At 43.7% G+C, this 576,716-nt stretch overlaps 1 protein-coding gene, 2 long non-coding RNA genes and 2 other non-coding genes across 5 annotated transcripts; 2 read left to right on the forward strand and 3 right to left on the reverse strand.

Moving 5' to 3' along the window:
- Positions 1-177,992: 177,992 nt before the first annotated feature.
- Positions 177,993-449,780, reverse strand: PDZRN3 (PDZ domain containing ring finger 3). Its single transcript, XM_029051249.2, has 10 exons — positions 448,780-449,780; positions 428,803-428,889; positions 421,678-421,785; positions 206,280-206,527; positions 200,343-200,430; positions 188,566-188,664; positions 185,798-185,860; positions 185,127-185,228; positions 181,686-181,802; positions 177,993-180,531 (listed from the first exon to the last, which is right to left on the reverse strand). Exons 1-10 carry the CDS (start codon positions 449,494-449,496, stop codon positions 178,966-178,968), a joined length of 3,195 nt encoding a protein of 1,064 aa, XP_028907082.1. The 5' UTR covers positions 449,497-449,780; the 3' UTR covers positions 177,993-178,965.
- LOC114807295 lies at positions 187,950-188,088 on the reverse strand. Its single transcript, XR_003755346.1, has one exon. It is a non-coding gene; the product is annotated as a small nucleolar RNA SNORA7 (small nucleolar RNA).
- LOC114806511 lies at positions 393,674-395,080 on the forward strand. Its single transcript, XR_003754548.2, has 2 exons — positions 393,674-393,826; positions 394,846-395,080. It is a non-coding gene; the product is annotated as an uncharacterized LOC114806511 (long non-coding RNA).
- Positions 449,781-449,791: 11 nt separating the features above from the next.
- On the forward strand, positions 449,792-451,720 carry LOC114806510. The gene is made up of 2 exons (XR_003754547.1): positions 449,792-449,985; positions 450,894-451,720. It is a non-coding gene; the product is annotated as an uncharacterized LOC114806510 (long non-coding RNA).
- Positions 451,721-510,819: 59,099 nt separating this feature from the next.
- LOC114806802 lies at positions 510,820-510,948 on the reverse strand. Its single transcript, XR_003754864.1, has one exon. It is a non-coding gene; the product is annotated as a U6atac minor spliceosomal RNA (small nuclear RNA).
- Positions 510,949-576,716: the final 65,768 nt, after the last annotated feature.

The following is a 576,716-nucleotide window of genomic DNA, read 5'->3' on the forward strand; positions in this document are numbered from 1 at the left end:
GATTGTAGACGACTCGTTCTAGGATTTTGGAAAGGAAGGGTAGTAGGGAGATAGGACGATAACTGGAGGGGGAAGTGGGGTCAAGAGCGGGTTTTTTTAGGATGGGGGAGACGTGGGCATGTTTGAAGGCAGAGGGGAAGGAGCCCTTGGAGATTGAGTGGTTAAAAATAGAAGTTAAGGAAGGGAGGAGGGCAGGGGCGATGGTTTTAATAAGGTGAGAGGGAATGGGGTCCGAGGCGCAGGTGGAGGGGGTGGCACATGCGAGGAGGGAGGAGATCTCCTCTGAGGATACTGCAGGGAAGGATGGGAAAGTAGGGGAGGGGGTTGTTGGGGGGGAGGGGAGAGGCGGAGGGGTGACTTTGGGGAGCTCAGACCTGATCGTGTTGATTTTCGTGAGGAAATAGGTGGCCAGATCATTGGGGGTGAGAGATGGGGGAGGGGGAGGAACAGGGGGCCTAAGGAGAGAGTTAAAGGTCCGGAACAATCGGCGGGGGTGACGGGCATGGGTGTCGATGAGGGAGGAGAAGAAGCTTTGCCTGGCGGAGGAGAGGGCAGAGTTAAGGCAGGAAAGGATAAATTTGAAGTGTGTGAGGTCGGCTTGGTGCTTGGACTTTCGCCAGCAGCGCTCAGCAGCTCGAGCATAGGAGCGTAGGAGGCGGACGGAGGAGGTGATCCAGGGCTGTGGGTTAGTGGAGCGAGAGCGGCGGAGGGAAAGGGGGGCGAGAGAGTCGAGATGAGTAGAGAGGGTGGAGTTGAGAGCGGAGACCTGATCGTCGAGAGTGGGAAGAGAGGACAGGGCGGCAAGGTGAGGAGAGATGCTATTGGAAAGACGGATGGGATCGAGAGAGCGGAGGTCTCTGTGGGGCAGTAGCGAAGATTTTCAGGGGGAGGGAGTGTGAGAGATGAGGCAGGTGAGAAGGTTATGGTCAGAGAGAGGGATTTCAGAGTCGGTGAGGGAGGAGATAGTGCAGCGGTAGGAGATGACGAGATCGAGGGTGTGACCGAGTCGGTGAGTGGGCGCGGTATGGTGGAGGAGGAGGTCGGCAGAGTCGAGGAGGGATAGCAGGCGGGCGGCAGAGGAGTCGTTGGGTACATCCGTATGGATGTTGAAGTCTCCAAGGATCAGAGTGGGCAGAGAGAAGGAAGGTGAGAAAGGGGTCAAGGTGGTTGAAGAAGTCGGAGGTGGGACCGGGAGGGCGGTAGATGACGGCGACAAGTAACTGGAGTGGGTGGTAGAGGCGAATGATATGGGCTTCGAAGGAGGGGAAGGAGAGGGAGGGGGGAGGAGGGATAGTGCGGAAGCGGCAACGGGGCGAGAGGAGGAAGCCGACGCCTCCTCCCTTACCGGTGAGTCTGGGGGAGTGGGAGAAGGAGAGGCCTCCGCTGGAGAGAGCGGCGGCAGAGACCGTGTCTTCGGGAGAGAGCCACGTTTCCGAAAGGGCGAGGAGGAGGAGAGAGCGGGAGAGGAAAAGGTCATGGATGAAAGGTAGCTTGCCTGTAATAGAGCGGGGGTTCCAGAGGCCACACTTGGAAGTAGCTGTGGGTGCAAGGGGAGGAGGGGGGGGAAGGGCGGGGGGAGGGGAGGGTTTGGATGGGAAGGAGGTGGCGGGGCCCTGGACGGGGAGAGGGGGATGAGGGGTGGCGGTGGGACAAGAGGACTGGGATGGGGCATGGGTGGGGAAGAGAGAAGGGGGGAGGGGGTGAAGAGGGGGTTTGGTGGGGGGAAGAGTAGGGGGAGGGGGAAGAGGGGTAGCGCTGGTAAAGTGGGGTTCTCGGGCGGGAGAGGGGAGGGGGGGAGGAGACAGAGGAGAGAGCGGGAAAGAGCTGAGCGAGAGAGGGGAAGGGGAAGGGGAGGATAGGAAGGGGCGGGGGGGGGGAGGAGGGACATGGCGAGGCCAGAGAGGTGGGTGGCAGCACTGACAACAATAAACAGTAATAAACGAAATCGGTAATATAGCAACATGATACAGTATGATACAATACAGTAGTGCTAATATAGCAACATGATACAGTATGATACAATATAGTCGTGTCCGTCCCTCGGTCTCGCCTATCCCGCCGTCGACCCCTGGGCCACGTCCTCCCGCGGTCCAGGAATGCCCTCCCTCCTCACCTCAGACAATCTAATTCTCTTCCCCTCTTCAAATCCCTACTTAAAACACCTCCTCCAATAGGCCTTCCCAGACTGAGCTCCCCCCCTTTTTCCCTCTGCTTCCTCTACCCCCCCTTCACCTCTCCACAGCTAAACCCTCTCCTCCCCCCTTTCCCTCTCCTCCTCCCCCTCTCCCATCCCACCCCCTCAGCACTGTACTCGTCCGCTCGACTGTATATATCTTCATCACCCAATTTATTTTGTTTATTTTGTTTAATGAGATGTACATCACCCTGATTCTATTTAGTTGCCATTGTTTTTAAGAGATGTTCTTCCCCTTGACTCTATTTATTGCCATTGTTCTTGTCTGCCTGTCTCCCCTGATTAGACTGTAAGCCCGTCAAATGGCAGGGACTGTCTCTATCTGTTGCTGACTTGTTCATTCCAAGCACTTAGTACAGTGCTCTGCACATAGTAAGCGCTCAATAAATACTATTGAATGAATGAATATGCATTTTTCTTTTGAACTTTGGTCACAGCCTCAGCTGCCACAGCCATCATGGCCAGCGCTATCCCTTTATCCTCCCCTTTGCCCTTCCCATATCTGGCTTGTAGCCCCACCTCCCCATCCCAGCTGGGAACCGGAAGGGAAAGAGGATGGACAGGACAATGGCTCTGCAGCCAAAAGAACAGTTACTTCCCTCTTACCCTGGTAGGTCCCTGGCCCCAGGGGCAAAGGTGGGGAGGTGAGGCTACTAGTGGCCGGATGTAACATTAATTGCATGCGACACTGGGGGAGTGACTTACAGTTTCTGGGATAAGTCAACAAACGGTGTCGTACATATTGTGGGCTGGCTACAACTTTGGGTTCACATGTAATGAACAAGAAATTAGGGAGTTGGAAATAAGGTTTAGGGGAACTCATTTGGATGAATAAAATGATAGTCGGGAAACCTGGCTCCAATTCCTAATTTTTTGAGCAAATTTTGTGAGACGTGTCACTCAACCTCTGTTCCTCATATTGCCCATCTGGAAATGAGATTTGCTAGATCTGCCCTCAGTTGGTCCTGGAGAACGATGAAGGAAAAACACTTCCTCTGGAAGGGAGCATTCTCCCAAATTAGACCAGCCTCTCTAGGGCGAGTCAGGAAGAATGCTTACTTAAGTCACATTATCGCAAAACCTTTACCTTCTGTGGAGGGGGAAAGTTTATAAAAATCTTTTTGTTGAGCTCTTTTGAGTTCAAACATTTCCTCTGTGCAAGATGGTGTTTGAGGTAAATTTGGTTTCGAGAAAAGGTAATTGAACTCAAGTGGGTAAGTAGGCATATACTCTGTAGGATTGGATGGATGCCACAGGATTGGAGCCCATAGTTATAAAGTACTTTGAGATCCCTAAAAGCAGAGCACTTTAGAAATCCAAAGTCTCAAACTACTATTAGGTCTGTCACTGATGATATTGAGTTATTGTTCTGAAAATAGCCACGTTTAAAACTTCTAAGGAAATGTTTTTCTGATTCATTTTAAAATAAAACTTCCAGAGCCTTTTTCTGGCTTTTAGGAACCTTTCATCCAGATGTGGGAGGAGGATTCAGTTTCACGAGGTAGGCTCTAAGCACACCACATGATGCTATCTCTGAAAAGCCAATTTATCGCAGTATTTCAATATTTTCTGTGGAAGAAAATATTACACCTAGAAATGTTCCCATTGGAATATCTCATTGTGTTTTAAATATACATAGTTACATTTGTAAATCTAATGAAATTGAATTTCTTGGATCAAAAACACTAGCTTTTTGCTAATGGCTAAGTACATACTCCCCCCAAAAAAGATTTTTAAAATTCCAAACACACACATTTTTCAAGCAGTCAGGGTTTGTTTAATGTTGCATTGTTCAACGGGAATAGTTAATAAAAGAAACATTTCCCCAAGGAATTGTCGTGGTCTTTAATTAACTCTTTTCCCATAGGTTGTAATATAGCATTTTACAATATTTGGTCAGTTCTTTATCCTGGTCTTCCACTCACATGTAGGACTTATTGGATCTCAAGTCCTGGGGGGAGCATTATGAGCACAGAGAGGCAGGATGCATCAGATGAAAAGTTAATTGTGTTTAAGCTGTATGTGAAAACTCAGTTCCATTGTGCATTTGTTGTAAAATAAGTTAAACACACAGGTGTTCTGGCTGTCAACTCAGGCAAATAGCAATTTCCCTGAGTCAGAAAAAGGGTAATGTCACAAGAGCAAGAAACTAAGGCAAAGGCCGATCCAGAAGCCAAAATATTCCAAATATGATGGACACTAGAACACTGAACGATGAAACAGTCCGTCCTGATGGGAATGAAAGGCTTTTTGACATTAGGAGTGAGGGCTCAGCGAGAAGCAGGTACAAAATTATTTCATTTGATAGTTTAGACTACTCTTTTCAATATCTTGCTTTCAGGTGGCTCCTTCCCTTCTGCCTCCAAACTCGTCTCACCTTTACTAGCAAAAGCCCTCAGTGAACCACCCCCTACTCTCATCCTCCCTACAGCTATCACCCCATTTCCCCTCTCCCTTCCCTGACTAAACTTCTTGAAAGGGTTGGCTACACCTGCCGTCTCCACTTCTTCTCCAGCAACCATCTTCTTGATCTGCTGGAGTCAGGTTCCCAGCCCCTTCACTCCACCGAGATGACACTCCCAAAAGTCACCAAAAACCTCCTTGAAGCCAAGTCCAACAGGCTCTGCTATCTTCTAATCCTTCTTGATCTCTCAGTCCCTATTAATCAGCCTGTTTCCTTCTGGGTCTTGATTTTGCCAACTTCCTGGTTTTCCTACCCTGCCGACTGTTTTTTCTATTTCTTTAGCTGGCTCCTCTTCCACCAATAATCCTCCAACTGTGGTTATCCCACAAGGCTCTGTTTCGGGTTCTCTACTCATCTCACTGTACACTCACTATCTAAAGGAGCTTATTCACTTGTATGCCTTCAGCTTTCACCTCTACGTGGACGACTCCCAAAGCTATCTCTAGGGCCGACCTCTGCGTTATTTGGTCTCTCAAATAATAATGTTGGCATTTGTTAAGTGCTTACTATGTGAAGAGCACTGTTCTAAGTGCTGGGGTAGATACAGGGTCATCAGGTTGTCCCACATGAGGCTCACAGTCTTCATCCCCATTTTACAGATGAGGTAACTGAGGCACAGAGAAGTTCAGTGACTTACCCACAGTCACACAGCTGACAAGCGGCGGAGCAGGGATTCGAACCCATGACCTCTGACTCCCAAGCCCATACTCTTCCCACTGAGCCACACTGCCTCTTGTATCCAGTATACTTCCACTTAACCTGACACTACCTCAAAAGCAACATATTCAGAACTGAACTTCTCATTCTCCCTCCTAAACCCTCTCTTCATTTTTTTAATGGTATTTAAGTGTTTACTTTGAGCCAGGCACTGTACTAAGTGCTGGGGTAAATACAAGATAATCAGGTTGGACACAGTCCATGTTCCAAGGTGTAAGTGGGGGAGCCAGAATTAGAAACCAGGTCCTTCTGACTCCCAGGCCCATGTTCTCTCCACTAGGCTACTCTGTCTCTCAATGAATTCTCACTTCCTCAGTCAATTCCCAACACCCCAAGCCATACCAACTCAACAGCCACCTTATGTATTATGTACCATTAATAGCCATCCTCTGCCTTTGGGTGCATACTGTGTATTTGTCACTACACAATCCATACAACCTGGGGTTGCAGCCAGTATTGTTTGATGGATTGTAACCTGGGGCAAGGTTTCAATCATCAAAAAATCAACCTGTCCACAAAGAGTTTACAGTTCAATGCGGGGATGGACACACAATTTACGAAGAGGAGGAGGAAGAGCCTGAACAGGAGACTATTTACATTAGTTTCTACAAAAGTGCAACAGGATGTTGCGAGTATAGAAGTGCTGAGATGAAGGTGTTTTTTATGGTATTTAAGCGCTTACTATGTGCCAGGCACTGTACTAATCACTGGGGTAGTTACAAGCTAATCAAATTGGACACAGTCTGCGTCCCACGTGGGGCTCACAGTCTTAATCCCCATTTTACAGATGAGGTGATCGAGGCACAGAGAAGTTAAGTGACTTGCCCAAGGTCACTCAGCAGACAAGGGCAAAGCCAGGATTAGAACTCAGATCCTTCTGACTCCCAGGCTCGGGCTCTATCCACTAGGCCATGCTGCTTGCTCCAACAGGCTAGGAGGATATCACCTCAAACTTAACATGTCCAAAACTGAACTTCTCATATGTCCATCCAAACCCTGTCCTCCTCTGGACTTTCCCATCACTGTAGACAGCACCACCCTCCTTCCTGTCTCACAATCCCATAATCTTCATGTTATCCAAGGCTCACCTCTCACATTCAACCTATGTATTCAATCTGACACCAAATCCTGTCAGTTCAACCTTCACTACATCAGTAAATTGCACCCTTTCCTCTCCATCCAAACTGCTCCCACGTTAATCCAACATTATCCTACCTTGACTACTGCATCAGCAATCCTTTCTGACCTCCGTGGTTTCTGTCTCTCCCCACTTCAGTCTATACTTCGCTCTGCTGGCCAGATCATTTTTCTACAAAAAGGTTCGGTCCATGTTTCCCCATTCAAGAACCTTCAGTGGTTGCCCATCTACGTCTGCATCGAACAGCAATCTTTACCATAGGCTTCACCAATTCGGAAATTCCTCTATCAGACAACCACCTTATCACCTGCTCTCTTTCCCATACAACCACCCCACCACAGATCTGTCCTGTTCTCCCACAGAGACCTCTGTTCTTTGGACTCCCCCTCTAGACTTTAAGCTCACTGTGGGCGGGGAACGTGTCCACCTACTCTGTTGTACTTTCTCAAGCACCCAGTACAGTGCTCTGTAATGGTATTTTTAAATACAATTATAAATTATAATACAATTATACAATTATAAATACAATTGATTGATCATTTGACCTGGAGAGAAGGAAAAATTAATCTGGAAAAACTTCATCAACTGAGGTCTGATGAATGTAAATGGAGAGGGAGTTCCAGATAGGAGGGAGGACAAGAAAAAGAAGTTGACGGCGAGAAAGACAAGAGTAAAGAATAGTGGGAAGGTTTGCTTGGAAGGAACAGAGAGTGTGAGCTGGGGAAGAAGAGAATGGATAAGTGGGAGAAAGCTGATGCAATGCCTTAAAACCAATGGGCAGGAATTTCTGCTTGATTCAGAGAAGACTGAATAACCATTGAAGGTTTCTGAGGAAGGAAGAAATGTTTGCACAATGGCTAGTCCTGTGGTGGACCAAAGCTAATAGCAAAAGATAGGCTATTACAGCAAACCAGCAGCATGGAGCTTTAACCCTACTCAAATACCACTAAAATAGAATATTATAGAATTCATATTCTATTTTCAAAAGTTTTATTACTGAGCTTGTTTGGATGACTTTTAATGTTTGTCTCCTGTTACAAGTGAGCATTTATTTCAGGCACTCCCTCCCTTAAAATAAATGAAGTTAATGAAGTGACATACATTAATATCTGGTCAAGTTAAAAATCTCTGTAGATGACATTCCCTCAACTGAGATTAATTCTTTTAAGTGCCTTTAAATTGCATGTCTGCTCTACTGGTGCGGAACAAATATATAATTTCAAACTTCTGTTTCTTGTTAGGACTTTGGGACTAAAATAAAACTCATTTTTTCATATACAATCAAAGACTTTGAAAATGGATTGTAAGAAGACATAAATATGTTTTGATCAATATTTATATTCTCTAAAGAGAAACTGTTAGATGTTCTGATTATATTTTTGATCAAGATGGAAATCCATATTGTTTCATGTCACATAGTATTAATAAATGGAATGTATAGAGAACCTTAATTACATTCATTAATCACTTTCCTTTGTTTTGGGATTTGTAAAGTTATCCAAATTTTAAAAATCAAATATTTTTCTTTCCAGTACTCTTCTTGCATTTTGCTGCATCAGTTTTGTTTTCAGTTAAGTACTTGTGGCTCAATCTTCATGTCTCATTTATATTTAAAGAAAAACAGGAAATCTCTCTGCCAAAAAGGATATTGGAATCAAATTTTACCCTAGAACTTATCAATAGAAGCCTTGTGATCAATTATGTCAGGCATTTTGGTATTTTAGATTTTTTTTGTAAACCTAAATATTAGAGGCAACATTCATCTTTTTTTTAGGTCAGCACCTCATTTGAGCACTTAGTATTGATTTTCTTCTGATACTCTTAACTTATGAATTGCTGTAACTTAAAAAAAAAGGGAATAGCTCCTAAGATATTGAAATGTCCATATTTCCATGCCCTGGTGGAATTTTATTTTAGGCCATTGCTGTATACATTCTCTGAGTTTGATTTTTCACAGTAGGACAGAGGAGGAGGCATTAGAGTTTTTCCGAGTTATTTTGATGCCTTTCTCACCTCCCTTCTCCTCCTCCCCTACACTGATCCTTTAGGGAACTTTGACATCCATATGGATGCTTCTGGTGACCCTCTAACATCCTCTCACTCCTAAACTCCATGGACCTCCTGCTCCACCGCATCTCACTATTCACTGACTTGGAACCATGCTGGATCTTATCGGCCCTAGTATGCTGGATCTCATCACCCCTAGTCACTGTACTGTTACTTGCCTCACCAACTCTGACATCCCACACTGAGCACAACCTCCAAACCTGCTTTCCTCCTTCCCCTCCCTTCCAATCTCTTGACCTCCCCTCCCTCCCTCCTCCACTTACCTCAGGGCATCATGGCCTAGTGGAAAGAGCACTAGCCTGTAAGTCAGAGGACCTGGATCCTAGTCCTGGCTTCACCACTTGCCTTCTTTTTGACTTTGGGCAAGTCATTTCACTTCTCTGTGATTGTTTCCTCATCTGTAAAATGGGGACTTGATACCTGTTCTCCCTCTGACTTGGACTGTGAGCCCCACGTGGCACAGGGACTGTGCCTGACCTGATTATCTTGTATCTACCCCAGTGCTTGGTTCCTAATAATGTTGGTATTTGTTAAGCGCTTACTATGTGCAGAGCACTGTTCTAAGCACTGTTCTAAGCGCTGGGGTAAATACTGGGTAATCAGGTTGTCCCACGTGAGGCTCACAGTTAATCCCCATTTTACAAATGAGGTAACTGAGGCACAGAGAAGTTAAGTGACTTGCCCACAGTCACACAGCTGACAAGTGGCAGAGCCGGGAGTCGAACTCATGACCTCCGACTCCAAAGCCCAGGCTCTTTTCCACTGAGCCACGCTGCTTTCTACTAAGTGCTTAACAAATACAATTATTATTAACAAATCCCATATGGACTTCCTATCCAAGGTTCCTTCTCTTGCTGCACAATTTCACCCCCTCGACATTTGCATCTCTGCAGAACTCAACTGCCTGTCTTGTCATTGATCTTGCACCACCAACCCTCAATCCTGGATCACCTCTAAACTACACTTCCTCCACTCCTGTGCTCATGCTGTGGAGCTCTGTTGGCTGAAATCCAGGCTCTGGGCCACCTTTGGTCACTTCAAATTCATCCTTACTTGCTATAACTTCTCTCTCTTCCACTCAGCAAAATTATTTCTCCTTCATCGACTCCCAAGTCCATTGCCCCGATAAGTATTTCATACTTTTCACTCTATACTGAACCCCCCAATGCCTCCTCTCTCTCTCTCTCTTTCTCTCTCTCTCCCTCTCTCTCCTTGCCAACTACTTTGTCGACAAAATCAAAACCATCAGGTGTGAGCTCCCTCCCAGCCTCACATCCTTCTTGACCATCTTTCAAGAGGCCCTCTTTCACTTGCTTTTAAAATCTAGCTTTTGATGTACCTCTGACTTCATCCTTTTTCATTATATAAAAGCACCCCTCTCGCCCCCCCGCCACGCAGACCACCATCTTCAATTACTCACTTGCCAATGGTTCCTTCCCCTTTGCCTTTCAAACACGACCACATTTCTCCCCTATACTAAAGATACCTCCTCTGGACCCCACTGCTCCATCCAACTATTGCCCCAACTTCCTCCTCCAGTTTCTTTATGAACCCCTTGAACATGTGTTGCCTCCACTTCCTCTTCCCCAACTCCCTTCTTGATCCTATACATCCCAGACCTCCCCCCTCCCCCTCCCCCGCACATTGTATTCACTGAGACTGTTCTCTCCAAGGTCACCAATGTCTTCCTTCTTGACAAATGTAATAGACTCTACTCTGACCTAATCCTCCTTGACCTTTCACCTGCCTTTGACCCTGGGGACCACCCTCTTCTTTGGAAACACTATCATACCTTGTTTTTTCTGGAACAGTTTTGTCCTGGTTCCCCTCTTACCTCTCTGGCCAATTCTTCTCAGTCTCTTATACCAGCTCATCCTCTGCCTCCCACCTCTGAACTATGGGTGTCCCTCGAGGCTCTGTTCTGGGTCCCATTCTCTTTTCAATTTGCATTCGCTCCATTGGGAAGGGAAATCTTCCTTATTAGTTCTGACCTCTCTGCTTTTCTGCAACCTCACATTTCCTTCTGCTCCCAGGGCATCTCTACTTTAGCGACCCACCAGCACCGTAAGCTCAATATGTTCAAAACTGATTTCCTCATCTTCTCCCTGCGTCCCCCCAAACCCAGTGAAACCTCTCTTCCACTTAACTTTTGCATCTTTTTCAATCCCCATATTCACTCTGTCACTAAATCCTGTTGGTTTGTCCTGTCCATCCAAACGACCACCACACCGATCCAGGCACTTGTCACATCCTGGCTTGACCATTGAATCTGCCTCCATACTAGTCTCCTTGCTATGGACTTATGGCTTAGTGGAAAGAGCATGGGCTTGGGAGTCAGAAGTTGTGGGTTCTCATCCCGGCTCTGCCACTTATCAGCTGTGTGACTTTGGGCAAGTCACTCAACTTCTCTGTGTCTGTTACCTAATCTGAAAAATGGGGATTAAGACTGTGAGCCCCATGTGGGACAACCTGATTACCTTGGATCTACCCCAGCACTTAGAACAGTGCTTGGTACATAGTAAGTGCTTAACAAATACCGTTATTATTATTATTTATTATTCATTCTGCTACCTGGACCATTTTTCTAAAATGCTATTCTGCCAGTCTCCCCACTCCCTCAAAGCCTCCTATAGTTGCTCATTCCTTTGCGTATCAAGCAGAAACTCTTGACCAGTGGTTTCAAGGAATTCAATCATCTCTCTGCCTCTTACCTATCCATGCTTCTCTCCCACTAGACCTCTTTACTCCTCTAACTCTAACCTCACTGTGCATTGTTCTTATTACTCTCACCACCAACTGCTTACTCACCACCACCCCCCTCCTCCCACCTGGAGCTCTCTCCCCCATCATATCTGACAGACCTCCACTCTCTCCATCTTCAAAGCCCTACTAAAATCACATTGCCTACTAAAAAGCTCTCCTATTAAAGCCCTACTAAAATCACGGAGAAGCAGCATGGCATAGTGGATCGAACACATGCCTGGGAGTCGGGAGGTCATGGGTTCCAATTCTGGCTCTGCCACTTGTCTGCTGTGTGACCTTGGGCAAGTCACTTCACTTCTCTGGGCCTCAGTTATCTCATCTGTAAAATGGGGATTGAGACTGTGAGCCCCACATGGGACAGGGACTTTGTCCAACCCAATTTGCTTGTATCCACCCTAGTGCTTAGTACAGTGCCTCACACATGGTAAGCGCTTAACAAATGCCATTACTATTATCTCCTCCAAGAGCCCTTCCTTAATTGCTCACCTCCCCATCCTATTTTTTCTTGCTACTGCATCACCTATGCATTTTAGTCCATACCCCATAAGGACTTTGATATTCACCCCACCCCACAGTACTTATGTACATTTCCTTATATTTGGTTGCTTCCCCTACCTGTAATTTACTTTAATGCATGTCTTTCTTGCTAATTTGTAAACTCCTTGAGGGCAGGGGTCATAACTATTTACTCTCTTGTACTCTCCCAAGCGGTTAGTACAGTGATCTGCCTAGAGCAGGTGCTCCATGAATGCTACTGTTTGATCTGGTCATACAGTGAATCTTTTTGTCAAATGAAATCTAGTAAAACCAAATAGATTCCGAACCTGTGACTCAAAGGATGGTCTTTCATTTCCAAAGGAGTTTAATTTGGGAATTCATCAGAATTGGAAACCAAGTCTCTGCTTTGGTAAGATGATTTCCTCTTTTGAAAGATTTGAAACATTCTCTTTCATCTCAAGGATATCACTCACTGTGCTACTTGTCCTTTATTGCAGTATTTTTCCAGGAGTTATCCAAAGAAGCTTTACATTCTGAGGATGGCTCCTTAGCTTGTAAACATACCTGAATAATGGTTGCTTAACGTTACATTGTTCTTTAGGTGGCCATATGTGTAGGATGATGATAATCCTTTGGATCTAGAATAACTTTCTTCTGAAGAACTCAAGAGTTTTCACATGCACAAACTAGGTTAATTTTCTGGTGGTGGTTATAATGCTTTTTCATAAGAGGTTTTTCTAATGACAGGAATTAGAAACTTGATAGATCAGTGATAGAATCCCCCCTTGTCCCCCCCCCCCCACCGAAAAAACCCCTAAACCTCATCCATTTACTGGCACAAACACAAGGGGGCTATTATCTAACAATCCAGCAGGGTTTGAAGGAAGATACAGAGCTGGGCTGTGGTTGTGATAGTGGCTGAGGCTAGGAATTTTAGGCCCAGGAATGTGCTTAGCTAAAAGCAGTTGATTGGGCCCTACACTATGCTCTACTGAAACATTTTTAAAATAACTATTATTTGTGAAGGTCCCAGATTTGAGTTATAGATAAATCAATAGGGACAACACAAACATCAGTCAAGTCAATGCCCTTCTCTCACCTCAGCCATATACATTCATGTAGTGTGGGTATAATAATGTCTTCAACTCAAAGGTATTTTAACTTGGGTGCATAAATGAATTTGTAATGAGCTGAATGCTGTCAAGCATGAGAAAAAAACCACAATGAATGGCACTTATAATCTTCTGAGCTGTTTACCGCCCCCCAAAGGTTTGGAAGCAACATGAAGAGTTTGTTTTGCCATGGCACCGTTTGTAGGGTGTTGAAGTGAGGGTCCCCAAAGATTTACCTTAAAGACCTCAGGAGTGGCAGGAGCTTGGAAGTGATTAATTCCTGCCAGATGTTTCTTGTGCTTCCCAGAATTACATTTTAAATCTAACACCAGCTGTGTGTATTTGACTCACCTTGTCTTCTTTAGTGCAGTGGGGTCAGCATTGAGGCCAAGTGGGTGACAGAGGAAGACCGAGACATATCTTCTGCTTTAAACTACTGGGTAAGGCGGTCTTAACTGTAGTGGTACCTTTTGAGGTTCGTAAGTATAACGAACCTCATGGGATATATCTTCTAGGATACCTGAAGGCAGCCAGGCTCATTGTAAGGCAGATGTGGGTGAGCTCAAGTTGAAAGACCTCCTTTCTTGTTCTACCTGTTGTTGGATAAAGTAGGTTTGGAATCACTTTGGACTATTTTGCTCCTGGGGTTTTGGCAAAGCATTTTTCAAATGAGAAAAAACAACAAGCAATGAGTGAATTCTTTCTGAGGAACAGTCAGCTAGGACATATTGGCAAGTTGCTCGTGGATATGAATTAAAATATTTTATTAATAATAATAGTATTTAAGTGCTTACTATGTGCCAAGCACTGTTCTAAGCACTGGTGTAGATGCAAGGAAATCAGGTTGTCCCAAGAGGGGCTCCCAGTCTTAATTCCTATTTTCCAGATGAGGTAACTGAGGCACAGAGAAGTGAAGTGATTTGCCCAAGGGGTCACAGAGCAGACAATTGGTGGAGCCGGGATTAGAACCCATGTCCCCTGACTCCAAAGCCCGGGCTGTTGCTACTAGGCCACGCTGCTTCTCGAGGTTCTCTGGTGGTTACTCTCTTTTGAAGCTCTACTAATGGGCATCAATGGCTTCATCGTCAGACCTTTTATTCACACGTGCATTTTAATAGGGAGTTCTGGGCTTTGTGTTTTCAAACAGCAAATGGAATCTCAATATATAGTTTAGAATTACAAGTACAAGAAGTTTCTCTTCCCAACAACTCTTGCTATTCATTTCAGTCCCACATACGGTTCTCATAGAGACATTTGCTTCCAATTACTATAGTTTCTCTATGGAAGCACATCCCTCACGATATGTAGTAGCCAAAGATGGTGCTATAATTTAGTTGCCTCGGCTCTCAGCAGCTAAACAGGAATTGAATTAGACCCAGTCATAAGAGCTTCCTCAGGACTCAGTGGAAATTACAAAGCACAAAAGAACACTGAGAGTCCACTGTGTTTAGGTCACCGTATATGGCCTTGTGCTTCTCATTTTATAGAGTGATGATAACTTATTTAAGTCTAGTAAATTTGCCACTGAGTCATTAGTCCAGAGCCAGTAATGCCCTATTTGAATGAATAGTAAAGAAAGTTGATGTTAATTTCCTCTCTCTGTACATCCTGGGCAGGGGCTGGGCTAGTTAAAATGTGTACGAGGAAGTATATTTTTTGTAATGTTTATGTTCCAGGTGAGTTCATAGATGAGCGTGATCTGTAGGTGGAGCTGATTGGAATGAGGTGTGGCCACCGGAGTGGTGATGCTATAGTGTAATTGCATTGTGGATCATGAATATACCCTTGGTGAATTCAGTTCTCAGTGTGGCACTAGTTTTTTTAAAACTATTTTGTGATGTTGTACTCTCCCAAGTGTTTACAGTGCTCTGCACACAGTAAGTGCTCAGTAAATACTATTGACTGATTTTAGTGTTTCCAGAGGTGGTGACGGATTTGGTCTAGGGTTCCTGCCAAGGACTACCTTGGGGGATGGACAGCCAAGATGAAGCTCTAGCCGAGCCCCAAGTGGCCTAAGAAGACAGTGCTGGGGGGAATTAGCAAAGAAAAAGACCTAGTTTTGCTGCTATGTAAAACCATTGATCACTTATAACTGGAATACTATATATAGTTCTGGCCATTGCATCTTAGAAAGGACATAAATGTAACTGGAGAGGCAACAGAGCAGAATAACCAAGACTATTGGGGAGGTGGAAAAACTGAGAGTAGTTAGGCTGAAAAGGTTTCAGTTGGAAAGCTGAAAAGGCATGTGATTGGTGTTTACAAAATCATGAAAGATGTGGTCAGGGTGAATATAAAAGTAATGGCATTTATCAAGCGTTAAGAACATTAAGTACTATTCTAAGCACTGGGGTAGATATAAGTTAATCAGTTTGGACACAGTCCCTGTCCCGCATGGGGCTCACAGTCTGAGTAGGAGGGAGAACAGGTATTTAATCTCCATTTTGCAGTTGAGGAAACTGAGGGCCAGAGAAGTGAAGTGACTTCCCCAAGGTCACACAGCAAGCAGTTGGCAGAGCCAGGATTAGAACCCAGGTCATCTGACTCTCAGGACCATGCTCTTTCCCCTAGGCTGAAATGATTCCTTTAACTCCCCATCACAAGGATTAGGGGGACACCCACGGAAGCTTGAAGGTGGTAGGTTCAAAACAAACAAAAGGAAACATTTCTTCACAGAGTGGTGGTAAGCAGATGAAATTCATCACCTCAGGAGTTTTCATAGATCAAAGTACCAGTAGGTTCAGGAGAGAAGGGGTTAGCAAAATTATTAGAAAAGAGGTTCGTGCTAAATTATTAGAAGGAAAAAATTAAACCCTATTAGATGGCACATCCGTACCACACAGTTAGATATACAGGAGATGAGTCTAGCACTCTGTTTCCCGCACCATCGTCAGAGATAAAGTAGTGGGCTGGCTGGATCATGGCTCTAATTCAGTATCTGTATTACACAAATAAATATCTTGTGTTGTGTCCTGGGCCGGGGTCTCTACAATTGTGTTCATTTCCTTGGCCCCAGAGCCCTTCTTGGTGTGAGACTGGGGTGAATGTCTCATTCACGTGGCCTTCCCCACTAGTTCCTTTAGGCTTTCTCTGCCTACTTATGGGGGAGAACCGGGTAACATAATAGTAAGAATGACCTTCTATTGTTTAAACTGGCTTTCAACGGGAAGGAAGATTATACAGCCCCGTGAGTCAGAGGACCATTTTTTATGGTATTTATTAAGCGCTTACTATGTGTCAAACACTGTTCTAAGTGCTGGGGTAAGTACAGGTTAGTTAGGTCAGACACAGTCCCTGTCCCTCAAGGGACTCACAGTCTAACCCGGGTTCTAATACCGTTTCTGCCACTTGCCTGCTGTGACCCTGGGCAAGTCACTTAACTTCTCTGTGCTTCAGTTTCCTCATCTATAAAGTGGGGATTAAATCTTACTCCCTCTTCCTTAGACTGTGAACCTCATATGGGGCAGGGACTGTGCCTGGCCTGATGATCTTGTATCCGCCCCAGCGCTTAGTACAGTGCTTAGCACATAACACTTAATAAATACCATAATTATTATTATGTCTGAATCAACATCATTTTTTGAGTTTCCACTGTGTGAAGAACCTTGTTCTCTAGGCCCTTGGGGAACAAAGCAAAGAGTGTCTCCCCCCTCCATCCCTCTCCTGGATTTTTGAAGTTTTTTTTTCCATGGTACTTGTTAAGCACTTACTACGGGCAAGGCATTGTTCTGAGGTAAGTCCTGGGATAGATACAAGATAATCAGGATGGGCACAATCCCTGTCCCACATGGGGCTCATAGTCTAAATTGGAGAAAGGGGAATTTAATCCCCATTTTACAGATGAGGTAACTGAGGTACAGAGAAGTTAAGTGACTTTCCCAAGGTCACACAGCAGACAAAGTTCCAGTGAACAGGATAACCAATAACCAGATGGGGTAGGGAACTCTAGGCTGGTCTTCAGGGCCCCTCGCTGGGAGAAGAAGAAGGGTTGCAGGCTGGAATGTGGGGCTGCTTCTGGGAAGTGAGGGGGAAAGTGAGACAGTTTCCCAAACCTGATGTGTTATGCTGGTGTGCTCTCTCCTGCCTCCCATTTTGGATTGATTGACTGGACGGGCCTCACAACTCAGTGTGAGAAGTGGTGAATGGCAGAGTGGAACTGTCACTCTGTGCTGTTGACTGCATGCACCTTGTTGCTTAATGTGACAGAACTTGTCGCTATTCCTTGAGGTCCAGAGCTTGCTTTGTGGGAGCCAAGGGCAAAAATAACTTTCTGCTTCTATGGCTGATTAGCCAGAAGAGTAATCACCCCCAAACCCTTAAGAGTCGATGCCCATATAAACAGTTCCTTGTGGGCAGGGAATGTGTCTACCAACTCTGTCGCACTGTACTCTTCCGAGAGCTTAGTACAGTGACTGTTTGAAAGTGATGCCCTCAAATAAAGGAGAAAAGTCCTGTTAACATAGATTTAGATGAAAAGCCTGAGAGTCAGAAGGACCTGGGTTCTAATCCCGGCTCCACCACTCATCTGCTGCGTCACCTTCGGTAGGTCACTTAACTTCTCCGTGCCTCAGTTACCTCACCTGGAAAATGGGGATTAAGATGGTGAGCCCCAAGTGAGACAGGTGCTGTGCCAACCTGATTAGCTTCTATCTACCCCAGCACTTAGTACAACGTCTGGTACATAGTAAGTGCTTAACAAACGTCAAATCAACTGGTGGAGATTGGGTGCCCTTTTCGTTACAGTACTGTAGTTTTCCACACTATAAAAGAGGTGCATTCAATTGCGCAAGAATGTGTCATTTCACTGTGCATTCTGACTAGAACATGCAGGGCATATTAGGGAACGGTCTCCTGACAGTGCAAGCTCTGTTTGGATACAGTGTGATGTGGTGTCAGAAGAAACAATTATGCGCATACAAGTATGCTTGGGGCATTGGACGCGGTGAGTATTCCAGTACAGGTTTTCCTTAACACAGAGTTCCTGCAAAAATCCATTCCCCTCACTATAGAACTAGGTGTATTACAGGCTCCTGAAATAAGAGCAGTGATATTTCACAAAGCACCTGCCACTTTGGTTGCCGTGTGAGATACTTAATGTCTATTAGAGGGGCTGATCATGCTGTCTTCTCTGATAACTAATTCTCAGGATGAATAATAAAATAAGCTCAGGCTGGAGTGAGGACAACCAATTTGTTAAGTCCATTAAGCGATGAGCAAAGGATTCCCCATAGTAATAAGATGGGAGTGTAGTAGGGAAACTATACTAAGTCACAGCTAAACAAAGAGTTGGAAGCCTACTCTAAAGTCGGTGTACAAGGAGCTGTCAGAGTGGATATTCATTTACATATCCTGTCAATGATCAGCCACTGGAGAGAATAGATGAGGAGCACAACAGTACCCTTCTCTATTGTGAGAAACAGGGTGTGTTTTTGCTGCTATTTGATTCATCTCCCTTGAGGCAAAGCATATTACTAACGGTTTCCCCTTGTGCCAAGAAAGAGAATTGGAGTCAATGAGCATATCATCTGCTTATTGCAATATGACAGGTCCCTTATGATAAATCCTCAGTATCTTGATGGCAGAGCTGTTCATACTTCATAGATAGAAATGTTCCCTGAAATTAATGAGAAGATATTCCTAGAATTGACATTCACCGCAGGAACCTACCTTTGGATTGGAGCAAATTTTTCACAGGTGCCGCAATTAGCCCGGGCCAGATGAATGCTCCCAAGGGTCAGGGACAAAGGAAACTCGGTGTGGTTCACCTCAGGTCAAAGTTCAGTCCCCTTGCCCTCCCTGGGTGTATCCTTCTTTCAAGTGTGGAAAGCTTCCCCGATAAGGCCTGTTTTTCTTTTTCAGTGGTACAGGCAGAAGCAAAGATGGGAGGGGTGAGAAGTTGTTAGAATGGCCTTAGGGGTACACTCCCCTCCTCCAGGTGTCCGTGGGGAAGTGGCCTTTGAGGATAGTGCCCTAGGAGCAACCATCTTCTCTGGAACAACGGTCAGAGTGACCCTGAATACATTTTGCCCTTTCCTTCCCTTTTCACTTTTCTCTCCCTCTCATGACATCTCAGCATCTGTGAAATGGCTTGAGATTTGGTAATCAACCATGTGGGACACATAAGGGGTTTTCAAAGCTCTTACAGGCTCTGGTACCCTTCTGCTGGCTGACATGGCCAGGGGAGGTTTAAAAGGCAAAAGAACTCATCCTCCCATCAGCCATGACTCTCACTTGGCTCTGAGGCAGTATCTCTGTCTCAGTCAATTGATCAATCAATCATACTCACTGAGTGCTTACTGTATGCAGAGCACTGTACCAAGTGTGTGGAGTACAACATGACAGTATAAGAGGCACACAGTGAGCTTACAGTCTAGAGGGGGAAACATATTAATATAAATACATTACAGATATATACAAAATTGCTGTGGGGCTGAAGTGGGGTGATGAGTGAAGGGAGTGGAAAAAGAGGAAGTGGGGGCTTAGTCAGGGAAGGCCTTTTGGAAGAGATGTGCCTTCAATATTCATTCATTCAATAGTATTTATTGAGCGCTTACTATGTGCAGAGCATTGTACTAAGCGCTTGGAATGAACAAGTCGGCAACAGATAGAGACAGTCCCTGCCGTTTGACGGGCTTACAGTCTAATCGGGGGAGACGGACAGACAAGAACAATGGCAATAAATAGAGTCAAGGGGAAGAACATCTCGTAAAAGCTTCAATAGAGCTTCGAGGGTGGGGTGAGCAATTGTCAAATATAAAAATGGAGAGCGCTCCAGGCCAGAGGCAGGAATAGATGAGATCAAGATCCAGTGAGTAGGTTGGCATTAGAGGAGCGAAGTAGTATGAGAGTGAGGTGATGTAAGAGAGGGCAAGGAGATTAAGGGCTTTAAAACTGACAGCGTGGAGTTTCTGTTTGCTACAGAGGTGGATGAGCAACTATTGGAAGTTCTTGAGAAGCGGGGAAACACGTCCTGAATGTTTTGGTAGAAAAATGATCCAGGCAGCAGAGTCAAGTATGGGCTGGAGAGGGGAGAGACAGGAGGCAAGGAGATCAGCAAGGAGTTGGATAGAGTAATCGAGGTGGGAGAGGGTAAGTTCTTGGATTAAAGCGGTAGCAGTTGGAATGGAGAGGAAAGAGCTGGTTTTAACGATGTTGTGAAGGTCCCTCTTGCGACTCCTGCCTGGATGCTAGCCAGCCGGATCTGCCTCAAGGGCCAGACTTCATCTATTGGTCAGCTTTAGACACTGGGGTAACACTGCCTCTCCCTTGGGGGAACTAGATGGAGAGCGTCAGGGTTTCAGATTGTTGGCAGCCACCTGCCCACCCTCACTTTTACTTTGGTTGGGCACCAAGTTGGGAAAAGAGAGGGTGGGGTGGGAAACCATGAGCAGCAGACCAGGCTTTTCAAGATAAAGGTCAGGAGCCATAATTCAGATTGACTTGTGTCCTTGGGGAAAATGCTAGAAACTGGGTCTTTAATTGGAGTGTGCAGAATTTTTCAGACCGTTAAAGAAAGCTCCACAGATTTAGAAGGTAGCATTAGCTTTCTGAAGGATCTTTCTTTACTGGATTTGAATTCCATTTAATAAGAATTGTGATGTTTGTTCAGCACTTACTAGGTGCCAAGCACTGTACTAAGCACTGGAGTAGATACAAGATCATCAGGTCCCACATGGGGCTCACAGTCTAAGTAGGACTTCTATCCCCATTTTACAGATGAGGTAACTGAAGCACAGAGAAGTGAAGTGTCACACAGGTCACGCAGCAGGCAAGTGGTGGAGCTGTGTTTGGAACCCAGGTCCTCTGTCTCCCAGACCTTTGCTCTTTCCACTAGGCAGTGCTGCTTCTCAGCTTCGCTTATAATTCCTTTTTAGATCTGTGACTTCCTCTTCAATCTTCTGAGTATTTTTTCCTTGAGATTGGGTGAATATTAGCTTTCCAAAAAAATGAGTGGGGTTCCTCTGGTCTGATTTCCTTAGGAATTCAACAGCCACCCTGCTCAAACCTAAATGTTTGAGGACCAAGACTGAGTATTCTGTAATCTACCTAGTGGGGTGTAGTACAGTGCCTGGCAAATGCCATGAGGGGGGAAAAAAAGTACATATGAGCATTCAGTCAAAACTAATTGATAGTTATTACAGTCTCTGCTGATGTTGGATTGAGTTCCCATCTATTCATTGGACACATCCCAAAGGAAAGATGTCTTCATAATGTAGTTTTTATTGAGAGCAAGACCTGAAGGGTTTCTTTGTTATATGGCCTTTGTTTCAGCCTTGTACCGGGTGTGATATTCTCCCAGGCATTGTAATTTGTGGGCTCCTGGCTGTCTGTGGGATTTGAACTGTAGTTTTCCAGCTGGTTTCCTCACTATCCCTATCACAGCCTGGTGACTAGCTGCCTGAATGTGGATCTAAGCAGGCTATTCTGAAATTACCAAGAAGTCAAATCATGTTTAGGCAGAAACTTACATTGAAATGTACAGGATCTGTAAACACAACTTAACAAGCAAGCTATAGTACTGCCAAAGCTCAGTTTATAGCATTAATAAAAGTGCACATTTCCTCCCATCCCTTTATAATACAGTAGTTGACTTTCTGCCTATTATGTGTTAGGACTGAGCTGTTTCCTTTTCCAAAAGATAGTACAGTTTAGACCTCATAAAAATACTTAGGTTAAGGGAAGCAGGATTAGTTTCCAAGTCCCTCATTTCTTCCAGAACAGCTATTCTAGGCTTTAAGAGGCCCGCTTGGACCATCATTTCCTGAATAAACCCACTAGTTGCCTTCCCAGTTTTGATCCCAATTTTCCTAGTCTGAGCTCCAGAAGCCCAGCACTGAGTCAGCCTATGCCTGGTCAGAACTAGAAGGTGACCAGAGGTGTTCGAATCTTGGGAGTGTTTACTGCTAGGTGCAGTGGTTCCAGTGGCTGGTTGGGAAGCAGCATGGCCTAGTGGAAAGAACCTGGGCCTGGGAGTCAGAGGATCTGGGTTCTAATCCCAGCTCCGCCACTTGTCTCCTGCCTGACCTTGGGGGAGTCACTTAACTGCCTGGTGCTTCGGTTTCCTCATCTATAAAATGGGAATTAAATTCCTGTTTTCCCTCCTACTTACACTGTGAGTCCTATATGGGACAGGGACTATGTGCAATCTGATTATCTTGTATCTACCTCAGCAGTTAATACAGCACCTGGCTTACAAAGTGCTTAACTAATACCATTAAAAAATTGTAGTCTTAGCAGGATATTGCTGGAGATGCTCACTAAGACCTGAATGTGCCAGGCTTATGCTGCAGCATTCTAGCCACTGCTCTGTGCCCCTTTGCCAATCCATTATGAAGCTGACGATGCCCTGTCAGAGGAAAAAAGTCCCTGGCTAAAGCATCAGAAAATCTCCCTCCCGCTGCCAGCTGTTGATTAGAAAGTTATTTTCAGCCATGGGTGCTGCTTTTTCTGCCCCACCTCACCCAATCCTTTGGTAAAAATTGGTTTCCTTCCCCAAGACTTTGGGGTGACCTCTCTTCCCCCTCCCCTTCCCTACCAACCAATCCCATGCTAACTCTAGGAATATACTATTTTGGTGAGGGTGTTTTGCTACTTGGATGTTTCAGAATGTATCCTGGAGGAAGAGTCTCAATTCCATTAACAACCTGATAAGTGAATCTAGAATATTTTTGAAGTATTTTTCTAGACACACTTCTAGTAGGAGTATTTTTCACTCGTGTAGTTGAATCATTTTAAGATTTAAAGCCAAAAGTGAAAATCAAAGTATACTGCCTTTTACCAAGTTCCAATTAAGCATTCCCATCTTATCAAAGTGGAGCTTTACAGCTTATAAAAAGAGCTATTTGAAATCATATTTTGTATTTGGGAAAAAAAGGCTGTAATAATGCAACTGAAATGTTCTAATTAATGTACTTTATGGGAAACTGCAGGTTATCGTAAAGGAGTGTCTGATTTGAATCCTGAAACGTAAACGCATTGGTAGTTGGAAGAGGAATAAAAAGATAAATTTGGATAAGAAGAGGTTGCTGGAAAATGGTTTCGGGTGAATATATGCAGGCAGGAAAATTCAAATGATTTAAAAAAAAAGGTGATTGTAAGCATGACTGAACTGAATTTAATGGGTGAAGTTCTCACTTATTTAATCACATACTACTTGGGATTTTATATTACTTGAGCTGATCATTTGTTGCATCCAATGGGAGCCATGATAATGCAAAATGTGCCATGAAATACCTAATTAAATTATTTTAACACTTGGGAGATTATGGGCAAATGTGTATGTGCTAGATATTCATGTTGAGAAGCAGCATGGTCTAGTGGAAAGAGCACGAGGCCGGGAGTCAGGGATCTGTGTTATAATCCCTGCTCTGCCAATTACGTGCTGTGTGACCTTGGGCAAGTCACTTAACTTCTCTGTGCCACAGTTTCCTTAACTGAAAATGGGGATTAAATATCTGCTTGGACAATCTGACATACATTGGGAGCCCCATGTGGGACAGGGACTGTGTCCAACCTGACTAACTTGTATCTAGCCCAGTGCTTAGAGTGCTCAACACATAGAAAGTGCTTAGCAAATATTGTAAAAAAAAGTGCTTGGCACATAATAAGCACTTAAAAAGTAATAATAATCGGCTTTTGGTCTTGAAATTCCTGGTATCTGGTGGTATTTCTCAGCTCCCTGGACTATCAGAGAGGGGTGTGTGGTTGTAATCTATGTAAATTCCTCTAATAATAATAGTCCTCGCTGGAACCTTGATATGAAAGGTTTCCTACAGCCAGTACAGGCACAATGCCTTGCTGAAATTATTCTGACTGAGAGCATGCACTTTATCTCCTTTTGATTACAAATTTTTCACCTCAAGTTTCTAAGAAGCAACTTTTGCCACCAGGCAGTCTAAGCTTGCTGGAGAAAAGCAAGCCCATCTTAAATAAACCACCTGTCGTAGTTGGGAGAATGAAGCCTAGTTCTGCCTGGAAATGTAGAAGGATCACCAGGGTCAACGATGTGAGGCCACACCCTTCAACCACAAAATGCTTCTTTGGCCTATGGGGGCTTAGTGGCCTGCTTAGATCCAAAGCCTGGTTGGAAGAGCTTTACCCTTCTAGTAAAACCCTTTAGTTGCTTGTAAGCCTGCAAGAGTTTTACTTAGATGAAGAAGTGATGTGAAGCTTGAGAGAAAATTTTACAGAGAACTAGGAACACAAAAGAGCCCACAAAGACAATTTAAAACTCATCTTCTAAGTCCCCAGCCAATGTTAACCTAAACTATTCTGGGGCTGATAAGCAACAAATCATACAACTAGGAAGCTAGATGGGAAGAGAAGGAGAGCCACACGTGTTAGAAAGGAAGCTAGATGATATTCAAAGTCCATTCAGCTGCATTTAAATGCTGAGTATTTGTCACCCTAACATTGGTTTTAATCTTCTCTCCCCTACAACTGACCAGAATCTCTGAAAAGCAAAACTAGCAGATTCACTTCCTCCATTTTCCCACATCTCACCCATTAAGAGAGGATGTTTTTTGTTTCTTTTGTTTTTTATGGTATTTAAGTGTCAGTCACTGTACTAAGTGCTGGGGCAGATACAAGTTAATCAGGTTGGACACAGTCCCTGTCCCACATTGGGTTCACAGTCTGTCAGAGGGAGAATAAATAGGTGTTAGGTCCTGCTGTTAGCCCAGTGTAAAGAGCACTGCTCTGGGAATCTGAAGAGCCGAGTTCTAGACTCTTGTTCTCTCTGCTGCGGCTCTGCCAACAGTGGCGGTGAAGGTTTCTGATCAAAGAACCACCTCGGGTATTCTGTGAGGGCATCGGGACCCTCAGGAAGGCCCCAAAATAGCTGGCCAATGTAGGTGGCAAAGACAACAGCTACTAAGGCAGCAATAGTCTGGTTTATGACTCTATGGCATCGGCACTCTGCTGCAGCCTCTTTGGCTGAAAATCAGTACTGCATGTAAAAACTCTTCAGGCGTACTTCTCAGTGTGTGCTGCACCTCTGGCTCTCCCGCCTCTCCCCCTGCCCCTGACCTAGCCACTAGCTTGTTGCCCTCCGTACCCCAGTGGGAACATGACTGGAAGAGTGCAAGTGGGGGGGTTGCACAAAGGACTATCACTACAATCAAATCCTCCCTACAGTTTCTCCATCCAGGAGTCCCAGGGCTGTAGCTTGTCTCTCACTGTTCAGGAGACTCCATGCAAGCTTGTAGCTGGCCAGGCTGGCTCCTTGGAACAGTTGGGAAAATTCATTTTTTGGCTGTATTAAGTAGGGTAGTAATATTAGTATTTGAGCACCCACTTGGTGCAATGTGTGCTGTACTAAGTATTTGGAAAGTACAAAATAAAGATGTGATAATTACAATAATGTTGGTATTTAAGTGCTCACTATGTGCCAAGCACTGTTCTAAGCGCTGGGGTAGGTACAAGGTAATCAGGTTGTCCCACCTAGAGCTCACAGTCTTCATCCCCATTTTACAGATGAGGTAACTGAGGTACAGTGAAGTGACTTGCTTAAGGTCACACAGCTGACAAGTGGTGGAGCCGGGATTAGAACCCATGACCTCTGACTCCCAAGCCCAGGCTCTTGCCTCTGAGCCATGCTGCTTCTCATGCAACGCTTGCCCCACAAACAACTTGTGGTCATATTGGCCAGGGCAGTCCCAGGACCCAAGTGTCACGAGCCCCCAGTTCATACCAACCAGGACCTTCCTGGATCAGGGGAGTCTCGGTGACATGTAGTAGAAGTCAAACCACACCTCTGATCACCAAGGTTACTGTGGAAAGCTTTTTACTTAATTTTTCCAATGTGCAATGTGACACATACACATACTCCACTCCATCAAGGGTCCAATACCAGTCTGTGGTCAAAGGAGCCTGTTCTGCCAATGCTTCTTCTTTCTGCTTCCAAGTGCCACCGCCTTCTGCTGTTTTTGAGTGCTGCTCTCCTGCTGCTCCAATGGTTGCATCTCTGTGCTGCTTCTGCTGCTGGTGCTTCAGTGTGTGTCTGTGTGATTCAAAATGACCGCCTTTTATCTGCCGTAGGCATCGCAAGTGTGGCTCTACGTAGCAGTCACTGATTGGTCCAGGCCTGTCACTGGGTAGAACAGGAAGAGAAGGCCACATCTCCCTCCATGCTCTGCCCCTACAGGCCAGCAATCACCTGTCTCAGGTAGAGCCTTATCAATGCCTTCAGCATTTTCATCCTTGTTGTTGTTCATTGTATCACAAACATCACAAGGCAGTTTGTTGTGGACTCACCGTGATAAGGGTCTCTGGGTGTCTTATTTGGGGCTGGCTAAATAACTCAGGTTTTATTCCCAAACAATTGCTTCTGGAAAATATAGTCCTACAACAAAGAGATTTCCTGAGCACACGTGAAGTCGAAGGGATGACACACCCCAGAAACACCCTAGCGTTCCTTACTTTGTCAAAAGAGGTACAAAGGGGTGCATGGGATGACATGGTGTCATGACATCAAGACAGGTCTTCTAGGACAGTGAGTCCCAGTTTCTTTTAATTTTTGTGGTGTAACTGCTGATCATAATGATTGTCTAGCTTTTATTGAGTCCTTTTAAAAATATCCATGAATTTAATGAAAAATTGGCAACAAAATTGATTTTTTAGCAGTGACACATAGATGTATATTTGTACTCAAGTGGGGGGAAAAACATGATCCTGGATTCAGGGAATCCATTTGAAAGGGTGATGTGTGTGTGTGTGTGTGAGAGAGAGAGAGAGAGAGAGATAAGGAAAGTACAAAAATGTATTCTTGGTATATTATCAAAGTGTCCCTAAAGGTGTGGAGGTATTAGAGAACTTCAAAATGAAGGAGAAAAGTCCTGGAAGGAGTAGCAGGGTAATAATTTAAAATCTTGGCAAATATATTGGGAGAGAAATGCCTGACAGCCACAGAATCAGAAAACTTCTCTTTTTCTAGTAGTGTACAAGTTGGGCCTTAAAATGAGAACTGGTAAAGAGAGCCTCAGCAAGATACATGTTTCCTAACTAGCAGGGCTCTGATGAGAGCATAATTGCATGTGGAAAGACTGCTGTGGGGCTTACCTCCTATGTATAGCTAAGATAAGCATGCAGCTATTGTACCAGGGCAATCTTCACTTGCCAAAGGTTTCTCATAAGTGCAATTTATTTCAGTTGGTGTTTTCTATTCTCCTCTAATCACATCTTGAGTGCAATCACTCCTGCAAGTCATAATAAACACATTTAACACTGGGGAGAGCTCTCTCTGGGGAACATCTACAATTAGTACAAGAATTCGCATTGCTCCCCAGGAAAAAGAAAAGTTCCACTCGAAAGGAAAAGCAAAAAAAAAAAAAAACCAAACCCCAAGGCATTTCCAATTTCAATTTTTCCTTTTTATTGTGGACAATTCCTTTCTCCTGGAAATGCTACCTAACCCTTTGCTGACAAAGTTCTCTCCCGGTTCACCTGTTATGCTTCTTTCTGATCCTTCTCGAGTTTTTTCCCCTGCTCTTCTTCCCTAACTGTGAGTAACCCCCCCAAGGCCTAGGTTTGGGTACCCTAATCTTCCCACTTAATGCCTTGGAGAGTCCTTCTGATCCCTTGACTCCCAAATCTATCTCTCTCCTTCTCTGCAATCTCTTCCTGCTCCCAAGAATATCTCCATGCGAATGTCCTGCCAGCACCTCAAACTCACTATGTCTAAAACCAAGCTTTTCATCTTTCTGTCTCAATCCTCTCCTCCACTTAACATTTCCACTACATTTGACAACACCACCATTTTCCTTCTCTCTGGAACCCACAACCTTGGCATTATCCTGGATTCCTCCCTCTCTTTCAACTCTCACATTGTCAGTCTCTAAATCTTGTCACTTTTTCCCTCTATATTATTTCCTGGGCCTTCCCCTTCAGTAAATCAGTCAAATCAAGCCACCGCCATGATCCAAGCACAGGTCACATTCCTACTTAATCAGTGGTATTTATTGAGCTTTTACTATGTGCAGAGCACTGTACTAAGCGCTTGATTGAGCACATTACAACAGAGTTGGTAAACACGTTCCCTGCCCATTACTACCTTTAAGTCTAGAGGGAGAGACAGGCATTAATGTAAAAAAAATAATTTATAGATAGGTAAAAAAGTGCTGTTGGGCTGAGGGTAGGGTGAATACCAGTGCTTAATAGTTGATGGCATACTTACTAGTTGAGTGGATACTTAACTACTCCATCAGCGTCCTCACCAGCTTTCCAGCCTCCAAGTAACTCCTCTTTCCAGTCTACTACACTCTACTGCCCAAATTATTTTTTCTAAAATGTCATTTTGCACATTTCCCTACTCCTTAAAAACCTGCAATTGTGGCTCATTCCTCTCCTTATCAAACAGAAATTTCTGACCATTGGCTTCGAGGTGTTCAGTCAACTCTCATTTGTTACTTATCCACTCTCTTCTCTCACATCACCCCAGCTCGCACTCTTTGTACCTCTCAAACCAACCTACTCACTGTGCCATGTCCTTGTCTCTCCTGCTGCCGACTCCTTGCTCACAGCTTTCCTCCTGCCTCTCCCCATCTTCAAAGCCTTTCTGAAATCATATTTCCTGTGGGAGGCTTCCCTGATTAATTTTTCTTCTCCCCAGGTCATAGCCTCCCAACCACTTAGGCGCTCACACCCACCTGTAGCTCTTCTGCATATTTCAACTTATTTACTATACTTTTTAAGCATGCATGCATCCACATATCCATGTTTCCCTCTCCTCCTTTTGTCTCTCTGTAAATTATTTTGTCTGTCTCTTCTTGGCTAGATCTAATCCCGGCTCCACCACTTGTCTGCTATGTGACCTTGGGCAAGCCACTGAACTTCTCTGGGCCTCAGTAACCTCATCTGTAAAATGGTGATTAAGACTGTGAGACAATCTTAATACCTTGTATCTACCACAGCACTTAGAACAGTGCTTGGCACATAGTAAGCACTTAAATTCCAAAATTATTATTATTATAAGCTCCTTGAGGGCAGGGATCAAGTTTTCTAACTCTATTGTACTCTCCTAGGTGCTTAGTATGATATGCAATTTGTAGGCTGGGAGCGTGTGTACCAACTCTGTATTGTCCTCTCCCAAGCACTCATTACCGTGCTCTGCACCCAGTAAGCACTCAAAAAATACCACTGATTTGCTCTGCACCCAAGTGTTCAGTAAGTATTATTTGCATTTTTACATGTATTTAGGCAATTGAATGTACAGGTAGATGCGTGGAGGAAAAATTTCAATGCAATCCATTCAGAAAATTGCTCCCTTTGCAAAGTGCCGTATTCAGACTACCTTTGGGAGAAAGGGCAGGGAATTAACTGCAAAAAGCAACAAGTCCTGAAATTGACCCAGGAGTCTAGCCAGGGAAAGGATTTCCTATGCCTTGCAACCCCGTGATTTCAAATCCTTCTTTAACACAATGACATTGATGGTAATAAACACTACTTGTTTGTGTGAGTAGTCGTCATTGCTCAAATCCTTTCACTGTAAACTAGTGAAAGAGTGAGAAACCTGTGATGGAAATGGATCATTGGAGTTCTTTCAGAGCAGCAAAGGGCATTACCACCAAGGTACTGCCTGTTTATTGTTTAAAAGGAAGGTGGGTGGTTTTATGTTTAGTGTTAGGTCATATGCACCTGGGGTTATCTCCCATGTCGGTTCTCAAGGAAGAATATTAGGGAGTTGTCTTGAGGCTTGCTGTCGGTCCTTAGTACTGTGTGGAATCTGGCCGGCAGTTGATAATCATCTGCATGTCTCCTTGTGTGTATACCTCCCCAGCAAAATCATCCACAGATAATAGTTCCTGAATGACGCACAAACTTTTTGTTGTTTTCTTGTAGTCTGTTGAGTTGGATGTTTCTTTGTTGATGAGAAGCATGTCCTATCACCACCTTGCGGGTCCCTCATCACCACATAGAATTGTTTTGAACAAGACTGGATTTACCACACTGCCCTGTTTTACTGCTATGTTGATGGAAAGGATCGGTCAGGTCACTTACTGGTAGTGGTAATGATATTTATTGAGGGCCCACTGGGTGCAATATTACTACAGTGCAGCCGGCACATCTTGCTCCTCTAATGCTAACCTTCATACTGTACCTTGATCTTGTCTATCTCTCTGCTGACCTTTTGCCCATGTCCTGCCTCTGGCCCCCTTTCCCTCTGCTCCCCCTCTCCTCCCCTCTCTAACCACCCCCCCATTTCAGCACTGTGCTCATTTTATATATTATTTATTACCCTATTTATTTTGTTAATGAGGTGTACATCCCCTTGATTCTATTTATCGTGTTAATGTCTTGTTTTTGTTTTGTTCTGTTTTGCTCTATCTGTCTCCCCTGATTAGACTGTGAGCCTGTCAGTTGGCATGAATTGTCTCTCTCTGTTGCCGAATTGTACATTCCAAGTGCTTAGTACAGTGCTCTGCACATAGTAAGCACCCAATAAATACTATTGAATGAATGAATGGAACGCCCTCCCTCATATCCAACAGAAAATTTACTCTCCTCCCAGCTTCAAAGCCTTATTGAAAGCACATCTCCAAGAGGCCTTCCCTAAGCCCTGCTTTCCTCTTCTCCCACTCCAATAATAGTAATGATAACGGTATTTGTTAAGTGCTTACTATGTGCCAAGTAAAACATGTCTAAAACTGAAGTCCTCATCTTCCCTCTCAAACCCTGTCCTCTCCCTGACTTCCCTGTCACTGTGGACGGCACGACCATCCTTCCCGTCTCACAGGCCCGCAACCTTGGTGTCGTCCTTGGCTCTCTCATTCACCCCACACATCCAATCTGTCACCAACACCTGCCGGTCTCACCTTTACAATATCACCAAGATCCGCCCTTTCCTCTCCATCCAAACGGCTATCGTGCTGGTACAAGCTCTCATGATATCCCGACTGGATTATTGTGTCAGCCTTCTCTTGGATCTCCTTTTCTCCTGTCTCTCCCTACTCCAGTCTATTCTTCATTCCGCTGCCTGGCTCATCTTCCTACAGAAACGCTCTGGGCATGTCACTCCCCTCCTCAGAAACCTCCAGTGGTTGCCTATCAACCTTCGAACGAAACAAAAACTCACTCTGGGCTTCAAAGCTCCCCATCACCTTGCCCCCTCCTACCTCACCTCCCTTCTCACTTTCTACTGCCCACCCCGTATGCTCCGCTCCCCTGCCGCTCACCTCCTCATGGTCCCCCGTTCACACCTGTCCCACCATCGACCCTGGCCCACATCCTACCCCTGTCCTGGAATGCCCTCCCTCCTCACATCCGCCAAACTAACTCTCTTTCCCACTTCAAAGCCCTACTGAGAGTTCACCTCCTCCAAGAGGCCTTCCCAGGCTGAGCCCCCCCTTTTCCCTCTGCTCCTCCCCCTCCCCCCCATTTCCCCTTCCCCTCCCCTCAGCTGAGCCCCCTTTCCCTCTGCTCCCCCTCCCCTCCCCACCCTACCCTTTCCTCCTCCCCCTTCCCCTCCCCTCAGCACTGTGCTCATTTGTGTATATCATTTATTACCCTATTTATTTTGTTAATGAGGTGTATATCTCCTTGATTCTATTTATCTTGATAATGTTGTCCAGTTTTGTTTTGTTCTGTTTTGCTCTGCTGTCTGTCTACCCCGATTAAACTGTGAGCCCGTCATTGGGCGGGGATTGTCTCTATCTGTTGCCAAATTGTACATTCCAAGCGCTTAGTACAGTGCTCTGCATGTGGTAAGCGCTCAATAAGTACTATTGAATGAATGAAGTACTGTTCTAAGCAAGGTAATCAGGTTGTCCCAGGTAGGGCTCATAGTCCTAATCCCCATTTTACAGATGAGGTAACTGAGGCACAGAGAAGTTAAGTGGCTCACCCAGGGTCACACAGCAGACAAGTGGCAGAGCCAGGATTAGAACCCAGGTCCTCTGACTCCCAAGCCCGTGCTCTTTCCACTAAGCCACGCTGCTTCTCCCATCTGCATCGCCCTGACTTGCTCCTTTTATTCATCCCCTCTCCCCGTCCCACAGCACTTATATACATAGCTGTAGTTTATTTATATTAATGTCTGTTTCCCCCTCTTGACTGTAAGCTTGGTGTGGGTAGGGAATATGTCTGTTTATTGTTACATTGTATTCTCCCAAGTGCTTAGTACAGGGCTCTGCACCCAGTAAGTGCTCAATAAATGTGATTGCCTGACTGCAATGCACCATAGTAGGGTCTTGGGAAAGTACAACAAAAGGATGAGAAACATTTGCTGCCCACAAGGATCTTGCCTTCTAACCAGGGAATTGAATATCCAAATATTCATAAATAGAGCAAAAAGAGTAAATTGAATGTACAATTAATTGTACATTCATTCATTCAATCGTATTTATTGAGTGCTTACTGGGTGCAAAGCCCTGTACTAAGAGCTTGGAATGTTCACCTCGGCAACAGATAGAGACAATCCCTGCCTAACAACAGGCTCACAGTCTAAAAGGAGGAGACAGACAACAAAACAAAACAAGTAATCAGGCAACAAAACAAGTATGTGTACATAGGTTCTAAGGAATGGTATGAATAAATACATAGGGGCTATTGCCCAATCATACCAACACAAAGTAGCCTAATGGTACAGCCAAATTTGTATAGTAGATTGATTCCATTTCTCTCATGATATCCCAACTGGATTATTGTGTCAGCCTTCTTTCTGACACATATAAAAATAGATATAAAAATATATATTAAGCACTTACTATGTGACAGACACTGTTCTAAGTGCTGGGTAGATAAATGATAATCAGGTCGGACATGGTTCACGTTCCACATGGGGCTCTCAGTCTTAATCCCTATTTTACAGATGAGGTATCTCAGGCACAGAGAATTTTAGTGACATGCCCAAGGCAGATCCTTGGATCAAGGATCTGTGGCAGGCCCACTTCCAGGCCCACTTTCTATTTACTAGGTCACACTGCTTTTGTAAGAACTACAAATCTAATGGTGGGGCCTCCTGTTGAGAGTGACAGAGGAACCTCGGCCCTGAGCCGTAAGGTCCAAAGAACTACACAGAGGGGTTAATCTTCGCACTAGTATCTTACACAGCCCCACTCACCTTCTCATGTCCCTGCTATCTTCCCAGGTACCAGTTTGTTCCACAGCTGCCCTTAGACCCCGGGATTTATGGTTTATATAACTCTGAGAACCTGTTTGTGTGGCATTTTGACCCTACTCCTTTTCCTTCCTCAGGAAGGCCACTATCACTGCTTATGAAAAAAATTACCATTTATTTATTTACTCCTCAAAGTTTTTGTGCAGGCCGGGTGGGAATTATAAATTGGAGGCAATTATGTGAGTGAATACAATGTGTGTATTAGTGTATATATAAATATATATATATATATTATACATTTCATCTTCTTCTAGACTGTAAGCTCCTTGTGGGCAGGGGACGCATATACCAACTCTGCTGTATTGTACTCTCCCAAGTGCTTAGTACAGTGTTCTGCACACAATAATGTGAGTGATTCTCTCCCAATCAATCATATTTATTGAGTGCTTATTGTGTGCAGAGCACTGTACTAAGCACTTGGGAGAGTACAATATAGTAGACACAGTCCCTGCCCACAGTGAGCTTACAGTCTAGATGGGGAGACAGATATTAATATAAATAAATTATGGATATGTACCTAAGTGCTGTGGGGCTGAGAGGAAGTTGAATAAAGGGAGTCAGTCAATCATATTTATTGAGCACTTACTGTGTGCATAGCATTGTACTAAGCGTTTGAGAGAGAACAATATAACAGGCACATTCCCTGCCCACAACGCATTTACAGTCTAGAGATGCAAATTACAGCAGTGCAGAAGGGAGCCTGAGAAAAGGAAATGAGAGCTTAGTGAGGGAAGGCCTCTTGGAGGAGAGATGTGCCTTCAGTAACGCTTTGAAGGTGAGGAGAGTCATTGTCAGATATGAAAAGGAAGGGTGTTCCAGGCCAGAGGGAGAATGTGGGTGAGAGGTAGATGAGATTGAGAGCTTATTATAGTACTTTGTACACAGCAGGTGCTCAATAAAACAACATGGCCTAGTGGAGAAAGATTGGGCCTGGGAGTCGGAGGACCCGAGTTCTAATCCTGATTCTGCCACTCACCTGCTGAAAGACCTTGGACAAGTCACTTAACTTCTGGGTGTTTCAGTTTTATCAACTGTAAAATGGGAATCAATACCTGTTTTCCCTCCAACTTTAGCCTGTGAGCCCCAAGTGGGACAGTCCTAATTAACTTGTATCTACGCTCTCCTATTCACCTATGAATTGATGCCTTATCATGGCAGGAGAGTTTGTGTATGCTGATGGAGTTTAGGGCTATGTGATATAGGGCTACCCATAACGGAAAGGTCTAAGATGAAGCGACAGACAAAATTGATTCATCTGTGCCGGGCAGCAGCAGTATGGGAAAGAGTCAAAGGCAGATGATCATGTGAGCAAAATGTTGATCAAAGACAATGGCAAGTTTTTCCTGTGCAGAAGGAGGCAATGGTAAACCACTTCTGTATCTTTACCCAGAAAACTCTATGGATACACATACCAGTATGACTTTATGGTAGAAGATAGGTTGTTCTGTCCTTGGAGTCGCTATGGGTCAGAAACGACTTGACGCCATTTGAAGAAGACCCTTTCCTAACGTGTCTGACCTAATTAACTTGTATCTACCTCAACATTTAGAATAATAATAATGGCATTTATGTGCCTACTATGTGCAAAGCACTGTTTTAAGCACCTGGGAGGAAACAAGGTGATCAGGTTGTCCTACGTGGGGCTCACACTTTTAAACCCCATTTTACAGTTGAGGGAACTGAGGCCCAGAGAACTGAAGTCACTTGCCCAAAGTCACACAGCTGACAAGCGGCGGAGCTGGGATTTGAAACCATGACCTCTGACTCTTTCCACTGAGCCAAGCTGCTGTGCTTGACACATATTAAGTGCTTAACAAATGCCATTAAAAAATGCTATTGATAGTATCCTCCCTCACTGAAGACACTCACTTCTTGTTTACAATTTCCTTTGCCCACATTAGCATCCGTAATTATTGTTACAGAAGGATTTAACATCTGCCACCTGCTCTCCAAGATGCCTAAGCATCTCTTCAGTTTTTCATTGTTCACAAGAAACCAGGAAAAAAATGGAAATAGGAACCATTTGCAACATGTGAGGCTGTAAACTCCTTGAGGATAGGCATCACATCTCCTAACTGTATTGTATTGTACTCTCCCAAGCACTTGGTTCCATGCTCTGCATAAAGAAAGCACTCAGTGAATACTGTTGATTGACAAGGTGTCATCTGAAAATGGAAAGTATCCACTGCATAATCTGAGCATAGGAAGAAGCTTCTATTTTTAAATGTAGTCAACAATATTTGAAACTATTCTGAAAAGCAGTTCATTTGTCACCCCACAAAAAATTTTAGAAGTAATTTTACAGTTTTTGCAACCAATATATTTTTTGGGGGGTGGGGGGAGAGGAATGAGGAAAATAAGGGACTAACTATCCCTGCCCCTCACTTCCAAATTCTTCCATTTTTCCATCCTCTGCATATCTAGTCGTGCATTTTTTATCTTCCCACTGCTCCAGTTGATCACTTCAAGGTTGAATTCATCTGTATAGTCGCATATGCAATCTCTCTATGGGGCAAGTCAAAAACTTACGCATGCATGTCCTTAATAAGGTGTAGTACTCTTAAATGCCTTGTAACCCTTCCTGCAATAAAACCCATTGAGATTAGTGCAAATGAGATGAAAGGTGATCCCATGCATTTAGCCAACCTTGCATTTTGTGGGTGTGTGTGCTGTTATTGCCTTTATTAAACTTGGCAGCATGCAAATGGCACTCCCCTACACCATTTCTCACTGCACCATCAAAGACCACCTTTGAGACCAGGGACTAGTTTTGGGGGTCGAGGGGGTGGGGCACAGTTTTCCTGTCAGTGAATTGGACTCATGTGAGTCAGGCAATACAAAAAAGTGCTGGAACTGAGAGTGGAATCTGGAAATCCTGTCCTTTAGTTTCCAGGATATCCTGTCCTCTCGGCCTAACTTGAGTGGAGTTGGTCCCAATTGGATTTCCAAAACCTAATCTGTTCTGGGACTATAGTTGGGATTGTACCACTTGGGAATGTGACCGGTGTGTTAGCTAAGGGCACTAAGTTAAATCTCTGGCAGCTCTGGAATCCAGGCTGGTCCTTTTGGGTCAGATTGTTAAAATGATTTGTGGGGATTCTGCAGGGGACCAAGGAAGACTAACATCAGATTTCAGTTGGGAGGAGTGAAAATGACATGAATAATTAAAGTGATACGAAGTCTCTTATTGCACAGTTCCCCTTCAGAGAAAAGAAGTAGTTGAAGGGACAGTAATCAATAATTACACATTTGATATGGCCAGTTTATAGGCTAATCACAATTATTTAGAAATGGTAGTGAAAATAAAATGAAAGGGAACCATGTGGGATGATGGATCGCAACAGGTGGGAGTGTAGGACCAGTGTTCCTGGTTATTCAGGAATTTGTTCAGGGGTCTTTAGGAAATTGCCCATCTTTGATGTCTATTTACCTGGTTACAGTATATCCAACATGTGTGGCTTGGTTTAGGAACACAAATGAACAAGACCCCTGGCAATGGAAATTGGTACTTTGGATCTATTAACTGACTGAAGCCATTTTCATCTTCTCCAAAGTAGCTGAGAACAGCAACAAGATTACTGACATTAATTTTTGATTTTTGGGGGTTTTTTTATAGATAAGTGAAAATGACTGAGGAAAGGGTGGCTTGTTCAAGCAGAGCTGGGGAATGAATCTCAGGATTTCTTCATCCAGAAGTCCACTCCTGATGGGAGGGATAAATCAGGTATGACTCCTTATACATACTGGATGGAAATGTAGCTGTGAAAAATAGAAATACTCTGCATTATTTCCTAACATAAAAGTTCTCTAACTGTTCATGTTTGGTTGCAAGGTTGGCTGTGGGCCTAGAATTAGGGGGAATTTTTGTTGGTCCCAGAGACTGAAGTTGTGGGGCTCTAAAAAGCTGTTGGATAGTAATAGGGGCAGGGTGCTGTACCCTTCTGTCCAACCAAAAAACCCACTTCCTCCATTCACATACTCCTCTTCACATTGCTGTTTTATTCAATAGTATTTATTGAGCGCTTACTATGTGCAGAGCACTGTACTAAGCGCTTAGAATGTACAAATCGGCAACAGATAGAGACGGTCCCTGCCCACTGACAGACTTACAGTCTAATCGGGGGAGATAGACAAAAACAATAGCAATAAATACAATCAAGGGGATGTACATCTCATTGAAACAATAGCAATAAATAGAATCAAGGGGATGTACATCTCATTAACAAAATAAATAGGGTAATAAAAAATATATACAAATGAGCGGACGAGCACAGAGCTGAGGGGAGGGGAAGAGAGAGGGGGAGGAACAGAGGGAAAGTGGGGGAAAAGGGGGCTTAGCTGAGGGGAGGTGAAGGGGGGGTAGAGGGGCAGTAGAGGGAGCACAGGGAAAAGGGGAAGCTCAGTCTGGGAAGGCCTCTTGGAGGAGGTGAGCTCTAAGTAGGGCTTTGACGAGGGGAAGAGAATTAGTTTGGCGGAGGTGAGGAGGGAGGGCATTCCAGGAGGATGTGGCCCAGGGGTCGACGGCGGGATAGGCGAGAACGGGGGACGGTGAGGAGGTGGGTGGCAGAGGAGTGGAGCATGCGAGATGGGCAGTAGAAAGAGAGAAGGGAGGAGAGGTAGGAGGGAGCATGGTGATGGAGAGCCTTGTAGCCTAGCGTGAGAAGTTTTTGTTTCGTGCGGAGGTTGTTAGGCAACCACTGGAGGTTTTTAAGAAGGGGAGTGACATGCCCAGAGCGTTTCTGCAGGAAGATGAGCCGGGCAGCGGAATGAAGAATAGACTGGAGCAGGGAGAGACAGGAGGAAGGGAGATCAGAGAGAAGGCTGACACAATACTCCAGCTGGGATATTATGAGAGCCTGTACCAGTAAGATAGCCATTTGGGTGGGGAGGAAAGGGCGGATCTTGGTGATATTATAAAGGTGAGACCAGCAGGTCTTGGTGATGGATTGGATGTGTGGGGTGAATGAGAGAGCCGAGTCAAAGATGACACCGAGGTTGCGGGCTTGAGAGACGGGAAGGATGATAGTACTATCCACAGTGATAGGGAAGTCAGGAAGAGGACAGGGCTTGGGAGGGAAGATGAGGAGCTCAGTTTTGGACATGTTGAGTTTTAGGTGGCGGGCAGATATCCAGGTAGAGACGTCCTGGAGGAAGGAGGAGATAGGAGCCTGAAGGGACAGGGAGAGGACGGGGCAGAGATGTAGATCTGTGTGTCATCTGCATAGAGATGATAGTTGAAGCTGTGAGAGTGGATGAGTTCACCAAGGGAGTGAGTGTAGATAGAGAACACAAGAGGGCCAAGAACTGACCCTTGAGGAACCCCAACAGTTAGAGGATGGGAGGGGGAGGAGGAGCCTGCGAAGGAGACCGAGAATGAACTGCCAGAAAGATAAGAGGAGAACCAGGAGAGGACGGAGTCCGTTAAGCCAAGGTGAGATAGGATGTGGAGGAGAAGGGGATGGTCAACAGTGCCCCTCCCTTTTTAGTGACTGTTGATATTTGTTAAGCAACCTTTAGTGTTTAGCATTAACATCCATTAACAGAGATACTAGTAACTATTGCCTCTGGAACGTAATGCATTATATTCCGCATTTAGGAAGCAAAACAGATACGAAAGACCTGTTCCATGCCCGTGAGGGGTGTACACTCTAAAGAGGGAAACAGACATGAAAATGTTCATTCAATCGTATTTACTGAGCGCTTACTGTGTGCAAAGCACAGTCTAAGCGGTTAGGAATATTCATATGCAGTGGAATCAGAATAAGTAAAATTGAATATTGAGTTGAATATATATGTGTGTGCATATATATGTATATACAAGTGCTGATGATGGGCATAAGTCCAAAAGTGAAAAAAGAGGCTGACGGGTTTGTTAAGATTCGGGATATTGATAAGGCTTGGAAGGCTTGTTGGAGGAGGTGGGATTAAAGGAGGATTTTGAAGATGGAAAAGTTGAAGTCTGGTTGATTTTGGGGGAAGGAATTCTCGACTTCCCTGATGTTAATGTGTGAAAGGGAATAGAGGCCACCACTTGTCTGCTGTGTGACCTTGGGCAAGTCACTTCACTTTTCTGTGCTTCAGTTACCTTATCTGTAAAATGGGGATTGAGCCTGTGAACCCCATATGGGACAGGGACTGTGTCCAACCTGATTACCTTGTATCTACCCCAGCGCTTATAACAATGCTTGGCACATAGTAAGCCCTTAACAAATACCATAGTTATTATCATTATGAAAACAAGAACAAGGTTCATCCAGGCCAGCATAGGAGCGAAGAATGCGAGCAGGGGAGTAGGAGTGAAGAGCGCAGGCTGAGAGCCTTGAAGACAATGGTAATTAATCATAATTGAGCCATTTGCTAAGTGCTTATGTGCCAAGCAGTGTTCTACGTGCTGGCGAAGGTACAAGATAATCAGGTCAGACACAGTCCCTCTCCCACCCAGGGCTCACAATCTAAGTAGAAGGGAGAACAGGCAATGAAGCCGCATTTTCAAATGAGGTAACTGAGGCACAGAGAAATTAAGCGACTTGCCCAAGGTCACACAGCAGACAAATGTTGGAGCTGGGACGAGAACTCAGATCTCAGGAAGGAAAGGGAAGGAGTCTTTGCTTGATGTGGAGGGAAATGGATAACTTTGAGAGGGGTTTGAGAAGCGGAGAGATGTGTGCTGAATGGCATTTCAGGAAGTTGATCTGGGCTGCAGTGTGGAGTACTCCCAAATTATTTTTTAGGGTACTTGTTAAGCACTTATTTTGTGTCAAGCACTATTATAAGCTCTGGGGTAGATACAAGTTTATCAGTTTGGACACAGACCCTTTCCCACATGGGGTCACAATCTAACTTGGAGAAAGGAGGATTTAATCGCTATTTTACAGATGAGGTACTTGAGGCACCGAGAAGTTGTGACTTGCCAAAGACAGTAAATATTTGGCAGAGCTGGTTTTAGAATTCAGGACCTCTGACTCCCAGGCCTATGCTCTTTCCACTAGGCCACACTGCTTCTCTAGGGCTGCGTCCACACCATGAAATGTGAAATCTGGAGGTGTCACGCATTAATTGCTAACATATCCCAGGATCCCTAAGCCCTGCCCCCTAAATTATGCCTGATTTTGGCTGGTAAATTATTTCTCTTCCATCTCTCCTCCCTCTCCTCATTGTTCTGTTCCCACTCTCTTCTCATCTGAACAGTTTTCTTCCCCCTTCCAGAACCCAAACTTGGCCACACCCAGCTTCCCACTTCTGTATTCCTCTGTGTGTGTGTGTATGTGTGTGTGTGCGCGCCCGTGTGCATATATATTTTTTAAATTAGCAAGTGCTTCTTTCCTTGCTCAAACCCTGTACCCCTGCTGCCAGCAGGAGGGAGGCAGGAAAATGTTACTGGGGTCCCAGCTTTAACCTCCTGGATGGTTAGACATCTGGATCCTGCCCTGCCTCTTCACCCCAAATGGCACAGATCCAGCTTGGTTTGACCCAGCTGTGTCCCCCCTTGCTGCTCTCTGCTGGCTCTCCGCCACTTGCTTCCAGCTCCAACCTCCTAGAAGCCTCTCTTTGGAGTGCTTTGGCCACTGTGGCTGCTATAGATGTGGACCCTCTGTCAGTCAATCATATTGATTGAGTGCTTATTGTGTGCAGAGCACTGTATTAAGCACTTGGAAGAATACATTATAACAACAGACAAAAACATTCCCTGTCCACAATGAGCTTACAGCCTAGAAGGGGAGACAGACATTAATAGAAATAACTAAATTACAGATATGTACATAAATGCTGTGGAGCTGGGAGAGGGGATGAATAAAGGGAGCAAGTCTGGGTGATGCAGAAAGGCGGGGGAGAAGAGGAAATAATAATAATGTTGGTATCTGTTAAGCACTTACTATGTGCAGAGCACTGTTCTAAGCACTGGGGTAGATACAGGGCTAATAGGTTGTCCCATGTGAGGCTCACATCCTTAAGCCCCATTTTACAGATGAGGGAACTGAGGCACAGAGAAGTTAAGTGAATTGCCCAAAGTCACACAGCTGATAAGTGGCAGAGCCAGGATTTGAACCCATGACATCTGACTCCCAAGCCCAGGCTCTTTCCACTGAGCCACACTGCTTCTCTAGGAAAGGAGGGCTTAGTCAGGGGAGGCCTCTTGGAGGAGATGTGCCTTCAGTAAAGCTGGAAGGAGGGAGATAATAATTGGTGGATAAACTTCTGGGGACTTGCACATCACCTAAGCACTTAATAACTCCTTAATAATAATAACCTTCCCCCTTCCCTTATGTACTTATCTTCTATATTCTATTACTTCCAAGAATCTGTAATGTACTACACATGTGTCTATTTCCCCTGCTAGATGGCAAGATTCTAGCAAGATTCTTGCATCAACCAGCATGAGTGCAAGGTTGGGTTCATGTCTACTAATTCTACAGTACTCTTCCAAATGCTTTAGGTACTCAATAGATGCAATTGATTGGGATTGATGGATTTGGAATAAGGGAAGCATTTTGTGGTTGGAGGGCATCTTTGCCCTTTTTGACCCTTCTACATTTCCAGGCAGAACTAGGCTTAATTTTCCCAGGTCCATGCTCTTCCCATAAGGCCATGCTGCTTGTATAGGTGGGAGTATACAAGCTCTCTTGCATTTCTCTGTCTCTCTGGCTCAGCCTTTGGAATTTTCTCCCTTCTCCCCACATGTTTGGACTATTAGCCACCTCGTCTTTGCCTTGATTTAGAGGGGAGAGAGAGAAGAGGAAAAGTTCCCCTGGGAGCACAAGAAAATCTGCTCATTTTACTTCTAGCCCCCTTTTAGGTTATTTGCATCACTGCAGGATCCACTTTTCTGATCATCACTTCACATCAGACATTTGTATTTATTGAGCGCCTAGTGTGCCCAGAGCACTATACTAAGCACTTGGGAGAGTACAATATAACAATAAACAGACACATTCCTTGCCCCCTCAACCTGAGGTTGATTTGCTTCCTCACATGAGTTAATGTGTGCACCTAGATTCATAATTCAAAGACTCGCCATTCCTGGCCAGGTTCACTAGGAAATGAATCCAAAAGGAAAATTAATAAAGGATCTGTTTTTATAGTCTTGGCCTTTGGGGTCTCCATCCTCTTGAGGAACTGAAAATACTTCATTGCAAAGATTCGCTTTCCTAGGTAGAAGATTATATTTCAGAGAATGAAAAAAGAGACAGAGGTGTTTAGAAGTGGAGAAAAGGATTTGGGAGTGGGGAATTGTGATCAGATTTGTCATGGGGAAACTGTGCGGGTGCCCCTCCCTTTTATTTTGGTGTTTTTCTAGTAATGTGTTGATCGTTGGCCCAGGGTGATGCAGTAGAAGCATTATTTGGGTCTCTCCAAAGGGAAGTAGTGTTGCCGTTGAATTCAGGAAGATACAATTTGCTGCACGCTTAGTGGAAATCAATAGCAGAGAATGATTCACTGACTGCAATTCGAATGCCTCCCCCTTACTTTTAGATGCCTGGAGAGGTGCAGTGGTTCAGAGGTTAGGTAGTGAATGCCAGATGCCTATTCTTTTTCAGAGCTGATGCCCTTTTTATTTTAGCTAGTTCATATATTGCAGTTTGGGAATGAAGCTTGAAATGTGAACAAAGGGAAGATCCAACTTCACAACACCAAAAAGTCATAAGGGAAGAACTGGATGGAGATGTTTTTAATATTCAGAAATGTTTGGGCCCCCTGAAAAAAGCAATATTTACAATTTTCTAAGCCCTCTGGGATTCTGTGGCTCTTCCAACAGTGGTTGAAGAAGAGTCCCTGGTACTAGTCATAGTAATATTTGTTATGTGCTTACTATGTGCAAAGCACGGTACTAACTGCTGGGAGAGAAATCCATAGATGAGAGATGGACACGGTCCCAGACCCCCGGGAGGCTCACAATTCAAAAATGATAGAGGGGAGGTTGTGGGCGACAGACACGTAAAGAAAGGTGAAGAAAAATACAAAAAAGACAACAAAGTGGAAAGGAGCAGCAGCCTTTCAGTCTCCTCGTAGCTTAGACCCATGGTCCCAGAAGTCACATCCGTGGTTACAGCGGTGAGGCGGTGATCTCCTGAGCATCCTAAAAGTTGAGGGCCCTCATGTTGATGTTTTCCAGGTTGGAGCAGGGGCTGATGGGAGCATCTCTCTCTGTGGCTGAGCCCCGGGGGTCGGGAGTAAGAGGAGGGGTGGACAATTCAGGTAGCTGTCACTAGTGGAGTCCTTCCCTGGAGGATGATATACCTTAACTTTTCCAAGTAGTGAATTTGCAATATAACAGCAGTGGGTTTTTTTTGTTTTGTTGTTGCCACTGCAGTGAAAACACAGTGGAGTTTCCTGAATCCTGCGTATTTTAAATCATTATAGCCATTGCCTTAGGTGATTCCACAATGTCCCAGTGTTGTTAGGTTAGAATATTTTTTCAATTTTTAAGTGGGTCCAGCTGTCTGAGTTTGGGCTGAGCTCGGCACTTAGACAAGAAAACACAGCTTTTTGTTCTTTTGATCCACTGCTGATATCCCCAGTTTTCAGAGGAGATACAGCACAGAGCAATTAAATACCTGAACTTTCTATTATTTGATTCAGTAATACTTATTGAGCACTGACTATCGATTAGTGGTATTTATTGAGCACTTACTAGGTGGACAGCACCATACTAAGTTGTTGGGAGCATGCAATACAACGGAGTTGGCAGACATGTTCCCTGCCCACAAGAAGCTTACAGTCTATGTGTGTCGAGAAATGTACTAAGCATGGGGAATACTCAGCCATGGTCTCTAGCTTACATGAGGATTCCCAATGTAAGAATTAGGGGGAGGAGAGATTGGTGGTGGACATACCGCAAATCAGAGACCCATGGTACCATTGCTTTCTCCATTAGATCTCATTGCTCACTCCCCCTTTGCATCAACATTCCCGCCTTGCATCAACTATCCACAGGGAAAGAGATGGCAAAAGACAAAACATTTCTAGACTAGAAAAGAAGAAAAGGTAGAAAGCAAGAGAGTGGTGGTGGATGAGGGGAATCATGGCCAAGCATTTAACCAGGGACAGAAACTGAATTTTTCTCATAGCCTCACCTTTAAATGATTGCTGGGAAATCAAACTCTCAAAGGTTTGACTAAGTCGTAGTCACATGTTCTGTGAGTTGAAACTTGATTTGACTAAGTCGTAGTCACATGTTCTGTGAGTTGAAACTTGACTTGCTGTGGCACCACAGTGATAAAATTCAGTGGTATACGTTGCCTCTTCTGGGATATTGATTTTTGCATAGGCATGCAGTGATTCATGTGACTTTTGTTTTTAGTACCAAATTATCAGGCCTATTGTGTGAAAAGCACTGTTTTTATGGCAACCCGATGTGATACCCCATGGTGTTTGCGAATGGTTACATGGGATTTGAGGAAAGGAGGGAATTATTGAGAAAATCAGAGCTTAATATCAAAATAAACAAAGCAAAAAAAAAACAACCTAATTCCAGAGTCCCTCGAAGGCTGAAGAAATGTATAAATGTCAGAATTTTCCCATAATAGGAAAAAAAAACCCAATTCAGGCTGCATAATTCTTACACTTATATCCACTAGTATTATAGTGGAAATAAGGAAGATGAGCAAACTTTTTCTATAGCACCATTTTCATGTTTTATCAAAATTTCTCCAAGTCATTTCCCATTTGTTACGGAAAATTTTTGCCAAAGGAAAGGTTCCACAAAATAGTATTAAGGCAGTAGATGCAGTGTTTATGAAGGCAACAGATGAAATGAATCTTGTGGAACATGCCTAATGCCTTCTGGTCAGTACTTGGCGACAGTGGAGAATTTACTACAACTTGAGCCCTCAGTATTGTAGACCAAGACCACACTTGTTTGAACCACGAATGGTCATTCAGACATGTGCCTGTAGACTTTGTCTCCCTTTTGCTGAGATTTGGAGGGTGTCAGCTATTTTGTTGAAACCTACGCTGCTTAGACATGGCCAGCTCGTTGTGGCTTTCAGCCTGAGGATGCTGAGATTGAGGCCTTCCCTCATTGCCACACAGTTTTGCCATGTTTGTACACTTCCTTATCCCCTTGATATTGGGCAACATAGCAGTACTTTCCTTCTGGCCATGACAACAGAACGCATGGGGCCTCCCCTAACACCCCTGTTAATGTTGTTTGGTTAATTGATTGATTACAGGAACACAGAATCAGAGCAACTGGAGCATTCTAGACCCAGGGGCCTTTGTTTGCCTTCTGATCCTTTGATTTTAGGATTATAAATGGGCCACTTTGAAGGACACCAACTAAGTGTCATTTTTTTTCTCAGTAAACTGATTGTGAGGTTGAGGCTCCAATAATAAACCAATACTGTAGATTTATGGCAGAATGTTTAATGAATCATGGAACAGCTTTACTTTGCAGTAGCCCCAGCTGCATTGACCCTTCAATGATTCATTTTTTTTATTGTTCCCGACTCCCAGGGGTCAGGTTCGTTCTGAAAGTGGGAGTATTTTCCAGGGTAAAGCCCATTCAATGAATTTTCTCAGTTAGGTGCAGAGTGTTAGGCTTATACACCTTCCTCCTCTAAAGTGCGAGGAACTGTGCATTGGGAAATTGTATTTGGCTGGGAAATGAACTTGGTTCTCTTTGAAAAGAAAATTTCAACTTGTTGGACACAGACCACTGAATCCTATCAATCCCATTGAAGGGATTTTGAGAGGTTATTTAGGCCATCATGCAATTAAACCATCCCATGAGGGAAACCATAAGGTACAGCTTTTCTTATGGGATAGGAAGATGTTGAATTATGTTTTCAATATCTCCCCAGCCAACTTGCTTTTTTTTCTGTCAGAAGACATCAAAAACTGATTGACTGACCTGGAATTCACCGTAAGCCAGCTTCTCTCAAATAGTTCCCAGTAGCTCATAATATAGGACTGTCATATTTCCACCAGTATTTTAGAAGCACATATTTGCATAAATTGCCCTATCAACTTGTATAATTCCAAAAACTGTGTTGCAAATAAAATCTGTGAGTATTGGAAAGCAAATTAATTGGTGGAATCAGTGATAGTAGAAAGGAATACAAGGCAGCTAGGAACTTTCGATCTGAAACCAATTGCTCCCAGAATTTCAAAAGTCTAAGTGCATCATTAGAATATTTAGTTTGTTGAAAATTTAGATAACCATTTGGGGTTCATTTTATGTTGTAGCTTTCTTGAATTATATATATATATATATATGTCTTTCATATCTGATGAACACACCACTTATGATGAAGTTCACCTAAGAGTGGGTGTGTGGCTGAAAAGGCCAATGCAGGATCAACAGTCCCAGCCACAATGTACACACAGAAAAGTAGTCCCTTGTTGTGTTAATGTACTTAATGTTTGTTGTACCTGGTGCTGTTTTCTCCTCTGCCTTTTTGTCTCTCCTTCCATACCAAGCTTTTGCTCAGAGAGAGCTACTCCTTTCTTCAAGGCAGTGAACTCAAGCAGGACCGTCCTCAGCAATTGACTCCCAGTATTCTGCTGGGTTGCAGCACTGCCTGACACTTGGCTTGACCATGTCCTTAAAACATTTCCTCTGCCCTGCTTGTTTCAGTTTTTCAATTTCCACACTCCATAGAGCAGCTTTTTGGGTATTCTGCTGTAGCTCATTTTTCTCAGGTGTCCCACCCAGGGTAGCTGTATTAAAGTGCGCATAGCTTTGATGCCAGGAAATGGATTACATTCTAGAACTTCATTGTTCATGATCTTGTCTGGCCATTTGACATTGAATCTGGCCCATAAGTGATGTTGGTGAAATCCCTCATGGAGCTAGATATGGCACCTCTATAGGGTCCAGGTCTCTCAGCCACAGAGAAAGCTGGACAACGCCTGTAGACTTTTATTTTGGTCTGCCGCCACACTCTGACAGTGTCCCAAAGGATGTGCTGGCCTTCTTGATTCAGTTGTCTAGTTCCCCATCTATCATTGCAAATCACAAGCTAAGCAGACACTGCAGCTTCCAGGAATGAAAGAGGAACCCTCTTCTCTTCCTCCTGGAATACCACTGTGAAATCTTGTGGGATGAATTTTGAGAGATTGCAAATTTACTGGTTTAGAATATGGGTTGTACTTCTAATACCTGCTCATTTGTATCGCAGAATGGTTGCAGCTTTGACTGTGAAATCTTAATCCTATTTTCAGGGTGATGTAGTAGTGCTGAAAAAACAGGCTACTTAGCTGCTTTACCATCTGGCTCTTATAATTATACTGAATGTGATGAGTGTCTATGTTTCCTTCTGTTCTTCCTAAAAGTTAATGATGACAGACCTCAGAATAAAGGTTTTCAGTTTCTCATTTTAGAAATCCTTGGGTTCTAATATATTTGCATATACCTTGTCCATATTCTGCAACTGGACTTACTTAGACAGTGAGCCCCATATGGAATAGGGACTATGTCCAACCTGATTATCTCGTATCTACCCCAGCTCTTACAACAGTGCTTGGCACAGAGTAAGCGCTTAGCAAATACCATAAAAAAAACCCCAACTTGACACATTATAGCACACCGAAGGCCAAATTTTACCTGCAATGCCTCCAAGAGCAAAATGGATGGTACAAGATACCCTAAAAGAACCAAATTGCTCAAGTAGGAAGGAGCATGGCCTAGTGGAAAAAGAACAGGCCTGGGAGTCAGAGGACCTGGATGCTAATACCAACCCCACCACTCGTCTGCTGTGTGACCATGGGCAAATCAATTAACTTCCCCAGGCCTGTTACCTAATCTGTAAAATGGAGATTAAAGACCCATGCCCCATGTGGAACATGGATTGGGTCCAACTTGATTAGCTTGTATCTACCCCAGCGCTTAGTACAATGCCTGGTACAAAGTAAGCACTTAAATACCATTTAAAAGAGTGACGCTGGCCTTAATGTTATCCCATAGATCTTACCACAACCTTCTGGACAGGAGTAGCTAGTGCAATTACATGCAGGTCTGGCTTTGGGTGGTAAGCAATGTAAACTGTCACCTTAGGGAGCCACATGGTGTAGGAGCAGCCATGCAGGGCCTTCCAATAATGGCAACGGCGTGGCTTCTCTCCAAGACAGTGATGCTGCCGTCCTTTCCAAATATGGCTCTTCTCAAAGACAGTGGTGGAGGAGAAATGATCCACTTGCAGGGCTGCCAATGGTAGATTGGAAATTGGCAGGGAGGGCTGGGAGTGGCTGAGTTGGGGGGTTTATTGTTTCAAGCCCTAGGCACCACAGAATTGGGGTGAGTTGGAAGAGCCTTGCTAAACTATCTTCATTTTGCCCCATCTGTGCTGTCTCTCTCCTAAGACCTTGGCTGAAGTAGAAAACCTGGGTTTCAGATCTGGGTTAGAGAAGGGAATTGGCTCTGGTAATGACTCAGTGTAATTTTTGGAGGAGTTTATGGGTTCTCTGCTGTGGCAGCAATTAGTGAACTTTAATTAGTATCCTTTAATTTTGCATATTGTAGTACACATTTAATGTGTCGTGGCCAGATTTTTAGATTAGATGTGTTACATGACTTGCATGCCTCTTGCCTTGAATAATGTACTGATATGATTTACCGAATATAATGTTCTTTCGTTTGACATATGAACTTGAAGGGCATAGGATATGTTAAATAAGCTGAAAATCAAAGAGAGAAGCAGTCTGCCAAAGTAATCCAAGTGTGCTAAATCTCTAAGTGTAATTACAGTGAGAATTGAAATAACCACAAATCTAATGAGATTTGTAAGGCATGTTTCCCATATTGATAGTAAAGGATGAAGTGCCTTCTTTCTGAGTCAGAGAAAAAGAGAAGGACCTTAGGTTCTTTCATGAAAATGATTTGAGAATTTATTTGCGAGGTTTCTGCTCTTAGATCAGAATCTCTTTTAGTTCTGTTCTCTTTGAGCTGTCCCTACTACCAAAAAGTTAGCTGCAAAAGGAGACTACATGGAGGAAATGGAGATTTCCATTCTGATGAAGGAAAGACAAAGGCAAGGGATTCTGCAGTCACCTATTTGGACTTCCAGCTTCATATAAAAATAATAACTGTGGTATTTAAGTGCTTACTATGTGCCAGGCACTGTATGAAGCACTGGGGTAGCTATAAGGTAATTAGGTTGGGCACAGGCCCTGTCCCACATTGAGCTCACAGTCTTGAGCCCTATTTTACAGATGAGGTAACTGAGGCAAAGAGAAGTGAAATGACTTATCCAAGGTCACACAGCAGACAAGTGGCAGTGCCAGAATTAGAACTCAGGTCCTTCTGATTCCCAGGCCTCTGCTCTATCCGTTAGGCCATGCTGAGCACTCAAAAACAGGTAGGCTCTCAGTTCTAGGTTTTGGCCTAAACTGGTCTTGATGTAGGGACACTCAACCCTGTGTGAGGAGAAGTGGAACTGGAGTTTATCAGTGCTGCAGTTCCCACAGTGTTTAGGAACTGGGACCACCACCACCTTAAAACAACCTCTGCCTATGTGGAGATGAGGTTGGCTTCGTTCAGGAGCTGTTAGCATTTGGCTAGGCAGGAGTCCCATAGCCCACCATGAAGTGAGCCAGGCCCCAAATTTCTGGCCCATGCAGGGCTATCCTGCACTGTTTCTTATTGGGGCTCAATCAATCAATCGTATTTATTGAGTGCTTTCTGTGTGCAGAGCACTGTATTTTGTGGTTGGAAGAGTGCAGTAGAACAGAGATGGTAGACATGTTCCCTGCTCACCATGAGCCTATAGTCTAGAGGGGGAGACAGACATTAATAGAGATAAATAAATTATGGATATGTACTTAAGTTCTGTGGGGTCGAAGGAATGGTGAAAAATGGGAGCAAATCTTACTGACATCACTTTACCCTATGGTGCTTAAAGAGCAAAAGCAAAAGCAGTCCTGGGACAGAGAAATAGTTCACCCTGCCCAGTATTCTGCCTCCAACAGTGGTCAATGGCTTTTAGAGGAATTTCTAAATTCCTAAATTTCAGGTAATGGTTGTCCGTGTTAGTGGAGTGCTTTCTGTGCACAGCCCTGGCCCCAAGACAGGGCAACAATCAGGGTAAGTGCTTCTCTTTTTATGGTTATGTTTTGTTTGTCTGACTTCCATGTCCTTCCACTGGGAATAGAAGAAGCATGGCACTGTGGATAGAGCACAGGCCTGGGAGTCAGAAGTTCATGGGTTCTAATTCTGGCTCTGCCACTTGCCTGCTCTTTGACCTTGAGCAAGTCACTTCACTTCTCTGGGCCTCAGTTGCCTCAACTGTAAAATGGATATTGAGATGATGAGCCCCATGTGGGACAGGGACTGTGCCCAACCCAATTTACTTGTACCTACACCAGCACTTAGTAGAGTGCCTGGCACAGAGTAAGCAATTAACAAATACAATTATAATGATAGCTATTGTTGTTAATATTATCATTATCAAAAGGGGACTTCTGGGACAGTCTTAGTACAGTGCCTGGAACATAGTACACGCTCAACAAATACCATTTAAAAAAATAAAATTTGGATCACTTGCCCCATGTCCCCTGTATAAATATATAATAGAGTATAAAGTTCCAAATGCACAGGCATCACACATCTTACCATTTTCTTTCCCACTTTTTCACTATCTACAACTAACACTTCTCTAAGGAATATCGGAAGTGAGAGTCTCCTTCTACAAACACATACAAACTGGATCCAGGCAACAGGCAGGCAGTAAGCTGGACAAGCCATTTCTCTTTCTGATATGTTCTTCCACTCACCTGACTCAGAAAATAGGGCTTCTGGGAAAGTGGGTTCTCCAGCTCCTGCCCTTTTTTCCAGTTCGCCTTATGATAGCTGTGCAAAGGACAACTGCATACGTTTTGTGGTGTTTGTTGTTTTTTCATTTCTTTGCTTTTCACCTGGTTTTTGCACAAAATGGGTAAAGAAAAACCCCAAGTCACTCTCTGACACACTCAACATCACCAGCACATGTCCTGCTGGCCATAGGACATATCTTCCCCCCCTTAACCATTGGTGCCCGAGCAATGTTCACCCCAAAATGGGAAGGGGCCAGAAATGGTGCCTGACTATAGTTTCGTGGGCACAGCATAGAATTGATTCTCTCAGTGACACATTCCCAGATAGAATCTCACTGTCTGCAGTTTTGACTGAACCAAAGGACAACCAAACCATTTTGTTCCACCGAACTAAGCACTTGGGAGAGTACAATGTACAGAAGTTATGAGCACTGCTCTCAATAGAGAAGTAGTGTAGCCTAGTGGAAAGAGTACGGGTCTAGGAGTCAGAGGACCTGGGCTCTAAGCCAGGCTCTCACACTTGATTGCTCTGTGTGACTTTGGGCAAGACATTAACTTCTCTGTGCCTCAGTTACCACACCTGTAAAATGGGGATTAAGACTGTGAGCCCTCTGTGGGGCAGAGACTGTGACGAACCTGATTTACTTGTAACTACTCCAGCACTTAGTGCAGTGCCTGGCACTTAGTGTTTAATGATACATTAAAAAAAAAAAGGATCCTGCAGTGTCCTGGGAAAATCAGACAGATGCACACGTTAGGAGGAAAGATAGATACAACTGGTAATAACCCAAGTAGAGAAAGATGGATGAGTGAAAAGTGAGGGATTATGCAAATTGTACATACCTCATTGCCACAGGTGGTTATAAATACTTAAGTGCTGAGGTTTGTAGTGAGTCTAGAAAAGAGATAGGGGAGAAGAAGCAAAGGCAGAGGGTGTATACAGATCATTTGAAGAGATTGGGCAGGAATGGGAGCAGGAAGATGGGCTGATAGTTGGACGGTGCAGAGGGATCCAGAGTGGGGCTAAGCTTCAGATAGTGAGTGACCAAGGTAACCTGCCTCGGGCTGCACCATCAGAGAGGGCGGTTGTGGCTGAATATTTTAAAGCTCTTAGCCTTCCTCATCTTCAGTTGGAAGCATCCCCTGTGTTCAAAGGAACCTGGGAGGGAAAGGCAATGGCTTGAGGGAGAGGAGGCCAGGGGTTCCCCTTGAAAAATGCTCTGGATTCCAGGGTTCAGACAGACTTCCACATGATATCAATGCATTTGTAATTTATTTATACTAATGTCTGTCTCCCTCTCTAGACTGTAAGCTCACTGGGGGCAGGGAATGTGTCTGTTTATTGTTATACTCTCCTAAGCACTTTGCACACAATAAGTGCTCAAGAAATATGATTGAATGAATGAATTACATTAGGCTGTGTACCTGAAGTAATATGTGGACAACCTGTCATAATGATGTCCTATGGAACAGGATGAGGTAGCAAAGTTTTACCCATCTCAGAGTAGCTAAATGTCTGAAGCCATCCCTGATCTAGAGGAGGCTTTTTTAATATAGAAATGACTTGTGCATGTATGACAGTGGAAGGGAAGAGCCAATAGAGAGGAAGAGGTTAAAAATAGCAAAATAGGGGGAAAAGTGTGGAAACAAGTGTTTTTAAGAGGTGAGATGGGTTGGAGTCCAGGGCCAATGTAGAGGGTGTAGATTTTGAGAGCAGGCCAGAGAGCTCCTCTTGATAAACAGCGGGGAATGAGGAGACTACACAGCTACAGCTATGTGGGGTGGCAAGGATGAAAATTTATGCTTGGTCATGTCTATTTTACCAATAAAGTAGTTGGTATGTTCATCAGGGATTAGAGATCCCTAATGATCTCCTCTACATCTCTGTTTCCCTCTAGTACGCCATTATAAATCTCTCGTCCATGAATTTCTTCAACACCCCTCCCACCCCTTGAACCTAATGCTCTTTTCAGTCTGTGTGACTTTCTGTGGTAACGAATTCCATATGTTTACCACCCACAGTATGGTTGCTTCTTTCTCTCACTCACCCCATAACTCATGAAGCCCTGTCAGGATATATGTCAGAGGAAAGGATTTGGCCAATTTTATCTCTTGTGTTTTCTCTTTTTCATTACGGTTGACACTGTTGGCACTGACATTTGTGACACCGGAATAGCCTTTAGCAGAGAACTAGGCATTGAGATTTCATTGGGAAAAAAAGACAATATGTGTGAAATTGAATTGACAGGGATTCTCAGGTAGACTCAGACTGTTTTAATGGAGCCGAACATCCCGAATGTGTCCGTGGAGATATATTAACAATGATAAAAAATTGCTGGCAAAACAATAATTTCTTGTTTTCTAGAGGTTAAGGATGGCACATCTTTGAAATGAGCTCAGCTTGTGATTTATGGTAAAATAAACTATGGCCCTTTGTGTGCAAGGAAAGGGAAAAAAAATCCAAACAAAACAATAGTTTGAGGATGTTGACTTTCTGTGACCCAGCAAGAAAATCAAGACACAGGGTTTAAGACTTTCACAGAGGCTTCATTGCTCAGGACTGCATTAAGTTTCATTTCTAATTACTTTCATCTTGATGACATGCCTGCCTAGGATATTTTTATTGCCTTTTAAAGAGGAAGTGCCCTCAAGTGATCTTAAAAAAACACACCAAGCCATCCACAGCCAAAATAATGTGTATAAAGGTATTGACCTTAAGATAATAAAAAAAAATGTGAATAGTTGAGGGACTTTGAAAGAATATTGTGTTTGGGCAAGCCTAGGAAGGAAAAAGCGTTTTGTCATTGGGGATTGAAAGTAATGGAAGAGCACTATTAGAAAATAGTGAACTGAAATATATTCATTTAAAAAATATTTTGCTTTGAGAATCAAAGGTGTCTGAGGGGATGAATGAAATGGAAGGGTTTTTTTTCACATCCGGCACTTTAAAGCAGAAGAAAGTCAAATGTCTTTGAGTAGTTCTTGTGTTGAAATCACAACAAATAGAGAGAAGTGGAGCGTATTGCCAACTCTTGAGAAGATTTTAAACTGAGGATGGAATTGTAATCAAGGAAAGCACTGTACTGTAAGCCCTTCAGAATACCATTACCCCTGAAAAGTAAGTCATTAGAAAGAAGGATTGGGGGGTGGGGGGCAGACCTCGTTTTTTAATAAGCTCCGCAAAAGCTCTCCATCTCTTGAGTTCAACTTTATCCAATGAATCATAATCATTATCAGTCCACCGTAAGGATTATCGGCACTGCTGTTACAACTGCTTTCTTTAGTCTCTAGATTTTGGGAGAACTTGATAGCCGAGTAGTTTAATTTTATAAGTGCCTGAATCATTTTGCAAAGTGTTGAAGAAGAGGATGATAATGATGATGAGCCCCAGTCCTAAGAACATGTAAGAGTAATTGATTATAGTGCTAGTGGTTTTGGTGGTGCTACTAGTGGAAAGAGCATGGGCTGGGAAGTCAGAGGTCCTGGGTTCTAATCCCGGTTCTGCCATTTGATTTGCCCAAGGTCACCTAACAGGGATTTAACTTCTCTGTGCCCCAGTTTCCTCATCTGTAAAATGGGGATTCAATACCTGTTCACACTCCCCCTTAAAGTGTGAGCCCCATATGGGAGAGGAACTGTGTCTGACCTGATTATCATATTCCTACCCCTGCCCATAGTACAGTTCCTGACATCTAGTAAGCATTTAACACCTACCACAATTATTTATTATTATTCCAATCAATCAATCAATGGTATTTATTGAGCACTTACTATGTGCAGAGCACTGTACTAGGCACTTGGGAGAGTACAATATAACAGAGTTGGCAGACACATTCCCTGCCCATAATGAGCTTACTGTCCAGAGGGTACTGCTAGACTGTGACTGTGTGACTGTGGGTAAGTCACTTCACTTCTCTGTGCCTCAGTTCCCTCATCTGTAAAATGGGGATGAAGACTGTGAGCCTCACGTGGGACAACCTGATTACCTTGTATCTACCCCAGCGCTTAGAACAGTGCTCTGCATGTAGTAAGCGCTTAACAAATACCAACACTACTGCTAATTCCTAACCTTTCCAGAGCAAATATTTCATCCATTCTTTAACATATTCCTGCCTTTAAGTTATAGTGCACATTTCTACAATTTAATGTGTGGGATATCTTAGCTTTGGTTTTTCCCTTTTTTTTTGTACCAGCTACCTTTTTAAAATAAGCATTACATTTATCAAGGAAGAATGTTTGGTTTAAAAATATAGTACAGTGCTTTGCACACAGTGAGAGCTCAATAGATACGATTGAATGAATGAAATCAAATCGAATAATCACCATTCCCATCTTAAATGATGGGCAGAGATGATATTGCCATATTCAGAGATGGATAAAACAGGGAGGGCAAGATGATTGGCATCATGCAAGTCAAACTGGAAACCAAAAATCCCCTTTCCTAGTGTTCTGCCATTCTCTTCCTCTTGAAGTTATTTTTAAGTATTTGGATTACTTTCTCTCAAGATCACTGCAAAACCTGTTTTTATTCATGTCAATCAATTGCCTGTCAGTCTGGCTTCCACTGGGGCACAGAGTGCAACAAGCGAGTTAGGAAGGCAGGGGTGCAGCACATTCAGGGGCCCGGTTTAAAGTGCTTCTCTTCTATTTCCCCAGTTTTTAGCACAGTAAGCGTTTTCTTGCTCTCTCATAGCAGTAGGGAAGGAATGTTCATGGGTTAATTAATGCTCTTTCACACCAGGCCCTAAAAAGATACTTAGTGACACATCAAACAGCATTTTTTATGGTATTTAAGTGCTTACTATGTGCCAAGCACTGAACTAAGCACTGGGGTAGACAAAACCTAAGCAGGTTGGACACAGTGCATGTCCCACATGGGGCTCACAGTCTTTTTTGATGGTATCTGTTACGCACTTACTAGGTGCCAGACACTGTACTAAACACTGGGGTAGATACAAATTAATTAAGTTGGACATTTTACAGAAGAGGAAACGGAGGTATGGAGAAGTTAAGTGACTTGCACAAGGTCATGTAGCAGACAAGTGGCAGAGCCGGGATCAGAACCCGGGTCATACTGATTCCCAGGCCCATGCTCTATGCCCTCGATCATGCTGCTTCTTGGCATTCTGCTCTTCCAAGCGTCATTAAATTAAACTTTTAAAACGCCTGGAAAATGGGTGGGAAATGAATCTGTGGCATGTAAATGTCATGTGAACAATCAACAGTGAAACCTAAGGAATGGTCAGTCACAATTTTGCCCTCAGTTTACTCCCACACTTTTTTGCTGATTTCAGAGCTCCAAATCCAGAGGCCTCAGGAAAATGACTGAGTTGTGGGATTTAGACAATGGAGAAATGGATGTCTATAGACTGGGATTTGCAAACCACTTGACATATATTTGGCTTCAGGTTTCTCTCTTTTTTGTCCATGGTCCGTTCCTATTCTGCTCCTTGACTCACCAGATCTGGCTGCTAGTTGGAGATCTGTAAGCTCATCCTCTAGATTGTAAACTCGTTGTGAGCAGGGAATGTGTCTGCCAACTCTGTTATGTTTTACTCTTCGAAGTGCTTAGAACAGTGCTTTGCACTCAGTAAATGCTCAATAAATACCACTGATTGAATGAGAGCTGGCATAGACCATATAGAAAGCCTGAGAACCAGTTCTGATGCCTGAGAAGAGGTCTGTGCTACTCCTATCTGCAGAGCATGACCTCCATACCTGCCAGTTTTTGCCATAGAGTGCATTGGGGTAGGTGTTGGATAGACTTGACTTCTACATTTTTATCTATGTGTGTAAGGGTTTCTCTCATGCTAGGTTCTGAGAGCTAAGGTATTTCACACCATGTCTCCAATCCCATTCCTTCATAATTTATCAAAAAATTTGACCCCTCCCCCTTTGTCCCTCCCTGACCTTGATTTTCAATCGTTCATTTCCTGATGGCTTCCTCCCCACTGCTTTCAAATACGCCTGTGTATCCCCTACCCTAAAAAAGCCCTCCACTTCCACTCCACAAATTGTCTCCTTGATTCCCTCCAGTCTGGCATATGCCCTCTTCACTCCACAGAAACTGCCCTCTCAGATGAGAAGCAGCGTGGCTCAGTGGAAAGAGCACGGGCTTTGGAGTCAGGGCTCATGAGTTCGAATCCCAGCTCTGCCACTTGTCGGCTGTGTGACTGTGGGCAAGTCACTTAACTTCTCTGTGCCTCAGTTCCCTCATCTGTAAAATGGGGATGAAAACTGTGAGCCCCACGTGGGACAACCTGATTCCCCTGTGTCTACCCCAGCGCTTAGAACAGTGCTCGGCACATAGTAAGCGCTTAACAAATACCAACATTATTATTATTATTATTAGATGTCTCCAGTGACCTCCATCTTGCCAAATCCAACAGCCTCTAATCCATCCTCATCCTCCTTGATCCTCTCAGCTGCCTTCAACACTGTGGACCACCCCCTTATTCTGGAAATGTTATCTAACCTTGGCATCACTGACACCGTCCTATCCTGGTTCACCTCCTATTTCTCTGGCTGCTCCTTCTCATCCTCTTTTTATAGGCTCCTCCTCTGTCTCTAACTCTGGGAGTCCCTAAAGGCTCAGCCTTCCCCAACTAAGCCCTCATTTCCTCTTTTTCCACTCCCTTCTGTATCGCTCTTGCACTTGGATTTGCTCCCTTTATTCACCCTACCCTCAGCCCCACAGCACGTATGTACATATCCATAATTTGTATTAATGACGGTCTCCCCTTCTAGACTGTAAGCTCATTGTGGGCGAAGAATGTGTCTACCATCTGTGTCTACCCTCCCAAGTGCTTAGTACAGTGCTCTGCACACAGTAAGTGCTCAATAAATATGATTGAATCTGGATCCCCTTCTGTTCTCCACCTACACCCACTCTCTTGGAGAAGTCATTCTCTCCCATGGCATTGACTGTCATCTCTGCACTCATGATTCCCAAATCTACCTCTCCAGCCTTGACCTTTCTTTCTTTCTTTGCAGTAAATCAATCAGCCATATTTATTGAGTGCTTACTGTGTTCAGAGCACACTACAAAGTACTTGGGAGAGTACAGTACAGCAGAGTTGGTAGGCACATTGCCTGCCCACAAGGAGCTAGTGGGCGAGAGAGACATTAAATTATGGATATGTATGTAATTGCTGTGGGACCGAGGGTGGGATTAACATCTAGTCCTTGAAGGGTACAGATCCAAATACATAGATGATGCAGAAGGGAGAGGAAGTAGGAGTAATGAGGGCTTTGTCAGGGAAGGCCTCTTCAGAGGAGATGTGATTTTAATAAAGTTTTGAATTTGAGGAGAGTGGTGGCTTGTTGTATATGAATGAGGAGGAAGTTCCAGACCAGAGGGAAGATGTGGGCAAAGATAGATGAGATCAAGGTACAGTGAATAAATAGGTTGACGTTAAAGGAACGAATGTGCAGGCTGGGTTGTAGTAGGAAATCCAGCCTGTAACACCCTCCCACTTCTTATGTGACAGACCACCACTCTCCCCAGCTTCAAAGCCTTCCTAAAATCACATTAACTCCAAAAAGTCTTCCCCAATGAAACTCTCATTTCCCCTACTTGTTCTCCCTTCTGCATCGCCTGTGAACTTGGATCTGTATTCATTCAATAGTATTTATTGAGTGCTTACTATGTGCAGAGCACTGTACTAAGCACTTGGAATGAACAAGTCGGCAACAGATAGAGACAGTCCCTGCCGTTTGATGGGCTTACAGTTAATCGGGGGAGATGGACAGACGAGAACAATGGCAATAAATAGAGTCAAGGGGAAGAACATCTCGTAAAAACAATGGCAACTAAATAGAATCAAGGCAATGTACAATTCATTAACAAAATAAATAGGTTAATGGAAATATATACAGTTGAGCGGACGAGTACAGTGCTGAGGGGATGGGAAGGGAGGGGGGAGGAGCAGAGGGAAAGGGGGAAAAGAGGGTTTAGCTGCGGAGAGGTGAAGGGGGGGTGGTAGAGGGAGTAGAGGGAGAAGAGGAGCTCAGTCTGGGAAGGCCTCTTGGAGGAGGTGAGTTTTGAGTAGGGTTTTGAAGAGGGGAAGAGAATCAGTTTGGCGGAGGTGAGGAGGGAGGGCGTTCCAGGACCGCAGGAGGACGTGGCCCAGGGGTCGACGGCGGGATAGGCGAGACCGAGGGACGGTGAGGAGGTGGGCGGCAGAGGAGCGGAGCATGCGGGGTGGGTGGTAGAAAGAGAGAAGGGAGGAGAGGTAGGAAGAGGGAAGGTGATGGAGAGCCTTGAAGCCTAGAGTGAGGAGTTTTTGTTTGGAGCGGAGGTTGATAGGCAACCACTGGAGTTGTTTAAGAAGGGGAGTGACATGCCCAGATCGTTTCTGCAGGAAGATGAGCCAGGCAGCGGAGTGAAGAATAGACTGGAGCGGGGCGAGAGAGGAGGAAGGGAGGTCAGAGAGAAGGCTGACACAGTAGTCTAGCCGGGATATAACGAGAGCCCGTAGCAGTAAGGTAGCCGTTTGGGTGGAGAGGAAAGGGCGGATCTTGGCGATATTGTAAAGGTGAAACCAGCAGGTCTTGGTAACGGATAGGATGTGTGGGGTGAACGAGAGAGATGAGTCAAGGATGACACCGAGATTGCGGGCCCGAGAGACGGGAAGGATGGTCATGCCATCCACGGTGATAGGGAAGTCTGGGAGAGGACCGGGTTTGGGAGGGAAGATGAGGAGCTCAGTCTTGCTCATGTTGAGTTTTAGGTGGCGGGCCGACATCCAGGTGGAGATGTCCCGGAGGCAGGAGGAGATGCGAGCCTGAAGGGAGGGGGAGAGGACAGGGGCGGAGATGTAGATCTGCGTGTCATCTGCGTAGAGATGGTAGTCAAAGCCATGAGAGCGAATGAGTTCACTGAGGGAGTGAGTGTAAATGGAGAACATTGTGTCCTCTGGGGACATTGGGTCCCCCTGCTCGGGACTGGGGACATTGTGCTCCCCAACCGCTCCCCCATTCCGCCCGAGGTGGCCATTTTGGGAAGCCCCCACCCCGCCTGAGGCGGCCATTTTGGGAAGCCCTCACTCCCTCTTCCCCCTTGAGGAGATTCATCTCCCCCGCCCCCGCCCTGGGTGACGATGTCCTTGTTCTCACCATGTTACCTTACCTTAGCCGCCGGCTATGGCCGCAACCCATCCCGGACAACCTCAGGGCCCCCCTGCCGCCACAGGGACATTTGGTCATGAGATCTGGGACTCTCTCGGCCGCTGGTTGCTTGACTTTGAGTCTGATCGGGTAGGGTCGGCTCGTCCCCCGACCCTGGTCATCGCCTGCTTATTAACACTATTGTATTGTGTCTTACTGTACCATGTTGCTATATTAGCGATTTCGCTTGTTATTGTTTATTGTCGTCAGTGCTTCCACCCACCTCTCTGGCCTCACCAGCCGCCTGACTTTGAGTTTGATCAGGTCGCCCCTTAATCGAGCCTACCCCTGACCCTGGTCATCGCCCGCTTATTAACACTACTATATTGTATCATACTATATCATGTTGCTACATTAGCACTACTGTATTGTATCATACTGTATCATGTTGCTATATTACCGATTTCGTTTGTTACTGTTTATTGTTGTCAGTGCTGCCACCCACCTCTCTGGCCTCACCATGTCCCTCCTCCCCCCCTCCTCCCTCCCGCCCCTTCCTATCCTCCCCTTCCCCTTCCCCCCTCTCGCTCAGCTCTTTCCCGCTCTCTCCTCTGTCTCCTCCCCCCTCCCCTCCCCCGCCCTAGAACCCCACTTTACCAGCGCTACCCCTCTTCCCCCTCCCCCTCCTCTCCCCCCCACCAAACCCCCTCCTCACCCCCTCCCCCCTTCTCTCTTCCCCACCCACGCCCCATCCCAGTCCTCCTGTCCCACCGCTACCCCTCATCCCCCTCTCCCCGTCCAGGGCCCCGCCACCTCCTTCCCATCCAAACCCTCCCCTCCCCCCGCATTCCCCCCCCCCTTGCACCCACAGCTACTTTCAAGTATGGCCTCTGGAACCCCCGCTCTATTACAGGTAAGCTACCTTTCGTCAATGACCTTTTCCTCTCCTGCTCTCTCCTCCTCCTCCTCGCCCTTTTGGAAATGTGGCTCACTCCCGAAGACACGGTCTCCGCCGCTGCTCTCTCCAGCGGAGGCCTCTCCTTCTCCCACTCCCCCAGACTCACCGGTAAGGGAGGAGGCGTCGGCTTCCTCCTCTCCCCCCGTTGCCGCTTCCGCACTATCCCTCCTCCTCCCTCCCTCTCCTTCCCCTCCTTCGAAGCCCATATCAATCGCCTCTACCACCCCCTCCAGATACTTGTCGCTGTCATCTACCACCCTCCCGGTCCCACCTCCGACTTCTTCAACCACCTAGACCCCTTTCTCACCTTCCTTCTCTCCTTCTCTCTGCCCACTCTGATCCTCGGAGACTTCAACATCCATATGGATGTACCCGATGACTCCTCTGCCGCCCGCCTGCTATCCCTCCTCGACTCTGCCGACCTCCTCCTCCACCATACCGCGCCCACTCACTGACTCGGTCACATCCTCGATCTCGTCATCTCCTACCGCTGCACTATCTCCTCCCTCACCAACTCTGAAATCCCTCTCTCTGACCATAACCTTCTCACCTGCCTCATCTCTCACACTCCCTCCCCCTGAAAATCTTCGCTACTGCCCCACAGAGACCTCCGCTCTCTTGATCCCATCCGTCTTTCCAAAAGCATCTCTCCTCACCTTGCCGCCCTGTCCTCACTTCCCACTCTCGATGATCAGGTCTCCGCTCTCAACTCCACCCTCTCTACTCATCTCGACTCTCTCGCCCCCCTTTCCCTCCGCCGCTCTCGCTCCACTAACCCACAGCCCTGGATCACCTCCTCTGTCCGCCTCCTACGCTCCTATGCTCGAGCTGCTGAGCGCTGCTGGCAGAAGTCCAAGCACCAAGCCGACCTCACACACTTCAAATTTATCCTTTCCTGCCTTAACTCTGCCCTCTCCTCCGCCAGGCAAAACTTCTTCTCCTCCCTCATCGACACCCATGCCCGTCACCCCCGCCGACTGTTCCGGACCTTTAACTCTCTCCTTAGGCCCCCTGTTCCTCCCCCTCCCCCATCTCTCACCCCCAATGATCTGGCCACCTATTTCCTCACAAAAATCAACACAATCAGGTCTGAGCTCCCCAAAGTCACCCCTCCGCCTCTCCCCTCCCCCCACCAACCCTCTCCCCTACTTTCCCATCCTTCCCTGCAGTATCCTCAGAGGAGATCTCCTCCCTCCTCGCAAGTGCCACCCCCTCCACCTGCGCCTCGGACCCCATTCCCTCTCACCTTATTAAAACCATCGCCCCTGCCCTCCTCCCTTCCTTAACTTCTATTTTTAACCACTCAATCTCCAATGGCTCCTTCCCCTCTGCCTTCAAACATGCCCACGTCTTCCCCATCCTAAAAAAACCCGCTCTTGACCCCACTTCCCCCTCCAGTTATCGCCCTATCTCCCTACTACCCTTCCTTTCCAAAATCCTAGAACGAGTCGTCTACAATCGATGCTTAGAATTCCTTAACTCCCATTCTCTCCTGGACCCCCTCCAATCTGGCTTCCGTCCCCTCCACTCTACCGAGACTGCTCTCTCTAAGGTCACCCATGACCTCCTTCTTGCCAAATCCAATGGCTCCTACTCCATTCTAATCCTCCTTGACCGCTCAGCTGCCTTTGACACTGTCGACCATCCCCTCCTCCTCCATACCTTATCTCACCTTGGCTTCACAGACTCCGTCCTCTCCTGGTTCTCCTCTTACCTCTCTGACCAGTCATTCTCGGTCTCCTTTCCTGGTGCCTCCTCCCCCTCCCATCCTTTAACTGTTGGAGTTCCTCAAGGGTCAGTTCTTGGATCTGTACCCTCAAGCACTTGATTTTCACCACACCCTCAGCCCCTAATCACTTCCATACACATACATAATATGAGTGTCTGCTTCCCCCATCTAGACTGTAAGCTCCTTGTAGGCAGGGAATGTGTCTACCAAATCTGTTGTACTGTAATAATATTTACAATATTACACAATTATTGTAATAATTGCACTTTCCCAAGTGCTTAATGCAGAGCTCTGCACACAGTAAGCACTCAATAAATACCACTGATTGATCATCTTGGATAGTTTAAGTGCCTTAACAGTGCTAAATCATTCAGATATTGAAAACATGTAATAATAATAATAATGATAAAGATGACATTTCTTAAGCGCATGCTGTGTGCCAAGCACTGCATTAAGCGCTGGGATAGATGCAAGATAATCAGGACAGGTACAGTCCTTGTCCCTTATCAGGTTCACTGTCTAAGGGGAACAGGTTTTGAATCCTCATTGAACAGGTGAGGAAAGTGAGACACTGACTTGCCCAAGGTCACACATTAGGCAAGTGGCAGAGCCAGAATTAGAACCCAGGTCCTCAGACTCCCAGGCCTAAAAAGGTTCCATATTGCCATATAGAGTGATTTTTTTCCTAGTAGCAAAATTCTTTTACATTTAAAAAAGTTAATATTTGAAGACCCTTTTAATCAGTGGTATTTCTTGAGCGCTTTCTGTGTGCAGAGCACTGTACTTAGTGCTTTGGAGAGTTCAATACAACAGCGGGTAGACGTATTTCCTGCCCACAATGAGCTTAGAGTCTTGAAGCAGCTTAGCTTAATGGAAAGAGCATGGGCTTGGGAGTCAGAAGACATGGGTTCTAATCCTGGCTCCGCCAGATGTCTGCTGCATGACCTTGGGCAAGTCACTTAACTTCTCGGTACCTCAGTTACCTCATCTGTAAAATGGGGATTAAATGTGTGAGCCTCACGTGGGACAACCTCATTACCCTGTATCTACCCCAGCACTTAGAGCTTGGCAAATAGTAAGCACTTAACAAATACCACAGTTATTATTACTATTATTATTAGAGGTGGGGGACAGACATTATTATAAATAATTTATAGATATTTAAATAGGTGCCGTGGGGTTGAGGGTGGGGTAAATTACAAAATCCCAAAGGTCAAAGACCCAGCTCAAATGCTCACCTTACTTTTTAAGCAAGCATCTCTTGTAAATTTTTATTTTCTTGAATGTAGAAATAGTATTTCTCCAGGAAAAAAATCTTTGTTTTGAGGTTGTAGATTTAAGCCTTTTTTAAAAAAAAACACCTGATCAGCAATACATGGTAATATGTTTATCTAGAGCTGTATGAGAAATCTGAAAAGAAATTATCCTTCATAAAATGAAGATTTCCCCATTTCCCTTTTCTTTTGTGATGCTGAGTAGAGCGAGAGTAGAAAACTCTGTTTTAAGATCTTGAAAGATGGACAAATTAGTCTTCTCTGAAATCTTATTTCTCCCTTTTTCCCTTGCTAAATGTATTATTAATCTCTTTGATGGTTCTAACTCTTCAAAAAGCCTATTGCATGTGGTCAAGGCAGAGCACCTAACAACCAGTGACTTCTCAGCAAAATCCAAGGGTTTTGTTTAATGAAGGGTGAAGAAAATATGGACTCAGACTTGTGGACAGTTGCTTTTTCACATTTGGTAGACTGTGTTGCAGGTGCATTTTCTTAATGAGGGTTAATTTGTCTCATATTTTAATCTGACAGAACCTGGCAATGTTATTATGTATTCCTTGGAGGTACCATACAGATGCTCTCTGCTGGCTTAAAAAATGAATATAGGTAGCAAAAATTTTTAGTAGTCGAAAAATAAGCTAATGAACTGAAATGTTATTGGAAACTCATATTACTGTTGCTGTACTAGGAATAACATTTGCATTTTGGCACCTGAAGACCAAACATATTCATGTCAAAGTAGAAGACGCATAGAAAGTGTAAAATTAGTTCTGAAGCTAATTTTTGCATTTGTTCACTATGACATGAAATGTATCTGAGTGAGAATTTTTCTGGTTTGTCCTGTTGTGATTACTACTAAATACCTGGTGTTTTCAAGCTACTACTCAGTCGTGGTTATCAGATTTTCAGCAACCCTTTGTTTAGGGTACTAGGTAGGACCGAACTTGTGTTCTCACTTCCAAGCTGACGCAGGGATCTGCTGTTTGATTTTTGAACAACTATATAGAACCCATCTCAACTCAGTGGAAAATTATATTTTGTTCAATGCATGTTGAATGCTCTTTCCTAAAATTCCTGTGATCAGTTATTTAAAAAGAGAAGGGATCACTGTTATGCAGTGAACCTTCACCGCCTGATTCCTTTTGGACTGGTACTATATGTCTAGGCAATTACATAGGCTGTGCTTTTTGCCTGACTGTGCCTTGCCTCATGAACCTGAGTTCAGTCAAAACAACTGGCCAACAGAGACGGCTGAACATTTTTTTCCCCAATCAACAGACAAAATGTGTAGAAAAGCTTTGGTGTTTCATTCATTCAGTCGTACTTATTGAGTGCTTACTGTGTGAGGAACACTGTAATGAGCCCTTGGAAGAGTACAATGCAGCAACAAAGACTCGTATCCTGCCCACAGCAAGCTGACAGTCTAGCGGGGAAGAAGAGTTTGAAGAGTTAATGCGTGTGTTCAGATTATTGTTATACATTATAGTTTTAATAATTATTTTGGTGTTTTTAAGCACTTGGGTTGATACAAGATAATCAGATCAGGCACAGACTCTGTCCCACACTGGCCTCACGGGCTGAGTGGGAGGGAGAACAGGTTTTATTATCTCCATTTTTCAGATGTCAGAACTGAGGCCCAGAGAAGTGAATTTACTTGCCCAGGGTCACACAACAGGTCAGGGCAGAACTGGGATTGGAATCTGGGGCCTCCTGACTTCCAGACTTGTGCTCTTTCACCTAGGTTATACTACTATTTTAGTTTTAGGGCATAATTTCCTTTCTTTTGTGTCCTGAAGGCTCTACTGAGTGACACAAAGTAGAGCTTCAATAAACACTAAGCAATCTATCAATTTAGCACTCATTTGCCGTGTGAATATGAGAAAACCAAATGCCAATATTTTGGGGGGGCGGTCCCTGGTGTCCATTGGAAGGAAAACGATTGCCTTTCAGAGGTAAAGCATCTAAGGCCTTTTAAAACATTGTCATCATTCCTGTTACCATTACTGTCAAGAGAAAATGCTGGAAAGCTTATTTGTCCCCAGTAATTTATGCAGGCTCAGGATCTAGCCACCTGCACTTTTGGCCTTGCTTCAGGCTACTCCATCAGGTACCTGGGGTATGGGGTGAGGATGGGGAGGGCAGAGTGCAGTAGTAGGAGAGGGCAAAGCAGAGAACTGGAACAAAGGGAGGTTCTTTCAGGGACGAGAAAGTTGTTTGCATTGGCAGTGGCAAATGTTGTAAAAAAAAAAATTCCCCCGACCTCAGGTGTGTGAACTAAAGTTTCCCCTAAGCTGTTTAAACTGAGTTGCGTGATTGGCCCTTATTTGATAAACCTGACTCTCGCCCAGCGTGGCAGCAGGAGAGGCTAATCTTTCATGAGGACAAACAGTTCTAAAGGGATTTCTTGTGTGTTTGAGGACCAAACATGGCACTTCCCCAGTCCACCCCAGTCCTATTAGACATACTTGTTGTCCTTTTATGAGTTTATTTACTATGAATTCATTTATTGTAGATGGAGCTCGGAGTTCCCGATTTTTGTTTATGTCTGACTTTCCCTGTGTTTATCAGACTCGATCATCCGAGTATTTGTAGCTTCACTCCCTAATTATGAAACATTGAGATGGACCTTTGAAATGGAAGCCAAACTTTATTAGACACTTAGTCTTGGCATTGTATACTTGTTTAGAATTTGCTTTCTCTCCAGCAAAGAGACTTGTCCTTAATCTCACCAGGGTCACCAAGATAGAAGCTGGTAAAACTCCTCCAGAAAATATATTTGACCTAAAGACAACTGTGCGTGTGTACATGTTTGCTTCTGATTCTCTGTTACCTGCATCTGGCAAATCTTAGGTTTGTCATCTTTTGGTGTGGAAGATCATGGAGGACTGGGCTGTGTCTTTTTGATTTTCTTTGTAAAATGATTAGCCCAGCTGCTCTAACTGAAGGAGAGAACAAAAACAGATGCTGCTTGATGTTGGGAGGGTGTATCTTTGTGTCTCTGGGTGTCAATCTTTAATAGGGACAAGCTGAGCATCAACTTGGATTGTTTTTTGCTTTTTTTTTTTAACCATTGGTGGTTAATGAACATGGATCTGCAAAGAGATTTAGAAAGTGTTTTTTCTAAGCACAGAAAAGCTGGATTCATCGATACCAACTGGAATAACTGTGGATTCATTTGTGTGCAGATGAATCTAAACTGGCTGGAGAGCCACAGACATCTAATAAAATCAGCAGTTTCCTGGTAGGTTCATGAAACCTGGGTTGAACCAAAACCAGAAGGTTTTTGCATGCCAACAACAACCAGCAATTTCCTTCAATCTTCCATTTGCTAGATAACGTGCAACTTATCTCTTATTATCCTTCTCTATACTTTTCATCTCTTGAAAAATCCAACTGTCTTTTATTTTGACTGTTTTTCATCAAATACAAATTCTTATAAATGCCTTGTACACTGAGACATAAGGTCAGAAATCAATTCTATCCTCCTAAAATTACTTCCATGCTGGAGACTACTGCTTCAGGGAATCTAGTTCAATATCTCCTTTTTACTCTTAGAGATTACTTGCTTAGCTTCCTAATATCTGGAGCATGCTAAGGGATATTTTCACTCTCTTAAAGCCGAGAATAACAAAAGCGCCTCGTGGAAGGGGTGGGGGCAGGGGTGGCTAGGTGGCTTGGGGTATGACAAGAGGGAATTTAGTTTTTTCACTCTAGTTCTGTTTGAACCTGGCCTTTGTAGAGTCAGTTTTAGATGTGGGGGAAACAGGCCCAGGATCACCAATTTTAAGGGGCTGCTAGTTGGTGTGGGAATCCTGGACATGAGATTCTGTGCTCGATCCTGGGGTGGAGAGAAAGTGTGGGGAGCAAGGAAGAGATGGTTCAAGGAACAGGAACACTTCACCAGAAAGTAGTTTCCCCCCCGCCTTTCTTCACCCAGATCAGGGGGAGGAAATGAAGCAGGATTTAGTAGCCCCAAGGACCTCTGGTGAGCCATGGAAGATTTCCAGGATTATCTTTAGGAAAATTATCTCTAGGGATATGAAAAACTAGACTTTCGACTCAGTGCATTTGATCAAATAAGTTCATACCACCACTGCCTTGTCTTTTCTTTACATTTTATGTGAATGAGTAAATTCAGCCTTTAAGATTCTTATCTGGGCCCATCACGACACTGAAGTTGAACACCAAGAGTCCCTAAACAAAGTCAGGGTCATTTTGACAAACCGATAAAACAGATTCAAAAGGAGGGACCTTCATTGTCTTATTTTCACTCTGAGTCAATGCTCTCCTGAATGTTTTTCTTTCTGCATTATGCTTGGTTTCTTTGTCTGACTGAAGTAATTGATATAAACAGTGGAATAACTTATAGTTTGAGGAAGCTTACTAGGGCTCTTTTCGTTTTAAGGAGGAAATCATTGTCACCCTACTCTGGTGTGGATTTCTTTGAGTCGAACAGCAAGACATTTATATGAAAACCCCTTTCCATAAGTTTTGTCCAGTTTTCTTCACTGATACTTTCAAGCTCTAAGGTGAGGCCACCCTCCGCCCCCCACCCCCAAAAAGTCAGGAAAACTGGACAAAATATATGGAAAAGGATTTTCATCGATATGAAATCCACATCAGAATGGGTGACACGTAAACCATCCAGTACTAATGATTGTCTCCTATTTTAAAAGATTGTTAAGAAAAGCAGATACCACAAAATCCCCGAGGAACTCATTCAGGGATTTAATCACTCTTAATTTTAGTACCTCTTGCTGCATTTGAAACCCATTACTTCACTTTCCTTGGTGGACTTTTTTCGGTCAGGTAAGAAGTGAATAAACAAAGGACTTTAAACGATGGTTTGGATTTGTTTCTGACACATCTCTGTTATCAGATAGGCCTATTCTGCTTTGAGCGCTTCAACAAATTAAATGGACATCTATGCATTTTTAAAAAATGAATCAATATAGAGTGAGTTCCAGTTTTTTTTATGGTGTCTGCTAAGTGCTTATTATGTGCCAGACACTGTACTAAGTGCTAGGGTAGTTACAAGAAAATCAGGTTAGACACACTTCATGTCCCACATGGGGCCCATTTTACAGATGAGGTATCTGAGGCACAGAGAAGTGAAGTGACTTGCACAAGGATAATAATAATAATGTTGGTATTTGTTAAGCGCTTACTATGTGCTGAGCATTCATTCATTCATTCAGTAATATTTATTGAGCGCTTACTATGTGCAGAGCACTGTACTAAGCGCTTGGAATGAACAAGTCGGCAACAGATAGAGACAGTCCCTGCCGTTTGACGGGCTTACAGTCTAATCGGGGGAGACAGGCAGACAAGAACAATGGCAATAAATAGAGTCAAGGGGAAGAACATCTCATAAAAACAATGGCAACTAAATAGAATTAGAGTGATGTACATCTCATTAAACAAAATAAACAAAATAAATAGGGTGATATATATACAGTCGAGCGGACGAGTACAGTGCTGAGGGGGTGGGATGGGAGAGGGGGAGGAGGAGAGGGAAAGGGGGGAGAAGAGGGTTTAGCTGTGGAGAGGTGAAGGGGGGGGTAGAGGGAGCAGAGGGAAAAAGGGGGGAGCTCAGTCTGGGAAGGCCTCTTGGAGGAGGTGAGTTTTAAGTAGGGATTTGAAGAGGGGAAGAGAATTAGATTGTCTGAGGTGAGGAGGGAGGGCATTCCAGGACCGTGGGAGGACATGGCCCAGGGGTCGATGGCGGGACCGAGGGACGGTGAGAAGGGGGGCGGCAGAGGAGCGGAGCGTGCGGGGTGGGCAATAGAAAGAGAGAAGGGAGGAGAGGTAGGAAGGGGCAAGGTGATGGAGATCCTTGAAGCCTAGAGTGAGGAGTTTTTGTTTGGAGTGGAGGTTGATAGGCAACCACTGGAGGTGTTTAAGAAGGGGAGTGACATGCCCAGATCATTTCTGCAGGAAGATGAGCCGGGCAGCGGAGTGAAGAATAGACTGGAGCGGGGCGGGAGAGGAGGAAGGGAGATCAGAGAGAAGGCTGACACAGTAGTCTAGCCGGGATATAACAAGAGCCTGTAGCAGTAAGGTAGCCGTTTGGATGGAGAGGAAAGGGCGGATCTTGGCGATATTGTAAAGGTGAAACTGACAGGTCTCGGTAACGGATAGGATGTGTGGGGTGAACGAGAGAGACGAGTCAAGGATGACACCGAGATTGCGGGCCTGAGAGACGGGAAGGATGGTCGTGCCATCCACAGTGATAGGGAAGTCTGGGAGAGGACCTGGTTTGGGAGGGAAGATGAGGAGCTCAGTCTTGCTCATGTTGAGTTTTAGGTGGCGGGCCGACATGCAGGTGGAGACATCCTGGAGGCAGGAGGAGATGAACACTGTTCTAAGCGCTGGGGTAGATACAGGGTAATCAGGTTGTCCCACGTGAGGCTCACAGTCTTAATCCTCATTTTACAGATGAGGTAACTGAGGCACCGAGAAGTCAAGTGACTTGCCCAATGTCACTCACCTGACAGGTGATGGAGTTGGGATTAGAACCCATGACTTCTGACTCCTAAACCCGTGGTCTTTCCACTGAGCCACGCTGCTTCTCTTAGCCACACTTAGCATCCAGGTCCTTCTGGCTCCCAGGCCTGTGCTGTCTCCATAAGGTCACACTGCTTCTCTACTAAAATTCAAATCAGTCTGGTACACCAAAGCACTGGCTAGATTCCAATTTCTGGTCATCTCTGTGCTCTGTGACAACCTTTGACATCACTACTCTGGTCAGTTTATGCAACTATGTATGCAGCATTTGTAGTATTACTACAAAAACCTCAGAATTCTATACAGTGGGAGAAAAACCCAGTCTACCTTGTTTGTAGTATGGGCCGAGAAAGGCCTTCAAAAGCTCATTAGTGAAACCACTCCTTGAATTTAAAGGACACCCAGTCCTCCTATAACGTGAGCATTGCATTCATGTAATCTCGTTGTGGGCAGGAAAAGTGTCTACCAACTCAGTTGTATTGCAATCTCCCAAGGCCTTAGCGCAGTGCTCTGTATTCTATAATAAATTCGAATGATTCATTTGACTATAAACCTTCACATTAAGGTTTGCTACTGTTCACAAACTGCCACACCGTTTCTACTTGTGAGAAGCAGCATAGGGTAGTGGATAGAGTCCGGACCTGGGAATCAGAAGATCATGGGTTCTAATCCCGGCTCTTACACTTGTCAGCTGTGTGACCTAGGGCAAGTTACTTCTCTTTGCCTCAGCTACCTCATCTGTAAAATGGGGATTGAGACTGTGAGCCCCACATGGGACAGGGACTGTATCCAACTCAATTTGCTTGTATCCATCCCAGCATTTAATAGAGTGCCTAGCACATAGTAAGCACTTAACAAATACCATTATTATTATTATTATGACACCATATCACTCTGTAAACAAATATTATTGGAATCATTTTCCATAACAGCCCCTTAGCCAAACTACATAGTGAAAACAGGCATGTGGCAGAACTGGGTACATTACTATTATTAAAATTTTCTGGAAATGAACTTTCAGGTGGAGGTGTTTGTAAAAAAAATCTTTGTGTGTGTATGTGTTTGTGCTCTGAGTCAAATTTCAGATTGACAGTGGTGCACACTTTCCAAAAAAGGTGCATACGTGAGGAACAGCTCTTTTGCTATTAGTTCAGTGCCATCCATGTCTTATCCAGAATGGGACGTGATATAGAATCAGATATTGCTGTTTCTTTTTCCTCCATGTGTCTAGCTCCTGGCCCCTCACTGGCAGTCTGCATAAAGAAGGCAGTCAACAATTATGGCTGTTGCTGATGATCCCCCATTAAGATGATTCATTCTCTCTGTCTCGCAAGCCAGCAACATTGGTATTATCCTTGACTCATGTCTCTCATGTAGTCGGCACATTCAATCAGTCAGCAAATCCTGTCTGTTCAACCTTCACAGCATCGCTAAAATCTGCCCTTTCCCCTCAATCCAAACTACTACCTCTCTGATTCAAGAACTTACCTTATCCCACCTTGACTACTGCATCAGCCTCCTCACTGACATCCCCACCTCCAGCCTCTCCCCTCACCAGTCCATACTTCACTCTGCTGCTCGAGTCATTTTGCTAAAAGATTGATCCGTGCACATCCCTCCACTCCTCAAAAACCTCCAGTTGTTGCCCGTCCATCTCTGCACCTAGAAAAAACTCTTCAGCATCTGTTTTAAGGCACTCAATCAGCTCTCTCCTTCCTACCTATCTATTATCACCCTTCTTCTACCAACCAACCCTCGCACTTCGCTCCTCTGTCACCGACCTACTCAATGTGCCTCTCTCTCATCCCTCTCACCATCGACCACTTACCCATGTTCTCCATTTGGCCTGGCACTCCCACCCCCTTCATATTCAACAGACCAGCACTCTCCCCCTTCTAAATCCTACTAAAATCGTATCTCCTCCAGGAAGTCTTCCCTCCCCTCTAATCTCCCCATCCAATTCTCTTTCCCTTCCACATCACTTATGCACTCAAGTCTGTATGCCCTAATACTTTGATGCTCACCCCACCCCTACCTCCATAGCACTTCACATATAGCGGTTTCATGATGGATTGGTACATTTTCTTCTCCGACATGTTAATCAGGTGAAACCCTTCAAGTTGATCTGATAAATTAGCAGTTTATAGAGGCTCCTGAGGGATTGTCGTCTTAGTTTAAATTACTGGGGGGGCTGACATTCCGACTAGGGGGAGTTGCCGGGGAAGAGGAAGGTGGGCCTTTCTGTGAAATTCCGTGTCCCCCAGTCCGTTCTCGAAAAATCACACACACCAGCCCTGGTGGACAGTCCAGTATTGTTCTCTCCCAAGCACTTAGTACAGTGCCCTTAATAACTACCAGTGATTGACTGATAGTGATGTGCCCATGTGATTCCATTGGAGCAGACTGCGGGGGATGCTTCATGTCTTGGCCGAGTTGTGTGAGTGGGAAGCGGATTGTCCACTGGGGACACGCATGTGTTTAAAAAATGAATCCCCTGGTGTGAGTGATCCTGGCTTCTACCCCTCCCAGGTCCCCTCTCTGCACTCTTAAGAGCCGGGGTAGCCTTAGGTGACCACAACTCAGATTGGCAGGAACCAATCATAAGACATTGCTCATAAGTGTCATAAAATTAACCGCTTCAATCAAGTGATGGAAAATCAGCTAGTGATGCCCAGGGATGACCATAGTCCAATTAGACATAGCTTAGGCAGTTCACACCTGTCACCCGTCGACTGGGGATGGGTTCATTTGGGATTGGGTGGAGGGAAGAGAGAGAGAGAGAGAGTTTTATACAAAGTTTATTTTGTGAGGCAAATTGAATTTTTTGATTATTTTGGACGTGGCAAACTGAACCTCCCTTTAGGGAGGAATATGATTAATGATATTAGAGCTTGCCTATTGGGAGGAATATACTTATATATTACGCCCACGTGACAAAACACCCAGGTCCCACCCAAGAGGAATTCACTTATGGTTTGTTCGCACGTGATAAGGTGGTTAGTTCTCACCCACAAGCACTTCCCACTCGAGAGAAATCCATTTATGCGTTACTCACCTGCGGTAAAGCTCCTAGCTTCCAGCCCCACGAGTGTTCAGCAGGACACCCATCCCATGGCTCCTCACTTGGTGTAGGTAGAGCGGGCATCTCACGCTCTGGGCAGAGGTGACCCGCAGCCAGCTGCTGCAAGTCTCCATCTTCTGCACAGAAGATAAGAGGCTGCAGGTATTTACGACCTGTGCTCCTAGGCCATTCCAGCTTCTGGCCTCAGTTTATCCAATCTCCTTCCTCCCCACTCCTCCACACCTAATTTAATTGGCACGGGGGAGAGGGACACCTTCTGTATTTCTGGCTTGGGCTTTCAGTCTAGCAGTTTTGTTTGTGGAGGCGATATCCCATCCGCACTTCCAAGTTCTATGTGCTGGCTTGGGCAGTCACGAGATAGCATTTGACCCTGAGATGGTGGGTACCCTGGGTTCACCTTGGGACAGTACCCGTGTTGCTTCCCCTATCTGTGATTAATTTTGATATCTGTCTCCCCCACTATATTGTAAGCTCCTTGTGGACAGAGATCATGCCTACCACCTCTATCGTACTCTCCCAGATGTGAAGAACAATGCTCTGCCCACAGTAAATAATCAATACCACTGATTGATTGATGAGTGGTAGGCAGCCGAGTCGCAAGAGGAGGAGAATACATGATTTCCTTTCTAGTTTGGGCAATTTGCCACCTGTCACTCAGCTGAGTGGCAGTGTCCCAGATCCAAAAGACCGGAGGCAGTGGGTGAGGGGCCCCATTATGTTGAGTGAGGGGCTGCCTGGCAAAGATTATTGCACCCTTTGTCCACTTTACTGAGGTATTCACATGAATGAGTGCTTTAATTCTAAGCATTAATCACAAGGCCAATCAAGTGGCCAAGCAGGCCCTGTTTTCTCACTGCGGGTCTACTCTCGGAAAGAGAATGGAGATCAGCAGAGTGTGATTGTCAGAAAGATGTCAGTTTCGCTAGGCGTTGGTACTTTGTCTTTAGTTTGTAACTTCCATCCTCCTGCAGCCTGTAGAGTCTCCTGTTTGGGAGGAGGGCATTAAACTATGGTGGGTTCCCTTTTGGGTTTCAATTAATGTATGATTTTCTAATCTCTGGGTGTTCTCTTGGAACAGGAGGGAGTTTTCATTAGCAAATCTATAAATACCCAAATTCATTTGGCCGCCTCAGTCATAATAAATTCAGACCCCTTGTACAAGGTTATGGATAGGCAATTTTATGCAGGCTGGGTAATTTGGGCCAGGGGGAGGGAGGAACACATTCATTGTAGATGGAAATAGAACAGACGTAGTGGTTCAAAAATGGAAAAGGAGTGGAAGGCAATTGCAGAATGACTAAGTATATTCCAAACCCCCTTCAAGAAGATTGTGTTTGCAAACAGTGTTGGATGGCCAGAAACTCTCAGATGGCTTGTTTTTTATTATTATTATTATTATTATTATTGTCATCATTAATTTGTTGAGTGTTCACTAAGTGTCAAACACTGGTCTAAAAATCAGAGTAAATCAGGTTGGACACATTCCCTGTCCCTTATGAGGCTCACAGTCTAAGTAAGGGGGAGAACAGACATTGAACATTTTAGCTCCTCTGTATCTGCCTTCTGCCTCCTCCTCCTCCTCTTTTATCCTCTTCTTTGTGCTCCTCTCTCCCTTCTTATTCTCCAATAGCATATGTATTGAATGTCTACTGTTTGCAGAATATTGTACGAGGACCTTGGGAACAAAATAAAAGAAGACATGGGGCCTAGCCTCAAGGAGGTCACATGCCTCACAATACTCCTTAGCAGAAGCAACAATAAAAAAACCGCTGTGCTATAGCAGCAGTGGTTTTCTGTCTTCCCTCTGCAATAAAGAAAATTTCCCAGTATCAGAAGTATTCAGTGCATCTTGCATTATGGAAGGTTTCTGATTTGCTGGCAGGAGTCTGGGAGAGTTGCCCCAGCTGTTTTGGTTCAAGGGAATGTGGTCTAGTGGATAGTGCAGGGGTCTGGAAGCCATAGGAGCTGGGTTCTAATCCCAGATCTGCCACTTGCCTTCTGTGTACCTCAGTTTCCTCATTTGTACAATGGGGCATCAATACTTAACTTCTCTGTACCTCAGTTTCCTCATTTGTACAATGGGGCATCAATACCTGTTATCCCTCCTACCTGTGAGCCCCATGTGAGAGGGGAACTCGGTCTGACCTGATTACCTGGTATCTGCCCCTGTACTTATTTCAGTGTTTGGCACATAAGCTTGGCAAAGAAACACTTAACAGTGTCCCTTATTATTATTATTATTTAGCCCTTTCACGTGTCAGTTATGTGACCTTTTCTGCTCTGTGCCTCAGTTTCTCCAATTGTAAAATGGGATTAAAATACCTGTCTTCCCTCCCTCTTAGACTGAGATAGGGACTGTGCCTGATCTGACTGTCTTGCTTGTATCTACCCCAGCGTTTAGCATATAGCAGGACTTAATATGTAACTTTATTATTATTACCTCTTAGAGGCAGATCAGCTCTGCGAGCAGCAAAGCAGAGAGAAGCAACTATTCCCTCCAGTGCTCTCCTGAATCCAGTGGCAACTAGCTCTTAGCCATCCCCCTCATCAACAATTCTCTCTGCAACAAAGCGTAGGGGAAAACTTATCCCCTACATTCTTTCCTCCTCTTGGTGGGGGAATAGTTTTAAAAAGCCAGAACTCAAGCCTTGCTGCAAATAAAATCACTGAGATGTGGTATCATCCTGGAATGTTCCTTCCGAGAGGGTTGCATTTTCACAGAAAATTCTGGGATTTCCTTTGGAAAGACTTGTTTCATTTTCCTTACTTATTCTCTATTTCAGTAAACCTAAACAAACTTTCATATTGTCTGCTTGTTCCTCAAAGACACATTTTTGACCGTTTTATGTTCAAATTGTGAAAAACAATATCCAGCCTGAAACGTGCTTTTTGAAAGTGAAACTCGTCCGTTTTTTCCCAGTTATTCATTTAGCCAGACCAAATAATTCCTTTCTACTTTTTGGTAGAAAATCTCTTCAACTGAATATGATAGTTCAGGTTAAAGAGAAAATGATCCGTGATTGCCATTGTTATGATTGTTTTGGTATATTTAGCTGATCAGGATGCAAGTTTAACTCAATGTATTGAGTCAAGATTTATCATCAAAGCTCTGTTTCAATGAATTATAATTTGTTTTGGATCCTATTTGTTTTCCTGGACTCTATTTTACAGAAAGCTCATATGTGCCTTTGTAAATAATGACAATATGATCTGTAATCAGACACCTGTCCATCCCATTACAACTGCCGGTTTTCACATGGGTCCTGCCTTATATGGAAAAATGCTGGCACCATTATGCCGAAGTACACAAAGCTGACTTTGAACCATTTATTAACCCTTCAGGGGGAAGACATTTCTAGTGTGCACGAGTGCTGGAAAAAAAAAAAGATTCCCAACATCTCCTTTGTAATTCAACCCGCTCACCACCACGAACCCGGCAATGGCTTTGGATAAAAGTAATTCATTCCTGCAGGCTCCTTTTGGCATTTCTATATGCAAAAGAGAACAGAATAACTGTCAACAGCAGGAGCCATTGTGGGTATACATAGCCGCTTTGGTGTCAGAAGCACGAGAGATTGATTATGCAGGCAAGGTTTATTAATAAATGAATAAGGTGTGATCCTGCAGCCTTAAGGCAACATTCTCATTTATGTTAATAGGTATTTAGATTAAAGATTGCAAAATTGGTTCTCTGGAGTCCGGACTCTCTCACCCTTATAGTAATAGTAGTAATGGTATTCATTGAGTGCTTACTAAGTGCAGTGTGCTCGATTAAGTGTTTTGGAAAGTTCAACAGAAGCACAAGATGTGAGATACACAAGTGCTGAGATTGAACATAAATATGTATGTGCAAGAGGGGGCTACAGCGTTGATAAGAATCAAGGTACTGATTATTAGTCAGGGAAGGTGGAATTTTAGGAGGGCTTTGAAGGTGGTGTGGGGTGAGGTCTAGCAGATGTAGAGGGAAAGGGAGGTTATTATATAATCCTCTCCCAGACTTCTCTATCACCGTGGATGGCACGACCATCCTTCCCGTCTCTCAGGCCCGCAATCTCGGTGTCATCCTTGACTCGTCTCTCTCGTTCACCCCACACATCCTATCCGTTACCAAGACCTGCCGCTTTCACCTCTACAATATCGCCAAGATCCACCCTTTCCTCTCCACCCAAACGGCTACCTTACTGTTACGGGCTCTCGTTATATCCCGGTTAGACTACTGTGTCAGCCTTCTCTCTGACCTCCCTTCCTCCTCTCGCCCCGCTCCAGTCTATTCTTCACTCCGCTGCCCGGCTCATCTTCCTGCAGAAACGATCTGGGCATGTCACTCCCCTTCTTAAACAACTCCAGTGGTTGCCTATCAACCTCCGCTCCAAACAAAAACTCCTCACTCTAGGCTTCAAGGCTCTCCATCACCTTGCCCCTTCCTACCTCTCCTCCCTTCTCTCTTTCTACCGCCCACCCCGCACGCTCCGCTCCTCTGCCGCCCACCTCCTTACCATCCCTCGGTCTCGCCTATCCCGCCGTCGACCCCTGGGTCACGTCCTCCCACGGTCCTGGAACGCCCTCCCTCCTCACCTCCGCCAAACTGATTCTCTTTCCCTCTTCAAAACCCTACTTAAAACTCACCTCCTCCAAGAGGCCTTCCCAGACTGAGCTCCTCTTCTCCCTCTACTCCCTCTGCCATCCCCCCTTTTACCTCTCCGCAGCTTAACCCTCTTTTTCCCCTTTTCCCTCTGCTCCTCCACCTCTCCCTTCCCATCCCCACAGCACTGTACTCGTCCGCTCAACTGTATATATTTTCGTTACCCTATTTATTTTGTTAATGAATTGTACATCGCCTCGATTCTATTTAGTTGCCATTGTTTTTACGAGATGTTCTTCCCCTTGACTCTATTTATTGCCATTGTTCTTGTTTGACGGTATTTATTGCCGTCTCCCCCGATTAGACTGTAAGCCCGTCAAACGGCAGGGACTGTCTCTATCTGTTGCCGACTTGTTCATCCCAAGCGCTTAGTACAGTGCTTTGCACATAGTAAGCGCTCAATAAATACTATTGAATGAATGAATGAATGAATATAAGGTATTTTGTTAAAGCCCTACGTGGCAGGCACCGTACTGAGTGCTGGGACAGATACAAGCTGATCGGGTTAGACCCACTCCATGTCCCCCATAGGACTCACAGTCTTAATCCTCATTTTACAGTAGTTGAGGTAACTGAGGCCCAGAGAAGTGAAGTGACTTGCCCAAGGTCACACAGCAGACAAGTTGGGGATCAGAATTAGAACCCAGGTCCTTCTGACGCCGAGGTCCGTGCTCTAGCCACTAGACCACGTTGTTTCATTGATTCAATCGTATTTATTGAGCCCTCACTATGTGCAGAGCACTGTACTAAGCGTTTGGAAAGTACAGTTCGGCAACAAATAGAAGCAATCCCTGCCCAACAACTCAGTTCCAGGTCCAGTGGAGAACTTGAGCAAGGGGTCGGAGACAGGCAAGGTGAGAATGGTGTTCAGCCAGGGGTAAGTATCCAAGAGTGCAAGTAGGGAAGTAGAGGAGCTTGCTTTGGGCAGGGGATGTGCCTACCAACTCTGTTGTATTGTACATTCCCAAGTGCTTCGTGCAGTGCTCTGCCCACATTAAGCCCTCAATAAATACCATAGATTCATTGATTACTATATTAGGTACTGGAGTAGGCACAAGACACAATTCTTTTCCCACACTTGGAGTTAAAGATGAAGAAACCAAAGGAAAATAAGAAATTCAATTCTGGACAAGATGAGTTGGAGGTGTTGGGGGCAGGGGGGCATCCACACGGAGATGTCCTGGAGGCAAAAGGAGATGCAGGATTGAGAAAAGTAGATTTATTGTAGATGAGTAGTAATTAGCCTGCACATCATAAAAGGTTCAATAAGTAAATCTCAGTAGAATGACCTTTTTTATTTTGGAAAATAGGGCAGCAGTGATGACATTAACCTGATCTTTCTTTTGTGGATTTGGACTTTTTCTTCTCCATTTCTCCTTTTCAAACCTCCCTAATTAATGCCCCTCAAGACTGCAAAGAAATGTAATCTTGTGGGTGATAGATACATGTAGATATTGGAGTGGAGCTAATTTGATTTTCCAGCAAATTTATGGCAATACCTGGTCATTTCCTGGGTGGCAGAACGGAGAGATTGGGGAAGATAGAGAGATTTCCACACTCAGTCAAAAAGACTCACATAGAAGGACAAAAACCCAGTCATAATACAGAGCTGTCTTTCATACTTAAGGAAGATGCCAGTGATGGTGAAATCCACTCAGGGATACATGTGCCCCCTCCCCCCCGCAAACTGAACTTTGCTGTGCTGTTGTGTGTGTTGTTTGTATGCCTAGGCCTATTGTCATTTATGCATACTTGTTTAAAATCCTTACCAAACTTTTGCTCAAAAGGAGGTGCTCCGCTCTTGATTGCTGTGCCCCATACAGGTCTATCTGTAATATTTAGCTCCCGGTTTTCAGTCAGAATTCAGCATTGCATGGTATTTTATTTTACTGTATCTTTAAAAGATGTCCTCAGTTCTCCTTGCTTTTGTTTTCCCAATTTCAACCCAGCCAAGGTAGTTGTTTAGTAATCCTGCTGTCATCCATTCTCCTCCTCTGTCCCGCCCAGTTTAGCTGTGTTGTGGTGAGCATTGTTTCAATGCCAGAAGGCTGATTTCATTCTAGGACTTGGTTGTTCACGACCCTATCCTGTCATTTGATTGGAATATAAGCCTGTAAGTAATGCTGATACAACTGCTCAAGGAGTTGGATGTGATGTCTTTGTGGAAATCCATCACAACCACTCCATAGACCTTTAGTTTGTCCGGAGCCTAAAAAAAGCGGTCTACCACTACACTCAGTTTTCAGTTTTCCCGGTGCTTATGCCGGCTGCCTCGATTTGGTTTTGTACCTCTTTTGTCTGTGCTGCATCCTTATTCAGTGTGCTGTTCAGGTACCAGAATTCCATGGCAGCATTTAGCTTGGTGTTACCAATTATAGATTTTCGATCTTGTCTGTGGCTTCCTTGGTGCAGGCAGATACAAAACTCTCTCATGATTTCTTTTTTTTTTTAATGGTATTTGTTAAACGCTTACTATGTGCTAAGTGCTGGAGTAGATACAACGTAATCAAGTTGTCCCACGTGGGGCTCACAGTCTTTATCCCCATTTTCCAGATGAGGTGACTGAAGCACAGAGAAGTAAAGTGATTTGCCCAAGGTCACACATCAGACAATTGGCAGAGCTGGGATTAGAATCCACGTCCTCTGACTCCCAAGACCATGCTCTTTCCGCTAAGCCATGCTAGTTCCTGGCTGATTGGGTGAAGTGGTTTACAATGAATTGTTTGTTGTCTTTGATGTACGTAGTCATCTGCGTATAGCCATTCTCAAGTGACCACCTCTGAGACCTTGGATGAAGCTAGGTGTCTATTGAATTGCAAGAGGCTCCCCAGGGGTGTAGAAGTGTATTCTAACACCTGCATCCAGGTAGCGTGTTGCATCTTCTAGCATGGCTGTCTGGAATAAATCAAACAGGACAGGACCAACTATGCATTCTAGCTTTTACCCACTTAGTGATGGGGTCAGGGTAGCCCCAACTCTGACACGGGGGAGCGTGCCCTTGTCAAATAGTCCGAGAACTTTGAATTTTTCTGGCCAAATTTACTATATGATTTCTAGGAGTCCAGATCTGATGGGGGCCAGTGTTTTCATGAGGCCTATGAAAACCGTCTAGAGATCTTGGTTCTGCTCCTTGCACATTTCCTGTTAGCTGATGTGGTGCAGAGATAATCTCTGCTGTGCCACACTATGTTCTGAAGTCATGTTGTGATTCCAAGAGTGTTCAGTCAACGATATCTTTGGTAGTTGATCTGGGAGTATTCTAACTTGAATCTTGCTGGTAATGGAGAGTAATGTGATGCTTAATAATTGTTGAAATCTGATCTTACCTCATTTTTCTTGTAGATGATGAGGGTTTTTTACAGTCCTATGGCATTTCCTCAGTGCTCCATATGTTGAGGAAGAGCTTGTGTGTGTAAGTAGAGTGCTCCTCTCCATGCTTATAGATGTCAGTGCATATGCTATCCAGTCTGGGTGTTTGGCAAATTTTCATGGCTGACTGCCGTAGCGCCTCTCTGGATACATGTGACAAGTGCAGTGTTTTGGCTTGTCGGAAGGTTCTCACTATCTTGAAGGGCTTCGTCCCTCAATTTAATAATAGGAGTGCCAAATCAGTTATATCGTACTCCCCCAGCACTTAGTAAAGTGCTCAGCCCTCAATAGGCACTCAATAATTAGGATCGATTGATTATTTAGGAGAATGCTGTTGCTGTCTCTTTGGGACTCCCTCCTTGTCTGTGATGAGGCCAAAGTCATCTTTACTCTTCAGAGGCACTGGTATGGCAGGCACAGGACTATATAATATTTTTTAACGTGTGTGGAAGTTTTTGGTTTCATTGGGTCTACAAAGCCCTGCATCTCTTCAGCTTGGGCTTCCACCATTTCTCATACAAACACAGAGGGAGAATAAGAGTGGGAAAGGAGGAGGCAGGGGTGACCAGCACAGAGTCATAAGCACACACAAATGCAGAGGCACCCACCCTGATTATCTTCTGCTTTGTGACAGGTAAATGGAGAGGCATTAACAGCTGAGCTCTCCATTCCCCACTGTGGGCCAGTCAGTTCAGCCTGCTAGGGACCATTCCTTTGGCATTTCCAGTGTGCTTGCCCTTGAAAACCACCCCGGTCATGCTGGGCCATGGGCCCCTGGACCTTAGAGGGCAAACTGTGAAAGCAGCTTTGGTAGCCATGGTGGCCGAGCTAGCAGCAGGGACATCACCGCAGTGGAAGGACAACTCTGCTTTGCTGTTGCTGCTCTCAACTTTCCAGCTCAAACAAGGGATTTAGGGAAGCCCACTACCCATTTTTGGGGTGATGGGACAAGGGGCTGAAATTGGTTACCATCCTGCTTAATGTGGGTGTGTTGATTGTGCCAGTAATACTATGACTGGATCTTTGTTCAGGATGGTTTTGAGGAATTCCCAGAGCTTTCTTTCTTTTTTTTTAATTGCACTTTTTAAGTGCTTCCTCTGTCGCAGGCGGGTACTAAGCACTGGGGTGATACAAGCTAATCAGGTTGGACACAGTCCCTGTCCCACGTGGGGCTCACAGTCTTAATCCCCATTTGACAGATGAGGTAACTGAGGCAAAGAGAAGTGATTTGCCCAAGGTCATGCGGCAGGCAAGTGGCAGAGCCGGGATCAGGACCCAGGTCATCTGACTCCTAGGCCCCTGCTCTTTCCACTAGACCATGCTGCTTCTTTGTGTTAGAGCTTTCTGGGACTCTCCCTGCATTCAATCAATCAGTTGTCAAAAGGCCAGGATATGTGCTGGAGCTCTAGCATTTTGGGGTCAAGCTCTGGCACCTTCAAGAAAGTGAAGGCTCGCATCCTCAAAGGTTACCATCAGTGTTACTTCTGGAACTACGTGCTGTAGCAGTGCCATGGTAATACCTCTTTTGGCCCTGCCTAGGATCTACAGCGTCAAAGGTATAGGAGCTGTTGGTACTGTGTCCTTTTTGGGGCCTTTCTTCTTTTCTTTCTCCACCTCTGGTAGACTATCCCAGCCAAGGAGAGCATTGATTTAAGATGAAAACAATGGGAGAGAGGGGCTGGTTATCTGTGCCTCATAATAATAATAATAATAATAATGATGATGATGGTATTTGTTAAGCACTTACTTTGTGCCAAGCACTCTTCTACGTCCTGGGGTAGATACAAGGTAATCAGGTTGTCTCACGTGGGGCTCACAGTCTTAATCCCCATTTTACAGATGAAGGAAATGAGGCCCAGAGAAGTGAAGTGAATTGCCCAAGGTTACACAGCAGACAAGTGGCAGAGCTGGTATTAGAACCCATGTCCTCTGACTCCCAAGCCTGAGCTCTTTCCACTAAGCCACGCTTATCAACTCTCCCAGTGCTGGGAGTTCCTTAAAGGAATAAGCACTCCGGTACTAATCGAAAACGAGACACAGTCTTATCAGAGCTCTAAGCCCTGAGAGGTTCAGGATCCTCATCCATTCTTCAGCATTTTAATTTATGCTGGATATTGTGTGGTTACCTTTCATTAAGATAGTGGCACTTAGTGATATTGATACTCCGACTTTCACACATAGCTTTAGTACTTGACAATATTTTTAGAAAGGCGAAAACTCGCCTCTCGTTTTAGAGTTGGCTCCTTCTTGACTCTACCCCCACCTCTCCAGGTTGCCTAAGGTAAAATAGTCACCTAAAGAGAAAACATTTTGTAAATGAACTAAGTCACTATTGGGCATGAGGAGAAAGATTCTGCTTCTAATGATAATAATTATTATTATGGTATTAGTTAAGCACTTACAAACATGCCAAGCACTGTACTAAGCGCTGAGGTAGATACAAGATAATCAGGCCCAACAAATCCTTGTCCCTCATTGAGCTGCCTTTTTTTGTTTTTGTTTTTGTTTTTTTATAAATAGTATTTAAGTGCTTACTATGAGCCAGGCACCGTACTAAGTGCATGGGGGATTCAGGATAATCAGATTGGACACAGTCCATGTCCCACATGGGGTTCACAGTCTTAATATCCATTTTGCAGATGAGATAACTAAGGCCTAGAGAAGTTAAGTGACTTGCCTAAAGTCACCCAGCAGAGCTGGGATTAGAACCCAGGTCCTCTGACTCCCGGTCCTGTGCTGTTTTCACATGGCTTCCCTAATGATGAAGGGCAAAGTCACATTTCAGTTCTATCCATTTGACCTGCACACTCAGCAGTGTGTTTGTAATTCTTATTCTCCCTGAGACCAGAGGATTCAAATTTGGGTAGAAACAGGAACCCTGGGGGCTGTGGATGATCTCACAGCACTAGAGGCAGGGAACCAGGCCACATGACCTTTGAAGGTCTTTTCCGAGACAGTGATTCACTATTCTCAGGAATTGATCTCCACAGAACTATAGTTTTGGCAATCAGTACAGCTGAAAATCAATCAGAACAGTTCCCCCGATTAGACTGTAAGCCCGTCAAAGGGCAGGGACTGTGTCTGTTACCGATTTGTACATTCCAAGAGCTTAGTACAGTGCTCTGCACATAGTAAGCGCTCAATAAATACTATTGAATGAATGAATGGATGAATGAAAATCCTTAAAGCTGACTTATTTCTCCCTTGGTCTCCTTGTTGAGGTTTGTGTCTGTTTTATCACTATTTTAGCCTAATCATATTTTCCCAGTTTTCTTGCCTGTAACACAGAAGAATGAAACCTTGAGACTGGTTAGAAGCTCTAGAGTATTTCAGAAATTGAGAGTGGGTAGCAGGAAGATGCTTCATTCCAAGATCTATTTTTACTCCTCTCTGATAAAAGTTAACAGGGGGAAAAAACACATCAAAACGAAATATCAGATTGAATAGTCGCTGCCATTCTTAGCATTACCATTTTCATCTCTGGGAGATGCGGATGAGCGAGTCCCCATTAGTCTGTGTGAGCTTTTTTTGAAAAGTAAATACTGTTTTATTTAATTCTGAACTCTAAAGAAGTCATCAGATTTTAGGCATTATTGCTAATCTAATTTTCTTGACATACATTTAAGGGGAGGCATTTTTTTGTGTGTTGCCTGAGAACACACACTGTTGATTTTAAATGTTGCTTTTAAAGAACTGCTTATAAAGTCTGTGTTCAGAGATTCTGGAAATGAATCTTTCAAATTAAATATCAACCTCAGATTCTACACTCTGGCTTGATTGAGCCTCTTCCATCCAAGGTTTTGTTTTTAACATTGCATGGTGTTGCAAAAGTTAGGGCAGGTAAAATTGGGAGAGGGAGGGGGAACTTTATAATTAGATGCTTGAAAAAAACAACCAGTGGAAAGATGCCTAGTGCATTAACTCAGTGGTTGATGATGACAAATATCTGGTAAAATTCCAGTCTTTAGCTTTCAATGAAGTTGCCATTTTAATGGACTGCATTGGCCCAGAGCAAACCTATTACTAGGATAAGAATGTTTTAGAGTGGCCTAGTGGAAAAAGCATGGGCCTGGGCGTCAGAGGACCTGGGTTCTAATCCCAGCTCTGTCAGTTGCTGGCTATGTGACCTGGGGTAAGACAATTAACTTCTTGTGGGCAGGGAATGTGCCTACCATTTCCGTTATATTGTAGTCTCCCAAGTGCTTAGTATCATGCTCTGCACACAGTAAGCACTTAGGATTGATTGACTGACTGCATCTCTGTGCCTGACTTTCCTCCTCTGTAAAATGGGGATTCAGTACCTGTTCTCCCTCCTAGACTGTGAGCCCCATGTGGAACGGGGACTGTGTCCCACCTGATTTACTTGTATCTATCCCAGCACATAGTGCTGGAAATATGGCAAGTGCTTAACAAAATACTGTTTTTATTTTTATGTCTATGTTTCTTAATGGCTCCATCACTAGCCATGCCATTAGCCAGCTAATGCTAGAGGGATTTGCTATGAATATTTTTTCTCTCAGTGCTCTAGGGTAGGTCTGAAAAGCATTATGCTGAGGTTGTAGGGACAGTGTTTTTTGTGTGTGACATGGGACCTGACTGGTAGGTTGGGACTCTCCTCCCCAAGTTGCTCTGGCCTGCCAGCATGCTAAGGGCCAATCCAAGGCAACACAGGTCGGTAGAGATGGGGAAATGGGGTGGGGAGGGGTCTGAAGAAGAGTAAACAACCCAGAAGTACAGCTGTCAATCAGGTGGATGTGCTGACAGGCAGTCAGTTGTGTTTATTGAGCACTTACTGTGTGCACAGCACTGTATTAAGTGCTTGGGAGAGTACCTTATAACAATTTTAACAGACATGTTCCCTGCCCACAGCGAGCTTATGGTCTAGAGGGAAGACAGACATGAATATAAGTAAATAAATTACAGATATGTACATAAGTACTGTGGGGCTGGGAGGAGGGATGAATAAAGGAAGCAAGTCAGGGCGACACAGAAGTGAGTGGGAGAAGGGGAAAGGAGGTCTTAGGGAAGGCCTCTTGGAGAAGTGCCTTCAGTAAGGCTTTGAAGCAGTGAAGAGACAGTTGCAGGGCCGTTCAGAGATGGGACCTATGCAGCAAGTGGGCCCCAAAGGTAAACCTTGCCATCAAAGCGCTTTGTACAGTGATCTGCACATAGTAAGTGCTCAAAATATGACTGAATGAACTAATGAATGGTGTAATCGAGTATGAAGGGCGATTATATAGCGTGGCAGATGGCACAGAAACGTTCACTTTAGTGTCATACTCCAATCCCAACAAAAGGTAACGTGGCCCTGAACATTAGGTTTATCTTGGGGAGATTTGGGACAAAAGTAGAATTTTGTCTGGTAAAATTTCCATTAAGTAACCCCACCTCAGCTTGTGCAAGTATGGCTCTTGCCTCAACCAAGACATATCTGACCTAAGTTAGAGAACACAGTTCAGCAATTGTGGAAAACACTCCCTCCTCTGCCTTTCCCAAATCCTCAGACACAAGCAGAAGCTTCACTTCAAATCTTCCCTCTCAATCTCTGATATTTTTCATAGCTTTTTGGGAAAGCAGCATGGCCTAATGGAAAAAGCATGGGCCTGGGAGTCAGTGGACCCGAGTTCTAATCCTGACTCTGCTATCTGGCCTGCTGTCCGACCTTGAGCAAGTCACTTAGCTTTCCTGTGCCTCTGTTTTCTCAGAGGGATTCAATACCTGTTCTCCCTCCCATTTAGTCTCTATGCTTCATGTGGGATAGGGACTCTGTCCAAACTGATTATCTGGTATCTATCCCAGTACATAGTACAGTGCTTGGTACCTAGTAAGCACTTAGCAAATACCACAGTTATCATTATTATTATTGGAGAGCTACAAGTACAGTCACTTTTGGATTGTGCATTCATTTTGGAATTGGTATTTTAAAGTGGAGTATTTACAATGAGAGGGTATTACTTGATATTTCACCCCACAAAAGAACAAATTTTTACACGGGATCCAGTTCTCCTTAGAAATAAATGTTTGAGATACTTTACAACTGACTATGGGGGCATGAGGCATCAATCAACCCAAATTGTCCTGCTTCGAAAGAGTTATCTTTAAATGCCCATGCTTTCAGATGTTGAGATATTGTATAATGTTGGGCAGTTTGTTCTATAAAACAGCATGTATGACCATTACATGGCTTTACCTCAATGAATGCATTGGGTGCATCCACAATCATAAATCTGTTAGCTGACAAAACATAAAATTTACATGCAAGATCTAATCTATTCTGTTTTAACTTATTCAAAAGGGTCACTAGAGGGTAGTAAATTAAAATTCAGTATAAAAGTTTTACCTACAGGTGCTAAATCACTAAGCCATGTCAGGATCATAGGATTGTCTTTTGTTGATCACTACCGTGCTATAATCAGTTCTTTTGTTCGCATAAATGGCAGCACGACAAATTTATGTCCCTCTGCTGCTAAAGGCTCCGGAGTTCGCAACGCAGAAGTTTGTCAGATACGGGGGCTGTAGCCAGGCAGGGTCAATATGAGTTGTTGAATCCCCTCCAAGCTTCCTCCTAGAGTAGGATCTGTGATCCAAATTGACCCCTGATTGATACACCCTCCTCCGTGTCCCCTTCTCCCCCCCAGCCTCCGCACCGGTTGACTGCAGCCCCAATATCTGAGCTGAGCAGAAAGGCTACTTTCAACCCTTCTGCTTCTCAAGCCTGTGAGGGTCAGGACCAGATTAACACGGCGCTTCAAGAGTTGCAGCCCTAGCCTAAGAGGAAATCCCTTAATCAATCAATGGTATTTGAGTGCTTACTGTGTGCAGAGCCCTGTACAAAGCACTTGGGAGAGTACAATACAGCAGGGTTGGTAGATACATTCCCTGCCCACCAGGAGCTTACAGTCTTGGAGCAGGGGTGGCGACAGCTGCTTCCCGGAGCTGTGTAACTCGAGCTGCCACCACTTTGGATTGCTCAAGTACCTCTTGACCCTACCAACAAGGTTGTCATTTGGGACACTGTGAAATAGAGCCCGTACCACACCTTGCTAAGATGGCCATCACTTGTGCACGTCAAGGGGGTGTGGAAGAGCCAGAGCTAACCTGCAGTCTCTCTTGCCCCATCTTATCGGATCACCCTGCTCCCTCTGATGCTGCATTCATTCAGACGTATTTATTGAGCGCTTACTGTGTGCAGACCACTGTACTAAGTGCTTGGAATGGACAGTTCGGCAACAGGTAGAGACAATCCCTGCCCAACAACGGGCTCACAGTCTAAAAAGGGAAGATCGACAACAAAACAAAACAAGTAGTCAGGCAACATGGGCAACAACCATCTTTCATTTCTTCAGCTCAGCACTGGTCCCCAGCCAGTACTGGACAGTACTCAGCACTGTCTTAGTGAGGTTCCAGCTGCCCCTCCACCACTGACCCTCCCCACATCCTCTCAGCTGAGCTTAGCCTAGGGGCAAGGCACAGACTCCAGTCTCCTCGGGAGCCTGCTGTCTGCCCAAGCCCCAGCATAGCTGTCATAAAGGGGACAGTCAGCTTCGCCCTTCTAGGCTGTAAGCTCGTTGAGGGCAGGGAACGTGTCTGTTAGAGTGTTCTATTGTACTCTCCCAAGTGCTTAGTACAGTGCTCTGCACACAGTAAACGCTCAATAAATGTGATTGATTGACTCCTCTGTGAGTGATTCAGCCCCGGCTGAGAGCAGCAGGTGGGTGTGCCACAAGAGGAACCTGAATGTCTTTGGGAGCCAGCAGATTGGGTATGGCCACGGGACCCCCTCTGTCTCCCTTCCCCATCCCAGGCCCCGGGGAAATCTGTCGGGGGCCGAGGGAAGATCCCAGAGATTCTGGGGAACATGGGTGGACTTGACTTTCACTCATGGGGATCCAAACCTAGTGTTATCTGTATATGTTGCTCTCTCACTCACGCATGCTCACTTGCTCTTTCTTCTGCTCAATTCTCATGGCCAGAGTCAAAGTGAGTGGGAGAAAGTGAGCATGCATGACAGAGCTAGTGAGCTAAAGAGAGCTGGGTTTGGCTCCCTAGCAGAAAATTCTAGTGCCCGGACTTTCTCCTTTGCCCTCATTGCAATGGCAGAGTCAGTCAATTGTATTTATTAAGCGCTTACTGTGTGCAGAGCACGGTATTAAGCACTTAGGAGAGTATAGAATAACAATATAACAGACACATTCCCTCCCCACAATGAACTTACAGTCTAGAGGGCCTTCCAGAGGCAAAAGGCCACTCAGCTCCAGCTGCCCAGGTATGTGTGAGGTTTGAGCGAACCGGACTCAGTTTACCCCAAGGGCTGGTGGGGCAGAGTTGAGGGAGGGAGTTCTCTGCCTGGAGGAGGGGAAGGGTCTCTCTGGTGACCAGGTAGAGAGGCGAGACAGGAAGGGAAGATTAGATTGGGTTGCTGAGGCAAGAGTCTTTCTGGTACCTGGCCCATTCACTGGCGCTGAGTCCTGATTGCTTCCTTCCCCTTTCCTGGAGTGGGTGTGAATCAAGCAGAGACCAAAGGGAGCAAATGTGGTGTGGGGGGTGGGGGGGGTTGTAAACAGACTCTGGGCATGGCTTTGGGGAGAAGAGGGAGGGGTAGTGTGGCTCAATGAAAACATTACGTTACATGGGACATCATGTGTGATCCCGGAAAACTAAATCGTACCAAGGCTCACAGGGGCGAAGGGGGAGCAGGGCACTACAAGAGTTGGAGCAAGGTGGCGGAGAGGCTTCAGCTTCTTTCTTGTATTTAATTTGCATGCTGTTAAATGATTTGCATATTGGTGAGACCAGGCGTCTCAGAGCTGTGTTGGATGTATTTCTCCAACCTATTTAACAACGGTAAAGAAGAGTTATTGCTATGGAAATATATCTGGAATTCTGCAAGATCCCCAAAGCAGGAAACTACCTACCTTAAATAAGAACGCTTAAGCCGGGCTTCCAAATGTCTTTCTGAACTTGCTCTTTTTGTTCAGCTGAGTGTGGACCAACTGACTGTTTTCTTGGTCCCATTTATATATGATTTGGGGCTTGATGTGCTTCTGGGTCCAGGACAGAATCAAAGTGGCGAAGGCTCCCTTGGGAAGTTCACAGTCAGGGGCACTGAATCCAAGAATTGCAGATGGGTCTGGATGACCCCGGGAAACGAATATCTTGTGGGGAGCAGGTGTACGTCTAGTTGAGGCTTCATGGGTCTGAAATTTTGATTGGTCCTCCAATTCCCCCAAGTCACCTGGGCCTGTCAAAACAAGATCTGAAATTGCCACCATTTTCTCACCCCCAAGAAGAGGGAAGAGTATTAGAGAGCCACCCAACTTTCTCCAGTGGGCCTCAGATCTGGGTTGTTTCTAACCAGTCCAGACCCCAGTTGAGTTTTGGTTAGCTACGACTCTCTTCCCTTCTAGTGGGAGGGAAATGAACTGGTTGCCTACTTCTGGGTCCCAGTGAGGAACTGTGATTTATTGTAGAGCCCATCCCTGTAGACAAGTGTCTTGTGAATCAATAAATGTATTTATTGAGCACTTACTGTGTGCAGAGCACTGAACTAAACACTAGGGAGAGTACAGTGCAATAGCATCGATACCCCTAATTAGTTCCATTACTGAATTACACTAGTTTATGCCCTTCAACAGCCCATGTAGTCTTGGTAGCCCAAATGCTTGTGCAGTACCAGGAGGGTAGAACAGAATTATCATTTTTCTCTCTGCCTTTTTTCCCATAATTTGCTGTCATTCTCCTCCTTGCCTGTTATGTCCCTTAACTCTTCATTAGTCTGTCTTTCTATTCCCCTCCCCTCTCTCTTTTTACCCTCTCGTTAGTTATAATATACCTTCCCCGTCCCACCACTGCTGACAGGACCTCACAAATCTCATAAGTATAATAATGATGGTATTTGTAAAGCGATTACTATGTGCCAAGTACTATACTAAGCACCGAGTACTGGGCTGAACTCAACTTCAGGGCAAACACCTTTGTTGACCCTGCCTGTGACTCAGTCTCTCTCTTCTGCCTCATTTTCATGCCTTTTTTTCCCCCTCCCCCCCACAAAGCTAGAACTTTTGGTCCCGATGCCTGGATGGCCCACTTTGAGCTCCAGAAAATACGGTCACTTTAAGGAACAGGATCCTGTAGAAGATAACTTTTGGATAATTGGGTAGTCATTCAGAATGGCCCTTCAACTTCCTATTTGGTCCATGTTGGGCATGCTGATATCTTTTACCCAGTATTTATTACATCAGGCTAAACTGGATCAGAAACACAGCTGTCCTTGATGCTGTTCTTTCAGTTTATCGTCCACGGTTGCTCCTCCCCCACATCTTTCAGCCCTCTGACATATGCAGCGCAGAAAACACAGATTACCCCCGCATTGGCGGTGTTTTTGTTGATTATTTCTTCCTATTCAGTTTACAATTGAGTTGTAGATTTTTCCTCCTGTGATTGTGTTGAAATCTAGACTGCAAGACGGACTATTTCCTGCTGCGCCCAAACTGTGTGTGAAAGCCAAGCAGGTGGTGTACCTGCTGGGAACTGGGAGGCTTTGGGCAGCGGATGGATTATATGTTACATTTTGGTTTGCAAGGGTTTCTCTCTTTTAGCTCTGACTGGGGGACTAAAGAAAAAAAATTCAAAAGCCCCTTTCATTCCAGAAAGTACCTCAATACACATTGTTAAAAAACAATCGGTTTACCTTGTTCAATCAATGAAGGTGTTTTATGCAGGTCTCTTATTGCTTATTAAGCCATCAGACACTGTTTTCAAATAAACAATGCCCCTCCGCTTGCAATAGGCAGGCAGTTCAGCTGGTGTATTTGAAAGTTCATCCATAAAGAAATGTAGCATGCCTACTAGGGCAATTGCAGCATGCACACACTATGTTGTATAATCACTCGCACTTAGGAATCCACAGGGCATCTAAATAGATATATGTGTTCATATATATCAAAGAACCTGGTTAGCCTCTTATGTGCTCCACATAGTATGAAAAAGCAGCGTCTCTGGATTCACTTTTTATGATTGATCATTCCGTGTTAGGTGGAACGCTTGCTGGCATCTTTTCCATTATGATAACCGGCAGACGGCTTTATTTCAGCCTCAGAGCCTTAGTGAGGGAGACAGCAGTGGAGTGAAGGTGTGGGCATAAGGGGAGTCTGAGCCTACCGGAAATGAAATCTGTGGAGGAAAGAGTAAACTCTAACAGAAGAGATGCAAAAATATAAGCCACTGGGGAAGAACAATGAGGTTAAATAAGGAGTATCCCCACTACATCGTTAGGGTAGGGAACGTATCTGATAATTCTATTGTATAGTATTCTCCCAAGCGCTTAGTACACAAAAGCACATAGTAAGCACTAAATAAATACTATCAGTTGACTGATTGGTAGGGTGAACGTCAAGAGTCAATGGAATAACTATGAAAAGCATTAGCGAGTTAGTGGCAGAACCATTCTAAATACCGGAGACACGGGCTTGTTTGAAGGTGTAGGCGAAGAAGACAGGGAGAGATTGAAAGTAGCAGTAAGAGAATAGGAGGGTGGGAGCAAGTGTTTCTTTAGAGGTGATAGAGGTTGGGGTGCTAGGCACAGGTAGAGGGGTTTTAAGCTAAATGCAGACAGCAGACCTCCTCTCGAGAGAAAGCTGGGAAAGAGAAGAACGTGGACCACAGGATGAAGAGCCTTGAGGGGTGAAGGTGGGCCTTGGGGAAGTTCTTTCCTGTTGGCCTCCAACTTATCAACAAAATAGCGAGGTCTTTGGGGGTTAGGGAGGTGTCAGAAGGGAATCAAAGATCTGAAGGAGAGGGAGTCAGGGAAATATCGTAGTGTTGGGCAGGTGAATGGGCAGAATTTTTACCTGAAGGGTCAGAGGCAAGGCTGGTTTTCGGATTTCCGCCAAGATGGCTCAGCTGTGTTAATGCAAGAGTGGAGGAAGTGTCTCCTTGGCAAGTCAGCACCGTGGCCTGGTGACCTTCTGCAGGGTGATCGCATCTCCCCAACTCAGTGGCCAATAGTTTACAGAAGCAAATACAGACAATCCAGACAATCAGAAACTTTGCTGGGCTTTTTGAATACTTTGCGAGAGGCCCCTCACTGTGTGAATGAGGGTCCCCAACAGTTTTTTCTCTGAGTCTAGGACAGTATTCACTACACAGCCTCCTGGGTGATGTGGAGAGGTCAACTGCTTTGTGCAAGGGGTCCTTCACCTCCTTACACTTTCACCTGGCTCTCCTCCAACCAGGTTGACACCTGCAGATGCAGGATGAATTTGCCAGCAATTCCTCCCCGACTCCCCCCCCCCAGCTGTCACTTTGATACTCACCCCAGCCTCACCTCACAAATGTTACTTATACTCTACTATTTCCCCTATCTGTAATTCATATTAACACCTGTAATGCCCTCCAGACTGTAAGCTCACTGGGGGCAGGGAATGTGTCTGTTTATTGTTGTGTTGTACTCTCCCAGTGGCTTGGTACAATGCTTTGCACACAGTAAGCGCTGAACAAATACGAATGAGTGAATGCTTTCCCAAGTGCTTGGTACAGTGCCTCACACACAGTAAGAGCCTCACAAATACTACTGATTGATTGATTGGGAGAAGTAACGTAGTTAGGTTGAGATCCTCAAACTGAATGGTAGCGGTTCCCCTTGAAAATGCAGTTTGTGACTGGCTATATGGCAGGATATGTTTTCCCATAGACTGACATGTTACAAATTAGGATCTGTTCCAGCACCTCTGAAAAAAATAATGTAAAATTCTTTCACTTGTAGAGTTAAACATCATGAAACTATTGTGTAATCTTTGTCAAAGTAATTCAAAGCAGAGCATCAACACATTACATAAATGAATTCTAATGCAATTTTGAGCCTTTGCAGGAGGCTGTGGAAATCAATCAGTGGTATTTATGGAGGGCTTACTGTGTGCAGAGCACTTAGAAGCTTGTTCTGCTGACTGGTAACTTTAGTGAAGAATTTGAAGAATTTGAACAGCAGTTTTCTTCTTTTCTTTATACAGTACCTTTTAGCAGGCTAACTCCCAGTCTCCCAAAGCGCACTCTCAGGATCTTATGGAGCATTCACAGACAAGGCTGGATGCCAGGATTCCCAGGTTCTATTTCCAGTGGCAGCCTCTGTCTCTGAAACCTCTCGCTTATACTCCCTGAGCTTCTTCATCTGTAGGTAGAAGTCATAGTAGTGCTAATAATGGTATTAATGGAGCACCCACTGAGGGCAATGCCCCTTGGGAAAGTATAGAAAGGGCTACAGTCTTGGCCCACAAGGAGAGACAGATATAAAAAACAGTAGCAGATAGTAGAATCAGAAAAAAACAATAGAATGCACATTGAATACAACTATCTACACAAGTGCCGTGGATGCACAAGAGCTAGAGGTGGCTGCTGGCTTGTGTGACTCGGGATGTCAGAAATTAATCCGGGAAGGCTTGTTGGAGGATGGGGTATTTTAGGAGAGTATTAAAGGTGGGGGAAAGGTGAGGTCATGTGGATTTGGGGGATTGGGGGCAGAGGAGACGAGAGTGGGGTACAGTTACACGGTGACCTTGGAAGGAGCAAAGAATGTGAGCTGGGAAGTAGTAGAAGAGAGCGGATATTGTAAGATGGAGAGCTGGTGGAGAGCCTAGAAACTAATGGTAAGGAGTTTCTGTTTGATGCAGAGGGATGTGGGAGGTTTCTGAGTGGGGAGAGAGGTATGTTGAGTGATGGTTTGGGAAGATGATCCAGGTAGCAGTGTGGAGTATGGACTGAAGTGAGGAGAGGCTGGAGAGAGGGAGACCAGTTAGAAAGTGGGTACAAGAGTCTAACCATGGCAAGTGCTTCAACCAGGGTGGTGGCGGCTCTTTGTTTTATTGCATTGTACTCTTCCAAGTGCTCAGTACAGTGCCCTGCACACAGTAAGTACTCAATAAATGAGATCGATTGACTGGAGAGCAAAGGACAGATTAGGAAATGTCTTGGAGGAAGAATTAGCAGGATTTAATGGTCGATTGGCTGTGCTAGTAGAACAACAGCAAAGAATCGGGGATGATCCCAAGGTAGTGAGCTTCAGGTACAGGGAAGATGATAGTGTTATTGATGGAAAAGGGAAAATTAGAATGAAGGGAGTGATAAGGAGGGAAGATGAGGAATTCAGCTGTGGATTTGCTGAGTTTGAGGTATGGGTGGGAGATATCCTGGAGGCAAGAGGAGGCGTGAGATTCATTAGCAAGAGGGGGGCAGGGCTAGAGCGGTAGATTTGGTAGCCATTGATAGAGAGGGATGACTGAGGTCATGCAAGTGGCACTGCTCAAGAGAGTGAATATAGAGTGAGAAGAGTAGGGGAAGCCTTTCGGGAGGTCCATTGTTAGGAGTCGAAAGGAGGAGCTGGAGTCAGTGAAAGAACCCAAGAAAGAGCAGAGGTGGGAGGAGAACCAGGACAGTACCATGTAGGCAAAGCCAACATCTGATAGCATTCCAAGGAGAGGGAGGTGGTCAAATGATAAGCAGTGCAGTCTAGTGGAAAAAACCTGGGCCTGGAAATCAGAGGACCTGAGTTCTAATCCCAGATCTGCTACTTGTCTGCTGTGTGATCTTGGGAAAGTCCCTTAACTTCTCTGTGCCTCAGTTATCTCATCTGTTAAATGGGGATTAAAACTGTGAGCCCCCACTGCGCCATGGACTTTGTCCAATCTATCTTGTGTCTTCCCTGGTGTTTAGTCCAGCACTTAGCACATAGTAAGCACTTAACTATCATAAAAAAAGGTGGTTGAGAAGATGAGGCGGATTAGGTCAGCGTAGAGCCGATTGGACTTGACTATGAGGTCTTTGGTGCCTTTGGGAAAAGTGGTCTCTGTGGAGTGAAGGGTGCAAAAATTCAACTGTAATGGGTTAAGGAGAGAGTTGGTGGAGAGAAAGTGAAGGCAGCCAGTATAGACAAATGTTTCAAGAACCCCACTGTTGTGTAAGAAAGCATAATGGACCAAATCTTGCTGAGAGGAAGCAGTTCCCTTATTGAGAATTCAGTGGGAGGCAGCATGGGCTAGCATTATTACGACCCCTCCTGTTCCTCCATGGAGCAGGTTGGACAGATGTTTGTAATGGCAGGCCTTAAGGTAAGGCTTAAAGGGGCCGGGGGAAAAGAACATGGCCGGGAGAGGCGGGGGACCTGGGTTCTAAATCTGGCTCTGCTACTTCCCTTGTGCAAGGCACTTAACTTCTCTGTGCCTCAGTTTCCTCATCTGTAGAGTAGGGGTTCATTACCCATTCTCCCTATTATTTAGACTGCAAGCCCAGTGAGGGACAGGGACTTTGACTGACTTGATGATCTTGTATCTACCTGTCGTGAGCCCCCTGGGTTCGTACCAACCAGGACCTTCCTGGATCGGGGGAGCCTCAGTGAAATGTAGTAGAAGTCAAACGACACCTCTGATCACCAAGGTTACTGTTGAAATTTTTTTTTTTTTACTTAGTTTTACCAACCTGCAAGGGGGAGACACACACACACAAACACACTCACTCACTCCACCCAAGGGTCCAATACTAGTCTATGGTCAAAGGAGCCCTTTCTGCCAGTGCTTCTTCTTTCTGCTTCCAAGTGCTGCTCTCCTGCTGCAGGTGCTTCCCTCTGTGCCTCCTGTGAGAAAGTAGATGCTCCAAAGCAACCCCCTTTTATCTGCCTTAGGTGTGGTAGCTGGGGGGTGGGGGTGGGGGGGTTTACTTGACTGTCATTGATTGGTCCAGGCCCGTTACTGGGTAGAACAGGGAGAGAAAGCCACGCCTCCCTCGATGTTCCACAGGCCAGCAGTCACCTGTCTCAGACAGAGCCCATTAGTGCCTTCACAAAATCTCTCCCATGTTGTTGTTCACGGGATCACAAACAGTCACTAAAAAGGCAGCTTGTTGTGGGGTCACCACACTATCCTAGTGCTTAGTACAGTGTTTGGCACAGAGTAAGCGCTTAAAAAAATCTATCATTATCATGATATTTTAGTGGGCTATGAAGAAGGGGAGGGTGGTGGTCCGATAAGGGAAGGGAGTTCCAGGCCAGAGGCAAAGCGTTGTTGGTGGGAGAGAGGAGATCGAGGTACTGTGAGTAGGTTGGGTTGTAGTTGGAGATCATTGAGGTAAGGTAGGAGGGGGACAGCTGATTGCCTTAAAGTCTACGGTAAGAAGTTCGTATTTTATGCAGAGGTGGACGGGCAACCGTTAGAGGTTTTTGAGGAGTGGGGAAACACGGGCTTTTGTAGAAAAATGATCCAGGCAGCTGAGTGAAAAGTACGGACTGGAGTGGGGGGAGCCGGGAAGCAGGGAGGCCAGCAGTAGCTAAGGTCGGCTGATGCAGTAGCTGAGGCGGGATAAGACAAATGCTTGGATCAGTGTGATAGCAGTTTGGATGGAGAAGAATGAGCATATTCTGGGGTTGTTGTGATGGTAAAACCAACAGGATTTGGTGACAATGAATATGCTCTTTGAATGAAAGAGATGAGGTGAGGATAATGCCAAGGTCATGGGCTTGTGAGCAGGGAGAATAGTGGTGATGTCTGTAGTGATAGAACTGCAGTGATAGTCCCAGAGACAGAAACAGCAAACAACTCCTTCACCGTCCTACCCCGGACACTTGTCTGGTTGTAGCATCTGGTGGGTTTTAGCATTAGTGATTGGGGCTGGGTTAAGGGAAAGTGCTTGGGTCACCCTCTCCAGAGGGAGAAGCAGGTCCTGCCCCTTTACCACCCCACCCATAAAATCCTCCTCCTCTTCCCCTGCCCCTTTAAGAGTTGCCCCAAGGCCTGTCATTACAAGCATTTGTCCATCCTGTTCCATGGAGTAGTAGTAGTGGTAACAGTGTAGTGGAGAGAGCACGGTCCTGGGAGTCAGAAGGTCATGGGTTCTAATCCCTGCTCTGCCACTTGTCTGCTGTGTGACTTTGGGTAAGTCACTTTACTTCTCTGTGCCTCATCTGTAAAATGGGGATTGAGAGTGTGAACCCCCCGTGGAACAGGGACTTTGTCCAACCCAATTTGCTGTATCCACCCCAGCACTGAGTACAGTGCCTGGCATATAGTAAGTGCCTAAAAAAAAACACAATTTTTTTTTAATTACTAAATGTTAACCATGTGCAGAATAGTGTACTAAGCACTGAGAATCCACAGGTGGGAGTTAGACACGGATTCTGTCCCTCAAGGGACTCACAATCAATGAATAAGGATAGGGGAGAGGACTTGAGATAGACACATGAAGAGCAATGAAACAATAAAATATGAAAATGGCATCAGACACAGGGACAAATGCATGATACACATAAAAACAAAAGCAGCAGGGAAGCAGCATGGCTTGGTGGAAAGAGCACGGGCTTGGGAGTCAGAGGTCTTGGGTTCTAATCCCGCCTCCACCACTTGTCAGCTGTAAAAATGGGGATTGTGAGCCCCATGAGGAACAGGTACTGTACTGGACCTGAATATCTTGTACCTGTCCTAGTGCTTAGTACAGTGCATGGCACATAGTAAGCACTTAAAAAGCTCATCATCTTTTTAACTTCCCACCATTTTAAGGGAATTTGAAAACCAAACATTATTTTGCAAGCAGATCTGCTTTCTTTTTCTTGGTGAAGCCACCTAGCCTCCTTGTCTCAAGGAACAGAAACCTTGTCAAGGTGGGCTTGTCCTTGGAAGGGATGTTGGTCATCCAGGAGTCTCCAATGGCATTATGAGAATACCTCTTTCTTCGAGCAGGGGTGGGGAGAGGAGATGGGGGTGGGCAGGGGGTGAGCAACTCAGATCAGGTACGTGTGTAGCCAACCCAGGTTGAGGCAAGCCAAGCTGCAGCAGCTTGTGTTTGAGCATTGGCAGCTGGAGGGCTCTTTGCCCTTCCCTATCCATTTTGCCAAGCCCTCTTGGGAGGCCTGCAGAGGGGTAAAGTGGTCAGATTGCCAGGAGGCAGGCGGGTTGCTTTGTATTGTCATCTTGAGCTTCATCTTGTTTTTCCTTTCGGTTTAAATTAAATATCATTACTATTCTAGAGACAGTGCCTCAGAGCAGATTCCAGATCTAGATTCAAATTCCCAAGGCTGCACGATTCAGACCAAAACAAAATTTTCAACATGACATTTTTTTGTTACAGAGCAATGCGCAGGCAAGAAGAGTAAGAATGGTAGATTGGGGCAATTCTGGTTTTTAATTTCCATGAGTAAAATTTGAACTAGTTTAAGGGGCTGTTTGGATGGCTCTGTTAATTTAAAAAATGCCTTTCATTGAAAAGAAAAAACAGGAATCCATCTAGTTCATTCTTTCCCTTGCATGTTCTAGTTTTTTTGGCTCTTTTTTTTTCCTTTCCCAAAAAGAAATTTTTCTTTTCACCTCAGGGATGCACAGTCAAGTTGCTAACACATATGAAAGGCTTTTGATAAGTGGTGTTAGAAAATGCAACAATTTTCACTGTCTTTCTCGTGTGCTCTTGAAATTTACACGGTATTTTTTGGGATACAGTCATCTCTATCAGCTCCAGTCTGTCAGTGCTATTTGGTCGATTCCCAATCTCATCTCGGCCTCTGAGATTCCCCAGCAAGCAAAGCCTTTTGTCCTTCAGCAAAGGAAATGTAAATGATGCTTCTTCCATCAGACTGGGCAAATCTTGGCCAACTTTTGGGTTTGGAAACTATTTTGGAAATGCCCTGGATTTGGCAATTCCCAACGCTCATCCTGCCAAACACATTCCCCATTAATTTTTAAAGCCATGTGCAACCTAAAGGGCAAACCTAATCCATATGTTTTGAATTCATTTATACATAAAACATCAAAACAGTTACACAAAAAAGCATTTGGTACTTGAGAAACTGTAGGAGTCTCTACAAGACTCTTGCTTAGCAGCCGGCAATTGGGTAGAAAAAGGCCTGTGTAAAGATGAGAAAGTTTCTGACTTTTCAATTTGAAATTCAGCATCACAAAATTCTAAAATAGATGGAAATTCCTGTATTGATATCTTGTCCCCCTCTAGACTGTAAGCTCGTTGTGGGCAGGGGATGTGTCTACCAACTCTATTGTATTGTACCTTCCCAAGTGTTTAGTACAGTGCCCTGAATGCAGTAAGCACTCAGTAAATACCACTGATTGATGAAATTCCATTTTGAATCCTTACTTGTGAGTGTCTTTCTTGGCTGCGATGGTCCAAGTCTCTCTGATAAATCTGTGAGTCCTAGTCAGGAAGCTGGGAGAGATTACATTACCTAGGTTTTGCCAGAAAACATTTGTGATCACTGGTTTTAGAACTTGTTATAAGGCTCATTTTGATTTTTGAACCATGCCTCACAAAGATTCTTGACTAAGTCTTTTCCAGTCTATTTTGCCATGCAGTACTACTGGAAGTCTCATGAAAAAAAGATAAAAGGTAAGAATTTTGGGCTCTGGGGTAAGAATTCTGTCACCAACTCTTAAGCAAGGCAAGCAGGTAAAATTGCACTCATTCTCTTGCTTTCCTTTGTCCAAATGGACATGCGTAAAAATATTACTAAAACAGTGAAACTACTGATAATACTGTGGGCTGTCACAAGATGCTCGAGTTGATGTTTTTCAATCAACAAATGGAACTTATTAATAATAATAATAATAATACTATTAGTATTTGTTAAGCGCTTACTATGTGCCAAGCACTGTTCTAAGCGCTGGGGTAGAAACAAGGTAATTGGGTTGTCCCACGTGGGACTCGCAGTCTTTACCCCCATTTTACAGATGAGGTAGCTGAGGCACCGAGAAATTAAGTGACTTGCCCAAGGTAACACAACTGACAAACACACATCCACTCCGTTACCAAGACCTGCCGGTCTCACCTTTATAATATCGCCAAGATCCACCCTTTCCTCTCCACCCAAACGGCTATCTTACTGGTACAGGCTCTCATAATATCCCGGCTGGATTATTGTGTCAGCCTTCTCTCTGATCTCCCTTCCTCCTCTCTCTCCCCGCTCCAGTCTATTCTTCATTCCACTGACTGGCTCATCTTCCTGCAGAAACGCTCTGGGCATGTCACTCCCCTTCTCCAAAACCTCCAGTGGTTGCCTATCAACCTCCGCACAAAACAAAAACTTCTCACTCTAGGCTACAAGGCTCTCCATCACCTTGCCCCCTCCTACCTCTCCTCCCTTCTCTCTTTCTACTGCCCACCCCATCGGCTCTGCTCCTCTGCCGCCCACCTCCTCACCGTCCCCCGTTCTCGCCTATCCTGCCGTTGACCCCTGGGCCACGTCCTCCTGCTGTCCTGGAATGCCCTCCCTCCTCACCTCCGCCAAACTAATTCTCTTCCCCTCTTCAAAGCCCTACTGAGAGCTCACCCCCTCCAAGAGGCCTTCCCAGACTGAACTTCCCCTTTTCCCTCTGCTCCCTCTGCTGCCCCTCTACCCCCCTTCACCTCCCCTCAGTTAAGCCCCCTTTTCCCCCCCTTTCCCTCTGCTCCTCCCCCCTCCCTTCCCCTCAGCACTGTGTTCGTCTGCTCATTTGTATATATTTTTATTACCCCATTAATTTTGTTAATGAGATGTACATCCCCTTGATTCTATTTATTGCTATTGTTTTAATGAGATGTACATCCCCTTGATTCTATTTATTGCTATTGTTTTTGTCTGTCTGCCCCGATTAGACTGTAAGCCCATCAGTGGGCAGGGACTGTCTCTATCTGTTGCCGATTTGTACATTCCAAGCCCTTAGTACAGTGCTCTGCACATAGTAAGCGTTCAATAAATACTATTAAGTGAAATGGAAGAGTGAGGATTAGAACCCACGACCTTTGACTCCCAAGCCTGTGCTCTTTCCACTAAGCCATGCTGCTTCTCTATTATTGAGCGCTAACTGTGCCCAGAGCACTGTACTAAGCACTTGGGAGAGTGCAGTACAACTGAGTTGGAAGTGATGTTCCCTGCCCACAAGGAGCTTGTAGTCTAGAGGGGGAGACTGATTTTCATTCATTCATTCAATCGAATTTATTGAGTGCTTACTCTGTGCAGAGCACTGTACTAAGCACTTGGAATGTACAATTTGGTAACAGATAGAGACAATCCCTGCCCAACAACGGGCTCACGGTCTAAAAGGGGGAAACCGACAACAAAACAAGTAGTCAGGCATCAGTACCATCAAGATAAATAGAATCATAGATATATACACATCATTACTAAAATAGAGTAATAAATAATATATACAAATACACACAAGTGCTGTGGGGAGGGGAAAGGGGTAGAGCAGAGGGAGGGAGTAGGTGGAATGGGGAGGGGAGGAGGGGTGGAGGGAAAGGGAGAGCTCAGTCTGGGAAGGCCTCCTGGAGGAGGTGAGCTCTCAGTAGGGCTTCGAAGAAGGGAAGAGAGTTAGTTTGGCGGATGTGAGGAGGGAGAGCGATATTAATAATAATAATGTTGGTATTTGTTAAGCGCTTACTATGTGCCAAACACTGTTCTAAGTGCTGAGGTAGATACAAGGTCATCGGGTTGTCCCACTTAGGGCTCACAGTCTTCATCCTCATTTTACAAATGAGGTAACTGAGGCACAGAGAAGTTAACTGACTTGCCCAAGGTCACACGGCTGACAAGCGGCTGAGCCGGGATTAGAACCCATGGCCTCTGACTCCCAAATCCGGGCTCTTCCCACTAAGCCATGCAAATAAATGATGGCTATGTGCATAAATGTTGTAGGACTGAGCATGGGGTGAACATCGAGTGCTTTAAAGGTACAGGTCCAAGTGCGTAGGTGATGCAGAAGGGAGTAGAGAAAATGAGGGCTTTGTAGGGGAAGGCTTCCTGGAGAAGATGAGATCTGGCTCAGCGGTTGCTTAACTAGTAATTAGTTTTTGAAGAACACGAGGGTATTTGGGCATTAAAGAAGCTTGAAAAGCTGATCAGCCTCTCTGACTCAAAAAAACAGGTTTATAGATTTTGAGTTTCAGTTGGGTTTTATACAAACTCTTTTTCTCCTCACGATTTTTTACACTTTCTTTTGTCACTACAATTTATTTCTGCTGTCGGCAGAAGTAATTGCTTTACGTGGAGTCGTCATTACTCTGCATTTGGTGGTTCTGTGCATTCGTCCTCATATCAGCTTCACATCTGAGCTGAAATTTATGGTATTTTTTTTGTAAGAAAATGTTTTATGCTGCTACTCTTTAATGTCGTGGTACAGGGGAAACTGAGTAATTAAGGAGATGGGAAGGGAATAGGACTATTTCTGAGGCAATAAACATTTCTTTTCTCTTTTCTCCTTTTACATTATTTGCTATTAATAGTAAAGTTTCCTGGCACTTGGAGCAATAAAAATGGGGAAAAAACTGTTCCATTGAAATTGCGATGTGCTGTTGTTGCCCTTTGAAACTGCATCGAATGAGACTTGCTAAAAGAACTATGCCACCTCCTCTCATTTCAAAGGATGTACATCTGTATTAAGGTTCTCATCAATCTGTTGACATTCTGGGTTCTACTTTGGTCATTTGCATGCTTACTTAGACCTTTCCTTTAGGGTCTTACTTGGGGCTGACGGTTTTAGGAGAATTTTGTGCATTCAGTTCTTGGAAAATTGACCTTGACCCTGTCTAAAGATATATTTTTCTATTCCATCAATTGTAATTTTTCAAACATCTACTCTGGGCAGAATATTGTACTAGGCACTTGATGATTCGAAAGAATTAGTAGATATGATCCCTGCCCTCAAGGAGCTTGCAATCTAATGGCAGACACAAATTATTTACACATAGTGAAAGCGGGAGGAAGAACAAATATACGACTCTTTCATCTTAACACTCTTGTTTTCTCAGAACCGGTGGCAAGTGTTAATTGTCAGAAGGCTTTATGCACAAGCGCCGAGTGTGGCTGTTGGCTTGATGTGAGCTGGAACAGTGGAAATTAATCAGAAAGGCTTTCTTTAGGAGGTGGAATTTCAGAAGAGACTTTAAGATGGGGAGAGCTGTGTGGGTGTGGGCCTTTGTTTTCTTCTTCAAATGCCATCGAGTCATTTCATTCATTCGTTCATTCAATCGTATTTATTGAGCGCTTACTGTGTGCAGAGCACTGTACTAAGTGCCTGGAAAGTACAATTCAGCAATAAAGAGAGACAATCCCTGCCCACACCGGGCTTACAGTCTGAAAGCGGGGAGACAGGCATCAAAACAAGTTAACAGGCATCAGTATAAATAAATAGAATTATAGATATATACAGCGACTCCATGGGCACACCCTCTTCGGAACGTCTCATCTTTTGTCATAAAGTAGTTCTGGCATGTGTATCCATAGAGTTTTCTTGGTAAAGATATGGAAGTGCTTTACCATTGCCTTCTTCTACGTAGTAGAAACTTGAGTCTCTGCCATTGTCTTTGTTCAATGTTTTGATCACTTGATCACCCTCCTTTGACTCTTTCTCATGCCTCTGCTTCCTAGCTCAAATGAATTGATTTGATGCTTTGGCTTAGACTTTTCCATTATGGGTAGCCCTATATGGCATAGCTCTAAGATTCATCAGCTAGGGGGTTTCTAATACAGTTGTTCAGCCTGGGTGGAAACAACAGCCTTGGCAGTGGTAGGAAAAGGTGTGCAGCTTCCTTCCCTTTCTGCTTACCTGCTGTTGCTGTTGCCACCGCTTTTGCTTTCAATGCCTCTGTTGAGAGTGGCACTTTAGGGGCACCCCTGGCTACTTTTCGAGTGGCAGGATGGGGGCTGACGTTCAGGGGTGTCCTAAATAACACTGAGTACTGGATGCATTAGACTCCCGACCTTCTGTGAGCAGGAAGGGCAGACTCTCTCTGCTAGTAAACATTGTCTACTGAACCCAGACTGAAAAAAATTTCTGGCCTCTAAAATTTGCTGCTCCAGGTGATGAGCTGTTGGTAAATCTGCTCTTGAGTATTGATCGTCACAGAAAATGGTGAATATGCAATTTGGTGAGTTCTACTTTGTGCATTTGTTGAGTCTAGAAATGGACTATATAAATGTATATGTCTGTATACACACACATATGTATACACACACACACATATATATGTTTTATATATACATCTATAAAAGGAAGAAGTGCTAAAATTTAACCTTGAAAATAAGAACAAAATTTACCAGCCTGTCAAATGTTTTTAGCTTCACTCATGAGATATAGTAAAATCTGCACTGTGTACTGCTTGCCTCCTATAAAAGTGAATGGCTGTTGGGAAAGTAGTAGAAGAAATTATTATTAAGGAAAAAACAACTCAGTCATTTCCTTCCACTTGTATAGTTGTCCAGGAAAGGAGAAATGGGTAAAGTGGATCCCAGGAAATGGTTATATACAAACTTTCATTCAATCATATTTATTGAACACTTAACTGTGTGCAAAGCACTATTCTAAGTGCTTGAACTTTCTCCTGAGATGGGCAGGTTTTCCATGGCAGTAGAAGCTTCTCCCTGTGGTCATATTTTCTTACTTGGTGTCGCCGGTAGCAACTGCTTCAGATTAAAGCCGGGGTACCTCAAACTCCAAGCTAGCTGGTCTGTGGCAAGAGCCAACCACTTCTGGAATTACATGAGACAGAATAGCTGGAGTCCAGTGAAGTACTCTCTCTGATGCATGTGTATGGGTCTTTGCCCAGATATATGCTCCCATCTCTCTCCTGAATGACAAGTTGTTCACTCAGATTTTTATTTTATTTTTCATTTTTTTAATGGAATGGGGGCTCTGGTGCACTTTAATGGATTCTGTTGGGATAGGCATTTTAAAACCATTAATCTTTATTGATTATTTTGACATAACACATTTGGGTTACACGAAAAGCAAATTCTCAGTGGACTGTAAATTAATTTGTTCTGTGAATCTACTCAGAGGTGCCTCATTTCTCAGTTTCTCTTGAGGTGGATCCTAGCCAGATAGAGCAGCCTGTGATATCTTTATCATGATCACCGTGGTCATACTTTTAAGTGCAGCCAAGAAAACCTTGACTATGCATATGAATTTACATATTCTATTAAATTTTTAATTGTAGTTTTAACAGAAAATTGTATTGCTAGAATCATCACCATCACCATTAAAAACACTTATAAATATCCATTTGTGGTGCTAAGCAAAATGCCATACAAACCACCTGAGAAAGCAGGTGAAACACTCAATTGCTGCCTGTAGAAGCTCACAGCGATGGGCAAAAAAGTGGCATTCAGATAATTGAGCAGACCTGGAAGAAATGCAGAGTGTTTTACATACAAAAGAGTGTAGTTTTGTTGAACTTCCAAGTCTAGATACAGATGATGGGGACAAGGATGTCACTTCTCATCAGTCAAGGAAGTCTTCAAGATGAGGTTGGACTTCGGGGATATGGCTGTGATTTGGGACAAGACTTTCATTAATCCTTGCTTTAAAAATGAAACTGTAAAGTAGCTTCTCCTTCAGAAGTCAGAAGTACCAAAGAGATCTGCTTCATGTCCATGTTCATTTGATTCATAGGAATCGTCAAACCTTCCTTTACTGTTTCAACCAGTGGGAAACCTAGACTATTGGAAAACAACAATTCTTCTCCAGCCCTGATCTCTCTCCCTCTCTACAGTCTCTCATTTCCTCCTGCCTTCGATGCCTTCCTATCACCTCAAACTTAATATGTCTAAAACTGAACTTATCCTCCAACCCAAACCCTGGCCTCCCCTAACTTTTCCATCCGGGTAGATGGCACCACCATCCTTCCTTTCTCACAATCCGGTAACTTTGGCGTTATTCTTGACTCTCTCTCTCTCTCATTCAACCCACATATTCAATCCATCACTAAATTCTGTTGATCCCACTTTCACGACATTGCTAAAATCCACCCTTTCCTCTCAATCCAAACTGCTACCACATTAATCCAATCATTTATCCTACCCCCACCTTGGTTACTAGATCAGTCTCCTTGCCGACCTCCCTGCCTCCTGTCTCTCCCCGCCCCAGTCCATACTTCACTCTGCTGCCTGGATCATTTTTCTACAAAAACGTTCAGACCATGTTTACCCACTCCTCAAGAAACTCCAATGGTTGCCCATTCACCTCCACATCAAACAAAAACTCCTCACCGTTGGCTTGAAAACAACCTTTCAATCACCTTGCCCCCTCCTACCTCACCTCGCTACTCTCCCACTACAATCCAGCCCACACATTTTGCTCCTCTAATGCTAACCTTCTCACTGTACCTCGCTCTCATCTGTCTCACCACTGACCTCTTGCTCATGTCCTACTTCTGACCTGAAATGGCCTCCCTCCTTGTATCTGACAATTACTTTCTCCTCCGTCAAGGCCTTACTGAGGGCACATCCCCTCCAAGAGGCCTTCCCTGACTAAGCCCTCCTTTCCTCTTTTCCCTCTCCCTTCTGCTTCACCATGCTCCCTTCATTCTGTCATATATGAAATGGCTGTCTCCCCCTCTAGACTCGTTGTGGGCAGAGAATGTGTCTGTTAATTGTTGTATTGTACTCTTCCACAAGCTTATTACAGTGCTCTGCACACAGCGCTCAATAAATTCGATTGAATGAATGATGATCGACCGGCACTTCAAACTTACCATTTCCAATACTAAATGCCTTATCTTCCATCTTAAATCCTCTCCTCCCCGCAACCTCCCCAGTTCAGATGACACCACCACCATCCTCCCTGTAATTCAAACCCTCAACCTCGGTCTCATCCTCTATTCCTCATTGTCATTCTGATCTCATATCCAATCTACTGCTAAAACCTGCCAATTTTTCCTGTAAAATATCTAACAAATCCACCCCTTCCTCTCCACCCTTGCAGCCACTTTGGTTCAAAGCTCGTCATATCACAAGTGGTCTATTTATTGACCACTTTGCCGCTCTCCCTGCCTCCAGCCTCTCCCCGCTATAGTTCATACTTCATGCTGCTGCCTGGATCATCATCCTAAAACAATGCCCAGAAGCCATCTCCTCTCTCCTTAAAATCCTCCTGTGTTGGCCATTTCCCTCTACCTCAGGTAAAGATTTCTCACCACTGGCTTCAATACTTTCCACTAGCACTCTTCACCTTACGGATCAGGTCTACGTCTCCCCTACTTCTCTGCTCACACTCTTCACTCCCCTCAGGCCTCCCTCCTGACTGTGCTCCACTATCCTAATAATAATGATAGTTATGGCATTTAAGTGCTTACTGTGTGCCAAGCATTATAGTAAACTCTGCCACCTACCTGCTGTGTGACCCTGGATAAGTCACTCATCTGTGCCTCAATTCCCTCTTCTGCAAAATAGGGATTCAATAATTGCTCTCCCTCCTACTTAGGCTGTGAGCCCCATATGGGACTGGATTATCTTGTATCTACCCAAGCGCTTAGCACAGTGCTTGGGACATAGTAAATAATTAACAAATAATAATAAAAACTAGGGTTGATACAAGATAATCAGGTCAGTTACAGTCCCTGTCCTGCATGAGACTCACAGTCTAAGTAGGAGAACAGGTATTGAATTTTACAGATGAGGAAACTAAGGCACAGAGAAGTTAAGTGACTTGCTCAAGGCCACAGAGCAGACAAGTGGCAGAGCTGGAATTAGAAGCCAGGTCCTCTGACTACTAGGCCTGTGCTCTTTCCACTAGGCCATGCTGCTTTTGAGCTAAAGTTCACTAACATTGAGGCATCTGACATCCCTCATGAGATCATTCCTTCTACATAGGCTAGTTTCTTTCATCAGTGAAAATACAGGAAGCTGTAAATAGGGCAGTATTTCACTATCTCACTCTCACAACAAATATTCCCGGCTGAATCTCTAGTGTTTGTACATCTCCCTGGTAGACTCACGGTTTATGTGATTCATTTTCTGGATCATCACTCTCCCTTTTTTTTAATTTATGTTCTCCAATTAATTCTGAACACATCGTCATACATTCTCACCCTTTCTACTTACTTCTTTCTCCCTCACCAACTCAGGCTCCCCTCCTCCATGTTTGGTCCTTTTTGCACCCCCAACTCCACTCCCACCTCCAGCCCCATCTCTTCCCACTGATGCTTGGGCATATCAGAAACTAGATTTATATGTTTGGGACAGGAAAAAGTATTCCTATTGATGAAAGTTCCCTCATTTTTCATTAAAGTGTCTTACTCAATCTTTTAAAGCAGTAGTTATAATGGAAGTAGTTTTTATTAAGTGCTTACTGTGTGCAGAGCACTATATTAAGCGCTGTAGGTTGGAATTTAACATGGACTCTTTCATTCATTCATTCAATAGTATTTATTGAGCGCTTACTATGTGCAGAGCACTGTACTAAGTGCTTGGGATGAACAAGTCGGCAACAGATAGAGACAGTCCCTGCCGTTTGACGGGCTTACAGTCTAATCGGGGGAGACGGACAGACAAGAACAATGGCACTAAACAGCGTCAAGGGGAAGAACATCTCGTAAAAACAATGGCAACTAAAAGACTCTCTTCCTCAAGGGACCACTCTATGTATATAGTTTGCAGGGGAGGCAGGGAGGAGATGACTGGAGACAGACACATCAGAAGCAACAAAACGGCATAAAGGACAAGGACAAATATTACATAAAATAAAACCCAAAGGTAGAACCCAAATAAAACCCCTGAATTTCCCGTTACTGTGGACGGCACTACCATCCTTCCCATCTCACAAGCCTGCAAGCTTGGTGTCATTCTTGACTCTGCTCTCTCATTCACCCACACATCCAATCCGTCACCCAAACCTGCCGGTCTCACCTTCACAACATCACCAAAATCTGCCCTTTCCTCTCCAGCCACACTGCTACCCTGCTGGTACAAGCTCTCATAATATCCCAACTGGATTACTGCATCAGCCTCCTCTCTGATCTCCCATCCTCCTGTCTCTCCCCGCTCCAGTCTATACTTCATTCTGCTGCTCAGATTATCTTTCTACAGAAACGCTCTGGGCATGTCACGCCCCTCCTCAAAAACCTCCAGTGGTTGCCTATCAACCGTGGCATGAAGCAAAAACTCCTCACTATTGGCTTCAAAGCATTCCATCACCTGGCCCCCTCCTACCTCACCTCCCTTCTCTCCTTCTACAGCCCACCCCATACACTCCGCTCCTCTGCCACTAACCTCACGGTCCCTCGTTTTCGCCTTCCCGCCATCGACCCCTGGCCCATGTCCTACCACTGACCTGGAATGCCCTCACTCCTCACATCTGCCTAACTAACTTTCTTCCCCTCTTCAAAGCCCTACTGAGAGCTCACCTCATCCAGGAGGCCTTCCCAGACTGAGCCCTCCCTTTCCATCTGCCCCACTGCCCCAATCCTGCCCTCTGCTCTACCCCCTTCCCCTTCCCACAGCACTTGTGTATATTTGTATATATTATTTATTACTCTATTTTATTAATGATATGCATACATCTATGATTCTGTTTATCTACCTTGATGCTATTGATGCCTGTCAACTTGTTTTGTTTTGCCGTCTGTCTCCTCCTTTTAGACTGTGAGCCCGTTGTTGGGCAGGGATTATCTCTATCTGTTGCCGAAGTGTACATTCCAAGCACTTAGTACAGTGCTCTGCACACAGTAAGTGCTCAATAAATATGATTGAATGAATTCAATGAATGAATAAAACCTACTCCAAAGGTAGTAGGGAGTTATGACTAGAGAAACAGAATTTCTCCTCAGGATTCAGAGTCAATCAATCAGTCAATGACATTAACTGTGAGCTTACTATGTGCAGAGCACTGTTCTAAGTGCTTGGGAGAGAACAATAAAGGAGAATAAGCAGACACATTCCCTGCCCATAACGAGCTGACAGACACCAACCTTCCCAAGCTTATATGAGGCTTATGCTGCAGGTACTGTTCTCATGCCCACTAGGATGATGGAAAGAATGTCAGGATGGGGGGGTCTCCCCGAGGGTGTGGATGGGAGCTGGTGCCAACCCCGGGCGGTGGGGAGGGAAGGCAGTTCACTCAGCTGTGGTGAAGTGGGCTGAGAGCACACAGGGCTTCAAATGCCAAATGTGTCGTTTGGCTCTGGAGGTGAAAAGAACCGAGGAGGCACAGCAGTGACTTTTATTCCTGGCCCGGTGCACACAGGGTGGGCCAGGGGTAGACAGAGTGAGTTCCTCAGCCGTGTTGGGATGGCTCAGCTGAATTGGAAGAGACGGGCTGCGGAGGCATGGCAGCAGCTTTTATAGCCGACCCGGAGTGTGTAGAGCAGAGAGTTTCTCGGCCTCAGTGCTTTATTATCACTTTTTGGTACCGTGCAACCTCTAGTCTGCCTACCTCTTTTCCCAAGAGAGTGAAGCTCCAGTCTACTAGTTCTTCAACAGGCCAAAGCAAATTCTTATTATCGGTGTTAACAGCTGACACTTGAATGATTTTTCCTGTATTTGTTATTATTTAATGCACTAGTTGAATGCTTACTTTGTGAATGACACTGCTCTAAGCACTGGGGAAAGGCATGAGAATATTATTAATTCAGACCCATTCCTGGCCCACAGAGGCCTCACAATCTAAAAAGGGAGGGAACTGAAAACAGACACACAAGAATGAATACTACCCATCCTCCTCCTTCTCTGCATCACATCTGTAGTCAGATCTGTACCCCTTAAGCACTCGCTATTCACCGCAGTCCCACAGCACTTATATTCACATCCTTGCACTCTGCCATTTCCCCTATCTGTTGTTTATTTTAATATCTTTCTCCCCCTGGAGACTGTAAGCTCCTTGAGGGCAGGGATCGACTCTTCCAACTCATACTGTACTTCCCCAAGCTCTTAGAGTGATGTGCTCGCAATAAGCACTCAATAAATAGCCTCGACTGATATTAAAGCTATACATTAACAAAGAACAGCAGAAAAGCAATATGTGTGACAGGACATTCACCTCTCCAGCCGGAACATCCATAGTCCAACAGTCATAGCCTTCCCACCATTCCAGCAGTTGACATACGTAGTGGCTGCCCATCCCATTGGAGGTGGAGGGAGCTCACCCTTATTGATGACGGGTGGTGGTGGCAGAGGGAAGCATCATTCTTTCTTAAGACTCTATAGCTCCAATGGAGGAGAAGCCCCCAGGGCCGTGTGATAGCAGCTCCGGCTTCTGATTATCCAGGTTTTGGCTGCTTTATCTACTGCCCGGCATTAGCCATTTCTCAGTACACCTGAGAAAGGGGAAGGAAAGAATGTGAAACTTAAATCTGTCAATTTCCTACTCATTAAAACTTTCCAGAAAGAACTCGGAGCAGGAGATGGCTGAAACTATTAAATGGAAATTATCGGGTAGTCTGGATTTTATTTATCTTGATTCTAGCTGTGGCTCCCATACCACAGATAATTCAAACCTGCAGGGTGACCTTGGGCAAGTCACTTAACTTGCCTGTGCCTCAGCCGTTCTCACCTGTAAAATGGGGATTCAATACCTGTTCTTCCTCGTACTTAGCCTGCGAGTCCCATTTGGGACCTGGTTAGCTTGTATCTACTTCAGTGCTTAGCACATTGCTTGGCACATAGAAAGCACTTAACAAGTACCACGATTATCATTATTATTATGAGAAGCACAAAAGTGTGTAGTGGGGTTAGTAAAATTCTTATTCCTAGCCTGACGCTCTTGGGGTTTGGACATTGCTCTCAAGAACTTAGTACAGTGCTCTACACACAGTTAGTGCTCAGTAAATATGATTGATCAATTTCTTGATGAGCCTCTGGGTGAGTGGGCCCATACTCACCTGATGTAGTTGCTGGTCTCTCTCTGCTTCAGTACCGTCACTTTTTTTTTTTGGATTAATGGTCTCACCCATATCTAGAGTCCATAGCCTCTCTGCAATTGTTACTTTTCATTTTTCCTTTTTTTCCTGTCTCATGCAATGAGCTCCTCAACAGCTGCATCCAGGATTATTCCTCCCTGTGCCAGTCGGCAAGTAAGGGCTTCTTTCCCATTTTGAATGGTATTTTTTAAGTGATTATTACGTGCCAGGCATGGTTGTAAGCGCTGGGGTAGAAACAAGCTAATCCGGTTGGACACAGTCCATGTTCCACATGGGGCTCACAGTCTTAATCCCCATTTTATGGATGAGATAACTGAGGCACAGAGAAGTGAAGTGACTTGCCCAAAGTCACACAGCAGACACGTGGCAGAACCAGGATTAGAACCCAGGTCCTTCTGACTACCAGGCCTGTGCTCTGTCCATTAGGCTATGCTGCTTCTCCACCTTTTTCTCTTTTTGCCCATCCAGATTTGGCTCCCTGACCAGAGAATGCCAGAGAAGGGCTATAATCAGTCGCTTGGATGGGGCTTCCAGGGGTAGACATTGCTGCACTGAGATTGTACTACCAAGCGTAGAACTTCATTCATTTATTCAACAGTATTTATTGAGCGCTTACTATGTTCAGAGCACTGTACTAAGCGCTGGGAATGAACAAGTCGGCAACAGATAGAGACAGAACCTGCCGTTTGACGGGCTTACAGTCTAATCGGGGGAGACAGACAGACAAGAACAATGGCAATAAATAGAGTCAAGGGGAAGAACATCTCGTAAAAACAATGGCAACTAAATAGAATCGAGGCGATGTACATTTCATTAACAAAATAAATAGGGTAATGAAAATATATACAGTTGAGCAGACGAGTACAGTGCTGAGGGGATGGGAAGGGAGAGGGGGAGGAGCAGAGGGAAATGGGGGGAAAAGAAGGTTAAGCTGCGGAGAGGTGAAGGGGGGGTGGTAGAGGGAGTAGAGGAAGAAGAGGAGCTCAGTCTGGGAAGGCCTCTTGGAGGAGGTGAGTTTTAAGTAGGGTTTTGAAGAGGGGAAGAGAATCAGTTTGGCGGAGGTGAGGAGGGAGGGCGTTCCAGGACCGTGGAAGGACATGGCCCAGGGGTCGACGGCGGAATAGGCAAGACCGAGGGACGGTGAGGAGGTGGGCGGCAGAGGAGCGGAGCGTGCAGGGTGGGCAGTAGAAAGAGAGAAGGGAGGTGAGGTAGGAAGGGGCAAGGTGATGGAGAGCCTTGAAGCCTAGAGTGAGGAGTTTTTGTTTGGAGCGGAGGTTGATAGGCAACCACTGGAGTTGTTTAAGAAGGGGAGTGACATGCCCAGATCGTTTCTGCAGGAAGATGAGCCGGGCAGCGGAGTGAAGAATAGACTGGAGCGGGGCAAGAGAGGAGGAAGGGAGATCAGAGAGAAGGCTGACACAGTAGTCTAGCCGGGATATAACGAGAACCCATAGCAGTAAGGTAGCCGTTTGGGTGGAGAGGAAAGGGCGGATCTTGGTGATATTGTAAAGGTGAAACCGGCAGGTCTTGGTAACGGATAGGATGTGTGGGGTGAACGAGAGAGACGAGTCAAGGATGACACCGAGATTGCGGGCCTGAGAGACGGGAAGGATGGTCGTGCCATCCACGGTGATAGGGAAGTCTGGGAGAGGACCTGGTTTGGGAGGGAAGATGAGGAGCTCAGTCTTGCTCATGTTGAGTTTTAGGTGGCGGGCCGACATCCAGGTGGAGACGTCCTGGAGGCAGGAGATGCGAGCCTGAAGGGAGGGGGAGAGGACAGGGGCGGAGATGTAGATCTGCGTGTCATCTGCGTAGAGATGTTAGTCAAAGCCGTGAGAGCGAATGAGTTCACCGAGGGAGTGAGTGTAAATGGAGAACAGAAGAGGACCAAGAACTGACCCTTGAGGAACTCCAACAGTTAAATGATGGGAGGGGGAGGAGGCGCCAGCGAAGGAGACCAAGAATGACCGGCCAGAGAGGTAAGAGGAGAACCAGGAGAGGACGGAGTCCGTGAAGCCAAGGTGAGATAAGGTATGGAGGAGGAGGAGATGGTCGACAGTGTCAAAGGCAGCAGAGAGGTCAAGGAGGATTAGAATAGAGTAGGAGCCATTGGATTTGGCAAGAAGGAGGTCATGGGTGACCTTAGAGAGAGCAGTCTCGGTAGAGTGGAGGGGACGGAAGCCAGATTGGAGGGGGTCCAGGAGAGAATGGGAGTTAAGGAATTCTAAGCAGCGATTGTAGAGGACTCATTCTAGGATTTTGGAAAGGAAGAGTAGAAGGGAGATAGGGCGATAACTGGAGGGGGAAATGGGGTCAAGAGTGGGTTTTTTTTAGGATGGGGGAGACGTGGGCATGTTTGAAGGCAGAGGGGAAGGAGCCATTGGAGATTGAGTGGTTAAAAATAGAAGTTAAGGAAGGGAGGAGGGCAGGGGCGATGGTTTCAATAAGGTGAGAGGGAATGGGGTCCGAGGCGCAGGTGGAGGGGGTGGCACTTGCAAGGAGGGAGGAGATCTCCTCTGAGGATACTGCAGGGAAGGATGGAAAAGTAGGGGAGAGGGTTGGTGGGGGGGAGGGGAGAGGCAGAGGGGTGACTTTGGGGAGCTCAGACCTGATTGTGTTGATTTTTGTGAGGAAATAGGTGGCCAGATCATTGGGGGTGAGAGATGGGGGAGGGGGAGAAACAGGGGGCCTAAGGAGAGAGTTAAAGGTCCGGAACAGTCGGCGGGGGTGACGGGCATGGGTGTCGATGAGGGAGGAGAAGAAGTTTTGCCTGGCGGAGGAGACGGCAGAGTTAGGCAGGAAAGGATAAATTTGAAGTGTGTGAGGTCGGCTTGGTGCTTGGACTTCTGCCAGCAGCGCTCAGCAGCTCGAGCATAGGAGCGTAGGAGGCGGACAGAGGAGGTGATCCAGGGCTGTGGGTTAGTGGAGCGAGAGCGGCGGAGGGAAAGGGGGGCGAGAGAGTCGAGATGAGTAGAGAGGGTGGAGTTGAGAGCGGAGACCTGATCATCGAGAGTGGGAAGTGAGGACAGGGCGGCAAGGTGAGGAGAGATGCTTTTGGAAAGACGGATGGGATCAAGAGAGCGGAGGTCTCTGTGGGGCAGTAGCGAAGATTTTCAGGGGGAGGGAGTGTGAGAGATGAGGCAGGTGAGAAGGTTATGGTCAGAGAGAGGGATTTCAGAGTTGGTGAGGGAGGAGATAGTGCAGCGGTAGGAGATGACGAGATCGAGGATGTGACCGAGTCAGTGAGTGGGCGCGGTATGGTGGAGGAGGAGGTCGGCAGAGTCGAGGAGGGATAGCAGGCGGGCGGCAGAGGAGTCATCGGGTACATCCATATGGATGTTGAAGTCTCCGAGGATCAGAGTGGGCAGAGAGAAGGAGAGAAGGAAGGTGAGAAAGGGGTCTAGGTGGTTGAAGAAGTCGGAGGTGGGACCGGGCGGGCGGTAGATGACAGCGACAAGTATCTGGAGGGGGTGGTAGAGGCGATTGATATGGGCTTCGAAGGAGGGAAAGGAGAGGGAGGGGGGAGGAGGGATAGTGCGGAAGCGGCAACGGGGGGAGAGGAGGAAGCCGACGCCTCCTCCCTTACCGGTGAGTCTGGGGGAGTGGGAGAAGGAGAGGCCTCCGCTGGAGAGAGCAGTGGCGGAGACCGTGTCTTTGGGAGTGAGCCACGTTTCCGAAAGGGCGAGGAGGAGGATAGAGCAGGAGAGGAAAAGGTCATGGACGAAAGGTAGCTTACCTGTAATAGAGCGGGGGTTCCAGAGGCCACACTTGAAAGTAGCTGTGGGTGCAAGGGGGGAAGGGGGGGAAGGGCGGGGGGAGGGGAGGGTTTGGATGGGAAGGAGGTGGCGGGGCCCTGGACGGGGAGAGGGGGATGAGGGGTAGTGGTGGGACAGGAGGACTGGGATGGGGCATGGGTGGGGAAGAGAGAAGGGGGGAGGGGCTGAGGAGGGGGTTTGGTGGCGGGGAGAGTAGGGGGAGGGGGAAGAGGGGTAGCGCTGGTAAAGTGGGGTTCTAGGGCGTGGCGAGGGGAGGAGACAGAGGAGAGAGCAGGAAAGAGCTGAGCGAGAGAGGGGAAGGGGAAGGGGAGGATAGGAAGGGGCGGGAGGGAGGAGGGGGGGAGGAGGGACATGGTGAGGCCAGAGAGGTGGGTGGCAGCACTGACAACGATAAACAGTAACTAACGAAATCGGTAATATAGCAACATGATACAGTATGATACAATACAGTAGTGTTAATAAGCGGGCAATGACCAGGGTCGGGGGTAGGCTCGATTAAGGGGTGACCTGATCAAACTCAAAGTCAGGCGGCTGGTGAGGCCAGAGAGGTGGGTGTGGCAGCACTGACGACAATAAACGATAACAAGCGAAATCGCTAATATAGCAACATGGTACAGTAAGACACAATACAGTAGTGTTAATAAGCAGGCGATGACCAGGGTCGGGGGACGACCCGACCCTACCCGATCAGACTCAAAGTCAAGCGGCCAGCGGCCGAGAGAGTCCCAGAGCTCATGACCAAATGTCCCTGAGGCGGCGGGGGGGCCCTGAGGTTGTCCGGGGTGGGTGGCGGCCGTAGGCGGTGGCTAAGGTAAGGTAACACGGTGAGAACAAGGACATCGTCGCCTGGAGCAGGGGCGGGGGAGATGAATCACCTCAAGGGGGAAGAGGGAGTGAGGGCTTCCCAAAATGGCCGCCTCAGGCGGAATGGGGGGCGGTTGGGGAGCACAATGTCCCCGGGCCCGAGCAGGGGGACACAGTGTCCCAAGAGGACACTATGGCCCTAGGGCCGAGCGGGGGAGCACAATGTCCCCAGGGTCGAGAAGGGGAGCGCAATGTCCCCGGGCCCGAGCGGGGGCGTGGAATGGGAGCTGGTGGCTGGGGGTCTGTGGGGGCGAAGATCCTTAGTGTCAGAGTTCCCGAGTGGGGGTGCGGAGGTCCAGGTTGGGAAAGGATGAGGCGGGTGCGGGTCCGGGCGGTCCAAGGCTCAGCTCCCCGGGGGAGGCGGAGGAGGCGCAGATGAGTCGGCGAGCGGCAGGCAAAGGGGAGGGCTTGTCGGGAATCGGGGCCGGGCGGGCCGAGGCTGCGCCTCAGGGGAGCAGAGTTCCCGAGCCCACGCGGTAATGGCTCCAATGCTCCGGGCGATGACAAGGCTCAGCTTCCCGGGAGAGAGGGGCGGTCTCGGCGTGGATGAGTCGGTGGTCGGTGGCCAAAAAGCTGCTAAAGTTGGCGGTCGGTGGCCAAAAAGCAGCTAAAGTCGGCGGTCGGTGGCCAGAAGGCTGCTAAAGAGCTAGCCTGGAAATGGGGGGCAGGCAGTCCAAGGAACCGCCGCCTGAGAGGAGAGCTCCTGAGTCCATGTGGTGGCCGATTCGGTTGGGAAGAGGGGAAGCGGCGGTCTAAGACTCACCCCCAGGGGAGTAGAGATCCCGAGCCCACGTGGTAATGGCTCCAAGGCTCCAAGGCTCCGGGCGATGACAAGGCTCAGCTTCCTGGGAGAGAGGGGCGGTCTCGGCGTGGATGAGTCGGCGGTCGGTGGCCAAAAAGACGCTAAAGTCGACGGTCGGTGGCCAAAAGGCTGCTAAAGAGCTAGCCTGGAAATGGGGGGCAGGCAGTCCAAGGAATCGCCGCCTGGGAGGAGAGCTCCCGAGTCCATGTGGTGGCCGATTCGGTTGAGAAGAGGGGGACCGGCGGTCCTTCAGACTAGCCTATCTAGCCCCTCTGAACTTTTAAAATTTACTGCGGAACAAGATGCTCCCCTGTAGTACAAAGTCTCCCACGATGTTTTCTAGGTGGATGACTGTGTGTTATAGGGCTGCTGCTTTTCTTTCCCACTTCATTCTCATTGCCTTGTGGGGTAGGAACTGGGACACATTGTGGGCCACTGATGTGCCTTCTGTTCCTCTCCAACTCAGCCACTCATCCCTGCTCCAAATCAAGGCAAGGGAGAATGGAAATTAATCTCTGCTGGTAACCCACCCACCCTTACAATAGGTCCATCCTTGTTGCGCCTTCTGCATCCCTATGAACTGTGTGTCAATGCCGAGCCCCATTTTATCAATGGCAAAAAATGAGACCGAGTGACATTGGGTGATTTATCTAGGGCCATGCCAGGGGTCAGTAGTGCAATTGAACATTGATCCTGATTTTACGTGAATCCCAATGCTCCGTTATTGCTCCACTATTTAACCATTGTGTCATGGAGCATCAGGAAGCTATCGAATCTGTCCTTGTTTGAGAATAGTGTGGGCGGTCATGTAGATTATGTTTTTTCAGTCACATTGGATCCCATGGAGAGAACTTTCCCTCTTAGTTACATCATCTTTGGTCTTGAAGGATAGTTATTTCTCTCTCTCTCTCTCGTATATATGTGTTTGTGTATGTATATGTACTTACATATATATATATATATATATATCATATGGAGGATGACTGTAGTATGGAAAAACAGCTTCACTGAGGACACAGGATTCCTCTTCTGAAGGTTCAGGATTCAGTTGAAACAACCAAAGTCCCAATAACACTCTTTTTAGAAAGCATCACAATTAGGCTTCAAATGATGAAATGCTGACCAAGCTCTATCTGGACCAGCTCATATATGTTGCTACATTTTGGAAGCAGCTAGCCAACTAATTTGGTTTAATCATCATAAGAAAAGCAAGAAGGAGAAAAGGCGTACTTTTCTCATCTAATGTATTGTGTTCCAGAATGCCAGTCCTACAGGCTTACGTGCTTTTGCTGATGTTACACAAAGGATTTATATATGAAATAAATATTCTTAAATCTTTATAAGGTGCCTAAAATATTTATGGTTGTTTTAGTTTGGTTTGTATGCCATATTGCTCTCCTACATTAAACAGTTTTTACACCATCAAGCTTTCACATTAATCATTTCAGTCTGTGCTCAGCTATCCTTACGTTTCAGCAGCCGGAGCCAAATGATCTAATTTCTCCTTTGGCTGTTTTATCCAATGGTTCATAAACCTTTGGCTATTATTATATTAGTGAGGCACATTTTGACACCAACATGTCAAGTTGACGTGTTTCCCATTTCTTAGGAGAAGTCATGATTAAAATGGAATTTTCTTCTAGGAATATATTATGTAGCACATTTTGCCTAATAAAATTAAAAAGCGAACACGTGGTCTTTCATAAATGCTCAGTGTGCTGAAATAGATGCTACTGAGCCATTCAAAATCATCTCCTTTCTGTCTTCCAAATTCATGGACTACTTTCAATACCTATTTCAAAAATGAGGAAATCAGGTATATGAAAGATATAGTCAGAGTCAGTGTTGAAGTATAGAAACAAGATTCTTGGATTAGGTTCCCAGTTTCCCCTCTGAGTTTTATGTGTAATGTTGTCATATCTGTAAGGCCCCATTTTTCCACCTGTAAAGAAGGTCCAGTGGTATTTAAGGCAGTTAGATGAAAGAAGCTAAAAGATATTCTATCTTTGATTAATCATAGCAGATCTGCTTTTGACATCTGTCATCATAAAAAGTGCAGAGAAAATGGACTATATGTACATATAGAAACCAGCGTGGTTCCTTTTTTGTTCATGGAATTTTTGTGAGTTTACACTAAGGCAAGTATAGTAATCTCCTTAAACTCACTCGAAGCAACACACATCCAACTCGGGGCTTTGAATCTGCCACTCTTATCTGATGCAGACTATTTTTCAGCAATATATGCCTGGTGTTCTTCAGTCTGTTCACTTGCTGAGAGGAGAATTTTGGTGTTGGAGAGAAAAAACAACAAATGCAAATGGAAGCAGTGTGGCCTAATGGAAAGAGCAGGGGGTTGGGTGTCGGAAGTTGTGGATTCTAATCCTGGCTCTGCCTCTTGCCTGCTGTGTGATCCTGGGCAAGTCACTTAATTTCTCTGTGCCTTAATTTCCATAACAGGAAAATGGGGATTCATTACCTGTTCTCCCTCCAACTTAGACTGTATATCCCATGTGGACAGGGACGGTATCTGACTTGATTATCATAAATCTACCCAGAGCTTAGTACAGTGCTTGGCACATAGGGCTTAACAACTACCACTATAATGATGATGATGATGATTTCCATAGTCTAAAGTCAACTGGCTTATTAGTTTACCTTTGTTCTGTAAATTTTAAGTGTAATACTGTTTCGTGGAAGGTGTTTGAGTTATGGGTTTCAGAATTTGCAAATATGCAAAATTGCAAAAGTGTCCAAAGTTTGCAAATATGCAAAAATTTTAGGGCCCATTCTGAAAAGTGAATACGTGCTGTTCATGTTAGCACGTATGGCACTGATGAAGCAAAAAGAAAGATTCTAGGAGGAGCTACATATTCACTGTGGCGGTGCCAATATCTGTCAAGCTGAATGTTATGAGAAATTTCAACACCCAAGTGGGTAGTCATGCTAAAATGTAGAGGAAAAACTAGTCGACTACAGAGCATTGGTAAGTTGGATAACATTTATTGTCTACTATTTAATGAATCTGCTAAACATCAACTTCTAGTCATCAACTCAATACCCCGCTTACCAAATAAGAGAAAAACATCTTGAATGCCTCCAGGATCTAAGCAGTGGGACTTTCTTGACTATATCATTGTCCAGCAGGGAAACTGTTCATATTATTGCCACTATGTGTGGCACCAAGCTAGGCCTGATGTTGACTTGATAAGATCTAAAGTTTCAATAGTGATAAACAGTGAGTTGCAAAATGACATCTAAACCATCCAGATGGCTGAACAAAAAAACTCCTGGAAATTGAAGACACTTGCAAGAAGCTTTGCAAAAACATCAAAGCAATTAATTCTGTTCGAGTAAGAACCCCATCTGCCTCTACCATTTCAACTAGCAAATGGCTGACTCTATGACATATCGTCTAACCGAGCAGCAGTTAAGAATGTGTGCACTGTTAGCAAACACCAGACATCAAAGTAAGCCTGGATGGGTAAAGTTCCCTGCTCCAGCAATTAAAAGAAAAGCTCAAACAAGTCCTCAGTTTCCAGGCACTTATCGTATCCCGTCTTGATTACTTTTTATCAACCTCCTTGTTGACCTCCCTGCCTCCTGTCGGTCAGTCAAGTCAGTCAGTCAGTCGTATTTATTGAGTGCTTACCATGTAAACAGTACTGTACTAAGCCCTTGGAAGAGTAAAATATAACACTATAACAGACACATTCTCTGCCCACAACAAGCTTGCAGTCTAGAGGGGGAGACAGGCACTAATATCAATAAATAAATTAAAGATATGTACGTAAGTGCTGTGGAGCTGGGAGGGCAGATGAGTGAAGGGAGTGAGTCAGGGTGATACAGAAGCTAATGGAAGAAAAGGAAAAGAGGACTTAGGGAAGGCCCTCTTGGAGGAGATGTGCCTTCAGTGAGGTTTTAAAGGGAGGGGAAGAGTCATTGTCTGTTTGGTACGAGGAAGGAAGGAAATCCAGGCCAGAGGTCGGGGGCAAGGCAAGCAAGTTCAGTAGGCAAGCTCAAGGTACAGTGAGAAGGTTAGCATTAGCGGAGTGAAGTGTTTGGGCTGGGTTGTAGTAGGAGGAGTAGCAAGGTGAGATAGGAGGGGGCAAGGAGAGGAGCCACTGGTGAGGCGTTTCTGTTTGATGTGGAAGTGGATGGGGAACCATGGTTCCCCATCCACTGGAGGTTCTTGAGGAATGGGGGAAGATGACCTGAATGTTTTTGTAGAAAAATGATCCAAGCAGCAGAGTGTAATATGGACTGGAGTGGGGAGATACAGGAAGCTGGGACGTCAGCAAGGTGGCTGATGCAGTGATTTAGGTGGGACAGGATAAGTGATTGGTTTAGTGTGGTAGCAGTTTGGATGGAGGGAAAAGGGTGGATTTTAGCAATGTCGTGAAGATGGAAGCAACAGGATTTAGTGATGGATTGAATATGTGGGTTGAATGAGAGAGAGGAGTCAAGGAAAACACCAAAGATACAGGCTTGTGAGACAGGAAGGATGGTGATGACATCTACAGTGATGGTAAAGTCAGGGAGAGAACAGGGTTTGGGTGGGAACATAAGGAGTTCTATTTTAGACTCTCCAGTCAATACTTCACTCTGCAGCCAGGATCATTTTTCTCCAAAAAAGTTCAGGATGTGTTTCCCCACCCCTCAAAAACTCTCCGGTAGTTGCCCATCCACCTCCATATCAAACAGACACTCCTCACCATTGGCTTTCAAGCACTCAATCACCTTGCCCCCTCCTACTTTACCTCACTACACTCCTACTACAACCCAGTCCATATGCTTTGCTCCTCTGATGTCAATTTGCTCACTGTACCTCAATCTCATCTATCTCGCCACCAATCTTTGGCCCACATCCTGCCTCTAGCCTGGAACGCCCTCCCTTTTCATAACAGACAAACACACTCCTCACCTTCAAAGCCTTATTGACAGCAAGAGGCCTTCCCTGACTAAGCCTTCTTTTCATCTTCTCCCACTCCCTTGAATGTTATCCTTGCATTTGGATTTGCTCTCTTTATTCACCTCTTCCTCAGCTCCACAGTATTTATGTACATATCCATATAGATTATAAATTATTTATATTAATGCCTCTCCCCCTCTAGACTATAAGCTCATTTGAGCAGGGAACATATCTACCGACTCTGTTGTATCGTACTCTCCCAACTGCATAGTACAGGGCTCTGCACCCAATAAGTGCTTACTAAATTGATTGATTTTATCCAAATGAGATTTGGGGATGAAGAACCTGTACAAAGTGAGTGATTATAATGCTAGAGACTTAGGCAGCGCCACTCACGTTCTCTCACCCCGAGTGTCATGTTCCCACTGGTGAATAGCGTGCAGCAAATGAGTAGATGGGCAGGGGTGCAATGCATTGCACAATACATATGCGGTCTTTTCCCACGTCCGTCAACTATGGACAGAACTGGGATTAGAAGCCTGGCCTCCTGATTACTGGAGCAGTGCTTTTTCCACTGGACCATCATACAATTAAAAACAGATGGTCTTAAAATCCTTGTTTAAATACCAAATTCCTTTGTGTTGTGTGTTGTGTGTGTTTTCTCTCTCCTGAATTTTGTTCTGTCATCCTTTTAACCTCCTGCTGCCCACTTGGTACTTCTTGCTGTTACTACCCAATGACCTTGAAGTGCAGGACACTGATACAGGTGTCGGTTCATCTCCGCTTAGAACACAGTTGGTCAAACCACCTCCGCTGACCCCACGTGATGCCAGTTTGCCTCCCACTGCTGGGGATTTTTTCTTTCTCTAAACTCTCTAAACTTTAATTACTGAACTTTTAATCATGTAATAAACTGGCATAGGTTTTCCCAACAAGTACAGAATGCCACAGAGAACTTCTTTTTAAAGAAATGATCCCCCTCTAGACTGTAAGGTAACCAATGACCTTCATGCCAAATCTGACGGCCTCTATTCTATCCTCATCCTCCTTGACCGCCCAGCTGCCTTTGACACTGTAGACCACTCCCTTCTCCCGGAAACTTTATCCAAGCTTAACTTCTCTGACCCTGTCCTCTTTTGGTTCTCCTCCTTTCTCTCTGACCGGTCCTTCTCAGTCTCTTTTTCAGGCTCCTCCTCTGCCCCCCACCCACTGACAGTAGTGGGGGGTGTCCCTCAAGGCTCAGTTCTGTGTCCCCTTCTTTTCTCCATCTACACTAACTCCCTTGAAGAACTCATTAACTCCCATGGCCATTCTATGTGGATGATTTCCAAATCTATATCTTCCACCCTGATTACTCTCCTTCTCTGCAATCTAGCATTTCACCCTGGTGTTGCCCTTGACTTATCTCACTCATTCAACCCACATATTTTATCTATCAGCAAATTCTTTTGGTTCTATCTTCACAGCATTGCTAAATCCTCCCTTTCTTCTCCATCCATATGCTGATCCAAGCACTTTTCCTATCTCACCATGGTTACTGCATCTGCAGCAGGGAAGCAGCATGATGTAGTGGATAAAGCATGGGCCTGGGAGTCAAGTCATGGGTTCTAATCCTGGTTCTGCCACTTGTCTGCTGTGTAGCCGTGGGCAAGTCACTTGACTTCTCTGTGCCTCAGTTACCTCATCTGTAAAAAGGGGATTAAGACTGTGAGCTTTCCACGGGACAGGGACTATGTCCAAACCAATTTGCTTGTATCCACCCCAGTGCTTAGTACAGTGTCTGGCACATAGTGAGCACTTAACAAGTACCATAATTATTATCTGCCTTCTCTCTGACTTCCCTGCCTCCTGTCTCTCCCCACTCGAGTCTATACTTCACTCTGCTACGTGGATCATTTTTCTTAAAAAAAATTCAGTCCATGTCTTTCCACTCCTTAAGAACCTTCAATCATTGTCCATCCACCACCGCATCAAACAGAAACTCCTTGCCGTCGTCTTTAAAGCACTCCATCAGCTCACCCATTCCTACCTCACCTCATCGATCTACTACAGCCCAGTCTGCACACTTTCACTCCTCTAGCGCCAACTTACTCACTGTACCTTGATCGCGTCTATCTCATGGCTGACCACTTTCCCACATCCTCCCCGTAACCTAGAACTCCCTCCCTTTTCCCCTCCTCCATGCCCCCCCTCCATATATGCCAGTCCAACACTCACCCCACCTTCAAAGCATTATTTGGATCAAATCTCCTCCAAAATGTCCTCCCCGATTAGGCCCTCTTTCCCCCCGGACTAAGTGCATAGGTGACACATTAGAGAGGGAAAACAGTGTGGGGAGATGAGGGATTCCAAAATGCAAATCTTCCCATTCCCTCATTTTTTTCCTAAACTCAAGTTCCCCACCTTTAAGATTCTAGGAAGGTATTCTCAGGGCATCAAATATAGCATAGGCCTCCTCTCACAACCACCATATGGTATAGCCCCCAGGGGTTTTCTCTGGGCTACTCTAATGGGGATAACTAAGCCGTGTCCAGCCACCAAGACCTTGAACTTTCTGCCTAGCTCCTTTTTCATATTTTTATTATTCATTCATTCATTCAATAGTATTTATTGAGCACTTACTATGTGCACAGCAGTGTACTAAGCGCTTGGAATGTACAATTCGGCAACAGAGACAATCCCTGCCCCATGATGGGCTCACAGTCTAATCGGGGGAGACACAGCAGAACAAAACGTAACAAAACAAAAACAAGACATTAACATGATAAATAGAATCAAGGGATGTACACCTCATTAACAAAATAAATAGGGTAATAAATAATATATACAAATGAGCACAGTGCTGAGGGCGGGGGGGGTGGGGAGAGGGAGGAGCAGACGGTGGGGTGGGGAGGGGAAGGGGAGCGGAGGGAAAGGGAGCTCAGGGGAGGGGAAGGGGGAAGGGGGAGGAGCAGAGGGTGGAGGGGGAGCAGAGGGAAAGGGGGGTGCTCAGTCTAGGAAGGCCTCTTGGAGGAGGTGAGCTCTCAGTAGAGCTTTGAAGAGGGGAAGAGAGTTAGTTTGGTGGACGTGAGGAGGGAGGGCATTCCAGGACAGCGGAGGACGTGGACCAGGGGTCGAGGGTGGGATAGGCGTGAGGAGGTGAGCGGCAGAGGAGCGGAGTGTATGGGGTGGGCAGTAGAAAGAGAGAAGGGAGGTGAGGTAGGAGGGGGCAAGGTGATGGAGAGCTTTGAAGCCAAGAGTGAGGAGTTTTTGTTTTGTGCAGAGGTTGATAGGCAACCACTGGAGGTTTTTAAGGAGGGGAGTGACACGCCCAGAGCATTTCTGTAGGAAGATGATTTGGGCAGCGGAATGAAGAATAGACTGAAGTGGGGAGAGACAGGAGGAAGGAAGATCAGAGAGAAGGCTGACACAATAATCCAGCCGGGATATTATGAGAGCCTGTACCAGTAAGATAGCCATGGATGGAGAGGAAAGGGTGGATCTTGGCGATATTGTGAAGGTGAGACCGGCAGGTGTTGGTGATGGATTGGATGTGTGGGGTGAGTGAGAGAGACGAGTCAAGGACGACACCAAGGTTGCGGGCCTGTGAGACGGGAAGGATGGTCGTGCCGTCCACAGTGACAGGGAAGTCAGGGAGAGGACAGGGTTTGGAAGAGAAGATAAGGAGCTCAGTTTTAGACCCGTTGAGTTTTAGGTGGCAGGCAGACATCCAGGTGGAGACATCCTGGAGGCAGGAGGTGATACGAGCCTGAAAGGAGGAAGAGAGAACAGGGGAGGAGATGTCAATTTGGGTGTCATCTGCAGAGTTGATAGTTGAAGCCGTGGGAGCGAGTGAGTTCACCAAGGGAGTGAATCTAGATGGAGAACAGAAGAGGGCCAAGAACTGACCCTTGAGGAACCCCTACAGTTAGTGGATGGGAGGGAGAGGAGGAGCCCATGAAGGAGACCGAGAATGAATGGCAAGAAAGATAAGAGGAGACCCAGGAGAGGACGGAGTCCATGAAGCCAAGGTGAGATAAGGTATGGAGGAGAAGGGGATGGTCGACAGTATCAAAGGCAGTTGAGAGGTCGAGGAGGATTACGATAGAGTAGGAGCCATTGGATTTGGCAAGAAGGAGGTCAAGGGTGACCTTAGAGAGAGCAGTCTCAGTAGAGTGGAGGGGATGGAAGCCAGATTGGAGGGGGTCCAGGAGAGAATGGGAATTAAGGAATTCTAAGCATCGAGTGTAGACGACTCGTTCTAGGATCTTGGAAAGGAAGGGTAGTAGGAAGATAGGGCAATAACTGGAAGGGAAAGTGGGGTCGAGAGAGGGTTTTTTTTTAGGATGGGGGAGACATGGGCATGTTTGAAGGCAGAGGGGAAGAAGCCATTGGAGAGTGAGTGGTTCAAGATAGAAGTTAAGGAGGGGAGAAGGGAAGGGGCGATAGTTTTTATAAGGTGAGCGGGAATGGGGTCCGAAGCACAGGTGGAAGGGGTGGCACTTGCGAGGAGGGAGGAGATCTCCTCTGAGGATACTGCAGGGAAGGATGGGAAAGTAGGGGAGAGGGTTGCGGGGGGGGGGGGGGGAGGGGTGACTTTGGGCAGCTCAGACCTGATTGTGTTAATTTTCATGACGAAGTAGATGGCCAGATCGTTGGAGGGGAGGGATGGGGGAGGGAGAGGAACAGGGAGCCTGAGGAGAGAGTTAAAAGTCCGGAACGATTGGCGGGGGTGATGGGCATGGGCGTCAATGAAGGAAAAAAAGTTCCTGGCTTCAAACTCAATAACTGAACTGGCATTGGTGTAGTCTTCTTTAAATTCATACATGAGGAGAGGATCTGACTGGTGGCTATGTGGATAGATTCCCATTAACTTATCTTTTGAGACTGGCCAGCAAAGATCGTGTCCACTGTGCCATGCTGTTTTCTGAAGCCGTATCGTGATTCTAGAAACACTCGGCATGAAACAGCAACATGGCATAGTGGATAAAGCATGGGCCTGGGAGTCAGAAGGTCATTGGTTCTAATCTCAGCTCTACCACCTATCTGCTGGGTGACCTTGGGCAAGTCACTTCACTTCTCTTTGCTTCACTTACCTCATTGGTAAAATGGGGATTGAGACTGTGAGCCCCACGTGGCACAGGGACTGTGTCCAATCTGATTTGTTTGTATCTAACCCAGCACTTAGTACGGTGCTTGGCACATAGTAAGCCCTTAGCAAATACCATAATAGTACTAATTATTATTATTTAGCTGATGCCATTTTTCAATAGCTGGTCCAGGAATACTCTGGCTAGGATCTTGCTGGCAATGGAAAGTAATGAGATGCTTTGATTAATAGCTGCAGTCAAGCAGTCAATCAATAGTACTTAATGATCACTAACTGAATGCAGAGCATTGTACTAAATGATTGGGAGAGTACGAGAGAAGACAAATACCAAGTGCTTAGTACAGTTCTCTGCACACAGTAAGTGCTCAATACGTATGATTGACTGTTTCAGGATTCCCTCCTTGTCTATGATGAGGCTGGAGCCGCCTTCACTCTTCAGAGATGCTGTGATGACACGTACAGGACCATATAGTCTTTAATGCAGTGTAGAAGTTCTTGGTTTCTTGGCAGTCTGCATCACCATAGATCTCTTCCAATTTGGCATCCACCACCTGTCACTAATGTTCCTTAACTTGATTTGTATGTCATGATGCCAATTTCTTTAAGCCTCACTCCAGTCAGTCATAAGGTGCTGCATGGTGTTGTTGATGCCTTAGATGTTTCTATCAATTAATGATATTTATTGAATGCTTACTATGTGCAGAGCAGTGTATTGAGCTCTTGGGAGAGTACAACAGAATTAGCAGATGCATTCTCTGCCCATAACGAGCTTGCAGTCTTATAATAATAATAATTTTGGTATTTGTTAAGTACTTACTATGTGCCAAGCACTGTTCTAAGTGCTGGGGTAGATACAGGGTAATCAGGCTGTCCCACATGGCGCTCACAGTCTTAATCCCCATTTTACAGATGAGGCAACTGAGGCACAGAGAAGTTAAGTGGCTTGTCCAAGGTCACACAGCAGACAAGTGGTGGAGCCAGAGTTAGAACCCATCTCCTCTGACTCATTGCAAGTAGAGTTTTAATCTCATTTGCACTAAACCAGTCTCGGTGAGGTTGACTAGCCCTATTTCTTGATGACTGCTTGGCAGATGGTTATCTCGGAGAATTGCCCATTCAGTGTTCATGTTGGAGATTTTCCCTCTGCTCCCTCTACCCCCCCCTTCACCTCTCCGCAGCTAAGCTCTCTTTTCCCCCCTTTCCTCTGCTCCTCCCCCTCTCCCTTCCCATCCCCTCAGCACTGTACTCACCTGCTCAACTGTATATATTTTCATTACCCTATTTATTTTGTTAATGAGATGTACATCACCTTGATTCTATTTATTTGCTATTGTTTTAATGAGATGTTCATCCCCTTGACTCTATTTATTGCTATTGTTCTTGTCTGTCTGTCTCCCCCGATTAGACTGTAAACCCGTCAAAGGGCAGGGACTGTCTCTATCTGTTACCGATTTGTACATTCCAAGTGCTTAGTACAGTGCTCTGCACATAGTAAGTGCTCAATAAAGACTATTGAATGAATGAATGAATGATTGAGTTTCCTCTTCCAATGAGACTGTTGTAATGTGGCTACAGACCTCCTCAGGGAGTGCCCTCATTCCCCAGCAGCTTGTGATTTAGATGCCTCAGTGGTTTGGAAGCAATTTTTCAGTAGGATTGTTAGATGGTCAGTGTGATCTTGGAACCTATCAGACAATGGTCTGTCCAGCATGACTGCTGTGATCCATATATCTTAGAGGTCTCCTTGACTCACGATTCATTCATTCACTCATTCATTCAATCATATTTATTGAGTGCTTACTGTGTGCAGAGCACTGTGAGATGTTACCTGTTTATGTTGTGGATGCATCCAAGACGTTGTTAGTGGTCTCAAGGTGGAGAAGCAGCATGGTGTAGTGGGTAGACCACAGGCCTGGGAGTCAGAAGGGAATGGGAATTGAGACTGTGAGCCCCACATGGGGCAGGGACTGTGTCCAACCCGATTTGCTTGCATCCACCCCAGCGTTTAATACAATGCCTGGCACACAGTAAGCGCTTAAATGCCATAATCATTATTAGTATTATATTCATTCAGCAAGAATAGACCATTGTTATGAATTTGCCAATCCCATGTGGCCCAAATGACTTTCTCCCATATATAGACGTCAGTACCAATTCTAGCATTAAAATCCCCTATCACGACAAGTTTGAACTATGTTGGCACTCCTGTGATGAGTTTGTCTAAATCCTTGCAGAAACTTTCTTTTTCTTCAATGTAGATCCTTATTGTAGGGCACATGGGTTTATAATGGAGGCAAAGTGCTTTTGTTTCAGGGACAGGCAAAACCTCATTATATGGTCACTTATACCTCTAAATGAGAGGTAGATGGGTTAGATGTCATTTTGCAACACAATATTTATCACTATTGGAAGTTTAGATCTTATTAAGCTGACATCATAGTGGCAATTATATGAATAATTTGGCAGGCCCAGTATTTGCGATAGTCTGATTGCAAATCCAACGTCTGATAGCTATTATTATGAAGAAGAAAACCTCCCCAAAAGAAGGTATATCCAACTGACTGTCTGAACTGTTTATTTGTATATACCCCAGGGTTTGGCGCAACATTCAACATGGTCAGCCTGGTGGATAGAGCACGGAATGGAATGGCTTTTTGTCCCATCCCCCCACCATGAAAGACTTGGCCAGCCCCATTGAGACTGTGAGCCCCACTCGGAACAGGGACTGTGTCCAACCCAGTTTGCTTGTGTCCACCCCATCGCTAGTACAGTGCCTGGCACATAGTAAGCGCTTAACAAATACCATAATTATTATTATTATTACCAGACCGATTCCATTTCATTGGCCAGAGCCACCATTAGCTAGAAATGAGCACATTCCTCCACCGGCTCAGTCAGCAGATCGGTGGAATAATCCTCGGTCGGTTTTGCGGACAATGTATGAAGGGCCCCAGAGAACAGGAAGCACTGTTAACGGATCGATGGAGCAATCCTCGGCCGTTATTACAGACCATGAGTGTGAGTTATTACAGACCAGAGAAGTGGTATTCACCCACTCCTGCCCTGTTTGACTGAAAACGGGCCGTTAGCACACCACCCTGGCTGAGGGCCCTGCATGGACCAGACAGCCTATAAAACCAGTGCCTAGGGAACAGCTCTTTGTAGCAGGATGAGACCCGTACCCAGAGGGTGGGATGCCTCCTCTGTGATGGCCAGTCCCAGTAACACCATGAGGAACCCACTGGGAATGTGAATATCCCCTGCTGTTGACCTAGATTAGGGCTAGGCATACCCCTTGGGCTGAGCCCGCATGACTGACCTGTAGGTGTGTCCCTTAATAATGATTATGGTACTTTTTAAGCATTTGCTGTGTGCCAAGCACTGTTCTAAGTGCTGGGGTAGATACAAGTTAATCAGGTTGGACAGAGTCCTTGTCCCACCTGGGGCTCACACTTTTAATCCTCATTTTACAGATGAGGTAACTGAGGCACAGAGAAGGGAAGTGACTTGCCCAAGGTCACACAGCAGGCACGTGGCAGAGCCAGAATTAAAACCCAGATCCTTCTGACTCCCAGGCCCGTGCTCTAACTACTAAGCCACGCTGCTTCATAAGGACCTGATACTGTTTACCCTTATTTACCTTTGGGAAGGGATTATAACGGGTCTGTGTGTCTGCTTTCTTTCTCTCGCTTTATCTTTGTGTGTCTCTTTCTCTCCCTCCCTTTTTGAGAACCTGTGTTCTTTGCGTTAGTGTTGGGCTCATGGCTGTGAAACCCAGAGCCCTCCCGACAAATGGGATGACTGCGAGTGGCTTCAATGAACCACTGTGTTGCCTGTTGGCATTTGTATTCTTTCTATGCATGTTCTTCCTCATCTGGTACTGTGAACACGGATGGCTGAATCAAGACTCTTGCATTCTTATCGGCTGGATGTGACTTGTCTGTTTAACCCTGGCTCATAGCGAGGGCGAAAGCCAGATCCCCGAACCCTGGGTCCTAGCTACTGTTGACAACCCCCTCAGTTGCAAACCCTGCTCTGCCCTTAAAGCCTGTATTGGAGACCAAAGGAGACTGAGTATGGAAGTGCTCAATGTATGCTATGAAGGAGTGGAATAGAATAGAATGTGTGGGGTTGACCACGGACTTGTCCCTTTTGTATCCAGCCCCACCCCTCATATTTCCCCTTCCTCAATAAGAACCCACTGATAAATCTGGTGTGAACATGAAGACAAGCTTCCTCACAAGTTCCCCTTTGATAAGTTAAACCATGGAAGGGAACTGGAAGTTGAAGAGCAAACGAAAACATAAAGGTGGGAATGGCTTACCATTCTTGCTGAACTTCTTTTGTATATATCCAGTATACAGTATCAAATGGCAAGATAGAATCATTGAGGGTGAGGCCTTGAGATGTAGTTAATTTACCACTAAATTAAACATTTCTTGTTCATTCAATCGTATTTATTGAGCGTTTACTGTGTGCAATGCACTATAACAAGCGCTTGGGAGAGTAGAATATAACAATGAACAGACACATTCCCCGCCCACAACGAGCGTAAGGTGGAGAATGGATGACAGCAGGATAGCCAAACGGCTGCCCTCTGGTGAGAGGAAGTGTAGGAGGAGGGAATCATAAGCAAGAAGGCAGAAAAAACATTTCAAAGGCCCGCTGAAGCAAAGCCTCAAGACACCATGGCATAGTTGTAGACAGCTGGGAGAGAGTAGCAGAAGAGAGCTGAGCCTGTGGGAAGCAATTAGGAATTGAAGTGATGGTTTCAGAATGGGGGTTTCTAAAAGATTGCAACATCAAGGGGAAGAATTTAAAAATAATAGCCAAACACTGCAGTTAGCAAATGTGACAGAACAGCAAGGGACACTTTTCACCCACGCATGGTGAAAGGGACTGTTGGTCAAGAGTTGGATTTATATGCCACAGTTACTCAGATAAAATCTAATCACCGGTAGTGACATCTTTGAACACCTTAAGTCAACTAGATACAGATGTCTGTATGCTCAGATTTTTTCATGATATCTCTGTTAGTCTTTCCTGCAGCGAACATTGCTCTGGACAATATTATGCAAAATATATCGCCGAACATCACATAAAAGATTGATTAATGTGGGATGGAATCAAACAATACTCAAAGGCAATCAGGGTGTTAAATTCTCTTGACTTCACTTGTAATCAAAACTGCCTGAATCATGTACAGTAAATTTGATTTATGAACCCTAGAGTATTTAATCTATCAATCTGACTCCAAGATGTAATTGTCAGAAAGGATTGTGTGGATGCACAATGGCAGATACAAGTGTTTCTAAAGTTCCCAGTGGATATTGTTTTATTTTAAATGTCTTCAAGTAATAATTTTTTTTTCAGTGGAGGAATTGAAAAGAAGAAAATATCCATGAGCATGGTTCAAAATCCTAACCAACTCTTAAGTTTGGTTTGCATGTTGATAGCCCAAATGGTCCATTAAAAATACATGAATACAGATGGCTGTATGGAAGAAAGTCCCAGCTGCTTATGCCTGTACAATTCTCATGCACATGTTCTCAGATGAGGTGTCTAAACCTTCAGAAAAACGTTTAAGCAAAAAGGCACAACAGGAGGTGTAGTTATTCTGATATAATCATAGCTCTCCTCCCCCCACCACAATATTATTAGGCATGAAAACTAGCCAAGTGCTTAGTTCCCACAAGGGCATGATTATTTCATGATAACATTCCCTGGAGTGGTCTTATTGGTATTATAAAAAGCGTTTATTGAAGAGAGAGCCTATATTTTTGGTATTGGCTGTAAAGACTATTGAGCAGCAGTCACAGCTGAGGCAGTGATTCACATTGATTAATTTAGAGCTTTAGAATTGTCATTAGCCAATCAAAACTCCCTCCCGAGCAGTCTTAAATAAAAGCAGAATTTATAGAAAGCGGGGATAAATGTAGATAGCATTTATGCCCTCAGCTTCCTGCTGCAAACAGCAACAAATATGTAGGCTTGACTTGCTCACGCTGCTGGAAAATGTGAATCGCCGAAAATCTTCCTGCCACAAAATCAAATTCTGGCATCTGGTTGGATGTATTAATCCTTCCTGATCAATGATGGATCTGTTGTTTTCATCCTCTGACTGAAGAATTAGAGGTCTACTATAAGGACAGCCAAAATACAGCAAGAGGCCATAAAGACAGAATTTACACCCAAGCAACTTATGAGCTATTGACAATCCCCATGCTGTGTGTAAGGTATTGAAACATTGCACACCAGCTCATGAACAAATCCTATGGGATTGGGCTCCAGGCTCCCGGGTGTCATTTCTACACAGTCGTTTGGAAAATATCCTAAATTGTTCCTCTGTAGCACACCGTATCAAATTAGGTTCAGTCTTTGGTGTTGGGAAGGTTTTTTTGTGGGGGTAGGTGAGGGGGAGACTACTGCCTGACCCGCCTGACAGGTTTAATGACCCATTGTATATGCATGGATTTGCTTAAATAGTAGATCTCTTTGCCTTTGTTATGGGGGGAAAAAAGGCTTCTTGCTAATAGGCTCATTCTTGTGTATACCAATATGGCTTTGTGTTTTTAGCACACCCTTGCTCCCCCTTCTCCAACTAAATCAATCAATCACTGCCCAGACACATCTAATAGTCATTCAGGGCCTTTGAGTGGGGTGGGGTGGGAGGCATGGGAATCAAGGAGAATCTAGTCCAAAAGGAAATTAGACTTGCATGTGTCTTTCAGAGTTTGGCAGTAAGAACAGAAGGTGGATGACGAAGTCATCCTGACACTACTAATAGTATTAATAGTAATAATTGTGGTATTTGGCAAGCGCTTACTATGTGCCAAGTACTGTACTGAGTGCTGGGGTAGATACCAGGTGATCAAGTCCCACATGTGGCTCATAGTCTAAGTATGAGAGACAATCAATCATTCAGTTGTATTTACTGAGTGCTTACTGCCTGCAGAGCACTGTACTAAGTGCTTGGGAGAGTACAATATCGCGGTATTGGTAGACACTTTCCCGGCCCATAATGAGCTTACAGTCTAGAGGGGAAGGCAGATATTTATATAAGTAAAGAAATTATGGATATGTACATAAGAGCTATGAGGCTGAGGGAGGGTCGAATAAAGGGTGTAAAACCAAATGCGAGGGTGATGCAGAAGGGAATGGGAGATGATGAAATGAGGGCCTAGTTGGGGAAGGCCTCTTGGAGGAGATGTGCCTTCAGTAAGGCTTTGAAGGTGGGGAGAGTGATCGTCTGTCAGACATGAAGGGGGAGCGTGTTCCAGGCCACAGGCAGGACATGAGCAAGAGGTCGGTGGCAAGACAGACGAGCTCAAGGTACAGGGAGTAGGTTGGCATTAAAGAGTGAGGTGTGAGGGTTGAGTTGTAGTACAAAAAAACCTGTGAGGTAAGGAGGGAGGGGACAAGGTGATTGAATGCTTTAAAGCCGATGGTAAGGAATTTCTGTTTGATGCGGAGGTGGATGGGCAACCACTGGAGGTTCTTGGGGATTGGGAAAACATAGACTGGATATTTTGTAGAAAAATGATCTGGGCAGCAGAAAGAAGTTTGGACTGGAATGTGGAGAGACAGGAGACAGGGAGGTCAGCAAGGAGGCTGATGCAGTAATCTCAGGAACAGATATTGAATCCCCATTTTGCAGATGAAGGATCTGAGGGCCAGAGAAGTTAATAATGTTGGTATTTGTTAAGCGCTTACTATGTGCAGAGCACTGTTCTAAGCGCTGGGGGAGATACAGGATCATCAGGTTGTCCCACGTGAGGCTCACAGTTAATCCCCATTTTACAGATGAGGTAACTGAGGCACAGAGAAGTTAAGTGACTTGCCCACAGTCACACAGCTGACAAGTGGCAGAGCCGGGAGTCGAACCCATGACTTCTGACTCCAAAGCCCAAGCTCTTTCCACTGAGCCACGCTGCTTCCCATGTTAAGTTACTTGCCTGGGTCACATAGCAAGTAAATGGCAGAGCCAGGATTAAAACCCTAGGTCCTCTGACTCCCAGGCCTGTGCTCTTTCCACTAGGCCATGCTGTTTTCTGGCTAAATGTGTATTCAGACTTATCTTTATAATGGTGGCTATCCTCCATTTAGTTGTATTGTAAACACTTGTAATTAGATGGAATGCTGCCTTCTGTGTCGTCCATTCATTCACTCGTATTTATTGAGTGGTTACTGTGTGCAGAGCACTGTACTAAGCGCTTGGGAAGTACAAGTCTATGCAATTGGATCTCTGACCTTTGCACAGTTGATATTCGCCTCACCCCCAAACCCACAGTACATATCTTTAAATTACATATTATAAATTGCTTATTAATTTATATTAATGTCTGTCTCCCCCGCTAGACTGTAAGATCGTTTCGGGCAGGGAACATGTCTGTTAATTCTATTGTATTATACTCTGCCAAGCACTCAGTACAGTGCTCTGCACATAGTAAACCTGAGATCCGGGGCCAGATGAGGTAACTGAGGAAAAGAGAAGTGAAGTGACTTGCCCAAGGCCACACAGTAGACAAGTGGCCAAACTGAGATTAGAACCCATGACCTTCTGACTACCAGGCCCATATCTATCCACTATGTCAGGGGACAGAAAAAGCCAGAGAGGCTTCCATTTAGTTCCCTGCACAATTTAAATGCTACAAGGAAAAATCGTTTTCAGGACAATGTTGTGTCTGTGTTAGGGGGACTGAGAGTTTTTTGAGAAGTTTTTCCATAAAGGTATCATTCATTTTGTCTTCTGAATTTTCTGTTTTTTTCTCAAGTTTTCTGGATGGCTCGATAAGTGAAGTCTTTCAGCTTCTGAAGTGCTACCTGGTGATTTCTGGTGGGTGAATCAGCTTTTAGAATTCACTTGGCAGGCAGCTATGGGGATAGTGCCTGTGTTACTTGTTAAGCACTTACTATGTGCCAAGCTCTGTTCTAAGCACTGGGTAGATATGAGATAATCAGGGTTGGACCCTCCCTGTCCCAGATGGGGCTTGCACTCTTAGTCTCCATTTTAGGATGAGGTAACTGAGGCCCAGAGAAGTGAAGTGACTTGCCCAAGGACACACAGCAGACATGTGGCTCAGAAGCAGCATGGCTCAGTGGAAAAAGCACAGGCTTGAGAGTCAGTGGTCGTGGGTTCTAATCCAGGCTCTGTCACTTATCAGCTGTGTGACTTTGGGCAAGTCACTTAACTTCTCTATGCCTCAGTTACCTCATCTGGAAAATGGGGATTAAGACTGTGAGCCCCATGTAGGACAACCTGATTACTTTGTATCTACCCACTGCTTAGAATAGTGCTTGGCACATAGTAAGTGTTTAACAAATACCAAAATTATTATTATTATTATTATGTGGCAGAGGGTTTGTGGGGGAGGGAGTGGGGGAAACATCACCATTTTCTAGCAGTATCTTGGGTTTTCTGCAATGCTCTACCCTGCTTGGATTTAGCCCAATTCAGCCATCCTTTTGCCTGTTTTGGAAAAACCATGATAATAATAATAATTGTGATATCTGTTAATCGCTCACTATGTGCCAGGCACTATACTAAGCACTGGGGCTGATAGAAGATAATCAGGTTGGACACAGTCCCTATCCCTCATGGGACTCACACTCTTAATCCCCATTTTTCATATGTGGTAACTGAGGCCCAGAGAAGTGAAGCGACTTTCCCAAGGTCACACAGCAGACTAGTGGCCGAGCTGGGCTTAAAACCCAGGTCCTCTGGTTCCCAGGACCGTGCTCTTTCCACTAGGCCATGTTGCTTCTCAATAATAAATAATGAAGATCCAAACACTTGTTCATTCCAAGTGCTTAGTACAGTGCTCTGCACATAGTAAGCGCTCAATAAATACTATTGAATGAATGAATGAAAGAGGAGTCTTTTCGAAGATGAAAGACCTGTTGATTTCACCCAATATTTTTTCTCCCCCAGAGTTTTTCTCTTCTTAGCGTTCTTTACATTTCTATACCTCCATGGGCAAAGGGCCGGGAAGAGGTTCCATTTGGCCAAATCAAGGATGCTTCATTCATTCATTCATTCATTCATTCATTCATTCATTCATTCATTCATTCACTCAATCATATTTATTGAGTGCTTACTATGTGCAAAGCCTTGGACTAAGTGCTTGGAAAAGTACAATGTAACATCAGACACATTCCCTGCCCACAACGAGCTGCCCACAGGAGGCCTTCCCAGACTGAGCCCCCCATTTCTCTGCTCCTCTTCCCCTCCCCATTGCCCCGACTCCCTCCTCTGCTCTACCCCCCTCCCCGCCCCACAGCACTTGTGTATATTTGTACATATTTATTATTCTATTTACTTTATTAATGCTGTGAATATATCTATAATCCTATTTATTTATATTGATACTATTGATGCCTGTTAGTTTTGTTTTGTTGTCTGTCTCTCCCCTTCTAGATTGTGAGTCCATTGTTGGGTAGGGATAGTCTCTCTTTGTTGCTGAACTGTACTTTCCAAGCGCTTAGTACAGTGCTCTGCACACAGTAAGTGCTCAATAAATGTGACTGAATGAATGAAAATTCTCAATAAAAACCAGATTGATTGATGGAGATCTTATCTCAGTGCTATTGAAGTCTCTCAGACTGCACAGAATAGGCCCTCAAAAAATAATTTAGTCCCATAGTCAACTGACTGGTCCTTTCAGTGAAAATAAAGGTCTCTCTTGCTACCTGTTGATGATGTTCAAAGTGTTCTGGACCCACATAAGCGGCAGTCTGAACACAATTTACCAGCCTTTTTGAAAGCTTTGGGGACCTTTGGGAGCAAATAATTTTCTGTCATTGTAGAAATGTTCTTTTTACTTCCATTTATGGTATCTGACCTTGCAGTCCGGATCTCCCATGCTGAATGACCCTTTGTGCTTTGATTAGGTATTGTTTGTGATTACACATAATGAGGTTCTACTTGGTTCTATTATGTAGATTAATAAGCACTGGGAAATAGAAGCAAAATAAGCATATCCCACCTGGTGCTCTCACCCTAGGTGTTCATGAGTGCTAGAAACCGAGAAAGCTATCAGGGCTGCTGGGGTTGGAGGTGTGTGTGTGTGGGTGAAAGGAGTGGTTAGAGGTAGAGTGGGGGAGAAATGTGTTACCGGGGTCTGGGCAGGGACTCTTCCAGTGGGCGACTAGGTCCTGATCTCTCCCTAGGTCCTGGCCAGACTTTGATCCTCTTCCTCCCGCCTGCATCTCCCACCACTCTGACTTCCCTTCTCGCTCCCACAAGCCACACACAAGGAGCTGAAAACTAGTCTCAGTCCGGGAAGCAGGAGAGAGCCTCCCGAGGTCTCAGGGGGGTGGTCTCCGGAGAGGTTCCGGTTGAGGTGGGGGCTCCTGGAAAACCATAGTCATTTGATACTTTGGCAGGTGCCTGCCTCATTCACTTACCTTGAGGGGAGAGGCTATGTCTGGTAAAATTGGACTCAGGTGGGACTAGGATGAAGGTAGCCAGAACAGATGGCCCTGTTCGGTAACAAGCCAGAGGCGGAGAACAGGCTTCCCATAGGATAAGTGGGCTGGGATCAGGAAGAGGTAGATTTAAACTCAGAGGAATGAAGCTAGCCTTTATAACAAGACTTGTGTATCCCCTTCCCCCGGCCCCAACCCTCCCCTCCAGGGGTGGGAGTGGGAAATAAATAAATGCTTAAACCGGCTCCTGAACACATGATTTCTTGTATATTAACTTGAACTAACTGTGTTTTCACTGAGTCTTCACTGTTTGTGGAGTACAGTATATGGGAATCTACTTTTAGGGGCCAACTTGTCCTTACCTCATTTTGGCCTCTTCAACACTTACCTCTGGGCAAAATGCAAGTGAGTCCCTGAACGGGCATCCCTCTGCCAGTTGGTGGGGTTCGATTGGAGGGAGCTACATAATGTATCTCACCAATTCTGGTAGCTGTGACTCAATCACTAATCTGCCAGTGACTGGAAAATATAAACTGTTTCAAGATATTATTTCCAAAAAGGGAGTGGGCCGAGTGAAGACAGCATGTGCTCAAAGACTTGAATTTAAACCTATTGTTCTGCTTCAGTATGCCCTTGAACTGGCAGGATATAGGGTTTGCCTCTTTGTAAGATGTCACTCTCACATTATTAGCCCACTCACACCCACTGATCAAATCTCACCATCAGTAGCGTCATCTTTGAACCCCAAAGACAAAGGATATCTACTTCTGTATGAGTGTATATGAATGTACACATACACCCATAGAGGGTCTGATACAGATGTGGGCGTACCATAAATTTTACTTGAGGATGTCATCATTTTGGTCCTTCAATTTCCCCAAACTGAAAAATGGGGATTGTAACTCCAACTACCTACTTACGGGTAAAGATGTGAGAATTAGTACTAACCTATCTGAAAGCCCTTGGTGGTCCTCAGAAAAGATGCCTTGTCAATAGGTTAGCATTTAGCCAACTTGAAACGATTGAAATTTTATTTTGAATTGGGGGGCTTCTGCCTACACTGTTAGAACAACAGCGTGATTAGAATAATCTTTCATAATGATCCTACTGATTTTTTTCCCTAATCAAATGTATTTTTAGCAAGATAAAAGTCATCTGTTGTCCTTTTCACTTTTATAAGGCTGTCCTGTATTTGGCTTAATAAATTGAGGATCACTTATAAATCTCTCAAGACTGTTTACCTCTGAAAATTTGGCATGATTTGGATCCAGCTCTAAAATGCCTAAGTTCTTTGGTCGATTCCTTGCATGCCTCTTCATTCATTTCTAATCAAGCTAATTCCATTAAGTGTCCATTGCTTTGCTGAGGTTTCTGAGGGATTTAAATGAGGCTGCTTGATCCATCTGTTTTGTCAGAAAAGACATTGCAGAAAATGTTCTTTTCTTTTGCTCCACTTTCATTCCATTCTCTAGTTTTCCTTCTCAGCTGGGGTCAGTCTTGAATTGGGGCAAATGGAATTTGATCCAGTTTTGCGTCAGTGCCTTTGATCCCTATATTACCAGGCACTGTTCAGTGACTTCATTCATGGAAAATTGAAAATGACTTTTACACCCGTTATACAGATGAGCATTTTCAGTTGCAGTCAGCAAAGAATCAGATCTCATAATGGAATCCAGAGGTCATAGCATGACTTCTAGCTTCCTCTTGAAGTTTATAAGCTTTATGTTAACTGCCTCCACCTTCTTGAACAGGGGGGAAGATTGAATAGATGGTCTCCCCTTCCTTAGAAACCAGCATCGGGGAGTAAGGAGAGATTGAGCTTGCCTTACTGGTATCTGGCATTCTGCATGGGAAGAGAATTGTTCTCCTCCAGTGCCTGAAGCACGAATCAACAGCTATAACAATATTGCTTATTAAGAGAAGAAAAAAAACACCTTCCCAGGTTTCCAGGGGATGGTGCAATCCTGGGTTTTCAATAAACAAGTCCTGGCAATATGGGCAAAAGTAGGGGGGAGGGATTCTTTCAGACAGTCTTGGGCTGGGAGTTGTTCTTGGTGCAGTATTTATCACACTACATAAAACAATCAAGTTAGTTGGAAAAATAAGTTTTATGGCATTCTTAGCCAAGGCACTTAGCTGGACTGTTTCCTAAACAGCCAGACCTATCTTGGTCGATGGAAATGGTTTATCGGCAGAAAGGTGGTGTGAACATGATTAACGGGATGGACAGAACCTGGGAAAGTGGAGAGGGCAGGAGAAGGGAATTTAGTAGTCAAACAGGAAGAGGGAGCCAAACCTGTCCCAAACAATCCCCTTTTAAAATAAAGGGGTTTAGAAAACCAGTTGCTGGGAATATCCCTTATTCATTTAGGAATTTTGCAGGCATTAACCAAACAAACTTGACACCCCTTGATGGCGTGTGCATCTTCTTCATGATCAAGGGGTGCAAAGCCCTAGAAGTCAAGAGGCTCCTCACAGTCACCCAGAAGACCCGCTGTAGAAATAGGAACAGATCCCATCAGTTCCATTTTATGGCCCTAGAAAGGTTTGCCTAAACAGCCGGAAACTAGGCTAGGAAGAAAACGATAAGGAAAAGTGTTGCTGTCCTTTTCTCTGGGTTGTTTTAACCTTCTTTCTGCTCCTCAAAGTGAGGCATTAGTCATTGACACTATCAACTTTAGTGGCCTCAGTATTTATAGCCTTGGATTTAATATCATGGGCATAAACATATACTTTTCATCCATTTCCACTCTTATTTGCTCAGTGCTGACAAAAGTTGATATTATCATGACTCTTTGGAGATAGCTATTATGGGTTTGTGGCTCACACTGGCATCAGCAGAGTCATAAAAGCTCACATCTCTGAGGCTGAGATGCGATTAGCTAGCCCCGGTTATTATTGTGCCCTATGCGCATGTAGGTGATTGTTTACCTACTTCTATTTTTCACTATTAAACCCCTCTTTTAAAGTTTAAAGTAAAATAGCATTCACCTTTCCCAAGAGTAAAAAATTGTTAGGCTCAATTTGCTCTACACTGCAGCTGATTGGTATTAAGCACAGAAGGTGGGTTGACCTTTCTTGAAGGCAGAGAAGTTATTGTGTTATGTGACACATTTAAATTGTATGTTTGATTCATAAACCATACAAGCTACTGCCCCGCCTGTTCAGACACTGGGTTGTAGCAATCACATTTCTTTGTCGTTTTAGCTTAGAAAGCTGCCAAGAAGATCAACACAGATGGGTTTCCAGAGATTCATTTGGTGACAAAGCGATCCATCTCGCCATTGTTGTGTTTCAGAGGACACTTACACTTGCAGGTAAATGTGGAGTGATGGCATCATTTAAAAATTGACCATCACTGGGTTAGAGGCCAATTTTCAATTGCCTAGTATAACCTTGTTGTGCTTCTCACCTCCAACCTTGTGCCCAAGTGAGAACTAGGTTCAGGTTTTTTATTTTATCAGAAGAGAGATCTGTGCTCCTCTCATGTTCTTGGGCCTTTTTCAACCTCGCCTGGGTATCAAATGAAACTATTCCTATACCTGTCCAGATGAGTCAGCTATAGATATATATATATATATATAAGTTTATAAATAGATATGTATATCTATATAATGATAAAGATATATAATATCTATATAATGAAAAAGATTTATCTATATCTACATATATATATGTCCTGCACCTGTGGGGCTGGGGAAGACTTGAGCTGCAGTGATGATGCTGTGAAAACTTTCAGGATGTTGAAAGCTTTGGTTATGACTGGAATCTGGGGATCCTGGGCACTGTGGGGACCCCTCCTTACCCATCCCCTTTACCCCAGAGTTATTGGCCTCCGAGCTTTATCTTTTAGGTTTTTCTGTTTCTATAGTTTTCTCTTATTATAATGATAATAATTGTGGCATTTGTTAAACTCTTACCATGTGCCAGGCACCATACTAAGCGCTGGGGTAGATACAAGGCAATTAGGTTGGACACAGCTAAGTGCTCACAGTCTTAATCCACATTTTTCAGATGAGGTAACTGAGTACCAGGGAAGTTAAGCGACTTGCCCAAGGTCACACAGCAGACAAGTGACAGAGCAGGGATTAGAACCCAGATCCTTCTGACAACCAGGCCCGTGTTCATTCATTCAACTGCATTTATCAAGGGCTTACTGTATGCAGAGCCCTGTACTAAGTGCTTGGGAAAGTACAATACAGCAGTAGAGACAATCCTATCCACTAGGCCATGCAGCTTCTCTTATCTGTCTGCTGCCAAACCTTTCCCACCTTATTCTTAGATTGTATCCTTTGGAGGGTCAGGAATAATTCTCACTCAAATATATTTTCTCAGCACTTAGTACCAAGATTTGCATACAGTAGACTATTAACAAATATTACTACTAATATATATGTGCATTGCACTTGGATGTGTACTCATTTTTCACCCCATCCTCATCCCACAGCACTTCTGTACATATCTGTAATTTATTTTAATGTCCGTCTCCCACTCTCGATTGTAATCTCGTTGTGGATAGGGAACATGTCTACCAACTCTGTTGTACTGTATTTTCCCAAGTACTTAATATAGGGCTCTGCATACAGTGAGCACTCAATAAATACAATTGATTGATAATCACACATTTATATAAGCACATATGCACGTATCTGTGCATGCTTCATACTGAAAGAAGATGCCATTGATGGTAAAGTTACCCTAAATGTGTGTATGACTGAAAATGCCATTGTGGAACCCACAATCCCAACTACACTGTACACACGCCAAGGCTGCCCCTTGTTGTGGCATAGTGTTTGCTGTTTGCAGCATCTGGCACTGTTTCTTCTTTTGCCTCTTAGTCTCATGATTCTCCCCAAGTTTCTGCCCCAAAAGAACTACTTAATTGCCATATGCCCCACTAGTCTATCTGCAGCAATTGATTCCCAGTTTTTAGCTGAGATGCAACTTTGTCTGAGGCTTGTTTTCCTGTAGCCTTAAAACATTTCCTCTGCCTCTTTCTTGGCTTTTGATTTCCCCATTTCATCTCAACATATAGAGGCTGTTTGGGTGGGTATCTTTTTGTCATCACCCCTCCACACATGTCCCATCATCTGCATTGAGGGGAGTAGAGCATCCGTGCTAAGGAACTGACTTTATTTGGAGACTTGGTGGTTTGTGATCCTGTCTTACCATTTGATGTTAAATATAGTCCATGAGTGTCGGTTAGATGTGGAGCCATTGGGGAGTCAAGGTCATGCAGCCAAGGAGAACATTGAAGAGCATTACAATTCAATAGACCCCTGATACCATGTACTGGCCTCGTTGATTTACTATTCTACTTTGTGGTCTATTGTACTGTTGGTCAGTTTGCTGCCTAAGGACAGGACACCACCAGCTCTAATGTGTGGCCAAACATGCCATCATGAAGTCTTCTTGGAATTTTAATAAGCTTTTCAGAGCAGCCAAAGTGATCACGCAGTCCAGAACTACTGCTTGTATCAAATATTTTTGTAAGGTCAAAGAAAACTGAATAAGGTCTTGGTGTTGTATTTTTCCTACATCTGATAGGATGTAAAGATTGTGCCTGCTCAGCCGTGCTGTAATCTGAAGCCACGTTGGGATTCCAGGGGCGTTCTGTGTCGGTGATTCTTCAATAGCTTATGCACACAATAAGCGCTCAGTACATACGATTGAATGAGATGTGGATGCACGAACAAACCAAGCAGCCACTTTTGTTTTGTTCTGTTTTGTTTTGTTGTCTCTTTATCCTGTTCAGACTGTGAGCCCATTGTTGGGCAGGGATTGTCTCTATCTGTTGCCGAATTTCCAGATATGTACAATATCTGTTGTACATTCCAAGCGCTTAGTACAGTGCTCTGCACATAGTAAGCGCTCAATAAATATGATTGGATGAATAAATGAATAGGAATACTCCAGTTAGGATTGTGCAGGGAATGGGGAGTGATGAGATGCCTCGGTAATTGCCACAATATGATCTTGCCCCTTTCTTCTTTAAGATGAGGGAGATGGCAGCCCTCTAGACTGCCACGAACTTGTTGTAGACAGGAAACCTCACTACCATCTCTGTTATGTTGTACTCTCCCAAGGGCTTAGTACAGTGCTCTGCACACAGTAAGTGCTCAGTAAATGCCACTGACTGAGTTCTTGTGGCATCTCTTCAGTGTTCCATATTTTGAGGAAGGGTTGTCTGAGTATGAGGGCAGGGTCTCCTCTCCAGTGCTTGTGGATCTCAGCATGTATTCATTCATTCAATAGTATTTATTGAGCACTTACTATATGCAGAACACTGTACCAAGCGCTTGGAATGTATGCCGTTGGACGCTGGTGATTCGTGATTTTTCATAGCTCTGACTGCCACAGTGACTTCAATAGGTGCCAAGTCTTTCCTATGCAAGATGAAAGGTTTCCTGGGTTTTTCTAAACTGTATCTTTAGTAGTAGAAGATACGTTGAGAAGTGTGAAATGCTGTTGTCATTTCCTCCTTGTCTGTGATGAAGCTGGAGCTATCTTCACTCTTCAAGACACTACGATGGCATATACAAGGCCATACAGTGCCTCTAATGATGTGTAGATGTTCTCGGTTTTGAGGCAGGATGCATAACTTTGGATCAATCCATACCATATTTATTGGCCATGTCCTCTGAACTGTACTGTACTAAGAACTTAAGAGCGTTCAATAGAGTAAGTAGACCCAGTACCTGCTCTTAAGGAGCTTACAATTTAACAGGGAGAGACAGACACTAAAATCAGTTACAGGTAGGGGGAACTGACTGACTTTACAGCTATGTACCTAGATGCTTTTGGGAGAGGGGATGGTAACTAAGTGCTTAGCGGGTGAGAACTCAAGCACATTGGTGATGCAGCAGGGAGGGAAAGAGGGTGGGGAGATGAAACATTAGTCAGGGAAGGCTTTCTGGAGGAGATGCAATTTTAGTATTGCTTTGAGGGTAGTCTCCTGGATGTGAAGGGGGAGGGATTTCCAGGAAAAAGGGAGGGTGGAACAAGGGAGTTGACAGCAGAGAGAAGCGAGGTAGAGTGAGTAGGTTGGTGTTAGTGCAGGCTGTTTTAGTGGGAGAGGAGTGTGGTTAGGGAGGAGGAGGCGAGCTGCCAACGGTCAGAAGTTTCTGCTTGATGTGGAGAGGTATGGGTCACCATTAAAGGTTTCTGAGAAGTGGGGAGACCCGACAAAAAGTGATCTGAGCAGCAGAGCCAAGTCTGGATGGAGAGGGGAGATGTTGGTGGCAGGATTTTGAATTTCTCCTGCTTTAGCATCACACCACTTGTCATGTGTGATCCTTAACTTGATTTGCATATCAGAATGCAGATTCTGTGAGCCTCATCTTGGTCATGCAGTGCTGCAAGGTATTGTTTATGGAGGTAATTGTTTTGCGGTAAGGGGGTACTTTACCATTTGTCAAATCAATCTTGGTGACTCTCCTTGGTTGTGCCCAGTGTCTTGCCAGCTGCATGGCGGACATTATCATGGCAAATTCCCACCCATTGTCTTTACAGGGATTATGACTGAAGTTTCTTGTTCCAAGAGGGCTCCTGTAATATTGCTGCAGATCTCTGCCAATCAATCAGTGGTATTTAATGAGCACTTACTGTGTGCAGAATACTGTACTAAGCACTTGGGAGAGTCCAGTAGAGTTGGTAGACATGATCCCTGTCTTTGAGCAACTTCAAGGAGTTTACTCTTCAGCTGTCTTGGTAGTTTGGAGGTCATTATTAGATGTTAGGGTTGAACAGACAGTGTGAACTTGGAGCCTATCAGACAGTGTGATTTCCTCAGTCCTCAGTTCCACACATGCTATGATCTGTTCATCCTTGAAGTCCCTCTGCTACATTCTGATGGAGTCAAGGAGATTCCATTGTTTAGTTGGAGGAGGCATCCAGGATGTTTTTCTTTTGTTTGGCAAGAGGAAGATGATATCGATAAGTTGGTGTTTGGTGTGTTTATGCAGTAGAAGTAGGCAGTTATTGTTGTTTGCTAAACTCAAGCAGCTTAATGACTTTCTTTCATATGTAGACATCACTCCCAACTCTAGCATTTAAATTGCCCATTATAATGAGCTCATCTGATGTTGGGACTCTTGCAATTATTTTGTCTCCATTTTTGTAGCGAAGGTCTTTTTCTTCATTGCAGGTCTTCCTGGGAGAACATATGTGCTTATGATGGTAGCAAAATTCTTTGGTTTCAGAGATAAGTGTAGCAGCATTAGATGGTCACTTAGAGCTCTGGGCAGATTTGGAAGGCCTGATATTAGTGAAAATCTGATTGTAAATCCAACCCCTGATGAGAAAAGGTATCTTCCTGAATGGGAAAGGCTTCTCCTGTAGCGTATCCAGGTACTATCTCTGTGAGCTGCCCTTCACTTGGTAGTGAAGTCTTGTTTAGGGCTCAAATATCGACTCCATAGGTGCCCAAGTTATATGCTATTAGAACTGTTCTTATAAGCTGATGACTGTTTTTAGCATCCTGATATTCCTTGGCATGAGGGTTGTTTTCTGTTACGGACATACCTCGGGTTACACCCTTTCTCCTCCTATGTTCAGAGCATGTGTTTGGGAGACTGCAGTCCCTCCTGACTGTAAGCTCCTTGTGACAGGGATTGTGTCTCCACACTCTGTCATACTGTACTTTCCCAAGTGTATTCTATAGTGCTCCACACACAGTAAGTGCTCAGTTAAATACCATGGACTGATTCTGTGCCATAAAAACCTGACCCAAAATGTGAGCAGAGTTTTCTCCAGGGATCCAAATCATTCTATGATATCCACAACCTAGGGATGTACCTGGTATTATTTGATACTTTACCCTTGGTTTTAACCTCCCCACGATACAATTAACTTAGGGACACAACCTAGGTCGCTTGCAGCCTTGTCCCATGCAAAAGCATGAAGTTCTGGCCAAACCACCTCCTCACCTAGACTGAAATTAAGCAATCAAAAATGAATGGATCTTGGTGGAAGCTTCGCCCACATATTTCTCAGGTTTTTATGGCACAAGACATTAAAAGAAATTACAGAAGAGACCCTGGAACAGATAATCCCAGCTCCGCCACTTATCTGCTGTGTGACCTTGGGCAAGTCACTTCACTTCTCTGTGCCTCAGTTATCTCTTCTGTAAAATGGGGGATTAAGATTGTGAGCCCCATGTAGGACCCTCGATTACTTTGTAGCTAACCCAGTCCTTAGAACAGTGCTTGGCACGTAGTAAGCGCTTAACAAATACCATCATCATTATTAACATTATTATTATTATTACTTTATAATCGAATAAGTTGTTGGCCTGTGGTGACAACTTCAGCTAGACATGAACAATGCAGTTGTCAGAGAGTTACCCGCGTCTCATGCAGAGGAACTGCTATCCATTGCCAGACTTTGACTGCCTGGTACATCATTCATTGCAAGGTGCCAAAACAGTCTCTTCACCACTAGCTAAGATTCTGGGACTAAGTCTTGGGTGAATTTTCAAGAAAGCAGATGAAGTTAGAAAGATGAAGATGGAAACCCTGACAGTTAAAGGAATTCCAAGATGCGCAGATGTGTTCAGAAGGAGTTAGCCTGGCATATGATACTTTATGAAGAAAGAAACAAGGATGTTTTTCTACCTAAATTGCACAAATTCTTCACTAAAGTTGAAAAACCACCCCACAGTCAGCAGAACAACCAATTACTTCTGTGGCTCTCTTGAATGGCTGTACTTGACCTGCAAGCCATTTGAGCTGTGATGCTCCATTGTTCTTTTTGTACATACTGCCCATGTTTTTGTGTTTTCATTGTTTCATCTTTATTTATGTATCCACCGCAAGCCCTCTCCCTCCCCCCTTTTATTAGAGAATAAGTCCCTTGGGGACCAGGGACCATATTTAATTCTCATCCATGCATTTTTCCCCAGTGCTTAAAGCAGCGCTTGTTGTGCAGATTTGCCCTGGAGTTGTTTATCACTAGTGGTGGCGATCTAAGGCTGAGCCACCTATTTTCTTTCCCAATATCCTTGTAGCCAACAGCTCACATTGCACCATGGTTGGTTAGTTTGTACATCAGTGTTGAGTGACACATGCATATCTGCTGGAGTAATTGTTGGGGTCTTCTTTGGGAAACCAGGTATAATCTGCAACCGGGGAAGCAGCGTGGCCACGTGGAAAGAGCGTGGGCCTGGGAGTCAGAGGACCTGGGTTCTAATTCCAGCTCTGCCCCTTGTCTGTTGTCACTTAACTGTTCTGTGCCTCGGTTACCTCATCGGTAATGAGGGGAATTAAGAGTATGAATGCTATGTGGGATGGGGACTGTGTCTACCCTGATTATCTTGTATCTATCTCAGCACTTAGTATAGTGCCTGGCACCTAGTAAGCACTTAAATGCCATAAAAAACCCCAAAAAACAGAATACACCTGGGTGTCCTCTCAGCTGCAGACCCCAGTGGAGTCCTAAAGGGATTGTACAAAGTACTGGAGACTGAAGGGGATTGAATGTGGAAATGCCAGTTGCATGTTGGGAAGAAGTTACCTCATCTATGAAATGAGAATTTAAATCCTCCTCCCTCTGACTTAGACTAGGAGCTTCATGTGGATCGGGACTCTGTCCGACCTGATGACCTTTTTTCTAGCGCTTAGTACAGTGCCTGGCGGATAGTAAGCACTTAACAAGTATTAAACATGCCCACCCCCCCACAAAACAACAACAACAAAAAACCCTCTTTCCTGAACCAAACAGGTGGAGGGACAAAGAAGTAGATGAAAACAATTCAAATATAAGGAGAGACATGACTTACCTTGCTTTCTGCCTTCCCACTGCCTGGATCTGTGTCTAGTTCCAAAGTGGGTCTCTGGTCTCTAAGTGACATTATGGCATCTGTGAGGAGTCCAGATGTCAAGACATAGAGAAGGTTGGACAGCACTATAATACTTTAGAACTTTGGTTTGGACCAGAACCAGTATTAAACTGCAGCTACCTTCTAGGTGACATTCTCCCAAAGGAGATGCATCTTGGCCTAGTGGAAAGAGCACGAGCCTGGGAGTCAGAGGATCTGGGTTGTTTTTTTTTCTTTTATGGTATTTGGTAAGTGCTTACTATGTGTCCAGCACTGTTCTAAGCACTGGCTAGATACAAGGCAATCAGGTTGGACACAGTTCATGTCTCACATGGGGCTCTTAATCCCCTTTTATAGATGAGGCAACTGAGACACAGAGAGATTAATTGACTTGCCCAAGGTCATACAGCAGACAAGTGGCAGAGCCGGAATTAGAACCCAGGTCCTTCTGATTCCCAGGCCTGAACTCTATCCATTAGGACACACTGCTTCTAATCCCAGCTCTGCTACCTGCCTGCTGTGTGACCTTGGGCAAGTAACCTACCTACTCTGTGCCTCAGTTACCTCATCTGTAAGACTGTGAGCCCTAGGTGGGATGGGAACTGTTTCTTGTATCTACCCCAATGCTTAGTCCAGTACATGGCACACAGTCAGCACTTCAATTTTCTATTTCACTGTCTACATTGTAGATCAGCATGCTTTTTGGATAATATTCATTGACAGCATTTAGCACTCTATTGCAAATAGAAATTTTTGGTTGTATAAACTGTTACTTCAGTTTTCTTTAGATTTAGATCAGGCAATAATGTCTGACTGATTCTCTGAAGTGGTTTACAATCACTTGCAAGTCTAGTTGCAAGTGTGTCTCTAGGGTACAGTCATTGTGTCTGTTTACTCTTGTATTGTACTCTCCCAAGAGCCTAGTAGTACAGTGCTCTGCACACACTAAGCGCTCAATAAATACAATTGAATGAATGAATGAATCAGGGCACAGTGATTCTTGAGTGACCACCTCTAGGACTTGGATACTTTGAAGTCTGAGTTGGAAATGTTTCCTAGAGGTGGGGAAGCATATTCTAACACTTTTGTACAGGTCTCGCCTTCTGGGAGTGATTCTGACCAACAGTATGAAAACAATTTACTGGCTTTAAAACAGACATAATTTTACTTATAATAATAATGGTACTTGTTAAGCACTTTCTATGTGCCAAGCACTGTTCTAAGTGCTGGGTAGATATGTTCTCCACGCTGGGAGAAGCAGCGTGGCTCAGTGGAAAGAGCACGGGCTTTGGAGTCAGGGCTCATGAGTTCGAATCCCAGCTCTGCCACTTGTCGGCTGTGTGACTGTGGGCAAGTCACTTAACTTCTCTGTGCCTCAGTTCCCTCATCTGTAAAATGGGGATTAAGATTGTGAGCCCCACGTGGGACAACCTGATTCCCCTATGTCTACCCCAGTGCTTAGAACAGTGCTTGGCACATAGTAAGCGCTTAACAAATACCAACATTATTATTATGTTAAGCAGGTTGTACAGAGTCCCTGTCCCACATGGGGCTCACACTCTTATCCCCCATTTTACAGATAATAATAATAATGTTGGTATTTGTTAAGTGCTTACTATGTGCAGAGCACTGTTCTAAGCGCTGGGGTAGATAGAGGATAATCAGGTTGTTCCACGTGGGGCTCACAGTTAATCCCCATTTTACAGATGAGGTAACTGAGGCCCAGAGAAGTTAAGTGACTCGCCCAAGGTCACACAGCAGACATGTGGCAGAGCCGGGATTAGAATCCACATCCTGGTATTAAATGGTGACTGGGCATCGGTTGTGGAATCTATTTAGGCCCATAGCAATGCCAAGGGTCCAGAACACAGGGGTGGAGCTCTGCAGAATGGACAAACCCAGGCCTGGGGAGGAGGGAGGAAAAGAAGAATGGGTTTGGGGGCAACTAGACATTGCTAGAAACCACAACTCCCTGCTGTCCTCCCGCCTGCCCTCTTGCCTGCCTGCCACCTCTTTTTTTTTTCTTTAATGGCATTTGTTAACACTTACTCTGTGCCAGACACTGTACTAAGCACTGGGGTAGATACAAGCTAATCAGGTTAGACAAAGTCCATGTCCCACATGGGTCTCACATTTTACAGATGAGGTAACTGAGGCAGTGAAGTGACTTGCCAAAGGTCACTCAGTCAATCGTATTTATCGAGTGCTTACTGTTCATTCAATCGTATTACATTCAATCATATTTATTGAGCGCTTACTGTGTGCAGACCACTGTACTAAGTGCGTGGGAGAGTACAATATAACAGTAAACAGGCTGTTCCCAATGAGCTTACAGTCTACAGGAGGAGACAGACATTAATATAAATAAATTATAGAAATGTACATTAGTGCTGTGGGGCTTGGAGGGGTGATGAATAATAATAATAATAACGTTGGTATTTGTTAAGCGCTTACTATGTGCAGAGCACTGTTCTAAGCGCTGGGGTAGATACAGAGTAATCAGGTTGTCCCACGTGAGGCTCACTGTCTTAATCCCCATTTTACAGATGAGAGAACTGGGGAACAGAGAAGTTAAGTGACTTGCCCACAGTCACACACCTGACAAGCGAGATTCAAACCCATGACCTCTGACTCCCAAGCCCATGCTCTTTCCACTGAACCATGCTGCTTCCCTAAAGCAAGTTGGGGCAACACAGAAAGGAATGAGAGAAGAGGAAAGGAGGGCTTAGGGAAGGCCTTTTCAGGAGATGTGCCTTCAGTAAGGCTTTGAAGGAGGAAAAGGACAGATGGGAGAGAATAATAATAATAATAATAATGTTGGTATTTGTTAAGCACTTACTATGTGCCGAGAACTGTTCTAAGCTCTGGGGTAGACACAGGGGAATCAGGTTGTCCCACGTGGGGCTCACAGTCTGAATCCCCATTTTACAGATGAGGTAACTGAGGCATCGAGAAGTTAAGTGACTTGCCCAAAGTCACACAGCTGACAAGTGGCCGAGCCAGGATTCGAACCCATGACCTCTGACTCCAAAGCCCGTGCTCTTTCCACTGAGCCATGCTGCTTCTCTAGAATAGAGGCAATAGCTGACCATCCCACCCCTTCCCTTTTCCTTCTCAGCATATTAATGGGGGCTGGGGCTGGGATGAGGAGGGGCAGAAGGGAGGTGTGGACGATGTGACAGAGCTAACATCCCAGCAAGAAGAGCTGTTGCTGTAAACAAAGTTTAAAAAAATACTAGAGGAGGGGGCAAAAGCTGGGGAGACGGAGGAAGGGGTGGGGCTGAGCTCTGGGTACAGGGATGCAGGAAACCTCACACGGGCAGGGGAAGGGAAGGATCAAAGGGAGGAGAGTGATGGGGAGGGATTTACAGTGTAATTTGCACTTACTCCTAGGGCCTGGTTATCCCCATCAGGGCTGGTTCTGGAACGTAACCCCCCAAATTAGAAACTCTTATAGCTTTTCATGAGCCAGCCACAATGTCAAATGCTATGAAAACTAGAGTTCCAGTGATGCTCCCTGCATTGTTCCTGAACCCACTGCGTTGGGAAGATCATGTCTGCTATGCTGCACTGGGATCTGAAGCCACGTAATCCTTCTAGGTGTTTTCCATTGACGATAGTCTTCAGTTGCTGATCCAAGAGTTCTCTGGTTAGGATCTTGTTGGCAGAGAGGCTTAAGGAGTTGCCTAAGTTATTGCCCCAAGATGCCCTTTCACCTTTCATTTATATGATGATGGTCATGGCGTACATATCTATGTACATATCTGTAATTTATCTATTCATATTAATGTCTGCCTTCCCATCTAGAATGTAAGCTCACTGTGGACAGGGAATGTGTCTGTTATATTGATATATTGTACTCTCTTAAGTGCTTAGTACAGTTCTCTGCACACAGTAAGCCCTCGGTAAATACAATTGGCTGACTGACTGACCGATGGTGGCACATTTAAGATCCTCTGGCACATCCTCAGTGTTCCATTTTTGGAGGAAGAGTTTGTCGAAGTGTTTAGGCAGAGTGTCACCTCCATGCTTGTAGGCCTTAGCAGGTATGCCATCAAGTCCTGGTGCTCTGTCATCTTTCAGGGCTCATATTGTTGTGATTTCTTCAATAGTTAGGACCGGTGCCAGGTGTGTGCATTTTAAAAGCTTTTCTATGCTTTGAAGGGCTTCGACTTCGGTAGTAGAAGGTATGTCGAAATTCTTCAGGATTCCAGTTATTCACTGAACAGGCTGGTGCCCAACTTCACTCTTTAGAGATGCCAGGATGGCATTTACAGGGACATTAACAGTGTATAGAAGTTCTTGGTTTAGTAGCAGTCTGCATAGTGGGGTACCTTCTCCTCTTTGGCCTTCTACCACCTGTTACTCATGTTCCATAGTTTGTATGTGGCCATACAGATTTCCGTAAACCTTACTGTTGTCTGGTCATGAGGTGCTGCAAGATTTTGTTGTTGGTGTTTGTTTTGTTGCAGGTAGACTCTTCAACTCTGAGTCTTTGAGCCACTGAAAAAAGTGATTAAATGACTCTCCTATCTCCATAACAAATTCCTAATATATTCATATGAACTTCCATTTTAGGAAACATATTTTTTTAACAATCAAACTCATGGTATGAGGCCTAGAAAAGACTTAGCCTCAAGGGTTAAGTAGTCTATTCTTCAGACTAGGGCACGCATATGCATGCGTGCATGGACACGTGTAGTTGAAACCTTCCTCCCACTTTAGTCCTCTACCACCAACCTTCTTACTATGTCTCTATCGTAACTATCCCATCACAGATCCCTTGTGTGTGTCCTTCCTCTGGCCTGGCACTCCCTCCCCCTTCACATCCCCAAGTCCACTACACTCTCCACCTTCAAAGCCCTACTAAAATCATATTGCCTCAAGGATGCCTTCCCAGACTAAGCCTTCATTTCTCCTACTCAGCCTCTCTTATTTTCCCTCCCTTCTGCATCACCTGTGCACTTGGGTCTGTACCGCTTACGCACTTTCTATTCACCCCAACCCTCACAGAATTTATGTACTTGTACTAACCCAAGAGCTTAGTACCCTGCTCCGCAATCAATCAATTGTATTTACTGAGCACTTTTTGTGTGCAGAGTACTGTACTAAGCACTTGGGGGTCTACAATATAGCGGAGTTGGTAGGCACGCTCCCTCCCCATAAGGAGCTTATAGTCTAGAGGGGGAGACAGACATTGCTATAACTTAGGGATACATACGTAAGTGCTGTGGGGCTGAGAGTGGGGTGAATACCTGGCCCCAGTCAGCCTCCATTCGAGCCCCCTGGCTGTCCTCTGGCTCCTCGTGCCTCCCATCCCAAGTGCCCGGGCTGAGGGGAAGAGAGCAGTGAGCAGAATTGGCTGGGCCAGGGCAGCCAGGGGATGGGATGGGCACCGCAGCCTGGATGGTGGCAGAGAGCGGGGAGAGGAGCCAGCGGCCATCGGCCCCCTCCGGGACGCCCCTCACAATGGGGGTCGAGGACGGAACGCGGGCAGGGGGTTGTCTCAGGCCTACACTGGCTTGGCTCTGGCTCTTGCAGCCGACGAGGAGAGAGAGGAGGACGGGGAGGCAGGGTCTGGGAGTGGCCTAGCGTAGTGGCTAGAGCCCGGGCCTGGGAGTCAGCAGGTCTGCCACTTGTCTGCTTGTGACTTTGGGCAAATCACTTCACTTCTCTGGGTCTCAGTTCCCTCATCTGGAAAATGGGGATTGAGACTGTGAGCCCCATGTGGGACAGGGACTGTGTCCAACCCAATTTGCTTGTGTCCACCCCAGAGCTTAGTATTCATTCGATCATATTTACTGAGTGCTTACTATGTGCTTGGAATGTACAATTCGGCTACAGAGACAATCCCTGCCCAACAACAGGCTCACAGTCTAAACGGGGGAGACAGACAACAAAACAAAACAAAACAAGTAGTCTGGCATCCATATCATCAAGATAAATAGAATCATAGATATATACATATCATTAAAAAAAAGAGTAATAAATAATATATACAAACATGCACAAGTGCTGTGGGGAGGGAAGGGGGGAAGAGCAGAAGGAGGGAGTAGGGGGAATGGGAAGGGGAGGAGGAGCAGAGGGAAAGGGAGGGCTCAGTCTGGGAAGGCCTCCAGGAGGAGGTGAGCTCTCAGGGCTTTGAAGAGGGGAAGAGAGTTAGTTTGGCGGATGTGAGGAGAGAGGGCATTCCAGGTGAGTGGTGCGATGTGAGGCAGGGGTCGACGGCAGGACAGGAGAGAACGAGGGACCATGAGGAGGTTAGCTGCAGAGGAGCGGAGTGTACAGGATGGGCTGTAGAAGGAGAGAAGGGAGGTGAGGTAGGAGGGGGCCAGGTGATGGAGAGCTTTGAAGCCAAGAATGAGGAGTTTAGTACAGTGCCTTGCACATAGTAAGCAGTTAATAAATACCATAACTATTATTATTGTTATTATAAAGGATGCAGATCCAAGTGTAACGGCAATGCAGAAGGGAGTGGGAGGAAATCCTTAGTTGGGGAAGACCTCTTGGAGGAGATGTGATTTTAATAAGGCTTTGAAGGTGGTGAGAGTGATCGTCTGTCCTATGTGAAGGGGGAGGGAGTTCTAGGCCAGAGACAGGACATGGGCAAGGGGTCAGCAGCAAGGTAGACAAGATAGAGGTACAATGAGTAGGTTGGCGTCAGAGGAGTGAAGTATGTGGACTGCGTAGGAAATCAGATTGGTAAGGTAAGAGCGGGCAAGCTGATTGAGTGGGGGCAAGATGATAGAGTTCTTTAAAGCTAATGGTAAGGAGTTTCTGTTTGTTGTGGAGGTAAATGGGGAACCTTGGGAGGTTTTTGAGGAGTGGGGAAATGTGGACTGAATGATTCTGTAGAAAAATGATCTAGGCAACAGAATGAAGTATGGACTGGAGTGGGGAGAGACAGGAAGTAGGGAAGTCAGCAAAGGGGCCAATGCAGTAATCAAGGTGGGATAGGAAAAGTGATTGGATTAACATAGTACCACTTTGGATAGTGAGGAAAGGTGATGTTGTGAAGGGTGAACCGATGTGCTTGTGTTTTTTGGGTATGTTTTTCTTGAGCAGTTTCGGTCTGTCACACCCATTTGAATACTAGGTTTCATTCATTCAATCGTATTTATTGAGCACGTACTGTGTGCTGAGCACTGTACTAAGCATTTGGAAAGTACAATTCAGCAATAGAGACAGTCCTGGCCCACAATGGGCTTACGTCTAGAAGGGGGAAGACAGACATCGAAACAAGTAAACAGGCATCAATAGCATCAATATAAATAAATAGAATTATAGATATATACACATCAAAACAAGCAAACAGGCATTAATATAAATAAATAGAATTATAGATATGTACATATATATACACAAGTGCTGTGGGGTGGGGAGGCAGGGTAGAGCAAAGGGGAGGAGATGGGGAGCAGAGTGTGCGGTCTGGGATGTAGAAGGAGAGAAGGGAGGTGAGGTAATAATAATAATAATATTGGTATTTGTTAAGTGCTTACTATGTGCACAGCACTGTTCTACACGCTGGGGTAGATACAGGGTAATCAGGTTGTCCCACCTGAGGCTCACAGTCTTCATCCCCATTTGACAGATGAGGTAACTGAGGCATAGTGAAGTGACTTGCCCACAGTCACACAGCTGCCAAGTGGCAGAGCCGGAATTCGAACACATGACCTCTGACTCCCAAGCCCGCACTCTTTCCACTGAGCTATGCTGCTTGATGGAGAGCTTTGAAACCAATAGTGAGGAGTTTTTGCTTGATAAAGAGGTTGATAGGCAACCACTGGAGTCACATGCCCAGAACGTTTCTGTAGAAAGATAATCCGGGCAGCAGAGTGAAGTATAGACTGAAATGGGGAGAGAAATGAGGTTGGGAGGGTCAGAAAGGATGCTGATGCAGTAACCTGCTTATGCAAGTTTCTATTATTACTACTGTTATTATTTAATCACGGTATTTGTTAAGGGCTTACAATGTGCCAAGCACAATAGATGCAATATAATAAGATTAGACACAGGCCCAATGCCTTATGATGCTTACAATGTGAGTAAGAGGGAGAACAGATATTTGACTCTCATTTTACAAGGGAGAAAACTAAGGCCCAGAGCGTTAAGTGACTTGCCCAAGGTCACACAGCAGGGAAGTGCCAGAATTGGGATCCCAGGTCTCCTGACTCCCAGTTTGGTGTTTTCTGTCCTCAGCCCTCCTGCTTTTACTTGATCTACTGTGCCTAGCAAATATCTCACCGCTACCTAATTTGCACATCAAAATGGTGAATTGGTTTGATTGCTACACCAACAGTTGGGTCAGCAAAAATTTACCATTTAATTTTTGTTGGTGACCCTTGAGAAGACAATCAACACAAAAATAAGCAGCATCTCTGGAAAATCTTGCAGCCTCTTTGACCCTGTGAAGAGCTACAAATGTCATTAAACAGGACTAAACAACTGGATCAATCACTTCTCACCCGGGGTAAAGTCTTATAGTGGGCAGGAAATGTGTCTGTTATATTATCATATTGTACTCACCCAAGTGCTTAGTATAGTACTCTGTACAGCACTCAATAAATATTATTGACAGACTGACTCTCCAGGCCCGATACCTACGGACTGTATTTATGGTTTTCTTTCCTCAAGTTCTCACATTATATGGATTGACAAAACTCCAGAAACAGAAGATTTGGTCTTGTGACTCTCTGGAATGTTAAATAAGTCATGTTATAGCATAAAAATTGACAGGAACACCCTTTGAGTGTGCCAAAACTATACTTTGACCAAGATTATACCATAATTTTAGCTTCTGTCATCTAGTTCCATGGTTGGATTTGATTAGTACATATTCAGGTTTGTAGTGTTTTTACTCAAACCATATTGCTCAAATGATTTTTAAATTCATGGAAATATTCCAGTTTCTTTTGATATCAAAATTCAAAAGTGCCCTCTGAAGATTGGCACTGGAAGGAAAAGTTGATTGGTGATCACCTAACAAACTTTTCTTTCGAAATTCAAAATGAATTGGAAGAGATTGAGAAGTACAGGACAGAAGCCTAATCCAGGGAGATTTGGGAGCATCTTTGTGCCTCAGTTTCCCCATCTGCAAAATGTGACTGACGATACTTATCTACCCTACAGCTTCTGATGCGGACTGAATAGCTGATCTTGTTGTGGCCCTGAATCTTAAGGTAAAAGTTTAGTTCTTTTTGAAGATCTGGTTCAGAAATGGGACTTGGGCAATCCCCCTTTTGCCAGCACTTTTTCAAGTTTAGAATGGGATGAAGGATGAACTATTTTTATCTAATTTTCTAATAGATGCTAGTGAGGCAAGGGGCTCTAGGCCCTCAGATTGGCAAAAAGACCTAATAGTAATAATAAGGATTGTGATATTTAAGTACTTACTATGTGCCAACCACTGTACAAAGCAGTGGGATAGATAGATGATAATCAGGTCCCACACGGGGCTAACAGTTGAAGTTTAGCCATCCCTGTCTTGCCAGCATGCTGCATTTGGAGCAGATGGCTGGTTCAACTAGTCGGAATGAGCCTCTCCATACTAGGGGTCTTGTAGCTCTCATCAGGATATTGCTCAGACTTTCAGCTCCCAGGTAGGAGAGCTAGATAGTCCCCCAAATCAGGACTTTCCTGGCAAAATTGAGATGCATAGTATTGTGAAACAATCTCAAGGCTCAGCCTTCTTCCTTTAATTTCCTGATTGAAATCAGCAGAGAGAAGCATCTATACTTCTCTTCTTTAATTAGAGAGTAAGTGGAAGAGAGCAGAGTAGGCTCTTCTTACACTCTGCAGTCCACTTGGCTACATTTTTTACCTTCAGCTCAGGGATCTTTTCACATTTTGCAATTCGCCCAAGAGTGCTGGGTTTACAGTGACTGTTATTTGGATCCAGTCAGGTTATTTTAGATGGCCTTCCCAAACTCCAAGGACTTGTTTGGTATTTGAATAGGTTACAATTGTTGCCTAAAGAGAGCCCAAGGAATTTGACAAACCCCAGTTTCCTGTTATCTGGAACCTCGATTTATATGTTATCCAACTCTTTGGGGATTTGTCTTTTGCAAGGTCCCTATTTATCACCTGGAAATAATAAGAACCAGTTCAGTTAGAGGATGGATGGTTGAAAAATCAAAATTTGCATTTCGAATGGAGCCACTTCAGACCACCCCAGTTCTCTAGCCAAGCTCTTGCTGGGGCACCTGGGGGCCTTTGGTTACAATGTGATAAAGTAGTTACTTTCAGAGTAGGTCACAGAGAGTTCAGCTTTTTGGGAGAACAAGCTATTCTCTGTTAATGATATACCCTGTTTCAGGGCTGTGAGATTGGGTTCCTTATGTAAAATAACCATCAACCCAAAGGAATTATTTTGAGTGATCCCCTCCCCCTCTCACCAGCACTTATCTATGATGAGACTCACTCAGACTTCCTGGAGTTCATTCATTTCTGTAGCATGGACCACAGAAAGGCTGGGTTGGGAAGATGCTTTTCAAACTGCTTGGGCATGGCAATTGGGAGGGACCATTTAGATTCTGGAAAAGGTCAGCTTTTTTCTAGTTGAGCTGCTTCTCTGGGAACAAAACTCTGATAAGCAGCGTGGCATAGTGGATAGGGCAAGGGCCTGGGAGTCAGAGGACCTGGGTTCCAATTTTGACTCTACCACTTAATAATAATAATAATAATAATAATAATGAATATGGTATTTGTTAAGCACTTACTAGGTAGCAAGTACTATTCTAAGTGCTGGGGTAGATACAAAGTTATCAGGTTGGACACAATCCCTGTCCCTCATGGGGCTCACACTCTTAATCCCCATTTTCCAGATGAGGTAACTGTGGCACAAAGAGGTGAAATGACTTGCCCAAGTTCACACAGCAGACAAGTGGAGGAGCCAGGATTAGAACCCAGGTCACTGACAGGCCAAACTTGACATCCAATGTTAAGACAGGATCACAAATAATCAAGGGTTTTAGCTGAATTGGTTTTTCCATCAGCATCCTTTTTGGATCACTCTCAACATCCAGGGGGTAAGACAGGATCTCAGACAGCGGTGTCCTGGAACAAAACAGGATCACTAACAATGAAGTCTTAGAACAATCTCAGTCTCCTTTGCATAGCAACTATGTTCACTTCAACACAACTGTACTGCCTGGATCACATGCGGAGAATAGATGATGGTAGGTCCCTCAAACGGCCGGCCGCTGTGTGGTGAACTGAAAAGTAGCAACAACTGGGACAGAGGAAACATTTTAAAGGCACAGTAAAATGAGGCCTCAGACAATTTGGTATCACAGCTGAAAGCCTGCTGTCCTTCAAGAAAATGCCCCAAGCTGTCAGGTCGATCTGGCCCAAGGGCCTCCTCCAACATCAGGGTGGTCGGAGGTCAGTGGGGTCAAAGTGGGCCATGAGTCAAATAGGTCAAAGCAAAAGCAGCATCATGTACTGCAAACAACAGATCCAATGGCAAAATCAAGGATAGGTCTGTGTGAACACAAGAAGCAGTGTGGCCTAATGAAGAGAGCATGGGACTGGGAGTAAAGAAGGACCTGGGTTGTAATTCTGGCTCTACCAGTTGCTTTCTGTGTGACCTTGGGTAAATTACTAATTACTTAACTTCTCTGGGCCTCCATTTCTTCAGCTGTAAAATGGGGATACCTGTTCTCCCTCCTACTTAGACTGTGAGCCCCAGGCGAGGCAGGATCTGTGTCTGACCTAATTAACTTGTAATAATAATGATAATAATTATACTATTTGTTAAGTGCTCACTATGTGCCAGGCACTGTACTAAGTGCTGGAGTGGTTAAAAGCAAATCAGGTTGGACACAGTCCCTGTTCCACGTGGGGCTCACAGTCTCGATCCCCATTTTACAGATGAGGTAACTGAGGCACAGATAATTTACATGACTTGCCTGAGGTCACACAGCAGACAAGTGGCAGGCCTCCCCCCCCCCCACAGCACTTAGAGCAGTGTTTGATACATAGGAAGTGCTTAATAATAATTATGGTATTTGTTAAGCGCTTATTATGTGCCAAGCACTGTACTAAACACTGGGGTGGTTACATGCAAATTAGGTTGGACACAGTCCCTGTCCCACATTGGGCTCACAGTCTCAATCCCCATTTTACAGATGAGGTTACTGAGGCCCAGAGAAGTGAAGTAACTTCCCCAAGGTCACACAGCAGACAAGTGGCAGAGCCAGGATTAGAACCCACGACCTTCTGACTCCCAGGCCCGTGCTCTATCCACTATACCATGCTGCTTCTCATAACAAATGCCATAAAAAAGCAACATAAAAACTAAAAACAAAAACACAGTGTGGTTGGGACCATGGATCCCACATTGGCGTTTTCAGGCATAGATAAATTTCACTGTTAGAAGTGTCATCTTCAAATACAAAGAATTTATTTGGAATTATAATGTATATGTGTGTATAAATATATATATATGTATGTATATATATTATGTGATTTTATATAAGGTCCCGGGCCCAAGTCTGAATGAAATGTGGCAGCCTTTGTAACAGGCTTTAGATTTTCATGCCCAATTTTAATGATTTATTTGTGCTAACTCCCATCCCTAGAAACTCCAAATAGCAACAGAGGCTCTGTGCAGTCAGCCAATAGGAGATGAGAGCTCCCTCTATAAACCAAAACTGAACTGGTGGAAAGAGGTGATTTTTGAAGGAAACTATGTAATAAAGTCTGGTTAAGAGAAAGTAGAGAAAGGTGAATGTCTGAGTCCCCATTTGAGGTTAGTTCTCCAAACTAGACCTCATAGAACACAATGTGCAATGTGTAGAACTGTGCCTGGGGGCTCTTGAGCTCACATCAGGACCCTGTTTCTTAGATTCCCTTGCATCCCAACCCCCCTCCTCTTGCATTCCTGCCCGTTGTTTAGACTGTGAGCCCATTATTGGGCAGCGATTGTCTCTATCTGTTGCCGAATTGTACACTTCAAGCGCTAAGTACAGTGCTCTGCACATAGTAAGCACTCAGTAAATACTATTGCGAATGAATGAATGAATTCCTGCCCTTATCTGCATGTATAGGTACCAATTCATAGGTAAGAGAGGGCAGCATTGTCCCCTATGGGTTTTCAACTGTGAGGACAAAGCCATTTATTTGGCCCAAGATGCTTTTTGAACTGGTTTTCTAGTCTCACTCACCCCAGGTCTTTGACAAGACATGGAAGCTGACAAGTAAGGCTGATTAGAGCTGAGGGTTTCTGATTAGCCCCCAAAGATCTCAAATTGGTCTCGTTGGACCATTAGATTTCTTCAAAATCCCATTTATTTTCCTATAAAAGCCCAATCCTGTTTTTTGCTCCTGCATGCCAAATGAAAATCTGGCCCCTCAGTCTGCTTCTGCATTTCTTTAAAAGCCTCTTTTTCCCAGCCCCTCACGGACTTCTAGCCTGTGGCAACCATCTCATCTACCATCCCCTTGGATGGTCTTGCTAATGGTCAATTAACCACCGACCCATTAATCTCAACACTACCAAAGGACTCTGTTTTGAAAGGTAATGACTTTCTCTTAGTGTTGTTAAGGTATTTTCTGAATGTACAGCTGATGACATTGTGAACATCTCATTAGAGAAGACCATGTTCTGATTCAGTATCAAATTTAATCTTTAAAAATAACCAAGGGTAAAGATCTATCTATTGTAAATCCTAGGATTTACAGTTTTCACTTAGTTGGATATCAGGATCATCATTCAGGGAGCACCTACTCTGTTCAAAGCACTGTAGTAAGCTCGAAGGGACTATAGAGAGAGTTTGTCCTAGTCCCTGCCTTTGAGGCACTGACAATCAAAGATGTCAGAGGACAGATTTGGAAGGTGAAATGATGTGGGTGAGATGGTGGGTTAGGAGGTTGTGCTCTGAAGTCAGAAGTTCAGAGTTGCAGATGCAGACACTAGAGTTTGTGAAATGAAGGGTCAGAGCAGCATTTGGTAAATCGAGATCCACTGTGGGTCCAAGTAATTGAGTAAACAGTGTATGGTGGAGTTGGCAGGCAGCAGAATCAAATTAATTCCTGAACAGGTAGGGGTGTCTGTACAGTCATCAGTGTTGATACTGAAGTCTCCAAGAATCAGTGAAGGCGATGGACTAGAGAGAAGGAAAATGAGAAAGACAGGGCAGGCATCAAACTCATCCCCCCCCCCCACCAAAAAAAAAAAGTGGGTTTAGAATGGTGGTAGACTAAAGTAACTAGGATGTGTAGCAGGTTGTATAGGATAGCTTGCACTTCAAATGTTAGGAAAGTGGGTGCTGCAAGCGGGGAGATTTACCAGACGGGTCATTAGGAAGTGAGTTATAGACCTTACCTCCCCCTCCCTTCCCTGTCAGTCAGAAAGAGTGAGAGAAGGTGAAAAGCCAGGTCTTGATGTTACAGAGGCGGAGTGAACAAGTAGGAAAAGTCCAAGATGAAAGAGAGGCCTGTAGTGGAGTGGGGCTTACATAGGCCAAAGCGGTGTTGGGAGAATGGATGGTGAGGGTTGTGTGTGTACAGACAGATGGTATCCTGGACCAGGATAAGGTCTGGAATGAGAACAGTAGGAAAGAAGAACAGGGTGATGAATGGGTAGAGGCTTGGGGGGAACTAATCAGGGGACAGACAGGACAGGGTTAGGGAGAAGAGGAGCAGAAGAAGGTGGAAGAGATGATTAGGAACAGGCAGCTCTCAAGTAGGAAAGGGAGTACACAAAAGAGTGGGAAGCCTAGCACACTTCCAGGCATTGATTCATACCCACATCCTTGCGCTCTCTCTCTCTCTCTCTCTCTCTCTCTCTCTCACACACACACACACACACACTCCAGACTTTTGCTCATTCTCCCCCCACATACACACAGACAGATCCAGTTCAGCCAGACTTTGGCTCATTCTCAATCTCTCTCTAAGCGATTGGAAGTTTTCAGCCAGGTTTCCCATTGGAATGATATGTCCACTTAGCTGACAAAGTTTTGTTGGTTTTTTTTTTTTTTTTCCCCTGTGGCCACTGAGCTTGAGACAACATGTTGTGGGGCCACTTGTAGAGCTGTGAGGTGTCCATTTTCAAAGTTTAAAACTAGTTAAGATCCTCTGAAAACTGTAATTTTGGGTCACTAGGACACTAGTTAGTACACTGGAATGGTAATTTGCTAAATTGAAACCTAGTGGCCTGAAAGAATGAATGCATCTCCCAAAGTATCTAACCTATATCCAGGGAGAAGCTTACTCACCCAGAGAGTTGCAACATCTTTCCACAGAAAGCCCAGGAAAATCCATTTGGGATAACTGCACTATAGACTCAAGGGCCCTCTTCACAGTTGTTTGACCTGGACTTCCAATCCTGCTCTACCCAGGTCTCTGACCAAAACCAAAAGAGTTTCCAGTCAGGGATGAAAAAAACCCAAATGGTGATTCTCTAGCTTGTTAGTTCTTTGAAACCTGCCCCATATCTTTCCCCACCCCCATTTAAATCCCTGACCTTTTTTTCATCTCCACACGCAAAATGAAAAGTAGGTGCCTATGGCTGGGCTTGTAAATGGTCTTTCTGATTGATTTGAGATGACTTTCAGTAGTCCCTGGAACTCTCTTGGGCTGGATGTGTTTTCAGTTCTTGACTTATAAACTGTCTGGCTCTTTCTTTGGAAGGAAAAAGATTTTGGATATCTGGGGAGAAAGGGGGCCAGGCATGTGTGTGCTGTGGAAGATGAATGCATTTTGGAAAGCAGGAGGAGGAGTGGCAGAACTGCAAGAGTGATAAATGGTGCCAGAACTCATTTCTATTGAGCCTGTGCCAAAAAAAAAAAAAGCCAGAAAATTTTATGGCATAAAAACTTGACATAAGTAAGAAAAACAACAAAAGCTCAACTTGCCACGTGGGCTTCCATGCAGCGGGATGAGAGATATTCCTTAGTAAAGTAGCAAGTCTGCCCCCTGCCCCCACCCCCCAAAAAATGGTAGAGTAGCCATTATTGAAACTAGCAGCTTCCTAAATATGGCTAGTTCAAAGAAGAATTCTCGGGAACTGACTCATTACCCCACCACAGCTCATTACCCTTTATGGAAAACCTACAGTTCTATAACTAAACATTGCCTGTTTTGTACTGACAGACATTTTGAGGGCTGGATCCTGGTGCCTTGACAAGGCCACGGCTTCCCAAGACAGTTGCAGCTTGAGTTCAAGTCCAATTCATTGAAATATAGCTTGTTGTTGTTCAGTGCCCTCAGAGTGCCTGCAAAGCAGTGTTATCTGGTCAAAGGATTTTCACGCCTTTATCTCCACAATGACTTTTAGGTATTTAGTACCCTGCTGGCTTTTTGCTGTTCAGGTGCTCTCCGTGTGGAACCTTTGTATGAACACAAATGAATTGTTTACTGGGGTAGGGCTGATTGGAAGGTACCTGGGGAGCTACTTGCTGATGGAAGTACTCAGCCTTCCAGCTGAGACGTTACAGATGGGATCGTCTACATTAGTTCATCTGGCAAGGTTCACTGCAAGCTCCCTCCAACAGGGAGGCAAAATGATCAAAGAAGTTGGGTGGATGTTAGCTACTCAAATTGCTTCTGTGTCCTGAACGAGTGCTTCTTCATTAGGACTTAAGCTGGGATCTCATTTGGTGGTTCATAATGAGGCTCTTGGACCTCACTCCTTTAATTCTACTACTCACTTTTGAGAGGTAGAGATGGAAAAGACTCAGAAATAGCCCTTCTGCTGATATGGCAGAGAGGCATTCTAGTGCATTTACGGTTTTATTTTTACTGTTCAGTCGTTGATTTTTTTTTTCCACAAATTGACAGAATGATGCAGTCTTTGGAGAGGTAATCCTATGGATGCCTTAGATGAAGAAAGAAAAAATATCTTGCAGAGCTATTTCTGTCATGGGGGATGGGAAGAGTAAAACATTGGAGAGAAATCGTTTAACCAAACTCTGCTCCACTTCACTGAAATGAGCTGATGAACCTTACAAAGATGGAAATCAATGATTGCTTAGAATTGGGAAGCACTATGGACAGTAAGATGATTTTGTCCTGTAGTTGAGATAGTCTAAAGTAAACCCCACAACTTTCTAGTTGTGGATTTCTGCAGAGACATGTGAAAGTTTCATGGGATAGGGCTCTACCAAGAAAGCATTTACTCTGGGATAAGAACAGAGCTCTTCTTAAAAGTCCCTGTCATTAAGGTCAGCATCCTGGGTAGTTTTTATGGGTTCACCACAAGTGTGGGATGTAGGGGTGCAAAGTATGTTGATTGACTTCCCAGGGAGGAAATTACCTGAGAGAGCTGGTAAAAGACCAAATTCTTTCCTGCCCAATTCTTCATTTCAAAGATTAATGTCTAGAATGACAGATGAAATAGACTACATCAGAGACCAACTGCCAAAGAATGGCATTTTCAGTGATGTATTGTGTGTGTGCTTAACATTCATGTAGTAGTGAAAGATCTTACCAGCCTGCAAGAGATTATTCTGACAAAACCCTTATGCAGGTCAGTCATAACAATTTTTCAAGAGACTCAAATTTGGTCCATTGAGTTGCCAATTGGGACATGTTTGTTATTTTGGTAAATCTTGCTAAATTGGCTATGCTATTTTAGATTTATGGAGTACCTTAGCATAGACTCCTCCTGGGAGTTGTTATCAATTCATAGAAAAAAGCAAGTGCACTAAGGGAATATGGTTTGCTAGCGTAAGTTAAAAACAGCATTACTAGCAAATTGCATTTCCATAAAGATTCTGCCCTTTGTTAGGATGGGAAATAAAAAAAAGTGGTCAGTTGAAAGAGGAAAATGGATCACAGTGGAACCTCATGAAAAATATTTTGTTTGTTGTAACCGCAGCATGGAAGGCAGGTTTAATCAAATGTGAAGGCTACTGCATTGTCATGAAAATTCTTGTGTTTTATCTTTGGTAAATTCTTCCTAATTAGTTCATTTTCCACATAAATCCTTAAGATTAAACTAACTGGAAGCAAAATCAAAAATAGAGTTAACTTGCTTATGGAGGGGTGTCTATTTACATCTAACATTTGAAAAAAAATTGCTAAAAAAAATCTTGTAGTCTATTTCCAAAGGCTAAAAGCAGATAATTAAATTTGGCTAATTTACATACTTTCAGTGTATAATCCTAATTAGTTCTCCAACCAGTAGTTCCTAGGCAATATGAGGTTCTACTCTTATTTCTGATCCCTGATATACTTCGTGTTTTAATATGTCAAATACCATTTCTTACAAGGAATTGTTCAGCTTGGTTAAAAGGCTTTTACAATTCAGTTTAGATTGAGTTTTCTCTTCCAGGCTAATTTGAACTGGGTTTGCAATATCTTATTTTGAACTTTCAATAAATCCTCTTTCACTATTATGACAAGTTGTGTTAGCCAGCATTCAGTAACTTAAAGTTTAAGTGGATTTGTGCAAATTGGTTTTGAAGTTGAAGCAGGCGGCTTTCCCTGACTGTATACTGACTACACATTCCCTTTTGAATTGTGCTGAACCTGGCCTTGCTGTTGGGCCAGTGGAAAGAGCACTGCTCTGCACATCAGGAGACGGATTTAAGACTTAATTCTGCCTATGGAGGGCTAACCAGGTAAGGACCACACATGCATTTCATAGTGTACTGCACCCCTGCCCAAATACTTGCTCATCATACTCCGTGGCCCAGCAGGAACACACTTGGCATGGACAAGAGGGTGAGTTATGCCACTCTATCATCCCCCTCCTACCGCTCCTCTCCAAACTCCTTAATTGAGTTATCTTCGCCCGCTGCCTCCACTTTCTCTCCTCTGATTCTCTCCTTGACCCCCTCCAATCTGGCATCCCACCACTGAACCTAACCTCTCAAAGGTCACCGATGATCTCCTTCCTGCCATATCCAATGTTCTCTACTCCATTCTAATTCTCTTTGACTTCTCAGTTGCCTTCGACTCTGTGGAACACACCCAATCAATCATACATATTGAGTGCTTCTTGAGTGCAGAGCACTGTACTAAGCTCTTGGGGAAGCAGCGTGGCTCAGTGTAAAGAGCCTGGGCTTCGGAGTCAGAGGTCATGACTTCGACCCCCTGCTCTGCCACTTGTCAGCTGTGTGACTGTGGGCAAGTCACTAAACTTCTCTGTGCCTCAGTTACCTCATCTGTAAAATGGGGATTAACTGTGAGCCTCACGAGGGACGACCTGATTACCCTGTATCTCCCCCAGCGCTTAGCACAGTGCTCTGCACATAGTAAGCGCTTAACAAATACCAACATTATTATTATTTTTACAGTATGACAGTTGGTAGACATGTTCCCTGCCCAAAAAGGGCCTATACCTTCTCTTTATCCAATCTTGGCCTCACTGACTGGCGCTGTCCTCTCCTGGTTCTCCTATTTCTCTTGTAGCCCATTCTCAGTCTCTTTCACAAGCTCTTCCTTTGCCTCCCACCCTCTGACAATGGTGGGAGGTGGCATCGAGGTTCAGTTTTGGGTCCCATCTACACCCACTCCTTTGGAGAACTCATTCGCCTCCCATGGCTTCAACTACAATCAGTATGCGGATGATTGAATCTGTCACCAAATCTTGGTGTTTCTACCTTCACAAAATTGCTAAAATCCTCCCTCTCCTCTCCTTCCAAACTGCTACCATGTTGATTCAAGCTCTTATCTTATACTGTCTTGACTACTGGCATCGGTCTCCTTCCTGACCTCCCTGCCTCCTATCTCTCCCTATTCCAGTCCATACTTCTTTCTGCTGCCTGGATCATTTTTCTACAACAATGTATAGTCCATGTTTCCCCACTTCTTAAGAACCTCCGGTGGTTGCCCACCCACCTCCACATCAAAAAGAAGCTCCTTACCACAGGCTTTAAAGCACTCAATCACCTTGCCCCCTCCTACCTCACCTTGCTGCTCTCCTACTACAACTCAGCCCACACACTTCACTCCGTGGCTGAGTGGAAAGAGCTCGGGCTTGGGAGTCAGAGGTCATGGGTTCTAATCCCAGCTCCGCCGCTTGCCAGCTCTGTGACTTTGGGCAAGTTACTTAACTTCTCTGGGCCTCAGTTACCTCATCTGTAAAATGGGGATTAAAACTGTGAGCCCCACGTGGGACAACCGGATCACCTTGTATCCCCCAGCGCTTAGTACAGTGCCTTGCACATAGTAAGCGCTTAACAAATACCACCATCATCATCCTTTAATGCCAACCTCCTCCCTGTCCCTCGATCTCATCGATGTCACGACTGATCCCTCATCCCTTTCATCCTCACTCTGGCTTGGAGGCCCTCCTCTTTCATATCTGACAGACGATCATTCTCTCCCCTTTCAAAGTCTCATTAAAAATCACATTTCCAAGAAGCCTTCCCTGCCTAAGCCCTCATTTCCTCTACTCCCTCTCCCTTCTGTGTCATCCTCGCACTTGGATTTTTACCCTTTACTCACCCCTCCTTCAGGTCCTCACCACTTATGTATGTACCTGTAATTTCATTTAATGTCTCTCTCCTCACCTAGACTGCAACTCCTTGTGGGTTAGGAACGTGCCTACCAACTCAGTTATATCATACAGTGCTCTGTACCCAGTAAGCGCTCAATAAATATGAATGATAGGTTGATTGATTGAGACCTGGGATTGAAGACTCAGTTCTGCCCGTAGCTGGCTAACATGGGTAAGGACCACACACACACTTCATAGTATGGTGCACCCGTGTCCGCCAACTTGCTCATCCCACTCTGTGCCCCAGTGGGGACACGCCTGGCAGGGACGAGAGCATGAGTGGCACCACACGAGCCCCCACCTCTATCATCAGTAACGATGTGCAGGTTCCCAGACCTGGGCCTTCAGGACTGAGGCTTATCTGTCGTTCCTGATGGGAGATTCCATCGCCATCAATGTGTTGAAACTTGGGAATTATCTGAGATATTGATCTTACTCTTAAATTTAGAATAAATAGTTAAAAGCAAGCACTAGCCTGAACACACTTTTTGCTGATCATAGACTAATATCTGGCATCAAAATGATTTAAAATGCAAACACTGATCCAGTTGGGTAAAGTGTAGGCAGTGGGCCAGTCTTGACGACAGCGGTAGGTGGCATATGGTCTATACTGTCTTGCCAGTTCTGCAGAAGCAGAGGGTAATGGCAACCTCTGTTCCCAGCCATTGTGGAGCTTGGGAACTCAACAAATGGAGGTAAGTAGCATGGCCTAATGGAAAGAGCATGGGTCTGAGCACCAGAGGACCTGGGTTGTAATCCCGGCTCTACCAATCTTGCTGTGTGACCTTGGACAAATCATTTAACTTCTCTGTGCCTCGGTTCTCCATCAGAATGGCCTAGTGGCAAGAGCATGGAGCCAGGGAGCATGGGTTCTAATTCCCGCTCTGCCACTTGTCTGCTGCGTGACCTTGGGCAAGTTGCTTAACTTCTCTGTGCCTCAGTTTCCTCATCTGTAAAATGGGGATTAAGACTGCGAGCCCCTTGTGGGACAGGGATTGTGTCCAACCTGATTACCTGTTATCTACCTCAGTGCTTAGAACAGTGCTTTGCACAGTCAAGTGCTTAACAAATACCATAATTATTATTATTAATATTATTGTTCCTGAAACCCGTGAGCCCCATGCAGGGCAGGTACTGTGCACCACCTAATAAACTTGTATCTATCCCAGTGCTTAGAATAGTGTTTGACACACAGTAAGTGCTTCACAAACACCATAAAAAATAAAAAAAAAGATGCCTGGGGTCACACCCACCCCCTGCCTGTTACTGGGAGAACAAAGCTCACCAGAAGCATATGTATTCAGTTACTTATTCAGCTATTCCATCAGGACACACTGGTGCCTCTGTCTGCTATATCCTTATTCTTTCTTCTGCCACTTGTAAATAATTTATCCGTGTGTCCCCAGTTAGGCCAGAGATTATGTCTTTTGCTTCTGTGCCTAGCACCGTGCTCAGCACCCAGTAGGTTCTAGACAGCACTGATTGACTGATGGTTTGAGCGGGGCTGGACAGAAAACTCCTTTTCTAACTTTTAGAACTTTAGGTAAGTTGGGGTGGTTTGGGCCAAAGATTGGCACTGGGGAAAAGACTGAGGATCATCCTTTTTTGGTAGCAATGTATTTGCAATTTTTCTATAGGGAGGTTACGTTTTTGAAAAACCACTAAGGAAAACCTGTGCTGTAGTATTCACCCACTGTCACTCTGAGCACATGAGCACATTCCTACCGACAGTGCAGCGAGCTGTATCCAAAAGGGCCCACAGTGTAGGGTGAACGTTACCTAATTCCCCAGTGGTGTTCTAGCCAAAACGCATAGTGAAAGCATGTCATCATCATAATAATAATGGGATTTGTTAAGCGCTTACTATGTGCCGAGCACTGTTCTAAGCACTAGGACAGATACAAGGTACTCAGGTTGGTCCCACGTGAGGTTCTCACAGTTTTAATTCCCATTCTACAGATGAGGTAACTGAGGCACGGAAGAGTTAAGTGGCTTGCCCAAGGTCACACAGCAGACAAGTGGTAGAACCCAGATTAGAACCCACATCGTCTGACTCCCAAGCCTGTGCTCTTTCTATTGAGCCACACTGCTTCCCTGACAGACTGAACTCTTGTAGTTGAATCACTGTTATTACCCTGTTGTTCTTTTCTTCTGTGACTGTCCATCCCCTGTCTCCATAGACTGTGAACTCCCTGTAGGTCAGAGATCACATCTGAATCAATGTCCTCCCATTTCTCTCCAAAAAGTAGTAGAGTGCTCCACATAATGCAAGTTACCTAATGCCTATTTTTGCTGATACTAGTGCTGCAAGCTGTATAATCTGAATAGCAGATACACTTACAGTATTTCTCTTGACAAGAAAAGAAAGAACTGAAATCTGGTTTAGAAAATGGAATAAATGCTAGAGAAGCAAATTTTCCCAGTGACTTTGATTGCAAACTGAGCTGGTGATTGGCTATTTTTGGCACAAGGACTTTTCCTTCAGTAGCAAATCAACGCCTCAGCCTGTCATCTGTTCACCAGGAAAATCTGCCAGTTGAGGCCAGTCAATCTTCAGAGCCCAAAGTGAGTCCAAAAAGTAAGCAAAAATAATAACTGGCAGATGGTGAAACAGATTAGATTGAAGAAAAAGAGGAAAAATGAAGGCTTTGGGTTTGCATTTAAAATCTTTGTGGGAACATCTTTTGGGTCCCTTGTTATCTGATATGTCCAGGTTGTTCCAGAAAGTAGGCAGAAGGCTGCACCTGGACTCTGGGAAGATTTTAAAATGCACCTGGCACATCTCTGAGGACAGAGGGTTTGCCTTCCAGGGAAAAGGCCATTTTGTGATTTCCCCTAAGGGACAATCCCCTAGGAATGACCCTCCCCTCCACCCGCCCCCCGCCCCCCCCATCCTCCTCATAATTTCACATAAAGCATCACCTGTAAAAGGAATTCCTACCAAGAGGAAGAAAACTCAGGCCAAGGTAATAGGACAGGAAAGCTAACACAATATATAATTGTGTTATAACAATAATAATATAATTCTGTTATTTTTCTTGGTAAAATATTATAGGCTAGCATCCCTGCTGTTGGTCCGGTGGAATGAATACAGCTCTAGGAATCAGAAGATCCAGGTTTTCATCCCGGCTCTACAAGGAAGGTAATACCTGCTGGGGCTCGGCCATCACTGGTGAAGAGTTCTGACTGACACTTTGCAAGGTAGGAATCCTGAAAAATTGCTCACTGATTCGGAGGGCAAAAACCTCAGCAGCTACCAAGACAGCCACTTAAGGGGCTAACGTTGGCACTGTGTTTTGGTCACGTTGGCCGTAAAGAGTCCAGGCCGTAAAACACATCCATGGACACTCTGCATTGTGTGGCCCACCAGCTTACTCATTGACTCTGTGCTTCAGTGAGAATGACTTTGCAGGGGCGAGAGAGAGTTAGTGGCGCTGCACCCTTATCACTATAGTCAATTTCTTACGCAGCCTCTTGGTCCTGAAATCTCAGGGCCAAAGTTTGCCCTTTATTCTCAGTGGGAGACTTCATTACAAACTAGCCCATCCAGTAGATCATGACAAAGTGTGGAAAAGAGGATGGTTTCTGTCACGAATGCAGGATCAGGTTTTGTGGGAAGTAGAGTTCAGAGCTCCCATGACTTCAGTGGGAGCTGTCAAAATGAGCCAGATTCCATTTAATGGACCAGGAGACTTTTCCTTCATGTTAAAGAATGTGACTTGAAATAATTAAGAAACCAGCTTAAAGGTGCTTTTCTCAGAAAGGCACTATCATGCAGGCAAATACTAATGGTGGGGTCAAGCACCTCAAAACCATGCTTTCATGTTTTAGAAGTGTCTAGAAGGCACCTGGTTGTGGGGAGATAGAAAGGGGTCCAAATTATCTACGTGCACTTGCTTTGTGTCTTCTAAGTGGAGGAGTGGCATGGTCTAGCAGAAAGAGCACGAGCCTTGGAGTGAGAGGACCTGGGTTCTAATCCTATGGATCTGCCACGTACCTGCTGTGTGACCGTAGGCAATTCAGTTCTCTGGGCCTCAGTTTCCTCATCTGTAAAATGGGGATTTTTATACTTGTTCTCCCTCCTACTTAGACTGTGAGCCCCATGTGGAATCTGATGATCTCGTATGTACCCCAGCGCTTACTAAGGTGCACATAGTAAATGCTGAACAAATACCATAATTATCATTATTATTATAACTGCCACAGATTTTATGTGTCAATGGTTCACAGTGTATGTGCAGCTGGCCTTCTCTTTTGAGGGTGAGGTCTTAAATCCATGTGACTTGTACCCTTTATTCATCACCCTCCCCTCCCCCCCAGTCCCATAGCACTTATGTACATATCTGTATTCATTTATTCATATTAATGTCTGTTTTCCCCTCTAGACTATAAGCTGGTTGTGGGCAGGGAATATGTCTGTTTATTGTTATAGTGTACTCTCCCAAGCACTTAGTACAGGGCTTTGCACAGAGTAAGCGCTCAATAAATACGACAATGAATGAATGAATGTGAGTGTGGTTGAAAAAGCTGCTCAAAATAACATTTCTTTTCATATTGTGCACATGTAGAGATAAGGTAACTCCACGTGATGCTAATGGCTTTGACCCATTCAGGACCTGTCTCCGTTTATGAGCCTGCCTCTTGGTATCCCGATCTTCGCCGAGCCTTCGCTCGTGGAGTACAACCCCTGTTGCGATCGCCATCTACCAGGTTGGTTTGTCTGCTCCGTTGGTTTCCTGGCCATCCGCTGCTTTGTTGTATTGTCAGAGACTATGTAAGTCACCTTTTTTTTTTTTGCCCTCAAGGCAGCCATATGCCTCACTTCAGTTCCGAATAGGGTGAAGGGAGGGGCCGTGGGGTTACAGATTCTATCCAAGACCACGTGGGATGGGATTCATCTCCACTCCTAGACTGAAACAGCAGCTCGAAATGGAGCAAATGTAAGTCAATGTTTTTCATTTATTTACGTGACTGGCATAGGAGGATTGGGCATTCTGTGTTTTATAAGGTTTTAAGGAATTGTCATTTTGTGGATGGGTAAGAGTTGGAATGCATGTGGCTGGAGCTGGGGGCTGCAGAGAGCCATCTGCTGGCCAGGGCAACCGCCATGGCAATGAAGTTTCATAATCCTCAGAAGTGAAGGCTGGCCAGAAGGCGGGGACCCACGTGGCAGAGTTTCCTCAGCCCTGGGGCCTCCGGGGTTCATGAGGAGATACCCCAGGGCCAGGGCAGCCACCCTCTTCTCCCAACCATGACACCTTGAGAGGGCCCATTATCTGCAGAAGCAGAGGGTGGGCAGAAGGTAGGCCCCAAGCGCCGGTGTCTGCTCAACAGCAGGAGCTCTGGGGTATGCAGGGAACTACCCAGTAGCAGTCGCAACCTCTTTCCTCCCACTTGACGGCATGGGAGTGAAGCACCATCCCCCGAAGGAAGCTGTGACCCACGTGACAGGAGGCTCAACAGTGGGGCCTCCGGGTTCTCTGGGGGGCCCCCCAACAGCCAGCCTCCTCTCGCTCGGCCTCATGAGAGCCGCGGAAGTGGAGGGTAGACAGAAGTTGGGCCGCATGTGAGGGAATCTGCTCATCAGAGGGAGCTCTAGGATCCCCGAGGAAGCACCCATGAGCCAGAGCAGCCTTCCTCCTTTGGCCCAACACCTCGGGAGTGATGTCCCATAATCTGCAGAAGCTAGGCCCCAAGTGGCCAAGTCTCCACAACAGTGGGGGTGCTGGAGTGGACAGGGAAGCCACCCTTTGGCCGGGACAGCCTCTGTCCTCCCATTTGACGTTGTGGAATTGAAGTGCCAGCTCCCACTTTATGGTGGGGGGGAAGGTGGAGAGAAGTCAGGGCCCAAACACAGCAGGAGTCTCCTCAACACTGGGAGCACCGGCCTTTATGGGGAGCCACCCGATGGCTGGGACAGCCTGCCTCCTCTGGCCTGACGCCATGGGAGCCGAGTCCTGTAAGTCGTAGAAGCTGGGATGCGTGTGCAGGCATCTCTTCAATGGTGGGAGCTTTGGGAGCCCTCAGGAGATACCCAAAGGCCAGGGCATGCCCGTCCCCCAACCCACCTCACAGAGCTTGGGAGTGAAGTCCCGTAATCTGCAAATGGTGGGATCCATATGGAAGGAATCTCCAAGATCCCTGAGGAGATGCTCCAGGGCTGGAGCAACCTCCCCCCGCCCCCCGATGCTGTGAGAGCGAAATCCACAGAAGGGGAAGGAGAACAGAAGTTGGGACCCACAGTGCAGTAATCTCCTCCACAGCAGGAGCTACGGCACTGGGGGAAAACTGGCCCCTGGCCAGGGCCGCCTTTTTTGTCCTCCTGCCTGCCATCCTGGGAGTGAAACGCCCCCTCCCATAGGAGGAGAGGGCAAGTGGGAACAGCCTCCCTTCTCTGACCAGAGACTGCAGGAATGAAGCGTGCCACAACCTTTGGAATGTCAGGGAGGTTGCAGCAGTGTGGAACTGTTTTAACACCTTGTAATGGCGCTAATTTGGGATTAATCTTCAGTTGGCATTAAATGTCGGTTGCAATTCATTTGTTGGCAATTTCTCTTTGTTCGATGGCTGGCCTCCCCGCCTGGACTGTAAGCCATTTGAAGGAGAAGGAACCCAATCTGATTTGGTTATCTTGTATTGACTCCCTTGCTTAGTACAGTGCTTGGCACAAAGAAAGCACTTAATAAATACCATGATAATAGTGAGAAAGGAAAAAAACAACCCTGCCAAAGATTTTAGATGTGGTGGTTTATTTAACATGTACCCAAGAAAATGACTGGTGATGAATCGTTTCAAAACATGTCAAATAGAAAATAATTTACTTTTACCTCATCTTACTTATCCATGTTGGTTAACTAATCATGATTTCATGAATTTTTTTTAAAATTCAGTACATTCAAATCTACAAAGCAAACAGTTACTACAGTGAGCACTTAAAATTACACAAACTGTCTTATATCAACAAATTCCTTGAACATGCAAATTCTTTCAACAGGCTGCAACATTTGCAAACATGCTTTTAACTCTTCTAAAGCTGCAGGCTACTCTTGCTTCAGGCCCTTTCTGTTAAACCTAGATACTTCCTTAGAATTCTTAAAAAGAAACACGTTTAAATGTGAATCACACGTCTAAAAACATTGCTGGTTGGATAGGTGAGTTGATACATAATATTCAGTTACGGAACAACAGCTTGACCAAAAGGAGTTCCAAGATTCTGAGACAAAACTTAGTGCTACATATCGCTAAGTGGCCACATGTACCAAATGCACACAGCAAAGCAACGTTACAAAGGAGGAATCCCTAAAAATACACTGGCAGTTGTACTTGTGTCTTAGGCAGGAGAAAGCACATATAACTCTGCAAATATGAATATAGGTTAAAGAAATCTGAGTAAGAATGGTTAATAGGATTTCTGAAATTTAAGCACTATGTAAAAGGCAACAAGTAAAAAAAAAAAACAAAAAAACTACAGTCAGCATTTCCAAAAGCTCTGGCTTGTTAACTATTCCATCAAAGACATTAAGGGTGGATTTTCTCCAGTTAAAAGAGAGCCGTGACACCCATGGTTTGAAGTGCAGTAATTTAACTATAAACACAATGACTGCAGTGTATCTTATATACAAAAACTTGCCACATTGAACGAGGCAGGGAATCTCTACTCCAGTGGTAGTGTTCTTATGTACAGAACGCAGCAGTGGAAATTATACCGTGGTCACTGATAAGAAGGAATTGTACACCCTACTGCCGTCGGGCGACTTTGTGCCGTGGGTTAGTAGTTCTTGAATTGTCATCCAATTGTCAAAGATCTTCTTGTTTCTTTTCTTCATCATTTTTTTGTGACTTAGTTCAATGATATTCATTTCCTTCTTTTCTTCTGCCCCTTGCTGCTCTCTCAAACAATCCAACCTGCTCTGCATCATGAACTCACGCCTTCTCCTTTGCTCCTTGGCCTTCACTACATGCTGTTTGCGTTCTTCTTTGCTCCAGTAACGGCCCATCTTCAATTCACTGATGGCATCATCGTCAGTTGTCATGCCGCTCCGTTCTTCTCTGATCTTGAGGGCTCGTTCTCGCAGGAGCCTGTCTCTGACGGGCCTCTTGGTGATGTAGCGGGTTCCATCGCTCCTTATCTTCACTTTCCATTCCATTCTGGGTTCTGATTGATTGGAGGAATTCAAGTCTTTGCACATGCTCACCAGGCTCATCTGGCTCTGGGCGTACTCCACTGCAGATTTCTGCTGGATCAGCTGCATGTAGCTCTGATAATGTTTGGCGTGAGCAGGGATGTGAGCGTGTTTATAGGGAGAGTTGTGGTAAGATGAAAGGTAGGAGCCCCCAAATTTTGGAACTTGAGTGGGACTTTTGCTTCCATCACCGGTTTTTTGGTCTTTGTTTTCCAGCTGCTTGCTAAGGTCAAGATCCTTGGGAGAGGGGCCATACTTGACCTCGTCGGTGTCCTGACTCTCGGTAATGGCTAGCAGGTTCTTCTGGGTTGCCTTGTTTGCTGCGCCACTGCTCACTGCCCCTTCACTGCCTTGGCAGCCCACGGTTTCTGCAATTCGATGCAGTGAGTTATTAGGGGAGATCTCCAGGGTCAGCGGGGTGCTCCGACAGCTCTCGCCTGTGTTGTACGCACTCGAGCTGTCTTTATCTGACTTCTCGGGGAGTTCGGTGATGTCTGAGAGCTCGTGTCTCCGGGCGTCAATGCTGGTGTTATAGTTGCGGAACCCGCTATTGTGGAGCATCCAGGACTCTCTGTATTGCTCCTTGAGCTGCTGCATTTTGTGAGCTCTCACGATATTCAGACACTCCAATTCTATAGTGCGCAGTTCTTCATTCAGCATCTCCAGCTCGCGGTCCACACTCTCATGGTCACTTTTATTCATTTCCAGGGCACTGCTGGGATAGTAGAGGCTGTAGGGGTTGGTGCTCTTCACTTGACATTTTAATTCCAGGAGCTCCCGGAACCGCTCGCACTCTTCCACTGGGATCCCCAGGAAATCGGTGTCGGGGCAGTCAGCTGAGATAAAGGATTCGTTGCTAAATGGCACATCTCCGCTTCCCAGGGTGTCCTGGCTGTACATTCGCTTCTGCTGACTCCCTAAAGTGGCGGAAGATGGGGTGTGATCATCGGCATTGTTCTCCTGCTCCGAGCTCTCGTCATTTCGAGTACTCTCATCAGTGCGTCCCACACCACTGTCCTTCTCGTGTTGGTTAGATAATATGGTTGCGGTGTCGGTGGTGCCTCCGTCCTCCTCATGCTTTTTCTAAGTAATGATAATAAATTATTGGTGAAAATGAAAGGTTGTTTTTTGGGTTTTTTTTTGCTCGATACCCTCTGAATGATTTTCACTGTTGTATTTGTTATCTCAGATCATGACTCTTTTGACGCGGGAAATCTGACATTTCTGGCACTTCCAGAGTTCCTACCGTACATTTTTTTTTTTGACTGAAAATCATTCCACATGTCGCTACAGCAGGATTAAACTTGTTAATGATTGTGAAAGGTTTTGCCTGAAGAAATGACCCTACCTCAAAACCCGAGATGTGTTTAGATTGCTATGCGGTTAAAGGTGGAGTGTATTCGAGAAGATTTCGGCTTTAGAAGTGGGTTGCTCAACTTGTTCTAAACCAGTTGGTTAGTGTAATGGTGAAGAGCCCTAAGCACTTTGCATTGGAGGCTCCCATTGCCTTCAGCTGGGAGAGTGATGTGAGGAAGGACACTAAGCGCTATCTCTGGATGTGGCGAATGCCACCTGACACCATTTGGAGACAGGCGAGGGCTGCTGGTGATCCTCCCTGCCAGAGAGCAGCTACAGCAAGCCTTGCCAGCTGTGCAGGGTGTACCATACCCAAGCCTGGGGTGGTGCAGAGTGGCCCCAGGGCCCTGCCTCAAGCAGCAGGTGATCCCATAGGCACCCAACCGGTGCGGACCCATTCCCATCTGGAGCAGCTGAAACCGTCACCAGAACCGCCTCAGACTCCAAGAATGGTGGGAACGCGTATGGGTCTGGGACAGGCTTGATATTTGCAAATATCAAGCCTGCTAGAGCAGGACTAGGCCTGCAAGGGTAGATGAAATGTGTCTGAGCCATTAGGTCATGGTGTTTCTAAATGGCTGGATGGTGTTGCTTTTGATTTTGAGAGAGATTTGGTGATTTAGATTGTGATTTCCTTGTGGGCTGGAATACTGTATTCTTCCAGTGCTTAGCACAGTGTAAGCACTTAAATCCTATTGACTATTAGTGATGCTTTTAGTAGCTATTGGCTAATTTCACCTGAATTCTCTATGGGGACTCAGAAAATATAGTGGCTCCCAGATAAGTGAGCTAGGGGTGGGGGGTGCTATAGAGCATTTGCAGTCAGTATAGCCCAACTCAAAGGAAGATCCGAGTGGGCTATACAGCAGTGTGCTTGTTACCTGCTGAAGCACGTTTGCAGTAAACTGCATTGCCTGGTGATGTTGTTCTTCCAGCATATCCATGTGCAAATCATCCAGAAAATCATTTCTATCATCATCCAGCCAGCCTTCATCCAGCTAAATGAAGGGGGAACAAAAAGATGGGTCCTCAGAAATATTATTGAGAGAGAAAAAGGCTGAAATTTCCTCCCAGAGTGGCGCACTGAAGAAAAGCTCCTAGGTTTGGGAATATGGAATTGCCTATGGAATGACTGTCCAAAGACAAGTAGTATTTTGTTATATTCTCAGTTAACCACCAAGTATGTACCCTTTAAAGAAATACTCTAGACAGTGTTATGAATACAGCAAGGCAGGAAGACATTTGATTGTAAGCTCCTTGTGGGCAGGGGTCGTCTCTTCTACTCATTTTGTACTCTCCCAAAGCGCCGAGTATAGTGCTCAAGAGATATAATGGATCGATTGACTCTTCCGGTTTTCCTTCCTTGATATTTTCAAAGTGTAGCTGTCCTTCGTGTCATCGCTTTAAGAACCTGAGAAGTGCCATCGCGGGGTCACGCCAGGGCTCCGTCCCAGGGGGACCGGCTCCGTGAAGGTAAGGGAGCCATCATGCCCTTGGGAAGGGCAAAGAGCACCAGCTCTACTCTCCCCGGCTTTCTAAGCAGGAAGTGGAACCAAGGTGTCGACTACACTCTTTTCAATCCCTTGCCAGTAATAATAATAATGACGGTATTTGTTAAGTGCTTACTATGTGCCAGGTGCTGTTCTGAGCGCTAGACCGGTGAGGATGAACCCAACGCCAGTTTCACCTCACAGCCCCACCAACAGCCCGGGGGGATGCTTCGGGGATGGGGCTCCGGAGCTGCTGCGGTGGCTACGTGAACCCCATTAGGCTGGTCTGCCTAGCTGCCCTACCAGCTTCCAAGTCCAGAAAACTGCCATCCTCTGCCACTGCTGCTTGGCTAGTGCCAGCAGCTGCAACGACGGCATGGCACAAAGGGTGGGTACTGTTCCCTTCCTCTCTTCCCTCCTTCTTTGGCCACTTCCTTTTTCCCAACTCCCTTCTCCCTTTCCTTCCATTATACACTTTTCAAGCTGTACCTACCCTAACCGCACACAATATTCCAAGTGCAGGTGTACCCTAGCCTTAAGCAGTGGCAAAAGCATGTCTTTTCTTTTGTTTCCTATCCCTTTCCCTTTGAAACCGATTAGCTCATTGGTCACAAAGCAGTCCAATACTTTAAAAGAACAGCCAGCACTGTCTCCCAGATTGCTTTCCTGAGCCATGACCAACTGAACACTCTGAACCCATCATTACATAGCTATAATTTGGGTGGTTTTTCCTCTGCATACATTATAATGCGTTTGCTCACATCACAGCTCATTTCCTGTTTTTAACCCCTTCACTCAGCTCTATGAGGTCTTCCTGCAGTTTATCCCCACCTGCAGCCTCGGAGATTTCCCCCCCATGCTTCTTTTTCCAGATCAATTATTAAGACATTCAACAAACCTGCTCCTAGAACTGATACCTAGAGAGCTACACTATGCTCCATCCTGAAAAGCGATTGTTCATGACTGACCTATGTTTCCTATCACCCCCATATTTGTTTGTTTTTTGAAAAGGCTTAGGTATGGAACCTTGTCAGATCCTTCTTAAAATCTAAATACATTTTGTCTACTGGTTCTCCTCTAACCACACGCTTGTCTTTCCCCTGACAAATTGGGCTGTTCTCAATTTCGCTAAACTTAATTGCTGATTCTCTTAATTTGCCAGTTGTGCAAGTGAAACTCACTGATTTACACTTCTTGGGATCACCTCTGACCCTTTGTATAGATAGGCGTTCCACTGGCAATTGCAAAGGCCATTGGTAACAGTAAGTTGAACACTTTGAACAGGAGGTCTGCAACTTCCCCTCCAAGCTCCTATGGGGGGCCATTTTAGGAAAGTCTCCCACAGTGGGAGTAGGGGACAGGGCCCAGGAGGGTGGGTAGGAGGCCGAAGCCATTTTGCAGGCTCATTCATCGAGTTACAATAACCGCTAAATTTAACAGTTAAATGTACACATTTTTATTGTAAGGGCAAGGAGACTTAATTAAGTGTTACACCTAGAGCTAGATATTTCCTGTGGGAGATTAGAGATTAGAGAAGCAGCGTGGCTCAGTGGAAAGAGCACGGGCTTAGGAGTCAGAGGTCATGGGTTCTAAGCCCGCCTCCGCCACCTGTGTGACTTTGGGCAAGTCACTTAACTTCTCGTTACCTCATCTGTAAAATGGGGGCATCAAGACTGTGAGCCTCAAGTGGGACAATCTGATTGAACTGTATCTACCCCAGCCAGCTTAGAACAGTGCTCAGCACATAGTAAGCACTTAACAAATACCAACATCATTATTATTATTAGGTTAGGCCACCAAACAAACCAAAGGGATCGTAAGAGAGGCAGCATCGTGTAGTGGATAGAACACAGGCCTGGGAGTCAGAAGGGCCTGGGTTTCAATCCTGGCTCTGCCACTCGTCTGCTGTGTGACCTTGGGTAAGTCACTTTACTTCTCTGTGCCTCAGTTACCTCATCTGGAAAATGGGGATTGAGACTGTGAGTCCCCTCTGGGACAGGGACTGTGTCTAACCCGATTTGGTTGGATCCACCCCAGCGGTTAGTACAGTGCCTGGCACATGGTAAGTGCTTAACAAATACCATTATTATTATTATTGTTATTATTACAGGGATAAGCAATTAGTTGACTATTGGTTATCACACTGGTGCCTGCCACCTACCAGTACTACTCTACCTTCCAAATGAGAGAGTTCACACCAACTAATCTCTTTAATCTCTCATGACCCTGAATTCTAGTCTAGCACATGGTAAATTGCATTTCTTTGAAAGATGTAGATTCTAACTCTCTTAATTGACATTGGGTCATGGAAGCCACAAAGTCACTGGTCCTGATGGCAACTCTGGAATTTTCTTATTAGGCCCAGGACACCAAAACACAGTAGGTTTTCTTGCTAGGCCCAGGACACTAAAACACAGTAGGATCCCCTTTTTTTAGTTTCCTCTTCTTTGCTATTTTGACAGTTTTCCCACAATGAGAAGTGTTCAGTGCCACACAGCTCTTGTTGATACCACTGAAGAGAGAAAAATCCTGGAAATGTCCTAAAAGTTGACTTAAGCAGCTCAACAAGGAGCTACTCACACGAGGTACACACCAAAAATATGAACCCTCTAACATATTCCTCATTTGGGGGAAAAGCTTATGCAACAAAAATGTTTTACATGGCAAGGAACTGATCTGACCTTGCAGTACATTTAGACCCTGAAAAGTCAGACTGCCCATGGTTTTAAAGCAGATTCTTCACTTCAGCTGACTCATTTCTTAAAAAGCTATGAGAATCAAAATCTAAAAAATTACAAAAACAATATTTTCATTTGTTTGAGGTTGCCCTACCTGGATTTCAGGTCTTGCTACAAGTAAGGAGACATTCTTACTCTCTTCACTGGTGAGAAGTGCTACTGCTTCTTCTCGGTTTTGTACCTCTATGCCATTAATCTAAAACAAGGGAACAAATAACCAATAAAACAATGCAAACGATAATATACCTCCAGGTTCTAATCTCATCAATGCCATTATAACCTCGCCCATCAGCACATGGAACAGAATATATTACGATTAATCATAAAGAATGGATATCTTTATGGGAAATGTTTGGGAGAGAACATAGGCGGATTGGTGGGAAGAGAAAGAAAAGAAGCAATTAATGTGATCAACTTATTAGAAAGTTTGCAACAGAAGAGAGTCCATTGAAAGAGCAGCTTTTTAAATAGGAGAGAGAATTCATTCAAGTTCTAGAAAATGATTCCTCACAGGAAATTTGGGAAACCGGGACTGAAGTAATTCTAAGGAAAAAGTTGAGAGAGAGTTTCTCCTAAAAAGTCCTCTGCACACTCATCAATTTATATGCCGATAAATAAGCATTTGTTATGAACACAAAAATCTTTTTAACTAAGGCAAGTGAATAGAGCAAAAAAAAAAATAGCATCCGTACTTAAATGACTTTAGTAAATAAATGCCCGCATGACTGAATACAGTTCAGAATCGGGCCTACGATGTAGACGTACTTGAATAATGCGGTCTCCCTCTCGTATGCGACCATCTTTTGCAGCAATGCTGTTGGGATCAATCTGAAACACACAAGATTGAGAATCTCAAGAGGTAACCCAGATGTCTTTCAGAACCACTCCATCATACACAATAGTGTTTTCAAAAGCCAGTCTCTCGTAAATGGGATCCTGGCTGTTAGTATTTCTTGTTTCCTTGAAAGGATGTGAGAAGCCAGAGAGTGAAAATGGACTCTCTGACAGAAGTGGCTTCTACCTGAGGAACATTAGAGGGAGGCAGTTCAAATGGTCTCCATCTACTGCTTTTTAGAGAACAGTAAAGCCTAGGCTTTAGTCACAACCCATTACAGGCAAGTGGACAGATGGCACTTAAAGCCCTAGAAGCTAGTGGAAGCAGAAGAAATGTTTGTTAGTGAATATTTAACTTGGCCTTTGTGTGATATTTATCACAGTGCCTAATTAATGTTCAAATGATAACCAGAAAAAACTAAACATGGTAGTATGGGCCATTTAGATATTCATCAAGTACTGTTTCCATTGAAATACAGCTCTGCACTAAACCTTTTTATTTCTACAATTGCTAAATCTGGCCTTTACAAATTGAAAGTGAAAAAATGGCAAGTGGTATTAGAGATTAAAGTATATCCCCTAAATAAGGTGACTGTCAAGCAATGGCATTGTAAATCAAAGGCTTCTGTTAATAGTGTATCATTATACGAAAGCAAACTATTGTTCCCACCTCTTCTAGACACCAGAGATACACATGGACTTCATAATCCAACTCCTGTGCACGGTGCAGCAGAATAATAGTGATGATGCGTAGCTCTCCTATCGTCCTTTTCAAATACTAGTTTAGAGTTTGATTTTCTCCTATAGTGAAGGGCTTATAAATTCAGGTACATGGGGTCATTTGAGGGAAAGGTGTCATAAATTAGCATGACACGGTAATTTCACATGTGCAAGTGCAGCTGAAAAGACAATCACGTGACTGATAGTCTATTTGACATCGTGTACACGAAAAGATAGTTCCTTGCGGTGCTGATGTTTTGCAGGGCTTGTCTATAGGAGCGCAAACTCACTGACACTTTAAAATTGAGCCCAAACCCATTCCAGTAATTTAGACTATTTGAGAAGCTTTCAGTTTGCTCCCTGTAGGAAAGAGGATTAGATAAGGAGGTTTTTTTTGTAATTAATTACATGATAGTTATGGAAGGACTTGTGGCATCCTCTTTTTAAAAAGCATGCCTTGCTCCATTTAGCCTATGACTCCTGCAGGACCCCAAATGAGGCACTCACTAGGAGGAAGGGCTGAAGAGGAGTTTTAAAGAACCAGCAAAGCAGGGCCTCGATCAATGTGGCAGGACGGTGGACTCTTGGGAGATCACCATTAATAATGTTGGTATTTGTTAAGCACTTACTATGTGCAGAGCACTGTTCTAAGCACTGGGGTAGACACAAGGGAATCAGGTTGTCCCACGTGGGGCTCACAGCCTTAATCCCCATTTTACAGATGAGGTAACTGAGGCACAGAGAAGTTAAGTGACATGCCCACAGTCACACAGCTGACAAGTGGCAGAGCTGGGATTCGAACCCATGACCTCTGACTCCAAAGCCTGTGCTCTTTCCACTGAGCCACGCTGCTTCTCACCATTATAGACGGATCGCCCTGTGGGCAGCAGTTGGGAGAGGGGCGATCTCTCTGAGTGGAGGCTTCATGACCTTTGGACTCCTAAGAGGCATGGCTGAAAAAAGAGACAGGTCCTGGGTGGGGACTAACACAGCAGCCCATCAAGGAACCATCTTTACGTGCACCCGATGTCAAAGGCAGCATTGGTCACAGATCAGCCTTTTCAGTCACACTCACAAACCCAAATAGGGTTTCACTGTCCACACCATCATCTTCAAAATCAGAGGACAGCTTGTCTTTTCTTGTCTTATGCAGTCGAGTCATCTCCGACCCATAGTGACTCCATGGACACATCTCTACCAGAACGCCCTGGCTCCCTCTGCAATCGTTCTGGTAGTGTATCCCTAGAGTTTTCTCGATCAAAATATGGAAGTAGTTTACCATTGCCTTCTTTCGCACAGTAAACTTGAGTTGCCACCCTCAACTCTCTCCCATGCCGCTGCTGTCCAGCACAGATAAGTTTTGACTTGTAGCAGATTGCCCTCCACTCACTAGCCATTGCCCAAGCTATGGAATGGAATGGGTATGCCTCTGCTTGACTCTCCCTCCCATAGCTGAGACTGGAAGGGTACTGGAAACTCTCCAGGTATGATCCTGAGAGGCTAGAAGACAGCTAGGGAGGCATAAATAAGCCCGTCAAAGGGCAGGGACTGTCTCTATCTGTTGCCAATGTGTACATTCCAAGCGCTTAGTACAGTGCTCTGCACATAGTAAGCGCTCAATAAATACTATTGAATGAATAAATACATATAGATGTATCGATATCTATGTACCTATCTATGCATATGGAGGAAGCAAAAGAAGTTCCTTTTTTTTTTCCCCAGTAGAAAACCATAACAAATAGCTCAGATGCTCAATACAATCAAGTTATATGCTATATTTTTTTAAGCAAAAATGTATACAATTACATGATAAAAGTTTTCAAAAAAGAAAAAGCAGAAAAGGAAACACCGACAACCTTGCTTGCCCTTGCTGTGTTTACATGCAATCTACCTATATGGATGGAAAAAGCTGTTACAATCAGTCTCCAGAGCTGAGATGAGGTAGGAAGGAATTTAAATTGTATTACATGTAATCTCACCTCGCTTATGTAAATGCCAATGTCATCCTCATCATCTGTTCTGTAACACACAGTGAGCCCAAGTTTGTCTTGGCTATTCAGTCTATATAAGTCTACTTCCTAGAGGGAAAAAAAAAGCATGCAAAATGAGAAACCATCAGATGACAATGCAATATATCAAATCATTTGAAAATATTCTGTTTAAATGATATACTGGATCACTTTTCATTTTACTGCATACAGCAGGTTAACTTGCTAAATTAAAAGTGATTATGTACAAAAGATCAATTCCTGGGACATTTTTGACCTTTCAATCAATATAAAGTCATTTTGAAAATAGTTCTTTTATTGATTTTAATAAAAAGAAAAATGGCCTATATTTCATTCAATGTCAAGCAGGAAGACTCTTTAAAAAGTATTATTTCAAGGTCTGCCACAAAGACGTTTTCATACAATGACCATTCAACCCTTTGGGAACAAATGTTTCCAAACTGTTAGATTATTTAGCTTTGTGTTTCTTTAATTTTCACAGTAATATAACTTGCAAAGAGGGATCACTGCGTAAATTGATCCAAGAAAGAAGATAACACGATAGGATGCAATTAATGTTTTACAAAACAGCTGTAGTACTTACCATCTAGACATTAGTTTCAGCCTTTATTACAACAAACTAAATTAGAAAAAAGCAAATTGAGGCCCTTATGGATGACACAAGAGAAGAGCAAACATTCTCAACTAAGCTGTAACACATTTTTGTTGCAAGTTCACATTTCAGAAAGAAGAGGGTCAAAACTAACTAAAACCTGGGGAGTGAAGGAAAAGAAAGTTATGGCACTGGCTGTGGAAACCTTGACAAACCGCAAGCACAAAACCACCAACCAGCAAAGTAGGCATAAAATTCATGCTGCAGCAAATTCCCAGTCTTAAGGTATTAGTGTTCCTGACAAAATAATCCCTAGAACAATCATTTAGCTGGGTTTGTTAAACACCATGTGATTGTCAGCTGGAAAGTGGGAGGATCTCCACATGTTGATAGGAGTCAACTATGGTGCCTTTCTTCCACTCATTGTCATTTCGAGAAGGCTTCTCTTTCTCTAGGCCCACACACATCACCATCTTACTTGCACTCCCCTAGTCTTGAGTAGGGCTGCCCACAGGCATCACTGTGCTAGCTGCATGACTCTAATTGTCTCTTTCTTTTTAATGGCATTTGTTAAGCACTTACTATGTGTCAGGCACTGGGGTAGATACAAACTAATCAAGCTAATCCCACATGGGGTTCACAATCCTAATTCCCATTTTCCAGATGAGGTAACTGAGGCAGAGAGAAGTTAAGTGACTTGTCCAAGGTCACAGAGCAGACAAGTGGCCAAGCCCGGGATTAGAACACAGGGCCTTCTGACTTCCAGGCCCATGATCTCTCCACTAGGCCATGCTGCTTCTCCAAGAGCTTACAGTCTAGTGGAGGATAACACACTTCCAGGCATGCGTGTCTGAAGAATGCTCCCTAATGCTCTGTTATGCCTTACAGGAGACCTAAATGTACTTAGCAGAGAGAGAGTGTTAGCAAGGACAGCATTCTGACCCTCTTCTTCCTTCTACATTAATGCCTCTGGGTTCACATGCTGCCTGTCTTCCCCCCAAATCCACAGTATTGGAGGAGGGGGTATCATTTTATACCCCAGGGCAAAGCATCTGTTCAAAGGCACCTTTGGTCTCAAGTACCTAGTGTCTGAATAGAATTTGTAATGAAGCATAAACCCTTCAGAAATCAAACACTGAATTCACACTTTTGCTCTCTGAAAACTTTTCACCTATCAAGAGTAGCTAGCTAGCGAAGAAACTGAAGTCATTTAAAAGAGGTGAAGGCAATATAGATCAGTTGTGCTGGACAGAGCTACATCCTCTGTCCCTAATCTCCATGCATTGTCATCATTGACAACAGCACTTAATAAGTGTAAGCTCGCTGTGGGCAGGGAATGTGTCTGTTGATTGTTATATTGTACTTTCCCAAGTGCTTAGTACAATTGTTATACTGTACTCTCCCAAGTGCTTAGTACAATGCTTTGCACACAGTAAGCACTCAATAAATACAACTGCACGAATGAAATGAGTGCCTACTGTATGCAGGGCGGCATAGGAACATAGTCTAGAGGTGAGATCTGGTCCTGCCCCTGAGGAGCGTAGAATCTTATACACTGTATTTGAAGAAAGGATTTTTTTGTACTTAACACTGAATGGGATCGTATCTCCCAGGCAATTTATAGGAAATACTTTAGGGTCTGCTCAGCCAGCTTTTGAGGTTAAACAGTCCATGCCCCTCTGATAAGGTGAGCAATACAGCAGATCTAGAAAACGATGCTAAGTTGTATGTTTGGCTCCCTCAAGTGATCAGTCGAACTGGGCTGATATTGGGGCTATGGGTTAAATGCTAAACGTAAATCTGAGATAAACTGGCATGGCATAGCAAAACATGTTTTGCCTCTTCTGCTGACTCTGAAACAGACCAGTCAACCTCAGAAACAATTCCAAAATACAAGGAAACATTTGAAAAGACCTCAAGTGGAAACATCAGAAAGTTGCTAAAAGTGTGAAATTAAGATTAAAAGTAACATTTTCCAAGAAAGAAATGGAACAAGTGATTCATCAGGCTTCTGACAAATGATTGTTTGGCTACAACTTAAAAAACAAAGCCTGCAGCACCAAAGATTGGGTTCCAACCCTGGCTCCACCACTTGACTGCTGCATGACCTTGGGCATGCCATTTACCTTCTCTGTGCCTCAGTTATCGCATCTGTAAAATGGGGATTAAGACTGAGCCTCATGTAGGACAAGGACTGTGTCCAACATGATTACCTTGTACCTACCCCAGGGCTTAGAAAAGTGCCTGGCACAGAGTAAGTGCTTAACAAATGCCATAAAAAAAAATTGGGGTCTCCTCTCTTTCACCTCCAAACCAAGATTCTCATCATGGCTCCTTGGCCTGCCTGCTGTGTTACCTTGGCCAAATGACTTGATTTCTCTGGACCTCAGTTTTCTCATCTGGAAAATGGGACTTAAGTACTTGTCCTCCTTCCTACTTAGCCTGTGAGCTCCATGTGGGACATTTAATGTGTCCAACCTGATTATATGTATTTAGCCCAATGCTTTAGTACAGTACTTCGCTCAGAGTAAGTGCTTAACAGATATCACTGTTATCCTTGTGGTCAATAAGGCAAGCTGAGAGCAGATATTTCTGGGGCTCTGGGGGAGTGTGTGCTATTTTTGAATACTAGTTGAGGCTCTGAGGTTAGATAAAGAGAGGAACAATCCAACACATACACATATATATACAAACCTCATTTTTTCCAACTCTCTACCTCACCAAATGACCTGTTAAATGCCATAAAGCACACAAGTCATTCCCAGTGGCATAAGCATAGACTGTGAATTTGTTATGGGCAGGGAACATGTCCGCTAATTCTGTTGTACTCTCCCAAGCACTTAGTACAGTGGTCTGCACAGAGTAAATGCTCAATAAATACCATTAATTGACTGATTGATAATATACCATCTAATCTATTTATATTCTGAATCCCCCAGGGCTGATGCCTTCTACTTTGGACTCACTTAACAATGGCTTAGCAAAAAACTGCACCAAAATACTGTATTCCTTGATCACAGACTGCAATCTTAACCTTGCCGTAGACCACGAATCTCAATAGGCAAAATAGTGTGGATGGATCAGGGCAAGCCATCACCACTAGAAACAAACTAAGCACCTGCTATCATACCCGGCCAGGTACTGCAAACAGCAAACATATCAACACAACAGAGGTTGGCTTATGGGGGTGTAGGACATATCAGTCGAGCAGCTAACGCCTTTTCAGCCACACCCACACATATGGGTAAAGCTCACTGTCCTCTCTGAAACCCCGGAACTGATAGGAGGATAATTTTTCCTGCTCTCCCTGCAATCTCCCCCTTTCCTCTCTCCCCTTAATAAAAGCCCTCCAAGAAGTGGGCAAAAAAAGGGTATTATTGGTTGTGTAGGTGCTGAAGAGTCAATAAGACAATTTGCAGTTCCCTAGGTGAAAGAGCAGCCCTATTTTGTATTAATGATGATGATAATAAAAGTGTGTGCTAAGTATTTCCTATGTGCCAAGCACTGGGGTGGACACAAGATAATCAGGTCAATATCCCTGTTGCACATGGGGCTCCCAGTTTAAGGGAAAGGGAGAACAGGTATTGAACTTCCATTTTACAGATGAGGAAACTGAGGCAGAGAGAATTTAAGAGACATACCCAAGGTCACACAGCAGGCAAGGGTCAGAACCAGGATTAGAACCCAGGTCCTCTGCCTCCCAGGCTCATGCTCTTTCCACTAGGCCATGCTGCTTCTCTATTTGGGAATCACTGTTGAAGTCAGCACTCTGGAAACAGGTGTGTTCCATAAATACTACTGATGGTAATGATGGTGATGTTGCATATGGGGAGAGGACTAAGAATGCTATCCTAAAAGTTACCTCCTAATAAAATGTTTCCTTTAGGTCTGTACAAGTGTGGAAGGGACTGTCAATCACACATTGTTCTTTTCAGCCTTCACCTGCATGGGTGGAACTTAGAGTGGCAGCCACACAGTAAGCACTTAACAAATGCCATTTTTTTCCTCACAAAGTCGTGTCCTTTTCTAATACAAAGTTTAGTGATATATATATATATATGGCAGCCACAGCTGGAATGGAAAACTGTTCATCATTTATTTTTCCTCATGGATTCTATTTAATGTATTTTAGTGGATATTTAGGAAATTGAGTGCAAAACAATATGCCGAGAGGAAGGTATCTATTTACCATTGAATATTTTCAATCATTTTCAAATGACATAACAACAACTATTGACTGTGACATGAAACCAGTTTGGCTAGTGTACAGAACAGATTCTGATGCTAAAAGGGGAGTGACACCTTTCTGAATTGGTATCTGATAAGATTGCCTGAGCTCTCATCACAACAACTTCTATCAGAGTGATATCTGGTAACTATAAGCCATGTTGTAGCAATTTATGCATGTTTTACTTTAAATTGGTACAGTGTTTCAGAGGCCAAATTCCTACTTGAAACCAAGTCTGGGCACATATGGAGCCTGAGCAATATGCATCATGCAGAGGGCAGAATCTAATCTTCATTCTCTCTGGATGATACAAGGTAAACTGCATTTTCTTATCAGATAAAAACCTTGAGAATCTGACCTTAAAAAAATGGCTAGATTCCCCCTCAAAAAATCAGTGCCAAAAGGGTATTCATAAGGGTAAGGGAATCGTGGATGTTTTGAAATATTAGAGGTGGTAGCTGGGAAATACAGATCCTTGCTTTCTATATTTATTCCTCTAGAGAAACTTTTAGCCATTGCCAGAACTACCTCGTTCAAGGAGCAGAATGATATCCAAATAGTCATTCTCCAATACATCACTCCTAAAGGTACTTGAAGAAACCACACAAGAGTCATGAGAGCTGTTGAAGGGGAACAAAGTGCAGGCAAACAGATAGTATTAGTGGGTCCTGACAACTGAAATATAGGATTGGAGCAGCTGCTGCCTTTAGGCCTTATCCAGTTTCAGCCTTTATCTTGAATAGAGAGCAACGGGAAGAGCTTTAATGTCAGTTCTGAAAGAAAATGAAATGTAAAAGAGCTTCGATACTGTAGCAAAAAAAAAAAATGGAGAGGTAACTACATCTTTTAATGCCAGGAATTGCTTTTGGAACAATTTACCTACTAGTGAAATTGAATCTTTTTAAAATTTCATGTGTCTTCTGCAAAACACGGGCTTCTGAGTTTAGCTCAAAAGTGTATATTCCTTGGAGCCTACTGGGTTAAGAATCTTTGGCTAAGAATAATGATATAACTAAGAAAAACAATAAGCAAACCCTCAAGAACAGTCTTCCGTTATCTGGATTACAGCTGCCAATCTGTCCAATTTCTCCCCCTCTAGACTGTAAGGCCACTGTGGGCAGGGAATGTGACTACTGTTATATTATATTTTCCCAAGTGCTTATTACCGTGCTCCTGCATACAGTAAGGGCTCAATAAATATGACTGATTGATGATTCATCAACAATGACAATTTGATTTAGAAATATGCAAAAAGTAAACATCTGTGGCATTTGTTGAATATTTTTGCTAATCACTGATTGACCACATCAACTGTAAGAGGGGGAGGTTTTTTTTTTTCTTTTTAGGTTTCTATTTTAGCAATGGGGGTCTACAAGGCTGAGTTAATGTGGTTTCAACTAAGAAAATTTGAGGAAATTTGGAGATTGATCACTTATGGTAAGTGACACAGTCATAGATTATGGATCCATTAGCATGTGTTTAGGAGAACCAACTCCATCCTCAATTGGGGCTAAATCTACAGGGCTAAGAAGTTCCAACTAGTTCCAATATGAGATAATTCCTAAATAATTCCTAAATGACACATCCCACTCTTATTCATCCACCTTGACTTACTTTGGCTCCTCCTGAAATGACTTTGCAGAAAATTTACTTTTCACATCCTCACTGCAGATTTACTGTCTCTTTTTTTTTCCCAGATTTAGTTTCATATTGTTAATAATTGTGAAAGTAGCAGTACACATTGCAGTTGAAATCAGAGTAATGAATACAATAAGGATGTTACCTAAATTGATGGATATCCTGGGAAATTAAAACAAACGATAGGGAAACCCATCGTTATACAATTTTAAATGCCTTCAGCAAGACCTAGACCAGGTGTTTTGTACCTGAATCTTTATGGACAATTAGTTGGAAGGCCTACCCCGGAGTATAATTCTTTTAACTCTGAGCAGTTTAACAACTGGGATTTGACACTTCTCTAGATATGATCATTTTGTGTACTTTAAAAATAGGAACATCTGTTTCCTATGGGTATCTGCTTCAGTAATTGGGCAATAATCATAAACTCCAAAATATTTTTCATACTCTTCAAAGGAAAGTCTATTTTGGCCTTCAAGGAGATCAAAGAGAAAATGAATAGATGCAAAGAAAATGTAGACTCTACAGGGTCGTCTGCATACCTCATTATTTTAGGAAGCTTTGCATTAGAAAGGTCCAAGCGAAGGTTGGATTAAAGCTTTGGGAGGTCCCTGGTGGGAAGAGGAGAAAGAGGGGAACATAGGAATGGGGGAGAGGAGGAGAGTGAAGGAGCAGAGGAAGGAAGAGAAGTGTGGAAAGAGAGTGGAAAAGCAAGAGGAAATGGATAGGGTACTTACCCTCTGCTGTTGCATCATCACTGTCATCATCACCACCACCACCAGACAAAGGGGGCAGCACCTAGGGCACCTGGGCCAGGACGGGCAGAGGCTAAAGAGGGCAGTGGCCCCGGTGTCCGGACCCACATGGCACCTTGGCAGGCCCCGTGGTGTTTTCAGAGCCGCAGCAGTCTGTGAGCTGTTACCTGCCTCAGTCCTGTGGGCAGGCCGGGGGTGAGATGGGATCCAGCTTGTCCACAATGGGCCCCGGGACTGGGGGTTTGAGAGGAACCTCAGACTGGCCCTGGAGCCCAGCAAGTACAAAAGGAATCTCCCCCTTGGTCGGGCTTTGGAGCTGGGCTAGGGAGCTGAAGCCTGCTGGCCAGCAGGAGGCTCCACCTCCAGTCTCCTTTTGACTCCATTGGCTGGGTTTGCTTCATGCACTTGTGGGAGGTCTTCCTCACTGCCAAACAGTTGGTGTCCTGGATTGGAGGGTGCAGTGGAGGTGGTAGCATGCAGATTAAGCATGCATGGAATGCAAGTGAGAGCACAGGATGCATGGCTCCCTGCACCACCCCCCCCCCCCCCCCCCACTATGGCCCCTGTCCAACCCATTCTTTAAAGGAGTATGTCTGTTTTGCTCTTGTTCATTCAACTGCAAGCATCTTAACCAAACGATCAGTCAGTGGTATTTATTGAGCAGCTCAGGCCTGGGAGTCAGAGGACCTGGGTTCTAATCCCAGCTCTGCCACTTGTCTTGGGCAAGTCACAAAACTTATCTGTGTCTCAGTTTCCTCACCTATAAAATGGGGATTAAATCCTACCCCCTTCTACCTAGACTGTGTGCCCCATATGGGACAGGGACTGGGTCCAACCTGATTACCTTGTATTCTACTCCAGTGTGCTTTATAATTGGTTTGCTGACTGACAAGTGTTTACCGTCTGAGAATAAAAGATATTGTAATATAGAGAGCTAATTGAAAATGTAAAGTTTAAATCTTGCTCTTTTCATTTGTTTCTGAATTGTAGAAAATGAAAAGGGCATAGAAAGGTTTTTTCATTTAGCCCAGTGATAAAACACAAAAGAAGAAGAAGAAAAGCCTTTTTAGAACGGCTTCTCCAGTCCACAAGTAGCAGGTGGCACAAAAGGATGGCCTACATTTGCATATTGTAGAGACATCATAAAGTGTCAACTCTGTAAATTAATATGTTCTGTGGGTATATTTTTGGTGACTGATTGATTCAATAATTGAAGATACAAATCAATATCTTGAATAGTCAATCTTAAAATATGCACAGAAAGTGAATACCGGGTATCATGCTTTTAGAAATGCCACAAAGAATTCAAACTACACCATTCTTTACCAACTCAGTGCCAATACTATGGGGTGTGTTTCCTTTCCCCTGCCAAGCTCCACCCAGAGAAGGAGAAAAATGAATGGGAAGAAAACGATCAAATTAAGAGAGCAGAGAAGGAGCTTGCCAGGTCACCTGGTCAAGCCTCCATCCCTCCAATGAGGGAAGTGACTTTTGACAAATATGCCAAGGGCTCTTCCTTTAGCATTCTGTACTACATACACATTTTCTCTGGAATTTTCACAGGGTAAGATTTGGGGTTTTATTTCTTGCAGGACTGTCGAAGTTTTTTTCAGGGAACTTGAACCTGCCAGGGAAGCAATGTGAAATTCTACAAGTGTTCTGACTGACTCAAACGAAGAGCTAGCAGGAAGCCATCCTGATCACCCATGGGGGCTTCTGCACCTGGATTTCACTGCAGGAGACTGCACCAATACCAGTCAGGAACTGGGTTTGGACCATGTCTAGAGACAGGGCTAAGCAAAAAGGCTTTTATCAGCTGAAGGAACCAGAAGCTCTAGGCATAAAAAGTCTGCGAGATAAACCTTCCTAGCCTCCTTAGACTAGAATTTGACAATTAAATTTTGGGAAGGGGGTAAAAAGCCAATAGGGCTGAGCTAGGTGCCTGAAAGCCCACATAAGGATAAAAACTAGTTTGTAGATGTATATGCTCCAAGTTCTGTTATCTTGCCCGAGGCTATTCACTGACTAAAGCTATGCAGGAGGCCACTGTAGGAGACCTCGTGGCTGCTGGATGGCATTTGGGAATATTTTAGGGGTGTTTATTTGTGGCAATGAGAAAAATCTGAATTTCCCGAAGGTGGCCTTAGAAAGAAGATTACTGGAAGGCTACAATGACACTGTATGCTAATCATAGCCTTCATTTTCAAGAATCGGGTAAAAAAAGGGCCTATAACAAAGCCATGGATAGTTATTTGGTGGTAATTATGTCAAGCTACTTTATGTCAAGCGAACAGAATGGTCCTCTATATCAATCAATCATATTTCTCGAGCGCTTACTGTGTGCAGAGCACTCCAAGTTATAGCCTTCAGAGATCAATGCAAGAAATGTCTTTGCGGGGTCTTAGACTTGTTTGCTTCAAACAAGTTAATAATTGTTCTACTGCTCTTGGTGTAGGTCATTCAAATTTAGGCAAGGGACTTTTGATTTAAATTCAAACCACCAGTTTATGGACAAAGAAAACTCACTTGGTATTTTTCTAGGTTTCCACATTCACCCCACTAGTAAATGTAATTACTTCCTTTAGAGTTAGAATAGATTTATCAAAAGGAAAACAAAACAGCAACTAGCCAGTCAAGTCTTTGTTAGCACTTTGACCCCTTCCAGTGATCTTAGTTTCTGAGATTTGAACAAGAATCTGTAGTGGGTTAAGAAATGCTACTAGGACACAACCATTTCTTACTATTCCGTTGCCTCTGTTATGGAGCTGATCACCTCTGGTGACCCAGTAATTCATCCGTGTCTAAGGTATCAATTCCATAACTTGGCCGTATAATGGCTGAATCTGCCTGAGGCCAGGCTTATATTTTTGGGAGAAATTTTCAAGTGAAAAATTCCTCTCTTTTGACCCAAACTGATTTGGGTAAATCCAATGCTAGGCTAAAGTTAGCACCAGAGAGATGAGCGTCATATTGTTGGATCCATGGACTATTGGGCATATGCCCATCTGATAGAGTGCTTTTCATTCCTTTCCACCATTTGGAATCCACCTCTTACCTGCTGCATTGGGTCACCTCAGGGCAGCCCCCTGAATCCAGGTGGGCTGACTGCAAAGTGAGACTGGGAGAAAGGATAAAACTGGAAGGGCAGGGGGTGGTAAGGGGAGTTGGAAGAAAATAAAGTTTGACATCCCTCAAGACTAAAGACTTTTCCTGTCCTCACTTGGACTAATGGACACTAGATTCATAGTGTCAGGATCTAAAGATAGCTAAATTGAAAATCCTTAGTAAATAAGGGCTGAAAAGACAGATTGGGCCCACTTTACTGATTCCAAAGGACCTTGCCTGAAGTGCTTAATTTTTTTTTTAAATGGCATTTGCTAAGTGCTTACTATGTGCCAGGCACTTTTCTAAGCACTGGGGTAGATAAGTTAATTAGGTTGGACACAGTCGCTGTCTCACATGGGGCTCACAGTCTTAATCCCCATTTAACAGAGGAGGTAACTGAGACACAGAGAAGTTACGTGACTTGTCCAAGGTCACACAGCAGACAAGTGGCAGAGCTGGGATTAGAACCCAGTTTCTTCCGACTCCCGGGCTTGTGCTCGATCCACTAGGCCAGGCTGCTTCTCTATTTGAACTGTAATGCTGTATATGAAGACTAGTTGATTTTTTTGACTGTAGTCTTGGTGCAACAAAATAGCTCTGTTCTGAATGCAGAAAGAATAAAATATTCCTTTTTCAAGAGGGTCTGAAAGGGACATGAAACCCTAATAATCTTAAGGATGTACTCTTGCAGAAAAATAATACATCTGTTTATATGACCTCAGTCTAATGTTTTTGAGTTCTTTGGTGAACATCTCCTTATCATTAGAAATATATATATTTTATATATATCTTTGGAATAGTACATTTGTTTTTCCTCCATGAAGTCTTGACCTAAGATTGCCTATTAACTACCCCCAAAATACCTGTTTTTTCATCTGGTGGCCTTCTAGTGAGATTTATGTGCAGCATTAACTTTCTTAAAAGCACCATTTTGAAAAGTCAGTTTCAAAAACTGTTCTTTTTGTTAAGTACTTCCTTTTAAAATACATTTTAGGAAAAGTAAAAAATTGAAGTTTCTGCAAATGGTCAACCTGAATCTTCGCTGGGTGACACTTGTACGTAAGGAAAGAGACAGAAGAGAAACAGTATCCTGCAACTTACCCTTCAAATAGGAGAGCCCAGACAAACCTATATAATATGGTTAAAGATTATGCCACATTAATGAAGACAGACACTTGCCTTTTTAGGTAGGCATTTCAACTATACTGAGTGGAAAACTCCAGTGATATTTTTCCATGAAATGCAGCTAATTTAAATAGACACTAAAAGAAAAAATAGGTTTACAATTCCAGGCAGCTACCTAAAGAAATCGCTTTTAGGAGAGGTGCGAGTTTTCTTCAGCATCACGTAGGTTCTTGATGCATGAGTGATTACTAGACATTTTGTTTTTTCAGTAATTTCTAGAACTGAAAATAGATATTATCCATACCTCTAATTCAAGCTCATCTCTGTCCATTTCTTGATGAATGCTTCCCATGTAGTCATTTGGATCAAAGTATTCATGAGTTGATGAATGCCTGAAAAAATGAAGCATGTTTTAGGATACTATTTTCTGTTAGTGTGATTTTTATTAATCCTCACCTGGCATCATGAGAGTGATGACAGATAACTGGAAATTTAAATTTTTTTGTTCTTGTACTTTCTTCATGGACATTTAATATGACTTGAAGTGCAGCAGTACTTTCTCTCTCTTGCCAACTTTAACCAACTGTAAGGTCTCTCTCTCTCTTGCCAACTTTAACCAAACGTAATAACGGGGCAAGGGAGCTGAGCCTGTGCATCTTCAGGAGACATTTCCCTGGATTCATATGACACATACGTTAATGGGGGGAAGATTTAACATGTAGGCACCTGGTGCAAGGAGCTCTTAGCCTTCAGAGTACAAGTATATACTCTGAAGACAAGGGTGGCTGAGGGAGACGGAGGCTCACAAATGAGGCCAGGAGATGAACTTGGGGTGGGGTGTTGAGGGGGCAGGGCAGTGGGGTTGCAGCGGGTGCATGGAGGTGGTGGAGGTAGGGAAGGGAAAAAGAGGAGAGGAAGGCAAAGACAGTTGAGTTCATGTTTCCCCACTTCTCAAGAACCTCCAGTGGTTGCCCATCCACCTCTGCATCAAACAGAAATTTCTTACCATTGGCTTTAAAGCACTCAATCCCCTTGCCCCCTTCTGCCTCACCTCGCTGCTCTCCTACTACATCCCAGCCCCCACACTTAGCTCCTCACCATACCTCAATCTTGTCTATCTCACCACCGACCTCTCGCCCAAGTCCTGCCTCTGGCCTGGAATGCCTCTTCATATCCGACGGACAAGGACTCTCCCCACCTTCAAAGCCTTATTGAAGGCACATCTCCTCCAAGAGACCTTCCCTGACTAACCCCTCATTTCCCTTTTTCCCACTCCCTTCTGTCACGCTGTTTTGCTCCCTTTATTCACCACTCGCCCCACCCCCTCAGCACTTATGTACATATCTGTAATTTATTTACTGATAAAATGTCTGTCTCCCGGGCTAGACTTGTTGTGGGCAGGGAATGTGTCTACCAACCCTGTTATACTGTACTCTCCCAAGCACTAAATACAGTGCTCTGCACCCAGTAAGTGCTCAATAAATACAACTCACTGATTGATAGAGGAGAAGTGGGGGAGGGAGAGCAAGATAGTGAATAGAGCACAGGCCTACGAATCAGAAGGACCTGGGTTCTAATCCCGGCTCCACCACTTGTCTGCTGTGTGACCTTGGGCAAGTCACTTAACTTCCCTGCACCCCAGTGAAATCATCTGTAAAATGGAGATTAAGACAGTGCGCCCCACATGGGACATGGATTGTGTCCAAACTCATTAGCCTGAATCTATCCCGGGGCTTAGTACAGTGCCTGGCACATAGTAAACACTTAACAAATACCATAAAAAAAAGTGATAAAGGTCCTCAACCTCCCCACTGCATACTCTTCTTTACTATGGCCCCAGGGTTTCTCTCACCCACACAGGGTTCCAGGATGCACCAGAGACTCCTTAGTACAGAATCTCGCACACACTAAACTCTCAAAAAATATGACTGATTGATTACACCCATGATCCTGTGACGACAAGCTGTCAGCCTGCCACACCCCTGGTTTACCCAGGTAGCTTGGAGGCAATCCTCTGGGAAAGAGGTGGGTGGTAGGGCTCTGGAATTGCTGGGGCAGTAGCCACACCTCCCTGGACTGCACAGATACTTTGGTGCTTCCTTGCCCAGAGTTGCCACGACAGCAATAATGGGTCCGGCCTAGGACAGGCTGGAGACACTCCTGATGGCCCCAGTGGCAGCAGATGGTAGCTCTGGGTTGGCAAGTCACTCGACAACTGGGGTCCTTTGTGGTTCAGGCAGCCACTGCAGTGGCTTTGGAGTCCTGATCGACACCACATCCTTGGAGGATTCCCTCAGGCTGCTCAGAGAACTGAGGGGGAGACTTCCTTCCCTCACAAAACTGGTGGATAGAGCTTGGCCCTGGGAATCAGAGGACTGGGGTTCTAATCCCATTTCTGCCACTTGCCTGCTTTGTGAGCGTGGGCAAGCCAGTAAACTTCTCTGTGCTCAGTTTTCTCATCCGCAATACCTGTTCTCCCTCCTAGTTAGACTGTATTCCCTTGTGTGGAACAGGGACTGTGTCTCAGAGAAGCAGGCTGGAGTAGTGGATGGAACCTGGGCCTGGGAGTCAGAAGTTCATGGGTTCTAATTCCGGCTCTGCCACTTGTCTGCTATGAGATCTTGGGCAAGTGACTTCACTTCTCTGTGCCTCAGTTACCTCATCTTAAAATGGGAATTGAAGACTGTGAGCCCCACATGGGACAGGGACTATGTCCAATTAGATTTGCTTGCATCTACCCCCAGTGCCTGGCACGTGGTAAGTGCTTAAAAAATACCAGCATTATTATTAGTGGCATCTGCATTAACTCTATCTACCCCCAGTGCTTAGGACATAGTACGCACTTAACAAGTACCACAATTATTATTACTACCACCTAGTGGAAAGACCATAGGATCAGTAGTCAGGAAACCTGTGTTCTAGTCCAGGCTGCACCACTTTTCCACAGTCACTTGGGTAAGTCACTTAACTTCTCTGTGCCTCAATATCCCCATCTGCACCATGAGGAGAAAATACCTCTTCACTGTCTCCCTTTGGCTGTAAATCCTGGGTGGGACAGGGACTGTATTCTATCTGATTACCTTGTATCTACCTCAGTGCTTGGCACATGGGAACTGCTTCATAAGTGCCATAAATGTATTATGTCATTTAAAAAATATATTTACATTATTTTCATCAGTTTTTTGGTCTTTGGGAACAGATTGGTGGACTTTACATTTTTCCTGTGGAAAGCTACATTTTGTTTAGCACTCTCGCTTATTCCTCTATTTTCACAGAGTCAATTAAGATTTCTGGGGTAGAACAGTACAGCAAAAGAACTTCAACCACTTAAGAGCATTTCTAAGGGTAAAATGACCATTTTGCTTCCAAACCAAGCCAATCCTGGAGAAAAGATGATTCCCCCAAATCAGACTCTTCATAATGGAAAAACAAATTATCCCTTGCACACCCCCATTCACTTTCCCCTCACACTTCTGTGTACCTGTACCTTGCTTCCAGTGTCTAAGCTATCTTGTCAGTCACTCTACCCTTTCAAACAGACATGGAGAAAGGCAAAGCGAAGGAGACTGATTCAGAGAGACAAAGAATGGGAGAGAGCAGAATGCAGGCTTGATTTCACTCAACTCCAGCACTTTTTGTCTCGGGTTCTGCCCTCTCAGAGCACTTTTTGTGTAAAGTGGAGGAAAAGAAGGAAGAAGGAATAAAAGGTCTCAGCTGCCTGAATGCTTAAATGCAATTACCTCAGCTCTTTCGAGACAAGCTTTTGTATGAATTCTTGTGCAAAAAATACCCTTAAAAATTTGTCTTACTTTTGGGGCAATACTATCATGCCAGGCACACCCAGGTATCCTGTAACACAGGGGTTGTGTTCAATCCATATAAATAATGACTGGTACTTGTTAAATATTTACTTTATGCCAAGCACTGTATAAGTTCCCACATGGAGCTCACAGAGTGGGTAGGAGGAAGAACAGGAATTGAATCCCCATTTTAGAGCTGAGGTAACTGAGGCACAGAGAAGGTAAGTGATTTGCCCAAGATCACACAGCAAGTAAGTGGTGGAGGCGGGATTAGAAGCCAGGTCCTTTGACTCCCAAGTCAATACTCTTTCCACTAAGCAAAATCCATTAAGGAAAACTCAGGCTGTTGCACTCACCCCATGTTTGATGACACAAGTGTGCACACAAACGAATCCTTCCAACGCAGCGTCACGCTGTATCCAGACAGAGAGGCAAATTGGAAGAATATTCCCTAATTCTGTTTTCTTATGCTATCCAAAATTCAGAGTGAAAAAGACACAATCTGGCAGACCTCAGTGTGTGTGACCAATGGCTTTTAAAGCCACATTACATTGGGCTTGTAGGATTTATTCTCTAAAATCAGAATACCCTTTTCCTGCCAGTTAGTGCTATTTTCTGTTACTTCAAGGGTTGACTATCTCTGCCGAATGAGTTGAATCCTGCCCGAGCATTTGGAATTATAGATTTGCAATGCCAATATGTGTCCAGTACATGGTTACTTCATTCATGCTTATGTATCAGCTGAGCCAGCTAGGGACTTAGGTCTCTCGTGGCAAAAGGTTAATGCAATAATCAATAGGGTCTCATCTTGCCTCCCAGCCACTTGGCTTAGGAACAATGGACCTGTGGTGAAATGACTACTGAAACAAACAGTGCTTCTCAGATGCCTGGCCCCATCACCAAATCTGATATTTCTACTTATGGGGCAAGGATGCTATTCGGATGGCCACTACTATCAAATTCCAGTAGTGATATACCTGGTACACTAATGCCTGACCACGCCACTGAGTACCTGGGTAATTCTCCCCTCGGAGACTGATTTGACATTTTGTATCATTCCCTGGGGAGCCTAGTACATAGGTGACGTTAACTTTTTAAGTGAAAATGAGGGAATCCAATAGTTTCAATCAGACCCTTGAGAGCCGAGAGCCAGCCCCAAATGCATATGTCAAACTATAATCCTGTCATGGTTACCAAAACAATTCACTGTGATTCTGCCAACAACAGTTACCAAATTGAAGGACCTACTTTTCAAATGACAGCTATCACTCCTCTTAAAATGAAACAAATAGATGAGAGTCTCTTCAAATTCCTTCTTTTTTTGTGGACAGGGATTTGTTAATAAATAAATACTACTTGGGATTACACTGCATCTTACCTCTATAGAATAGGAAGGAGTGGGTACTATCACATCTCCCCAATGATGTACTATCACATCTTCCCAGACTAAGTCCTTTATTTCCCTTATCTGCCCTTCCCTCTGTGTGGACTATGCACTTGGCTGTGTAGCCCTTAAGCATTTTGATACTCAGCCCAGCCCTAAAATACTTTTACACATATTCTTACACTCCACTATTTCCCCAATCTCTAATCTATTTTAATATCTGCCTCCCCCTGTAGACTCTAAGCTCCTTGTGGGCTTACAAGAAGCTTGTGGGTCTACCACCTCTATAGTACTGTAGTTTCCCAAGGGCTTAGCTCAGTGTTCTGCACACACTAAGTGCTCAATAAAGACCCTTGAGGCACTGGAAGATTAAGCAAAAGACCCAATCCTAAAGTCATGGTGGAACAAGTACTAGACCCTAATATTTGAGTCAGGGAACATCACTTCTATATTCATTTTCATTCTCACCTAGACTTACTCATCTTTAACACTCTTTTTGACCAGTAAAAGTAGGGAAAGGTGTGTGGCATGGCTAAAGAGGTTTAGTCCAATGCCCTGATTAACTATTGCTATTGATGGGTGGTAGGTTATATCTTCATTTGCTTCCAAGTTTAGGCCTGAATTGGAAGTAGGCCCAGGATAAGGACTCAGAGGGATTGGAATGCCTAACATTTTCCAACATATTTGTGTGTGCCTGTTTAAAAGGACAATTACCATTTCTTGTATTTATAATTCCAAAATCCTCAAAATACCATGTGGAGTAATTAAGGTTTATCTAGAGCATCATTGACATCATTTGTAAATAACTTTGTCCTTTAAAATATAATTTGAGTAACTCTGCTGTCAGGTTATAATAAAGTAATTAATAAGTTGGAACAGAGCGTAGCAGTTGTTTGCAGCAGCTATAAACAAAGTTAAAGATAGGAAACTTGAAAGAGAATAACAAGCACAACTCTTTTTTTCTACACAGTGAAAAGGGATAAAGCCATCCTTACTTGATGAAGTAATACACAACGCAAGTAGCATCTTTTCAATGTTCTAGAGTCATATTACTTACTCTTCTGGCAACAGATAGGAATCCATGACTGGTGGGGTAGGAGATCCCATTTTAGTCAGAGCCATGATATGCTCAAAGGTGATATCAGTTTGGGTGCTCATGTCTACCAGCTGAGACTCAGGAGAAGGTGTGAATATTTTTGTGCGTGGTGTTCTCCTTAAGACCTGCACCACGATGGGCTCTTTTGCTGTTTTGAATGCTTCCACGGCCTGATCATGGGTTGCCTTGGATAAGTCTTTTCCATTCACCTGTTGAAAGAATACAGAAAACACAATTAGGGTGGAGCAGGAAATGAATAGGTTTTTCTGTTTTGGAGGTTATGTTTCACAGGCCCCCAAGAAAAACGAACATCTCATGGGCGTGGGTTCCACTCCATCCGTTGTAGGAAACTCAGAGTCATCACCATTGACCTCTCCATAAAGGTGGACAGGGCAAGTGTCCGCTCTTTGAGAAGTTAGGGTAGAAGTAAAGAATATGAAAATGAAGGGAAATGAGAACAGACTAGGGAATTCAGCTAGATTTTTTCCTGGGATATTGTATGCTACTTGATCAAGCTACATAAATTTAAATATGATCATTATCCCACCTGACAGATCTTGGCTTCCAGCAACAGAAAAGTAACTGGTGGTACAGGACACTGGAAATGTATTCTGAATAATATTATCACAGCCATAAATTTCTTTAATTTTTTGGGTCCCTGTATAGGAACAATGCTGATCCAGTAGTTACTTATGTTCAAACGCACTGGCCTTAAAAGAGGAGAAACTAGGTTTAAACCAGTTCAGTTTTATTACATCATTTGCTGGACTAAGTTTTAAGATGATAATTTATCTACTTATTCTCTATTCATATCTGTGCAACTAGCTTGCCAACGTCAGACAGCACTGATCTCATGCTCTCATCTCTCATTTACGTGCACGGTCTTTAGTCAAATTACATATTTTATCTCTAGTGACTTCAGGTTTGCTTTTTTTAAAAAGAGAATCAAGTGAAAGATTTCATTAGAGCCTTTCTTTAAATAAGATATGAAGAGCACTTCTGTTCCTAGTTGTCCAAGCAGAACACGGTTATTGATTCTGCAGCTGTTTTTCTATTTTCTTTTAAACCCATTTAAACATAGCATTCTAGGCCTGTAGGGACAAGAGCTGTGAATTGGCAACTTTGCATGAGTGCCTTGTAAATAACAATTTGGTTAAGGAATTGATGATGATCTTTCACTATAATGAAGTCCAATCTAAATTCCAACAGTAGAGCAAGTCCTAGTGATTTGGAGTCAATCCATTTGAGAAATTTACTTCCTCTAGTTATGGTATTAGAGAAAACAGACCTCAAGACACAAAACGCAGGAAAGAAATAAAGCTTAAGTCTCAATCCTTGGAGGTTGTGCTTCCACATGGACCACTTGGGATACCAGTTTTTGAAACGGGGATTGAAAAAATTAAATAAAATGAACAGCTAATATAGGAAGAAACCCTGACAGGCTGATTTAGTCATACTCACTGTCTCCAGACAGCCCTGCCACAAAACCAGACTGAGCATCTCCTATGGAGTTGGAGATTCCATAGTCTTCCCTATTACCAATTTACACCGCTCCTAAATCCATCCCTATATTTAATCTAAATCACTTCTGCTTCAATGCAAACCTATTTTCTTTTGCTCAGCCCTTAATGGAGATGGAGTGCAACTGGAAAACCTCCTTTATCAAATAACTATACATAAAAATTAAGGGCCAGTATTAAATCAGCCTTCTTTCCTTTGAACTAAATAATCCAAATTTCCATTCTCTTTCCTCATAGGTACTATGTTTAACCCTTTGATCATCTTGAATGCTTTCCTCTGAACTCCCATTATGAGGCTCAATTCCAAATGTTCTGCACAAAACCCATTTCTTTGAGAGAGCGAATAAATGTAAAACAACCAATACTATCATTCATTCCTTGTTTTCATTTTTATTGCTTGTGGTTTCCCCCTAAGTATCTTACTGTCCATAGTGGCTCTCTAATTTGTAATGACCAAGTTGGCTTCAAAACCTACTCTGCAAGGTTCTAGCTAAACTTCTCAATTTGCTATTATCCCCAGTTTAACAAGCATTTTGTTTCAACTAGGCAGGCATGGGTGGAATACTTTTAAGTGGGAGCGGATTCCTGTAAACTGTCCATCTGTTGGAAAACCTCCTCATGGATTTAGAGTCCAGATTAGGGTTTAACAACATTTTTGCCTGGTGGGAATTTGTCATTAACAGTTTGGTGTTGAGACTACCCCTCACAATGTCTTTTCTGCCCAATCAGGGTGAATCATCATCATCATCATCAGCATTTGTGTGCCTTCTGAATGCAAAACACTGTGCCAGGTGTTTGGGAACATACCACAGGAGTAGAAGACACAGTCCCTGACCTCCAGGGGCTTATAATGGAATGAGGAAGATAAGCAAACCCAGATAGTGTAAGTAAAGAGGGAACTAAAGGAAAACACATAAATAGCAACAAAAGCAAGTGAAAAATGAATAAGTGGAATGAAGAGATATTTACATAAATGTTAGGGTTGCCTTTTGGGATGATCTGATCAGGGAGGTGGGGATAAGGGGGTGCTTTTTGGAGGAATCCAGAAAGGCTCACAGAGGGAGAACATTATAATCCTGTTGCAGTGGACTAAAGGGAACCTGGGAACAGTGGTTGGTTGGGAAAATTGGTGAGCACCCCAAGTGGAAGAGTGAGGAAAAGAGACACAATTAGGCCTGGCAAGTGATGCTCTGACATCAACATTGCAGTTACTGGCTCTCACTTCATCCCATGACTCTTTCAGCCTGCTGATTAAAAGGTCATGGGTTCAGAATTCAGTAATCTAGTGCTTCTTGTCAATCATCATCATCAGTGGTATTTATTGAGCATTATGTGCAGGGCACTGTACTGAGCACTTGGGAGAGTACAACACAACAGAGTTGGCAGACACATTCCCGGCCCACAACAAGCCAATGTACCAAATCCCTCATTGTCATAAAAAGAAATGACTGACAAGATGACAATATTTGACAGAATAACAATATGAAAAATATAAATGAGAGACTTCCCATTAGTGTTGATGAAGAGTAACTGATTATGAAATAAGGTGTATAGAAAACAAGGTAGGTCTGTGTCTCAAATACAGTATGAACTTCACTATGGAAAGACAAAATAGCGCTGAAGAAGGTACACATGATAAGAGGTATGGAGCAATTTCTGTATGAGGATGAACAGAAAGGATGAGGATTCTTAATAATTGGTAAATAATGGTATAAGTAAATAATGGCATTTACTAAGTGCTTACTAGCTGTCAACCAACCACCGTGCTAAATGCAAGGGTAGGTGCAAGACAATTGGGTCAAACAAAACACACAATCTAAGAGGGAGAAAAGTAGCTCTTTCCCATTTTTTACAGATGAGGAAACTGAGGTCCATAGGGTAAATTCCCCAAGGTCACATAGAAAGCTAGAGCTGGGACTAGACCCCCAGATTTCCCAACTCCAAATCCACACTCTTTTCACTAAACAGTTGAAGGCTGAGATAGGATATGATTAAAGTGTACAAAGTCGTGAAGGATTCTACAAGGTGAATCCCAAACTGTCTTTCATCGTAAATGGTCCATAATGAGGGAAAGAAAGTTAGGGATGAAGAGAGGATCAATCAGTGATATTGACAGAACACTTACTGTGTGCAGAGCCCTGTATTAAGCACTTGGGGGAATACGATGGTAGACGTGTTCCCTGCCCATAAGCGGCTTATAGTCTAGAGAGGGAGACAGCCATTAAAACAAATTATGGATGGGTACATAAAGGAAAAGTTAAGGATTATAGATGATACAACTGTAAAGATTCAGATAGTTGTCAAGGAGGGCAACCACTACACTGTTCCTCTAAGGATCACGTTGCCAACTGTTGGAAACAGAACACTAATCGGGATGGACCACTGGTCTGAGCCAGGAAACGACTTGCTTATGGTCTAAGACGACTTGTGATCAAGGGGTTGATGAGACAAGAATTATGATTATTCTAGTGACTAGTCTGTAATCCAGAACTAATATGAAACTATTAAATAGGATTAAACAGGATGTTGATCATCAATAGATAAAATTTATTACATCTGTATTCTTTTGTAGGCTCTCCTCATGGGGTTTACCTCTCTACAAAGGCAAATAAAATCTGAACCTGTTCTTTAAGTTTTATTGATTAAAAATCTGATTTCAGAAAGTCTCCTCTACGTGCCTTCTGCTACTTACAGAATTAATATTCTTTCAAAACACCCAGCTGATGTCCAGTAAACCATCAACGAACCTAACCTATACCAAGTAGTTAATCATGATAATGATAATAATAGTAGTGGTATTTGTATGTGCTCAGCACTGTCCTATATGCTAGGATAGTTAGAAGATAATCTGATTATACATTGTCACTGTCCCCTATGGGGCTCACTGTCTAAGTAGGAAAGAGTTTACTAAACCACATACACTCATAGACGGGCAAAAATGCAGACTTACCAAAATGCATTTTTGATTAACAGTGCTGCTTTGATGAGACAATTTCTACATTTAACTGAAGACAGCTGCTTCACAGTTACATTTTTAAATGTTGAAACTATTTGGCATTTGTTTAAACAGTACAAGGAAGGATATGCAAGAAAACCTGGCTTGAGAAGTATAAACTTCTAAGTAATTCATAGTGGCATACAGATGATTCATGAAGTATCAGCAAACTTTTTAAAACTTTTAAGGCCCTGATATACCTCCAGAAGATAGTGTAAGCCCAAAGAAAGAATGAAGGCAGAACAGTGATGTTTGATATTATGATGTGATGATGCGCTTGAAGAAATGCCATCTATAGGCCAGATCATAACATCATCAACAATAGCATTCTTTCAAAACCCAGTATAGAGTGCAGATCACCAAACTGTGGTGATTTGGGGAGGTTCGAGGTGGGACAAAGGCCTAGTGAAGGGGAAAGGGGGAGAAAGGTGGCAACCAGAGAGAGAGGGGAGAAAAGGAAAAGAGAAATGGGGAAGAAAGGAGACAGGATAAGGGGGAAAGAGCAAGTGGAAAAGGGAGAAATAAGGAGGAGAGAGGAAAAAAGGAGAAAGAAAACTGTTTTCATGACTACAGTTACAGAAAAAAATGCAAAGCGAGTGGTTTGGCCTGGTCCTAATATCATTACCTGCCTAATTGAGCAGATTACTTTAAAACAATTGGCATAACTTCAAAATCAAGTAAATGGAATGCATTTTCTTGAAATAAGGGTGTTGATTACACACTCATTTTCCCCCTATAGATTAATTATACAAATAACCCACACCAAAGGTCCCAGATCTTTTTTCTTGGGAGTCATGTACAATTATGGTGAAAAGGCAATTGTTTTGTTTTATAGCTAACATTATGGTAGCAAATATGATAGTAACCAAGAGGTTACTATTCTAATATGTTAGCTTCACAGTGGTACTTCCCTGCTAAGCCTCCTTCTAGGCAAATAAATATTATCAAAGATAGACAATTATTCTTCAGACGCCAAATGAGCTTGTCCTTCCACATCAGATTTATGCTGCAGTGATGTAGCTTCTTCACTTTTACAAGAAAAAAATGGTTAATTTTCCCCCTCCCTCTGCACTGACAGCAAAACAGCCCAGTTAGTTTTACACTTAGGGGCAATTCAATCCTCAATTAACCATTCCAAGATCACATCCATGTCCGTCAGATTGTGACTTCAGTAGGCCTAATTAATTCTGCTACCCTTCCTGACTGAGGGGATGCCACTGGGAGTTTCTACAGGGGCAAATCAGACTCAGGAAATAAGACACCTGGCTGACAGATGGTAGAAACTAGCCTATGACTAGCAGTATCATACAAAGAAATCACCTTCTGGATTTTGTTCTCCCAAGGCTGAAAAATGATGTTTCATTGTGTTCCTTATTGCAAATGGTCAGATTCATTTTGTAGTACCCACTATCTAGGGTCACATTTGGACTATTAATGTGGACTCTGGCTTCATTTTTACCCTGTCGATAGGCCAGGAAAAAAAGCTTGGTTCTGAAAACATTTTCATAAAATATCCCAAAAGAAAAATATTCCTTGGTTGTCTTGATGGAAAACGCTGGCAAGGTCACTGTGAAGAAATTGATGACTGTACTCCTAAGGGGAATATTTGGGTAGGAATCATCATCATCGTTTTTGAATTAGAAGCCCATATTTGTTTGGGTGAGGAACCTTAACATCTTATCCCAATTGCATTTAGGCCTAATTTCCAGGAAAATGGCCTTAAGGAATGTGGTAATCCCATTTTAAATTCCTACTTCTAGATATTATGCTCTTGGCTAAAAATAGGCTCATTTAATTAAATGTATGGACAATAATTTCATTTTTAATATCCCAACTATGTTTTCAAACTAATTAAGGCTTAGATTACACTGGAAGCCATATAACATGATAATGCTACATAGAGGAAAATGAAAGGTTTGAGTCCCTGATTTAGGCCAGATATAAAAATCCTTTTCCACTCAGGAGAGTCTTGTCGGAATTTATTTCAGATCCAGAGTTGGCTCAAGGGCTGGAGAATGGGATATGGGCAATTTATCTAAAACTTATCCACTGTGAACAGTTGAAATGAGATCCAAATATTTAATGCTGGAATAATTTTAAAACCATGTAGTCTAGAGTGGAGGATCTTTAAGGGGTTCCTAGTAATACTGGGATACCACAGAAGGGCTGTGGAGCTAATCAGCATGTGAACATTAACAATCAATAGGTATATTGTACTCTCCCAAGAGCTTAGTACAGTGCTCTGCACAAAGTAAGCGCTCAATAAATACAATGGATCGATTGCTTGCAGGTGTAGCGAAAAGGCCAAAGTGGAATGTAGAGTCCCAATAACATCATGTAGACATAAAGATTATTCCATGTTGTAGCGATTTACACCTGCTCGAATGTAGCTCTCCGAGGGCAGAAATTGTGTCTACCAAGTCTGTTGGATTGGACTTTCCCACGTGCTTAGTATAGGGCTCTGGACCCAGTCAGCCCTCAATAAATATTACTGATTGATGTATTTTTTCCACTTACAGTTCCTGGACTTATAAAGGGGCTGGATATAATATAAAACTGTGTTTTTTCACCCCTGGCAGAATTTGTAGATCAATTCATCTGTCTCTCTAATTTCGATGAATGGAAGTTGCCAGGAGTGTTTTCAATGACTTTCACTGATCTGTGATTTTAAGTCATGAAATAAATTTCCATTGTTAACTGAAATAAATTTGAATCTGCATTTACTCAGAATTTGTCACAGTGAAAAAACACTGGATTTCAAACCTGTCCACCTACGCTGAGGGTGGCAGGAAGATGTAAAAACCATTAGAAAGTACATTTTGCAGCTTCCAGGCAAAAAGGTTAGGGAAACATTTAGCAAATAGACTGCATACCTCCTGAGGGACAGGGCTAGCTCTGACCTGATTATCTTGTATCCACCTCAGTGCTTAGCACATAGTAAGAATTTAATAAATAGCACAATTATCATTATTACCATCTTCATCCATTTTTCTCTCCATAGTGTAAGCTCCTGGTAGGCAGGCAATGTTTTTCTACCATCTCTGTTGTACTCTCCCAAGTGCTTAGTACAGTGCTCTGCACACAGTAAATGCTCAGTAAACACCACTGATTGAAATAGCTTGGATGGAATCATCTTAATTACTGCCTGGGCTCTAAGGCAGAAATTCCACTGCAGTTCTTTATTGCTGGATTTGGAATTTGGTTCCGTTGTTGGTCTGGTGGAAAGTGCACTGCTCTGGGAATCAGGAGACCTGGCTTCTAGTTCTAGTTGTGTCTTGGAGGCGATGATATCAGCGGTGAAAGATTCTGATCAAAAACCACTTAGGGTGCTGGGTGAGGAGGACAGACCCAGCAGAATTCCTGAAAAATAGCTGGCTAATGTGGGCGGCGAAGACCACAGTGGCTACCAAGGCAACCGCCTGCCATGTCACGACACTGCAGCACAGCATCGACACTGTGCTGTGATCAATTTAGCCCTAAATGGGTCCTGCACCTAAAAAACCCTTGTGTGCAATTCACTATGTACAGCAGCCCTGCCGGCCTATTTGCTCATTGTGCCACCTGTGACGCGACTGGCAGAGAAGAGAGAGTCTGCATAAGACTGTAGATCTATATAATGGTATTTGTTAAGCACTTACTATGTGCCAAGCACTGTTCTAAGCGCTGGGGTACATACAAGGTAATCAGGTTGTCCCACGTGAGGCTCACAGTCTTCATAGTCTTAGGGAAGCAGCATGGCTCAGTGGAAAGAGCCCAGGCTTGGGAGTCAGAGGTCATGGGTTCGAATCCTGGGGATTAAGACTGTGAGCCTCACGTGGGACAACCTGATTACCCTGTATCTACCCCAGCGCTTAGAACAGTACTCTGCATATAGTAAGCGCTTAACAAATACCAACATTTTTTTCATCCCCATTTTCCAGATGAGGTAACTGAGGCACAGCAAAGTTAAGTGACTTGCCCAAAGTCACACAGCTGATAAGTGGTAGATCCGGGATTAGAACCCACGACCTCTGACTCCCAAGCCCATGCTCCTTCCACTAAGCCACACGCCATAATCAGTGACTTCACACAGGTTGGACATGAAATCTCAGACTGACTCAGTTCATCATTCTCAAGGGTAGGATTCCATCACTGACTCCTTCATTCAGACTTTTTCTTAGCAATAGTTTGAGCTCATTGTTGGCAGGAATTGTCGCTCTTTACTGTTATATTGTACTTTCCCAAGTGCTCAGTACAGTGCTCTGCACACAGTAAGCACTTAATAAATACTTTCTCTGGTCTGATGGTCCCTTGAGTGGACTCAGGAGGTGGAGAGAAGAATTGTGGGGCTGGAGTGTCTTTGAGATGTCCATCCTTCTCTTCCTATGCAGGAATTATCCTAAACCGTACTCAGGAGAAGGAAACTATCATTTTCCTTATTACTAACCTAAATCTTTCACTGGCAGTTTAAACCCTTTTTTTTTCATTTTCTCCTGAGTAGAGAGGCACAACAGCTGGTTACTATCCTTTGTATAGTAATATATAAGGACCGTGTATTCTATAAACAGATGTTAAATTCATATATATGTATATGTTCTTGATGTTTAAAAAAATCTAATTCCATTGAGACAGTGTTTAAAAAACTTTTACTCTCATGTAAAACTCACCCAATAATCCTGTCAAAGTCAAGAGCATCTTGCATAATCTCCTGCCTAGGTTCTAAAGGAGAAGAATTAATTTAATTCAAATTTTCTAAATCCATTCTAAAACTACTGTTTATAAATGGAAGTATCTTTTTCCTCTGAAATAGGTTTCAGCTTCTTTATCAAGTAAAAAGTTAACTCAGAAGCTCAAACTGAAGCCCCAAAGAGGCTGTAATTTGCCAGAACTGCACACACCGAGTCCTCAGTTCCCATGGCTCGGAAGTTTCCAACTGAATTACAGAAAAGTCCATCTGGCGTGACTATTGTTTAATCATTCCAGGTATTTGTATGCACCCAATCGAAAAGAGGAAATTTTACCAGAATGGTACCCTAATAATACATCTCCTTGACGAACTGAAAGCCAACAAAGACATTTGGAGAATATTTTAGGAAAAAATGATCTAATCAGTTTTGATCACTTTTCTGAGAAAGTATGTCCAATTCCACCCAACCAATCAGCTGCCGTGTACAATGTCCATTTGGATAGCTGTCTTCCAACAGCAATAGAAGTCAGGGTTGAAGAACTAGCTTCCTAAGTTTACAGGGCCTGGGAATATTCTAGCCTTTTCCTTGAGAGAGAATCTCTGAGCCCACCTTCCTACACTCCTTCTACTGCTCCCAAACCCTTCCTCTCCCTGAATCAACCTGGAGATTGCAATTTTCTAGCAGTGAGTATGGAAAATACTGTTTTCCCATTCTTGCCTCTCAGCACCACTTCCTTTTTGGAAAGGAAAACTCTTTACTGTTAATCTACTTGTGATTAAATCATTTCTTCCAAATATATACTATACTCCTTCTAGCACTTAAGCATTCTATATACATTGCCTGCCACCCAATACAATCAAATGCCATTAATTCACACAAAGCACTTCAGAGTCATGCCAAGTTCTAAGGAAGGTGGTTGACACCACGCCTTTACCCTGTCACAGAAGAATATATGTGCATTTCTCAACTCCTTTTACTTCTACTGATTTTTTTTTAGTGGCAAGATTTTATACACATCACAACACAATGCTGTATGAAAAGCATTCTACTATAAGATAATTCAACCTCTATCTCCCATGTAACACCATAGAATTCTCATGTATTTCTCTCATGTGCTAGAGTTTGGAATGCAAATTCCTACCCTCACTGGAGAAAGAGCTCCACGTGGGACAGGGACTGTGTGCATCCTGATTATCTGGTATCTATCCCAGCGCTTAGTCTAATGCTTGCAACATAGCTTTTAACAAATACCACCATTATTATTTTTAATAGTATTTGTTAAGCACTTACTATGTGCCAAGCACTGTACTAAGTACTGGGGTAGATGAGGTTGGACACAGTCCATGTCCCACATGAGACTCACACTCTTAATCCCCATTTTACAGAAGAGGTAATTGAGGCCCAGAGAAGTTAAGTGACTTGCCTTTATCATCCCGCAGACGTGGTGGGGCCGGAATTAGAACCCAAGTCCTCCTCACTCCCAGGCCCATACTCTAACCACTAGGCCATGCTGCTTATAACAACAACAATATCATTATTAAATGATATTTTATTTATGGAATTCAATACATATAATTTAGAACATACCATGGTATTCTAGTTTACAGGAGTAATGAATGGCAAGCGTATTTTAAATTGGAAATGAAAACAGAGATCAGAGATGTGCCAGGAAAGAAAACCTGAGGTAAGATTTTGCAAACAGGGCGATTGCCTCAAACAGTTACATTTAAGTCTGTATGTGCTAGCATTTGGCTGAAGTGATGTTATGGCTCAGAATACTGGGAAATTAACCAGGGAAAGCTTGTTGGAGGAGGTGGGATCCACTGCTTCCCATAGATTCAAAAGGCCCCCACCCTGGTCCAGGGGCTCACTGTATCCTGGTTAGATTACCATATCAGCCTCCTTAGCCTCCTTCCTCTAGACTGTAAGCTCCTTGTGGGCAGGGTCTGGATCTGCCAACTTTGTTGTATTGCACTCTCCCAAGTTTTCCATACAGTGCTCTGCACACAGTAAGCACTCAATAAATACCATTGATTGAGTGATCTCTACTCTCTCCCCTCTCGTCTCCACATCTTTACCCTGGTGCCCTGATTATTTTTCTAAAAGATCATTCTGCACATCTCTCCCCGCTCCTCAAAAAATCTCCACTAGTTACTCATTTCTCTCCACTTAGAGCAAACACTACTGAACAATGACATTTCACACATACAGATATAAAGAAAGGAGAAGCCTTAGATCTCAGTACAGCATTCATTTAAACAACTCCTCACTCTAGGCTTCAAGGCTCTCCATCACCTTGCCCCTTCCTACCTCTCCTCCCTTCTCTCTTTCTACCGCCCATCCCGCACGCTCCGCTCCTCTGCCGCCCACCTCCTCACCGTCCCTCGGTCTCGCCTATCCCGCCGTCGACCCCTGGGTCACGTCCTCCCGCGGTCCTGGAACGCCCTCCCTCCTCACCTCCGCCAAACTGATTCTCTTTCCCTCTTCAAAACCCTACTTAAAAATCACCTCCTCCAAGAGGCGTTCCCAGACTGAGCTCCTCTTCCCCCTCTACTCCCTCTGCCATCCCCCCTTTACCTCTCCGCAGCTAAAGCCTCATTTTCCCCTTTTCCCTCTGCTCCTCCACCTCTCCCTTCCCATCCCCACAGCACTGTACTTGTCCGCTCAACTGTATATATTTTCGTTACCCTATTTATTTTGTTAATGAATTGTACATCGCCTTGATTCTATTTAGTTGCCATTGTTTTTACGAGATGTTCTTCCCCTTGACTCTGTTTATCGCCATTGTTCTTGTCTGTCCGTCTCCCCCGATTAGACTGTAAGCCCGTCAAACGGCAGGAACTGTCTCTATCTGTTGCCGACTTGTTCATCCCAAGCGCTTAGTACAGTGCTCTGCACATAGTAAGCGCTCAATAAATACTATTGAATGAATGAATGAATGAATGAATGAATAAACATTTACTGTGAGCAAAAATCACTGTATTAAGCACTGGGAAAAAGTATATGGATCAGAATTATCTTCTGCCATTCTGTTATTCTTACCTTACCATAAGGCTGTTCATCATTTGCTACAGCAATGAAGAAAGTTGTTGCTTTCTAGAACTGGCAACCAAAATGGTGTGGTATGAAACTACAAAGGGACTCTGGAGATGGAACCTCGACTCAAGTCCTCATGTGAGGTGCAAAATATCAGTAAACGATCCAGCTCTATATAGCATTCCTAGAAGCCCTGGCACTAGTAGAAAGCTAGACCTCTATCAACAATAACTCTGCCATTTTGACCTTGACTTATTTTAAATAATCTCTTTTACAGATTTTTCCCAATCCCCTCCTCCACAACTCATTCACTATCCATAAAATGAAAATGATCGAAGTCAAGTTTGCAGAAGGCTAGTCCAACTCTTTGCTTAAGCTTTCTCATGTGTGTGGGTAGCAGGTGTTGGTATTTCATTTTAGTGATTCATAGCACTGCAAACATAGCTCAAATAATTTCAAAGAGTAATATATTTGCAACAATATCACTACACTGCCTTCTTGGTTGATATGCAAAATTTTCACTATAATCGGCTTTGGAGATGCAAGCCACAAAGGTAATATTTTATTTCATTTCAGTTGTTTCTATGAGAAGTGATGCATTTCCCAAGTTACAGCTTTTATGGGAATGCTTAAAATGCCTTTCAATAACTACACATTTTACCTACAATATGTGCAAACTGGATTCTGCCAAGTCCTTGTTTAGAAGGACTTAAATTTAAACACAAATCCATCCATATGTGGCAACAAAAAATGTTGTATTGAAATGCCAAAATATTCATGGACTCCCGAGAAACTTACTTGCCATGTGACAGAGACTAGGGACCTCTTCACATCAAAGGGATTGTTCAATTATCTTCACTGAAATATGCAATTAAATAATGGCCACAGAGGGAACTTTCTACAACAATACTGGATAATATTGGCTGTGGACGGAGAAATGATGATTCTGAGTAGGAAGAGCACCCATGGTGTAATTAGGAAATAAAAGACAGTGGAATAAGTTAGAATCAGTTTGTTTTGAGTCAGAAGTCAGCAACATTTTGCACTTTTTCCATAAATTGTGCAACTCAAATAAAATGCAAAACATTATTAGATGAGAGTATTCTGCTTTCTATTGAAGCAGCATTTCAGGGTACCTACATCCCAAATGAATAGAATAGAATGAATAGAATATATTTAGTTCTGGAAATTAAGAGATAAATGGAAATAACTAGAGATAAAAGTTGTAGAGAGACTGTACAATAAAATGCATCTCACAACAAAAAGACCTGAAAAAAATCTGAAAAATAGGAAACAATGGGTACTATGTCACCATACTTGTGCTTTAAGATGAGAGATGTTTAGCACAGAAAAGAAAAATGACAGAATAAAGAGAAACACACCAATGGAAAATTCTCTGATCAAGGGACTGTGATTGCAATCCATTTATTTTCCTTTGACCTGATTTATTTGCATTCTTTATTTCTAAAATGTAGGAAGTAAACATTACACAGTAAGGAACTGCAGTAGATTGCTAGCTGAAACGAAGATACTCATTATCAGATTCTTCTCCTATTTAAAACTAGTCTTGTAGAGGTATAGAGAGGAGGAGAATGCTGTAATTGAATCTTTGCCTGAATTTATTTATACTACTATAAAGCAATGCACTTTAGTTTTACAGAATAGATGATTTCTTTTCATAATCCCGGAAGTGCAATGCTTTCTTTTGGATGGGAAAAGAGGGACTATAAGCTTTTTCAAGATTGATCTCGTCTAAATTTTAGCTAAAATTTTATCTAAATTGTAAAGAAAAATAATTGCATTGTGCTACAGTTCCCTTCAGATGCAAATGACAAGTTCTGTAAGAGGTCATAGGTCTTGGTGGAATTCAGTACTCATTCTGCACTGGGAGAGGTGCCACAGTGCTAAATAGGACCGTTCTCCTGATGACTGTTGATTTTCTCCATGCTGAAAGGTTTGGAGGGGAGCGGGTGGAGGGGGGGTGGTGAATCTGTAAAGGTGAAGAATTTGAGAAGTGCAGGTTCCAGAAACAATATGTCTTATAAGTAGCAGGGCTCTTTCCACAGGTGGAAGCTGTAGCACAAATGATGAAGCACACTCAGCAGCAAACTTTTGCTTCTCCCATTTGACTGATCATGATCATGAGGAGTGCATTTTAAGACAGCAGAGACTTGCCTGTGCTGGTCTAGAAATCAACTCTGAGTTCCACAAATGTTGGAAATATCCATTCTCCACCAGAACAGTCATCCACTATAGAATTCCAACCAGCCTGTAATTCGAATACTTGGCCACAACAGAAATTATTTCATTCCTGACTAGACACCAGAACAGCTTGTTGACATGTCTTCTGAAGCCATGGTGTAACCTTTCCCTCTTATTATACTCCCCTGGCATTTTCCTCGCACCAATCACAATCAAATACAAGTAGCTGACCTAACCAAGGTATCAAGTGGAGGAAAAGATTATACAGATAGCTTCTACAGCATTGATTTTCCAAAAAAAAATAATCTGGATTACCAGATTTGGACTACCCAGTTTGTGTCTTTCACCTTTAGAATTCAAGATGGGGATAGATTTTACGAAACGAGGCTGAAGAGAATGTGTGTCCAATAAAAGCCAATGATCAGATTAATTTTCAAAAGTGAAAACAACAAGATTACAAATGATAAAGCTTGATAAAATGCTACCTTTAGGAGAGGGATGCCCATAGAGACACAGATTATTTAGGGCACAGAGATTTTTTTCCTTTCTCATTTTTTTTTTTTAAATAGCATTTCATTTGTCAAGTGCTTACTATACATAAAACACTGTTCTAAATGCTGCAGTAGATACAAGTTAATTGGGTTGGACAAGTCTCTTCCTGCCTATTTCATCTCAACTGAGCACCCTCCTGGTGAGAGGGAAAGAGTTGATAGGTGGGTTCCCCCCTTCTAGACTGTGAGCCCATTATTGGGTAGGGATTGTCGCTATCGGTTGCCGAACTGTACTTTCCAAGCTCTTAGTACAGTGATCTGCACACAGTAAGTGCTCAATAAATACGATTGAATGAATGAAAGGATGAAGAATGAGTTTAGGCAAGAAAGATCTCTCTGCCTGGCTGAATAATACAGTACGGCGAGAAAGGGTGAGGAAGCAGGAAGGTGTGGGGGAGACGGGGAGACAGACAGACAGGCATTCAGCAAGGAGGGACTTGGGTTGAGAGTTTTGGTGAGTTAGGCTCCTATACCTATAGAAATTACACAGGGATGGATAGGGCCCAGAAAGCCAAAGAAACTTGGATGCATGTAGCTTCTTGGTTTTGGCTACAATGAGATGGCAGCCAATTATCTGATGCTACTCAAAGGAGGCAGGAGAAATGGAACTAAAATAGTAAGAACAAGTAGAATGAATACTCCAGGCCTGAGATCGTCCTGGCAAATGTTGTTCACAGCCAATTAGGGTGTGTTTTAACAAGATTAGCCCAACATCAATGCTTCACTTGGAAACCATATTTTTAGGGTGGGCCCGACCTTCAACCGCTGAATCTGCAGAAATCAATCAACGGTATTTATTGAGTGCCTACTTCATGCAGAGCACGGTACTAAGTGCTTGGGAGAGTACAATATAACAGAGTGGGTGGACATGTTCCCTGTCCACGACGAGTTTACTGTCTAGAGGGGGAGACATGAAAATGAAACCTTTGCTGTCTGGGCATCAGGGCTGGACTGAACTCATGTGCAACTATCCACAATTATTTACTCGTCAGCAGACATTGCCCAGAATTGCTAGAATTGTTGAATGGTTACATTCTCTGATGTGATGCATGAGGCATCAGAAATGACTAAAAAGTGGCAGAATAATCCAAGAGAATATTCAGACAAGACAAAATGAACATCTCTCACCAGGAAACGAGCAATGTTTTCTGAGAAAGGGAAGCAAAGAATTCTACATTAAGCAAAACTCACACTATAGTACCTGCACCTTGACCAGTGACACTTTCTTCCAACATCACATTCGACCCAGATAGACGAACGTTGTCGGAAGAACGTTCCCCAATTCCCTAACGGCATTCTATCCAAAACACGTTGTTAAAACACATTATAGAAGAACTGAGTGTACTCAGAAAGAAATGCTCATTGAAGTTTGGTTGCATTTAATAGTTAGGACTCAGGCATCAAACTAAAAGTCAATTCGCCGTGCAGGGTTCAGGTCTCTCTCATGTTACCTGGGTTCTTGGAGCATGAATTCAGTCTTATGTAGATTTTTCGGGGGCGGGAGGGGGGAGAGATACCAAAATTTACGATGCACATAGTGGTGGTTTGAAAATACATGGCTTGAATCCTAGGTAACAGCTGTGCTGTGGCTACTTTTAAGTGAATCCATTCCCGGCCCTTGGTGGTACAACAAATTCTCTGAGCTTTTGTTTCTGTTGCTAAGTAAGGATCAAAGTTCGGTCACAGTAGGTTGCCCCTTTTCTGTTGTTTACAATTATCTGTTGGGAGAAAAGAAGCTGACCAGAAAGCTTCCTCTTTTATCTTTCTCCCTTCTGATTTCACAGCTGCCTGATACAGACAGAAAACCTGTCCACCCTCCTCCTGTTCTCAGGCTTTGTAGTTCTGCCCCGATGTTCACCTCAAGTCTATGCTCTGGGTAACTTCCTTGTGGCACTGCTCTGGAGGAGTTTCCTCTTCTCTTCCCACCTTGTCCTTAAATATTGTACTCTCTTAAGCGCTTAGTACAGTGCACTACACACAGTGAGTGCTCAAAAAATATGATTGATTGCCCAGCACAGAGGAAGGGATGGAAAAATTACCTAAACTCAGCTTTACACTGGCAAACGCATGCCGCCTAGGGACTTCAAAAGACTTTTCTCCCACGGTGAAACTGTATTCATTTTTCACTGAGGTTTTTTGCCTTTTCTTAGAATGCAACCCCAGTGTAAAATGAGGGGGCCCTGTTCACCTATTTTCAACTGTGGGGCTCCTCTTACAACATTTCTCAAGATTGGCTTCCAAGCCCAAGGGAGTCCTATATGAAACACCATGAGTGGTAATATTTCCAACTTTTCTTTCTCATAAAGTCCCTAAAAATGAAAGTTGCTTATCAGGAGTTTTATTTTCTAGAAAATGTGTCACGACTCTTTGAACTGAAATCATTTCCAAGTTTCAGATGTTTTCTGGAAAATGGTAAAGAGATGGCTCTGAATGCTAAAATGCTAACATGTCTGTATGATACTGTGTTATGCACTTGGAAAATAATATTTTCCCAGCTGTCTGTCTGATTAGCCTTATTTTTTATTGGTTCAATGTCATGAATTAACATCTGCCTACATTATTCATTCATTCAGTCATTCGATTGTATTTATTGAGCACTTACTGTGTGCAAACACATTTCGTGCTCACAACGAGCTCACAGTCTAGAGGGGGAGACAGAAATTAATATAAATAAATAAATTACACATGTATACAAATTTGCTACGGGGATGGGAGGGAGGATGAATGAAGGGAGCAAGTCAGAACAATGCAGCCTATGAGAAGCAGCATGGCCTAGAGGCAAGAGCACGGGCTTGGGAGTCAGAGGTCATGGGTTCTAGTCTCACCTCCACCACTTGTCTGCTGTGACCTTGGGCAAGTCACTTAACTTCTCTGTGCCTCAGTTACCTCATCTGTAAAATGGGGGTTGAGACTGTGAGCCCCACTTGGGACAACCTGATTACCTTGTATTTACCCCAGCACTTAGAGAACAGTGCTTGGCACATAATAAGCGCTTAACAAATACCACCATCACTATCATTATTATTATTATTATTATTATTAAGAGGCGAGGAGAGCTTAGGGAAGAGATGTGCCTTCAATATGGCTTTGAGACATGAGACGTGTCATGAGATGTCAGTTGCCTTATAGTTCATATATGTCACAGGAGAAAATTTTGCTGCTTAAAATGCATACACAGCTCTTCTTTGTAGAGAATAATGCAAATCCTGGGGAAATGCCCTAAAAAAGGGCAAGTTTTTTGGGGATATATGTGACTACTTCCCACGTTCAAAGCTAATTAAGCCACTTATTTTCCCTCAGTATTATTGTGAAGGACCTGTATTTCTGTTACATTTCTTAGCATGTTTTAAGAATCTTGGATTTTAAAATAAAATACCACAACATAAAATATTTTGCAGAAAACTGGACAGTCAAAAAAAAAGGAGCTTTGTGAGGGTTTTTTTTTAAAGACTCCAGTTCCTAGGAATTTGGAAAAGGAAGTTTCAAAATCCAGTTAAATTACTGTTGCTTTTCCAATAATCTGTCTTGTATTTCACTGAATAACTAGTCACTTTTTTATGGTAAAGAGAATCATGTCCAAGCATTGCCCTTCTTCCTTGTGAACTATTTTAAAGTAAAAAAATTAAGACTCAGAGGAAGCTTTGAGAATGGGGAATGAAAATACTTTCTCAAGTACTCAGCATCCAAAATTAAATATCGAAAGAAATCTAATTTTCTCGCTTAGGTTAAACATTGCCTGTGAGAATTGCTACAAGATAATCCCTGAGAATACTGAATCTTTGATTTCCAGCACTTGATTATTAGGATTTATCCACCGAGTGCTTTGAGCTGCTGTTCCCAACCTATTTTTGACTACATTGACTCCTTGGGTGAAGCATCAAAGGAAGGTACTGTACATCGGCACTGTACCATGCCTGATTCCCCACATCCTTTCTCCAAACTCATCTGAATCGGAAAATAAAGTCATTAATGTGCTAAAATTTACCTGAGTTGTGCTAATGAAGCTATCAGCAGCTGCAGTGTTTCATTAGTGCAGTTTTCCTCCTTTGATGCCTTTCTTCTCCTGTAGGTGGGGCAGGCTCTCTGGCAATTTCATGGATTGCTGTAGTTACAGCCTCCTGCCTGTGCTTTTGTTATTTCACCTACCCCTTTGTATCTACTCTCAGCCTTCATGGGTAAGTTAAAACTACCTTTTAAGGGTTGGCCGCGGAGAAGAAGATTCACATTACTTAAGTGTGCTGGGTAGCTTATAATAATCGCCCATTTTGCAGTTGGAGATTGCAGGGTATGTGAGAACCCTCATTTTTTACTCCAAACAGCTTGCTTAGCTCTGTTACTACAGTTGCTGTATTTGCACGTGCCCGTGCTTGTTAGCCATAGGGAAGGGACAAGTACTACTTTCTCAGGCCAGTTCAACTAATGAGCGTATGTGGTAGGATCCCAGGGATAAGATGAGGAAATTGAAAAGCTGTCAGCAAGTTAGAGTCACTTACTGTACAAAACGCATTTTCAAGTTGATGGCTTCCCATTATCATCAATGGAACACACTTAGCCAAGGCAGAAAAAGACTCCTTAGACTCTTGGAGACAGAAGCTTAGCCAGAGGTTATCTGTATTCTCCCTCAAATATCAAGTCGAGTATTATCTATTACCTCTTAGATCAACTTCCAAAAGTGTGAAAATCCACAAGTCCACTTTTCTTCCTCAACCCTCCTTCTTCCTCTGCCCCTATTCTCTCTCCCCTCTCCCCATCCTAACTCACTTCTTTCACCTTTCTCTTTATTCCAAGTTTACTGACAATCCAGAACATTTGGAAAATGTAATTTATCCTGAAAGGGCCACACCCCAAAGTTCACTAGGTGAACAATCCACCATTCCTAGATAAAAGCATGAAATACAGGTCCTTCACAATAGTACCGAGGGAAAATACGTTGCTCAAATATCCTCATACGTAAGCACCATGAGGGCAGGGATCATATCTGCCTTCTCTACTGTACTCTCCCAAGCACTTAGTTCAGTGGTCTGCACACAGCAAGAGCTCAATAAAAACCACTGATTCATAGATTCATAAACTGATATCATTCAGGAGGAAATAATATAGCCCTAAACTTTCTAAACTCACTCCTTAAAGTGTCCCAAACCATGTTATACACCATGGCAGTTAAGAGAGCTAGGCCAGTTCAAAAATATTGCTATTTGGGTGTGGACAGGAAATGTTCACATTTGAAATCTACATGCACTATTTACCGCTTCATACGACGGATATGTAGCTTGGGAAAATCTAAGAAGGAGCAATATCGGCAGTTGCCTAGCTCAGCTGATGCTGGCTAATGGCTATATGGACAAATTTAGTATTCTTTTGTCCTCCCTGAAATGAACCATGACCTCCCCTCTTCATTATTAATGAACACAACACAACACAGTTATTAAACCAGCATTTTTTCATTGTTCCATATGTTTCCTTTCTGCCTACCATGTCTGACGGGTGACAGTAAAGCAGAGAGAGTGGGTGTCTCCACTGCTTCCTCCTCCCCTGTGACTCCATTCCACCTGCTTTAAAGCATTAAACAGATGTAGCAATGTAAGTCATTAACAATCTCATCCACTAAATCATCTATCGTTTCCCAAAACTGACGGTTTGGCTATTTGGTTCATTCACCAGCTTCTTGATCCTTTAATACAACTGTTACAGGAAATATTTTAATGTTTTCCAAATCTCAAGCCAATGAAAACGTATGGTGAGTGGATCAGAGGGAAAAGTAAGTTTCAATTGTCCATGCACCCTCCATTCGACGTGGGTGTCTTACTCATTTACAACCACCTCTTGATTATGTTACTCTCCCAAGCACTCACTACAGTGCTCTGCAGGTAGTAGGTACTCAATATATACCACTGATTAATTAACTTCTTTACTATTCACTGCCGATTGAGGAGGAAATTTCCGGTTGCCAGTTTCTGGTAAATGTCCTATTAAGAAAGGAGATTGCTCAGTCATAGGCAGACACCATGGTCATCTACAGTCTGTCAAACAGAGGGTTCCCTCACCCCAACTAAACTAATTTAACAGTAAACCTAAGAACAAAGCTTTGGGATTAATATCTTGTTTAAGCAAACATACTCCTAATTTCCTGTTAAAGCATGATAACCCAACACTGTCTCCGAAGGAAAATTTATATTCTGTCACTTAACTTCCATTAACTTTGACCGTTCTCATCGTTCTGCAACAGTTGATGTCTGTTCATGATCATTTGTTTTGGGGATAAAATCATGTATTTCAAATAGGCCAAGCTCTTGGAAAGACCAACTTTTGCCCAGGTAAGTGACCACTGCATTGATGTAATTAAACATGAAATAAACAAAGTGCAAGTCTTGTTTACAACAGGACTATTAAAATGTATTATGTTTCCATAATGCTCCATATAATTGTTCACATTGATTATTGCTCATTTAAAAAAATCAATTTTTCCAGTCAATTTGCTAATTGCTGGCTTAATTGAACAATAGAAATATTTATAAAAATCAAATTAGTGGGTTTTTTCTTTCTTTAAAGGCAATTCTTATGAGTGCTCATAAGACACAAGTTCATTTTATGTGATATTGTTATTGTTATTTGAGGATTCTTCATATATTTCTTTCAGGCCATTTCTGTAACTGCCTTTGAAATACATGGAAAATATTTTCCCCTTTGAAACTCCCTGCTCACTTCACCTCATGCTTCCTTCCCCCTTCCTTCCCCACAAATCCACCCACCTCAAAAATCCCAAAGTGGCCAAAAAGATGACAACTTGTTTATTACTATAAGTACTAGGTGTTTATTTCAATGCTTGACCCAAACACTAAAAGCAGCTTCCCATCCCCATGCCTTCATTCTCCTGTTCCTGTCTCAAAGTAGGCTCCAGCATCCAAGCAATGTACTAAAGGGGGAAAAGAGGAAAGTGTCCTACCCTATCTCCCCCATCCCCTCAGTCCTGGCTGCTGGTGTCAATCGATTGGACTTGTGAGCCTGTTGAGAAACATGTGTAACATAAAGAACACAGAGAAGCAGCGTGGCCTAGTGGACAGAGCACGGACCTGGGAGTCAGAAGGACCTGGGCACTAATCCCGGCTCCGCCACTTGTCGGCCGGGTGAGCTTGGGCAAGTCACCTAACTTCTCTGTGCCTCAGTTACCTCATCTGTAAAATGGGGATTAAGACTGTGAGCCCCAGTGGGACATGGTCATGTCCAACCTGATTAGCTTTTATCTACCCCAGTGCTTAGTATAGTGCCTGGCACACAGTAAGCGCTTAACAAATACTACAAAAAAGTGCAAGGCAGTCAAATGCACTACCTTAGCATAACACTTTTCATCCTTACTATGCTGAACTGTATCATATCATTTTAATAATAATGATGATGGTATTTGTTAAGCTTTTACTATATGCCAAGCACTGTTCTAAGCACTGGGGTAGATACAAGGTAATCAGGTTGTCCCACGTGGGGCTCACAATCTTAATCCCCATTTTACAGCTGAGGTAACTGAGGCACAGAGAAGTTAAGTGACTTGCCCAAGGTCACAAAGCAGACAAGTGGTGGAGTCTGGATTAAAACCCACATCCTCTGACTCCCAAGTCCGTGCTCTATCCACTAAGCCATGCGGCTTCTGTTAAAACATTGCTGATTATTTCTGCAAGTCTGCCATTAGGCATGACCTGCAAAGACGAGGTCAATCGAACAACTGTATTTATTAAGCACTTACTGTGTGCAAAGCACTGTACTAAGTGCTTGAGAAAGTACAATATAACATGGTCAATACGATCATCTTACACCATAAGCAAGCTCCATGAAAGCAGGTGCTATGTCTTCTCTCCAACCCAATTCAGGGGTCAAATATCAAATACCCAATCGATATTAGACAAATCAAAGATGGCAATGATGATGAGGAAAGAAACTCTTACGTTCACTAAAGTAATGAAACCACTGTTTCACTATACTGTTGTTTGGGCAAAGTGCAGTGCAGACCCTAGCTGTAGTTTAGCACTGCTTGGTCAGGAGAGGTGACTGTAATTATATTTTGGAGTTGAATTCTAATTCAAATGATATCCTCGATATTCTTCTAATTGGGCTGAGTCACCACCCTAAGAAAGAAGATTCTCTTAGCTCTGCTGGAAAGAACGGAGTAAAGATTTCCTAACCTAGCCGACTGCCTAGGAGATGAGCTATGTAGTAAAGATGACCACTGGATAAAATTCTTCAACCCAGCTGTCACCTTGGTCTGAAAGAACAGTACCCAGAGTTGTTAGGGTTTCTATCTCCACACCTTCCTGTCACCGAGTAAGCCAGTTAATACCAGATGGATACCTGTGCATAATAAAATGGTCCAGGATCATCAAATCACCATACCTAATACCCCTAAAAGCAATTACTTAATAATGAGTTTCAGTCACTACCAACCTTTGCTGGATTCAAGCGACCTAAGGGAGAAAGGCTCCATATCTCATTACCGATCCCCTGAACGATCTGATCTTCTCTTTCAGTTCATTTCTACAAGTAGAAAGTACAAGTCTACAAGTAGACTGTCAGCTACAAGTACACTGTCAGCTCACTGAGGACAGGGGCTATGTCTGTTATATTGTACTCTCCCAAGCACTTAGTACAGTGCTCTGCACACAGTGCGTGCTCAATAAATATGATTGATTGATTGACTGAAGTTGAAGCAGCCCTTTGAACAGTCTAATAGCTGTTACAGCTCTCCCCTTGTCTCACCTCCACCCCAGTGCCCTCCCCTGGCTCTTGCTTTAACAGCACTCCTCAGTCAAATTGTGTAAAAATGGTCCAACAAACTGAAGGGGAACATTTTCTAACCCCATTAAGAACTTTTAAACTGAAATTACAACCACAAAAACAAAGTCAAGCAGAAAATGCCCACTGGCTGCGGGGGCTTCCCAGAACAGTGACATTTTTACCAGGCTTTTAAAAACAAGAACTGCTGCAGATGAGCCATACAGGTACTCAAAAATTAAGGCACAGAAGAATCTCCCAGACTATCTCTACGGTGAGAATTAGCAGAGAATTTGTAGATGTCAGAGGACGCTTCCATGCATAATGCAAATCACTGATGTGCCCAACATTTGCAATGCACTTTAATGACTAGGTATCTTAATTTGTTTTTTATTATGTGATTAAAGGTACAATAAGGTATGTGTGCAACAAGAGGGAAGACCATTGTTCTACATCATTAAGCTCACAGCAGCTCAAAAAGAAACTGTAGGCAGTATGCCAAGGCTCCTAATGAAGAGGATCTCTTTGAATTATCTGTGAATGTAGAAGGGACAAAGCTGAGCCCTAGTATATTTGATCCTCTTTGTGCTCTCTGTTAGGGCGACTTATGAAGCCAGGCATACCAGACCTTCTGGAATTGGGCTTTATTCAAAGCCCTAATTTTTCAGCTAGAATAAAGCTTTGTGTACAACAGAGAGTGCAATTATGTACCTAATTATTCCTTCAAGTGTTTTCTGAATTCCTTGGTGCCTGAGTCCAAATTTCCAAAAACTGGAATAAAAAGGATTTACCCTGTCAGCACAGGGGCGATCTGGTCTGAAAAGTAGTTTCAGTTTTACTCAGAAGTGCTGACAGAGCATGTTAGATGGCTATCATTGATCAGCATGTACTGCAGAGTGCTTTAGCCAAAAACATTTTCAGTAAATTCACCTCGTAAGAAGAAGAGTCAAACTACTCAATTTTTAGGAATACCAAAAAAACACATCATTGTCTTGTTAACATAATTACTTCTCTGAGACCTTTTGACTTATTTTAGTAAAAAAGATTCATTTTTGTTCTAAAGATAATTACTGGGTCCACAATAATGATTACTGACCAGAGGTAACGACCATTAAATTCACAAGGAAGAGTAACTGACTTGGTACACAAAATTCTGGTACTATCATTGTATTGCAAATACTGCTCAGTTCCCTGGTTTAAATTTTGTCATCTCTTTCACAGTCAAACTCACACTGAATGAAAACTTGCGGGTGACTGTGTTGACTATCTATTATAGGCACACTAATTCATACAAACAGTATGAATTATCAAGCTCACCGAGAGCCAACCTAATAAGCTAGCAAAGTGATCAGCAAGGCCCAAGGAAGTTCATGTGCCAGGCAAGTCACCAGCACAAAGTAATAAGTGACGTTGTTAATGTAAATTTGTGATCAAAATGTCCACCTAAAAGATTAGTGATTAAATGTTTTAAATATTTTAAAATAACAAAAGAACTATAAAGGAAGATGAGAGAAAAAAGAAGCAAACTATTTAAATGCTTCAGCTCAGCACAGGAATATGCATGCTAAATTCAATAAGACATATCAATATATCAGATTCTGTGCTCAAAGACAGGCATACACAACAAAGGTTCCACTCTTTCATTCCCTAAATCTATTGCAATGATAGTCTCCCTCTGCTGGCAAGTGAGAAAAATTACACCTCCTGAAACCTGTCAACTAATGAAATATTTCGATGCCGTTTATATTTGATCACGTATTGTAGATTTTTAAAGTGCGGGTAAAAATGCCAAAATCTAGTGGGGGGGCTCATTGTCAAATTTATTATTTTCATTTGTTCCAGCAATCTGCAAAGTAATCCCCCATGCAGTTATAACTCAACCCTATGAAGAACAACTGTATCCAATTAGTATGGTTAAACAGCAAACCGCAAAGTGAAAATGGTCAAATCCAAAGTTAGGAAAAGGTACGGGAAAACAACTCAATGTTTCTGAAATAAGCAAAAAGTATATAAGAAAGTAAATTTAACATTCTAGTCCTCTAGGTACTTTAAACTGAAGTCGATGCAATCTAAACTTTAACTGGATATTATAAAAAAAAATGAAAACAATTCAAGTTATGATTTTCACTTTCACCATTTAAATTAAAATTGTTGGTTTTAGAGCTGATGTATTAAGATGATGATTAGGAGTTCAGCAATTACAAGTGTAAAACATTAATTTTAAACCGCATCTCATTCTGAGATGTTACTGAAAGAATGAGGCAAGCGGTTTATTCTCTTAATGTCAAGAAAGGAGTTCCTTATAACTATTTGTAAACGGACGAACCCTCCACACATCAATCATCACACATGTCTTTTCTAACTCGCTCAAAGAGTGCATGACCAAGCTATGACCCTTCTTGAGACATTTCACTTAACACACGCTGGAGAAAAGTCGGTGGCACTCTGGTTTCTGACATAAATGTTTGAAGCATGCATCTGAACATATCCACAAATACTTAGGTATTTGAATTTAGACATCCAAGCACCCTATAAAAAGGAGTCAATAGATACATGCATAAAATACAAAATCCTAGAGATTTTCCCGACACTAAAAATACTTTCCGATTTCCTTTTCCACAATTAATTGTCACTCTCCTAGTGTAGCATTTCTTTTTAACAATAAAATCCGATTGTATTACCTGACAAACTTCATACAGTAATTTGTACTGTTCTTCTTGCTTCTGTAGACTGCACAAACTGCATCCCATGTTTAAAGAAATGTCAAAGAAAGTCTTCTTTATTCACTAGTACCAATAGAGCAAGGACACTTAACATACATGCATGAAGGTTTCCTTTGAAACACTTAGGTGTGTCAGTTGATCTGAAGCAATTCACATTGGTGTTGCACTGCATGTGCTAGAAAGCAACAACCTCTTCTCTTTAGTTTTGCCCCTCCTTCCCTCTCGGTAGAAGACACTCCCTCTACAGCTTGACTCAAGCTGCTGTATTGTGGTCCAATGCACACACTATATACTGCTACTCATGCATATTAATCAGCCCCCATTGACTATTCATACCAGACAATGATACAGAAGCCATAATTGCCAACTATGACAGTTGAAATTTCTCTAATTAACAAGCAAGTGTTACAGGAACAAGGCATAATAAAAGACACTAACAATTTTGTAAACCATTTTGTGCCAATTACAAATAAACATGACTGCGTTTTATCATGGCCCCCCAGGATAATTCTTGGCATATTTAAGCTAAATATAAATATAGTTTAAATGTAAATCATAAAAAAGTAAATCTCATGATACAAAATGTTTCTATTTAATACAGCAGATAACTATGCCATATAAACCAATTTTATAGAAATGAACTGTTTCTCTTGAATAATGAACTTCTAGGACTTAGTTTCTCACCCAGCTGCAGCAGTTTACATGTAAACAAATTTTTATTTTATTTTATTTTTACAGAGGGAGACGTATTTGTTCCACTAGCTATGTAATTTGAATGAGGAATAAAATGCTGTTTAATCTTTTCACACTGCATCTTCAAGTTGTGAGACTGAGGTGCACAAAAACATGATTGTAACTCAAATATTATCAGTTTTTCCAAGGATAAGAAGTATTTATCAAAAGATCTGCCAAGCAAACTGGAAGTGATTTAAGCAGTCAGCTATATGGGATTTACAGCTTCATGAATACCGCGCATACTTTAGGGTTCATATCACTGGGCTAATTGGCACAATAAATTTGGATCAGATATTCTGTACCTGAATTGAGCATTCAAGTAAGTCTTAAGTCTTTCACTTGAAAATGTACCACCCAGGCTCAGTCATAAATGTTGAAATCACCTTTCATTGAGGAGAGTTGACTTTACAGAAAATAACAAGGTGCAATAATATGATATAAACAAATGAGGCCAAACTATTAAGGAAATAGAGAAGAGCCAACTAAATCCCAATCTTATCTTCATTGCCAAACAGCCCGCCTCTTCTAGACACTGTTCCTGTTGAGTACACTCAGTGGCATTTATACGAACAGTACACTTTTTGCTGTGAAAGGTCACGTGCCTTGCCCTCTACATAAATGATTTATATGAAAAACTATCCTAATTAATTTCACATCCTCTCTTGCCTTCAGCGAATAAAGGTTCTACTGTTCCTGATGAGGACACCCATCTCCGTCAGAGAGGCATCACGAAAAGCTGAATGTACTCTCTGAGGACTTCAAGCCCTGTACGTACATTTTATCTACTCCTTCTTCCACACATAAACAAGGCACACATTCATATCCCCATTTCACTACTGGGGAAACTGAGGGGCTGCAACTTTCTCAGGGTCTTTTTTTTTTTAAGGTATGTGTTAAGCACATACTATATGCCAGACACTGTACTAAGCATAGGGGTAGATACAAGCTAATCAGATTGGACACAGTCCCTGTCCCACACAGGGCTCACAGTCTAATTCCCATTTTACTGATGAGGTAACTGAGGCACAGAGAAGTTGAGTGACTTGCTCAAGGTCACACAGCAGACACCTGGCAGAGTCGGAATTAGAACCCGGGTCCCTGACTCTCAGGCCCAGGCTCTTTCCCCAAGGCCAAGTGGGTTCTCATTCAGCCCTTTAGTGAAGAACGAGGGATGAAACCTTTGTTTCTTTGTTTGGTCCATTTTGCCCTGTCCTTGGGATGATGGGCCCAGATAAGAATGAGAACTGCAACTTGGCAACAGGTAAATCCCAGGAGAGCAGGAGCAGGTGCTCAAAGGTGGAAATGCCGGTCTGTTCTTATTTCCCACTTTAGAACCCTTAGGAAGAGTGCCATTTAAATGCAGCGAACTGCTATTACTGGGGATTCTTTGCCACCTCACTGTTTTTGTGGAAAAGATCTCGGGCCAGAGATTTCTGCCCTTTGGCAGAGGAAGGCCACAGCTACGATGAGCCATGCAATGCAGGCCACGTGGCTAAGGATTAACAATTCACAGAAACTCCAAGAGGCCAAAGGAAGATGCTAGGATATGGCCAGGCTAGGGTTTGCCAGAACATGCAAGCTAGGCACAAATAAAACCAGAGCCAGCCTGAGCGAGAGGGGCAGGGGGAGTCAATTTTGAAACAAAGAAAGAACCATTCTCTTCCACGGCACTGGAGAATGACAGAATATCTACCCTGCCTTGTGCACTTGTTTGGAGACAAATAGTGCTCTTTCAAATTGTTTTTAAAAATTATTAGTATGCCACTTGCAGCTTTACTGAGTTTTCAAGAGGTGAAAATCCCTGTGGGAAAATGGATTTAATCACTGGGTGGCTTTCTCAATGGCTTTTTGTTTCCTCTTAATTACTTTTCTCCCAACAAGACTGCTGGCCATGTTTTTGTGGTTCATGGTAAGCCCGCTGCATATCACCATGCACATCTAGAGACAAAACTGTGGAAATGTGGCAAATGCACAGACTAGCTAGGCTTTTTGTGTACAGTTTCTCTGACCTCAGTAGTTTTAATACATTTTTATCAGCCTATATAGTTCCATGAAAAGTGGGCCACCCAAGCAGGAGGAAAGTACCTGGCAGGGGAATCAAGCTAGCATGGGTTTTCATCTTGGCCCTTCAACTTCCACGCTGTCTAGAACGAACTGTTGTCAAGGGGTTTAGGCTGGATCCACTCTAGCCAAATAGCCAAAATTGCTCTGGAGAAGCTAACAGGCCCCCTTTTATATTGCGCAGATACATTTGGTGGGGATTTGTACAACGTTTCACATAGCAGATGCACAAATGGCTTCTCCTTTATATGGGGGTCAACTGAAAAGTTAGATATACGTTGACCTCACTTATACACGGCAGCCCCATATAAAGATGTCCCATTAGGCTTTTCATTACTCAATTGTCAACGGCATAATGAAGCCCTAACACTTACTTCACGATACGAAAAGCACAGATGAATCCTAGACGCATGGTCTCCCAACTGCCTAGATTTGTTTTAAACGGATGGAAACTGATACTCACTCTTTCAGTGTGGTGGAACCACAGTAAAAAAACAATGAATGAGGGTTTAAATCTTGGGCCTTCCTGTACTACATGGAACCTTTTGCTCTCATCATCATCCCAAAATATCTCCTTAGTTCTCACATGTTCATAAAATAGCGCTGGGTACTATATACATTCCATTTGCTATCATCTTTTCTTTCCAGGACCCTTACAATCTAAAATAGACAGGATTGAAGAGTGAAATCTATAGTGGGAAAAGGTCAGAACTAAGCATGGCTGACCTAAAGGAGGTTTTGTTCAAATCTGGCCTTTGGAGTTCAAAAGTCATCAGGGTTGATATGGAAAGCCTGAATACTTTCGACCTGGCTTTATGTTCATTTAATTGCTGAGTTAATTTGATTAGCATGTTATCGTCCTGGATTTGGAGAGCATAGTTGACTTGCACTAGAAATATGATGTGCTTTTTATTTTGCATGCTCATGAAGTTAGCTTTTCTTATGCTTTGCCCAGCTGCTAAGGTATTAAAGATGGGCTAGAAAGATGATAGGTGATCTAGTTCTTACCTATGTTGGATGATATCAGTTCTGGAGCAAATGCCTCTTCAGAAGCAGTGGAGGGGAAAAATAATCCACTAGGCTTTCCCCAGCAATTACACAGCTTCCTGAACCTCTCGTGCCTCTGCAAACCCAACTTGCAGCAGAGTTATCTCTTCACATTGAGCGTGGGTCTGCAGTTCGGGTGTCATGAGGGCCTTAAGACTGGGCCGGCTCCTATCACTCAAATTTGTGATCTCCCTCCTCCTTTCCTCACTTGTCTCAGTCACCTCCCCACTGCCACATTTTCTCCCCGCCTGACTCCTGCCCTGAGCACCCCCATGACAACAGCGGCAAGAAGAAGGGAGGAGAGGGTGAGTGAGGAGGGCCACCGCCGTCTCTGTCCTGGCAAAGCAGGCTTGGGGAGTGGCTGAACTGAACTCTGCTGGAGAGATGTCACGCAGGACAAGCCAGCATTCTTCACAGTGTTGCCTCTAGCCAATCTCCCCCAGCAATGCTCACTCACTATCAATATTGTAAACTCTGATATCCAGCTCTCCTTTTCATAGTATATATAAGATATCCTATACATTGATCTATTTCTATCAACCAAATACAACTGGATAGAATAAGGTGCTATGTCGCTAAAAAGGACTGATGGTGCACTTCAATGTCTCCCTATATATTTATCTAACTCCACTAAAAACTAATGATTTCTAAACACACAGATGACATTCAGCTGCCTCCAGTAATGGGAGGCAGAGCTAGCACAACTGAATGATATACACATGGATAATCCAAAAACTTTGTTAGACAGTAGTTTCAACCTTCTAATTGCTAATCAAACTTTGACGTCCTAACGAGAAACAAAATTGAATTAAATTCCTTTTATTTTTTCTTTCTCTTAGGCAGAGGTTTTATTAAAGATGGAAATTTCCCAAAAGCAAGAGACAGGAAGGCAGTGAGGAGAAACAAAGGTAATCTACAAACTGGATACTTAATTCCTACATAATAGAGAATTAACAGGTCATCCCTTACATCCTTTTCAAGCAGAGGTCTTCTTCCTACTCATTTATAATATTATAAAATCTCTATTTCTCAGTTACACTCACAGTACCAAAATACAACTTCAAGATTTAACCAACAGCTCTTCTGAGGTGTTATTCTGACACAGAAATCTGAAGAAATACAGTGTAATAATGGCTCACAATCCAGGGAGCAGCATCCAAATGATCAGTGCCTATTTGCATTGAATACAACACAAAATAATTTAATAATTATTTTAAGTGTTTTTTGTCACAGAGTACCGATACGAGCAGGGCATCTGTGTCCAGAACCTCAATCTTGCTCTGAGAAAACAAAAGCAGTCCTTAAGGATATGTAAACCTCAAACAAGTTGCTGTGATTTCCATAAACTTTGTGTGCTGTTCATAAATGCTACTTGATAGAAAGAACATACACAACTGAGAAACCGTAAGGAAACTGCACAAGTGAAAAAGGAATGCAAAGTTTACTATTCAGGCTGTCACAGCTGCTGTTCAAACAGGACACTGGCATTTTATCATCAATTTTCAAAACTTGCTCATCAGACCGTGGAAAGAGATAGCTGATCTGATCCATCAAATGTATCCAGTCTCCAACAGTCATCAGCCCTGAAATATTAGCACTCATCCATTAAAATTCTTTCTACAGCATGACCCAGAGAGAGAAAAGCTCCAATTAAGCATTTTCAGGGACAACTCGGAGTTCTCAGATGAACTTGACCTCTCAGTTCCTGGCTTGGCAGGGAGCAAGTAGGTAATGCTAATTTTCCTCAAGCATGGTAGTTTAATTGTAGGTGATACTGTTACGGAGTAAAAGCCCAATATGTCCACGTGCACTTTTAAATTGCCGTCCCAGTAAATGTTCACTTGGGTTGAAGAGTTTTTTCTGACTCCTTCATCCATGCTCATCTTGCTGCCCTCCTGGATGCAAAATGCTGCAAAAACGCCTTCTTCTGCCACTTAGGCAGCAGGCAGAAGAAGGCCTTCCCTTAATGAAGGAAAAAATCTAATTACTTCCCTTAAAAAAAATGAGAAAGGACAAAGAACCAGCACAGCTGCCACTTAGCAGTAAATATGGCCTCACATGAAACTAGAAAAATCACAGTGATCACTGTGGGGAAGAGTGCACCGAGTCTGCTGTCATTGGGCCAGATGTGTCCGTACCATAATGAACAGAAATAGTGCCTGATTTGTACAGTTTGGACAGGGAGAGAGAGAGGAAAAGGGAGAAGGTGAAAGAAAGAGAAAGAAAGAGAGAGTATGAGAGATAAAGAGAGAGAGGGAAGGAGAAAGGGAATGCTTCTTTCAGGTGCTGAGGATCTGGGTGCTCATAATCTGGGGTCTTTGGGCTGATTCCAGACAGTAAGGCAGCTGCCTCTGGAAGCACCATCAGACTGGATGGTCATGGAGGCATCCATGGTTAAAAATCTGAAATCCTCTAGCCTCCCTCTGCCCAAGTTGAAAGCAACACCTACGTTAACGGGAATCCGGGAGGGGAACATAACAGCTCTGGAGTAGGAGCCTGGGGGTGGGAAGGGCTAGGGGTCCCTCTGAAGAAGTGCTTCGGTACAAGGGTTTGGACTAGTTTCTGTATGAATGCAGCATGAAGTAATGACACCCTACATAATGGGAGGGGGCAGAAAATTCTTCCCCACCTCAGGATACCCAAATATCTGAAGGCAGCCCTGGGTCTGGTCAGGTAGGAGAGGCAAACAGGAAATGGGGCACTGCCTTCCCAGGATGGGGTAGATGGTAGATATCTCTCTCTCTCTCTCCCCGCCCCCTCCCCCGGCTTCCTAAGAAGATAAGCAATGCCATCACCGGGCCAGTCCAATGGTACCTTTAGCCCAGTGCTTTACCGGTCCAGTAATCTGTTCCCAACAGTGGCAACAGGATGACAGGAGGAACATCCATCTTAATAGTTAGGGACATACTATCCAACAGTCAACTTTTCCACTAGTAATGTATTATGGACCACTAGTCCATATATTCCACCAAAGCTCTCTTGAAGCTGTTATTTTCAGGCCACATGCCTGAACACAACTAACCAATTATTTAGCTTTGCTCATACTGAAGTATGTCTGCCACTTTTTTGCCCATTTACTCTGCTTTCTGAACTCTCACTGCAATTTAACCCCCCACCAGCCTGACATTTCTCCATCTGGAAGAGCCAGGTTTCTTCAGAAATCCTAAAGATTTCACTGTGCCCTCCCTCTAAGGTCATTTATGAAAATATTTAGCTAAAACCGATCCTAGCGCTGATCAATTATTTACACTTCTTAAACAGGAAAAGTGATTGCTTATCCCTATGCTTTCCCCCATCCTTCATCCAGTTATCTAGTCACCATCATCACCATCAGCAGTATTTATTGAGCGCTTACTGTGTGCAGAGCACAGTATTAAGCACTTGGGGGAGTCTAATGCATCAGAGTTAGTAGACACATCCCCTGCCTAAAACGAGCTTACAGTGTAGGGGGACAGTATGTTGCTGCCAATCTCATGATTTCTTGGGATTGTCCACCTGGGTGTTTTGGCACCCCAAACGTCCTCCTTTGGTCCCATTAATGAAAACTTCCTGGACTGTAAGAAATACAGCCCCGAACAGACTGAAACCTGGCTTAATCCTGTTTGACACTCAGAATCCAATCTCACTTATGAGGAGGATCGAGCTCAGCACATTTTGCCCGGGGCAGGGAGCCTTCTCGGAGGCCTTTCGGAGGCAGAAATGGATCGGGAGACAGAGGTGAGACCTGGAGGAAGTCCAAAATTCTTACTCAATTAGGTGAACATGCTGACTTTGTGCTTCGGGAATGCACCTAGTGGTATATGGCTCCAAAAAACATTAATCCTGCCTCATCCTTGCTCATGTTAACTTGATGAATATTAAGACTGTGAGCCCCAGGGACAGGGACTCTGTCTAACTTGATTACCCTGTATCTGCCCCAGTGCTTAGAACAGCGCTTGGCACATAGTGAGTGCTGAACAAATATCATAATTATTATCATTAGTTTTGCTCCAAGTAGATTTTAGCAAAAATGGAAATTTCTGACAGACAGTATTGTTTGCATTGTACAGATCAGGCTACCATCACAACTCACAGGGATCATATAATCCACACCCACAGTACTGGCCAGAACTAAACCATCCCAAAGTTCAAATCCAAAATAACCTCCATACATTCCAAGTGCTTAGTACAGTGCTCTGCACATAGTAAGTGCTCAGTAAATACTACTGAATGAAAATAAATCAAAAGAAACATTCACTCAGGCCTACTTTATATTGAAGATGCACAGCTATGTAGCAAATTGTTTCCTTTTTCCACAGCTATCCTATTTTGAGGTATAAACTACTTATTTGCACCTGAAATAGCCTGGAAAGCATTAGAGCTACTAGGAAGGTATAGGAGATTTTAGCAAAATGAGCCTGCTAGGATAATATTTTAAGTCACTCACAGGATAAAAACACGTTTATCAACGAAAAAGACAGCATGATGGAAAAAAAAAACACTTCCAAGTCAGGTTCAATAATTTACTCATACCTACAAGGTCCATGTGCTACCAAGGCTGAAATTACTTATCAAACGTCTAACCCCAACTTATTTCCTATATAAAATAGCGCTTTGGAGAGCAAGTAAGTAAACACCATTATGATAGATCGTTTGTGTTAACAAAAAAAATGTTTTCACAAGTGGCAATACTAATTTTTTAACATTCTCTGGGAAAACATAACCATTCCATGTACTTGAAAGCTGAGAAAGAACTATTGACATAATACTTAATCTCTAAAATTGATATATGTGTGTCCAAAAGCTAATAAAGTTCACTCCAATATAAACGGGCAAGTAAAACACTAGATCACAAGCCAGGCTAAGCTTGGATCACGGTCTGACGACCATAGCCTTGGGACAAAGAAAATGGAAGTGATTTAGAATGGTTCCTGATAGGATATACTGTATCTGATATTAGCGGGCTTGGTGAAGCAAAACAGTAATATCAGAAAGATACAAAGGGGTAAAATCCATTTAAGGGTGTCCAAAAGCTTCAGGACTTTAACCCTAACATCTTTAAGGTGAATCGTCCATGGAATTGGTAGAAGAGAGTTCAACATTATGAGGTCATAACTTGATAACTAAGTGATATTAAATCACAGATTACTGGATGAATGGGATAGCATTTAAAGGAGTTGAACCATTTGAACTGGGAAGGTATTTACTCCATTTTACAATTGTGTGGCACTTTTTGAAGTATACCTATCTTATTCCTATGGGCTTCCATGTATGCCTATAAGGGAAAATTAGTGTCCCTGCTATACAGTGTATGTCTCCTCGAAATGAACCATTACAAATTGCTTTTTCAAAACTGATCAATTTCTTGTACCATGAACTTTATAAATTGTAACTGAGAGGTTGAGAGGAAAAGGAAATTGGACTATTTGCACGAACAACACAACACCAAAAGAGGGTATTTTGAATTTTGGCCGTTTCTGCTATTCTGGACAATGGAAAACTACTCATAACTACTTTGGCACTCCATTAGCTCTCTTCCTCCGACCTATCCTCTCCTACTACAACGCAGCCCACACACTTGGCTCTTCTAACACCAGCCTATTTACTGTGCCTCTCTCTCACCATCGATACCTTGCTCAAGTCCTCCCTCCTTCCTAGAACTCCCTCCCCTTTCATATCTGACAGACCACCACCCTCCCTATCTTCAAAGTCCTACTAAAATAATATCTCCTCCAGAAAGCCTTCCCTGATAAACTTCATTTCCCTACCTTATTCTCCCTCCCTTCTGCATCCCCTAAGCATTTGGGTCTGTATCCCCAAAGCATGTTGATACCCTACCCCCACAGTGCTTATGCATATCCTTATACTCTGCTGCTTCCCCTCTCTGTAGTTTATTTTGATGTCTGTCTCTTCCTCTAGATTTTTAAGCTGCTTGAAGGCAGAGATTGTGCTGACCAACTCTGATGTACTCTCCCAAACACTTAGTACAGTGCTCTGCACACAGTAAGCTCTCAATAGATACCACTTGACAGGGTGAAGAGGGGAAGCAAGGAATGAAAAGAAGGCAGGCAGGAAGGCAGGCACATGAGAAGAGTAAACCAATTTCTTTCCAGGACCCTTCAAAGAAATATAAGCCATAAATGTCATTAGACAGTCCAGGGTTTAGGCATCTTTTGTCTACTGAAAAAAATCCACCCACTTTTAGGATAGCAATACTGATGACAATTAGTCCATACAAAAATCACAGATAACTGAGTGAATAGGATAGCATTTAAAAGAGTTGAACAACCTGATGTATAGGAAATAGGTGCACATTCTATTTTTGAGGGGAGGAGGGCAAAAAAGGGGCTGGGATTTTAGGGCTGATATGGACTGGGAGGGAACAGGACATTGAGAGCTAAAAGGTAAGAAAACCACCATCTGAATCTTTTCAGCTCTGACTGAAAGATCTCAGGTCATGTCAGAGACTGGGATGAGTAAGTGTGGGAGTTCAGCTCAAAGAGCTGTGGAGTTCCCCTTAGAGTGGGCATCTATGTATAAGACATTTAAAACAAATACATAATTTTGAAAGTTTCCCCCAACTTGGACCAAAGTCAATGACCACATTAAGTTCAATGTTAAAAATCTTTGGTTGCCTGTAGGGTTTCTCTGGTGCAGTATCATAATCATAATAATTATGGTATTTGTTAATTGCTTACTATGTGCCAGGTACTGTACTAAGCGCTGGGGTGGATACAAGAAAATCGGGTTGGACACAGTCCCTGTCCCACATAGGGTTCACAGTCATATATGATGATACATAACATCAGCTTCTTCACGCTTATCTGCCTATAACACTGTACCAATTGCGAGAATCTGTGACCATCTGCATGTCTTGGGTGCCTTCAGAGTTTGTCAACAGCCTCTATTAGCTCTTGGAAAACTCTTTAGGGCTTAAGATGTCACTTATTACCGGTTGAGTAAGAATAATTTCCTGGTGAGTTGAATGTCTACTTTGATGCTGGTTTCCAAATTTGACCAATGCTATTTATTGAGTGCCTACTTGTGTAAAGCACTGTACTAAGCTCTTGGGAGGGTACAACAGAAGGAAAGCACACATTTTTTGCCCTCACATCTCCTCCAGGAGGCGTTCTCTGACTAAGCCCTCGTTCCCCCTGCTCCTTCTCCCTTCTGCACCACCCAGGCACTTGGATTGTACCCTTTATTCATCCTACCCTCAGCCCTTATGTACAGGTCTGTAATTTATTTTAATGTCCGTCTCCCCCTCTAGACTGTGAGTGCCTCATGAGCAAGGAATGTGTCCACCAACTCTGTTCACCGTACTTTCCCAAGCGCTTTTTATAGTGCTCTGCACACGTTAAGTGCTCAGTAAATACCACTGATTGAGCGATTAAGGACTTCATAATCAGAAGGGGGAGACAGACAAAAACTATTAAAAATAGTGTGCATAGGAGGATATAGGAGGGAGCCAATGCATCCACAACCCTCGTCCCCCCCAAAACCCGTTCTCTCTCTCCACACACAGACCTTAGATATCTAGACCCCCTCTACTTGGACATGCCCCACTTGGCCTCCCCACTTAACCTGCCCTGTCTTGATGCACAAATCAAAGTCCTCTCCACTGAACTTAGTCCATTATTCCCTTGTCAATTTCACCGCAACACCCAACCCAGGATCACATCCATAAGATACTTCTTTCACTCCTATACTTGTGCCGCACAGCACCGGTGGTGGAAATCCTGGCACCAGGTTGACTTCAACCATTCCCAACTCATCCTTCCTGCTATAATTGCACCTTCTCTTTCATTCAACAACTTCATTACTCCTCCCTCAGACTTCCATGCCTAGTGCCCCCAATTATTCCAGACCTTTAACGCCCTCCTAAAGCCTGCAGTGACTCCACTTCCCAGAATGTAAGGTTGTTGTAGGCAGGGAACGTGTCTATTATTATATTGCACTCCCTCAAGTCCTTAGTACAGTGCTCTGCACACAGTAAGCACTCAATAAATACAATTGGCTGACTGAATCTCTGGCCCCCGACAACCATGTCAACTTCATTATTGACACAACTGAAACCTTCAGGCATGAACACCCCTTGGTCATTCATTCATTCAATTGTATTTATTGAGCACTTACTGTGTGCAAAGCACTGTACTAAGCACTTGGGAGAGTACAATATAACAACAGACACATTCCTACCCACAACAAGCTCACAGGTTAGAGTTTCTCTCCTTACCTCCCTTCCTCCTCTTCATCTACTCTTCTTCTCAACCTCCTACTCCATTCTAGGTGCACCTCTGACCTAATCCCCCCCCTCACCATCTAGAAACACTTGTGCCAGCTCTTTGTCCCTGCCTGACCACCATAATTAACTACTCACTCTCTGATGATTCTTTCCCCTCTGCTTTCAAGTATGCTTACAACTCTTCTACCCTATAATACACCACACCCTCCAGCTACTTTTCTGTCTCCTCCCATTTCTGTCCAAATTTTTCAAATGCGTTGCCTACACCCACACCTCCACTTCCTCTCTGACCCTCTGCAATCCAGTTTTTTGGCCTCTTTACTTCACTGGAATCACTCTCTCCACGATCACCAATAAACCCTTCTACTCTACCCTAATCCTCCTTGACTTCTTGGCTACTTACGACACTGCAGATTGCTCCCTTCTCCTGAAAACACTAACTAAAATGATTTTAGTGTCTGCCTCCCTTGCTAAACAGTAACACTCCTTGACAGCAGGGATCATGTCATGTCTACTTACTCTATTATATTTTCCTAAACACTTAGTACAGGCACCTGCACAAAACAAATGCTCAACAAATACTAATGATTGCTTTAAGTGGTTCAGGTACATGAGAATGAAATAGCAGAACAAGCAATTGAGGACGCAAATAAAATACAAATAAAATGTGTAGGTGTACGTGTGTTCGCTGAGGATAGGAAATAAAATTAAATGCCAGGGTTTTTATATGGAGAGAGTGGATGGGGTCAGAGAGAGGGGGGAGAAGGAGTAGATTTAGAGAAATACCTGGGAAGAAGGATAAAGATGAGAAAATGGTAGTAGGGTGGTTGATGGAAAAGCTTTAGGAAGTTCACACCTGATAGTTTCTATTTTACCAAACCAAAGTTGGGGTGAGGTCAGCAGGGGTTAGGGAAGGAGGCAGTGGGGGGCACTGGGGGCTTTAGAGGAGTGAGTAAAAAGTTTGAAAAATTAGGTGAGTGTTGTGTGATCCTGGAGGTCAGTGAGGGAGGAATAGCAGAGTTGTTGAGCAAAACAGAGAGAAGACTTAGAATAGGACAGAGTGAATTTGAAGTGGCAGGAGTCAGCCTGGTGCCTGGATTTTTGGCATGTCCATTCGGCTCCTCGCGTATAACCACATAAAAGAGATTGAACAGAACTGGATCTAATTTCAAGCCCTTCTGGTGACGGGAAAAGGATCAGATAGGGTACCTTCAACTCCAACTTGACCGGCCATATACCAGCCCAAATTCCTGCTGGGTTTTCCTTCACGATCTGTAGCAAGATTCTCCCCTTCCTCATCATCCAATGGCCATATGCTGGCCCAGGCAATATCCTGGCTGAACTACTGCATCAGTCTCCTCGCTGGTCTCCTTGCCTCCAGTCTCTCTCCCCTCCAGTTCATAATTCACTCTAATAATAATATGATATTTGTTAAGTGCTTAGTAGGTGCCAGGCACTCTACTGCCTGGATTATATTACTGCAGCATTATTCTGCACACATCTTCCCACTCCTCAAAAATATTTAATGGTTGTCCATACCTCTCTGCATCACGCAGGAACACCTGTCCACTGGTTGTAAGGCACCCAATCATCACTCTCCATCCACTACACCCCAACTCTCACTAACCTACTTACTCTGCCTCATTCTCATCTTTTCCAGTTCCAACACCTGAGTCGTGTTCTTCTTTCTGCCCAGAACTCCCTCCCCCTCCAAAACCACCAGACTACTGTGCTCTCTCTCCCTCTTCGAAACCCAATTTATCTCCCCTCCCCACCCAGGTTATTTTCTCCTCACCTACCACTTCAACACTTCGGTACATCTTTTACATACCCCTTACTTAAGCACCAACTCACATACAAATCCCCTTTTCCTTGTCCCTCCTCTTTGTAATACAGTCTAGTGTCTCTCTCCCCTATTAGACTGTATATTCCTGGAGGGCAGAAAACATGTCTAATAATTCTATTCAAGTCTTGCATGCAGTTAGTACAGTGCTCTGCACACAACAGATGATCAATAAATAAATAATAATAAATAATGTTGCCACTGGGTATGACTTGAAATCTGGGGCAGTAATTTGCTTAGGAGTAGTTTATATACAATCTATGCATACAAGAAAGTAGCATCACAATATATATAGGATGAAGTTTCACAGGAAACCATCATTTAAAAATCACTGATGTTTTAATTTAAATTATGTGAGAATTAACCCAAGCCATTTGCAATCCTTGCTGGAATAGTGCTCTAGTTTAATAAGTGGTGGTTAATGAACAACATCTTAAGCTATGGATCAAGTTAAAAGTGATCTGCCCTGGATGGTTGAGATGGGTCTGGATCAGATGCCTTAATGAGATCCCTTCCAAGTCCTTGACTTTATTGTTATTTTTGGATATTGACATCGGTGCTAATAAAATCCTTCCCTCCCATCATTAGGCCATCTGATACATTCCCATCTCTACATGGGAGGCAAATTGTAAGTCATTCAGAAGAGATGTTAAGCATCACCATTTTTAAAGATATCCAGGATGGAGATGCCAAAACTTGGTAGCCTTAGTCACTGTTACCAATCAAGAAATTCTTCCTTATTCCTAGGCAAACTCTTTTTCTAACTTCTGCTTGCTCACTCCTCTAGGGAAATGAAGCACAACTACTTAAATAATAATTATGGTATTTGTTAAGTGCTTGCTATGTGCCAACCACTGTTCTAAGCACTGAAGTAGATACAAGGTAATCAGGTTATCCATCATGGAGCTCACAATCTTAATCCCCATTTTACATCTGAGGTAACTGAGACACAGAGAAGTTAAGTGGCTTGCTCAAGGTCACACAGCAAACAAGTGGCAGAGCTGGGATTAGAACCCACATCCTCTGACTCCCAAGCCCGTGCTCCTTCCACTAAGCCACGTTGCTTCTCAGAAGTCTTCCTCTTCTTTGTCAGCATTTACTGTGAGAGCCTAATATTTACTGAGCACTGAACTAGGTGCTTAGGAACATACCCAAGTAGAAAAAGACATCAGCCCTGCCTCAGAGTGGCATAATGGATTTGGTGCATTCACTTGGGGTTTATCATTGTTAAGGCCTTTGTGGAGAAGGGTGCACCCTTTGCTTTGGAAGGTTAAGAAAATATGATACTGGAAGCTAAAGGAGAACTGAAGAGTTTTGAGTTTTCCCATCATGTTGTCCAAACTGCCACAAGATACCTAAACACCTACTAAATATGTTGTAATTTGAGTTTTTGATCCTGTAGAAAAGTGAGAACATTTCAAATCTACTGTATGAAACACTTGGAATGCAAGTTTAAGGCCATTTGCTAAACAGTCCTGCAGTGATTCTCTCTCTCTCTCTCATACACACACACACACACACACACATACACACACATGGTGCCAATGAAGCAATGTGCTGCCATTCCTGCTGTGCAGGAGACCCATGAAAAGAGCAATAATCCATACAATACAATGTTTACAAAAGTGAGAAAGGGGAAGCTTCACATTTAGAAAGCCAATTACCATTTCCCGGAATACTCCACTTTTCAGTGCTATTAATTTTTTTTTTCCCCATCATTGCTCAAATGTGGCATTTAGCTACTTTCAGGCTGATTTTTATGGGGTCTTTGAACCTCAGATTCTTCTATGTTTCTTTTGAATTTCACTTTAAGCCAGGTCTTAGCTGGGAAGGAGAAAAATCATGGATAATTAAAGCCTAAAATATTCTCATTTCATGGTGTGGCTAACAAGTGAAACTACAAGTAATGATGTAATCTCACTTGTCAAAAAGAAAATGAAAGGAGGAGACAGAAGGCAATACAGAGCCTTGGGACCTGATGTGCCATGTCATCTTCTAATTAACTAACTGATCCTTTAAACTGTCAAACTCAGCAAGGAAGTCCATGGCCTGGTGTCTCATTAACATTCTGGCTTGGGCATTGGAAGTAATGATTCTAGTCCCAGTGGTTATAGTTAAACATTTGTCTTTTTATAAACTTGCCTAGCTAACTAAAGTCTAAACAGCTTTACATTCATAGGGAAATGAGGGCAGGCCACCCTGAATTCCATAATCCATTGCTGGAGCAAATTCTCTGAGGATGCATATTGATTTATGAATGATTATGAGGACTTGTATATTGAGAAAATAATTATTTTGCTTTTTTCTATAACCTGCCACATTGTTAATCATATTCAGCCCCTCATTGTTACATAAAACAATGAGGCATGTAGAATTACATGGCATTCGGTAATACAATCAAGCTTTTAATTTCGAACTAAAAGAATTGGTTATGAAATTTAATCAGACTTGCTATAAGGAGGATAGAACTGATAAATATGTTTAACCATAATAAGATGTAGTCCAGAGCAATTTCTGGAAAAGTTTTAGCCACAAAAGTACATTTTTCTTTTGGAATGGATAACAATTGTTCCCTTATATTTGACTTTGTGCCTCTTCCCATGAAACTACTCCAACCGGGGGTATAAGGGAGTATCTGATGTCTGTCTGCACATTTTCTGTGGGAAAGGCAAAAACAAAACAAAACAAAATATATAGTGCTTACAGTTAAAGATCTGTGACCCAAGACAGTATGTAATGAGAGCTGCTACTGCGTGCACAGCACTCTATTAGGCACTTGGGAAAGTAGAATAAAAATAAAAGATAAGATTCTTGCCCTCAAGGATCTTAGGATCTAGTACACGGGAGATAAACAGGCTTAAACTGAAGTGGAAGCAGGATGTGGCTGTAGGGATGATAGAATCAGGAACAGGGAAAATGTGTTGGGGAATGCCTCCTTCAAGGGGCTGCAAGAGGGCTCTAAAGATGGGGAGGGGCATGGTTTGGGTGACTTGAAGGGGAAGGAAGTTTTAAGCAGAGTGAAGAGCCCAAGCAAAATGGGCCAGAGATGGGAGAGATTCAGGACAGATGGGAGATGGTTTCAGCGAGAATTTCTCAAGGTGATGGAAAAATTAGAACACTCAGCAGTGTCCTGGGCTTCACTTTCACTTGCAATGATCACACACAGCAGAAAAACAACCCCCAGCCTCATTGTCTATTGCACAGAAATAATAATAATTGTCGAATCCTGGCTCGGCCACTTGTCAGCTGTGTGACTTTGGGCAAGTCACTTAATTTCTCGGTGCCTCAGTTACCTCATCTGTAAAATGGGGATTAAGACTGTGAGCCCCACGTGGGACAACCTGATTCCCCTGTGCCTACCCCAGTGCTTAGAACAGTGCTCGGCACATAGTAAGCACTTAACAAATACCAACATTATTATTATTAGGTGCCTACTATGTGCCAAGCACTGTACTAAGCACTGGGGTAGATAGTTTATGTCCATCGGACACAGCCCAGTCCCACATGAAACTCATGGTCTTAATGGGAGGGAGAAGAGGTACTGAATCCCCATTTTACAGATGAAGAAACTGAGGCACAGAAGAGTTGAGTGCCCAAGGTCGCACAGCAGGTAAATGGCCAATTCAGGATTAGAACTCAGATCGCAGGCCTGTACTCTTTCCACTAGACCATGCTGCTTCTGGGCAGATAGTCCTCACCAACTCCTAGACCTCCCACTAAGGCGCACTCATTTATTTGGAGCAGGGGCAATACTAAGCCCCTAAAGTTTCCACAGAAACCTCTCACCCCTTTCACTTGCTGCAGGTGATGATTTTGGTGATGTCTCTGAAGGTTTGGGGGGCATATGTGGCATCTCTTCAGCGTTCTCCATGATGAAGAAAAGCAAGTGCAGACAACTGAGGATTATATCCCAGCTGACTACAGATGGCTGCAAGAACATGGTCAATTGTGCATCATCTGAATTACAGTGTGGCTTCAGACCAAAATATAGCAAAGCAGATAATTTTGAAGCATAAGAAATACTAGAAAAGTTTAGAGAACAGACTACTGTTTCAGCCTTCTCTCTGACCTCCCTTCCTCCTCTCTCGCCCCACTCCAGTCTATTCTTCACTCCGCTGCCCGGCTCATCTTCCTGCAGAAACGATCTGGGCATGTCACTCCCCTTCTTGAACAACTCCAGTGGTTGCCTATCAACCTCCGCTCCAAACAAAAACTCCTCACTCTAGCCTTCAAGGCTCTACATCACCTTGCCCCTTCCTACCTCTCCTCCCTTCTCTCTTTCTACCACCCACCCCGCACGTTCCGCTCCTCTGCCGCCCATCTCCTCACCGTCCCTCGGTCTCGCCTATCCCGCCGTCGACCCCTGGGCCACGTCCTCCCGCGGTCCTGGAACGCCCTCCCTCCTCACCTCCGCCAAACTGATTCTCTTCCCCTCTTCAAAACTCTACTTAAAACTCACCTCCTCCAAGAGGCCTTCGCAGACTGAGCTCCTCTTCTTCCTCTACTCCCTCTGCCACCCCCCCTTTACCTCTCCGCAGCTAAACCCTCTTTTTCCCCTTTTCCCTCTGCTCCTCCACCTCTCCCTTCCCATCCCCACAGCACTGTACTCGTCCGCTCAACTGTATATATTTCCATTACCCTATTTATTTTGTTAATGAATTGTACATCGCCTTGATTCTATTTAGTTGCCATTGTTTTTACGAGATGTTCTTCCCCTTGACTCTATTTATTGCCATTGTTCTTGTCTGTCCGTCTCCCCCGATTAGACCGTAAGCCCGTCAAACGGCAGGGACTGTCTCTATCTGTTGCTGACTTGTTCATTCCAAGTGCTTAGTACAGTGCTCTGCACATAGTAAGCGCTCAATAAATACTATTGAATGAATGAACTAAGAACTCTTTACTGCTTTCAAAATCCTGACAAAAGGATCTGACAGCATACCCAAGATCGTGGAAATTGCTAAATTGGCTGTCCTGAGAGTTTCTCCAAAATCCACCCATTTATCTGCAAGGTGCTCTGCCTAACCATTTCCCCTATTACTGTCAGGGGGAAGCAGTGCTCTATGAGTAGTCCTGTTCAGGCTACTCTATGCCACCACATTTGTGGATGCAACAAGTGATCCGCAAGCTTGATCAGTAAATACTTCTGCTCCCTGGAAAACTCTTCCAGTTCAACAGGCTACAAGCATCTCCTTGAAACAGTCACCTGGGAACCACTATATGCAGGCAACTCTGCTCTAGTAACAATAATAATAATGATGGTACTATGTGCCAAGCACTATTCTAAGTGCTGAGATAGGGATAAAGTAATCAGGTTGTCCCTCGTGGGGCTCACAGTCTTAATCCCCATTTTACAGGTGAGGTAACTGAGGCACAGAGAAGTTAAGCGGCTTGCCCGAGGTCCACAGCAGACAGGGGGCGGAGCCGGGATTAGAACCCACCTCCTCTGACTCCCAGCCCCGTGCTCTTTCGACTAAGCCACGCTGTTTCTTCTAAAAAAAGATCACACTCAATTCCTATTTTTTTTTTTTTTTTACAGATGAGCAACTAAGGCAGAGTAGTTCAGTGACTTGCCCAAGTTCACACAGCAGACAAGTGGTGGATCTGGGATTAGAACCCATGACCTTCTGACTCCCAGGCCCGTGCTCTATCCACTACATCATGCTCTAGAGGCACATACACAAGAAGACATGGTTTTGCTTATGAATCATCGTGTAAACTGGGCATGATGCTCTGAAACAACAAGATGCCTGAAGAAAATTGAAGCTACGTGTCAGCCTATACCCAGAAAACTCTACACGTAACCAATGGAGAAGCAGCGTGACCCAGTGGAAAGAGCATGGGCCTTGGAGTCGGGAAGACCTGGGTTCTGATCCAGGTTCTGCCAAATGCTTGCTGTGTGACCTTGGGCAAGTCATTCAATTGTGCCTCCGTTTCCTCAACTGTTAAATGGGCATTAAAAACCTGTTCTCTCTCCTACTTAGACTATGAGTCCCTTGCGGGATGAGGACTGTTTCTGAGGTAATTAACTTGTACCTACCCCAGTGCTTAAAACAATGTTTAACACAGCACGTGCTCCAACACTGAAAAAAAATATTTTAATCACCAAGGCCAAACAATGCTGCTTCCACATTCTGTTGCCTAGGGAGCACACTAATTGGCGATGCACAATATAGACAAAGAGGCAGAAAACAGAATCATAACGGCCAACCTGGCTTTTGGAAGATTCAGACAGAGGGTAATGACAACACGGGATCAGGCTCCATACCAAGTTGAAGGCCTACAAAGCTGCTGTGGTGGCCAACCTCCTCTAGATACACCTTGGATCTTGAGCAGTTCCACAAGCATCAACTAGCGTCACACCACTCCAAATCAAATGGCAGGACAAGATTAAACAATTGGGCTGGGTTTGAGGGTTCAGATTCAAATTGGATCCAATTTCTCAAACCCATAAATGTTTTCTTCCAAATGTAAAAAAGAATATGATGAAAGCCAACAAAATAGCCTGGACTGTGAACCAAATGAGGCACTTATCTACCTACTTGGGCCCTATCTGAATTAAAGAGCTGAAAAGACATAAGACCTCACTGTGGTGAACCATCAGGAGCTTCTTTTTCATTTGGACTGTATCTTTATGCTTTCAATTTAGCGACCTCCATTCGGTCTGAACTAGTACATTTATATACTAGTACATATAGTTCATGGAAAAACCTGGATTGCTGTTAAAGAATCAAATGGGCTCAGAGACAGTTCCCAGGAAGCCTGCCTGAGAGGGGCTGGGACAGAGGAAGGTCTGTGTACCACGCATGTGCCCTGCTCACTCCCCAAGCCCTACTGCAAGACCTTCCCTCCAGCCTGCCAAGAGGTAGTCCTGAATCAAGGCAGACCACAGCAGTAGGTGAGCTTGTGGGTACTGGATGTGAAGTGGAGTGGGTGCCAGGGGCTGAGGAAGGCAAGGGAGAGAGTACATGGCTGGTGAAGTTCAATGCTGGCCAATGAAAGCAAGGGGCAGAGACTTACAAGGAATGCCGGAAGGGAAGGCCTAAGATGAGTGCTGGTGTGTGTGTGGGTGGTGGGGACGGAGGGAGGGCAAGTGGAGGTGGAAACAGTGAGTGTGGGAAAGTAGGAGTAGAGTAGAACTTCGGGGGTATATGAATATTTGGGCGTGAATAAACACGTGTGTATAAATATGTATGTAACTCTCATAATTTACATATCTATTTTCCTGCACATCACTCATCCACACATCCCTTTGGTTTAAATACAATGGGGGATGCTATTATTACTGCTGCTCCTTGTCTGTAAAGTCTAAGTCAGAAGTCCAGCACAAAGACAGGGACGATCTTTCCAGCTCACATCTGACGTCATTACCCCCGGCTGGCTGATGGCACCATGTCTCATGTCTCACAGGGCCACAATTGTACTTCAGATGGATAAAAAACTCAGAGAGCTCTAAAATTGGCAGAAGCCCAGTGGTAACAGAAATTGATGGCTGTCTTTCAGGGCAAGAGTAGTAAAACAATAATTACTTTCAAGATCTTACTGCTAATGAATATTGGGAGAGTCACTATTGGTGTTCTGAGGGGAGGGAGAGAGGGAGGGAGAGAGAGAGAGAGAGAGTGTGTGTGTGTGCGCGCGCGCCCATGCATGTGTCTATGTGCGAGTTTGATGAGATAGAAAAAAACTTTTGGATGCAAATTCATAAACTGTCTATCAGCTAGGTTAACAATGCTGAACTGTCAGACCACAAATGTTGAATATGTTGACTTTAAATGTCTACAGGGAGCATATGCTATGGATCAAAGAACACACTGATTAATCCAACGGAGACAAAAGTCTGTCACTTTGGTCATGGTGGAATGATGCACCAAACAGCATCACTAAAGACAGTAAATGAATGGGAGACAAATGCCAATGGAAAATTGGTTTCAAAGGGCAGTTGAATTGCCAATGACTGGCCCAAATGCTGCGTGATTAGGTAAAATGTTCTGCCCCTGGGTAGGTGTGCTTTCCAATTTATTGTTAAAATATTGATTACTTCTTGTGTGTAGGTAGGCATGATTATAGATAAAAGAAAGCTAACAGTTAATGCTGACTTAGGATGGGTATGCCACGCCTTGAACTCATCTGAAGAAATAATATCCTTTTCTTTCTTTATCAAGTATCATGGACATTTTAGCAGGCACAGAACACATTGAACACATACAGCAATCTAAAAACAGTTTCTGTACTTTTTCACTGTTTGAATGGCAATACTTTATTAACTAAGACTCACTGGCAAGCTTTACTGTGAGATAGTTTTGAAAACTAGCCTTGTCTTATCCTTGACTCACCTTTCTCATTCAACGCATGCATTCAATCGGTCATGAAATCCTGACAGATATACCTTCAAAACATCTTCAGAATCCTCCCTTTGCTCTCCATCCAAACTGTTACCATACTGATCCAAACCCTTATCCCATCCTGCCTTGACTACTGCATCAGACTCCTAGCTGATCTCCCTAACATTCTGTCTCTCCCCACTCCAGTGCATATTTCATTCTGCTGCCCAGATCATTTTTCCAAAAAACTGTTCAGTCCACGTCTCCTCACTCCTCAAAAACCTCCAATGGTTGCCCATCTGCCTCCTCATCAAATGGAAACTCCTAACCATCAGCTTTAAGGGACTCAATCAGATCTTTCCCTCTAACCTAACCTCGCTGATCTTCTACTACAACCCAACTGGCACACTCCGCTCCTCTAACACCAACCTACTCTTTGTTCCTCAATCTAACCTATCCTGCCACTGACTCCTTGCCCATGGTCTACCTCAGGCCTGGAACTCCCTCCCTCTTCATACTTGACATGCAACCAATCTCCCTGCCTTCAAAACCCTTCAAAAATCGCTTTTTTTAAATGGTATTTGTTAAGTGCTTACTATGTGTCCAACACTGTCCTAAGTGCTAGGGTAGGTACACGTACAGAGAAGCAGCGTGGCTCAGTGGAAAGAGCACAGGCTTGGGAGTGAGAGGTCATGGGTTCTAATCCCAGCTCTGCCGCTTGTCAGCTGTGTGACTTTGGGCAAGTCACTTAACTGTTCTGTGCCTCAGTTACCTCATCTGTAAAATGGGGATTAAGACTCTGAGTCCCACGTGGGACAATCTTATCACCTTCTACACCCCACCCCCAGCGCTTAGAACAGTGTTTTGCATATAGTAAGTGCTTAACAAATACCATCATTACTAATTAGGTCAGACACAGTCCTGTCCTGCATGGGGCTCACAGTCTAAGTAGGAGAACAGGTATTCAATCCCCATTTTACAGTTGAGAAAATTGAGGCACAGAGAAGTTAAGGGACTTGCCCAAGGTTACACAGCAAGCAACTGGCAGATCCAGCATTAGAACCCAGGTCCTTTGACTCCCAGGCCCGTGCTCTTTCCACCAGGGCACAATGCTTCCCATCTCCTCCAAGAGGCCTTTCTCTGACTAAGCCCTTTATTTCCTCTCTGCATTGACTGTTCACTTGACTGTGTACCCCTTAAGCACTCTGATACTCACCCCAGCCTCAAAATAATTCCGTAAATATTCTTCTGCCCTACTAATTCCCCAATCCGTAGTGTATTTTAATGTCTACCTCCCCAGTAGATTGCTCCTTGCTCCTCGTGGGCAGGGACTGCATCTATAACTGCATTGCACTGTACATCTCAGCTCTGCCACTTGTCAGCTGTGTGACTGTGGGCAAGTCACTTAACTTCTCTGTGCCTCAGGTACCTCATCTGTAAAATGGGGATTAACTGTGAGCCTCACGTGGGACAACCTCATTACCCTGTATCTACCTCAGCGCTTAGAACAGTGCTCTGTACATAGTAAGCCTTAACAAACACCAACGTTATTATTATTATTATTATTGTTACTTTTCCAAGTGCTTAGTACGCACTAAATGCTCATTTGATTGCTTGGAAACAGACAGAAAAGGAAACATGTAAAGAGAAAAAGGAAACAAAATTACATTTAATATTGCACATAAAAATAAGTCGTCCTTTTCACCTGCCTTCTATAGTTTTCATAATAGATGTGCTGCAAAATATTGCATTTCTTTACAAAAGTAAATAAAGTGAATGCATTTTAGGGATAAATACTTAGCTCAATCCTCCTGCAACATTGGATGCTTTGTTGTCCTGACTGAGGCTACGTTGCTATAATTATTTCCTCACAACTGCTCCTCTCTTCTGCAGCTTTTCAAAACTTTCTCTAGCTGCTGAGCCGTAGCATGTACCACCACTGTCAACTTGTTAAATACTTTTAACTACTGCACTTGGAGGTCCTCTGGGTCAAGATTGCATGCTCTTATTCACACTCCAATGAGCTCTCCCTAGAAAACCGACCACACTGCCATGATGGCAGGTCACTTTGTGCAGCCTCTAGGAGGAGAGTGGGAAGAAATTCAAGACGATATTCTATGTGACACCAGTAGGACCAAATTATTGACGGCACTTCCATCAACCAGTCGACGGTACTTACTGAGTGCTTACTGCGCGCAGAACACTGTACTAAGCTCTTCGGGGACTACAATATGACAGAGTTGGTAGAAACATTCCCTACCCAGGCATAGCGATAGAATCACTGCTAGTTTCCAACCCCAGCTCAGGTCAAGTGTGGACTAGCTATCGGGCCACTGGAAACATACTCACTTTCCTATTAAGAACAATTAATGTGCATATAGGGATTTTCCCGGAACTACAAGGGGAGTGTTGATCATCTATTTCTTTTCTACATGTTATAAAGTTTTATCTTGGACTTCATTTTCCAGCATATTTCATTTTCTTGACCCTCAAGTAGTCTTTATAAGTTGAAATGGTTAGTTAACAGAAAAACAGAAAAAAAAAAGTTGACCATGACTAGGGGTACCATTAAAAAATCAACCCTCACTTTTCACAGAAGTTACATCCTGCCAAATCATCGTTACCAGTAGATCTGTGAATGGTGAATCATTAAAGTCAATGGGAAAAGTGAGAAAAATGGCCCAAATAGCCTGTTATGTGGAAAGACGTCATTTGGATCCAATGGTGTGTGTGTGTGAGAATTTGTTTTGAATAGGGTTTACATGTAGGGAATAGATATTCTACAGGACCAAAACTGTTCTGCAAAATGTAGGATGGGAGAAGCTAGACTAGATGCCTGAGCAGAAAACTAATCTTTCTTTAGTAACAATGTGAAATACTGAGGGAACATGTTATTAAGGATGTGTTGGTAATACACAGGGCAGGCTGGAGAAAAGAAAACCGCAAAGGATGACCCACCAAATCCTGGCTGCATTACATTAGATGAAATATGAATTACCCTGTACTTTTGGCAACTGTGGCACAGATTGGCAACTGTGCTGCAATGAGCATGTGAGCCTTAGGATTTTCAGATATGTATCACTGCCAAATATTCAGCAAGGAATTTTTTATCATCATCATCCAACAGGATTTATTGGGTAATTACCCTACAATGAGATGCTCGAAGTGATTTCGGCATCATTGATCAGTACCATATAGGTGTGTTTTCGTAGGGAAAATACTTTAACAAGCTTGGAATTTGCTGCTGCAAAATTTGTTGAACAGCTGTCAACCATGGACATGATCCTGGCTGATTCTTGACATATGATGTAGAAAACAAATTGACATCCTAGAAATGAACAAAAGACCATTCTGATGATAGCAAACAGTAAAAATGTGTAGGATTTTATCATGGAAGTTTTAAGTTTTTTAAATAAATCAAATTATTAATATTGTGTATGGGAGGCAGAGTAGCCTATTGGAAAGAGTACAGGAGTGCGAAACCTGCTGTGTGACCCTGGACAAGTCACTTAACTCCTCCGGAACTAACTTTCCTCATCTGTAAAATGGAGATTAAAACTTCCCTCTTGGACTCTGAGACAGGGATTGTGTCCGATCAGATTACAGTGTCATTTAGTGCATGGCTTGTATGGTAAGTGCTTAATATTATCATTGGTAATATAATGATAAGATTATTGTTAATACAATATGATTATCATTGACAATATACCACTGATATAATTAGATAATATATATAATATAATTGAAAGCAATCAATTTAGAGGACTTGCTTCAATGTAAGGATAAAGACTGGAAAATTTCAATGGGCCTAGAATTTTCTTTATAGGTTGACTTTAATAGTATTCTCCTTGTTAATAAATTATCTGGAAAAAAAATCACAGAAGCACTTCATCAAAATTATTTTTTCATAAAATAAGATTTAAATCTCGACACTTTGCAGTACAGTAATAGAGGATTTAACCATAAGCCAACCTTTGGGAATATTTTATGCAGTTTTATTGCCCATCACTTTCCAGCAACAACATTGAGCCAAATGGCTGTTGATGTGGTCATCAACACAAATCATTCGAAACAATCTAGAGTGCTTTATATAAACAATTAGCATGGTCTATTTTAAGCAGTGTCGGAGGTCATTTTCATGAAAGAGTACAGTCAGGAACAAACCATCTCATCTATGAACTCTAATTACTTAAAATTACAGTAGACTACTGCAGTGTAAAGTTCCCCCAAATTGAAAACAAACTGAGTGTAGGGTGGTATTATTTTTAAATTTAGTTTGGTATTTAGGGCTGCTTTCCTTCCAAAAAGTTTCATACACATTACCACAATTGTAAGTAAGCAAATGAACATAAGGAAGAACAGCTAGCTCAGATTCTACCCACTGCAGGGTTACCTAACCAAGTTCCAAGCTGGAGCAAGAATTTCAATTGCTTTTTAAAAACGCATAAGGACTTTCTGGGGCAAGCCAAACAACACAGTTTCAGTGAGACAGGTGGCAGGGAGCAGAAAAAAGAAAAAGATAATTACTTGTTTTAGCCATCAGCTTTAATTGGCATTGTCAGAATTAAATGGAGATTCATTTTGAATTTGAGGCTTCCCCCCTGCAAAAAAGGACAGTGGTATCCCCCAAATCAATATACCAATATTTAAACTTGTAAAATGAGAGATCCTGGTCCTTTATTTTCTTTGGAGAGTTTAATTTTAATGCAATGACATTAAAGGCAGGGGGAACTAGAAGGAAGGGGTCCAAAATGGGGGTGTGATTTTCATAAGCTCATTATGGTCAGGGAACATGAATTGCTAATTCTGTTGCATTGCATTCTCCCAAGTTTTTAGTACAGTGCTCTGCACATAGTAAGCATTCAATAAATACGATTAATTGATAAGAGGGGTTTGGTTGGCCCATGAATTTGTCTGGGTGTCCTATCATTTCTACCAATCTCAATGTGAAGGGGTTAAACTATGACCCAACATGGTGCCACGTCCCCCTCCCAGTCATAAGACACAATCTGATGCAGGCCTGTTCACCTGCCATGGCTCGTGGCCCCGCTGGACCAGGCACTCGCTGCAGAGATCTCTGGGTGATCTCGTGCCTCAGACCACCACTGGCCCCGGGGGATATATTTTGTCCATTTTTTTTGTATAAAAAGAAAACAAACACAAGATTTCTTGTTTTGCCTCTTCCGCCCACCCTGTTGGGAGACAGACCTCGGGTGGCACGAACCCTCCAGAAGAGCTGGGACAGAATCGCTTCAGTTTGCTCCGCTCTCCTGTTTTGAGAGGAGGGAAAGGGGCTTTCCCACTCAGGAGTCTGGGCTGACAAGTGGGGAGCCGTAACCTCCCCTCGCCACGCACGCTCACACTGCCCCTGCCAGAGTGGCTTCTCTGTCCTCTGATGCAGAGGTGGAAAGCACACGCATGCGTGCGTCTCCCTTCACCCATGCGACCTGGCGAAGGTAACAGCGGCAGCCCTCTGCATCTGGCTGGGAGAGGCCTGCTGTGGCAATCCAAACTGGGGTCCTCCCTGACCCTGGGATCAGGCTCCAGGTTACCCCACACACACTTCAATTTCGGAGGAAAGCTCGTGCGCTCGCATCCCCAATTGGCTTATCACATGCAAGTTTCTTCCTCCTACAGAGCATCACACAAACTCCTGCCTTTAAGTTGTACATTTAAGTACACAAAAGATAGGCATGAGAGCATGATCTCTACGGAACTATACTTAAAAGTACGATAAGGGTACTCATTACTCAAAAAAGAGACCTGGGATTCAGTGGACCTGGGTCCTAATCCCAGCTCTGCCAAGTGCTTGCTGTGTAACCTTCGGCAAGTCACTTAACTTCTCTGTGCCTCAGGTCTCCTGTTCTCCCTCCTACTTAGACTGTGAGCCCCACACAGCACAGGGACTGTGTCCGACCTATGTCACTTGTATCTACCCCAGTACTTAGAACAGTATTTGACACATAGTAAGTGCTTAACCAATACCCCTCATAAAAATGTTGATTGCTTGGGTCATGTCTTGGGCTGTTATATAGTGCTTTTGCTAAGCTGATCACAGAGAGAGTTGCTAGATATGTAAAGATTTCTACCTTCTTCTTCCTTTCTTCATGACAAATCCAAGAGGTAAATATTTCAACATAAATCCAGTTTTGCATCTTCTAAATAGGTTCTTATTCTGGTTTTGACAAGTTTCTTTATGAAATTAATGGTCAGGAGCATTATTATTTTATGTACAATAAACCCTAACCCTAATTAGTTAACCCTAACCCTTGGCAATTGGATTTATTAGGGATAAGGAATTGATCAGGACCAAGGAAGAAAACTAGGAGTACGGTATCTGTGTCCTTCTGCTAAATTAATTAAACCCAAGCCTTTCATGGATTAGGACCAAACTCCAGGAACCTATGTACTGTTACTGATTATTGCTCACCTCAATGTATTGTGAAATGAATCCAGGTAAAGAGGTAAATCCAGGTAAAACTCTGAATTAGACTATCACAAGGTTAAAAGGGACCTCAAAAGATTACATAGTCTAACCTCCTGCCTCCAGGCAGGGCAAAAGCAGCTGGCATTCCCTGGTGGTCTCCCTCCTAAATATGTGCTGGGCCGAGGGATCGGAGCTGTCAGAGTGTGTTGATGAAAACTTCAATCAGTTCATTTATCTCAGCAAAAGCAGCCAGTCCAGAAAATAGCCAGATCATAATTTGGGTCAATGTTGAAAGGATTTTTTTCTGAGTATGACTTGATTTTCATCTAGTTATGTAGAATGTGAGTTCTTCATTCTCGCAGTAAGCACTTCTCATAACCCCATTTCCTTTCTCAACAGTGCTCCCTCAAAATAGTCAAGATGAAAAAGAATAGTGGCTAGAAAGGAAGGGTTTGATCATCTCAAAAGCTGAAAATGACTTTTTGCATTTATCACTTTCACTTAATTTGATTTTGCAAAAAGTATTAAGAATGCCCGTTGGAAAGATCAAACTTTCCATCTGGTTTATCCATATGTTCTTTCCCTTTTTCTCATAATGATCCTTAAGCTATACTGAAACACTGCATTTTTTGGGGGGGGGGATGGGGGAGACCACGGGCACTGTTCCAAAGAGCATATCATATCACAGTCATGTCACACATGCACAAAAAGTCCACATCATGTCAATTGCCAACTCCTCCCCTGTCTGGAAATCCCTAAGGACTGGGATTCAGGCACGGGGCTGCCAAAAGAAGGGTCAGAATTCAGACTGGCAAGGGCAGAGCCCAGACACATTTGTCTTTAATTGCCTAGATGTCAACTCTGAGGTACTCTTGGGTGACATTGTGGCTAGAGTAATGAAGAAAATAAATGCCCAGGCCCTCATATGTTCTGAAACCTGAAATGCTCCATTTATTTGTTCAATGTTCATTAACAAGGAGAAAAATAGAGTGCATCTTTCATGGTTTTTCCCATTAAAACTGTATGCCATTTTTGCTTAGGGTAAAATAGGATGTGTGTTCCTCCAATTATTTAGGAAAGAAAAATGGCAACTACAGCGCAATTCATTTCTAAGAACACTCTATGTTTGGAATTTTGATCGAAGAGGTTTATTCTTGGAGGGCAGACAATAATCAGTTCAAATAGTTCCAATGTTTCAGCGATGCAAAACTGTAATTTAAGCGGTGCAGTGGTTGAAATGCTTTAGCTTTTTAAAATAAATGTGATTAATATGTGAGGAACACAAACTCCACTCCCACAAGTCACCTAAAAGTGAACCTAGAACACTTCTGCTCATATGGGGCGTAGAAAACCCACTTCCAATTCTCTGTTTCTCTAATAACCACCCCTTGTGAACTGGGCTCCATCATGGTTCATTTTCAGAAGAAGCGTAGCCCATTTTCTCTGGCAGCTCATTTCAGCAAGTTGTTATTCTCATTCAAGTAGCCCATCAATCCTGCCTTAGTAATATATATTTACTGGAGTGACCACTTTGGAGTGAAATCTGATAAGATCTCCTGACAATACAGTCAGAGAAGCTAAGAATGATTTAAACTGAGGTTTCCATATTTCCTACACACACCACAGAGGTTCATTTTAGAGAAGCAAATCAAAATCCCCAATTTATTTGACCATTTTGCCCCTTGATACTGAGTAAGTTTGATCATGTTTTCTTCTCTTTATGGTACAGCAGTAAACTGTGGGAATACAACTGCAGCAATTAAGATAGTATTTGCTTGCCAAGAACAGAGGCTTTGGGAAGACTGGGATACCAAGCAGTGACAAGAGGTGCAAGTGGAGCAGAGAACAATCTTCACGTGCACACAATCCAAAATGGAGTTCAGGTCAAATTCAGCCTGGTTTACCTGTGCATGTGAATGTAATCGTTTTTTAAAAAAAAACAAAAAACTTTCAGCCCTGATTACCCCTGTACATGATTGTTATGTGCTGGAAGAACCGATTTTCTTTTTCGCAATAACTCTTCCTAAACAAAATTCAAAGAATCACAAAAATCACCTCTCCTCAGAATGCACAACTTTAAAAAACTTTTAACTGGGCTGACTATGAGATACAGTGACTTTTGAGTATCAACAGGCTAGGATATGAGTATTTCTAGATTCAAGGACTGGTGAGATTCACTTACCTGACTTTCAAGATAATCCCAACCTACCTTAAGGGAATTCATTCCTCCAATTGCAGGACAGAATTACAGTTCCGACAGTGTTCTAATTTTGATAAAGTTCAGCTCTTTGAGAAACTTAAAATAAAAACCAGAAGCTGAAGATTGCATTTTCTTGACTGTCACTCAAGCTAATTATGCTTTACCTTGTAGCTTCATTTATTAGGCAGGAAAAGGGTAAGGCAATTGCCGCCTTTCATTGTAAAGCCTGATGTCTGGGAATACAGCACCAGTTTATTCACAGCAGGACCCTACTGTTATTGGCAGGTCTATTTTCCCTTACTAGAGGGTAATTCTCTTGTGAAGAAAACACAATGTTAACAAGATTTTACAAATTTGGCATATGGTATTCTATCTGCAATGACCAAAAAAAAAACCCAAAACACCCCTAAATGTAGCCCTTGCAAGGTGGGAGCACAAGAGATTAAACAGTAATAAAAGGTTGAAAGGGCCTCTAGAGGTCTTTTAAGGGGATTATAAAATAATGTGGTGATACAAGAAGCCAATTAAAAATAACAAAAGGTAAGAAACAGCAGTGGATGTAACATCAAGACTATGGTGAAATGATGAAACATTGAGACTTTATGGTTGAATAACATGAGCATCTCAGCTAGACAACTATTAAATCGCTATTTATGACATCCACCCAGAAGCTGAAGCCAGGGACCTTGCCTATATAGAGCTCTTGGTGCCTTCTCTGTGTTTTGGGGACACATGGTGAGTGAAGAAAAGGCGTCTTTAAGCCATTACTTAAGTACGCCACGTAGAAAAGGTACAACGATAGTGAGTTCCAAATGGAGCAAGAGGATGCGCATGTGGGTTCCCTGTTCTATAGACAAAAGGTTCTATATTAATTTTATTTTTGACTCTAAACATTAAGGTTTTCCCATAAAATTAGGCCTTTCGTTCCAATGTTTCTTTGCTGAATCACCTTTTCTAAAACTGTCCTATCAACACTAGGCATCTGGGGCACTGCCCCTGTCTTCCACCTGGGGCTCAGAGTCTAAGCAAGAGGGAGAACAGGTATTTAACCCCCATTTTATAAATCAGGAAACCGAGGCACAGAGAAGTGTCTTGCTCAAGGTCATACAACAGGCAAGTGGGGATTAGAACCCAGGCCTGCTTGACTCCCCAGGTCTGTGCTCTTTCCGCTAGGCCACGCTGCTTTCAATCAACAGTATTTATTTATTGAGCGCTTACTATATGCAGACATACTAAGCACTTATGAAAGTACAAGAGTTGGTAGACATGTTCCCTGCTCACAAGGAGCTTACAATCCACCTGACTTTGTCAGGATTGATAGTTATCTGCTCTTTTCTGAAAAACTGTGGGATGTTATATACCACAACTGTTCTTGGGAATGGGCTGTAAGGGGGTAAGAGGAGTTCAGATGTGCCCCTTATCAGTGATTATGACGCCAACCCTGGCGTCATCAATAAATATGCACTCAGAGAAAAGCCTGAACAAAGTGAAGAGTCTTTAAGTATGTCCTAAAGCTAAGCACTTTGGTGCCCTGTTTACCAATTCTGCTCAAGGTCTGAAGGCCTTTTTCAGTGAATGCCCTCATTTTATTTCTTAGAAGACTAGTCAAAGGAATGTCACTGAAGTATTTGATCTGACCCCAGTTGTTGAGATGGCACACAGGAAGAAGGACGAACTTGAAAGAGGTCAAATACAAAATGTAGTAAAAAGGCTAAGGGATTTGTGAGTAGTTTGTGAATTTCAAAAAAGGAGTCGGGTTAAGTCCTAATTTTATGTTAGAATTGAACTGAATTTTTATTTCATCTGGTGGCACGAGAGGATGATCAACTGAAATCTACCTAAGTATCTTAACAAACTGGGGACTGCTATTGTGTCCCTATGCATTCAATGGACAACAACAACAAAAATCAGCCACTGCCAATCACAAGGTGAGTTTCAACAATGGGTACTCCCAAATGTACTTAGGCTGTTTGCTAAATAACATTTTTGTCCTCCCAACATATACCATTTTTCCCTTAAATTCTCTAAGGCAAAATACAATATTTCATACAAGTAAAAAGCTCCACGCCTATAGGGACAATCTGAGAAGCTATTTGGAAATGAAATTACTACTCTCCTAATAATTAAGAGTGCACTTAAAACTTCTTGGTCACTGAAAATCTAAGATCACACTATGAGATTATGAACATGCTTGCTTTCTACTGAATCTACAAGTTTGGTAATAGATTCAAAACTCATTTGTTCATTTGTCAGAATTTCCGAGATGGCATAATTCAGTTTTGCTTGGAGTCGCAGCAAAGGATCCAGAGAGCCAGACAACAGGAGATATTTTAGTGAAGGTTAAATAAAGATGGGGCCAAAGTCTCCATTTTATTTCCTCAAAGAAAATTTTACTAAAACTGTGTACTCACTGTGCAATTACCATTTAATGTGCGGCTACTGCCTGAAAGCTTTACTCATTTAATTGCACAAGAGTACAGGCCTAACTGTCAGGTATGGCCACAATTATCATTTATCAGTTCATCCAACATCCTTGGGCTGTGAATTCATCAAACATCTATTGATTTAAGCTGCAGGGTCTTTAGAGAATTAGAAAATATTACTTCTGATTTGGATAGTGTCTGCAAGATTGAAATAAAATACAATGTGGTATTTAAGTGGTAATAGTTTTCTTAGGAATGGTCAATGAAATTATTGAAAAATATAAATTTTGAAAATGTATAGCTGCCCGTTGGGGCTCAAAGATGGTGGGGGAGGATGATGAACCTGATTCATGAGCTTACACTCCCTTCCATATCACATGTTCATAAAGATCATTCCTTGCTATGCTGTATAGCATGTTATTTGGAGCTCCTGGTTCCATTTCCTCAGACCCTATGCTCTTAGGAGTGTCACCCCATTTCTAATTGCTACACTCCAAGCTGATCTATCATCTGCTGCTGTTTCCCAGCTATGCCACATCATCGGAGGTTTTGCTTTAGTCTCTTTTAAAGGATTTCTATCAACCTCCCTGTTCGCCAATCCCTCATTTCTCTTCACCACATGGCAGTCACCTGGCTGTCATCCCTTTTTCTCTCACGACCCATCAAGTGAAGGTGTTGTATCATCATCATCAATGGTTTTATCAATCAATTGTATTTATTGCTTGTACCAAGCGCTTGGGAGAGGCCAATAAAACGAAGTTGGTAGACCCATTCCCTGCCCATAATGAGCTTACAATCTAGACGGGGAGACAGACATGAGTATAAATATTTTATAATACTCAATTTATAGATATGTACAAAAAATGTGACAAGCACTGCTTTAATGCTGGTGTCTGGGTTTTGAGTCTGCGCTGTGTGTCATCCTGACTTATGTGATGTTCAGTTTAATAATTATGGTACTTGTTAATAATTATGGTAATTAAGTGCTATGTGCCAAGCACTGTTCTAAGCACTATGGGAGATACAAGGTAATCAGGTTGGACACTGTCCCTGACCCACGTGAGGCTCACACTCTTAATCCCCATTTTTACAGATGAGGTAACTGCGGCACAGAGAAGTTAAGTGACTTGCCCAAGGTCATAAAGCTGACAAGTGGAGGAAGTGGGATTAGAACCCATGACCTCTGATTCCCAGGCTCGTGCTCTTGCCACTAGACCATGTTGCTTCACACTGTACTAAGCGCTTGGGAGAGTATAATGCAACCTAAGTTGGTAAACACATTTATACTTCTCTGGACCATATGGCCCCACTTCCAAACCTCCTGGAATGGGGCGTTTCCCAACAGAACCAAACCAGTTCTTCATTTAATGAAGATGTCCCCCCTTCCCTGACTCACACAGTATGCTAGGAGGGTGAAATTGGTGCAAGTCCTCTGGCATTTGTGGCACAACCAGGTCCCACAGCCATGTACAAGGTCAGACACTACAGTCGCTCAGTAGACCGTTAGTTGGGTCTGAAGCTTATGACATGTCCAAAACACATGCTGGCTTACTTGATTCGGTTTTCTATCTGTTTACCCATCCTTGCACCATTGGACAATGTGCTATCTAGGTGGAATTCAGTGCCAGCATTCAACTTGGGGTACAGATAGAGATACTATGTTGTGGGGAAGAGTTTGCATCAACTCTGTCACATGCTGAGGCAAAATCTGGGTTGAAAATGTAATGAAGCCTCTTGGACTGCAATCAACAGGGCTCAACAAATACACTCAGTCTATTTGTCAGAGACCAAGTGAAAAATCAAGGCTGACTAGTGTGCTGCCCCCTTAATCTCATGTATAATTAGCAAACAGCAGCAGAACAGAGAGAGGTATTGAGAGAAAACTTCAAACAGCCTTAAAACAAAGAAACAAACAGATAAGGAGAGATGGAGTCCAACTCTGTTTGACACGCAAACAAGTCAAAAATTGTTGAACCATGTCAATGAATATAGAGGTATTTATATTCACACTAACATTTTTAAATTTCCTTCAGTACCTCAAATCAGACCTCCCTTCTTTAATATTTTTCCCAAACCATGTATTTCTATTCTTGTTAGAGAAACCTCTTGTATTGTTCTTATTTAGCTGTTCATTTAAAGACTTAGGGTTCTATTTCAGTACCTGAGAAACTACACACTCATCAGCATTCTGAAACTCAAATGGGCATCTAAGTGCCAAAGTACCCATTTGATTGTAAAAGCACTTTTTTGCGTTCTTTTATTTGGGCTTAAGACCTTATAGCTTCTTCGAAAAACAACACAAATCCCCCTCTACAGCATTCTTTACCTCAATAACTTGAGCTTGGGGGTGTTATCTTATCTCAACATACTCTATGCTTAACATACCCCCTTCAAGACTAATTGGGCTACAAATTAGGTAGATGCTTTGTTACAAAACTAAACAAGATACAGGAACTCAAAGCATTTCAGTTTCTTGTACAAGATTATAAGAAGTTGACAACATTTGAGTTAGTCTCTCTCTAGGATCTGACGCTGAGACCACTAAATGGTGTATTTAGCCACTTACAAATGCTAAAATAACTGGTCTGCCAATTCAATACATATTTAGTCCTTGGCATGTGTATTTGAAATGAAGCCACTGATTGCAAAATTTACCTATGGTTGTACATGGGTTTGGAAAGGTTAATGGTAGACAGACAGCTTCCCAAACACTGTGTGTACACTCTTGTTGTGCTGTTGTGTTTTCTGTTGGCATTTGTATTTTTACTTCTGCCTCACAGTCTGCTTGAAGGCTCTGCTCTGGACCCACTCTCTTCTTTATTACAGTGTATCAGGCTTATCTGTTTGCCATAGTTGCCTTTCAACTTGCTCGTGTCTATTAACTTCAGACCTCCTGCCTCTCCCCACTTCAGTCCATACTTCACTCCGCTGCCCGTATTATCTTACTACAGAAACGTTCAGGGCATGTCACCCCCCTCCTCAAAAATCTCCAGTGGTTGCCTATCAATTTCTGTATCAAACAAAAACTCCTCATGATTGGCTTTAAAGCTCTCCATCATTTTGCCTCTTCTTACCTCACTTTCCTTCTCCCATTCTACATCCCAGTCCGGACACTCTGTTCCTCTGCCGCTAACCTTCTCACTGTGCCTCCATCTTGCCTGTCTCGCTGCTGACCCCTGGCCCACATCCTACCTCTGGCCTGGAACACCCTCGCTCCTCAAATCCACCAAGTACTCTTCACCCCCTTCAAAGTCCCACTGAAGGCACACCTTCTCCAAGAGACCTTCCCAGACTAAGTCCCCTTTTCCTCAGCTCCCCCTCCCTTCCACGTCACCTCAGCTCACCCCTTGTTCTCCCCCCCTCAATCCCACAGTATACATTTATTCTATTTATTTATATTGATGTCTGTTTAATTGTTTTGACGTCTGTCTATCCCTGCCCTACCCCCCCGCCCTCAAATTCTAAGCCCATTTTGGGCAGGGACTGTCTCTCTTTACTGCTGTATTATACTTTCCAAGCACTTAGTAGAGTGCTCCGCACACAGTAAGCACTCAATACATACCACTGAATGAATGAATGAACTTCACTGCATTTGCCCAAGAGCTCAGTACAATGGTCTGCACAAAAAAGTGTTTGGCAAATATCATTATATTGTGAGGTCATATTTCCTGAAGTTGCACTTTACTATACCCTTCAAACCCTTCCTCTGACCACCTTCGGTTTTGGCACCTAGATTCAGTTCACCATACAGGAGTTGAATGAGCCATTCTCCTTACATATTCCACCCAATCACATTGCACTGAAGTGAGGAAAATGTCAGTGCTAGCACACGGATTTTTTTCTAGTACTTTTGTTTGTGCTCGTTTAGAGAAGCAGCATGACCTGTTAGTTAGGAGACCTGGGTTCTAATTCAGGCTCTGTCACTCACCTGGTATTCGACCTTGGACAAGTGCCTGTTTCTTCATCTGTAATATGGGGGTAAGATAGCTGCTCCTCCTCCCTCTTAGACTGTGAGCCCAGTCTGAGACAGGGACTGTGTCTGATCTGATTATCCTGTATCTAGCCCCAGCACTTAGTACAGTGCTTGGCACAAAGTGCTTAACAAATATCACAATTATTATGATTTGTGATCCTGTCTTTCCTCTTGTTGTTGAGCTAGTACATAATCATATACTAGCTCATACATGATTATGTATGAGCCAAAAGGCTCAAGTACCCTCACACACCCTCACATATGGCATTTATGGTGCATCCTTATCTTACAACAATAAAGTAAATTGTATAGGACAACGGTCATGTAGACCTTCAGTTCGGTCTGAACTCTAATAATAATTGTGGTGCTTGTTAAGCACTTACTATGTGCCAAGCACTGTTCTAAGCACTGGGGTAGATACAGGGAATCAGGTTGGACACAGTCCATTTCCCTCCCGGGGCTCACAATCTTGATTCCCATTTTACAGTTGAGGTAACTGAGGCACTGAGAAATTTAGCGATTTGCCCATGGTCACACGGCCATGTGGCAGAGCCGAGATTAGAACCCATGACCTCTGACTCCCAGGCCCATGTTCTTTCCACCAGACCACGCTGCTTCTCTAATGACATATTACCACTATACTCTTGACAGTCTTAAAATATGTAGGTTTTCGATTTTCTTTTTCCTTGACTATCCTTACTTTGTTGGACAGTGTGCTGTTGAGTAACCCCATATTGCTGATTCATTACCTCATTTTCATATCATTAGCTCATAGTGCCAGATTTCCCAGCAAAAGACTTGTGCAATCAGCCCCATGTCTTCTTGGGTGAATGCCTTTTAGGCACAATTATCTGCATACAGCAACCCCTAAAAGGCCGCCTCTAGAGCTATTGATGATGGTCGCAGACTGTTTAGTTGAAAGACCGTCCCAGAGGACTGAAAGTGCATTCAAATGCCAGCATCCAGGTCCCTTGTTACACTCTCCGGCATGACTGCATAGATTCAATTAAACAGATCTAGGCTTACTCCATAGCCCTGCTCTACCCCATCGACAATGGAGGAATGAATCAGGCCGGTCACCCCTAGCTCTGACAAGACCAGCCAATACATCATGTGGCAGTCTCAGAATCTCGATATAACTTCTCCGGGTAGCCAGATTTACAACGTAATTGATGGAGTTCTGATTTCTGACGGTGTCCAGTGTTTGGGGAAGCTCTCTGAAAACTGTGTGCAAGTCTCAGTTCTGTTCCCTGCACATCTCCTGTACTTGACATATCGTATAGGTCACATCCACTGTGTCACGCGCTGAGGTCTGAAGTCACAATTCAGTTCCAGGACACGCAGCCAATGACATTCTTCCCTAGCAAATAGAGAGGACGACACTCATCAGCAATGGAGAGAAATGAGATGCCATGATATGTGCCACGATCTGACCTTTCACCTTTCTTCTTGAAGAGAGTGATGATGGCGAAACCTATGCGAGCCGGTGGCATTTCTTTCCAAGTTCCAACAGTTGAGGAAAAGCCGGTGTAAGCGTTTAAGCAGGGGGCCCCCCTCTATGCTAGTCAATCTCAGCATGTATGCCCTTGGGTCCAGGTGCTTTGCCAATTTTCACGGTTCTGACTTCAGTGGCGAATTCCTCAATATTTGGAATTATTACCATATCTTCACATGTTGGTAATACATACTTCATAGGGTTTCAACTCTGACAGTAAAATGTGTTTTTCAAAGACTATTGGGGTGGTGTTGCCATCTCTGCAAGATTCCCTCTCTGTCTGTAATGAAGCTGGGGCTGTCTTTGCTCTCCAGAGAATCTGGGCTAATGTGTACAGCGGTATATAGCTTCTTTAGTGACATTCAGAAGTTCTTGGTATAGTGATGGTGATCTGCATAGTCTTCAGTTGTTACATCCCCATTTGGGGAATCTCTGTGTTTGATGTGGGGCACCTGGCCTTGTCCAGTCTTGCATGCAGTTTTCAGGGTTGCAATCAATGAAAATTTCTAACTCACAAAGGTATGAGAGAGTTGAAGCTTCAACACAACACAAAAGTGGCATTTCAATAATACAGTTTGCATCGTGGAAGTCTGTTATTAGCAGTTCAGTAATGCACATTTGATACAGACTCTTTTGAGGGGGTGACCTATGACAAACTTTCGATAGTATACTCTCCTTCTTGCTACTACTCTGGTATCACTCGCAAAATCCATTGCTTATCTTTCCGCTCCCACGCATTTCTTTAATACTGACTTCTTACTCGGGGTCCCTGTGCCATGCCACAAGCTGCTTGCCATGCCTTTGGTCTTCTCAAACCTGCCCCTGCTTTCTCTGTTGCTCCTACATCACAACAGCCCACTCGGCCAACCCCCTGGTTACTAGAAGCCCCAAGCCCAATTCTAAAGGAACAACTTTTTAAAATACTTTTTTCCATAGACAGGAGGTAGAGTAGTTATAAAAAAATCAGGATTAGGGACTGTGTCCTTTATGAGCATGAAAAAAATGTAGCCCAATATTAAGAAAGTGGGTGAATCCTGCAAGAATGTCTCATATCATCATAAGGAATCTTCTCTGGAGACCTGGAGATCTTTGAGAACAGACACCGTGTGTCTGCTTTGTGACCTTGGGCAAGTCACTTCACTTCTCTGTGCCTCAGTTACCTCATCTGTAAAATGGGGATTCAGACTGTGAGCCCCACGTGGGACCACCTGATTACCTTGTATCTACCCCAGTGCTTAAAGCAGTGCTTAGCACATAGTAAGAGCTCAACAAATACCATTATTATTATTAGACAAGGACTTGTTTTGGGATAGCCTTGCTGATAAACAAAATTATTGGACCCCTGGAGGATCCATTTAGCACTCTGACCCAGTACAACTATATCTGACAATTCAATCAATTGTATTTATTGAGCACTTCCTGAGTGCAGAGCACTGTACTGAGCGCTTTGGAGAATACAATATAACACTGTTGGCAGACATGTTGCCCTGCCCACAGTGAGCTTGCTGTCTTCTCAGATAGATGAAAATTGATCCACAGAGTTTTACCATTTGACAGTCATGCAAATACCCTGGTTGTGAAATGAATGAGGCCTGGTATAAAAGAGGCTAGGCTAAGAATAAGTAAGACTAGTAGTAAAAATTAAAAGTCAAATCCATAGCATTAGCTACACACTACCATTAGAAGCACTCTCATACTGCCCCAAATATCATTCATTCATTCAATAGTATTTATTGAGCGCTTACTATGTGCAGAGCACTGTACTAAGCGCTTGGGATGAACAAGTCGGCAACCGATAGAGACAGTCCCTGCCGTTTGACGGGCTTACAGTCTAATTGGGGAGACGGACAGACGAGAACAATGGCAATAAACAGAGTCAAGGGGAAGAACATCTCGTAAAAACAATGGCAACCAAATAGAATCGAGGCGATGTACAATTCATTAACAAAATAAATAGGGTAACGAAAATATATACAGTTGAGCGGACGAGTACAGTGCTGTGGGGATGGGAAGGGAGAGGTGGAGGAGCAGAGGGAAAAGGGGAAAAAGAGGGTTAAGCTGCGGAGAGGTAAAGGGGGGATGGCAGAGGGAGTAGAGGGAGAAGAGGAGCTCAGTCTGGGAACGCCTCTTGGAGGAGGTGAGTTTTAAGTAGGGTTTTGAAGAGGGAAAGAGAATCAGTTTGGCGGAGGTGAGGAGGGAGGGCGTTCCAGGACCGCGGGAGGACGTGACCCAGGGGTCGACGGCGGGATAGGCGAGACACTGATTAGCGTGAGGAGGAATAATGAATATTTGATCGTTTGGGAAAGAATGTTTTGGGATTAAAGAATTTTCCAGGCATTATCTCTAAGGCAAACTAATGCCAAATCTATTCCTAGATACAAATTATGCAGCAAGTCCAAGAAAAATACACACACACACACACACACACACACACACTTTTTTTCTAAGTACTAGAACAGTGTAAAACAGAAACCAATACAGAAAAATACAGGGAGCTTTCTTTGGCTAAGGTAGGAAAAATGTTACTTCTTAATTACTTTGTCTTTGCTTTGTTAAATAACTGGCCATTTGTTTATAGACGCCTTTCCCTCTACACGGGCTTTAGATTACATGAGCAATTTGTCAATGGCTAAATAGCCTGAGGCAAACACTAGACATTTACTTACAGAATCTTCAGACTCTTTTAAATAGGCCTTTGGGACTTAACAACTGACCAGTCTACCGCAGACCTCTCTGAAGCATCTCGCTGTGCTATTTCTTTTAATTGACTAACCTCAATGCTGCCTGTTCAAAATCACTTTAACCCAAATATGCCCTCAGTCTGAAGCTCCTAATGACCTTCCTCTGGCCCTAAACACATATGGCTGAGACAATGCAAACAGCATTTGGAAGATGAGTAAATTCAATAACTCAATTACCATCGCACCAATGCAACATTTTTCAAACTCAGACCACAACAGTTCGTAGTTTTCAGTCGCTGCATTTCAATGGCCAGGCATTTGGGTGAAAGTAGCTAATCAATTTAGGAATGATTAAATTGAAATTTGTAACACTTCCCATTATTAAACCTTCAATCTTCATTATAGTAACTTAATGATTCCATCATGGATAAGAAAAATAAATTATAGGTTGCTGGTAACTTTCAACCTATATGTAGAAAAATGAAATATCAAACACATCAAAATACCACCTCAAACAAGCTCATATGCAGAACTGCTTGAAGTGCATTAAGCAAGTAACAAAATTCTACTGGCCTGAAAATGCAGACACAAAATGCAATCTATCTGATATTACTGGCTCATTTTAAATATATGAGCTCAAATTTGGGTGAATAGAGAAAATGAAAGACTGCCGTTCAAAGAATTGGGTCTTTTTTAGATTGGTCTTCATAAAGCTAAGACCATTTCCACATGAATGGACAAAGGCATGGCTTTGCTCACTTTAAAACTTTTACTATTCAGCTTCAACTCTTCCCCTTTAATGACCTAATGTGATTTAATACCCTCTTCTGGATGTGTTCTGAGAGTCCCGGATAAGGTATTATGGATTCTCAAGAATGGCTTAGTTTGTCTTGTTAGGGGGCGCTAGCTGGGAACTCCACAGCCACAGTAAGTTTTATTATCATTTAGTGATAAGTTAATTGCATCTCATTCAGAGGAGTCATGGAGCAGGACCTCACTGAACTTCAATAATTCAATAAATCATTGCAAGATGCCCAAAAAGCCATAATCTTGGGGTTAATCACTCGATGGCATTTACTGAGTGCTGACTTTGTGCAGAACACTGTACTAAGTGCTTGGGAGAGTACAATACAACAGCATGAAGAGTCACGTTCCCTTGCTCATAATGATTTTACTATCTAGAAGGGGAGACAGACATAAATAATTTATATATAATTTAAAGATATGTACATAAGTGCTGTGGGGTTGAGGGTGGGGCAAATTAATGTCTTACATCAATTTTCAGAGAAATGGCTAAATGTATAAAAATGACTGAGAATAACACCCTGGTGGGAAGAGGAGTGCAAAGATGTACAGAGGTGAAGGAATTATCCTGCTACCAGTTGGGACTATATGAAGAAAAGGCAACAGCTGTTGTTCAACCTAAATTGGAAAAACCACCTCCAGAGTCAACCAAACAAGGTTCTACTTCTGCAGCCTCTTACAAAGATTCATTATCATATTACAATTCCTCATTAATTTAAAAATGTGATGTTACACTCTCAATTACCTTAAGTAAGCTCATTGTGGGTAGGGAAGGTGTCCTGTTACACTGTTGTGTTGTACTCTCCCAAGTGCTTAGCAAAATGTACTGCACAAAGTAGGCACTCAATAAATGCGACTGAGGGAAATGCTAAACAAGAGTTTCATGACATTTATCATTTAAGTATGTAGTATGTAAAGGAATGCTGAAGTGAACCCTAATTTATAACACCTAAGTATGCTGGAAAACATACCCCACAATATAAACATTCACAATACAACCACATTTTCAAGGAACATAATCTGGTGGGATCATGGGGTATAACTGCACTGGAAAAACAAATCATGCCCATAAAGTGACAGGCCCTGCAAGCAGCAATCAATCCATGAAATTTATTGAGCATTTACTGCATTCAGAGTACTGTACTAGTAGGAGAGACATTAAAATTTAATTCAGATGGGGGAAACAGCAGAGTCAGTCAGTCAATCACATTTATTGAGCGCTTAATGTGTGGAAAGCACTGGACTAAGCGCTTGTACTAATATAACAATATAGCAGACATGTTCCCTGCCCACAATGAGTTTACAGCCTATAGGTGGAGACAAGCATTAATATAAATAAGTGCTGTGGGGCTGGGAGGGGGCGATGAAAAAAGGGAGCAAGTCAGGGAGACACAGAAGGGAGCGGGAGAAGAGGAAAGGAGGACTTAGTCAGGGAAGGCCTCTTGGAGGAGATGTGCCTTTAATAAGGCTTTGAAGTTGGGGAAAGTAAATGCCAGATATGAAGAGAGAGGGCATTCCAGGTCAGAGGCAGGAACTGGGCAAGAGGTCAGCGGTGAGATAGAGGAGATCAAGGTACAGTAAGAAGGTCAGCATTATAAAGGAGGAGCAAAGTGTGTGGGCTGGTTTGTAGTATGAGAATAGCGAGGTGAGGTAGGAGGGGGTAAGGCGTGCTTTAAAGCCTATGGTAAGGAGTTTTTGTTTGAGGTGGATGGGCAACCACTGGAGGTTCTTGAGGAGTGGGGAGACACGGAGAGACAGGAAGCAGGGAGGTCAGCAAGGAGGCTGATACAGTAATAAAGCATAAAGATATGTGCATAAGTGTTATGGGGCTGGGGATGGGGTCACTATTGAAGTGTTTAGGGGGTATGGACCCACAGGCGATGCAGAAGGGAGGGAGAATGGGGAGATGAGAGGTCTGCCAAGAAAGGCTTCCTGGAGAAGATAAGGTTTTAGTGGGACTTTGAAGATGGGGAGAGTAATGGTCTGTCATATATGAAGGGGGAGGGAGGTCCAGGCCAGAGGGAAGACATGGGCAAGGGATCAGTCTCGAAAGAGACAAATCCCAGCACAGTAGGTAGGTACAATGCATCAGTGCGGGAAACTACCATATTACAAGCATATGGTGTGGAATGGATTGTCAGACATAGGCCTTTCAGGTGATGCCTGCTTACACGGTTCAAAGCTCACCATGAGAACTATCGTCTTCTAATACGAAGTGAGTCTGGGTGTATGCACACATAAAGACTCACAAACGCTACACATATACTGACAACTGGATAACCCCTCCCCCTAAACAGAAGTCTGCTCCTAGTAGGCAATCCTGGATATTGGTAGTTCGATCACTAAAGAGGCAGCAGCAGCTGTGTTCCGTGATTCCCCCAGGGTGTCTGAGTAGCCTCATTTAGATACAAACTGCTAATCCTGAATGGGAATGGAGCTGTGGGTTGTTTTTTTTTTAAAAAGGAGCCCTAAAAATTGCCTACCTCACTCATTCCAAACAAGCTCAAAGGACTGCATCTAGTGGGTTTTAACTTTCTAGGGCCAAGGCTAATAAACCAACAGACACTGCATGTGCGCAGCTAGAAATCAATTTAACATGCATACATAGTGGGAATGGGTGCCTGGAATGCAGCGCTCATTGGACACACCCATGCACTTTATCAGTAACAATATCTTTGAATACAGACTGCCACCCCAACCCATTCCTCCCCCATACCCCCCACACCAACTCAGGGCCAGTGTTCTTTATCCAATATTCCCATGCAAACTTTCCCTCTCTAGATTTCTCACTTTAAACACCTAATCAGGCTCAGCAGCTCCACCCAAGTGTCTTGCCATTGTCTTTTTCTAATTGTATTTACTGTGAATGGAAATGCACCTCTACCGAAGAGAATCTAGGGAATAAATTAGAATACTAAAGGTATCGAGCAAAAACATGGAAGAATAAAGATCTGAAGGTCTTAAATATGGTGGAACTTTCATTTCTGAAACATCTGAGATTCTTCAGTCTCCATTCATTTTAATAGGGTAAATTCTTCTTTAAAAGAAAGTCAGGACCCTTGATTTGTGATGGTTTTAATCTGAAAACTTGAAAACTGAAATGGCTTCAGTTTAGTTTGGGAACATACATAGACACAAAAAAGCTTTCAATTTAAACCCGAAAGGGGTAGACTAGTGGTATCTGTTAAGACAAGAATTGACCAGAAGATTTTTTTTTCCTTCCAGCTCACCGAGTAAAGACATTAGTCCTTGAATATTAAAGGAACATTCAAATGCAACATAAACAATTAAAGTAGAAAATGGTTTTACATTTTGGTTATAAAGATGATGCATGTGAAAAGGGAGATATTTCCAAAACAAATTATCATTAACACAATTCAATGTGAAAACGTAATTACACTCCATCTGAAGACTCATAATTATCCTGTTTATTAAAAAGGTAAAGTGAATTAAGGTCACCAGGTACTATTTCTACCCAGAGTTTCTTTAGTAAAGCAAATTTACTAGCCAATAATAAGAGTATCCGCTTGTATTCCATCTTCATTTTTAAAATTGGGTCTGGAAGAAGGATGTCTGCATTAAAACAAGCTAGGTCTATAATTTTCTTCCAATCCACACCTCATTTATGGAAAGAACATGGAACGAAGGCTGCTATTACAGCAATGCTGTTCACTTTCAAGATTAGAAGATGGGGGTACACCACACAAAAGAGAATCAGCATGAAGTCTGTCCATCCTAGGTCCTGAGAAAAGTCACTTTTACCAAGTCAAGGGGGAAAAATAGATGAACCTTAAGGAATTGAGAAAAGAGCAAGCTGTGAAATGAAGCAAGAAATAAATGGGGTGGTTCATGACCCTGAAGTCTTACAACACACTCCTTCTGCCATGGGATAATAAATGAAGGCAGATGTTGGAGACTTTTAATGTTGGGTATTATCAGAAAAAAAGCAGTAGTACTTTGGACTTGCTTATTATTTTCATCCATGGAGTCAAAACACAATTATTAAGTAATTCTCACAACCCTTTTGTTAACAGGTTGGAAGCACAATATTGGATTCTATTATTTTTTTTACAAATAGAAGCACCATGTGTTAATGCTGCTTGTTTCAAAGCGGTACAGAATCAGCAGCAGAAGCAGAGTAACATTCATGCAGCCTAATTAGAAATACCTTCAAGCAGATGGGTTTTAAGATGCTATTTGTGGGTTGGATTTTTTTAATAGGAGAAGCCCCTTTAAAACAAAGTAAAAATTCTCAAGAGACAGCTCAGGTCTTAAGTACCTACTTGACAATCTCAATACTGAATATACTAACAGTATACCATTTACTGACATAGGGGAGTATGACATTCCAGATGTGAGATGAGATTTCAATCCTCCTCCCCTCTCATGTTAAGCTGTCATTATTTCTTAATAAATTAAATGAATCCTTGTGGCAGTTAATCTAAAATTCATCTTTTTCTCTTTAGGAGCTTATTATTTTGAATGCATAAAACCCACCTCATAAAAATTAGCCTCTTCAAGTTTTAAATAAAAAAAACACTTTTGAGAAAGTGTCAAATATATGCCTGAAAGAATGACCAAAAAAAAACTCATTTAGAGGGAATATCGACATGAATCCTTTTTAGGAAAATTGGGACAAAACATTCACAGTTACTGAAGAAAAATTCATTGCTTTCAGTGAGTTTGAAATACAATGAATCTGGATCCAGAGGTTGTTCTACTTTTAGAATCGGCTGCAAAAATGATCCAGCTCCATCATGGATGCAAAACTGAAACAATAAGGATCAGAATGTTGGTAAGAAATGTCAAAAACCAATCAACCAATTTATTGAGTACCCAGTGGGTACAGAGAAATGTTCAAAGCCCCTAGGAGACTACAATAAAGGTAGAGGGCAAGATCCTTGCCCACAAGGACCAATGAGAGATTGTGGGTAAAAACACACTGAGGTGATCACTGAGAAACATCAATAACAGAACTAGCTTAAATACCTGACATCTCTAGATAGTTGTATGAAATATAAGTGTGCAAAGATTCCCATATTTAAGGAATGCAACCAAACAGAAATCACAAGAGGAAATAGATTGAGGTTGTTCCAAATTCCTGAGGCACTTACATTTGCAAACAAGGTTGGCATTGTATTTAGTTTTTCAAAAATGAAGTGCTTCCCAGCACGCCTGCTACACTGCTGTAAATTGAGGAGTCCCTCTGAAATAGAGAGTATAAAAATCCTCAGGATAAAGCTCAGATTGCAGTACTTCTTTACAAAATAAAATCATGGAATAGAATTCTAAGGAACTGCTGCAGTTTACAAGAATAAATTCAGCTGGGTCTAGCCACTCATTCTTGGGTCGGGTATGGTCGTGTGAGGAATATTCGCATTATACACAAAGAGCCATAGCTCCTCATTTTCTTAAACAAACCTGAATGCCATTGAACAGTTTCAAAATTAGTCCAAAAATAAAATTCAATTATCCACCCTACGATTCAGAATATTCCAAATGATCTAATTAAGCATTTCCAGACAAGAATTAACCTGTTGGCAAGACCACCATGCTGGCAGTGATTTCCTTTCCTGCTTCCCATTTTTGCCTGAGCCCAGGTTCCCGCAGAGATTGATTGACTGATTCTCATTCACTTCCTATGACTCTGAATTACGGTGGCCAAATCTAGGGGAGCAGGACAGGAAGTGGGGCCTCCAGAGGGTGGGACCCCTGGGGGGTTGGAGTACAAGGTGGAGAGGGAGAAAAAAGCCCAAAAGGCCCAAAAGGAAGTCCAGCAAAAACAGGGACAGATGAATCCCTCCCTTCCTCCCTCCCTCCCATCTCCTCCTCCTCCTCCACACTGATCTACCACTGCTGGGCTTTTTGCTGTCCCCGTCTCTGGCACAGTATTGCTGCAGTGTTTGCCACAGCTCCAAGCCTCGGCTGTTTGAGGCTGCAGAGGGCCCACTTGATTGGTGGCTGCCCTGCAAGAGTGGTACAAGCTGGCTGCTTCTGAAACTTTCCCACACCTCTCTGTCTCATTTCTGGCCATGCCCCAAACTTTCAGGAAACAAGCCCAGAAGTGGTCAAAATAGCTGTGGTGAAGAGGGTTGCGGCTCTGGTGGCAACAGCAGAGGAGAGGGAATAAAAGGAGGTTAGGCAGCCACCTCTGTGCTCCACTTATCCACTGCCCTGGTGGATAACTTTCAAGTTGGACTTTAGCCAGTCTACACAGCTGTTTATCGGGTGGTGGGTCAGGCCCCAAATTAAAATTAAAATTAAGACTGTCTTGCCTATTTCAGGGCGGTTGGTCACCTTGCCTTGATGACTCAGCACGCCTTCCTTTCCCCATCCAGGAAAGCCTCTTCAGGATCAAAGTCTTATATCACCTTATAGGCAGGATGTACATGTTCAGTGAGTAATTTTCATTTGCCGTGATTCCTCCACCTTTCACTGACTGCTGAAGCTTGTTTTTTCCCCTTAAAACAATCCGTACAGGGCCATGAACTCTGGGCACTTAGAAAATCTGAACTGACGATCAGCGTGACAATCAAGATGATGATATACAACAGGTATATTGGTTACTGATTGAAGTCTCACTGGGTTGGGAAAAACATACCTTTTCAATTTCTCAGTACGGCCTGATTTTGGTTGAGACTAATACTGATACTAAAATGGCAATTTTAGTGGTTTACATATGAAATGCTTCCAGGGATAATTTGGCTTGGGTTCCTGGGTTCTAGAAATAAGCATTCACACTTACTTTTTCACAGAAAGAGATACCGATATAGTGTTAATAGGCTAACACTTACTTTGCTAACCTAAGCATGGAGTCCACTCCACGACTCCCGGACTTGCTCATCCAAGGTCTCTAAAAAGATCTCAATCAATGGCATTTACTGAGCGCTTACTATGTGTAAGAGCACTATACTAAGTGCTTGGAAGAGTACAGTATCATGGAGCTGGTAGACAAGGAGCTTACAGTCTAGAAGGGGAGGAAGATATTAAAATAAGTCACAAAGAGGGAAATGGCAGAGCACAAGGATATGTGTATAAGTGCTGTGGGGCTAGGGTTGGGGTGAATATCAAGTGCTTAAAAGGTACAGATCCAAGTGCCTAGGCCATGCAGATGGGAGGGCAAATGGGGAAAAATAAGGGCTTAGTCAGGGAAGGCCCCATGGTGGAGATGTGGTTTAGTAAGTCTGCCCTGCGTGTCTCCGAAGAGGAATTAAAAAGACCAAGAATTGGGGTTTTCTAACCTAATGGCTCTCTGAAGCCTGTCCCTTCCCAGGCCTCAGCCCCTCTAAAATCCCTGCCCTTCCTTGTCCCACCCTCACAATGAAAAGTAGACACTTGTGACCCTAAGCACTGTACATACAAGAAACAGAGCATCTTCAAAAAAGAATTCCTTTATAAATAATCAAACCTGTACTTTTTCCATTCCCAGTGGGAAAAGGTCATCTTTCCTATGGTCAGATTTAAAAATCATGGAGGCAATTAACAGAATCCATTTATGAGCCTCACCTCTCACAAAGTGGCTATATTTTGCTACTACAAATGAACAAGTGGATCAGATAGTTTGCTCCCACATTTGGCTTGCTTCAACAAAATATGAAGTTGAACAATTCTCTCCTGAACACAACAGGGGACTCATCTACAGAAGTGGTTTAGCCAGAAGCAAGCACCTGTTGACATTTATCAAACACAAGATCAATGAATGGTCTCCTTTGAAAGCTTAATCACCATCTGAATGGTCACTGGGGAGAGGTTCAAAATGGGCTTTGTAATGAGAGACTTGAAAAATGAATAGACACCTCTGCCGGCACATTACCTAGATAAACAAGACAGGTATCATGACAAAAAGAAATACCGTTCCTCCTGCAAACTCTTGTTATATCAGAAACCCAATGTGTTTTCATGAAGACAGTGACATCCCACTTATTTACCCCAGTATGAGTTTCTAAAACATTCTTCTGCTGTCCAAGATATTAAACAGTCAGCACTGTAATTGGGTGTTAAATGGGATAAGGATTGGGGGATTGGGGGTAGAGAGAGGAAATTATATTAGATAAAACTGACGACAAGGTGCTGTTTAGGAATAAAATTTCTAATCTAGACACTGGCACCAGGTGTCCAATAAAAGCTTTTGTGTGAAATAGGATTTTATTGGGGGCAATCCAATTAGATAGGTTCAAACCACCATCCTTGAGGCCAGGAGCTTGGAAAAGGCCTGACTATTAAACTCTATTAATATCTCCTCCTTATTACAAGACACAATGGATTGCCCTTAGTAGTGACTACTCCCTGGTCCCTCTGAATTGGGCCACTTCAGAAGATTCAGACTGAAATCTGCTACAGCCTCAGTGGTAATACTGTGATCAACACTCTCTTCCAGTTCTGCCTCTTCACCAGCAGCTCTAGTGTCACTGCCCTTAGGATGAAGACAGATTGAACCTACTTTTGCAGTTCTCTAATTCTCAATCCTCTCCCCACCTTCTACCTTCCAACTGTCACTTCAGGAAAATTTGGAAGGGGGGCAAGGGGAAATCAAGGAAACCTGCCAATTCCAGCTCAACACAGCCTTCTGTTCCCAGGGAACCATGGATAATCCTCACCCAACCCTCTTCTTTACACTAAAACTCAGAGACCACTTCTCTGTCTCCTCTAGCCTGACCCACACTCTCTCCAAGTGAGACTCACAGGTTAATTCCTCCACACTTCTTTGGCCCAATTCTCTTCCTTCAAGATCTGTGCTGGTTCAGCTTCTCTGCGCTCTCATTTTTGATGTGCAGAGGTGTCGCAGGAACATTTGGTATGTGCTGCCTTAAAACTACTACACAGATGAAATTCTCATTAGTGAGACTCAGAGTGTAACTTTTTGAAGTGTCTCATGAATAGCTGCAGAGCCCCATAGTTATTTCCTGTGGAGAATGTGCACTCTATACATGGCTCAACATAAAGGCCAGCATATTTTTTCCAACAACTATCTTTATGCAACAGAGAAATTTCTTGAGAGCTGTTCACTCACCAAACCTTCTATTAAAGTTTTGCAAATAAATAAATGTAGTATTTGTTAAGCGTTTACTATGTGCAGAGCACTGTTCTAAGCGCTGGGGTAGACACAGGGGAATCAGGTTGTCCCCCATGGGGCTCGCAGTCTTAATCCCCATTTTACAGATGAGGTAACTGAGGCACAGAGAAGTTAAGTGACTTGCCCACAGTCACACAGCTGACAAGTGGCAGAGCCGGGATTCGAACCCATGATCTCTGACTCCAAAGCCCGGGCTCTTTCCACTGAGCCACGCTGCTTCTCTATGGCCCGAGAGAATTCTTACTGATATTCATTCCACTCAGTTTTATACTAAATTAAACCATAGTGTAATTGGGCTCAGATGAGACAAACAGGACAGCCTTGCTATTCATTCATGATCCAACATAAGAGCATATTGCTCTACATACTCCCCAATCTGGCACCTATTTCACAGTAGGTGAACCTTTCTCCCTACCCTACAGAAGGTCAATTAAAGAAAGACTTATTATTAAGGTATCACATACACCTCTTATGAAAAGAACAATAGTGAGCTAAGCTCTTAGTGGGCAGAGATCATATCTACCAACTCTATCGTATTGTACTTTCCCAAGTGCTTAGTACAGTGCTCTGCAAACAGTAAATACTCAATAAATAACCACTGACTGATGAAGGGAAAACAATAATCTACCAGGAGAAAAGTGAAGGCCACATTTTTTCTCTCACTTTACTGGGACAAAGAAAAAAACACACACTTATAAATAATAATAATAGTAGTATTTGTTAACCACTATGTGCCAGGCTGAACTAAGCACTGAGGTGGATATAAGCAAATTGGGGTGAATGCAGTCCCTGTCCCATGTGGGGCTCACAGTCTTAATCCCTATTTTATAGAGGAAATAACTGAGGAAACTGAAGCTGATTTCAAGTTTTTCAGATGGATGTGTCCTCCTGAACAGCAAAGTTTTTTGACAATAATTTCTCAATATTATTGGCTGTATTAGAGAATAAACATGCCTTATGCTCATAAATGCTGAAGTGTTTATGAGTTTGCCAGATGCTACCACAGCAGTTATCACAACTCTATTACTAGTTTACTTTGTCTTTCTTTAGTTGGTAAGAGATGTCCAGTGCCTAATCAATCACAGCAGCCCATACGAATACAAAGATTGAGATAATATAGATTAACTGTACTTACTGGTAAATAAGGGCTGGATCATACGCATGCTGTGATCAATTATTTTACTTGGTATGAAGTTAAGACTCAAAATTTTTAAAGATTACTGGAAGTGATTTATCAGAGTTGTTGGGGCAGGGGAATACTCAAATTCTGGGCACACGACACCACTGATGGCAAGAATGTAACCATGGGTAGAGACATCAGAGAGAATCTCTTGAACACCGTGCCCATGAAAATACAAAAGCACACCTTTTTTAGATTCTTGCCATGGCGGGGGGGGGGGGGGGCACTGTTCGTACACCACTGGTTAAGAGCAAACCAGTTAAGAGTGCAATGCAATGTAAATACTGGACTTGGATGTGTGAGGTGCTTCTGAAAGGCATCCAGTTCCATCAGAGAGAGGTGCTAGAACTTTGTCAACTGCAATTCTGGTTTTTCTGCTGTGAGGGCAGAGAGGAAAAAATAAATCATCTCTCCAGGATCCTTCCCGGGCTGAAAAATGGGAGTCAGTATAGCCATTTCCCTTTCTCTTCTGGGTCTCTCCCAGATGGCTCCATTCTCATTAGAAGGATGAGCTCAGGGAATGGGGAATGGAAAGTGGGTGAGGCATCTAAAACCAGGTTCCTCAGGCCTCTCTAGGGCCATAGTAGAGGTATGAAATCTGAACACCTGAATAAGCAATGGGTTAATGACTGGTAATCCTTCCCCAAAATATGCCTTCTTATTTTAGGAATAATTCTGATTCTGGAATTGTTGTAAGAAACTATTAATTCCTGTAAATGCCTCTAATTCTAAGAATAAAAGGCCCTTTGGAAAATGTCATTCTTTATTTTTAATAAGATGATTAAAAATTACAAAATTAATTAAAGCATGTGAGATTCTTTTGAATAGTTGCCCTCCCATTAACTCACCATTGGGCTTGTTTCCAGGGCCCCAAATGACATCAGAGCTCATATAATTAAGAGAACTATTCAACCAGGATGCACTTACATCTTTTTCTCTCGTTCTTTTGCTTTCCCTAGACAGCAAGCTCCTTGAGGACAGAGATTATATCTTGTTCTTCCTCAAGATGCTTTGCTTTATTTTATTTACCCAGGTGAATCAGGTGGATCTGATGGAATCGGGACTCTAGGGGCAGGTCCATTAGACCTCAGTCCAGACTGCACACACAATCGCTACACATGGTAACCTGGTGCTTGAAAGGAGGCTTGCCCTTCGCACACTTAGTTCAAAAAAAAGCCTCGCCCAAATAAGACACAGCCACTGCTTCAACTAACTTGCTACTTGAAATCCCATGTCAAAGGTAAACAAGGCACGTCAGTTATAAGATGTGAAGAATGGGTTCAATAACGTACATACCAGGAGGCCCTTAAATGGAGGACAGGCAAAGGATGACAAACTAATTAAATAAGTTTAATAAATTTTACCAAAATTGGTACTTAATTCAATAAAACAAAAGCCTTCTTCTTGGCTTCTGACAATCTCGATGTGCAGAGAGAGAATTGGAAAAACGGACAGGCAACTCAGTCACTAGAGAACCCACAATTACATTAAAAAAAAGGCATCATGTAGAATCTTTATCAAGTAATTAACAATATATCTGGCAATGATTGCATGTGAGTCACTGCTCCCATTTTCTTTAAGTGGATTAAAAAGCTATTAAATATTCCCTTGCCAATAAACAGCACTGGCTTTTGCTTAGCAGCTTTTATGCAAAAGAATTTTATCTTCATCAGAAGAAGGTAAGTGAATAAAGTTGACATGAATCTGAGCAATGGCATGCTACAACCAAAGCATGGTCTAGTAGGCAAATAGGAAAATAATAACAACATTAGAATAATGAGTTAGGAAGACTCAGGTGATTGGTAATGGGATTCAGAGCTTTTAACTTCCATCTCACCCATTTGAATCAGACCTGGTTAGTAATCAGTTCGTTAGATGAGCAATTCAGTTGTTGGATGGGATGCATAAAGTTCTTTGGGTGCTGTAATGGGATTTCAGAGCCCAGGTTCAGCTGCCATAGCAGGGCACGTGACATATCTGAACTTACTCAGGCGAATCCCTAGCAGATCTAGGCAAACTCGGGGGACAAAAAAAATCTATGCTATCTTTTGGTTGCCGGAGAAACCACAGCAACAGAGTGGGAGTGAAAGAAGTGGGGAAGGGATTTTACGTGGGTAGTAGGGAGAAGATCGTCCCCTCTGCCCAACAGAATGCAGTTGAGACTAATAGCACCTATCTAGGGAAATGCCGGGGATGACACTGATGGCCCTGTCCTCTCCCCCTCCCTTCAGGCTCGCATCTCCTCCTGCCTCCAGGACGTCTCCACCTGGATGTCGGCCCGCCACCTAAAACTCAACATGAGCAAGACTGAGCTCCTCATCTTCCCTCCCAAACCTGGTCCTCTCCCAGACTTCTCTATCACCGTGGATGGCACGACCATCCTTCCCGTCTCTCAGGCCCGCAATCTCGGTGTCATCCTTGACTCGTCTCTCTCGTTCACCCCACACATCCTATCCGTTACCGAGACCTGCCGGTTTCACCTCTACAATATCGCCAAGATCCACCCTTTCCTCTCCACCCAGACGGCTACCTTACTGCTCTCGTTATATCCCGGCTAGACTACTGTGTCAGCCTTCTCTCTGACCTCCCTTCCTCCTCTCTCGCCCCGCTCCAGTCTATTCTTCACTCCGCTGCCCGGCTCATCTTCCTGCAGAAACAATCTGGGCATGTCACTCCCCTTCTTAAACACCTCCAGTGGTTGCCTATCAACCTCCGCTCCAAACAAAAACTCCTCACTCTAGGCTTCGAGGCTCTACATCACCTTGCCCCTTCCTACCTCTCCTCCCTTCTCTCTTTCTACCACCCACCCCGCACGCTCCGCTCCTCTGCCGCCCACCTCCTCACCATCCCTCGGTCTCGCCTATCCCGCCGTCGACCCCTGGGCCACGTCCTCCCGCGGTCCTGGAACGCCCTCCCTCCTCACCTCCGCCAAACTGATTCTCTTCCCCTCTTCAAAACTCTACTTAAAACTCACCTCCTCCAAGAGGCCTTCCCAGACTGAGCTCCTCTTCTCCCTCTACTCCCTCTGCCACCCCCCCTTTACCTCTCCGCAGCTAAACCCTCTTTTTCCCCTTTTCCCTCTGCTCCTCCACCTCTCCCTTCCCATCCCCACAGCACTGTACTCGTCCGCTCAACTGTATATATTTCCATTACCCTATTTATTTTGTTAATGAATTGTACATTGCCTTGATTCTATTTAGTTGCCATTGTTTTTACGAGATGTTCTTCCCCTCGACTCTATTTATTGCCATTGTTCTTGTCTGTCCGTCTCCCCCGATTAGACTGTAAGCCCGTCAAACGGCAGGGACTGTCTCTATCTGTTGCCAACTTGTTCATCCCAAGCGCTTAGTACAGTGCTCTGCACATAGTAAGCGCTCAATAAATACTATTGAATTGAATAAATACTATTGAATTGAATCATGCTTCCATGATTTTGTCCAGGTTACTCTCATTAGCTTTGCTGTGATTTTGCATAGGTCTTTTCCAGTAAACCAACATTTTGCGTGAACAAGAGTCTGAGGATCTCAGCTGCAGGCTGAAGCTGCATAAGATGGAGAATACCTTCAGGGGGCTCTGTATTTGTCTCTGATTTTCCAGCTGCAGAAAAAAGGGAGCTTGTATTCTCTGTGAGAATACAAGAAGGTAGAAGGAGGCTAATCTCCCCTTGATGGTTCTGGTGGACACTGAGTCACCTAGATTCCATGAAGGCAAACATTCCATGGCAAAGAGGAGGCACAGATTGTTGATTCAGATACCGTTGTACACACCCACTGGGTTCAGTATTTCTTCTTATTTGGGGAGTTATTTTTGGTTTGTTTTTATGGTATTTGTTAAGCACTTACTATGTGCCAGGCACTCTACTAAGCACTGGATTTTTTTCAATTTGTACTTTTGATTCACTGCATTTGTATCTCTGGTGTGCTACTCTGAAACAATTCAATTCCAGCTAGTTATAAGTCCTCCAAGTTGGACAGCAATGGTGCCAAGGAACACAATTTGCAAATGAAGCTTATTTTAGAGGAAAGTAATATTAAAAAAAGGACTGGACTCCTCATGGCCCCATATACAGATGAGAAAAACATATGGAAAGAATTGATCTGGAGAGCATAGGAAAGAGATCACTAAGAGTGATTGAAGAAAACTTCGATCAGGTTTTCTCCATAAGAGCTCTTAGCTGTGTCCTTACCAAATGCTGGGACATCAAAATTTTATGTTTTATCATCTTCTACTCGTTCCATCTCTCACAGATGATTTTATAAATGCTGAGGCAGATTCCATATTCCCATGGCTCCCCCAAATTCTAAATGATTACCTGGCTCTTTTGTCTCTTTCCTGAGAATTTCCAGCTCATTTCACGTTTCCTGTTGTTACATCCATTTTTGTTTTAAATCCACCAGGCAAATGCCATATACGGCATGTTGTACAATAAACTAGTCCTCTAGACTGTAAGCTCGTCCTCTAGACTGTAGGCTGGTTATGGGCAGGGAACGTGTCCACTAATTCTGTTGTACTGTACTCTCCAAGAGCTTAGTTCAGTGCTCTGCACATAGTAAGCGCTCAATAAAAACCGGTGATTACTGCACCAGCTTCCCTGCTGATCTCCCTGCTTCCTGTCTCTCCCCACTCCAGTTCATACTTCGTTCTGCTGCCTAGATCATTTGTCTTCAAAACCATTCAGTCCATGTCTCTCCACTCCTCAAGAGCCTCCAGTGGTTGCCCATCCACCTCCCCAGCAAACTCTTTATCATTGGCTTTAGAGCATTCAATCACCTTGTCCCCTTCTACCTTACCTCACTGATTTCCTACTACAACACAGCCCACACACTTCGCTCCTCTAATGTCAACCTCACCACTGACCCTTTGCCCAAATCCTGCTTGTGGCCTGGAAACTCCCTCACTCCCTCCTTCCCCCCTCAGCGAACCACCCCCCCCTTCACATCTGACAGACTATCATTCTCCCCACATCCAAAGCCTCATTACAATCACATCTCCTCCAAGAAGCCTTCCCTGATTAAGCTCTAATTTTCCCTACTCCCTCTCCCTTCTGGGTCAGCCTTGCATTTGGATCTGATCCCTTTAAGCATTTGATATTCACCCCATCAGCCCCAGAGAACTTATGTACCTATCCATAACTGATTTTAATGTTTGTCTGGCCCTTCAAACTGCAGGCTCCTCTGGGGCAGGAAACACATCTACCAACTCTGTTGTATTCTCTCCACCACTCAGTACAGTGCTCTGCACACAATAAGCACTCAGTAAATATGATTAATTGAAAGAGCACAGGACTCAGATTCAGACAACCTGGGTTCTCATGTCAGTTCCACTACCTGCCTGCTCTGTGACCTTGGGCAAGTCACTTAACTTCTCTGTGCCTCAGTTTCCTCATCTATAAAATGAGGGATTAAAAGCCTGCCCCTCCCCTCACTTCTCAGACTGAGAGCCCCAGCTGAGATGGGTCTGTGTCTGATCTATCTACACCAGCACTCACTGCAGTGCTTGGCACATGATGATGATGATGGTATTTGCTAAGTGCTTACCATATGCCAAGCACTGTTCTAAGTGCTGGGGTAGATACAAGCTAATTAGGTTGTCCCACGTGGGGCTCACAGTCTTAATCCCCATTTTACAGATGAGGTAACTGAGGCACGGAGAAGTTAAGTGACTTGCCCAAAGTCACACAGCTGAAATGTGTCAGAGCCGGGATTAGAACCCACAACTTCTGACTCCCAAGCCCATAGTACGTGCTTAATCCCATCCCATAGTTATTACGAGTTACTGAAGGATAGCTTTGGGATGGTAAAATGTTAGCAAAATGTATTGACCCCAATCTTCTCCTTAGCAGACCTCTGCTAAGATAGGGGAGAGGAGAAGGAGGCAGACTCCATGTCCGCACTGCCTCCCAAAACAGCAAAGGGCCATATGAGGATCTACCTTGTGGTAAGGCAGCTGTCTCCTACTGGCAGCCCCTTCAAAGGGGATGGAGCTGGCAGGAGAATGGATCACTCCCACCCTGTTGATGATTTAAAGCACAAACATGCTCTATTTGGATAGAGAAAGGGGCTGGATGGACAGACCTTGCTCGGCCCTCCGAAGGGCGCTCTCCTGTTTTATAGTAACTCTGGAGGTTGTGTATTGTAAAATCAGACTCATTCTAGAGTCTATATATATACAATTTAGTTCACTACGTTTCTACTGAACAAGATGAAATATTCTCTTCAATTTTGAAAATGACATCATCTGAAGGAACTCAATGCCCGAACGCAATACCCGCTACCAAACTTATTTTCCTTGGCTAACCAAGCCCAGGCCAGGACAGTCACTGAGCATTTGCATAATGCTTCTCCGGGGAAGGTATGTGAACGTAATTTATGTCCGCCTTATGCAAGGTCATTAGCTCTCATACAAAACACCAATAAAGAAACTAAAGCACCTCATATAACATTTACCAGGGGAAATGTTTATAACCTACAAAGTAACGTTTGAAAAAAAAGCTTTATGGTCACAGCTTATGGATTGCTTTTATTGAAAGAGAACACTTAAAGGCTGCTTTGGACTTTTAGAAGTATAACTTGTCAATTAGTTTTAGTCTGTATCGGATTAAGCATGTCTGAGCAGGCTAATATATTCATATAGTCCCCTGCATCATCCAGCACCGGAAAAAGGTAGTGACTAAAAAGTAAAATACGCACGGGTCTTGGTTCTTTGACCACAACTGATGGGGTTCCACGCTGGGTTGGAAAATGCAAACCCAAATCACCGATTTAGATTATATCCTTCCTTCCTCGCTTCTTGTTTGCACTGGTGCCTATCAGAGTCACTCTATTTGAGAAAGGTGTGGGTTCACATTTTGGAGGGGCACAACACGTGAGAACTTTCCCTTGCTTCTCTGTGTAGATGTTGCTTCATTCTGTCTCACTAAGCATCTTAGCGTGGTTTTCTGTTCAGGGTCGGATGGTGAAGGCATTCATGGAAACCTGTAGCAAAGAGCAACCCTATGGCACACACTGAAAAATATGAAGCCTGAGTGTCTGTCCATGTACTCTCTTCCCCTTCTCCCCTGTGTGACTTTGTGTTATGTGGGTTTATGGAAAAGCAAATGTAGAGGAATCACATTTTCAGTGAGTTGTTCCTGGTGGATTTGCTATTAGCGATAGTTCATTCAGGTTTCACTGGATATAGGTAGGATGTTCCAGGATGGCTCACAGAATAGTGAGCCAAGATGCCTGATGAAACTTGGACCAAACATCAACCACAGCAGCTCAACAAAGTGAAAAGAGCAGAGGCCTGGGAGCCAAGGACCTGGGTTCTAATCCCAGCTTTGCCACCCACCTGCTGTGTGACCTTGGGCGAGCCACCTAACCTCTCTGTGCCTCAGTTTCCCTCATCTGTAAAATGGGGATTCAATACCTGTCCTCCCATGTGGGACAGTGACTGTGTCTGGCCTGATTTTCTGATATGTACCCCGGAGCTTAATACAGTGTTTGGCACATAGTAAGTGCCTCACAAATACCACAGTTATTATTATGCAAGTAAACTCACATTGTGCCTTAGAGCAATGCACAAAAATTCAGCAATGGATTTGTTATAGCCATCTGTTATAACTCAATCCTGCACTATGGCAAAGACTTGGGTTTCTCAAAAAATTGGGACAGAACCTATTTTGGATAAGTGATCCGATCAGAAAGTTAAGAGAAAAGGGAAGCCTCAGTTCCATTTTTGGAATACCCCTCCTACCCACACTGCCCTCCCACTACCACCTCGGGTCAAAAATGGGATCCACAGGTCCCCTCCTTCTACTGCAGACCCTAACTCCAAATTGGGGCACATACACAGCCAGATTTCCTTATCCCCTCCAAAAACTTTTCCATAACTGAGTATCAGCTATCCTTGGGCAGGAGGTGAGCTAAAAGTACCCCACTTCTAGAGTCCCAGGGGCTGTAGCTGAAGCAGGGAATGCGTGGATTCCATTTAGGATATAGAGGAGGGGTCTGGGCGACTCTAAAAATGATCACTGGCATGATCAAAATGGCATCCAGGCATTCAGGGTGGGAAAAGGGAAGAAAAACACTTTACTGTGCTTTTCTGTCTCTCAAACTCACATCCTTGGCATTTTCCTTGACTCCTCCCTTCTTCATCATCTCCCATATTGTCTGCCATCATTTCCTGACTCTGTCCCTTTCTCTCCATCCAAACAGCCACCAATTTAAGGCACTTGACGTGTCATGGCCTGATAACTCCATCAGCTTCCTCACTGACATCCATGCCTGCATTCTTTCCCCAGTCCAGCCCAAACTTTACTCCCCCAACCAGATAATTTTTCCTAAACTGTCATTCTGCACACATCTTCCACTCCTCAGAAACCTCCAGTGATTACCATTCCTCTTCCCAACAAACAGAAGCCCCTATCAGCTCTTTCCCTCCTACTCATCCACTCTCCTCCCACTACACCGCCGGCTGGAACATTTTATTTGTCTACAGTCAACCTACTCATTGGGCCTGGTTTTCATCACTAACATCACCAACCTCTTGCCCATGCTCACGCCCTTCGCCTGAAACTCCCTCCCACTTCATTTCTAGCAGGCCACAGATCTCCCCTGACTACGATGTATCTGCCCCAGCACTTAGTACAGCGCCTGGCACCTAGTAAGCACTTAACAATAATAATAATGACAGCATTTGTTAAGCGCTTACTATATGCCAAGCACTACCACAATTATTATTACTATTATTAGCAGTATGGTATAGTGGATAGAGCACGGGCCTGGGAGTCACAAGGTGAAGGGTTCTAACCCCAGCTCCGCCATCTGTCTGCTGGGTGACCCTGGGCAAGTCCCTTCACTATTCTGTGCCTCAGTTACCTCATCTTTAAAATGGGGATTGAGATTGTGAGCTTCAAATGGGACAGGGATTGTGTCCAACCCGGTTTGCTTGTATCCACCCCAGCACTTAGTACAGTGCCTGGCACATAGTAAGCGCTTAATAAATACCATCATCATCTCCCAGGAGCTTAGTGCAGTGTTCTGTAATAATAACAATTGTGGAATTTGGAAAGAACGTACTGTTTACCAAACACTGTACTATATGCTGGGGTAGAAACAAAATAATCAGGTCTGACCCAGTCGTTGAACCACATAGGCCTCACAGTCTAAGTAGGAGGGAGAACAGGTATTGAATCCCCATTTTATGGATGAGGAAACTGAGACACAGAAAAGTTATGTGACTTACCCAAGGTCACACAGCATACAAGCCAGAGAGCTGGGATTAAAATCCAGGTCCTCTAAATCACAGGCCCATGGCTCTTTCCACTAGGCCATGTTGCTTCAGGCAACCTCTGTACACAATACTGTACACAGTAGACACTTACTGATTAGCAAACTAAATTATATAGTGCCCACGGTGTTACACTGGTGATCATATACACTGTGAAGCCAATTGGGAAGCAACATGGCCCAGTGGAAAGAGTATGGGCCTGGGAGTTGGAGGACCCAGCTTCTAATCCTGGCTCTGCTACATGCCTGTTGTGTGACCCTGGGCAAGTCACTTCACTTTTCGGTGCCTTGGTTCACCTGTTTTCCCTCCTACTTTGACAGTGAGCCCCATGTGAGACAGGGACTGTGTCCAACCTGATTAGCTTGTACCTACCCCAGCGTTTAAAACAAAAATGTCTGACACATAGTAAGTGTTTAACAAATACCTTAAAAAAAAATCCCAGACTTTACCATAATCGGCAAAGCCCTACAGAGGACTTGTTTACTTTGCTTCTTTAAAAGATGCCTGAAGCCTGTAATTCAAATATGTCTATTTCCTGGCTATGGCCTTTTGCAAAGCAAAAATATATGTTTGTGGAGGGAGAGATAAAATACAGAATCCAAAGATTTGTTTTCAACTCAGAACAAGTATATAAAGGCTGAAATCTTCATTTTTAAATCTCCATCTTATTTTCCTCCCAGGATTTCTCAGTCACAAGACAGCTTAGCATCTCAGCTAAATCAACCATTGTAAGGTTGTGCATCTGGGGCCCCCAGATGCCATACATCCCACTTAGAGATACTCTGACAGCCCAACAAATCCTAAGCCAATTACTGCCAGAATCAATATAAGGATATACATTTACTCGATTCACAGCAAATTGATGGGAACATGTTGCATTATGAAACTTGGGCCAAACAATGAAGTTCTACAGAGGAAAATAAGAGCCTGAGAATCAGGCCCTGAAATTGAACCCAACTCCCACAGACCTTCAGACATACAAGCCCACCCTGTGTCCATCCTGACAAGAAGGCACAAGGAAAGCAGAGGAGTAAAAATGTCAGCTGAATGGAAAGAGATGCCTGGTAAATACCCAGAATTGAGAACAATCACTGGGGCCGTCTGGCTATGGCTCTGGAACAGGTCAAAGGACAATCAAAAAAACCCGAAAAGGAGAAGATGCTTCTCTGATGTTGGAAGTCCCTTTCCAGATATTAAGAAAAGCATACAGTGAGTGACCTCTCTCAGGCTTGGTTTTGTTAGTGATCTCTCTCTGGGTCTTTGTGCCTGTTGAGCTGCTGGTCATCCTACAGCAGGATTGGGATTTTTAAAGCAACTGAGGGATCACTGCAGGCCCCTTGTTAGTCTATGGGGTGAGATGGTGAAGACTAGGGCTCTAGGACTTTCTGGTGTCTGCTTGGCACTGAAGGGACAAGGGCAACCAATGGGAGGATCTAAGTCTCCCCTCAGTGGCTGCTTCAGACTTCCTCATCCGGAACCATAATGAATTCCCAGCTGCTAGCTGGTTGGGCCATGTAGGGAGTTGGACATCTCCACGAGAGAAAATCTCCAAGGTTTAAGGCGGTATTTTTCTTGAGGCTTCCTTTCCTGGGAACAAATCTGAATTCCCAGCTGCTGCCTGTCTGGCTGAGTGGAAAATCTGATAGGCTCTAAGGGAAAAATCACTAAGGTCAAAAGAAATTCCTCTACTTTCATCCAATCGCATTTATTGAGCACCTACTGTGCCCACAGCACTGTACTAAGCACTTGGGAGAGTACGACATGACAATAAACAGGCACATTCCCTGCCAACAATGAGCTTACAGTCGAGAGGGGGAGCTTACTGCTTCCCCCAGGAAATGGAGAGGCTGACACCCCAAGATATCAGGAGGGAGGTCAGGGGATTCTGGGAGACTAGGATTTCTACCCTCAAGTTTTAAGACAGGAAAGGTTCATACCTCAAGAAGTTTGGGCTGACTTTTCTTCACCTGACTTGACCTAACAAGGCGTGGTTTGGCTCTATTTTCAGTTCCTCTAAAGGTAGGCCGGTGGAATATCGGAGTACCTAAGGCTCTACCGTTTTTCTGAGATTGCTCAAAAGAACATGGGCCTGGGACTCAGAGGACCTGGGTTCTAATCCCGCTCCGACATTTGTCTGCTGTGTGATCTTGGGCAAGTCACTTAACTTTTCTGTGGCTCCATTACCTCATCTGTAAAGTGGGTATTAAAGACTCTGAGCCCTGTTTGGGACAGGGACCGGGACCATGTCCAACCTGATTCACTTGTATCTACCCCAGTGCCTGTCATATAGTAAGCGTTTAACAAATACCAGAAGAAAAAAATACAGCCAAATCTAAAGTTCAGTTCAAACTAAGTCTGACAATCAGCTGCTGAAAAGCGATAGCAGGAATGAAGAATAAAAAGTTGGATATACTATATCCTTTTTATCTGTGCTGGTTACTGTTTTTGCTGACTTTAAGGTTCCTTAATATTTGGGTCATATAACTAGCACTGGGAATCCTCTGACTTAACTCACAACATACAACACACCTCACACTGGCTAGAAAAACCCATGTTTTCTTAATCATAGCCACTGTTCTATTAGTAGCAATAGTAGTACTGATAATATGTAATAAAGGCCCACTGCATGCTTGAGAAACACAAAACAAGCAAGTAGCATATTCCCTGCCCACAAGGAGCTGACAACTAATGGTGGAGACAGGCATACAAATATTTACAAAGAGAAAAAACAAAATAAATAATTGAATGCCCAGCATAAGTACCTAAGTACTGAGGTTGGGTATAAGTACATAAGTATTAGAGATGACTGATTGGTTTATATGATTTGGGATGCTAGAAATTCATCAGTGTGAGAAGCAGCGTGGCTTAGTGGAAAGAGCCCAGGCTTGGGAGTCAGAGGTCATGGGTTCTAATCCCGCCTCTACCACTTATCAGCTGTGTGACTTTGGGCAAGTCACTTCACTGTGCCTCAGTTCCCTCAACTGTAAAATGGGGATTAAGTCTGTGAGCTCCATGTGGGACAACCTGATTACCTTGTATCCACCCAGAGCTTAGAACAGCGCTTGGCACATAGTAAATGCTTAATAAATACCATCATTATTATTATTGTTAATATCAGGGAAAGCCTGTTGGAAGAGGTGGGCTTTGCAAAGGCATCAAAGCAGCTGTTTCGGAGCAAGAAAACCCACACACCTCTACCAGTACAACTAGTAAATAGGTTTCTGCTACAAGACAATTTTACCATACAGCCATCAAGGTTTACTGTAGCAGAGAAGAGAGAACAGTTTGCTGAGAGAAGCTCCAAGGTCAAAGAATTACCTGCTACAAGACAAGCATTACATCATCAGAGTCTTTGTAACTCATGATCCTGATGAAAATAAGCAAATATTCATCCAAGCTTAAGGCCTGGCATACAGAAAATGGAACATGAAAGACAAGAGATGGCTCTTCAGGGCTGAGGAAACCAAGGCTAGAGATTGAAACCAAGACTAAAGACCGAAACCAAGTCTATGTTTTGTATGCATCAATACAGATTCTAGGACCTCCAGACTCTCTCCCTCAAACACACACACACACACACACACACACAAACACACAAACACACACACACCACTGTCAAATCGTATAAATGGTTTGACTCACACCATAGGCAAGGAGGAGAGCTTAAAAAGGTGACAACACTTCAATGAAATCCTTAATTCACCATCTGCCATAGAGGATGAAATCCTATGAGGAATAATTTACTTTCCAAAAGTGAGGACCCACAGGAGTAATCTCAAATCCAAATGCAGACAAGAGGAACAGGGTGGCTCTTAAGCCATCAGTTATTCACCAGTCAAGAGGCAAAACCAGAGCATGGCAGCAGAAATGAAGGCTCGGCCTTCGACTCTTCAAGTGCACAGTGCCTTGATCTTCTCAATCACTCATACATAACAAATAGTGATCATCACCAATAAACAACAGACAAAAAGGGCCAGTATGCTTCCAAAAAGGTCCCCCTGTCATCCAAAAGCCATAGTGAGTAAAATATTTCTTGAACCTTCATTTAAACTGTAAATCAGAGAAGCAACGTGGCTTAGTTGCTAGAGCATAGAATTGGGAGTCGAAAGGACCTGGGTTCTAATTCCGACTCTGACACTTGTCTGCTGTGTGACCTTGGGCAAGTCACTTTACTTCTCTGTGCCTTGGTTAGCTCATATGTAAAATGGGGATTAATAATAATAATAATAATAATAATAATGTTGGTATTTGTTAAGCGCTTACTATGTGCCAAGCACTGTTCTAAGCGCTGGGGTAGACATAGGGGAATCAGGTTGTCCCACGTGGGGCTCACAATCTTAATCCCCATTTTACAGATGAGGGAACTGAGGCACAGAGAAGTTAAGTGACTTGCCCACAGTCACACAGCTGACAAGTGGCAGAGCTGGGATTCGAACTCATGAACCCTGACTCCAAAGCCCGCGCTCTTTCCACTGCGCCACGCTGCTTCTCCTGCTGCTTCTGATTAAGACTGTGAGCCCCATGTGAGACACAGACTGGGTCCAACCTGTTTAGCTTGCATCTACCCCAGTGCTTGGTACAGTACCTGGCACAAAGTAACCACTGAACAAATACTATATTTGTTAAAACATACACACACACACATGCACATTGTTGACAAACTCGGGCTAATATAATTGGGTATATATAAATATATACTTTTTTATTGGAATATATTACCGATCATCTTAACTGTTCAGTGAAAACAAAATCCATAGTTTACTTGGGGCTAAAGTTTCATTGACCATCGAAATAATTTGGAGTAATCCTATTTTGTACCATCCACTGCTTAATTTTGGGGACTAAAATCCCAGATACCTGAACAGACTAAAATTTTAGAAAATATGGCCTGTAAATACTAAAAACATTTGGCAAATGTAACCAGAGTAAGAGAAGGTCAAGGTGGAGAGGCACCAAAGAAGAATCTTTCAGTGGGTAAAAGGTAAAAATCTCTAAATGGGTATCAATTGTTGAGCATGACCGATAAAGAGGAAATGGGCTTAAATTGCAGTTTAAACTGTACAAGAGATTTAAACTGGGTAAATGCCACAGTGGGGTTATTATACTGAGGGAGTCTGAGAAATCTGACAATCTTTCCTCGAACCTTTAAAAATTTGGTTTGTCTGAAACCATTTCTGTGAAATGTTGCCTTGGCAGAGCAGTAGATTAGATGTCCTTTCCAGGTAGTTCCCTTCTATCCCTTCGAGGCTAGACATCCAAGAGAGTTTGCTGCAATACAAGGCTTGGGGTGGAGGGAGATCTTTCTTTTTAGCTCAGTAGTTAGAGGTTGTTTTACATGCTTACTATGTGCCAAGTTAAACACTGGGGTAGATACAGGGTCATCAGAAGCAGCATGGCTCAGTGGAAAGAGCCCGGGCTTTGGAGTCAGAGATCGTGAGTTCGAATCCCAGCTCTGCCACTTGTCAGCTGTGTGACTGTGGGCAAGTCACTTCACTTCTCTGTGCCTCAGTTACCTCATCTGTAAAATGGGGATTAAGACTGTGAGCCCCACGTGGGACAACATGATTCCCCTATGTCTACCCCAGCGCTTAGAACAGTGCTCGGCACATAGTAAGCGCTTAACAAATACCAACATTATTATCAGACTTGCCTCAGGGCTCACAATCTAAGAAAAGGAAAGCATGACAGTCTAGTATTACCACTTCAACCACAAGGGGAAAAGGCATCGGATTTCAATTTTAAAGACATTACTGAATTATTTTTCACACCACTAAATAAAAAGTTAAAGAGATCATCTGGTCTCTGATCTAGGTGAGTTTCTAATGTTCTCACCTAGCTGGATAAGAAGTGCATCTGTAAGCTTGTTGTGGGCGGGGAATGTCTCTGCCAACTGTTGCATGGTACTCGCCCAAGCGCTGAGTACAGTGCTCTGTTCAATAAATACCTTAGATGGTGATCTTGGAGAATTAGTGGAGATGAAGAGATTATGGGGATAGGCAGCAGAGATCACCTGTTATCCAGAAACCCTGTGAGAAGGACGCGGGGGCACTGAGCCTGAAAACTGAGGATTTCCCCCGAAAGAGCTGTGATCAGCAGGAGAAAAGAACAGAGAAAAATTCCAAGACCCTTTCAGTGAATCCGAGGCAAGGGGAAAGGGGAAAATAACCCCTTTGTATAAAGGGCATTGGCTTAGGGCTAGGGCTAGGGTTAGTTACCAGGTTTGTTTGTTGTTGTTTTTTTTGTTCAAATAGAGAACATCTCATCTCAAAGCCAAAATCAAAGGACTGTTTAGATCTTGTGCATGTACTTTGCTGAAACCAAGCCGTCTCACTTGGCAACCTATTGTTAACCTAGAATTATAACTCCTAGACTCTGTGTGAGCCACCCAGAGCAGGGCAGACCAGAGTGTGGAGGGAGGATTTTCTCTGAGCCCCAGCTTCCAGCCCTCTGGAAGCAGGACTGATTTGGCTGGACCCTGGATGATTCCTCTGCTATCCAGGGGGTGCCAATTTAGGAAGTCAGGGATGGTGGCAGTAAAAAATAAGGGGCGAAATTTGGAGGTACATCCTGGTGTACTCCCGAAAGGCATCACTTACTGTGGAAAGAAAAAAACTTTTTTTTTCACCTCCAGGTATCCGATCTCTTACAAGTGGCTCCCGGACTTACTCTGGCTAGGAAAAGGGGTTGCAGAGGGTGGGTGGTGGGGGGGGGAGGGGTGTCCTTCCATTCCTTCCTGTAACTAACTCAGCAAGTGAAGGAAGGCTAGGATGCAGCACATTCTGAATTGCACATAAAAGGGTTTTATGTGGAGAGCCAATTATGGCCCAAGTGACTACACCACATAACACCAATGTTGTGCCGTGACACCATACGGCTAGCAGGCAAGTTGCCTTGTGGGTGCTGCGGTCTTCGCCGCCTATATGAACCAGCTATTTTTCAGGATTTTTGATGGATTCATTCACCTTGTGGAATGCCCTAGGTGGTTCTTTGGTGAGAGACCTTCACCACTTATACCAGAGTCCCATCAGGTATTTCCCACCTTGCAGACCAGGACTGGAACCCAGGTCTCCTGATTCCCAGGGCCCTGTTCTTTCCACTGGACCAACAGCTAAGGAGACCTCATGACACACAATAAGCCAAACAAAAGCTGTCTATTAACTGTCGTCCCTCTGTTGAGATCAGGATAAATCTCCTGCAGACAGGTTTTTGTTTTTTTGCATAGAATTCAATTTCTAGCAGGGAGATGGCTATTTGCTAACCTTAGAAGGCATAGAGAACCACAAAAGGGCTAATGTACTTTCATATTTCATCTAAACCTAGTTCAAAGTTTTCTTCCTATTGTATTAACTGGTTCAATTTCACTCTTTTTTGCTCTTTTCCCAGTCTTGTACTTCGACTCTGCTTACTTCTTCTTTCCCACCTAGGAGAAGCTGCCTCACACTCACCGAGCAATGGAGCCTCTCAAAAAAAGCACCCCCACAGCTTGACCATTTTGCCTTTACTATGAAGTGCTTTGTGTTATAGTTTGAAATGCAAAGTGACACAAATTGAAAAACTACCTGAAATGTAGGTCCATTTGCTATGTACAAAAGGGTTCTCAAAGGCTAATAGTACGATAGTGCCACCTTCTGGCAATTGTAAGCAAACAATACATTTCTATATGATAGATCTAGTTAGGAAAGTTTAATTCTGTGAAAAGAAATGAGATGGAAATATTTCACTTGCACATAAATGGGTGTCTCCATATACATGCTGCTAAGAAAATTCCATATGGTATCTGCCAGGATGATTTTTAAAAAGCAAGCCGTTCGGTTTGCTTTTTAAGTTTGATTACACTGATGGTCACGATCAATAAATCTTATTTACTAAGCACTCACTGTGTGCCAAGCACTGTACTAGGCACTTGGGAGAGTACAATACAACAGAATTAGGAGGCACATTCCCTGCCCACAGTAAGCTCACAGGCTCTCAACAAATTAACATTTCACGGTAAACCAAATATTTTAAAGCCTATGGGAAGCAGCGTGGCCTAGTGGAAAGACCCCAGGCCTGGGAGTCAGAGGATCTGGGCTCTAATCCCTCCACTTGTCTTCTGTGTGACCCTGGGCAAGTCACTTCACTTCTCTGGGCCTCAGTTCCTTCAGCTGCAAAATGGGGATTGAGACTGTGAGCCTCAGGAGGGACAGGGACTGTGTCCAACCCAATTTGCTTGTATCCACCCCAGCACTTAGTACAGTGCCTGGCACACAGTGGGCACTTTATAAACATCATTATTAATTATTAATTATGGTAAAAGGCTTCCTACATTACCACTCAAGAAGAGACGAACAGTTTTGATAAGTTTTCATTCAATTTGCAAAGCTATTGAATGCAGAGGTGTAAGGAATCTGCTATTTACCTGGAAGATTCTCTTATTTTATGAGTGACCTGAGTTTTCCTTTGTAGATGGTTAAAATGATTGATTACAACCTGAAAATTCTGCACTTTTGTAAACCTCAAGGAAGTAAGATTTCACGCATTAAGACTACTCTTCTACAAAAGCTGTATTACAAGACATTTCTTTGCCGGAAACCAATTCTCTATTCGTAGTACCTCATCCTCATAAGACATAAAATCAACACTGCTGATGATTCATTTGGATTGAGGAGAAAGGAAAAACACTTCCATACTTAGTTTTGTAGTATTTGATTACAGAGTACATCACAAACTGCTTTTTGTAATGCACTTTACCCAAGTCTTAAACAACAGAATACGATTCCTTTCTAAAGCAATATAACGGCTTTATTATGTTTTATTTCAACCTTCTCGGTGCTGCCATATAGTTGTCTGCACGAATTTTGGTAAATGCTTTGAACTTCTTTGGGAAAGAAAGACATCACAGACTGAAATGACAACCCCAAAATTAAAGCTTTTATTCCAAATATATACCTGGATCAAATTCCGCTCTCGGCATACCATGAGGAGCCAAAGAAGAGAAGTTGACCCTATACGTTTGCAAATCACAAACAACAGGAGTCACGCATTCTAAGCATAACCTTTCAGATGATACTATTGAAATTCTGTGGTTATTTTCTCTTTGCTGCTTATTTTACAGGCGAATGGCATATCGAGATTACCACCTACCACCACTTACTCTTGACAGCTGTTACAGGGTAAAACCCACAGAGAATATAGCATTAAGAACGGCTGTAAAAGTGATGCACTCAGGGAAAATTAATGGGACTTAATTAGGTGAAAATGGGTCATTGATTGCAAGCCTCTGGAAATGGAAAGTATTGTTAGGAAGCACATAATGGCACTTTTCAGGAATAACTTGGTTTTTACTAAACACTTCTTTACAAAGGAGACCACCTGTGCAAACAGGGTGTTCAAGTCAGACAACAAGCAGATTTTTTATTGTCCAACAAGGTTTTTCATCTCCATGACAACTCACTACTAGAGTTCAAAGAGGGGAAATATTATTTTTCCACAATAAACACTTCAACTGCTCTAACAAGTTTAAATTTCATTCCATAAAGCATCTGAAATCTATCTATTGGTCAGCCATTATTTAATACACTGGCTTCTGCCTGGTAATTACTGTTGAGTGAGTAGGGATTTGCCTTGTACTGTAAGAAATCTATCCATCCCCTGGATTTATCATTTTCAGTAAATGCTGTAAATGTTCCCTGGCTCTCAATAGGCCACTACAAACACTATGGGAAAAACTAAGGAAACATTTTTCCAATTACACACAGGTTTTTGAGTTTTGTACATAGATGAATGATACCAAATTTATACATGTAACTAAATATAAGTATGTATGAAATGCAGTTGCTTCAACAGAAATTACACATTTAATACTGTCATTAGGAAGAGTGGTTGCTTGATTTAAAGGAAAATATTTTTGTTAATGGAGATTTCCTATGAAATTTTCTCCAGATAAGCATGGAAAGCATCAATATGCTATTCATTAAAACCCATATTATTATGTGATCAAAAGGCCAACTTATTTCTTCACCCCCATGGCACACAAACCAGAAGGCTGAAGGAGAAGACATGGAGTAATGATGGATGTTCCCATTTTCCAAAAAGAATACACTCTTTAGAACACTTAGTACTTAGTGTATTGAATTTGCAGTCTAAAAGCTGCTACTAACTTGGAACATGACTGACACATAATATTAGTTCAAATTGCTTTTTGTAGCACCCATGATATGAAAAGGTCAGTTGTCACATCAGCTCCTTTTGGCTACTAGAACATGTGGTACTATCAAATCCTTCTGATTTATAGCCAAATTCCATACCCATTTCCAGCTTGCTTAATTTGAGGAGATGGATTACTATTTAAAAAGTATAAAATTAGGACACTAAAGGCAGGACTTGGGGCTCTTAACTGATAAATCTACTCTGAATGGCATTTTACCAATTCAGGTTCTTTTTTTTTTCCCGCTCCCCTGTGATTTTGTGTTTTTAATGAGGATTTTCATTTCCTGGCTCCTGCAGGGCAATAACTCCCTCCGATAAAGGAGATGTGAACAGAGAGAAGCCCTTTAACATTACTTGATTTTGCCCAAAATTCCATCCAAAGCCTATTCTCAAGTCTCTTTTAAGGTTCTCCTTCCTGAGCACAGCAATTTGAGTAATGAGAACATTTACTAAAAACACAAAAGGAACTTTCTTCCTCCTCACTGTTTCTTGTACCCAGAAGGTCCTTTTGACAGGCAATACTAACCCATATCATTTTAGGAAACGTACTGAAACGAACAAGGTGAAAATGTAAAAGTTCCATTTGACAGAGAGATACAGAATCCAGCATCAGCTCATCCTAATGCCACATGCAGCAGGATGATTCTCTTCCTATTGCCCAAAAATGAAAAATCAGGAACTTCAAAGTCTCAACACATTTTAGCTGACATCCGCCTATTCAGGTTGTGGTTTATTCTAGGGCAGTAGAACCAATTCCAGTAGAAGCTGCAAGATTCTACTGGAAACATATGATTATTTTTTGGGGGGGCAGGGGAAGGGGGGCCGCGACTAAGATGGAGTAGGTTCTCATGTGAATTATACACCAGTGAATTGATTTATCTCTGTGAAACCACATGGTATGATCCTAATTAATGACAGGAAGGAAAGGAATGATTTGAAATGTTCATTCACAGTGCACTCCATTACCACTGGTAACTTGTAAAGCCGTTTAATACATCTCAACCTTCTCCCCTACAATCCCACCAAAAGGTACTGCCATTTGCCCAGGAAGGGAAGAGAATCCAACCTACGTGTTCAAATCGGTGAGATTTTCATTGAGAATGAGCTCATTTTGGCCACCTCCGCTATTTTGGCAGTGCAATCAAATTGTTTCACTATTTAATCAAGTTCAGTGCCAGCTTCAAAGCCTATAGTAAATCTGGAGTTGACCAACATTAGAATCATCTGGAGGAAACAAATGGCCACTAGATGGCTTTCTAACAATGGCCTGCTACGTGAGAGTTACAAGGGGTAGTTTTATGGTAAAAATGTGCCACAACACTGAGAGACATCTCATTTTTAAATGAACATATTTGGGGAGGGGGAGGGGTCAGCTCCATATATCATGTGCTAAATAAATACCTGCAACTTTCTGGATGAAGTTAGGCCAAGAACAGTTCCAGGTACTCAAACAAAAGTATTCTGGTCTCTGAGCAGGGTGGCAGGCAGTGGGAGAGCCTTGAACCTTCTGAGTTCAGGGCTAGCTGAGTTGGAGCGTACGCTATGCCAGTGACCTGGCAGGATTTTAGTTTTAAGCATTTTAATGTGACATTTTTAAGCCTTTCAACTGAAAATATCTTTGCTCGCTCTGGTGATTCCAAAGAATTCAATCCGGATTGCTGTTGGGGGGTTTTAATAATCCTTCAGCATGGCCTAGTGGCAAGAGCACGGGCTTGGGAATCAGAAGACGTGGGGTCTAACCCCGGCTCCACCACTTGTCTCCTGTGTGACCTTGGGCAAGTCACTTAACTTCTCTGTGCCTCAGTTACCTCATCTGTAAAATGAGGATTAAGACTGTGAGCCCCACATGGGACAACCTGATTACCTTGTATCGCTTAGAACAGTGTTTGGCACATAGTAAGCCCTTAACAAATATAATTATTATTATCCTTTAGTCTATACTTCCCAAATGCCTAGAACAGTGTCCCACACCGACTGGGCACTCAATAAATACTACTGAGATAGGTTGAGCAAAGAGCAGGCATACCATTTCCTGTTCAACTTACTGTAAACAAGTAACACCTTGCTGCATCATGCATGGGCAGTGTTGTATTCTGGGAAACATTTTCTAGGGAGAACAGACACCAGCCGCCTTGGGTACAAAAGGAGGGTCAATCTGCCCAGCATGAGCGTCAAGCTACTGCTTGTTGGCTAATCCCAAGTTTCAATGTGGCTTTCACTGCCACCTTTACTTCTCCTCTGGGTCCCCAGTGACTTCACTGCTTCCTCTATTCACTCAAGCCTTTTTCAGGTGTCAAAGGCACCTTGGGAGGCATGGGCCAATATGGCGTATGGAAATAGAGCAAGAGTCAATCACTCAATGGTATTTATTGAGCACTTACTGCGGGCAGAGCACTGTACTCTATGCTTGGGAGAGTACAAAGCAACAGAGTTGGTGGTCGTGTTCCCTGCTCACAATGAGCTTAGTCTGGTGGGAGCTTACTGTCTAGAGAAGGCATTACTACATCGCTTTCTGATTTTCAAAAAGCAAAGTGATATTTAAAGAAGGTGCAATATGCTAAGGATCCACACAAAGTATCAATTGTTAGTCCAAAAGTAAATGAAAGTCTCAATGTTTCAATATCTCTCTCCTGGTAGAGTCCCAATGAAATAAGATCAAAGGCAGTGGTAAATGTAATTATGTGGCCAGTGAAGTCCCAAGCATGAAATGAGAAGTACAGTTTTTGATTCGGAAGATAGACGGAGGGCCAGAGAGAGGGAGGGAGAAGTGGAAAGAGCACGGCCTCAGGAGTCAGAGGTCATGGGTTCTAATCCTGGCTCCGCCTCCCGTCAGCTATGTGACTTTGGGCAAGTCACTTAACTTCTAGGTGCCTCAGTTACCTCATCTGTAAAATGGGGATTAAGACTGTGAGGCTCACGTGGGACACCCTGATTGCCCTGCATCTACCCTAGCGCTTAGAACAGGTGCTTAGAACAGTGCTGATAAAATCAGCACTGAGCCAGGGAACTGGGGTAGAAATGGCAGCTGCTGGGCTTAATCAGAAGGTGCTGCTGCCGGTTGACTTCCCTACCTTTCCCTTGCTCCCTCCTGGAACAGGATGACAATCAGAAAACTTGACCAGTGTCTGAGCTGGATCCACAATCAATAAAGTTTTCAAACAGGAAGGCATTAAAAATTGAATGGGGGGGAGTCACGGGGGGAGGGGGGGCAGTTAGGCAGGTGTGGGTGGGTGTATGTGGTGGGATATTTGGATAAATAAATTTTTTCTTGGACCAAGTTTTTATGGCTCCATTTCCTTAGAGTCGCACTCCACAGCAAAGAGGCTGATGTGCTGTAACAGTTGCCAGCATTCTTAATTAAAAAAACCTTTCCTTGGGTTAATCTCATTTCCATCTACATTTTATCCTGAGAAAGTGTTAACAAATCTCTGCTTGGTCTAACAGCTGAAAGTTTGGGCAAACTTTGGCAAATGCCTCCTCCAAACATAAGAGAAAAGTTATTTAAACAATGTTTAGAAAACCTGGGTTGCCTTTTTACAACCCCAAAGAAAATATTTGTGACTTAGGTAAGGATGGAAACATGTGTCCACTGAAACCAATAGGTTTTGGGGGGTTGGTCGGGGGAAGAAAAAAGCATTTGAATATCACAACAGAACAAAAACACCACAGTCATCCCTACCATGAGCTAATTCATAGATGAATCAGTCCCTTTCCTGTTTCTCTTCTGCCCTTTTCTTCCCACCTTTTGGTCATCTCACTGTTCGTTAGCACTTCTACTGGAGGATAGGTAGGGAAAGGGGAAAGAGGTGATGTTCCAATTTGTCCATTTTGCATTTTGTTCACAGCTCTTTGTAAACGGGCTTATGGCTAGGGCATGACTACCATTTGCTAAAATAAGGCTTGGGTTTGATCTAGACAATTCAGTTAATTCACTTTCGTCCTGTTCCTTATTTCCCAGAATAAACGAAACCTGACTTTCACATCCCATCGCTACCTCTTCTCTCTCCTCCCCCCAGCCCACAAATCTCTACCAAATCAGTAAAGACTGGCCGAGGGTTTAATCTCTCTCTCAACCTGTATCTTTACTTCCCACATCTAGAGAGTTTTGCAATTAGACAGCTTTTCTCTAAGTAACAAACCCACAACTTGCTCTGCTTTGGCAGTGGGCCAGAGCCCAACAAGCAACCTCGAGGGCACTCCACAGTGTTCACTTAGTTTTGTTTTGGTTTGGATTTATCTTGTGTTTCAAGTGATAACTGTTGGTACTTGTTATACAGAGGACTCAGGCCTAATGCGAGAGCAGAAGCTGCCTTCTGACCACAGTGGAGAGATACACACAATTCACGTGTTTAAAGCTCTCAAAACTTAGATCCCAATGTGGTGGGCACTGTGTAATCTCAGTAAGAGAATCAAATAAAAGCAAATAATGGTAATGGTGACATTTCTAACCCTCCAAAAGTAACACCACAATCATCTGCAATGACAAAGCGGTATACATAAAGCAGTCTGTGCTACTCAAATGGCACCCAAATTCATATATCGAGACCAGGGGTGAGCAGCTTCATTTAAAACAAACACCTCATTGTACGCGGCTTAAAAAGTTGTGCTTTTTTCTCGACAGTTAAATCAAAATGACCTCTATTTATACTACTTCCAATCATCTGGGAGTATGCATAACATTTCTTTTTCACAGAAACCAGAGGTGTTAACAATACTGTAGCTTTATGAACCAGAAAATAAATCTCCGATTAGCAAGAATATGTTTAAGAAGCAGAGCTTATACATGTGGGAGGGTTAACAAAATCCTTCTGTAAATAAGTTCAGCTAAAAATGTGAAGTAATGAGAGTAAATCGTCCATAATGTATATGTACACATTTCTCAGGAGTGTTTTACTCATTAAATAAAACATGTCAGTTTTAAGTACTTATAACAATATGAGACTTTAAGGTTTTAGACATGAAGTAAAATATTTCTTTGCTGCTTATTAAACCTAGGAAAACATCACTCAGTAAACTATCATAAGCTAACTCAGCCATTCTAAAATTCAGACAGGAAACACCTGGAGTTCTACGGTAAACCATCACCATGAATGTACTATAGATTTCGGGAATGCATGATTTTGAATTGTTAATAAATATTTGTCTTGTTTCAATAAAACACTCTTTGACCAGTTTTATAAATCCATGGTGCAAAAAGACTAATACACACATGGTTAGTAGTCCAAATTCTTCTCATAGTGAACCATATATTGGAAACCTGAAACCGACGGAAGGCAGTTTAATGGTGCCAAAGGGTAATTTAAGTTTTTCAGTCGGCAATATTTATTTTATGAAGTCTAAATGATATCATAATTCAATTTTTTCTTCTCAAAATGAAAGGACATATCAATTTACCCAATTAAGCCATTGCTTTTTACACAGTAAATTAGCCAAACATGAGCAAATCATGTCATTGTAAACTTCTGTGGTCCGGTAAAGCTATACTTCAAATGCACCATAGCTGACATTTTTTTTTTTTTAGAAATAAACTTTTGTATTCCCTCTCCTTCTGAAGATATGCAGCAATTAATAAGGGGGAGATCAAAGAAAAGGGAGGTCCACAGAAGCATTCACCCCATTTTGGGAGTTTCCAGAGGGCAGCCTATCCTGGTCTTTGTTTATCCTCCCTAGCCCTCCCACACTAGATGGCTGTTTGTGGCATGGTGGTGATTCTGCTGAGGAAACCCCTTTCTCTTTTTTCCAAAAGGGAGGTAAGCATGAGGAAAATGAGATGGTGAAGGAGGAAGAGGGAGTGGAATTCTTTGACTCGTATTGCTTTGGGAGAACTACCCAATACGGAACAACCAAAAGGCAGTGTGAGTTCAGTGGAAGGTGGTAATGCCATGTGACTTTGCTAAATATAGAAGAGTTCAGTGATTGAGTTGCATAGCTCCCAACTAAGATTTATTATTGGCTCCCGAACCCTTTACTTAATTTCACCTTCTTAGCAAGCAGCACCAAACTGCCCAAGTTAATGAAGATTATGTTTGGCAATGATAAGAGATCTGTGGAGAGTTTCTCCTAAGCCAGAAAAGGCAGTCGTTAAAGGTAATGATAAACTAAATCTGAATACAGGCCCTGCAACTGCTTATGACTGAAGTTAATAGTTAACAATGGGTTATGTCCGGTTTAGAGGCTGTTTAACCAGCACCCTTGTGAAACAAACTTGTTAGCATTCACATGTCCATTATTGTGCCCACTGCTTATTCCTAACATACACATTTACTAAATTTGAGGCAAGTTTTGTTTCCAAACTTGAAAATACAGGCAATTCAACTGACAACTGAATTTTACAAAAGACACGAGCAAAATTTCAGTCTTAATTTTGAGGCTCATGACTCACCAGCTCACCTCAAGATGACTATGTAACTACTAGCCTCTGTGAATAAATACAAATATTTTGATATTCAGTTAAATGATTTGGGACAATTTGTGTGAGAGACCCAGTAATGATAAAAGTTAACTCAGGAATACAGGGCTATTCATAAGGTTCTTCTGACTTTGTATTGAAGGAAAATATCCAAACTCTGGATCTTAAGAAGGGCTAACTTACCTATATAGTCTAAATATGAAAAAATAAAGCATTACATCATAAATATTACTTATACCCCATGCATACACATTGCACATATAGACACAGGCCAAAAAGATTATGACCACTCTTGCACTGGGATGTCTTTATGACTGAGGTGGGTTTTCAGGAATGTTGCTAAATCTACAGGAGCAAAAAGAAATCAGAACCCACTTTGAGATTTTGTTGCTAAGGAAATCAAAATATTAAATGCACTAAATAATTGAATCCACATCTATAATTTATTCGGCATGTGCTTTGAAAGTCGACTTCATATTCACAAGCAAGAAAATGTGGTTTTTCAGCAATTTACTATACTTAACTGATGTTTTTTGTGGGCAGAAATAAGTATGCATTTAGATGGACTGGGGCAAAACCAGCTGACCTTATATGAACCACCACCAAGATTTTGTAGCTGAAAGACATTCTGAGTTTAATTCTCCCATAATTTCAAGGCATTGAAAGTTTCATTATATGGGTTACCTGAGATAGAGGAGGCAGAAATAGAGCAAAGCGGTGATGTGATAATGTGTGCTTTCAGAGATTGTAAAATCCTTCTGGGCAGGGTTCACATCAACCAACTCTTCTGCACTCTCCCAAGTACTTAGTTACAGTGCTCTGCTCCCAGTCAGTGCTCAGTAAATACCACTAGTTAATTGACTGAAGTTGTACCACCTCACCACATGGGGGAAATTGAGTCTGATATACTTGCATCTATGCAGGTTAGAAGTTCACTAACCAAAAAAATTGGAGAGAAAGTGATATGCAGAAGAGTTCTCCCATCAGGTGACACTCACCATCCTGAAAGTAGAAAACACCCTCAAAACAGCAATCAGGAAATGGATGTTTACAAGAGATAAAACCAGTTCTGAGGGGGAGAAAAGGAGGGAGCTACACAACTAAGACTCCTTAGCCCCACACTATCTGTGCTTACAATACATCTTAACCTAAGCAGAGCAACATGCTTAAATAGCAGAAGATTAAGGCTCCTACCTACAGCATGGAAAACCAGTTTAAAAGGCTGGAGGGGAGGGGGAATTAACAAAATCGATGCATACAACCAAGGAGTTTTGTTTAAGAAGGAACAGAATCCACCTTAAGATATGCTTATCAAAATGTTATTTCAGAAGTGGTTAATTAGTATACTAGGCAGAGCCCTGTCTTTATTCATGCCCTTGACACGGTCATCAATGAACCATGTGGAAATGATGACTAAGCCCCAAACTCCTTAACCACTGGACCAGGATGTTAAAGAATGCTAAAGGAAATCCACATTACTAACCAAAACCCCTACACTGATATCTTTAAAATGCTTTTATTTAAAGCCAATGTAGGCAAGCAATACTGAGGCAACATACATTTGGGGTGGAAAAAAAGATATGGTAGAAACATTTATTTTGTGAGTTTACTTTCTTCTCCTGGATATTAATGTCAAAAGTCAGGAGTTGGAACTATCAGTGCCCTACGAGCACACAACTCTACTTCAGGTAGAATTCGGAAACTCAAAATTAATCGTTCTTTCCATGTAAAGTAGTTTTAGCAAATTGGAGATTTTCCTTCTTGCAGCTATTAAGCCCCTAACTTGTGGCCCTATTGCCCACTCATCTGCCAGCAGATATTACAAACAAAAATGCACATTTCCACTTTGGGATTTTGAAGTTAAATACAGCGCAAATAGGCTTATTAATTTCTCTGGTCTTGAATGCAAAATAACTGAGAATCTCATGTTCTGGTCTTAGAAATATGTTTTATCTATGGTGTGCTTTTCCACTAGCAGCATTAAGACTGTAATTATAATTTAATTACCTTTCAGATTGTAAAGTCCCTGTGGTTAGAAATGTATCTTTTTCTTCTGTTACTAGAAGTTTATTAGAGCAAGCTTCACTCAGTAAGCACTCAGCGTGGCTCAGTGGCAAGAGCACAGGCTTGAGAGTCAGAGGTCATGGGTTCGAATCCCGGCTCTGCCACTTGTCAGCTGTGTGACTGTGGGCAGGTCACTTAACTTCTCTGGGCCTCAGTTCCCTCATCTTTAAAATGGGGATTAAGACTGTGAGCCCCACGTGGGACAACCTGATTACCCTGTATCTACCCCAGCGCTTAGAAGAGTGCTCTGCACATAGTAAGGGCTTTACAAATACCAACATTATTATCAAATCCAAATCGCACTTGGATTTGTACCTTTTATTCACCCCTCCTTCAGTCCCACAGCACTTATGTCCATATCTGTAATTTAAATTAATGTCTGTCTCCCCTTCTAGACTGTAAGCTCCTTGTGGGCAGGAAACACGTCTAGCAACTAACTCTGTTATACTACACTCTCCCAAACACTTAGTACAGTGCTCTGCACACAATAAGCACTCAATAAATACAACTGATTTGACTGACTGAAATACCTTTGCCATTGCTCTCTATGAAGTTAAGCTGTGAATATTCTGCTCGGGTATAAGGGAATTCTCAATTTTTCTTAGAGGCTAAAGAGATATTTCAGGAACCTAAGGATTTCCTAGGACTAGTCTCCTAGGATTTTTTAGTTCTAATAGAGAGCCAGAAAGGTACTGCTTTGAAAAGCCCTGATGCTCTGGGATGACTTTCTCTGGTTTGAGCTATTCAAATGCTTAATTACATTCATTAATGGCCTGTTTGTACTACTGCTTCTTCCTCCCTTCTGGTGGGGTAAACACTGTGTCAACTGTTACAATTTAACTAGATTCCTTTGAATCCACTAGTATACCACAGATACATTTTGATTTGTGCAGGTACCTATAAAAGAAACTAGAAAGACAAAGAGTGAACCAAAAGACCACGCTATGGTATATAACAATATATGTCAATTAATCATATTTACTGAGCACTTACTGTGTACAGAGCACTGTACTGTTTGGGAGAGTACAATACAATAGAGTTGGTAAACACGTTCCCTGCCACAAGGAGCTCAAGTGAACTATGCCTGTAAGAACTAAACAACAATAATCCAAGAAAAATTGTCTTTGAATTTTCTCTCAGAAAAGATTTCACTGCTATTTAATGCTACAAACCAGTCACAGCTACAAGTCTCTATTTTTATCAACAAGTGTGCCTACATATTTTCCTGTAAAAAACGTTCTCATATGAGTGCAACTGAAACATTTACTACTTATAGCTTGATGAACTGAAGAAAGTCTGGGATCTGGAAAGGAGAAGGCTGGATGGGAAGGAAGATGACTACTCTTCTGGAGAACTTTGTCTATATTCTCAAGTAAATAGTTTCATTTTTTCAGAACCTTCCTAAGAGTTTACATGGGTGGGCAATCAAATGCTGATATCTTTCAGGAGCTAGTGGAGTTGTCTTTATTTTAAATTCTTCCAAATTTGCCAGAGAAAGCACAGATATTTGACAATGAATTCATTTTCAAATTAATGAGTTCTCCAGATTTTGATATTAGTTATTAATGGAAGGAATTTGTATAGATTAGCTGTTACCCTAGTCAAAAAAATCAGTATGCTCTGTTATACTCTTTATACTCAATTAAATTAAACTACTCTAGGACTTGGTGGAAAGTGTAGGGACCAGGGGAAAACATAACCCAGCATGAGAAGGTAAGGCACCAATTCAGGCCAGGTGAATTTCTTCTAAAATGACCACTGAAAGCCTTTTTGTTTGTTCCACATTCCCCAATTAGATCTTCATACACGTTATCAGAAGGAATGTTTATTGTTACTTTGTTAAGCAAATTTCCTCTTCAAAGTCACTTGCATGAGAATTTTCGGAAATTCCTCCCAGAACAAGTATTACTCTGAAGAAGAGACTTCTCTCAGTTTGTTTTTGGTGTTACATTCCATTTTCTCCCAGGACTTCCGTACAGTGCTACTTTCACTGTAACAATAGGAGGTATGCCCTATTACTTTGCTTTTAAAACCTCGATTGAAATTCTCCAGAATTTAAGGAGATTTACACGTGGTTTAACCAACAGAATTTAATATATTTGGGGGTTAAACTGGATAAAAGCTACACATCTGTTAACAACTCATGAATTTGAAATGTTAAAGCATTTACTATTTTGCCAAAGCCTGAAAAAAAAATAAATCCTCTTCAGGAAAACTTTTTGTAAGTGTTGTGGAGGCATGGGAGAGAATCCAGCATTCAGAAGGCAATCGTGGTGAGATTTAAGTCTTGAGCTGATTAACAAATTAGCCAGTTCTAAACAGATCAAGTAACAGTCAGGAAAGTCAATCACCCTTGAAAGCAGGCTTAAACCTCCATAGGGCCACTTATTACAAACCACTTGCTCTAGATGCAAACAATGTCAGGTGTGCCCCCTTCAGTTCAGAAAATCTCTTTATTAAAAATGAAAGCGCATTTGGTCTTCACTGGTTGCTTTGATGTAAGATCAGTTAGTTATTCCTAATAAAAGGGATTTTCAAGGAGAGACGACAGAGATGGAGTCTTACATTTAGAAGGGTTTGTTTTCCCTGGAATGCTCTAATTTAATTAATTCAGATACCCAAAGAAAAATTGTAGGCAAGTGGTAATCTTGACTGTGAATGCAAATTCAAAATTCAATCTAATCTGAGTTTACATATGAGAAAGTGGGCAATATCTTGAAAGTCAAAAATGTCAAAATGGTGGACAGGTATTCTACAATCTCTAATAAAACTAGGAGTCTGATTAATGATGAATATTTTTGGAGTGAAAAGGCAAAGTAAATATGAATTGAAAGTGCTCTATGAAAGTTTTGGATCTGGAAGATGGTGGTTCTGTTAAAAGTCAAATAATTCACTATCCATTCATTTTATATACTGCAAGCTTCTGCACTTACAATTACTATCACTTTCGAGTACTTTTTTGCTTAGAGTTACGCCCTGTAATTGTTTTAAAAAATGCACTTAAAGCCAATGGACTATCAGATGCTGTTAACTACCATTTAATTCCAAGAAACCAAATTCCATAAACAGAGTTGTAAAGAAACATTTGAAGCTCCTTCCTTGGTTTGCCCACATTTTTCTGGGCAAAATTATAGAGATTTAGCTATCTAAACTGTCATGAAAAGGCTCAAGAGTTTTCCTGATAAGTTATCAGAGAAAGAGACTATGTTTCTGTGCTTTTTCATATCACTAGTGACTACCGTTTTTAATTTTATTCTACTTCTGACGGGGGCACTTATGGAGCTTATTGTTCATTAATTAAAAACTACTTCTACTTTTAATATGAAATTTACTGAATATCAGTCAGAGACAAATTTATATATTAAAAATAAACTGTGCAATCTAATTCATAAATGAATCATCTATCATATACAAAGACATAACACTCAATCACCCCACTCTCAGCCTCACAGCACTAATGCACATATTCATAATGTAATGTCTGCCTTCCCCTCTAGACTGTAAGATCCTTGTGAGCAGTGAACTTGTCTACCAACTCTGTTGTATTCTCCCAAGTGCTTAATACAGTGCTCTGTACATAGTAATCAGTCAGTATATACCATTGATTCAATAATTAAACTGATTACTTTCAGACTGCATGAATTTGTTTCTTACCATGGGATTTTTTGGTACATTCAACAATTTGTGAAGACAAGTTCAGAAACATTAAAAATAAAAAAAACAGGGCAAAGGAAAATTCAATCATTTCTGATTTATTCAAATGAAAATATTCAGCCTGCAGATATGGAATTACTTCTATTTAAAACCTGAAACATCATTTTAAAGTGCAATGTCTGCAATATATTTTCTGAAAATGGTGGTTCCCAATTTTTTGTTTGTTTAGCCACATTCACTGCCACTACAACATTTGAATCTTTTTAAAAACTGTGCTTCCTGATTCTCTGAAGTTTCTTGTACTTCTCACCTGGGCCCATATGGAAATGAAAGAGGGAACTCTGAGGAGACATTGAGGGGAAGACAGACACAGAACAAAACAAGGGTGAACCAAACACAGACTCTGCTTGGCAAGATAAAAGAGTTCATCAGACAGAGACATTCCTTAAAAATGGATAGCTAACCAGAGTGAGAACAGGAAAGTCCAGAACAAGTGGCAAATCAAGTGCTACTAGGAAATGTCCTGCCGATCTCACTTGCCTCCCTTCCTCTTCCCTCAATACCCCGCCTACAGCTCCAAAGACTTCTCTCCTTCCATCTCCTCCCAGGATCTTTGGCTCAGAGCGACCATGGCATTTGGAGTTGGGGCAGAGGGGGACGTGGGGTTGAAGCCTGGCTTTGGTACAGCAGAGCCTAGACATTGACCACCTAATAGGGAGACCTCATGTTGGGGAAGCAACTCTAGCCAGCTTATCTGATGGTGCTAGTGCTATGAATGATGAGAGGTTACGGAGCACTGCCGCCTCCTCCTCCTCCTCCTCTTTGTCCCCTCTTCCAAGAACTATGACTACTACTGATACCTGCTCCCACTGTCTTCCCTCCCAGTCTCTTTCACCTACTGGCTGGGTGGGAATAGGGGCCCAGTGAACTGGGATGGAAGGGACTCAGAGCTCTCACCTCTGGTGAGCAAGATTATGGAGATATGCCACCCTGTCAAGTGGCAGAAGTGAAGGGGAAAAATTGGTCAGGGCATCCATCAGTGACTTGGGTGTACGACTGTTCTCTGGAATTCATCAGGTGATGAATGTCCCTAGGACATGGGAGGTATCTATCTACTCCAATTGGCCCTAGTCCAGGGAAGGCCTCAAGTACAGCTCCCTAAGGGAGTGGTCACATTAAAATTCTCTGGTGGCCATTGAGAAACGCTGTTCAGACTATATTTTCCATGGAAAATTCTGTCAACAATCCTGTGAAGGTAAATATTAGGATCTGCCCCTTTCCTCTCCATCCAAACTGCCTCCACATTAAACTAAGCACTTATCTTCTCCCGCCTTGATTATTGTATCAGCCTCCTTGCTGACCTCTGTGCCTACTGCCTCTCCCCACTCTGTTCCATACTTCACTCTGCTGCCCAGATCATTTTTCTACAAAAACATTCAGGCCATGTTTTCCCACTCCAGTGGTTGCACACCCACCTCTGCATCAAACACAAACTCCTCATGACTGGCTTTAAAGCACACAATTACCTTGACCCCTCCTATCTCACCTTGCTACTTTCCTACTACAACCCAGCCTGCAAACTTCACTCTTCAAATGCTAACCTTTTCAGTGTACCTCAATCTCGTCTATCTGGCTGCCGACCTCTCGCCCATGTCCTGCCTCTGGCCTGGAATGCTCTCCCTCCTCACGTCTGACAGACAATGACTCTCCCCACCTTCAAATCCTTATTGAAGGCCTCCTCCAAGAGGTTTTCCCTGACTAAGCCCTCCTTTTCTCTTCTTCCACTCCCTTCTGCATCACCCTGACTTCCTCCCTTTATTCATCCAGCCCCACAGCACTTATGTATTAATTTATATTAATGCTGTGTCCCCCTCTAGACTGTAAGCTCATTGTGGTCAAGGAATGTGTCTGTTTATAATAGTGTTATACTCTCCCAAGTGCTTAGTACAGTGCCCTTCACATAGTAAGTACTCAACAAGTAAGACTGATTGACTGATTGGTTTATTCTAGGGACTTGAATTCAATACCATATCCCTTAAGGATAATAATAATATGACTGTAGTGTTTGGCAAGCACTTTATGTCAAGCACAGTATTAAGCAGTGGGATAGATACAAAATAATCATACATTTCATTCATTCAATCGTATTTACTGAGTGCTTACTGTGAGCAGAGTACGGTACTAAACGCTTGGAAAGTACAACTTGACAAAAGATAGAGACAATCCCTACCCAACAACAGGTTCACAGTCTAGAAGGGGAAGACAATCAGGTCCCACATGGGGCTCACAGTCTAATTAGGAGGGAGGAGAGGAATTGAATTTTCATTTTGCCGATGAGGAAACTGAGGCAAAGAGAATTACATCAAATTCTCCAGCAAGAATGCCCTTTAGCCCAAATGCAACAGAAAATCAAAACCTACCTTTTGTAAGCTCCTTGATGGCAGGGATCATGCCTACTATTATACCCTCAAAAGTGCTTAGTACAGTTCCCTTCACAGCATAAGTGCTTAATAAATAATATTGATTAAATCTATTTCAAAAGATTAAAAATTTCAGCCTTTGAATTTCAATAGCTGAAAAACACTGTGGCCTAGTGGAAAAAGCATGGGCCAAGGAATCAGAGGAGCTGGGTTCTAATCTCAGCTCCACCACGTGCCTGCTGTGTGATCTTGGGTGAGTCACTGGACTTCTTTGTAAAATGGGGATTTTTTTCATCTATAAAATGAAAATTAAATACCTGTTCTCCTTCCCTCTTAGACCGTGAGCCCCATGTGGGACAGGGTCTGTGTCCAACCTGATTATCTTCTAACTACCCCAGCATTTAGCATAGTGCTTGGCACATATTAAACACTTAATATACACCACAATCACTATTATTCTTATCATATCAATTCTTCACAAATGGGCAACCTTACTATCTCAACTCTTCCACCAGAAGCTATACTATGAAGGAGCAATGAGTTTGTGTTTTTACTGTTTTTTTATATAAGGTAGATTCCTTCTTTCTGTTGTACTTTCCCAAGTGTTTAATATAATGTTTTGCAGGTAGCAAGTACTTGGAACTACCTATCTTGGTTATAGATGTTCCTAAGAGATGATGATGACCTGTTAAGCAGTTATTATGTACCAATTTCTGTACTAAGCATTGGGCTAGATACAAGATAATTAGGTCAGACACAGTCTCTGTCCCTTATGGGGCTCACACAGTCTAAGGAGACCCTAGATCGTAAGGGAAGCAAAGTGGCCTAGTAGAAAGAGTCCAGGCCTGGGAGTCAGAGGAAATGGGTTCTAATCCTCCCTCTGCCAATTGCCTGCTGTGTGACCTTGGGCAAATCATTTCACTGCTCTGCGCCTCAGTTTTCTCAATTGTAAAATGGGGATTCAATACCTGTTCTCCCTCTTACTTTGATTGTGAGCCCCTGTGGGACAGGGGCTGTGTCTGATCCATCAACTTGTATCTACCCTGGTGCTTAGAACTGTGCTTGGCATGTAGTAAGAAATTTAAAAAATACCATAATTTTTTTTAAGATGTACTTTAAAGGTGGAGCACAGCAAAGTTAAGCTACTTGCCCAAAGTCACACAGCAGGCAAGAGACAGAGCCAGGATTAGAAACCTGGTTTTCTGACTGTGCTCTTACCACTAGGCCACTCTGCTTCATACTGCTAAGAGGATCCCCTAATTCTCAGAGATTCTGATATTTGTAGGACAAATTCTTGAGGGATTTAGCACTTCTTCTCCCTTTTATCCATGGCAGCTCACTGAAAATACAAGTGTGCTTTTACGGAGATACCATGGTTAAGCTGTTTCGGCCCTCTTTCCACCTCCTTCTTCTTAATATTCTAGGGCTCTGATAGATCTCAAAGAGTACTGTGTAAAGACTAATGATTAAATATGTTTTCCATGAATTTTTTTGTTTTGATTTTCAAAGAAGTGTCCAGCTGAGGGGATGACAGCTAAGTAAGTCTTTTGATTTTGAAACTAAATGAAGTAAAATATTCTAGCCAATTGGATTTTGTAAAAATGGTCTTAAGAAACAAGTGCAACAGACAACACCTAAAGATAAGACAGTTTATCTCTACACCCTCTTTTCCTCCAGCAATTTTGTCCAAGGTAACAAGCTGACACAATCACATCCGGAAAAATCCATTTACACCATATTTATAGAGCTACTTGCTGTTTGCTCTAGGGGCTTGCTAAATACCCGACTAGCTCAGGTCTGCACACACAATAACCCTGAACAAATTACTCTTGCTGACATCCAAGGCTGAAAAAGGTCAAGGTCAAAGTTCACCATCTTCTGATGTCAAGGGCCTTCCACTAAAAGCCAAATAAGCATTCGGTTTTGGAGTGCTCCTTAATGCCAGCTGCCAATTTGACTGCCTCAGTTCATGCTTGGCTGAAACTTGACTGGGAACACTGGCTTACATGAGCGGCCAGTTAAACCGTCTGTTCGTTAATCCTTCAAACAACATAGCTTCTGCTTTCATCCAAAATGCTGTGAAGATTAAAACTACCTGACATCCCTTTTGAAGTCCAGATGAAAGCTGCATAGCTCAGTGCCTACAACTGCAGATGGGGAGAGGACTTAAATGGAAACAAATATCACAGTCCGGATGTTAGAGTGTTAACATTTGCAGCTAAATTCCAATTAATTATTTTGCCCAGACTATATACAGCAATAAATCAATACGCAGGTCTATAACATGACTTCTCTGGTAGAGTAAGAAAGTTCCCTGCGGTTCCTCTCTGCTAAGCCTTTTTATTTTCCAAGGAAAGCTGCTTGGAGTAAACATACTATAAAGCAGTACTCCACAATCATTGCACTGTGGGGAAAACGTGTTACATATGAAGGGTTTTTTTTTTTGTTTTTTGTTTTTTTTTTAACAAACATGACATCAAACCCTAGCTACATGAACTGCATTCCTGACTGTGGGCTGATAAATCCCCAAATTGTGTTGTCAGTGTTAGTTGCTAATCAGTCAAAAGCATTTACTGAGCACTTACTGTATGAAGAACCAGCATAGCCTAGTGGAAAGAACACAGGCTGGGAGTTAGAGGACCTGGATTCTAATCCCAGCTGTGCCAGTTGCCTGTCTTAGGCAAGCTATTTAACTTCTGTGTGCCTCAGTTTCTTCATCTGTAAAATAGGGATTCAAGGCCTATTCTGCCTCCTACTTTGACTGTGAGCCCCTTGTGGGGCAGGGATGGTGTTCTATCTAATTACTCCACATCTACCCCAGTGCTTAGAACAGTGCTTGACACATAGTAAGGGCTTAACAAATACAATATTAATAATCATAACTTGAAAGAATTACATGCTGGAAAATGATGTCCAAACCGTGATTCATGATGCTCAAGCGGCTCTCAGGATTTTTTGGTGAAGTCATGAGGTTACTGACCATCACTTCTGAGTTGGGTGGAATTGAATCTTCACAGAGCCCAACAGTAGGTAAAAGAGAATCAATGATAGTTATTTAGTGCTTACTGTGTTCGGCGCACTATGCTGAGCACCAGATAATAGATATTTGATCAACCCAAGTGAAAAAAAAATCAGTAACAAATAAACTGCTAAATACTTCAGTGGGCTGAGGTGGCTGAGAGGGTGGCACGAATGGCAAGGTGGGAGAATTACGTCAGAGGATATGGGTTTTGAAGAGAGTTTTGAAGGATGAAAGGACACAGTTTGGTGACACTGAGGGGAAAGGAATTCCAAGTAAGGGATCATTTAAAATAATCTAGTCAGACAAATTTGGGGTATAATAATTATATAATACATCTTTCTGAAACACATATTTAATTTGCTATATTGACCTATTAATAAGCATCAGAGTTCAACTTTTTATATGCCTACTTTATGTACTTATCGTGCACTCAAAAAATGACTGCTGAAGGAACACACATAAAATGAAAGTGAGTATAAGAAAGAGCCAATTCATCCTAATAAGGATCTCTGAGGCAACTGCATGGCCTAGTGGGAAAAGTATGGGATTTCGAGCCAGGAGACTTGAGTTCTAGTCCCAGTTTTGCCACTGACCTGCTATGTGACCCTGGGAAAGGCATTTAGCTTCTCTGGGCCTTAGTTTCTTCTCTGATAAATGAGAATAAGATACCTACTCTCTTCTTAAACTGTGAACCTCATGCACGACAGGGACTGTGTAAGATCTGCTTATCTTTTATCTGCCCCAGAGCTTAGCACAGTTCTTGGCCCATAAATAAGCACTTGAATCTGTGACCCTTGAACATCTGATATTCTTCCCACCTCCATCCCCACAGCACTTACGTACATATCTTTAAATTACTTATTCATACTAATATCTGTGTCTCCCTCTAGTCTCTATCTGCTGATTCTGTTGTACTGTACTCTCCCAAATGCTTAGTACAATGCTCTGCACACAGGAAGCGCTCGAATGATTGAAAAAACAAGATAATCACTTCTTAAAAAATGTACAGTCATCTGAATTTACTAGAGTTTTACATTTTCTTCAGAAAGAAATAATCTCGCTGTTGTCGGAGTTCAGGAAATGAATGTCCTCAAGAAGAGCACTTCAAGTATTCTTTCGTACGGCATTCAAAAAGACTCCTTCCAAAATAATGGACCCAATTCCCCATGAACTGATACTGACCCTCAAAGCAAGTGTAGGCTTATGTGGGCCGATAAAGGGAATGTAGAAAAAGGACCCAGCTTTGCACATGCCCTGCATGAGAGCCACTTCTTTCAGACAGTTCCCTGGAGATGAGCTTCAGGAAGCGGTGTGCCAGATGACAATCCAACTTCATTGTAGTTTGAAGAAATGCTAAGACATAGACCACTACCCAACAAAGTGACTCTTTCCTCAAATGGGAGAATCCTACTAAGGCGGAATTGGATGGTTTTCTCCTTCCTGCACACCTTTTGTGGTCTCCCCAACAGGAAGCAGAGGTTAAGACTAACTGTTTTCAATCCTTGTGGCTCTTTTTTGTTGTGAAGGAACATGTATATCAACTCTACTGTATTGTTCTCTCCCAAGCAGTGCTCAGTAAGTGCTCAATAAATACCCCGATTGAATATTGATTTTTAAGATTTGGAGCTTTTTAAAGTTTTAAGTTAAAGTAGATTTTCAAATAACTACCATTTTACTGATTGAGGTCCACAAATGTTAAAGCATTTTTTTTTCTAATCACCCTCCTGCATGTACAACCTGATTTTCATAACCTCAAAAACAAGTAGACGGGCTGAACACAATCTGAACTACTTGGCTGAATTTCACCTGACCAAGCAGACAATTAATCAGTAATTGAGTCCAAAACACTGAAGTTCTTCAAATTTAGGAATTTTGTATTATCTCACCATAAGTTAGGTAACGGCATTTTGTATACTGCATTTTGTACACTCTCTAACTTGCAAACACACTCAGACAGTTACAATTTGCTAACAGAAAGCATTTAAACTGTTACAGTTAAGGCTCACTAATTAATGCAATGTTTATAATAAATAGTCCTGCCTTCAATTTTAGTTACATTTTTACTCACATATAGTCCTTACAAAGCAGTAGTGAAGCAGTGTCAATTTTTTACAGTCTTTTTTTTTAAACAAAGGAAACAAGTGTAACAGGAGTGCATTATTCCAAAAGACCAATTTAAAACAAAGATCCTTAGAAGAAACTGAATACAGGATCACTGATCAATAATCACAAGAAATGTCATACTCAGCTCATATATAACACACCTGTAACCAAGTGTTTCAAATTAATCCACAATGAACAGGGAAGGAAATACTTCCAATACCAACTGTGAATACACAGATGGAGAGTCTGTAGTGCTCAGAATCTCTCCTGACTTCCACTGTTCAGAACGGGCTTTCAGTTTGTACAGTTACTCCGTTCCCTCCATTCCAGTATTAACCATAATTCCTTGACACCTCTGAAAATGATACAGGAAAATCCTAGGGTTCTCAGCAAGTTATACAATGCTGCTTTTCCTCACCCTGCACCACACCCACCTTTTTTGGGGGGCATGCTGCCTTGATAATATAGCTAATGCAGATACTAGAATATTGTAAGAATTAGTCTGAAGATACAAAGTTGCCCACTTCTTTTACTGAGTGGCGCATAAGCAATTTTTATATTTTAACACCATGTAAATAAAAATAGAAAAGATTATATATAAGCCTCTACTAAATAGCAAAACCACTATGTTCCATTCTCTATAAAATCCTTGATTAAGTTATTTTAAGACTTGTCATTTCTTTGAATAACCTCAACCCCGGGGATAAAATGTTCAACATTTTTTTGGAAAACTTAACCATCAACTGTTAAGATGTTCAGCATTAAGTCAGAATCAATATCAGCATCAAAATGACAATTCAAATCCTGGTGGTAATAATAATAATAATAAGATTTGTTAACTGCTTACTGTGTGCCAAGCACTGTACTAAGCACTAATCAGGTCCCACATGGGGCTCACAGTCTAAGCAGGAGAGAAAACATGTCCTGAAACTCCATTTTGCAGATGAGGACACTGAGGCACAGAGAAGTGGAGTCTCTCACCCAAGATCACAAAGCAGGCAACTGACTGAGCTGGGATTAGGACCCAGGTGTTCTGATTCCCAGGCCTGTACTCTTTCCTCTAGACCACACTGCTTCCCTGGTATACCAGGTTGTTATCACTCAGGGACAATTATGGAAAAGGTGGAGTCCCTAGAGCACCACTGTCCGGTTGCTGTGGACAGGGAATGTGTCTATTGTTTTATTGTACTCTCCCAAGTGCCTGGTACAGTGTTTTGCATGCGTTAAGTGCTCAATAAATACACTGAACGAATCTGAAACTGAAGAGGGGGGATAATAACCCCCCTCCCTGCTGCCTTGCTCTCTCCTTGAAGCATGAGTGAATTGACTTCAAACTGATAGTCACTCCCTGAACGACAGCTCCTCTGCAATGTGCTACTCTCGGGCAGTCCACTGGCTGGACCGTTGGAAGGGGAAAATAATGAGTGTTTCCTCTGTCATCCCTGATATGTCCTCCAGTGCCTTGTTTCTAGCACATTTCTCCTCAGGATGCTGCCTAGTACCCAAGAACTGTGCATGGAATGGGGAGGACAAGTGAAAAAGAGACACACTCTTCCTCACTTTTATCCACAAAGCCTCTGCCTCCCATCTCTCACTCCCCTTAGAATGGCTCAATGAACTGGCTTTTTGATAATGTCTATCCTAATGGTGATTTTCACTACCTGTGGCAATTCGCCCTTCCACTGTGGATAAGGCGGGGTACGGACGGACACATTTCTTCTCCCCACTCTGTCAATCAGAGTAGGCATCTTTATTGAAGACTCGGCACATCCCTATATCCCTCCTTTGCTGGAGTAAAATCTGGCTTATAAAACGTGTCCTACTAACCCTGAGAGCGTCTTGGTTCATACAGGTGCATCTGCGACAACCTCTTGCTTGCCTTCACAAATATTCACAAAAAAAGGGGGTGCTCTTAGGATGTTGATAAATAACCCAAAGAGTTGCACAAGCCACAGGTTATTCGCCTAGGCAGATATTGCCAATTTTTTGGGGGAGGGTTCTTTGGGATGAATAATAGAATGTAATCAGTGCTACTGAAAAGACTTTATTCCTAGAAGAGGGGGTTATTATATCATGCCTCAAAAATACAGAATGAGGCAAATGCCTCTAGACGATAAGCTCATTGTGGAGAGGGAATGTGTCTAACAAGTCTGTTATACTGTACTCTCCCAAGAGCTTAGTACCATGCTCTGCACAGTGCTCAATAAATACCATTCATTGATGTCACTAATGTACATAGGCACATCTAAAAAAAAACAACTTAATCTTGTAGAAAGTTTTCAGTGTTTGATTTTGCTTAATCTCGTGGTGAGATGGCACATGAGAAAAAACGAGGTTGAGTATTAAAAACTTTCTACAAGGGTAAAAAGTTATTACCTATAGGCAACTATAGAATGGCTTTTGCCTCACCCTATGTATTATGATTACTGGTTCTGGTGTAGCTCACCAGAAAAAAAGCCCCCTCACATTTGGCTGTTTATTAAAGTAAAAGACAAAATCCTACCTTTTTTCAAGGAAAAGAGAAACTTTCATAAAAGTCTGAATTTAATGAATCTTCCCTATGACTGCAGGTTTCAAACTTAAATTGATTTCAATCCAATTAGTTTAACTTCAAAGAAAAATCAAATCATTGGCAACGTGAAATGAACCAATAATCGTGTTTTAAAGAAGAGGTCCAATCCCCTCAGCAGTCCTTCTGTCTTAATTAAGTTCATGAATTACTGAATACTTTAGGCAGAAGTTAAAGCACAATGGCGTAAACCAAAAGCAGCACATAACACAAGTGTATTTTTAATCTCATTGGTTTTGATACTTTAAAATGGCCATTTGAAAGTGAACAATTCTCAGCTTTCTACCATAAAGTATTGCATCTCTCATTGTCTTTTTACCAGTTGTAGAACATTCTCACTGCAAAATCTGTCCAATGTTTTGTGTCTCAAACATATATTTGGAACGGTTTATGTCATGTCACCAGTCCCAGTGAAACTGTGTACACGACATTGTTTTTGGAACCTCTTGCCTACACTATCTCTGTTTTCGCTAAGAGCCTTCCAAAGGAGCTATTTTTTTCCTAAACTTGTTGAGCAGCCACTTGGGCTGGGAAAAATTCCTGGGATTGTATCTTTCTAAATGTTTTTCACAGTGCATTTAGATTTAAGAAAGGAAAGTGTTACTCCTACACCATTCTGAACCCTGATGCCTGGTGGGTTTTGTTTTTTAATGGGAAAAATAGAGTGAGACTACAGAGGATCACTGCTTTGTGCTTTTTGCTCTATATTAATTAATGAATTAATGATGGTATTTGTTAAGCGCTTATTATGTGCCAAACACTGTGCTAAGTACTGGAGCAGATACAAGGAAATCGGGTTGTTCCACGTGGGGCTCAAAGTCTTAATCCCCATTTTACAGATGAGGTAACTGAGACCCAGAGAAGTTAAGTGACTTGCCCAAAGTCACACTGCTAAGTGGCAGAGCCAGGATTAGAACCCACGATCTCTGACTCCCAAGCCCGTGCCCTTTCCACTAAGCCACACTGCTTCTCTATATGAACAGTAGATATACAGAAAAATACAGTCATTGATACATAGGGGCAGGTGGATTCTATTCTGATCCCGGTTAATGTCTGCCTTGCTAAAAACTGGAAGAGCCAGGGGCGGTAAGCCCTGCAGGGCCGGGCTCTAAAAGAAATCCTCATAGGTCTTGCTTTATTCTTCTCGAAGCACTTAAATTCCAGCATTTTAAACGTATGTTTTTCCTATTGGTCTGTTGGGGATCTACTTTAGTCCAACTCGACTTAGTCTCATTGGGGATGAGGCAACGGGGTTGCGAGAATTGAATCGGGATATATTGGGAGAAATTTGTAAATACAGGAGATTTTGGAATATTTTTTGCCGAAGAATTTCATGCCTTCTTAACCCTCATTTGTGCATTCTGACTTGGAGTTAACCAGGCTTCACCAGCCTCATTCTTTCTCCCAATTTGCTTATGGACAGCTTGCCCAAGTCTTTCACGGAATTTGTGAACTGTGTGCACAACTGAACTCTGATTTGCATGACCTGATCCCAGACTCTGCCACCCCCTCATTTAATCAGTGGACTAGATTAGGATGGCTTTGTCAACACCATGAATAATGTCTTTTTAAAAGTCATGTTTAAGGAAGTTATTACCTTTGGAATTTTGGCCAGTAAGGAGATAAGATATTTGAAGTTGACATTCATTCTAATTCTCTGGCCTCTTTAACACAGTGATTTTGCATGTTTCCTGATGCCTGCCCACGTTCTCTGTGGACTCTAAGGGGTCATGGCTGGTGGACATTTACATCCAGTGCCCAGCACAGCACTATAATCAAATTCTATTTGCTGACGTCAAAGTAGCAATGGTTACTACATGATACCTTAGAGTCCATGCAGCACGAATATATGTAGCTTCTTAAGGTGCTCGACGAACTTCCACAAAGCACTTCAGGCTCTGGACAGATGTGGGCCAAGTGTGTTTTCTCAGTTTCAAAGTGTTTACTTAGTATCTTGCTGTACAACACACAGATGCAATACATTTACAAAGAAAATGAGATCAGACTTTTCGTCCCGTTAACTCTCTCGCAAAAGATTTTGCTCTACCTAATATGGTTTGAGTGGCCTATTTTGCTTGGAGACAAGTCTTTACAGAGGATTTTTCCAGTGAAAACATCCTCTTTTGACCTGACTCTGCTGCAAAATACCTGCCTTTTCCATAGAGGAGCTAATTCCAGTATCCCAGACAATAATCAGCACAACTCAAATCGGTGCAGCCTGTCTCTTTCCCTAACTTGAGATCTCATAGTTGCCCACACTGCAAGGGACAAAACTAACATTCATCTAAAAGAATAAAATAAAATAAAAATCTCCTTCATTAGCTGCCTTTTGGGTCCAAAGATGATGCTACTGATGGTGAGAATTTTTTTCTTGGTGTGTGAGAGTGGGGCTGATAAGACCAATACACAATAACAACGCCCTTCACATTGTGCACATACAAAGATTGCCCTTTGCTGCATAACTGCATTTGCTACCCATAGCACCTGGCACCTTTTTAATTTCTCCTTTTTGGTGTCACGATCTTCCCAAAGCTTCTGCTCCAAGTCAGTCAAACCCGGCTATGATTCCTCCACATCAAGTTGACCTTCCTTCCGTTGTTTCATTGTTTCATCCCAACTGTCCACTGGTCTGCCGCATCGTTTGTGAAGTTTTCCTTCATTGCTTCTTAAACCATTTTTCTATCCAACTCATGTACAATTAGCCCATTTCAGCTCACCACGGAACAGCTGTTCGGGAATACTGCTTTTGTCCATTCACCTCACATCTCACCCACTGAGATACTGGGCTAATGGATGACCTCATTGCTTATAATCCTGTCTTGCCACTTGAAGCTAAGTATTGGCTTGGCGGCACTGGCGGAGCTGCTCTGGAAGTTGAAGATGACATCTGTGGTAGTTCTACGTCTCACCACTGCAGAGAAGGCTGAAACTCACACTGCCGCTCTATTCTTTCAGCATGGTCTAAATCTTGAGGCCACATGGATGTCACCCTCTTGTTATCCAGTCTCCCAAGGGGCACTCTAGCCTTCTGGATTTGGATTTCCAATTCCTTGTCTATCCTTCCATTAGGGCCAGTGTGCTTGCCTAGATAGCAGGATTCAGTGACCGCCTTCGGGTCTGTGTGGCCAGTGGAGATCCTTGATGGCATACTGTCACATGATACATAACCAACGTCTTCTTCAAACTGTCAGTCCACACCAACTGGCGGATTCTGAGAAATGGCATAATCACCTGCATGTCTTTTGGGGCATGTGTTTCCGAGTAGAGTTCCAACAGGAGTGATTCAAGGACTTTCAGTGATGTTTGCAGCCCACTGGGCTTTCTAAAGGGTCTGAAGTGTATTCCGATGCCAGCCTCCACATTGCCTATGTATCCTCAAGCCTGGCTGCATAGTATAAAGAAAACAAGACTGGCTCTTGTATTCTGCCCTATTTTATTCTGTGGTGAAAAGAATCACAGAGGGCTCCACCAATCTTGATGTGGCCAGTGTCGCGGTGTAACCTCGGGATCTCAATAAACTGCCCAGGATTGCCAAACGTTTTTTAGTAAGTTACCAGAACCCAGATGCCAGACACAATAGTATCTCATGTTGTTCCCTGAATTTTTCCCATATCTGTCGTGCAGCCAAAATCCTGTCTGCCCTGCCCAGTTGTGGCCTGAAGCTAAACTGCAATTCTGGGAAGGCATGACGTTCTTCAGTAGTCAGTCCAGGAGGACTCTGGCTAGGATTTTGCCAATACTGCTAACCAGTGATATCTCATGACAGCTCTGCAATCAGCTCTCTCCCCTCCCTGAAGATGGCAATAATGGGGGTATCTTTGCAATCCGGTGGCCATGACTCTATGTTTCATATGTTGAAGAAGAGCCTAGGCAGGTGACCGAGAAGAACATCCCCTCCTTGCTTGTAGAGCTCAGCGAGTCTACCAGCAGATCTGGGAGCTTTGCCATTCTCCAGTGCGCTAACTGCAGTTGTGATTTCACCAAGTGTTGGGGTGAAAGCCGTGACTTCACATCTTGCCAGAACGTCATCCTCATTAGGAGAAAATGTGTGGCTTTAAGATAACTACTTTGTCTCTGACCCAAGTAGAGTCAGTTCTACACTGCAGTGGTACTGGAAGGATGCAAAGTTCTTGGAAGGATGCAAAGTTCTTGATCTGGTTTCAGTCTGCATGTCCTTGTGCCTCTTCAGCCTCAGGACCCCTCCACTTTTTAGCTTGTTCTGCACTCCATGATGGGGCTTTTTTTTTGGTCCATAAACATCCTTTTGATCAGGGTCATGAGGAACTGTAGGATCCTGTTCATGCACTGCTGGTGCAGTTGTCTAGTCAGGAGGTGACGCGAGCTTGAACCAGGGCGGTAGCCACAAGTGTGGAGAAGAAGGGCGGATCTGGGAAATATTGTGGAGGAAAAACCAGCAGGATTTAGAGACAGACTGAATGTGAGAGTTAAAAGACGGAGAGCAGTCAAAGATGGCACTAACATTGAGAAATTCTGGGACAGGGATGATGGTGGTGGTGTTCATAATAATAAATTTTGCTTTTGTTTTCTAGGTGCCAAGCACTGTGCTAAATGCTGGGATAGATCAGATGGTCCCTTAGTCCCCATCTAAGGGGGAAGGAGAACAGGTATCGAATCCTCAGTTTACGGATGAGGAAAATGTGGAACAGAGGACTTAAGTACCTTGCCCGAGGTCACGTAACAGGTGAGTGGCAGAGCTGGGATTAGATCCCAGTTCGCCTAACTCCCAGCCCTGTGCTCATTCCACCAGACCATGCTGCTTCTCTGTGGCAGGAAAGTTAGGTGGAGCAGTAGGTTTATTCATTCATTCAATAGTATTTATTGAGCGCTTACTATGTGCAGAGCACTGTACTAAGCGCTTGGGATGAACAAGTCGGCAACAGATAGAGACAGTCCCTGCCGTTTGACGGGCTTACAGTCTAATCGGGGGAGACGGACAGACGAGAACAATGGCAATAAACAGAGTCAAGGTTTAGGAGGGAAGATGAGGAGTTCAATTTTAGCTTGATGTTCTGGAGGCAAGAGGAAATTTAAGCTGAGAGGTTAAGGCAAGTGAGATAGATCACTCAATCAATGGCATTTATTGAGTGCTTGCTTACTGTGTGCAGAACACTCTATTAAGTGCTTGGGAGAGTAAAATATAGTGGAGTTGGTAAACACCATCCCTAACCTCAAGAGCTGCCAATCTACTGGAGGAGACAGACACTAAAATAAATTACAGATGGGGGAAGCAGCAGAGTGTAAGGATACACATATAACTGCTGTGGGAATAGGGTGAGAATCAAAATGCTGATGGGATACAGACTCACATGCATAGACGACACAGAAGGGAGGGTGAAAAGGGTGGAGAAATGAGCGGTTAGTCAGGGAAGGCTTCTTGAAGGAGAGATGACGTTAGCAGGACTTTGAAGATGGGGAGAGTGATGGTCTTTTGGATATGAAGAGGGAGGGGTTGCCAGACAGGAGGGAGGATGTGAGCAAAGGGTTGACGGTGAGAGATGAGATGGAGATATTGTGAATTGGCGTTAGAAGGGCAAATGTGCAGGATGGGTTACAGAGTGAGAGGAGCACGGATAGAGAAGCAGCATGACTCAGTGGATAGAGCACAGCCTGGGAGTCAGAAAGTCACAGGTTCTAATCCCGACTCCACCAGTTGTCTGCTGTGTGCCATGGGCAAGTCACTTCATTTCTCTGGGCCTCAGTTACCTCATCTGTAAAATGGGGATTAAGACTGTGAGCCCCATGTGGGATGGGGACTGTGTCCTACCTGATTAGCTTGTATCTACCCTAGCGCTTAGAACAGTGCTTGACACATAGTAAGTGATTAACAAATACCATCATTATGATTATTATTAGGAGAGGGAGAGCTGATTGAGTACTTCAAAGTCAACTGTAAGGAGTTTCTGCTTGATGTGGAGATCGATGGGCAACTATTGGAGGAATTTAAGGAGTGGGGAGATGTGCGTAGAACGATTCTTCAGAAAAATGACTGGGGCAGCAGAGTGAAGTGTAGACTAGAAGGGGAGAAGCTGGGGACAGGCATCAGCAATCAAGGCAGGAATTGACCAAGTCCTTGGACCAGAGTGGAAGCAGTTTGGATACAGAAGAAGGAATGGTTTCTAGAGATGTTGTGAAGGTAGAACTGACAGAATTGGGGGACAGGCTAAATATGCAGGGTGAAGAAGAGGGATCAATCGAGGATAATGCCACGGTTATAGGCTTGTGAGCCTGGGAGGACAGTGCTGTTGTCTACAGTGACAGGAGAGCTGGTGGGGAGGGCAGGGCTTGCGGGGAAAGATGAGTTCTGTTTGGACATGTTAAGTTCAGGGTGTCATCAAGTTGAGATGTCCTCAAGTCAGGAGGAAATGTAAGACTGCCCAGGAGGAGAGAAATAGAGACTGGAGAGAGGTAGATTTGGGAGTCACCCATTGAGGGATGGTAGTTGAAGCTGTGGCAGTGAATGAGTTCTCCAAGGGCTCTGGGAGTTGTCTTCATGGAGGTGGTGGCTAAAGCCATGTAAAGGGACGGGGACCCTGAGACAGCAGGCACAGACAGAGAGAAGAGTAAGGAATCCAGAAGAGAGCTTTGTGGGACACTCACATTGAAGGGTGAGATGTAGAAGAGCCGGAGGAGAAAACTGAGAATTGGTCAGAAAAGAAAGAAAAGAAGCATGTATCAGGTTAGTAAAACCAAGGTCAAGAAGAGAGTGTTCAGCAGTGCTGAAGGTAGTCAGGAGTTCAAGGAGGAATAGGACAAAGTAGAGCCAGTAGACTTGACTATGAGGAGATTATGGGAGACCTTAAGTAGAGCGGAGAGTGTGAAAATCAGATCTCAGTGGCTCAAGAAGAGCACTGGTAGAAAGGAAATGAATAATAATAATAATGATGGCATTTGGTAAGTGCTTACTATGTGCCAGGCACTATACTAAGCGCTGGGTGGATACAGGCAAATTGGGTTGGACACAGTCCCTATCCCATGTGGGGCTCACAGTCTCGGTCCCCATTTTATGAATGAGGTAACTGAGGCCCAGAGAAGTTAAATGTGACCCAAGGTCACATAGCAGATAAGTGGTAGAGCTGGGAATAGAACCCATGACCTTCTGACTCCCAGGCCCGTGCTCTATCCATTATGTCATGCTGTTCCTTAATGAAGGCAGAAGAGTTTGAGTATTTTAGACAGGAATGAGAGCAGGAATGAGGCAATACCAGGAGGATCCAGAGAAGGCTATTTAATATGGGAGAGGCAGCAGAAGGAAAGGAGCCAGTGAAGGTTAAGGGAGAGAAAGAAGATCAACTGTTTTTAAAAGGTGAGAGGGGGTGGCATCCATAGCATGGGGAAAGGGGGAAGATATTAAGACTAGCCACAAGATGTCCTCTTGGAAAACAGCAGGGAAAGAGGAGATTGTGGATTTGGGAGCAGGAAAAGGTTGAAGAGGTGAGGGAGGTTCTTGGGGAAGTTCATGCCTGATAGTTTAATTGGCCAACAAAAGGCATTAGCAAGGTCATCAGGGGTAGAGGGAGGGTCTGGGGACAATGAGGACTTCAGGAGGGAGATACAGTGATTGGGGGGAAACTGTGACTGTGGAAGTCGATAAGGGAGGAATAATAATAATAATAATAATAATAATAATGATGATGATGGTATTTGTTGAATACTTACTATGTGTCAAGCACTGTTCTAAGCGCTGGGGTAGATACAAGTTAATGAGGTTGGACACAGTCCCCGCCCCACATGGGGCTCACAGTCTTAAACTCCATTTTACAGATGAGGTAACAGACACAGAGAAATTAAGTGATTTGCCCAAGGTCACTGAGCAGACAAGTGACAGAGCCAGGATAAGAATCAAGGTCCTTCTGACTCTCAGGCCTGTGCTCTAGCCACTAGGCCATGCTGTTGCCGAGCATCAGAAACGAAAGTCACAGCATGCCAGGGTAAATTTGAAGCAGCAGAAGTCGGCCCGGTTTCTGGATTTCCACAACCAACAGCTGGCTGCAGGAGTGGAGGAAGTGGACTGATGATTCGGAGCTAGGACTTGGTGGTGCAAGAGCAACAGAGGTAACGGAGAGCAAGTGAGACGTGAGTTAGGTTAAGTGCATTTAGTTGACGGTGTGGACTTCTGCATCAGTGGAGGGAGAGGCTGTTAGGGATTCCAGGAGGGGCAGAAGAGGATGGGAGGAGAGAGTCCAGAGTTCAGCAACCTTGTGGGGAAAGAGGAAGGTTTGGAGGGGCAGGGAAGGGGCACCATTTCGGGAGGGGGGAAAGCAGATGGAAGTCATCATCCCTCGTGGAATTAGGCAGACCCTAATTCCACGGTGGGTGCCCTCAATTCCGGGCGTGGGTCAGGCGGATTTTGGGCTGCCCGCCCCACTTCTTTTAGTAAGAAGGGGGCCAGCCTGAGGCTGAAGATGCAGCTGGGCTTCTGGCCGTGTCTTTCTCCCATTCCCCAGCCTCGACAGGGAATGGGGAATAGGGCCTCATCCTCAAGAGGGGAATGGCGCTCTCCGCCTCTCCAGGACCTCTCCTGAAGGGGAAAAACAGTGCTCCAGATTCCCACCTGGCACCCGTCTCAAGTTGGAAATGGTACTCTGAACCCCAGGTGGGACTGGATATGCCCTGAGTCCTTCCATGAGCACCCTTTGGTCCTGTTTGTCTGGACTGTCCAACTCCTTGTGTGTGTGTGTGTGTGTGTGTGTGTGTGTATTTACATCCACATGTAAAGGATAGAGGGGCTGGTTAGGAAGGGGCTACCCAGAAGACGAACACTCACTAAGAAATAGCACCAGGATATTCATCCACTGTCCAGGGAGAGACAGTCAGTTCCAAACTAGTCTGAAGAGTTGCAGCTGTCTCGCTGATCTCCCTGCCTCCAGCCTCTCCTCTCTTCAGTCTATCTTACATTATGGTACCCAGATCATTTCCCCAAAACATCATTCAAAACACATCATTACCTTCCTCAAAAGTCTCTAATGGCTATCTGTTACCCTGCACACCAAACTGAAACTCCTACCCACTGACTTTAAGGCTCTCCAACAGTTGACTGCTTCTTAAATACCTGCTCCCTTCACCTACTACACTTCAAAGTGAATTTCTCACTCCAATCAATCAATTAATGGTAATTACTGAGCACTTACTGTGTATAGAGCACTGTATTAAGCATTTGGGAGAGTATAGCACAGGAGAATTGATAGACACATTCCTTGCCCACCAGGAGCTTACACTCTAGAGGGCGAGACAGACATTAAAACAAATTACGTATATATATATATACACACACACACACACACACATCAGTACTGTGTGGCTGAGGTAGGATGCCAATCCAAGGGCAAGGGTGACAAGAGTGGGAGAAGAGGAAATGAGGGTTTAGTCAGGGAAGGCCTCTTGGAGGATATGTGCTTTCAATGAGGCTTTGAAGGTGGAGAGGGTGATCATCTGTCAGATTTAAAGAGGGAGGACATTCCAGGGGAGAGGCAGGACCTGGGTGAGGGGTCAGCGCTGAGATAGACGAGATCAAGGTGCAGTGAGTACGTTGGCATTAGAGGAGTGAAGTGTGCAGGCTGGGTTGTAGTAGGAAATCGGAAAGGTAGAGTAGGAGGGGACAAGATGATTGAATGCTTTAACCCCTGGTAAGGAGTTTCTGTTTAATGTGGAGGTGGATGGGCAACCGCTAGAGGTTCTTGAGGAATGAATACATGGACTGAAAGGTTTTGTAGAAAAATCATCCAGGTGGCACAGTGCAACAGGATCTACAGTGTCAAAGGCGGCTGAGAGATAGAGGAGGATTAGGATGGAGTAGAGGCCAATGGATCTGGGAAAGAGAACTTTGGTGACCTTTAGAGAGGGCAGTTTCTGTGGAGTGAAGGGGGTGGGAAGCAGATTGGAGGGGGTCGAGGAGAGGAAGTGGGGGTGGTGGGTGTAGACAACTCATTCAAGGAGGTTGGAGAGGAATGGTAGGTAGGAGAGTATTGGGGCGATAACTGGAGGGAGCCGTGAGGTCAGGGGAGAGGTTTTTTTTTTCCTAAAGGAGCATGTTTATGAACATGTTTGAAAACAGCAAGGAAGAAGCAATTGGAGAATAAATGGTTGAAGATGGCGATCAGAGTGATGATGGCTGATCATTCATCTTATTAGGCCTCATTCTCAGTTCTCCAGATTCTGACCCCTTGTTAACACACTTCACCCATCTGAAATTGAACTCAACAGCCATTTTACATGATATATTGATTTACTTTAATTTTCACTAATTTATTCTATTTATCTTGCTGCACAGTTATCAACACTGTAGCTCTGCATTTTCCCTTGTTCTCACTACTCTCCTCCTCTTCTCCATGTTTTAGTGCTCCTGTGCAATAGCACTACTGAATTTTAAAGTCCTGATTTCAGATGATGTTGCTAGGTTGACTTTGGCTTAAAACACTTCCCTTCCTCTCTTCCTCAACTTTTTAAGTATTTTGACTGAATAGAGTTTTTAAAGGCCATTTCAATTTAGCATTAGACATGAGGCACGCCTCTTAAACATAATGTGCCTTTTTGCTGAATCAACTGAAAAATAACATGTGGAAATTTAATTATTAATTATATAGTAGTAATGATTTTGAGTGTCCACTGGGTGCAGTGCACTGTGCTGAGCACTTAGGAACGTACATCAGAAGCCAAAGACTTGTTCCCTGCCCACAAGGAGCTTATACTCTAATGGAGGAGACAGACATAAAAATATTTATAGAGTAATGAGAAAAGTTGATGTTTATATTGATTACACATATTAATTCTGGTATTTGTTACATGCTTACTGCGTGCCAGGCACTTTACTAAGTACTGGGGTGGATACAAGCCAACCTGCTCGGACACAGTCCCTGTCCCCCATGGGGCTCACAGTCTCAATCCCCATTTTACAGATGAGGAAACTGAGGCCCAGAGAAGTGAAATGACTTGCCCAAGGTCACACAGCAGACAAGTGACAGAGCCACATATATATATATATATACACATATATATATATATATATATACACACATATATATATATACACAAGTGCTATGGAAGAGTACAAATGCATAATGTTACATGTGGCTGTTGGGTTAATCAATCAATAGCATTTACTGAGTGTTTACTGTGTACAGAGAGCTGTACTAAACATTTATAATACAATAGGAAAGTGCAATAATAAGAGCTTACAGTCTACGGGGGATTCAGTAAAATAAATTACAGATAGGGGAAACGCGAGGGTATAAAGATATGCATAAATGTGCTGTGGGGTTAGGGGTAGGGTTAGTACTGAAGTGCTTAGGGAGTTTAGATTCAAGTATATGGGTGAGGCAGAAGGGAGGGAGAATAGGATGGAGGAGGAGGGGGCGGAAATGAATGGTTAGTCAGGGAAGGCTTCGAGGAGGAGGAATGATTTTAGTAGGGCTTTGGAGATGGGGAGAGTGGAGATCTGCCATATATGTAGTGGGAGGGAGTTCCAGGGAAGAGGAAGGGCATGAGGGAGGGGTTTATAATAATGATGGTATTTGTTAAGCGCTTACTATGTGCCAAGCACCATTCTACATGCTGGAGTAGATACAGTGTAAACAGGTTGTCCCACGTGGGGCTCACACTTTTAATCCCCAATTTCCAGATGAGGTAACTGAGGCACAGAGAAAAGTGACTTGCCCAAGGTCACAGAGCAGACAGGTGGCGGAGCCGGGATTAGCACCCATGTCCTCTGACTTCCAAGCCCGTGCTCTTTCCACAAAGCCACTTATATGACAAGGGGTGCTGGGAGTGAATCGGGTGGAGTCTCATTGGTGAAGATGACATGTTAAGAAGGCTTCAACCATGGGGAAAGTGGCTGTCTGTTGGATTTGTGGGGAGGGAAATACAGGTCAGGGAAACAGCATGAGAGCAGGGGATGAAGGCCGGAGAATCAAGAGCAAGGTACAATTAGAGGTGAGTTTGGGAGGAATAAGTGTAGAAAGCTGAAAAAAATATTAGTTCAAAGTATTTTATTATTGGTATATATTCACATTACTACTACTATTACCTGACTAAAGAGCAATGAACACCCCCTGAATTCAGTTATACTGAACTAAGCTCTTGGAAGATACGGCACAAGATATGTTCCGTGACCAAAATGAGCTTAAGCTATCCGGAAAAACCAAGAAAAATAACTAAGTACAAGATGGGGTTGATAAGATTCAGGGTGAAGATAATTGGTCAGAAAAGGTTTATTGAAGGAGGTAGGATTTTGGGGGGGGGGCCTTCGAAGGTAGAGAAGGCCGAGGTCTGGAGGATATCATCAATCAATCATATTTACTGAGTGCTTACCATGTGCAAAGCACTGTACTAAGCACTTGGGAGAGTACACTACAATAGAGTTGTCAGGGGAGAAGGGCATTCTGAACTGTGTTACTACTTATCACTATGATTACTATAGTGATACTTGTTAAGCACTTACTATGCCAAGCATGGTACTGAGTCCTGGGGTAGATATAAGGTAATCAGGTCAGCTCCCATCCCATATGGGGATCACTGTTTATTGTAGGTGGCCATGGAACATGTGTACCAACTCTGTGTACTCTCCCAAGCACTTAGTACAGTGCTCTTCACACCGTAAGTGCTCGGTAAATATGACTGATTGCTTGATTATTAATATAGTTTCTGTCAGTTTTTTGGATTTTGGAAGCTCATTAATGACCTCTATATATTTCCTAGGGGACACTGTACTTGGTTTAGTGCTCTTTTACATAACACTATTATTATAGAACCAATTAAGGGTACTAACAGGGATAGAACAGTATTTGTATATAATTTGTGCCTGTCACACCTACTGGATTTTACATAAGTGCTTTGAGGGCAAGGACTGTGTCTTTTAACTTAATTATAGTATTTGTTAAGGCCCCCCCCCCCACAACTTTCAGAATTGCACCTGTAGAGTTTCCAGTACCTTACCAGTCCTGGCTATGGGAGGGTGAGTCAGGCAGAGGCATACCCATTCCATTCCTAGCTTAGGTAGTGGCAGCAGGTGGAAGGCAATCTGCTATGAGTCAAAACTCACCTGTGCTGGGCAGCAGCGGCATGGGAGAGAGTCGAGGGCAGAGTCTCAAGTTTACTGCACGGAAGGCAGCAATGGTAAACCACTTCCAGATTTTTACCAAGAAAACTCCATGGATCCACTACCAGAACGATTGCAGATGGAGGTGGGGCATTCTGGGAAAGATGTGCCCATGGAGTCGCTATGGGTTGGAGATGACTTGACAGCATAAGACAAGATTTGTTAAGCGTTATGTGCCTAGCACTGTTCTAAGCACTGGGGTAGGTACAATCTAACCAAGTCAGACACAGTTCCTGCATGGGGCTAACAGTCTATGTAGGAGTGAGAACAGGTACTGAATCCCCATTTTTATAGTTGAGGAAACTCGGGCCCAGAGAAGTTAAGTGACTTGCCCAGGGTCACACAGCAGGCATCTGGCAGAGCTGGGATTAGAACACAGGTCCTCTGACTCCCAGGCCTGTGCTCTTTCCACTAAGCCATGCTGCTTCTCAACTTTTACTTTCACTGTACTCTTTGAAACACTCAGTAATCAAACAATGGTATTTATTACACACAGACCACTGTATTACACACTTGGGAGAGTACAATATGATAGAGTTGGTAGGCAGATCCCTGCCTTCAAGGAGTCTAGGGGAGGAGCTTATGGCCTAGGGGATTAGTTAGCCATTCAGTGGAAGAGTTTACAGTCTAGTGGAAGAGCTTACAACTTTGTAAAGTTGTAAGTTGGTACAGTAGGTTTCAATTATTTTACTAAGTTTCTTGCAGGTATCTTAATACTGCTAATGGAAGCAACCACATTTTCAATCAAAACAGAGAAAGATTCACAATTAGGTTTTTTTGGTATTTTTTTTTTGTGTGTGGGGGGGCGTTAACTGGGAACCTACATAGATAGAGTACCATGTGATTTTTTTAATGGTATTTGTTAAGCGCTTCCTATGGGTCAAACACTGTTCTAAGCCCTGGGGTAGGTACAAGTTAATTAGGTCGGACATAGTCTCTGTACCACATGGGGCTCACAGTCTAAGTAGAAGGGAGAACAGGCACTGAATCCCCATTTTACAGATGAAGAAACTGAGGCACAGAGAAATTAACTGATTGTCCAAGATCATTCATTCAATCACATTTACTGAGCCCTTACTGTGCGCCAAGCTGTGCACTAAGCATTTGGGAGAGTACGATATAACAATAAACAGACACGTTCCCTGGCCACAACAAGCTTACAGTCTAGAAGATCACACAGCAAGGCAGAGCCAGGATTACAACACATGTCCTCTGATTCCCAGGCCTGTGCTCTTTCCACTAGGCCACGCTGCTTCTCATCATTTTGTGTGTCTCTTGTTTGACTGCAGCTAAAGACTGGTACAGGCAGCTAGGCACCCCATCTTCATTCCACCACCAGTCTGTCTCAAATCTGGAACTTCCATGAATACCTTCGATCCCCAAGTGCAGCTACAGGGAGGGGGATTATAGACAGGACTAGGGACCCTCTAGACTGAAAGTTCATTGTGGGCAGGGAATGTGCCAACCAACCCCGTTATACTGTACTCTCCCCAGCACTTAGTACAGAGCTCTGCACACAGTAAGCGCTCAATAAATTTGACTGACTGGAAAACTCAGAGTCTGGGGTCCAAAGCCTCCCAAACCTCCACAGTGCAGTTGAGGACAAGGAATGTGTTTCTCAATGCTCAACTTCTGACCTAGCCACACCGGAGTTGTCAGCCCCAGAAGGGAGGGAAACCTCATCTCACCTGAGGCTCTAATGGCAGACAGGGAACAGCTCCATCTGGGGCAAAGGAACATCTAAAAGTACCATAGCACAAGTTTCAGAGCAGCAACTGATTTCAAAGAAACAGTCTCTGAGTCCAAGAAAAAACAGCCCACACAAACACCCAAAGCTAGCTGCTTTTCTTTTAGAGAACATCTTGGGGAAGGATTTTAGTTAATACCATATGAGCAGATACCAGTATGAAAATAGGTCAAGTCCCGCATAGAGTCCGTCCTGGAAAATCTTCATCACCTACTGCCTGCCCTCCCTAAACTGTCATTTAAAACTTTTGCTATTTTGGACACCCCAGACATCATATATGCAGCATTGAAATAGTAACCATTAGCCATAGCATTGATTATACACCTATATGTGGACAGTACTAGGAAGGGTGCACTTGATGTAAATAAAACAAATGCTACTTCTGACCTCCAGAGGCTTGATTTAGAATTCATACGCAGCTAATGCCAATGGTACTTGTAAGGAGAAAATGAGCGTTTCTCAATAACATTCTGCATGGCTTCAGTGCACAAAAAGAACAGCCCACCAAGATCTGAACCAACCTCTGCTCTACTTTCCAAACATTTAGGATTCGCTTAAACAACTGTGTAAACTGAAATTCAAAAATTAGAAGTCTCTAGAATCCTAATGACGAAAGAAAACCAACAGGAATGATACTTTAATTCCCTTGCTTTTGCTGCAATTTTGCTCAGTGTAATAAATACAAATATTTATGCCATTCCATTCCACTGTAAGCCATTTCTGACAGATCTTGGCATATACTTGTTTTCTTAATAAGTACCATTCACCAAGCACACATACCATATATGTCGAATAGTTTTATTAAATCAAGCCTAAAAAAACCCAAACATCCAGATTTAGCAACACTCCAGATTCTGCTGTATGATCTAGAGGTTCAACCTTTTTCCATATAAAAAAGGACGTAGGCCCGACATATATAAGCAAGGTCCCAGTTTCCTGGTCCAGGACCCCAAAACTGGGCACATCTCTGGCAAGCACAAATGACACAACTACAAATCCAAAAACACATCTGTTTGTGCAGACACCATATGTGTGTGGCTTTGTTGGCATGACAGGTATGTGTAATTCTTTGCAGGCATCTGGTTTGCTCAGACAAACATGCATACAACACCCCCCCCCCCCGACACACACACACATCTCCATCCTTTCTTAAAGATTTCCAGCTTTTCCAGATCCTGGGCCACGAGCGTTTAATTTTTAAAATCCAAGAATTCTTGAACCAGTAACCGGAATTTTAAGGCATAAGGGAAATATCCTGTTTATATTACTGTATATGTTCTTCCACTCTTCCCTTTACTGAATGCTCTCTTTGGTGTTGTACCTGCTAATTTGCATACCCAGAGAAGTTGGTTTTCCACTTTTGAAAAGAGACTTATAAGCAAAATATTTTTTTTCCCCAACTAGAGAAAGGGAATAGGGCAGAGGAAAGGCCTACAGTCTACCTAAAATCTTTTCCTTCAGCAAAGGGGTCTGTCTGCCAAGTTTGTTGCAGGCAGGGAATGTGTCTGTTTATTGTTATACTGTACTCTCCCAAGCGTTTAATACAGTGATCTGCACACAGTAAACACTCAATAAATACAACTGACTAACTGTCTCCTGAGCTCTACTGCTGAGCTCCTCCTAGATGGAGTTCCTGAGGGCTCTGCGATCTTTATGCCAATTGCTGAGAAGCTGGGGAGGGGAAAGCTACTTTCTTCTCGAAGCAGGCACAGGTAAGTGAAGTAAACGACCATCTCAGGGCACACTGCCAGAGGGGGCGGCGGTGGGATGGAGGTGGCAGCGCAACAGCAGCAGTGCAGCCATAATGCCAGAGGAGACGGGGTTGGCAGCATGGCCCCTGACAAAGATGATGGAGGACTGGGTTCCATGTCACTCTGCCCCTCTCTGAGAGGGTGGGAAGCAGGGTTGTGCCACCCAAGACCGATGCGATGTGCTAGCCGTCCAGAAGATGGTGTCTTGGAGGCAAAGAAACACGTGGTCGGTCTTCTACAGAATGATGCATATGACATCTTAGGGAAGGGGTGAGGGTGGCAAATTTTTCCCAGTCTCAGGGTGCCCAAAAGTCCTGAGGAGCCACATGCCAAATCCAAGTGAATCACTCCCAAAGTGGCAGTTAATGGTGCTGCTACTCACTCCACTACTCTTCCAACAGTCTACACTGTCAGCTACAGTCAGAGAAGAGTGGTCTCGGCCATTCTCATGACAGAATTTCTGGAAACACATGACCCCCACCCTAATCCTGGTCTTCCCCCCAAAACATCATGTACCATCTCCGTACGTGTGTGGGGAGCAGAAGAGAGAAGGGAACAAAGGAGGAGAGGTCAAGACAGGAAAAAAGGGGAGTGGAAAGACAGAGATCATGCATGTGGGCATGCCTATGTAGACAGTTCTTAGGCAGCCTGTTCTCCCCTATCTAAAGGACAAGGCTGGACTCAGGAAATTCCATTGGTCAATGCGTTAACATGCGATGTTATCCCGGAACCCAAAAGAGGAGATCCTGTCCAATCAATCAATGGTATTTATTGAACGCTTACTCTGTGTGGAGCACTGTACTGGGCACTTGGGACAGTGCAATATAACAGAATTGGTAGACACGTTCCCTGCCCAAGGGTTATATATCCCAGCCCGCCCCCACCCGTGGAAAGGGGGAAACCGGCTCAATGCGTATACCAGCCCTCCAGAAGCCGTGTCCATGATAAGAATTCATGATCACAACTTCAGACAGCCACCATCCCGGGTTCGCCCTAGTGCTCTTGCCAACTAAGGAAGAGACATCACACAGGACTGGGTGGCAGAGTTGCCTGGATCAGCAGCAAGGGGTTTTTGAATGCCTTGGCTTGCTACTTCTAAGTTGGCATGCTGAAGGCTGCTCATTCCTGCTGTATGCAATCATAAATAATGAATAACAAAGGACCCCAATCTCTAACTTTCCATTGGAAATAGAGAGCTCATTCTGAGAGGCAGTAATCTGCTAGAGATTGAAATCAGGTGGTCCTGGGGAATCACACTAATGCTGTCAATTTTAGTGATGGACAGTAATGGAATCCCCCACGGGGAAGCTGAACACTAGAACTGCAATGGTGACCACTCATGGCCCATGAGTTGGAGATCCATTACAGGAAACTCACCTTTGGAGAGGGTACATTTTAATTTGCATTTGACATTTCCATTTTGCACTACAGACTTTCTGGAGTCTTGCAGCTGTTTTGCAATGGCCACAAAAGACATTTCCTAATTGATTCAGAATGAGCAGCACAGGCTTTTAATTTCCTTGCACTGCATGAGCACGCACTGGGCACACTTCAAGTACAATGAGATTGTCTGATCTTTTGTAAATACTTTATTAGTTCTCACTGGCACAGCACGGTCTTTTGAAATCATAATGATACCCAACCCAGCAATTTTTTTTCTTTGAACCTTGTAAAATAAACTTAGCCAGAACTTCTTCTCCACATACTTTACTGATCCATTTGCTCAGAGGATACTATTGTGTATCAAGGCCACTTTGCCACTGTTCTCCCCGCAACCAGGAGCCACCGAAATGAACCTCTCTGCCTGCTTCCTGATCACCCGAGGACTGAAACCTCACCGTGGAGCCACTCTGGGGTCCAGGGTTAATGGATTTCACGGGGGGGGGGGGGGGGGCGCATATGACTCATGGCATGTTATATCACACTGTGAATGATGATGTTAGAGTCATCTCCCTGCTCTAATGGATTAGCGCCAGCAAGGAGATTCTGCCACCCCCACCCTAGGCCACTCTCCTAAGCCAACACATACACTCCTCATATATATGTTAATTTAATGGGGCTATTAACAGTGTGGCCTACTGGCCAAGAGACCCAGATTCTAGTCATAGCTCTTCTACTTGTCTGCTGTATCATCTTGGGCAAGTCATTTAACCTCTCTGTGCTTCCATTTTTTTGTTTGTTTGTTTTGTTTTTTGGGTGTTTTTATGGTATTTGTTAAGTGCTCACTACGTCCTAGGCACTAATCTAAGCTAATAAAGTTGGACACTGTCCATGTCCCACATAGGGGTCAGTCTTAATCCCCATTTTACAGATGAGGTAACTGAGGCACAGAGAAGTGAAGTGACTTGCCCAAGGTCACACAGCAGACAAGTGGCAGAGCCAGCATTAGAACCCAGGTTCTTCTGACTCCCAGGTCCATTCTCCAGCCAGTAGGCCATGGGACAGGGACCCTGTCCTATATGATGATCTTATATTTACTCTAGTGCTTATAGGGCACATTGTAAGCACTTAGTAAGTATCCTCAAAGGCGCTATTAGCATGTTTGGCCAATGATGTGGTTCCACCCAGGGTCCAAGGGGTAGGAGAAGGAGAGGATCCTTACCTCCGCTTGTATCTCTGCAGTTCTGAAGTCTCTTCCCACTTGCCAGAGCAGAGCTGGTGTCTTCTGAGTTGGGTTAGCCAGGGTTAGGGTTATGGTTCAGTCCATTCATTCATTCAATAGTATTTATTGAGCGCTTACTATGTGCAGAGCACTGTACTAAGCGCTTGGGATGAACAAGTCGGCAACAGATAGAGACAGTCCCTGCCGTTTGACGGGCTTACAGTCTAATCGGGGGAGACGGACAGACAAGAACAATGGCACTAAACAGCGTCAAGGGGAAGAACATCTCGTAAAAACAATGGCAACTAAATAGAATCAAGGCGATGTACAATTCATTAACAAAATAAATAGGGTAACGAAAATATATACAGTTGAGCGGACGGGTACAGTGCTGTGGGGATGGGAAGGGAGAGGTGGAGGAGCAGAGGGAAAAGGGGAAAATGAGGCTTTAGCTGCGGAGAGGTAAAGGGGGGATGGCAGAGGGAGTAGAGGGGGAAGAGGAGCTCAGTCTGGGAAGGCCTCTTGGAGGAGGTGATTTTTAAGTAAGGTTTTGAAGAGGGAAAGAGAATCAGTTTGGCGGAGGTGAGGAGGGAGGGCGTTCCAGGACCGCGGGAGGACGTGACCCAGGGGTCGACGGCGGGATAGGCGAGACCGAGGGACGGCGAGGAGGTGGGCGGCAGAGGAGCGGAGCGTGCGGGGTGGGCGGTAGAAAGAGAGAAGGGAGGAGAGGTAGGAAGGGGCAAGGTGATGGAGAGCCTTGAAGCCTAGAGTGAGGAGTTTTTGTTTGGAGCGGAGGTCGATAGGCAACCACTGGAGTTGTTTAAGAAGGGGAGTGACATGCCCAGATCGTTTCTGCAGGAAGATGAGCCGGGCAGCGGAGTGAAGAATAGACCGGAGCGGGGCGAGAGAGGAGGAAGGGAGGTCAGAGAGAAGGCTGACACAGTAGTCTAGCCGGGATATAACGAGAGCCCGTAATAGTAAGGTAGCCGTTTGGGTGGAGAGGAAAGGGCGGATCTTGGCGATATTGTAGAGGTGAAACCGGCAGGTCTTGGTAACGGATAGGATGTGTGGGGTGAAAGAGAGGGACGAGTCAAGGATGACACCGAGATTGCGGGCCTGCGGGACGGGAAGGATGGTCGTGCCATCCACGGTGATGGAGAAGTCTGGGAGCGGACCGGGCTTGGGAGGGAAGATGAGGAGCTCAGTCTTGCTCATGTTGAGTTTTAGGTGGCGGGCAGACATCCAGGTGGAGACGTCCCGGAGGCAGGAGGAGATGCGAGCCTGAAGGGAGGGGGAGAGGACAGGGCGGAGATGTAGATCTGCGTGTCATCTGCGTAGAGATGGTAGTCAAAGCCGTGAGAGCGAATGAGTTCACCGAGGGAGTGAGTGTAAATGGAGAACAGAAGAGGGCCAAGAACTGACCCTTGAGGAACTCCAACAGTTAAAGGATGGGAGGGGGAGGAGGCTCCAGCGTAGGAGACCGAGAATGATCGGCCAGAGAGGTAAGAGGAGAACCAGGAGAGGACAGAGTCCGTGAAGCCAAGGTGAGATAAGGTACGGAGGAGGAGGGGATGGTCGACAGTGTCAAAGGCAGCAGAGAGGTCAAGGAGGATCAGAATGGAGTAGGAGCCATTGGATTTGGCAAGAAGGAGGTCATGGGTGACCTTAGAGAGAGCAGTCTCGGTAGAGTGGAGGGGACGGAAGCCAGATTGGAGGGGGTCTAGGAGAGAATGGGAGTTAAGGAATTCTAGGCATCGATTGTAGACGACTCGTTCTAAGATTTTGGAAAGGAAGGGTAGTAGGGAGATAGGACAATAACTGGAGGGGGAAGTGGGGTCAAGAGCGGGTTTTTTTAGGATGGGGGAGACGTGGGCGTGTTTGAAGGCAGAGGGGAAGGAGCCCTTGGAGATTGAGTGGTTAAAAATAGAAGTTAAGGAAGGGAGGAGGGCAGGGGCGATGGTTTTAAGGAGGTGAGAGGGAATGGGGTCCGAGGCGCAGGTGGAGGGGGTGGCACTTGCGAGGAGGGAGGAGATCTCCTCTGAGGATACTGCAGGGAAGGATGGGAAAGTAGGGGAGGGGGTTGGTGGGGGGGAGGGGAGAGGCGGAGGGGTGACTTTGGGGAGCTCAGACCTGATCGTGTTGATTTTCGTGAGGAAATAGGTGGCCAGATCATTAGGGGTGAGAGATGGGGGAGGGGGAGGAACAGGGGGCCTAAGGAGAGAGTTAAAGGTCCGGAACAATCGGCGGGGGTGACGGGCATGGGTGTCGATGAGGGAGGAGAAGAAGCTTTGCCTGGCGGAGGAGAGGGCAGAGTTAAGGCAGGAAAGGATAAATTTGAAGTGTGTGAGGTCGGCTTGGTGCTTGGACTTTCGCCAGCGGCGCTCAGCAGCTCGAGCATAGGAGCGTAGGAGGCGGACGGAGGAGGTGATCCAGGGCTGTGGGTTAGTGGCGCGAGAGCGGCGGAGCTGCAGCATTCTGATTGAGGGGAACACTTCCTCCATCTGGCTTTGGTTTTGGGTAGGGGGGTTGGTCTGCAAGCAGTGGCGGCAGCTCACATATCTGGGGGCTCAAGGGTTCCTCTTTGCCCTGGGGGCCTCTGTGCTTCAGCCCTATGAACCCCATCTAAATGTGGTCTGTGGCCCCCCCGCTTCATTGTGGGCCATCTCCCTGTTGACCTCAACTTCTTAAACCAGTTACTGCTCCTCCTCACTTTCACCGAGACCCAGCTTGCTGCAGATGACTCTGTCTTCCCATCGCTCTCTCCACGAGGGGGAGAAGGGGGTGTCTCACCTTCTTCCTCTTCCCCCAGTTAACTGGAAAAGGGGGAGAAATCAGCCTGCTCCTTGCCCCCCAATTCCACTCACATCATTCCAGCTACCCCATCCCTCACTTTCTCACTCTTTGAAGCTCATATTATCCAGCTCGGCCACCCCCTACAATTACTGGTTGCTTTCTCTCTTTCTACCCTGATCACCGGGGTCTTCAAAATCCACCTGGATGGTCCAGATGACCCCTTGACCAGAGGCTTCCTCTCATGCTTCAATTCTGCAGACCTCCTGCTCCACCTCACCTTCTTAACCACTCAACCACTGAATCTCAACATCACTTGCCATCATATGATTTCCAACTCTGAAATCCCACTCTTCCAACCACAATCTCCCATCATGCTTTCTCACTCCCTCCCCCATCATCCCCTGCACCACAAAACTGTTCTCTCCCATCTTAGAAACCTCCAAACTCTAGCCCCGTCTCCACTTATCCCAGGCCATCATGACCCTCTTGGACTCCTTATTCGGCCTCCCCTATCTTGATACAAAAATCCACAACCTGAACACTACCCTCTCCACTCCTCAAACACCAAAGGTTACTCACTTCTCACCACATCAAGTGGAATAAGAAAAATAATTATATTTGTTAAGCGTTTACTCTGTGCCAAGCACTATCACTAAATACTGCCCACTCCTCTGACTGGCAAAATTATTTCTCCACCCTTATTGACACCCTCGCCAGTTGTTCCAGACATTTAACTCCCTCCTCAGGCCCCCTGTCCCCCCATGACCTGGGCACCTTCTTTATTTAGAAAACTGACACTACCAGGCATGAGCTCCCTAAAATCACCCCTGCCCCTCCTCAGGCCCTCCCCCTTCCCTCTCCAACTCTCCCATCCTTCCAGCATTATCTCAGAGGAGATCTCCTGCCTCTTCTCAAAATCCAGCCCCTCCACCTGCAATCCCAACCCCATTCCTTCACACCTTATCAAACCTCTTGCCCCCTCCTTTCTCTATAGATATCCCCATCTTCACAGCCCTCTTAAAATTCCACCTCCTTAAATAGGTCTCTAATTTCTCATCTCCTTGGGTGATATTCCCCCCCCAACTGTCATCTCAGCACTTCTGCTCCATCTTAGCACCTATCATCTCACAATCTCCCTTATCACTTATGTACTTCCCTTATATTCCCTATTATTTATGGACCAACTCGGGGACACATCCCCCTTTTTCTGTCTCCTATTTGTAAGAGCATTTCAGAGTGTCTTCCCCACAAGAAGGGCAGAGACTACGTCTACTAATTTTGGTATTCTTACAAGCGCTTAGTACACTGCTCAACACACAGTAGGTGCTCAAATACTACTGACTGACTGGTAGTATTAGTTAAGCGCTTACTATGTGCCAGACAATGTACCATGCATTGGGGTAGAAACGAGATAATCAAGTTGGACATAGCTCCTGTCTTACATAGGGCTCAGTCTTAATCCTCATTTTACAGATGAGGTAACTGAAGCAAAGTAAAATGATTTGCCCAAGGTCACAGAGCAGAAAAGTGGCAGAGCCAGGATGAGAACCCAGGTCCTCTCACTCCCGGGCCCATGCTCTTTCCACTAGACCATACTCCTTGGTGTGAGCTAACAAATATAACAGGCGCTTTCAAATATAGATTATGTTATACACTGTAAGCACCTATTACACTCTAAAACTTATGCTAAGTATTACATATTATTATAAGGCTATATTACACTAGGCTCATTTATGATTTCTTGCAGGTTCATTTCTTATTTCTCCCCTGCATTAATACAGGCAACATTATTCAAGCATCAACGGTATAAAGAATATACAGACTTGTAACACCACACTCTATCTTTGTATTTTTCTGCTATCAAAGTTTGATTTCTCAACAAAAAAAGGAACCCTCTCACAAATCACTTTTCAGTGTCAAATAATGTTTATTTTTATACTTCGTACTATCAAGTAGTTAATTCTGAACTCTGCATCAATGATTGATGTGCTCATGTATGCAATTTATGACAGTTATCTGCACTTGATATTATGGTTTTAGTAGCCCATTATAGCAATAGATCGGAAGCAAACAATTCCCAGACGGTACAATAAATAAAATGCAAACAAATACTTCATGTGGATCAAAGCACAAAAAGGGCATTTTCAGATCATTTTGTCTACGATTATTATGAAAAAGTATTAATTGCATCTGGATATGTTTAAATGTCATTAAAATATGCAGTAAGTGATCTTTGGGTACTTACGTTATTTCCCAAAATGAACCCCACACCATGGATTACTACCATTCTTGTGGGGAATGGTGCTTTCCTTCTAAGCACAATGCAAACATCTGGCACTTCAGGTTTCATATTTCCCCTTTATGAATAGCAATGTCTTGCAAATAACATCAGGATTTCATTCATGGCCTACTTCAAGAAGAAAAAGTGGAAGGGAACATGCAGAACTGGGCCCAAGTGTTCTAATTTGCTTTTTGTTTTCGAGTGGTTACGGCTGTAATGTGCGAAGGCAAACCAAGTCCAGAGCCGAGAGCAGTATGGTGATCCTATTTCAGTAGGCGAGTACAGCAGGCAGCAGTGCTCCTCACAGGAAAGGGAGGGAACTGTTTGAATGTGAAGAAAGCTGGCATGCAGTTACATTTGATTTTAAGCGTGCAATGCCTGTATGAACATGGAAAGGTGATCGAGAATAACAATAGAAAATTAAGTCATGGGTGAAGGAGTTAGTTAAGATCCTAATTTAGCAAGCTCTGTAATGAGGAGGGTATTTTGTCAGGAACCGCCAACTGATTTCTTACATAGTCAGTTCTTCCACAACATGCATTTTCACTACCCAAAAGCGCACATGATAGCCCGCAACACGATAGCCCACAACGGCAGAAATAAGGAACTTTCCTCCGACAACGGAAATTTGTCTGGAAATTTCACTGGAATACGGGGTGACTACTAGAACGTGAGTTTTCCTTAACGTGGGGTTCTGCAAAAACACAACCCCTGCGTTACAGGAGAACCGCCTGGGCTTCAACAGAGAGTGTTTGGCCCTATTTTGCTGAGACCTACAAATGGAATAATTCAAAAGAGGAAGCAGAATTAAATATTTGCTTTAGGATTTTAATATGTTAGCATTCTCTACATTAGTTGATCTTAAAAGAAAACTCTAAATGCACATCAGATTCACATATAAACAACAATGTTTAATAAAAACTATGTTTAACTAAGAGACCTGGAAAGGCTAGACTGCATGTGTTTTAAAAGTAATGTCACAATTTACCAAACTTGAAAAGATTTCAGAAATGGCAAACAAAAAAATCTGAAGCAGCAGCATTATTTTGAAGTGACGATTTGGCGTTAGGTATTTTAGATGTTGCCTGATTTCCCTCCACTTAAAGGGGGGAATCATGGGCTGATGTGACCCAGGGAGGGAAGTGATTGTGAATCCCTGTGGAGGGAGGTGGGGAGGCAGTAGGAGGAGGAAAAATGCCAGCCCCTCTCCCCTCACCCATGATACTCTATGCTTAGACACTGCCCAGCACTGTCTGTGCAAATGACTGCATGCATTTGCTATTTGGGTGTAGGGCTGTTCCTAGTGATTTTGCCAGAGCAGCATCCTCTCCTATCCTCTCACAATGGTTCTGCTATGCGCCCACCCAAACCTGAGCTACTGTCACCCTTTCTGAAGTGGGAAACTGTAAATACACTCAGTTCTGCCAGAATGCATTTGGTACTACAAGTTTGGGCCAGAATGTGACAACAGAAACTGGGGAAAGTTCTTCCGGGAACACCTGTCCTCCTGGATATAGGAGGATGCTCTTTCAGGGAGAAACATAGGGAGAGTGCTACAACACACAGTTTTGCCTTGAATAATGCAACAATCTAACCCTCGCATTAAAGAGAACTGGGTGTCGTGCAAAAATACACAGCAATGTAGTGTCAGAAAGATACGTAGGATTTCGTGTCAGGAAGAAACCTATGTTTTCCTGGGACTATTCAGACCCAGAAAGAGACATAAGAATGTAAAATAACTGTGACATGAAAACTGGAATGAATTACTTAACAGCTAAAAAATATTCTGAACCACACCCCAAATAATGTAGTTCAGGTAAAACAATTCAATAGGTGTATGAAAAAACCCTACTTGGATTATCCTGTTTAGTTAAACTGCCCTGACCTAAGCAGGAGACTCTCAATGATAGATATTATAAATATAGTGATAGTTTAGAGGGCAGGGAGTGGGATCTTGTGAAGGATCACAGCCTAGTGGAAAGAGCTTGGGCCTGGGGGTCAGAGGACCTGAGTTCTAATCCCAGCTCCAACACATATCCCCTCTGTGACCATGGACAAGTCTCTGTGCCTCAGTTCCCTCATTTGCAAAAATGGAAATTCAATACCTGTTCTCTTTCCAACTTAGACTTGTGCCCCATGTGGGCCCTGGTTATCTTGCGTCTACCCCAACATTTACTACAGTGCTTGGCCCTTTGTAAGCGCTTAAATACCACAGTTATTATCACCATCATCATCTTAGGTGGCTGAATCACTTGTTTTTACAATTTTCAGAAAGAAAGGTTTGGCTAGGTTTCCATCCTGGGAACACAGTATCCATAAGCCAAAATCCAGGTTGACTGGCTGTCATATATGTACATATTTTACAGTGTCAAATTCTGCCTCCAGCTACCTATACAGCCAGTTTGAAAATGCCAACAAGTAGTGGCAAGTTTATGCAAAAGAAGGGTCAGCTCCACAACTCGGTAATCAAAAGGGGGCTTATCAGCTCCCAAAAGTATTCTCATAATTCAAGTGACCAGTATGCAAGGCAAAAATCCTTGGCAGCATTTGAGCACCAAAGAGTAGACTGGAGAAGCAGCCGACTAATGGTGTTGATTTAGTCTCATGTGATGTGAGTTAAAATGAACCTTGAAATCTGGGTTAGTAGATGATTTTTCTTTAGGACACATATATCAAGGTATTTTCTCCACTGGCTGCACCGGAGCCTAAGGTTAAGGAATTTTGTTCAAGGTTACCGCGCCCTGGGCCAAGATCTTCTAGATTAAAGCAGCAAGAATGTTGGCCGCTATCAGAAACTCCTGAGCATACTTCAGGAGTTTCTAATCACAACAAAGGAATTGACCCAGGGGAATTTCAGAGAGAGGAGGTAGGGGGAGGGGAGTAGGTAGAGGTCTTTTCCCTTACTCCTCCCCCTCTCCTCTGAACAGAATCCCTCTGAACACCATCTCCATCTTTTGTTTTTTGATTTTTATAAATAATGTTTGTTAAGCACTTACTTTGTGCCAGGCACTGTACTTAGCGCACTGGGGTAGATATAGGCTAATCAGGTTGAACACAGTCCCTGTCCCAAATGGGGCTCACAATCTTAGTCCCCATTTTATAGAAGAGGGAACTGAGGCCCAAGGTCACAAAGCAGACAAGTGACGGAGCCCGAATTAAAATTCAGGCCCTTCTGACTTCCAGGCCCATGCTCTATACACTAGGCCATGCTGCTTCTAAAATTGTACATTTTTTATGGTATTTACTATCCATCTTAGTACACCCACACCATGGCTTTTAGACCCTGTTATTTGACGCGGTCATTCGATTAGTTTAGAATATTGGGATCTTTTATTCATTCATTCATTCATTCGTATTTATTGAGCACTTATTATTGGCAAAGCACTGTACTAAGCGTTTGGGAGAGTACACTATAACAGCAGACATTCCCTGCCCACAACGAGCTTAAAGTCTAGAGGGGAAGACAGACGTTAATATGAATAAATGCACAAATTACAAATACGTACATAAGTGCTGTGGGTCAACCACATCACCATCACAACCCAGCAGCAGAAGCAGAGTTTGTAAGAGCAGGGAATCATCTGAGACATGTTTTTTAAGGTAGGTATAAACACTCCTTTAGTGAAAGAGCTGGCAGTCTTCAAAAGTCCTAAAAGCAGCCTTGCCCTGTGAACTGTCCCAAGCCGATGCTTGGACCCTGGTAGGTAGGATGCTCCTAAGAGTCATCATATTGTTCTGTCTTGTTTTTAGCTTAGGAGCCTGGCTGCCTGAAGCTAAACTGGAAACGTGCTCGGTGAAATCCATTGAGATTTCCATTTGGAGGAGGAGCTGGTGACACCAAACTCACTCCGTCATAACAAGGAAGGCGTGACAAACTACAATTCTGGGAAGCTCCCAGCTCACTGCAGCCTGCTGGCCTAAGATCATCAACCAAGAGGCCGATCTGTGGCCTGATTTCCTGCTTCTAAGGAAAAAAAGATTGAAAAATGGCCTTCACACAAAAGTCTCCAATTGTTTCTTGGACACCAAATAGCTTTCACAAAACTCCTTTTTGATGAGCTCCATGTAAATGAACCAGAAACATATGGATTTCATTTACTTTAAAATACACAGAGGTTTAAAAACGAAGGGAAAAAATGCTTGGCAAGATGAGTTCTGGGCAATGGCGAAAATGCTTGAAAAAATAATTTGAGACATTTGAAGAACCAAAATTGGGGCTAGAACAGACATACGGTCCTTAATGCTAAAATATTTTTAACTGGGTCAGCATTCTCTGCCATGCTTGTTGACACTGTTTCATACCCAAAGGGAATAAGGACTTGGGCTCCCAACTGACTTACTTTGTAATGTTGACATCTTATGTAACTATCGCTCAATCGTATTTGCCGAGTGCTCACCGTAAGCTCCTTGAGGGCAGGCTCCATATTTCTCAGTTGTATTCTCTCAAGTGCTTACTTTATTGTTCTGCCTATGGCAGGAGCTCGATAAATACTATTTGTTGACTTTTTCCTCACCATTTGGCAGGCACACAGTTCTGGCGATCTATCGTACTTACTGAGCGCTTACTGTGTGCAGGGCACTGTACTAAGTGCTTGGGAGAGTAGCCTATAGTACAAACCATTCTTTATACTATGGAAAATCACGAAATGACCTGAGTTTTATTTTCCGACGATCCCACTAAAGTGATTGCGAGTAGTGTGTATTAAATATGCCGGAGGAACAGGGAATAATTCTTTGGCTTTTCACTCATCTGAGGTCAACTATATTTAATTCCTTTAAGACTCCACTCCACTCTGGCAGTCAGGAGTGTGTTTGGTAAGTAATTCAAATCCCTGGAAAATTATACTTCTGGTTTTACACGGGTAATCTCTAACTCTAATAATAATAATGTTGGTATTTGTTAAGCGCTTACTATGTGCAGAGCACTGTTCTAAGCGCTGGGGTAGACACAGGGGAATCAGGTTGTCCCACGTGGGGCTCACAGTCTTAATCCCCATTTTACAGATGAGGGAACTGAGGCACAGAGAAGTTAAGTGACTTGCCCACAGTCACACAGCTGACAAGTGGCAGATCTGGGATTCGAACTCATGAGCCCTGACTCCAAAGCCCGTGCTCTTTCCACTGCGCCACGCTCCTCTCTTCACATACCCATGTTTTAATTAGGCCTTGAATTATGAAGGCTAATAAAGAATTTGGAAATAAATTGAGTTTCTGGAGCTAGTCAGTTGTGTGCTTCATTATTTGAAAACTGCTTTAGCTTTACTGATGGATTATTCAATTTCACGTGTCAGAGAAATGGAAGTGTCTCATTCCCAAAATGGGACTTTCACATGGAAGATGAAAACAAAACAAAAGGCAGGAAAGGAAGCGTCATTGCACGTGATAATTAAAATGGGATGCCAAGTCAAGAAGGTTAAAAAACAGAGTAGACATTTTCAAAATGTTAAAGAGAAGAAAAGTTGCAGAGGCATAGAGGTCCATTTGACCATATTCTGTTTGAAATGGGCAATCGGTGGTGTTGAAAATCATACAAAAAGTTAATATTTTCTCTTTTGGGGGTCAAATCATCAGTAACACATCTGGGGAAAGGGAAAGGAGAGCAAAGATTCAAATATAATTATTTCCTTTTGATAATAGTGCTAAACTTAATTATACAGTGGATGTGGCCAACCATTAATTTCCTTAAAGACATAGAGAAGCTATTATTTTTTATTTAATTTCAGAATATGGGCCAAACTCTCCCTAGTTATGTGGGCGCTGCACTCAGTAAAGTCATCTAGCTCAATGATTTACTAATGTAGCATTGACAAAATCAACAGGAGTCCTCTGAACAGAGCTAAGAGCAGCACTGGCATTAATATGAATCTAAACTAAAGAAAAAGCAATTTCTCATGATAGATGCTAATTAAAGGGCTCTGTAAAGGGACACACTGTACAACCTTGGTATTATCCTCGACTCCTCGCTGTCTTTCAAGTCTCATATTCGGTCTCTTGCTAAAGCCTGCTGATTCCCCCTGCCTGCCCAAAGAAACATTTTCCAGATCAGCCCCTTCCTCTTCATCTGAATGGCCACCACCCTGGTCCAGGAACTATCCCAGCCACCCTACTGTATCAACCTCCTCACTGACCTCCCTGCCTCCAGCCTCTCCTCTTTCCAATCCATACTTCACTCTGTTGCCAGGAGCATTTTTCTCAAGCACTGTTTTAGCCCATGTCTCCCCATTCCTCAGAAACCTCTAATGGTTACCTGGTCCTCTCCACATCAAGCATAAACTCCTGACCCCTGACTTTAAGGCATTTCATCAGCTCTCTTGTGCCTACTTATCCTCACTCTTCTCCAACTCACCCCCCCGCCTCCCAGGCTTCACTCCTCCCAAGCTTTCTCACTCTGCCTCCCTCTACTCTCTCGCTTGCAATCCCCTTGCTCACAACCTTCCTCCTAAATGGAATGCCTTTTCTCTTCAAATCTACTGGACAGCAGCTCACTCCATCTTCAGAGCCTTCTTGAAATCCCACTTCTTTCAGGAGGCTTTCCTCAAATAACCTCCCAGGTTGCATTTATTCAACAGCTGCCTTTTGCACTTATGTTTATACAACTTAGTACTTAACTACAATCATAATAACAACTCTGGAATGTATTTAGTACTTACGATGTGCTCAGCACTCAGGTAGATCCATGACTATGAGACTGGAAAGCATCCCAGTTCCAAATGGGGATCACAACCTATCCTATTCCAATTTACAGATGAGGAAACCAATGCCCAGAGAGGTTAAGTGACTTGCCCAAGGTCACACAGTAGGCTATTGCCAGAGTTGGGACTCAAACCAAAGTGTCCTTACTCCTAATTCTATGCTTTTTTCACCAGGAAATGCTCAACTTAGATTTATTCACCTTTATTTATCCATTGATGAGCACTTACTGTGTGCAGAGCACTGTACTAAACGCTTGGGAGTGTATAATACAATAGAGTTGGCAGACACCTGCCCTTAAGGAGCTCACAACAGAATGGGGAAGACAGACATTAAAATAAACTACAGATAAGGGAAGCAGAAGAGTACGAGGATATATACGGAAGTGCTGTGGGGTTGAGGGTGGGGTGGATATCAAAGTGCTTGAGGAGTACAAACACAAGCACATAGGCGATGCAGGAAAGAGGGCAAATACGGTGGGGAAAAAGTGAGAAGTTAGTCAGGGACTGCTTCTTGGAGGATAAATGATTTTAGTAGGGCTATGAAGGTCGGGAAGAATGGTGGTCAGTCGAATATGAAAGGAGAATGAGTTCCATTCAGGGGCATGGACATGAGCAGCAAGGGGCTGACAGTCAGGTTTATCTATCTAATCTTTCATACTTTTACTATCAGCAGTCACAGTGTTTGTGAATGACTTCTGTCAATTCCCTTTGGTAGACTGTAAGCTCCTCGAGGGCAGGATCCATATTTCTTAGTTGTATTCTCCCACGTGCTTACTTCATTGCTGGGCCCATAGCAGGTGCCCAATAAATACTATTAAATGACTGATTTTTTTCCCCACCACTTGGCAAGCACACATTTCTGGCATCAGGTTAAGGAAGATGAAACATGCTTTCAGGGACTGTCTTTAATCACATGGGAGTGGAAGGTTGGAGTCACCCGAGTGTGGTAGGCAATGGCTGAATGGAGAAGAGAGGAGATAGACGAGAGTGTTTTCAGTTCCCATGTTTGAGGGTTTATGCCCTGGATTTGAAAAAAGGCAAAATGACAGGAAAATAATGGGACAAGATAGAAAATCTATTCCAGCGAACAGGATAAGCAGAAAATGGGGAACGATTTATTTGGGCATCAGCTTCTTGTGCCTGTAGGCATCTTGTACTACTTCAGCCTACTGGCCTTTCCAAATGTAGAAAACATTAACATTTTCTCCCATTTCTGGCTTTGAATCTTCCCACTGAGTCAAGCCCATGCTAATGAGAATGACTGCCCTAAAATATTGTCACTAGGATCTATGTCATTTCACTCAGAAGCCACCTCGGTGGAGATGTTACCAGTGTCTGTTTAGGAATTTAGTACTAGGAGCAGCAGTAGTATTTACTGAGCACCCACTTGGTGTGGTGCACTGTACTAGGTACCTGGGACATACAGAATAATGACGTTGCATGTTCCCTGCCCCCGTGGTGTTTACTCTTTAAAGGATTGTAAGCTCCTTGAAAGCAGGGATGTGTCTACTTGCTCTAGTATACTTTCCCAAACTCTTAATTATGCTGCACATTGGAAGTGCTCATCAATACCCAATTGACGGGGCAAAACACAGTAAGATTTATCACTAGAGTGGTCAAAATTAATAACCAAGTACTCACAAACATATGAATGCTCAAGAAAGTGCTACAGCATAAATTCAAAAATGCTAGAGATGGCTGAAGGGATATGATTCTAAATTTAGTTATTTTGAAAGCCCTTTTTCTGCCATTAATCCTAGAAATGAGGAAGACATTCCATATGAGGGGTGTGTCTGGAAACTCCCCCGAGGTAACCATGCACCAATCTAACACCATATGTAAATTCACAATATTACTGCACCGATGAAGATTTTCATTGATTGAAAACATTTTTAATTTCCCATTTTCAGAACCGCAGATTAAGTATTCTCTTCGAATACTGACTGTACATTTGTAGATTTCAGCCTGGGCCCCAAGTTTAGTTTGTCATATGGAGAAAGAAGAAAGGGCACAAGACTGAGAATCCAAAGATCTAAGTTCTGTTCCTGGATCTGTCTACTACCTACAGTGTGCCCATGGACAATAGGTCACTTACCTTCTCTGTGCCTCGGTTTCCTCATGTGCAAAATGATACTTATGGTAGTTGTGATATTTATTATTAATAATAATAATGGCATTTGTTAAGCACTTACTATGTGCCAAGCACTGTTCTAAGCACTGGGGTAGATACAAGGTAATTACGTTGTCCCATGTGGGGCTCACAATCTTAATGCCCATTTTACAGATGCATTAACAAGCAGAGAGAAATTAAGTGACTTGCCCAAAGTCACACAGCTGACAAATGGCAGAGTCAGGATTAGAATCCAAGACCTCTGACTCCCAAGCCCGTGCTCTTTCCACTAAGCCACACTGCTTCTCTCAAGCACTCACAATACTTACTCATAATAAGCCCTTACTATGTGCCAAGCACTATACTAAGTACTGCAGCAGACAGACACATACTCTGTCCCACGTAGGGCATTTGAATGGTGATTAAATACCTGCTCTCCCTTTTCCTAGGTCTGTAAATCCCATGTGTGACAGGGATCGTCCGATCTGATTATTTTGCACCTACCCAGCTACAGACAGTGTTTGACAGTGTTAGTCAAGCATTGCTTGACAAATACCACTATTTATTGCTATGTTTTGTATTAGCTATGACCATCAGAAGAAATACTGAAAAGGCGATATTCAACAACGTGGAAAAATAAATCAGTTCTTGGCTTTCACTCAGAAATTTGTTGATAGATTAGTATGAGAAATGTAATCAACACGACTCTGGTGTGTGTGACACATCGCTTCAGGATTCTGCAGTTTTTACTGATATCTGCATTACCCTCTCTGGATCCCCAAAGCTATCCAGACCCCCTTTATGCCCTGATCTCTGAAACATGATGGAACCATGAGGCACTGAAGACTGGTATCACAGAGTGGCAAGAGCAGTGGCAGAAAGCATTCAGAACCCTGGTGTCACTTGAAAATGACAGCTTCTGAGTCACAGCCATTAGCTGCTACTATGGAACTTGGGAAAGCTCCCAAACCCCTCCTCAGGACGGCCCTGCAACAACATGTCAGCCTTACGAATCAGCTGCAGATTACTGCCAATGTCAACTATTCTAATCAAAGATTTGACCACGTGAGGATGAATTTTAAAATCAAAAACCATAATTATGTATTCTCCAAAAATTGGTTCTCACCTTTCTCCTAGCCCCACTTATCCAACAACTAGTGCTACTGCCCAAATCTTTTAACCAGGGAAACAGTGTGACCTAGTGGATAGGGCAGGGGCCTGGGAGTCAGAAGGACCTCGGTTCTAATCCCGGCTCTGCTACTTGTCTGCTGTGACACCTCAGGCAAGTCATTTCACTTCTCTGTGCCTCAGTTACCTCTTCTGTAAAATAGGGATTAAGACTTTGAGCCCTATACGGGACATGAACTGTGCCCAACCCGATTTGCTAGTATCTACCCCAGTGATTAATACAGTGCCTGGCACACAATAAGTATTTTACAAATAACACAGTTATTATTTATCATGATGTCACTCCTATAAAACTTCCAAACAAGTCCCCATTATCGTCTGCTGTTTAATTTAGGACTATAAGCTCGTTGTGGGCAGAGAATGTGTCTGTTTCTTGTTGTGATGTACTCTCCCAAGCACACAGTACAGTGCTCTGCACACAGTAAGTGCTCAATCAATACAACTGACATACAGTTGAAGGAAATACTGTGAATCACCAGTTCCTAATAGCAGAATGGTCTAAAAAACCCCCTAGCAGGTAGAATGAATTCCTGAAATATCACTTTATTTACTATGGAGTAGTCAATACTCCACTTTAACCAGATACAGTAAAATAAGTTTGGAAGTATCTCCTCTTGGTCCAAAATATGCCAGCTATAACTCTGAGCAACCTTTTATAGCTTCTGAAACAGAGAGAACAGCAATAGCAAGTCTAGTAGTGATCAACTGTATTGTCTTTGCTGACTATACTTTTGTTCACTATGGCTTAGCACCAATTCTGGAAATGAAAACTCTAGTAGGTCATTCAGGAATACATTACTTTCTAGAGTTTCCTTCAACTTAAGCCCCTGTTCATTTGTTTTGCTTCTACCATTCCCCTAATGCCAGAGAATTTCCATCCAGTTTCTCTCTGTACTTTTTCCCTACTGTGAAGCTTTACTGGGTGGCCAACTAAGTTTACAATTTAATATTCAGGGTTTATGAAACAGGATCTCTGAAGAATTCCATGCAATATTTTTTTTAAATTATCTTCGTTAAAAGTCTTTCCTTTCCCATGAAAAGACACTTTTTGTGGTAAGCAGCAGGCAGAATAGCAAGAGAGAATTAAGGGGGGTTTTGTGTCAACAGTGTCTTCTAAAAACATTCACTATTATTTGGCTACGTTCACAGGGGAAAGGGAGGACATTGCATAAAACTAAACATCCCACCTCCAAAAAAGTAATACCTTCACCACCACAAAAACAGCCCTGCCATCTCTGCTTGAATGTCCATAAAAAGAAATGAGTGGTGTTCCTGGAACTGGTACATAAGAGCTGAAATATAAGTGGTTGCTTTTTAGCCACTTAAAATATATAAATGTTTGGAAAATAGGTTATAAACATAAGGTAAATTGTTTCTAATACTGGATAAGTGAAGATCCGGATTTCTACAGAGCATAGTTAGTCATCACAGAACATGTTATTCTCTGGCACTTGCAAATGTTCTTGGTGAAGAAGCAACGGGAAACAGCACTCCACTTGCTCACAACCTTTCAGATATGGGATTTTGTTGACAGGAGCCACAGAAAACTTCCTGGGGGTCCCAGGGAGAAATACAGCATTTGGCTCTATGCCCAAAAGCAATCCAGGAGAGTAATCTCCCCGACCTGAAACCACCCATGTGTCTTTGTATCTAACAGAAACAGATGCGGGAGGTGGTGGTGAACTCTGAAATCTGAGAAATTAGGTTCTGATGAGGTTTCCCCACTGCTAATACACAAAGGTATGCTCATGAAAGTCTATGGGTCCCTGCGTACCCTGGGGCATCAGCATCACTTGCAGGTGATTCACTCATGCAACCACCATCATCAGGATTGATTGAACAGTGGTCGGGGTACAGGGCACTGTACTAGGAGATGAGGATGAACACAGGGTTCCTCTCCTCAAGGAACTTACGATCCCATAAGGGGATGGAGGACAAACACAAATACACACAGGTTTGCCAAAACATACATTTTCAATCTACATTTTTGCTAGAATGAAACTAGGGGGTTAGGGACAGTTCTTCCGACAAGAGTTCTTTTGGGCTCAGCACGCTATATCACAGCAAAAACTGCTTGGGTGTCTGTGTGCACGGGTACAGCGCCAAAGTGGGTAGCACAGTGCAAGCTTTCTTTATCGTGAGGTTATAAAAGAACACAGCCCTCACATTTTAGGACAACTGGGTATATGTGGAAGAACCACTAGCACTAGTGATAAAGCCAAAGAACATAAAACAAAAATATATGCAGCCAATCAAATTTCTTATTTCATTTCCAATTTTCAAAAATCTTTCATGGCAGTATTTGGATGCTGCATTGTTTAGGCTATATGGGTGCAAAAGGGATGGAAGACAGCGGTTTGGTGAGAGGAAAGGATGATTATCGTTTTCTGGCTATTTGCAATAGCTCTTTTCGACCTATCAGGGGAACTCTTACACTTCTTAGCTGAAAGGAGCAATGTAAACTGCAACTCTAACAAAATGGAGCCTGGGACTTCTTCCTGGTGTAGAGGTCAGGCTGTTGTTAACCAGTGGGAAGGTTTCGCCGAAGACAGGAGTGGGAAGAGCACCAGAGTCTTGAGTGGGGTACGCTCCCCAGAGTGGAGTTTGGAGGCACACCTGGGAATGACTATGGGTTGGTGGGTGGATCCCCCATCGGTACAGTGGCCACCACATCAACACCTCCTCAGCATAGCTCAAAGAAGTACAGAGAGGGGAGGGAAATGAGTGGCCAAAAGAGTTTTCCATTTGAAGCCAGGCACGTGTACATTTTTACATCTTTGGGACCCTCAGGTGGGAATCAACTTCGCTATTTTAGTTTTCTCCGAAGCATCACCCAAACTTGGTAGTTTCAATATGATTTACATTCCCTGCCCACAACGAGCTTATAATCTAGAGGAAGATGTCGCCTGCACTCAGAGCAGCTTGCCCCTTTCCGTCAGGACCCCAGCCCCTCCATCCCTCATCCCCACAGAGACACTACAAGCCAAACACAGACACGACCGGGAGCCATGAGCATTGAGCCACCATGAGTTTTGAAGGCCAATCTTCACTGCACGTATCCAGCCTCTTCCCTTTCCTCCACCTTGCATCCCTCTTCAACCATACATGAGGATCCAGAAGCAGCTGCCTCTGGCCTGGAACACCCTCCCTCCTCATATCCAACAATTACTCTCCCCTACTTCAAAGCCTTATTGAAGGCACGTCTCCTCCAACAAGCCTTCCCTGACTAGCCCTCCTTTCTTCTTTTCCCACTCCCTACTCATCACACTGTCTTGCTCCCTTTATTCATCCCCCCTCCCATTCCCACAGCACTTATGATACCAGTAATTTATATTAATGTCTGTCTCCCCCTCTAGGCTGTAAGCTCATTGTGGGCAGGGAATATGCCCGTTTATTACTGTACTCTCCCCAGCACCAAGTACAGTGCTCTGCACACAGGAAGCGCTCAATAAATACAACTGACTGACTGATGGACTTCCCAACAGTTAGAATACCGGGAAGCTGCAGCAGTCTGGAAGCAGAAGCTGAGGAACACAAATACTACTCCCTCCGATTATTATTCCTCTATTTTGCCCTGTAGCTTTCACATCTTGTATTTTGAAATGCTTCCATTGTCTGTAACATACTTAATCCTTCCTTTCCTTTTTAGATTGTGAGCCCCATGTCAGTCATGGTCCTTGTCTGTTTGTCACGTATTCACCCCAGCACACAGCACAGGGCCTGGCATATAGTTAGGTATGGTATTTATTAAGCACTTACTGAGCCTATACAGACCCACAGAAGGTACGTCAGCTAAAACAAGGCACTCATGTGGTCAAGGCCAAGTCTGACTGTGGCAGGGAAGAGAATAGACTCCAGCAACCCTGACTCTCTGTCGCCTGCTTTAATCACTAGACAATGCAGATAAGTCGCAGAGGGGGCAGTAAATTAAACAAGCCTGTTTATACTTTTCAAAGGCAATTAGGGGTTTATAGCCAAACTTATTATGTTTTGAGAAAGGACCAACATTTCTTCTCTGTGGGAAGATGAGAATGGCATTTCTATTTACTTTCTTTCAGGAACATAGTGGAGCCACTGCTTTTTTCCATGCTGGCAAGTGCACATTTTTCATGTTCAGATCTTTTATTGGAACAATTATGAACTACAATGAGGAAAAGAGAGTACAAATCATTGCAGACTAGTTATTACATTGGAAAAACTTCATGGCCCAAACTAGGACAGTATGCTCAGTAGTAGCACATTTGTTAATGGCAAAAAGGCCAAAGGAATAGGTGCAATAACCATGAACTAAATCCATAGCTAACCTTTAAGCTCCAAAACTTGTAACTTATAGGCTCTTTAACTTGTGTTTATATTACCCTTATTTCCTCAGATGATTCCCTTTTCCATTCCCAGTTTCCAGTTTCTAATATTTCAGAATGATGTGATCTACAGTGGCTATATCCAATTCCTTGAAACCATTCAGTGACTCAAAACTTGGTTTGAGTTAAAAGTATTTGACCAATTGTCTGTGGTAGTGCTAATTATTCTTAGAAAGCAACCAGATTTTTAAGAAAGTAAAGGAAATAGTGAATGTTCAACTATCTCCTGGCCTTCTCAAGTTCTATACTTGACTGATTCTTGAATACTCACTTTTCACGATTTTGAAGATGGATTATCATGAGTTCCTGGTTATATGACCAGTATGACATCAACATAGGCGGGCCAAATGTGGCTGAATTATAGATTCACATTTCAACTTGCCGTGGACTTCCTGTGAGATCCTGCTTCTCGGGGCTTCAATTTTCTCATTTGTGAAACACTGGTGATAAGAAGGACCTCACACAGTACTTTGGGGAAAGTTACAAAAATAACCGTGAAGCACGAGAAAAATACAAATGGCTAATTTGAAATGAAACCACTTCTCCTAGAATATGGGGATTAAGTTCTTGACAAAACTCACATTAATGAAGAACTCGCATACATTAAGACACTCATGCCATGACCAATGCTTCATGTGCTTACATAGCCATTTCTTAGGTTATGGTATTGCATCGTACCGTATTTAATGAGGCCTTACTGTGTGCAGAGCACTGCGCTAAGTGCTCGGCATAGTGCGACAGAAGGAACAGACACAATCTCTCCCACCAAAGAGGCTATACTCTAATGGGGGAAGACACACCCATAATAACTTACAAATAGGAAAAAAAAAGAATGGTTAGGAGCTTAAGTGACAAAGTACATAAATGGATATGTTCAAAGGTAATAATAATAATAATGTTGGTATTTGTTAAGCGCTTACTATGTGCCGAGCACTGTTTTAAGCGCTGGGGTAGATACAGGGTAATCAGGTTGTCCCACCTGGGGCTCACAGTCTTAATCCCCATTTTACAGATGAGGTAACTGAGGCACCGAGAAGTCAAGTGACTTGCCCAAAGTCACACAACTGACAGGTGGTGGAGCCGGGATTAGAACCCACGACCTCTGACTCCTAAACCTGTGCTCTTTCCCCTGAGCCACACTGCTTCTCCAGGGAAGTGCTGAGGTAGGAGGCTCTAACCTATGGAGAAATTGATGGAGAAGTGCCTTCTGTATGAAGTGGGATTTCATCAGGGCTTTGAAGATTGGGAGAGACAGACACGTTGTTAGAAGAATGTTCCCTAAATCTGCCACCACGTTCTGTCCAGAACGTGCAGTGAAAGCACATGTTCTAGGAAGAGTGGTTGTAACTACTGGGCAATGTGGTCTAATGGGCACATCCGACTCCGAAAATCTTGAGAACTGAAGTACTTTCCCCAGAAGCATGGTGACTTGCTAAAAGACCATGGTACTACTGTAGCTTCATTATTTCTCAATTTCCTCTAGGGCAAAATGGACTGATTACATACCACCCACACTCCTCTCAGCTATTTGGAAGGCACTTGGAGCTTTCTGGGGATAAGGATTTGGTTAAAAAAATAAAATAAAAATGCATTTTTCATAGGAAGATAGAGAAAGAAAGATGAAGATTGGTTCAAATCCTATGTTGTTAATTCCCCTTACAGGATTATACAAGAATATAAAACAAGAATAATGAGACTGTGCTATTTACCAGTGGATGATGAGGTTGATAAGGGTACTTCAGTCATTTAATCGTAAAAAAAAAATTCAACATGTGTACATTTGCAAATGTTATTTTGGCAACAGCAGAGCCTAACAACTTTATGCAATTTCTAAATACCCCTCCAAAGATTTTAATTTTAGACCATAGTTTTGAGAATTTAAAATAGCAGGTAAACTATGAATAAGAGGCAGCTGTTAAAAAATGGGAGCACAAGGTTATTCTTCATCATGTTAAGCCTTTTCCATTTCTACGGGAAAACTCTATGCTATTTTAGAGACAACAGCTGTTTTGAGTTCATAAAAAGTGTTATCTTTTCTTAGAAACTGATCATCAGCTTTAGGTTTTGAAGTCTGGACATATTTCTGATCTTATTTCCTGTAGCATGTTTCCTGATTCCTCCTTTAGAACTAAAATGGAATGTGTGGGTATAATGTACCCATAATTCATGCTAACATTAATAGGAATAAATATTTAAGTTGGTACCTTCATATGAAAGAAAAATAAGTTAGGGAGAAGTAAACAGCATAATATTGGCATTTAAACTAGAAACTAATGTACAAGACAGGATCCTTTTCCCACTACCACGTGTTGAAATGTTAAGATATTTTCTTTTACCTTTTTTTTTTTTTTTGAGTCAGCCCCTCCTTTTAAGTTGATCAAACCCCTATGATTTTTTCCCCAAACAGCCCGTATTTGGGTAGGGGATAACATTCTCTAATGAAGTAGTTTAATTAATTGTTTACTTTTGATTTTATCAATTTAGCTATGCTCTTAAACTTGTTCTTGAAAACGGTGCCAGGGTCTGCAAATAACAAACTTGACAGCACTACAAAGGACAGTCTTTGTGTGTGCACAATACAGTCCAGACTGTGAGTCCCCCACTGGCCTTTTCAGCTACACACTCATCCAGTGGAGAATTTCACTAGCAATGACGCTGTCTTCAAGTACAAAGGACAGAGGGATAAGAACTGGTTCCTAGTGTATAAACTCAATTTGTTTTCTTCTGCCTTTCATAAGATCCTCAAGGAAATGGCTGTGTTCCAAAGTTCCTAATACTGGACTCTGCAGTGTATCCGAGTGGAAAGAGCAAGAGTTGACAAGGGAAACCAGGTGGTTTGGAAGAGGTGAAGACCAGGATGACTGGGGATTTGGGGGGAGGAGCAGAAGATTTGGGGGGGGGGGCACAGAGACGACCAAAACATAGAGAGAAAAGAGGGAGTGGGAGGCAGAGATGAACCGAAACTCTTCCACACCCTCAGATCACTCATTCAATCGTATTTATTTAGCATTTACTGTGCACAAAGCACTGTACTAAGTGCTTGGGAGAGCCCAATACAACAACAAATCAGATCAGAAATGCTACCCTTCTCCTCTCTCCCCACAAGCCACCCACCTGTCACTATTCTCATCGACTGAAAGATACTTAACCACTCCAGTGTCCTTGGCATAGAGGAGACAGGAGTAGCATTGGCACCAGAAGGCAAGTCAAAGAAGAGTGGTATTGGAAAAGGTAAATGGAAAAATGGTGGCTGCTGCCACCACCAATGCTACTGACCGGCCAAAATTCTTGGTGCATCCAGTATCGGGTGACGGCTGCAATTTCACGTACCTATCAGGAATGGAAGCCACTTTCTAGCTTATCCTTATGAAACAGTTCTGACATCGTGGATATCTTTGCCTATGAACTGTGTTGAAGTTCACCACATCCACCCCCTTTCCACAGAGATTATTTCTCCCTTTGATTTTAACACAGTAACCCACCTCTCCATCCCAATGCAAAGTAGGTCAGATCTTGGACTTTCCTTGATTTACTACTGTTCCCATTAACTGATTTACTACTGTTCCCATTAACTGTGCCCTTGTAGTTCTCGGATTTCTTGGATGTAGTGCATCATATGCTGTTTTGCTTTCTATCCATCTGTTTTTCCTTTCTCTTCCCTACTTTTCCTTTCTCTGCACTCTCCTTTTTCCCTTTGTTAGCTCCCTGACCGGTATTATTGCTAACACATTCCGGAAGAATGTGCTTCCGACTCCAGATGATCTCATATCTTCCCACTCTCCTCTGCCAGCTTTATTCTACCTCATTTTCTTTCTCCTCTCACTTTGCACACCCGATTCCTTCTAATGCTATATCTGTTGTTTTGTCCTCTCCCAAGCACCTAGTATAGTGTTCTGCATATAGTAAGCACCCAGTAAACCCAACTGATTGATTATTCATCCGGGAATTATCTTTCGTCCCTGCAACACTTTAAATTCTCACTCACATTTCAGAATTCTTATTCATCCTTTTGTGCCCTCTTAATGCATCAGCCTCCTTTCTGACCTCCCAACCTCCTGTCTCTCCCCACTTCAGTCCATACTTCACTCTGCTGCCCTGATTATTTTTCTAAAGAAACGTTCAGGGCATGTCATCCCCCTCCTCAAAAATCTCCAGGGGTTGCCTATCAACCTCCATATCAAACAAAAACTCCTCACTATTGGCTTCAAAGCTCTCCATCACCTTGCCCCTTTTTTATCTCATCTCCCTTCTTCTTTCCTTCTACATCCCAGCCCGCACACTCCGCTCCTCTGATGCTAACCTTCTCATTGTGCCTTCTTCTCAGCCGTCCCGCCGTCGACCCCTGGCCCACGTCCTACCTCTAGCCTGGAATGCCCTCCCTCCTCAAATCCACCAACCATACTTCCCCCTTTCAAAGCGCTACTGAAGGCTCACCTCCTCCAAGAGGCCTTCCCAGATTCAGCTCCCCTTTTCCTCAGCTCCCTCTCCCCTCCATGTCACCCCGACTTGCTCCCTTTACTCTGCCCCCCGGGCCCACACCACAGCACTTGTGTATATATGTACATATCTACAATTCTATTTAATTCAATGCCCGTTTACTTGTTTGATGTGTATATATCCATAATCTATTTATTCATATTGATACCTGTTTACTTGTTTTGATGTCCGTCTCCCCGCTGCTAGACTGTAAACCGGTGTTTCTCTCTTTAATGCTGAACTGTACTTTCCAAGCGCTTAGTACAGTGCTCTGCACACAGTAAGCACTCAATAAATGACTGAATGACCTTCCTCACCAATTTTCACGCTCTTGTCATACTTTCCTTGGCTTCAAGCAATGGTCACTTGTTCATTCAATCGTATTTATTAAGGACTTTCTGTGTGCAGAGCATTGTTCTAAGTGCTTGGGAAAGTACAGTACAGCATTAAATTCAATAGTATTTATTGAGCGCTTACTATGTGCAGAGCACTGTACTAAGCGCTTGGAATGAACAAGTCGGCAACAGATAGAGACAGTCCCTGCCGTTTGACGGGCTTACAATCTAATCGGGGGAGACGGACAGACAAGAACAATGGCAATAAATAGAGTCAAGGGGAAGAACATCTCGTAAAAACAATGGCAACTAAATAGAATCAAGAGTGACCATTAAAGAGTGACCATTGAAGAGTGACCATCCCTGCCCACAACCAGCTCGCAGTCTAGAGGGAGGTCTTTACTGCCCCCACCCACCACAGTGTGAGTCACCTGAACCTTTTCTGTGAAGTTTGATTTTCAGCACTGCTCTCCTCTTCCCTTTGCTTTTCTGAGGAGGCTGTCCTCTCTTCCCCTACTTTTCTATCCAAGTCACTCTTGTCTTGAGGCACATTGTCTTGATGTGGCCTATTATTCTTGCAGTCACAGCTACCATGTTTACACTCCCTACACCTGAACCATTTAATGATGCTACATTCTCTGCTCAAAGACTTCTTTGACCCACACTTGGGGCACAACTGCGGCTGCCCTTTATACCTACAATCAACCCTTTCAGATCCCAAACAGAATAGCCTCAGGAAATGACTAACCTCCCCCTCCCCCGACCCCTTTCTCCAACCACAACACAATTTCACATTTGTGACTGCCATTCTAATTCTCATACTTATCCAGCACTTCACTCCGGCATGTTAACATAACTCACAACTTTTTTCACCATATGTCTAAAGTCTCTAGTGGGTAGAGTCTCATTTTGGAGCAAAATATACCCTGCCTTTATTTAGCAGTAGAAGTGAAAAATATTCCCAGATCTTTTACTCTTTCTTTTCCTGTCCAGGCCTCATACTGATACCAGATGCTTTTGAACCAGCCATTTATCATGCAATATAAGTGTCCCGTGGTTTAATCCCTAACGACACAATCAATAATGTCCCAATTACAAAGTCTCTGCAAGGTCAATGGGAAATGTCCCCCATATATCTCACTCTTGCAAACAAACCTCTTGAAATGTTCATCTTCCACTTCCTTTGCCTTCAGGAGCTCTGCCTTTGAATTTTAATCTCTTCTGACTCATCTTGCTCTTTTCTTTGTCTTCCTGCCCTACAAAGAACATAGTCAACCACATGTGGCTGCTTCATTCTCCCCCTTCAGCAGCTCTCCCCTCCTTATCTTATTCCACTTTCCTTCTGCTTTTTGGTCTCGGGGAACATCTCATTCACTTCAGAGCAAACAATCGCTCAGTAACAGTTACTGAGTCGGCGATTGGGAGAGGGCAGAAAAGTGGGTAGACACAGTGTGAGCACTGTAAGTTTCCCCCATAGACTTTGAGTCTCACCCAACCACTTGCTGCTGACTTCATAGACCCTGTGCCTCCTAAACAATTAGCCCAGCTGCCATGTTCCACGCAGTCTTTGGCTTTCCGCCACAGACGCCATTTAGGCTTTTGCCTTCACAATTCTTTGAACTTGTATGTATAATTTTTTCTTAATTTTCTACATGCTTTTTTCCTTTTCATTACTCACATCATTTTGTCCTCACAAAATCTCTGTATGCTAGGGAACGGTATTACCCTTGTATTTTGAGTGAAGAAACTGAGGCACAGACCCCATGTGACTTGCACACAGCAGACCAGTGGCAGACCTGGGACTACACTCCCAGATCTCCTGACTCCCACATGTCCGACTCCCAGACCCATGATCTTCCCACTAGATCTTCTCCTGCTGCACCCTAGCTCACACTCCCCCTTCCTCCCAAACCAACTTCTTAACTGTACTTCACCCTTCGGGGGTCTGTGTCTACTTCCACAGGTCCAGGAGGGTTAAGGCACTGGGAAAACTTGGGGTGGTGCATCCAAAAAGCTCCTGAGAAGATGGCCGGGCGGGGGAGATTGCATAGGATAAGCAAGAAATGAAGAGGCAGTATCAGACCAAGGAAGTCTCCTTTCTTGATTGTGGGGAATGTTCATGGGCTAACAAAAAGTGAGCTGCTTCAGTGACCATGTGTGGCATCTGGTCTCCTAAAATTACATGTGTGAGCCATGAAGTGTTCTTTGTCTAATATCAACAAGATGCTTACAGGAGAGGTTCATCCTAGGTGAAACACTGTAGCAGGAATTCAAAGGAAAGGTGGATCACCAATCACCCCCATCATACAGATTCAATTCGACACTACTCGTTTCTGGCCTTCAAACCCTGATCCAAGGATCTCCTGTAACTGACTTTTCAGATTTTCGGCCTAATGATGCCAAGACAACTGATCGGTGGTATTTATTAACCACTTACTGTGTGCAGAGCACTGTACTAAGTGCTTGGGTGTGATCCCCAGGGTGTTTGCTGGACCAGCTTTGCAGAAAGGAAACAATCTGCAAACCAAGATGAGGACATTATTTAATGGTCAAGGGAAATGCTGCATTTCCAGAGATGAGCATTCACTCTTCATTAGGAGGGTTTCAGATGCCCCTGATTAAAAATTAGAAAGGAACGTACATTTAAAAGAGAACCTGTACTCACTTGAATCCTGGCCATCCTATGCAGATTTAATTGGTAACCCAGAGCAAAGAAGCTAAAGGTTAAGGCCACTGTTAATGGTAGGCCGAGTATTTGTAGTGTTACTTGACCCAGTCCCCAAACATTTGGGACTCAAAAGATGGTTGGTAGAGGGAAAAAGGGGAGGCTTGGAAAACAACCTAACGAAGCCATGAATTATTGATTTTATAAGTGAGTAGCAGTCAAGTTTCTAAACCTAAAGCAGTAAACATTCTTCTGTTTCCATGGGAAGGCAACAATGTGGAGTCTGATTTGGCTGAATTTTATGCCAGAGCCAGATCAGTGCTCCCGAGAAAGCAAAAATACTCGCTCATGATATGTGGTGAAATATGCTAAAAAACAATTGGATGGTACATCTATTAAAAAATTAGTGAAATCCCAGGAGAGTTTGACTATGGCTATTTTCTAAAGAGGCTAATGTGGAGGAGTATTGAGGAACCCACTGTTGTTTCAGTACCGTATTTATGACTCAGTGGGCTTGGCCAACTCTGGGGAACCAGCACATCAAAAATCCTCTGGCAAGTTTCTCTGCAAGTGGTGTTATTCTCCAAAATACTCCAACATTTTTGGTCGAATAAATGGCTTCTCCTCTGCTTTTATTTCTGAAACTAAGGCAGAGCAGAGCATACTCTGCTCCTCTAACACCATCTTACGCACTGTGCACCGACCCCTTTCCCACGCCTCCCCATATGCACCAGACTACCACTCTCTCCACCTTCAAAGCATTATTACGGTCACATCTTCTCTAAGAGGCCTTCTTCGATTAAACCCTCTTTTCCCTCTTTTCCCTGGCTCGCTCGCCCTTCTGCATCATCTATACACTTGCATCTGTGAACACTGGACATTTGATATTTGCCCCAACCCCAACCCCACAGCACTTGTGTACAGAGCTTTAAATTATATATTATAAATTATTTACTCATGTTAAAGTCCATGTCCCCCTCTAGATTGTAAGCTCATTATGGACAGGGAACGTGTCTGCTAACTCTGTTGTATTGAACTCTCCCAAACACTTAGTACCGTGCTCTGCACATAGTAAGCACTCAGTAAACAACATCGATTGACTGATGTAAACATGGCCCAAATGTGAAGCAACGTGGCCTAGTGGAGAGGACATGAGGCTGGGAATCAGAGGGCCTGGGATCTAATTCTAGCTCTGCCTCTTGCCTGCTGTGTGAGCTTGGGCAAATCACTTAACTTCTCTGGGCCTCCGTTACCTCATCTGTAAAATGGGGATAAGACTGTGATCCTCATATGGGACATGGACTGGGTCCAACCTGATTATCTTGTATTTACCCCAGCAGTTAGTACAGTACCAGGCACAGAGTAATAATAATAATAATGTTGGTATTTGTTAAGCGCTTACTATGTGCAGAGCACTGTTCTAAGCGCTGGGGTAGACACAGGGGAATCAGGTTGTCCCACGTGGGGCTCACAGTCTTCATCCCCATCTTATAGATGAAAAAGTAGAGTAGAGCACTTAATAGCATTATTATTATTTTTACTATTTCAGTAACTTAGTAATGGCACAGTAATTCCTATGCTATATGCAGAATCTTTCCCTGCTGGCTATCATCCTTCAACATATAGAAAGAATGTAAGTGTTTGTTTCATTCCACGTCTCTCAGCCCTTTTCCCAACAAATCTTTTAATGAACTCCTGGTGCAAACCAGCAAAATAACCAGGGATACGTGCTCAACTACATTATTAAAAAGAAAAGACTCCCCCGAAAATCTTATACTATTTAAGAAAAAAAAACCTAACATTACTTTTGCAATTTGAGAGTTCATAACGATACCCCAAATTTGAATACTTAAAATACAATAGAAGTTTTTATCCACTTATATTGTTTTTGCTGTTGTTTAACTGCTCTAATATTTGAGGGGGTTTTTTGAATCATACAAGTCCGGTGCATTAAAATACACAGGAGATTTCTCAATCACCTTTACCTTCCAGGAAAAAAAAAACACCAAAAAAAGTATGGAAAAGAAAGAAGAAATTTAACTATTTCTGCACCAATTGATCATAATACAAGCTCTGTAATATTAAAATATTCTGGTACCTTCAAACTAAATCCAGGGGCACCAATATGCTAATTTATGAGATACATTCTTTCAAATCTGAAAAGATTAAGTCATTTGAGCTTCTCTAATTTGGCAAACACAAGTACAATCAGTTAGAAGCCCATTCACTGATTGTAAAGCTGGTATTTTCTTATCAAGGATTTTGGAGGTTTGATAAGGACTCTGATAACCTTAATTTAGGCCTTGACATGCTTACTGCCATATCATTTTATAGAGAACAGAAAGGCTTTAAAATATTTATCACTGTATATGTGATAGTTCCATGAAGTATTTTTTTACACAATGTTCCTTTTCATGAGGCACACACAAACTTCGGCACCTGGCCGTTAGTGGAGAGAAAAAAAAGCAAATGGAATTTAAATCTGCTGCATTCAGTGTTTTTGCATAAGGCTGGCTCTGTAAACATTTGATATGTTCCTGCCTGGATGAATTACGCTAGCTAAAATACTATTTTCCTCATTGGGTTAAGCAGTATCTTCGGCTAACTTTTGTTATTTACATATAAAAGAATATATTGTATAGTTTATAGCTCTTATCAGCAGAACACTACCTGCTTTAAACAAGATTTGTACACATTTCAGCTAAAAATGAGAGAAACACACAGCACATTTCAAAAGCTCTTGCCTTTCAACGTCTATGTCAACTTTTATGTTTGACTTACTTGTTAAAATATAAAGACTGGTCTATACTTCATGTTCCTGAAATAAAATTTGTGAAAGCCAAAATCACAAAAGTTTTCTCAATCTAATTTGTCCTTTTCTGGCATTCCAGCTCTTGTTAAATCAGCAATGTGAAATCTAATTGACAGCTTAATCTTACTTTATGGATTTCTGCTTTTGGGTTATCCAAATAACCAGAAATTGACATTGCCATGGCTCTGCATCACATTTTCACTGCTGAAGTCACATTTCTGAAGGTGCCAGCACTGTTACAGGCCAATCAGTTTAAAACAACACCTTCACTATTTCAGCCAACTTATCTGCCTTTAACTTCACATAAACAAAAAAAGAACCTTAGGCTTTATATTAACTATGTGACATTTTCGGTTTCCATTATACAATACCCCTATACCAGCACAACTGTTACTTTTCGGCATAATTGTTGCAACTCAAAAATAGGGAAGGGGCTATTATGCAGGGTCATACAAGAATTACATAGCAGTAAGGGGAGCAGGAGAAAAAAAGGAAAAAGAAGGAAAAAAAGGAGGAGGGAAGAAGAGGAGAAGAAAGAGAAAGGTAAGAGGGCACTTATGTGTGTCTTAATTCTGTTGCTCTCCACCAAGTGCTGGATTTGCTAGGCCCTCAATGAATTAACTCCCTCCCTTCTCCTCTTCCTTTCCCCCGAGTACTCCCCTTTTCAAAAAAGAAACTCCCTGATCATCTGGGGGAGCCTGTGTGTCCTGGTCTTGGCAAGGAGAAGATCGTTGGTGACCTTTGAGAGGGCAGTTTCTGTGGAGTGAAGAGGACAGAAGTCAGATTGGAGGGGGTCAAGGAGATAACTGGGGGAGAGGAACTTGAGGCAGCGGGTGCAGACAGCCCGCTCAAGGATTTTGAAGAAGAATGGTAGGAGGGGTATGGGGCGATGACTGGAGGGAGCATGGGGTCAAGGGAGGGTTTTGTTGTTTTTTTAGGATAGGGAAGATTTAGGCATGTTTAAAAGCGGTGGGCAAGAAGCCATTGGAGAGTGAACAGTTGAAGATGGCAATTAGGGAGGGGAAAAGGGAGGGGGCAAGTGTTTTGATGAGGTGCAAAGGAATGGGGTCGATGCACAGGTGGAGGGGGGTGGTTTTTGAGAGAAGGCAGGAGATTTCCTCTAGAGATACTGCTAGGAAAGATGGGAGAGTTGAAGAAGGAGCAGGAGAGGGAGGGACTGGAGAAGGGCAAGTGAGATTTTCGGGAGATCACGCCTAATAATGTCAATTTTGTTGATGAACTAAGTGGCCAGGTCACTGGGGGGAAGGGATGGGGGAGGTTGGGGGACAGGGGGCCTGAGGAAGAAGTTAAATATCTGGTACTACTGGCAAGGGCAATGGGCATGGGTGTCAATAAGGGTGGAGGAATAGTTATTAGGAAATTAGGAATAGTTAGGAATTATGCAGTGGAGGCAATTATGCAAGCAAATACAGTATACAGTCATGGCTAGCTCGAGGAATAAAAAGATTGCAGACATTCTACTTACTTCAGCAATGAACAAGATTTTCCTAGACAGTTCAATATTAGTAGGAGATGGAGCTAACATGTTCCCTGCAGAGAACTAATTAACTTCTCCTAAGCACTTAGGTATTCACCCCATCCTCACAGCACTTAGGTGCACATCCTTATACTCGAAGCAGCTTGGCATAGTGGGTAGAGCATGGGCCTGGGAGTCAGAAGGTCATGGGTTCTAATCCCAGCTCCATCACTTGTCTGCTGTGTGACCTTAGGCAAGTCACTTCACTTTTCTGTGCCTCGGTGGCCTCGTCTGTATAATGGGGATCAAGACTGTGAGTCCCACATGGGACAGGGTCTGTGTCCAACCCAATTTGCCTGTATCCACCCCAGCACTTAGTACAGTGCCTGGCACAAAGTAAGCATTAACAAATACCACAAGTAGTATAATTATTATTCTCTTACCTTTAATGTATTTTAATGTATGTCTCCCCTAATGATGCTAAGATCCTAGAGGGCAGGGATCTTGCTTACCAATGGAATTGATTGATTGGTCTATTTGTAGATCATTTCATTCCAAATGTTGGTGAAAAAACCCTGATGAAATGAGTGAGTATATTCTGTGGTACCTTCTTTATGGATCTTCATTCAAATGGCTTGTGGTTAAAAAAAAAAAACACAAACTGAAAAAAAAGTGACAGTGTGAATGTGGGATGAGTGGCATCACTTTGGCAGTAGGTGATTTTGCAGAAGGAAAGAAGTTGAACATTCACTTACTGTGCAAAATGTAACAGTGGTAAAGTTGATTTAAACACTGTAAGAGAGTTTTCTCACAGCCAGATCACTCGCTGAAGCAACACTACAGAATTATGTATACATCCAGTTAACAATGTGCTAGTCCTTATAATAAAATTCAACAGTTCCAGTAACATAGCTGTTCTTTTTCCTCATAATAATCAAGAATCTCAGTCAGTGAAATGGTTATATGAATACCATTCATATACAAAAGAAAGTACTTTGCCTTATGGAAGTATCATTAAGTGGCATCCCTGAAAACAAATCAAGGATAGAGCACGTTTATGAAATGCAATATTATTCTCATCTCTGAGCAATTTTTGTCTACAGAAAAATAGATGTGGACATCTGGAAGAAAAATGATAAGAATCTAAGTTAGCTCTCTTGCACGCTTGCTCGCCCGCTCTCATAGCAAACCTAGAAAGGATTCAGATGAGAAGCAGGTCAGATTTTCAAAAATCTTCCTTTGTTTCATTGACTTCACTTGTCTTGTGTATACTCTACCTGACTGACTCAACTTCAACTCTGACCTTCAAGCTTTTGACTCTCATGGATATTCATGACTCGGTAACATGTCTCATGAAATGGATATTACAATCTCTGCCTCAAAGATGAGAATATTGTTGTGTGCAGTAGCAATAGGGATGAGGATGGCAACATGGAAAGAGAAAGAGAAACTTTCTTAGAATGGGGGAATTTTCTCAATTCACTAATGGTCACTTCAAAAAGCATTCTAAACATTGGCTGCATGAGTTGGGAATTTTTTTAATTAGATAAATTCTGGCGACATTAATTCCAAGTACAGTATCAGGGACACATGTTACCGGAGTAGTAACAATAACAATGATAATAATGCCATCTGTTAAGTGTTTACTATGTGCCAAGCACTGTATTAAGTGCTGGAATAAAAAGAAGATATCAGGTTGGACACAGTCCCTGTCCCATATGGGATATTTGAACACATTCCTTAATGTAGTCACTTCGGTAGAATACTTTTTCACACAACACAGACGTCCTCTTCTACTACTTTGCCCTACTCTGTTGTGGCGATGGACGTTTGGAAAGTTAATTCTCTGTCTATCCTCGTTCTCACATTTTCCTCTGCTGAGTGCCAATACATTTCTGAAGTGACTAAATAATCCCATTCCTCACTAAGATACTCTTCTAAAATTTTACCAAGTTACTTTAATACCGGAAATAGGGGCACCTTGTCGGTCTCCACCAAAAACTAACATCCATCCTAGTGTGGCCGAAGAGACTGATGGGTGACTTAAACTCCCTCCCTCCCCATACTGCTTACATGGAAGGATAGTTCTCCGCGGCACTCCACCCAAAAGTTCTGTCCCTGCCTCTTGGTAGCCCTACCAGGGGCATACTTCATTCCCTTCTGCATTGCCCTGACTTGCTCCTTTCATTCATCCTCCCTTTTATCCCCATAGCACACACACACATATATATCTGTTATTCATTTATTTATGTATATTAATGTCTGTTTCCCCCTCTAGCTTGTGGTGGGGCAGGGAATGTCTGTTGTTGTATCGTACTCTCCCAAGTGTTTAGTACAGTGCTTTGCACACCGTAAGTGCTCCATAAATACGATTGAATGAATGAATATTCAAGGACAGCAACCTCTCTCGATTGATGCTCACCAGGCTGGTCTGTCAAAGGGGTCTCCCCAAAATACACCAGAAACTAATTCCAAATTACACATGGTTTCCAGAACCCTATAAAATAAAAAATACTCTCCATAAACTAGGCTTATCTAGAACTCCAGCTTTGAGAGTTGAGTGTGCTATAAACAAAATCACAAATAAATATTTGCAACAGTTAACCTCAATTTATGTTTTCAACTGCTTTTCCTGGCCCTTATTTTGTTACACTAGATTTAAAGGTTAAGGAAATACCGCTTGGAGTGGTTCACATGCAGCTGTACTTTTCCAGAATAATATATCATAAGACAGTAAAATAAAATGTATTTAATAATTTAAAAGTGGATCCTGTGACACTGCATTTCCAAGCTATCACTAATTTTTCCTACTGCCTGAAGAATGAATCCAATGACCCATATGCCTTTAAATGGTTCTGTCAACATACTGTATTCCTAAATCAACTTAATCTACTTTAGTATAAATGGAAACCATGCTTTCAATATTTCTGGTGGGAGTTATTTAACTGTGTGCTGCAACTTGCCAAACTGCATTTTATAAAAAGAGTAAAGGAACTGTATGAATCAAAAGCAGTGTTCAGAAGTTAAGTAGACATACAGAAAGAACACACTCCTTGTAAAATCATATCCTGATAGTCTAATACCTTGTATAAAACACAGATCTATTTTCTGCATCTGATCAGAATTTGGAGTCTGAAATCTGCCCTCCTTTAGCACTATTTTACGTAAATTCATTTTTAGGCCTTCTTCAAGTTTCTACAACTTTTCTAGGTCAAGCAAGAACAGAAAAATTTCAAATGGGTTCATCTTCATAGCACAGTCCCAAAACTCACTTAAAACATTTGAAACTCGATTACTATCACGATTTCAGAGTACAGACGGTTCTTCCCTTATGACTGGGTTATGATAAATGGCACTTTTGCCATTTCTCAATTTACACTCTGGTTCAGCCTTACAACACATTGATTTAGACTTTATGGCACTACAATGCCTGGCACATAGTAAGCATTTAACAAATACCATAATTATTGCAATTATTCTTACCACAGATAAGTTACCTGGGCAGAAAAGGGGAGGGCAAGTAGCGGTGGAAGAAGAGCAGGGAGCTGTCGCTTCAGATTTTCTACCCTCTGACCTCTTCTTCGGGCACGGCTGCCAACCTTTCTCTCCCTACATCCCACCCTGGCCCAGCTCCGGGCCCCCAGCTCCGCAGCCCCACAGAGGGCGGGAATTGTGAAGGGGCTGGCAGTGATAGGAGAAGCGGAAGGAGTTCCCAAATAAAAGTCAAAAGAATGGAAAATGAACTGGGGCCTAAGTGGGGGTGTGTGTGTGAGGGGAAATACAGATATGGGAGATAGGGGGTAGGGTTTGGGACTCTGGGCAAGGATGGAGTGAAATTCACTGCACTGATAGACAACTTTTTAGGACATTACTGAAGCTCTGTCACCACACTAGCTCCATCACAATGCTATGCCAGTGAACAAAATCAATATAAACATATAATAATAATAATAATAATAATAATGTTGGTATTTGTTAAGCGCTTACTATGTGCCGAGCACTGTTCTAAGCGCTGGGGTAGACATAGGAGAATCGGGTTGTCCCACCTGGGGCTCACAGTCTTAATCCCCATTTTACAGATGAGGGAACTGAGGCCCAGAGAAGTTAAGTGACTTGCCCACAGTCACACAGCCAACAAGTGGCAGAGCTGGGATTCGAACTCGTGAGCCCTGACTCCAAAGCCAATGCTCTTTCCACTGAGCCACGCTGCTTCTCCTTCCTGTGGCTATATCATTCATCTATAATTGAATGCACAATTCTGAAGCATTTTGGTAAGATTAGGGTAACTGTCCACACAGGAAACTAGTAGTAACTGCCTGCCCTCCTTGGGACTTGAGGAATCTTCTTAGGAACAAACACCCTCCCCCACCCCATTATAATACTGTTTCTATGGGAAAATTGCTTCCAAGATACAACAATTCGATTGAAGGTGCAATGTTCAGGAGTTAATTGCATCGTAAACCCAAGGGCTGCCTGTATTGAAATAGAAACCACCAAACTACCAAGAAATTTCCTCAATGTTCATTTTTTTTTAAGTGAGAGTTAACCAAAAGATTCTGCCTCCTGATTGGTCTGGAAGACTGCTCAATTGCTGTCTGAGGACAGCCCTCTTCCTTCCATCTTCAGCTGCCTGGTTTCCTGAAACAGCCCCAAGATATTGGTAGTTATTTACACAAGACTTACCCTATGCAGACTTGGACCACAAATGGATCTTTTTGATGAGAAAGTTTCTTCAAAAATCACAATTGCACCATGCAGCTGTGGCAATTTGTGTATCTTTATTCCATAACTCAAAAGTGTCCCTGCAACCTTCATGCATCAAGGTGGCTGGAGAATGGACAGGGACGCACAAGCACGGCATCTGCTGTCTCTGAGAAATGACCCCCACCATAGTTGGCATAGTGGTTTGGGCAGCAGGGGCAGCTGCAGCTTCTCTTCTTTACTCTACTTTTCACTCAGCTCTCATTGGTGGTAAGCAGGACAGGGAAAGGCAAAAACTCAGGGGGAACCCAGCAAAACATGGATCATGTTGAGTACAAAAAAGTCTGCTGCTACTCCAACATGGCCACCACACCTCATCCCCAGGACATCAGTTTGTGAATTTTTTTTTAATGGTATTTGTTAAGCACTTACTATGTGCCAGGCTCTGTGCTAAGCGCTGGGGTCGATACAAGCTAATCAGGTGGGACACAGTCTATGTCCCACGTGGGGCTCACAGTCTTAATCCCCATTTTACAAATGAGCTAACCGAGGCACAGAGAAGTTAAGTGACTTGCCCATGGTCACACAGCAGGCAAGTGGGGGAGTCAGGATTGGAACCTAGATCCTCGGACTCCCAGGCTTGTGCTCTATCCACTAGGCCACACTGTCCTGACCCTCCCAAGTCTCCCTCTGACCCTGGCCAAAGCTGGGCAATCCTGCAAATCAGAGAAAATTCCAGAAAGGTCCAGTCTTTAGGAAGGCATGCATTCACTACTAGTTTCCTGTGCAGACAGATATTGTATGCCCACAAACTATGGGACTCAATTGTTAAAGGTACGGGAATAGATCGCTCATTAGAGCTTTTATCTGCCTTTTATAAAACTACTGCTAGCCCGAATCACTAAAATGCCTCCACAAACCAATGCAATACCCAAGAAGCAACAGTGGAGAAAACTAAAATGGCAATAAAAATATTAGTGGGTCACAGTGCTCTCATACACATACACACTCCCATGAGGGAGAGAATATGAAGACTTAAAAGGACATAAGGTAGCAGGCCCAAGGAAGAGCAGAAAAATAAAGAGGCAATCCCAAAAGCCTGGGGCATCTTGGCAGTAGCAAGATCAATAGGGTTTCTAAAAATGACTACCAAGAGCCAAAACGCTGATAAAAACTGCCTGATGGTATTTCAAGAGATCTCATAATGTCCTGAGGGAGGTGGCACAAATGATTTACCATTCAAATCTGACTCTGATCAATGTACAGGATTGTGTTTCCATTTGGTAAATACAACCGCCTTTCACTTAAAAGCCTGGTTTGGCTTCATTCCTGAAACCATTTCCTGAGGCGGACCCTGGGAGATAAGGATTTTTATGTAAAAGAAGGAAGAGTGACATCTAAGGAAATATTGCAAAATGTTTAATAAAAAGGTTAAAAAAAGGGCCTGCCAACTCAGTAAACGGAACAATAGTGAGGCCCAGATTTATAGTATATGACTTTACTTTTAACAGTTAGGAAAGAGCCAAAAATCTGAAGGTGAAATTTCTCTGAGTTAAAAGGATGCAGCACCAGTGGCTTTAGCTATTCCTGCTCAGATACACATCACCTTTCTGCACTGGATAAACAGGGAGAGAACTGCACCAATTCTCCTACACCCCAGTCAGACTCCCGCTAAACAATTTCCTGACGGGGCTCTCCTGAGAGATTAAATGGTTTCTCAAACAAGGAATGCAGTTAACCTCAACTGATAGATAATACATTCACTTAGCTGATGATGGATTATAATACTTGACGGCAAATCCAACTGAAACCTACACACGCTGTACTTATTCACACAAAAAGTGGTAAGAACAAACTCAAGTATCATTTCTCTCCTTCATGCACAAAAGGAGATCTTTGAAAGGTCCCACTCACCAGAATGAATACACAAGAGGCAACAATGGAGAAAACTCTGGTGACGGTAACAACTTCAGCAGGTTCCTACCTTTTACATTTTGAGTCCAATGGGGGACAGACACTGTGCCCAAGCTGATTATCTAGTATGTACCCAGCACTTAATACCATAATTCATTCAATAGTATTTATTGAGCGCTTACTATGTGCAGAGCACTGTACTAAGCGCTTGGGATGAACAAGTCAGCAACAGATAGAGACAGTCCCTGCCGTTTGACGGGCTTACAGTCTAATCGGGGGAGACGGACAGACAAGAACGATGGCACTAAACAGCGTCAAGGGGAAGAACATCTCGTAAAAACAATGGCAACTAAATAGAATCAAGGCGATGTACAATTCATTAACAAAATAAATAGGGTAACGAAAATATATACAGTAATAAATATAATTATTATTAAAAGAGTGAAAACGCACACTAAATCTTTTCAATAACTTTGAATTCAACTTCTTTCTGCCTTTCAAAACCTTCCAAACTTTTGTCACCTGGTAGGGAAGAACATCACCTTTATTTACCCTTGCAACTCCAAAACATGTTAAACCTTAAACCAACTGTATGATTTTACTGGGGTCTGTTTTAAGGAATTTAGAATTAGATTACAAAGCATCAAAGAACAAGGGTGAAACTGGACCTTGCGAATTTGAAGGTGCATTTGACCAATAAAGATCAACTTCTTTTGTTTTGATCATCTGAGTAATTCGGGCACTACTAAAAATGTTTGCCTAATTTTTCTGGGATAATTGCAGCTGTGCAAGTCTACCTTTCCCAGAACCATCACCACTCTGGGGGAATTAAGCCGCCAACGTGCTACTCTTGTAGCATGTCTTTCTCATGAAGGGGTTATGGATCCACCGGTGAGAATGTGCACCCCACGGGGGAAGTTAGCTGTCAGGGGTGGCTTCTAGCCAGATGGTAATCTCCCCAGAGAACTGTGTTTGACAGAGCCTTCACTAACACCTGCTAGGGATTTTGGTGCAGGGAAATTTCTGGCATGCCAAAATCTCTGGGGGGGTTGCGGGCGGTGAGCAGAGAAAGTAGGCAATTCACTAGGGAATGGAGAAATGAACTGCCAAATTACAACTATATACAAAATAATTCCCAGTCATCTGTGCTCTGCTTCAGGGCCAGCAAGTAATACCAATTACTTAAATCTTACTTGCAGAGAAAATGAAGCTTTTTTTCGGCTTTCTGTAAATTGTGCAGTAAGAAAAAAAGTTCGGCACTTAAAATCTGGAAGGGAAAGTGGAAGATAGGCAGGATTAAACTTTCCATTTATAAAATCGCAAGGGAATACTTCAAAATCCAACTAAAAATTTAAGCTAATGCTCCTTGAAATATTCTTTTGGCATAAGTAACTTACAAAAACAATTAAACAGAAGAGAATTTTATGGAAACCAACAGAAAAAAATCAGCCACATATTTTTTTTTCCAACAACCACAGGATGACGAATTCAAAACAGTAAGTTAAAGAATACAGCATGTAATTATCAATGATATTTATTGAGTGCTCACTGTGTGCAGACCACTATGTACGTGCTTGGGAGAGTAATTATGTACTTCATAGTAGAAAAAAACCCAGGTTTTACTTAGATATATCACAGTAATGGGCCTCAGTGACAGAGACCCGAACCTTTCTGCTTTGTGACCTTGGGCAAGTCACTTCACTTCTCTGTGCCTCAGTTCCCTCACCTGTAAAATGGGGATTAAGACTTGGGATCCCCACGTGGGACATGGACTGTGTCCAACCTGATTACCTTGTATCACAGCCATGCCTGCAGGTGTCACAGGGATCCCGGGGCAGGTGGCTGATTTTACTGGAAGCACAGTGTGAAGTCACATCCTGCCCACTGCCTGGCTGGCAATCCTGACCCTGGGGCAGGAGGACCACATCCTGGTTTGCTTCAAGGGCAGAACCAAAGATAAAACAGCCAAGTTGAGCTTTGACTCAAAGTAGGCTGGGAAGCAGAGTGGTCTAGTGGAAAGAGCAGGGCCTACGAGTCCGAGCAGCTGGGTTCTGATCCTGGCTCCGACACCTGCCGGTTGCATGACCTTGGGCAACTCACTTAACGTCTCTGTGCCTCAGTTCCCTCATCTGCAAAATGAGGATTCAATACCTGTTCTCCCTCCTACTTAGGCTGTGAGCCCCATGTGGGACCTGATTATCTTCTATCTACCCCAGTGCTTAGAACAGTGCTTGCCACGACGTAAGCGCTTAAAAAAAACCTATGAACCTTGAGAAACAGGGCTAATATTTATTGTAGAAGAAGGGGCTGAGGGGTAGTTTAAGAATTGTCTTTATGTGGAAGGAGAGGAATCCTGCCTGTCACTCTCCATTTTGACACAGGTCATGAAGAGGAAATGGGCTTAGGTTGCAGCAAGAGTTGTAGCAAGGTTCAGTGCAAAAAAAGAACTTTAGGCTGCTATACTTCATGTTGCAAGACACTGGAAGAGGACTGCTAAAGAGTGAAACAGGATATCCAGGGAGATTGTAAAGATCTCTAGGGAATGAGATTCTACAAACAGGAAAGAAAGACACCCATTCAGTCCCTATGGCTCTTTCTGTGGCCCTCCCCCAACCACTCCAATAAATGGGATCAACTGCACAGAGATCAAGTGCACAAGAGTGGCAGCGAAGGGCCAGAAAGATAATACTGAAGTTCCCTCTGTAACTGTGAAAACTAGTGTGGCTTCTGGTGGTACTCATGAATACCAGACACCTTTTCCCGACCATCTCCCCTCTCCCGCCGAGACACACACAGTCAGAGAGGGGTCGGGCAGGCGAACTGAAAACTGGACTGTGGGGCATAAAGTCAGACGAATGGCCACCTTAGGGGAAATCCCACTGGGGACAGAAAAGTCAGCATCTGTTTGCTGTAGGTAGGTGGAGAACATTCCAATGGTTCACCAGGGTCCTATTCTGACCCTCTTTTCTAATATTGCTCACAAATTTTCTCTGCATCTTGGACTTCTCTGGACAATGGGGATTTGGAAGCAATACTTAATAATAATAATAATAATATTTAAGTGCTTATCACATCAAGCACTGTACTAAATGCTGGGGCAGATACAAGATAATCAGAACAAACGCAGTCCCTGTCCCACCGGGGCTCAAAGGCTAAGAAGGAGGGAGAACAGGTAATGACTCCCCATCTTACAGATGAAGAAACTGAGGCACAGAGAAGTTAAGTGACTTGCCTGAGGTCATACAGCAGGCAAGGGGCGGTTAGGATCTAGGTCCTCCGACTCCCAGGCCCATGTTCTTTCCACTAGGCCTTGCTACTTCATCACCATGTGTGGCTAGGTATGGATTCAAAATGACTGTGTGCTCTGCACATAAGCGCCCAATAAATATGATTGATTAAACTGCATAAGTATCAAAGTGGGAGCATTATTAGCAACAAGAGTTCAAAAGCACCACATCACCCTCACAACCCCACTAACCTAAGTTTTAAAATTCCCTGGGGTTTAAGGTGTTGCCCTGGCTCAAAGCTGATGATTAACAGATTTTATCACTACTTCTGAGGGCTTACTTTACCTTTTATATCAGCCCAATCAGTAATGTTTTTAATTCAACTTACATCCCCTCTTATTAATTTCTGTCACTAAATTCACTCAGGCAAACACTTTTATGCTTCTAAGGCATAATTCAGAGAAGCATTTAGAAGACACGCCTACATTAACTTGGAAGACTTTCCATTTTCCGATTGTTCTCTGCGACCTGAACATGTGCTTCCATATGGTAGTTTTTTCTCTTGGGAGAGGATAGTGGAAATTCCTCAAGAGCCACTGGGTTCAACTTTCCATAGCTGCCCTTTTGCCATTTCTTCAACGAATGCATCTTACCTCTCTGGAGGAGCACAAAAGTTGGTATTCCCCAAGAAACTAGTGACAGCACTGTTGGGTACACTGCTCTGATAATCCAAAGGCCAGCCGCTTTAGCATCATGCAGCTGTTCAGCCCAGACAACAAGAACCCTGCTGTCACTTTTGCTGACATTTATGTTAACACTACTTTTTTGAGGTTTAGAAGCGAAATATTATGAACCCCCTGCTTTCATGCCCAGATTCAAATGTGTTTTTCGATTGATCTGTGCAACATCAAGAAATGTGCTTCTTCATTTTTTGACTAGGACTCAGGACTGGTAAACTGAAATGACCACTGAGGCTGCTCTTAAAGATACATAGTTTGTGTGTCCATGTCACTATTGCATTATTAATCACAGACCATTTGTAGATCTGTTACATGTATGGAACCCAAATGCTTTACAATAAATGCAGGGCAGGATCCAGCATGAATCACAGATATGACAGCATGTGTAGCATATGAAATTTTGGAATTTGCTGGAAGCCTATCAGAACAAATTTTTGGCATCTGAATATCCTGGTCCTTTTCAATGTCCTAATTGGTGATAGTAGCCATATAATTACATGAGTATCATGATCATATGGCATAAAAAGAAAGCGGATATAAAACCATCCTAAAAAAAACAGCAAAGGTAGTATGCTAATGAATAATTATTCCGCGTCAAATACTATGTTAAGCATTAGGGTAAGTACAAGATATCAGACACAATCCCCATCCTACATGGTACTCAGGGTATCTTCTCCCCATGTGACAGATGAAGAAAATGAGACCCTGAGAGGTTAAGTGATTTGTCCCAGGTCACACAGAAGGCCAGTGACAGAACAGGGATTAGAATCCAGGTCTCCTGACTCCCAGGCCTAGGTTTTTTACATAAGACCAGGCTGTCTTGGAAGTGGTACACAGCTCTCTTTCTTCACATGTGGCAGACGATCACTCTCCCCACCTTCAAAGCCTTACTGAAAGCATGTCTCCTCCAAGAGGCCTTCCCTGACTAAGCCCTCATTTCCTCTTCTCCCTCTTCCTTCTGCATCACCCTTGCACTCCTAGTTGCACCTTTTATTCACCAGTTCCTCAGCTTCACGGCACTTATGTAAATATCCATAATTTGTTCATTTATATTAACGTCTGTCTTCCCCTTTAGACTGTAAACTCATGGACAGGGGACGACGTGTCTATCAAATCTGTTATACTGTACACTCCCAAGTGCTTAGTACAGTGTTCTGTACATATTAAGTGCCCAGTAAATTTCACTGAATGACTGTACACAGCATTAGCTTGGCAATTCCTCGTGTACTTGAAGTTGCTATTAATAAATGTAATTACAATTCAGAATAATTCTTTATTCTGAAAAGCAAGTCAGGTAAAAACAGATTGAAATCTCTCCACGTAAGAAATTGGAAATAGGTCCTCTGAAGTTTCACTTGCTGGTTTGAGGGACATTGGTTTCAATTATATAAATGACTTAGGAAATGAGAGAAACTGAATAATAATAATCATGGTACTTAAACGTCAAGTGCCAAGCACTGTTCGAATCACTGTGGTAGATACAAGTTGGACACGGTTCCTGTCCCACAAGGGGCTCAGAGTGTAAGTAGGAGAATTAAAATAAAAATAGGTTAAAACGGGATCCCACATTTAGCATAATAAAATGCTGGGTATTATTTAATACAGTCTTCATTTGGATGAAATTTCACACTCACACTTTTCTTTCAACTTCCAGCGAATTCTGTGTATGTAGTTAAGAAAACAATTTGGCCCTTAGTATTTATCAATCTAACCTATGTATTTCTCTGTAAAGTCAGGCCTAAGGCAGAGAAAAATCAAGTTAAGTTAATCAATCTTGTTTCTCAACCAGGATTTGGGGGAAATTACCTATAAATCCTTCTCTTTATATTGGTTCAGATGGTTTCTTCAATTGCGACAGATGCAATTTAAATCGGCAATTTTATGCCTCACAGAAAGACCCTGAAATCTCCAAAAAATCACCACTTTGCCATGTAGTCCTTCCAAAGCTATAAATAAGAATAAAAACCCAAAACCATTAAGATGGGCCTCCTCCTCTTAACAAACACAAATCCATTTATTATTTTTGGAGAATGAGGAGGTAGGCCAGATTTATAAATGTAAGTCTTATCTGTAAATTTCTGCAGGCAATTACAGAAAGATTAAAAGCTGGGTCAAGTTAAAATCCACCACCACCAAAAACAGTAGTCATTAACATCAGCCTACATAGTATCTGTCAATATTTGCTGTTTGCTGCAGTTTGTAAAACAATACGCTCCAGTGGATGTCTTTTGAGGACTCGATTTTGCAATTTAAAAAAAATCACAGAGGTCCCTATCTAACTAGGTGGTATTCGGCGGTTACATGATTTATCAACAGTCACAGGACTACAAGCCAATATTTCCAATCATAAATAATGACTGGATCATAATAATCATCTTATCTGAAATATATGGTTAATAACATGTGTTACTGATATTCATGCCAATTTTCTTTTATTCAGCAACAAGTTTGTTTAGATTACAAATCCCTGAATATATGAGCAAAAGACATAATTAAAAAAACTTCTGTTCTGCTGAAATTTCAGTTCCAACAACCTTAAAATCATTTAAGTAAACCGGTTTTCCAGGTGGTTGAAGAGCATATTTTTCAAAGACTGATGCCATTTGTTATGACGTGTGCTCTGTACTGTCACGGCATACCTTCTCAATCAAACCAACAGCTGCCTGACTGATATAGTTCTGCCCCAGGATAAGTTTTAAATGACTACAGTCATATCTGTAGACTAGTATATGTAAGACTGAAGATACCAATACTCTCATAATGGCACTTAAATTGATGCAACAGCAAGTGGGATTCTATGTTACTCAAATGTTGAGGAATTTCATGAAGTCATGTTTGAAACTATTCCTGCTTATTTTAAAACTATTTCCTCTGACTCTTGAGAATGCGGATTTTCTTGGTTAAAAATGGCAAGTTCAGCAGAATTATGACATTATATGAGTGATGCTTTCGTAATGACTGAAGAGCCTTTTATTTTTTAAGCCCATTTTCAAGTTTTGGTTTAGGAAAGTTTGGAGGAAGTCTCAGCTGTTTCTGACATTTGAATGCGATAAAAATAACCTTTTCAGAAAATTGCTCCGGACTTATTTGGATAAATTAAAATATTTCTAATTTTTAAAGTTGAAGGTTCTTAGATCAAAATGTATGTTTTCTGCCACACCCAGCAAACACAAAAGATTAGCTGACATCAGACATAAACTTAGACTACATTTCCAGGATTTTGAAGGTTTGGGCCCAGTCAAAGTGACTTCTATCAGAACACGCAACTGGAATCATAATTTAAAATACAAGGCACGGAACCCAACCTGGATCGAATTGCCACAAAATCCAAAAATTTCATTTAACTTTCACCTGGCCTCAAGGCTCCATTCTCTCTTCCCTATATTGTCATGTTTGCCCAAGAGATTTGTGCATCAATGTAACTAATGCAAGTTATCTAAAGATCTATATGTGAAGCACTACTATAAATCACATTGCACATTCTTAGTGTCATATTATATGTTATTCAACCACAGATCATTATTCATCAGTGATATGCAACTTTAACTCACTCCCACAGAATTCAATGTGCTCAGGGCTATTAAAAAGAAACAAATGCACCCTGGCTGGCTGAAGACAGAAACAGATTCTGCTTTCATTGATATCAGGGGGCAAAAGGAAGAGGAGGCAAAAAGAAAAGGGGGGGGGAGGGAAGAGGAGGGCAGGAAATTCAGAGTGGAAAAAGGGTCTTATTTTGACCCCCAAAAAGCAGTGTTCTTGCTGTAAACTACTTGGATAAACTATGCACTCATGGCATTTTGAGAGTGTTTGACAGCAAACTCTACACAGGTGTAGACTATTGCATAAATGCTTCCTGGGGCTCTGCTGGGGTTCTTTTGCATTTAGGCCCTCCAACTGAAAAACAAATTCAGGAAACAAAACACAACCAACCCATCAGCATAATGGGGGCTTTAACCGATCCTTCCGGATCCTGCCTGGATCCTCGGGGTCATCAAATGCCTCTTTGGGTCTACACCTCCATATGGAGCTAGTTGGTGGCTGGCTGGAAAGTAGAAGAGTGGGCTCTAGTCTTGACTTTAGCATCACACTTTTATTAAAACAGATGCTTTAACAAAGCTGTTTAGTCTTGCAGGCCCCAGGGGCTGCTTTTGGCTTGTAATCCGATCCTTCTGGGCAGCTATCTTTCTGACAGATATGGCCCTAGAGTAGACAGATTCCTGGAAGGACCCAGAGTGTGGATGCAAAGCACCCTGGGGAGGATTGTTTTTCTTAAAGGGAGGGGTGAAGGGTGGTCTCAAATACAGAGCTGTGGTAGGCCAGCAGGGAAAGTGAAAGCCTAACTGTGGCCTACGGACTCAAAGTAGACTAAGAATACGTAAAGACACTGTTTAGATTGATCACGGACTCATAGCTAGAACCTGGTTTCGGTAAGAGTGGGCAGGGAAATGCACCCCTGCTGTCAAGGGAAGAAAAATAATCAGGAATGTTCATCTTTCCATGAAGCTCTGCACAAAGCCCATGGGGTCCTATCAGGCTAAGAAAATCAGAATGCATTCGGCCCAAGAAGTGCAAATACTAACAAGAATATGAAAGGGCGCCGAGATCCGCCCTTTCCTCTCCACCCAAACGGCTACCTTACTGCTACGGGCTCTTGTTATAGCCCGGCTAGACTACTGCGTCAGCCTTCTCTCTGATGTCCCTTCCTCCTCTCTCGCCCCGCTCCAGTCTATTCTTCACTCCGCTGCCCGGCTCATCTTCCTGCAGAAACGCTCTGGGCATGTCACTCCCCTTCTTAAACACCTCCAGTGGTTGCCTATCAACCTCCGCTCCAAACAAAAACTTCTCACTCTAGCCTTCAAGGCTCTACATCACCTTGCCCCTTCCTACCTCTCCTCCCTTCTCTCTTTCTACTGCCCACCCCGCACGCTCCGCTCTGCTGCCGCCCACCTCCTCACCGTCCCTCGGTCTCGCCTATCCCACCGTTGACCCCCGGGCCACGTCCTCCCACAGTCCTGGAATGCCCTCCCTCCTCACCTCTGCCAGGCTAATTCTCTTCCCCTCTTCAAAACCCTACTTAAAACTCACCTCTTCCAAGAGGCCTTCCCAGACTGAGCTCCCCTTCTCCCCCTATTCCCTCTACCACCCCCCCTTCACCTCTGCGCAGCTTAACCCTCTTTTCCCCTCATCTCCCTCTGCTCCTCCCCCTCTCCCTTCCCATCCCCTCAGCACTGTACTCGTCTGCTCAACTGTATATATTTACATTACCCTATTTATTTTGTTAATGAAATGTACATCGCCTCGATTCTATTTAGTTGCCATTGTTTTTATGAGATGTTCTTCCCCTTGACTCTATTTATTGCCATTGTTCTTGTCTGTCTCCCCGGATTAGACTGTAAGCCCGTCAAAGGGCAGGGACTGTCTCTATCTGTTGCCGACTTGTTCATTCCAAGCGCTTAGTACAGTGCTCTGCACATAGTAAGTGCTCAATAAATACTCTATCCACTAGGCCACATGGCAGGCGGGCAGCGGGGAGCAGGCGATGCTTCCATGTGGGGCAAGGTGAGAGCGAAGCCGTAAACTCTTCGGCAGGACACAAGGGCCTGGTTCACCAAGCTTCAAACATGGCCCTGCAAAGTATACAGAAATGATGACACTTTCCTCCCGTCCAGTTGGAAGTCTCCCTCACTTCCGGGGGTTTGAGGGGAGGGGAGCTCGAGACCGTGGTGTCACTATGACAACAGACTCTGGCCCGCACCCAGGGTGGCTTCACCGAGAGACTGGAGGGAAGGTTTCTCAACAGCGAGCTGGGGCCCGGCACCAAGGGCCGAGCGCTGGAGGGAGGTGCTCGGAGACATCGAGTTCTCCATAGAGCAGCTGAAGCTCACCTCGAGGTAACCGGGGGGCTCCCCACACTTCCCCTCCACCATGTCTCCTTCCTCTCCAAGCCCCTTCCTCCAGCTGCCCCCCCATCTATTTATTTTAATGGTATTTGTTTCATACTTATCTCCCTCCCCTCATCCCTCTAATTTCCCTTCTCTGCTCTTCTCCCCTACCCCATATCCCTTCCACCAACCGCCCCTGCTTCCCTCCCACAATTCCCTTTCCCCATCCCTTTATCTTCCCTTCTCCGTCCTTTTCCCTTCCCTCCATATCCCTTCCACCTACCACCTCCCATTCCCTCCCCCAAATTCCTTTCCTTGTCCTTAACAGCATGGCTCAGTGGAAAAGAGCCTGGGCTTCGGAGTCAGAGGTCATGAGTTCGACTCCCAGCTCTGCCACTTGTCAGCTATGTGACTTCTCTGTGCCTCAGTTACCTCATCTGTAAAATGGGGATTAACTGTGAGCCTCACGTGGGGCAACCTGATTACCCTGTATCTACCCCAGCGCTTAGAACAGTGCTCTGCAGATAGTAAGCGCTTAACAAATACCAACATTATTAACATTATTACTATTGAATAAATGAATGAATGAATGAACATTCATAGAGAAGCAGCGTGGCCTAGTGGAAAGAGCACAGGACTGGGAGTCAGAGGATTTGGGTTCTATTCCCAGCTCTGCCAATTACTTGCTGTGTGACCTTGGGCAAGTCACTTAACTTCTTTGTGTCTCAGTTTCCTCAACTGTAAAATGGGGGTTCAATACCTGTTCTTCCTCCAATTTAAGACCGTGAGACCAGTGTGGGACAGGGACTGTGTCCGACCTAATTGACTTGTACCTATCCCAGCACTTAGAATGATGTTTGACACATAGTAAGCACTTAACAAGTACCATAAAACAAACAAGGGCATAGAGACTCCGAAGTTACCATAAAACTCTCCAAACCTTAAAACACCAGACACAGAAGGTGTTACCTACTAACTCAAAAAGGGCTTTTTGTTTGTTTGTTTTTTCATTTTCTGAGTTTCTTTAGATATGAGCTGTGTATAACTCGAGTTAGCTAATGCATCCTCCAAGGAAGAAGATATGAAAAGACCCAGAATGGAAAGGGTGAATGCTTTTTATTGTAATGACATTGGTCAAGCAACAGTTGTTGGAAATACCAAGCCAGCTGTGGGGATGTCAGCTATTTCACGCTTAGCCCATATATAAAACAATATTTTACATGACTCAATGTTTGCTGCAAACATTGGTGCTAAACACTCTCATCCCTTGTCTTTGTGTCTCTATCTACTAAAATGTCCGTCAGCAATGGATCCCTAAGAGTCTGCTGCCCAGGAAGCAGCAAACTAGATGGTGACAGTGTGGTTCTCTGCAGTATTTTTCTGTAGCATTAAAATTGTTTCTCAGGGAAAAATCCCAAAAAGCAACTTGGAAAAAAATCTACAGAAGGCCAAGCTATCTTTCATCCCACCCTCTCAATTCATCACCTGGGGAAAAGAAAGTGCAGATTGTCACTTCCCTAAGCAATGTGCCATGACCCCTAAAATAAAAAGACAAAACAAAAAAGAAATGAAGCTTCCATATCTGCTCTCCTTCTCCACTAATGCAACATATGCCTGTTCCTATACTGAGTTCAACATGCAACTGCCTCCACTCTTTTTTACCGCTACCTTGGTGCTATCCTCTAGAGTGTAAGCAGGTTGTAGGCAGGGAATGAGTCTACCAACTCTGTTATAGTGGACTCTCCCAAGCACTTAGTACAGTGCTTTGCACACAGTAAGAGCTCAATAAATACAAATAATTGGTCCCTGGCTCCTCACTGCCTTTCTGGCCTCATGCTCAATCTAGTTGTATTAGTGGTGTTGGTATTTATTAATAATAATAATGGTATTGGTTACACGCTTACTATGTGCTAAGCACTGTTCTAAGAGCTGGGGGAGATACAAGGTAATCAGGTTGTCCCACATGGGGCTTAATCCCCATTTTACAGATGAGGTAACTGAGGCACAGAGAAGTTAAGTGACTTGCCCAAAGTCACACAGCTGATAAGTGGCAGAGCTGGGTCAGAACCCACGACCTCTGACTCCCAAGCCCGTGCTCTTTCCACTGAGCCACGCTGCTTCTTCTGGATTCTTATGAACCATCCAGTTCGTGCAGTGTGCTGTAGTAGCACTTGGGAAGTACAAAACAATGAAGAGACATGTTCCCTCCTGCCCACCTGTAGCTTGCACTCTAAGAAAGGAGAACGACACAAGAACATTTACCAAGAGAGCAATCAAGATAATTATGGCGTCTAAAGCAGCTCTAAGGTTGAGGAGAACCCTGCCAGTTCTTCCCAACCATTTCCTGGATCTGCCTCCTTCCTGGGGCAGCTACTTCCCTGGTTTAAGCTCTTGTCCTATTGTGGTTAGACTATTATACCAGCTTTTTCACTGGTTTCTCCTCCTCCACCCTTCCCCTCTCCAAACCAGACTACATATTGTTGTATGAACCATCTTCTTCATGGGGCAAATGTCTCTCCTCAGAAATGGCCTCCCGTTTCCTTCTGCATCAAGCAAAACCTTCTCATAAAGGACTTCAAGGTCCTAACCCAACTTTTCCCCTCCTACATATAGGTTCTCTTTCTTTGCTACTCATCTATTTGCATTCCTCCTAAGCTCACCTTGGAACTGAAACTTACTCTTGACATTTCCTTCCTCTATCTCCTTGCTCACATTGTTCCCCCAGCCTGGAACTCCCTCTATCCTAAATCCACCACACCACAGCTCTCATGTTCAAAGTCTTCCTCAAATCCTATCTTCTTCAAGAAACCTTCCCCACATAACTCACAAAACCCAAGATGCATCTAACATTTAAAAAAAATTTTATTTCCTATCCTCACATAAATATATACTTTGATTTAGATTTTTATTTACATATTCAGTTATATATTCTGTTACTTCATCCTGATATACTAGAACAACTTGCTACAATATCCTCTGCACACTTTTTAAAGAGCTTTTGTCTGTCTCCCTCTTTAGATGGTGAGCTCTTTGAAGATAGTGAACATGTCTTGATTCTAACGTAGTCTCCAAAACGCCTAGTCCAGTGACTCACACTCAGTAGGCACTCAATAAATACTACTGATTGATCACATTATGACTCCTCAGACAGAAATGAGTTCAACTGTATCAAATTACCATTCTGCCATCACTGGTTGATCTAAATCCTGCCAATGCTCTTTGCCTCAAAGAGAATCTAAAAAACGTGTAGCTCGAAGATCATTTTTTTCATCTGATAGTTTCTTTTTTCTAGCAGCATAGTATTCCAGTAAACCGGCACTTGAGTGCCGATATCATTTTTCGCTGCTGCTGCACAATGGAACTGGATTTTCCACCTACAACTTCACTTGAGAGCTACCACAAACTGTTTCCCCCTCCAAGTATGATACAAATGAACATGGCAAGTGACATTAAAGAGTAAAGAAAATCTTAAACTCTGAAACTAAGTAAAGCAAACATCTGGGGCTCTTAGAAAACTTTTGCAAATATACTTAATATTTAACAACAGCCTATTACATTAAAAAAAAACAAAAGAGTGAGCCCAATTCTTCCCATGCTTAAAGTTACCCCGTGCAGAAACAAATCAGGAACCCAGTGAGGAGTGCTGAGTGCCTGGGTCTTGACTGCTGTTTCCAGATATTAATAACATGTTCCACTCCACTGCAAATATACCTTTTAACTTAATTTCACTAAGCTCTGGTCTCCTCATCTGTAAAATGGGGATTAAATCCTACCTCCACCTACTGAGACTGAGAGCCCCATGTGGAACAGGGACTGTGTCTGCCTTATCTTATCTACCCCAGCACTTAGAACAGTGCTTGATGCAAAGTGAATGCTTAACAAGGACCATAATTATATTACACTGCAATTCTGTAACACTGAGCCAATTGTAGTGCTGCAACATGCAACACCAAAAATCGGAGACAACATTTTATCAACTTACCCAAAAAACAAGCCTCAAAAAGTCTTGCTAGAAAAGGAAAATAGGAAAAAAAGAAAAAAGCTGGAATTTTTTTTTCCAGCAGGAGTTGGGTTTCACTTGGGTAGTGGAACCCCCAGGGTGGTCACATCGGTGTCATATTACCCTCCTTGGTAGTAAACTGGGAATTTGGGAAAGGGCATTAACTCTTTCAGATCACTAGGGGATTACTTAGTGCATTGTGACACGTCCTGCTGGACACAAAGTGGTCACCATGGGGCCAACTTTTTATTTTCAGTGTGGGACTTGGAGAGGAATGGCTTCCAAGCTGCTCCCAGAACCCAGGGGGAATAATTACAACTTATTTGAGCTTCAGTTCAATTCAAACCACCTGTCATAAGTGCCTTTCCATCTCCCAGGATTAAAAACAACAACAAAAATCCCCCAAATATAAAATTTTTCAAGGTGGAATACAATTTTAAACTTTCCTGGTGAATCAGTTACAAAACTTTTTTTAAAAAAAAGGTTTGGAGACGGTACTTCATTTTAGGAATGGGACTATCTGTGCCTGCGGTCTAAAAAACTACCCTTGTCTTGACATTAGCATTCGAGACTAAGAGAGATTTCCTAAACCACCTGTTAAAATCCATCATCTCATCCCTTTTTGCTAGAATTAACTCAGTGGCATTTACAGGCTAGGAAACAAGCTACTCCACAGAAAGCACAGTAACCATGAAGACACCTGTTTTTCACATTTCCAGGATGCATGTATTACTCCAGCTTGTGCATTTTAAAGATCGGTCAGCTTTCCATTGCTTCCCTTGGGTCCGCTAACCTTCTACACTTTGAAAACGCTACAGCAGCTAAGAATCTCCTTAAGTATTTTTAAATACTTTTTTTTGCTTTAAAGCAAAACATTTCTCTGGGATATCACAGGCATATTTTCATTTATCTATGCTAACGCTAAATCCACCTTCATTGAAATTGGCTTCTACAATAATAGCAAGGTCATGCTTTATCCACTGGTTGTCTTTAACTTCCTTCTAACTGCAGTGGGTTTGAAAGTTCTAAGGCTGAAACATTAGAGGCGGTTTTGCACAACTACAGAGATAAACAGCACCTTGCTGATGTTGGATTTTGACAAACTAACATACAGTTTAACAAAGGCAATTCCTAGATTTGCCAAAACATTATATGCAAAAACGTTTCCATATTTTCCTCTGGGACAAAATAGTTTTTTATTATTAACTAGGCAGATAAGCTCACCCAGCCTAAGCTTCCTTTGCTCACAGACCATAAAAATAGCCTGAAAGTTCAGACGGCCAGTGAGGCAGGAAGGAAGTTTACTGACAGGGCGCTTCTTTGCTAGACTTCTTAAAGTCTGTGAGAGTTCTGCTGTCAGTCCAGCGGAAGGAGCACTGCTCTGAGAATCAGGAGACTTGGGTTCTAGGCCCACTCCTGCCCATAGCATACTAACATCGACATAGAACACGTACACACTTCACAATGTGTTGCACCCCTGCCAGTCTACCTGTTCACTGCACTCCATACTTCGTTGGGACATAACTGGGGGGATGAGAGGTGTTATCCTGAAGTTTCAGTTATGGTAACAGCAGTAGCATTCACTGAATGCCCACTTAATTACGGTGGCACTGTACTGGAGACTTAAAAAGTACAATTTAAAGAAGTAACACGTTCCCTGTCCAAGAGTTTAAAGTCTATCAGGGAGACGGACGTAAAAATATTTCAACTACATCGAGGCTCATCCAGCCGCCATTCCTGACAGGAAACTGCATCATCACAGTCTAGGGGTTCGGTCCTCCTCGCTGCAAAAGTACTTGTCAATGTATTTGTTTATTCCTAACAATTAAGCACGTTCAATCAATCAATCAATGGTACTTATTTAGTGCGTACTATGGACAGAGCACTGTATTATACGCCGGGCGAGTATGACATAACGGAGTGAGCAGACACGCTCCCTGCCCACAACAAACAAAGCCTAGAGGTACAATGTGCAAAGTATAGTAGTAAGCCCTGGGGTAATTACAAGAAACTCAATAAAGACACAGTTCCTGACTCATTAAGGCTTGAGGGTTTAAGTACAGAAATACAAGAGACAAATATATGAATATACTCAATTCTCCAAGGAAATGAGTACTGCATTCTTGACCAACCCCATTTTAAGGAAAACTCACATTATAGTAGGCTCACCTTGACCAACATGTGCCCAATCTCACAACTGTTTCTTCTGACATAGCATCACATTCTCTCCAGCACATTCCCTAACAGAATTCTGCCCAAAACATGCAGTTGGGGAGAACTGAGCGCATAAATTCTCTCTCAAATCCTTTACTTCACCTAGTTTTTCAGTCACAACTGACAGAACACAAACTACAATCCCTCCCTATATCTGAAACCTGTAACCATGACATTACCCTGGACTCCTCCCTCTTCTTCAACCCCCATATGCAGACTGACACCTATCCTGTCAGTTTTTCCTTCACAGCATTTCCAGGACCGACCGATTCCTCCTGAACGAAACCACATTTCTTCCAGAAAACCTTTACTGAATGCTTTCTAAGCTCCCCACTTTTATATCCTTATATAAAGAGGAGCAGCATGGCCTAGGGGGAAGAGCATGGACCTGGGAGTCAGAGAACCTGGATTCCAATCCTGGCTCTACCACTTCATTCATTCAATAGTATTTATTGAGCGCTTACTATGTGCAGAGCACTGTACTAAGCGTTTGGAATGTACAAGTCGGCAACAGATAGAGACAGTCCCTGCCATTGACGGGCTTACAGTCTAATCAGTGTGACCTTGGGAAAGTCACTATATTTCTCTGTGCCTTTGCTTCCTCATCTGTAAAATGGGAATTCAATCCCTGTTCTCTCTCTTACTTGGACTGTGAGCCCCATGTGGGGCAGGGACTGTGTCCTACATGATAACTTTGTGCTTAGAAAAGTGCTTGAAAATACCACAATTATTATGGTATTACATTATAACCCCCTCAACTGCCACTTCAGCACTTATGTATTCAAAACCCCCCTACAGATCTTGTGTACATCTTTATACTCTTCCTCCTATCTGTAATTTAACGTAGCATTTGTCTCCCCTACTAAGTTGCAAACTCCTTGAGAGCAAAGATCAAATCTACTAAATCTACTAATTCTCCCGTCTCAGAAGCTTAGTACAGAACTCTACACACAGTGAGCATTCATTAATACTATGGAACAACTGAAACGGCCACCATGCTAGTCCACTCACTTGTCATAAGCTGGTATGACTACTGCATCAACCTCCTCACAGTTCTCCATGAATCTTGTCTCTCCCATCTCCAGTCCACACCTCACCCTGCCTGGATCACTTTTCTAATACGTCCTTATGCACCCATCTCGCCACTCCTCAAAAAAACTCTAAAGGATATCTTTATTCTCTTAGCATCGACCCAGACTCTTAACCAAAGCTTTAAGGTACCTGATCATCTCTCTACTTACCAACTCATTTCTCACCACACCCCAGTTCTTGTTTCGCTCTTCTCAAGCTGAGCCAATCACTGTGTCTCACTCTCATCTGTCCCACTGCCAATCAGTTGATCAAACCCTTACCTCTTCAAATTTGACAGACTACAGTTCTCCCCCATCTTCAAAGCCCTTCCGAAATCACACCGCCTCCAATAAGCCTTCTCCGATTAATCTCTCCAGGCTATATCCACCACTGCATCCTCCACTGCAGTGCCACCTAAGCACTAGTGTATTCACAGCAGACCACAGCACTTATATACATATCTTATATAACATATTCCTTAAGCTCTAGTAAATCCTTTTTCTTTGTTCTCCTGTCTTTTATTGCCTGTCCTCCCCTCTAGATTGTAAGTTTCTTGAGGGCAGGGATCATGTCCACTTTATTGCACTGTCCCAAGTGCTTTGTATGGAGTTCTCCACACAGTAGGTGATCAATATATATGACTGAATACAAACCATCATGAAAACAAGCTACAACTGAGAGAGGGTACAAATTGGGTACCTCACCACTCCCAGCAGTCATTGGTGCTAAACTGACGTAATCTTCCCAGTGTTCTCACCTCAGGTTGCTTGTGGGCAGAGAAGGCAGAGGGGCAAGCTAGACTCCCATAGTGTTGGGTGGGAGGAAGGAAGCTATCAGGGACATTGAGTGCCCACTCGCCCTTAGCCTGTGTGGCAATGGGGACTCCAGGCCAGGCGGTTCAGAGATTCTAGCAATATTTTGCTCAGGGCCCTTTCTGCAGCCTCAGGCTCTCCCTAACTTTGACATATTGAGAAAAAGCAACCAGAGATAGTGCTTTCACAGACCTTTCATGCATTCTTTTTTGGACTCTCCCTGTTCAGTCAACAGTCAGGAAAACTCTGCAGAAACAGCAGAAGCCAAGAGGAAGCAGCAGGAGGTAAATTATCTACGCCTTTGCATTGTATTCATTCATTCATTCAATAGTATTTATTGAGCGCTTACTATGTGCAGAGCACTGTACTAAGCGCTTGGGATGAACAAGTCGGCAACAGATAGAGACAGTCCCTGCCGTTTGACGGGCTTACAGTCTAATCGGGGGAGACGGACAGACAAGAACAATGGCACTAAACAGCGTCAAGGGGAAGAACATCTCGTAAAAACAATGGCAACTAAATAGAATCAAGGCGATGTACAATTCATTAACAAAATAAATAGGGTAACGAAAATATATACAGTTGAGCGGACGGGTACAGTGCTGTGGGGATGGGAAGGGAGAGGTGGAGGAGCAGAGGGAAAAGGGGAAAATGAGGCTTTAGCTGCGGAGAGGTAAAGGGGGGATGGCAGAGGGAGTAGAGGGGGAAGAGGAGCTCAGTCTGGGAAGGCCTCTTGGAGGAGGTGATTTTTAAGTAAGGTTTTGAAGAGGGAAAGAGAATCAGTTTGGCGGAGGTGAGGAGGAAGGGCATTCCAGGACCGCGGGAGGACGTGACCCAGGGGTCGACGGCGGGATAGGCGAGACCGAGGGACGACGAGGAGGTGGGCGGCAGAGGAGCGGAGCGTGCGGGGTGGGCGGTAGAAAGAGAGAAGGGAGGAGAGGTAGGAAGGGGCAAGGTGATGGAGAGCCTTGAAGCCTAGAGTGAGGAGTTTTTGTTTGGAGCGGAGGTCGATAGGCAACCACTGGAGTTGTTTAAGAAGGGGAGTGACATGCCCAGATCGTTTCTGCAGGAAGATGAGCCGGGCAGTGAAGTGAAGAATAGACCGGAGCGGGGCGAGAGAGGAGGAAGGGAGGTCAGAGAGAAGGCTGACACAGTAGTCTAGCCGGGATATAACGAGAGCCCGTAATAGTAAGGTAGCCGTTTGGGTGGAGAGGAAAGGGCGGATCTTGGCGATATCGTAGAGGTGAAACCGGCAGGTCTTGGTAACGGATAGGATGTGTGGGGTGAACGAGAGAGACGAGTCAAGGATGACACCGAGATTGCGGGCTTGCGGGACGGTAAGGATGGTCGTGCCATCCACGGTGATGGAGAAGTCTGGGAGCGGACCGGGCTTGGGAGGGAAGATGAGGAGCTCAGTCTTGCTCATGTTGAGTTTTAGGTGGCGGGCCGACATCCAGGTGGAGACGTCCCGGAGGCAGGAGGAGATGCGAGCCTGAAGGGAGGGGGAGAGGACAGGGGCGGAGATGTAGATCTGCGTGTCATCTGCGTAGAGATGGTAGTCAAAGCCGTGAGAGCGGATGAGTTCACCGAGGGAGTGAGTGTAAATGGAGAACAGAAGAGGGCCAAGAACTGACCCTTGAGGAACTCCAACAGTTAAAGGATGGGAGGGGGAGGAGGCTCCAGCGTAGGAGACCGAGAATGATCGGCCAGAGAGGTAAGAGGAGAACCAGGAGAGGACAGAGTCCGTGAAGCCAAGGTGAGATAAGGTATGGAGGAGGAGGGGATGGTCGACAGTGTCAAAGGCAGCAGAGAGGTCAAGGAGGATCAGAATGGAGTAGGAGCCATTGGATTTGGCAAGAAGGAGGTCATGGGTGACCTTAGAGAGAGCAGTCTCGGTAGAGTGGAGGGGACGGAAGCCAGATAGGAGGGGGTCTAGGAGAGAATGGGAGTTAAGGAATTCTAGGCATCGATTGTAGACGACTCGTTCTAAGATTTTGGAAAGGAAGGGTAGTAGGGAGATAGGACGATAACTGGAGGGGGAAGTGGGGTCAAGAGCGGGTTTTTTTAGGATGGGGGAGACGTGGGCGTGTTTGAAGGCAGAGGGGAAGGAGCCCTTGGAGATTGAGTGGTTAAAAATAGAAGTTAAGGAAGGGAGGAGGGCAGGGGCGATGGTTTTAAGGAGGTGAGAGGGAATGGGGTCCGAGGCGCAGGTGGAGGGGGTGGCACTTGCGAGGAGGGAGGAGATCTCCTCTGAGGATACTGCAGGGAAGGATGGGAAAGTAGGGGAGGGGGTTGGTGGGGGGAGGGGAGAGGCGGAGGGGTGACTTTGGGGAGCTCAGACCTGATCGTGTTGATTTTCGTGAGGAAATAGGTGGCCAGATCATTAGGGGTGAGAGATGGGGGAGGGGGAGGAACAGGGGGCCTAAGGAGAGAGTTAAAGGTCCGGAACAATCGGCGGGGGTGACGGGCATGGGTGTCGATGAGGGAGGAGAAGAAGCTTTGCCTGGCGGAGGAGAGGGCAGAGTTAAGGCAGGAAAGGATAAATTTGAAGTGTGTGAGGTCGGCTTGGTGCTTGGACTTTCGCCAGCAGCGCTCAGCAGCTCGAGCATAGGAGCGTAGGAGGCGGACAGAGGAGGTGATCCAGGGCCGTGGGTTAGTGGAGCGAGAGCGGCGGAGGGAAAGGGGGGCGAGAGAGTCGAGATGAGTAGAGAGGGTGGAGTTGAGAGCGGAGACCTGATCGTCGAGAGTGGGAAGAGAGGACAGGGTGGCAAGGTGAGGCGAGATGCTATTGGAAAGACGGATGGGATCGAGAGAGCGGAGGTCTCTGTGGGGCAGTAGCGAAGATTTGCAGGGGGAGGGAGTGTGAGAGATGAGGCAGGTGAGAAGGTTATGGTCAGAGAGAGGGATTTCAGAGTTGGTGAGTGAGGAGATAGTGCAGCGGTAGGAGATGACGAGATCGAGGGTGTGACCAAGTCGGTGAGTGGGCGCGGTATGGTGGAGGAGGAGGTCGTCAGAGTCGAGGAGGGATAGCAGGCGGGCGGCAGAGGAGTCGTCGGGTACATCCGTATGGATGTTGAAGTCTCCAAGGATCAGAGTGGGCAGAGAGAAGGAGAGGAGGAAGGTGAGAAAGGGGTCAAGGTGGTTGAAGAAGTCGGAGGTGGGACCGGGAGGGCGGTAGATGACGGCGACAAGTAACTGGAGTGGGTGGTAGAGGCGAATGATATGGGCTTCGAAGGAGGGGAAGGAGAGGGAGGGGGGAGGAGGGATAGTGCGGAAGCGGCATCGGGGCGAGAGGAGGAAGCCGACGCCTCCTCCCTTACCGGTGAGTCTGGGGGAGTGGGAGAAGGAGAGGCCTCCGCTGGAGAGAGCGGCGGCGGAGACCGTGTCTTCGGGAGAGAGCCACGTTTCCGAAAGGGCGAGGAGGAGGAGAGATTGTACTCTCCCAAGTGCTTAGTCCAGTGCTCCACACACAGTCACTGCTCAATAAATGCCATGGGCTGATTACAGCAGCAGGCGAACACCTCTCTGCATTACCACCACTGTCCTTGGCCTTCAGTGGCTGTAGAGAAGGGCAGCCTACCAGCTCTTCAGACAGCAGCAGCTGGAACCTTGAAAGCCAGCTGAGGAAAGCTCCAGCCACAATTTTTTTATTTTCTCCAATCATCTCTGCTCAGCTCTCCAATGAACGTGCCTGTCTATATTTGTACCTCCCCCACCTGTTTCTGTCACTTCCACTTGGGTGTGATGCCCCTATGCAAGTGTGTTACCTCCGTTTGAGTGTCTCTTCTTGCATCTCAGTCTCTAACAATGTGTTCTGGGCTAGTGAACAATCGCTGCTTCATGCTTTCATTGAATGGGAACAATAAAATCTCTTATTGGTTTTGCATCAAGGTGAACAGCTAAATTCAGTTTCTTCCTTTCCCCACATGCATCATGAAAAACCAGCAAATGTTTCTAAATTTTAAAAATTTACTACCAAAATAAACCCCCCAAAAACTCCCAGAAATATTTGCAAACAGCATTTTTGATGCAACCTTTATTTAGGGATGTTCAACTTACTTTACTTTTTAAGTAACACTGTGTGGCACAGACAAAAGCTTCGCAATTGGCCACATCCTTCCAACAGCTCTCTCAATGGCACTTGGGGATGCATTAATTCCTTCAGGCTACTGGAATATCACTTAGCAAATTATTTCATGTCCAAATGGTCCCATGGAACTATATAAATGCAGCTGTGCTTCACTTTTGAAAACAATGCTATCCATGAATGGAAGTGTGGTGGGGAAAAAAAATTCAAAACTGATATTCCCACATTGTATCTAATAAAGATGGCTCCTTAACTGATGCTTTTGTCCCACACAGGGACTGTCTCTGTTTTCAATCCTGCCTCTTGGCATCCTTATCTTTATGAAGCTTTAGTTCAAAGAGAGCAATCCCTCTCAAAATGGCTGCCCATCGGGCCGCTCTGTCGGCTACAGTGGTCTCCCAACAATCCACGTTGTTTGAGTTTCTACTTCACTTTGTCTTTAAATCTCTTATTCCACCCTCTTGGCTTTTGTGTGGGCACCCTTTTCCATTCACCATGCACCATACTGCAGGTGCTTTGGATTCTGGCTGTCACCCCCTTTTTTTAAAAAAAATTGGTATTTATTAAGCACTTACTATGTGCTGGCACTGTACTAAGTGCTGAGGTAGACACAAACTAATCAGGTTGGGCACAGCTCCTGTCCCACATGGGGCTCACAGTCTTAATCCCCATTTTACAGATGAGGTAACTGAGGCACAGAAAAATTAAGTGACTTGTCTATGGTGACACACCAGATAAGTGGCAGAGCCAGGATTAAAACCCAGGTCCTTCTGATCCCCAGGCCCATGCTCTACCCACTAAGGCCCTCTTTCATTCAATCATATTTATTGAGCACTTACTGTGTGCAGAGCACTGTACTAAGTGCTTGGGAGAATACAATACAGCAATGAACAGACACATTCCTTGCCCACAACGATCTTACAGTTTAATGTGGGATTCCCTCTTTGTTAATAATAATAATAATAATGTTGGTATTTGTTAAGCGCTTACTATGTGCCGAGCACTGTTCTAAGCGCTGGGGTAGATACAGGGCATTCAGGTTGTCCCACGTGGGGCTCACAGTCTTAATCCCCATTTTACAGATGAGGTAACTGAGGCACCGAGAAGTTAAGTGACTTGCCCAAAGTCACACAGCTGACAAGTGGCCGAGCCGGGATTCGAACCCATGACCTCTGACTCCAAAGCCCGTGCTCTTTCCACTGAGCCACGCTGCTTCTCTTTGTTGTGATGGGAACGGTTCCATGGCAATGTATATGGGGCCTTTGAGCTTCTTTAATGATGAATAAACGTCCTTAGTTTGGTGCCAGTCAGCATATCTTTGGGTGCCTGTGTATTTGGCATCCCACCACTAGTCATGCTGTTTCTCTGCTTGATGGGCCTACCTCGGGTTTTTGGAGGCCTCCATTTTGTAATAATCACAAGGACTTGCGAGGTGTTGCTGATGTGTTGCAGCAAAGTTAAGGAATTTCCCTCCCCCGCATCCACCCACCACACACAGATGTAAACTCACATTGGATACAGAAAAATTGCTCTTGATTAGGTTGCTGTTCTTCAAAGGAAGACATATATGCCTTTATACACAAGCTGCTTTTTCAATCACCCTGAGAAGCATAAAAACTGTGTGGTCTGGTGGGTAAGACTAATTTGCCACATTTCCTTGCAGAAAGCCACTTTTCTAACTAACAATGCTACTTTCTGAATATTACTTTGTCAATGTGCATCCTAAAGGTACATAGGTAGGAATTGGCAAAGTAGTTGGGATGTTTTAGAGCACTTCCATGCTTTGTGAGAAATAATTTGAAAATCCTCTACAACATTATAGTAAAAGCAATGAATTTGGTACGATTCCTCAGCTTCAGTGTTATTTTACATTTAACTGCTAAATCAAAAAGCAGAGACTCAAAAAGACGAGACTGCTTCCCTTAAAAAATACTTTAACTTCCTCCATAATAATACTACTCTATAGGAGATCAACATTTCTTTTTAGTTTTCTTAATGTTTTAGATGACAGAAGTTCCAGCCTGCTCGACGTAGGTGGTCTGTAACATTAAACCATCAACAATTGCACTTTCACGCCCAATGCCAGCATTTCCTTGTCATGGCTAAGACATCCTCTCTCGCTCTGGTATAATAATAAAAGAAAAAAGCAGCCCCTTTGTGGCACAGACTCACTTCAATGTTCTTAAAGACCTAATCTGGCCAGAATCTGATACTGTTTTTACAGTGGCATCACCTACCATCACGATGGCTACTCAACACCAGACGCCTAAATTTTGAAAAGCTACAAACTTAAAACAAAAATTCAAGCTAAACACTGGATAATGCTTCCTGCATTTGACCTTGATCTCAAACACATCACTATTTGTTCAACCAAAGGAGATGGCTTAGAGATTCTTGAGAGTTAATTCTCTTGGAAAAGAGACTTAAGATTTCTTAACTTTCCTTAAATATTCTTGCTATTCTGTAGGAAAAAAACACAGTAGATCAATATCACATACAAAAAATAATAACCTGCTTCATCTTTAATCTATATTTGGAAAAGGACACTGCCAAGTAAAATAGAAAAAATGTTCTCATAAAGGGACATAGTTTACACTCAAATAGTTCTGTCAAGTTTGAGTAATTAAAATACAAACAGATGCAAAGCAGAGGACAAATTACTGCCCCTTTAGCCAAAACCTATGCAGAAAAATGAAGACTAGAGAATTTTCATCTTCTCTAGATACCAAAACCAAACATGAAAGTAACCCTTATATCCTGAATTAGAACATTTAAGCCTAGATGTTAATGTGTGTCTATTTGAAATTATGGTGCTTTATTTTCATTTCACTAAATTATTCCTTCACTTCCAATCATACAAGACCAAAAAAAAAAATCCTCTACTTTCTGCCTAAGGAAAAGAAAACTTGGGAAGATCGAAAATGCTATTTACAATTCATTTCCAGCAGCCCATGGCATAGAGGTCACGCTAAACAAAAGTTTCATTCTACTGTTGTTGTTGTTGGTTTTTTTTACTTTTATTGGTTATTTTATTTTACTGTTGATTAACAATAAAAGAATTACCTTTACTATCCAAGTCCTTTTCTCACTTACAAGATGACTTACCTCATCTAATTCCTCTCGAATATGAATAACCTTGTGTGATTACCGGTCTGGAAATGACCAAAAAAAAAAGAAAGAAACCCCAGACCTTTCCCAAGACCTCCATTTATTACTTTCATTTGCATTCTGCCCCAAAGATAGCTTGAAGTAAATTCTACCCTGGGGTTTATCGCTTCACTGACAGTTCAGTTTAATTAGCAACTTCAATAAAAGCATTATTTCCTTAAACCTGTATGAAAGTTGTGTGGAAAAAGCTATGGTTTTCAGACTACTGAAGTTTTTTTTTTTAGAGGAATGGTTGTATTTTTGAAAACAAGGTGATTTTGCATAAAAATGCAGGTCAATTTATTCTCTAGAATTCCTTCTGGCATATGTCTAACGACTGTGTCCCTATTAAGTAAAAGTCCATGCTATAGGAGCAATACTAAACAAAGAGATCCAAAGCAGGAGAGGATGAATATGACAGTATAATTAATGTTCTCCGAACATGGCAGAGTATCAGACTTAGAGCTTAACCATGGAACTGTATTGATGCTTAAAGTAAACAGCATGTTCCGTCCTGCATGAGGTGAGTTACCAAGACAGTGCCTCTTATCCTACTGTCTGAATACCAACAAATAAAAAAAGCTAGTTCAAGGGTTGAAACTGGAATCTTTAACTCCAGCCCAGCAACATTTGCAGCAGGCTTACCTGGGTTTAAGCTTCTAGAAACAACCCAACTAAAAACATGGTTTTCAAGAAACTTTTCCCCGATGTAAACACGCACTGCCAAATGGTTTACATTTCCCTCAGAGGAGGGTGGGATCCTTCAAGGAACATGGATTTGAAATGAAAAGGTGATAAACAGAAAGACCTTTAATCGTTAACAACTGTAACTGCTTTCCATGTTCCTAGGATCAGTATTAACAATATTTATTGTGACTCTCTGGTGTGTAAGACACTGTACTAGGTGCTCAGGGAATATACCAAAAAAAGAAAACACAATCCCCGTCAGCGAGGAACTTACACTCTAATAAGGAAGGCCATGGACGTGAAGCACACACAGTAAGCGCTTAATAAATATGACTGAATGAAAGTGATGTATACACCACAAGAGTGAGCAAATAAATAAAAATGTGGTAAATGAGGGGTCTGCAACCTATAGTTCAGGAGCTATACCTGGCTCTTCTTGGAATCAAATGTGACTCTTGAAGCAGGAGGCACAGGAATTTTAAGTCATTGGCCAGGGGCTCGGGCTAACACCCCAAGGACTGGACCCACCCAGCTCAGCCCACCCACCTTGCGCTGTTAGGATTGGAGAATTCTTGTCCCATCCCATCCAAGGATGGAGTCCCAACCGTTTCACGGAGGGTAATCCCCACCCCACCCTGGAGCTCCAGGAGGCTCCCCTCCTGGAAGCATCTCTTTGGAGCTCAGAAGGGAGAGAAAGAGGGAAGGAATGGGGTTGCAGGCTCGTGAGCAGGAGCAGGTCTTAGACACCTATGCCACTCGGGCCTAGGAAGCCCTCCACCTGCATCCAAACACAATAGCTGAAACCTGTCACCAGCCTTGGGGAGGGGAATGCTGGCATCCTGCTCTGAGCTGGTGTCCCCCCTGTCCCTGAAGACCTCAAAGCTGCACCTGAAGGAAAATGGGGAGGGGACAGAGAGAGAGGAACTGCACCACCTAGGGCCAAGACAGGGGAGAGGAGGAGGAGAAGGGAGGAGAGGGAAGGGGGAAGACATCTGCCTAGGCTGGTGCCAGCCTGCTGCATCGCCTTTCCTTGGTGCTCCCCACAACCCGCTTCCTTACCTGCACTCTCCCCTGCTTGCACCAACAGTCACTGCTTTGAAGCAGTCACAAGGCAGTATGTGTCATCCAAATGTGCAGTGTGCAGTGGTGACTTAATAACATCATGTGGCCTGGGGGAAGGTTGGGGGAGAAGAGGTTGGGGGAGTGGTCCCTTAAAATGGAGAAACTCCAGATTCCCTGTGGGTGGTGGTAATCCACCCTCACCTAGCTTGCATAGGGGTGGAGTGGAGAACAAGGTTTTTAAAATTGTGCTGCCATTTGGGTTGTGGGGAGAAGCATTTAAAAACTGTTAGATTCACAATCAAATAATATAAGCTGTGTTTTCTAATTGTATGATTGGCTATTTGTGTTCCAACTGCTCAGAGGTTTCATTTTGTATCACCGGTGCTTGTAAAAAGCTCCAAGTGCTATTTTCAAGCTGGATATACATTTTCTACCTTCAGCTGAAAGACTCATTAAATAAATTAATGCAGAATAAGGTAAAATTCCAAGATGTTACTAAACAAATATGAACCCAGGAGATGATGCAGATGTTTACAGGTGTGAAGTTAGTACAGTAATTCCTTGGAAAACACAATCACGATTTTATTCAATCTAATTATCTGTCTCCGGTCACTTAGTGGAAGCAGCACTGAAGAGGAAATCAAAGTATAGTTCTACATGCTGTATCTCTCTCAATCACACAGTACACTTGCTCAACCAAAATGTTGGTTCTTATCAGGGGGCAGTTCTGAACTGCGTTATGAGTATACCCAACTCTCTGATAGCTCCAGGGATATGTAGGCTAGTGGACCTGGGAGTCAGATGTCCCTGGGTTCTCATCCCAACTCCACCATTTGTCTGCTGGGTGACCTTGGGCAAGACACTTAACTTCTCTGGGCCTCAGTTACCTCAACTGTAAAATGGGGATTAAGACTGGGAGCCCCATGTGGCATAGGGACTTCGTCCAACCTGATTAGCTAGTATCTACCCCATCACTTAGATCAGTGCTTGACACATAGTAAGCGGTTAACAAATACCATCATTATTGTTCTTGATGATTTCTGGGTAAGGAAAATTTTCATTACAGTAGACAGGCTTGATCGTGAAGCCCATGTGGGGCAGGGACAGTGTCTGACCTGATGATCTTGTATCTACTCCAGCGCTTCATGCTTGACCCATACCAAGTGCTTTAGAAATACCACAATTATTATTACTGGAGCTGTGCACACAACTTCTTCTGACACCTTATCACTTTCTCTCCAGAAAGACGTGCCTAGAAATAATGTTTCCTAATTTCCTAATAGCATGCTACCCAAAGCACATAATAAAAACATGTGTTAAAAAAGGACCTGAGTGTAAAGGATCAGGGCCAAGCGACGAATTCTGACCTGATGAATTGACAACATCACATAACACGGATTCGATTCTTGTTTGCTAAAGCTAGCTCTAAGACTGTGCTTCTGAACCCAACTGTGATATCTGTCTAAACGGTATGCTTAATCCATTCCTGAGTTTTCATCTACTATATAATTTCACACTCAGGATTCTGGCGTGGAATTTCTACACTAGCGGATAATAATGCCTAGTACCTAAACCTATCGATGGGAACTTGGCAACTTTGGCAATCCCACAACCACCTTTGTAGGATTCACTGAAATCAAAATGAATATGTACTGAAAAACCTCCAACTAATCACATAATGTAATTCCATTCCAACCCATTCTGTAAGGCTTTGGCTCAAAATAGGAAAGGGATATTAAAATACTTGCTTTTGTCTGGTCCATGACTGACCAATACCCTAGTTGTTATTCTATCCCAGGGACCACTGAATAAATGAGCATGTCTATGGAAAGGGATATTATGAAATCCACTCATTCATTCTGACAGGAAGATGTTACCAGAGCATTTTGCCTGCCTTTGATTCAGATGATTTTGATGTCAATTATATAATCAAATCTATAACTGCACAATTGTATTTGTACAAGCTCAATCATTTTACTTTCATTTCCATTAACATTTAATGTAAGTAATGATTTGTGGCACTGTGTTTCAAGAAATCAAAGACGTGCTTAAACGTTAACCTAAAGTTCAGTTGAAATACTGCAAACATTCTCATTTTTCTGAAAATCCTAATATCCTATTTAATCCAAGATAGTAAAAGCCACTCAACCCTCTCTGAGCAATTTCTAAACAGCTGTTATTTGAATACACAACTGCTTGTGCATTTAATTTTAGAAGACATTATTCATATCTCTTGGAACAAAAAAGCATGGTAATTCATTGCATATGTGGCTGAATTAAGGATAATTGTGCCTGATTGTCCAATTAGCGTGATGTGTAGAGTTTAGAAATGGTAAATATTTTTTCAATATAGACACAATGTGTAGCTAATCTAAAAATGCAAACTAACAGCTAATCAAAATGGTTTGGACCCAGATGGAGAAGATTCAATCTAGGATGATTTAAAACAGGATGGAAATGTTCCAAGTGTGAAAAGATTAAATCATTTAATTGCCATACCCTTGCATGAATGGCATTTTTCAAGAGGTCTTACTAAAGAAGTCTAGAACTTTCAACCTCACTAAAAAGAAAAACACACAATATTCTTTATTATCACTATTTCTTATCATTGCAGGAGTACCAATATCAATCAATAGTCTTTATGCAGCACTTACTATATGCAGAACACCGTACCAAGCTCTTCGGAGAGTACAGTATTCAAGGGGGCAGCATCACTCAAACATGGAAGCTCCCTCTAGACTGTAAGCTCATTATTATTATTATTATTATTATTATTATTATGGTATTTGTTAAGCGCTTACTATGCGTCAGGCACTGTACTATGCGCTGGGGTGGATACAAGTAAATCGGGTTGGACACAGTCCCTTTCCCATGTAGGGCTCACAGTCTCAACCCCCATTTTACAGATTAGGTAACTGAGGCCCAGACAAGTTAGGTGACTTGCCCAAGACCCATGACCTCGTTGTGGGCAGGGGACGTGTTGACCAACTCTGTTGCACTGTTCTCTCCCAAGTGCTTAGTACAGTGCTCTGCACACAGTAAATGCTCAAATGATGCCACTGACTGATGAAAAAAAGCTATTGGACCACAGGGGGTTCAAAAACTAAACATTAATGGTCTATAATTCATTCACTCATTCAATTGTATTTATTGAGGGCTTACTGTGTGCAGAGCACTGTACTAAGCACTTGGAAAGTACAATTCAGTAACAGAGACAATCCCTACCCAACAACGGGCTCACAGTCTAGAAGACGGGCTCACAGTATAGAAGAGCCTAACCCCATCCTACACTACCGAACAAAAGAGAGATATCCTGATTCTGAATGATGGACTCTCACTGGTTACATCATAGCACAAAACAGGAATCCGAAGGATGTGCTGATCACTATAGTCTTATGAAAACAGAGTGGTCACATTTTCTGATGATCTCAATCTCACAAGGACAATTCAGCCAATGCATAACAATCCTACAGTGAAGTCATCTTACTATCACTGAAGTAATGCTCACTTCAAAACAGCTTCACTAGGTAGGACATGTGAGGAAACAGGATGACAGTGGGTTACCGCCAAACTGCCATAAGAGGAGCTGAAAAGGGACAACCAAAAATTAAGTGAGCCGAAGAAAACGCTTTAAGGATGCAGTAAATTGCAGCTGCAGATAAAGTAGCATCACATTTGAATGCTGACAGGCAAGTGTGGCAGACAAGCCAGCCTGATGTGCTTTGGTTAAGAAAGGAGTGACTCTGTGCAGAACTGTTGAGAGGACTATGAGACTAAGAAGTGAAACCTAAAAGAGCACACTAGTATAAGGGACAATCTACGTATGCGTGATGTAGTTCAAACTGTCAATACTACACTGACTGGTCTTTTCAGCCACACATTTGAAACATCATTAGTGGCATTGCCTTTGAATACAAAGAATTCTAAATTTTTTTTATGATTTGCTAAGTGCTTACTATATGCCAGGCACTGTACCAAACAGTGGCATCAATACAGGCTAATCGGGTTGGTCACAGTCCATGTCTCACATGGGGCATCACAGTCTTAATCCCCATTTTACAGATGAGGTCACTGAGGCATAGAGAAGTGAAGTGATTTGCACAGCAGAAAAGGGGCGAAGCTGGGATTAGGACCCAGGTCCTTCTGACTCCTGGGCCTGTGGTTTATCCACTAGGCCATGCTGTTTCTCAGTGCTTTGACATTACTGAAATTCAATATCAAAATATGTGTTTGCCAGTTGTATACTTTCTGGAGAAAACTGAGTAGTATGGAGTGGTTTTTTTTTTCCTAATAAGGCAGTGTGGCGTGGTGGAAAGAACACAGGCCTGGGAGTCGAGGGACCTGGGTTCTAATCCCACCTCTGCCACTTGTCTGCGTAACCTTGGGTAAGTCACTCAACTTCTCTGTGCCTGTAAAACAAGTATTAAGTCCTACTCCCTCCTACTTACACTGTGAGCCCCATGTGGGACAGGGACTGTGTCCAACCTGATAAACCTGTATCTACCCCAGCACTTAGTACAGTGCTCAGCACACAGTAAGCGCTTAACGAATACCACCATTATTATTATCACACAACATGGCACTATATCAAGGGATGATTTTTAGCAATTTAGCCTTTTTTCCACTCATTCCCTTTTTCTATCAACATCTAATTCACACCTTCAGCAGATTCAGCCAACATGTTTCACTGGTTTATAAAAGTTGTAGAAGCCTTTGTCCAGCCTACTAACGATTGCTCAAAAGAAAACAAAAACTTCTCATTTCCTAGGCAGAGTCATCCTTACAGGGACTGTGAAGAAATGGGAGCACTGATAAAGAATAAATCAATGAAGTAATTAAAGTGGCATTCCCATTAAGAGTGAATGGGAAAGAGGACAAGGGGGCATAGCACTAGAGCGAAGAGGGAGTTGAAAACAGGTAGACAGTTCACCTGATTTAAGTGGAATCCTTATAGTAAGCAGCAGCCTCTCCCTACTACTCACGGGGTTTACACTTGACAACCCACTGTTTATCTATTCTCAGGGTTCCCATACTTTAAACTGAAAGAAGACCAGTTAATTTTTAAAGTATCTTCTCTGTGTCATTAACAGTTCTTATTTGCTGCCTTCCCAATTAATATTTTCAGGGATTTGATTGCTCCGGCCTTTGAGGAGACTGGGGAAAGCACTGGGACAAAGTAAATACCCCACAGAATAGAACCGAGTCAACCGCACTGGCTAGCACTGACTTTTTTTCCTCCATTTTGGTTGATTTAATCAAGTTGTTTTGTCTTTTTTAATAGTCATTGGTGAGAAGTTAAAAGCTTTTATGGATTCAAAATTCCCACTAAGTACATGATGCTAACATCTGTGAACTTTTATTAAAGTAGGCAAAGTACAGAACCTGGCTACTCCTATAAAAGGAAAATGACAAGGACACTGATTTAGCAGTTGCAGTCAGATGTGCATATATATTTTAAGACCTTTAATCAGAGCTCAACTGAAGTTTCTGAAAAGAAAAAGCACTAAAAAAAGGCACTCTGAAATTTTTTTTGTGCAACAGAAAATCTAGCATTAGGTGGATAAGAGTTTTGATTTTAGGTATGCTGTAATTGTTAGACTATAAACTCTTCTACTTCTATTGTGCTCTCTCAAGCACTTAATACAGTGCCTTCTACACTCAGTAAGTGCTCAATAAACAAATGACTGAATTATATATGTGCCCTCATCTCTAGTTCTTCAAGCCTCAGCAATATAAACTCAGTTTCATCATGACCCATGTTTTTGCTATGAGTTTTAGCCAGAAGGTGGTTAAGGACTTAGGAACTTTTGTCCGGCCAATGGGTTTGGAAGACGTGATTTGTGTGAATGTGCACGCAACCCCCACGTTCCAGAACTGGATGTGTTCAAAATGTTTGTAAGAATTAAGCATTCTGGCAGCAGAGATTTTCATCTTGAACTTTCTATGAATGTGGACCAGTGATCTATTTTGAAGGTAATTTATTGGTGTCAAGTTATAGGTTAGGCATCCATCTGCATGAAGCAGGTGGAATGTTATGCACCAACCAAATATTATGTTTCATACATCCCTCTTTCAGATCCTCCTGTTTCATAGAGAACCTTTCCCACCCCAAACCCTATCCCCTGGCTGGTGGACGGGGTGAACCTCGCCTACTTATACTGTGAGCCCCATCTGGGACTCCAGAGCTACTGGAGTATCTACTGGAGTATCTACTGGAGTATCTACTGGAGATCCAGTAGATACTCCAGTATCTACTCCAGAGCTTAATACAGTGCTTGGCAACATAGTAAGCACTTACATACCACAGTTATTAGGTAGGAGCTAACAAACAGACAGGCTGTTGGGTGATAAGAGATTCATTCAAGGATGTGCTTTAAAAAGCCCTCTACTGTTTTTTTAATCTTTTTTGCTTGAATTGGGACAAATCAGGCATTGTTAGCACGATTAAGACACAAGTAATAACTCGTGACTTTATGAGGTCAATACTACTTGCTCTTTGCACTGCTGTTGAAATATGAATAGACAGTTCATACTTTGGTCTAAGTATTAAAGGAATACCTTCACCTGACCCAAAAAGGAATGATTAATACTGTACTGCCATAGTGATGTCAGCCTTATGAAAGGCGACAGAGTCTATTATTATAAATACCTAAGAGTATGGTGATAAATCAGCAGGTAGTCTCGAGTGAGATACCCCAAATATTTTCAGATAACTTCTGCAATTGATGTATTGTGTGAAAGAGATGAGAGTTTGATTGACACACTCATGCTCTGCAAGCACAATTGCAAATGGTGAAATTTGTCAATTGTAACTCATTTATCTATCTTTCTTTTCAACCACACACTGAAGCAAATCTTTTCCAAAGTGAGTATACTGAAAATTTCAGGTACATATTTTTCTTTCCCAAAAGACCTTTCATAGCCATTGAATTTCATTATTTGGAGAAACTGGTTGTTCCGGAATATCCTTAGTAACAAGAGTTGCCCCTATCTTTCTAAACATTTGGCTCCCCAAATTTCTGCACATTCAAAGGAGACAATGAGTGTACATTCCCATAGCTAAAAGAAAAATCAATACACGCTGCCTCTCTAAGGCAAATTTCAGCTTCATAAAAGCTCATCTGCCCAAAAAAAGTTTCCTGTAGGGTTTAAGAAGATTTTGAAGCAAGAGCTTCACAAAGGAAGAACTTGTTGAGCCTCATTTAGTCCATGGAATGGGGGGCGGGGGGGGGGGAGAGAATGAAGAATGAAATAGTTTGCCTTAAGACTATTTAAAGGAGCCCTACCTAAAAATGAGAGAGGAAAAAAAAGAGGGAAAGGAATCAATCATACTTACTGAGTGCTTACTGTGTGCAGAGCACTATACTAAGTACTTGAGTACACTATGACACATGTTCCCTGCCCACAGCAAGCTTACAGTCCAGAGAAAAAAAAAAAAGAAGTATTTCTCCACCACACCTCTCAGTGTGGCATATGGATTTCAGGCCACTTTTTGAATCGAGTAGCATCACGAGGGTTGCACAGTACAACTTGGGGAGTATATCTCTAGGGTCAAGGCAGTGGACAGATTGCTGTACCCTAATTCCACCATTTTCCCAACATGACTTAGAGGTGCCCAGCAGGCTGCTGTCCTGGGGATAATTATCTGCTTTATTAATGAGGTACTTGCTAACTTGAAAAAAGAACAAGGCAGGAGGTAGAGGGAGTTTGTTTGGGGGAGCTGTACCCTCACAGCTCCTCAGGGCACCTTATTGTCTGCTCTTACATTTTCCCTTCCACCCAAGCTAAGTGCCCAGAGAGAGGGAAGAAAGTGCAAGCCAGTTTCTAAGAGCCATGCTTTAGACTATCTAGGGATGGGTAGTAGCAAAGCTTTCCTTGTACATCCACTCTGTGTGAAGAAGGAAAGACCAGCACATGGAAATAGACAGACCACAGTAAAACCAAGAAGGTATATGACTTGCAAACCTCTAGTCCATCCTCTGCCTCACTGCCATCCCTGTCCCTCCTGGGCCACGGCTGCAGGGGGAGAATACATAGCTTATGCATAAGGGCTGGATGACAACGACTGAGGTAGGAGAGGTGGGAATTCTAAGTCTTCCCCCTCCTCTAGACTACAAGCCCCATGTGGGACAGGGACTGTGTGTAATCTAACTTGTATCTATTCTAGTGCTTAATGCAGTAGTTGGCACATAGGGAGTGCTTAAATGCCAAAAAAAGTCTTGCTTCCATGTGCTCAGGGTCGATTAACCAACGCATTTATTGAGTGCTTACTGTGTGCAGAGCACTCAACTAAGCACTTGCAAAAGTACAAGAGATGTAGCAGAAAGATTCCTGCCCTCAAGAAGCTTACAGTCTAGAGGCAGAGACAAACTTTAAAATAAATTACAGATAGGAGAAATGGTAGAGTATAAAGATACATACGTAAGTACTGTGAGGCTGGGGAGAGACTCAGAGTGCTTAAGGGGCACAGACCAAAGAGCATAGGCGACGGCACAGGAGGAAGGGCCAATAGGTGGGAAAATGAGGCTTTAGTCAGGGAAGATCTCTTGGATGAGAAGTGATTTCATTAGGGCTTTAAAGATGGGAGAAAGCAGCAGTCTGTTGGGTATGAAGCAGCGTGGCTCAGTGGAAAGAGCCAGGGCTTCGGAGTCAGAGGTCATGGGTTCGAATCCCGGCTCTGCCACTTGTCAGCTGTGTGACTGTGGGCAAGTCACTTAACTTCTCTGTGCCTCAGTTACCCCATCTGTAAAATGGGGATTAACTGTGAGCCTCACATGGGACAACCTGATTACCCTGTATCTACCCCAGCACCTAGAACAGTGCTCTGCACATAGTAAGCGCTTAACAAATACCAACATTATTATTATTATGAAGGGAGAGGGAGTTCCAGGCCAGACAGAGGATATGAATAAGAGGACGTCGGCAAGACGGACGAAATCAAGGTTCAGTGAGTTTGTTGGCACTGGAAGAGTGAAGCACAAGAGCTGGGTTGGAGTAAGAGATTAGCAAGATGACACAGAAAGGGGAATCTCATTGCGTCCATCTTTTCCCTGTCCTCTCTGATTACTCTTCCTTTCCAATGCCACCACTTCTCCCATCCACTTTCTCCAGCTGCAGATTTCCTTCCAAACATCATCCAACCCACTTGGTTTGCCACTGCTGCAGTACTTTCCCTCTCCACACCCAAGCACCTCTTCTGCTGTAGCTCTACTGCTTCTAAGGGAGCTCTCTTTTCCTTCCTGTCACCACCTGCCTTCTCCAGATACCCCACCTACCACTATGGCTCCCAAGCATCCTTCCCATTAAATCGCCTCTCTATCCAACCAACCTTCCAAATGCCTCCAAATGGCTCCTCCAGAGCCAACCGCTAATTCAAATGTGAGGCTATTTCCTTCATGTGAATGCTAAAAAAAAAAAAAAAAATCACAGGATTTTCCAAAATATGAGGTTTTACATGGCACTCTGGGGAATATCTCTGTTACAGTGTGTCCTATTAACTAACTGCCCGATTTCTACCACACCAAAAGTTTATGAATTTTCACTGCACCAAGAAACCCTAATTCACCATTTAGGCTACATTCTGGATACCTCCTGGAGTCATGGATTTTAATAAATAGGCCACTGAAATAAGTAACACATAGAGGCTGTGGAAATATAAAGCATTTTTCATACATTTATAAAAAGTAAATGTGCAACAACAAACGCCTGGCACATTCATGTTGTTCTTTTTTATCCAAAATTTGCATTCAAAATATATATTTTAAAATTATTATAAAAAATATATTTAATCCACTACACAGTGCTATGTTTTACATAGTTTCCATTTTGATGACTTTTTAAATATAAAATGAAGCTTTGTCTTTAAATGAAGGAGAAAAAAAATTCTATTTAGTTTTACTAAATATGCCTGGATGCCCATATACTGTGTATAGTTTCTGTAAGATCTTAGTGGGGTGAGACCATACATTTTTAAGATTTCTTCAGTACTTTGTTCGATTTCATATATAGAGGAGGTACACAATCTGTTGACTCATTTTATAATAGGTTGATACTCAAAAAGTTTTTAACATGAAAGTTTTCACTCAACAGCACAGAACATCTGAAATAAGAATGTTCCAAGAGAAGAAAGCATTAGATGTTTGAGATCAGTGCAAAATAAGAACTAAATAGTGGGTGGTGAATTGAGGATATAAAAGTTGGTAAATGAATCTCTTCTGGCATCCGCCTGAACTGCAGTGGAGCACTCCGGGTTAAACGCCTCCTCACATGTGTCCCTTTCCTGTCCCATCTCCCATTAGCAATTTGCATACCCCATGTGGAAAGGAGAAATGCTGGCAGGCCCAAATGGAAGGAAGAGGGCTAGGGCAAAATATACACCCTCAGCTCTCCACACATCAGACTGGGTCTAATTCCTACAGAAAAGGGCTCTGGTAACCAAGAAAAACAAAGTCTAATTTACACAACAGATATTTCACATCTGGTTTCACTAAGTACAATAACTCTGCAATGGTTTTAAAAAGACAACATAACTGGAAAAGACCAAGTAGAGGCTACATCCTGAAAAATAAATCAAATAAGATTATGCCAATCATAATTTGGTTTCTATAAGAACTCTACCTAGTTCCAAGAAAATGAGCACTGAATTTAATTGAATATATTAAGAAAAAAATTCACCTTGATAACACTTTCACTCCTCTCCCATCTACACCAATCAGCCTACCATGTGGAAGACAGAGATGGTACGTGGGCTATTAAAAGACACCATCCATTGTTCACATACCTCAATAATCCGGTCATGAATTTGCAGCCCTCCTTCTTTAGCAGCTGGCCCACTGTCAACTATTTTTGAAACAAAAATTCCTTCACTGGAAGAGCCATCTTGATTGTCCTGTGGATATAAGAAGATAACATTAGATCTTAAAAAATTCTCTCTCGCTTAAAAAATTAGTTTCTGTGGACAAAGTCTAGAATTGTGATAGAACAACATTTTGGGATGATTGCTGAATTGACCTTCATAGGTTCTTAACATAAAAGCCAAACAAATTTTTCTGGGAAAGAGGACCGTTGACTACAAGCACTGCTTCCTTCTCTCCCACCCCCCACCCCCCCCCGAAAAAAAAGCTTCAACTACCACAGAAGAGACTCAGACTTTGCATATGAATTCCTTTAAAATCAGCACCATGATTTGTGTCTAAGTATATGGATTAAATTTACATTGATTTACAGATGGACTTATAAATTAAAGGAACAAGCATGTGGTCTTTCCAAACAAACATTTGAAAAATAAGTTCAGGATGTTCCATAAAACCCCAAGACTTCTAAGCTCTTCTGTCCCTGGTGGTGATACTGCATGGGAAAAGAAGCACTTCAATTTTCATTTCACTAATGTCAAGTATACAAGACAACATATGTAATAGGCACAAAGTGGCCGCTCCACATTTTCAATCTAAAGGAAAATTACTATGACAAAATGGCAGTGATACACCTACTCTTAGGGGGACTTCAAAGTACTGCTGAAGGTACAACCATTATGACAGATGAGAATGGATAACGGGAACTCCCAGAGCCCAGCAAGAAGAAACAGCAGAGGCAGGGGCAGGTGGGGAGAAAAGTTAACCTGGACCTGTCAGGTTCCCCAGAGTTCAACTTTGATCCTCTAGACCGTAAACTCGTTGTGGGCAGGTAATGTGTCTGTTATACTGTTGTGCTTGTACAGTGCCTGAACCTGGTAAGCGCTCAATAAATACGACTGATCTACTGATCACACCCCCAGTCATGGTCGGAGCGGGAACAGTTTCTCTCTTCAACTGCTCTGGATTCTGTTGCGCTCAGCTCCACCAGGAGGAAGGGTTTAGCTCAAGAATTATTTCCGTGGGAGTGAAAGTACGTGTGGGAGATGCAGGGAGGGAGGGTCAGGAGGAGATGCATTTCCAACCCCAGAAGTCCTACTCCAGCTTCATCACTCCACTCAAAATCAAAAGTTGGTGCCCAAGAATCTTGGTAGTGTCAGCTAAGGGTGTCCACATTATCATCAATGATATTTACTGAGCTCTTACTGTATGCAGTAAGCGCTTGGGCAAGTACAGAATTGGTAGACATACTCCCTGCCCACAGCGAGCTTGAGCAGTCTAGAGATGGAGACAGAAATTAATATAATGCATAATAAATAATTTATAGATCTGTACACAAGTTTTGTGGGGCTGAGCACGGGGCGAATATCAAGTGCCCAAAGGTCAGACACCCTAACGCACAGATGATGCAGAAGGGGTACTTTCCAAGCGCTTAGTAGATTGCTCTGCACACAGTGAGCGCTCAATAAATACGATTGAATGAATGAATGAGGGAGCACGGGAAAAAGGGCTTAATCGGGGAAGGCCTAAGTCTTATGAGCTGCCTGATTTATCTCATAGTGCCACTGTTCACCTTGGGAGTGACAATAAAGATTCTGTGCTCCCCTAGATATGTTATAATACTGTTACAAAGCTCCTTGAAATATCTTCACTTTATGGCAAGCGATCTGGATGATGTGGTGCCTCTTTGTGGCTCTATTATGAATGATAGCTTGGATTTATTCAAGTGAGCTTTTGTGTTTCAATACCAGCCAACAATATAGCCAATAGGATATCATGGTTTATAGCATGTTAATATAAAGCAATCCTTTCGCCTGCAAACTACTTGAGTTTACTTCTTCTAAGTACCGATGGCAGCAGTAAGAACTATGAAGAAAGAGGCCACCAATCGACAGTTTCAAATTACACATGCTATTAAATCTAAGTGTTCTGCTGTGTCTTTTAAGTTCCAAGAGTTTCTTCCTAGTTCTGTTTTGGAACAAATTAAAACTGCTTTATTTTTAAATCCCTTGATAAAAGTTCAGGGGCCCCAGGTCAGTGAAAAATGTGACCATTGGAAAGCTCAAGTTATTAAAAAAACCACTTAAGGGGATGGAAAGAGACAGAACCCAGAATCACAGGACAACAGAAAACAGCATGTGTGCAAAATCTGAGATTTTAAGGAGGAAGTTTTGCAGCAAGAGGAGGGGAAGGAGAAGAGAAGGAAAGGGTGAGGAACTCTGGGAGGAGGAGGTGATAAAAAGGAGCTCTCAGTGGTGAGTGAGGAAAGATCTAGAAGTTGCTGCTCTCTGTTATTTCAAATCACTGGTTCAATGTGCAGCATCAGCTAAAAAGGTCACCTGAAAAGAACCTGAAGGCAGATTTTTGCTACCTGATAAAACCTTGGAACACCCATATCTGGAATGCTGTATTTTAGGGAGAAAAAAAATCCCCCTCTAAACTGTAAACTTCTTGTGGGCAGGGAACATGTCTACCAATTCTGTTGTACTGCACTCTCCCAAGTGCTCAATAAGTAAGCGTGTAATAAGTACCATTCATTGAATTTGAAAAGATATGGAGATAGGCAACCAAGATGATCAGTGGAATGAAAAAGTTCTTTCAGTCTATCCTCACGAAACCCAGGACTTCTCAGTCTGGAAAGACGCAAGCTAAGAGGCGACATGATTGAAATCAAAGCCGAGAAGGGTATGGACAGGTCAACGTGGAATTGTTGTTAACCAAATCCCACAACACCCAGATGAGAGAATACTTATTAAAACTTGAAGGTGGTTCAAAAAAATCAAAAAGGAAATGTCTTCACACATAGAGGGTGGCAAGCATATGGAATTTGGTACCATAGGAAGTTATGCAGGCAGAAAATACCAGTAGGTATTCGGATAAAGCGCTTCGATGACTAATCCAGGGGAGAGAAAGTTAGGATGGATTCCAAGGGGGTGGGGGGATAACCATCACAATGTTGGTTTTTTGTTGTGCCTTTTTTTTTTTTTTTAAGGCATTTGGGCATTTGTTATGCACTTACTGCGTTCCAGACACTATACTAAGTGCTAGGGTAAATACAAGATAATCAGGTTGGACACGATTCCTGTCTCACAAGGGGCTCACATTCTTCATTCCCATTTTACAGATGAGGTAACTGAGTCACAGAGAAATTAAGTGACTTGTCCAAGGTCATACAGCAGACAGTGGCAAAGGCAGGATTAGAACCCTGGTCCCCTAACCCCCAGGCCCATGCTCTTTCCACTAAGTCATGCTGTTCCCCTAGGTATCCCATTGCAATGGCTGGAAGAACTACCAATCAGAACCACGGAATTTCCGATGTTTGCTTACATTACGCAAACAATTGAAACATATAGGATGATGTCAATTACTCCCTAACCAGAGATGCAGCATGGCCTAGTGATGAGAGCCCAAGATTGGGAGTGAGGTGATTTGATTCTAAGCCTGGTTCTGTCACTGGTCTGCTGTGTGACCTTAGGTAAGTCACTTCCCTTCTATGTACCTCTATTTCCTCATCTATAAAACTGTTCTCCCTTCCTCTTAATATCACTATTATTAGACTGTGAGCCCCATGTGGGACAGAGGCCACGTCTGATCTGACTGCATTGCATCTACTGCAGCGCTTAGCAGAGTGCTAGACATAGTAAGCACTTAACTACCACAATTATTACCTCTGCAGAGAGAGAGAAAAAAAGTGACACAAACATATAGAAGAAACTGCAGTATAGATGGCCTTCGCTTGCTTCATTTTGTCATTCAAAACTATAGCTGAAAAATCATTTACAACTCAAATTAAGCCTATGTTTAAATGTGATGACTATGCTGGGTGTTTTCGGAGGATGAGGGGGTTGGAAGAATTGCTTGTGTTGTCTGAAAAACAGAGACAACATTGTTTATATCCTGTTTGGACTTCACAATGGAAGGTGCCTACCGCTCCTTGAATGAATGTTGTGATAGGGTTGAATGGTTGCTGTCATTTCAGAGATATGAAAGTTAACGAATGAATGGTGTGACAGACTGAACTGTGTTATGAAACTGTCAAATGTGATGGAGTGCTTTAAAGTAGCGCCTTCTGGATGCATTATTTCACAACAAAACCACACTATTTTAAAAAAGGATTGCTTGGAAAAAAAGCAGACATTATCTGATCTTTCACAGTCTTTTCTGAAAACAATTATGGTCTATGTTCTCTTTACTCATTTTGTGTTTCAGGTATGTGCTGGATGGATTGCCAGAGTTTTCCCAGCATTAGTGCAACTGTTTTTTTCTGTCTCATGATGCTGTTTTTGCTGATCAAAAGGAAAAATAAAGCTTTTAGAAGCACACTTGTATACTGCCCCAAATCTTCTTTATCTAAGCACAGCTTTTCCACTGAACAAAGAATGAACTGAGAGCACTCATACAGTTGCAAATTTGGTCTAGTCAGTTTCTGAATCACTGCCTTCATAGGAGGATCGCAAAACCTTTCATTAACATTAAGATTAACCGTATCCCTGGGAAACAGGTATTTTCACTTCCATTCTGCAGTGTGCATTGCTTGTCCTCTCCAATTAATCTCCTCCCCACAGAATCCAACAACAATCTATAAAAGCTCTCAATCCTTGCAAGGAGTCCAAAGTATTGTTCAGTGCTGAAGCAGGTTATGAAAGGAAGCTGTAATTTTCCTTCCATGAGTAAAATCTATCCATCTGGGATAGTTTAAGTGAAGTCCTGAATTTAAGTAAAGTCCTGACCAAAGTCATGGACTAGATAAGCTCTTACTGATCTTCCAATGATATGCTTTTTGTGTTAATAACTTCAGAGAAACAGGCACTTTTGCCTTCCACCCTCCCAACCTCCTTCCACCCTCGTCTGGCAGAGTTAGGCAAATAATGTAATGTAATGCTGAAGAAAACTAACGACACAGAAATAAATACAGGCCATTCTCTTACAATGCATGCTTTTGCTAGATGCTTTGGATAGGGTTAGATGGCAGAGTTAGGGAACATTCTTCCGATAACACGCATCTGCCTGGATATAGCACAGTGGGATGTCTGAAGAAGTGGTTGTGTGCATATCATCGTGTGGGACGTTCTCTCAGAATGCATGCTATTACTAGACATTTTGGATAGGGTGAAGTGGCAGAGATAGGGAACATTCTTCCAAAAACATGCATCTGTCTGGATACAGCATAATGTGATGCCGGAAGAAATGGTTTTGTGCACACCATAATGTAAGTTTTCCTTAACACAGAGTTCATCAGGAACATACTTCCTATATTCTCAGAGCTTCTGGTTAACAGAAAGCTAGATTACAATGAGTTTCACCTTTTCTTACTTACCCGTACATGATGAAGTAGGAAAAGGACAGCCAGCAGGAGGGGCAGGGAGGGGAAGAAATGGACAAACTGGCTCACGAATCACTAACTGAGAACTGGCTGTAACCTTCTGCCCTCTCTTGAGGGCAGCCATCATCTCCATCCAAACTGCTACTACGCTGTTCCAAGCACTTATCCTATCTCATGCTGCCTACTGCATCAGCCTCCTCACTGATCTCCTTCCCTCTCCCCACTCCACCTTTTACTCTCTTGCTTGGATCATTTTTCTAAAAATCCTTTCCGCCTACATCTCCTCACTCCTCAAAACCTCCCAAACAGAAACCCCTTATCATTCGCTTTAAAGCGCTCAATCAGCTCTCTCCCACTCCTTCACCCCCTCTAACACCAACCAACCCACATACCTCAGTCTTGTCTAACTTTCACACATATTCTGCCTCTGGCCTGGAACTCCTTCCTGCTTCATATCCGACAGACCACCATTCATTCTCCCAACCTTCAAAGTCTTATTAAACTCCTATCTCCTCCAATAAAGGAATAATAAAGGAAGCCACAGTAGAGAAACATCACCCACTCCCCTCAGCAATCAATCAATCAGTGGTATTTACTGAGCACTGAGCACTTACGGTGTACAGAGCACTGTACTAAGCACTTGGGAGAGTATGGTATAACAAAGAGCTCACAGTCAAGGGAGGAGACAGCAAATAAAATAAATTACAGATACATACATAAGTGTTGTGGAGCTGAGGGTGAATAAAGGGTACAGAAATCCAAGTTCAAGGGCCACACAGAAAGGAGAGGTAGTAGGGGAAATGGGTTTAGTCAGGGAAGGCGTCTTGGAGTAGGTGTCACTTTAGTAGGGCTTTGTCGGTAGAGAGAGGGATCATCTGTCAGATAAGAACGGGAAAGGAATTCCAGGCCAGGGCAGGATGTGGGCGAGGGGTCGGCAGCGAGACAGAAGAGACTGAGGGCCAGTGAGCAGGTTACTATTAGAGGAGCAAAATGTGTGGGCTGGGTTGTAGTAGGAAATCAGGGAGGTAAGATAGGAAGGGGCAAGATGATTGAGCCAAAGCCAATCAAAGCCAAAGGTAATGACTTTATGTTAGATGCTGAGGTGGATGAGCAACCACTGGAGGTTCTTGAGGTCTGGAGAAACGTGGAATGAACTTTTTTTTTAGAAAAATGATCCGGGCAGCAGAGTGAAGTATGGACTGGAGTAGAGAGAGACAGAAGGCTGATGCAATATTCAAGGTGGGGTAGGATAAGTGCTTGGATCAATGCGGTGGCAGTTTGGACAGAGAAGAAAGAGCAGCTTTTAGCGATATTGTGAAGGTAGAATTGACAGGATTTGGTGACAGATTGAATATGTGGTTTGAATGAGAAAGATACATTGAGAATAATACCAAGGTAATGGGCTTTTGAGACAAGAAGGATGAGATGCTGTCTACAGTGATGACAATGTCTTGGGGAGGACACGGTTTGGGGGTGAAGATGAGGAGTTCTTTTTTGTACATATTAAGTTTGCAGTGTTGGCAGGACATTAAGGAAAAGATGTCCTGAAGGCAGGAGGAAATGCGAAACTGCAGAGGAGAGAGATCAGGGATGGAGACGGAGATTTGGGAATCATCTGCGTATAGATGGTAGTCGAAGCCAACTCCCATCAACTATACCATGTGGGTCAAAAGTCGACCCATATGCTTCCCACAACAGGAAAAGGCAAAATGCTTTTTAATAGTGAACATACCACACATGGCCGGCCACCAATAATATTAAATCCCAGAGAGCCAGAATCACGATGAAGAACAAGCGTCAGTGTCTTCATTTCTTCTCCCTGCAAGGAACAGGCAAATTACTTCAAACACTTTTATGAACACCACAGAATAAGCTTTGTTTTTACCTGAATGTGGCATTGGCTTATAGTTATTGGCCTGATCATTTGAGAATTTAGATTTTCATTTCCAAGGTCTACTGAGGACCACTTTTCCGTGTCATGCCACAACCTCAACTTGACAAATTACAGACATTTGCAGGTAGTGTTCAGCAATTAAACGTTTCTGAAAATTGCCATGGTACAAAAGTCCTATATGAAAACGTTCAGAGCTGTCTAGACAAGACTGATGCACATGTTCCATGAATAACTATTGAATCAGCAAATGCATTTTTATGTTGATTGCTCTATCATGTAGTGTCTAGACTGATACGTTAAGTTTATTTCTCAACAGTCCTAAACAGCTTAATTCACGTCACAAAGAGGTCAAAAGCAAATTTCCGCCCCCCTCACCCCCCCTCGCACATACACACACACACACACATACATAGCATTGTTATTTGCGCCTGTGAGAATCCAGAAAAAGAAATGCATTAGATGTCAAGTACAGATATAAAAGCTTCAGAGTTTAACTGTACCCTATTTTAAGGAGCCACAGAAGTCCTTAAATCAAACTATCATGTACTATTAAGTGTAAGCTAATGGCCACACTATACATAAGTAATGTTAAACTGTGCAAAGGAAGATCCTTTTTATAAACAGAAGCTATTGGGTATGCCTTAAATATTGTTTCCAAATATAACCATGAGTGGAGAAAAAAAAACTGATGCAACTTAAAAAAAAAAAAAAGCCCCATTAGTCCTTCCCTGGGAAAATGTAAGCATAGCACTGTTACACATCTGAATTATTTCTTGTGATCAATTACCTATACCGAGGAGTTATAACGTTTTTGCCTGCTTCATTCCATAGTCAGACAACTCACACATAGTGGCACACAGTAAAGTTAGAGGTCTTGATTTTTTTTTTTTTTTACTTTACAGTATTTTCCTGAATCTCCAGGGAAATAAATATTAGTTATTTGGTAGAAAAGTAGTGTACTTTCACAGAATGCACTCCCTGAAAAATAAAACCACCTCCTCTGAGCTCCTCTACCCGGTGATTTTTGAGTAATCCTACGTTTATCACCATATTCTTCATTGCACTGGTTTGACTCCATATTTGGCAAAGATAACTTTGACCAGTAGAGCCAAGATTCATGAAATCATGACTAATGGGCTTCATTGTGTAGGAGGTATCTCCTTCCCGGGAGTCAACAGCCGTTATCCGATTTCTAATTTTAAGAGCCAAAAACCTTGTATCTTGGTATATCTTGGCAAAAGGTATTAGTCACCAAAAGTTGCAATAATAAAAGCATAACTTCTCTGTCAAGAAAAAGACTAAAATTTTGTTTTTTACGAGCACTGAAATACTTAAAATACAATTTTGTAATAGGGTATAACACACCCAGCATTGTTATTTGGGCCCATAAGAATCAAGAAAAAGAAATGCATTAGATGTCAGGTGCAAAATTGGTGGAAAATCCTGATTATAATCCAATAGTTTAATAAAAAGAGAGCCGATTTGATGTGCAGTTCTTGTCCAGTCTATAAAAGCTTCAGAGTACCACTGTACAGTATTTATTCACACAGCAATTCATAAATACAGCAATGTATTTTCAATAAAAGTGAACCACTACAAAATTATCTAAAAAAAGCATAGTCATTCTTACTTAACTGACAACTCGTTTTCTCTATTTTTAATAGTTGCTACTAGGCAAAAGACAGTTAAAACATGGCTATATATTAGACACAATTTATCTACAATAAGATGACCTCTCAAATGAAAAATAGCAAACTATGTATATATTGAGAACCTACTGAATGCAATGCACTGCATTAAGCAACTCCACAGAACTGTACTCTCCCAAAAGCTTACTGCAGTGAACTGCATAAAGTGAGGGCTCAAATACCACTGACTGATTGACTAAGTGTTTGGGAAGTACAACAGAAGCATGAAGGCACATCTCCTCCAAGAGGCCTATCCCTGACTAAGCCCTCCTTTCCTCTTCTCCCACTCCCTTCTGCATAGCCCTGACTTGCTCCTTTAATTCATCCCACCCCTCCCAGCCCCACAGCACTTCAGTCACATACCTGTAATTTATTTATATTAATGTCTACCTCCCCGTCTAGACTGTAAGCTTGTTGTGGGCAGGGAATGTGTCTGTTTACTGTCATACTGTACTCTCCCACGGGCTTAGTACAGTGCTCTGCACACAGTAAGCACTCAAGAAATATGACTGAATGAATGAATTTTCTGCCCACGAGGAGCTTACACTCTAATGGGGGAGATAGTCACAGGCAGTGGAATCAGAAAAATAAAATTGAGTGATCAGCCATACACATACATGCATATATACATATAAGAATTGAGGATCTGTATATCAGTACAGGATGCTTCTGAATGGTTGATTAGTCAGGGACGCCTCAATGGAGGAGGTGAGATTTTAGGAGGGCTTTGAAAGCAAGGACGGTTGAGGTTTAGGGGACTGAAAAGGAAGGGAAAAATGTTCCAGAGCAAAGAGTGCAAGCTGGGGAGTAGTGAGTGAGAAGAGCCACTAAGGTAGAGAGAGCTGGTGGAAAATCTTAAGCCCATTGGAAAGGAGTCTTTGCTTGAGGCAGAGAGAAATGGGCAACCTGTGGAAGCTTTTGAGGAGATGTGAGCTTAGGGCTGTTTTAGGAAGACAATTTGGGACTGAAGCGGGCAGAGGTTAGAAGCAGGGAAAACAGTGAGAAGGAGGCGGCTGATATAACAGTCCAATCGTTTGTTGGCTTTGGTTTAAAAAAAGGACAACACTAAAAATATATACCTTGTTCGAATTAAGCTTGTAAAGAAAATGAAAATAAGGTTTCTTGCTCTGTTATAGTAGAGGGTTGAAAATGTTAGGAACACATAAGCTTTTGAGGAAGTTATCATCCATGTCTGGTTTTCATAACCAATTAATGATAGAAATTGCAACAGTTCCATATTAATTCCATGCAGATGTTTCTGGTTTGCACATTTTTCTTTTCCTATGTCAGTTTGGCTGGTGCATTTCTTTAAGAAATAGTCACTATACTATTTACCTCAAGCACCTCATCCTTGGATGTCCAAATTTTTTTGAAAGCTAGCCCCCAAAACCACTTTCAAAAAGCCAACAAGATAGGCCTGGAAACCCAGATTTCTAGTTTTAATAACAGTTTTAGTGACATCGATCGTTAGGCCAATGCCTAAGCTTACTCCCCTGAAGTAAGTTGGACACTTTGGGAGGAGAAAACATTATTTTCAAACCACAAAGGGAACGCTTAGGCTGTTACTGCAGCATTAAACAGTCCCGCAATTCAAGGTGACCAGAAGTTCCACATCGTGTGAAACCCACCCAAACTGCAAGAGCTCACCTCACCATTTGAAACATGGCCAGCAGGACACTCCCAAAATGCCCACTCTAGGCCAGGGTGGTGGTATATCCACAGCAGAAGGAGCAGCAGCAGGAAAGTAGAGGGGGAGAGAGGTTGAAAAAGCAGTCAAAGCTGTCCTTCCCCTGCCCTACCCTGAATGCCATGGCCACTTCCACTGCAATTGCTTCCTCTTTTCCATTTCTTTTTCCCCCCCTTCCTTCTCTCTTTTCCACTTTCCTGTTCTATCCTTTATGTTTTCTGTTTTCCCCCTTTTCCTTCATGTGACCCCTCTCCCTCGCCTCCAACTCCCCAGTCTGCCATCCACCGCAGCTTGCTGAACGAGTTGTGTTCTTTCCAAAGTGCCTAACTTATTACAGGCGCTATTATTATTAGGCACTGGATCTGGGCTCACTGTACTTTGCTGCTTTGCCTTTTGGAACTAACTACTCTCCGAGTTTACTCCCAATTCTAATCTTCATTTGCTTGGAGTCACAAAGGGTCGCACCTTCATTTTGTTTAATGCCTGTTGAAATTGAACAATTAGGCTTAGCCATGGTGACCCAAATAGAAAAAAAACAAAAAACTACCTATAGGCGGGAGAGTACTTGGTTGGACATGAGGAAAAAATTTTGGATTATAACATATTGGAACTGGGATCTTCTGGAGTCTCCTTTCCTGGAGCTCATTATGAAAGGAACATACAAACATCTGGCCTAGATGGAAGAAACCGGACCAATGACCTCCTGAGGCCCTTCTAGCCTTAAGAATCCCTGATTTTAAGGAAGACGGCATAGGAATAAGAGAAAGAGAAAAGCAGATATTCTAAATGCAGGTCCCTCTTTCTTCTTTTTATTTTAATGATGAAATGTAATTCTTCTATCCCTTTTTCTTTTCTTGATTTTTGCCCCTTTTGATTATTATTCCTGCTCTGATTTCTGGAAGCCATATTAACACAGTACTTAACTTCTAAACTTCAAATAAATCCCCTTCTATTCTCTGCACTGTAAAAAAGAATTATTCATTAACTTGTCCTAGTCTCAGAATACATTGCAAAGCCCTAGGGTTTTTAGTTAATTGGGATACAAACGATAGAACTCTTCACATGTGCAGAAAAAATATGTTTTGGCCTCCAGTCTTGCTTGCTGGCACCTTGAGCAATAGTAGCAACTTTGCTTTAACAAGGTCTTTACAAAGGTGGGTCGGGGACAGTCACCACTACCCACCGGAAGGTTTGCTTTAGAGATCTGTGCCCTGGATATGTGCAGGGTAAGGGGTTCCCCCATTTTGTGCCCTGCTCCACCCACCTCTCCCCTCAAAAGGCTACGGGGCCAAGGAAGAGGATGATAAAGATCCTGAAATAGTCAACTGGGATTAATGGAATCAGCCGCTAAATAATTCAGGGTCTCCTTCACTTTGACTGGGAGACCGGGGCAAAGACGGTTAACTGAAGAGTATTTCCTTGTTGAGCTCTCTGTGGGGATCGAGTTTGCCAACTTTGGGGAAGCAACGTGGCTTACTGGAAAAAGCACGGGCCTGGAAGTCAGAGGACTTGGGTCCTAATCCTGACTCTGCTGCCTGTTTGCTGTGTGACCTTTGGCAAGTCACTTGACTTCTCTGTGCCTCAGTTTCCTCAACTGTAAAATGGGGATTTCATATTTGTTCTCCCTCCTACCTACAGTGTGGGACAGGGACTCTGTCCAACCTGATTAACTTGTATCTAACCCAGAACTTAGAACAGCGCTGGATACATTGTAAACATTTACATTAAAAAAAAAAAAATAATGAAAGCTTCACTGAGGCTACAGTGCCTCCTTACTATCTACCAATCCTTTTCCTGGAAGCCAACCTTTTTTTCTGGCTTCTTTTTGAGGTTATGGAGGAGGGTAAAAGATGAGATAGTTTCTAAAGCACCCTCTTCTACCGCTACCTACGGAGTATACTGCAGGATTACATGACATTTCAGGTGAAGTAAACTCATTGTGGGCAGGGAATGTGTCTGTTTATTGTTATACTGTACTCTCTCAAGCACTTAGTACAGTGTTTTGCATGCAATAAATATGACAAATGAATGAATGAATGAAGAATGGCTGCCACTAATACACAGCAAGCATATTTTCTGCCAAGTAGCAGGCCGGGATTTCTTATGGTCTAGTGGGTTCCTCAAAATCTCTGCGGGGAAGGTCAGGGCAATTTCACAGATTGGTAAAATGAAGCAGTGAATTGTAACAGTCACTCAAAGGGCCTTCCCTTAGAGGTGAAGTAGGAATAAATGCCACTAGAGAATGCTGTAAAAAGGCAGGGTGGTTTGAGTAGGGCACTCGTCGTTACAGACTCATCCATGCAGAAGTTAGAAAATAAAGGTACACATGATACTTCAAGTAACATGAAATGGATTGAGTCTGTTGTACAAATTCCAATTTGTGCTTTACTATCAGATGTTTCCACATCAGCAATACCAGAAAATTTGAGGTTGGAAACCCACAGATTTGATTTGCAATACACTATGAATTAAAATGTACGAAGGAAGAAACATATGCCAAAAAACTTAATTAATCCATTTAAAAATGAGGAACTCTTTGTACTTTAATTTTACTATTGATCATCAACTACCAACGGAAACTTAACTGGCAAGAAATGGGAGCCTAGTAGGGACCGCTAATCAAAATAAAGTTTCCTAGCCCTGCAAAAAAAAACAACCCCCCCCCCCAAAAAAACACCACACACACACCTTGGGGTGGGACTATTTAAAAGTTGGTCAACTGTGCTCCGTGTTTACAGTCTTTTTCCTTCACTGTACTATTTTGGCATCACTATCTGATACAACAATCCAGGGCTCGGAAGCTTGGAAACTCGCCAGACCCAAATTGGTACAACAGCTCCTGAAGTCAGTTGATGACAGTGTCAACATGGTCTTTTTCAAAAATCTCTTCTGCACAATGAGGCCCACTTCCTGATTCTACTAGTTTCAGAAACTAGCAGACTAAAACTTCCCTGACTGGAAAGTTGCCCAGCTTGCTGGGAAAGATGGAACTGACTGACTGCGAGACCACGTATCTGCGGTGACATGACACCTTTCAGCTTTCTGGAGATTATGCAAAGCTCTTGCAGACTGCTCCATGTAATTGGGAAACAACACTTTTGCTGATTAGCTGACAAGAACCTCCATAATGTGGTATTCGGCAGTCATGCACGTGACTGGGGGTGGTGGGGAAGGGTACCAGAAATCATATACTAGAGTAGGGGGGCTGAGCTTTCTTCATTGCCAACACCCAGATATCCTTCTTACAGTTTTGAGTGGCTTCAAGTTGATCTGTAAAATATATTGTATGCAAAGCATCCCTCAATGCAAACTCTCTCCCAGAGTAGTACGGGATCATATGTTGAAGAACACAAAGAGAGGAATTCTAAAGCTTGGGCCAAGAGAAAAATCAGTCACTTGGATAGGGATGGGAAAATAGATGGTCAGTGAGTTACTGAGATGCAAAGGCTAAGAAGAGGAATTTCAGAAGGCAAGCACTGTAAGGAAGATGATTTTTTACTTCAAGACTAGTAGAGAATCTCAGAAGTAAAATGGAGTCAGCCAGTGATTGATAGGCTGAAAGAAATACATCTTCCCAGATAGATAAGAGAAGTCATTCCAGGGAAAGTCTGCAAGGTTTTTAAACTAAAGGACATTTTAAATTGAAATACAATTTTAAATATACTAGAAAAATATAAAGGAATAAGTGGAGTTTTTCAGTGCGTCACAAGTTTTGACTTTGGTTTTCATACTCAGCAATATTTTCAAATGCCCTCTGGAAAACTCCAAACATATTTTACCTTAGAACGCCATCTGATCTTGGTTTTGCTAACTTGATACTCTCCTGTTTGTTTTAATGGAATTTTCTAAGCGCTTACTAAGTGCCAGGCTAATCAGGTTGGACACAGTCTCTGTCCAAGATGGAGCTCATGGTCTTAATCCCCATTTTACAAATGAGGTAACTGAGGCCCAGAAAAGTGAAGTGACTTGCCCAAGGTCAAACAGCAAACAAGTTGGTGGAGCCTGGATTAGAACCCAGGTCCTCTGGCTCCCAGGCCCGTGCTCTTTCCCCTAGGCCACTCTGGTTCTCCTACCTCTCTGACTGCTCCTCTGTGTCCTTTCCTCTTGCACCTCTCATCCCTTAATCACGAGTGTCCCACAAGACTCTGCTGAGTCCCTTGCTCTTGTTTCTCTTAGCTCACTCTCTTGAGAAACTCATACACTTGCATGGTTTTAGAGACCATCTCTATGGGGATGACTCAAATCTCCTTCTTTAACCCCACTTCTAAACTTGTCCATTTCCACTGACAATATCACATCCTCCCTGTTACCCTCACTAATCGATCCCACATTGCCTTTCGCCTCTGGGGCATTCATATTTTGATGAACTGAGGAGCAGTGTTGCTTAGTGGAAAGAGACCAGGCCTGGGAGTTGGAAGATCATGAGTTCTAATCCCTGCTCCGCCACTTGTCTGCTGTGTGACCTGGGGCAAGTCACTTAACTTCTCTGCGCCTCAGTTACCTCAGCTGTAAAATGGGAACTGAGACTGTGAGCCCCACGTGGGACAGGGACTATGTCCAACTCAATTTGCTTTATCCACCCCAGCGCTTAGTACGGAGCCTAGCAGGTGCTTAACAAATACCAGAATTATTATTATTCTCTATGCCTCAGTTTCCTCTTTTGTAAAATGGGGATTCAATACCTGTTCTCCCTCCACCTTAGACTGTGAGCCCCCATGTGGGACAGGCTCTGAGTCCAAACTCTTTAATTTATCTATCCCAGTACTTAGAACAGTGCTTGACATATAGTGTTTAATGTAATAATAATAATAATAATCTGCTGGCATCCATCCGGCCAACTCAATCTATCTAAAACCTACTTATCTTCCCACTTAACTTCCCCATGTCTAATGATATCATTATCCTCCTTGAGATTCAAGCCTTGGTATCATTCCACAACCCCTCCCTATCATTCTGCTTTCACACCTAATCAACCACTAAAACCTGCCAATTTTTCTTCAAAACAGCTAAGGAATCTGACCCTTCCTCTCCACTTATAAAGCTACTATCCTAGTTCAAGCACTCTCCATGCCATGATTAGACTACTGCATTGGGTTCCTTGCTGGTCTCTCTGACTTCAACATTTTCCCCCTTCAGTCCTCACTCCATTCTGATGCCCAGATCATCTTTTCAAAACATCGCTCAGCACACATCTCTCCCCTCCTCAAAATGGTGGTCCATTTCCCACAGCCACAATTAAAATCTTCTTTCCATTGGCTTCCAGGTTCTCCATCTTACTTGTTGGCTCTCCTCCCCTTGTACTCCCCAGCTCACACTCTTCCCTCCTTCCATATCCACCTACTACTTGTTCCGGGTCACCTGTCACTGCCCTCCAGTCACTTGCTCACATTGTCCCCAGGGCCCAGAACTCCCTTGCCCACTTTAAATCTATCAGACCTTAATCCTCCCCACACTAAGAGCCTTCCTAAAATCTCATCTCCTCCAACAAGGCTTCCCTAACTAATAATCAGCACCCCAAATCTCATCAACCTTTCAGACACCTCTGGCACTCAGGTATTTATTTACGCTTATCCTTGGCACTTGTGCATATACCTGCCATCTACTGAAAATTACATTTTACTTGTTCTGAGCCCACTGCTTGTGAATATTTCTTTGTCTCCATTAGAGTTTAAGCTTCTTGTAGGTATGGAATGTGCCTTGTGCTTCTGCTGAATTTCCCAAGCACTTAAATACAGTTCATTCCAGTCAGTAGGAGCACAAATATTATTACTACTTCCACATTTTGTTTCTCTGTACCACTTAGTCTCCCAATAAACTGTAATGAAGCTGAAATTAACACTGTTCTGTTTGTTTTCCCATTCTAGAGTCAGCATATAAAAATCTCTGTAAGTTTGACAGTTACCTCATGGGGGAAGTCAAATAATCCCAGTGATTTGTTTCACATCTTAAAATAGCTATACATTTCTTGCTGATGGAACGGGGAGATTTGGGAGAGGGGGAAAGGATTGAAAAATAGGTATTTGGGGAAATATTGGAGAAAACGTCCTTGTCAAACCAAGAAATCGAGGCAGACTAAATGCCAGACATCATTAGAGGACCTTGGTGAGTCCACAACAAGCTGCCTTATTAATGACTGTTTATGATCCCACGAACAACAACAAGGGAGATACTTTGCAAAGGCACTACTGGGCTCTGAGACAGGTGATTGCTGGCCTGTGGAGCTTGGAGGGAGGCATGGCTTTCTCTCCCTGTCTACCCAATAACGGGCCTGGACCAATCAATGACTGCCACGTACAGCACCAGATGCCACACCTAAGGCAGATAAAAGGTGCTTGCTTTGAAGTTCCCCTGTCTCTTGCAGGAGACAGAGGAAAGCACCAGCAGCAGGAGAGCAGGAGAGCAGCAGAAGCATGCAGAGAAGCAAGAAGGATGCATGCTGAGAGCAGCAGGAGAGGCACAAGGAAGCAGAAAAAAGAAGCATTGGCAAAAGGGGCTCCTTTGATCACAGACTGGTATTGGACCCTTGGTGGAGTGAGTGAGTGTGTGTATGTGTCACTCCCTTGCACACTGGTAAAACTAAGTCAAAAACTTTCCACAACTGACCTTGGTGATTAGACGTGTGGCTTGAACGCTAACTACGTGTCACTGAGGCTCCCCCGGACCAGGAAGGTCCTGGTTGGTACGAGCCAGGGGCTCGTGACGAGGATAGAGTAGAAAACTCTTTTGAGGTATTCTCAAAATAAAAAATACTCATATATAAGTTAAATATGTGATTACATTAATGTCCATGTAGGGCCCAGTGGAGGGTGAACCAAAGGGTTTGAAGGATGTAAGTTCTGCCCTAAAGCACTTCTTCCTCCTCCCCAGTGACATGGTCCCACATCTCTGCACCTTCCAGTGGGACTCTGGACTTCTCCAGAGCTCCAAACCCTAAGTGGGAAACTGCCTCTTCTATCAATCTGGATTCTAGATTGCTGCAGCTAAGCAGGTCACCAGAAGGGGGAAGGGTGATGGTCAGAGGCTGGTCACTTCAGCAAAGGACTATGCCCACCTCAGTCCTGTGAGGTGGCCGCCCTCCAGTGCTCAATAAATACCACTGAATGAATGAAGGACGGGGTCTCTGGATCACAGGGCCTGGGGCAATTACCCGAAAGTAACTGCTGAGCTAAGGCTGGACTGGCAATAACCATGAATCAGCCTAGAGAGGAACGGGCCCTGTGCCACATTATGCATCTGTATTCCCGGCTGAAAACCTCTGCTCTATGGTAATTGGGGGCCATTGATAGCACAGATATTCCAAAAGCCTCATTTTAGACTGCAATTGAAGTCCCTTAACCTTTTGAGCAGAGCTTCTCCAAAGTACAAAAATTAGCTAACTGGGATTTCATCTCTTCTTCCTCACCCAGAAAAGCCTCTACTGGAGGGTCCAATGAGCAATGAAATTGCCAAAAGGAAGGCAACAAGAGAAAGAAGTAGGAGCTGTGGGCAAGGGACACATCTATCTACTCTGTTGTATTGCACTCTCCTGAGTAATTACCTTTGATGGCATAAAAACCTGAAAATCAAATCCTAAAAGACGGGCTGTTTGCTTTTCAGGACAGCCACTTCAAAAATAAGGTACCTATATCAATATTTTCCTTAAATTTCTAGCCTTTCCTTACATAGAATCTTCTAAAACAAATCAGGGTACACTGCCATCCAGGATGCAGATCAAATTTTATGAAGTTCTCATCTGGACCTCTAGTCTATAAACTCCTGTAGGTAGGGATTGTGTCTACTTTATTGTATTTTACTCTCTCAAGCTCTTAGTATAGTGTTCTGATGATGATGATGGTATTCGTTAAGTTCTTACTACGTGCCAAGCACTGTACTAAGCGCTGGAGTAGATACGAGGTAATGAGGTTGTCCCATGTGGGGGTTGTCCCATGTGGGGCTCACAGTCTTAATCCCCATTTTACAGAGGAGGGGACTGAGGGCCATTCATTCATTCATTCAATAGTATTTATTGAGGGCTTACTATGTGCAGAGCACTGTACTAAGCGCTTGGGATGAACAAGTCGGCAACAGATAGAGACAGTCCCTGCCGTTTGACGGGCTTACAGTCTAATCGGGGGAGACGGACAGACAAGAACAATGGCACTAAACAGCGTCAAGGGGAAGAACATCTCGTAAAAACAATGGCAACTAAATAGAATCAAGGCGATGTACAATTCATTAACAAAATAAATAGGGTAACGAAAATATATACAGTTGAGCGGACGAGTACAGTGCTGTGGGGATGGGAAGGGAGAGGTGGAGGAGCAGAGGGAAAAGGGGAAAATGAGGCTTTAGCTGCGGAGAGGTAAAGGGGGGATGGCAGAGGGAGTAGAGGGGGAAGAGGAGCTCAGTCTGGGAAGGCCTCTTGGAGGAGGTGATTTTTAAGTAAGGTTTTGAAGAGGGAAAGAGAATCAGTTTGGCGGAGGTGAGGAGGGAGGGCGTTCCAGGACCGGGGGAGGACGTGACCCAGGGGTCGACGGCGGGATAGGCGAGACCGAGGGACGGCGAGGAGGTGGGCGGCAGAGGAGCGGAGCGTGCGGGGTGGGCGGTAGAAAGAGAGAAGGGAGGAGAGGTAGGAAGGGGCAAGGTGATGGAGAGCCTTGAAGCCTAGAGTGAGGAGTTTTTGTTTGGAGCGGAGGTCGATAGGCAACCACTGGAGTTGTTTAAGAAGGGGAGTGACATGCCCAGATCGTCTCTGCAGGAAGATGAGCCGGGCAGCGGAGTGAAGAATAGACCGGAGCGGGGCGAGAGAGGAGGAAGGGAGGTCAGAGAGAAGGCTGACACAGTAGTCTAGCCGGGATATAACGAGAGCCCGTAATAGTAAGGTAGCCGTTTGGGTGGAGAGGAAAGGGCGGATCTTGGCGATATTGTAGAGGTGAAACCGGCAGGGCCAGAGAAGTGAAGTGACTTGCCCAAAGATAAGTGGCAGAGCCAGGATTAGAACCCACGACCTCTGACTCCCAAGCCCGGGCTCTTGCCACTGAGCTACGCTGCTTCTCTGCTTACAGTAAGCACTCAATAAATACTACAGTGCTTTACTAAGTATGGGTCTAATAATAATCATTATGGCATTTGTTAAGCGCTTACTATGTGCCAGGCACTGTTCTAAGTGCTGGGGTAGATACGAGGTAATCAGATTGTCCCACATGGGGCTCAGTCTATTCCCATTTTACAGATGAGGGAACTGAGGCACAGAGAAGTTAAGTGGCTTGCCCGAGGTCACACAGCAGAGAAGTGGCGGGACCAGGATTAGAACCCACGTCCTCTGACTCCCAAGCCAGTGCTCTTTCCACTAAGCCACGCATAAAGTGGAAAGCAATTCTTCACAAAGCTATAGCATCAGTGGTATTTATTGAGCACTTTTATATATTCAATCCTATTTATTGAGAGCTTACTATGCGTGCGGTACTAAGTGCTTGGGAGTCCAATATAACAACATACACATTCCCTTACCATCTAGAGGGGGAGACAGACATTAATGTGAATAAAAAATGACAGATATATACATAAGTGCTGTAGGGTGCATACTAGATGCAGAGCACTATATTAAACACTTGGGAGAGTACAAGAGACTTGGTAGACACGATCCCTTATTGAGCGCTTACCTTGTGCAGAGCACTGTACTAAGCGCTTGGAATGTACAATTGGGCAACAGATAGAGACAATCCCTGCCCAATGAGGGGCTTACAGTCTAACCGGGGGAGACAGACAAAAACAGTAGCAATAAATACAATCAAGGGGATGTACATCTCATTAACAAAATAAATGGGGTAATAAAAATATATACAAATGAGCAGATGAGCACAGTACTGAGGGGAGGGGAAGGGAGAGGGGAAGGAGCAGAGGGAAAGGGGGGTAAAGGGGGCTTAGCTGAGGGGAGGTGAAGGGGGTGGGGGGGGGCAGAGAGGCAGCAGAAGGAACAGAGGGAAAAGGGGAAGCTCAGTCTGGGAAGGCCTCTTGGAGGAGGTGAGCTCTCAGTAGGGCTTTGAAGAGGGGAAGAGAGTTAGTTTGGCAGGGGTGAAGAGGGAGGGCATTCCAGGACAGCGGGAGGACGTGGGCCAGAAGTCGACGGCGGGATAGGCGAGAACAGGGGACAGTGACGAGGTGGGCGGCAGAGGAACGGAGCCTACGGGGTGGGCAGTAGAAAGAGAGAAGAGAGGAGAGGTAGGAGGGGGCAAGGTGATGGAGAGCCTTGAAGCCTGGAGTGAGAACTTTTTGTTTCGCGCAGAGGTTGATAGGCAACCACTGGAGGTTTTTAAGAAGGGGAGTGACATGCCCAGACCGTTTCTGCAGGAAGATGAGCCGGGCAGCATAATGAAGAATAGACTGGAGCGGGGAGAGACAGGAGGAAGGGAGATCAGAGAGAAGGCTGACACAATAATCCAGCTGGGATATTATGAGAGCCTGTACCAGTAAGATAGCCGTTTGGGTGGAGAGGAAAGGGCGGATCTTGGCGATATTATAAAGGTGAGACCGGCAGGTCTCGGTGACGGACTGGATGTGTGGGGTGAATGAGAGAGCCGAGTCAAGGATGACACCGAGGTGGCGGACCTGAGAGAGGGGAAGGATGGTCGTACCATCCACAGTAATAGGGAAGTCAGGAAGAGGGCAGGGCTTGGGAGGGAAGATAAGGAGCTCAGTTTTGGACATGCTGAGTTTTAGGTGGCAGGCAGACATCCTGGTAGAGAGGTCCTGGAGGCAGATGGAGATACGAGCCTGAAGGGAGGGGGAGAGGACAGGGGCGGAGATGTAGATCTGTGTGTCATTTCCATAGAGATGATAGTTGAAGCCGTGGGAGCGAATGAGTTCACTAAGGGAGTATAAATGGAGAACAGAAGAGGGCCAAGAACTGACCCTTGAGGAACCCCTACAGTTAGAGGAATAGCACATAACATACTAGATACAGGGTCCCTTGGAGAAGTGGCCACATCAGTGAAGAGCCACTGTTGTAAAGTCCCTTCACCTCTCTAGGCCTCTGTTTCATCCAGGTCAAAGACTTGGAGGCTGCCATTAAGCCCCCACCTGCCTCCTTGAGATAGGGTGGAGGGGGTGGGGTGCAAGAATAGATGGGACAGAGCTTGGAGTTCCTGGTGGCAGTAAAAATTTGAGCTGTTTTAAATACCATTAATGAGTCACCACGTGCCAGATCCTGAACCAGGCAAAGCATGAGACATGGTCCTCTACTCCTTAATCAGACGGGAAGCACACTAGAGGGAGGGAGGGAAGGAATATGCTGCAGAGAGAAGGCTTGGGTGATGGTGAGGAAGTACCAGGTTTCTGCAGTCTCCGAGGGACAGGGTAAGGATCCCGGGGACAGTGGCACTGATGACATGGGTCCCTTTAAATTGTCGGGGTAACCTGGCGTTATCCTTGACTCCTCTCTCATTCAACCCACATATTCAATCCATCACTAAATCCTGCTTGCTCGACCTTCACAACGTGGCTAAAATCTGCCCTTTCCTCTCCATCCAGACCGCTACCACTTCAATCCTAGCACTTATCCTATCCCACCTTGATTACTGTAGCAGCCTCCTTGCTGACCTCGCTGCCTCCTGTTTCTCCCCACTCCAGTCCACACTTCTCTCTGCTGCCTGGATCGTTTTTCTACATGTTTCCCCACTCCTCAAGAACCTCCAGTGGTTGCCCATCCACCACCGCATCAAACAGAAATCCCTTATCATTGGCTTTAAAGCACTCAATCACCTTGCCCCCTCCTACTTCATCTCATTAACTCTCCCCCTAAAACCCAGCCCGCACACTTTACTCCTCTAATGCTAACCTTCTCACTGTACCTTAAACTCACCTATCCCCCCAGTGACCTCTCACCCACATCCTGCCTCTGGCCTGGAATGGCCCCCCTCTTCATATTTGACAATTACTCTCCCCACCGTCAAAGGCACATCTCCTCCAAGAGGCCTTCCCTAACGAAGCCCTCCTTTTCTCTTCTCCCACTCCCTTCCACGTCGCCCTGACTTGCTCCCTTTATTCATCCCCCCTCCCAGCCCCACAGCACTTAGGTACGTATCTGTAATTTTATTTATTTATATTAATGCCTGTCTCCCCTTCAAGACTGTAAACTCACTGTGGGCAGGGAGTGTGTCTGTTATACCGTTCTCTCCCAAGCGCTTAGTACAGTGCTCTGCAGGGAGTAAGTGGTCAATAAATAAGACTGACCGACAAACTGAAGCAAAGAGACAGTGTGAGGAAGGCCAGCGTGAAAAAGGATCCTCTAGTCCATCCAACTCAACTGGGAATTCCTTCTCCACCACCTCCCCTTGTCCCATCCTACCCAGTGGGCCTCAGTTCCTTGACTTTGAGGCAGTGGCAATGGGATCCATTGGTCTGAGGCCGCAAAGGGGAAACATGGAAAACTGTTGGGGGGTGGGGGGGGAGAAGCAACTCCAACGCCTCCTTTTGCCTCCACCACTCTTCTTTCATTCATTCAATAGTATTTATTGAGCGCTTACTATGTGCAGAGCACTGTACTAAGCACTTGGAATGTACAATTCAACAAGATAGAGAGAATCCCTGCCCAATAATGGGCTCACAGTCTAAACGACTGTCTAGTTTAGACTAAGGTTTAGACTACAGATAGTCTAAACCTATCTTCTGATAGGTAACTCTTAGGTTCTGTTCAGTGCAACAAAACCAGACTCCACCCTTTAGACATCCTGGAGCTCACTGTGGGCAGGGAATGTGTCAACCAAGTCTGTTGCAGTGCACTCTCCCAAACGCTTAGCACAGGACTCTGCACACAGTAAGTTCTCAGGAAATATGAGCCCTTTGAAAGGACCAAGATAGGCAAATATTAGTAGCTTCTAGTTTATAACAGACCTTTCTTACTTCTACTAATCTAAGCCTCCAGGACACTCCAGAATTCTGATCGCCTCCCATAAAAGACTTTCCTCTTCCCAGAAGCAAAAGGATTTGCACACGACATTAACGTCTCTGACGACATTAACGTCTCTGATGACATGAACCATGGCCTGGCAAACCAGAGTGAACCCTAGATCATGACTAGGAAGGTTAGTAGATTCAAAAGTGATTTCTGAAATGATAAATAGATCTTCTTGGTGATTTATCTTTTGTGGCTAATTCCAACTATTAATCCAAATTTTTAACTGTCTCTGACCATTCCCATAAAGGAAGATAACAGATGGGGAGGAAGCCATCCTATTGAACTCACCAGCATTTCCACATCTATGGTATGGAAAGTCTATTTGGTGCAATTCTGAGGTGTGGAAAGTGTGTTTTCAGTGGTGCATGGTCTTAGAAATGAGTGTTCAAGGTGGCTCCAACATCTGGAAAACCTTTCTATGCAATCGTTAGACTACAGTCATTCATTTCCGGTGGTCACGAAAGGTAAGGAATCTGTTTCTGTAGTTTGGGGGTGTTGCAAACTGGCTGGGGGTGGATCTACCCAGACTGGAAAAAAACTCTAGAATTGAACCTAACCACTACTGGGAAACCATTCTGCAGGTTATCACCCTTCTTCAGCTTCTCCTTTTTACTCATCCTGAGCAGGGCCCATTTCAGGCCAGTCAGGAGAAGATATAAAGTGCAGCCCAGCCTAGACCTCTAAGGCCTTTGGTTGGAGCTGACCAGACAAGAGAAACCCTCTGGAGAGCTGAGCTGGTCCGGGGAGCACCAGAATATCTGATCAGCCTTAGAGGAGTCCTGACTCAGACTTTCTAAAGTAGGCCCCATCCCCAGGACTGCTCTGATCCAATCCAGTCTGAAAGGAGGTTGGGTAGAGGGGAAGACCCGGTGGTCAACGCGCTGTCTGGAGAAATTCGCAGCACTCTAGTCAGAAATTTATCTATTCATATTAATGTCTTTCTCCCCCTCAGGACTATGAGCTCACTGTGGGCAGGAATGTGCCTTATGTTGTACTCTCCCAAGCGCTTAGTTTGCACACAGTAAGCCCTCAATAAATACAACTAAGGAAACATTTGGTGCATTTTCTGTGATTCTATAACTAGATGGAATAGAAACACAGATAGGTGCATTTAAACCCCCATTTTGTCTACCATCATATTACTATCTGAAGGCCATGCCTTGACAAAACTTAAGGAGCTTCAGTTGGGAAAAAAAAAAAATTCCAGTGCGGTGGTGCTGACTTTTCATTTTGAGCCCAGAAGTGAACAGAGGAAAAAAAAGGAAAGAAAGAGGGAGGGCAGGGGAAATAGAGAGAGAGAGAAACAACATCCCGGCTCCAGTCTCTGCCACTTTCCAGCTCCGAGGGGTGAGGTGGGGTGGATATGGCTGCTTTGGCTCAGTGGAAAGAGCATGGGCTTGGGAGTCAGAGGTCATGGGTCCGAATCCCAGCTCTGCCACTTGTCAGCTGTGTGGCTGTGGGCAAGTCACTTAACTTCTCGGTGCCTCAGTTACCTCATCTGTAAAATGGGGATTAAAACTGTGAGCTCCACGTGGGACAACCTGATCACCTTGTATCCCATCCCCCCAGCACTTAGAACAGTGCTTTGCACATAGTAAGCGCTTAACAAATACCACCATTTATTTTTTTATTTTTTAAAAACCTGCGGTGGCAGAGCCATTAACCACCAGCTTCACTCCTACAGCACCAGTCAAATGGGGGCGACAGCTTTCTTTCTTTGCCTCCACGGAGCTGGTGTTCCAGACCCAGGGGCTGTGTCTACCCAGATACAGTGCCAGCATATTTGGGGTATTCTGTATGTTGTAACAATGCCCAGAAATCTTATTCTAAGATTAAGGCTGGGCCATTGTATGGAATTCATCCAAGTCCTAAAGATTAAGGTGTGTCTACCACATGTGTAAGGTCCAATCCATGTTACAAAAAGGACAAGTAAACACTGGGATGCATCAAGGGATTTGTGGCATGCATTAAAAATTCAAGAATACTTATTCCAGCCTATTGTGGGAAGGTTCATTTAGTAGTATACTCAAATGGCAGGAAAAACCCAAAGAGTTCTTAAAAGCCTCGTTTTGACTCCAAATTCACTGGACCTGAGGAAGAGATTTTCTTGGCTATAAACTCTAGACTGTAAATTCACCGTGGGTCGGGGATTTGCCTAGCAACTCTGTTGTATCACTCTCTCCCAAGCATTCAGTACAGTGTTCTGGACCCAGTAAGTGCTCAATAAATACAGCTGAAAGTTCAGCCATGCAAAGTTTGTTCCACAGAGTTCTATGCGTTGGTGGCAAATGGATATTGCAGCTAGACTTCCAGGTTTTCCTAATAAAATGTTGTCGTTTGAGTACTGATAAGTCTTCTTTCTGAGACCATTTGGGGTATCTGGTCTGTCCCAACTGTCTGATTGTCCTGAAAAACATGGAATTGTGCTATGGGGAGTTCAGAGGGTAGTTTAAGGACTAAAAAAGTGTTTCTCTCTAGGCTCGCACAGCAGCACCTCATCTACAAGCCTAACCCCGCTGATCGTATTTCAACCCCACCCAATAGACCTTCAAAATATTGTTGCACATAAAAGCCCTCCTTGTGGTTTTCCCATTCAGAGAGTGTTTACCCAAACACTACAGAAAGCAAATAGAGGCCTGAAAAAACAATAAACTAGCTTAACAATGAATGATGTATATACCCTGGGAGAGTGAATGGCTTATTTATAAATAAGGGTGGCTTAACTATCCAGGGAGTCCATAAAACACCTATCTCCTGGGCTCTGAGGTTAAGCGGCAGGTATTAAGTCTACGTTTTCCCTTTATTTTGGTAACATGCACACTCATACTCTTCTTTCGCATGCCTTCGGAGTCGGGGCTGAGCCGCTTAACTGTAAATATTTGCGCTTTACCCCGAGTCCACCAGCTGCTAAGTCTGCAGCTGACAGACAAGTCTGTGGGTGAGTTGGAAGAAGGTACTCCTGATTTAAAAAAAAAAAGTTAACAGATTTTATGGACACGCGAGAGGGAAATGGGGAAAGAGAGGCTAGGTTACCGGGAGGAGAGTGGCTGCGAGGGACAATAAAACAAAAACAAGTTTGGAAGCCCGCATCCACTCTTTCCCTACTGGCAACAGCAGCAGCCTCCCCGTCTCCCGCCCCCAGGATCCCCAAGCGTGTCCGCAGCGGCAATCCCGAGGTCCTGGTGAAGAGTTTCCATCCCCAACTGCGCATCCGCTCCGCTTTAGCCCCGCGGAGCAATTAGTCTGCGCCTAAGCGGGAGCAGCTCCAACTCTGCAAGGCCGGGGCCAGGATGGAGAAGCAGCTGATGTCTGCCCTCCCGCTGCGGACGGCGGCAGACGACGGCGGCGGCGGCTTCGAGCCGCTGGGGAGAAGGAAAACTGGGAGGGGGAGAAGGAAGGAGGGAGGGGGGGAAAAGACGCCAAGGCGAGCGGGTAGAGGAGGTGGGGGCGCGCCGGGATCCCCAGCATCTCTTCCTCTCCCCCATCCCAGCCCCGCACTGCCCTACCTTGCTGGCCGGGGAGGCGACGCTGCGACTCAGACAGTCCAGGCGGGCGCTGTACTCAGTGAACTTCTTCTGGTAGCGCAGCGCTGTCATCTGCAGCTCCAGCTGCACGGCAGCGAGCTGGGCCACCAGCGACTTCTCCCGCTTTCCCACCCTCAGAGCCTCCTTCTTGAGCTCCTTCTCCAGGCCGGCCACCTTCGCCTGCAGCGCGCCGTTGTGCGCTTTGAGCGCCTGGAAGCAGCAATGCGCGCCCGCTCGCTGCTCCCGGTGGGTCAGCACCAAGCCGCAGCCCTGCTCGCACAAGCCCACGGGCCGGGCCTCGCAGCTCTCCCGCATGTGACTGTCCATGTCTTTGAGGTTCAGGACCTCGCTGCACCCCTTATTCCGGCAACGGGCCGGGGAGAAGTCGCACATCTCGACGTGCTCGCCCAGCTGCTGCAGCTTGACCACCCGCTCGCAGCCCCGGCCGTGGTTGTCGCATTTGATGTCCAGCTTGAGGATGAGGCTCTTGAGGGGCAGGACGTGGTTCAGCTCCTTCGTCGAGATCCTCTGACACTGGACCGGGCAGCTGCCCTGCTGGACGACCCAGGGCAAGACGCAGCCGGCACAGAACACATGACCGCAGGGAGTCGTGAGCGGATCTTCCAGAACTTTGTTGCACAGATTGCACTTGAAGTCCGGGTCCACGTCCCCGTTGAAGCGATCCAGTTCGAAGCCCATGGTCTGGGCGGGAGGAGGTGGAGGAGGAGAAAGAGGAGGGGGAGTCCGGACGGAGAGACGCCGAGCCAAGAGAAGGGGGTCGACCTCCGGAGACGGGAGAGGAGAAAGAGAAAAGCCCGTAGCCAGTCGTCAGCCAGCCACCCGCCCGGCGAAAGCCAAAGCCTCGCGGTCCCAAACTCCTACCGGCCGCTGCCGAAAGTTCTCCGAAAAGCCCAGGCGCCAAAGAGAGTTCGTACAACTGGAACGGCTCTGCTGGTCGTCATCGGAAGCAGCACCCCAGACAGGCTGGCTGCTGCGAGGCTGTCTACGGACTGAACTAATTGCTCGAGACTTCCTTGGAAATACTTTAGAGGACTCTTCGGCCGTATTGATTCGAGCCAGCGCGCACGTTTCACCAGACGCTTAAGCCAACGGCCTCTTACCCTGCAGTCGCTCGTTAAGAAGGGACGGCCCGGGGGGGCACCAGGCCGCGAAGCGTCAGAGAATACGGTATTATTGGGAGTCCCTAAGCATCCACGGGGTTATCGCGGCCCCGAGGAAATCCGCGTGCAACCTTGTTTAACCTTCTGGCGGGGGGCTGCCGACTGCTCCCCCACTTTGACATTGAAGCGAAGCCTATTTGGAGAGAGGCGGAGTAGGTGAAAAGTTGAGCAACTGGCAAAAGGCTTCTCTTCTTTAAATTCGCAGAATTTGGCCTTTGCGAATCCTCCTGGGGACTTTTCTTCCCCCTTCACCCTTCTGCGGAAACTCTAGTATGCTTTGACTCCTGATTCCTGCTTCCAAAAAAAAATCCAAATGACTTATTTCAAGTCAAATCTTGAAAATCACACTTGGGATTTTCCTCCCTTCCTTGTCCTCCCCCACCAAACGCACACACACTTTTTAAAAATTTTTATTTTTTAAGGGAACCCTGCAACCCCACCTTATTAATCCAAATTACAGGGGAGGATGAGTCTGGTTCGGCAGGTTACGACTTTAAGAATAGTAGTGAAGTAACTACACATTATTATTATTGTTAATGCTAGGAAAATGTAGTCCACACATCTGGTCTTATTCCGCCGTCATCAGTAAGGCACCACCTCAAAGCGGTGAATAAATCACTAATTCAGTGGGATTTGCAGCTGGGTGGAAGGTTCAAAATAGGTTGTCTCAGATGAGTCGGTTTGGGGCGGGGGGAGGGCGGTTCCTGGTGCAGCGCTGCGAAGTCACTATTAAATTCTTGTTATTGAGAGGAAAGTGAAGTTCTGTCCCCTCATTTGAAAGTCGAATTCTCCAGCGAGATACTGACTGAAATGGAGAAGTTATAGCCCCACATTTGTCAATTCGCTGTGAATGGGAAATCAGAATGACCTCAGCCATCTGCTAATTACTCTTTTTACATGTCTTTTATGTTTCAGCTGAAGCATCGTGACCCTTCCTAACTACTTCAGCATAGCGGAATGACATAAAGGCAGAAGATGGCAGTAAAAAAATCGAAGGGGCTTTTATTCTAGCTACCGTAAGATGAGGTTTCCACATACTGAGGCATTTTGGTTCTGCTCTTAAGTAACATACCAAGAGACGAGGAAGAAAGAAAATATGTCAACAAAGTCAGTGTGTTTTCTGGCAGACTTCACAGGTATGCTAATGTCAACAAAGCAGTAAGCTTCAAACAAAACTCATTTCGATAAAGTCATGAAGTTCCTCATCCTGTGGCATAAGATAAACCTGGACCTGGGACCTATCTCATATTCGGCTTCCTGGAAAACTTCACGAGCAATCTTTCTATGGCACCAAAAGGCACGACGAAGTTGTTAATAATTAGGCTTGGAACTTAGACTCCCTCTTTAAGCAAGGAAGCTAGTCCTTGCAATTCATCAGCTCAGAGTTACCCACTAGGAAGGAATGGAAGCTAACAGCACATCCTAATAACTGTTTGGTTAATTTGAGGAGGACAATTGTCCAAGAGGCAAGTGGGAAAAATGCTTGGAAAATGATCTTCAAGAATGACAATTCAATATTATACAGACTCGAGGATTTCAGTGTTGTATTCATAGCAGAATTTTGAGCCTATAAGTGGTGAACTGCCTGTCACTTTGAAAACAAAGGGAATCTAAGTATACACCACCTGCTGCTGGCTTGTTTTCACTTTAATGAAAGGGCACTGAAATTCAGCCTGGGGAAGGCGGTGTGGCCTACTGGAAAGCACCTGGGCCGAGCACGGGGCTGAGAATTGGGAGATCCGGATTCTAATCCCAGCTCTACCGCTGGCCTGCTGTGTGACCTGGGGCAAGGTGCTTAACTTCTCTGTGCCTCAGTTTTCTTGTTGGAAAAAGGACAAGACATCCACTCCCCCTTTTCTTAGATTGTGAGCCCCATGTGGGACAGGGACTGTGTATAATCTGATCATCCGTCTCTACCTTAGCAAACAGAGCTCACTCGATACTAAAATACCCCAATTAATAACACAAGCTCTAGACTGTAAGCTCGTTGTGGGCGGGGAATGTATCTGCTGTTGTACTCTCCCAAGTGCTCTGTACAGTGCTCTGCACACTGTAAGGGCTCAATAAATACAGGGGCATGAATGAATGAATATTTCTGATCCGTGAAGGCCAGGCTGCACATCCACGGTGTATGCTCCCCTCCTTCTCCCTTGGGGATGCCCAGGAGTTATTATGATTTAAACGATTACTAGGAAAGATGGGTGGCCCTACCCTCTCCTCCTTACCCCACTACTGTCCAGTCTTGCCCGGACTCTGGGTAGTCTTAAGCCTACCCAGTCAGGCAGCAGATGGGAAGAGACAGAAATAGGGAAATGAAAATGCCAGTAATGTTCTTTTTAATCAGAGTGATGTGACATCAGAATTCTTGGGAGGGGTTCCGAGAGGGACTAGTGGTGAACACCTCTCTAATGGATAACTGCATCCTCACGATCCAAACTCTGAACAGTAGATAACTTCTGAGTGGTGGGCTTTCGTTGTACAGAGTCATGGTTAAACTACAGAAAGGCAGTGTGGTGTAGTGGAAAGAGCATGGGCCTAGGAGTCAGAGGTTGTGGGTTCTAATTCCGGCTCCACCACTGGTCTGCTGTGCAACCTCGGGCAAGTCACTTTGCTTCTCTGTGCCTCAGTTACCTCATCTGTAGAATGGGGATTGAGACTGTGAGCCCCACTTGGGACAAGGGACTGTGTCCAACTTGATTTGCTTGTTGACCCCAACACAGTGCCTGACACACAGTAAGCGCATAACGAGCACCATCTTATTATGATGATTATTATAAATTTCTTCCGAAAAATTTCAGTTGGGAAAATACCAATGCCTGGTATAGATATGATCCTACTGTTCTGGCCTGTAGCAGATGGGGAGAAGGTGACACGGCTTGAGAAGAATGTTGAATTGATGAGAGACAGGACCCCAAGGTTAAGGGTGTTTGCCGAGTACAAATGAGAGGATCTAGCATCTCAGGTTCAGCTGATTGAACTGCTTTTTTAGCCAGAAGACTTAGCTGGGAATTATCAGGCTCGTCAGTATGTCTTCCAGAAAAATTTCCAAGTCGGGGGTAGAGAGAAAATTAGGGAAAGGGCAAGAGTATATAAAATTGACCAATCCCAATTTATTTTTCCTCTAGATGGGGAGTTAAGCCTGAATTGGATCACTGGAGTCACTATGCCGCAGTCCCACCACAAAGCCCACCTGTGTCCAACCTGATTACCTTGTATCTGTCCCAACATTTAGAACACTGCTTGACACACAGTAAGCGCTTAACAAATACCATAATTTTATTTATTTTTTATTTATAGCCCTGGAAGTCACAGCCAATTTGCACCCTAAGAACTTACCATTACTGCATACCACTCATTCCCTGGCAAGCATACATTGAAGATGAACATAATGATCATGATAAAATCCTTTTATACAAATATAAAACAGTGTTATAAAGCAGGTATACGCTTCTGCTGAATCAAATGACGGTAAATTAAATTTAACAACTGTGACCACCTACCGTCTAAATATTCACTAGCCCAGCCAAAAATTTTAGGTGCCAGGATGAATGCTGGAAAACTCCCGGTTTTTTTGCCGGGGGGTGGGGGGTGGGTAGGGGGGTTCAATAAGGCCAGTGAAAAATATGAAGACGATATTAAGAGTGTGGTCTTTTTGCATCTATATAAAGCCAGATACTGATTTCCTTCTTACCAAATCCAATGACCTCTGCTCCATCCTAATCCTCCCCGACCTCTCAGCTGCCTTCGACACTTTCAACCACCCCCTTCTCCTGGAAGCATTATTCAACCTCGACTTCACTGACACTGTCCTCTCCTGGTTCTCCTCAGTCTCTTTTGCGGGCTCCTCCTCTGCCTCCCTCCCCCTAACTGTGGATGTCCCTCAAGGTTCAGTTCTGGGTCCCCTTCTAGTCTCCATCTACACCCGCTCCCTTTATGAATTTATTCACTCCATAGGTTTCAACTACCACCTTTATGCAGATAATACCCAAATCAACATCCCCAGGCCTGATCTCTCTTCCTCTCTGCAGTCTCACATTTCCTCCTGCCTTCAAGACACCTCTACTTGGATGTCCTGCTGTCATCTTAAACTAAACATGTTCAAAACAGAACTCCTTATCCTCCCACCCAAACCCTGCCTCCTGCTGACTTTCCCATCACTGTAGACAGCACCACAAGCCGGAACCTTGGTATTATCCTTGACTCCTCTCTCTCATTCAACCCGCATATTCAGTCTATCACTAAATCCCGTTGGTTCAACCTTCACAACATTGCTAAATTATTATTATTATTATTATTGAATTCTGCCCTTTCCTTCCCATCCATACTGCTACCAGGTTAATCCAAGCACTTATCCTATCCCACTTGATTACTGTATCAGAGTCCTCTACCTCCCCTCAGCTAAGCCCTCTTTTCCATGTCCTTTCCCTCTGCTCCTCCCCCTCTCCCTTCCCCTCCCCTCAGCACTGTGCTCGTCTGCTCAATTGTATATATACTTTTATTACCCTATTTGTTAATGAGATGGACACCACCTTGATTCTATTTATTGCTATTGTTTTAATGAGATGGACATCACCTTGATTCTATTTATTGCTATTGTTTTAATGAGATGTACATCCCCTTGATTCTATTATTGCTATTGTTTTTGTCTGTCTTCCCCGATTATACTGTAAGCCCATCAGTGGGCAGGGACTGTCTCTATCTGTTCCCGATTTGTACATTCCAAGCGCTTAGTACAGTACTCTGCACATAGTAAGTGCTCAATAAATACTATTGCATGAATGAATGAATGAATGAACTCCTTGCTGACCACCCTGCCTCCTGTCTCTCCCCACTTCTGTCTATACTTCACTGCCCATGTCATTTTTCTATAAAAGCGTTTAGTCACTGTTTCCCCATTCCTCAAGAACCTCCATGGGTTGTCCACCCACCTCCAAAACAAACAGAAACTCCTTACCGTCGGCTTTAGAGCACTCAATTCCCTTGCCCCCTCCTACCTCAACTCAATCCTCTCCTACTACAACCCAGTCTCGAAACTTTGCTCCTCAGATGCCAACCTACTCACTGTACCGCATTCTGGTCTATCTCACTGTCGACCTCTCGCCCACATCCTGCTTCTGGCCCGGAATGCCCTCCCTCTTCATACCCTACAGACGATCGCTCTCCCCACCTTCAAAGCTTTATTGAAGTCACATCTTCTCCAAGAAGCCTTCCCTGACTAAGCCCTCATTTCCTTTTTTCCCACTTCCTTCTGCATTGTCCTGACTTTCTCCCCTTTACTCACCACCAACCCTCCAGCCCCACAGCACATATATCCAAAATTTCTTTGCTTATATTAATATCTTTCTCCCCCTCTAGACCGTAAGCTCATCGTGGGCAGGGAATATGTCTGTTATATTGTCGTGTTGTACAGTGCTCCACGCAAAGCGCTCAATAAGTATGATTGCTTGAAGAGACGTGATACATATTAGTCATCACTTTTTATAAACAGCTACCCATAGGGCTGCAGTCATAAAAGTAACAAGATTGAAATCTTTCGAAAGATCGTTAAATTAGCCATACAATCTCTTTATATCCTTTAGCAATGTTTATGAAGAACCACTGAAAATGTTCAGTATTCCTCTATGTGGAAATCCAAATTTTCAATTATTCTGTTTCCCTTTAAGATCTTACCAATGTGTGGCCTGGGAAGAGAAGAGAACTAGCATCTTAGGTCTCAGGCTTTTTAGTCTGCCCTGGGCCTGGCTCCTTCAGTCTCACTTTTCCAGTCTGTAAAATTGGAATCATTTTAATGTTTACTTACCTAACATATTGTTATGATTGTTAATTCACTAATTATTATTTATAAACTACCTTGAAGAGCTCTACACAGAGGCTAAGTATTATGTTTAAGCTCATTAGGAAGGTACATCTTTCACTTTTGAGTATGATAGGTTGTATGCTAATATCATCCTTTCCATGGGGACGAACCATTTACAGGTTGCTTTCATGTGTTGTCTCGCCACTGATTTATTTGACGCTGGCAGATAATAGCAACTTTCCTCTGGCTCCTGGTGCTCCTGACACCTAGTGCTCTGCATTTATTATCTCGATGTTTCAAGAACATAGACCCCTTGCTAGAAAATACAGATGACTTTGATATTGCCTTCGAGGCAGCTGTAATAATAATAATGTTGGTATTTGTTAAGCGCTTACTATGTGCCAAGCACTGTTCTAAGCACTGGGGTAGATACAAGGTAATCAGATTGTCCCACGTAGGGCTCACAGACTTCATCCCCATTGTACAGATGAGGGAACTGAGGCACAGAGAAGTTAAATGACTTGCCCAAGGTCACACAGCTGACAAGCGACGGACCCGGGATTAGAACCCATGACCTCTGACTCCCAAGCCTGTGCTCTTTCCACTGAGCCACGCTGCTTCTCTGATAATAATGTTGGCATTTGTTAAGCGCTTACTATGTGCAAAGCACTGTTCTAAGCGCTGGGGAGGATACAAGGTGATCAGGTTGTCCCACGTGGGGCTCACAGTCTTAATCCCCATTTTACAGATGAGGCCACTGAGGCTTAGAGAAGTTAAGTGACCTGCCCAAAGTCACACAGCTGACAAGTGGCGGAAGCGGGATTTGAACCCATGATCTCTGACTCCCCAGCCTGGGCTCTTTCCACGGAGCCACGCTGCTTCTCTAGGCATGAACCCCAAAGTATATAATTGTCTACTAATGTCTAACTCTTTTTCACTTTGGAAACCATAGAAGGCATCTGAAGTTATTTGACTAAGAGCAAATAGTTTTCCACTCAAGCGTTTATAGAAATGTGTTAGGCCCAAGTCGTCCATTTGTAATTTTGTGTTTCTCTGTGCCATCTCCTTCTAACTTATAATGAAGAATGATCTCTACTCTTTTAAGTACTGATGGAAATCAATTAATCAGTCAACCATTAAATGGTATTTGTGAGCACTTACTGTGTGCAGAGTATGTACTAAGTGCTTGGGAGAGTGCAGTAGAATTGGTTAGATATGATCCCTGCCCATAAGAATGGAAGAGTACTAGACAGACTAAGTGATAATGAACAGAATAAAATTCTATGTTACACTTTAACAAATAAAGTAACTTTGGTATACTTCAAAAAACTTCATTACCATGTTTTCTAAACACTCATCCCGTTGCCGGATGAAACACTAAGAAAAACTTCTGGTTATAATTCGTAAGTAATCTATAGATCTCTCTCCAATTTTTTTGGCTGTTTCTGACAAGTCACTTTGTGTTTTGGATCTAGGACTCAGTTCTCTATTGTAAGATGAAGTGGGGGAAGCCAGCCCCGTCATTTTTTTTTATGGTACTTATTAAGAACTTACCATGCTCCAGGCACTGTACCAAGTGCTGGGATAGATAAAAGTTAGTCAGGTTAGATGTAGTCCCTGGCCCGCATGGTCTCACAGTCTCAATCCCCATTTTACAGATGAAGTAACTAAGGCACAGAGAAGTGAAGTGGCTTGCCAACGGTCACACAGCAGACAGGTGGTGGAGCCGGAATTTGAACCCAGCTCCTTCTGACTCCCAGGCCCTTGCTCTCTCCTCTAGGCCATTTTACTTCAATTGCCCCAAACGGGAAAAGAAAAGAGTCCAATATATTCTTATGCCAGCAGGCCATAAGGAGGAAAAGGAGGAGGATGGTTGGGAGAGAAAAATGAGGCAAGGGAATAAGTATGAGAATGAGGGGGGATAACTCCCCCAAGCTCTTAGTACAATGCCCTGGATACAGGAAGCGCTCAATAAATAGCATTGCTTGATTGACCGATTGAGTTAAAAAGAAATTTCAGCCAGAGAATATTTTTTTTTAGCATTGATTTCTCTTTCAGGAATATTCCGTGGATCAACTAACTCTGACAATAAAACGTTTTGAACATTCCAAACACCGTGTAAACACTAAGCAAACAAGGATTAAAGAGATCTATTCATTCTTGCTTCAGAATGGTGCCAATAGTCTGGGCAATTTCAGTTAAAGAGGATTAGAGGAGTAGCATTTATGTTCAAGGCAAAATTCATACAGAATATTGAACATAAAATAAAATGGAACTTTGAAGTGACCACATTGCAAAAATTGGAAAACTCTTGTTACAGAAACAAGTAGACTGTTCATCCTTTGTTCCCCGTGTTTACATCTGGAAATCCAAACATTGCCCTAAATCTGCTAGTGGGATGGGAATTAAGGTAAGAGACATTCTGGTTATTCAAAAAAATCCTTCTTCAAGCGTAATCAACTCTGCATAGGAGTCAGCAATAAATGCCAACCTATCAGTTCATATGCACTTGAAGTAATTGTCACAGGCCCGTGTTTAATTCAGGGCCAGGAACTCAAAAGTTAAATTCTGTGTCCTTGTTTATATTAAGTGTATATATTATATTAAGACAGTGAGGAAAGAAGGAGAAGAAGGGGGCTGCAGAGGGGTGGGGGTTGAGGGGGGTGTGTCAAAGCAGAGACCGCTGGTGGCATGGAACAACTAAATGCCCAGCATTACTGTCTAAGGGGTCAGGGTGGCCTGTGTTGTGCAAAGACATGCCTATCATGTCACACACACTACAACGGGAATGCAGCATAAGGAGATGGCGCCATGGGCACTGTTTCTCAGAAGCAAGCAGATTTAACCCGATCTGAACCCCACACCCACCAACTTGCTTCTGCTCCTTTGTGTTCTCTTCCCGGGTCAGTGTGATGTCTGGCATGGTGTCCAAGCTGTGGAACTCACTGGCAGGACCTGCAGCAGCGGGGAGCTTTGGCGCCAAAATAAAAACCAGACATAAAAGCGTCCGGTTCTGTCAGAACTGGACAGGGAACAGGCCAGCTGGGAAACAGACTGTCTGCTATAAAACGAGACCACTGGCCACCCTATAAGGCAACACAAATTGAAACCACCTCATGGGGATCCTGGCTCTGTTTGGATCGCATCGGATTAGCTCTCCCAACCCCTTGCCACTGGGAGGTAATAATGATGATAAAAACTGTGGCGAATGCCAAGCAGTGGGGTAGATAGAGTATAAGCAGATCAGACACAGACTGCAAGCCCCATGTGGAACAGGGACCAAGTGGCAGTGGAAGCAGGTATTTAATCCCCATTTCACTAATGAGAAAGCTGAGGCACAGGGAAGTTAAGTGACTTGTCCGAGGTCACACAGTAGGCAAGTGGTGGGGCCTGGATTAGAACCCAGATCCTCTAACTCTTCAGCCTGTGCTGTTTCCACTAGGCCACGGCACTTGTCTAGGCTTTTTTCTGGCTTGCAAGTGGTGACACCTGAAGTGGTGACACTTGCCACGCCTCCGCCTGGCTCTTCTGCTCCTGTTCATGCTCCTAATGCAGCGGTAATAATAACGTTTGTATTTGTTAAACACTTAATATGTGCCAAGCACTGTTCTAAGCGGTGGGGTAGATACAAGGTAATGAGGTTGTCCCACCTAGGGCTCACAGTCTTCATCCCCATTTTACAGATGAAGTAACTGAGGCACAGGGAAGTTAAGTGACTTGCCCAAAGTCACACAGCTTACAGGCGGCAGAGTTGGGATTCGAACCCATGACCTCTGACTCCCAAGCCCGGGCTCTTGCCACTGAGCCACGCTGCTTCTCTGCTCCAAACAGTCCCCAGTCCTCTGCACGTGGACCGATGGAAAGAACAGGATCTGGGTTCTAATCCTAGCTCTGCCACATCCCTTCCGTGTGACCTTGGGCGAGTCACTTCGCTTCACTGGGCCCCAGTTACCTCGTCTGTAAAATGGGGATTAAATCCTACTCTCTCCAGCTTAGTCTATGAATCCCCATGAGGGGCAGGTACCTGATAAGCAAGTTTCTACCCTAGCGCTCAGAACAGTGCCGGGAACGTAGTAAGCGCTTAAGGAATACCATTAAAAATAAAAATACACAGAAGTTTGGATTTGGGGATGGTCCCTCTAGTGGCAGCAGAGGCTGGAGCAGAGTTGGTTCGGGGCTGAGCAAAGAGAGGAGCCGTAGCTGCCAATCACGGAAAGCCATCCGTCCCAGTGCAAGACATTTTCCCTGCTACCAGTCAATTACTGCCTGGCACAGGAGATAACTCTCTTTTGTCTATGGTTACAAAACAAAACAAAGACAACCAATCAACCCAACAGCCACTTCTAGCACTTAGGTTTTATTCATTTTCAATCGCTCATTCTCCGATGGCCCCTTCCCCTCTGCCTTAAAACATGGTCACATCCCCCCCTACCCTAAAAAAAAGTCTCTGGATCCCACTGCACCATCCAGTTAGTATCCCATCTACCTCCCCTCAGTGCTGTTCCTTCACTCTTGGATTATTTTCCTAAACCTTTGTTCTGCACACATCTCCCCTCTCTCCAAAGTCTTCAGTGGTTATCCATTCTTCTTTGCATACAGCAGAAACTCCTGCCCATTGACTTTAAGACACTCAATCAACTTACTACCCCCTACCTATCCACACCTTTTGCTACACCTCACCTAGCATCCTTTGTTTCTCGCAAGATAACCTACTCTCTATTGCCTCACTCTCAACTCTCCCCACTCTGATCCCTTACTCACACCCTTCCTCCTACCTGGAACTCCTTCCTCCTTTGCATCTGCAGGGCCACAGCTTTTCCTATCTTTAAAGCTCTTCTAAAATCACATTTCCTCCAGGAAGTCTTCCCTGATTAATTTCTCCACTCTCCCAGTTTTACCCCCTTCAGCCACCATTCCAGCATTTTGAGCCAACCACACACTTATGTTTCCTCTGCTTGGTTGGGACTGTGTCTATTAACTTGATTGTACTCTCCCAGGCGCTCAGTAGAGTGCACAAAAGAGGCACTCAATAAATGCTATTGATTGGTTGATTGATTAATGTTAATGTCTGTCTCTCCCACTACATTTTAAGCTCCTCGGGGGCTGGGCTCCTATCTGCTTAGGCTATTTTACTCTCCCAAGTGCTTAGTAAAGTGCTCCACCCACAGTATTGGTTATTGATTGGTTCCCATCCTTAGCAGTTTGATTCAAATGCATATTCCAGAGCTCAGTACAGTGTCTGACACATAGCGCTTAACAAATACCATATTTATTGTTATTATCTTCAGTTTTTTATTCACCTAATTTCATCCTGAGGTATTTGTACCTGTTTATAGCCTTGTTCTTCCTCCTGCTCCCTCCGTTTCATAAATAATTCTTGTCTGTCAATCTCCCAAATTAGACTGTAAGTTCCTTGAAGGCCGGGAACACGTCTTGCTTCTGTTTCACTCTCCTAAGTGCTTAGCCCTCAGTAAAGCACTTAATAAAACCACTGACATTTTAAAACTCAGGAACCTCCCTGCCACTGTTTAACTGGGAGCTCCCTGTTTTTCCTTAAGATTGTTTTTTTTTTAAAATAGCTCCCTGCCCCTGGTCCCCAGCTTCCCATTCTTCCACATCTCAGGCCTCTGGTTCTGGGCACTCAGAAATCATGGAGAGTGGAGAGCTGGGATGTGGGAATCCAGGAGAGGTCATGGGTTTCAGCAGCGCCAGGGATCCTTTTCCCAATTCCTGCTGCTGTCTGACTCCATTCCCTCCCACCAATCCCAGCAGCACTTGGGCCGTGGGGAGGGAATGGGATCTAGGAGTGACGGAGTTGGGTACAGGGTCTCCAAGTACCAGAGGGCAGGGGAGGAAACAGAGATCCCAGACCCTCCTCCATTCCCTAACGTTCCTTCCACCTTATTTTCTCCTCTAACACCTCCTTGGCCTGTTGGACCCCCTTCTTCCTCTGACTCTCCGGTGCTGCTAGGGAGGGAATCTGATGCAGTATCAAGAAGAGGCACCAAGGTATGAGGTTAGTCAGTGCTGAGAAAGAGGAAGCTGGGTATCTTTTCCTTTCCCATGACCCTCGGCCTTGGGGGACGCCTGATCCCCAATTCCCACCTCTCCTCCAGGCTTCATTCATTCATTCAATAGTATTTATTGAGCGCTTACTATATGCAGAGCACTGTGCTAAGCGCTTGGAATGTACAAATCGGCAACAGACAGAGACAGTCCCTGCCCTTTGACAGGCTTACAGTCTAATCGGGGAAGACAGGCAGACAAGAACAATGGCAATAAATAGAGTCAAGCGAAAGAACATCTCATAAAAACAATGGCAAATAAATAGAATCAGGGTGATGTACATCTTATTAAACAAAATAAATAGGGTGATGAAGATATATACAGATGAGCGGACGACTACAATGCTGAGGGGGTGGGACGGGAGAGGGGGAGGAGGAGAGGGAAAGGGGGGAGAAGAGGGTTTAGCTGAGGAAAGGTGAAGGGGGGGTAGAGGGAGCAGAGGGAAAAAGGGGGGAGCTCAGTCTGGGAAGGTCTCTTGGAAGAGGTGAGCTTTAAGTAGGGATTTGAAGAGGGGAAGAGAATTAGATTGTCGGAAGTGAGGAGGGAGGGCATTCCAGGACCGCAGGAGGACGTGGCCCAGGGGTCGACGGCGGGATAGGCGAGACCGAGGGACGGTGAGGAGGTGGGCGGCAGAGGAGCGGAGCGTGCGGGGTGGGCGGTAGAAAGAGAGAAGGGAGGAGAGGTAGGAAGGGGCAAGGTGATGGAGAGCCTTGAAGCCTAGAGTGAGGGGTTTTTGTTTTGAGCGGAGGTTGATAGGCAACCACTGGAGGTTTTTAAGAAGGGGAGTGACATGCCCAGAACGTTTCTGCAGGAAGATGAGCCGGGCAGCGGAGTGAAGAATAGACTGGAGCAGGGCGAGAGAGGAGGAAGGGAGATCAGAGAGAAGGCTGACACAGTAGTCTAGCGCTTCCCATTCTCTGAATCACCTACGCACTTAACGGGGATCTGTACCCATTAAGCACTTGATATTCACCCCATGCTCAGCCCCACAGCACTTATGCACATGTCCTTACATTCTGCCATTTCCCCCTTACAGAATTTATTTTAATGTCTGTCTCCCCTACTAGGTTGTAAGCTCCTTGTGGGCAGGGAACATATCTACTAACTCTATTTTATTGTACTCTCCCAGGTGCTTAGTACAGTGCTCTTCACACAATAAGTACTCAATAAATACCACAGATTGATAATAATAATGATAATAATAATGGTATTTGTTAAATGCTTAGATAAGAGAAGCAGCATGGCCTAGGGGATAGAGCACAGGCCTGGGAGTCAGAAGGGCCTGGTTTCTAATCCTGGCTCTGCCACTTATCTGCTGTGTGATCTTGGGCATGTCACTTCACTTCTCTGTGCCTCAGTTACCTCATCTATAAAACTGGAGATTGAAACTGTGGGCCCCATTTGCGATAGAGACTGTGTCCAACCTGTTTGCCTTGTATCTACCCTGCTGCTTAAAACAGTGCCTGGTACATAGAAAGCACTTACTTGATACCATAAAAATGCTTACTATTACTATGTGCCAAGCACTGAGGTAGATAAAAGATAATCAGGTTGGATCAAGTTCCTGCTTCACATGGGGCTCACAGTCTAAGTAGAAGGGAATGGGATAAAGTGACCCTGGCCCGTTTCTTTTGTCGCTCTTCTGTATACATGGAGACCTGGCCAGGATCCTCCTCACAAGAACAAACAAACCAGAACAGACTTTTCGTGTGCTTGAGGACTATCCTGGAAGATAAGTGAAGTGGTATGGTAACAGCAGATCTACATGTGCACAGCAGGAGTGCTCAGGATTTTCCCAGTTTCCAGCTCACGGCTAGTTGCGTGCCTTCTTTATTTTCTCCCTATCTTTTCGTGGCAGACTGGAAGAGGGAACTTGGAGGGAGGGTCGCAGCCTCTCTGTCATTTGTGGATCTAGCATCACAAAAGGTTGCTCCCACAGGGTTTGAGACATGGCAAAGAAGGAAGGCACAGATTTAACTCCTTAAAGGCAGAAGGACTTCTCCCTCTTTTATTCCATCCATCTTCCAGGTCTGGAGCTCTACTTACCCCTCTAATGAGGAGGAGACAGGGGTTCTACAATTTCACTGGTGGGTAAGCAGTGAAAGCAAAGAAGCCAACGTGGTCTTATGGTCTCATAGATATAGGAGCCCAGTCATGGACCGGATGACCTGTTCAGGTCCCAGAGTTCCCATAAACCCACAGTTTGACCTGCCTCGGTTCAGTAAGAGCTAAGACATCTGTTAAAGTTATTTTTAATCTGTAAATTTCTTCTACTTCAGTATGCCACATGGAACTGTAATTTTCCACTTTTGTTTTAACCCTATACTTTTCTATTCCTCCAGTCCTTCTACTTTGAGTGCTGTGGCTTATTAACTCTATTTAAGAAAAACCCCACACAAAACACACAATAGTGTATGGTTAGGTGTTCCCTGTGACCTCATTTTGTATTTAAATTCACCCAAACCCAGGCCGGGGGTGGGCTTCTCCCCATTCCTAATCCACTTCATTAGGGGAAAGAAGGGGTGTGAGATCCTTTTGTTTTGTATGGCTTTTTCAGAGGGAAGAGGCCGAGAATTTCCGAATGGTGAAGTCTCAGTACTCTGAGACTTACTGAACTTTTACCTTGGTGGGTTAATTCATGCACCATATGCACCAAGCCCCCGATATGCTCCATGCATGCCGGGCTGAGGATAAAAGCTGCTCCCAAGCGCTCTTGGATTTCTCCATCTCTATCGAGACCTTGAGCCTATTTTGTGTAATCATTTGTGTTGAGCTTTAATGTCTTCATCACTTCTGATGTGTCTGTCTCCAATCCCTTCTCCCCACTGAAACTCTTAGATTGCGATGATGAAGATGAGGAGAGTGATGCTTGCTCATGTTTGTTCTAGAGAGGTACTTCGATGAGCTCTTGGGTTAAGGTTTAATTTTAGAGTTTGATGTAGAATGAGTGGGCAGAGGAATGAGGTACAAGGTTAAGGTTAAGATTCAAGTGACCAGTTTTTTTTTCCAGATCAAACTGAGTCAGGGATATTGTAGGGGCGAGGCTTCCAGGGAGTTGGGCTTCCAGGGGACCACTGGGTGAGAGGGAATGGTCCAAACATGTGGGCATAATGGGCAACCGAGACAAGCATGTGGGCAACAGAGACAAACACAGAGATGGAGAAAGAGACAGGCCCAGACCCAGAGAGAAAACAAATATACAGTGAGACAGAGACAGGAAAGATGAGACAGAGACAGGAAAGACACCCAACTAAATTCATACAGCCTCCATTCCACCCTCTCTCACCCTCAACACCAGTCTCCTGGTAACCCAAGACCCCAGCCTGTCACACACACTGACACACACACTGACACACAGCTCCAAGCCTCTCACAGACACAGTCCAAATCTGTCACTCCTCGTCTTCTTTTACCATCAATCTACCTTCTCCACCCTCTCACTCCTCACACCTACCTCATCTTTTCCCAGAGGATTCAGGGCCTGGAGTTGAGACGGAGAGTAGCAACTGGGCCTGGAGCCAAGGCAGGAAACCTTGCTGAGGAGGGTGATGCAGGGAATGGTGCCTAGGCCCAAGCCTGGGCCAATGTGAGAAGTGGCTTACAGGGCCTAGGCTGAAAGTGGTGCCCAGGCCTGAGGCCAAGGTGAGAAGCATAACATAGCCTGGGTTTCTCCGGCGGCCAAAATAGAGCTAGTCCCCTGTCATTAACTCTGACTTTTCTTTTTAATGGTATTTGTTAGGCGCTTACTATGTACCAGGCACTGTACTAAGCGCTGGGGTAGATACAAGGTTTACAAGGTTGTCAGGTTGGACACAGTCCCTGTCGTAATCATCATTTTACAGATGAGGTCACTGAGACACAGAGAAGTTAAGTGTTTTACCTAATGTCACACAGCTCTGACAAGTTGTGGAGCCAGAATTCGAACACAGGTCCTTCGGACTCCCAGTCCCATGTTCTATCCACTAGGCCATGCTGTTGTTCAGAGACAAAGAAAATACATCCATGTTGTTTGCAAGCACCCTTGGATTCACCACTACTGCTTGGGTTAATAAAAATGTGATCTAGTAGAATAAACGTGGGACTGGAAGTAAGAAATCCCAAGTTTGAACCCCAGCTCTGTTACTGGACTACTGTGTGACCTTGGGTAAGTCACTTAACTTCTCTGATCTTCAGTTTCCTCATCTGTAAAATAATAATGTTGGTATTTGTTAAGCGCTTACTATGTGCAGAGCACTGTTCTAAACACTGGGGGAGATATAGGGTAATCAGATTGTCCCAAATGAGGCTCACAGTTAATCCCCATTTTACAGATGAGGTAACTGAGGCACAGAGAAGTTAAGTGACTTGCCCACAGTCACCAAGCTGACAAGTGACAGAGCTGGGATTCGAACCTATGACCTCTGACTCCCAAGCCCAGGCTCTTTCCACTGAGCCACACCGTAAGCCCCATGTGGGACAGGTATCGCAGTTGGTCTCAAAACCACATAGCTAGACCAGTACTTAGCCCATAGTAGGTATTTAATATGAATGTCATAATGATCACAAGCAGAACTTTGCCTGAGAGCGGGACATTTTAGCACTTCCTGAAGACTCTGGCAGATGATGGGGCCAGGGGACACAAAACAAAACTATGGGTATAAGGAATGCTTTAAGAGTTAGAATTACAGCGTGGGGGGAGATGCAATGGTGATGCAGGGGGTGGGGGTAAGCCACTGCTAAAAAACCCATCCATGACATAATTAAGCATGAACATATCAAAGAACACTAGAGTGAGGTAGGCGAACTAAGAATAAGGGAAGATTGGAGAAAATATGAGGAGGGGAAATAAAAAAAGAATTCCTAATTACCATCTAGAGAGAGACTCCAGAAAGATCAAGAAGCACCATTTTGAGCCCAAAACGGGCCACTGTGTGAAACCTGGATTTCTTTTTCCTTATTTGCCTGTTCGGACCACAGTTCCATGGATTAGGCATATCGATTTTATGGTATTTTAAGGCAGAAAGTACATCTTACCAATTTATTCAGTTATAGAGGTGAAATGTCCAAAGGTAAAGTGAGACATCTAGTTAGAAAATGCAAATTCCTCCATGTTTCATAAATAAATTCAATTCAAAATACACAATTTAGATACTGGCATTGTTTCATTCATTCAATCAATCATATCTATTGAGCGCTTACTGTGTGCAAAGCACTTTACCAAGTGCTTGGGAGAAAGGCGGACTTGAAGGAGGCACCCTACTCCCCACCACCTCCTCCAGCCGTCTCTTCCCGCACCCCGACACCAAGCACCACGGGCGCCCCACGAGGGTCTCACCTCTTCGTCGGAACTGTCCTCCGTGTACTCGCCTTGGAGCCCGGGCTTGGGAGTCAGAGGTCATGAGTTTGAATCCCAGCTCTGCCACTTGTCAGCTGGGTGACTGTGGGCAAGTCACTTAACTTCTCTGTGCCTCAGTTACCTCATCTGTAAAATGGGGATTAACTGTGAGCCTCACGTGGGACAACCCGATTACCCTGTATCTCCCCCAGTGCTTAGAACAGTGCTCTGCACATAGTAAGTGCTTAACAAATACCAATATTATTATTATTATTATTATATCCTTTCCAGTTCCCTTCAACTGTAGTAAGCCTCAAATTTGAGGTAAAAAAAAATGTGAATACATGAGAAAGAGTAAATACTATTTTGGAGCTTAAGTGCTGTTTGGCTTATTAAATCATTTTGTACTAATAAAAAGAAGGAGAATGAAGTGTTTAATAAAAAAAGCTCATTAGCTTTTCTCTTTGCTTGCTATTCTTTTTTCTTTTTCTCAGCCATGCTCAAGTCACGTTTAGCATCTGGTTTTCTGTGAGTTCCTGCCTTTTATTAATTTTCCAGGTAAACTCACTGAATCACAAACGATCAAGTGACTCACACAAGGTCAGTGGTTCAGCTAAGATTAAATCTTATATTACTCCTCGGTGTCCTCTGGTCTGCCCTTTAGGCTGTTGGCTGGACTGGTACCGAAAACTAAGAACTGAAACAATCGTGTCATAAGTTAGGGCAAATAACCCAGCTTTTCACTGCCCATTCGTGGAAACCACTACAGAGTGAAATTTTGTTGAATTCATAGTTCATTAATAATATTAATATTATCATTATTAATAATGATAATAATAATGATGATGATAGTTACAGTGATATTTGTTAAATGCTTACTATGCGCCAATCACTGTACTAAGCGCTGTGGTAGATACAAGATCAGCAGGTTGGACTTAGTCCCTGCCCCACAAAGGGGCTCACAGACCTAAGTAGGAGGAAGAACAGATATCGAATTCCCAATTTACAGATAAGGAAACTGAGGCACAGAGAACTTGAGTGACTTGACCAAGGTCACACAGCAGGCAGGTGGCAGAGCTGGGATTAGAACCTAGATCCTCTGACTCCCAGACCTGTGCCCTTTCCACTAGGCCAGGCTGCTCACATTTGTTAACATGTTCATTTCTGAAAGCTTTAAAGAAAACCCATTTTTCTAGAAGTGTTCATCCCCCTCCCCAGCCTCTCCCCGAATTACCTGTTTAATTGCGTCAGTCCTCAGTTTTGCTGGCCACGGGCCTCTTATTTTTGATTCTTTCTGCAGGTCAAAAGCAAAGAAGAAAGGAAGCAGAATTAAAATGCAGGAACCATAGCCAACACCCTCTGATGAGGATTTGTTTCAGTCTTTTATTTGAAATGGTTTTAGCAGGGAAGAATAGAAATCCCATGCTCCTAATTACTTTGCATCTTCTGTAGGTTGAACTAATGGTAATGACCTATGTTTAATTTAGTGTGTATGAATGGAACATACGAAGTGAATGCTCATTACAGGAATTCCTATTACAAAGCTGTCATGCCCACTTGGAAATAGGTCAGAATCCATTTCATAAATTCCAACTAATTTATCCAGCTTGCAAAACTCTTGGAAGAAGCTTATAGGTAGGTTTGCGTATAGTTCCATATTTTACTAGAGCACTATCTTAAATTCAACAGAGATGCCGTACTTGAATAAGGCATTGGAATGATATGATCCCATCTCTCCACAGGTTTCACACAGTAGACTGTGGGCAAGGATCGCATCTACCAACTCTGTTGTATTGTACTTTCTCAAGTGCTCAGTACAGTGCTCTGCAAACAGTAAGTGCTCAACAAATGCCATTGATTGATTGATTGATTCCTCCCATAAGTAGCTCTTCTAGGCTCCTCCTCTTCTTCCTCCTCCTCATCAGTGTCGGCAAACATCTACTCTGTGCAAATCAATCAAAGAATCAATGGTATTTACTGAGTGCTTCCTGTGTGCAGAGCACCGTACCAAGCACTTGACAAAGCACAGGATAACAGAATCGGTGGACACGATGATTATGGAGAGGGGAGGAAAATACAATAAAAATACAGTAACTGCCCTGGAGAAACTTACAAGTCAAATGGGGGATAAAGGCAGACACAAATTATATTCATACTATGGGAACAGGAATAAACACATAAATATAACTCGCAAAAATCAAAGCAAAAAATGAATTAGTGAATAAGTAAATTGAATCAATACAAAGATATATGCAAGTACTAAGGCAGCCTGATTAGGATGAAATGAGTAGAGGAGGTTGGGATTTTGTTGGGGAAGGCCTCCTTGTGGTCAAGGTCACTGTCTCTAAAGAAGATCTCCTCCCTCCTCTCAAAACCCACCCCCTCCACCTACACATCTGACCCCACTGCTTGTACCTTATCAAAACTCTTATCCCCTCAGGTGGGGAAGCCATTTCTTTCAGAGTGCTCTGTATGTTAAAAAGGGAGAAGCAACATGGCCTAATGGAAAGCACGTGGGGCTGGGAGTCAGAGGTCCTGGGTTTTAATCCTGGCTCTGCCAACTGCTTGCTGCGTGACCTTTGGCAAGTCATTTAACTTCTCTGTGCCTCTGATTTCTCAACTGTAAAATGGGGATTAAATACCTGTTCTCTCTCCTACTGAGGCTGCAAGTCCCATGTGGGCCAGGGACTGTGTCCAACCTAATTAACATGTACCTACCCCACCACTCAGAACAGTGTTTGACGCATAGTAAGTGCTTAATGGATACCGCATATATAAAAAAGCATAGTACTGTTAAATGTACTGTTAAATTACAACCATCTATATTTCAGTGGAGACATACAGTGCTCCTTGCGTGAGTGTTTCAGTTTCATCTTTCTTTTTCCCCCCCAAAGTGCCCCAGTTTTACCAACTCCCAGTTTGGTTTTGTGGTATTCCAGTGTTAAATATGTCCTGGAAACACAATTAAGCTTTCAGATCTTGAGCAATATTAACGTTAATAGGAATTTCAGAAATTGCCTCAGAGCACGAACAAAATATTTCCAAAGTGGTACTCGCTCGTACTGATGAACAGATCGTAGATAAAATCACACTAAGTAGAGAGCCAGAGAGCCATGTGGGCTTCGGAGAGACCACAGAACCTGACCCTCTGGGCCAGTTTAAATTGGTACGAAGCTGAATCCAGGTGGGCTTGGGCCAGACTAGGGGGAACACCCCAGCTCTCTAAAGCCCTCTGCTTCAAGCAAGATGGGTCGGGGTTCTGCTGAAACAGCACTGTCAATAGGCTCATTTCCACTAGAGCCTATGGTGCAACTTTGCTATCCATCAATCAATCCAACAGTGCTATTTATTGAGTGCTTATTATGTGCAGAGCACTGCACTAAATGCTTGGGAGAGTACAGTACAATTGAGTTGGAAGACATGATCCCTGCCGTCAAGGCTTTACACTCTAGTGGGATTGTAGGCCCCCAGAAGTGAATTTTCAGTGACTTCCTCTTTGGCACCTAGCACTTTCAGTCAGTACCATCACTGTGCTGGTATCTGGCAAAGCGGAGCTGCCACTGACATGGTCACTATCGGACCAGGACCTATATGGGCAAGAACTGGGGAGGGTCAGCCAGGGCCAGGCTGGCTTGGTACAAAACTGGATGTCGCACCCTCTGCAAGGTTGTAACATGCAACTTGAGGCAGAAGAAAAAGCAAGATTCTTCTTAAAGGAATAGAACCTGTAACACAACTTAACACAAAAAATATACACAGTGTGACCTTTGTTTTAATAGTCACACTTCTTCAGATTTCCAAGCAGGTGATGCAGTTTTAAGACAAAAGAAGGAAAAATTCCTCACCAAAATTGATGCATTTTGGTGCATATCCTTCCTAAAATCCTGACATTTCCATGTCCATGGTTATCCGTGCCTTCCCATGTCTTTCTTGCTGTTCACATGCTTTTCATCCATACAACAATCATCTGGTTTTCAATATGAAACATTTTGGAAGCCTCAGGATTAAGTCAGCTGAAACTCTTTTATATACTATGTAACTGAAACGTCTTCAGTTCAGGCCAAGTAAAGATAATTAGGAAAGAATTTTTTTTCCCATTCTTGTTATTGAATTTTCAATAATTTTGTAAAAGCATTTCAAGCAGTGTCTCATATATTCCATTGCATGGCTTTCCATGTTGCATTTGCATTGTTTTCCTTGTATTCTTTCTGTGAGCCAAACTGGCTTTCCATGTTGCATTTGCATTGTTTTCCTTGGATTCTTTCTGTGAGCCAAACTGTCATCTTTTCTGGTTCTCTGGTATAGTTCCTACAGAATCAAATAGAGTGAAGACATGTTCCATTTCATATGACAGGGGAGTAAAATATACGAAACCCCAATTCTTCATGCAAATAACAGCAATCTATCATATGCAATTCAAGATAATCAAAGCAGATATATAGAGGATGTTGTTCAAAAAAGTTACCAAGTCTTTTAAATCTTTTCTTCTAATGTTTGTTTCTTTTAGGGATCGCAATGGGTATATAGTCTCCTTTATTTATATGCCAGTCCATTGCAAATCAGCTTGGTTTGACTTTATATCTACTTTTCTTGTTTAAAGAGTAATAGCAAAGCATTTATCACAGGAAAAAAAGGCTCCAATGAATCCTCTCTCTATCCATAAGTAACAGTAACCCAAAAACCTAACCTAACCGCACCACTAATCCTAATCCTCACCCTAATCCTAATCCAGATCTTAATCTGGATCATTTTTCTACAAAAACATACAGGACATGTTTCTCCACTCCTCAAGAAACTCCAGTTGTTGCCCATCCATCTCCCCATCAAACAAAAAACTCTTTACAATTGGCTTTAAAGCACTCAATCACCTTGCCCCCTCCTACTTCACCTCACTACTCTCCTGCTATAACCCAGCCCCCACACTTCACTCCTCTAACTTCTCACTGTACCTTAATCTCATCTGTCTCCCCATTGACCTCTCACCCACATCCTGCCTCTGGCCTGGAATGTCCTCCCTCCTCAAATCCAACAGAGAATTACTCTCCCCCCTTTCAAAGCCTTATTGAATGCACATCTACGCTGAGGCCTTCTCTGACTAAGGAAAGGGGGGCCCCCCTTTCCTCTTCTCCATCCCTTCTGAGTCGCCTTGACTCACTCTCTTTACTCACCCCCCTCCCATTTCCTGCCTCAGAGCACTTGTGTACGTATCTGTAATCTATATATTTATATTAATGTCTGTCTCCCTCTCTAGACTGTAAACTCACTGTGGGAAGGGAATGTGTCTTCTTATAGTTATACCGTACTCTCCCAATTGCTTAGTACAGTGCTCTGCACACAGTAAGTGCTCGATAAATACAACTGAATGAATGAATGATCTTCCCCCTAAACCTGGGTCTGGTCCTAACGCACAGAAAAGGATTGAGATTGTTGAATGGTTTATTTTGATTTTGTAAAGATCATCCATTACCCTGTAGGCATTTGGATTAGGCTATTTGTTGTCCAGCCCTCCCGGCTCCCCTTGTTAGATTAACAGGGGTTGATTATCTGGCAGCAAATTCAATGAGCTAAGTCATCATTTTTTATATGGCATTTGCTAAGTACTTACTGTGTGCCAGGCCCTGTATTAAGCTCTAGGGTAGATAAAAGATAATCGGGTTGGACACACAGGGTTTACTGTCTTAATCCCCATTTTTTACAGATGAGGGAGTTGAGGCACACAGAAGTGAAGTGACTTGCCCTGGGTCACATAGCAGACAAGTGGCAAAGCTGGGATTAGAACCCAGGTCCTCTGACTCCCAGGTCCATGCTCTTCCCACTAAGCCATGCTGCTTCCACTAGGCCATGCTGCTCCATTTTAGTTTATCTGGAGCTCATTTTATAGTTTCACAGACACTTGGGGAGTGAAAGGGAAAACGATTCTGGCCGATTAAGTTTTTCTCCTATTTGGAAGACACTCATATTTTCTTCCAGTTTCCTCTTCTTTTTTCTTTTTTTTTTTGCATGTTTTGCAAACACTGTCCAACTGTCAAAGAGGATTTCTTTTTTCAACTAAAATGGTATGTTATTGAAACATTCATTCTTATTTGTCATCATTGAAAGTCAAATAAACTTTGACTTTTAAACTAAGTTTCTTCCTAGAAAATCTGGAAAATGTCTGTGAACTCTGACAGGTCATGAGTTTTGAGGTAATGATCATCACAAAACAGCTTCAGTGGGTTAGTGAAGAAGAATGGATAGCCCAAGCAGCTGTTGTATGGTGAACTGAAGAGGAAGCAAATACAAACAGGAAGAGCAGAATAAACTGTTTTAAGATGGAGTGAATCAGAGTCTCAAGCAATGCAATTTCATCTATAAATTGATTATTCAATCTTCCTTCCTCGAATTTAGACTGTGAGCTCCAGATAGGAGAGGGACTGTGTCTGACCTGATCATCTTGTATTTACCCCAGTGCTTAGTACACACATAATAATCCATCTATGTGTATAGTAATCTGGACTGCAAGCTCATTGTGGGCAGGGAATGTGTCTGTTTACTGTTGTACTGTACTCTCCCAAGAGCTTAGTACAGTGCTCTGTACACAGTAAGCGCTCAATAAATACGACTGACTGAATCAATCAACCATTCATATTTATTGAGCACTTACTGTGCTAAGTGCTTGGGAGAGCTGGTAGACATGTTAGCATTTAGCAAGTATCTTTAAAAAAATTTAGCATTGGAAGACAATTGCGAGACTTACCAGGTCACACGGCAGACAAATGGCAGAGTCGGGATTGTTGTATGCCACACCTGTCCCTGTTTTCATTTTTGTCTCTGTTGCATGATCCTGTTGATGCTTCTGCTCAAAAAGAACCACTCCCTTCATGACTGCAGCATGCCAGGATGGTCTGCCTGCCCCAGTTATCTGCCAATTTTCACCGGGGATGCTGCATTTTCTAAGGCTGTGTTTTACTGCTTACTATGTACCTGGTTTAGAGGATAGTGCACAGGTCCGAGAGTCAGAAGGACCAGGGTTCTAATCCCGGCTCTGCCACCTGTCTGCTGTGTGACCTTGGGTAAGTCACTTCACTTCTCCTTGTCCGTTATCTCATCTGTAAAATGGCGATTAAGATTGTGAGCCTCATGTGAGACAAGGACTGTGTCCAATCTGATCAACTTGTATCTACTCCAGTGCTTGGAACAGCGCTTGACACATAGTAAGCGCTTAACAATTGCCACAATTAGTATTATTATGATGATTATTATTACTAAGTCCTGGGGTAGATACAAGATAATTGGACTTGGCACAGTTCCACACAGAGTCTAAGGGGGAAGGAGAACAGGTATTGAATCCCCACTTTACAGATGAGGAAACTGAGGAGAGAAGACGTTAAGTGACTTGCCCATGGTCACAGAGCAGGCAAATGGCAGAGGGGGATTAAAATCCAGATCCTCTGACTCCCAAGTCTGTGTTCTTCATGGATACTCTATTTCAGCTCACCATATAGCAACTGTTCAGGTATCTTCAACTGCCTAGTGGTTCATTCGTCTTGGAAGAGGTGCAGTGATACGACACTGAAACTTGCACTTCTCTGATTATCAGCCCCTGAATATCTCCAGGCTGCAAAGTTTAAGGGGAGAAGGAGGGGATGTGAAGGGCAGAAACTCTTCTACTTCCTCTGACTAGGTGTCATGACCTTACATTGTTCCTTTTGAACTAGAATAAAGCTAAATTTTTTTAAGTAAGATAAGTGCCTTTTAATGATCACCAGAGTGGGTAGATTAGGATTGCTTTGTCTCCTTGTAATGTATTTTTTAATGGCATTTGTCAAGCGTGTAATAAGTGTCAGGCGCTGTACGAAGCACTGGGTTAGATATAAGCTAATCAGGTTGGACACAATCCATATCCCACATGGGGCTCAAAGTCTTAATCCCCATACTACAAATGAGATAACTGGGGAACAGAGAAGTTAAGTGACTTGCCCAAGGTCATGCAGCAGACAAGTGGTGGAGCCAAGATTAGATCCCATTAGAATTGTATATTGGCATCCTGGAGATACACCTAGTTCTGCCCAAACCTGGGACCCTGCACTGAAGAATCCTCACACGTAGTACTCACCCATGTAAGAACGCAAGCTGTTTCTTCTGACACTGTGGTGTGCCGTACCCTAACGTCCATGAGGAACATTTCCTAATTCCTTAACCATCTTCCAGCCAAAACACATAGAGAAAACATGTGTCCTGGCAGAATTGAGTGATCTGGGGCTCCTCCCAAAGGTATCAGGCCTCCAGCCCAGGTCTTGGAGCTGAAACCTGGCACAAATAATAATAATAATGTTGGTATTTGTTAAGCACTTACTATGTGCAGAGCACTGTTCTAAGCGCTGGGGTAGATGCAGGGTCATCAGGCTGTCCCACGTGAGGCTCACAATCTTAATCCCCATTTGACAGATGAGGTAACTGAGGCACAGAGAAGTGAAGTGACTTGCCCACAGTCACACAGCTGACAAGTGGCAGAGCGGGGGTGAAGCACTGCACACATTCCACCCAGTACCGTGTTGAGGTGAGTAGAAATTCAGTGCTAGCAAGATGACTTTGTTCCAGGATCTATCCATTATCCGTGGCCCTATCTTGCCACTCGCTGTGGAATGAAATCTATAAGTGACATTAATGGAACTGCTCAAAAAACCGGATATGGCGTGGGTGGTGCATGGGGTCTCATCATCACAGAGAAGATTGGACAGCCCTACATCTCTGTAGACTTCCAGTTCTGTCTGAAGCTCGATGCCACTGTGCTGCCACCATCAATCTCCCAATCCCAGGGGCTAACTTTTCATTTTCAGCACGGCATGGAGCAGGGCAGGGATTGGAGGGAGGATGAGGACTACAAGGGAATAGAGACAGCACGGTGTAGTGGATAAAGCATGTGCCTTGGAGTCATGGTTTCTAATCCCGGCTCTGCCACCTGTCTGCTGTGTGACCTTGGACAAGTCACTTCACTTTTCTGGGCCTGAGCTACCTCATCTGTAAAATGGGAATTGAGCATGTGAGCCCCATGATGAGCAGGGAACGTGTCCTACCCTATTTGCTTGTATCCACCCCAGGGCTTAGTACAAGTTCATCCTTGTCTTCTTTAGTTCTGCCCTCTCCTCTGCCTGGCAACGTTATTTTTCCATCTTCATTGACTCCCATTACCCTCGCCAGTTCTTTCAGACATTTAACTCCCTCCTCAAACCCTCTGCCCTCCTAACTCCCCCATCTCTTGCCTCTAATGATCTGGCCATGTATTCTATTGAGAAAATTGAAATCATCAGATGCAATCTCCCTAAAATCCCTCCCGCACTCGACTCTAGTCTCTCCCTCCTCCTGCCCCTTCTTCAACTCTACTATCTTTCCCAGCAGTATCTCAAGAAGAGATCTCCTGCCTCCTCTCAAAATCCACCCCCTCCACCTGCGCCTCCTACCCCCTCCTACCATTCCTCTTCCAATCTCTGTGAGCAAGCTGCCTAAACCTGCTGTCTCCACTTCCTCTCCTCCATTTTCTCCCTTGATCCTCTCCTATCTGGCTTCCACTCCCTTCACTCTCCCGAAGCTGTGCTCTCAAAGGTCAAAAATGATCACCTTCTTGTCAAATCCAATGGCTTCTACTCCATCCTAATCCTCCTCGATCTTTCAGCTGCCTTCGACATTGTCAGCCACCCCCTTCTTCTGAAAACATTGTCCAACCTTGGCTTCATGGACACTGTCCTTTCCTCATACTCCTCCTATCTCTCTCGCTGCTTCTTCTCAGTCTCCTTCACAGGCCCCTCCTTTTCCTCCCACCACCTCATTGGGAATCCCTCAAGGCTCAGTTCTGGGTCCCCTCTTCTCCATCCACACCCACTCCCGTGGAGAAGACATTCGCTCCCATGGCTTCAACTACCATTTCTATGTGAATGATTTCCAAATCTACATCTCCAGCCTCAATCTCTCTCCTTCTCTGCAGTCTCGCATTTCCTCCTGCCTCCAGGAGATCTCTACTTGGATATCCTGTTGACACCTCAACTTAGCCTGTCCATAACAAACTCTTCACCTTCCTATCCAAAGCCTATCTTCCCCATGACTTTCCCATCACTGTAGACAGTACCACCATCCTCCCTGGATCATAAGCCTGTGAGCTTGGTGTTCTCCTCTCATTCGACCCATATTTTCAGGGTCACTAAATCCGGTTCATTCAACCTTCGCAACATCACTAAAATCTGTCCTTTCTTCTCCATCCAAACTGCTACTTTATTAATCCAAGCACTTAGCCTATGATTACTGCATCAGCCTCCTTGCTGAGTTCCCTTCCTCTTGTCTCTCCCCATTCCCTTCCTCTTGTCTCTCCCCACTCCAGTACATAGTTCATTCTGCTGCTCTGATCATTTTTCTACAAGACCATCTAATAATTATTAGACCATCTAATTATTCTAATAATAATTATGAAAATAATAATGACATTTGTTAAGTGCTTACTATGTGCCAAGTACTGTTCTAAGCTCTGGGGTAGATACAGTGTAATCAGGTTGTCCCAAGTGGGGCTCACAGTCTTAATCCCCATTTTACAGATGAGGTAACTGAAGCACAGAGAAGTTAAGTGACTTGCCCAAGGTCACACAGCTGATAAGTGGCAGAGCTGGGATTAGAACCCATTTTTGGACCTACCTTCCTTCATTTTGAGGACACCCCGGGGAGAGCTGAGTTGGCTCCAGAAAACCTCTACTTCCCAAATTCCATTGTCTGGAGCTAGCTCTCAGTCACTCAATAACTGACACAGCCAATTGACAGCCCTGGGGAGTTGGCCAGGTTCTACACCTCTCCAGGCATATTGATTGAAAGAAGTGTAAACTTGACCCAAAGGATTGCTACCCAAAGTGAAATGTAGTCTGGCAGCTAAAGCACTAGTGATATTAACAAACATCAACCCCCATTATGATTAGTTTACACAGCTTTACACTAACCCAAACAAAAAACAAAATGCAGCATTGATACTGACAAATCTCAGCAGTCATTATGACTAATGTATACAACTCTACATTAACCCAAACAAAAACAACAACAAAAAAGCCACAGATGTTTTCTATGCCCAGATTGCAGATCTAGCCTCAAAGGGAATGCCCAAAAGTGCTTGGGTTAATTTGACTTTATCTATCACAGCACACCAGAGGTCACAGTGGAATTTGGAAAGCCAAATTATTTAGCTTAGTGTTCGATTCTATTTGTTGAGAGCTTACTGTGTGCAGAGCACTGTACTAAGCACTTGGGAGAGTGCAATGCAACAATAAACACATTCCCTTTCCACAACATAGTAGATAATGGATTTCTTCATGTAAAATTTTGTTGAAATCATAACACAAACACTATTTATCCATTATTTGCTTCAAGCAGTGCAAGATATGGCCTGCCCCTCAAAAGAAGTATGATTTTACCTCAAATAAGGGCATGTGTTAGGAAGATCAATTGGTTCCCGAGAACCTCTGGTCATTGGTGGCCATCGAGAGGGCAGTCTCCTTAGCATGAAGGGGATTGAATGTGAATGAAGGGGGTTGAATGTCTCATTGGCCATTCTAGATATAGTCCCAATTTTTTGGTAGTATATTCTTCTTCTCATGACATAAAAGTCTCTCAGTGTTAGTCTTGAAGACATACAAATGACCTCATCATTTTTTGAGGGCTTTTCTTTTCTATTTTTGTGACTTTTTTTCACCCCTCCCTCAGCCTCACAGCACTTATGTACATATCCATAATTTACTTATTTATATTAATGTCTGTCTTCCCCTCGAGACTCTAAATTCCCTGTGGACACAAGGAATGTGCCTACCAACTCTGTGATATTATACTTTCCCAAGTGCTTAGTACAGTATTGTGAACACTAAGTGCTCAATAAATATGATTGATTGATTGATTGATTGATCTTGTCTCTTTTCTGCTCTTTCATGCACCAAAGGTCTTCCATAAACTCCACCTCTGCTTTCTGAAGCATTATTTCCATTTTAGAAAAGCAGTGTGGCTCAGCGGAAAGAGAAGGGGCTTGGGAGTCAGAGGACGTGGGTTCTAATCCTGCTTCTGCCACTTGCCTGCTGTGTGACCTTGGGCAAGTCACTTAACTTCTCTGTGCCTTAGTTATCTCATCTGTAAAATGGGGATTAAGACTGTGAGCCTCACGTGGCACAACCTGATTACCTTGTATCTACCCCAGCGCTTAGAACAGTGCTCGGCACATAGTAACATAGCATTTGTTTAACAAATACCATAATTATTATTATATCCTGTCAACCTTAGAAACATGGGTACCAAATCTAGACTGTAAGCTTGTTGTGAGCAGGGAATATGTCTGTTGTTATTCTGTACTCTCCCAAGTGCTTAGGCAGTGCTCTGCACATAAAAAGCGCTCAGTAAAGATGATTAAATGAATACCAACTCTATATGGGGTTGATGTCAGCAAATGCCTCAGATTTTCGAGTGGTATTTCCAGCCTTGCTCATTCCAGGTCCTTGACAAGATCTGAGTTTCCAGTCAGGGCAGGAAAGATCCAAAATGGCGGAATGAAAATTTCTGACCTTAAGATCTTTAAGCCCTGTTCCCCACTCCCTAACCCCCCTTAAAATCTTTGCCACCTTTCTGCTCTTGAACTCAACAAAAAAATTCGGCACTTATTCTTACAAAGATTCAAAGGCAAATCAAAGTGGCTTGCCTGCTATTTCATGGAGCTTGACCATTTTAATCAGTCCATGTTGTCCTTGTACCACCTGGGCCTATTGGACTTTGGGTAGTACTTATTAATAAGCTACTTCAGGGCTTAATTTGTGCTGAGGCTTGGCAGGGTTCAGCCCTCAGGACCTGCACGGAGCGCTGGGACTTCTCCAGAGCAAATTGATATAAAAAGGGGAACATAGCAATCCCAATCTATCCGCTCTGGTAATCATTAAAAGGGGCTTATCTCACTTTACACAGTTCAGCTTTATTCCATCTGAGAAGAACAATACAAGGTCTAGGACCTCCGCTTTTAGTCCAGGAAGTAGAAGACTTACTTGCACCTCCAAGCCCTCCTGCTTGAGCCTGGAAACAGTTCACTGGAGCAGAGACTGGGAGAGAAGCAGGAACTGTGCTCCCTCACATCTCTCCCAAGATCATTGAGATATTATTTTTTCCTCAGTCACTCAACAAACACGCCAATTGATTTTTCCCCAACTAGAAAGTGTAAAATGATTGAAAAGTTCAGCTAAAATAATTAGTGCAGAACAAGGCAATTGCAAGGAAAGACTAGACCAATGGGTAATAAATGTTTAAAAGTTTTCATTGAGAGACTACATAACTGCCATCGGATGCTTCTTTTCTGTCAGTAAGGATGAAGGAATTTGAAAATGGGAAAATGTCATTTTGGAGCAAATATGCCAGCATATAGAGCAGAATGATCACATTCATTAATCATAAGGTAAAATTAAATTCTCCAATGGAAAACTGTTTATTTTGTCATAAATTATTTACCATAAATTTGCATGTCTTCAAATGTATTAGTGGATGATCACAAATATTCCAGAAAGAACTAGCTCTAAGAGTTTACCAATTCTGTGGATTATTTTCTGAAGTCTTACAGCTGTTTAAGGCAACTCTCTAATGTGTGTCTACTGAGCAGTTTGCATACGTGTGACATTAAACGCAGATTCCCACACATGAGAAGCAGCATTGCCTAGTGGGTACAACACGGGCCCATAAGTCAGAAGGACATGAGTTCTAGCCCCAGCACCGCCCTTGTCTGCTGTGTGACCTTGGGCCAGTCACTTCACTTCCTCTGTGTCTCAGTTACCTCATCTGTAAAATGAGGATTAAGACTGTTAGCCCCAGTTGGGACAGGGGCTGTGTCCGACCTGATTACCTTGTATCTACCCCAGGACTTAGAACAGTGCCTGCCACAGAGTAAGCACTTAACAAATACCATAAAAAAATAAGTAAAGGATATGCTTAGAAATGCAAATATTAGGACTGGAAAATACACTCATTCATTCATTCAGTAGTATTTATTGAGCGCTTACTATATGCAGAGCACTGTACTAAGTGCTTGGAATGTACAATTTGGCAACAGATAGAGACAATCCCTGCCCAATGACGGGCTCACAGTCTAAACCGGGGAGACAGACAGCAAAGCAAAACAGAACAAAACAAAAACAACATCATCAAGATGAATAGAATCAAGGAGATAAACACCTTATTAACAAAAGAAATAGGGTAATAAATAATATACACAAATGAGCACAGTGCTGAGGGGAAGGGAAGGGGGAAGAGGAGAGGGTGGGGAGGAGAGAGGGAAAGGGGGCGCTCAGTCTGGGAAGGCCTTTTGGAAGAGGTGAGCTCTCAGTAGAGCTTTGAAGAGGGGAAGAGAGTTAGTTTTGGTGGATGTGAGGAGGGAAGGCATTCCAGGACAGCAGTAGGACGTGGGCCAGGGGTCGACGGCGGGATAGGCATGAAGGGGGGACAGTGAGGAGGTGAGCGGCAGAGGGAGCTGAGTGTACGGGGTGGGCAGTAGAAAGAGAGAAGGGAGGTGAGGTAGGAGGGGGCAAGGTGATGGAGAGCTTTGAAGCCAAGAGTGAGGAGTTTTTGTTTCGTGCAAAGGTTGATAGGCAAACACTGGAGGTTTTTGAGGAGGGGAGTGACATGCCCAGAGTGTTTCTGTAGGAAGATGATCCAAGCAGTGGAATGAAGAATAGACTGGAGTGGGGAGAGACAGGAGGAAGGGAGATCCAGAAGGAGGCTGATACAATAATCCAGTCGGGATATTATGAGAGCTTGTACCCGCACAATAGCAGTTTGGATGGAGAGGAAAGGGCAGATCTTGGTGATACTGTGAAGGCGAGACCAGCAGGCATTGGTGACAGATTGGATGTGTGGGGTGAATTAGAGAGCTGAGTCAAGGACGACACCAAGGTTGCGGGCCTGTGAGACTGGAAGGATGGTTGTACCATCCACGGTGACAGGGAAGTCAGGGAGAGGACAGGGTTTGGGAGGGAAGATAAGGAGCTCAGTTTTAGACATGCATCCATATTGTTCCATCATGGGCCTCCTGGAATTGTTCTGCTTCGAAAAAAATTGAGATCTTTTGTCACCTGACAGATTACATCAGGACTTGGAATGGGGAGGAGAGGCAGAGGTGATCCCACAGCCATACGTCATCTGCTGGTCTATGAAGACATCCAGGCTCCCCTCACAGCACGGCCATCCCCTCTCCCAGCTGGAGTTTAGCCACTTAAAAGGGTAGTGTCCCCTACCACTGCTACCATGTTAATCCAAGCATTTATCCTATCATGCCTCGATTACTGTATCAGCCTTTCTGCCTCCTGTCTCTCCCCACTCCATCCATACTTCACTCTACTGCCCAGATCATTTTTTCTACAAAAGCATTCAGGCCACGATTCCCTACTTCTCAAGAACCTCCAGTGGTTGCTCATCCACTGCCACATCAAACAGAAACTCCTTACCATCGGCTTTAAGTCACTCAATCACCTTGCCCCCTCCTATCTCACCTCGTTACTCTCCTACTGCAACCCAACCCGTACCTTTTGCTCCTCTAGTGCTAATCTTCTCACTGCATCTCACTCTCGTCTATCTCACCTCCAAACTTCTTGCCCACATTCTGCCTCTGGCCTGGAACACCCTCCCTTTTCCTATCCAACAGACAATTACTCTCCCCTCCCTTCAAAGCCTTATTGAAGGCACATCTTCTCCAAGAGGCCTTCTCTTACTAAGCCTTCTTTTCCTTTTCTTCCTTTCCCATCTGCGTTACCCTGACTTGCTCCCTTTATTCATCCCCCGTCCCAGTCCCACAGCACTTTTGTACATATCTGTGAATCTGTCATGGAGAGGGACTTAAAGCCTCCATAGATTATTACCCCTGAAATTTACATTTGCAAATAGGTTTATGTCTATTTTCTCAGAAGGACTATATTTGATTGCTTTGAACAGAACCATCAGACTATGACAAATATTTTCTGCCAAGATGGTCAATATTATTTTCATATTACAGGTAAAAATAATTATTTATATAGAAGAATGACTAATGTGACATTGACATTACCCAGTGAATTTCCTTAGTTTAATCAACTTAGTTCATAAAATTCAACTTCCTTAGTTTACAGTCATATGGCTTAAAACATTTTTAGATTTAGTTCTTTCCTAGGAGTCTAGCTCTTTCCTAGGATTAGCTTGAGGTATTGAACTGCACTTCTACGCTGAGTTTCTTGCAACTTCTTTTATTTCATTCATATTTACCTCACTGATATTGAATTATGAAAAGAGCATATGGTAAATCAATAATTTACATTCATTATTATGTTTTAATAAACCTTCCACAGGCACTACATTGTATTGTGATCTCAAAGAGAATTTGTGCATTTGGAAAAGGTTTTGAATTTTTCATGTAGGATGGCTGGGGCTAGGAATTATCCCTTCACAAATTTTTGGTAAAGGAATAATACACCTATCAGTGTAGCTTAACAGTAGCAAGAGCAGAGCCGAATTGTACATTCCAAGTGCTTAGTACAGCGCTCTGCACATAGTAAGCGCTCAATAAATACCATTGAATGAATGAATGAGCAGCAGCAGCAGTAGTAGCGGTAGCAGTACTATTCAGTCGGTCAATTGTATTTATTGAGCGCTGACTGTGTGCACTGTACTAAGCGCTTGGGAAAGTACAACACGATGGACACGTTACCTACCCCCGTGAGCTAACAGTCTAGTAGTAGCAGTTGTAGTCCAGGCAAGAGGCAGGATGTGGGCAAGAGGTTGGCAGCAAAATAGATGAGAGCGAGGTACAGTCAATAGGGCTGGGTAAAGCAGTGAACCAAACTGCAAAGGAGCTGTCAAAGAGGTAGGAGGAGAACCAGGTTAGTACTGTGTCAGCAAAATTGAGGACTAGTAATCTTTCAAAGAGGAGAGAGTGGTCCACAGTAGAGAAGCAGCATGGCCTAGTGGATAGAGCATGGGCCTGGGAGTCAGAAGGACATGGGTTCTAATCCCAGCTCCACTCCGTGTCTGCTGCGTGACCCTGGACAAGTCGCTTCATTTCTCTGGGCCTCACTTGCCTCATCTGTAAAATGGGAATTGAGACTGTGAGCCTCACTGTGGACAGGGGCTGTGTCCAACCCAATTTGCTTGCATCCACCCCAGCGCTTAGAACAATGTTATTAAAGAGAGCCCAGAAGTCAAAGAGGATTAATACTAACTGCAATCTATCTTTTCTTCTTACTTTTCTTACTTTCTCATTTCTCTCACTATTGGTCAAGTAATTTGGGTCTCTTCAATGGTATAGAAATCCTCCAATTGCATTGTTTTGAATTGTAAAGAGCAACACTTACAACATTCCTAACTTCACCCTCAATTTCGGTTTTACAACCCATTGGTTTGAACTTTATGACATTAACCACCTTTATGGCACTAGCTGTTTACTGCCTTCAGTATAGAACTGCTATTACTAATCAGTGGTTTTCATTGAGCACCTATTGGGTGCAGAGCCTATTGGAAGCACTTGGGAGAGTATAATAGAATTAGTAGCGGAGATCCCCACCCTCAAGGAACTTACAATCTTGCCAGGGATTGATATCTAACCCCAGTTAGGCCTCCCAATTTAGTTCCATGAAAACAGTGTGTAAAGCCAAAGATTCCTAAACAAAGTATGGTTCCTCATAGGATGAGTGACATGCCCAGATCGTTTCTGCAGGAAGATGAGCCAGGCAGCGGAGTGAAGAATAGACCGGAGCAGGGCGAGAGAGGAGGAAGGGAGGTCAGAGAGAAGGCTGACACAGTAGTCTAGCCGGGATATAACGAGAGCCCGTAATAGTAAGGTAGCCGTTTGGGTGGAGAGGAAAGGGCGGATCTTGACGATATTGTAGAGGTGAAACCGGCAGGTCTTGGTAACGGATAGGATGTGTGGGGTGAACGAGAGGGACGAGTCAAGGATGACACCGAGATTGCGGGCCTGAGAGACGGGAAGGATGGTCGTGCCATCCACGGTGATAGAGAAGTCTGGGAGAGGACCGGGCTTGGGAGGGAAGATGAGGAGCTCAGTCTTGCTCATGTTGAGTTTTAGGTGGCGGGTCGACATCCAGGTGGAGACGTCCCGGAGGCAGGAGGAGATGCGAGCCTGAAGGGAGGGGGAGAGGACAGGGGTGGAGATGTAGATCTGCGTGTCATCTGCGTAGAGATGGTAGTCAAAGCCGTGAGAGCGAATGAGTTCACCGAGGGAGTGAGTGTAAATGGAGAACAGAAGAGGGCCAAGAACTGACCCTTGAGGAACTCCAACAGTTAAAGGATGGGAGGGGGAGGAGGCTCCAGCGAAGGAGACCGAGAATGATCGGCCAGAGAGGTAAGAGGAGAACCAGGAGAGGACAGAGTCCGTGAAGCCAAGGTGAGATAAGGTATGGAGGAGGAGGGGATGGTCGACAGTGTCAAAGGCAGCAGAGAGGTCAAGGAGGATCAGAATGGAGTAGGAGCCATTGGATTTGGCAAGAAGGAGGTCATGGGTGACCTTAGAGAGAGCAGTCTCGGTAGAGTGGAGGGGACGGAAGCCAGATTGGAGGGGGTCTAGGAGAGAATGGGAGTTAAGGAATTCTAGGCATCGATTGTAGACGACTCGTTCTAGGATTTTGGAAAGGAAGGGTAGTAGGGAGATAGGACGATAACTGGAGGGGGAAGTGGGGTCAAGAGCGGGTTTTTTTAGGATGGGGGAGACGTGGGCATGTTTGAAGGCAGAGGGGAAGGAGCCCTTGGAGATTGAGTGGTTAAAAATAGAAGTTAAGGAAGGTAGGAGGGCAGGGGCGATGGTTTTAAGAAGGTGAGAGGGAATGGGGTCCGAGGCGCAGGTGGAGGGGGTGGCACTTGCGAGGAGGGAGGAGATCTCCTCTGAGGATACTGCAGGGAAGGATGGGAAAGTAGGGGAGGGGGTTGGTAGGGAGGAGGGGAGAGGTGGAGGGGTGACTTTGGGGAGCTCAGACCTGATCGTGTTGATTTTCGTGAGGAAATAGGTGGCCAGATCATTGGGGGTCCCCTTCTTAAACAACTCCAGTGGTTGCCTATCGACCTCCGCTCCAAACAAAAACTCCTCACTCTAGGCTTCAAGGCTCTCCATCACCTTGCCCCTTCCTACCTCTCCTCCCTTCTCTCTTTCTACCGCCCACCCCGCACGCTCCGCTCCTCTGCCGCCCACCTCCTCACCGTCCCTCGGTCTCGCCTATCCCGCTGTCGACCCCTGGGTCACGTCCTCCCGCGGTCCTGGAACGCCCTCCCTCCTCACCTCCGCCAAACTGATTCTCTTTCCCTCTTCAAAACCCTACTTAAAAATCACCTCCTCCAAGAGGCGTTCCCAGACTGAGCTCCTCTTCCCCCTCTACTCCCTCTGCCATCCCCCCTTTACCTCTCCGCAGCTAAAGCCTCATTTTCCCCTTTTCCCTCTGCTCCTCCACCTCTCCCTTCCCATCCCCACAGCACTGTACTCGTCCGCTCAACTGTATATATTTTCGTTACCCTATTTATTTTGTTAATGAATTGTACATTGCCTCGATTCTATTTAGTTGCCATTGTTTTTACGAGATGTTCTTCCCCTTGACGCTGTTTAGTGCCATTGTTCTTGTCTGTCCGTCTCCCCCGATTAGACTGTAAGCCCGTCAAACGGCAGGGACTGTCTCTATCTGTTGCCGACTTGTTCATCCCAAGCGCTTAGTACAGTGCTCTGCACATAGTAAGCGCTCAATAAATACTATTGAATGAATGAATGAATGTAAAGTGTGTTAATATATTCCCATGATCCAAAAAGTACCAAATCGATATAAATAATTCAAAACAGGGATTAAAAGACACAGTATAGTCACATCCAATAGCAATATAAATATGGGCCAGTAATGAAAGATTTTGAATTAGATCTTTTGTGAATCTCTGTCAATAGATTACTTCATTTCTGCCCTCCCTTCTAGATGGCTATTCACTTGAGTCTGTACTCCTTTTTAAGCACTTTGATATTCACTCCACTCACAGCCTCACAGCACTCATGTACATACCCTTAAATTCTGCCATTTCCCCAACTGTCATTTCTCTTAACCCGGTCTCCCCCATTAGATTGTGAGCTCCTTGAATGTCAGGGATCTTATCTATCAACTCTATTGAGTTGTACTCTCCCAAGTGTTTAGTAAAGTGCTCTGCACACGGCAAGAACTCAATAAGTAGCATTAATTGATTGATTCATTCATTTTCAAAGTGCTTTCTTTCACTTCCTATTCAGCAAATAGGCACTTTGTGCTAAGAGCTAGAAATTTCATGACTACGTTAAAGAGTTGTGCCATTATTTATGTCAACTTGAAATGGGGCATTTGAAATGACTCAGTTCAAGTCAGTCAAAATACTTTGCCACTTGTCTATTTTGTGATCTTGAGCAAGTCACTTCACTTCTCTGTGCCTCTGTTATCTCATCTGTAAAATGAGCATTAATGCTGTGAGCCCCATGTGGTTGGACTGCTTTCAACCTGAGTAGCTTGTATCTACCCCAGTGCTTAGTACAGTGTCTGGCACATAGTAAACACTTAACAAATACCTTAAAAAACATTTATCAAACCTCCCTGGTGACTCTGCCTGGTAAGCAAGGTAGCCCTCCCTCTCCCACCTCTCCTGATCTGATCTCCCTCTCTCCTCTTTAAAACTTTCTCCTCAAATTTCCCCCAAAATTGTTTCTCCATGACTCTTGTCTCTTCTCTCCTTCATATTCCTGAATCTACAATTCCATCTCTGTGTTGCTTCTCCTTCCTCACCCAGAGCCCCTTTTTCTTTGTTTTTTTTACATCCAGACTGGGTGGATCCTTTCCTTAGCTACAGCCCCAACACCCTGGGACCTCCACTCTGTGGAGGCCTAAGTGAGATGGACAAGGGGGTGGGCAGCAGTGGTCCCCTCTCAGGCCCCCTCCCTCAACCTGGCTGGTCCGGCCCAGTTCCTGTGACTGTAGTAGTTTCAGAGGGGAAGGAGAATGAGGGCTAGAAAGGCCTGAGTGCATGGCGGGGGTGGGTAGATGGGGAGAAACCAAGGGGGTGAGGTTACCTAATTGTCAGGCAGAGTCACTAGGGGACAACCAACACATCCATTTTACCTCCTACAAAGTAAGTCATCTACTCTACTGTGGAACCTCTCTGACACAATACCAATGCATTCACGTAGCCATATTACTCATCTATAATTGGATGAATTACAATTTGGTACAATTTGGTAAAAAATAGTCCTTTCAGCTCAATTTTCCCATTTATAGCATTGTTCATACGAAAAAACTGGCTCGGGTTTACGTTTCAGCTTAAGACGTAATTTTCTGAAACCACTCGTGTTGTATATCCAAGAACTGCCTGTACAGGCTTTTTTAGCTTCAGATCCAGAAATAATAGCAATCCCTTCCCCACCATTTTTTGTTCTGCTTTATTTTTATCTATCACTGAAGCTATAAAAGGCACAGCAAACCCCATGTATATTTTGTTTGTATATCAATTTTGAAAAAAAAAGAATAATTAAATTTTGTATCAAAAAAAATGTTTAGAGGAAAATGGCAGACAGAAGCTTTTTCCAAAATGTCTTTTGAGCCATTACCTAACTCTTCAAAATCATTCTGCAAAGAGAGCACGAGTACACTTTTACCACACTAATTGCTTGTGTTTGTTTGTTATGGTATTTTTTAAGCACTTACTATGTGTCAAGCACTGTTCTAAGCGCTGGGGTAGATACAACTAAATCAGGTTTGACACAGTCCCTGTCCCACCTGGGGCTTACAGTCTAAGTGTGTAACGTGTCCTCATGAATAAACTGTATTCACTTGAAAAAGAATTATTATCATTTTTTCCAGATTAGAATATTAGGAAGAGATGGAGATGAGGGATAGAACACTCTGGCATTTTCCTAAAATCTGAGGTAATATGGACTTTTTTTTTAATAAAGTGATAAATTCTTAGCTGCCTTCTTTCCTCAGGCATTGCTCCCTTCTGCACCCAACAAGCATATTTGAAAAATGGAACTTTCTGGGTGAAAATTTCTATTTAATCCAAATCTCATGAGGCAAAGCTCCCATCTTCCCTTCCTGACTGCCAACTTCAACTGTGTACTCGTCCATGGCTTTTTACCCACTTCTTTCAAGCGCGCTCATATCTCCCCATCCTACAAAAAAAAGCCCTTCCTTGACCCCATGGCTCCCTCCAGTTATTGCCCCATCTCCCTCTTATTATTCCTCTCCAAACTTCTTGAGTGAGTTGTCTACACCTACTGTCTCCAGTTCCTCTCCTCCAATTCTCTCCTTGACCCCCTCCAATCTGGCTTCCCCCTCTGCCCCCAAGACTCCACAGAAACCACCCTCTCCAAGGTCACCAGTGATCTCCTTCTTGCCAAATCCAATGGCCTCTACACCCTCCCAGTCCTCCTTAACCGCTCAGCTGTCTTCTACACTGTCAACCACTGTTTTCTCCTAGAAACCTTATCCCAGCTTGACTTCACTGAAACTTTCATCTCCTGGTTCTCCACCTATCTCTCTGGCCACTCCTTTTCACTCTTTTTCATGGGCTCCTCTTCTGCCTCCCATCCGCTAAGTGGGGGATTCCCTCAAGGCTCAGTTCTGGGATCCCTTCTATTCTCTATCTACACCCACTCCCTTGGAGAACTCATTCAATGCTGTGGCTTCAACTACCTTTTCTATGCAGATGATTCCCAAATCTACACCTCCAGCCCTGATCTCTCTCCTTTTCTGCAATCTCACAATTCCTCCTACCTTCAGGACATCTCTACTTGGATGTCCCGCTGACATCTCAAACTTAATATTCCAAACCAGAGCTCCTCAGATAGGAGGAGAACCAGGAGAGGACAGTGTCAGTGAAGCTGATTTTGTATAATGTTTCCAGGAGAAAGGGGAGGTCAACAGTGTTGAAGGCAGCTGAGAAGTCAAGGAGAATTAGAGTAGAGGTCATTGGATTTGGCAAGAAGGAGATCATCTGTGACTTTTGAGAAGGCATTTTCTGCAGAGTGAAGGGGGCAGAAGCCAGATTGGAGGGGATCAGGAAGAGAATTGGAGGAGAGGGAATGGAGACAGCTGGTGTAGACAACTCACTCAAGGAGTTTGGAGAGGAATGGTAGGAGGGAGATGGGGAAATAACTGGAGGGAGCCACGGAGCCAAGGGAGGTTATTTTTAGAATAGGGGAGATAGGAGCATGTTTGAAAACTGTGGCGAAAAAGCCACTGGAGAGCAAATAGTTGAAAATGACTGTTAGGGAGGGAAGAAGAGAGGGGGCAAGTGCTTTGATAAGGTGTGAAGGGTTGAGGTTGGATGTGCATGTGGAAGATGTGAATTTTGAGAGAAGGCAGGAGATCGCCCCTTGAAATACTGCTAGGAAAGATGGAAGAGTTGAAGAAAGGGCAGGAGGAGGGAGGGACTGAAGAGGAACAGGGGAGATTTTAGGAAGATTATGCTTGATGATTTCAATTTTTTCAGTAAAGTATGCCTCCAATTCATTGGGGGCAAGGGATGGGGGAGGTGGGTGGACAGGGGGCTTGAGGAGGGAGTCAAAGGTCTGAAACAACTGGTGAGGGCAAAGGGCATGAGAGTCAGTAAGGATGGAGAAATAATGTTGCCGGGAAGAGGAAAGGGCAGAGGTAAAGCAGACAAGCAGGCAAGGATGAAGTTGAAGTGGACCTACCCAGCTTGGTGGACCTGCCTTTTTTTTTTAATGGTATTTGTTAAGCGCTTACTCTGTGCCAGACACTGTACTAAGCTGCTTCTCATGGCCTCTTGGAGGAGATGTGATTTCAATAAGGCTTTGAAGGTGGGGAGAGTGGTCATTTGTTCGAGATGAATAATAATAATGATAATGATAATTGTGGCATTTGTTAAATGCTTACTGTGTGCTAGGCACTGTCCTAAGTGCTGTTGTGGATAGAAGCAAATTGAGTTGGACACAGTCCCTGACCCACATGGGGCTCACAGTCTCAATCTCCATTTTACAGATGAGGTAATTGAGGCCGAGAGAAGTGAAGCAACTTGCCTGAGGTCACACAGCAGACAAGTGGCAGAGCTGGGATTAGAACCCACAACCTTCTGACTCCCAAGCCCATGCTCTAACCACTATCCCATTCTGCTTCTTGCTACACCAGGCTAGAGGGAGGGCGCTCCTCGCCAGAGGCAGGGCATGGACAAGAGGTCGGTGGTGAGATAGACAAAATCGAGACCCAGTGAGTAAGCTGGCAGTAGATTGTGATCTGTGCTGCAAAAAGAGATCGGTGAGGTGAGGCAGGAGGGGGCGAGCCAACCAAGCGCTTTAGAGCCAATACCAAGGAGCCTTTATTTGATGTGGAGGGAGATGGGCAGCGACTGGAGATTCAGATCCACTGTTGCTTTCTGATGATGGCAGTGGAAGGATGGTAGGAATTCTAGTGGGATTGTTCCAGACCTTTAACTCTCTCCTTAGGCCTCCTGTTCCTCCCCCTCCCCCATCTCTCACCCCCAATGATCTGGCCACCTACTTCATCACAAAAATCAACACAATCAGGTCTGAGCTCCCCAAAGTCACCCCCCCCCTTGCCTCCCACCCCCCAACACTCTTCCCTACTTTCCCATCCTTCCCTGCAGTATCCTCAGAGGAGATCTCCACCCTCCTCGCAAGTGCCACCTCTTCCACCTGCGACTCGGACCCCATTCCCACTCAGCTTATAAAAACCATCGCCCCTGCCCTCCTCCCTTCCTTAACTTCTATCTTTAACCACTCAATCTCCAATGGCTCCTTCCCCTCTGCCTTCAAACATGCCCATGTCTCCCCCATCCTAAAAAAACCCTCTCTCAACCCCACTTCCCCTTCCAGTTATCTCCCTATCTCCCTACTACCCTTCCTTTCCAAAATCCTAGAACGAGTCATCTACACTCGCTGCTTAGAATTCCTTAACTTCCATTCTCTCCTGGACCCCCTCCGGTCTGGCTTCCGTCCCCTCCACTCTACCGAGACAGCTCTCTCTAAGGTCACCCATGACCTCCTTCTTGCCAAATCCAATGGCTCCTACTCCATTCTAATCCTCCTTGACCTCTCAGCTGCCTTTGACACTGTCGACCATCCCCTTCTCCTCCACACCTTATCTCACCTTGGCTTCACGGACTCTGTCCTCTCCTGGTTCTCCTCTTATCTCTCTGGCCGGTCATTCTCGGTCTCCTTCGCAGTCTCCTCCTCCCCCTCCCGTCCTTTAACTGTTGGAGTTCCTCAAGGGTCAGTTCTTGGTCCTCTTCTGTTCTCCATTTACACTCACTCCCTTGGTGAACTCATTCGGCTTCAACTACCATCTCTACGCAGATGACACACAGATCTACATCTCTGCCCCTGTCCTCTCCCCCTCTCTTCAGGCTTGCATCTCCTCCTGCCTCCAGGACGTCTCCACCTGGATGTCTGCCCGCCACCTAAAACTCAATATGACCAAAACTGAGCTCCTCATCTTCCCACCCAAGCCCCGTCCTCTCCAAGACTTCCCTATCACCGTGGATGGTACGACCATCCTTCCCGGCTCTCAGGCCCACAACCTCGGTGTCGTCTTTGACTCATCTCTTTCATTCACCCCACACATCCGATCCGTTACCAAGACCTGCCGCTCTCACCTTTATAATATCGCCAAGATCCGCCCTTTCCTCTCCACCCAAATGGCTACCTTACTGCTACTGGCTCTCATTATATCCCGGCTAGACTACTGTGTCAGCCTTCTCTCTGATCTCCCTTCCTCCTCTCTCGCCCCGCTCCAGTCTAGTCTTCACTCCGCTGCCTGGCTCATCTTCCTGCAGAAACGATCTGGGCATGTCACGCCCCTGCTTAAACACCTCCAGTGGTTGCCTATCAACCTCCGCTCAAAACAAAAACTCCTCACTCTAGGCTTCAAGGCTCTCCATCACCTTGCCCCTTCCTACCTCTCCTCCCTTCTCTCTTTCTACTGCCCACCCCGCACGCTCCGCTCCTCTGCCGCCCACCTCCTCACCGTCCCTCGGTCTCGCCTATCCCGCCGTCGACCCCTGGGCCACATCCTCCTGCGGTCCTGGAATGCCCTCCCTCCTCACCTCCGACAATCTAATTCTCTTCCCCTCTTCAAATCCCTACTTAAAGCTCACTTCCTCCAAGAGGCCTTCCCAGACTGAGCTCCCCGCTTTTTCCCTCTGCTCCCTCTACCCCCCTTCACCTCTTCACAGCTAAACCCTCTTCTCTCCCCTTTCCCTCTCCTCCTCCCCCTCTCCCGTCCCACCCTCTCAGCACTGTACTCGTCCGCTCAACTGTATATATCTTCATCACCCTATTTATTTTGTTTAATGAGATGTACATCACCCGGATTCTATTTATTTGCCATTGTTTCTATGAGATGTTCTTCCCCTTGACTCTATTTATTGCCATTGTTCTTGTCTACCTGTCTCTCCCGATTAGACTGTAAGCTCTTCAAATGGCAGGGACTGTCTCTATCTGTTGCCAATTTGTACATTCCAAGCACTTAGTACAGTGTCTGCACATAGTAAGCACTCAATAAATACTATTGAATGACTGAATGAATGAATGGAGAGATCTGAGAGCAGCTCCAGTTCACCTCCTCGCCTGAGAAGTAATGGAGCTGCCATCTTGGCTCTCCCTCCATCTTTTTCCAGCTCAAAGTGGTGAAGGTGGGCCACTTCCTTCCAGTCTAGCTTTTGGGGGTTCAGGGGTTGGTGGGGGGGGGAAGCCCTTATGCTCCAATTCATTCATTCAATCATATTTATTGAGTGCTTACTGTGTGGGGAGCTTGAGCTTGGGAAAGAGCTTGGGAAAGTACAGTACAACAATAAAGACAAATTCCCTGCCCACAGTGAGCTTATACTCCAGAAGCAGGGAGACAGACATCAATACAAATAAATAAATTATTCATTCATTCAATAGTATTTATTGAGCGCTTACTATGTGCAGAGCACTGTACTAAGCGCTTGGAATGAACAAGTCGGTAACAGAGACAGTCCCTGCCGTTTGACGGGCTTACAGTCTAATCGGGAGAGACAGACAGACAAGAACAATGGCAATAAATAGAGTCAAAGGGAAGAACATCTCGTAAAAACAATGGCAACTAAATAGAATCAAGGCGATGTACATTTCATTAACAAAATAAATAGGGTAATGAAAATATATACAGTTGAGCAGACGAATACAGTGCTGAGGGGATGGGAAGGGAGAGGGGGAGGAGCAGAGGGAAATGGGGGGAAAAGAGGGTTAAGCTGCGGAGAGGTGAAGGGGGGTGGTAGAGGGAGTAGAGAGAGAAGAGGAGCTCAGTCTGGGAAGGCCTCTTGGAGGAGGTGAGTTTTAAGTAGGGTTTTGAAGAGGGGAAGAGAATCAGTTTGGCGGAGGTGAGGAGGGAGGGCGTTCCGGGACCGCGGGAGGACGCGGCCCGGGGTCGACGGCGGGATAGGCGAGACCGAGGGACGGTGAGGAGGTGGGCGGCAGAGGAGCGGAGCGTGTGGGGTGGGCAGTAGAAAGAGAGAAGGGAGGAGAGGTAGGAAGGGGCAAGGTGATGTAGAGCCTTGAAGGCTAGAGTGAGGAGTTTTTGTTTGGAGCGGAGGTTGATAGGCAACCACTGGAGTTGTTTAAGAAGGGGAGTGACATGCCCAGATCGTTTCTGCAGGAAGATGAGCCCGGCAGCGGAGTGAAGAATATACTGGAGCGGGGCGAGAGAGGAGGAAGGGAGATCAGAGAGAAGGCTGACACAGTAGTCTAAAATTACACATATGTACATAAGTGCAGTGGGGCTGAGGGGGGGAAGAACTAAAGGAGCAAATCAGGGTGACCCAGAAGGGTGTGGAGAAGAGGAAAGGCGGTGGGGGGGGGGACGGGAGGGGGGACTTGGTCTGGGAAGGCCTCTTTGAGATGATGTGCCTTCGATAAGGCTTTGAAGGTGAGGAGAGTCATTGTTGGATTTTAGGAGGGAGGGGATTCCAGGCCAGAGGCAGGACGTGGGCCAGGGGTCAGCGGCGAGACAGGTGAGAGATATTTACATCCAGCTCACTAGCCACAGGAGCCCCTGCTTTAGCATGTTTTCCTTCTTAATTAAAGTTATCCCTTACCAATGACAGATTTCCCAATCATCATTTTGAGGATCTACACTGGCTATTCCCAAAACCCTTTTGGCTAATACAATGTGCAGTTTGGAATAACCATGGTTACTGTGGTCGCACATCCATCCTCCAGTGGCCAATTTAAATTGCCTGTATTCTTGGTGTCCACCCACGGTACTCCTGTCATGAGGATCAGGTGGATATGTAGGGGTTTACACACCTCACAATCAGCCTTGCACAATGTTTTGTGCCATTGTGACGCACATGCAATGGTCTGCATTTTACCCCTGCCTTTGACTTGGGCCATTTCGCCCTTAATCATGGGGTCTAAGTGAAAAATGAATGTGCTATTTATGAAGAATTTATATAACAGTGAAGTTATGGTCACTTTTCTGGAATGGCTTGTACTTGTACCAAACCAATCAATTAAAGTTAAGTGATTTTTATCCACTGTATTTTCCATTACTTATATTTATTTATGTTTGGTGCAGGTTCAAAATTCCTATTTTTGACCATCACAAGGTTCTTTAACTTTATCTATGCAGATTTGCTAGTATTGCAGTTTGGTGTTTTGGACATAGAATAGAACTGGTCATCAATAGTTAATTATCTTTAGTTATAATCAATCAATGGTATTTATTGAACACTTATTGTGCGAGAGCACTGTACTAAGCTTTTGGGAGAGTACAATATAACAGAGTTGGTGGCCCCATTCCCTGCCCACAACGTGCTTACAGTCTAGAGCTGTACAATTTTTTGCATTCTATGTTCTAGTATAGAAGCTGTCCTGTATATACAGCCTGTGCGTCTGGGAAAATTGCTCTTCCTTCTGAGTTTCTAAACTGGTCTCTGGTCTCCACTGGCAGTAGAAGGGAAAGGGCAGCACAGACTATTTTTAGTAATAGTAGTAGCAATCAGTTAATCGATCAGTGGTATTTATTTAGCACTTACTGTGTGCAGAGCACTGTACTGAGCACTTGGGAGAGTACAATATAACAACAAGCACATTCTCTGCCCACAGTGAGCTTGCGGTCTAGAGGGAGAGACAGGCATTAATTTAAATAAATTACAGATATGTACATAAGTGCTGTGGGGCTGGGAGGGGGGTGAATAAAGGGAGCGAGTCAGGGCAATACAGAAGGGAGAGGGCAAAGAGGAAAGGGGACTTAGTCAGGGAAGGCCTCTTGGAGGAGATGTGCCTTCAATAAAGCTTTGAAGGCAGGGAAAGTAATTGTCTGTCAGATTTGAGGAGAGAGGGTGTACCAGGCCAGAGGGAGGATGTGGGCTAGGATCGGCAGTGAAATGGACAAGATCGAGGTAAAGTGAGAAGGTTGGCATTAGAGGAGTAAAGTATGAGGGCCGGGTTGTAGTAGGAGAGCAGTGAGGTGAGGTAGGACGGGGCAAGGTGATTGAGTCTACAGTAGTGATAGTGGAATTAATAGTAGTAATGGTATTTATTGAACTGCTACTGAGTGCAATATGATGTACTAAGGATTTGAGAAGTAAAATAGTACAAGACTCATCTCCTACCCACAGGGAGCTTACTCTCTAAAAGGGGGCGAAGAGCATGAGATTCCAAAGGGCTCCTGGACTTCACCATTATGGTCTCATCCACTCAGTTGCCTGGTTCTTGGACCTTTTTAGATAACTGTCCAGTTTCCCAAGGCAGTTTGCTTCCCAACCACTAAAAACAAACAAACATAAAAACAAAACATTTTCAGTTAGTTTAAGAAATACTGCAATGTGGCCTAGTGGAAAGAGCCTGGGCCTGGCAGTCAGAAGATCTGGATTCTGATCCCGGCTCTGCCACCTGCCTGTATGAACTTGGGCAAGTCACTTCTCTGGGCTTCAGTTTCATCATCTGTAAAATGGGGATTAAATACTCATTCACCTTCCTCTTTAGACTGTGAATCCCATTTGTGACAGGGACTGTGTACAACTTGACTAATCCCATACCTACCCCAGCACTAATTCAGGACTTGCCACATAGTAAGCCCTTAACAAATACCACCATTATTATTAGTAGTAGTAGTACATTTCCTTAATTATGAATGATCCTACTCTATTTTCCATTTGACTTATTTACGGCTGTCATGTCAATACCTCCTGAAGCTGGCGAATCATTTCCAGAGAAATGATGAGCATCTTTTGCTCTCACTTGATTTCACAGCTTGAGCATCTTGTGGAATGTGAACTTTGCACAGGGGAATCACAAGAGCCAAGTCATGGTCACTGAATATCTAAACTGCCATGGCTCTTTTGCAGCAAATCTGAATGTTCAATCAATTGATCAATCAATGGTATTTATTGAGCACTTGGATGTAGAGCATCCTCATCATCAATGGTATTTACTGAGCACTTACTACAGGCAGAGCACTGTTCTAAGCCCTTGGAAGAGGGCAATACAAAATAGGTGCCTGCCCACGAGGAGCTTTACAGTCCACTGTAAGAGAAATTAAAATAAATTACAGATACGAACAGAAGTGCTCTGAGGTTGATGGTGGGATGAATAAAGGATACAAATCCAAATACAAAGGCAACACAGATAGGAGACGGAGTAGGGAAATGAGGGCTTAGTCACGGAAGGCTTCTTGGAGGAGATGTGCTTTTCATAAGGTTTTGAAGGTAGGGGGAGGAGTGGACTGTCGTATATGAAGGGGAAGGGAGTTCCAGGCCAGAAGGAGGACATTCATTCATGTCAAATTAAAAAGCATGTAGGTAGACACGTAGGAATAGAAAGTCACTGATTTACTGAAACTCTCACACTCTCTATTAAGTTTTAAACAGGTCTCGTGGAGAAACTTTAGCAACACAGAGACTCAGTAGCTTGTTTAAATACATTATTCTAAGTTCTCAAAGGTACAACCTCCCACATACGCATCTAGATTTCCATGGATGATAACAACCACCAAGTTACAGAGTGATCAACTGCTGTAAATTGTTAAATAACCAAAGTACTTGGATGCTTAATGCTACCTAAGTGCGTTTATGGGTAACCATGTCTTTGGAATGCTAAGAGGCATTCCCCAGTCAATCCCCGCTTTCCTGGTCATGGAGGGTGTTTCTTTTTTGCCAGACAAAACTTTCCATTTTGTGCTGGGAGAGGAGGGAGGGTGAAGAGCTGGGGAGGGTGTCAGGGTAAGGGTCATGGCTCGGGATGCTCTGTGGGGATGGACAGCCTTTAGGGACAGACTGCCTCCATGCAACAGTCCGGACAGTGCCCCCAAAAGAACAACAGTGAAGTCAGAGATGCTTCCGTTCACCTGGTGGTAGCAACCAGAAAGCGGTTTGAAGACCGTCCATCCCTGTGAGCTACCCACCCCCATAGTGACTCCGGAGCCATGACCTAGTGGATCCTGGGTGGATCGGGCAAAGGTGAGGTGTGTCAGGAATGAAAAGAGTCTCTCACACAAGGCTCTGGAGCACAGTGAGGATGAGAAAAGCAGCAGCAACCACATACTTCCCCTGCTGACAGAGGACAAGAGGTGGCAAAGCCAATATCTCAGCTCCACATCTGGTCCCTTTCAGACTCCAAAGCCTTAAAAGCTGTGAGGGCAAAGCTATTAGCTGTGTTACCTCAGTGCCCAAATCCCAAGGGGGCTACAGCTTCTGTCTCTCTCCACTCCAGTCCGTACTTTGCTCTGCTGTCCAGATCATCTTTCTACTAAAAACATTCAGTCCACGTTTCCCCACTCCTCAAGAACCTCCAGTTGTTGCCCATCCACCTCCACATCAAGCAGAAACTCCGCACCATCAGCTTTAAAGCATTCAGTCACACTGCCCCCTCTTACCTCACCTCACTGCTCACCTATGACAACCCAGCCCACACACTTTGCTCCTCAAATGCCAACCTACTCACTGTACCTCAGTCTCATCTATCTCACTGCCAACCTCTTGCCACATCCTGCCTCTGGCCTGGACCTCCCTTTCTTTTCATATAGGACAGACCATCGCTCTCCCCACCTTCAAAACCTTACTGAAGGTTATTTCCTTATTCCCTCTCTAGACTGTAAACTCACTGTAGGCAGGGAATGTGCCTACCAATGCTGTTATACTGTTATATTGTTCTCTCTCAAGTGTTTAGTACAGTGCTCTGCACACAGTAAGTGCTCAATAAATACAATTGATTGAGTGAATGAAGAAGCCTTCCCTGACTAAGCCCTCATTTCCTCTTCTCCTACTCCCTTCTCCGTTGCCCTGAAACTTGGATTTGCACCCTTTGTTCACCCCTCCTCCCTCAACCCCACAGCACTATGTACATATCCATAATGTATTTATATCAATGTCTGTCTCCCCATCTAGACTGCAAGTTCATTTGGCGAGAGAAAGTGTCTACCAAATCTGTTAGATTGTGTTCTCCCAAGCTCTTAGCACAGTGCTCTGCACACAGGAATTGCTCAATAAATACAATTGACTGATTAGGAAGTTGGTGCCTATGCATTCATATATCTGTATGTTTAATTGCCTACTTAATTTCCTATAATTTGTAAATATACCCTTATTCTTTTAACTATAGGTTTTTTTGACAAGTTATATCCAAGTTTGAAGATATGCATCTGAATTACCATCAAATACAGAATGTAGGACTAAAGATATGAGTGAAGAAACATAACTAAGAGGACACAAATATTTCCATGAAACTGAAAGTCAGATGATTAGAGGAAATGGAGTCCTATTATTTCTTTCTTTTTGATCTAATGAATGACTAGCTCACTCACTGTGCTCCAGTCTCTTCTATCTCATTGCCGACCCCCTTCCCATGTCCTCCCTCTAGCCTGGAACTCCCTCCCCTTCAGATATCCATCACCCTCCCCTCCTTCAAAACCTTACAAAAATCACATCTCCTCCAAGAGACCTTCCCCAATTAGGATCTTTTTTTCCCCATCTTGCTCTTCCTTCTACATCATCTGTGCCCTTGGATCTGTGACCTTTGGGCATTTGATCTTCACTCCACCCTCAACCCCACAGCACTTATGTACATATCTTTAAATATATATTATAAATTATTTATGTATATTAATGTCCGTCACCCCCTCTAGACTGTAAGCTGGCTGTGGGCAGGGAACCTGTCTGCCAACTCTGTTGTATTGTACTCTCCCAAATACTTAGTACAGTGTTCTGTTCATAGTAAGTGCTCAATAAATGCCATTGATGATGATGGCTATCAGTGAGAAAAAGCATAAATCATACTATCAAATAGACTTTAAGAGGAAAGCTATATAAAAATGGATTGTTTTCTCCTTTATCAATAATTTTAAAAAGTTAAATGGAGAAAAATCAAAAAGTATGAAATTTCACTTTGAATTTTCATTTTTTAAAAAAATCAATAAATTGATTGATCAATGGTATTTATTAAGCACTTTCTGTGTGCCTAGCACAATATTAGGTGCTTGGGAGAGTGCAGTGCAGCAGAGTGAGTAGACATTTTCCCTGCCCATCAGGAGCTTACAGTCTAGAGAGGGAGACAGACATTAAAATAAATTATGGATATGTACATAATAATAACATTGATGGTATTTGTTAAACTCTTACTATGTGTCGAGCTCTGTTCTAAATGCTGGGGTAGATACAAGGTTATCAGGTTATCCCAGGTGGGGCTCACAGTCTTAATCCCCATTTTACAAATGAGGGAACTGAGGCACAGAGAAGTTAAGTGACTTGTCCAAAGTCACACAGCTGACAAGTGACAGAGCTGGGATTAGAACACACGACCTCTGATTCCCAAGCCCGTACTCTTTCCATGCTGCTTCTTGAGTTGTGGGGCTGAGCATTTGAATGGAAAATGCTTTGATTTGGATCAAGCTCTCTGGCAGATCTTTATTGTTGCTTCTGGGTTTCTCACATAGTTGGAGGAATGAATGTCTGATCTGCTTTGTGATTTTATTTTGCTTATCACTAGTATATCCACGTTGTCTACTCAATCCTCAGAACAAGGTCTGCTTTGCTACAAAAATATGAGTAAAATGAAAATCTCGGGAGAACAAAATGTATTTTATTTATGCCTACAATAGGCATCTGTCTAAAACTTCACTTCACTCTTTATGTCTGGGGCTTATTGTGTTTCACCGTACATGTGAACATCAAAGACAAAGAAAACACCACCATTATCTTGCATGTATGTAGTATTTGCTTCCATGAACCACAAAAATTATTTTAATGCCATTCTTTAAAAAACTCAATAACTCTCCAAGCACTTCTGTGAAGTAGATAGTTGGTGGATATTATCATTCCTTTTTAATGGATGGAAAAATTGAGGCTTAAAGGGAACAATGACGATCAAAATACCAAAACAAAAAGGAGGAAGCAGTTCTTGGCCTGTGTTAACCCCAAAAGTTGTGCAGGCAGAAATCATTAGTAGGTTTGAGAGGAGCCTGTATAAAGTCATAATAATAATAATAATGTTGGTATTTGTTAAGCACTTACTATGTGCAGAGCACTGTTCTAAGCGCTAGGGTAGATACAGGGTGATCAGGTTGTCCCACCTGGGGCTCACAGTTTTAATCCCCATTTTACAGCTGAGGGAACTGAGCCTCAGAGAAGTTAAGTGACTTGCCCACACTCACACAGCTGACAAGTGGCGGAGTCGGGATTCAAACCCATGACCTCTGACTTCCAAGCCCAGGCTCTTTCCACTGAGCCACGCTGCTTCTCTGAAGTCATGCATGAGAGAGCTTTATAATAGGTTATTCGATGGGGAGTTTGGGTATATAGAGAGAAAATTTAAATGTGTTCGATGGTATAGTCCTAAACATTAGGATGAATATCCAGTTGAGCAATCATCTCTCTCCAAGCATTCTGCTGTCATGGTCACAAGTAGAATATTGGGCCAAGTGGCTCGTTGATTTGATTTAATAATGGTATTGCCTATGGCCTTATGTTCTAAATTAATCAACTGATCATTTAACCAAGGGTATTCATTGAGCGGTTAACTGTGTGCAGAGCACAGTTGTATTGGGTTGTACTCCACGCACAGTACTAAGTTCTTGGGGAAGTATAATAGAACTGAGGTTGGTATTATGGTATTTGTTAAGCGCTTACCATGTGCCAGGCACTATACTAAGCACTGGGGTAGATACAAGCAGATCAGGTTGTATACAGATCAGGTTGTATACAGTCCCTGTCCCACATGGGGCTCATAGTCTTAATCCCCATTTTACAGATGAGAGAACTGAGGCACAGAGAAGTGAAGTGAAGTGAAGCAGACATGTGGTGGAGCCTGGAATAGAACCCAGGTCCTCTGACTCCCCAGCCCATGATCTTTCCCTGAAGCCATGCTGCTACCTGCTCTCAGTAGACATGTTCCCTGCCTACAAGGAGCTTACAGTCTAGAGGAGGAGTTTACAGTCTCACAAATCATCTGGGATGGAACAGGAAATGGAACTAGAGTCTATTAAGCCTTACTGATTTTCTTTTGGGTAATCATTTCAGTGAGGATTTCAAACACTCAAGCACTCAGTGAACTGGCTTCTTGATGTTGTTGAATCCCCTGGATCCTGCACTATTGGATGAAACACATGAGACTAGTCCACTTCTGTTTGGAGGCAGATTTCTTCTAGGGGGTGGGAGGGATAACTGGTTTAGCAATTTCTTAACATTGAGAAATATGGAAAGTAAAATTCACCTATAAAAAGAATATGCAGATATTCACATTGTATGCTAGGAGAATTTCCTCCGCCCCACCCAGGGTTAGGAAAAAATTGGTTGGGGCAGCCCCACCTTCACCAACACCCATAAACACACCCACTGAATCACTGACATGGTGAACCACAAATACTACACCAACCCAGACAGGCATATTCGGCTGACCACACCCTGGGTTTCACTGTCATTCACTCCGGCTCCGATACTCCCTCCTTTACCCACCAGTTCGTCCACCCGCTTCCTTACTCGCCTCCACCCACGCACAGACGCTGGTTCACCTAGACCTACCAACGTCCACCCAGATTAACTCTCCCCACCTCCCCACTCTGTTTTTGTCTCCTCACCCAACACACAAGCATAGAAGGAAGTAATTATTGAAATTGACAGCTGCCGCCACAAGTAAGAAGATAGTCAGCCAGGTGGGAGAGATTCCCTGAGGAGGGAGAGGTTGGAGTAGGGTAGGAGAAGCAGCATGGCCTAGCAGAAAGGTCCCGGACCTGGGAGTCAGCCGGGTTCTAGTCCCGGCTCCACCATTCGTTGTTGTGTGACCTTGGTTAAGTCACTTCACTTCTCTGTGCCTCAGTTTCCTCATCTGTAAAATGATGTGAGCCCTATGTCGGACAGGGTCTGTGTCCGACCTGATTATCTTGTATCTACCCCAGAGCTTAGTATAGTGTGTGGCACATAGTAAGTGCTTAACAAATATCATTATTATTATTAAGAGACTGTTTCCCACTGTGGTACCTGCAGCATCCATGGTGAGATGAGATTAGGAGCAGGTAGTTTGATGGCCCAAAAGGGACTTTGGTGTCTGCAGTGAAAACCCAGGAGAAGGATTTGCAGCAACAAGAAGGTGGAAGAAGTGGAGCAGGAATAATTATGACGATGATGATAATCATGGAATTTGTTAAACCTTTACTATGTGCCAAGCACCATACTAAGAGCTGGGGTAGATAGAGATAATCAGGTCCCGCATGGAGCTCAGAGTCTAAGTAGAAGGGAGAACAGGGATTGAATCCTCATTTTTCAGAGGAGGGATCTGAGCCACAGAGCAGTGAAGTGACTTGCCCAGGGTCGCGCACCAGAGAAGTGGCAGAGCGGGATTAGAACCCAGGTCCTCTGACTCCCAGGGCTGGCCTCTTTCCACTAGGACACACTGCTTCTCCAGGAATAGGGTTTGCATCAGGGGGAAGGTTGGTGACCTTTTTGCTACTGCTGTGGGGTTGTCTTCTGCAGGCGGAACACCTCCACTTCTGCTGTCAGAGAAGAGGATCGAGTCCCTCATATGTCCAGTTCCCCATTTTCATTACAGACCTGATCCTCCAGGAGATAGGGCTATGGTAGGCAAGAGACGGGCAGCATAGGAGGAAGCATCCCTCAGCACTCCAACCTTCCTAACCAAGATCAGTATTGTGGTGGTCACAAGACAAGCATGGTGGAACTTTTCAATTTGTAGATTCTGAATATAAAGGAGAAAGAAGCCTGTGGAGTACAGTAGCTTTCCAAATGCCAAATATGGTTTATAAAGTAATAATAAATAAGCCACTCATGACTTGCAAAGGGATTTAATATACCAGGCCCTAAAATGACTTGCTAAAAGTTCCCCAAGTAGATATTTTCCTCAAGTATATTGTTAAAATAAGTGGTCAAATATGCAACTACACTAAAGACTTAAAGGCAGCTTTTCTGAAATAGCATTGAACCAAAGAATACCCAAAGACAGTGCAGGAGAGGACACTGCCTTTTATTTCAATATAAGCACAAAGCTTACATATTTTCCAATTAAATTTCAAACAACCAAAGGTGACTAGATTGAAGTTAAAATCCCAGAGGAGGTATATTTGCTTTTCTCTTCCATAACTCCCAAAAATTAAAAAGAGACTTAGAGATATAAAGATTGTGGTAAAAAGCAGACATCTGCGCCAGTTTCGTCAGCATCAAAAATGGTTCATTTGGAATAAAGGCTTTCTCCTACACAACTCTGTTTTTTTTTTCTTTTCATCTTTTGAGAAGTCGTAATTATCTCATTATGGCTCTTCTTGAAAAGATGAGGCAAACCCCCTCCCCCCCTCATAATAGCCTTTGGTCTGTAATTTTCTACTGTCTCTCCTTATCTGTGCTGGTCTATACTTTATCATATTAGTGGTTAGTTTCAACCCCATTGCCCTTTCCCTTTCACTAAAACACGCTGAGTTTTTGATGACAATAGACTGTGTTCCTATGGAAATAAATGTGGGGGTTGAAAATTTATCATTATGACCCCAACAGGAACTAAGGAAGAGATAAATTATGTCTAAAGCTGAGTTCAGATGGAGATCACCAGTGGATGCTGTCAGTTGTGGGGGAATATCCAGAAGGCCAGAGCAGAGACCTGCTTCATAGCGGACTCAGATCTTTCTGATAACTTAGTGAGATCTGATCTTACGCATTCTGTAAGAATGAATCGATGGCAATTATTGAGTGCTTACTGCATGCAGAGCACTGTACTAAACATTTGGAAGAGTACAATACAACAGAGTTGGTAGGCACGACCCTTGCCTTAAGAAGCAAGATCCTTCATCTCTCAAGGATTGAATATTTTTCAAGTAAACTTACCTTTGAAAGGTATTTATCAGAATTGTCTTGTTCTCTTTGAATAAGGTCTGTTAGATTTAAGTTACTCTCCTTCAGAGATTCTTTTAGGAGGTCTGTCTATGATGGCCCTTCATTTGGTTTTATGCTGGATAGTGGGGCTTTCAGTGGTCTTTCCCCTTCATGGTAGTGAAATGGCACCAGATGCCTCTATGATGTCTAGTATTTTTATTTTAAACTCCCAGCCTCCTGCTCCTTTGAATCCTGCCATCTAATGTCATGACTCAGAGCTGTGCCCATGTTCACAGGAATGCAGGAGGGAAACATAGAAGCTCTGAAATCAATCAATCAATCAGTGGCATTTATTGAGTGCTTACTATGTACAGAGCACTGTACTAAGTGCTTAGGAAAGTACAACGCAACAGAATTAGCCGATTCGTTCCCTGTCCATAGCGAGCTTACAGTCTAGAGGGGAAAAGGCAGAGGAAGGGGAGGTCAGAGATTCCCCTGAAGAAGCATGCTAAGTTTTTGTGGCTCTGGACCGACTTCCACAAAATGGCACGTATAATGTCACATTATGCTCCGTACCCGGTGTAACCACATAACATCACATGGATCTGGGTATCCGGAATCTACAATTGGCCAGTATAGTTCTATCCCAAGTACAGCATAGCCTGACCCCCCCCCAGAGACGTTTTCATGAACTAATGAAGTTGAAGATGTCCAGCTACCTTGAAGCTAATAAAAGGGAGCTTGTGGATTAGTATTTCTTTTTTCAACTGAGCCTCATAGGTTAAAAACTTTAGCTTGCACTTGTAAAGACAGTCAGTGAAAGTTGGTCTACCAGAGTTAGAGGGACCGGAGAAAAATGGAATGTCCAAACATTTTATATTTTTTATGATATTGTTAAGTGCTTACTATATGCCAAGCACTTTAATGAGTGCTGGTGTAGACTCAAGCTAGTCAAGTTGGACACAGTCCATGTCCTACATAGGGCTCACAGTCTCAATTCCATTTTACAAATGAGGTAATTGAGGCACAGGGGAGTTAAATGACTTGCCCAAGGTAGCACACTAGATAAGCAGCAGAGCTGGGAATAGAACCTGGATCCTTCTGACTCCCAGGTCTGTGCTCTATCCACTAGGCCACTCTGCTTCTCATTTCCCAAACTTTTTCCTGTCCTGCCCTCTGAAAGATGCTGGGTCTTTGTTAGCCCAGAGGCAACAGGGAAAGCCACTGACCAGGTTCACTGTGGGCAGGAAATGTGTCTGTTATACTGATTTATTGTGCTCTCTCTCCCAAGCGCTTAGTACAGTGCTCTGCACGCAGTAAGCGCTCAACAAATACAATTGATTGACTGACAACCTGACAGGTGTCAGGTTGGGGGCTAAACTGAACAAGGGCCAGATTAATGCAGGGACTTTATAGGCTAAAGTGGGCAGGGAATATGTCTACCAACTCTGCTACAGTGCACTCTCCGAAGCACTTAGTACAGTGCTCTGCACACAACAGGCATTCAATAAATACCATTGATTGGGGGCAACCTGAACTCCTCACAGTATGGTACACAGACACAGTATGGTGACCACCAGCCACTGTCACCACAGCCCCCGCTCCAAGCTGCCCATAAATGAGTCTAGATGAACCATACTTTTTCCCCCAATCACTTACTCCTCCTGCCCCCGATTCCCCGCCTTCCCCTGTAGCATCACGCTTTAGGACTGGTTCAGCAGGAGCCAAATGAGGATAAGAAGAGCTGGGAGGGGCTGGGTGGCCATGCAGGAGATGACAGGGGAGCTGCTGAGGAACTGCCTGATTTTGCGGGCGCCTGCTAAGCTTGTACTGAGCTCCTCCTTCCTAGGGGAAACAGGCTGAAGAACAAAATAATAATAATGATAGTAGTAATAGTACTTGTTTAGCCCTTACTCTGTGCTGAGCATTGTTCTAAGTACTGGAGTAGATACAAGTTAATCAGGTTGGACACAGTCTCTGTCTCACAGGGGGCTCACCAAGTAGGTGGGAGTTGGATTTAATCTCCATTTTCACATGAGGTAACTGAGGCACAGAGAAGTTAAGTTACTCGAGAAGCAGAGTGGCTTAATGTATAGAACACAGGCCTGGGAGTCAGAAGGAGCTGGGTTCTAATCCCACCTCTGCTACATGTCTGCTGTGTGATCTTGGGCAAGTCACTTCACTTCCCTGTGCCTCAGTTACTTCAAATGTGAAATGGGGATTAAGGGTGTGAGCCCAATGTGGGACAGGAACTGTGTCCAACCTGATTAACTTGTGTCTACCTCTGTGCTTAGAACAGTGCTTGGCACATAGTAAGTGCTTAACAAGTACCATCAGTATTATTTTTATTATTATTGCCCAAGGTCACACAGCAGACAAGTGGCAGAGCTGGGATTAGAACCCAGGTCCTCTGACTCCCAGGCCTGGGCTCTTTCCACTAGACCACTGCTTCAAAAAGAAGGGGTCCCACCTCTGGCCCAGTTGCTATCTGACCCAGTGCTGACCTTTTCCTCTTTCTGGGCCACCCCCAGCAACGAATTTGCTCATTCCCTCACTACCAGATAACAGTCATAATTGTGGTACTTGTTAAGCACTTCCTGTGTACACCAAGCACTATACTAACTACTAAATGCAGTGGTTCGTTCGAATACAACAGATCAGATCTAGTCTCTGTCCCACATGATACTCACAATAAAAACAATGGTAACAATTGATTTCAAACAACAGCAAGCAGCAGAAGAGGACTAATGGTAGGATTAATTTAGAGGTTGGACAAGTGGTTCATAACTTTGGATTTTCTATGTGTAAACTCATTGTGGGCAGGGAATGTGTCTGCTTATTGTTGCATTGTATTCTCCCAAGTGCTTAGTGCTGTGCACACAGTAAGCACTCAACAAAAACCATTGGATGAATGAATGGCCTGAGCCTCAATATAGGATAGGCAATTAGCTTGTGGCCTGCCTTATGCTTGCCTTTTATTCTGTACAAGTCTCTTCCAAAACTCTTATCTACTTATTTACTACCCTTCAGTTTTTTCACACAAATAGTTCACTGTTCCAGAATCAATTCAGGCAGTTGCTATATCAACTCCTCAACTTTATAATATTCCAATTATACACATAATTAAATATTTGACCTGATGGAAATTAAATGTGCAACATGGAGCACATTTTCAAGATCTGGCCTTGGATGCTTTAGAGATGAGATATTCCATAGCATGTGGAGGTGGAAACCACAGTAGTTAATGGTGGAAAATGTTGGCGTTTCCTTACAGGAGGGTAAGCTATTTGCATCATGCAATCACCATGTACGATAATCCACAATGAAAACTAAGATATCTCTCTCTTGGCCTGAAGCCTAGAATAGATTTTTAAACTGGACTTTATGGGAAAAAAGCTTCTAAAAGTGTGTGTGTGTATGTCTGTGTGTGTATGTGACATCTCCCCCACATCCTGGGTAACGCTTACTCCAGAAGAAAAGTTTCAATCAAATATTGCAATGGATCTCATGTCTAGCATCCCTCAAAATAGCAGACACATTTGCAGAGGAATCGTGACCCCTTCTTAATCTGAATACTGAAAGGGGTGGCACCTCTCCTGGCATGTGGGATGCAAGGCAGGAAACTGGTATTAGAATCCCCAAGTAATTAAGAAGGAGTTAAGTTTCCTCAGAGAAGACCTGAGGAGAAGGAAAGTATTTTGAGGGGAGACCAGAGGATTACTCTGGAGTAGCCTCACTCTAGAGTAACCAACCTATCAATAGTATTTATTGAACAGTTCCTAAACAAAGCACTTGGTAGAGTACAACGCAATAGCCTTAGTAGTTGTGATCTCTGCCCTCAAGAACTTTACATTTTAGTGGGGGAGACAGACATTAAAACAAATTACCAGGGTAAATGAAAAGAAATATCACAAAAAGGGGTGAAATGCAGAGGTGGTTAGGTTAATTGACAAGTCAGTCTCTGTTTGAGGGCATTCGTCAGTGAAATGCTCTATTCTTCTGCTTTTTGGACGGATTTCTTCATAGCATTACTTTTTTATCTGATCCAGTTATGCCAATCAACTTTTCAGATCAACTACTACACCTTGAGGTTCTGAAATTACAGGTGATGAAGTTCTATTCTATACTATTATCTGGTGTGAGGGAATAACTACAGTACTTCATAAACCTCAGACATTATCATTTCACTTGCCGAGCGGTTCCAAATATTGAATTTAATCTCTAAATGCTGGGTAGTTTGGGCTTTGTATGTGCTAGATTTTGTGAGGTTCTAGTGCTGTGCTGCCTAGAAGCTGGAGAGGGACCCTTCACACTCCCTGGGTCTACGGCATTACATCTGTCCTTACATTTGATCTATTGGAGTGGAGAAACACAGTTCCAATTCTTGGGAAGTTTAATTCTGCCCAAATAAAGTCTAGAACCTAGATTCTGTGGGGGATAGTGCAGGACTTGGGAAGAGAGGCTGCGTGGTGTTTGCTATTCAGTAAATGTATTTTTCTGGACACTGAAGCGAGCATTTTATGAGAACACTTACCACCAGGTAAATAATTATTCGTAAGCATGTCCAGAGATTCAGACAGTATGGATAAAAATATCAAGATCTCAGAATTCGGAGTTTCTGTTTATTGGGGGAGGGATTGGTTATTTTTAACAAGTGATTCGGAGGTAAAGCTGTCAGACAGGAATTGGCTTAATCTAATCATGATCATTATTAATAAATGATGATTATGTAGCACCCACTAACAAAGGTAAGTGGAGAATCTAGGCAATTTTCCAGATAGCTCATGCAACACAACCCACCTCTACCTGAATCACATATCTGTACAAAATTATTGACTATTTTAAACAAATTGTTTTTGTCTGATTCCTTTGGATATTTGCCATCATGCTTTTCTGGCCAGTGAAGGGTAGCCATGTTATTTCCAAGACCTTTACTGAACATAAGAAGAAATGTTCCTCCAAGGTTGAGCGTCAGTTAATGATTTTATCTCCCATACTTCATCCTGAGAGCTTTGGTCTTTTCCCTTTGCAGGTGTTAGGAAGGCAGCACACTAAATATTGGTGTGATACAGAAGAGGCAGATAGTAGGAGCTCAATAAACAGCATTGATGATGCCTTTTCTAACGATTGTGGCATTTGTTAAGTACTAGCTATGTCCCAAGCACTGTACTTAGCACTGAGGTAAATACAAGATAATTGGGTCCCACAGGGGGCTCACGATTTAAGTAGGAGGGAGAACAGGTATTGAATCCCCATTTTGCAGATGAGGAAACTGAGGCAGAGATAAGTGAAGTGACTTGACTAAAGTTACACAACAGATATGTGGAGGAGCTGAGATTAGAAACCAAGGCACGGGCGCTTTCCACTAGACCATGGTTGGATGCCATAAAGTTATTGGCAATGCCTTAACCATACATGTGTTGTAAGGGTCACTAAGACCTTTTCCATCCTTCTCAAAGGGGAATGCAAACCTTCTCTCCTTTAGTGTGAAGTAGTGCCTTACTCTTGGGGAGAGTACAACAGAAGCAAAACACAATCATTGCTCTCCCAATTGGCCTATGTTCTTTGAGGTGGCAGAAAAAGCGTGGCTAAATTATGCAGATCCAGATTAAGGCTTCAGTGACTGTGGGGGAGTGAAAGTCCAGGACAAAATTCATCCCTTCTACCCTCTTACACCACCCCCCCGCCAGGATGGCACCCGGAGAGTTTCCAGTACTCTACCAAGTCTCGACTTCAGGAAGGAGAGTCAAGCAGGGGTATACCCATTCCATTCCTAGATTGGGCAGTGGCTAGCGAGTGGACGGCAATCTTCTACAAGTCAAAACTCACCTGGGCTGGGCAGCAGCGGCATGGGAGAGAGTCGAGGGCGGAGACTCAAGTTGACCACGTGGAAGAAGGCAATGGTAAAACACTTCCAGATTTTGACCAAGAAAACTCTATGGATACACTACCAGAATGATTGCAGATGGAAGTGGAGCGTTTTGGGAGAGATGCGTCTATGGAGTCGCTATGGGTCGTAGACGACTCGACAGCATAAGACAAGACCCTCTACCAGAGCTGGTGAATCCTGGGCCCAAAAGATGGTAATATAGGTCCGAACCACCTCCCTACCCCTTCCCACTTCAGATCACACTCACCTGCTGATGGTGGTGGGGGGGGTGGGGGTGAGGGAGGGACAGGACTGGAGAGGAGAGACGAGCCTAGTCAGACACCCTCCCCCCTTTCAGCCCCGCCTATTTTCCAGATCGTGGAAGCACATTCCAATCAGCATCAAAGTGGCACTAACGGCTGAACCCGGGAGTGGAACCACACAAAGATGGAGTGAGTCATCGACCAATGCCGGCACATGCATGTCCAGCTGGCGTGGTTCAGTTGCACAACCTGCATACAGAAGCAGATCGCCCTCTTCCCTGGTGCCAATTGTTGGCAATATGAAAATGATTGGAATGGTTATTCTATATGAATCACCCATAATTGTAAATGTAAGTGTCGTTGGGACATTTTCACACTTTCTTGGGTCACTGATGCAGCATGGCTTCGTGGATAGAGCACGGGCCTGGGAGTCAGAAAGTCATGGGCTCTAAACCCGGCTCCACCACTTGTCTACTGTGTGACTTTGGTCAAGTCATTTCGCTTCTCTGGGCCTCGGTTACCTCAACTGTTAAAGGGGGATCGAGACTGTGAGCCCCACGTGGGACAGGGACTTTGTCCAACCTGATTTGCTTGCATCCACCTCCTTGCTTATTTCGGTGCCTGGCACATAGTAAGCACTTAATAAACACTACAATTGTTATTATCATTATTATCATCACTACTAGAAAACCCAGAGCCATTGCCTCTTTAGCCCTTCCTCCTCTCCCTATCTCTGACACTGCTGGAACTAATTTTTTTTAATGGCATTTATTAAGTGCCTACTATGTGTCAAGCGCTGGAGAGAAGGAGGAGGAGAGAAGGTTCTAGACACTGGGGTAGATACAAGTTAATCGGTCACTTTTAGCCCAATGGAGGCATTAAGAGGGAACTATAGCCTAAATGTCAGCACATCCACCTCCTTGACAGACTGCAATTATGATCATTCCATTTTCTTTTAATATTTGTTAAGCGCTCACTATATGCCAGGCACTGTAGTAAGCCCTCTCACCTCATCTTTCCCTTTCTGCCACTATGTTGTCTAACACTTAATCCTGTCCTCTTACCCCAGGCCAGGGAGATGGGAAGAGTCACACACTTTGGAAGAAACAAAGCAATTTCAGGGGCTGTTGGAAGTTTGTGGCTATCGCGTCCGCTCTTTCCCTTAGTAAGAAATCACCTCCCCTCACCCTGTGCTCAAGCGTGTTATTTTCACTCCCAAGTTCAATATTCAAAACTGTAGATGCCCATGTTTCAGAGTCCTAGTTTTCCTCCAAAATCAAATGTACCATTAACTTTTGAGGAAATTGGGTGTGTATTAAAATGACAGAAACATCATTAGTCACACCATGCCTAAGCTAGAGATAGAACTTAAAAATACAGCATTTTGTCCCCTGAAAGATGAAAGTGATGGAAATGGTTTCTTTTTTTTTTCTTTAATGGTATTCGTTAAGTGCTTACACTGTGTCAAGCACTGATCTAAGCACTGGGGTAGATACAAGGTAATCAGGTTGGACATAGTCCCTCTCCCATGTGGGGCTCACAGTCTTAATCCCCATTTTACAGATAAGGTAACTGAGGCACAGAGAAGTTAAGCGATTTGCCCCAGGTCACACAGCAGGCAAGTGGCAGAGCCAGAATTAGAACCCAGGTCCTTCTGACTCCCAGGCCCACCTTTCTTAATATTTGGCAATTAAGATCGTTTCCGCTACGCATTTTATCCCATTTACAGTTCACAGCAGGTCGAACCCCAAATCCACAAAACCTTAGTGTAAAAAGCAACATTTACTTAGAAAAGTCAATTGTGTCTCTAGAATCTTAGCTCAGCTAAGAAAACTCTCTGCAAATAGATTGTGATTAAGGAAACACACTGACAGACCTTCCAGTGGCAAATGTGCGTGGCTTAGATGAGAAGCAGCATGGCTTAGCCGAAAGAGCCTGGCTTGGGAATCAGAAGTTGTGGGTTCTAATCTCCACTCTGCCACTTGTCTGCTGTGTGACGTTGGGCAAATCACTTAACTTCTCTGGGCCTCAGTTACCTCATCTGTAAAATGGGGATTAAGACTGTGAGCCCAACGTGGGAAAACCTGATTACCTTGTATCTACCCCAGTGTTTAGAACAATGCTTGGCACGTAGCGAGTGCTTAACAAGTACCCAAATTATTGAATGTCTCCTTATTTGCAGTTCAACTACTTTAATAATCATTTTATACTCTAACCACACACACACCCATACACAACCTCATGGTGTCTGCTTACTGTTGCAGTGTACTCTCCCAAGCACTTAGCACAGTGCTCTGCACACAGTAAGTGCTCAGTAAATACAAGTGACTGACTGACTCATGGAAGCCTCATTACTGAGCCAGGGCAGCCTAGTGGGAAGAGTATAGGTCTGGGAGTCAGGAAACCTGGATTCTAGTCATGGCTCCATCATTTGCCTGCTGTGTGACCCTAGGTAAATCACTCAGCTCCTCTGTGCTTTAGTTTCCTCATCTGTAAAATGTGGATGAAACCCCTGTTCTCTCTCCCCATTAGACTGTGAGCCCCATGTGAGACAGGGACCGTGTCTGACTTGATTATCTTCTATCTATCCCAGTGCTTAGTACAGTGCTTAACACACAGTAAGTGCCTAACAAATACCATTATTATTAGCCCTGAACAGATTGCTTTCAATTTCCAGAAAAAAGGCCTATGCCTTCTATTACTTTGCACAATTTGCAATTAGCAGTGAAATTAACAAATTCAAACTTTAAGAAAAGGAACGACATTTCATAAATTGTGGAACAACTATCAGTGTTCAGATGTCAGTTTCCTCTGTTTGTGCATATAGCAGGCACCCGGACACTTTTGGAATTCTAAAATACCCCCAGGGCAGAAATACATAACCAACTGTGAATAAGATTGGGAAATTATAGAAACAAAATGAAGTATTTGTAAGAAGCAAAGACACAATAATCAATCAGTGGTATTTATTGAGAAAGAAAAACCCAATAGAGTTGGTAGATGCGATCCCATCCCAGCATGGCTTAGTGGAAAGAACCTGGGTTTAGCGGGAGTCAGAGGTCAGAGGTTCTAATCCCGGCTCCGCCACTTATCAGCTGAGTGACTTTGGGCAAGTCATTTAACTTCTCTGTGCCTTAGTTACCTCATCTGTAAAATGGGGATTAAGACTACGAGCCCCTCATGGGACAATTTGAATACCTTGTTTCTACCTCAGCGCTTCGAACAGTAAGCGCTTAACAAATGCCATCATCATTATTACTATTATAGCACAAGGGCTTACAATCCAATAAGAGTGACTGAAAGATGAAAACTATCCAGAAATAGTGGGAATGGGAAACAGAACAAGGTCACATCAGGTAGTAGGACAAATATATCAGGCTGAAATAGCTGAATAAAAAACTGCACATACAGATAATAATAGTAATATTTGTTAAGCACTTACTATGAACCAAACACTGTTCTAAGTGCTGGGGTAGATATGGTTTAATTAGGTCAGACACGGTCCCTGTCCTACGTGGGGCCCAGTCTAAGTAGAAAGGAGAAGAGGTATTGAACCCTCATTTTACAGATGAGGAAACTGAGGCACAGAGAAGTAATTTGCCCAAGGTCATAAGAGGGCAAGTGGCAGAGCCAGCATTAGAACCCAGATCATCTGACTCCCAGCCTGTGCTCTTTCCACTAGGCTACTCTGCAATATATAAAAACGTGCTGAGAAGTGGTGTGTCCTATTCAGCAGAACAGAGGCCTGGGAATCAGAGGACCTGGATTCTAATACCAACTCCATCACTTACCTGCTGTGTAACCCTGGACAAGTCACTTAACTTCTCTGTGCCTCAGTTCCCTCATCTGTAAAATGAGGATTAAGACTGTGTCCCATGTGGGACGGGGACTGTGCCCAACCTGATTACCTTGTATCTACCCCAGTGCTTGTTAATTTCACTGCTAATTGCAAATTGCTGCATGAGAAGCAGCATGGCTCAGTGGAAAGAGCACGGGCTTTGGAGTCAGAGGTCATGGGTTCGAATCCCAGCTCCGCCACTTGTCAGCTGTGTGACTGTGTAACTTCTCTGGGTCTCAGTTACCTCATCTGTAAAATGGGGATTCAGACTGTGAGCCCCCCTGATTCCCCTATGTCTACCCCAGCGCTTAGAACAGTGCTCTGCACATAGTAAGTGCTTAACAAATACCAACATTATTGCTTAGAAAAATGCTAAACACATAGTAAGTGCTTAACAAATACCATTATTATTATTATTATTATCATTATTATTATCATTATTTGAGCAGGGTGAAAGTTCCAAGCCAGGAAAATGGTGGTGAGCAGGAAAATTGAGAGGAAGTGGGCAAAGAGAGCCAACGTATGAAATGGGGAGAGCGGGTGGAAAATTTTAAAACCAGTCGTGCAAAGTTTGTCCTGTATGCAGATGGAGATGGATAGCCATTAGAAGTTTCTGAGGAGTGGTGAGATACATGCTGAGTGACATTTTAAGAAGACGATCCATATATCACCTTCTAATAGAGGGTAAAAGTGTTTACTAATTCAGGTACTAAGTTCTGGGGTGGATACAAGCAAATCAGGTTGGACAGAGTCCCTGTCCTACACAGGGCTCACAGTCTCAATCCCCATTTTACAGATGAGGTAGCTGAGACACAGAGAGGTGAAGTGACTTGCCCCAAATCACACAGCAGACAAGTGAAGGAGCCGGGATTAGAACCAATGACCTTCTGACTCCTAGGCCTGTGCACTATCCACTTCGCCATGCTGCTTCTCTGAAAGCAGTGACGTGCCTCATACCACAGTTGAGGCACTGGATTGTGTACCTGAAGCTACACAATTAATCATTGGTAGATTTAGAACCAAAACAGGATTTGTTAACCCTTAGTTATTTGTTTGGTTGTAAGCTCTTCCTATGCTTGTCTCTCTAATGCAAGAGACTAAGTCCTTTCCCTCTCCTCTTCCACTCCCAAACGCTGTTTGCTTATTTAGATCAAGGTCTTTATGTCAGGCAGGTGGCCACCCAGAAGAGCAACTCTGATTTGTATTTCATTGCTGGAAGATGTTGAAGGGCAAAAGTGCTTTTCTACACAATAGTTCCTTTGCTCCACCAGGAAAGAATTGGAAAAAGTGACCTTTGGAGTTAAATGAAATGGATCCCTGATAAGCATGTCCTTGAGCAATAGGAGGAAAAGGATATATTTGCATATGTACATATTCTCTTGATCCAGCTTCCAAAGGTGCTGTGGTGCGTCCTCAGTAATACAGCAGGGAGAACATCTGACTACCATCTTTACGCAGATGACAGGCAGATCTACATCTCCCCCCGCCCCACCATCCTCTCCCCCTCCCTTCAGGCTCGCATCTCCTCCTGCCTCCAGGATGTCTCCACCTGGATGTCTGCCCGCCACCTAAAACTCAACATGAGCAAGACTGAGCTCCTCATCTTCTCTCCCAAACCCGGTCCTCTCCCAGACTTCCCTATCACCGTAGATGGCACGACCATCCTTCCCGTCTCTCGGGCCCGCAATCTTGGTGTCATCCTTGACTCGTCCCTCTCGTTCACCCCACACATCCTATCTGTTACCGAGACCTGCCGGTTTCACCTTTACAATATCGCCAAGATCCGCCCTTTCCTCTCCACCCAAACGGCTACCTTACTGCTACGGGCTCTCGTTATATCCCGGCTAGACTACTGTGTCAGCCTTCTCTCTGACCTCCCTTCCTCCTCTCTCGCCCCGCTCCAGTCTATTCTTCACTCCGCTGCCCGGCTCATCTTCCTGCAGAAACGATCTGGGCCTGTCACTCCCCTTCTTCAACACCTCCAGTGGTTGCCTATCAACCTCCGCTCCAAACAAAAACTCCTCACTCTAGGCTTCAAGGCTCTACATCACCTTGCCCCTTCCTACCTCTCCTCCCTTCTCTCTTTCTACCGCCCACCGCGCACGCTCCGCTCTTCTGCCGCCCACCTCCTCACCGTCCCTCGGTCTCGCCTATCCCGTCGTCGACCCCTGAGCCACGTCCTCCCGCGGTCCTGGAACGCCCTCCCTCCTCACCTCCGCCAAACTGATTCTCTTCCCCTCTTCAAAACCCTACTTAAAACTCACCTCCTCCAAGAGGCCTTCCCAGAATGAGCTCCCCTTCTCCCTCTACTCCCTCTACCGCCCCCCCTTCACCTCTCTGCAGCTTAACCCTCTTTTCCCCCCATCTCCCTCTGCTCCTCCCCCTGTACCTTCCCATCCGCTCAGCATTGTACTCGTCTGCTCAACTGTATACATTTTCATTACCCTATTTATTTTGTTAATGAAATGTACATCGCCTTGATTCTATTTAGTTGCCATTGTTTTTACGAGATGTTCTTCCCCTTGACTCTATTTATTGCCACTGTTCATGTCTGCCCGTCTCCCCCGATTAGACTATAAGCCCGTCAAATGGCAGGGACTGTCTCTATCTGTTGCCGACTTGTTCATTCCAAGCGCTTAGTACAGTGCTCTGCACATAGTAAGCGCTCAATAAATACTATTGAATGAATGAACATCTCCCTCTGCCCCGTCTCTATTCTCCACTAGAACCAGATTTGCATGCCCATTCAGTGTAGATTCATTCCCTGGTGGTTACCTGCTGTCTGCCTCCCAGTGCACCTCCCAAAGAGGGCTCTTTCAGATGCATTTGCAAAGTGTCATAGGGGAAGCAGAATGGCATGCGTGATAGCCCCTCTAGGTTAGATTTTGTCGGGTTTTTTGTTTTGTTTTTCTTTTGTTTTTTAATGGTGCTGGCCACTGAACTAAGCACTAGGGCAGATAGAAGCTCATCAGGTTGGACACAGTCCTTGCCTTATATGAGGTTGACAGTCTTAATCCCCATTTTACAGATGAGGAAACTGAGGCAGAGAGAAGTGAAGTGACTTGCCCAAGGTCACACAACAGACAAGTGGTGGAACCTGGATTAGAACCCGGCTCCTTCTGACTCCCAGGCCGTGCTCTATCCACTGGGTCCCGTCATCCTTAGGTGGAGCTAAAGACTCCCTAGGTCACGGGATCTTACCCCAGCTCTGCCACTTGTCTTCTGTGTGACTTTGGGCAAGTCACTTCACTTCTCTGTGCCTCAGTTCCCTCATCTGTAAAATGGTGATTGAGACTGCGAGCCCCACATGGGACAGGGACTGTGTCCAACACTATTTGCATGTACCCAACCCAGCACTTAGTACAGTGCCTGGCACATGGTAAGCACTTAACAGATACCACAATTATTACTGTTATCATTATTATAGAATCAGACATTATTATAGAACCGGACGTCACATCCAGTCCTTCTCAGTGGGGTCAAATTGGACCCATCAGGATTATACAGAATCCAGGACTGAGTAGGACTTAAATATCACTCAGTACCACTAGGGCTGATGATCTGAAGGGATCATTTAGTGCACCCTACTGACTCTTGGCAACACCATACTTAAATCATCCCAGGAAGATAACCGTACATTTTTCAAAACATCTTCAGAGAAGGAGACTTTAAACCCTCTTTTGATCAGTAACTTCTCCTAATGTCTATCTCTATAATCTCTGTACACATAATTATCACGAGCTGCAATTACGCTCTACATATGAATTCTTTTACATGTCATCCTGAAGTTTTGAAATCAAATGAGCAGGAAGATGAAAAACCGTTGAGAAAATAAAGTGCACGATAAATTGTCTTCAGACATCCATGTTCTTTCCTAATCTAGTCCAGATGGCTGCTCTCTTCAGGTGATTGTTAGTGAGATTTGACCATACATCCCATTTCAGCTAGGAACAGCCTGGATTTTTGTCAGCTGTCCAAGGCGATTTTAGGAAAATATGAAAATGCCTTAGAATTGGGACTGCCCTGATCAAACTGATCAGCTTTATCTTGCACTGCTCTCCAGTTGTCTCCATCACTTTAAATGTTTGTATTGCTATATTTGTGTGGAGGCATGCCCGGTAAATGTTCAAGGAAAGCAGCGTGACCTAGTGGCAAGAGCTCAGTCCTGGGAGTCAGAAGACCTAGGTTCTAATCCCAACTCTGCCACTTGCCTGCTGTGTGACCTTGAGCACATTACTTAACTTCTCTGGGCCTCAGTTCCTTCATCTGTAAAATGGAAATAAAGTATCTGCCTCCTTCCCTCTTGAACTGTGAGCTCTGTGTGGGACAGGGACTGTGTCTGATTTAATTATCTCGTATCTTCTCCAGTGCTTAGGACAGTGTTTGGAACACTGTAAGCACTTAACAAATGCCACAGTTGTTAATTTGCATAACCCCTGGCATCCTGGGACTTGTGGTTTGGCCATCCAAGATTTACTCCTCTATTCATCATCCTTCTCTGCCCCTCTCTGCTCTCATAAAAATTGCTGAGAGGGAAGGAAAAAGTTAACCAAGCTTGGAATGAGGTCCCGATGTTCTGATTTTCAACAAAAATAAAATGGCCAATCTAATTATAGTTAATAACCAAGAGAACTTCTTCCCTAAGGGAAAAGTTAACATCACCATTATGTATGCCATCTTTTTTCATTTTATTTCAAGCAATTTGCATGCAATTGACAAACTACAATCCAATGGAGTTTGATTGATTAACTTGTCTCTAACCCAGTGACTAGAACAGTGCTTGACACATAAGAAGTGTTTAACAAATACCATAAAAATGCGGTGTATAAATTAAACTGAGAAAACAACTACTTGACCATTGAAAATCTAGGTGGAATACGTTAGTTCTTTAAAACTGAGCATTTAGTTTCCCCCCATCTGCAGCAAGGGGCAGGGTTGATAATAATAATTATTAGTATTGGTATTATTATGGTATTTGTTAAGCACTCGTTATATGCCAGGCACTGTACTAAGCATTGAGGTGGACAAAAGCAAATTGGGTTGGACACAGTACCTGTCCCATGTGGGGCTCACAGTCTCAATCCCCATTTTACAGATGAGGGATCTGAGGCTCATAGAATTGAAGCAACTTGCCCAAGGTCACACAGCAGACTAGTGGTGGAGCCGGGATTAGAACCCATGATCTTCTGATTCCCTGGCCTGTGCTCTATACAGTACATCATGCTGCTTCCACTGATGAGATGAGAAAGCTCAAGAGGTTGGCCAGTTGTCATAGGTATGCTGCTAGCCCCAGGGTAACTGGGCAAGAGGGGGGGATGGTTCGATGCCAACTACTACTGGAAAAGTAACTCAAGCACATGTCTTGCTGACTGGGAAAAAATCTAAAAATCAATCAATGGTATTTATTGAGTGCTTACTATGTGCAGAGCACTGTACTAAGTGCTTGGAAGAGTATAATGCAACAGAATTAGCAGACATGTTTCCTGCCCAAAATCAGCTTAGAAAAGTCCTGTGCAAGTAGACAGCTCATGACACTGGTTGTTTGGTAGCCCAAATGACCCTGTTTCAGGACACACTGCTCAACCCTAAGAGGGACCAGACAAGGTGTCCCTAATAACTGCCTACTTCATTCAATCAAGACTCAGCACATGCTTACGGCTAGTAGGCCTTAACTTGGGGGTAGAAAAACCAAAATCAAAAGAATCTTGCCAAATAGAGAAAATGACACTTGCCTCGTGGAACATCAGAACACAGGGGAACGATAAGAACTGCCATATCCCAATAAGGAGAACTGCATTTGCTATGTGTGAGAGAGCGAGATTCACAATCAATATTGCAATGGTGACTTCTTGATAATAATAATAATAATGGTATTTGTTAAGCACTTACTATGTGCCAAGAACTGGTCTAAGTGCTGGGGTAGATACAAGGTAATCAGGTTGTCTCATGTGGGGCTCACAGTCTTAATCCCCATTGTACAGATGAGGGAACTGAGGCACAGAGAAGTTAAGTGGCTTGCCCAAGGTCACACAGCAGACAAGTGGCAGAGTGGATTAGAAGCCACATCCTCTGACTCCCAAGCCCATGCTCTTTCCACTAAGCCATTCTAATCCTCCATTCTAATCCTCCTTGACCTCTCTGCTGCCTTTGACACTGTCGACCATCCCCTCCTCCTCCATACCTTATCTCACCTTGGCTTCACGGACTCCGTCCTCTCCTGGTTCTCCTCTTATCTCTCTGGCCGGTCATTCTCGGTCTCCTTCGCTGGCGCCTCCTCCCCCTCCCATCCTTTAACTGTTGGAGTTCCTCAAGGGTCAGTTCTTGGCCCTCTTCTGTTCTCCATTTACACTCACTCCCTTGGTGAACTCATTCGCTCTCACGGCTTTGACTACCATCTCTACACAGATGACACACAGATCTACATCTCCGCCCCGTCCTCTCCGCCTCCCTTCAGGCTTGCATCTCCTCCTGCCTCCAGGATGTCTCCACTTGGATGTCGGCCTGCCACCTAAAACTCAACATGAGCAAGACTGAGCTCCTCATCTTCCCTCCCAAACCTGGTCCTCTCCCAGACTTCCCTATCACCGTGGATGGCACGACCATCCTTCCCGTCTCTCGGGCCCACAATCTTGGTGTCATCCTTGACTCGTCCCTCTCGTTCACCCCACACATCCTATCCGTTACCGAGACCTGCCGGTTTCACCTTTACAATATCGCCAAGATCCGCCCTTTCCTCTCCACCCAAACGGCTACCTTACTGCTACGGGCTCTCGTTATATCCCGGCTAGACTACTGTGTCAGCCTTCTCTCTGACCTCCCTTCCTCCTCTCTCGCCCCGCTCCAGTCTATTCTTCACTCCGCTGCCCGGCTCATCTTCCTGCAGAAACGATCTGGGCCTGTCACTCCCCTTCTTCAACACCTCCAGTGGTTGCCTATCAACCTCCGCTCCAAACAAAAACTCCTCACTCTAGGCTTCAAGGCTCTACATCACCTTGCCCCTTCCTACCTCTCCTCCCTTCTCTCTTTCTACCGCCCACCGCGCACGCTCCGCTCTTCTGCCGCCCACCTCCTCACCGTCCCTCGGTCTCGCCTATCCCGTCGTCAACCCCTGGGCCACGTCCTCCCGCGGTCCTGGAACGCCCTCCCTCCTCACCTCCGCCAAACTGATTCTCTTCCCCTCTTCAAAACCCTACTTAAAACTCACCTCCTCCAAGAGGCCTTCCCAGAATGAGCTCCCCTTCTCCCTCTACTCCCTCTACCGCCCCGCCTTCACCTCTCTGCAGCTTAACCCTCTTTTCCCCCCATCTCCCTCTGCTCCTCCCCCTGTACCTTCCCATCCGCTCAGCATTGTACTCGTCTGCTCAACTGTATACATTTTCATTACCCTATTTATTTTGTTAATGAAATGTACATCGCCTTGATTCTATTTAGTTGCCATTGTTTTTACGAGATGTTCTTCCCCTTGACTCTATTTATTGCCACTGTTCATGTCTGCCCGTCTCCCCCGATTAGACTGTAAGCCCGTCAAATGGCAGGGACTGTCTCTATCTGTTGCCGACTTGTTCATTCCAAGTGCTTAGTACAGTGCTCTGCACATAGTAAGCGCTCAATAAATACTATTGAATGAATAAGCCACACTGCTTCTATGAAAGGCAGTTCATGGAAAGAGAGGCCAGATTCATTTTTGCCTGGAGAGGACTTGTCTTCTTTGAGTAAATTTTCTTTTAAAATGATAGGCATTAAGTGCTTACTCTGAGACAGGCAGTGTATTAAGCGCTAAGGTAGACAGTAGATAATCAGGTTGGATGCAGTCCATGTCCCACATGGGGCTCTCAGCCTAAGTCAGAAGGAAGAGGATTCACTCCCCATTTTACAAATGAGGTAACTGAGGCCTGGAGAAGTTAAATAACTTGCCCAAGGTCACACAGCAGGCAAGTGGCGGAGCCGGGATTAAAACCCACATCTCCTCTGACTCCCAGGCCCAGGTTCTTTCCACTAGGCCACGTTTGCAGTTCGACAGTTGCTTGTCTCAAACCTCCTAAACCTGCCCAGACCCATTCCTGAGCATCTAATGATCCTAACCCTTTCTCTAAAACAGAAGTGTTGTGTTATGATTATCAGTACACATGCCCCCATTGGTGAAAAGGACTCTTCCTTAAGGCTATACAAGTAGACAGTCCTTAGTAGAGTGCTAGTTCAACAAATACCATTGTTTTATTGATTGATAAGGCCTAATCCCTTGGGGTGATGGGGGGGAATCCCCCCACCCCCAGCTATACGTTACATTGCTCTGCACAGAGTAAGCACTCAATAAATACGATTGAATGAATAAGTTGGAATCTGACAAGCTCCCTGATTAAACCATCTTTGCTCTGGCGTCCTCTCCCATCTGCATCCTCTCTGCACCCTTTAAGCACTGGATATTCTCCCCACCCCCAACTCTGCAGCACTTATGGACATATTTCTAATTTATTTATTTATTTTAATGTCTGTCTCTCCCTCTAGACCATAAACTTCTTGAAATGTCACTCAGCATGTATCTCTCCACTCCTCATCTGTAAAATGTGGATTGAGAGCGTGAGCCCCACGTGGGACAGGGACTGCGTCCAATCCGACTTGCTTGTATCCACTCCAGTGCTTAATACAATGTCTGGCATATAGTAAGCGCTTAACAAATACCACAGTTATTGCTATTACAGTGCCTGGTACATAGTAAGAGCTTAAGAAATACCACAATTATTACTATTATTATTATTATCAGCCACAGGATCAGAACCTGGACCCCTGGCACAAGGATTACAACTCTTTCCAGGTCATCGCTTTGCCATTCTTCGTAACCCTGAGGCTTAGATCATTCATTCAGTCAGTCAGTCAGTCGTATTTATTGAGTGCCTACTGTGTGCAGAGCACTGTACTAAGCGCTTGGGAAAGTACAACACCACAAAAACCAGTGCCATTCCCTGTCAACTTCAGAACAAGCTAAGCAGCATACACTTAGATGGTGGAACATCAGGGCTGAAGCAATTTGAGGCTATGCAGACCAGCTCCAAGCCAAGGACTTTTATGCACCCCTAAAGGGGGTGAATGGGCCCGTATAAGAATAATAACATTCTGCTGTCCCTACTTGTTGTACTCCAGTTCAGGTCACCTTTCTTCTTGAAGATGGTGATAATCCTGAAATCCTACAGTGTTTTCACAGTGTTCCATAACAGTTCTATCTAATTACAGTGATAATCATGATGTTGTTCACTACGTGTTAAGCACTGGGACAGATACAAGGTTATCGGATCGGACACAGTCCCCTTCCCACATGGGGCTCATGATCTATCTTATCCCCATTTTTCAGATGGGGAAACGGAGGCCCAGAGAAATTAAATGACTTACCCAAGTTCACATTGCAGACAAGTGGCAGAACAGAGAGTAGAACCTGTATCTCCTGACCCCCAGTTCTGTGTTCTTTTCACTGGGGCACAATTTTTCAACGATCTCCTCGATACCCTTTCCACTTGTGAGGGGAAGAAAAGTCAGCCTGCCAACATGTGAAAACATGGCCTGGACTCCAAAGCCTAAAGAAATCATCACAGATAGGGAAGGTGAACGATTCTGGATCTAATAGAATACCTTCAGAGACTGCACCTCACCGAGGAATGCCATAGGGTTTCAGAGATGTGACCGTTATCACCAGCTACAAGGGGAGAGGTAAACTGAAATGGGTCGCAGCAAGCAGGGAGGACAGAATGCAAGCACTGTGGGCAGAAGGACATAGTTAACACAGGACTCGAACACAGAGGCGTACTATAGTAGCTGCAACAGAGGGTGGTGTTAGAGGCTTCAAGCGAGATACCAAGCGGATGATTGGCAAATAGCTACAGGGGCTGCGATTGGCAAAGACATCAGTATGTCAAAGGGAAATCTTCACTGTACCCACATTGTTCAATGGATTGCCAGTTACATATGGTCTTTGCATATACTTGGATAGGATTCCGCATCAGCAGATTTGAATAAGTTCAGCTAACTAGGCCAACAAGTAAGTGGGTATATGCAGTGCTGGTCAGCTTTCACTCCCATATTCAGTCTGTCACCAAATCCCCTCCGTTCTTCCTCCACAACATTCCAGAATCCACCCCTTCCTCTCCATCCAAACTACCACCATGCCGGTCCTTGGGGGTGTAAGCACCTTAATAATTAATAATAGTAACTGTAGCATTTGTTAAGTGCTTACTATATGCCAAGCACTGAACTAAGCGCTGGGGTAGATACAAGACAATCAGGTCCCACATGGGGCTCACAGTCTAAGTAGGAGGGAGAACAGTATCGAATCCCCATTTTGCAAGTGAGGGAACTGAGGCACAGAGAAGTTAAGGGACTTGTTCAAAGTCACACAGCAGGCTGGTGATGGAGCCAGGATTAGAACCCAGATCTTCTGACTCCTAAGCCTGTGCTCTTTCCTCTAGACCGCACTGCTTCTCATGCTGCTGCTCCTTGGGGGCAGGGATTATGTCTATCAACTTTCAATCAATCGATCAATCAATCATCTTTATTGAGTGCTTACTGTGTGCAGAACACTATACTAAATGCTTGGGAGAGTACAATAGAACAATATAACAAGCACATTCCCTCCCCCAAACAAGCTTACGGTCTAGAGGGGGAGGCAGACATTAATATAAATACATTGCAGATATGTGCATAAGTGCTGTGGGGCTGAGGAGAAGGTGAAGAAAGGGAGAAGATCATGGTGACACAGAAGGGGGTGGGAGAAAGAAAATATCTTGCATTGCTTTCTCCCTAGTGCGTAGTACTGTGCTCTGCACGCAGTAAGCTCTTGATAAATACCACTGACTGATTGTCATATCCTAATTCGACTACTGCATCAGTTCCTTCACTGACTTCCCTCTCTCCAGAGTCTCCCCCAATCCAATCCATGCTTTATTCTGATGCCTGGATCACTTTTCTAAAACACCAATATCTGCATGTATCCCCACTCCTCAAAATCCTCCAAAAGTTGCCCATCCCTCACCATATTAAGTAAGAACTTCTCCCCGTTGACTTTAATATACTCAATCAGCTCTCTCCCTCCTCTATTCTTCATTCTTCTCCCACCACACACCATCTCACATGCTTCATTCTTCATAAGCTAACCTAGTCCCTGTGCTGGGTTCATTCAGTTGCATTTATTAATTAATTAATGTTGGTATTTGTTAAGCGCTTACTATGTGCAGAGCACTGTTCTAAGCGCTGGGGTAAACACAGGGGAATCAGGTTGTCCCACGTGGGGCTCACAGTCTTAATCCCCATTTTACAGATGAGGGAACTGAGGCACAGAGAAGTTAAGTGACTTGCCCACAGTCACACAGCTGACAAGTGGCAGAGCTGGGATTCGAACTCATGAGCCCTGACTCCAAAGCCCGTGCTCTTTCCACTGCGCCACGCTGCTTCTCAGCGCTTACTGGGTGCAGAGCACTGTAGTAAGCACTTGGGAGAGTACAATACAACAATAAACAGGAGCATTCCCTGCCTACAACAAGCTTGCGGACCAGAGTCAGGGGAGACAGTCATCAATACAAATAAATAAATTACAGATATATACATATGTGCTGTGGGGCTGGGAGGAGGGAATAACAAAGGGAGCATTCAGGGGGACACAGAAGGGAGTGGGAGAAGAGAAAAGGAGGGGCTTAGTCGGAGGGCCTCTTGGAAGAGTTGTGCCCTCAATAGGGCTTTGAAGTGGGGGAGAATAATTGTCTGCCGCATTTGAGGAGAGAGGGTATTCCCCACCAGTGGCAGGACGTGGGCTTGGGGTTGGCCGTGAGATAGGGGAGATCGAGGCACAGCGAGAAGGTTCTCATCTCTATGTTCTCATCTCTCATAATATCCCGACTGGACTACTGCATCAGCCTCCTTTCTGATCTCCCATCCTCCTGTCTCTCCCCGTTTCAGTCTATACTTCACTCTGCTGCCCAGATTATCTTTCTGCAGACACATTCTGGGAATGTCATTCCCCTCCTCAAAAATCTCCAGTGGTTGCCTATCAACCTTTGCATGAAGCAAAAACTCTTCACTATTGGCTTCAGAGCTCTCCATCACCTTGCCCCCTCCTACCTTACCTCCCTTCTCTCCTACAGCCCAGCCCACACACTCAGCTCCTCTGCCGCTCACCGCCTCACTGTGCCTCATTCCCGCCTGTCCTGCCATTGACCCCTTACCCACTTCCTACCTCTGACCTGGAATGCCCTCCCTCCTCACATCCCCCAAACTAACTCTCTTCCCCTCTTCAAAGCCCTACTGAGACTTCACCTCCTCCAGGAGGCCTTCCCAGACTGAGCCCTCCCTTTCCCTCTGCTCCTCCTCCCCTCCCCATTCCCTCTACTCCCTCCCTCTGCTCTAGCCCCTTCCCCTCCCCACAGCACTTGTATATATTTGTACATATTTCTTGCTCTATTTATTTTCTTAATGATGTGCATTTATCTATGATTCTATTTATCTATTTTAATGATATTGGTGCCTGTCTACCTGTTTTGTTTTGTTGTCTGTCTCCCCCTTCTACACTGGGAGCCCGCTGTTGGGTAGGGATTGTCTGTTGTCTCTATTGCCGAACTGCACTTTCCAAGCACTTAGTACAGTGCTCTGCACACAGTAAGCGCTCAATAAATACAATTGAATGAATGAATCTCTCTCACCTCTGATCTCTTGTTCACATCCCCCCTTCTGTCTGGAACTCCCTCCCCCTTCACACTAGACAGACCACTGTTCTCCCCCTCTCCAAAGCCCTTCTGAAATCACATCTCCTCCAGAAGACCTTCCCTGGTTAATTTCTCATCCCTCCACCTATTTCCTCCACAACTGCCACTTCAGCACTCCTACATCAATTAAAGACTTGGCTACTCACAAGTATAATCAATTTTATAATCTATTGCTTCCTCCTACCTGTAATATTTTAACATGTCTCCACTGCTAGATTGTAAGTTCCTTGAAGACAAGAATCGTGGCATTGTGTCTACCAATTCTACTGTATACTCCTGAGCGCTTAGTTCAGTGTTCTGCACAAAGCAGACACTCAAAAATACTACTGAGACATGTGAGGAGAATTGATAACAGAAGGATATCCAAACATCTGCTCTATGATGAGCTGAATGAGCACTATTAACAGGTGGCCCAAAATAAATACTTTAAAGACACACTGAAGCAAACCTCACACTGTGTAGCATAGTCATGGACAGTTGGGAAGGAGCAGCAAAACACAGGTCCACCTAACGTGCTGCAATTTGAAATGGGAGTCTGTCTTAGAGCTTTGGGAAGATAATGACACAGTGATAAACTGTGGGTAACCATTCCAGCAGGGCAGCGAATGGTATTATTCCTACATTTGTGGATGAGGCTTGAGAGACCAGAAAATATGAACAGGTGTCTTTCTTATTTCTTCAAAGGAAACAAAACTGAGGGGATTGCTGAACACATATTTTAGCTAAGAAAGCAAATCCTATTTTTAAAATTGTACTTTTTGAACTGCACCCCTTCAAATTTAGTTACCTACTTGTGAAGTTTCAGCTCTTTCAGTTCTTTTATCACCTTGAGGAGGAGGGATTACTGAAACAATCGTGCAAGATGTTGCCCAATCCGGAAAAGAAAACTGGAAGAATTGCTTTCTAAGATAGGTGAGTGCACCATCTGAGGGTACTGAATGCCAATCTGAGATATTGTAATTTCTAGTTGGTCAACTGAGAACGGGAGAAACAGGGCCAGGTTTGCTAGCTGCACCTCTACCTGTTCTAGGCCACTCTGAGGTAATTTTTCTGTGTTTCCAGAGAGTAGATTTCCTAAAATATTGCATAAAAGCAATTCGTGTTTCATTTTTGGCTAGGATAAGAGTCAGTTACGATCAACCTAAGCACATTTCTATTTTAAAAGTAGCTCACCACAGGGTGGAAAAATATCAGGGAATGTGACTGAGAGAGCTGGGGCCTAGTTTAACTGGTTTTCTAAATCCAGTTAAACGAGGCTATAACTCTTGGTTACTGCCTACGCTCTGTTGTTTGCATTACCGAATCTTAAAAAGTATTGGAACAACGGCTCCAGTGTTGAGTGGTGGGAGCCAACGCAGCACCTAGACAATAGAAGCTACTCACAAAAAGAGAACATTAATGGAAACTAGGAAATGAAACCTCAGTGGAAAGTGAGCTTCATTCCAAGAGAACTGTCCAGCCAGATTTCTGTCCTGCTCCGCCTTCAGCGTTCATCTGTTTAAACATCTCCCACGTTTGCACTGCTTGGCTTGGAACATGAGCCGTTCCCGTCCCAGTGTTCGGCCTCCAGCCAGTGAGCAGCCTGGATTTTCCCAATCAAGCCGTTTCATGACGACAGCCGGTTCTGGTACCAGCTGGCCTGACCCAAATTGAGCCCTGGAAAGTCTGGCCTAGGTCTGGCTTAAAGCCGGCCTGGCCTGGATTTGGGTGGGAACCACGACCTAGCTCACTAGTGAGTTGATCAGGCATGAAATGTGCAGGCATCAAATCTACGCAGGTCCGAGAGAGTGAACTACAACTCTGACTGCAGCACGCAGCATCGGACTCTCTCGGTTTGATAAAAGGTTCTCCCCATTTAGACTGTGACACCCTTGCGGCCAGGGAACTTATCCACCAACTCCCAACTCCCAACCGCTTAGTACAGTGCTCTGCCCACAGTAAGTGCTCAATAAATACCACCGATTGAACCCACCCGATAGCCGTCCACCGAGTGAAACCGTTGAAGCCAATTTAATTGGCCTGAATATTTCAGAATCGCTATCAGCTTATTCATCAGCGCATAGTTCTAACACAATTTGGTCACTCAACCTTATTTCCGTCACTCTCAGCTATGACGATGAGTTCCGAACAAAACTTTGTGCAGCAAAATTACTGTCTATTTTGAAGACTACTAGGAGGTCGATCGCAGCCCATATGAACATTGTTAAATGCTGCTTTAATGGAACCCAATACACTAGGAATATGATAGGGGTAGTTGAATGGAAAATTCTGCAATTACTATGTTCATGTCTCATGCTAAAATATTTTCAAGATTAACTTTACATTTTAATGGAACGGTATATGTACCCAAATTCTTTCAGAGTCTTGGAACTGATTGGAGGCAAAATAAGAATAATTCAATTACACTGTAGAAATGGTTTTCCCATAAACACTTTCTTAGAGTCAACTTTAACCTTAGAAGAGAGTCAGTCTACTAAAGGGGTAACAGTAACTGTCTTCAAGGACACCAAATGATAATAGGGGAAAAATGCCGAGTAGCTAGCTGTTCTGTATGTCCACTGAGGTCTGACCAAGAGGAATGGGGCTTAAATTAAAAAACAGGAGAGAGTTTGGTTGGACTTAAGGCAAAACCTTTTAACCTTCCAGGTGACAGAACCCTGGAGTGGCCTTCCAAGGAAAGTTGGGATGTTTCTGTCCTGGAAGATCTTTAGAAAAGAAACAGATGAGCACCTGTCCTTGATTTTCTTTTTTTAATGCCATGTGTTAAGCACTTACTATGTGCCAGGCACTGTACTAAGCACTACAGTAGAAACAAGGTGGTCAGATTGGATGCAGTCCCTGCCCCTCATGGGGCCCACAGTCCTAATTCCCATTTTACAGATGAGGCAACTGAGGCACAGAGAAGTTAAATGTCTTGCCCAAGGTCACACAGCAAACAGAGTGACGGAGCCGGGATTAGAACCCAAGTCTTCTGACTCCTGGACCAGTGCTCTTTTCTCTAGGCCAAATTTGAATTTCGGTGTTATTCACCTGCCTGGAGGCAGGGGATTGGACCAGATGATCTCTCGAGGTTTCTCCTAGCTCTATAATTTTATGATTCAGATTTCTTAGGTCATTGCTTTGGTTCATTCATGAAAGGACGCTAAATGTTAGGAGGAAAAAAACACATCTGAGAGACTGGTCCTTCAGATTATAGGCATTTGTAAGTCTCATTGAAACTAATGGGAAATTTGTGTGCTGAATAACTGCGGGATCAAATCAACGGTTACGTAAATAGAGAACCTCTTTGGATTTCGCAGTCACCAGTGAGTTAGGAAACCTCAGAAAATATACTTAGTTCAAACCACAGAGTTTTCTGTATATGGTAAACATTCACGTAGTGTGGGCAAAAATATCTCCACTTCGATTCATTGCCTGCCAAAACCTGCAAAAGGAGCTGACAAGTTGAAAAAAAAGAGATATGAGAGTTTAAATTTAGCAAGCAGTTCTAAAGGGAAAGTGGAACAGAAATAGACTACAGCAATTTGAATCTTTTTGTGGAGCATTTGAAACTATGACCTCATAAATATAGCCCCCAAATCAAGTTACTGCCTTTGTGGTGCGAAAATAGTTGATTTTGGCAAAAAGCCTTCCTCTGATTGGTCTCCACAGTTCAGTGAGCCCAGGGTTTGCTTTGATTTGGTTTCAGGCAAACCCCAAAACTTGAGTTTAGGCTGCAGCTGGCAAATTTTATCAAATTCACAGCAAAGCTAGTATGAGTTGTCATTTTCATTAGGAAACGACAGAGTTCCTTTGGTTTCATAACAAACCCTATTAGTACATTTTACTAGTTTCAGGAAATCCAATGGTGGAAATACCTCAGAGAATATAAAGTTTGGGGATAAAAAGGCTATAGAGATGATAATGATGATGGTGATGATGATGATGATGATGATGATAGTTTGAAATGAGTTGAAAAGCCAAGGTTCTGGCAATTTTCCTAAAAATATATGTGCAGTACCTGTCTCAAGAGTTCCAAACTTTTCACAAGCTTTAAAACAGTTTCTCCTTAATCCTAAATAATAATAATAATTGCAGTATTTGCTAAATGCTAGGGAAGATACAGGATAATTAGATTGTATATAATCCCTGTCCCCCATGGGGCTCTGTGACGTTCCCTGGGGTTTTCAGCCCTAAATCATGGCCAAAAGAGTAACCGAAGGAGCACCAGCACCTTGATCATCCTCCACTGGGTCCTAAAAACACCCCTACTTTTCATTCTTCTACCACAGGTCTGGAGCATCCTGCTCACTGTTTTCCAAGTCCCTACACCCCGCTTGCTGTCACCACTCTACGGATGAAGGTGCCTCCCTGAGATGTTGGGGATTAGCCTACCACTGCCATCCTGGGATTGGCTAACAAGAAGTCTGCATAGACATAATGCTTCCTGCCACCCAGAGCTTCTTTCCCAGTCCTTACCACAGGCAGACACCGAGATCTGGAATCTCTACCATATTGAATATATTCTTAATAAGGTTACAACCAAAACAAATCCAGGTTAAGCCACCCTTCCCTAGATCAACTGTCAGTTCCCCGCCTGGACCCTCCATATTTTCCTGTAGGCATCCCAGGGCTCACATTCTTCTCCTCCTCAGGGGCAGGAGCTTCACTTCTCCAGAGTCCTGGCCGCTGGATTCAGAACCTGCAGGGATCCTCTCTGATCCCTCATTCCTCTCTGTGTCCATTCACGGTCTAAAGCACGAGCTCTCCCCATGTCCTGCTCTCCCGGGCACAATAGCTCCCTATCCCTTGCCTCAAGATGACTGAAGTTTTCCTCTTCCCATCCTGCCCCTCTACTTCTTCCCCATTCCTTCTCTTCGATTGGTTCTGCTTATATTTTTTATGATATTTGTTAAACACTAGCTATGTGCCAGGCACTGTACTAAGCACTGGGGTAGATATGAGCTAATCAGGTTGGACACAGTCCATGTCCCACATAAGGCTCACAGTCTTAATCTCCACTTTACAGATGAGGTAACTGAGGTGGAGAGGAAGTGAAGTGACTTGGCCAAGGTCACATAGCAGGCAAGGGGCTGAGCCAGAATTAGAACCCAGGTCTTTCTGACTCCCAGACCTGCACTCTATCCACTAGGCCATGCTGCTTCCCAACTTCCGAACTGCTTCTCTGAACACTTCAGGAAGGGGGACCGAGAAGTGGTATTTGTTAAGCGCTTACTACATGCCAGGCACTGTACTAACCACTGAGGTGGATATGAACAAATGGAGTTGGACACATTCTCTGTCCTACGTGGGGGTCATAATCTCAGTCCTCATTTTACAGATGAGATAACTGAGGACCAGAGAAGTCAAGTGACTTGCCCAAGATCACAGAGCACACAAGTGGCAGAGTCAGAATTAGACCCAAGCCCTTCAGAGTCCCAGGCCTGTGCTCTATCCACTATGACCCGGCTTCCTCCTCCCTCTCTTAAGTAAGGGGGTCAGTGGAAGTAGTCATCACAGGCTCACAGTCTAAGGGGAAGGGAGAACAGTTATTTCATGTCCACTTTTCAAAGGAGAAACTGAGGCACACAGAAGTTAATCGACTTGCCCAACTTCACACAACAGGCAAGTGGTGGAGCTGGGATTTGAACCTAGGCCTTCTGATTCCAAAGCCCCCGTTCTTTCCAGTAGGCCACGCTGCTTCTCCAAACTATTAACTATTCTCCTAAACTATTCCTTGGTTATAGGTTAGACTCTGTGGAAAGAAGCAACCGTTGCATTAGAATCCAGGACCGCTGACTCCCAGACCTGTGCTCTTTCCACTAGGCCACACTGCTTCCCGTAAGCACCAAACTCAACCCCTCCTCCAGCACCTGACTGAAGGAAGAACTCCAAAAGAGAAATTGCCTATTTGGGATCATCTTATTTTCAGATTTGGTCACTCTTCTTTCCCTCCTTTCTCCTGAGGTCTATGCACACTGCATTCTTGCTGAGATTGTCATTGTTGTTGCTGAAGCTTCTTCAGGCTAAGCCATAATTTATTATCGTTGGTGATTCATTATTGATTAATAATTACGCTAATAATAATGCCATAATAACATTACTCACCTATAATTACATAGCCCATTAATGTCAGCACTCTGAAGAGCCAAAGAGATGAAAATACAAATCTACTCAATTAAAGTACACACAGCTCTTTTGAACAGATATAAACAATACTTTTTCAGATTTCTGAGGAAACTGAAGCCTAGGAACTTTAAACAACTGTCCTTGGGGCTACTAGGCAGTCCTGACTTTCTGGGCCTGTGGTTTAACCAGTAAACTCTCTTACTTAAAACTTCCTTTCTGCCTGATTGGTAGGTGTGTTAAAGCTTGGTTTATGTGCTCTGTGTAAGTAAATTTTCCTGCATAAAGGCCAGGGAATTGGCCCCTTCCTAAAGAACCAAAAAATAAAGAACTAAATATGTGTTCAGCTGGCCCAGAGGGGCAATGTTGTAAATATGATTTAAACTGGTCTCTGCTACTGTGTCTGATCTTATCATCAGATGTTACTGTGGAATTTGTCCATGCATACCCTAGAAAAGAAAACATATTGAGAATGTTAAGTCCACACTGTGAGAAAATAAAATTGAATGATCAGCGTATGGCACTGAAGACTACAGCAGCAAATATACTGTGAAAGGATAAAAAGTGCTAAAAATATTCCCTCTCCACATTGTGGTTGGTAAGATTAAATTTTACCTACCACAGCAAAAAAGCAGCACATTTTCCACTTGAATATGGTAGCCGAAGTGGGACGTGTGACCTCTACATTTCCTGAACGATGTTCCTCTAAATGATCTGATTTACAATAGGTGGGAAAGAAACTGCTTCAAATGAATGTGTTCTCTGTGTTGAGGACAGTGCCTTCACTAGAATTCATTTGGCTGCTTACGAAGCACTCAAGAAGTTGGCGTTCTAACTCTCTGGCTGACATTTCCATCTCAGTGGAATTTCCTTTTCTACATAACCTTCGGCATATCATACTGCACACAGATTTCATTGCTGCTTGGTGAAGACTTCCCTTGAACTGGCCTTGGTAAACCAACATTTGGAAACTAGTACTGGAGCCTTGTAAACATTTCAAAGGAGATGTGAACATCATGTAAAACCCTCTTGCTACAGTGTTTTTTTTTCCAGTTCTGGATTCAAAAAAGCATCACATTTTCCAGCAGGGTGTTGTAACTTTGAAGAGTATCTGATCATTATGAAACCAGTTGCTTGTTCATCCTTAAATAACTTACTGTTAATAAAGTACAAAAATGGAGAAATTAAATCATTGTAATCTGGTATCCAGTCATGCCTCTTTAGTCAGAGGGTTTCCCTTTTCTCAGAAACAGCGCTGGAGGCGACCGCTGACATAGTAAGCACTTAATAAATATCCTAACCTAACTAAGAGCTACAACTGAAGATAGATGGGGCGTGCAGGGCAGGTTCACAGGTTAGATCTGTTTCACTGTTGTAGACGTGGAGCAAAGGCAGTCCGACAGAAGTTTTTTCTCTCTCTCTCTTTTTTTTTTTTTTTGCTATCCTTATCAAATCATCTACTGCAGGACATAGCTTCCAGAGCATTTTTTGTTTCCTCAGCTTGCTGGAGGTTTGCAGTGACAGAGAGTTAGAAGCTTTTATAAAAAGCAGGAAAGGCACAGGAATTGTAAACTGACACTCAGGCATGAATATTTACATGAGACACACAGTTGCCAAATGCCCCACTTCTCCTCACGAAACTCATTTTTATCAATGCCTGGGGTGATCAGAGATGAAATTAAAGTTGGTCCATGAGGACTCCGACAGCTTTAAAGGGACAGAAATGATGCCACCTTCTCAGCATATGCTTTTAGAGTTCCCTTTTTTTTTTCAGGACACCCAACTGGACCCTGCTAATTTTGCTAGTAATCTTCACCCCAGGTGAGGATTCTTTCAAGCTGCAAAAAATGTTTCTGTATGGTTCCTGGAGACAAAGGCAGTTCTGCATATTCTTTACTCTAGGCCAGGGATTTTCAGCCTTTTCCAGAAACCATAACCCTGTGGATCCCACAGCTGGACTGGCCAGCACTTCCCAGACCTTCATCCTGCCCTTGCTTAAATCTCTATCTCCACCTCCAGGGTTTGGAGGAGATTCCCCACCCCACCCCACCCACTTACCTACCCTACCAACTCCTCTCCCTCAAACCCCAATCCCTAAATTCTTTAAAACGTGTTCCACCTTCTCATCCCTCTTCTTGTAATGCTAGTTGCCTCTCGATCCTCACTGTCTGTGTCCCCCAAAGTTGCAAAGACTAGGGGGAGGGGGAGGGCAGTGGCCCTTGCTCTCCCTGGAGATGGGTAAGGGGAGGGACGCAGGCATCTGGGGCTGTGGGGGGACAAGCTGAGACAGAAGCAGGGTGGACTAGTGGAAAGAGCACTGGCCTGGGACTCAGAGGACCTGGGTTCTAATCCCGACTCCTCCACTTGCCTGATGTGTGACCTCTGGCAGGTCACTTAGCTTCTCTGGGTCTCAGTTTCCTCACCTGTAAAATGGAGATTTAATACTCGACCTCCCTCCTACTTAGGCTGGGAGCCCCATGTGGGACAGGGACTGTGTCCAACCTAATGATAATAATTATAATGGTATCTACCAAGTGCTTACTATGTGTCAAGCACTGTTCTAATCATGGGGGTAAATGCATGCTAATCAGGGTGACACAGTCCTTGTCCCACTTGGGGCTCACAGTCTTAATCCCCATTTTACAGATGAGGTAACGGAGGCACAGAGAAGTTAAGTGACTCACCCAAGATCACACAGCCTACGAGTGGTGGCGCCGGGATTAGAACCCAAGTCCTTCTGACTCCAAAGCCTGTCCTCCATCTACCCCAGCGCTTTGAACAGGGCTTGACATATAGTAAGTGCTTAACAAATACCATTAAACAAAAGCAGAAGCAGCCACCATCCCCCCTGACCTAGTCCCTTCTCTGCCACTTTGCAGTTTGAGGGGACAGGGCAGAGAAGAGATGGAGATGGCAAACACGTTTAATACAAAAGGTAGGGTAGGGTAAGTGGGGATGAGGGATGAGGAAAACCAAGTAAACCCTCTGTGGTCTTAAGGTTTCTCCCGCAGTAGCTCACTCAGCTACCAGCTCATAGGCATCCCAACTCTGAAAAAATCTAGCCCAGTCAGAGGGCAAGCAGCCAGATCATAACATCCAATATTGTACTATATCATATCTCTTTCTACTTCCCAGATAATTTCAGGGTTTTCGCAGCACCAGTATTGTTCTGTCTCTCTCTAGGAACCTCAGTGTTTGGACGTTGACAAAGTCACCTTTGGCAAATGGGGAAACATCTGCAGATCCGTGAACCCCATGTGGGACGGGGACTGTGTTCCACCTGATTATCTTGTACCTACCCCATTGCTTAGTACCGTGCTCGACACACAGTAAGTGCTTAAAAAATCCATCCAGGTTCACCCAAGCCTAATATGTTTCCTTAGGTGCCCTGCTCCCAACCCTTCCCCCACGGTTCAACAGCCATTGTATTCCAACCCTCTCACATTCCTATTAAAGCAAGTGCTGGAGCACTTAAAATAGAAATAGCGGAAATTAAAGGCATCTGGTATAGCACCTGTACTGGACAGAGGACAAACCGGCTGAAAAGCAGATGTTCTGGTATATAATTGGACACACAGTCTCCTTCCCAGTTACCTTTATTTTCTCCCCCTTTAGACTCTTCTCCCCCTCTAGCCTGTAAGCTCGTTGTGGTCAGGGAACACGTGTCTGGTATATTCTATTCTCCCGAGTGCTTAGTACAGTGCTCCACACACAGTAAGCGCTCAATAAATACAATTGACTGAATGAATGACTTTATGGCACACTCGTTAAGTTAGATGCAATTCAGAATACATGCTCATGGGTGCTGTGCAAATCCCCTTACATTGGACAGAACATACGAACAACAGATTTTTAGGAAGGAAAGAAATGGGCTTTTTTATGGTATCCGTTAAGCTCTTACTAGGTGCCAGGCATCGTTCTAAACGCTGAGGTAGATACAAGGTAATCAGGTCAGACACAGTCCATGTCACACATGAGGCTCACAGTCCTAATCCCCATTTTACAGATGAGGTAACTGAGGCACGGAAAAGTGAAGTGAAGTGACTTGCCCAAGGTCATGCAGCAGCTACATGGTGGAGCTGGAATTAGAACCCAGATCCTCTGACTCCCCAGCCAGTGCTCTCTCTACTAGTCCATGTGGCTTCTCTAAACGTCTCTATTCAAATGATTAGCTTAATATTTTTGGTATTATCTCAGCTGCTGTTTACCTTCTGTTACTGAGGATAGTCCTGGAACATACCCTGCTCACAGCCTTGAAACAAAAAATAGCTGTAACTGGAGTCGTTTGAAGACCAGATCTCTGCAGATGCAAAGCTCTTACTATTTTTGGTGTGTGCTAAAGCAAACCTACGTAAGTGCAACACAGACAAATAATTTACATGACTGAGAATTCTCAAATATTTGTCACCGATACAAGAATAGAACGTGGTTATTTTTCTCTTTCCCAACTCCTCCATTCTTATTTTTTAGTTAAAAGATGTCTCCCGGATATCCATTTCTAATTCAGCCCTCAGCAACTTCCACATCTTACCACCTCTTTCCTTAAATATCCAGAAGACACACCATTCTGATTGCTTCCAATCTTAAATTTAGGTTGGCACTGAAATGGCCATTTTTTTTTTTTAGATTTAGGAAGAGAGCATGGCAGCAGTGTTTTATGGTATATGCCTTCAAGGTAGGCAACATAATTAAAAAAGGTTTTAAAAAAAAAAAAAGGTTGTCCTCTGTTAAATAGGCAGAGAGACAAAAACATGAAAAAGAAAGAGACATTGTTTTACTAGACAAAGGCAGGCTATCAATTTTCATAAATCTGCATTCCCAAGACAACTGTTCATGTCTGGTAAAAGGTCCATTTCTTTGAACTTTCATACCAGAAAGTTTTTTTCCCCCTCCCTCATCCTAAAAAGGAGAAGAGTAAAGTATATTTGATAAATTAGCTAGAATGGTGTAGTGGTAATCATTTTTATTGATTTAAACAAAAGAAGAAAGAGGAGACAATGTTCTTAAACAGCACTTGGAATGCTGAATGTAATTAATGCACATCTATGCTAAAAATGTGAAATAACTTTATGCTAATACAGTATTACAATTTTAATCACGAGACATTTTAATTGAGGGGATAAAGCACTCAGTGCATACAAAATAGGTGTGATCATGTATTGTGACGACATTTTACATTAGAGGATCAAAAGCTGCCACTTTTTAAGATTGAATGTTTTCACTTACTTTTCTTCAAGATCTGTAATCTCATGCAAACACAAATCCTGGCTCCTTTACTCCACTTCTCAGGAGAGTTTAAGTAGCTGGGACTTTGGGAAAAGGGCTCGGGTTAATAGAACTTCTTAAGGTAGATACAGAGTGAGGAAACCTGTAAATCGTTGAAATTAAGCTGTGTAACAGATCAAAACAAATGGAAAATGCATGTGATTAAGAAATCTTGATTTTTCCAGTCTGTTCTTTGAAACAAATCACTAAAATGGGTGAAAAAAATTGAAACAAATTCACAATGAGTGAAAATGAAATGTCTAGGTAGTAAAGGGAAGGAATAGGTAAACATTAAAGATTAACATTAGAGACGAATGATTTGGGCAGCCCTGTGAAGTATTGGCCAGAATGGGGAGAGGCCAGAGAGGAGGCTCATATAATAGTCATTCAGGAATATGACAAGCATCTGAACCTGGATGGTGATCCTTTGGATGGAGTGGAAATGTGGAAATGTGGGAAATGTGGTGGAGGAAAAATGTGGTGGAGGAAAAACTCACCAAATTTAGCAACAGACAAAAGAGAGAGTTAAAAGGGAGGAAGGAATCAAGAATATTGCTGACGTTGTAGGCTTCAAAGGAAGGGAGGAAAATGGTGGTGTCATTTGTGATGGGAGAGTTAGGTAAGGAGAGTATTTGGGAGGGAAGTTCAAGAGTTCAGTTTTAGACATATCTGTGCTAAATATTCTATGGGACATCCATGTGGAGATGTCCTAGAAGCAAGAGAAAATCCGAGATAGTGGAGGTGGTGAGAGGTTGGGGCAAGTGGGGTAGATTTGGGAATCTTTTGCATAGAGGTGGTAGTTGAAGCCAAGGGAGTTGGATGAATCCCCAAGGGACTAAGTGTAAAAGGGGTCCAGAACACCCCCAGTTAAGGGGTGAAAACTGGAGGAAGAATGAAGAGAAAGAGGTTGAGAGAGTGACTCGAGTGGTAAAAGGAGAACCAGGAGAGCACTGTGTTACTAAAACCAAGGTTAGATAAAGTTTCAAAGAAAAACAAAGAGAAAGACTGTGCCTTTCAAATTAAAGGCAACCAAGAGGTCGAAGAGGATTAGGATAGTGTAGAGCCCATTAGATTTGGCAAGGAGGGGGTCATTGGTGACCTTAGGGACAGTGGTTTCAGTGGAATGAAGGGTGTAGAAACGTGAAATGAAAAATAATTGACTTGGGCGTGAAGGAGACGCGAGGAGTTGAGAATGAGCAATCCCAGTTTTTTCCATGGTTTGATCTACATTTATTTTTATTGCCAGAGTGAGGCAAAGGAAGCAGAGGTGGGGAGGGAGTGTCGATGGTGGGAAGGCTCTGCTCTGCTGAAAAGGAGGATGGGGAATGGGGAAAATCCAGGCAGCTTTGGCAGAAAAATTGCCAGAAGAATGATTCAGTGGGAAATGGTGAGACCTACAGCTAAGCCAAAAGAAAGGAGGCTTTTATAGAAAGACATTTTAAAGAAGCAGTGGGAAGGGTGCACGGAAGAGGAAACAAAAGAAACTTTGTTGATTTAAATAAGATGAGCCGGGGAGGTACACGGAAAGACGTCGCATGGCTTGCGATGCATGGAAAATGGAGGGCAAAAGAAAACACAAAAGTGGGAGGCCACCCAGAGAAAGTAAACCAAAGAGTTGGGAGACCAGCAGAGTAAAAATTAGGAACAAAAGACTGTAAAATACTTCTAAATCCAGGAATTACGGACTGCAGGGATAACTAGCTGTTAGAACTGAGATTTTTAAGGGAGTGTAGTAATAGAGAGTTTTTTAGGGGGAAATCAGAAAGAAAATGGTAGAAAAGCCATTTAGAATAAGGGATGGATGTGTTTCAAAGATGAGCATATTGAATATATGGTTTCTATCAACTGTTTTTATCAGATGACTTTTCAAAGTCCCAAATAAAGAAAAACTTCATTAGAGCCCCATAAAGAGGTTTCTGGACCAGAGGATAAAAGGATTCCATGGCGGTGTGGCATCTTTCACCTCATGACATCTCATGCATGATGCGGTTACACTTCTCCCACCCTGTGGTTCACTCCCCCCCCACCCCCAACTCAGCTATTGAATGCTACTCGCCTCCCCCATTTCCCCTTCATGTCCCACCCCATTTGCCCCACCGACCCGCTGCTCTTTTAAATCTCCATATTCGCTTCTCTGACTCTCATTCATTCATGCATTCGATCATATTTATTGAGTACTTACTGTGTGCAGAGCACTGTTATTATTTGGGAGAGTACAACAATAGGCATATTCCCTGCCCACAACAAGTTTACAGTCTTGGGGGGGGGGGGGGGGCAGACATCAATACAATAAATAAATTACAGCTATGTACATAAGTGCTGTGGGGCTGGGGTGTGGGGAGGGAGGGGCGGTGATGAATGAGGGGAGCAAACCAGGGTGATGCAGAGGGGAGTGGGAGAAGAGGAAAGGACTGGCTTTGTCTGGGATGGTCTCTTGGAGGAGATGTGCCTTCGATAAGATTTCGAAGGTGAGGGAGAGTAATTGCCTGTCGGATTAGAGGAGGGAGGGCCTCCCAGGCCAGAGGCAGGATGTGGGCTAGGAGTCTGGCAGCGAGATAGCAGCAGGGGAACTATGGTTGTCAGAAATTGCAAAGAGCCCCCAAGAGGGTGGGACAAATGAAGAAAAATGGTGTGGTGAGTAGGTGAGAGAGGGCGAGGTGAATAGGAATTGACAGTCAGGTCAGGGGCGAAAAGTAAACCTCATCCCAAAGTGAAAGATGTCCCATTATTGTGTGCCCAGTGTAAGTTTTCACTTGAGTCTAGCCCATGTCCTAATTGCCATTTATCTGCTTGTCTGTCACTTGCCCGGATAGCCCACTTTGCCTGCAGCCTGTCCAGAACTCTGACCATGCCATCCTGTTCTGATTCCTGGTCTCTGCTCATTGGCTTCCAAACAGCACCTCACTGCCCTGCTTTCTGATAAGACACTCTCCGAGACCTTCAATAAATATGATTCATTCATTCACTCATTAGCAACACAGATTTAAATGTAAAATTATGACCAAAAATGATAAAATCCCTACAAAAAAACCCACTGCTAAGCTCTGATGAGCATAGCAGGTGTTACTGACATTTCCTTATAACTCGAAAAATCTGCTTTTAGAGTTCCCAGTTGTGCAAGTAAATTACATACAATGTATACTTATTAAAGAAAAAAATGTAATTAAGATCATTTTACTACCAGCAATTGGCACATTCACTTTTGGCAATTTGAATATTTGCAGTTTCTGCCCAGATGTAGTTTTATCACATCACCTGGTTTACTATCAGAAATAACTGGAAAGTTAACAACTTTATAACAAGGTCTTTCATATCTTGTTACCCAGAAAATGGGTGCACAGCAATCTTCAGAGAGAATAGGGTATGAGGAAAGATGTGTGTGTGTGTGTGTTTTGTTGTTTGTTTTTTTAAATGGTATTTATTAAGCACTTTCTATGTGCCAGGCACTGTACTAAGTGCTGGGGTAGATCAACCTAATCAGGTTGGACACAGGCCAGGTCCCACACAGGGCTCACAGTCTTAATACTCATTTTACAGATGAGGTACCTGAGGCACAGAGAAGTGAAGTGACTTTCCCAAGGTCACACAGCAGACATGGCATGGATTCAGGATTAAAACTCAAGTCCTTCTGACGCCCAGGCCCCTGCTCTATCAACTAGGTCACGTTGCTTCCCCCTACGTTTATAAACATAGAAAAGAATCCTCGCTTTCTCTCCCCAATCACTACCCACTTCCCACCACTTCCAAGGAGAGACAAAATGGTTCCCAGTGCTTGGTTACTGATGGCGATAGATGACAGAGGTAGATGATAGCTGATAGAGAAGCAGCAAGGTGTAGTGGATAGAGCCCGTGCCTGGGAGTCAGAAGGTCATGGGTTCTAATGCAGGCTCTGCCACTTGTCTGCTGTGTGACTTTGGGTAAGTCACTTTACTCCTCTGTGCCTCATCTGTAAAATGGGGGTTGAGACTGTGAGCCCCACGTGGGACAGGAACTGTGTCTAACCCGATTTTCTTGTATCTATCTACCCCAGTGTTTAGAACAGTGCCTGGCACATAGTAAAGCACTTAACAAATACCATAATTATTATTATTATGGTCCATAAAGCCTTTCTGTTCAGTGTCTGGGATACTGATCTATTTCCTCCTCAGGCATCTCTACTCTAAACTCTTCTGGATCTGAAACCAGACACCTATCCGCTGCAGCAGTTAATGAAAAATTCTACGAAAAGCATCTATTTCCTTTGGGCAATGAGATTATGCAAAAATAGCAAATGAGATAAAAGGGAAGGAAGTCGAACCATTATTGCAAGTTTACTTTCACGATGCCCTTTGCTGCTATGAGACTGCACTAATGTGGACTCAATCAATTTGGTAGAGCTAATTACTTTGGAGATGCATAATTAATCAAAAGGTTAATTGTGTTATGCTGCAATGTAGATTCCCTTTCATTTTTCTGTTCAGCTCACCCTCTTAATGTGATGTTGAACCACCATTCTGCACTTATGGTGTTCATCACTGGTGTCCTATGCTCCGATTTGCTACTGAATCCTTCGAACTTGGATTATTTTTTCCATCCAAGATCAGAGCTAAGCTTTCCAAATCACCCACAGGGCTAACAGTTCCACTCTGACACCGCAATCCTATTCAAGAGAAGTGCCGAAGTGAATGCCTAAAGAAATGTCATTTCAGAAGCCTACTCCCAACAGGTTGATTCTCAAAAAGTACTTAATGTAGATAAATTGGGGGGTGACTTGAATAATTAAAATTATTCAAAAAGCTCTAGGATCAAGACTAACAAGCAGCAGAATTTCACCCGGAAGGATTGAATTACCACTCTGTGTTGTTGAAATGCACGGATGTGACCATGACTGTGTGGGAAAAACATAATAGCAGATTGAAAAAGAGTTCACGTAATCAGTGCCTTCCTGATTCACTAACCGGAAAGATTTGCTATTACTTTTTATCATAAAAAGGGCTGAATAAGCACTAGTTGGGCAAAGAGATTTAGCTTTCATTCTCTACCCTGGGCCCATCCTCACCCTCCCGACAGAATACATGGACTCTAGGGTCTTTGTGGGGTAGCAGTGAGGTGGCAAGATATGACCGGGACAAACAGAAAAAGCCGAAAAACTCTCCACGAATCATACAAGTTCTTGGTGCAATCTCTGAGGTAGGATTGATTATTGGTCTGAGTGAAGTGTTTGGATTTTCTAGACCTCAAAGTTGGATGAGGTATAGCTTCCAGAGGGCAGGCCTTCCATTGGCATGGGGCAAGTGGTCTAAAAATCGATGGAGAAAAAAGCCTAACAGAAATAAGAAAGAGCGAGAGGAGAGAAACAGAGAAAGACTGTGAGACAGAGAAATAGACAGAAAGAGATAATAATCATAATAATAATAATAATTATTGTGGCATTTAAGTGTTTCCGGTGTGCCAAGCACTGTTCTAATCACTTTTTCAATTAATCAATTGTATTTATTGAGCACTTACTGTGGGCAGAGCACTGTACTAAGCGCTTGGGAGAGTACAATACAACAATAAACAGACACAATCCCTGCCCACAGTGAGCTTACAGTCTGGGGTGGGGGGGCGGGGAGGACAGGTATTAATATTAAAAAATAAATTATAGGCATGTACACAAAAGCTGTGGGGCTGGGAGGGGAGAAGAACAGAGGGAGCAGCTAGTCAGGGTGACTCCAAAGGGAGTGGAAGAAGACGAAAGCGGGGGCTTAGTCAGGGAAAGCCGCATGTCACGGTGATGTCAGCAGTAGGTAAGTGGAGACAGAAGCTGCCTCCTCCTCTTCTTCTTCAGGACAACTTTTCTCACTGCAGCAGCTCTAAGGGATTGCTCCCTGGAAGATTCTGGTACCGCCGCCCCACATCGATTCCAGCGGGCCGGGGAGTTTCTGCGGAGAGAAGTGCAGTAGCGGCCCTGGTGAGGTTGATGGCAGTGTGGGCACAGGAGAGGAGGAGCATCCTAAGACTTTAGATTCCCACTGCCATTTCTCAGGTGACAGACAGGATAGGGCCTCAAAAAGTGGGATGCTCAGTTAGGTTAGACATGAGGCTTCAAAAAGGTTGACCTTGGTTCCAGGGCACCAATCCCCTCTGATGTTTCTCTTTTTTATGGTATTTGTCAAGTTCTTACTATGTGCCAGGCACTGGACTAACTGCTGGGGTAGGTACAAAGCTAATCAGGTTGGGCACAGCCCTTGTGTCCCATATGGGCTCACAGTCTTAATCCCCATTTTACAGATGAGATGAGGTCAGGGTCACACAGCAGACAAGTGGCAGACCTAGATTAGAACCCAGGTCCACAGGCTCCCAGGCCCATGTTCTTTCCACTAGGCCATGCTTCTTCCCAGAAAAGGATGCTGACAAACAGCTCAAGGAAGAAGGAGCTCAAGGCTGAGTGGGGAAGGCATCAGTATGTTCTAATGCCTCCCACAGGTAGGAGGGAGGAAGAACTTCATGACAAGGGGGCAGTTGCCACACTTGCCATGTCTTTGGCCCAGCTCTGGCAATTAATGTTAGGTTTACTCCATGGACACTCATTCCAAAAATGAATTTTCTTCCAGGGATTGATCTTAATAAAAAGAAAAAAATGCCTGAACTCTCCATCCTCTGATCACACCTTATCTGTCTGTTCTCTTCACCCACTACTCCCTAACTTTGTTTTCCCTTCTCCCAAACCAATCTTGGAGCTGTACCTCACCCTCAACTCTCCCACCTTCATCCCCGGCTCACGCTGTTTCCCTGGCTCAGAACTCCTTCCCTCCTCCTCTCAGACTGACTGCAGCTCTCCCTACCTTCAAAGCTCTCCTTTAATCCCACCAACACCAACAAGCTTTCCCCAGTAAATCTCCCAGCATCCTGAGCCACATCAATCCTTCAGCTAACCCTAGTACTTACAGAGGACCTTACTTACACCCTCCTTAGTACTCAAGTATATATGTCCACCCAATTTATTTCAAACACTCTAGTTGTAAACATGTTTACGCTTACCTCCCCTATCAGAGTGTAAACTCGTGTAAGCACTCAATAAATGCAATTGCCTGTGAGCAGGAAAAGTGTCGCATTGCTATTCCATACTTCCCAAATGCTTAGTACAGTGTGCCATGATGCAGTAGGCACTCAGTAAGTACTACTACTATTGTGCAGAATTGGCCCAATCAACTTGAAATGTTATTCCCATGAACTCATTTTATTTAAATGACCTCATTATGTACAAAGAAAGGTTTTCTTTCAGTGGACCTAGTGCTTATAACACAAACCATAAATTACCCAGCATGAAATTTAGCATGCAAATTGGACTTCAGAAAGGGTAGGGGTAGTCATAAACAATATAATGATTATACTTTCCCTTAAGATGTAGTGCAAAAGAATAAAGCTGGATAGGGAAATTCATAGGCTCTGTAGATTTCAAACAAGAACATGACTCATCAGCTTGTGATCCCTTCCCATCAAAGTGATAAATCTTTTCAAGCAACTGCATTCAAGAAGTGCAAGATGTGTGAAACTGGATGGCTTTCTTTACAAAAAGAAACCATGCAAGACCACATGCTGTTGCCAACGTTTTTTATACTTACTATTGAATTTCTTCCTGGGTTATACTATAAACACTTAGTACTGATGGATAATTGGGGTCAGGGAGTAGCTGGCAGAGGATCCATGCTCTGTTTATAACGTGGCTATGGTAGGGGATAAGCGATCCTGTAAATAAAAGAGAAATATAACTGTCTTGGCTTTCAAATATGATGCTCTTGGCGGTGAGATTTTTATCAGTGTGCATGAGTGTGGCTGATAAGACCAATGTGTGACCAAAAGATTCCTTCACTTCATGTGCTTGTAAAGATTGCTGTGCTCTTTCACTGACTATCCACAATGCCTGGCCAGCAAAGGTGCAATGTGAAGAGCATTGCTTCAATGTGGTGGACAGACTGCCCTGAAAGACCTTATTATTTAGGATCTTGTCTCATCATTTGGAGGTAGTGATGGCATTTAGTAAAGTGTTGACTGTGTACAGGGCACTGTAGTAAGTGCTGGGAAAGATTATAGAGGTGGGAATTAGACATGATCTCTGGCCCCCATGGGATTCACCACCTAAGCAATGGAACTACCCCAGAAGTCAGATATGGCATCTGAAGACATTGTATAAGTAGTAGATAGTAGTTGTAGAGTTGTCCTTTACTTCAAAGACGACACTGCTGCGGGGGAGTCTGTATCCACGAGGGTGAATGTCTTTGAGAGAGAATCTCTTGCACACTTTGCCCATGAAAATAAGCAGTGCGTCTTTCTGGCCCCTTGTCAGTATTGAGTCATCCACACTCTCCTGCCATTGTGAGATGACTGGTCAGGAGATTGGGTGCAGTCTGTGGTATCCAGAGTAAGTCTAGATCTGAGAGCCAAATACAGTAAAAGCTTGTTATCCGGCAGGCTTAGGGAATAGAAGGTGATAGCAGTCAAAAATGCTGGTTAGCTAAGAGCCAAAATTGGCTAGCAGGTCTTAAATGAAATCCCATTTACCCATAAAGTTGGTTTGGATCCCTTTGTGTGTTATTTTGCTTTTATCTGTCTAAGTTTGTACCTGTCAAGGGATGGTCAATCCAGTCCTTGCCACTGAACAATGCAGTAATAATATGACCATTCTTCAAACCGTACTTAGAGAAGCAGCGTGGCTCAGTGGAAAGAGCACGGGCTTGGGAGTCAGAGGTCATGAGTTCGAATCCCAGCTCTGCCACTTGTCAGCTGTGTGACTGTGGGCAAGTCACTTCACTTCTCTGTGCCTCAGTTACCTCATCTGTAAAATGGAGATTAACTGTGAGCCCCACGTGGGACGACCCGATTACCCTGTATCTACCCCAGCGCTTAGAACAGTGCTTGGCACATTCATTCATTCATTCATTCAATAGTATTTATTGAGCGCTTACTATGTGCAGAGCACTGTACTAAGCACTTGGGATGAACAAGTCGGCAACAGATAGAGACAGTCCCTGCCGTTTGACGGGCTTACAGTCTAATCGGGGGAGACGGACAGACAAGAACAATGGCAATAAGCTTACATAGTAAGCGCTTAACAAATACCAACATTATTATTATTATTACTGACAGTCAACTGTCTAACCAATAAGGTTCTACTGACAAGATCCTTCTCTTAATTGGCAAACCAAATATTATGCTGGGGGAATACAAACTGATGTTTAGCACCTTCACTGAGTAGGGCACTGCTATTCAGCATTCCAATTCCATCTGATCCAGTGATTTTTTTCAACGTTACAGCATCACCTTCTATTCAGGCACTGAAATCTCTTGGGTCACTTTTTCAGATCTAGGCACTCCTGCGATGAGTCTAGCTAGATACGAGAGGAAGCTTTTGTCTCCTTAGTATCAAACATAGTGGGAGCAAGTATCAGGAAGACAGAAAAGTCAGCTCAGTCATTTGTTCTCTTTGGGTCCAAACCAGCCTAGTTGCATGTCACTGACCAAGTTATATTTTAAGGTCAACGAGGGCAGAGAGAAAACCAATGCCCAGCACAGGTGAACCAACTATGTCTGACGCTTCGGCTTAAATCTTTCCACTATGGGTAACCCTATATGGCATAGTGCTAAGCTTCATCAGTTTACGCAAACTCTCCTGCCATGATAAGGCAAGGATGCCGAGTTCCACATTAGCAGAGTCAAAGCCTTGAGTTCATCTGCTTCCCATGCCTCCTCAGACTTCATATCCAGCAGAGTTATTTGCATAAAAGCTGGAAGAGTGTGGGATTAGAAAAGCTAAGGGCTAGAGTGAGGGCCCATAAAAGAGCTTCCAACAGTGTCAATATTTGTGGCTAGAACCCTTCCAGTAAGTTATGTAAAGTATGGTTATGATACACAGTAAATCTGTAAATTATATACTTTCTTGGAGTCTAATCTGAATTTCCTTTCATTTCTTTCATCTTTCATTAAAAAAAAAACAACCAACAAAAACCCCCAGGGTTTCCATTAATGGACCAGCATTCCACTGTTGTAAAATTCAAATCAGCCCTTAAGCAAGGAAAGATAAGATAAAGATAAATGAATGATCCCAGGAAGGTAACAACCACATGTTGGCACAGAGATTCTGCAAGTAGAATTTGCTTATGTCTTTTATCCATATGTTTCACAGAACAATTGTGTTTTGAATTAATATAACCAAGTACTTAATTTTCAATTCCTATTAGAAAATTACGTTTGCACCTAGTTTATCTGGTTACATGCCAACTACTTTTAATGTGTAATTTGACCACTTTAATTCAGGGGGTCCTAGACTGTAAAAAAATATTAGTAGCATAATCTACATTATTTTATTTCATATGGCAAACAAATAGTTATTGGTAAAAGTCCTAAGTGGTTCCTACTGGTCATGAACCCCAATACTATTTTAGAAACCTTGAAATTACCCACCCAATACACTAAGAAGTCAGATTTGAGTTTTCATCTTACATCAAAGATGGGGAAACATACAAAAATTTGGATTTAGAGAAGTAAAGAATGAAAACGGAGATGAACTAAAATTGCAATTTTCAGAATGTGTTTTAGAAGTTGGGGAATCCTTGCATCTTGACTTACGTAGTCCAGAGCACACTGAGACATCTGAATACTATCGGCGTTGACATATCTGGGTATATTTACTAATTAAAAGGAACATATTCACAGGGGCCAGTAGTTCATTTTAGGTGGAGAGATGAATGGCGCTTTTAGAGGGGATTGAGCTTTTAGAGGGCTATGCTTCCAGAAATGATAACAAAATACAAATCTACTTTGAGGATTACCAACAAAATTTAGAAGATGGAATGTTATGGGGGGTGAGGTAGTTGTTGAGAATTCTCTACAATCCACCAAAGGCACCAGCCAAACCAGTGGGACCAGACACAAATATGCAATCCAAAGGCAGAACAAGGAAACTGACCCCTGGCAGAGTGAGAAGAGTTCATCAGATATGATTCCTGGGTAGGCTTGGGGGCTTCAAGTTTCAAGGTGAGCAAATGCCAAGTAAGTCATTTAGGGAAAAGTCATTCAAATTAGAACCATGTAATGATGGGTCTTGAACCAACAGTGCCAGTTTTCCTTAGCTGAAAGAGATCTTGGAGTAATTATTTTACTCATTATTATTTTACTTATGGGATTTGTTAAATGTTTATGATGTGTTCAGCTCTGTTCTAAGCACTGGTGTAGATACAAATCTGTTGCCGATTTGTACATTCCAAGCGCTTAGTACAGTGCTCTGCACATAGTAAGCACTTAATAAATACTATTGAATGAATACAAGTTAATCAGCTCAGATACACTCCCCGTCTCCCATGAGACTCACAGTCTAAGTAGGAGGGAGAAATCCCCATTTTACAGATGAGGAAACTGAGGCCTGGGGCAGTTAAGAGACTTGCCCAAGGACACATGGCAAGCAAGTGGCGGAGTCGGGATGAGAACCCAGGACCTCAATCCCAGGGACTCTTTCCACGAGGCCATGCTGCTATCCAGTAAATCCCAGCTCATTGCACTTGTAAAACAGCAGTAGCAGCAGCTAAATAGGCCAAGGAGATTGCAAATAAAACAAAACAAAAAAGATAATTTTGCCCCTAAACAAGATCATCAAGTGCCCACACCTGGAATACTGGCTACAGTCTTGTTTGCCACACTTTAGAAAGGACGTGATAGAGAGGTACAAGTCACAGGGACTTTACAACAGTGGCTCTTCACTGATGTGGCCACTTCTCCAAGGGACCCTGTATCTAGTATGTTATGTGCTATTCCTCTAACTGTAGGGGTTCCTCAAGGGTCAGTTCTTGGCCCTCTTCTGTTCTCCATTTATACTCCCTTAGTGAACTCATTCGCTCCCACAGCTTCAACTATCATTTTTATGCAGATGACACACAAATCTCTGGCCTGTCCTCTGCCCTGCCCTTCAGGCTCGTATCTCCTCCTGCCTCCAGGACGTCTCTACCTGGAGGTCTGCCTGCCACCTAAAACTCAACATGTCCCAAACTGAGCTCCTCATCTTCCCTCCCAAGCCCTGCCCTCTTCCTGACTTCCCTATCACTGTGGATGGTACCACCATCCTTCCTGTCTCTCAAGCCCGCAACCTTGGTGTCATCCTTGACTCAGCTCTCTCATTCACCCCACACATCCAATCCATCACCAAGACCTGCTGGTCTCACCTATATAATATCGCCAAGATCCACCCTTTCCTCTCCACCCAAACGGCTATCGTACTGGTACAGGCTCTCATAATATCCCGGCTGGATTATTGTGTCAGCCTTCTCTCTGATCTCCCTTCCTCCCGTCTCTCCCCACTCTAGTCTATTCTTCATTCCGCTGCCCGGCTCATCTTCTTGAAGAAACGCTCTGGGCACGTCACTCCCCTTCTTAAAAAACCTCCAGTGGTTGCCTATCGACCTCTGCACGAAACAAAAACTTCTCACTCTAGGCTTCAAGGCTTTCCATCATCTTGCCCCCTCCTACCTCTCCTCCCTTCTCTCTTTCTCCCCGTAGGCTCCGCTTCTCTGCCGCCCACCTCCTCACCGTCCCCCGTTCTCGCCTATCCCGCCATCGACCCCTGGCCCATGTCCTCCTGCTGTTCTGGAATGCCCTCCCTCCTCACCTCCTCCAAACTAACTCTCTTCCCCTCTTCAAAGCCCTATTGAGAGCTCACCTCCTCCAAGAGGCCTTCCCAGACTGAGCTTCCCCTTTTCCCTCTGCTCCCTCTGCTGCCTCTCTGCCTCCCCCTTCACCTCCTCAGCTAAGCCCCCTTTTCCTCCCCTTTCCCTCTGCTCCTCCCCCTCTCCCTTCCCCTCCCCTCAGCACTGTGCTCGTCCACTCATTTTTATATATTTTTATTACCCTATTTATTTTGTTAATGAGATGTACATCCCCTTGATTCTATTTATTGCTATTGTTCTTGTCTGTCTCCCCTGATTAGACTATAAGCCCATCAATGGGCAGGGATTGTCTCTATCTGTTGCCGAATTGTACATTCCAAGCACTTAGTACAGTGCTCTGCACATAGTAAGCGCTCAATAAATACTATTGAATGAATGAATGAATGAATGAACCAACATGTTTAGGAGGAATGCAGAAACTTTCTTATGAGGACAGACAGAAAAACATTAGAATCCTTCAACCTGGAAAAATGCAAGCTGAGAGCAAGACTGGCTTGAAGTTTAAAAAGCTTTGGGGAGAGGCCAAATCCAGAATTACTGTTCCCCAAATCTCACAACACCAGAATGAGAAGACAGGGGTTGAAGTTTGAGGGTGGTAGGTTTAAAACAAACAAAAGGAAACATGTCTTCACACAGCAGGTGGGTAGCATATGGAATTCATTACCACAGGAAGTTGTACAAGCAGAATATATCAGTAGGTTCAAAAGGGTTTGGCATAAATTAATGGATGAACAGTCCATAATGGGTTACTAGAAGGAAAGTTAGGCAGGGGGATGTAAAGAGGAAGGCTGGAACACTTTAGCTAGTTCTTCCTTAACCACTAGGATGGATGCAAGGAGACAAACATCAGATAGCATCTTATTACCACAGTTGGAGACAGAATATTGAGCTGGATGAACCACTTGTGAGACCCAGTGATTACACTGCTTATGCTCTGAGGAATGCAGCCTGCCTCCTCAGTTTAGCCTCATAAGCATTTCATTTTTACCCAGTGGGAAATTTGTCCCAGATCAAATTTTCCACTAGACAAATCCTCTCTTAAAAAATACCTTGCTTTCAGCCACCATGATCTATGTCATTACATTTCTTCCATATGCTTGGGACACGAGAAGCAGCGTGGCCTCGTGGAAAAAGCACGGACCCGGGAGTCAGAGGACCTGGGTCCCAATCCTGGCTCTACCACTTGCCTGCTGTGTGACCTTGGGCAAGTCATTTAACTTCTCTGTGCCTTGGTTTCCTCATCTGTAAAATGGGGATTCAACACCTTTCCTCCCTCCCCCTTAGACTGTGAGCCCCATATGGGACGGGGCGGTGTCCAACTTGATTATTTTGTGTCTACCCAGGAGCTTGACCCATAGTATGCTCTTAAATACCCTTATCCTCATCATCAACACCTACTCTCTGAAAGGAATAGGGCTCAAAATTGTTATTAAAGGTCCTTGCTAAGCATTTATTCAATAATTCATTAGTAATTGCCCTGACTTATGTGTAGTACATACAGTCCTTGAAAAAAAAGATCTATATGTTTTGAAAGTAGAATGAGTTCATTCATTTTGTTTTTAGAACAGATGTCATCAAAAAAATTAAATAATTTTGATGTACTCCTTTAAAATAATATTCACATTATTGAACAGTTCTGGTATTTGGCATATGAAGGCATGACTTTGGCTTATATGGATTCACTCAAGCATTTCAATTGCAGCTGCATTTAAAAAATGCTCATTGTTGTGCTTTTCAGGGTAGGTGTATGGCTAATTATAGAATGCACATTTTTTTTAAAGTGTGCAGGTTTCCTGTAGGCTAGACTCAGACTGAGAGAGAGAGCAAACTCAGTGCAAGTAATCCTGAAGATCTAAGTGGAGATTTATGGAAGTGCCTCAGCATAGTCTGAACAACTAGATAGCACGAAAACCAGAGAGCATGGAAAAATTGACTGCCATTTCAGCTCGGCAGGCTTCATAGAAAAATTATTTTCCTAATCCTTTAAAAAGGGTCCTCTCTGCTGTCAGCCACATTACCATCACCACAAAAAACAGGGGATTCAGTATGTATTTAGGATGCAAGAATGATATATAGAAAATAAGAACTGAAGAGCATGAACTGCAGTGGTATGCCTATATGAGATCTGTTGGTAGATGTTTTTCTCTCATTACAAATTCTTGCCCTTTGCCATTTATTTCAAATACCAGTAAACTCTCTAATGCCATCATAATTTAGAATCCAAATAGTTTGCCGTACATTTTCCACCTCAATTAGAATGCTTTGCCTCCAGAATTACTTTTTCTCCACACTTAAGTAATGATGTTCAGAGGTGCACTATATAGGAAATGATTTTTATTATACCTCCCAATAGCCCTGCGAGTCTCTGTAAAAATGGGGTGTCTTTGATCTTTTCCAAAGATTGAAAAATGGTTAATGAAAATCTGCTTTTGACTAGTTCCTCTGCCAATTTCCTCTACCTTGCCACAACAAACCTGAAATATTAAAGGATATAGGTCCTGAAAACCACCTCTTCTTTTCAAGTTCTTACCAGTATTTGACTACCAAGTGATAAGTTGATCATACTTTAAAGCTACCTCATGCATGGGGGCTATTGGAGTACAAAGAATTAGTCACCCAAAAGCTCTTTTGTTATGAATACTTTTCAATTTAAGTCTTTTGTTTTTTAACTCTATAACAGCGCTAATCTAAACTGGTTAGGAATATAGCTTTGCCCCCTGACATTTTTATGACTTTTCTCTCCCTTTATCTCCTGATCTATAAGAGGTTAATTTATAGCTCTTTATCTATGTTTTCATAAAGCCCAAGACTGGTAGCAGTCTAAAGTTAACCTAAAGTCTAGGTTAGTGGTTTTAATTACTAGAAAGCTTGTGGGGGAATAGAAGCCTGCTTTGCTAGGAAAACTTTCACCTCAGGCCACTGAGCTTATGGAAAACTACATTAGAAGCAACCAGTGAAAATACCACACAAACTTCTTAAGTTTCTTTTGTTCCCAAACTGTATATCTATCAGATATGTGGCTGGAATGACAAATTCAGTACAGACCACCCTTAAGGCTATCCTACTGTAGGGAAACACTGACATTGAGTTATCAATGATTCTTTCAGGAAATAAAGGTAGATTTGTTCACCAGAATTTGAACCACATGAGAAGTTTCACAGCAACCTGAATCTCCCACACAGGCAGGCACATCACTCTACGGAAAGTTATATTCTGATTTCCTCACTCAAGGCAGTCCCTCTTGATTGCTACCTCCAAGGCCTTTTAAAAGGACATTCAACTTTTCACCATCTTTTACATCTTCTTGACATCGGTATTGATATTATCCAATCAGAAAAAAGCACTGAACCTTATTCTCCCAGAATAAAGCTGGATGAATTGGCAGAGATTGTCTTTCCCACACTCATGCATGAGAAAATAGATCTGTCTCTGACTCCTCCCATCCCACCAGCTCACCAAGACTTGCACAGGGACACTAAGCTGTGTAGCTGGTCCGCAGGCTCCTCGTGGGCATGGATTGTGTTTACTTCCTCTATTGTATTCTCTCAAGCTCTTAGTACAGGGCTCTGTGCACAATAAGTGCTCAATAAACACTACTGATTGATTGGTGTTGCAAGCTGGAAGCAATCCTGTGGCCAGAGCACCAGCTAACTGTGAGCTCCTTTGTGGATTGGGGCCAGCTTCAAATATTTAGTTGCCCTGAGATGCAGTCAAGAGACCCCACCACAGTGCTCTGTGCCATGCTTTCACATCATGCTGCATACGCACGGAACGTAATATGACATCATCAGCAATATTATGTGGAATGGCATTTCTCTGTTGCTATCCTGTAGCCACATCATCAATGCAGCCAAACAGCTGGGCCCCAAGACCCCATTTTATAAGCTGCTAAAGGATCACTTCCATTCCACCACCATCTTTGAGAAGGACAGTGGCATGGTCATCTTTGAGAGAACCCGACAGGCTGCCAACTTGGAGAAGAGCTGCCCTTGTTGTGTATTGCCCTGAGGTGATGCTTCCCATGATAAGCAGGCCCTGTTGTGCAGGTCTCTCAGAGATGTGTTGATATTAAAACACAATGCCCAAAGTCTCTTACCCTTGTGGTGTTGGAGCTGGAGGCTTGGTTCAACTATTAGGAGATTGCTTTGGGGATTCTAGTTGGGGAGAACTGGGACAATTCCCAAAAGGAATCTACAGAGCCAACTTAGGCCTATCTCAAGAGGGCCCAAAACCAGGAATGATCCACCATAGTCCAGATTTCCCTTAAGTGCTGGGCTGGATAATCAGGTTGGATATCATACCTGTCCCAGGTGGGGTTCAAAGTCTTAATCCCCTTTTTACAGACAAGGTACCTGAGGCATAGAGAAGTTAAGTGACTTGCCCGAAGTCACATGGCAGGCTAGTGGCAGAGCTGGGATTAGAAACCAGGTCCTCTGACTTCCAGGCCTGGGTTCCTTCCATTAAGTCACGTTGCTTCTCTAAAGCAGCATTGGCACCTGATATTGGGTCCCATGGCTTGGAAGTGGCAATTTCTCTCCACAAGGACCAGAAATGGGGAAGCAATGCTTCTTGGAGATAGGGGGAGGAACGGGTCACCTTGGTGACCCACTCTAAGCTTCTGTGGAGTGGGTAGAGCACAGGCCCGGGTGTCAGAAGGTCATGGGTTCTAATCCCAGCTCTGCCACTTATCTGCTGTGTGAGTTTGGGCAAATCACCTCACTTCTCTGGGCCTCAGTTACCTCATTTGTAAAATGGGGATTGAGACTATGAGCCCCAGGTGGGACAGGAGCTGTGTCCAAACCCGATTTGCTTTTATTCACCCCAGCGCTTAGTACAGTGCCTGGCAGATCATAAGCACTTAATAAATACCCCTGCTGGAAAAGGTTCGGCTTGACATCAGGTTGCATAACCTGACTAAGCTGTGTAATGTGCATCTGTTATGTCGTACTCTCTCAAGCTCTTAGTACAGGACTCTGCACATAGTGAGCACTCAGTAAATACAATTGATTGATTGACTAATTGATCTGTTACTTCCAGGTCAACAAAGGGGCATCAGGAGTCTGAGCCTCTACAGTGGAGACCCTAAGAAGGCTTGTTCTTTCCAATATGTTTCTTGAGGGAAGTTTTAGTAGGGACATACAGGCATCCAGAAGACAGCACGGTCTCCTAGGCCAGCTGGCAATTCCCTGGATAAAGGAGGTCTGTGCCAACTCCATTCAGAGCAGGGGGATGGGGTGGGGTAGGGGGTGCACATCATACAACTCTCCGACACTCCAAGGGTGTGTTCTTGGGTCACCTGAAGCCTCTTCCTGAAGAATCAAGCTAAAAGTGTGTATTTCTCTTCAAAAGCCACATCGAAGATGAATTTTATGCCTCTTCCTTAATTTGCCTAAATGTATCACAGCAATCTAATTATTTGAGCTTCACACATTTGGCTGCCCTGAGGTGGAGAAAAATTGCCCACTCCCCCCTGCTCTGCATGATGTCATTACATTATGCTGCAGATGCGAGGTGTTCCATTCGAATCCCCAAAACTCCAAGCATTTCTCTGGCGGGGGCCCCTGCCCCCTCCCCCCCCAGCCCAGGCTACTCCCTTGACATAACACCCTGAGGCAATTGTTTCACTCTCTGTTTGAAGTCAGCCCTGGGCACACCCAGCACACTTTAACAAATAAAAAACAAAAATGCAGTAGTAGTCATGCGGAGAAATAGATTTGAAGTTGGAAGGACAATTCAGAAATGTTTGGCTACCCAAAGAAAACTGAGAGATCCCCAGTGGAGCTACAGTGAAACGCCTGAGCCAGAGTAACTTTTTAATCTACTTGACTAACACTAGTTGATTTCCAGTCTTACTTGGAATAGTCACTTATAGGCCTATTTCTTTCTGCATACACTTTTGAGCTTTCTAAAACTTGTACTTTGGCTGATTTTTTTTTCTTTAGTTAAAACGCATGTGATCCCACATGGGAAGATAGCTCTTTTAATAAGCACATATGTGTAGAACAGTAAAAACTTAATGAAATTCCCATCCAAACTTTATAATAAAATGGCCTTAGGACTCAAGCAATCCAACTGGCCTCCAGTGAGTCACAGATGAACGACTGGAATCATACACAGGTGGCTCAGGGCATAAGGCTATTGGCGTCATGCCTCACAACACAGCCAGGAAGTGCATTTTATGGCACAACAGTGCGTGCCCTGTCACGCTTTATTGTTCATACATTTCCGTCCAAGCCTGCCCTGGCAAAGGAGCAGCATTGAAATTACAATATACAAACCACACTCTTTAAAATAAGTTAGCAAATATTTCACTGACTGCACAGGGACCAATTCATTTGCAAAGCAGCATGATGAGCTCATGCTTAAACTTTGGACTCTGAGATCTAGCAGATCTCCACAGCTCCAGCGGGAATAGCGGAGAGTCTGGTAATTGTTATTTCCGGTGTTATCCTTCGCTGTCTCTTCACAGTGGAGCATTATCCCAGTAAGCCCGATGGTATGCCTTTAAATTTACATCAGCTTATTTTGCATGTTACGCATTAAGTTCCTAGGTGGTGAGCGCCTGTTAGATTGTAAACTCCATAGAGCAGACACCCTCGTTTACTTCCCTTGAATGTTCCTAAACCCCTAGCACACTGCTCTGCACACAGTATGGGCTAAAATATTGCCGACGATGCCGATGAAGAAAACCGAGGCGGCCTTTTGCAGTACGTGACTCTGAGGAGTACTTGGCACTCACCATTATCCCGCATATTGTAATTTAAATAGCTCCACTTCAATTTCCAATTCTAATAATAAGGATTGTGTTGTATGATAGAACATGAGTGGTCCACAGGGATAATGGAGAAAACTGTCCAATATGGACATAGAAATTCGATGATCACCCTATTCACTGTCATCAGACAAGCAGCATGGCTTAATGGAAAGATCTTGAGCCTAGGAGTAGGGGGACCTGGGTTCTAATCCTGGCTCTGCCACATACCTGCTGTGTGACCTTAGGAAAGTCTCTTAACTTCCCTGTGCCTCCGTGACTTCATCTGTAAAATGGGGATTAAAACTGTGAGCCCTGTGTGGGACAGGGACTGTGTCCAACCCAATCAGATTGTATCTACCCCAGAGCTTAGTACAGTGCATGGCACATAGTAAGCGCTCAACAAATATAACAATTATTATTAACAAATACCTTTAAAAATGAGGCTTTAATCATCGATTGCTAAGCAGAAGGAAAAAACAAATGCACCCCTCCCCTCTTCTAGTTAGCATGAGCTGTTCAGCTATCCTAGTCCCAGATGAAAAGGTTTCAGTTCAAAAGAAGAAAGGCATTGCACTAAAGAGCCTTTAAAATTGCTGCCAGTTTCCACTGGTTTCACAGATGGAGGAGTGAGTTTACCCAGAGGTTTGTACATTCCAAGCACTTAGTACAGTGCTCTGCACATAATAAGCGCTCAATAAATACGATTGAATGAATTGAATGAATGAATGAATGAATGTTTGACTTCTCTAGGCATCCTATCTGAGGACTGACCATATCTGGGGGATTCTCCTCTCATCGCTGGGCTCCATCCCGCTCTCTTCAACTTGGCAGGGTTGAGGACAAGCAGCAGCCAGAGGTCTTCTGAAGTCTCTGTTTGTTGGATTGGAGAAAACGTGGCAGTGGCTGTTGTGACTTTCAGATTCTGAGCATTTCTGCCTGAGAGGTGAGGGACCCTAAATTGCTCCTTTAGCCTTGATGTTCTTTAACTTCTACAGATACTCAACCTTGCCATTCTATGTCATTTTTCTATGGTTTCTTGTTTCACCTTCCCTTATGTGTCTATAGACAACCCTCCTCCACTAATTCTTACATCTGAGTACCAGGGCCTGTGTCTCATTATCACCTGAGGGCTTTCCCATTCACTCATTCAATCGTATTTATTGAGCGCTTACTGTGTGCGAAGCACTGTACTGAGCTCTTGGGAGAGTACAGCATTTTGCCCATCACAGTGGGCATTTAAAACCGTTCTCGGTACCTGACTTCCTTGTTGGTCCTACCTCAGATACATTTTCCATACTTTCTATTCTTCGCAACTCGTTCCACTGGGCTGGAATTCCTAAGAATGTCTTCTTTTCATTGTAAGTAAAGCTCACTGTGCATCAACCACAGAATCTGTTGTGAAAACTACACACATTGCAAACAGGAATGATTATAAGGGTGGATAAAAAACTGGAATCTCAGACTTGAAAACTTTTCACAAGTCACAGAAAAAGGCAAACAAACCCGGTGTCCTAAGTCTTCAATATAACAGACGTCATCAATACCTCAGATGAATTAATCTTTTGGAGAGAATCAGAAATTGGAAACGAGGACCAATAGGCAATGGATTTTGAAAACATTTTCAACACTTCACTTAATGGACAGAGATTGTTTTTCATTGATCCGCATTTGTTTACTTTTCATCCTGTAAATTGTGAAGTAACTTTCAGCTCTTAGAAAAACATGCTTCCATTTCGCCTTCCTAGGAATGTGTGTGAACTTCATTCCAGAGATTTCAAAGTTGCTTGGTTCTGGAGTTAAACATTTCTGTTCTGAAAACACTCTGCACCTTAAGAAATGACAGAGGAAACTTGAAGTCTGTAAAGAAATAAGCTGTCATTTCTCTCGAAGCCCAATGTACTTACTTGGAGATTAGAAATCCAGAAATAGAAAAATAGTAAAGTAAAATACCATGGAATCAGGGATCATCCTTACTGACTTACAACTATATATCTTCAGCTTGAAATGCCTTAATTTCCTTGATGGCTTTTTTTAACTCCAAATTGATTGGCAATTTAAGGCTGTGTTTCCACGAGTATACTGTAATTTATTCTAGTCTCTGAATTTTAAAGAAACAGGATCTTATTTACAGGTGAGTTTTAGAATGGTTTAAACAAACTCCTGATTTATATACATCATGTTTAATGAATGAACAGAAGTGAAAATGATAAACAACTTGGAAAATATTTTCAAGGGATGTTAAAGTCCAGGAGGGAGAGCTGAAGGTTGTACCTGTTCTGGCTGGCTCAGGAAATGATATCTTTGTAATTCTCCTGCTAAATTTCCAAGGTGTATTGATGAAACAATGTTGGAAATCTTAGCCTAGCCTGAAATTCTGCTTCAGGTGTGAATGTCATCACTTCCTTCATGTGCTCTTTTGTAAAGTGACACTTCACAAAGAGGTTCAGAAATTCTGCTACTTCCATTTGGGCTTTTCACACTTTTGCTTTCAGTTTTTGTTTCTTTTTAATCTTTGAAGTTGTGACTTGCTAGGGTTGAACTGGCCCAGGAATTGGTTAACTCTTTCTGTGATTTAGCTGGTGCAAACAATTCCCACCTGTGTACTCTTTCCCAAAACGTAATACAGAGCTCTGCATCCAATAAGCGCTTAATAAATAGATCACTTGCATTTACTGAACACTTACTGTGTGTAGAGCATTGTACAAATTTACTATACAATACAGTAATAATAATAATAATAATGTTGGTATTTGTTAAGCGCTTACTATGTGCAGTGCACTGTTCTAAGCGCTGGGGTAGACACAGGGGAATCAGGTTGTCCCACGTGGGGCTCACAGTCTTAATCCCCATTTTACAGATGAGGTAACTGAGGCACAGAGAAGTGAAGTGACTTGCCCACAGTCACACAACTGACAAGTGGCGGAGCTGGGATTCAAACTCATGACCTCTGACTCCAAAGCCCGTGCTCTTTCCACTGAGCCACGCTGCTTCTCTTGAACTACAGTATGTAGTTCACCAGTAAACTACAGGTATGTATATAAGTGCCATGGAGCTGAGGGTGGGGTGAATCTTAAGTGCTTAAGGGGTACAGATCCAAGCTCATAGACGACGCAGGCGGAAGTGAGTAGGAGAAATGAGGGCTTAGTCAAGGAAGGCCTCTTGGAGGAGATGTGATTTTAGGAGGACTTTGAAAGTGGGGAGAGTGGTGGTCTGTCATTTGTGGAGGGAGAAGGAGTTCCAGGCAAGAGGGAAGCCAAGGGCAAAGGGTCAGTTGCGAAATAGATGAGATTAGACTGTTGTGCTTAATATAAGTGCTCTGCACATAGTAAGTGCTCAATAAATACTGCCCATTGATTGAGGTTTTAGAACAGTAAAGCTTGCATACTGAGTTGGAGGAGGAAATCAGCGAGGTAAGATAAGAGGGGGTGTGTTGTTTGAGTGCTTTAAAGCCGATGGTAACGAATTTCTGTTTGAGGCGGAGATGGATGGGCAACCACTGGAGGTTTTTGACAAGTGGGGAGTCGTAGATTGAAACATTTTTAGAAAAACGATCTGGGAACCAGAGTCAAGTATGGAGAAGAGTGAGAGAGACGGGCAACAGGGAGATCAGCAAAGAGGCCGATGCAGTAGCCAAGACAGGCTATGAAGTGCTTGGACCAGCATGGTGGCAGTTGGAAGGGATGAGAGAGAAGAGTTCAGGATAATGTCAAGGTTACAGGCTTGTGAGACTGGGGGGATGGTGGTGGTGACTACAGTGATGGGAAAGTCAAAGAGAGGACAGGGTTTACTATTATTACTACTAATATTGCTACTATGTTCAACAAATCAAGCTCCAAATGGCACTGGGCATAGTGCATGGGAAAGTACAAACAAAGTAATAGATATGATCCCTGCCCTCAAAAAGCATACAATCTAGGTTGGAGAGACAGAAAATAAATTCATAAATAGGAAGGCATATAAAGATATATACATAAGGGAGCATTTAAGTGCTTAGCAGGTGCAAAAGTGCTAAAATGGCAGTTGGAAGGATATAAGGTGGGGAGATTAGAAATGGAGATTTCAAAGATGGACTTTGAAAAGGAGAGAGCAGTGGTCTGTCAGATGTGAAAGGGGAGGGAGTTCCAGGAAGAAAGGAAGGTGTGATCAAGATATCAGTGGTGGGAGGGGTTACCTGTCAACCTCCGTATCAGGCAAAAAAACCCTCCTCACTATTGGCTTCAAAGTGCTCCATCACCTTGTCCCCTCTTACCTCACCCCCCTTTTGTCCTTCTACATCCCAGCCAGCACATTCCCCTCCTCTGGTGCTAACCTTCTCACTGTGCCTCGTTCTTGCCTGTCCCGCTGTCAACCCCTGACCCACGTCCTACCTCTGGCCTGGAATGCCCTCTTTCCTCAAATCCGCCAAACTAGCTAGCACACTTCCCCCCTTCAAAGCCCTCCTGAAAGCTCACCTCTTCCAGGAGGCCTTCCCAAACTGAGCCCCCCTTTTCCTCTGCTATCCCTCCCCTTCCCACTGCCCCGACCCGCTCCCTTTGTATCACCCCAGCCCAGACCACTTGTGTATCTATGTACATAGTTTTAATTATAATTCTATTTATTTTTATTAATGAAGTACATTTATCTATAATTATATTTATCTATAATGATGCTACTGATGCCTGTTTACTTGTTTTGATGTCTGTCTCCCCCCTTCTAGACTGTGAGCCCGTTGTGGGCAGGGATCGTCTCTATTTGTTGCTGAATTGCACTTTCAAGTGCTTAGTACAGTGCTCTGCACACAGTAAGAGCTCAATAAATACGATTGAGTGAGTGAACGAATGAATGAATCTTAAACACTTTGTATTCTAGAGCTTACATACATGGTCTGCAGGGAAGATGATGATGATGATGATGGTATTTGTTAAGAGCTTTTTAGGTGCCAAGCACTGTTCTAAGTGCTGGGATAGATACAAGGTAATCAGGTTGTCCCACTTGAGGCTCACAGTCTTAATCCCCATTTTACAGATGAGGGATCTGAGGCATAGAGAAGTTAAGTGACTTGCCCAAGGTCACACAACAGACAAGTGGCAGATTCGGGATTAGAACCCATCACCTCTGACTCCCAAGCCTGGGCTCTTTCCACTAAACCACGCTGCTTCTCCAAGACACCAAAGGTCTCAATGATTACAGCATTTAATCTCAAATCTGAAGCGAGACCATCATGATGGAATAACCGATTTATGAGGCTTAGTTAGAAACACTCATGCACTGCCCGCCAAGAGGCATGAACAAGAAAAACAATAGTAATTAATGATGATGGTATTTGTTAAGCACTATGTGCCAAGCATTGTACTGAACTCTAAGATACAATGCATCGAATCAGACAGAATTCCTGCCCAACATGAGATGCACAGTTTAAAGGAGAGGGAGAACAGATACCTAATCCCTATTTTACAGATGAGAAAATTGCCATCCCCAGTCTTTTTTCCTCTGTATCCACATTAAAAGAGATCAGTTTTGTGATCTTGGCAGAACATGACCTCCAACTGTGAGAAGCAGCATGGTCTAGAAGCCTGAGTTCTAATTTAGGCTGTCACTGGCCTGCTGAGTGAGCTGGGACAAATTATTCAACTTTTGTGCTTCAGTTCCTTCATCTGTAAAATGGTGATTAAATACCTGTTCTCCCTCCTTCTTAGACTGTGAAATCCCTGTGGAACAGGGACTCTGTGTCTGATCTGATTATCTTGTGTCTACCCAGTTCTTCCCCTCTCAGGATCTACCAGTTTCAGCTACGGGAGGGAGAGTCAAGCAGAGACATACCCATTCCGTTCCGTAGCTTGGGCAGTGGCTAGCAAGTAGAAGGCAATCTGCTACAAGTCAAAACTCAACCGTGCTGGGCAGCAGTGGCATGGAAGAGAGTCGAAGGCAGAGGCTCAAGCTGTGGAAACCACTTCCGGATTTTTGCCAAGAAAACTCTATGAATACACCACCGGAACGTTTGCAGATGGTGGTGGGGCAATCTGGACAATTATGTCCATGGAGTCTCTGTGGGTCGGTGACAACTCGACAGCATAAGACAAGACCCAGCTCTGAGTACAGTGCTTGGCACATGGTAGGTGCTTAACCAATGCCACTATTATCATTATTTTTATTGCTGAAGTGTAAATTATCCAATCCACTCTGAAAATAGAGATTTGGGAATATAGTTAGGGAAATTCAGTTTTTTTCCAGGGCACTTTGAGAGGTTGTTTTATAGTTATTGTTCACACTTGCATTTGAATTTCATTTTTTTAGATCAAGTTTGCTGGAACCTGAAAACAAACAGAAAACCAAGATGAAACAAAATTGGATTGATATAGAGTATGAAAGGAGACATTTTCCCTCTCTTTTGGATATAACAATTTTAGTTTTGTTTCTAGAACCCAGTTTGTTCCTTTAAAGCCACAGATATGTCATATTCTTCGACATTTGCTGCACTGTGGAAAACAAACTTGTTATGATGTCTGTGAGGTAAGTCAAAACAAACCATCTCGACATTCTTGTATAATTAAAATTGAAGGCGTTCTCAAACGTGTTTCCAATCAGGAGTTCACCACACTTTACTAAAAATATTCCAGTTCTTTTTAAAATGAAAAACGAAAATATAACATGTGATTAAACTCATTACACTGTCTTCTCCTCATGTTCAGTGTTTATTGTTAAACGTTACAGCAAACTGGAAGGTTTGGTCATCAGCCATCATGAAAACAATGTATAACTTACAGACTGATTGCAGCAGCTGTCTAAAACTCAACTTCTAACCTCAGAAACCAAACCAGAAAAATATGCAAATTTCACTTGAGTGAACTTGTAATGGAAAACCATGCAAACATGGATCGCTGTTCTATATCACTTCTATCATCCCCAGAAAAATTGTCAGTTTATAAGACCTTGGGAAACGTCACCTAACAGAAGAAATTCTAATGACTGGAGATTCTAGGGCACAATTCACTACAATGGAGAGATACCCAGTTCTGTACAGCAAGGCCTCTGAGTTAAAGCTGCACTTTTATACTTTTCTAGAGAGGGGATGGAGAGCAGAAGCATCTCTGGCCTACCCCCTAATGATGTTGTTATTTTCTTTTGATATTTGTTAAGTGCTTACTATGTGCCAAGCACTGTACTAAGCGCTTAGCTGGGGTAGATACAAGAGAATCAGGTTGGACACAGTCCCTGTCCCACATGGGGCTCACATTCTTAATCCCCATTTTACAGATGAGGTAACTGAGGCACAGAGAAGTGAAGTGACTTGCCCAAAGTCATACAGCAGACAGTTGGCGGAGCTGGGATTAGAACCCAGGTCCTTCTGACTCCCAGGCCTGTGCCTTATCAACTAGGCCATGCTGCTTCTCTATGTTGGAAAGCCATCAAGCCACAGAAGTCTCACCCCTGGAAGTTCTGTCCAGTGATCCACAATTCCAGGAATTTTCCCAAGCTGCTGAGAGAGCTAAATGGAGATTTCAATAGACTTCCAGAGATACTTTCGATCCCACCAGTGGCTGATCTTGCCTCTGACCATGAAGCAGAATTATTATTTTGTCCTATTTCAAGGCAAATCCACACTGAATTTAGAAAATGACGTCTTGATACAATGGGAGACCCAGCTAGAGGGAAAACCTCATCTTTTTCATTCATCCAACTATATTTATTGAGTGCCTAGTGAGTGTGGAGCACTGTACCAGGAACTTGGGAGAGTACAAAAAAAGTAAAAAGGCACAGTCCTGCCATCGAGGCATTTTCAACCTAATGGGATTGTAATATAATCTAATCTAGAGGCATTCCATGATTAAACCCTCATTTCCTCTTCTCCCACTCCCTTCTGCAAAGCCCTTGTTCTTGGATTTGCCTGCTTCATTCACCCCTCCTTCAGCCCCACAGCACTTACATACATATCTCTAATTTATTTATTTATACTAATGTCTGCCTCCTCCTCTAAACTGTAAGCTCCTCGTGGGTAGGGAAAGAGCCTACCAACTCTGTTATATTGTTATACTTTACTCTCCCAAGTGCTTAGTACAGTACTCTGCACATGGTAAGCACTCAATAAATATGATCGATTGGTCGATAATGGGAGAGACAGAGAGGCACAAATTGGATATACATACATACATACATATAGTGGTTGAGGGAGGAAAAACATCAGAGTGGAAAAAGCGCATGAATAAATGGAATATTTGACTCAATATATTCCTAAATGCTAATGGTGGCTGTTGCTTTGCAGGGATGATAGAAATTAGCTGGATGATAGAAGTTCACCACCAGATGGAGGTGAATTCTCGGAAGGTCTTTGAAGATGGGAAAAGACACATCTTTTAGTAGTCATGGTATCTTCTGAGCACTTGCTTTGTGTTGAGAACTGCAGTAATAGTAGTAGTAATAATAGTATTATTTATTCATCCCCCACTTGAGAGCAATGCACTGTCCTAAATGCTTGGGAAATACAAAACCAAGAAGTGGAATATGGGAATATGCCCACAAGGAGCTTACACTCTAACGAAGGAGACAGACGTAAAACCATTTACAAATAAAGCACGATTAAATGAACAGGCATCCTGAAAGTTCATCAGCCTTAGAGGCAGCTGGTGGGTTTTGACGACTTAGGGAGCACATCCAAAATAAGTACAGTTAACGCACGGTCCTGGTTCTACAAGGGGCTCACAATCTAGGTGGGGAAAGACAGGCACTTAGAAAGGAGAAATAAATTATAGGCAAAGTACACAGAATGAGAGCACTCTAAATGCAAGAATCAATAGCAAAGAAAGTGGAAATGCAGTAGAACAGATAAGGTCCTTGGAAGGGGGAAATCTTGATCTACTCCTTCTGCCTTCAAATCTAGAGAAGCAGGGTGGCTCAGTGGAAAGAGCACGGGCTTGAGAGTCAGAGGTCATAGGTTCGAATCCTGGCTCTGCCACTTGTCAGCTGTGTGACTGTGGGCAAGTCACTTAACTTCTCTGGGCCTCAGTTACCTCATCTGTAAAATGGGGATTAAGACTGTGAGCCTCATGTGGGACAACCTGATTACCCTGTATACCCCAGCGCTTAGAACAGTGCTCTGCACATAGTAAGCACTTAACAAATACCAACATTATTATTATTGGAGAAGCAGCGTGGCTCAGTGGAAAGAGACCGGGCTTGGGAGTCAGAGGTCATGGGTTCTAATCCCACCTCCTCTGCTTGACAGCTGGGTGACCCTGGGCAAGTCACTTAACTTCTCTATGCCTCAGTTCCCTCATCTGTAAAATGGGTATTAAGACTGTGAGCCCTACGTGGGACAGCCTGATGACCTTGCATCTACCCCAGCACTTAGAACAGTGCTTGGCACATAGTAAGTGCAAATACCAACATTATTATTATCAAACCACAGCCCTCCCCCTCTTCAAAGGCCTCTTGAAAATCTACCTCCTTCAGGAGGACTTCCTCAATTAATTTCCACCTTCCTAGGTCATGTCAACCCAGCACTTATGTTTACAAAGTATTTTTTATGGAGTTTAAGTGGTTTTTTTATGGCATTGGTTAAGCAGCTTACTATGTGCCAGGCACTCTACTAAGCGCTGGGGTAGATACAAACTAATCAGGTAAGACACAGTCGGTATCCCCCGGTCTTAATCCCCCTTTTACAGATGAGGTAACTGAGGCCCAGAGAAGTGAAGTGACTTGCCCAAGTCACACAGCAGAGCTGAGATTAGAACCCGACAATTACTCTCTCCACCTTCAAAGCCTTATTGAAGTCTTATCTCCTCCAAAAGGCCTTCCCAGACTAAGCCCCCATTTCCTCGTCTCCCACTCCCTTCTACTCATCCTGACTTGCTACTTTTGTTCTTCCCCCCTCCCAGCCCCACAGCACTTATGTACCTATCTGTAATTTATTTTTTATGCACTGATGTCTGTCCTCCCCCCCTTCTAAACTGTAAGCTCATCGTGGACAGAGAATGTGTCTGTTTATTGATGTATTATACTTTCCCAAGTGCTTAATACAGTGCCCTGCACTCAGTAAGCACTCAGTAAATACGACTGAATGCAATACAATTGAAAAAACAAAGTCAGGTCCTTCTGGGATCCATATTGCTTTGGCATCTGCCCATTTTTTGTTTGCACTTTAACCTGCTGTCTCTTTGGTGGCCAGGACCTGCAGCCCCGCCTCATCAGTGACAGCGTGGCTCAGTGGCAAGAGCCTGGGCTTGGGAGTCAGAGGTCATGGGTTTGAATCCTGCCTCTGCCACTTGTCAGTTGTGTGACTGTAGGCAAGTCACTTAACTTCTCTGTGCCTCAGTTACCTCATCTGTAAAATGGGGATTAACTGTGAGCCTCACATGGGACAACCTGATTATCCTGTATCTACCCCAGTGCTTAAAACAGTGCTCTGCACATAGTAAGCACTTAACAAATACCAACATTATTATTATTATTATTATTATTATTATTAGTTTCTCCCTTCACACTCCCTCCCCCAACCAGTTCCCAAGAGCCATGACTTGTGGAATAGACTTTCTATATAGTACTCTAAGTACAGCTGTCAATCTGACCCAGAGGGTATTTGAAGTTTTATCTTGTTCACAAGAGTTTCTCTAACCAATCTCCCAAGAATACCAAGGGATGGCTGTATAGTTATCCTTAGCACTTATATATAGATTAGTTTTATATTGATTTTCACCTATATATTCAACTATTGATCTTTCCATGCACTTGCAATCAATAGTCATTGATTTGTTCTTTCTTTCTTTTTCTGGTTCTCATTATTTGTAGATCATTTGAGTCTGCTCATTCCTCCTCAAGTATCATAAGCTCTTTGAGGACAGGAACTAGGGTTTTTTTTTTTGCTTTTATTGTACTTGCCCAGGAATTTAATATTATTATTATTATTATTATTGTATTTGTTAAGCACTTACTAGGTGCCAGGCACTGTTGTAACCGCTGGGATAGATACAAGGTTATCAGGTTGTCCCACATGGATCTCACAGTCTCAGTCTCCATTTTACAGATGAGGGAACTGATGCCCAGAGAAGTTAAGTGACTTGCCCAAGGTCACATGGTATACAACTGGCAGAGCCAGGATTAGAACCAATGACCTTCTGACTCCCAGCCTGGGGCTCTATCCGCTACACCATGCTGCTTCTCACATTTAGTGCAGTGTTCTTCACAAAGAGAAGCAGTGTGGGCTAGTGGAAAGAGAACAGGACTGGGTGTCAGGGGACCTGGGTTCTAATCCCAGTTCTGCCACTTGTCTGCTGTGTGACCTTGGGAAAGTCACTTAACATCTCTGTGCCTTGATTTCCTCATCTGGAAGATGGGGATTCGATAACTGTTCTCCTTCTCCCTTAGACTGTAAGCCTCATGTGGAATGGGAACTGTGTCCGATCTGATTATCTTGTATCTACTCCAGAGCAAGAGTTTAACAAAGCCATAGATAGTGTTAATGATACTGCTCTATAAATATCTTTAATTGGTTGAATCCAAAGTTCAGGAGCTTCAGAGGTGTCAGGCATGACAGTTAGGTAGAGGAGAGGCGTTAGGAAAGAAGATTTTAGCCATATTGATTACTTTATATTGAGAATATTGCAGGATTCGAAAATGTCCTATCTTCCTGTAAGCTCATTGTGGACAGGGAATGTGTCTACCAACTATTGTATTGTACTCTCCCAAGCACTTAGTTCAGTGCTCTGCATATAATAAGTGTTCAAATACCATCGATTGACGGATTCCTCAGGAATATGTCAGTCAGTGGTATGAGAAGCAGCATGGCATAGTGTCTAGAGCACGGGCTTGGGAGCCAAAAGGCCCTGGGCTCTAATCCAGGCTCCACCATTTGTCTATGTGTGACCTTGGGCAAGTCACTTCACTTCTCTGTGCCTCAGTTACCTCATCTGTAAAATGGAGATTGAGACTGTGAGCCCCATGTGGGACAGGGACTATGTCCAACCTAATTTGCTCGTACCCACCCCAGCGTTTAGTACAGTGCCTGGCACATAGTAAGCACTTAACAAATACCATAATTATTATTATAATCATTTGAGTGCCTACTGTATGCAGAACACTGAACTAAACGCTTGGGAGAATACAGTAGAACAGGGTTGGTAGACACAATCCCTGCCCACAACAAGCTTACAGGAACATAGGACATTGTTGAAACCTGCAAAATTCTCAATACATCATGATACAAGAATGTTGCTGTCCTCAGAGGAAAATGACCAGTTATATTATATCCTGTTCATTTTGAAAAAAACAAAAACAGGTCTTTATTTCGAAAAAATTATCTCTGAAGTTGTACTGTTTTCCAAGTTTGGGGATATGGCGAAACTTGATATTCTATACGAGGAAAAAAATGTGTGATGTAGTGGAAACAGTGTCAGATTAGAGGTCAGGAGCTCCCTGTTTTAAACCTGATTCTGCCATTGACCTTCTTTATCATTTTACCCATTCTGTGTCTCAGTTTTCTCATATGCAAAATAGAAGAACCGTGTCTTCCCCACAGAGATGTTGTGAGGACAAAATTGATACTAAATTGTAAGCTTCCATCAGATTGTAAACTCCTTGAGGGCAGTAATAATTTCTACCAGCTCTATTGTACTGGACTTCCCAAGCGCGTAGCCCGATGCTCTGCATACAGTCAGCACTCAAAAAATACTACTGACTGATGAAAGTGATCTTTGAAAAAGTAAAAGACACCAACGTATGATTGTATAAATTCCCCTAGTTCTAGGTGTGTAGTCTTTGCTTCCCCTCCTTATTATACCTTTCTACTTTATTCCTGCTATACCAATTCTTCATGGGCATATGCCAATGATTTCCATCTCCTCTCTCCTTCCTGTTTCCTTTCCCTTTTTAGTTCCTTTCTACATATTGGGAATTTTTTCTTAAATCTCTCCCAAAGTGAAAGTTTCTTTATTTTGGTTGACTCAAAACTGCAGGGATAAATTCCTGGGAATGGCATATGCTTTTAATTATTATGTTGTCTATTCATCTACTTGAAACACATTGATATTGTTAAGCTATTCATGGCAAAAAGAAACATTTGAATGAAAAAACAAATGTTAGTTTGTTAGTTGCCTTGAGAAAACAAAGAGCTTTCCAGCCACGAAGAATATTTAACTCTTGTCGTATCATTTTACAATTCGCAAACTGAGAAGCCAAGCACTGTTTATTGCATCTAACTCAAGGTTTTGCATGGGCAACCCTTCATGGCCGACAACTATGAGTTGAGTGGCTATGTTGTGTAATATTGGGTAATGTCCCATAAAACTCACTTCTAAGGTCCTACCCGGAGCAGAGTTTGAGACCCCATTTGTCCCTTTCTTGCAGGCCCCTCTCCATCTTTTCCAAGGCAACTACTAAACTCATCTGTTTCATGGTGTAATAATAACAATGTCTTTCTTCCTAAGAAAAAAAGGAGTTAAGTGCTCACTTTTATTTCTTCTTGGCAAGGGTAGGAGTATATACAGCAATAGAACAATCAGTTCTCTCTTTTAAAACCTGGGGAAACCCATTCCGAGACCTAAACTACGAGGCAAGTTATTGTTGAAATATTTGTTGCAATAGAGAAGTGTTTCTGAAACCAAGCTGGCTTCTGAGTTCAACAGATGCCTCAGACCATTTTCTAAATGTCTTGAGGCTAAATTTCTAAATGCTAAAATGCACATGTACGTTTCCAGAAACTGAATCTGAAGAATTCCAATTCATTTATGCTTTGCTCATCAAAATGTTGTTTTGCAAGAGTCATTTGATGTCTAACAAATCGTCTGAGTCTTTTCTCTAAGTCTTTTATCTTAGAACCAGGAAATCACATTTTGCCAGCCACTTATGAACTCTAACCACAAAAGACTTGAGTTTGGTTCAAAGCTCAGAACCCATGAGGTTTGTGTGTGCTTTCGACTTGGCAAAACATGATCCCCCATTTCTACCTGAAACACATATTCAAATGGGTTTATGGAAATGTTGTCACCATCAGTAACCTAACTAGTGGGTTGCTCTTACAACTTGAGGTATTTTCGAGAAGAAAAGGAGGGAAACGTAGATAAGACCTCTCTCATTTTGGGTAGCCCAGAGCTGGTTTCCATCCATCGACCGTATTTATGGAACACTTACTGTGTGCAGAGCACTTGGGAGAGTCCAACATATCAGAGTTGGTAGACATGTTCCCATGTTGGCCACTGCAGCTTAGTGAATTTGTGGAAAGAAAAAAGTCATATACTGGGGAGCTATCTGCTCTTATCACTTTTCTATTTCATTTTATTCAGTGCTAAAGAAAGTTCCCTATCCCGGATGTCTGTCCCAAATTCTCAATGTGAAGGTCCCAGGCTTGTCTTTTGCACAAGCACACTGGCCCCCAAATAATAATAATAATATTTGTTAAGCGCTTACTGTATGCCAGGCACTGTACTAAGCACTAGAGTGGATACAAGGAAATCGGGTTGGACACAGTCCCTGTCCCACATGGGACACAGTCTCACAGTCTTATTCACCATTTTACAGTTGGGGTAACTGAGGCACAGAGAATTGACTTGCCCAAGGCCACACAGCAGACAAGGAGTGGAACTGGAATTAGAACCCATGACCTTCTGACTCCCAGGCCAGTGCTTTATCCACTACACCATGATATGTGTGTATATAAGCCCAGTAAGAGAGAGGGTGAAAAATTCACTGTTAGTCACACAATTTAACATGTCGCTATTTGCCAGGAAAATATTACAAATCTACCTTACAAAAAATCCACATCACCCCTCTTTATGCACTCTATGACATTTAAAATATGTTGCCTATGGGAGAACTCAGTAATTTAGATAGAAAAGGAGGTGGTCAAGCCACAAAAAGACAGTTAGCTCTCAAGTATTTAAGCAGCTGATGCCCAAGTTATGGCTATTATTTCTCAAAAGAGGAGAGCGGCTAGTTATGGGACTCAGTTCAATTTTTTCAGAGGATTTAATAAAATGGCGGATGTAATGCTGCCACCTGCTGGTAGCCATTTCCAGGGAAAAGCCAAACATTTGCGAGTCTTTCTGAGTACTAATGAATATTAACAAAGACCAGAATCTGGTCTTGCATTGTGCATCTATCAGCCACCCCTACAGAATGTTTTTTTTTTCTTTACTGGGCACTAAGGTTAGAATATCCTTAAAAAAGTCATGGGTGTCAACTTTCAAAATCCCATGATTCTTCACTCAAATAGCCACCTCTGGTTTTTTTCTTTATATTTTAGTTGTCAAGTTCTTAGTGTTTTCTAACCACATCATACCATTAGACAAATGGTATATCTACAAAGAATAATCCAGACACCTGAGGGTTGCTACCACAGTCCAAATAACTTTTTTCCCCTCTGATCAACACTACTTCTATTTCACTGCAAACAGACACCCCAGAAGGGATGTGGTTTGACCCAAATCACGCTGTGTCTATGAAAAACAATGAGTCAGATGCTCCCGTCTCAACACAGGTTTAAGTGAAGTTCAAGTTCCATTCAGTGGTTGGATTAGCCAATGGCCAACAATAGATTTAGGCAGGAGGAAGACAGTTGCAGGGAAACTAGAAACAGGGGTCTTAGTAAATAGAGTGTGGGTCTGGGATGCAGAAGGACCTGGGTTCAAATCCTGCCTCTACCACTTGTCTGCTGTGTGACCTTGGGGAAGTCACTTCACTTCTCTGGGCCTCATACCACATCTGTAAAATAGGGGTTGAGACTGTAAGTTGTCTACACTCGCTGCTTAGAATTCCTTAACTCCCATTCTCTTCTGGACCCCCTCCAATCTGGCTTCCATCCCCTCCACTCTACCGAGACTGCTCTCTCTAAGGTCACCCATGACCTCCTTCTTGCCAAATCCAATGGCTCCTACTCTATCCTAATCCTCCTTGACCTCTCAGCTGCCTTTGACACTGTTGACCAGCCCCTTCTCCGGCGTACCTTATCTCACCTTGGCTTCACGGACTCCGTCCTCTCCCGGTTCTCCTCTTATCTCACTGGCCGGTCATTCTCGGTCTCCTTCGCAGGCTCCTCCTCCCCCTCCCATCCTCTAACTGTTGGGGCTCCTCAAGGGTCAGTTCTTGGCCCTCTTCTGTTCTCCATATACAGTCATTCCCTCGGTGAACTCATTCGTTCTCACGGCTTCAACTATCATCTCTATGCAGATGACACACAGATCTACATCTCTGCCCTTGTCTCCCCCTCCCTTCAGGCTCGCATCTCCTCCTGCCTCCAAGACGTCTCTACCTGGATGTCTGCGTGCCACCTAAAACTCAACATGACCAAAACTAAGCTCCTCATCTTCCCTCCCAAGCCCGGTCCCCTCCCTGACTTCCCTATCACCGTGGATGGTACGACCATCCTTCCCATCTCTCAGGCCCGTAACCTCGGTGTCATCTTTGACTCGGCTCTCTCCTTCACCCCGCACATCCGATCCATTACCAAGACCTGCCGGTCTCACCTTTATAATATCGCCAAGATCCGCCCTTTCCTCTCCACCCAAACAGTTACCTTACTGCTACAGGCTCTCATATTATCCCAGCTAGACTACTGTGTCAGCCTTCTCTCTGATCTCCCTTCCTCCTCTCTCGCCCCACTCCAGTCTATTCTTCACTCCACTGCCTGGCTCATCTTCCTGCAGAAATGCTCTGGGCATGTCACTCCCCTTCTTAAAAACCTCCAGTGGTTGCCTATCAATCTCCACACAAAATAAAAACTTCTTACTCTAGGCTTCAAGGCTCTCCATCACCTTGCCTCCTCCTACCTCTCCTCCCTTCTCTCTTTCCACTGCCCACCCCGCACACTCCGCTCTTCCGCCGCCCACCTCCTCACCGTCCCCCCTTCTCGCCTATCCCGCCGTCGACCCCTGGGCCACATCCTCCCACGGTCCTGGAATGCCCTCCCTCCTCACCTCTGCCAAACTAATTCTCTTCCCCTTTTCCCCTACTTAAAGCTCACCTCCTCCAAGAGGCCTTCCCTGATTGAACTCCCTTTTTCCTTCTGCTCCCTCTGCTCCCCCTCTACCCCACCTCACCTCCCCTTCACCTCTCCTCATCTAAGCCCTCTTTCCCCCCCTTTCCCTCTGCTCCTCCCCCTCTCCCTTCCCATCCCCTCAGGACTGTACTCGTCCGCTCAACTGCATATATTTTCATTACCCTATTTATTTTGTTAATGAGATGTTCATCTCCTTGATTCTATTTATTGCTATTGTTCTTTTCTGTCTGTCTCCCCCGATTAGACTGTAAGCCTGTCAAAGGGCAGAGATTGTCTCTATCTGTTACCGATTTGTACATTCCAAGCGCTTAGTACAGTGCTCTGCACATAGTAAGCGCTCAATAAATACAATTGAATGAATGAATGAATGGGGGACAGGGACTGTGTCCAACCTGATTACCTTGTATCTACTCCTATGCTTAGTACAGTGCCTGGAACATAGTAAGTGCTTAATGAATACCATAAGAAAAACAAAAGCTAGACTCCGCATGCCACCATCTTGGTATGGTATGATTTAGCAACAGTCACTCAGGGTGCATTTTTAAGTGGCACTTTGAAAATATCTTGGTTATTGGCTATCTCTGCAAATCCCTATATCGTCACTACAAGGCCAACCTAACAAATATAAAACAGTGGTTTGCATTAGAATTTTTCTCCTAGGGCATATCTAGCTATAAGAAATTGTTAATGAGGCCACAAATATATGTTAGTCCCTTTTCCATTCCCCAACTTTGGGAAGCCAGGACATGGAGTAAATTCTATCATAATCGACACAATCACCGTTAAGGAGCAA

The sequence above is a fragment of the Ornithorhynchus anatinus genome, chromosome X1, assembly GCF_004115215.2.
Source record: "Ornithorhynchus anatinus isolate Pmale09 chromosome X1, mOrnAna1.pri.v4, whole genome shotgun sequence".
Taxonomy (NCBI): Eukaryota; Metazoa; Chordata; class Mammalia; order Monotremata; family Ornithorhynchidae; genus Ornithorhynchus; species Ornithorhynchus anatinus.

Bases quoted from the DNA above. Each gene is read 5' to 3' on its own strand.
- PDZRN3 (XM_029051249.2), bottom strand. From the start codon at position 449,496: ATGGGCTTCGAACTGGATCGCTTCAACGGGGACGTGGACCCGGACTTC. The intron at 428,890-448,779 runs GTAGGGCAGTGC...TGTTCCTTGCAG, and splicing joins TCGCCTCCCCGGCCAGCAAG to GGAGAAGAAATGAAGACACT. The intron at 185,861-188,565 runs GTGAGATTACAT...TGTGTGTTTCAG, and splicing joins TTGGCATTTACATAAGCGAG to ATTGATCCCAACAGCATTGC.